Source organism: Lepisma saccharinum, chromosome 2 (genome assembly GCF_977018435.1).
Source record: "Lepisma saccharinum chromosome 2, izLepSacc3.1, whole genome shotgun sequence".
NCBI lineage: Eukaryota > Metazoa > Arthropoda > Insecta > Zygentoma > Lepismatidae > Lepisma > Lepisma saccharinum.
This window is the reverse complement of record NC_139230.1, coordinates 85,791,387-86,368,102: the sequence shown is the minus strand read 5'-3', so window position 1 is coordinate 86,368,102 and position 576,716 is coordinate 85,791,387. Positions and strand designations below refer to the sequence as shown.

Sequence of the window (576,716 nt, the reverse complement as noted above, 5' to 3'; positions counted from 1 at the left end):
TAGAAAGGGAAATTTTGATAATATCTCTCTTACCTCACGCTGTTTCAGGCAAGGCATAGAATTCAGCAAGCATTTAGTGCCTTGCCTTGAAAGAGGGAAGTGCGGGAAAGAAAGGGGAGGAGGATATAGCTGACAGCAAAACTGGAGTTGTGAAGAAAACGTTCCATTGCAACAATGAGCTACCATTGCAGTTTGCCTTTTACTATAAAGAAAGGTAGAAAGTATTTAGCGACACATGTTGGGTGGATCTGTGAGGGAGGAAGAATGTTGTGAATCAAGAGCAAAGGAGCACTACTCAAGAAACAGAAGTCGATATTGGAAATAGAGCAGAGAGAGAGATTATTTTTAGGGCTGAGTCGAAGCCGATGTATTGATATCTGTACAGCGCCTTGAACACCTAGTGTGGAAACCGACCCAAGAAACTGGTTCCCAAGACTGATGACAACATAGATGACAGTGCGATCAGTATCTGCTAACTTTCTTATGAAAGCAATGTGGCTTAGTTAGTTTTTGGAATATATTGTGTAGATTTGTTTATCTTGAAAGGCGGTATGTGAATTGATGGAAACCGTTAGGCTATATTTGGAAAGAAAAGTAAAATAGAATTAATAAATAACTAGCATGCATAACACAAGAAGAAACATCGCAATGTGATTCCTAACGTCAGGTGTTGGATTGTGTACTAGAGTTTATTTTTTCTATGTTATTAGAGCCTCCCCGGTGGTGCAGTGGTAGCGTCGTCACCTTGTAATCAAGGGGTCCCAGTTTCGATACCTGGTGGAGGCACATAGTGGTTCGGATTCCACTTTAAACTGTAGGTCCAGTCCCGAAGAGCCTTACTGTGCATAAAGTGGTCTTAAAACACTAAATCAACCAAGTCTATGTTATTAGAATATAAATAGTATCCTGAGAGATATTTCATACTGAGGCGACAAACCACAAGTGTCGCTTGGAAGCGAGCAGTCTGTAATCAATGCAGCCTTTCAAACCGTAGGGACACAAGCTCTGCTGACACAGTTTCCTCAAGCAGATTTTAGACCAAAGCGACACTCGACAAATGATACAGGGATTTCACACAAAAGCGACAAGGGTCCTTCTGTCCATGGCAACTTTATACTGAAGCAACATGCGACACATGTCGCTTGGAAATGAGCCAATAAAGAGCAACATTTCACATCGTAACGGCATGATGGGCAGCACAGGCCAGCGTTCGGTTGGTGTCCTCAAGCGATAAGTGTCGCGTTGGTGCGCAATCTCCCTAATGCAAGACACTCATTACATGGCACATGGGCGAACAACAAACCACGGCAACAGGTTGCAAGCTATTGAGGAAATGGTCCAGTTTGAGCAGTTTACTTCCATTATAAGCAGACGAATACCATGCAGCAAAACCGACACCAGCGCCTCTAACGATATCATATCTTAGTGGAACCCGTCAGAGCCCAGAACAGTGCCGTTTTCCACACTACGTATTCAAGGCACTGTAATATCGGTAAGCATGGGCTCAATTTTTTTCACAGATTCCATTGTCCTTGAGTCGCTAGAACAGGGTGGCTATTAACCGGGTATTATTTGTGAATTCTGCATTAATATTTCTCTGTAGACATGAAAAATTGCAACTTTTATTAATGCAATCCCATTGAATTTATACTTAACATTGTGAATAGAGTTTGTAGATTTGCTGTATTTCAAGTCTGAATATGTGAAATGACAAATGTAAACTCCGCACCTTAAATTAAGTATTTTAATATATATATACTGTTTATTTATTAATTGAATTAGAATTTTTGGTAAATTATAATCACACAGACTCTATGTAAGGTTGAAATAGAAAAAAAAAACATCTGCTTGTAACCTTGAATTTTTTGGAATATACGCCTTGAAAACCAGGAATTATACTTGAATTTTATCATGGTCCTATAGTAGCCACACTGTAGAACCACGGGCAAGAGCAACATTTGTACTTTTCAAAAGTTCGTTCACCCTTCCTTGTGACAGGTTGGATTGGAAGGTCAGCACAAGAAGTTCCACATGTAGTTTTCCGGACAAGTCCCCTGCCTCCTGGGAATCAGATGATTGACAAGATCAATGGCATGGGCAAAGTGAATGCTGCGACCCAACTTCTCGAAGGCATGTAATGGCTGTGTGGAGATAAAATAAATCATTCATTTCCAATTTCTCCTCGCGAACTCGAGGGGTAAGAAAGATGGGCAGTTTTAAAACTAGCATTACTATCATGCTGGGCTGTTTCTGGGCCAGATGATGGTGGAATACCAAAATGCACTTTCAAGGGAAAGACTATTGAATGTCACTGTGGAATTAGTTTTGTTATATCTACATTCAATTTGGGAGGGAAGGTTGTGGATTCAACATCTCTTCCCTTCTGTATCTTTCATGTGACTGTTGGTATCATGGCTGATACTGCAGTAACTTGATTTTATTGCAAATGTCAGAGAATGATGGAAAGCATGGCATAAACAGACTGCCAGATGCGATGGGTGGAAGGCATTGATACAGGTGCTGGAGAAATACATGTATCGAAGAGTTACTTAAGAAATATCAGTGGTTTTAATTAAACCGGTTGATAATGTTGTAGGAATTGTTGTCATTTAGATACTATGACTTGTATTTGGAAGTTCAAGGAAAATTTTAAATAATCAGTTTAATCTTGTATTTTGGCCATAGAACAAACAGTCAATCTTATTCATTATTCAGTGAATATGAACTTATACTATGTCACTGATTTGACAATTTTTTTAAAGTTTCTGGCAAGAACTAGTTGCATTTGATTAGAGTTTCAAGGATCCTCATGACAATGACTGAATTGAATAAGTACATTAAAAATGGTAATTAACTGAAGTGAAGGCTGAAATGTTCGTGGTATTAAACGTGGGTTTCTGATGAGACATTTTTATGTTGAAGGAAGATAATACTCATTACTAAAACATGGTAATTACACAAAATACTGGTGATATTATTATCCCTTACAAACCATTGCAATTTATCGGTATAGCATTGTGAGTGATTTTGTCAGTCCACCGAATGCTGAATTGTTTACAGGTCACAAAAGAGACCAAGTATCTTCTCTCATGATCGATTGAAGAAATCAATAGGGTATTCCAAATTTGTAATTAACCTCATTTTTATAAATTTTTGTGAAATATAACTGCTACCATCTCATTATCAGTGAAAGGTGTAATAATTAAGATTGCCAATACAATTAGCAGAAACAGGTGGGAATAATTGGGGAGGGGGCAACATTTCTTCTGGATGCGAGACTGAGGTACACACCCATAGACCCAGACCACCAGCTGCCACTGCTTCGGACTCAAAATTGTTTCAACTGTCACAAACCTCTGTACTCTGAATAATATCCATTATTATTATCTGACTTCTGTTCTTCTCAGGCCATAGGAAGGTGGACATAAAACATTAAACTGACCATACTGGTATTTGAGTTTGAGTTTGAGATAATTCTACAAATGCATTATCAACTCTTTAAGGTAAAACCTGTCACTTCACCTGTTGACAAGAAAAGCAGTTTTACCAGATTAACGAGATTTAGACATTCTCTGGTTTGTCAGTTGTTTGGGTTGGATATTTCATAAAGTCAGTTGGATCCTACTTTAAGCTGTAATTCCTGATTATCCTGTTGAGGTCTATACTGGTGTGTTTGATTCACACATAGAAGGTGGGAGGGGGGGGGTCCATTCAACTGGTGTATCCTTTATTGGGACTGAGCCCTTTGTGGGCCAGCATAGCATAGGTGAAAGCAGGCTAACATCATCCCATGATGATTGTTTTCTGGGTAGGAACCATGTGCCTCCCAGCCGCAGATGGTAGCAGTGAGACAAGTCCATGCTAGTGTGGGTATTTTCTGGTTCATCCAGAACTTGAGCATGAGCTTCCTTGCAGAGGCCATGGCGGACTGTATCTAACATTACATAGTTTGGTGCATAGTTTTCTGGGAGGAATTTATTTGTAGCTGGAACTTCCCTTTTATCTGGGAAAGATGAATGGGAAAATGAGGAGCAAGATCATTCCATTTTGAAGCATCTTTCTGTTAACGTCATCTGCTAACTCAAGGTGAATTAAAATTCATCTTCTACAGTTAGATGTGTAGGGGGGATATGGTACATGTACTGGTCTTGTAGATGGCAAATTTGGGTATTATTCTGTATATTTGCATTTACTACTTATACCTTTTATCTTTGCAATACAGAAATAACAGTCCGATGAATGAACTCGTGGTTCAAGTCACACCATTCCATTTTCATTGAAGTTGAAGATGTTCGCCCCCCCCCCCCTCCCTCTCTCAATGTGATTCAGCCCTCCCCGAAATAAAATCTTGCGTGAATCATTATGCATTCGTAAAGGTTAAATTGTTTATTCCCACCTTCTGTTCTAAATCATTTAAAATATTATTTAACATACATTACTTATCACAGAAAAAATACCTAAAACGAGGGTGGCTACAGACAAGCAGAAATGAAATTCAGTGACTTTTCCAGGTTTTCCAGGACAAATTTGTAAATATTTCCCTGATAATTATAACCACATCCACATTTTTGTAAATGTGCAACTAACATGAATAAGAGATAAGAAAATGCTGTTAGAAAAAAAATCAGTATGACAAGTATTGTTGGATCATGCGATTTAAAAGTAATACATTGTTAAAGCTCAGCTTACTAAATGTTGCTGCTTCTTGTGCAAATGGGACAGCATGGACAAGAATAATCACCACATCAAGAAAGAATGGCCAAAGTGTGACTCACATACACCTGGATGAAAAATGTTGTACATCCCTCACTAGTTAACTCATATGCGATTCTTCTTCCTTCACTTCATATCAAGTTAGGGCTTTTCAAAAAGTTTGTTAAGGCCATGGACATAAATGGTTCTGTATTTCATTAATTGAAGGAAAAATTTCCTCGTGTTAGTGACGCTAAAATCAAGGAAGACATTTTTGTGGGCTCCTAAATTAGAGCTTTGATAATGGATAAAAGATTCAAAGGTCTGTTAAGGGAATTTGAAAAATGAACGTGGAGTTCATTTAAAAGTATTGTGTATAAACATTTTAGGAAATCGTAAAGCTCCGAGCCACCATGAGATTGTGGGTGAACTCTTACAGTCATCCAAATATATGGGGTGTAATATGCCTCTCAAAATACTTTCTTGGAGAGACAGCTGGATTTCTTCCTGATAAATCTTGGTGCCATCAGTGACGAACATGGGAAGCATTTTCACCAAGACGTCTATGGCATGGAAAAGAGGTACCAGGCACAGTGGAGTGCAAGAGTGCTTGCCGATTACTGTTTGATATTGAAGAGGGATCTTCCAGGTGCAAAAATACTGAAGGAAATCAACAACTCTCACATTTTTGTTAAGTTGAATATGTATTTATGTAAAAATGTCATGCATGTAAAGATACACAACATATATTCACACTTAACCTGGGTGTCACAAAGAAACTGTGGGTTATGGAGATGAACTACTTAACATATTTGAATTCAATGTGCTAAGTTCTATTAGGATCAGGTATTTTTTCTCATGTGCCAAGGAAAAGGTTCAATTTTGTTTCCTGGTGTAATTAGTGCCCTGATTTGCACATTTTTTCAACATGTAGATAATTAATAGTACAGGAAGTTACCTAAAAATGCTGTCCAAAGTTAGTAAAATATTAACATACCTCAAACAGGGTATGAGTAGTAAATTGTTCTTCCAGTTGATTTAAGGCAGAAAAATTGATTATAAACGTATGGTAGTGCAAGAGTAATTTTGAGATTTTGTTTCAAATCTACTTTATGCACACATGGGCTAATCAGAACAGGGCCTACAGTTTAAAGTGTGATCCAAACCACTATGTGCCTCCACTGGATATCAAACATGGGACCCCCTTGATTATAAGGCCAATGACATTACCACTACCCCATCGAGGAGACCCTGCCAAAGTAAATAACTGCATAATATTTTTTTTTATTTCAAAAGCACATGAGGGCCACTTGTAAATATTTATATTTGGATCCCTTAATGTACATACTCACATGTTCTACTTCATCTCGTAACTGAGGTTGTGAAAATTCCTCTTGAGATGCTTTCAGTGTGAGGCAAAATTGCCTTGAAATTATTATTGTGTTGTTATTGGACTAGTGCAGTAAAAAGTCTGCAGGGAACTAGCTGTTTCCACTTGACTGACCAGTAACTGTGCTTTGCTCTAAAATTTATCGTTATCCTTTACAAATTTTATTCCCAAAACGTATGTATAATAATATTATTTTGTAGGAATCACAAGTCTGGTGTTAGTTTTTTTTGCATTTAATTTTTATATCTGCTTTCCAAAATTATACTAATACAGAACTGTAGTCATACAATTTAGGATGTGTGAATAAGGAAATTGATTGTTCATTACGGAACATTTAGCTGGTCGAAACATTGTTAATGATGCATTATCGTCATGTATAGTTGTAGAGAACAGTGAATTTAGAATTTTGGTATAGATCACTATACTGAATAGGACCTCCCTGATGGCATAGTGGTAACATCATCGCCTTGTAAAGAAGGGGTCTCTGGCATGATGATGCCTGGTAGAACCACATAGTGGTTCGGGTGCCAGTTTAAACTAGATCCAGCCCTGATTAGCCTAGCTGTGCATAAAAGTGGACTTAAAACAACAATTCAATCAATCAATCACTGTACTTAGTAAAAATGCCATTCATAAATAAGACCAATGTTTTTCAATAACGGTTAAACAGAACTAACATATTGAATTTTTGCATAAATTGGAAATTTGTAAGTGATGCTTAGTCAAACCTTAGGTGCAGGTGGATGGATATGTATAATTCAACATGGCAACAATGAAGTAATTGTGAGGAATGTTTATGCAAATTATCCTACCTGAGGGATGATATGTCCTGTGTTCCTCCCATTTCCAAGTACTGTCATAGTCCATAAAAAACTCTGTACAGAAAGTAATTAAGTTTTTCAGTCAATTATTATAATAGTGCTTCTTACCATTCAAAGTTAAGAGTAATATTATATACAGTGCATTCATATCTTATTTATTGTTTACCAGGTCAGTCATTTTAAACTCTGACCATTGCAAATGGCCTGGGCATGGGGGTTCTTTGTGAGTGTCCCTTCATCTATTTTATCATGTCATCACTTGTCCTCATCTTTGCGATTAGTGAAAAGTGGCAGAAATGGGAAGTAAAATCAATCAATGAAACACATAAGGTTGCATCCAGTGCAATGAAGCATAATATGTATAGCAAATATACCTGCATGTTGGTATTGCCTTGAAATGTTTCAGAAAATGGTTCCAAACGTAATATTTACTTTTGTATTGATTCCATAATATTTTAAACTCATATTTCTCTGTCATTGAAAGTGATTGTGAGGTGCACACACATATAGAAACATTAAAATAAAAAATGAAACTCATGAAAGGTGCTTGCAGAGTGAGGGATTCCCTTTCAAGCATAGAACATAGGCATCTGTATCTAGTGACAGCTGAGAATGAACTGAGGACAGTGACACAAAGTTCAAATAAGTTGTGTGCATAATTTTCTATATATTAATTACCAACATTATCCATTAACTGGTTTGCTTTTTTTATTATTACAGTATTTCTTTCACAAATAAATTCTAAATGTTGGTTTTAAAATTTATTTACAGTTGCTTCCAAATAAACATTGGCACTATATACATCATACAATTAACAAATATCATTTGAGGGTATATGCTAATTTCTGTTTCTCTACATTTTAATGTTTCTTTGATTGTGGCACTTAGTTGAGATAATTTTATTGGAATAATATGTATATGTGGAAGGTAATTACTAAACTAGCATATTTTTCTTGTACTTTTAGGTTACATGACGGACTTCTGCTACTGATCAAGCTTTGTGATTTTTCTGTTGACGTGCCAACACAATAAGCATAATGGGAGGCTGTATTTGTTGTTAATTATTCATTATGGATGACTGTATTAAGTCTGAATATTTAGCCAACTCTCCAAATGATCTTACAGCAGACCAAACAGGGTAAGTTATTTCTTGTTTGTACTTTCTTGTGTAAATTTTTCAGTTTCTATTTTATTTTATTTGTTTAATGAATTCTGTATGAGAATGCAATGAAAGGCCATGCTTTCTCAAAGTGAAAATGGGGGACAATAGAATGTATATGTAGAGGGGGAATGTATACTTAAAAGAAAGAAAAACTAAAATGGAGGATACATTTCATGAACTGTGCAAATACAGAATACTCATGATGATAATACATGTGATAACTTTCATTCATGAGCTGTAGTACAGCAATTATGGTTTATCTTCTTCATACATTCTTCATTTTGGCAGTATTTTTATTTGTACATTTTTCATAAAATAATTTAATGTGCCATGGTGGTCCAGTCAGTAGGGCAGGACTTGGGTGCAAGTCCTGGGGTGGATGATCTTGGGTGGATAATTTTTCCAACTTGTCCCTGCATATACAGTGGAACTCCAATTTTACATTCCCAGATTTTACATTTTCCCACATTATACATTCACTCGTGATGGTCCCAACATAGCAGAATGTTATACAATTTTCCTTGATTTTACATTTCCCGTATTATAAGTTTTTTTTTAGCTTGGCCCCCTGAAAAACGTAAACTCGAGGTTTCACTGTAGAGGCTCCTAGACTTGCCCTACATCTCATTAATGTATACCTGGCGGGTAAAGGCAGTTGGAGCATGATGTTATTGGGCCATTCCATGCCAAATCACACAGCCTCCGACCTCACCATTTCCGAATTGCATGAAAAAGTGAGAGTTAGTAGTATTTGAGGAAACAATAATATGTGCACAATAACAGCCAACAGCGATGCATACTTTTTGTGTAGCAGGCTTGCCAACTTAGGGAAAAAGTGAAAAATTTGACATATGGTGCCGAAGGAAAAAAATCATAACTGTTGTTGCAGGTAAGCTAGAATCTTCATGTTCGGCTCATTTTAAAGCTAGAGGATTGTTCTTTTAATAAAAACTAAAAGTCTTTACCTTCAATCAAATTTTTATAAAAAAAACTTGCATCATACATGAGCCTCAAAGTAAGATGGTGCTCCATCTTGTTGAAACATGGTAGTTTTCCATTTCGTCAATCTGAGGGAGCAAAAATTCTCCAGCATATCCAAGTGTTCCATGCTGTTCCATGCTGTTGATGGTTGGTTCAGTGAAGAAAAACACCTGCAAAACCTAGAGAACCTGGAAATTTCATGAAATTTGCAAATCTCTTGGAAATCTCGGGGGGGATCTTCTAATTGTTCAATGTATTCCAATGAAGTACATTGGAGGGAGTAGAATGTGCTCCTGCCTGCTGATAATAAGTACTAATTGCTACGACTGCAATAACTTGCTTTACACAATCTACTTTGAAGATATAGGTTTTAGGTATTTGTTTATATTTTGCATTACACATTAAAGTTTGAAAATATGTTCTCTACATGATTTTTCAAAATTTTATTTTGTGATTTGTAAAACAATTTGTAAAGGTATGTTTAACTCCCAGAGTACCTATAATCTTTCTCCTTAATGAACTGATATGAAAAATTTGCCAGGACCAATAACCAATGTAGAATGCCAGATGTCCACCTCCTTAATTATTGTATGCAACAAAGTCATTCCAAAGGTTTTTTTGCCTTTGAAAAGAAAAATGTATATTTAGACATTTAATTATTCAAAACTATGACACATGAATCCTCTTTTTATTCATGAAATAATAATAAAATGTCAGATTTTTGTGCTAAATTACAATAATAATAATAATAATCCGTTGCGCAACAGCCCATGAAGGGCCTAGGCATACCTACCGACTGCCGATCTCCCTCCCACGCTTTCCTTCGTCACCTCTAAGCGTGGAGATCTTCAACCAGTATTGGAATAGTCGGGGGGTCAGCCCGACGTATCCCCAGCCGTTATAGTAGGTCTTCTCGACCGGATTACGCTCACTCACTCGGAGCTCCCCAATATCCTCACGATGGTGGGTTGCCACCGGCCCTATACGCAGGCCGAATAAATTCCGACCAGAGCCGGATTCGAACCTACGCCGTCCCGCAGCGAACGATCTCAAGACGAGTGAACGCCTTAACCCGCTCGACTACGGAGGAGGACGTGCTAAATTACAGGCTATTGTAAATTACTGGTAATTTCACTGATAAACCGATACACTGATATGCCTATATCAGCCAATACTGATAAGAGTACCAATTGATGTGTCCCATTCATTATTATATAAAAAAGGTTGGAATGATATGGCTATGAGAAGAAGTGGTGAAGGTTATTGTGAAATACATTTAAAATAGTAGTGAACTGTGTATCCAGTACTTTGGTAAAAAAAATTGAGTATTCTGGAAAACTCGGGGGAAAATACATTTGGAGTTTATTTGGGAACCCTGAAAAAGGTCCCAAAAAACTTATCACACCACACATTGACTTTAGGAGAGTTCATGTGTGTTCCTGGATAATATGTGATTGTTCTGAGTGCCAAATGGGCAGTTGTGCTGATTTACACAATGGAATATCATATTATCTTTGAAGAGGATATGGGCTAAAAATCCTGACTCATTGTCCAATTTGCATAGGATGTTCACAGCAAATTCAACCTTGTCAGCTTGTCTTGTGGCTTGATTTCATAAAACAATTGAATTGCTTAGGCATGCAATCTTAACCTCTTTTGTGTGACTTCAGTCACACACAATTGATTGAAGATGGTCCAGTTGTTGACTGTGGCATGTAAACAGTTTTTAGAAACCCCAGATCTGTAGGATTCTCTCCACTCTTTCATCTGATGTATTCAGTCTGTCTACCTGATGATTTTCTTTTCGTCACACTATCCATTTCCCAGATGTATAGATTGTTCTTGCATGATACTATCATGTACATTGTCTTTCAACCAGAATCACAGATTTGTGTGCAATAGGTAGGGACATTGAATTTTCGTGATGCGCGAAATCGCGAAATGTGAAAAAAAGATTCAATTTTGAACATTCTGCACGTAACTACACCCCCAATGATGAAATATGCAGGAGTTTTATTCTCGAAGTAATGCGGAATGTGTGCTTTTCCACGAAATGAACGCTTTTTCGCCAAATAACCGTGAAATATCATCAAATTAAGTAGAAAACACGCAAAAACCGGCAATCGAGGTTTGTAACGAAATGTTTGCCTAAAGTTTCCTACCACTAGCAGCTGAAGAACGTTTTATCTTCAATCACATCAGGAAGATGCTGCAAATTGGTATTTCCCATGCACATAATCTCAGTTCGAAAATTTCGCTCCCTGTCAAGCTGCATTCCTTTCTTCCCCCAAATGTCTACTCAACTTCCAGTTTCATTGAACTTGCTAGCTGTAGCAGTGATAAGATTAGTCTGTTCTCGCACATCAAGGGAAACAATGGGGTCATTTGTGTTCGGTCATTAATGAATTTTGTTTATCATCATGTGATTTTTAACATGTGCTTGTGTATGTGCAGTAGTGATTATTTTATTTGTTGGACAGCAAGGATATCCTTTAAATACATACAATGAATAAATCACTTGAGATATGCAATTTAGAAATGAAGTGATTTTGTGTTGATGTTTTCTTTTTGGTTGGACAGCTAAGTACTTGTGCATGTGTACAGTATATAAAAATGAAGTAGTTTATCAATTTATAGCTCTTTTGTATGTTGTTTCCTCTCATAATGAAAAAGTGTGTGCAATTTTTTTTTTCACCGCTGGTATATACCGCTGATCTAACATTTTATTTACCGCTTTCCTCAGTTTTTATTTACCATAAATTTGTGTCCCTAGCAATAGGGCACAAGCAGCTTTCTCTTGTATGGTTTACAACACACTACAATCAGGGTGGCAACTGACCTGGAAAACCAGGTAAAGTCAGGGAATTTGAGAGGTCAAAAGAAGTGTGGAGAATGTCAGGTAATTTTGTCTTGATTGACCTTTTTTTATGCAATGGAATGAATGGGCCAGGCATTTGCTTTGAAATGTGTTGAAGCGCTGCATGGAAACAGGACATCTTGTTGCTAAGTCTTGGCCTCAACTTTAGGCCCCTTTTATGTGCAACGCAACCATGGTGCCAGAAAACCATGATGGCAGGTGGGGAGGGACAGAGAGAGAAATTTCCGGAGAGGCAGAATATTTTTACAAGCCTCTAAATATTATGTGGAAAAATGCATTGATTTATTGTATGGGAATAGTAAGGGGACAGAACTGTCAACAGATGGAGGGGATGGGCAGTGGGGCACCACCACTGTGCCACCATCCGATAGTTGTTGGATGTCATAATATGGCATTTTGTTAGACTTTCTGAAGGAACATGTAAATAAATAACGGTGCTATACAACCCTGTAATTTGTTGAATGTCATGGTACAGCATTTGTCAGATGAACATTTTAGGCTCCATTGATGCATACGATTTTTGTGGGATATCGCCGACTGACTAATGTTGAACTTCAACAAAATGTCTCACTACAACATGCAATTGCGACAAAAATTGCATGTGTGGCACTCTTATGGAATTGATTTTTGTTGGATATCTTCGGACTGAAACTTCGGACAAAAATTGCATGCATGAACAGAGCCTTGTACATCTGGTTTGTCTGGTGGTGTACCACAATGTATTCAACAGACATTTTGACTTCATCTATGCATGCGATTTTTGTCGAACATATCAGTTTGATATTTTGTCATTCTGCAACATCCAACAAAAATCACATGCATAAATGAAGCCTTAGTTTGCTGCACCACTGCAAATATGCTGCTGGAATATTATTACTCTTTTGGCTCATTTAACCTGATTTAATGTAGCAATTTGTACAAAGGTATTCTTTCATAACCCAGGCGTAATGGTTTTGCACAGGTTAATGTACGTTTACAATGACATTGAACATTTCTCCAATATCAAGAAGAATCCAACAAATCGGGATATATATTGAATAATATCACGAAAAGGCTAAACCGAAATCTGCATTGGTAAACATATAAAAACTTGACAAGTACATGCTCCCAACCTCAAGTTTTTTGCAATGCTCATATTGCAATTCATGCACCCTCTGTCCTGTCTGTTTAAACTCTTGAGAAGTGGTTATTAATCTGTCACTGAGTGAAGTTAATGTCCAATGTTATAAAATAAAATAATAATAAATATGTCAATATTTTAATATAATAATTACTTGAATCATTCAATCCTAAAAGTGTTATCACTTTTTTCAGTAATTGACATTTCTCTGCCAGCCCTGCTAAATTTTCATGAGAAAATAACACCAAATAGTAAAAAAGAAAAAGAAAGAATAACACCAATTTGGAAATAAAATAAATGAAAAATCAAGATCCCTACCTATTAGGCATAAATAAAAGAAGAATATCAGTAGTAATTTATTACATTAGTTACAGTGACTCCTAACCTAATTTTCGGCATAATCACCACCGTTGTTCTGACATTTGTTGTAGCATTGCATATGTGTCTGACGGAAAAGACTGGAACTATCTGTACTGCAGTGTAGCTGTCAAAACCTTGTCCTGCCAGAAACCTCTTCAGCTGAGCAAAAATATGAAAGTTGTTACACTCAACGCAAAGTAAATAGTAGGTGAATTGTCCATCACCATTTTCAGTCAGTCGGTTTTCCACAACGTGATTGTCATTAACGGAAATAAAAACGTCAATATATAGATGATAACATCTGGTTCACATCAACAGACTTTTATATTTTAAAACAACAGAGGAAGTAGAATAAAACAGAATGAAAATATTGATTTACAATTTGTCCACTATGTATTTGTATTTGCTGTTGGCTGTACATGCAAGGCTGGGACTGTACAGGGTGTGGCCTAAGATATCTCACTTGAAGTGATGCAAAAGAGCCCACATGTACTCAGCTGTATGGGGGCCATGCACATTGAATTGTCTGCACCCTCGTCTGACCGTACTATCGCTTATGGCATATGGTCTGTACACCTCACACAATTGCTGGTGGCTCTGTACCGGATTCTGAGCATGCAAATATCTGATTATCCCACAGTCGGAGGAAGACTGTATGAGAGCTGCCATATTCAACCTAGAACTGTCCTAACTGCACTGCAACCGCACCAAATACAGCCACATGCCACTTCTTCCTGCCTGTGTATGTGAGTTGTGCCCCTACCACTAGCGCCACGTACAGGCACCATTAGAACTTTTTTTTCTGGATGCCCCTCATATAAACTTTTGGAAGCTGTTAATCAACAGCGTGTTCCTGTTTTGATATTTGATTAGCTAAATCAGGCACTTATACAGTGTAGTAGATTCCCCTTCTATAAATTGCTTGCATTAAATTTTTAATATGTATATACTACCCTTTTCGCCAGCAATAATGGTATAACTGTATGTTGTCAGTTTCACAGTACTTCACTTGGATATACTGTGAATGTTTGTACTGAAGGAGAACTCCCATAGATAATGTAAGGAAATATGACACTTTGTTTTGTACTATTCAATTGTTTCACTAATGTGCAAAGGTTAAGTTGTTTGCTTTACAGAGAAAAGAGAAGTAGGTTTATGCATTAAAAAATGAGTCTGCATGCAGTGGAAATATCAACATATAATAACAAAAGGCTAAGGATATTGATAAATTACAAAATGTATTTTTTCATCAATCACTCTTCACTCTAATCTCGTTTAGTGGTAACTTTAAGAATAATCAGATATACATATCAAAAATCCCATAATCACTCCCATGCTTGTGAATTGTAATAATTTTCCAAATTCACTATTTTGCAGTTTGTGCAAATCATACACAAATGAAGTCAATTTCTTGGAAGCTAATATAGGTACTTAATACAATACATGCCTGGGTCTGTATTACTTTCTTATTTCCACTTGCAAAAACATGGATTTAGTTTATAATTGTCTGGGGAAAATGTAAATTGTGTCCTGGAAAAGTCAGGGAATTTCATTTCTGCTTGTTTGTAGCCACCCTGACAATGCACAGATTCACTCTGCAACTTCCTACCTATGTAGTAGTGCTCATTGCAGACTGCAGATTTTTCAGTTTGTTTCCTCAATTCTTGCATGTGGACTTCATGGCATTACACATGCAGAAATGTTTGATTTGCCAATCTTAGTAAAACCACTTTTAAGGTATACCATATCTTTGACAATAGCCTCACAAAACCCCCAACAGTCAGTCTTAAAACTCTTTTATTTTTTTCTCATGTTTTAAGAGGCTGGTTATATGAGGACAGAGTTGAATCTGTGAAAGCTGAATTTGCCTTCTCTCTTGCAAGAGCAGTTAGTCCAAAATTTTCTTCATAAGTTATGTGCCTTTATGTGATTTCTTGCTGACTGGTTCCATATTTATTATATATGTTGATATTAATGTTTCTGTGAAATTATTGACAATGGTGTTATGAAGTGTGCATAGGGTACGATTTATAGAGCCTGTAGTAAGTTGTAATGAAATTAGTGGTTGTCTTATTGGTTCAATTGTAGTGTTTTTGGCTTTAACCTAAATTGTTAATTTTATATTTATTATAATTTTAATAAATTGCACTGGTGATATGTGAGTACAGGAACATCATTCAAATTTAGATTTTATTCATGTGTACATTTTTCAACTTCTATAAATCTGGTTGCATTTAAATAGAACCATTTTTTTTACTGTATGCTTCTCCCACTTTTCTGTTTTCTTCATGATATATCCTTTCCTTTTTTTTATTACTTTTGTTCTTTTACTGTGGTTGTCGAGTGTCAGTATCCAGAAAGCCCCACAGCTGTGGCTACCTTGCTGCACTCCACCCTGTTCTGAATAATCTGAAATTCATTCAGTTCTTGTACGATGCATGGATCAGAACAGACACGCAAAGATGATATATACAGATTTAATAACTACCATGCACAAATACATGATGTACTGGGTATTAGAACTGCTAATGTTGGTGTTAGAGCACTTAGAACAGCGTGCCGAGTGTCACAGTTCCTCCCGCAAAGACTTTCTCTTGACGACTGCTCACTAATGCCCATGTGTTTATGCGAGCTCAGCTCTCTGGAGGTTTCCAAACTCCATATGTGGGTGTAAAAGTTCTCATTCTTAAAGTCTATGGGAGTTTCTGCAAGTTTCTATCCCATACAAATATATAAAATCACCTTGTACCGAATATACACAGGAAAAAAAAGATTGATTGATTGATTTGCTTTATTTTACTATGCTTTTTGTGCCACTTTTGGCTAATTTGCGAAGATGTGGATGAGTGATATGATGAAATTGATGAATGGACACTCACAAACAACCATGTCCAGGCCAGGATTCGAACCCGGCACCCCTGGTGTCACAGCGCGATATGCTAACTACTCTGGGACGGGGGCTGGCAGAGGATAGAAAGAAAGAAGAAAAAAGCAAAACCCACATTGTTCACTGAACACATTGAAATATTAATTAATTAATTTCAACCACAATCAACATCCACTTCACTGTAGTACAATTTCGTCTCCTTACAATATTGTATGAATATAAAGTTATTATTCATGGTATATTCCTTGTCCAACATGCATGTATATGCAGATATGTATGATCAGAGCATCAAGGGTAGGAGAAAGTCTGTCTCCTTTCTTGTCATATGGTGTCTGCTGAGATCAGCTGGATGCTACCGAACCCAAAAGTCCTGCTCCATAAGCTGGATTACACCTTTTTTTTAACAATATTTTTATTTTCACATCATTATAACAATTTCTTACAAAGTATTCCTCATGCAGTGGATAATAGAGGAGCGCATGAGAAACAAATAGTCAGGTCAGAAGGGCTATGTTATTCATATTCAGTTAAATCATAGATTACAATCATTACATTTTAATTAATAAAATTACCAGAAGCATCAAAGCATCAATGACAAGTATAGTACACCTGTTCAGTACAAAGTCCACATTACAGATAAACCACTGACTGGATACCCATACCAATATTCTTACTAATTTCCACTGATACCGAAACTGATGCTTGAAAATTGTGACAATTAGAAGTTGTTTAATTGATTAACATTAGTGTGTGAGCCTTCCACTCCAATTGTATTCATCAATTTACCAGGATTTTCATTTAAAATATTAAAAAAAAAACCCATCAGAATATAAAGATACTTGTCATGAAATCAGAAAATAATTTTTTTTACATAATAATGGTGCAATATCAATGGAAACTTCAAATTTTGCATAACTTCCAATATTATTCAATTTTGCAAAAGTGCTGCACAGCAGTTTTGTGGACCCTATAAATGACCAAAATGCTGGAAACATATCAGCCAGTATCATACGAAATCCAACTGATACTTTTTGATACCTATGCCACTGGTATCAGCCGATACCGACGCATCAATATCGGCTCAGCCTTCGACCACATACATATTTCTTACAGTTCATACAAAGGTTTCAGTACCTGTTTCTATTTTCACAGCCTCCGATCTGGCAAGTCTTGTGGGTGTCACTTCTCAGGGGTGCACTAATTGGCATAGAAGGGATCTGTCTTCTTTTCACCACAGAAGGTGCAGCCAATTGTTCTGCTAAATTGAAATAAGATCTGTGCCAAATTTTCTAGGTCGTTGCATCTTTGTATAAGATGAGGGAGTTGATGGCTATGATATCCAGAATGTTGAACACTTATATTGGCCATCTTATACATCAAAGGCATTATGAGGCAAGCCATTTGGTCTGAATTAACATTCTATTTGAAAATACGTCTGTTATATGAACAATAATGAACATAGGTTCACTTGCACATTTAATCTGCTGTTTCTTACAGATGTGGGCCTAAATAATTGTACCTGCCAAAATGATGGGTGCTCGTACTTATAGCAGTAATCCACTGTAGTATCCTTTGGATATGGAATAAAAGTTTGTTTTCTAGAAGTGTGGAGCACAAATATTTAGTAAAAGTTGCAGAATATGGAAGACTTGCAGTAAAATTAACATTTGTCTAAATTATTAATAAAAAAAGTCAACCATCAAAACGATGGGTTCCGTCCTCTTAGTGTTAAATTTAAAAAAAAATATCAAGAATGATTTAAAAAACAAATCAAGAATGATTTTTATCCACCCTGGTTTCACACATCCCCATGAATTTTTGTAATGGAACACCAAGACTGCTTTTGTACTTTCGCAAAATGTTTTGGATGTTCACAACACACTGTTCACTTCAGTTGCTTACACATACGCCAGCATTTACTCCATTGACGACTTTTCACACTCCATGCATTGATGTGCATGTTCAGTGTTATCTTCCCAACAGTGTTGCCACTTCTAAATTTACAACCCACATATTTGGTCAAACAAAATTTTGGTTTATCTTCCTTTTGTTACTTCTTGCTTTAATTGATGGTTGCTCATTACAGCTTTGCTCATTTCTAAATTTATTTTCCACTCTCTTTTAGGTTTGCTTCCCAGGATTTGGAGGTGTACGCCATACATCACACCCAAGGCCTGTGTGCTAGAGAACGATGTGGGCCATCACTAGTGATACGTGTATGATCATATACCATCATAACTACTTTCTGTATATATATTAGGTATGTTTTTCATTGTACACATCTGTTTAACTGTAATATTAATACAGTGGTACTCCAATTTTACCTTTTAGGATTTTATATTTTCCTGCATTATACATTATGGTCTCAAAATAGCAAAATGTTGTAAAATTTCCCTCGATTTTACAGTTTCCCGCATTTTAAGAATTTTTAGCTTGGTCCCCTGGAAAACATAAATTTGAGGTTCCACTGTATTTAACTAGCTTGCAAATGCCTGAATTTTACACATTTGTGTATTACATTTTTATTCATATTTTTGTTATTTTATGTAAATTCTACATCTGGGATAAATCACAATGATGGTGTTGAATAATCAACAGATAAAATGGATGGTGCAACAAAAGTGAAACTGTCCATTCACTGCCCAAGATTTTAACTGGGACCTTGGCCTTCACAGCTTGGTACAGTGATTTTCTCCACCATGTATATTATTGCAGTCTTATTGTTTGGTATTTGTAAGATTTCATTCTAAGTAATTCATACCTCTACACGTGTGCATTAAAAGTTTCACATCATGAAAATGGGTTGGATACCCAGTGGAGGCACATGGCAATGGGGTTCGGATCCCACTTTAAACTGTAGGTTCAGTCCCGATTAGCCTTTATGTGCATAAAGTGGACTTATAACAACAATTCAGTCAATTCAATGAAAATCAGGACTGATAATTAGAATGTCACAGAAAAAGTTTTTTTTATTATTGTGTATCGGACGATAACATGTGAGAGAATTTGCTAAATGAAAAATGTGCCTATGAATTATGCAAAAAAAAAAAATATGCATGAAAATTGCTGAACATCAGACATTTTCTGCAAGTCTGGTCCTTGTGCTTCTGATTCATTTTTACCCTGCTAATTCGTTGATCAAAGAACTCTTCTGTTTCCAGGAATATGTACCTGGCCCAATGAGAAATATACCATAGCTATATTCTAGGGATGACCAAAAAATCTGGATAGCAGATATCCATATTACAAATTATCCAATATTCATTTCAGATATCGAAATAATCCGAATGGATAATTCAGATATATGGATAATTTGGATATCCAGATAGTATGGATATCTGGATAATATGGTTATTCCTGATACACACACAAGTATTCAGATAATTTGTGCATTCAGATTGCCATCTGAATTTAATTACCAAATAAAAGATTGGGACACCAAACTGACAATATTATATTCTAAACTGTATTTCTTTTACATTTTTTGTTACGGCGGGAAACTTTCTGCATTTATACTGAACTTAGTAATGCACAGATCTGTTTTTAGGCAAGGAAAGCTAAACATTTAAAAAATTTGCGGAGAATCCATAAAACAGACATAACGGATGAAGGATCTTTAGAGAATCCATACAGTGGAAATACGAGTGTGACAAATAAAAGAAGATGCAGAGAGCCCTTAAATGTATCCCTACTGTATTCCACTCATGCTAAATTTCAATTTGAAATTATCCATTAAAAAGAATGACTCTAAAAAGCCCAGTAAATTTGGTAAAGGGGCCAGTTGATCGCAAAAGCTATCTGTGAGAAATAAATGTAGCTTTGCTTTTTGCTTTGTTAGGTGTTGTAGGATGTTGTTATGAAAGTTATTTAGGAATGGAGTTACAGCAGCAGTAGTAGTAGTTTCTATATTAACTCTTTAATATACTCAAATAGTATGACCGGGAACTTTTCTAACTATGGAAGCGGCCCCGGCGCCCACCCAGCGTCGAATAACATGGGTACCTGGGGTAAACCCTGGGGGGTAAAGGCGGTCAGGGGCGTGATGCTGATCACATCACCCCCACTCACGACCGGATCAAGAAAGTGTGGGGCGTTACCCCCACACCCCCTATACGCCTTCATTGTGTGGTGCTATGCACAGGGGAGCACTTTACCTTTTTTTTTAAATAAAAAAATATGGGTTAAGGAACCGTCAGAAGAAGATGCAGATAATTCCACCCTGCCTTCACCCACATACTTTCAAGGATATGCATTTAATGCCCTGGTACCATTAAATAATCCAGGACGTCGGTTCCTCTGAATTTATATGGCCTCCTCCCCACCTTTTTATCTCTTCTTTTCATTTATTAAGGGCATTGGAATCATAAGTTGTGAAAGTAGTTTTTTTTTTTTTCCTGGAACTGTTTAGGATCTCAAGCAGTTGTGATTTAAGAACATTCAGATGGACATTTATCAAAAATAGAAATTGTAGCTTTCCTGGCGAACAAGTGTTTTCTGGTTACCAGCCAGGCTAAATCTGTGTTGGCTTTGTCTGTGCTATAGCCAGTCCTACCTAGCACCTTGCCAAATACCTCACATCCCTGCTTCAACCTCTAGTCGGACAATGTGGATATCATGTCAAGAACTAAACTGAATTCATCCAAGAACTAAAGAAACTCAAGGTTTTCGAAAACTACACTCAGCTTTGATGTTATTTCCTTGTTCACAAGAGCGCAAGTGAAAAACTCATTGGAACGTCTGGGGAGCCACTTTCCACCAGCCATACTAGACCTCTTTCGCTACACACTCACCTCGACAGTATTTCCTTTACAACAGGAAATATTATGAACAAACTGACGGAGTGGCCATGGGTTCACCACTTTCACCGTCCATAGCAAATTTCTACATGCAGCATTTTAAAAACAAAGCCCTTTAGGATGCACTGCATCCACCATCCTGTTTACAGATATGTGGATGACCCATTCGTTGTTTGGCCACATGGATGACTGGCTTTACATAGTTTCCAGGAATTCCTTAACAACTCTACCTTAATGCCCATAGTTTCCACCACAAGGCTCAACATCTTGCAGTTCTCAACAACTAGCCCACAGAGCAGTAACCATTTCAGATGAAGAAAACCTACATCAGTGACATCAAGACAACAAGACAATCACCAAGGCAATGACATTGCAGCAGAGACCAACCCTGGACAACAGTGTGGCCCTTACAAGGGCCGATTTGTCACCACCCGGACCAGCCGAATATGAGGATGTGGTTCCTTCACCGCACACCCCCCTGCAAGCAGCAACGGAGGAGAATGTCCCAATTCAACATACTTTTATTGGGCACACCTCTTGGAAATTAAGTAGAATTATCGCAAGACATGGAGTAAAGACCATTCACAGACCACCACTCAAGACCAAGGCTCTTCTCTGCTCAGTCAAGGATAACCTGGAGCTCTGGATTCCAGGAGAAGATCTCATACCATGTGAGTGTGGGACACCATATATAGGCCAAAGACCATTGAACAGTGACGTACCGAACATCAGCACAACATCAGATTATTCCAACCAGAAAAGCCAGGACTTGCAGAGCACAGCATCACAGACGGACACAGGGTTTTATTTGCTGACATCAAAATAATAGCCAAATGTGCCGGTTACTGGGACTGACTAGTAAAAAAATCCATAGCCATATCACGGGAAAGCACCAATCTCAACAGGGACGTGGGACTCCAGCTCAGTCACGCCTGGAACCCACTCCTCCGTAAAAAAAAAGCTCCAGTCAATAAGAACACCAGGATCAAGAGCGAGCCAATAAGACAAGAATCCAAAACTCCGCCCCATAATATTCATATATGAGGGAGGATCAAATGAAAACCTTAAAAGTGCAATAAATGCTAGAATGTAACAATGAAAAGGAAATCGTACCACTTATTTTTCAATGTAGTCTCCTTGACGTTCAATGTAAGTATTCAACCTTTTCGGAAGTGCATGGATACCATGGTGAAAGAATTCTTTTGATCGAGATTGTAGCCACTCGTGCACCGCATTTTTCACCTCTTCATCACTATTGAAATATTTGCCGCCCATCACTTGTTTGAGTGGTCCAAACAAATGAAAGTCACTGGGGGCAAGGTCTGGTGAATAGGGTGGATGAATGAGACACTCAAATTTGATGTCATCGATAGTCTCAACGGTCAAACGGGCAGTATGTGGTCGGGCGTTGTCATGCTGTAGGAGTACTCCTGAGGACAAAGGCCTCGCCGTTTACGCCTGATTGCAGGGCGAAGTTAATTTTTCAGCATGTTTGAATACGAGGCACTGGTTACTGTCACTCCTTTGTCCATGTACTGTTCCAAAATTATTCCCTTAGAATCCCAGAAGAGAGTGAGCATGACCTTTCCTGCTGATGGTTGAGTGCGGAATTTTTTTGGTTTCGGCGAAGAGCTATGCCGCCATTCCTTGCTCGCTTTCTTGGTTTCTGGTTGATGATAGTGAACCCAGGTCTCATCGCCTGTAACAATCCTGTCCAGAAATGCATCACCTTCGGCGTTGAAATGACGCAAAAGTTCTTCACAGGCATCGATGCGACGATCTTTCAATTCAGCGGTCAACTGACGTGGGACCCATCTTGCCGATACCTTATTGAAATTCAGAACATTATGCACAATGTGTTGAGCTGAACCAAAGCTCATATTCAATATTGTTGCGATTTCTTTCAGGGTAATATGCCTGTTGTCCTTTACAAGCTGTTCCACTAGCGCAATGTTGTCGTCGGTCACTACGCAGTGAGCCTGTCCCGGTCGAGGAGCATCCTCCACAGATGTTATGCCACTTTTAAACTTCCTACACCACTCGTATACTTGCTGCAGGGACAAACACGAATCACCATACTTTGCTGCCATCCTTCGGTGATTTTCAATTGGTTTCACACCTTCACTACTCAAAAACCGGATCACCGAACGCTGTTCTAATGCTGTGCATGTGGACAGTGGGGCTGCCATCTTGAGACTGCTCCTGTGCTGGCACTTGTTTGACTAGACTCTTCTGCCACCTACTGAAGAAAAAGAATACTGTTAGAAACAATATTGCCAACTTTCATAGCAATACCACAACATTTGAAATTTATAATAAACTTTTAAGGTTTTCATTTGATCCTCCCTCGTATTTAACCCTACACTGGTCTCCATTTCTATATTCCCTGATGATGAGAGCAATGTATGTGCGCGAAACATTGGAAGCCAACATCGACAACCTGGCTGGTAACCCGAGAACACTTGTTCGAATTCCAACATTTATCAGTTTGTCAATATTGGTGATGTGATGCAGAAGTTTCAAAGTTTTTTTTATCCAGTGTCGCTATAATGTAGATTAATAATCCATGGACATAGATTTTCCCCAGTATCCCTATTTGCCTCTGTTATGCCATTACCTAGTTCGACCTTTTATCAAATTATTTTTGTCAAGGTTTTTTTCTCCTTTATTTGCAGACTTCTGGCTGATTGGAGCAGATGCTTAATGGAGTTGCAACAGCCATTGGACATGGAAACAAGTAATAACTTGGTTTCTGACAAGACTCGTTCATTGGACATGGAACCAAGTAATAACTTGGTTTCTGACAAGACCCGTTCACTGGGCCTAGCTGTGGAATTGTGTGTGGTTTGTGGAGACAGAGCATCAGGTATCCGCTGCTTACTTCAATTACAGATTTTAATTAACTGTTCATTATTTGTAAAATTTGTCACATGTCATTGAATATAGTTAGCTGATTATTAGCAATTCTTTAATGGAATATAACTTGCATGAGACTGATTTCTTGTGTTGTTTGTATGAAGGATAAAATTGTAGTTATGGGTGTGGTTGTATGAAGGTTAGAAGGTTAAAATTGTAGATATGGGTGTAGAAATTTTAACTTATCCACATACAAGGGTTGTTCAAGATTTAACAGAGATCCCAACAAGCACCAAACTATGTGAGTTTTTCAAAGTATTCCCTGTATGTGTCTAGGCACTGCTGCCATCATTGGGGAATCTTGCTGATTCCTTTGGTTGCTGCTGTAGCCTGCAGGACATCTTTCTTCATTGTCTTGAATTGCTTCCCTCCCAGATGCTTTTTAAGGGGCCCAAACAAATGGGAGGTAAGTCCAGACTGTAAGGGGCACAGGGCAAAATCTCCCAGTGCATTTTGTACAGAATTGTTGCTGTCAAATTGGCCATGTGAGGTTGGCCACAGTCATGGCGAATAACGACATTTCCGGACAATATCAAAGGTCTTTTCTTGCAAATTGCATTTGTAAGGCACTCTTCATCAATGTGCAATAATGCTTGCATTAATTGTGACCCTTTTCTTCATAAAGCCACATGAATAATACCTTGCATGTCCCGTAAGACAGTTCCCAAGGTTTTTTTCAGGAGACAGATCTCTACACTTTCTCGGATGATGGGCGGCCCTTCTGCCACAACTCAGTCCTGCTTGTGTTGGTCTCTGGGCTAAATTTGTGCATCGATGTTTCATCACATGTTATGATTGACTTCAAAAATTCATCAGTGTCAGCTCATAGCTGATTCAGGAACTCCTCATGGATATCATTATTCATGTTCCACTTTGATCAAAATGTCAGCTGTCTGGGAAACCCATCTTGCACAAACTTTGTGAAAGAGTAAATTATCGTGAATGATAGTTTCCACACTGGTAGCACTGATACATACCTCAGTCTCAATGTCCCATACTGTTATTCACAGATTTGTAAGCATCACTTGCTGAAACATGTACAATACTCACTTGAGTGATTGGAGTCTGACAAATGTAAATTTGTCACCAACTTTAGTCGTCCGTCAAACTGGTGACACCATTTGCACACTGATATGTGGAACTGTTTCACACACTGTGCTTTCAATTTTCTCAAAATCTCTGGTGGTTTAATGTTATCCTTTACAAGAACTGCTGTTCAACAGCTACAGACACACTGCTCATTGTCATATTAGCTGCAGTGTGCCTAATACATCATGCTGGGTGCTGGATATGGTGATGGATTATGTTACACCCTCCACATGTTTTTAACGTGCTGCAGTTATTCATTGATTTTTGGTGCACACAAGTTCTTTCAAACTTGAATGATCCTTGTAGAATAATTTAATTATGGCTGTATTGAAAGCTTTACTGAATCACACACTCATCATTGCCAGTCCAATATTATATATTTTGAAGTGCTATCACATGGGGAGGGAGTTTCACATTTCAACTAGCTTTAGTGAGCGTGGCATGATGTAACGGTAAAAAAATATTCATTCTCAGAAAAATTCAGGAATTTCGCATAGCATTTTCAAACCAATAAGAGGGTCATAATATTATATTGAATGTATACAATTTCCACAACTCCATATTCATTAATGATTAGATGTTTGTGAATCCTCATAATTTCCCTTGATGTCTGATTAAGGGTATTTTCAACATGCATCCATTTGAATTTCCTATCCTGTTTTGAGTTGTGAAATATAATTTTATTAATGAACATTGTGAATATTTTAATATATTTCGCATTGAGTTCCCCCCAAAATTTTATGTACACTTCCTGTTGATTTGATTTGATTTGTTTGATATGCTTTACTTTACTTTGCTTTTGTGCCACTTTTGGCTAATTGTGAAGATGGGGATGGCTGATAATGATGAAATTGATAAATGGACACTCGCAAACATCCATGCCCAGGCCAGGATTCGAACCTGGGACCTCTGACATCATAGCGCAATGTGCTAAGCACTCTGTCACAGGGGCCAGCCACTTTCTGTTGATTTGAAGTAGTACTGCACTATGAATTATGTGTAGGGCTGAGCTGATACTGATGTTAATGTATCGGTAACAGAAAGTATCAGTTGGAATTTATAACCAACTGTTACTTTTCTGGCATTTTGGTCTTTCACTGGATCTGCAAAAATACTGCACAATATGTTTGGGGAGTTTATTTATTGTGCACAAATATTGTGTGAAAAGCTGGATTTTGTGACTGCATAACATGTATTTAAATATTCTGATGTAATTCTTGAATATTTTAAAGTGAAACTCTTGATAAGCAGATACATATAATTGGAGTGGAATGTTTTACTCACTGTTAATCAATATTTGAATCAACTTTTGTTACAATTTGCAAGCATCAGTATTGGTATGAGTGAGAATCACTAATAATATCAGTATCGGTTCAAAGTAGTAAACAGCTCAGCCCTAGTTATGTGTATTACTAAAATTACTCTTGTCCTGACCAAAAGATGTGGAACAAAGACTTCCGTATGTTCCCTCAAAGATAAGAACTATTATATTCTATTATATAGAACTATTCTTTTCATAGTACCTATGTCCAATTTGTAGACATATGCATATGTCTTTTTTGATGAAAACACAAAATGTGAAATAATCTGCTATAATGAAGGGCATGCGTATTTCGTTTTTGACGAAAAAACGAAATTTGAAAAAACACATTGTAGTGTTAATTTTTCATGTTTTTGAAAGGTGTGAGGTGCATTTTGTGACCATATTTTGTCACAAAATAATGCGAAATGAACTGCAAAAAGCGAAATTAACTCTTAAACACGAAATTCAGGGTTTATTCACCGACGCGACACCTTCCGAGGTCTGAATTATCCTGAGAGTTATGCAATTCCCGGAAAATTGATTAGTTCTGCTGTTAATATTGGAGAAGCAAAAATGGACTCCTTTACACAGAAATAAACTTAATACACTGATAACTACATAAATGTGCTATTAGAAGTGAAATGTTAATTCTGTGGAATAAGTGTAGTTTTTAAATCAAATTTAGCATTATTTTCACAATTTTAAAACCAATATGTCTTTTTATATACCACTTTTCATCCATTTTTTCACCGCTATAACACCGATATTTTATTTTATTTACCGCTTTTGAACCCGAAATTGACCCAGTTTTTGTACCGAAATTTTGCCTTTTTATTTACCAAAAATATGTGCCTCTAGCTATAATATTAATTTTTTCATGGTTTTGAAAGGTGCAGGGCCTCCCCGATGGTGCAGTAGTATCATTGTTGCCTTGTAATCAAGGGGTCCCGGGTTCGATACCTGGTGGAGGCACATGGCACAGTGGTTCGGATCCCACTTTAAACTGTAGGTCCAGTCCCGATTAGCCTTACTGTGCATAAAGTGGACTTAAAACAACAATCAATCAATTAACTGAAAGGTGCAAGGTGCATTTTGCTATCATGTTTTGCTACGAAAATGATGTAAAGTGAACTGCAAAATACAAAATTAATGCAAGTTTGTTCCGATGGCATTTTCTGAAGTCTGAATTATTGTGGGAATTATGTAAATCATGAATAATTGATTAATTTGGCTGTAAATATTTGAGAAGCCAATACATGTAGTTATTAAATCAAATTTAGGTTTACATTCTCCATTTTAAAACTGAAATTTCATTTTATATACTGCTTGTGATACTGAAATGTGCCCAGTTTTTGTACCGAAATCTTGATCTTTTATTGACCTTAACCTTGAGCAGCTGGATGGTCAATATTCTGACCAAGCCTGTATTTCTGTTGAGGGTGGATGGTTGGTGCAGTAGTGCAAGGGAGCAATTAATGCATCATTTCTTGAGAACTGCACATGATATTTCAGTTATGTCTTTTATTTTTATTACGCATATGAAGGTATGACATACTTGAATTACTAAACAATATATCCATTGTTACTATTATTAACAAGCACCGTTTGACAAAGTCCTTTTGTTGCTATTGGATGAATATGTGGCAGCAAAGGCCCAAAGTTCAAAATTTTCCATAATTACACAAAATTTCACAGGGTCATGTATTATAATATTAGTTTTCTTTTGCCAATGCATTCCCATTACTGGAACTGAAAACATGATTCATTTCCAGTCCCATGTTGACAGGCTTTCCATGTTGTCTGCTGTCTCTCCCTGATGGCATAGTGGTAATGTTGTTGCCTTGTAACCAGGTGGTCCCGGGTTTGATATCCAGTGAAGGCACCTTGCACAATGTTTCGGATCCCATTTTAAACTGTTGTTCCAGTCTCAGTTAGCCTATATGTGCATAAAGTGGACTTCAAACCAAAACTTATTTAGCATATCTTCTTTTGGAACACCTTGTTATTCAAGTATTTTCTTTTTCTTTTTTGTTAACTTTTTACCTGTATTTTCCCACAGAGGATGTGCTCTTCTGTTCTTTCAGTTACCTCAAACACTGGTCTGAATAACTGCATATTTTGTTTCGACAAAGGTTTAAGTTCACTTTATCCACTGCACCTTTCTCTGTGTTAGTCTAGCCAGAGGCTTATACCTATTAGGAATAATGAAGTGATAATGTTCCTTTGTAATATACATTTTGCATAATAATACTGGTGAAAAGTGCTCATGCTTAAATAAAAACATATGACACAAGATGTCCTCTCATTGTAGGTCGTCATTATGGTGCCATTAGTTGTGAAGGCTGCAAGGGTTTTTTTAAACGATCCATTCGTAAACAATTAGGGTACCAGTGCCGTGGTAACATGAACTGTGAAGTAACTAAGCACCACAGAAATAGGTGCCAGTACTGCCGCCTCCAGAAGTGCCTGACCATGGGCATGCGAAGTGATTGTAAGGATCTCAAAAATTTATTGGGTGGTTTGTGTTTATATTTTGTTTTTGTCTCTGTCTGATGTAGTGTAGTGTAGCATTTTCTTGTTCTGTTGCTATTATTTGTGTCTCTCACATGGTGCCTCACATCATCAACATATTCAAGGACTTTGAAGGATGGTGAAGATACTCACCTGAGCATTTCAATCTCTAATTTTCAAACATATTTGCTACTCAGTGGCACATTTCATGCACATACGCTAGCTTGTATAATCAGATATGTTGCTTCAATCTGAGCAGTTGTTCCACATAGTGAAATGTTTGTGGAGCATTCATCAAGCCATCTAGGCTCCACAAATGTGTCTCAAATGATCCACAACCATGCAATTCAGTAGAGCTACATGCAGTGCGTAGCAACATATCCTGCTATAGAACCTAGCATATGTGCATGAAATGTGCAATCACTGACTTCATGTGAAGGAACCCTTAATTACTGTCAATTTCATCATTGCTATACTGTCTCATGAGGAAGAATACAAAGGTTTTGAAAATTTGAGCCTGAATGCTTTTATATGCTTGCACGTATGTTGATTTATTTAAAATTTTAAGAACCTCTATTTATTTCTCTTTGTTGATTCATACTTATGCATGCCACATTCATAGTTTTTGTGTTCATTTATGGTGTTTAAATTTAAATATTTTTCTATTTGAATATTACAGCTAACAGTGTTGTATGATGTGATAAAATGTTCAGTTATTGTTCATTTGAGGATAAATTGCCATGAGCACATTATGAGATTTGTTATACCTGTAAGGAAAAAATATATATCATGTTTTAACGCAATGCAAAAATGGCATAATGAAGAGATGCAGAAACTGGTCCCAAGCTTTCAGCTCCTTCCCAAAGTCGTCGTCATGGACCTGTTTAAAGGTTGAGGAGAAAGCTTGTGCAACACTGTCAGTAGATGGAGGGTGGCTACTCACCGGGAATTCCTTGAATTATGGGAATTCTGCATGAATTATTAGCTCTGGGAATTCTACGTGAATTTTTCTCCATAGATATGAAAAATTGCAACTTTATTAATCCGTTTTTCACAATTTAGCTTTTAATTTATCAAGGAAGGACAAGAAAGCTGTGTGGAGAATAAAACCAAATTCTCTCAATCCGTTTACTTTGTAAGAGTTCTTTACAGAACAATCTATCTGACAGACAGAAGATTATTGCAAATTAAGTTACCTTGAAATTGATTAGTTAAATTTGAGTTTGAAATTATTTTACAATTAACAGTTTTTCATAATCCCGTAACATTCGAGACTTGTGTTTATAGATGTATTTCGAGTCTAATTGGCAAGTGTAACCCTGCACCTTAAAATAAATAAATACCGAGAAAATTTTTCTGCAAAACTGTTTTATTTGTAGTTCTATTAATGAATTACATGAAATTAATAGAACTACAAATGAAACAGTTTCGCGGAAAAAGTGAGTACTATTTTCTTGGTATTTATCTACTACTGCGTTTCCCATATCCCAATTATGAATTTGTAGTCGAGGGGTGCCAGGTTGGAGGTACACAATGGTTCAGATCCCACTTTAAACTGTAGGTCCAATCCTGATTATCCTTACTGTGCACAAAGTGGACTTAAAAACACCAAATCAAACCCAATTTTGAATTAAAATAAATATATTAAATACACATCACCTTTAATTGAATTGAATTTTTGGATACATTGGAATCACACAGACCCTTTATATTGTTAATATATGTGTGTGTGTTGGGGAGGGGGAGTGAAAGATTATACGTAATGTTGCAATAGAGAAAACATCAGCTTGTACCCTTGAATTTATGGAATGTTCACCTTAAAAACCGGAAATGATACTTGAATTTTATCATGGTCCATAGTAGCCACCCTGAGATGTAGTTGATGGAAGACTTCAGAGTTGGGTGTTTCTTGTTGAAGGTCTGGAGATATGTCACTGCTGTTGGTTGGTGTTTGCAGCTACATCTACGAGGGGATATCAAAAAGTAATTAGTAAATTTTTACAGCCAAACTGAAATGTATTCACAAAAACTGAAATATACATTTTCATTTCTCTACTTTTCCACATAACATCCATTCACATTTATACATATGTCCCAATGTGACACTAATTTTTTGATGCCCATGCTGTAGAAATCGTTCGTCTGGACGCATAAATATTTACGCACGGCTGTCACAACTTCCGTGTCGCAGCTAAAGTGTTTGCCGGCAAGGTGTCCCTTCAGTGGGCTGAACAGGTGAAAGTCTGATGAGGCCAATTCTGGACTGTATGCTGGATGCTTGAGAATTTCCCAATGCCAGGAATTGACTTTTTGCATTACTGGGGATGAGCATTGTCATGGAGAATGATGACCTCCTCCAGAGATTTTGTTGGATGTTTACAGTGCAGAGCAGCTCGAAGATGATCCAGTGTGACACAATATGCAGCAGCATTTTGTGTTGCTCCTTTTACCCCAAAATCAGCAAGAATGACACCCTGGCTGTCCCAGAAAATGGTAAGCAAAACCTTTCCTGCAAACGGGGTTGTCCTGAATTTTTTGGGTGGGGGCTGTGTGTTTCCATATCATACTCTGTCGCTTTCATTCAGGGTTGTAATGAAAAACCCATGATTCACCACCGGTGCAGTCGAGGAATGCATTTCCTACCGTATGGTACCAGAGCAAATGCTCAAGACTGTATCCCATATGGTCCTCCATATGATGTGGTGTGAGCTGTCTGAGGACCCATCTTGCTGACACTTTGCGATACCCAAGTTCTTCATGGATGATGATGTATGCACTGCCATATGAAATGTCCACTGCTTCCGCTGTTGTTTGTATTGTTGACCGTTGTTCCTACTGAATCAGTACCTTCACAGCGTCAACATTGCTCTGTGTGTGGGATAATCGAGGCAGTCCAGAACAAGGTTCAACGATGACATTTACATGCCCTGCATTGAACTTTGCACACCAGTTACAGATATTTGTGAATGTCATGCACGTGTCACCATACACTGCACACAACTCACAATAGATTTCAGGTGGTTTCTGTCTCTTTGACCACAGAAACCGAATCGCACTCCGCAGCTCAACTGTGTCGAACGTCTCAAGTGTAGCTGCCATTTTGAAACAACTGCCTCTCGGTGTTGTGATAGTGTCGGCCCCCCTATCCCTCGTTTCTATCCGGCCCTCTGGATTACTTCCTACTTTCATCCCTCAACCTCTCCTTTCACCTCATCCTGGGTGCCAAGCGAGCAGGTTATATTTGCGCCGGAATTACAAAAGGGGGGGTTTCACATAACAATTTATATTTGTATGTCCCTGGTTCGTTTACACATATACAGCAAGTGAATATACAACTGGTTAAATGGACAGTACCGTAGTTCTTGAAATTATAACATTCTCGTAGGATATATTGGTTTATTTTACGTAGTTATATATATACATATTTTACAGAGCGTTTCCATGAGTGTCTTGCATAGACCAAAATTACCAAATCTCTAATAATATAGTTGCGCACCTGTGGCATAACCATCGGCACTTCCCTTACCACCGAGTTAGCAAAACTATCTCGGTGGGCCTATCCTCAGCTTAAATGATATTCCGTTACAAATGCGTTTTCTTATGCCTTCTCTCTTTCTTTTGGGCATCAATTAATCAAATCCGGAAATATCCACATAATCAAAGCTTTTTCTAAAAGGGGACTTGGGACAGCAACAGGGGCTGGCATAACCAGATGCTACAGTATTTTATCCAGTCTAGCCACCATAAGTGGACTAAACTTGAGGAGACGTTCCTCTTTCGTCGATCAATGGGGAAACACTGTTTTTTATGCTAAAGCCCACTGGCCTTTTTATAGTCGGGGTAAACGTCCGTGGACGTGGACCCCGTAGCGTTGGAAAATTCCACTGCCAACAGTCCTTTGTAAGACAGCTAGCTCCCCCAACCGGGAAGGTAAAAACAGGGGAATCTAACATCCAGCAAAGCACAATCCAATAATATACACTTACATGCAATAATAACATAAAAATACACTCATGGAAACATATTACTTAACCCTACACCTTGTAGCTGGCCAGCAATTAATTATTACAATATACCAAAACCAGTAATGGTCAATCTGACCGTTACATAGTTCCCCCCTTCAAGAGGAACGAGAAAAAACAATACACTCAAAACCAGATCACCATATTTACAAAATCATCCAACATACACTAAAAAATCAACTGTTCTCAGAGTATCTGAGAAATGAAATAGTCACTAGTTCATTAACTTTATCACATTGTCCACAATATTCACAGATTCACCAAGCTTCCTCTTCCTTGTGAAGTCCGCCACTGAAGTATCCTCTCTTGGATGAAGTCTTCCTGACAGCATCTTCCTTGAAGTTGGTTTTCTCTGGTTCCTTGTTTGACTCCCCAACGAGTCCCTGGTTCGACTCCCGACTGAGTCCCTGGTTCGACTCCCGACTGAGTCCCTGGTTCGACTCCCGACTGAGTCCTTGGTTTGACTCCCAACTGAGTCCCTGGCTTCGACTCCTGACCGAGTCTCTGGCTTCGACTCCTGACCGAGTCCCTGGCTTCGACTCCTGACCGAGTCCTTGGCTTCGACTTTTGACCGAGTCCTTGGCTTCGACTTTTGACCGAGTCCTTGGCTTCGACTTTTGACCGAGTCCTTGGCTTCGACTTTTGACCGAGTCCTTGGCTTCGACCCCTGACCGAGTCCTTGGCTTCGACCCCTGACCGAGTCCTTGGTTCGACTCCTGACCGAGTCCTTGGTTCGACTCCTGACCGAGTCCTTGGTTCGACTCCTGACCGAGTCCTTGGTTCGACTCTCCACCGAGTCCTGGTTCAACTCTCGAATCTAAATCCACAATGTGTCTTACTGTTTACAACTTGGAGGCACGCAAATAAACAAACAGTCTTGTGAAAATGAAGAAAATGGGGGTAAGTTATATACAAATGAAAACTAAATAAAAAATAACAAATAAAAGAAGATCCGCGGTCGGCTATTATGACAGCTGGGATTGCTGGCTAGGCGGCCCGACGGTGGTCTTCCTAACCCTCATTAGGAGCTTGTCGCGTGGCTCCCCTTGGCTGTTTTCTGTCCCTCCACCTCACAGCAAAAGCTGGTGGTTTATGGCTGGACAACTGGCCTGGTTCACCTGCCCTGAAAGTATCTTCTTTAATCCTTCCAGACATTAAACATGGACCTGAGTGTTCCGTTTCAAGTTCACCATTCACGCCACGCAATCTGCCAGATATAGTGTGCTCTTTCAGCCACACCTTGTCTCCAATGCGAAATTTACATGGCCTACGTTTGATCTCGTTCTCTTCATCCGGGAACACTTTATGTAAAGCTGGACTCATTTTCTTGTATTTCAGTCTCACTTCTTCTGTCTTCCTTTTGCTGGAAACAGTACAGGGAACGCAACTTCTGACATAGCGAGCGATATCTCATGTCATTCCAAGCCACGAATATTTCTCCTTGATTTTCGACAAAGTTTTCTGCTTCCCATTGTGTCCTGCAAATTCAGAATCGTGATGTGACGTCAATATTTGAGATTTCAAACTCAACGGGACCCATATCTTGGCTGTTCCCTTAGAATCTTCCTTGCAGTCTATCCTCCTGCACAAAACTCCCTCCTCATCCAAAAACGACTGATTGGCCAACTTAGCAACTTTTTCCTTATACTTCCTACTCCCAGAGAAATGCTTTCCCTTCAGTTGTTTCATTATTTGAGATAACAAACTGTCTCTCATTTGCTCTGAAACAAGCGATGAAGTTTTTTGTAGCCTCTCAGAAACCAGTAATTCATCATTTTCATTGTCCTCTAAAGCAAAAGGCAAAAATGATAATGCATGGTTCTTCTTGTCCGTAGAAATGGATTTTTTTCGAGGAAATTTGCATTCCCTTTTTATTCCCTTCCTCCGTTTTCTCTTTACCTCTTTCGAGATTTTCAGAGAGCATAATGCACCAGCGTTTGCAGTCTTCTGAACTTCGAGTCCTTGGGAATCCACTAATTGGCCCGTATCCTCATTCGTAGACTTCCCGCTATTCTCATGTGCATGTGTGTTGCATCCATCCAGGCTCGAGGGATCTGACGAGTTATTCCTTTCCTGTACCACGTTATTTCTCTGCATAACTGTAACAGCGAATTCTCGTTTACATGCACGCTTCGAGAACGTGTAAATCACGTCGCTATCTTTGAACGACCATCCATTCTCCTCAATGTGCAAAATTATCCCACTCTGCTTTAAAAAGTCCCTTCCAACGATTATGTCACGGAAACAATTCTCAAGGATGATAAATTTATGCTTAAATTTCATGTTATTAATACAAACAGTAGCATACATCTCGCCCTTCGACGTAACGCTGCCCACAGCTAATGAAATGTTCCATTTTCTCATCTTCATGAATTTATTTCCATCCCTCTCTAACAACTTGGCTGTTTCCAAACTTAGCGTAGAGGCTGAAGCTCCCGTATCTGCAAATAATACAAAGCCTTTCTTGTTAATCTTACATTGAATGAGAGGTTCGAGGTCTTGCTGAAGACAGCCTTCTCCATTCAAAAAACGGCCTTTGTTTCTGCGTTTTCTCCCGGCGGCGGGCGACAGAAGGTTTATTTGGGGGCGCTGCTGACCTCCCTTTCCAGGGGGTTGTCTCCTTTTATTGGTCTGTTGACATTCTTGAAGTTTATGGCCCTCACAACGGCAGCCCCAACAAATTAACTTTGCAGAATTTTTATTGGCCCCCGCTTGCCCAAAAGATGCATCAAAAGAGGGTCTCTTGTGCCCTACGGTCGCGTCACCGCCAATGACCCTTCTTAGAAACGCGGTTGTTTCACAGCCCTTGATCCTTTTTCCTAAACCTGGATTGAGAGAGCATAAGGGTAGCTGGTCACTCTCGGTTCCCCCTTCGCTTGTCCTCGCGGACAAAGCTAAATGTTTTACTCCTGTTCTTCGCGAGGTGTCCTCTTCAGTGTTGCAAACTTCAGAAAAAGATAATTCCGTCTCACCGGCGAGTGGTGAATAATAAAGCCTTTCTGAATACAACCTTCTCTGAACAATGGCTGCTTCAGATTCCAATTCCTTCAAAGTATGAAATTGCATTCCATACAAATGCCTTCGGAAACTAGGGTGTGCATCAGATAGAATATGTTCTATTACTTCACATTTGTCTGTCTCTTTTTGCCTCATAGAAAACAGTTTTCTCATTCGACGAATAAACAATACAAGAGATTCTTCGCTCATTTGGAAGCGATTCAGAATCAAACGGTCAATTTCATTCTTATAATCTACAGAATAATATTCTTCTAAGAAAGCATTTTCAAAGCTCTTGAAATCTTCAAACGGGCGTGAAAATCTAAACCAATCCCCTGCAGCCATCCTTAGCGAAAACGGAAGAATCTTGTCAAACAATGACCTCTCCGAAATGCCCATGACATCCTTATAATTCCGCAACTCTTGCAAATAATCATGCGGCGAAATCTTGTCATCGCTCCCCGTGAAGACTGGAATCGGTAAATTTAACTTATAGAGAATTTTCTGAACTTTTTTCTCCTCTTCCTTAGCACTCTGCTGTTCAGTGCGAGATAAAGCAAGATTATTTAATTCCCTAATAATTTCCTCCTGAGATTTATCGCTTATATCCTGATTACCCAATAGCTGTCCAAGCAAATCTCTATCAATTTGTACTGCCATTTTTTCTACTTTACTTTTTCCACTACGTAATAACATTCACTTCTGTACGATCTTCGTTGTAAAAATTAAAAAATCTATCCGTCCGTCAGTCCGTCTATCTTTCAAACCTATAGACCTGACGACAATTTATACAACAAGATATATCCTGGACAATAGAGCCCCCATATGTGATAGTGTCGGCCCCCCTATCCCTCGTTTCTATCCAGCCCTCTGGATTACTTCCTACTTTCATCCCTCAATCTCTCCTTTCACCTCACCCTGGGTGCCAAGCGAGCAGATTATATTTGCGCCGGAATTACAAAAGGGGGGGTTTCACATAACAATTTATATTTGTATGTCCCTGGTTCGTTTACACATATACAGCAAGTGAATATACAACTGGTTAAATGGACAGTACCCTAGTTCTTGAAATTATAACATTCTCGTAGGATATATTGGTTTATTTTACGTAGTTATATATATACATATTTTACAGAGCGTTTCCATGAGTGTCTTGCATAGACCAAAATTACCAAATCTCTAATAATATAGTTGCGCACCTGTGGCATAACCATCGGCACTTCCCTTACCACCGAGTTAGCAAAACTATCTCGGTGGGCCTATCCTCAGCTTAAATGATATTCCGTTACAAATGCGTTTTCTTATGCCTTCTCTCTTTCTTTTGGGCATCAATTAATCAAATCCGGAAATATCCACATAATCAAAGCTTTTTCTAAAAGGGGACTTGGGACAGCAACAGGGGCTGGCATAACCAGATGCTACAGTATTTTATCCAGTCTAGCCACCATAAGTGGACTAAACTTGAGGAGACGTTCCTCTTTCGTCGATCAATGGGGAAACACTGTTTTTTATGCTAAAGCCCACTGGCCTTTTTATAGTCGGGGTAAACGTCCGTGGACGTGGACCCCGTAGCGTTGGAAAATTCCACTGCCAACGGTCCTTTGTAAGACAGCTAGCTCCCCCAACCGGGAAGGTAAAAACAGGGGAATCTAACATGAAGCAAAGCACAATCCAATAATACACACTTACATGCAATAATAACATAAAAATACACTCATGGAAACATATTACTTAACCCTACACCTTGTAGCTGGCCAGCAATTAATTATTACAATATACGAAAACCAGTAATGGTCAATCTGACCGTTACAGTGTGCACAAGGTGCACACACCTGCCATCTCGTGGAAAGGTGGCGAAATACATGTACTTCCAAATGTATATTTTAGTTTTTGTGAATACTCATTTACTTTTGATATCCCCTTGCAGTAACTGTGCTGCACCTTATTCCTGCCCACCGTTAAACATTTCTCCGGTGCTGACTCCAACATGGGACCAGTTAGCATTTTTGTTATCCTGTTTTTGTGTTATGTGGTGTGTTGTAACAAGATGTTACCAACATGTGGTGCAAGAAGTTTATCATCACAATAAACTAAATGTTGATTGTTTACTATTGAAAAGAAGTCTGAAGGATTTGTTTTGCATTAAAATTAGGAATTCTTTTAGATGGAGCATAACCCATGCATGTGCCAAAGTTTCACATAAGTAATATTCATTTTTGACACATACTTGTATTTTCACCTCTAGCTTTCACCACATATTGTGACTTGATCAAGAGGATGAACTTGTTGAAAAGAAAAGAAACTATGTTGGAAAGTAAAAGATTAACATAGATAAAATTAGTTAAGTTAAAACGAGGAAGCTGTTACTCTGTCAAGATGTTCTTGACAACCAGACATTGTGGAGTGAACATCCTGACAGGACAGCAGGTTCCTGGTTTTAACTTACGTAATTTTATCTTTTACCTTCCAACATGTTTCAAAAACTAAAAAAAAAAACAACAAAAAAACATGTCCATCCTCCTGATCAGGTCACAAAATGTAGTGAAAGATAAGAGGTGAAAGAACAGGTATGTGCCAAAACTGAATATTACTCACATTAATGTATTTTTTGTTTCATGTTTTGGAACATGTAATTCAGTTGGTATTAATAAAATGAATCTGAAGTTGTCCAGACAATGAATACCTACTAACCATATTCTTACTTTGTGATATGAATTCTAAAAAAAAAAGGTCACATATTTTGTGAGATTCACAATGATGCACAACTTGTAGAGTTCATTTTCCTGAGAGATGGCTGAATTTTTAATGTTTTTTATGTGCTTATACTAATGAAAATTTGTGAAAGATTTCACACATTCCATGGGATACCCCCAATTTCTTATCCTTGTTTTTTCACTGTCATTGTTCTTGCCAATATTATCTCTCTTTCGTATATGACTTTCTTAGTATTAATTTTATTTGATATTGCTGTATCTTCATTATTGCAATGCACATATTGTTACTAGAAGTCTCTTGTAACCATAAGTTGTGAATTTTAGGTCAAATGTGCATGCGCCCGACCCTGTGGCCGAGTGGTTAGCACATCGAGCTGCGACGCCAAGGGTCCCGGGTTCGAATCCCGGTCGGGCTTGGTTGTTTGTGAATGTCCATTCATCAATTTCATCATTTCATCACTCATCCCCATCTTCGCAAATTAGCCAAGAGGCACAAAACGCGAAGTAAAATAAATTAAATCAATCAATCAATCAATCAATCAATCAAATGTGCATGCAGGATCTTTTCATGTTTGGTAACTTGACTATCTGCACTGAAAGGATCCATTACTACAGCATGTTTCAAAAGTTGCAGCACCTTAACATTGATCTCTTGTAGCATGGGAACTGTAACAAATATTACATCAGATCTTCTACATTATGAACCCTCATCAATTTAGATGCTTTAAAATATTTTTGAAGGCAAGGCTACTCCATACAGGAAATTCTAATAATTAATTATGGTGCAAGAAAGATAGAATATATTTTGAAAATTGTAATGTTTGGAGTGAGAGTTATTATTTGAAGTTTTGCAATTAATGCCATATTCATCTGTGGTTTTCAACCAATCAGGGAATAGTGACTTTATAAGTGAAGTGAAAATTGATCGATTTTGATATTGTGGACACTTCAGCACATATGTTTTATTTGCCCATCACAATATGGGGATATGACCCCTAACTAAAAAAAAAATGAAGACAGACCTTGAACAAGAAAATAAAATACCTCCATTGAAAACTTTATTATTTTTTTTTAAAACAAATTCATTCATTCATTGCTTAACACGAGCTAAAAGTATACTGTCTCTGGAAACTAAAATATCCTATTAAAAGCTAAAGCTGTAAAGGGGAACAAAGCACACAGAAGGACAAACACAGCACTACTGGCTGTAGGTCCAGATGCCAGAGCCTCGTTGGCCTGCAACATTGCAGTTACTGGGAAGTAAGGTTGACTTCTGGGTGGTCCAGAAGGTCGCCCCTTACACCCTGTGAAGTAAAAATGTGACATTTTAGTGAGAAATGTTATTGTTTGGCAACACTATCGGTCCAGAAGTTTGTCTGAATATCCAGTCAATATGTGTGCTACACCTGATTATTCAATCACATGAAATAGCATAAATCATAATTTTGCACTGAAACTGGACTTCTTTGTTAATACATATAATAATTATCAATTGTGTGTGTGGATAAAATTCTGGACTGATAGTCCAGACATATTCTACGAAGACTAAACTTTTTTTTATCACTTCACCCAAGTTACATTCCCAAATCTATCAAGTGCTGCAAGTGACTTATTCTGGTTCCAAATAACAGATTAACAGGTTTAGGCACAACATTTCAAATTATGAACTTGACATAATTTCACATCTACTTTCTCCTTAAACCACTAATTAATTCCTATAATTTTCTGTGTGGAGCAAGCAGGCAATATAATCAAGGCGTCCCAGGTTCAATACCTGGTGGAGGCATATAGTGGTTCAGATCCCACTTTAAACTGTAGGTCCAGTCCCAATTATCCTTACTGTGCATAAAGTGGACTTAAAATACCAAATCAATCAAACAGGCAATAATGAGTATTAAAAAATATCTCAATGTATTGATACTCCATAATGCAGAAATTGAATTTAAATATTGTTATAACCAATCAATAGAGGCATGCAAATTTTGTTTTTGACAAAAATATGAAATACCATGCTGTAATGTTCATTTTTCATGTTTCTGAAAGGTGTGAGGTGCATTCTTCTATCCTGTTTTGTCACAAAATAATGCGAAATGAACTGCAAAATGCGAAACATACTCTTAAACACGAAATTTACCGTTTATATACAGATGCGACACTTTTTGAAGTCTGAAGTATCCTGTGAGTTATGCAATTCACGGAAAATTTATTAATTCTGCTGTAAATATTTGAGAAGCAAAAATGGAACGCTTTACACAGGAATAAACTTAATACTCGGGTAACTACATAAATGTGCTATTAGAAGGGGTAAGTTTATTTTGTGTAATAAGTGCAGTTTTTAAAACAAATTTAGGATTATATTCACAATTTTAAAACCAAAATGTCATTTTATAGAGCACTTTTGATGTGATTATTCACCGCTATAACACCGAAATTTTATTTTATTTACAGCTTTTGAACCCGAAATCGACTCTGTTTTTGTACCGAAATTTTGCTTTTTTATTTACCAAAAATATGTGCCTCTACCAATCAAAATTAGCATTGCATGATGTTTGGAATGTTCCATATTTAAGGACTTGAAATATTTGTGCATAAAAATTAGGGCTGAGCCGATACCACCATTTGCCAATACCTATACACTGACCGATTCCTACTGATATAGATCCACCACACCATTTGAAACTCCTGGCATTTGAGCAGTGGTGCTAGTGTCGCTATGCTAAGTTACAGGGAAGCCTGTTGTTCGCATATATTCCAAAGTTTCAGAAAGCTTGGCACTACTATACCAATACCTGAATAATTCCAGTATAAATAATAAGGCCTTGTTACTGAGTCAAACTAATTCATCGCATAAACAGGCACATATCTAGAAATATATTTTGGGGGTTGGTCTGAACCAAATATATTGGAAATAATAATAATATGAATGTTTATAATTAATGCATTAATATATGTCTATTCATAATATATAAGTTAATTAATATTATTATTACCTAAAATAGTAAAATGAAGCTATAAAATTAGAAATATAACAGCAAATATTCATTATCTAGTTTACATGTAGTTAAGATCAGTAAAATTTCTAAGAAATTAATGTCAAAGAAGTAAAAGGAAAAATTATTGAATAACAAGAAAATGATGTTAGGTTCAGTTGATATAGAGTAAAGTTCCTGATTAAAATTTGATGCATATTATTATAAGTAGTAGTTTACTTAAATCTTCTTTGGTACTGTCATTCAGTCACATGACCCCAATATAATCTTGGCAGAAATCAATAACCCTCGATTGACTGCTACCAGCAGTCACACAAAAGACTTACATAGAAGGGAAGAGCACAAGAAGAAGTTGCTGAATCCACTTCTGCTTGAACATAGATAAAAAGAAGCTAATTTCACCTCAACCTTCATCCTTCTTTTCCAAGAACTCTGCAGTCACCTGACTCAGAGTTAATATGGCATGATAGTAATGCTGGTTTAAAAACATCAACCTCTCTCACCTCCACAAGTTTTTGAGCAAGAATTGGCAATGAATGATTGCTTTTATTTCCACATAGTGTTTACAGGCAGTTAGATGCCTTCAAGTTTGGTTTAAGCTTCCATTTACCCATGCCTTTGATCTTGTCATCTGCTTCCCAGGAGAGTTGGGGTTTATCCAGCATTTCTAGGGAAATCTATTGAACTTCTTGTGCTGGCCTTCCAACATGTCACAAGGAAGGGTGAATGAATCTTTGAAAAGGACAAATGTTGAGACTAGTTGTTGCTCTTGGCTGTTCTCAAAATCATTAGCATTGGTGGAAAAAATTCAACTGATAATTATTGAGACTGATACTGCTGATATCAGCCGATATTGGTTCAGCCCCAAGAACAATATGAAAAATTGCATAAAATTCACAAAACCCATGATTGATTGCACACTTTTGAAATTTTGATTAGAATTAAAAATAATAATGTGCTATAGTTTTTACCTGAGTATAAATAAGTATATATGAAAAAGTACAAATCTTTGTTTCCTTCCCCTCTGTTTTTACCACTCAATATTTGCTAGTGACATTGCTGTGCACCCCCTGTTCTGTAATTTCAGTGATTTATAAGCAAGTAAGACCTGGTTTAGCCTGCATTTTACACCTGAACTTCTACATATTGCACATCCTAGTGTGCCAAATTATAAGATAAAGTAAGTTTTAACAAGAGAACAAGGATTGGTAGCGAGCTAGTGATTGCATTAAAATCTTAGTTTTAAAAACAAACTCAAAGAAAATAGCAGTGGAACCCTAATTTTATGTTCCTGGATTTTATGTTTTCCTGCATTAACATGAATTTTGATGGTCCCAACAAAACAAAATGTTATAAAATTTTCCTTTATTTTACATTTTCCTGAATTTTGAGTTTCTCTAGATTGGTCCCATCAAATCATAAAATAAGGTTCAGCTGTATTCCATTTTCTGAAACATTAACTTATAAAACATTAAAACCTTGTAAGTTAATGAATGTAATCCTTTGATGTGTATTCCCCTTATTTTCACACACTGTACACAGAAAAGTTTAAAGTTTCGATATAGAATTAAAGTTTCGATATAGAATTAAAATGAAAAATGAAATGCATAAACACTGTTAAAGTATCACACTATAGTTATAAAATCACCTTCAATATACTCATATTTTCAAGCCAAGAGTAAACTTTCCTTCATTAAGGCTCCTATCATAACAATGAAAAAGCATCTTTTTTTGATTGCTTGCAAATGATGCACAAATGACTCCTGCATTGAGATCAAACTTTGTTTTTGGGTTGGATTCACAGTGGAATCATGAGGATCCCATGTTATGCCACAATTACAATAATTGCACATAAGAACTTGTTTATTTGTACTATACTAGCCTTTACTATTGAACTCACGTGTGCAATATTTGTCACTCGCCACTTAAAAACTTGAGAGTTATCTTCCACAAGCAATGACTTAAAATCAAGTTAAGTATAGGATATATGGACACCAATGCAGTAGCATTGGACATAGGTTAAAGATATTTTGATATTTAGTCAGGGTTGTCTTCCTGGAAAAAACACTTTCGCAAAGGGATTAGGATTGTATTATCAGATGAATGTGTTGCACATTTTTACTACCTACCTGGACATAGTCATTTCTTTGTATTTCCTCCCCTTCCCCATAAAATTATTTTCATAATTCATTTTTGTACACAAAAGGAAAATACAAAAAATATCAAATGAATTAATAGAAAAGTAATATTTGAAAGACAAAAATTTGCAGACAAATTTTTCATTTTATCATATATGGTTCAACATAAAAGTCAAATTAAATGCATTTTTAACTTTTTGCAAAATTCCTGCATGCAGATGTTTCAGGTCCCTATTTATATTTTGTATCATCCCTGGATATGCATTGTTACTGTTTTGTTTGTTAGACATGGCTATGTTTAATACACGAGTATAAGATGCTCACACAAGTTTTTTACATACAAAGCCTTATGTCTTATTAACTTTACTTTCTAGTATATTATTGTGCTTTATTCACACTAACTGGCAATTAATTTATGTAATCTTGACGCTAGGAAAATATTTATATTTATATTTAAAAATTACAGTAATAATTCATTAATTACCACATAGAACCTTGAAACTGGGTATGAAACAGACAAGAGAAACATTTAAAGCTCCCCTTGTTCTAGCCGTCCAACATGAGCGGAAGCCAATCACTGAGAAGAGAGATTATTCATCATTGACAACAAATAACAGTGGTTCAGCTCTTTCTCCCAATCCTAGCAACAAGATTTTCATCCGGAAGGATTTAGTAATGGAATCTTTGTCTGCGGGGTTACCAGCTACATTTAGTCTTTCAGATTTGGGGCTTTTAGGTCATCCTGCCTTAGGTAAGAACACAGGTTAGTATTTTGTTCGATCATAGATTTTATCGCTGGATTATGAATTCAAAGAAACACGATATGATGTTAGCTTAAGAGCCTATGAAAGTGGGGGGATATGAAATCTATAGTAATTCCAGCTATTATTGTGTGAATAAACCTATGACCATACACCATACTACAACTACTCACAATAAAAGTAAGGTGGTGAATAATATGTAATGAAAAATGAATGGATATAATTTATGCCAACAACATGTCAACTCATAATGTAGCATAACGGTGGATAGTGAAAACAACCAGGTGTTTTTATGTGTTGGCACTGTATTATCATTCTTTTAGACACTCAACTTGTCCCATTCTGAAAGCATTTTACAAAACTGTTTTCAGGATACATAATGAATATTTGGCCATTTTCTTTATCTTATTGTCTTCAAATTTGTAACTCTTTAGTGCCATCTTCACTTTGGAAGAGAGCTAGAAATCTCTCGGAGATTAGGGGACCTGCAGTTGTGTAATCCAATGCACAAAATATCTTGTATAAAATACAATGTTATGGTGGACCTGCTGTCACTCCCACAGTTCTGCTATCTTTAACATGTTGCAATTTGTCTGTGACTATGCACTTGGGAACAGTATATTTTTAATGTGACCATAACCTTGCTCTGAACCACTTTTATGCCATTGTAGTTGATTACACTTTCCAATATGTCTGGTAAACTTGAAGGTGAAAATCTTACTGTTTGTGTGACAGAACTAACACTTTCAGCTAGCCAGATAAAAATATGCTTTCTCAAGTTTCTAAAGAATGAGCTTGATCTCGAAAGCTTCACATGATAGAAAAAAGAAGGAATGGAAAAAAAAATATGTTAGAATTTTCTTCGTCAGACCACATGTGATAGTTGGCATGAATGCTGCATTGGTAATCTACCAGTGCAACAATGAAAGCAACTTCAATATTTTAAGCATCATGTATATAACAATATCACACTCCGTAAGCTGCACGCTTCTTTAAAATTTTGAATTATTTTCCTTACCACCGCAATAATGGTCAGGAAAGCACTAGGTAACTTATCTACACTGCTCCCACGAAAACATAAGAGATGCTCATGCCTCTCTTCTAGTGTTCTTTCAGTTGCTTACATGCTTGTGAAGTGACCGGTCCCCCTTTGGCGGCACTCGGTACTGCACGCAGGGAACGTTTCCTACCTTAAATCATAGGATGCCAGCCATGAGTTTGGCGGAAATATGAATAATAAAACAATGGTATGTTCTTTGGAATGCAAATTATTTGTATGCTGAGACCATTGCAGTACCCATACGAAATGTCGAGAGTTGTCGAAATAACGATACTGAAAAGTGCCAACATTCGGTTCCTTTTATTCGAGTCTGTATGTCTTTTCTTACATATATCTCGTAACAGTAAGAGAAACATATTGAGATTTGAACATTTTAGAAATATATTTTTTAAGTTTCTTCGAGTTGTTTTTTCTACATTTGATTGCTTTTCCTGCGAGTCAGTAAGATTTTGACTGAGAATTTTGGAAGAGCTAGTTCCTTTCTAAGCCCATATAAGTTGTATGATTTCAATTCCTTTTTAAAAATACGTTGAAAATTTTTAGAAAACACACTGAAAATTTTGTGAATGGTGGTCATTTTTTAGTTTCTTCATTATATGGCAAAGTTTCAATAATTTTTAGAATAATATTTTGGTGCATTTGCTTCAAGAGTCTAAGCTTGTAATTCTATGAGACACTCGTTTTTTTTGTTACTTTATTCCTTTTAATAGCTAATAAAAATGTCTGAAATGGATATGTTTACGTTCATGTATATTTCGCCTGATTTCCAGTATGTGCTATAGTAGAACCACAAGCAAAGAAACCGGGTAGACCCGCGACTTCTGTACACCATACTCCTGCATGGAGGAAAGTGGCTCAGTGGAGCATGCTTCCTTATGGCCCGAGCTGAACAGAAGAAGGGAAAGCTGCACGGAGACTTTTTGTCAAAGGTTCTTTTGTTTGTGGTCACTCTATAGTGTAATTCAACATCAATTTGCATCAATAATTCCTGTAAATAATGTTGGTCTTGATAGGGTGGCACTGAGTGCCGCAGGCTACTATGAGGATGTGGATAACTGAGAGTTAAGAGAAAACATATTTCCAAGTTCAGCATAGGATATATGGGACCCGTTCATTATTAAGGCACTATAAGTGTCATGGTAACCACCTCACGTTAAGATTCTCTATTTTCCCAGGTCTTACTGCAACTTGTATAGTTTTAAAGCCATAGAAAAAAGTTTAAGGAAAAGTAACGACAGCATGAAACAGTCGACAAGTCTGAGTACTGACTACTGTAGTCAGTCACTCTCATGTCAAGTTTGTTTTTATTTCTTCAGCACCACCTAGAAATTCAATGGCAATTAGTTCTTGAGCTACAAATTTTGTTGTACATTGCAGCAAGTGGTAACTGTGGTCTAGTTGGTAGGATATCAGAATTGCATGTGGAAGACCCACGTTTGATACCCATGGTGGGTGATCAAAGGTTGGAATTTTTACAGTCTTGTCCCCACATAAGGAGGCTTTGGGGCTCACCCACCCTCAAATCAATGGGTACCTGGAGACAACCTGGGGGGAGGGGGTAAAGACAGCTGGAGCATGGTGCTGATCTCACCACCTCCAAAGTGGCAGAGATCAAGAATGTGTGGGTCCATACATCCCCTAAATGTGCCTTCATGGCACTGTGCTATATGCATGGGGAACTTTACCTTACCTTTACATCACAGCAAATTTGTAAAGCATGCATTTGAAAAGTTCCTGTCTGGAGAGGCACAAGGTTTCATCTGCTGAAGGTTAATTTGGCTTTCACCAACTTTGGAATGTGCAGTATTTTTTAAAATATAAGTTTCACAGTTTTTAAACTTTCCTAAAGAACATAAGATTTTTAATGGAATACACAATGATGGTTGTTTGAATGACTTCACTTATTTAGAATATCATGGAACTTGATAAATGACTTTTAAGGAAGAAGAGACATTGCAGGTATAAAACCAACAGTTAACATGGAAATATCTAGTGCTGAGAACTCAAAATTTTCCACCTGTGCAGAGTATCATGTTGATCAACAAGTTTGAGGAAATATTTATTTTTCTAAAGTCAAAATAAGGTATTATTCTTGAACCATATATGTATAGTCAATGACAATGGAAGCTGCAATAGATATATACTGCACATATCTTACAAGTGAGCTTTTAGAGAGAGTGAATCTGTAAGATTGTTATTTGGTTAAAATGCTGTCATGGAATATCAAGTTACATATTCAGACCAGAGTCCCAACTAAAATTTTGTATTTTCTACTCTTTCATTTTCAGTTTCTTTGTATGCTAGAAGTTAGGGATGTGACGAAGCTGAAAATTTACCGGTGCCGATGTACTCGCCAATAATTTTTGGAACTGATACCGATATTTAATTGATTCCGATACATAAGATTATTAAACAGAAATGGGATGCTATTTTCAGCATGACAAAAATAAATTTGCTATGTACATTTCTATTGCATATCATATGTATATACATATATATTCTCAAGAGATGTGAATGTACATTTGCATCTATAAAATGTTATGTGAACCTTTAAGAAGAACATGGATTCTCAAGAGATTTAACATTAGTACACAAGCAGTTCTTTGAAATGCAAAATGAATTCCTGTTTTGCCAGATTCAACTTCAGAAACACGAGATTTGGAAGCACTTCAGGAAGTAACCTACTTCTTCTCTTATTGCAAATCTGTTCAGCAACACTGAACACTCAATCACTGAATACTGATGCAGCAGGTATGCCCAAGTATTTTCTCAGGACTTGCTTCAGGTTTGAATATTCATTTTTGAATTTCCAATACAACAGCAGATCCTGGTTCAGCAATGTACTGATTTATTTCCGATTTGTAGTTAGGTTGATCCTTTGAATGAGAGTTTGCAATAATTTTATTACAAAAACTCTACAATAATGACGAATCATAACCAAATTTTCAATAAATCTTACAAAACTAGAATATAAAACTTATTAGAAGGTAAAAGCTCTAGTATAATCTGTACCGGTTTAAATATCGGATTTATGCCAATACCGATGTGTCAATTTTGCCCGATTTTCATACATCTGTAACCGGCTTCGGCACATCCCTACTAGAAGTGATTTGTCGAATTGCTTCTGGGAGGTGAAGGTAAGGTAAAGTTCCCTATGCACTTTGCACCATTCCATGAGGCATATATAGGGGGATGTGGGGGTAGGGCCCCACACATTCTATTGATCTCTGCCATTTTGGAGGTGTGATGTGATCAGCACCATGATCTGGCCACCTTTACCCCCAGAGTTGCCCCTAAGTATCCATTTAAATTAGGCTGGGTGAGCCCCAGAGGCACTTTATGCTGGGACAAGGCCTCAAAAAATTCTGAACTTAGATCACTCACCCTGGGAATCAAATCCCAGGTGGCAGTCAGATGCCCTACTGAATAAACTACAGCGGCTCCTTCTGGAGGTGATATGTATTTTATTTCTTGTCTCACAAGCAATTATTAAGTTCCCTCCCATACACACAAAGTGTGTGTTATGTGGAATTATTAAAATTTTGAATACAGTAGTAATACTCTTAGTAAATTTTTGTTTGAAAATGATGGAATTACTCGACTCTAAATTTGGGAGTGACAGCAGGACTTTTGAAGCTTACAATGGTACAACCATTAGAAGAGAGTTACCGGTGTTCTGTTTTGTGTGAGAATGATCATATCATTGAAGTCCATAAGTTTCCATTTTAGTTCTATTTTTTCTTTCATACTCTGCAAGAAAATTTTTAACATTAGTGTAAAACAAACAAAAACTTTGTGAATAGATTTTTATCTGTTGTGTTATATGTGGGGATCATTTCACATGATAGTAAATCTAAGATATTCATGTTCTGGCTGTTAAACAAAATTTAGAGGGAGTGTAATTTTTAACCTAATATTAAATTCAATAATGCAGTTTTATATTACTAAAGGTAAGATACTGTACTGTAATTTCTGAATTCAAAATGTTACTTATTAAGGAGGTATCATTTATTCCACTTTTAAAAACTGTTCTGTCCATTATGGATTTTGCAACCCTTGCCACATTCACATTATTTATTTGTTTAGTGAGTAGATGTGAAGGGTTAATGCAGTTATGTATGTTACAATTTGTGCAATTATATTTTAATTTTAATGCAGTTAATAAGATATGTGCTCTTTCTTTTGAAAATAGTTGACATTTATATTATGAAGCTCCCAACTGTTTAGATTTTTAAAAATACTTTTGGTTGCCAATTCATTGCATCTAGAAATTTGTAGAAATTAATTTAGCTCCAGTGGGAGTGTTGTTTTATTTTTTTTATTTTTCCAGAATGCCAATTTTTGTTAGAGAAGATTATGAGAAATTATTGTAAGGTCATAATTTGCAATTTTTTTGATTGGCATCCTGCTTGTTTGTTGTTTTGGGACCAATACAGGTCATGTGCAGCACTTGATGGGTTTGAAAATAGCAGTTTTATGGTAGAAATGAAGTTTGGAAATAACAGTTTTATGGGAGAAATGAAAAAGTGACATATTAATTGTTAGTAACACTAGAAATCCAGAATTTTGTCTAGATGCAGGCAAGTACTGACCATGCAACCACATGAAAAATCGTTAATCATAATTTTGCCCTGAAATGGCACTTTCAAAACTTCATCTTTGCATCTAGTTATGCTGGTTAGACTTCCTTATGCTCCATTCCTGATAGACTGGTATGAGGGAGATGACTTGCTTAGTGGCATAATCTTAGTAGTATTGCCAGGTGCAACCAAATTTACCACCATAAGCTGAATTGCTGAGGAAAATTATGATTTATAACTTTTCATGTGGTTGTATGGTCAGTACTTGGGTACATGTTGTCTGCCATTGTTTACAAAATTCTGGACTACTAGTATTGCTAAGATTACCGATGTGGCACTGAAATATCATTTTTTCACTTCTCCATAAAATCAATATTTCCAAACCCACCAGTTGCTGCTACACATTACCTATACTGGTTGCAAACCACAGATTACCATGGCACCAATCAGAAACCGAACATTATTTGAGTTTTGAGTGTCCACTTCATGCACAGATAGGCTAATTGGAATGAACTACAGTTTAAAGTGAGATCTGAAACACTATGCACCTTCACTGCACCTGAAACCCTTGATTAAAAGGTGACAATGCTACCACGATGCCATTGGGGAGGTGGACTGCAAATTATGACCCTGCAAGTTTGCTATACTGTCCCATATATAGTAGGGATTGATCAATCTGAAATTTTTGCTTATACAGTCAACTCTCGATTCTACGACCCCGGGTATAACGACCCTCTCGAAGTAACGACCCTTTTCCCGGGAACCGTGAAAAAGATAGAAAAATTTGAAAAAAAAAAGTTGAAAAATTGAAGGAAATCGGCCGAAAAATGTGTTGTTTTTTTCCCCACTCATTTCCTTCATGAGCGCTCTACCGCTCACAATTGGGTCTGAACTAAAAATAGACACCACCACACCATGCTTGAGTGATATCCAATAGCACTTGGCCTCTGCCCTCCCCTCCCTCAAGTGCACCAATGTTACCCCGCACCCGACGGCCGCTACCCAACACGCCAGGCTTGTTTTGCAACGCTTTCTCTTGGATACGCGAGAAGAGAAGATTGAATGTGCTTGGATGTTATTCTAAATCGACCTTGACTTGTTTCCTTGTCCTAAGAGCTGCTGAAATCTCGCAGGTGAGGAGGGGGGAGCAACCCGAAATGACTGCTGTACTTGCAGCATTTGCCAATGTCTTTCATCGATAAATACACCACCTTGAGAGATAAGATCGCAGGAATGTTCGAAAATACAGATGCGTGGCACCTGGAAGTCTGGCCCATCTGTCCAGCTCTGACCTAGATTTCAGTAGGTTCCCGTGAGTGAGCTACTCTCGGCTATTGTAGCCGACAACTTCCAGTAACCGTTTCCATTCAAAACATGTTCTTTGTTCCCTGCAACACTTCATAAAAAGCGAAACTGTTAGACATAATCAAAACCACATAGGTGAACTAAAGATCGTCAACCCGCTTAATGCGTTGTCATCCAGGTTTCCACAAAAGTTTACTTCGATCTTACGTGCATCATAACACCCGTTTCCCACTTCATATGTTTTCCTAATTGTGTCGATGTCCTAATATCTGCTAAAAAAGTGTTCCGTTGGCTTACTGACTTCTCCCTCTTTTCCTGTCAGGAAACGAAGGGGGGGGGGGGGTGCGATGCAGATAGTTTCAGCCACGATTTTCTTGCTGATGCGGGCTGATTACAGGCGAGGGTGGAAAAGGACCCACCCCTCTTCCTTTCCTTTGACATGTAAAATGGGGCAACCAGTTCTGGATATATTCTTGAAAACAAACAAAAACCATAGAACAAGTAAAACAAAAAGGGACCACCCCCTTTCCCCAGCTCATTCTCCACCACTGGTGGCACGGCAATGTTGATAATTGCAGAATTCAGTTGTTTTTTTAAATTTATTTATTATATATTTTTTTTAATGCTGTTGTCTGCATAGGAAATATTGCCCGTATTATTGTCTGTTGCGTGGTAAAACGTAAAGCAAGGGTCATTTCTTTCTTTACACTGCTGTTAAAAGTTCCGTCTTCGACAGTTGCGTTATCTTTAAAATGCTGGGACTTTTCTCTTCCGCCACCTGTTGCTCGAACTTCCAGCCGGTCTCTTTGTTTTTACGATGCAGCTGGCGCCAGTGTTTTGTCTAGCGTCTGCCTAGCGTCTGCTAAGCTCTTGCTTGCAGATAACAGCGATGACTCATCCAGCTCGAAGAAAAAAGTTATTGTTTTGAATCTCGCAAAGTTGTTTTGATTTGAGGATAACTAAATTCGATCTCCAGAAAGCAAAACAAAGAGTTACAATAACTTCATGTTCTGCGCCTTCTGATAAGCACAACTGTAAATTTAATTTACCTTTCTTCAGAACCATTCATGTGGAGGAAAAAAAAAGTGTGTTCAATGTAGGAATGGTCGCTGAGACTGATTAAAAAGACATTATTCAAGGGGAAAACGTTTGGAGGGGTGGGTGTTTGACATCGAGAATACTCCTAAATCCAACATTAAATTGTCGATTAACGTGAGAGTAAATAACGATCTACCATTTTGATATGTGAAAATGCGCAGTTTCATAAAGCTTGTTTTCAGTTCAATTTATGCTGCTGGGCTAATCGGGACTAAATATACAGTTTAAAGTGAAATTCAATTCCAAACCCGAATGATTATTAACTGCCACGTTGTTTAATGACCTGTCCTACAATACGCTTTGGGTGAAAATAGATCGCAAGTTGCGCATTTCCTTTTTCACGCTGGATTACAATGCAAGTCAAGGAAGGAGTTTGGACTGCTCCCTTGAGTGGGGAAGGAGGGTGAATGAAGTTGGTTGAAGCAAAGAAAAGTGACTTTTTTTACGATGTATTTTACACAGCCGAAGTTGTGTTGTTTCTCCCGAGAGATCTAATCTTACCAGTTAATCTTGTAACAGACAATGCTCCAGTAAACCCGTATAAAATCCAACATTCATTCTGCCCGATTATCTCCCGACTTTTGCTGGCACCGGTCTCTCTGGTGTCAAGATTCTTCGAGTTCCGCTTGCAATAAACGAGAGATTGTTTTCCTTTCCATAGGTCTCAGTGGAAACGGGTTTCTCATTAACTAGAATTGTAAGAATTTCCTGGAAAAGCAACGACTGTGCACAATTGAAACAAAGTAACATTATTTTAAATTCTCTTTTGTGAAAACTTTTTCATGTTCTATTTTCCTTCTCACAACACGCATCCTGTGCATAACAGGTTGTATAACTACCAGGATAAATGGTGTTACCATCTCCTAGGCATCTTTGCGTCCGTTTGAGCTCCCTTTAAGCTGAAAATTGGTGCAAATTCCAATAACGACCCCTTCGAAATAACGACCCTTTTCCCGGGAACTGTGAAAGGTCGTTGAATCGAGAGTTGACTGTACTGGTAAAGTACCAACATAAGATTTAATTATATCAATATCTGGTATTTTATCGCTCTAATATAAAATTATAAATGTTCTATGAAGATCCTGAAGGGTTCTTTCACATCTTTAAGTAATATATGTGAACAGGTGGTTGCAATAAATTTATGCATACAAAAGAAACTGTTTATTTAGACATTTACCTTTATATTCATTAAAAAATAACAAAGTGGCAGAATTTTGTACAGAATTACTCTCTATTTTCAGAAATAACAGATCAGTGAAGTTATGGTCAATTTTATCAATAAACTTGATATATCAATCCCTATGCCAGCCAATACTGATTAATCTGTACTACCCCTACCACATTTTGAATGTTCAATATTCTCTCAAGGTAAATCAATGCATGTGATATTTTTTAGCCAGTTGAGTTGTTCAGTTGTTCTGAACCATATATTTTAATGTGTTTTGGCTGCTCCAAATTGTGTATTATTATTCAGAATACTCTTGGGTCTTCCTAGATTTTAATTATAATTATACCATTGAAATGTTTTACATTTAAAATGTATTGTTTTAATTGTAGGTGGAGATAACAATAATCCGTGGCATTCGTCACCAACCCATGGAAGTGGTGAAGAGGAGGGTTCTGCTGATAGCTTGCCTGCCAATGGTGACTCGGGTGATGGTCTGAGTCTGGCTCATGACAAAAGCCTCATCTCTCGTGCCTTTGACACTATGGCCAAGGTAGTAGGAGATGTCGTAAGTGATTTAAGTAGAATTCAAATTAGTACTTTTTGTTTTTAGAAAAGACTATAAATTCTTTATACAGAGGAAAAAACAGTCAGGTTACGTAGGTTTGTAGATAATAATTCATCCGATAAATGAAGCATTTTTTCCTCATTAAAATTTCTGCTCAGGGCAGCATTGTACAAAACTGTCTTTTGGTGCATGCACTTCGTTCGGTGATGCAAATTCCCCCACCTTTGATCCGTCTTCTGTTTTTGTAGATTTTGACTTTCTTCAAAGCAGACATTTCGGCTGTAATAACTAGGGTGCAGATTTATAGGCACTAAAAACCTCTCAAATAGGCACAAAAAATGATGAAAATAGGCACTTAAAAAGGCACTATAAAATAAGAAAGGCACCAAAATAGGTACTTGAAAGGCACCCTAAAATAAATAAAAGACATTAAAGTAGACATTGAACCTGAACTTATTTCAATTTTCTTCTTCCAATGCACATGTACAGTATACTGTATTAGCATTATAGTATATATGTAAAAAGTGCTAACCAAAACTATTAATACTATTTTGATCGAAATTCACATTTGCAGGAAATCATCAAAGCAATTCTCAGAAAAAGAACTTGTGCTAACAACTGTTACGTGCATAATTGTTCACAAGTGATGAAAAAACCATTTGCACTATTTTAACCAAAAAATATTTTAAAGGATGTTACCACAGATAAAGATATATAAGCAGATCTTCATCGAAGGCAGGAAACTTGCTGCATGCACCTCCCACTGAGAAATTGCCGCTTGCAAGAAGTTGGGAAATAATACGTTGAGAGGCACTGAGAGCACCACTCGCACTTTTTGCTTCCACTTCTTCTGCCTAGCAGTTGGTCACGCGTGTCGGCAGACGAATGAGCTGCTTGTACCCCACTGATTGCATCGCATTGAAAAATGCATTATCAGCTGCAGTAGATTTCATGACATCATGATTTGTATCTCTGACGAGAACCGAAGCGTGGCAAGCCAGAAAAGACTGGAAAATAGTTTCTTATTTTTCATTAAAAATGACTGGGGTCTTGGGATGTCTATACGTGCATCCGAAAATTAAGGGTTAGTCGTTTTGTTTGAGATTCAAAGACACCCACAATGCTCCAATGTGCACATCTGACACAGAATAAATTAGTTCCGATATTACGTTGCTTTTTTACGTAAAGAATAATGCCGTCCCTTCTTTGGGAGAGCCTATACATTTTGAACCCTTCAATTTCAACATGCCGATCTGGAATAGAATCATCTAGCCAAGTCTCGATGATTGCAACGCATGTGAAATTAGTTATGTTTGAAGCTGTGCACAGCATTTTTACCTCTGGACTGCGGTTTTTGGTTGTTTTTAAAAAAATCATAGAAAAAATATTTTTAATTTGTTTTTATTTACCACACATTTCTTGAATCTACAAAACTTCCTCTTTTCAATGAACAAAAATTTGTTAAATTTTCTTATCATTTTCAGACATTTTTGAATATTTCTTTCAGCAATGTTTTGTGAAAAAAAGTACAACATTGTAACAAATGTTAATATAGATATTTTAAGTTCGTAATCTGGAAATTTCATTAATTAACTACAAAAACTATCAATACGTCTTTTGAATCTTGCATAAGAATACTTTTTATGTGCACATAAAAATAATTACAAATTACAGGTAATTAGCTTTTGTATGAAAAAAGTGGCTGCAAGACGGGACCAGACGATGTATCAGTTGGTTCTGCATCATCTGTAAAAATTAAACAAATAAATAAATAAATTTTCATTTGACATACACTATACAAAACAATAAATGGAAAAACTAAAAATACACAGTGCATGTGGGAGAATCAAGCAAGAGGCAAAATGAATAGACCCAAAAAATTTACCTCTTCTCACTTCATTCATAAAATACTAGAGTTTGTAACACTGTTTATATTGTCAACAATAAACTATTACGAATATAACCTACCTTCCAAATCTTCAAATTCATCTGCATCATGAAAATCGTTGCTAACTTCAAACTCTGAGGCGGAATCCTCATGCGAAATTTCCGCTATACAGTCTGGATCTAACGACGCTATTTCCAATTCAACGTACATCAACCCGACAACAAAGAGTCGCAGGTGCGAAATAAAAATAGCACATGAGTCACGTAGCGGTCGGAATTTCAACAGAGGGGCTTGAATGAACACGCACATGAGATGAAGTACAAACATAGCCCATAGTTCAATTGGCAAAGCGATTGCATACCGCAGGATGGGCTATGCCCGTCGTGAGACCCCTATGTGTTAATATTGATGTGGCCCACCGTGATATTTTCCGTGTTATCTGCAGTAACATGCGGTGACATCGACACTTGGGGTAGCAATGAGTGGCATGCCCAACAGGAGTTAGTGTGGGTCATATCACCCCCCCCCCTTCCTTTAGGGCCCAGTATTCCTAAAAAAATAATTTCAAAGACTGGAAAAATTACAAAATTAGGAATGACTACTAAAAAATTGTACACGTAATTCCCACCCCCTTTCGAAAATCAAAAACGATTTGATTTGACTACGGAGCCAGAGATGCCGGGTTCGAATCTTTGCTTGGCCATGGGCGCTCTTTTTGTGTGTGTTCATCAATTTTATCATGTCGTCTTCTCGATTAGCCAAAAATGGTGGAAAGCAAAGTAAAGTAAACAAAATCAAACAATCAATCTATGAATGATTTGGTTTGATTTTTGTTACATAACATCACTTTTTTGACACATTTGGTTAATCAAATTATCACCAGCTAGACTACAAATGGCAGATTTAATTGCACTTCAGGTAGTTCTTTTTGAACAGAGGAAGTGTTATCCTCAGTTTATATTGCATATTTCGCAGCGTTTTTCACGTTAAAGTGCAAAATTTGGTGTTATTCTACAAAAATGACATAATTCACGTTATTTCCCAACACTGAAAACCTGCCACCTTAAGCTACCAAAATACATTTTAAACACTTTATTTTGCTTTCCTCAACATTTCGGTGGTATCGTTAAAATGAAAACTTCACGTCCCAATATAATAGTACACCAATACTGTAAAAGGATGATGGGACATTGACATTTTTAGTGTTTTTTGTATGTTCGTTTGACACCAATCCATTAAATTAGGCACACGCTGTGTGGATTGACATCTCTAAACTGGGAGGAACCAGGCAACGTCGACGTCTATAGTGTTTCAAAGGCAACAGATCCCGTTGCAGTAGCTTTTGCAGAGACGATTTCACACAGGTAAAACAGCGCCAGGGAAAATGCAGGTTAAGCGAGGCCGGCTCGGTAGCTCAGTGGTAGAGCAATGGCACGGATTGCCAGAGACCCGGGTTCGAGCCTTCATTTTTTCTCTGAAAATCTACGTAGTACATCTCCTGTGTGTGCCTAATTTAATGGATAAACATTTATATTGTTTAGTAAATTGCTGACATGTTTCTTGAAACATAAAAAGTAACAGATTTCCTTACATTATTTCTTCATTAGTTAAGCACCTTTACTCACCTTATTGTCACAGCAATCATTTTCTGGAGAGATGCATTGTCCCATAACTGTACCAGTGATCTATCAACACCTCCATAGTATTTCATCAACACCCCTCTCTACCACATGGGTCCATTTAGGATCATTTTGACCCTGAAACCTGCCTAAATAATGTTCTTGAAATCCCCACACCCTTTCTGCTGGAGAAATCTTGATATACATCTGACTTATCTTTACCTTGAATGCTGACCAAGTTACTGTACCTCATTCAAAAATAATTGAAATGTTTTATTTCATCGCCCATACGTGTAACTGCGATTACTAAATTCACTCAGTAACGTCTTTTATATCTATTAAGGTGGTATTTATATAGAAGATGAGAGAGACTCAAGATAAATAAAACCACATGTGAATGATTTTTCTGTGATAAATTGTTCAAGTGTTCCGTGAAAAAGTGCCCGATTTTATTACGTTATTTCTTCACAGGGTGGCTACTCACCGGGAATTATGCCTGAATTCTACTTGAATTTTTCTATGTAGACGTGAAAAATTAGAAATTTTTCTAATCCAAATTCTATTCACATTTTATGCAAATAAAAATTATTTTCGGAAAATTTTCTTGCTCACTTTGATCGCAATTCCTGCTTTTCTTAGTCTTATCAAGTTTATAACCATAGATATAGTTCGACCACAAGGGGAAAAAACCTTCCGTCGAAAGCGTTTGCGCATCTTCCCTTCCATTGTCAGTGCTCGGGGCAGTGTTGCGCCAGATCAGACTTGAAAAAATCAGGAGATTGTTCCTTGAGAAACCAGATCATCTGCTATGAAATCCAATGATCTAATAGTAGCGAATAAACGACATTTTTTTGGGGGGGGTCATAGGCGTGTGCACTTGGGGGCAAGGGAACGTCCACAGATTTTTCTGCGAGGGGGAAACAACGGTTTCTTTTTCTTTTTTTTTATCAGGTGGGTAAACTAGGCATATTAACCCGTAATAGCATTGCCCTCTCAGAAAACACCACTTGAGTTTGAAATTACCACGTTTCTATTATAATAATGGATGTAAATTACTGTGACTGAAATCGACTCATAGGTCTGAAATAATAGGTACTTTTATGTCAACATTCATTTTCCAGAAGGGAAGGGAACGATATAGGTTGTGAATAACCTAGAGTCGCCAAGCAAAGGGTTACAATAAAAGCCTCCTGCTGCAGTGGCACGCGTTGTTTAAGGTGTAAACGTCACAGATACTTATGTAACAATGGTGCTAAACCCAGCACCCTGTGTTTGGCGAAAAGAAACCGAACATCTCCATTTCAGGAGCAGATGTGTATGAAACAAAAGAAAGTAAACCGTCCGAGGGACCCGACCAAAGTCTTTCATCCCTTCCGCATCTTCCGGTGGTAAAATCTAAGAGGGTGCACGGAAAACACCCTCAAGTTTGCCCTTTCTCAGCACCGACACAAGGGGTCTGCCATGCCTCTATTTCCTGTCAGTAAATTATAGAAAGTTGTGTTCACAAATGAAGCTAACGTGCCACCCTTCATTGTCGGGAATTTTCCACAATCTTTCAAGTCGAATGCTAACAATAACAAATTAATTTGCCTTCTGCTGGTGTTCGGTGTACAGGTATCGTTAGGGGTTGGCATGCGTCCTGCACCATAATGTGAAAATCAATTAAGTATGTGAAATATATTGGTGAATTATACAGCATGTCTTCCTCAATAATTGAAGATAACAACGCTTATGCTAGGGTTCACCTATCCTCCCCATCCACTAGAAATAAACACACACATATGTGAGTGTGTATAAAATAATTTGCCCACGCTACGAAGTCAGAGGTTCTACCTAGCAAGGCATGGACGTTTCACTGTGTTTGTGTCACTTCATCCATGTCATCACTTCTTCATTCATCCTTGTTGTTGTACTTACCCATAGAAGCACAAAAGTGACGTAAAATAACTAAAATAGAAATAGAGTTTGGGGTGGGATAAAATACAGCCATCTAAAAATAGTAATGTAGTAAAAGTAATAAAATAATGTCCTAGCACAATTGAGTAGCGTTTGACATAATTTCACAGTTCAAACAAGCCTTTTCACGGCTGAGTGGAGTTCCACTCCACCTCTCCCTTCCATGTTCAAGTAAGAGGAGCAGGAAACGTGTTTTTAAGCTGGCTGTTTGAGGTTCCATAACAATAGTTTATCAAGGAATTCTCCCGAGAAATCAATAGGCCTGGCAACGCTGACGTTAGCCACGCTGAATGTTACTTCACCCTGCTCTTTCCTGCAGCCGCCGGCGCAATGTGCTTCTGCGCAGGTTTTTTTTGCTTGTGCTTCCACTATAGGTGGCGACGGGAGTCAGCCCTGGGCACCAAACTATCTAAATGAAAAATGTTGTAAAATTGATTGATTGATTTGTGGTTTTAAGTCCACTTTATGCACTTTCTGTGGCTAATCGGGACTGAACCTACAGTTTGAAGTGGGATCCGAACTACTGTGGGGAAAAAATAATTGAAATCATTTGATCGAACACAAATGCTTTAGCACCAACTTCTTCCCCCTTTTTGCATAATTTACGAGGATAATAACATCTTTGATACTACTACTACTACTAATAATAATAATAACAACAACAACATTGTTGGTACCGGCAGGTTTGAATCCTGGCTTGGGCATGGATGTTTGTGACTGTCCATTCACCAATTTCATCATACTCATCCCCATCTTCGCAAATTAGCCAAATGTGGCACAAGAAGCGAAGTAAAATAAAACATCAATAATAATAATAATGTTATAATAAATAATAATAAATACGGAGAAACTAGTACTCACTTTTATCCGCGAAGCTGTTTTTTCTTCTTTTTCGATTAATTTCAGTGGCCACTGCCACCATCCTCGTTGGAACTTGCTGCGCTGTTGCTTGCCAAGCAACAGCGCAGCAAGTTCCAACGAGGATGGTGGCAGTGGCCACTGAAATTAATCGAAAAAGAAGAAAAAACAGCTTCGCGGATAAAAGTGAGTACTAGTTTCTCCGTATTTATATACTACCGCGTCTCTCTTTTCCCAATCATGAATAAATAATAATGTTATAATATTATTATTATTATTATTAGTACGTTTATCCAGGCACTTTCTCCCTGCCCGCTCAGACAAAAAATCGTAGAGAATACACCTGCTTGAATTTCTGGAAAGTTCGCTTTGAAAACCGGGAATTATACTTGAATTTTATCATGGTCCTATAGTAGCCACCCTGCTTCAGTAACTGTGAGAAATGAGGATAATATTGAGGTATTCTCCAGAATCTAACCACTAGTAAATGTCAATGTATCATGCCAATTTTCAAGAGCGAAGCCACCAAAGCAGTGAGGCTTCGCAGAACCGCAGGGTGCCATTTTCTGGGAAACCCCATCCCTCCGGGGAGGTGAGAGTCTGGTGACGTCAGTTTTTGACTTCAACATCAGTGAAATTCAGCAGCGCCATCTCCTTCAACATCGGTGAAATTCAGCAGCGCCATCTCTTGTTCTGCTAGGCAGAAGAAGTGGAAGCAAAAAGTACAAGTGGTGCTCTCGGTGCCTCTCAACGTATTATTTCCCAACTTCTTGCAAGGGGCCATTTCTCAGTGGGAGGTCTGTGCAGCTGGTTTCCTGCCTTCGATAAAGATCTGCTTATATATATCTTTATCTGCGATGTTACATTTAAAATGTGTCTGAAGAAATGAACTAGTGTTTACCATTGTACTAATTTTGCATAAGAGCTTCACAATCAATTGACAATAGTTTGAATCAAATCAAATCCTTATTTTCAGGGAAGCTAGGATAATACAACATGGTTAATTTACAGCACTTGTATATGAGTTGTTTATCTGTGTATGTGCATGAAAGTTTAGAATAAATAATATTCTTCAAATTCAACACAAGGCCACTAAACTAAGCTTTTCACATAACTTAGCATTGTTATAGTCAGAATTGAGGTAATATAAGATGACAGCTTGTCTCTGTGTTGTGCATTGTTCACCATCTTTCCTTGTTGAGAATAACGTGAGAGATAGAGAAACATTTTCAGTGGAGCCGAGAGTTTGGAACAAGGACATTATATAAAACTCTAGTACGTATAGTATTTTACATGTGGAAAAGAAATGTTTATTTGTAAAGCAATTTAACAGTTAAACATATCTACTTCATACAAGCTTGACTAAAAATTACTTTCCATGTGGGGCTGACCTCCGTTGCACAGTGGTTAGTACAACAAGGCTACGAAGGCAGGGATCCCGAGTTCGAATCACAGCCTAAGCATGGGTGTTCTTTGTGAATGTCTCTTGATCAATTTCAGCCCGACCCTGTGGCCGAGTGGTTAGCACATCGCGCTGCGACGCCAAGGGTCCCGGGTTCGAATCCCGGTCGGGCTTGGTTGTTTGTGAATGTCCATTCATCAATTTCATCACTCATCCCCATCTTCGCAAATTAGCCAAGAGGCACAAAACGCGAAGTAAAATAAACTAAATCAAATCAAATCAAAATTGATCAATTTCATCATCACTTATCCTCATCATTGTGATTAGCGAAGCGTGGAGAAAAGTGATGCTAAATAACAAAAATCAAATTTCTCGTCAGTGGTAAAACTAGCTAATGCACCAATCCATTTTTTTATTTAATACTCTTCTGTCCGCCTTGTGTTTTGGCATTTTTAAACACATGAACACTACCTATTTCCTTTCTCTCTCTCTCAACAACTCACTCACTCACTCACTCACTCACTCACTCACTCACTCTCACTCTCACTCTCACTCTCACTCACTCTCACTCTCACTCTCACTCTCACTCTCACTCTCTCTCTCTCTCTCTCTCTCTCTCTCTCTCTCTCTCTCTCTCTCTCTCTCTCTCTCTCTCTCTCTCTCTCTGTCTCTGTCTCTGTCTCTCAAGTTGGCAAGTTTCCAGTTTGGTTATTCTGATTAAGGGAAATTTGGTATTTCCAAAGATCTGACATTTCTTGAGACCCCAAATCTGGCGAATAAAAATAGTCAATCCAACATAAACAATGGCTTACCTCTTCAATGTAGGGAAAGCCTAATGCACGTAAAAAAAGCTGAACTTAGCAAAAAAGGCAGAATAGGCAGTTTTAGGCACAAGCAAAATGGGCACTAACCCTCAAAATAGGCATTTATAGGCACTATAAAAATTCATTTTTGAACTACAAACACCATGAAACAAACTTTAAACATTAAAGCCTATGGTTTACTACAAAGGAATAAAAAAGGCAAATATGCAGAAATCTGCACCCTAGTAATAACTAACAAAGAGTAGGAGCATGTTATAATGTTCTTCTGAACACCGTAAATGTTAACCTAATTTCCACATACTTCACCTCCGCAACTGCAGTCTTGCAGGTCAACGAGGGTCAGGCATCTGGTCCTATGGCCAAAATAATCCTTTGTGGGGTTGTTTGATTTGAGTTTTTATTTTAAGTCCACTTCATGCAGAGATAGGCTATCGGGAGTGCGCCTACAGTTTAAAGTGGGATCTGAACAACTGTGTGCCTCCACAGGGTACCCTTGATTACAAGGTGAGGACATTACCACTAAGCCCTCAGGGAGATTACCTTTGTATGGTTGTGTGTTGTCCTGTGTTTTACCCATATATGTGCCGAGTGCTCAATACAGCCTTTTCCTATCATGTGTAGAGAGTTTTTGACACACACATGGTGATTTTTTATCTATTGTAAGGGCCTTAGCCTTTATAATGTGAAGGGTGCAAATAGCCTAAGGGCTGACATGACATATCCAAAATTTTAATTTTATTCAATCAACCAGGGTGGCGACAAACCGGGAAAAGTCAGGGAATTTGAGGTGTCGAAAAAAGTCTGATTTTTTTTCTTTCTTTGTCGAGCGAGAAATAATGGAGCTCAGTTGTTAGGGCATCTGACTACCATATGAGAGACTCGGGGTTGATCCCCTGAAGGGGAGAACCTATTCAAACTGCTCCGGCACCCACCCAGCATCATATCAAGAGGGTACCTGGAGGAAACTTTGAGGGATAAATGTAGCCAGGAGCATGGTGCTGATTACATCACCCCCACCTTCGGCAGTGATCAAGAAAGTGTGGGGCCCCAACTCCACACCCCTATACACCTTCATGGCAAAGTGTAGGGGAGCACTTTACTTTTACTTCCTCAAAAATCTGTTCCAACATATCAAACTGTCACAAAAATACGTAGACCATGTGACCTACAATTTAAAATAATAGTTTTTTTTTTGTTTTTTTTTAAAAAAGCACAATGGAGTATTAAGTTTCGGTATATTTTTTGTCAGAAAAATGTTCTAAAACAAAAACGCAAATTTTGTAAAACGTAACACTAACAAGTCAAAAAAAGATAATGCCAAATTATTATGACTCCATAGCTGTCTTTTTATATTTTTTTTTTACTTTTTAGCAAATTTTACCCCATACTGAATGTTCATGTAGAGAATAATTATCTTTTTTAATTTCTTTAAAAAGATATTCCACGTATCGTCTAAACACTATGACTAGGGGATCGTAGGTAGGCTATGTGAAAGCCTGAGATTTGAAGTTTATTGGTGCATTGTAAGAGAAAGGGGGTTACAGCTCAGAAGAGCAATGTCAACACTCAGCTAGGGGGCTAGCCACGTGAAATAAGAACACACATTCAATTTAACACTTCACTTGACTGAACAGGTGGGGGGAGGAAAGATATGTACAGGTCCTACCCTGTAATAAAATGCAACTAGGGAGCATAACTTGGTTTCTCCCAAACTGCCGTAACGTAATACCAATTTCTAAACGATTGCTTATTAAACATAATTCTCTCCTTTCCTTTTCATTTCTATTATTTAGGATCTCAGTTACTAAGACTTAAATCGATGTAAAATAGATAGCACTTCAGCGTGACTCTGGAGCTCAACAGCAATTACTGTATTCGATGAAAATCTAAAGGCAAAAAAGAAAAGAGATTTTCTCACGTGGGCTATTTATTCGGAATTTGAACTTTTGATCGCTAAATCCATTGCCTCGAGTGCATCCTTTGGCAATGGCGATTCTGAGGAAAAAAAGCTGATTTCCTGATTTTCATATTCTGCCAGCCTAATGCAATGTCAGCGGAGTCTTCCAACACTGATGAAGGTCGCTGCCGTGATTATAATCAATACTAAATTAGTATAAAATTGGACTTACTTACATGAGTGAGTATGAAGTTTTGAAAACAATGTTTCAGGGTACAACTGCCCCCTTCTTCAGGTTCTTATTTTCTCTAGGCACTAATCATTATGCCCCGTCACGAAGTGTTAAAAAGGATTAGGTTAGAGGTTGGGTTAAGGAGCACTGAGAACACTGAAAAACTGAGGATTAGGTTTAACCGAATATAAAATGGGGAAAGGAAACCTCCAGGAATCTAATGGCGTATATAGAATTAAATGTGAATGTAGCAAATAGTATATCGGACAAACAGGAAGAAGCATGGGTATAAGATGGGGGGAGAACACGAGGACGACATTAGAGAAGGAGTCCCCAAAACTTGGATTATCCGAACATATAATCATGAGCAGACATAAAATCAATAAGAAAGAGGTTATTAGAAAAAAAGACAAAAAAATTAATAGAAACATCTATGAGACCGCAAGCATTTGCACTGGGAGAAATATAAAACTAAACAGGGATGATGGTAATTTAGAGGAAGGATGGGTAAAACTTTTAAAAAAATGGGACAGAACAATGGAAAAGGATCAAAAATAGGATTCCATGCTACTCCGGAAGTGGTCCGAGTGGCTGGGGTGGAACGAGAGTTCAAGTTGGAATGGTGACGTAATGGAGGGGAAAGTGGAACAGTGAAGGAGTGAAAATAACCTTCACAACTTCTCGAACTGGAATTGATCGCCAGTGCTGGCTGAACAACAGAAGGTGTTTTACAGATTTTTAGAACCCTGATTTTAAGAGGTTTCACGGGAAATGGGGAACTTTTTTTAAAACTGGATTTTTAATTGGTGGTTTTTAGACAGGAATGTTGGCAGTGATTATTTTAAGTGTTCCTTAACCCAACCTCTAACCTAATCCTTTTTAACTCTTCATGATGCGGCATAATGATTAGTGCCTAGAGAAAATAAGAACATGAAGAAGGGGGCAGTTGTACCCCGAAACGTTGTTTTCAAAACTTCATACTCACTCACGTAAGTAAGTCCAATTTTATACTAATTTAGTATTGATGATATTATATAGTGAGTAACACACACTACACGTAAATATATTGCATGATTAGCTTTTAAGAAGGTCTTTTCCAATGCTTCAGGACGACCCATTTTTATAACATGATTAGCTTATTTATTTATGATGCCCGGGTCCTAGGTTAGACTCCCGCCTGCGGCGTGATATGATCTCTTCAAAATTTACATCATTCAGAGTCTCAGATGCATGACTTTTCAGACACCCTGTATATGAGACACAATTTTTTTGTAATTATTTTCCCTATCAAAACCAGGGTAGGGTGCACGTTATTCATGCATAAATATGGAAATATAATTTTCAGTGGATATAAACATGTATATATTAAAATAGTATTTTAACACACTTATCCAATGTGGTGTTAATGATACTTTCTTGAACTATACGTAGACTTAAAAATCTATGAAACCCCTTTACATTTGTATTTTGTAACATGTTTCACATTTGTTGGTTTTTTTTAAATTTTTGAACATACTGTGACTTGGGTAATGCTTGGATACATGTCAGCCATTTGTTGTTGACTATCCATTAGGTCTCAACATTCCATGCTTTTGTTTTTGATTGGCCTCTGAAGCTTCTTCACCATCTCACAATAAACTCTAACATAACTGAGATTGCCATGAATTCCATCAACAATATTCCTTTGTGCCCCCAGAACACTGAAGCAGTCATTTTTTCAGAGTTACTCTTCCTGTGTCCTTTTGAGTTTTGTGAATGTGGAAGAAGTTGTTTTGGTACCCATCATGCACACATCAGTAAACAACCCAATACCTCTGTGATACTGCCAAACAGACTGACTCATTTAAGGAAATTTACTGCAAAAATTTGAAATTGTGAAACTACATTTTTCACACTTGATTTAGCTTACTCTTTGAATTAATTCATCATTCAAAATTGAGTGCTGCCATTGTCCATCCTCATCGTGCACATCTATTCACACATCCTTAAATATTCTGCAGTAATAGTCCCTCACAGAACTGTGATTTATAATGTTTTTACCATACACTGAACAATCTGCAGTGAATTGAATTTTGTCAGTGCCATGTCCAGCTTGCAGAAAATCCAGTGACCTCACAAGTCACCCCATTGCTTGTGTTCATTCTGTTGCTACTCATGCACAGTTGAATAAAATAACGTGTAGGTTGGTGTTTAATGAGATGACACTTGACTTATTGCTGTAGGAAATGCACCATATTGCTAACCAAACAGTTGGAGTTCATTTGGAGAGAACTGCCATATTTTATTTTATAAAGTCAAATATGTTGATGTAATTGCAGTCAATGATAATGAACTCCCGGTGACACTTTGTTTATTAAGCTACCCAAAAGGTGTTTTAAAACTTTCATCTTCCAGTTTCATGTAAAAGATTTTAAAATCTAAAAATGTAATTTTTCATGTTACGTGAATGTGAAACTTGGTCACTTACTGTACTATAGTTAATGTGAAAATAGGCATAAGTTAACAGTTAGGTATCCAACAGAAAATGCCCAATTTTTACAATTTCCTGAAAATTACTACTTTTTAAAATGTTGCATAACTTTTTTTTCTTTCTTTCAAAATTGGGGAACAGACATTACCTGTCCTCAAAGAAAGGTCTTTCATCATACTGCACTTTCCTTGTGTAACTTCCATAATTTCCTAAACATTTTGATTGTTTTTTGGCATATCCCCAGGACATGTGAACTTTGAACTAGTATGTTTGGCATGTAATTAAATTTTAATCCATACTCTGATATCAATGCACTGACATCAAAATCAGCAGTTTGAAAATGAAGTTTTTAGAAGCATATTTACACCTAAAAACACGGAGAGGTGACTGGAGAAGACTACATCAACTCTCTTAATCTTCTGATGTTATTGGATTAAGTAAATGACGTAGAGTTCGAAGAGGTAGAAAATGGGAAGATATGCAGATATTTCTGAGTGTAAGAAGTGTTTGCGTGAGTGTGGAAAAAATTGCAGAGATATGAATGTGTTTTAAACTGGATTTTTCTTCATCTTAGGGTTATGTTGTGCCACTGATACTTTGTTTTAATTATCCAGAGACTCAGCCATATTATATTGCATGCAATTTATATATTCTATATTTTGTCACTGTATTCAGTGAATCATTTAGCATATTCCTCAATTAAATATTATTTTTTTTAACTGTGATATATTTTTATGTAGCATGTTAGCATACGTTGTACAAGATTATTTTTCATTATTTTGTGTTGCTATCCTGTGCCTGACAATGTTTTATGTTTTTTTTGCTTTCAGAGCTTAAATGGGAATGATGCTCTAGGCCTTGGAGTAGAGTATGAAAACGAGAATGTCTTTGAAATGGAAGGTCCATTATTATTGGAGCAGCATATCCCCTTTAATTTACAAACTCCCAGTCCTATGCCTGCCTACCTCAATGTTCATTATATTTGTGAGAGTGCATCAAGGTTGCTATTTTTGTCTGTTCATTGGGCACGTAGCATTCCAGCCTTCCAACTGCTCAGGTAAATATATTTTAACATTTTTTTTATTGACTTGCATCAAATTACATCATTTTTTATTCACCCGTCTCTAGCTATTTGAATTTGCTTACCACAAAATACCAGGGTCATTCCATGTCAGATCGACCAGGGCCTCCAGGTCATGTTTATTTGATGTGGATGAAATTTGGTACAAAGGTTCAATTATGTCTGGAAGGCTTGTATTCCAAATATTAGGTTATTCCGAGAAATAGTTCTGCAGTTAGTCTGTGGAAGAAGGTGGTGCGCAACAGAAAATGTGATCCAAATATGAGAAATGAGCCTCAGAGCTAACTTCAGGACTCAATAACTTTGGAACTATTCATCACAGCCTAGTGATATTTACACACCAAAGAAACCTCTCACCAAGAAACACATGTACTGCATCAAAATACCCTCAGCTTGTTTACGTTAACAAATAAAATACCCCAAAATATGCCTTAAAAAGCCTTACGTGTCAAAAAATGCATATTTTGTGTGTGTGCTGTTACAACTGTAGTCCAACCAGGAAGGTGGCATTAATTTTTCTAGTAACCCTGATGTGAGCTCAGTATGCACCCATTATGTCGTCTTCATATATATCACCCAATCCATATTATATGTGGTTGAATATGCAAGAAATTGAAAAATCACCGGAAAATGGTGGATTTTTGAAATGGTGTAGCACAAAAGGGACAAGAGATATCCAAGCCAAATTGCATACCCTACATAACTAGACCTTCCTCTAATGTGTATCAAAATTTCAACTTGTTATTGCAAGGCCCTAGTGCACAGTAAAGGTAGACCCTTAAACACCAAGCACGTTTTCAGTGAGAAGTTTCAAATTGCACAAGGTTTTAAAGGAAGATTTATATCTCCATAACTACAAAGCTATAATTACAAATTATAGCTTGTTTCTTTCAGTAAAGTCTCTGCTACACGCCTATTGTTGAAAAGATCCAATTTGTACTAATCAAATAGAAGAAGAAGAAGACGAAAGTTAATAATATTATTTTTTCTTTACAAAATTTCAATTTCGTCGGGCCAGCGCGTAGGTAACGCCAGGATGTGAGGGTTCAAAACAGTTCCTGCATATTGCCTAATATGTATTCCATTCTCATAGCAAGAATTGTGCACTTACTGATGACACTTTTGTAGAAAAATATTTTCTAATATAAAAGCCATGCTTTTTAATGGGAAATTCAAATTTCCAAAAATTGTTCTCGGAAACTGTGAATCCTAGTGTTAAAACTTATATCTCGTTTTCTTCAGTACACACTAGACAATATGCCCATTGTCGAATAGACTTAATTTTGATTTATCAAGTAGAAGAAGAAGATGAAAGTTAAATAAAACTATATTTTTACGAAATTTAAATTTCATCAGGACCCCACGTAGGCAACGCCGGAACTTGGTGGTCTGAAACGGAACCTGCATATTGCCGGATATGTGTGTCATTCTCGTGGCAAGAATTGCGGACTTGCTTGTGATACTTTCGGAGAAAAAATATAATTTTTAATGTAAAAGAAGTAAATTTTTTTCGGGGAAAATTGCACCCCCTCCCAAATATATTCAGAATCAAATTGAACTTACCAAATACTAATAGGATGCTTAACCTTCTGAGTCCCAAGGTTATTTTCACATGTAATCCCCTTGGTCCCGAGCAGATTTTGAGCAAAATGCAGAGTTTCAATTATATGAGTGTAGATCGGAGGCTAATTGCCCTAGACAGATGAGTGATATACTGTTGTACGCGGAATGAACCAAAGATTCAGACTATATGAAATTTATGCAAATTCGGCATATATTTGGCGGGGGGGAGGGGCTAACTCTCAAAATTCCAAAATTTCGGGAAAAAAATGGGGTCCCCCCTCTCCCCAAGAAAAAAGTACATGACAGTGTGTACATGCACATGGAAATGATCGCTGACATGTAAGGAACACAAAAATATTTGCATTATTATCATATGACCAATGTAACGTGAGTTGATTCAAGCTTCAAAATGCAGTGGTACCTTGAAATGACTTTAGCTCAGAGACTATTTGCCCTGGAGATATGAACGATATACTGTTGTATGCAGAATGAATCACAGATTAAGACAATATATAATTTATGCACATTCGGCGTACATATGGAGGGTGAAAGGGGGGAAATCCCCTGAAAATACTTTTTTTTAAAAAAAATGAGGTTTCTCCCCCCTGCCCCCCCGAAAAAAAGGATATGAAAAGTTCAAAATGCACATAGAAATTATTGCTGGCATGTAAGAAACAGAAAAATATTTGCATCATTGTCATATGACCAATGTAACGCAAGTTGTACACCTGAAACGAAAGACTTGTATGCCACTGTCTCAAGCTTCGGAATTGAGCGAAATGCAGTTTTTAATTGAAATGACTATAGCTCAGAAACTAAATGCCCTAGAGATATGAACAATATACCGTTGTACGCAGAATGAATCACAGATTCAGACGATATATAATTTTTGCACATTCGGCCTACATATGGAGGGGGAAAGGGGGGGAAATCCCCTGAAAAATACTTTTTTTTTAAAAGAATGGGGTTACCCCCCGAAAAAAAGGATATCAAAATGCAAAATTTATGCAAATTCGGCATATATATGGAGGGGGAAGGGAGGAAACCCCCCAAAAATAATTTTAAAAGAATATAGGTAGAAGAGTACAAATAAGAAGGTTTCTTTGTATTTACCTTTGCTGTTCCAGCTCCCAGGCTTGGTCTGGAGCCATGGTGCCTTACTTCTGGTGGTACTCCATAAAACATGGCTCCAGACACAGGGGCACCTTGCAGGTAATGCAGTGGCATCTACTTCACCGTGAAGTTCATGGCCCACACAGCACACATCTCCGTTGTTCCCGTGTCATGGTGGGGAAGTGACGGAAGCCACTAACCTCGTAGCGCATGTTGGTGGATGGAGACGAACTTGATGATGGACCAAGTTGTGCCGCACCTTGTGGAGCTGGGGTTCGAGTGCCTCGCCCGCCACTTGTCCCCAAAAGACTTATAGCCAACTTCTCACGGAACTCACAGTGCCTCACGTTCTGATGAAATGTCTTGAAGAGCAGGTAGGCATTGAGGATACATTGGTCGAGTAGGTGGAAGAAGAGCTTGACAGTCCACTTCATGGTCTTTCGTTGGACACCTTAGGAATTAGTCATGCGGTCAGCCTTGTCAACGTAACCCATGTGGCTGTTGTATTCGCATACAATAGCTGGCTTGAGTACGTTGCCATGGTCATCCAAGAAATTTCCCTCAGCTGGTGACTGATGGATGTTCGTCAACAGGTACACATCTCGCTTGTCTTTCCAACATATCACAGTCAAGTCATTCTTCACCCGAACACGTAGGTCACCTCTCTTCAGCTTCAAGTCAGTATTTGAAAAGTCGGGTGGGAGGCCTTTTTGTCATGGATTGACGGTCCAGAAATAATTTATGACCAACTCCCTTCACCTTCTCCGTCAACGCTACAACTAAACCATGCATTGCTGATGTCGTGGCAGTCGCTCTGTTCTTGCCCAGATATACGGTCATGTCATAGGTGTATCCCAAAGAATCACAGAGATTGTAGATCTTGATCCCAAACCTCTTGTGTTTCTTTGGAATATACTGTTTGAAGATGACTTTCCCTTTGTACAAGTCCATAGCTTCATCAACTGCTAAACGCTCAGCTCATTGATATTGTCAAAGACAAACCTCATCTTCCACAGCCTGTCATAATCGGGATCTTGGGGGGAGGGGTTCTTCGTGTTGTCCTCAAAGTGTAGGAATCTGAGCAAGTGATAAAAGCGGTTGTCCATAAAACTGTGTGTGAAGGTGGGATTTTCTGAACCAGTAGTCTCGCCAACGTAATCTGCGGTCATGTCCCATCAGTATTGTCAAACCCACGAAAGTCTTCATTTCATCAATGGTCACGTCAGGTTCGGGCTTTGTCGTTTGGTGCGTTGCGATATGTTGGTGGTAGTACCTGTTGGTCTCAGTCACCAGATGCTGGAAGATTTCTTCGGAGAAAGTCAAGGATAAAAAGTCCAAGGAAGAGGATGCATCGTCAATGTGTCGAACCTTCAGTCCAGTCTGTCCTAGGAAAAGTTGGGGGTTGGGAGCAGTTCTACCAGTTCGGGAAGGGGGTTGCCAGTCGGATGGAGCAGGAGGAGGGGAAGGGGAATGTCTTTGGGACATATCATCAGAATCAGATTCTGATGATATATCGTATCCATATCCGCCAGCTCATCTCGGATTTCATCAGAACGGAGATCACCGGGGGCAGCCATGGTCGACTATAAGCCTTTTGGGGACACAGCAGGCACAAACGACACCAGCACACTTTTCACACCACAAGAAAAACACATAGATGACAAAAAAGTCCTTGGAAGTCTGTCACTTCACTCAAAAAATATCCTCGCACTTGGGCACAAAACGACACACACCTACGCACAACTTTCATGGACGAAAAACTAGAATGCAGTGAAAAATGAGTGTAGATTCTTGCAGCTGCTTGAAATTCTATTTTTAGCCTTCAAATGCAGTTACCAGGCGGGAGTGAAAAGCATTGCTTTAGAACAACAAAGCCGGTCTTCCTTTGTTGGCAAAAATTTTTCCTTGAAAAGAGACCCAAAAGAGAAGTCCCTTTTCCTGCCTTTTCCCCTCCATTTTCATGAAGAAAAAAAAGTGCAAGAAACATTTCTGTTAAATACATGTGTTAGGAACAATATATAAAAAAATTGAAATTCTAGCCAAAAATAGAAAAGTTATAACGTAAAAACTACGACCTTGACACAGCGTCTCAATCGAGATGCTTGGGACCGCGAGGGTTACATTTGGGTATCTCGACCAAGACGCTTGGGACCCAAAAGGTTAAGGTTCTTTGTGTAGCACTCAAGACATGTACTCTTAACATTGCCTGAATCGCAGTATGCTCCAAAAGTTGAAAAAACCAAATGTGACATATTTCACGTCTCGGAGTTTATGATTTAAAAATATGTATTGGAACAGATGACCACTTTTTTTTTGTAACAACCATCAAATTGGCCTTGAACCTCACAAAAAATCGCTTGAATGGAAGTAGATGATTATTTACAGTTCTTTAGACATACATTAACAGGGTGAATTGACTATCATAGGACACACTTTCATTTCAGAAAAGGAATGGATAATTAAATATTCGAGTACCACAGGTAAAAGGTGTGACGGGACCTACCTTCCAAGATAGAACTACAACATAGTCGCCATATTGAAATATGCTATCTTATGTATCTTGGATTTGATTTTCTTTTTCAATTGGAAAGGGTTACATATCATATGCGACTCGCATATGATATATCAAATTGGCCCATTTTTCTTTCACCACAGAATTTCATGTCTGCAATTAGATTTATTTTGCCATATGTGGTGTGATACGAAAGTTATTAGCTCAAAAATTTGAAACTACTACATCCAAGTGACCACATGATGGGGTACTATTTTGTGTGTTCAGTATGTTGAAGGCACTTTGCCTAGTCATTATGCACCAAAACATCTGGAGAAATTAATTATGTTGTAGGCCTTCAGGATTCCTTGCTGCAGGTGGTCCTCAATGGCACCCTAAATGCACAGCATGAACTGGAAATGCTGCAGGAGACAGTCTTCTATTCAATTCTAAGTAAAGATGTCAGTTTTCCCTGTTATTTCCAACATAATAAAGTTCCATCATAGTATGGAGTACGGAGCAAATGTTCGTCAATGTGTCGATGTGAATTACCTGATCATTGGATACGAGCTGGCCCAACGAAATTGAAATTTTGTAAAGAAAAAATAAGATTATTAACTTTCATCTTCTTCTTCTATTTGGTTAGTGCAAAATGGATCTTTTCAACAATAGGCATGTAGCTGAGACTATACTGAAAGAAACAAGCTATAATTTGTAATTCTAGCATTTGTAGTTACGGAGATATACATCTTCCTTTAAAACCTTGTGCAATTTGAAACTTCCCACTGAAAACGTCCTGGGCGTTTAAGAGTGGCCTGGAGGTTGGCATGAAAGTAGTTTCCTGGCCCGATGCGATACAGAGACACCTAGCGACATATCAGAGGACTAGGAAGAGAACCTTCCTCCCTTCACCACCCCCTCCCCTCCGCGTGACTCCCGTAGTGAGGTTTCCAGGAAAAGGACACCCACCTGTTCCTTTTCATTCTGGTTTCGGAGGCTAAAATTTCTCCACTGGCAAAGCAATTCTCATTTCACTACTTACTGGCTGGCTCTTGCATGGAGCGACACGAGTGGCACGCTCCAGAGACAGAATCTTCATCACTGAAGTTTTGATTGACTAATGTTTAATTTTCTTGTTGAGGTTAGAATTATCAATTGAGAGTAAAGAAAGAGGTAGAGAATATCAGTTGAAAGAAAGTATTTTTTTGAAGGGGGTGTTTTTTTTATAAAAAACCGATATATAATAATAATGATAATAATAAGGCAAGAATTAGTAACAATTATTATTTCAACTATTAACGAATCGAGTCCCTATTAGAGATGGGCAGGAGCGAAACTACCTGGAATTTAAAAAGAGCAAACGTGGACATGGGTAATAACATATCGAAAAACTGAAAAGGAGAAAGACGGACAAAACAATGTAACAAAATGTACATAGTAACAAAGATGTCAGGAAACAATAGTATAATATTGAACTTACACTTTGATGAAGTAGTTTTCTTTGTTATGATCTGAATTAAGTCCCTTTGCACAGTTCTCATCGTTGGAGTTCACAGCAGCTTTAATCGGCCAAGGTTGATTGATTTTGTTTATTTTACTTCGCCTTTCTGCCACTCTTGGCTAATGATGATATGATGTAATCGATGAAGAGATGCTCACGAAGGACACGTATGCCCAGACCGGATTCGAACCCGGTACCACTGGCGTCGTAGCGAAATGAGATAAATACTCCGCCATGGGGCCGGCTAATCCAAAGTAAGTATATAAAATAGTTGGGCTAATCGGCCAAGGGTGGGGACAAACTCTCAGTGGTGATGGGAATCCCCTGTGGAAACATAGAACCAGTTCCTGCATCACATTAGTTGCTCTCTCCTATTGTGATTTTTCCCAATGTTAATTGATTGCTTCCCAAGTGAAATGTAAAAAGAGGAAGCGCTACCACTCTCCCCGCCTTTTCTACATTTTATTCAAATCGAACACGAGGCACGTATCTAGATATATATTTCGGAGGGGCGTCCTAACGTAATGTCTCAAAATAATAATATTAATAATGTTAAATTAAAATAAGTATACTTATATTAAATTAATTAAAATATTTTTATTGCATGACTTGGTAAGAAGGCGGTATAACAACACGTTTTCATTATCTAGCTTACGTGTAGTTAAGATCGGCAAAATTTGTAAAAAATAGAAACTTCCCTGGCAAGGAAATTAATGTCAAATAGATAAAGAATATAATATTTATTGAGTATAAAAAGTGATGTTAGATCCAGTTGACGAAAGTAAAATTCCTGGTAATATTTGCACGTTATTATAAGTAGTAATGATTCTTGCATAAATCTTCTTTGGTACTGTCATTCAAAGTCGTATTGCTTTCCAATATTTTTGCGGAAATAAACAATTTGCGATTAAACTACGTACAACCTTATTTTCATTACTTAATTGAAGTTATTTTATGATCTCATTATTTTCATTATTTAATTTTTGTACTTGGTAAGTCTTGCGGGGGGAGGTTGGGACACCTGGACCCCCTAAATACGTCCTTGGCGGTAGGGGTCGAGATAAAGTTACTGTGTCACTGGTTCCAATTCACGGTAAATATGCTCTGCTTCTCTACACTCAAACATACACAAAGTCATGGCCTTCCTGCTTTCTTGGTTTCTTGCCTGGGAAAGAGGCAATAAATCACGTTGTGACAGCTACGGGACCTTCTGATGAGGGGACGGAACCCAGCTGTGCAGAGGATTCAAACACCCGCGCGAACTAGGCCTCACCGTCAGCCTGAGGCAATTCGAACAGAGACATCTAATGGCCAAGTGGCGAACTATGATGAATGAAATTCGGCTGAAGCGGCCTTATCTTTCGCCGTCGATAATACATGACATTTTTAAACAATCATTTTGGGCTGTGCAAGTGACTTTTGAAAGAAAAGCCCTCCCTAGCTTAGTCGTAAAAGGATTGAGCATTACGTTAGTATGCATCATAATGGCCATTTTCGTTGGTGCTACCCAGAAATCTTATAACCATTCTGTGCTTATTTACGTATTTCCTTATGGGAAATTGAAAAAAATAATGGAATTTGTGCACATTTATCGAACTGAAATTGCATAAATGTGTCATGTACTGAAAGTTTCATAAAGTAAGTTCACATCTACTGTGTGTTTTCCGGCAAATTTTTGTCCTAAAACGTTATATTCAACAAAATGCAAAAAAGCCCATGTTAAATTTAAGCACTTTCCACGGTGACCTTCGCCAAACTCCACCTCCCTCTTAAGGGTCAAGTTGAAATTTTGATACACATTAGAGGAAGGTCTAGTTATGTAGGGTATGCAATTTGGCTTGGATATCTCTTGTCCCTTTTGTGCTACACCATTTCAAAAATCCACCATTTTCCGGTGATTTTTCAATTTCTTGCATATTCAACCACATATAATATGGATTGGGTGATATATATGAAGACGACATAATGTGTGCATACTGAGCTCACATCAGGGTTACTAGAAAAATTAATGCCACCTTCCTGGTTGGACTACAGTTGTAACAGCAGACACACAAAATATGCATTTTTTGACACGTTAGGCTTTTTAAGGCATATTTTGGGGTATTTTATTTGTTAACGTAAACAAGCTGAGGGTATTTTGATGCAATACATGTGTTTCTTGGTGAGAGGTTTGTTTGGTGTGTAAATATCACTAGGCTGTGATGAATAGTTCCAAAGTTATTGAGTCCTGAAGTTAGCTCTGAGGCTCATTTCTCATATTTGGATCACATTTTCTGTTGCGCACCACCTTCTTCCACAGACTATAACTCCAGAACTATTTCTTGGAATAACCTAATAATTGGAATACAAGCCTTCCAGACGTGATTGAACCTTCATGCAAAATTTCATCCAAATCAAAAAAACATGACCTGGAAACATTTCTGAAATTGTTAGATTTGACATGGAATGAATGACCCACCATTCTTTGAGAAATATTACTTTTTTTGGGGGAAAAAAATAAATAAATCGAAAAACATTTTTAAAATCTTTTATTTCTCTCCAAATGTATATTTTAATAAATTTTCTATCCCTCCTTGATCCCTGTTTAGTGCACGTTGAGGAAAACAGTTTGAAATGCATGGCACCTTAATGAAACAATACAGTGGAACCCAGATTTTCCATTCCTGCATTACACATTTTCCTGCTTAATATCTTCAATCATCCAGGTCACAGCAAAAGGTCAAGTTAATAGGATGTTCACCTCTGTCTCACATTTTCCTGCTTTATATGTTTTCCAAGCCATGCCGGTGTCATAAAATTTGCCAGAAGTCTGTTATGTTGGCCATGGGACTTCTCCCTCCTACTTACTTGCAAGGGTTTCATTTACTATGCAACCTTCAACTTCTGGTGGTTAGACTTTTCATGCAAGAGGAGGTAGTGAAGAAGCATGGCTTGGGGTGGAGGAGGTGCACAAGTCACATTTGTCACCTCCCTTGATGAACAGGAAGGGAAAAAAGGCACTTCATGCATTCCCTGTCAAAATGAAATCTGCTGATCCTTCTGCCTCATGATCTTACAACAAGCACACTGTTGCCAAACTGATAGTTGCTAAATGTTGCTTTTGCTAGGATTTGAACACAATCAAGGACCTTGAAGGTGGAACACAGGTATGCTTCTGCATGGGCAGAGAATGCTTTTTCTATGCAGTCATGTGTCTCGTGTGTTGTACAGTGACTGCACCAGGAAAAATGAGGGGTGCTGCAATATATCATCATCACTAGTCTTGCAATTATTAAAAAGTGTTGAGTTTTTCAGCCCTGATTTTCTTGCTTGTGTGTGCTCATTGCCAGATTGAGTGAGAGCATTGAGCCCCCTTATATAAGACATCTGAAGCAAGTAACGTAAGGGTGAAAAATTATTGCCCTCCTCCTTTCCTTTGGCATCAAAAATTAAGCAGTCACTAATGGGCATGGAGTTTAAAACTAACAATAAAACATTTAATGAACATGACATGTGACAAGTAAACAAAAGCCACCAACCTACCGCAGCATTACAGCATTGGAAATTGTAAAGCATTGATTCCGCCTTTTTTTTTGCAACTAGGTCCAGGAATGAGCACACTGCTGATAGAAAAGGGAGTACTGTAGTCCAAATTCCCTGTCTTCGACAACTACCTTGGCCTTAAAATGCTGAGGACCTTTCATTCAATCTGTTCCTCTGACTTCCCTCCCTCTCCATCCCTGCCGGTCTGATTGTTTTGAGACTGCTGCTGGTGCCAGTGTTGCTCCAAAACTGCAACTTGTCTATAGTTGATTCTAAGAGCAATGACTCATCCAATAGCTGTTTTGCTTTGACAATTACAAAATACAGACACAAAGCAAGAAGCAAAGACAAGATCATTTCTGTTCTCATGCTGCCTTGTGATTATCTCTATCTTAGAGCTAACATAACAGTAAACATCTTGAACACTCAGAGCAGTGCAGGAAGGAAATGCACACAATGCTAAGTATAACATAATTACAGCTTTTCTTCAGAACCATTCACGTGCAAAATATAAATTGCACCATGTTCAACATTCATGCTAAGATCGACAAAAAGGAAACATGCTTTTTACATGGAAACTATTGAAAACCTTTCCTGGGAATCTTACATACATTGTAACTTAGTTTCTTATAACTAGAGGCACATATTTTTAGTAAATAAAAAAATCAAAATTTCGGTACAAAAAGAGTTGAATTTCGGGTTCAAAAGCGGTAAATAAAATAAAATTTCGGTGTTATAGCGGTGAATAATCACATTAAAAGTGCTATATAAAATGACATTTTGGTTTAAAAATTGTGAATATAATCCTAAATTTGATTTAAAAACTGCAGTTATTACACAAAATAAACTTACCCCTTCTAATAACACATTTATGTAGTTACCAGAGTATTAAGTTTATACCTGGGTAAAGTGGTCCATTTTTGCTTCTCAAATATTTACAGCAGAATTAATCAATTTTCCGTGAATTGCATAACTCACAGGATACTTCAGACTTCAGAAAGTGTCGCGTCTCTATATAAATGGTAAATTTCATGTTTAAGAGCATATTTCGAGTTTTGCAGTTCATTTCGCATTATTTCGTGATAAAACTGGGTAGAAAAATGCACCTGACACCTTTCAGAAACATGAAAAATGAACATTGCAGCATGTAATTTTATATTTCGTGTTTTCGTCAAAAATAGGTAACAATATGTTTCAATCAATAATTGAAAAGTTGGTGGTAAAATGTGACTTCGCCAATGTTTGAACATACAAACCTGTCTTTTCCAACTTATTCACCAATACTCGCTGGATTCACAAGACGTTTTTGGCCTTTTTTTTTTTCTTTCTTTCTTCTCCCTGTCAACATATGATGATATATCGTACAACAGGATTGGGCTGGGTGGGCACAGCTGTGTTTCCCTACATGGAACCTACCTCAAAAACAGTCAGTATTTTTTTCCCAGAAAATTTTCTAAATTATTGCTTCAAATACTTGTGAGGTTCAACAAATGTCAACAGTTTGAGGGGAAAATATTTAATAAAGTATGTGAACTATGAAAAGTACTGGAAATTTGCATATTTGAGAATAGGGCTGAAGGAGTAAACTTGACTGATCAGTAAAATTGCCAAAATATTTACTAATATGTAGGGACATTGAATTTTCGTGATGTGCAAAAATGCGCAATGTGAAGAAACATTGCAATTTCTAACATTCTGCAAATAACTACATCGCCAATGATGAAAAGTATGTGCTAGTTTTATTCATGAAGTAACACGAAATGTGTGCTTTTCCACGAAATGAACACCTTTTCGCAAAATAGCTGCGAATCATCGAATTAAGTAGGAAACACACAAAAACCGGTAATCGAGGCCGTGTGTTTACACTGCTGATTTCTGACGAAACAGTTGTCTAAAATAACCTACTACTAGCAGTTGTAAATAAATTATCTTCAATCACATCGGATAAAGATGCAAATTGTTATTTCTCATGCACATAGTCTCTGCTTGATAACTTCACTAATTGCCATGCCTGTCAAGCTGCATTTCTTTTTTTCTCTTAATCTCTTCACCCCATTTTTAAAGAAAGTATTTTCAGGGGATTTCCCCCCTTTCCCCCTCCATGTATATGCCGAATGTGCATAAATTATATATCGTCTGAATCTGTGATTCATTCTGCGTACAACGATATATCTTTTATATCTCTAGGGCATTTAGTTTCTGAGCTATAGTCATTTCAAGGTACCGCTGCATTTTGAAGCATGAATCAGTGGCATGCCGACCATTCCTTTTGGGGGTACAACTCAAGTTACATTGGTCATATGATAATAATGCAAAAATTTTTCCTTACATGTCAGCGATCATTTCCATGTGCATGTCGACACTGTCATGTACTTTTTTCTTGGGGGGAGGGTGGGGGAACCAAATTTTTTTTCCGAAATTTTGGAATTTTGAGAGTTAGCCCCCTCCCCCCGCCACATATATGCCGAATTTGCAAAAATTTCATATAGTCTGAATCTCTGGTTCATTCCGCGTACAACGGTATATCACTCATCTCTCTAGGGCAATTAGCCTCCGATCTACACTCATTTAATTGAAACACTGCATTTTACTCAAAATCGGCTCAGGCAATAGAGGCTTACATGTGGAAAAGGCCTTGGGTGGCAAAAGGTTAAAGCACAAAATGTGTTGATATTCACAAAAGGTAAAATTTGCATTTTATGCCAAATAAATGTGTTATTTCGTGATTTCAAATGGATGAAAATGCATTCACAACATACCACTGCACATACATCAACACTTTTTTTTACTTTTTTTGCAGCAATTAACATTTTTGGTGTTGTCGCATTTGCAAGAATTCAAGGTTCCTATCCATAAGTATGCGCGAACAACAGACTTAGGCGGCAAGTGACACCAGACACATGCCACTTGAGATTGAGCCAATCAACAACAATGTTTCACACCATAATAGTATGATAGCCTGCACAGGCCTGAACTGATTGGTAATATCCTCATGCGACAAGGGTCCCTTCAGTCTAAACAAAACAGACCAAGGAGACACCATGCATCATATTGAGAAAATGATTCAGTCCAAGAAAAACGTGCAACTTGTCATGTCACTTTGGTTCGAAATGTTGCATTTATTTATGAAGGTTTGTTTCTAAGAGACATGTGTTACCTGTTGCTTGAGTCTGAAATGCAACTAAATGAGTGTTCACCATTTTCTGAATAGATTCATTGTTAGACTTGAGAATATATAACATATTTGCAATAGTATTGTCTTTAAGAATTTAATAAATCAAAACCAGATGCTGATCACAAAACTTAATTTACAGGTTTTCTTTTTGTATTCTCTCACCATTCAAAAGAGTGTACTGAAAATTGTTTTCACCGCTGGTATAGACCACCAATCTAACATTTTTTTACAGCTCTCCTCAGTTTTTATTTACCATAAATTTGTGTCCTATTTCTGTAAATATCCTAAATATCCTGAATGTTCTACTAATGCATGCAAAAGTTTCCTAATTTTGTCATTTTGTGATTGCATTCATTAAGTTGCTACATATAAAGAAGCTTAATATCTTTAAAATTCTCCACTAAATGTTTGCCATTTTGTGACAGAACAATTAATTTATCAGTTATAGGTAGAGATGGTTTTTATTTATTTATTTTTTTCTGAAAGTCTGAATTATTTCTTAACTTTCCAATGTTATATTTCTTGAGATTCATTTCATGTTGACTAGAATCATTGTTGTCATTATTATGGAGTTCTTTCACACATTGACATAGAAATGTAATATTTTATCATTCATATAAGTTAAATTAATTTATTTTTACAATATTAATGCAACATTAAAGTTCAAAAATAATTTGAACTTCCATTTTCTGCTTGAATTTTCATGTACACAAAATTGACAAGTACAATAAATACATGATAGATTTTTGTTTTTTTCAGTTCTGAAACCCAGATTTACCTTGTGAGAGGATGTTGGGCAGAATTGTTTGCATTAGGATTAGCACAATGCTCCCATGTTCTGTCATTATCCACTATACTTACAGCCATAATAAATCACCTACACGCATCTGTAGCTCAGGATAAAATTTCAGCCCAGAGGGTGAAACAGGTAAATTGATTGCATTATAATATATTTTCATTTTTCTTTGCTGTCACTTTTGGCTAACAGCAACAATGCGGATGAATGATGATGGGATTAAATTGATGAAGAGAAACTTGCAAAGTAACGTTCATTCACAGACCAGTCCACTAACCCAGAACCTTCAGTTGCAACATGAGTCTGCCACCAATGTGACTTGTTGTTATTATCATTATAATATTATATATTATGGAACTTTTGCCGACCTGGTCAGCATAATGTGTTATGAAGCTAAAGGTCCCAGGTGTAAATCTTCAGTAAGGCTTGGATGTAACATCATGTTCAAATCATCATCCATTTCGTGACTGTCATTCATCAGCATTGTCGGGTTTAACCCACGAGATATAAAAGGGACATAAAATATCCAAAACAGAAATAGAATAAGTTACGGAACATTTAGTATAATGAAAAGTAGAAATGAGTAAATATTATATGTGTATGTGTAAAATAGGACTTTCATCTGGTATCATCTACCAGACAAACTAAAAATCTTGTTATATCATGGTGTGTGTGCATGACTATATTACACTAGTGGAGAAAAGCAGCATGTTACAGTCGAATGTCATGCATGTAAACACCTGAAATTGACCTGTTTTTCACTGTAAAATACAATGTTAGAAATCACAAATAGGGCCTGTACATGGTCTGGAGAGAAAAGTGCACAGTGCATGTACATGTGAATGAATTCTGGATGAATATATGTAAAAACACACGTCAAAGATATTTTGACATGAAAAATATATGTTATACAGACATATTACAAGTGCTTTACAGTTCAAGTTGCTCGCTGACGGGAAATTGCTGTATCTTGAGCTCAGAGCTAGACAGATGGGTGAGACTTCCAGGCGCCACGCGTCTTGTATTTTGGAACATTCGTGTGATCTTATCTCGCATTTCTCATCTAGCACTGGTGAATATTTCCAAGGTGGCGCATTCAGTGGGGAAAGAGCTTGACCTCCCATGCACATTGACAAAGAATGTCAATGTCCAGCGGGCATTTCGGGCTGCTTCCCTCGAGTTGTCAGCAGCTATTAGGTCAAGGAAACATGTCAAGGTCAAGTTAAAATAACGTCCAAGCTCTCTCCACATTCGATCTTCTCTTGTCGACTTACGCAGGTGTCTAATTCGAATTAAGCGAAACCAGTTTTGCGGAAGGGTCTTGTAAACAACTTTGTTTTAAAAATTATCCGTATTTCGATTTATCCGTACTGAAATACATTATAAATCCTATCTTATCGGCTGGGGAATGGGAAGAACTTTGGATTAAAGGGTACTTCGTATTAACCAATATCATATTAACGAGGTTTTCCTGTATTGTTAGATACAATGACAAGTCTTAATTTTCAGGCTTTCAAAATTTGTCAAAAAACCATTCTTTTCAATTTTGTGAAACAACATTTTCTTAGTATTGGGTAGTCCTACAAATACAATATTGGTCTAGTTTTGAAGCTCTTTGTATCAGTTTTTAAAATGCATTATCATTAACTCTGATAAACTTACTTTTCATTTTTCCGCGTAAATTTCTTTCACAATCGATTTTGCCACAAATCTGGTGGCTTCGTCAGGCGTATCTTTAGATACAATGTGCATTATCATTGTCAATTCACATTCCGAAACTGATTTTATACAGATTTTTATTGAGCGGAGTAAAGCTGTACGTGGAACGTGGCAACACTGCACACAGCGATGTCCATTGAACCGTGAAAACTGCTAGCTGGTGCTGCAAGTCATTGCTTACAGTTGCTTTGCATATTTTTCTCTCTTGGGTGGCCTTTTTAGTATGCCAAATTTAAAATCAATCAAAAAATGTAATGTTGAGGAGATGGCTGATTTTACATGGAATGACCCATATATGTCTTATATTGTTCATTAAAACAGTCCTTGTTTGTACTTTTTGTGTTTTCTCCTATTATCTCTTCTGTTACTGTAATACTGTCCTTATATCCATCCATCTCTGCTTCATATTTCTTTGTTGTACTTTTTCTATTTCTATATTTGCTAATTTCTTTGTTTGTGTTCTATATTTTCTTTTTTCTGCACCATTTCTCAGTTTACATATGTTTCATTTCCTTCTCTTTTGTTTCTCTTTTTTACTCTTTTCCACACCATTTCCTAATCCTTTTTCCTTATTTTTATTTTTGCCATGTAGTGGTGGGAATCACAATTAGGAGTCCCTACAGATTCTTACATCCATTGTTGATGACAAACATATTTTATTCACAAGTACATGAACTAGTTGAGGGAACTTTCTTTGTTCATTTCATTCTTGTTGCACAATATCATAGTGTTATTCCATTGTTGTTGCTTTCTCTGTGTAATGTGTGTTTCTCTGGTATTCTGTGGTGGTAATCGTCTTATCTAATTTTAGCATTGGAATCTCTCTGAACAATTATCATATCATGCTTTGTTCACAACTGCTTCCCATTACATAAAAAAATCCTCTTTTTCAGTCTCTTCTTTTTCTTCAGTTGGTGCATGTACTAATAGTGCTGTTCCTGAATTCTCCTTTAACTTTTTTTTTTATAATTATAATCTCAACAATTTGTAAATGGAATAAATGATCCACTTGATTGGAGTTCATGTTTACTAAAGGAGTACTCATTTAACCTTTAGCAGACAGCTGGTTTGAAATGAAACCACCCAAATTGTGCACTTCCAAATGGCTGGTTTCAAATGAAACCACCACTACATGGCAGTAGTTAATGCGTCATTTCTTGAAAACTACACATGATAATTCAGTTCTGTCCTTTTTGTTCATTTACATACATAAGAAGGCATGACGTGCTGAATCACAAAACACAGTAACGAGCAATATATTTATTGTTACTATTTTAAACAGAAAAATTGTACAAATGTATTTTTCCCCCTCAAAAAAAATTGTATGTACGAGGGTGGATCATTAAGTATCGCACAACAATTTTTTCCGCAATGTTATTCTGGCTGGGATGTTGAAACTTTACAGATGTATAGTTTGAAGTTCGCGCTAGAGACTGCATTTGTTCGATCAGGTATAACTCTTGCGGCAGAAGCATGAACTACTTAACAAAGATGGCACGCATATTATTGTCGTCAATGTGTGAAAAACAAAGAATTGTAGTTCGTTTTTTGTGGGCAAAAGGACAAAACCCTAGTGAAATTCTCAGAGAAATGTTGGGCATGTATGGGGAAGACTGTTTGGACTGTAGCAACATCTCCAGGTGTGCACATTCTTTCAAGGAGGCCGTCTGAACCTTGTTGAGTCGTCACGTTTTGGGCGACCAGTAACAGCTGCAACGAAAAGGAATGTTACAGCCATTGAGCAGGCAATTCTCATCGACCGGCGGATCCATCTGAGAACCTTGTCAGGGCGGTTCAGCATTTCAGACTTCCATCTGTTTGACCCAATGAAGAAATTCCTAGGTGGCCAACGTTTCAATTCCGATGGAGAAGTGCAATCGGTTGGCTGTATTCCCAATTAACAGAGTTCTATGAACAGGGTATATTGAAACTAGTGCCACGATGGGAAAAATGTGTTGAAAGACTTGGCTCCTATGTCAAAAAGTAGCTAAAAGATGTGGTTTCAATGTGTATAATTTATGTTGTCTTACCTGTTAAACTTATTTTTTAAAAAAATGTTGTGCTATACTTAATGATCCACCCTCGTACTTTATGAATGGGAATTACTCTTCAATCACTGATTTTTGCCAATACATTTTATTTTTACACTTAATAAATGAAAACAAAAAAAAGTTTTTCACAATGTGTGGCAATTAGGGGTCCTGCAGGAGATATCCAATTTTCAAAATTACTAGAAAATTACGATTTTCTAAAATTGTGCATATTTTCCGTTTTTCTCCCCAAGAATGTGGGACTGGGTTGCATGAATCTTTTGTCATGCTTCCTCCAAATTTAATCCATATTTTTTCCCCCAAGAAGTCTCTGCGTATTTTCAACATGACTTTGCATGGTTGTAGAAATATACCACTGCTACGTACTACATTTTTCATGTTCACTTTGGTCTATTGTGGTCGCCACAGGAGCTTATCGAATATGAATTTTTGTGTAAAATTTTGATTTTCTTCTTCCTTTAACTGTTATTGTGAGGTAAGATATATAAATTTCACCTCTGCTAAGAGTTCTTTCATTCTGGGGGGGGGGGGGGTTAAAACAATTAATCTCTCTATGACAATTATTTCTCTTGCTTCAATTTATAATTTGTGGAAAGTTTGAAAAGTGTGCACATGAAAAGTTCCTGGTTGGAGAGAGAACGCAAGAGGCTCCTTCTGCTAAGGTTAAACAATTTTGACTTGCATCTATGTAATTGAAATGCAGGTAAAAGGTGAAAGTTTATTTCATCTAAATTTATTGAATTTTTATTTTTAAAGTTTTACATTGTACATTACACCATGTCATGAAGACACATGAGAGTGAAGGTAGGGCTTCACACATTCTTGATCTCAACTAAAGTGGAGGTGATGTGATCAGAACCATGCTCCACCTGTATTCCCCAAGTACCCATTGAGTGAGTCCCAGAACCACTCAATGCAACAACATTTTGAGTAAAATTCTCACCTCAGATGACCCTGCAAATCAAACCCAGGTCTCCAATCAGATGTCCTATGAACTGAACTACTGCAGCTCCTATTGGGGCCTCCCCAATGGCATAGTGGTAATGTCATTGCCTTTGTAATGAAGGAGTCTTGGGTTTGATACCTGATGGAGGCATGTAGTGGTTTGGATCCCACTTTAAACTGTAGGTGCAGTCCCGACTAGCCTTACTGTGCACAAAGCAGACTTAAGACACCAAATCAATCAATCAATCAATAAACTGTAGGTTCAGTCCCAATTAGCCTATCTGTGGACTTAAAACAAAACTCAAGCTATTTTCAAACTCTAGCAGCTCCTATTGAAATGCAGTAGTGGTTCTCTTTTTTAACTGAGGAATGTAAAATATGTTAATTTAAACCAAAGGTTGTGTATTTCATCTAAATTTATTGAACAAACAAATAAAACAAAACATCCATACCTATTCAGGATTCAAGCCAATAACTTCCCTTCATAGTTCAATCTTCTACCAGTCGATAATTCAGGCTAACGTGGTTTCCATAATGAATAAATTATCTCGGGGCTATCGACCAAGTCAATTCTGGAAAAGTTCCTGAGCTTTCAAGAGCTAACATCACTCTTATCTTCAGGGTAGAAGTGCAGTGCTGAGCGTCAACCCGGTTTGTGACTGTTTCCGGTGTCGATGGTGGACCAACCGGGAGCCATGTCTGCTGCATTTCCGCTGCTGGCTGACTAGCCAGGCTGGATCCAGTTTCTGCTTTTCCCCATGAATAGCGATTACTTACCTACTTACTCCTTGGCTGCTACAGCCCCTGAAGGCCCTGGGCCTCTCTCACAATGATAGCCCATTCTCTTCTATCTTCTTCTCTACTTCTCCACTGTCTTACTCCCATCCTCCAAAGGTCCTCCTCAACATCTTTTCCTTGGCCTTCCTCTTAATCTTCTCCCTCATGGTCTTCCTTTATAGACCTTCTTAACCACTCTGTCTTCAGGCATTCTTTCCACATGTCCTAACCACCTCAGTCTCATGCTGCTTATATTGGAAACTAACTGGTTTTTTTAGTAGAGTTCTAATTTCATCGTTTCCTCCTTATTCGCCACTGTCCATTCTCATTTATTGGCCCATATATTTTTCTTAGTATCCATCTTTCCCATCTTCACAAAAGTTCTTCATCTGCTTGCGCCAAAGTCCATGTCTCTACTTCATATGTCACCTCTGGCTTTACCACTACCTGATATACTTTGATTTTCAAATTTCTACTCAGGCTGTGAGATTTGAAAACTCTTAACAGTGAGAAATACCTTCAATTATCAGCTGCAATTCTTGCTTTTATTTCCTCCTTAATATTATTATCCATTTTAACTAATGTTCCAAAGTATTTAAAACTTTTGCATTTTTCATAAGTGCCTTCTCCATTAAGTTGTATAAGTTGGCCTTCCCTGAATTCCTTATTTCACATTGAGAACATGTATTTAGTCTTGGTTTGATTTATTTGGAGTCCCATCTCACTAGCTGTATTCTCCCATCTTTCCAGTCCTTCCTTCAGTTCTTGCAATCTTCATGTCATCATATCAATGTCATCATCATATGCTAGATTTTGGCTCAGTCTGTTGAAGAGAGTCCCTCCTGGGTTACTCCCTTGACCCACTCTTCTCATGATCTTTTCTAAAGCTATATTGAACAATATCGTAGATAGCACATCTCCTTGTCTCAAGCCTTGGTTCACTGCAAATTCCCTTGTGACCTCTCCTTCAATCTTCACCTTGCATTTGGTACCCCTTAGAGTCATTCTGGTTAATCTTATTAGCTTGCTTGGGATCCCTAGTTCCTTAATTGCCTCATACAATTTTCCTTGCATAATACTGTCATATGCCTGCTTAAAGCCTATAAATAACTGATGAATATTAATGATATATTCATAACATTTCTCCATTATCTGCCTAACCATGAAGATTTGATCCACAGTGGATCTGTTTGGTCTAAAAACCACACTGATAATCCCCTGTTATTCCTTCAGTGAGTGGTGACAATCTTGCCACTAGGGTCTTTGCAAGCACTTTGTATATTATGCTCAGTAGGGCTATACATCTATATTTCTCACAGCAGGTTTTATTGTTCTTTTTATGTATAGGACAGATTATTGCCATACTCCATTGATTGGGCATCTGTTCATGTTCCCATGTATCAGATAACAATTTTTACATATACTTTATTACATAGTTGGTTTCCCCCATTCTTAACCATTTCAGCATTGATATTATCAATCCCTGGGGCTTTATTATTCTTAAGAGACTTAATAGCTGTTCTCACATCTTCTAGTGTAGGAGATACTTCGGTTTCATCATCATAGTCCTCTTCTGGGTACTCCTCTGCATCACTCAATTCTAGATCTTGGGACCCATCTTCTATGTTAAGTAGTTTACTGAAGTATCCTGCCCATCTCTCTAAGATCTCATTTTTTCCCCCTATTAGATATCCTACTTGGTCTTTACAGAAAGCTGTCTTCAGTTGGAAGCCTTTCCTTATATCCTTCACCCTCATATACATTTTCCTGACTTGATGATTACTATTATATTATTATTCAAGTTCCTCAATCCACTCTTTCTCAAAGTACTGTTTCTTTTTCCTGCACACTCTGTCTGCTTCCTTTCTTTTTAGTCTACCAGGTGTATAAGCTTAAATCTGCTGTTTGCTCATAGATGGCGTTAGTGAACGTATGAAGCCCCCATGGGCACACCATACCTGGTGTTTGTATGAGTGGGACATCTGCCAACATGAATCAGTGCACATCGTCAGCATTTGCAGACAACAACAGACAGTGTTCCTGTGGTAAGCATGTCTAGTTTTGTGCCAGAAAAAGAGCATATGCGGGAAGCTCTGCTTTTCTGCTTCCATTTGAAGAAATCGGCTGCCGAATCGCATCGAATGCTTGTGGAGGCCTATGGTGACAGTGCTGTATCAGAAATAACATGCAGGGATTGGTTTCGTCGGTTCAAAGACTGCAATTTTGACCTGAGCGACAAGAAGCGTGAAAATAGGCCCAGGAAGGTTGAGGACCATCAATACCAGGCTCTTTTGGACGAGGACGATACCCAAACGCAAAAGATGCTTGCGAAGCAATTGGGTGTTACTCAAGCAGCCATTTCAATGTGTGTACGTGCCATGGGAAGGGTTCAAAAGATCGGAAAATGGGTGCCGCCTGAATTGACCGATCGGCAGCTGGAGAGACGCCAAAACACATGTGAAATCTTGCTTGCCAGACAAAAAAGAAAGTCTTTCCTGCATCGGATTGTGACTGGTGATGAAAAGTGGATATATTTCGAGAATCCTAAACGCAAGAAATCGTGGGTTGATCCTGGCCAACCATCAACATCTTCCTCGAGACCAAATCGCTTCGGCCAGAAGACGATTCTGTGTGTTTAGTGGGATCAACAGGGTATTGTCTACTTTGAGCTGTTGAAACCTGGTGAAACTGTCACTGCCCACCGCTACCACCAACAACTGATCAAATTGCACCATGCTCTGTGTGACAAAAGTCCAAATTATCAACAAAGACATGACAAGCTGATTTTCCTCCACGACAACGCCCTATCGCACACGTCAAGACTGGTCCAAAACTACTTAGAGACAGGCAACTGGGAGGTGCTACCCCATCCCGCCTATTCACCAGATGTGCCCCCTTCCGACTACCATCTGTTTTCGTCGATGGGCCAACGCCCTCGCTGAGCATCACTTCGATTCATATGCAGACGTCCGAAAATGGCTTGATGAGTGGTTTGCCTCGAAAGAGAAGGACTTTTTTTGGTGTGGTATCCACAAATTGCCAGAGAGCTGGGCAAAATGTGTAGCTCGCGAGGGCCAGTACTTTGAATAAATTTCTTGTTGCTTTCTATGAACAAACCATGTGTTTTTCTGACTACAAAACAGCAGATTTAAGCTTATACACCTGGTATATTGTCCTGTGTTATACCTGGTTTTCCTATTAAGCATTCTCTTTCGTGCCCCATTTCTTTCATTTATTGCTGTTCTACACTCATCATCAAACCATTCACCTCTTCAGATCTTCGCCTTCTCTCCAGCACTTCCTGTGCTGTTTCTTGTAGTATCTCCTTAATTATACTCCATTTCCCTTCAATACTTTCACTTTTCCACCTTTGACTTCTTTGCTCAAGTTGGTTACCTACCATTAAACTAAATTGGTTGGTAATTGCATTATCTCCTTTTAACTTCTCATCATCATACCTTGAGGTCACCTTCCCTCTTCTTCCTTCCCTATATGTGGCTATTCGCTGTCTGTATTCAATGCGGACTAAATAATAGTCCGAATCACTGTCTGCTCCTCAGCAGCTATCCACTTGTAGAATATCAGAGGCATGCCTTCTATCTATCAGCACATGGTCAATTTGGTTTTGTGTTACACCATCATGTCATTTTCCTCACATTCTTCCTTGGATTCCAGGTGCTTCTAATTTATCATAAGTTACTCATAGCCATCAGTCTGACCATTATCATTTGAAAATTCATGCGAACTTTCCATTCCAAGAGTGTCTTGGAAAGCTTCTTCACATCCAAACTTGGCATTAAAATCTCCCATTATTATTTTAATGTCATGTTTTGGTATTCGATCGATTGCCTGTTCCAACTGCTTGTAGAATCCATCCTTTTCATCTTCTTCTGCCTCTTCCATTGGGGCAGGTAATATTGAAGAACCTGGCTTTCATTCTCAATGTACATAGTCTCTCATTTATTGGCGTGAAGTTCTTTACTATAGTTTTATATTTATTGTTTAGTAGGAATCCTGTGCCATCTCTTGTACTTCCACTGCTTCCACTATAAATTAATGTATAGTCCCCAGTAGATAACATTCCATTTCCTTGCCACTTGATCTGCAATGCCGCTATTATTCTGTATTTCTCAATTTCCTCCTTTAGGTTTTGCAGTGCACCTGGTTTTCTTAATGTTCTAACATTCCATGTGGCCATGTAGATATCATTCTTCCGTTTACGTAGTCCTTTACCATGCCTGTGCCTTGCCAGAACTATGACCGGCTGCCGTAAAAGTGGAAAGACCTATAGTGATAAATTGTGTGACGTTAGTACAAGTACAGATGTAGGGTCAATTGTAGGATTGAGGTAAACACCCTATTATATAATATGAGGTTTTGCCATACCTTGAATTGTTGAACATATTAAAATGTAAAAATATTCCCTGTGCATTGCACTCTGCCACGAAGGCACATAGGGGATGTGATTGAAGGGCCCCACACATTCTCGATCTCAGTTGTACTGGAGGTTATGTACTCAGCACCATGCTCCAGCAGCCTTTACCCTCCCAGGGTTTTTCCAGGCACCCACTGACAAGAGCCTGAGTGGGCCCCAGAGCCATTCTCTGCACTGACATTTTTTGTAAAAATTCGCACCTGAGATCACCTACCTCCAAAATCAAACCTGGGCCTCACTTGTGGCAGTCAGCCAGCCACACTGCAGACTGGATCACAGCTTGTTGACCATATTATGTATGAAACACTGGTCATGGTTCTACTTTATTTCCATATAATGTATTGTGCTTGAGCTCCCTGCTTTTCTGGTTAATTTAACTTAAATGATATCAACGCAAATACTTTGCTCAAGTTACTCCATATTTTATACTATAAATTGGGAATGGACCGGTATGAAATTTTGGCCAATGTTGATAGATAAAGTACCAACATAAAAGTCCAAATGGTTCATTGACCTAATTGAACGAAATAGGTGTAACTAATCAATTAACATAAATGTATGTTACCAGATGAGCCAATCTTTTGCAATGCAAAACAAGCTGCATATTTAGACATTTACTTAAAATAAGAATTGAGATTGCATGTTTACAACCATAATTTTTTTACAAAATGCCACAGTATTGAGCTAAATTGTAAGATATTTATAGATATATTGGATTGGTAAAATTATCAGTAATTTTACTGATAAACCAATACTAATAGAGTACTGATTAATCTGTCCCATTCCTACTATAAATTATTATTTCCAGACATTTGCTGGAAAGTTAATATTTTGAAATTAGTTTAATATATTATATATATTTAGAAATTAATTTAATAACTTACGTTTTTCTTTTCTAGGTTACAGAACATATTTGCAAACTCCAAGAGTATGTGAACAACATGACGAGGCTTCAGGTTGATGAACATGAGTATGCATACCTTAAAGCAGTCGCATTATTTAGTCCAGGTAACTATTGTGGCACACAGTTCCTAATCAATTACATACTATTACATACTGACTATTATACATTATTAGAAAGTATGTTGTTTTATTGTACAATTAGTTAATTTACTGGTCGCTCTTTATGAACAAGCAGTTTGTTATTATGCTATAATGCCAGGGGTCCTAGGTTTGAATCCTGAAAAAGCCATCAATGTTGGTTCATTCCATCATCTTTTTCACCAGTTTTATCATTCATCCTTGTTGTCAGAATTAACCTTGAGAGGTAGAAGTGTCAGGTAAAAATAATCAAAATAGAAATGGAAATTTAATACTCTTTCTCTGTCATTGCCATCATGCATAAAAAGAATTGTTGTGGTCTTGACATTAAATTCTTAGTAAGGCTGACCCGATACCAGTGCCAATATTGTTACTGATTCCCACCAATTCAGATACTTGGAATTTGGAACAATTCAAAGTAGTTCAGAATATTTATAATTTTTTATATACAGTGGACGTTCTTTTTTTTAATTCAAATTCCAAAGTGACACAAAAAATAAAATTATCCATTCGAATTAACCGAAATATGAATCATTAAAGATGGTTTCAAGGGTAATAAATTTCTGTTTGAATTACCTAGTAATTCTAATTATCCAAAAAGAAAGTATTTTTCAAGAGAAAATTAAGTTATGATGGATATGATAATGGCTTTGATCATTTCATTTAATTCCTTGCGACAGCACTTACTGGAAATCAGGCAAAATATACATGAATGCAAACATTACCATTTTGGACATTTTATTAACTATTAAAAGAAAATTTTAAAAAAATGAAAGTCTGTCATAGAATTACAAACACAGATTTTACATTTTTTTAGGGGCCCATAAATAAAATAACGTAAAATACAAGAAAGCATAAGGGAGGGATGAAACTCAAGTGTCGGTAAGAAATGACTACACAATCTACTTTTTAGGGGGTATATTGTATCAAAAATTATTTAACAACAGGAAAGACGTATGATAATGAATTTCCAAGGACAAAAGCAAGACGTGCTGTGAAAGTCAATTACGGATTAACGGGACCCACTTTCGAGGGTAGGGAGGGTGGATGACTGCTACTAACTGCCACCTATTAGGTTCAGTTAATGCATCTGATTGTGTGAGATCTCAGTTTACTCTGTAAACTGGTAATAAGGTTTTTTTTTAGAAGTACCGGGTAATTGGAAGGGGGGGGGGGGGGTGATCATTTATAGCTGGATGCCAAGCATCTTTATAAATATACTGTAATCAAAGTGTCCTGAAGATGTGCAGAATGGTTCAGATTTCACTTCCAGTCCCGAGCAGCCCAAGAGCATGAAGTGAACAAAACAAGCTTTGTCAAACATGCATTTTTAGACGTCAGAATAAATTATCAGTGACGATAGGGAGAATGGGGTTACATATACTTTTTATAGTAGTCAACCTTCACTTTTCAATCTTTTCCTGCCTTTGACGTTCTTTTTTTTTTTTTTTTTTAGCAATACTGGCCAGAGGGAGGGGGCTTATGACCCCCATCACCCCCCTTTGCTCACGCCACTGATTGTTATTTACATACATGTTAATTGAGATTTATTATTGGATTTAGAAGTCTTGTGGAGGATAAACACCCCTTCCACCAATAGTTTCCCCTTAAATAACTTGTTTCCTTTTTTCTTTCTTTTGTTTTTTTGTCTTCCCATCAACGTTTAATATTGCGTGATTTATTTTCAGCATGTGAATGGTTCCGAAGCGGCGATTATATTAGATTATATTATTCTTAGCATCATGTGCATTTCCTTCCTGCACTGCTCTGTGTGTTCAAGGTGTTTATCAGAAGGCAAAAACTTTGCCATATAATGAAGGCACTAAAAAATGAACTCTCAATTCACAAAATTTTCAAAGTATTTTCCAAAGATGTTCAACGTATTCTTCAAAAAATTTCAAATTATTTTTTCAAAACTTTTCAACGAGTATTTCAAATCGAATTGAAATCGTACAACTTACGTTGGCATAGAAAGGAACTATTTGTTCCAAAACTCTCTGTCAAAATCTTACTGACTTGCAGAAAAAGCAATGAAATGTAGAAAACACACCTCGAAGAAACTTACAAAATATTTTTAAAATGTTCAAATCTCAATTTGTTTCTCATACTCTTACGAGGTATACATAAGAAAAGACATACTGACTCAAATATAAGGAACCTAATGTTGTCACTTTTCAGTATCATAATTTTGACAACTCCGACATTTCGTATGGGTACTGCAATGGTTTCTGCATACAAATAATTTGCATTCCGAACAACGTACCATGGTTTTATTCTTCTTATTTCCCCCAAATTCATGGCTGGCATGCTGTGAAATAAGATATGAATCATTCCCGCGTGCGGTACTGAGTGCCGCCAAAGGGGAGCCGGTCACTTCAGAGGCATGTAAGCAACTGAAAGAACTACAGAAAAAAGGCACCAGTGCCTCTTATGTTTTCGGGGGAATAGTGAAGATAAGTTACCTAGTGCTTTCCCGACCACTATTTTGCTGGTAAGGAAAATAATTCAAAATTTTAAAAAAGTCTGCACTCAGTGCCACCGCACGTGGTACGGAAGGTTAATGCTTCATGTCTATTGTGATTTCTTTTTAGGTGGGTTTTCTTTCATTGCATTGTTTTATGCTACTTGTGCCTCTAAGATGTTTTATTTTCATTTTGCAATAAAGCATATGACAGCAAATCTTAGTGTTACATGTAGACCTACAATATTGTTATTCACTGTATCAGACTTTTCAACATCAGGTGCAAACCTGGAAACTGTTCTCATCCGGTTTTACACCTTTCTGCGATAGGTTAGCTCTCATTCTTAAACTTTCATGAAGTAATTTTATTTTGGCAGGGGGTGGGGTAGGGTCTATTTCGAATATTTTCTCTGCATTCCATGCTCTTCTTTGTGATGGGAATCAAAATTACTTTGAAATATCTGTGAATAACATATAACAGTTTTACTAAAAAGAATAAATGTATTCATGAACAATTCAATTCTCAACCTTCTTTCTTCAATGTTCAACTTCAATTATTACATTGAATCATTGTGATTGACTAATCAAACCTGCTATTTTCGTTGCAAGAGATGATAAATCTTGTAAAAATATTTATAAAATCTTGTAAAAATATTTATAAACATGAAATTCATATGTGCATATTCTTGGGCATTTATTTGACACTCTTTTAACATCAATTCCCTTGGCCATCATCAACATTCAATTCAAACTGGTTGTTTTGAACTATTAGAGAGTCTCGATTTTCACAATTTAGCCACAAGCCACAGTATGGTTACTTAAACTTGTCCACTATTCATGTACACTTCATGGGGACAGCACATTATGACATGTCCTTTGCTCTTCTTACCTATTAAGGAGAGTGTTTTTTACATTAGAAAAACATTTTTTTCTGCAAAGGTAGCAGCAACAAGTGCACAATTTTTGCCACAAGAATGGAGCACATATCAGGCAATATTCATTGAACCCTCACATCAAGGTTTTGCTTAGATGGGAGCCTGACAATTTTTTTATTTTTACTTTCATCTTCTTGTACTTATAATGTTTTTTTTTTTAACTACGAATTATAGACTAGTCTGTACTGAAGAAAACTAGGTATAATTTCTAACTCTAGAATTCATAATTTTATTAAAAAAACTTTGTGGAATATTAAATTTACTGCCAAAAACAAGCATGGCTTTTACATTAGAAAATATTTTTTTCTCTGAAAATATCATCAGCAAGTGTGATTACTGCCACGAGAATGGAACACACATCAAGCAGTATACAGGCACTCTTTTGAACTCTCAAGTCCTGGCATTGCCTATGTGATGGCCTGACAAAATTCAAATGTCATTAATTTTTTTTTTAGTTTTGTAATTGGATTTTTCGACCATAGGCTCATAGCCTATCTGTGCTGAAGAAAAGGGGATGGAATTTGTAGCTCTAGCATTCTTCGTTTCCAAGATATAAAATTTTATTCAAAACCTTGCAGAAATTTTAAATTTCCTGCTGAAAAAAAGCAACGCTTTTACTCCCCTGAAAGTATCAGCAGCAAGTGTGCAATTCTTGGCCATGATAATGGAACACATATCATGCAATATGCAGGGAACCGTTTTGAACTCTCACATCCTGGCATTGCCTATGTGGGGTCTGATGAAGTTGAACATTTTTCTTCTGCTTGGCAATGAAAATTGTTCTTTTACAACCACTTAAAATTTTATTTAAAAAATTGTGTAATTTATCCCTTTTGGTGCGTATGCATAGAAATGGAAATAAATATCACAGCCAATGTACCATTTTGGACCCTTTCTGAAAATTAATTGTAAAAAAAACTACAGTTTACAATATAACTTTAAAAAACTTTCTGTAATTGTTTTCAAAGGTCATTTGCTTTTCCACCCCCCAAAAATATTAAAAAATCTTCAAAAAATGTTTCTTGTTTGTTCATTCACTTTATTACTTGGTTACTATGTACCATACAGATCTAAAGTTTTGCATAGAAATGCAAAGTACTACTGTCTAAAATATCACTTGAAGAAAATTACATGTCATTTTTTTTAAGCTTCAGCCTCAGTATCCAAAGATTTATATTTTTCTTTATTTTATCTTTATTACTCTGTTACTACATACTATACAGACCCAAAATTTTGTATACGAATACAAAATTCTAGTGTCTAAAATATAACTTACAAACTGTAAAACTGTACATAATTTTCTTCAAGTGTCAGTGTTGCCATCCCCAAATTCAAAAATTTCTTTTTTTTCTTTATTCTCTCTTTATTACTCGATTACTATGTACTGTAGAGACCTTAAATTTTGTGTATGAATACCAACTACTACACATTACTATAACTTAAAAACAAAAAAACTATATGTAATTTTCTTCAAGCATCAGTGTTTCCATCACAAAGTATACCCAGAATCATTCACAACCCCCTCCAGACAGTGCTAAATATAATCCTTGCAGATTTGTCAGCCATTGTGCTATTGTGCACATGGATTAGCATAGAAAGAATAAGGATTGATGAATGACATAGAAACTAGGGATGACCAAATCCAAATTTTTTAAAATCTGGATAGTAATAATGGAGAATCTGGATTTTGGAGGCAATCCAGATTTCAAATTCGACCCATACTGGCTCACACTTATTTTAAATTATAAGGTCAATAGCACGTAACCAAGTCTATTGAATATGTTTACAGCTGATTCCAAACTGAGAAAGAGAGGTAATTGGGTAACTGAAAAGCAATGAGATTTAATGTTGTTGCAGCAGCTACAGTTACAGCAGTTTTGGCTGAACATGCCCATATTGATTGATGGCTCCTTATTTGCCATAGCAGTTGCACAAGAGTGGTACTTTGATAGATTCAACAAGTTCACACTTAGGTCAATATGCAAGCACCTTCTGATGCCAAAACAATATAATCATTTGCATCTGTTTCTTGAGATTTCATGTTTCGGAGCTCAAACGGTGAAATCGTATACAACACAGTGTCATATTTCCTTCTGCTTTTAACCAAACCTTTCTTGCTCTCATGTCATACATGCAAAAATAAATAAATAAAAACACTTGATTGTTGTAGAACTGACCTCATGTACCAACTTTTTGTTAAGCTATACCAATTATTGTTGGCTAAAAAAGAAAACGTGTATGTATGTTACTAAATGTAAAAGATAAAAGATGCAAAATCTACTGTATTACTAAGTGCAGTATTAGGGGTGGCACCAGAAAATTTTGACCGGATGGACAGTATCCAAAAACTGATAAATTTGAGATGGCAGATATAAAATTTATGAGTTTCACAAGCACTTGGATTCACTTGCCCTCTTCCAAATGCCTTTGTATTTTTTTACTTTTATCTTTGCTGTTGTAAGTATTATTTATCCTTTCCACCATTTTCCTCTGCTTGTAATCCCCCCTCCTCTCTGTTTTAACACACAAATGTGTGTGCATGGGTAATCCATTCACCAAATCTTCTGATTAAAATTCTCTCTATCCACTCCAGTCTAGAAAAAGTAGTGAAAGGACTCAATGTTGTCACCTATTGTAAAACCTCTTGGCTACCATTCCCATCTTTCCTGTGTCAATCTTGATATAACTTCCCTATTTCTCTCATTTAAGGGTCCCTTCCCTAGTGTCCTTCAATTGCTCACTGTGTACTTCACTTTGTACAGGGGATATTTTATCTTATCCCTTTAAATTAAGGGGGAATTTATCATAGCCCATACTTTATTAGGTGAACGACAGATTAAATGAATTGATTTGATTGATTTGTTTTTTTAACTTCACTTTTCTTCCACTTTTGACTAATTGCAAAGATGAGGATGAATTGTGATAAGATGAAGTAGACAAAGGGACAATCACAAACACACATGGGCAGATTGCAAAACAAACTCCATATAGGATTGTACTGGCTGCGAGTCCAGATGCCAGAGTCTCGTTAGTCTGCTAAATGCAGTCCAGGGTGTACTATGTGGAATAAAGGCTGACATTTGGGTGGCAGATTAGATTATATTGTTTAATTCATGTGGCAATTATTGAAAATATGGATCAAATTCTTTACAAATGCAAGAAACACAGACTACAAGAAGTATTTATCTGTGTGAAACTACTGCCATCCCCAGGAGAGGGACCCTTCGCATTGCACTTCATGGAAGGAAGCAAACAAGCAGCTATGCCAAAATTCAACATTTACAGTTGCACAATTTTCAACTGTCCTCCTTTTATTTGCTACTGTTAACTTATTTTTCAAAATGAAATAACTTTTTTTCTCGTGATACGATGTTGTCCTGTACATCATATATTCAAGGATGATGACAGAAAGTATGGTAAACACCAACAATAGTGAAGAAATATTTTTGTTTCTTCCATAATTGAAACGAATAATCTTAAATGTACAGTTTTAACAATATTATGAGTTTTTAAATTTGCATCCGAAATCAGGATTCCCTCTGAAATCCAGATTCTGGATGTTATTTTGCCATCCCCAGTAGAAACATGTACACGTTTCCATAAGCACTCAAAAACAAAGAACTTGTATCTATGTTATCTGCATTTTATGCACCATAGAGGAAAATGTAAATATATGTTCTCTGTGCTGAAATGGTTAAATTTCCCACTGAAAACACTCCTGGCATTGTGGCCTACACCAAACTGTCACAGCCAGCATTTGAGGGTAAGGTTAACAGAGACTTTTATTTCTACAGAGGAAATGAAAAGTACAACAAGTACCAATCAGTTTTTCCAAGCACTGCTGCCATCTTTAGTGGAGGATCCCTAATTCCTCTGGCATAGAAGGAACTGGACTGCCGACATAGTCACTGCAGGACATCTTTCATGCACCGCTGCATCGGTCTTGAGGTTGTTTTTTTTTTTTTTTTTTTCAGATGTTTTTTAAGGACCCAAAACAAATTATAATCACTGGTAACTAATTCCAGACCGTAAGGGGCAAAACCTCCCAGCGCATTTCGGCCAGAGTTGTTGGATGTCAAATTGGCCATGTCATGGAGAAGAATGACATTTCCAGACTACATTCTAGCTCTTTGCTTGCAAATGGCATTTCATTTGGCACCCTTCATTCAGTGTGCAGAAATACTGGGCATTGGTTGGTTACTACTGCTTTCTCCAAAAAATCACCATGAGTAACTCCTTGCATGTCCTGTAAGACAGTTACCAAGATTTTTTCGGCAGATGGCTTCACTTTGCTTTCCTTGTATGGCAAGGAACCTTTATGTTGCCAGTCCATGCTGCACCTTTGGTTTCTGGGGTGAAATGATGCATCTATGTTTCATCACACACCATGATTGACTGCAAATATTAATTACTTTGGTTTGAAACAGATACAGAAGTTTTTCACAGAATCACATTTGATCAGAAAAAGATCTGCTTCTGATCAAATGTCCACTGTGGGGGAACCCATCTTGTACAGATTTTGTGGAAAAGTAAATAATCATGAATGATTGTTTCCACACTGCCAACGCTGATATTCACCTCTGCCACAATGTTCCTCCTCCTGCACAGTTACTTGCAGGTTCTCAATGATAACTTTCTCAGCACATGTGATATTCGCTGGTGTGACTGCAGTCAGATGGATGTGGTTCCTTCATCACCAACTCTCAACTCTCATCCTTCGCCAAACTACTGACACCATTCACACACTCTTGCCCATAACATCTCAAAATCTCAGCTGTTTTAAGTCAAATCTTTCACAAGAAATTTGATTATGCATCACTTTCCACAGCCACAGACACACTACTCACTGTCATGTTCACTGCAACTGCTGCGCATGCACCAAATACATAATGCCTAGTGCAGGATGCCCATGAAGGATTGTGCTATAGTTATTCATAGATTTTTATGAACAAAAGTTTCAATCAGCCTTGAACAATCCTTGTATATTGATTTTTTGCTATAATTGCTGAGAGTTTTATTGATTCAAAATTTTTAAATATAGTTTGTAAAACTTAAGGTCACAACTTTGCAATTTTCTTAATATTGTTATGTAGCTATCAAGGTTCAGTGGAACCTCGATTTTACGTTTTTCAGGAGAACAAGCTGAAAAAACTTAAAATGCGGGAAAATGTAAAATCTAGGAAAATTTCATAACATTTTGCTGTCTCGGGACCATCAAGATTGCGGGAAATTGTAAAATCCGGGAACGTAAAATTTGGGTTGCACTGTATTTATGTAACCTGTTTTTGTGAAATAAGTACCGAAATAAGCAGCTTCTTTTTCCAAGGTAAAACTTACCAGTTATGGGTATGCACACTCCTGTTACCAGATTAAGGGGCATAAGAATGACACTTTATCAGAAAAGTAGTGCACATGAATTATGGAAGTTCTTACACTAAATATTTGCTATTTTGTCAGATCCCCACAGTATTTATCATCAGTTTAATTTAACTTTATTTATATATATGTATGCTATTGGTTCCAGCAACCCCAATATTTGATTAAATGTTCCTGATGTTGCCTTAACAAGACCATATTCATGTGCAGTATCACTAATATGCATGTGTATTCATACATGTAGATCACCCTGGTTTGCCAGCACGTCGCCAAGTCGAGAAGTTCCAAGAGAAAGCATACCAAGAGCTAAGGGAGTACATAACTCAGAGCTTCCCAGAGGATAGTGATAGATTTCCTCGACTACTTCTACGTTTGCCACCTCTCCGTTCACTACAGCCACAAGTTATGGAAGAATTATTTTTTGCAGGGTTGATAGGAAATGTTCAAATTGATAGTGTAATTCCTTATATCCTTCGCATGGAACCTGGCGAATATAATGTACAGCTGGGTAAGTTAAATTATTGTGAATTATTGTACACTACTGTTAAATGACATAATCAAGAGCAGGATTTACAGTACATAACAGTTCCAGCAGAAGTAGCTATAAGTAATGATTTGGCTTTGATTTAGCATTTGTAAAAAGAATAATTAGATTGTGGATTATGGAATTTAGATTTTGAGATTAAGAGAGATTTGAGAATTAACTATGAACAAGAAAAATCAGCCTAATATTTCGGAACTTGTATTTAATAATTGAGGTCTTACATGTTCCTACATATCTTGCATGTTCCTATATATATTTTAATAGCATATTGTAGCAAATGTAGCATTTGGCACTAGCGAAAGAAACATTAGATTCATGAAAGGCTGAAGCCGGAAGTTATTTTAATTATGTTATTTTTCAGAAGATATCTTTATGAATGATTATGCAAAACTAAAACAAAATATAGGAAGTCATTGCTAGTTGATGTATGCATTTTTTAAATTTATCACTTATCTGCCACTTTTGACTAATCATGATGCATCGCTAGTTGAATATCATATAATTATAACTACATTTAATTCAAAATATTTTATACATTTCCCATAGGATTTGAAATGTTTTTCAATGTAGAAAAATTGGTCTCTTTTAAATCTTAAATTGCCATCGTAAAGTTCTTGAAGAACCCAATAATCATTGTCGGCATGGTTAGGCAATCTTTCAAATTTGGTGCATTGAATTACATTTTTCGTGTTGTTATTGTAAATAAAATATAAAATTTGATTTGAAATCTTGCTGTATGTGAAACAATTTCCATCCCAATAAGATTTCCATACTTGATGACTTCCAAAAAAAAAGAAAATCAAATTCCTTTTTTGTAACTGGAGCTTTGCTAATACAAATGGGTACATACACTTTCATTGACAACAATTTTAATTAATGTTATTAGATTCACTTCATGTAGTTAGTGTCATATAGTTTATTCTAAAGAGGCCACATTTTCATCACACATTTTTCCACAATTCATCAAAGTTGTGGAACATTGCATACTAATATAAATATAAAGAGTATCATTTCCTGTTGATTCATGCTAACTGTATCTAGTAAAAGCAGTCATTTGTTGTGTTACACTGCTCATTCTTTGTTTTAAGAAAAGCCTACTGTGTATTCATTATTTTCACTTCCTTTTCTCATAGGCAGTCAAACTGGATCAGATGCGAAGAAAAATTTTAAAAGAGAGAAAGAAGAAAGTGGCCAGTGATGCTAAGCTATTCCAGTGAAGTGAATGTTCTATAGATTTGTAAATATGTACTAAAAAGAAGATTGAATATTAGTAGTATAACTTCGATGTTATACTACAAAAGTGATAATACATCATGTGCCTAAGAAATATTACACTTCTGTTTGAAAATTAAAGAATGAAGTTAAAATAAGACAATGTTCTAGTTTACTCCACTGTGACGACGTTCCATGAGAGACATGGACTCATATGTTCCTCTGTACCACGAGAGTATGCTGAGTTTTTAGTTCTGTGCTAACATAAGAATGTGTGTTGAATCACATGCAAAGATTCCATAGTTCTATTTTTTGAAAAGGCATTCCCAGTATGTGCGACATAATCAGGAGTTTTTCTACTCCTATATTATTTCCTACGAATTGGCCTGAATAGAATCTTTTGTCTCACATTTTTATTCTCTGTCATCCTATATATAGATAGATATATATGTATACACACACACACACCTACACACAGGGTGTTTCCATAATCATGTTACAGACTTTCAGGGATGGTGGAGGAGAACAAAAGTACCAACATGATTTGAGGAACCCCTTTCTGTAAATGCCTCGTTCAGAAGTTATTAGCCAAAACCATCATGACGAGAAGTGTGTGCAACCTCACAAACATGTAGGGGAATCCCACAAAAAGATATGGGAAGCAACTTCCATGAATAATAAAAATTCACACCCTGGCAAGAGTCCTTGCTGTCTGTGATATCATGAGGATGACTCCAAAAATGTTAGAGTGAATGCAACAGAACAGATTGTGATGCTGTCATGCCTGCACTGAAGCTGGAGGATGCCAATTTGAACAACTGCTCCAAATGTATTCATCTTGAATTGCCAAGTATGATGCAGTAATTATAGGAGATAGAAATTAATAATAGCAGACAGCAATTTACACATTAAAGCTACAAAGATCTTACAGATTTTTGGTTTAGTTAAAATCATTTTATGCTTAGATGGGCTGATCAGGTCTAAACATACAGGTAATGTGAGACCAGAGCCACTGTGCTAATTTTGCATCCAAGAAGAAGGAATTACATGAAACCTTCTTACCTTCTAACAATGGTTTTGATTTATAACTCTTGATGAGCATTTTTGGACTGGGATTCCTAATCTCAAATATCATATCTGTCAGTTTCTCATCAATGTCACTGTGTCACATCCCTTATCATTTTGTGGAGTTTACCTTCATGTTTTGGTCTTGTCACAGTGGTTTTGGCTTATAACTTCTGAACAGAGGTTCCATATCTCACGTTGAGGCTTTTGTCCTCCCCATCATCACACCATAAAGTTTGTAACATTGTCATGGAAAAACCCTATATGTGTGTTATATATATATATATATTCTTAATGTAAAATTGAAATAATGAATTTTCAGATATTGTTTATACAAAAATAAATGCATTTTTTTTTTAATTTTTAAAAATGACGTTTGTAATAGAGGAAGCTTTTGTAAAATGAAATGATCGTTGCCAATGAGATAGGACTTTAAACAAATCAGGTGCTTTTTTATATACATTTTATAACTGATGACGTTCCCTTAACATACAGAAATATATTATATTTGAGAGTTGGCTTGTATTTCGCTAGACTGTAACAGTATTATTCCCTATAGAAGTTGTGCAATAACTGCTCAGCAAGTGATGATTAGGGTGTAGTTTGGTGCTGTACCCTGTGTGAGGAGGGATACACTCAGTATTCTAGTCTGTTTTGTTCCTCTTTCACTTAAATATTTTTTCCTTTGTTTGGAATGTGTAAGTTTTCTTCTGACAGTAAGATTTGTTTTAGGACCTTATTTTGTCTTGTGAAATGTTGACTATGCACTAGTAACATGCAAAAGTTAAGGGTGCACAATATGCGTGACGACAGGCTCAGAGAGAGAGAGCATAATGCAAATATGTCTTGTGGCGCGACTGGTCAGTCCGTCCAATCAGTTGTACAAGTGCAATCCAGGAAAATAACATTACGTAGCTTAATTGTAACTTAATTGGAATTGTTTGACAAAACTGTAAGTTGTGTGTTGTGTATATTTTGCAGTTAATTTAAGCATAATAATATGCATAATTGTTAAAGAATATTTACATTTATAAATTAAGTTATGGACAAAAATTGTATTAGTTTTGTTGCTATTGCAGCAGTGCCTGTAAAGTCACTTTATTTTTGTAGTAGACATGTTTATTAGAAAGGTACATTTCTAAAACCTGCAAGCAAGCTCAGTAATAAAAGTTAAAATAGTTGACAAAACAAGGAACAATAGTGTCTTGTAGAGTTTACGTAGCATAATTACTTTCATCGTGTGACATGCAGGTTGAGGTTCTGATTAGTGTTCCGAAAGAACTGTAAACTGACTCCTATCTCAGGGTATTTGGTGTACCTTGTAAAGTACCAAAATTTTAGAACCTAATATTATACAAAAAAGAAGCTGTAAATGTTTTGATATATTTGTGTGAAAGTGAAAATTTTATATCACTAATTTATATTATATTGTTGTTTTGAAAGTTTAAAGAAAACATTGTAACACATTTTTCATAGTAAGTTTGTTAGAGCATGATGTCACCAACAGTGCTTTCTATAACTGCAGGAATAGAGAAGCATTTTGGCTTGTTACAGGAGCAAGCCTTGAGGTAGTCATTGATGGGCTTAGACTGTAACATGTATTACTCCAAACTTTTGTCAGAAAATCTATATTTATAACATTAAATTATGAGAAACAATGTATATTTGGATAGAGTCAATCCTGATTACACTTATTTTGAGTGTTATCTCAAATTAAGTAGACAATATATTTTGGTGTTCCACCAATTATGCCTCTAGTTTCTCAGAACATTATGTAAATTTGCCAAATTATTCCTTTATTTTTCTGTACTGTTCAAGGTTTAATATATATATATACCTTTTTAGAAGACATCTTTGAAGTCATTTTTCATATGCACATTTTATTACGTATAGTAACTTAATACAAGCACTTTTCCAAATGTATAGCTATCCCATCTTAGGAAATGTATGTGACATTCTCTGTTTACTCCAGAAGAGTGATGACAGTGCATCATAGCATGAGGCATGGCATATTTCAAAACTGAATGCAAGGAAGCATAATTTTCGGTCTCAAGGTGTGTGGATGCATTGTTGTGAGAAGTGTCAGAGTTTTGCACACTAACATTGTTTGAAGGTTCAGAAATGTAAAGGAATTATATAAGACTGCATCTTACACAACTGTTCAGAGAAACTGCACTATGTCAAACATGTAGTGAAGTAATTGTTAATATTACTTGATCTGTTAAAGAATGAATTCGATGTACTGAATGAATTTGCATATTTTAATTGTTACACTTGTTACTTTTGATTGACGAGAAATCTATTATTTCAAAAATGGAGATATTGTTGGACAGTTCCCTCAGTTATTAGTGTTTCAGGTATTGGGTGGTTCCCATTAGTGATTTTTCATACATCAAGGTCTCATTGTATCAGAATTATGAAAATAAAATATAACTTTCAGTAAGATAATTTATTTGTATTTCAACTAAAGTCATGAGATAATAGCAAATACTTATACAGAGTAATGTTTTTCTTACGTTTGGTTAGAAAAGTACTCTTTATATATGTGTGTGTGTTTTTTAGATACAGGAGAAATGAATGCATTCAATTCTTAGACAATGAAGGAAAATAAATAAAAGCAGATTTGTAATTGTTATTAAACTTTGATTATTTAAATACGGAGAAACTAGTACTCACTTTATGTGAAACTGTTTTTTTATTCTTTATTAATTTCAGTGCCCAAATTAATAAAGAAGGAAAAAAACAGTTTCACAAATAAAATGAGTACTAGTTTCTCCGTATTTATCTACTACCATGTCTCTCTTCTCCCAATTATGAATTTGATTATTTAGTTAACTGATAAAGATTTATTGCACTGAACGAAGGTCCCAGCTATGCAGAAATAATTGTTTAAATCATTTCAGACTTTTAGTTTTAGCCTGTTTTCAAATTTCATAACCCCTTTTCCTATAATTTGTCATCACACTTTTCACCATTACTCAATGACCAAATCAACTTTGGAAACTAATATTTCCAACATAGGAACCTTAAAAATAGTTAAAGCAGCTTTTAAATTCAAGCCATATTATTTTCTTGTACATGGTATTCATGGTCAGATTAGGGGAGTGATTTTCCCTCCACTCTACTCTGTAACATCGAAATCTAATGATTGACATGCAGCAAACTATTATTGCTTGTTCGTGAATGTTAAAATTTGAAGAATGCATCATGGGACTTATAGGTAAGTGACCAGAAAATATTTGGTCAAGTTGTGTTGGGGAAAAAATGGGTCATCTCTGACCTCCATGTGATAATGTCTTCAATTCACCACAGTTTGCATTTGACTTTGGGCCTGCTACAGAAGTACAAACTATCATAATGAACATATAAGTCAACAGTTAATGTTGATCTCATTGTTTTAATTTATCTTTCAGGAAATGCAAAAAACATTCTGACAACATGGAGTTAATATGGTAACAAAGGCACGCACAAATACTGTATGTTCAAAACAACACATTGGTCACTGGTCTCTGTGTGTGATTATTGTCCATTGAATACAAAGTATAATATAAATGAGCTTGCAGGACCATCAGATAAAGCTTTCTTGAAAATTTTATACTGCAAGAAAATTGACAATTTCTCTACACGTTACACACGACTACAAATTGATTAACAAAATACTATTGACTTTTTGTTTGCCATGTTTACATCCTGAATTCAGAGCATGTAATTTAGCACACCTGCTAATTGAGTGATAATGTTCAAACTTAGGCAAATTTGTATATCTCAATGTGCTAAACTTTCATATGCAAATTCACATTTATTATGCCTTCTGAAAAGGAATAGTAAGATGTGTGTGTGTGTCCAAGAAGCATGCCAAAAAAATTCATTCACAATGACCTTCATTGAGAAATGCAAATATTGAAACTGATATACTGTATATATGTGTGTGTGTGTGTGTGTGTGTGAGAGAGAGAGAGAGACAGGAACTGGTTAAACTTGGTGTCTCTTTTACCCATGTTGCAACAAATCTTTCTCATAATGGGAGACGTGCTACTGTAAAAAATGTCAAGAATACAATATCTTAGAATTACCAGATGTTCCTGTAAAATATATGAACATACAGTTTGTCATTAAAATATCTCGTCCCAACAAGTCTTCAAGACAGATTTTTGTTCCATACTTCAGTGTTGGAAAGTGTAGAGTCAGAAATTGTTTGTTTGAAGCCTACTGAAACAAGTTCAGACAAATTCCAGAATATATTTAAAATGTATCTCGCTAAGTGTAGGAATTTTACTTTTCAGAAAATGGATGTACAATAGCAGAGGCATTTTATTGAATGACAATATGACTTATTCTGAATTCTATGCTTGGAAATTATAGACAGGATAGTAGTTATTTTTTAAATGTTCAATTTGTAAAAAATACACGTTATTTTTATCTTCACCAGGTTGAAAACATTCCTACAAAGATGCCTCGCCCTTTTCTTTTAATATCCAGTAGTGAATACCAACTGATGTATTGCTTCTCTTTCATCATGGAATGCAAGGGATGTGTTTAGTGCAAGAGAAAAAACTTAATTTTCCAATTCTTTATATTGTGTTGCAGAGTAGCAAGAACAACTTTGCAACATTCGTTTGCTTATGTATTCTACAAACATTGCAGAAACATTTTTTTTTTCAGTTATTACAGTTAAATTGTGCTTATTCCCTTATTTCTCAAACACTTAAATGTAATTAATAGTGCATCTTAAATGTATGAGTGAAGATGTTGATTGGACCATTATGTGAGCAAACTTTAGGTATACATACAGCTCTTGCGAGCAAACACATTATTCCTGCTTGCCCTTTGAATGACTCAAGTTCTCTTCTTCAAAGGGACACAAGTTGTGGAAACTTAATAATTAATACTTAATTAGCCTTGTGCTATATTAGGTAAAAATACAACATTTGTAGAATATTATTGTGCAACATGTAATTATTTCAAAATTTTCCATTACTTTAAAATTGCATTGAATGTCTTGATCAATTTTGTGTAATACATTTTTACTGACTGAATTCTGCATCCATAATTTGTATGGTATTTTCTTCAAAAATATCTTGATTTTATACATTAATTAATATTAATTAATCTATTGTTTCCACAGAACAAAAAATAAATTTATGATTTACATTGCTTCTAAAACCTCAGTGTGACTCGAACTACATGTACTGGAAATTCATATCTGCTTGGAATATAAAGGGAATGTTGACAGTCTTCAAATGCTATTTTTGTTATGTAAATATGAGATCCTAAAAAATTCCACAACATACTTTCAGTTGAGATAGCTATTAGCTTGAAGTATTGGATCATACATTCCTTGGCTCCTTTTTTATATATGCTATTGATTTTTGTATGGTTTAGTCTGGTGATACATATATTATCAATCAAGTACCAGTCATCTACCTTCACATCAGTTGACTGATTAAAAATGTTCATAAGTTCACTTCAAATTGTGCTGGTGACAGATATGTTAAATATGAGCCTAGAATCATTCATTAGATCATATTTTGTATTTATATTTTTCTTATTTAATGTTAATTTTCTACCTTCATTAGTCTATTATGGTGGTGGTGATTACAATGCAATGCATGGACTGGAACTCAAGTTTAGAACCTTTAGAAGTGATTGTGAATCTGTTGCTCATTATGTTCTGCCATTGGTGTAGCTACTATATTATCATGTTGATATACTGAAATTTTACACTTAATAAGATTATGGGAATAAAATTTATAACCTGGAAAAGAACTAGAAAATAGTGTTTGAATGAGACCAATAAATCAGTTGTTAGATGATAATAGATAGGGGCACATATTTTTGGTAAATAAAAACAAAATATTGGTACAAAAACTGAGTGAATGTCAAGTTAAAACGCAGTAAATTTCGGTCTTATAGTGGTGAAAAATTGGATCAAAAGCAGTATATAAAATGACGTTTTGGTTTAAAATTTAATCCAAAATTTGATTTAAAAACTGCACCTATTACAAATAAACATAACCCTTCTAATAGCACATTTATATAGTTACCAAAGTATTAAGTTGATTCCTGTATAAAGGGGTCCATTCTTGCTTTTGAAGTATTTACAGCAGAATTAATCAATTTTCTGTGAATTGCATAACTTGCAGGATAATTCAAACTTCAGAAAGTTGTTGCATCGGTAAATATACTCTAAATTTCAGTGCATTTTACAGTGCATTTCGTGACAAAACAGCGTAGGAAAATGCACCTCTCACCTTTCAGAAACATCAAAAATTAGCATTAGAATGTATTGTTTCACATTTCGCGTTTTCATCAAAAACTAAATATGCATGCCCCTAGTAATAGAATATCTGATGAAGAGGTTTTCTTGGGATATCAGACAGGTGATTTCTGGATAGGCTTCCAAGCTTTTGAGAGCTAATGTCACTCTCATCTTCGGAGATTGAAGTAATGGACCACTTTTGGCACAAACCTCTATGGTGGAAACACAAATGCAAGAACCTTTGGCAAGAAACCTTCATGCATCTTCCCCTCCATCCCTTCAGCTCTGCCCATGGTGAAGTCTGCTTCATTCTACCCCTCCCCTCCATGTGCAAGTATGATGCACAGGACATGCAGTTCTTTTGCTTGTGGTCCCACTAGCTTTCACCACATCTTGTGACTTCATCAGGAGAATGGACAGAATTTGAACTTAAAAAATCAAAAGTTAAAATTGATTTCTGCCAGTATTCTTGAACTCTTAGCTTTCAAATAGAATTTGCAAATGGAAGTTTTTTTTTTTAAAAAAAAAAAGCCATCTGCCTGAGCATTGATGGTGGAATAAAATTCAACACTTTGTGGAATTACATCCTTCATAATTTCACATTGTTGGAGTTTGTCCTTTGACAAGGATTTCCTGACTTCAAAATGCTTGACTATACATACTGTCCATTTCTTTTGCTTGGATAAATAATGTGATTATCATTGTGTTTTTGTCAAGTGCCCTCTACAAGTAACAAGGGGTTTATAACAGTCATGTTTTACCTAAACTGATTATTAATTAAACCTGTTAACTTAGGCTATTAAAGATCAATGAAAAATCAGTTTGAGTTCCCTATTTCCAAAGTGCAGAGTATGTACTGTTGAATGTACTTTTGAATTATGTAGAAACAATGGCAGATTGTAGGACAATTTACCTACAGCTGCTTTTATAAAATTAGATGCACCAGGTATTTCATTTTCTACTTTGAAGTTTTTGTGTCAAATCCACTTTATGCACAGATAGGCTGATCAGGACTAGACCTACAGTTGAATGGGAGATCCAAACCATTATGTGCCTCCACTGGGTATCAAACCCTGGGCCCCTAGATTACAATGCAATGGCTACGAGTAGGCTAATTGTATGTATAACTTCATATATTACAAGTGGTATTGTGCTATGATGAAGTTTGGCCCAAATTTGGAATTGAAGAAGGGATCAAGAACATTTTGAACATAATAAGTAATAGTATATTAATTCTTCACTATACCAGTAGAATTTTAACTTTTGTCTACTGGGGCAAAATGATCCCCCAGGGCAAAAGGATCATTCGTAATTTCTGCTCGGTTAGTGGTACTATCATGTGAGCAGTTCATCTGTACCTCTTTAGTTGAGGTGAAGATTGTTGGTGAGAGTTAATTTCACTCACAATCTTTTGTTTAAAATTTAAAATTTACTGCAAAAAATGTTATTGCAAGATCTCTTGATGTAAGGGAAGTGATTATTTTTTAGCACTGTATGTAGAGAATGATAACTCTGAAAATAGTCACAAATATTTAGGTGTTTAAAGCATATAATAGGGTTACTTGCATATGCTTTCTCCTGCCAATTCAAGAGGCCATTTTGTCATGGCATTGTATTTTCTGTGGCAACAGCTCCCTGTAAGGAGCTACAGGTCTGATGGTGATAATGATAATTCAGAGTGTATGTACTGCAGTGATACTTTCTGTTCATGATGAAGGTTGGATTACGCATCAGATGTGTAAACAATGTGCTGGAGTGGATAATGACATTGACTTCATTTGTGATCTCTGTACGTGATACGTGAAAATTCATTCCAAGTCCAAGGAAGTTAACTGTTAACTTAACCCATAGCTGTTTTTTTTTTAATTTCTAAAGTAACATTTTAGTTTTCTACTTTTTGACAAGTAGAAACATACCTAAGAAACAGGGGATCATATTGCCCCATACACCCAGGACAAAATGATCATTTGCATCATCTTATGTTTGCCTTTACTCTTTGTTACATTTCAACATAAAATTTCCAAATCAATTGTAAATAATATTTAAGTTATGCACTAAAACATATGTGTAATGGTCTTCATTGTTTTGTGATGTTCATTCATGGGAGACTATTAACATTATTATTTCAACCTTGCTAGATTACTTTCTTTTATTTTATAAATATACTGCAATTCACAGGATACACGGATACATGTAAATCTAATATGATTTTTCTTGTATCTTATATTGACAATCCTGTCATAGAGTTAAATTACTCTTATATTTCTTCTTTGTATACGTATCTGAGGATGGCTCTACACTTGTCAGTGTCTTACTAAAATGCTGAATCCAACACATAGTGAAAATTTTGTTTCTGCATTGCTCCCTGCCCTTCCCCATGCTCAATATTTCAAGCACTTAAACCTAATAGAAACTTGAAGAATATATTTAGATTGCTCGATCTAGTCAGGTGTAGAAAAAACTACATGTTTTCCTTTAAGAACATTGATTTCTAATTCAGATTTGTATTACAGATGTACAGTGTTTTTTTGTGTGTGTTCAATGTGTGTATTTTGTTGTGTTTTCATGTGTTTTGTTTGTTTTCAGTTTGGGCACTGTGATGAATGATCAAAACGAAGAAGGACAAGTAAATGACATTTTGTTGATGAAAACTTGAAAAAATTGAGAAATTTTGGATTTTGAGTATGTAAAATATGATTGAATGCTACTTGGTGAGAGTTTGGACCAATAGCAAGAATGAAAGATCAAAATTTAACTTAAAAAAATAATCATCTGATTGCATTTTCTCAACTTCTTTTGTGTACATCAGTGAATTTACTTGACCTGCATTTGATCTACAGTAACATGTGTGATTGAAATTCAATTCTGATATTGACAAGTGTACAGTCCACCAAAATTGTATTGCCATGTTTTTTTTTAAGTCCTGATAAAAATGGAAGCTTGGAAATTTTTATTCATTGTCCTTATTCCACTCAGTATAAAATTTTGTGTGCTTGCACATATACATTTGCACTGTGCCGTGGTCTATTTTAAATTCCAGATTTAGAACTGAAGATAATCTTACTGTTAAGGAAACTATTTGATTGTTGGATTCTAATGAACATGTTATTACCTATTTCTTTTTATTAAGGCAGTTAAATAACACCAACAGGACTTGATAAAAATGTGAAAATACCATCAGGCAAAAATGGAATGTTCATGGGTCTTCATATTTTTATATTTCTATTAAGCATCTGTAAGCTGTAGATCAATTTTAAGTGTATTTGATATATATATTTTTGTAATACTGCAAGGGAAGTTGAGATTTTCAGATGAAATGCATAATTGTGAACTTTGAATCTAATGAAATTGGCTTTACTAAAAACTTTGTGAGAGTTTCCTTGTAGGAACTGATGTACTTAATTTAATCAGCCTTAGATCCATGTAAATGTTCCAAAGTGAAGCATTTTGTTAGGAAGTAGTTAAAGAGGTTTGATTTTTCTAATTTTCTAACATTCCATACTGCTATGCATGTGCCAAAATATATAGAAATCATCTTTTTGAAACACCAAAAGCCATCTATCAAACCTAATTACCATATTAAATATATTTACTAGCTGAGAGAATATTATGATTATTACTAATTATATTTGGCAGATGGCTCTTAGTCCTTGAAAGAGAGAAAATTTTTACATTTACAATGCACTGTGAAGTGTCCGAAATATATAGTGAATGCTATAAATTGACCTTGTCAGTATTATGCCATAAATTTCATAAGGGGAGGGGATATATGTCTCTCCTTTGTAGCCAATAAGTGCTGTGTTTTCAGTCTTCTCATTATGTTAAACAATTGGGGAAATGTAACGTATACCACATCAAAAAAAAAAAAAACTCATGCACACTACTTTCAATTCTGGGGAAAAAATGTTTCTTAGTCCTCAACGTGGTTTCATCTTTCAGATGATTTTATTGTTCCAAATATGTTAAGTAGACAATAAAATTAGAATTATGCAGAATCAAGAAGCATTTTCCTCCAAGTGTCTTCGTGTTGTTACGTTGACTTCTTCAGAGACCAGTCCTATAATGAGACATTTAGAATGTCCAATAGCTTATGCAGATATAAACTTCTACATAATACAGTTCTGAATTAAGTTCCAAAGCCAAGGTGGAATTTTGAACCTGTCACAATTACAAGAATGCAAGATGAGAAAGTGAAAAGTACTACTTTTCCCATTTATCTTTCCTGTATGCCATAATGGAAGAAATCTATGACTAAATTCTTTCATTTGATAATTCACTAGAGAAATAGAAAAGGGAATTAAAAGTTTGGTTTTGTGATAAGTTATTTATCTGGAATATGCATTATATAAGAAACCCTAACTTACAGTTTTTTTCTCTAAAAATTCATGAAACTTGAGGGAATTGTCTCTTTATTCTATTTTGTAATATACAAGATATTCAGAATCAAACAGTCTGTCAATAGGATTGGGTTCATTTTGGTTTCTTACTGTGAGACTTTGAAAAGGTATTTGTTTTGTTGAAAAAGTATAGCATTGAGCTTTTAACAATATGATAAATGTTAGTTAGATATTGTTCTTTGAACATGGTAGTGGAAGGCATATGTTGGTAACATGGTGCTCATTCTGTATGGACAAGTAATGTCAATCATTTGAAAATCAGTATGTCAAATATTTTAAAATATGCTAATTATTGTTTATATTTACAGTAGTGATGTGCATAAGGAGAGTATGTGCTGCAATGAAACTATTCGGCTGACAAATTTAGTCACCATAAATACAATGTACATGGGAATAAGGATAAGAGAACTATAAAGTGCCCAGCCAAAATTTCCATGTAATGTGGGTTTCATCCCTTTTTTTACATCATCCTAGATAAATTTTATTTATTTATAAATGTATTTTGCTATTTCGGTCATCTCATACCTTCTTCTTCTTTGTACACACACATACACGCATGTGTGTAAGAATGGCTTTATTGAAAATAAATTTTAAATACTGATCAATTTTAAAAAAACAACTTTAGATGTGGAATATGTGATTAGCCATTAATGTGAATGTAACATAATTGTAATGAATTTTACCAGGTGAAGCAAGATTTTTGTGCACTTTTGTCCAGCAGCTGCTAGTGGCTCTGAATTAGGTGAAGAGCTAATAGGAAAATATGAGGTAATATAGAAAATCAGATCAATAGATACACATAATTATTAGAAAATGTTTTGTTAGAAATCCCATTTTCTAATAAGTATGTGTAACTATTGATCTAATTTTCTCTATTACCCTACTTTTTTCCTACTAGCCCTTCACCTAATTCAGAGCCATCTGCCACCTCTGCTTTTGTCAAAAAGGTGTCCATTTTCTAAAATACATGCACTGACCCATTTAGGTAGGGGAGTGACTTATCAAGGTCAATGCAGGATTCATATTGCATCAGTCCTTTGAAGTTGGTAACCGTGTGAAAATTAATGCATTAACAAATTATGTGAAGAATTGTTTTAATTAATGGGCAAGATTTTTTGTATTGGCCTTGGAAATTACTCACTAATGCCCATTTGTACCAGTGTTGCACTAACTTGCAAGTAAAATGATCCATGGGTCAGGGTGATCCTTGAATAATGGTCATCTATTGCACCAACATTAAACATAGCAAGTCACAAAACTCTCGGTTAACCCTAGGAGAGTAGCTAGTCTCAAAGCGAGTGTATAAATGTTATACAGATGGAAGTGTGTGATTGATTACCTCTTTCGAGAAGGCATGGTTCTATATGTGGTGTGGTAGGGAACAAGGAAAGAATGGAAGTAATGGCTCCTTGACATTGGTATCCTAAACAGTGACCAGCAACAGGCATGAGAAAATTTCAAACAGAGAATAAAGATGGGGAAAAACAAATTTACATGAACAAATTTTGATTTATTAGTGCACCTTGCAATCGTATAGTGGAACCACAAGGCAGACAGCTTGCACAGAGCTGCATCACACTCGTGGGTGTGGGAGAGGGTAGGAGGGAGGAGGCTTCAGTGTGGTCCAAGCCAGTGTTGCCAGGCCTATTGATTTCTCAGGAGATTTCCTTAATAAACTGTTGCTATGGAACCACCAAAAGACTGCTCAAAAATGTGTTTCCTGCTCATCTTACCTGGGCATGGAGGGGAGAGGTAGGGTGGAGCATGTGGAACTCCACTCAGCTATGAAAAGTGCTGTTTGAACTGAAATTATGCCAAACGCTACTCAATTGTGCTGGACATTATTATTATTAATATATTTTATTCCTATTATTACATTACTATTTTTAGATGGTTGTATTTTATCCCACCCCACAATCTATTTCTATTTTGGTTATTGTACGTCACTTTTGTGCCTCTATGGGTAAGTATGACTATAAGGATGAATGAGGATATGATTAAATGGCATATAAGATGGCACAAACACAATGACACGTCCATGCCTTACTAGGTAGAACATCTGACTTCATAGCGTGGCAACATATTTTATTTTTTCTATCAGTTGGGGAGGGAAGGTGACACCCCAGCATAAGGGTTGTTACCGTCAATTATTGAGGAAGGCTGTAAAATTCAACAATATGTTTCATATACATAATTCATTTTTTCATTATGGTGCAGGATGCATTAACCCATGCCCACCCCTAATGATACATGTACATTGAACACCAGGAGAAGGCAAATTGGTTTGAAAGATTGTCAAAAATTCACAGACAATGAAAGGTGGCACATTAGCTTCATTTGTGAATGCAACTTTCTACAATTTCCTGTCATAAATATTCTTCATGAAAATACAGGCATTGCAAATGACTGACCCCTTGTGTTGGTGCTGAGAAAGGGCAAACTTGAGGGTGTTTCACCTCCACCCTCTTCGATTTTATGACCGGAAGATGCGGAAGAGATGAAAGACATTGGACGGGTCCCTCGGATTGTTTACTTTTTTTTTGTCTGAAACATATCCACTCCTGAAATGGAGATGTTCAGTTTCCTTTTGCCAAACATAACTGAAGAATAAAACATGTTGGAGTGTTAATAACAAGAAATTTGCTGAGATTGAAGCAGGACAGTTCAATTACAAAGGAAGTAATACATCCCCTTTTTCCGTGGTTGCTTGGATCTTTCATTGGCTTGAAAATACATCAGGGTATGGAAGTTTGGAAGGGAGTGCAAGGATGGCCACAACACCCCACCCCCCTGGAAAATGAATGTTAACCTAAAAGTATATATTATTTCAGAGATAAGTTGATTTTATTCACAGTAATTTACATCAATTATTATAATGGGGATGCAGGAACATGATAATTTCAAACTTAAGTGGTGATTTTTAAGAAAGGAACACTATTATGCCTCATTTATCATCCTGGAAAAAATACCTTGCTTGCCCCTCCCTGGAAAAAAATCTGCGGACAGCCAAGATGTGGGGCCAATTGCCCCCCCCCCCCCTTGCTCCCAGTGTGCACACTTGTGTCTCCCCCTGAGAATATTGTTCATCTGCTACTATTAGATCATTAGGTTTTTAGCAGATCTTCTGGTTTCCCAAGAAACCTCTCCCAATTTTTTCAAGTTTGACCTGGCAACACTGCCCCAAGCACTGTAAACAGTGGGGAGGATGTGCAAACGCTTTTTGCCGAAGGTTCTTTTCCTTGTGGTCCATCTATAGTAAGTAGTGTTACAGTGATATTTGTAGTAGATTTCGATATACGAGGCATATTTTTAAAGTAAGTTCCATTTTGATATTACATAAACACAAGGACACATGTAATAATTTTATTTTTACATGAAAGCCTGGGGCTACATCTACTATTCAATGTAATTGACACCTACATTAAGGCACTTATCGTATCGTATGACCAGCTTCTGAATGCCATCTTAATAGAAATCGCCCACCTGATGTGATAACCACTGCTGCACGGCCGTTTTCAACTCGTCATCTGCATTAGAGCACTGACCGTCAAGGTGCTTCTTTAAGTGCAGGAACAAGTGATAGTCACTGGGCACTGGGTCAGGGCTATAGGGAGGATGATCAATTTGTTCCCAACCAAATGACACGATGTGATCTTGGGTTCGATGTGCTGCGTGTGAAAGAGCATTGTCGTGAAGCATGTCTCATCACCAGTGACAATTTGGCTCCGGTAATTTAAGCGTACTGTCACAATTTCATACAGAACACTGCGTGACACTTCTGGAAACACTGTAGATAAAGATGAAATCATAAAGCGTCTGTTTTCACACACAGTTTTTCATCAACTTGCTGCGCCAGGTCATCATTAATGATGGACAGTCACCCACTTCGTCCCTTGTCGTGCACGTTTGTACCATCTTTAAATGCTCTCACCCACCTTCTTACCATGCTATCACTCATAGCATTGTCTCCATACACTTCTGCAATCTGCCGATGGATTTCGACAACTTTCACGTCTGTTGCACTTAATAAATGAATGACTGTGTAGTTCACATTCTGCGGGACTTTCAATCGTCTGAGGCATTGTAACCACACCTGAACAACTGTCTACTCAGGCAAACAGTTGCATACTGCCGTCTGTGGCAAGCCCATAGATGCAGGTCCTCAGCGTGCATGTACAAAATGGCAAGTGCAGCGCTACAGCAGCCTAATTGCAAAATGCAACTTACTTTAAAAATATTTATCTGGCTCCACGTAGCATTCACGATTGTTTTATAGCTAATGTTTACATCTCTAATTATTTTGAATATTTTCATATTTATTTTTCTGTTTGTTCTACTGAAGAATCAATTCTATATACTATTCTACATCTTTTTTTTTTTTTCAATTTTATGTAAAGATGTAGCAACTGCTATTGTAACAAGTTGGAAAAAACTAAAAAACAGCATTTTTTCAAATTTACCTCAGCATAATGTATATTGCTGTAGTTCTTGTTGAAGAAGAGCACATTTTTTAATGTTATTTATTAAGCTCAGGGTGAAGAAGGGTAAAAATAAACATATTATCCAACACATCTTTCAATAGCCCGACCCTGTGGCCGAGCGGTTAGCACATCGTGCTGCGACGCCAAGGGTCCCGGGTTCGAATCCCGGTCGGGCTTGGTTGTTTGTGAATGTCCATTCATCAATTTCATCCTCATCTTCGCAAATTAGCCAAGAGGCACAAAATGCGAAGTAAAATAAACTAAATCAATCAATCAACATCTTTCAATAAAAAAATGTTGCACTTGTTTATAATACTGTAGTGTTCCATGTTGTGTTTCTGGGTGTATGTTTATGTTTGTATTGCACATGGAATTTTACAAGCTCTGTACTGCAGAGTGTGCACAGCAAGCATCTCCGAAGTAGATATGTAGTAACATACTATATATTTCTCGCTTTTTAGATGCATAGTTTGAGTCTATTACTTCCTGTTTAACATATATTTAGTTTTGAAATTCTGAAGTAATACATTACTGGTTGCAAATTGCAGCCATTACTGCACTGCAAATGGGTAAACTCTGCTTTTACTCACTGATCTCTGAGAGTAAAGTTGACCTTCCTTTTTCTTCCAACTTACCTGTCATTTCTGTTTGTGCAACAGATTCCTGGGTTAACTGTGAGTTTACTCTTACTCCCGAGCAAATCGATATTGGTGCTAACCAAACAGGCATTTATTGAATGAGATTTTTTTTTTAAGGGTACACAATATTCATGTCTTCAATTTTCATAGCTATTCTTTAAGGAGTCTACTAGTATGTTTGTATTTTTTGTTAATTTTTGCAAAACAATTTGGGCTTGTTACTTTTGGGGTCTGACCATGTCCTCTTGAAAGTGGTAATATTTTAGTTTACTCTTGTAGAAATTTGTAGAAAACTGATTTTGTAAATTATTTGAATGAAATAGGTATTCAGTCTGTTTAGTCTTGGTCACAAGCATGAGTGTACATGCTTTCAGAAGAATTCAGTTGTGTGGTTTATCTACAGGTGGTGGACAAAAAGATATGACGACCAAGATACAACATTTGATGCACCAAGCAGTGTCATCTTGGAACACAAATAGTTTGGCAGGGAACACAGTCTGGATCATTTGATTAGGTGTTCGCCCAGATAGCTGCAATATCCTCTGCTGTTATCCTCCCATGGAGGACTATAAGTAATCAAATACAACACCAAGATATCGCACCCCACACCATCACAAAACTCCCTCCATGCTTAACCAGTAGAAGGGAGACAGTCAACATGAAAGGCTTCTGCAGGCATTCTTCACACCCAAATGCACCATGTGGTCTGAAATAATGTGACTGCATATTTGTGAGACCAGATGACCTGTCTCCACTGTTGTTGTGTCCAGCCTCTTGCTTTGGGCAACATTTTCGATGATACATAATTTTATGTGGTGCCGTCAATAGTTTTGGATGCGACAGGGTCCTGCAGATGGGAGTTCATCTCGGAAGTTATCTGGGACACCACTGTCTTGTGCTTTTGGGCCACTATCCACTTCAATGCCCGTCTAACTCTGTCGGTGAACTTCAACTTCTGCCCACTGTTCCGTATTGAAGATAATGCCTTGCCTTCCTTACTGTAGGCTGCCATTACAGTTGACCGCATACTTCTTGCAACCCCCATGAGTGTGTGTGTTTTCGCCACTGAGGATCCAGCTAGGCATGCTCCAATGATCATGTGGAAGTGTGGAAGTCTGAAAGGTTGGACATAATGGTGTTTGACTGGTAGCAGAATGTTCACATACAGCACATAGGACTGCTACTGATAAACAGATACCTCTACCTTCACGGCCGCTATGTTGCAGACTTCTGCACTAGGTGGCATGGCAAGGATAAATTATAACCTGTTTTCATATGGGTGTTAATTTTAATTTGTCCACCACCTGTGAATTGTATTGCCACTGATATTTACTAACCTGAAAGAAAATGAATTTGTAAATTTTGTTTACCTGAAGAGGCATTTGATATTTATACTTACTATAGTTTTAATGCAGTCTTTCATTCTCATTTTTAGATTTGATTTGCTTTATTTTACTTCATTTTTTGTGCCACTTTTGGTTAATTTGCAAAGATGGGGATGACTGATAATGTGATGAAATTGATGAATGGACACTCACAAACATCCATGCCCAAGCCAGGATTTGAACTCAGGATCCCTGGCATTGTAGCATGATGTGCTAACCACTCCACATCAGGGGCTGGCTCATTTTTAGAAACCTTTGTGAAGTATGGGAACTTATATGTGCTTGTATTTAATGCTCATTTAGTGGTGTCATTAGTTGGTTAGATATGAATCAGTTAGCAAGATAACAGAATTTACTCCAAATGCTACCACAGTGCATTTTGTTTCTCTGTATATTTTATGATCTGTTCATTTACATATTAGGGACTGAACATAAATTCTTGATAATGTGATTTCAAAAATATATGATGAAAATAGTTTTTCAAGACAAGATAGTGTTTGTTTTGTGGTGGTAGATACATTTTTATGTGCAAATTATTTACAAGCACAAACATCACAAAAAACAATCCACAATCAAACTTCGACTTTCTATCATCAAACTTACTACCATGTTAAGAAAGAGCCATTAAGTCAAACTACAGCATACATTGAATCATATCCAAGATGGTAGATAGTTTATTTATGCTGTGTGTGCTTATAAGTAGTAATATAAAAAAGAGGTAACTTTAAAATTGACACTGCAAAGTATGGCTGGTGTGTGTGAGTTGTTTCAGAACAGAGTAAAGGGTTCTTAGTAGCATTTATAAACAGCTTATGTTTAGTGTTTATTGCTTTGACTTAGTGCTTGATATGTACTTGAATTTTAGTTCAATGACTTGAGTGATTTGTGTAGCTGAACATTTTTTTCTGAGTAACACACATAGGGCCATTTGGATAAGGTTACCTTTTCATCACCATCAAAGATATTTGCTCAAATATTTTTTCTAATTTTGTAACCATTTGTAGTTTGAAACGCTGATGATTTTACTTTTCCCTGTCCCAATTATAAATGTTGTTTCTTTGCAAATGTTATACTGCATTTTCTATGATTTCTGTTACTAGTCACGTTGAACCAAGAAAACGTCTTGCATCATATGTATACAATTAAGAAAGAACAAAAGTTTAAAAGGGAAAAGAGATACTGAGAAGCACAAATACCATTCTCTAATTGGAGAAAAATAGATAAAACATAACTTCAAATCAAAAATGTAATATAAGATGAAGTCAAAGTTGTAAAAAGTTATAGTGATACTATGACATTTGTATAGTAATTATATCCATGCATGAAAAAATTTGTATAATTTTTCCCTAGTTCAATATGTGGATATTTCTTTTAAATTCACGAAATATTTACATAATATTTTAAATGAGGCTATCACTAAGCAGTTTTAGTGACTTCTGAAAGCTATAACAGGACTCTGTGGCTGAGTGGTTAGCACATCACGCTGCAACTCCAAGGGTCCCAGGTTCGAATCCCGCTCAGGCTTGGTTGTTTGTGAATGTCCATTCATCATTTCATCACTCATCCCCATCTTCGCAAATTAGCCAAGAGGCTAATGTTTGATTCAATTATTATGCAGATCATATTCAATGTGATCTGAAGGTAAGTTGCTTTCTTTCCTTGCCCTTTTCCCTCTTCTTTTCCATGAAATATGCTGTGTGTGACAAATTTGAAAGAAAATAGTAAAAAATATCGTAAATTGAGAGTTTTGAAGGAATGTTAAGATTAAGGTTTCACTGTATATATTTGCAATGTTTCACTGTATATATTTGCAATGTTATTATCCTGTACTTTGTCATACGAAAACCAGAGGAACGTAACTCCAAAATTGCAGCGATCCATTTTTTTACTTATCTACTCACTTTGAAGAGCTCCATTTGGAGTCAGATCGACATATTTCCACCTCTTCTCCTTGGTGGTAAAGTGTTTCTTCAATTTACAATTTCTTTTAGATGTGTCAATCTGACTCCAAATAGAGTTCTTAAAAGTGAGTAGATATGTTAAAAAAACAAACATTGCATTGTTTTAGTTACATTTTTTGGTTCTCACACAACGAGTGAGCTTTTAACTAATTAAAACCATTATGTATTTGGAATATATTGCACTGAGCTTATTAAGGTCTATTATAAAGACTATTCTCTTAAAACATTGATTGTTGTTGTAAAAGATGGGCTCTTTCCTCTCTGTTTTTAACCATCTGTTCATGTTTGTTTCTATCCATTCTTGTTGTATTTAACATCATCAGTGGTGAAGTTATATATAATTTTAAACTATTGGACACTTTAATCAGGACTTGGACCTCCAGAGTGCGTAATCACAAAGAATTTAAATAACACTTTAGTGTACCAGAATACCAGCTATGTGACCGAACTTTAAATTACTGAATCTTCCTGCATTGTAAATATACTTCTACATAACAATTTGTTTGCTTGATGTTCAGATTCTGCTATTAAATTTTATGTGGCATCTAAATTCAAATTCTGTAGTTGTTGTACCTTGTTCTCTTCATTGTTTTGGATAATTTGGAATGTATTTAAAATTGATGTTTCAAAATCATTTGTAGCAATACAAGTAATTCAAACTCTTTCCTTACTCTATCTGATGGCTTTTTTCCCCTAGAGTCTTGTTAAGGGAAATGACTCTTGTTCATGTCTAGAGGTTTTTGTGCTAACTGTAGCACAGAATGAAGATCATTATCTTAGTTCATGTGTAGATTTTTTTTGTATATTCTTAGGTTTGCTTTAATTTTAATGTTAGATTGACTTCATGTTATGCAGCAAAATTAATTCAAAAGTAATATTGTCTTACAGATATACTAGTTTCATGAAGCATATAGGATAAGATTTCTATAATTTCTTTCCTGATTGGCCTAGCTATGCATAAAGTGGACTTAAAAAAATACTATGATTTTTTCTCTCTCTATCTTACTTTGTTGTGATGTTTTGTGAACTAGTACAGGCTTAAATTGCTCAAGCTACTACACATTTGACCAATTTAAATCAACTGGATACTACAATAAGAATTGCTGAATTTTGTGTGTTTTCTATAAAATTGAGAAATGAGTGAATTGTTTTAGTGTTTATATTGATAATTTTTTATCTAATAATATGTATTTGAAAGTTCCCACATTGTACATTTCCTAAACAAATTTAGCTACTTATGTATTATTGCAGATAAGTAAAGATTTGTCAAGTATAAATTATATTGCTACTGAAATAGTTGTGTATGATTCTCTTCGTATTGTTATTTTTTGTGCTTGAATGTAATCATGTTGTATTGATAGTATTGATTGTAAACCTGTATGGCATTGTTAAATTGCTAAGTTCAGCTTATAAAGGAATGAAATTCAGTTCCATTAGGCTAGAATATATTTCCTATTCAATATAGGCTGTGCTTTCATGTACCAGGTACTTTACTGTAATATTTGAAATGTTACAATCATACAAAGTAGTGGGGTGACCAGCAAAATATCACTTATTCCATTGTAATGTTAGGTGCAAGTGGCTTCCAGAAACCACTGTTTGTATTTGATAGTTCAATAGTCTGGCCCCTTCTTGTCTATGATAGATGTATGAATTAGGAATTCCTTAAGGTATTACTTATTCACTTACTGCTGTAGGAAACAATTCAACATTCAATTTTTCTCTATATTGCAAGGATATTCTGAAGTGCCCATCATTGAATCAATTTTGAAATATAAAGTAATACAAATCAGTGAATAGTGTGAGAAAGCGATCTCATGAGATAATGGAATTTCTAGTTTTTGGGTTTGGGTGAATATATTGTAATACTGTGTAAACAAGCAATTCTCAACTTAATTGTACTTTACCCTAACATTTTTTTTATGTATGTAGACTCTTAGGAGCTAATCCTTCAATACAGTAATTTTCAAGTCCACTATATATTGGGACTGGACCTACAATTTAAAGTTGGATCAGAAGCACACCAAAAGTGTGTCCAATGGGAATCTAACTCAGAACTAGATTCATTGCAGAAAGTTGTTTTTAAATAATAAATTGCACCAAGGATATATAAAACAACTTGTAGCTGTGGAAAGAGATGGGAAATAGCTTCCAATATTTCAACATAACCTTCAATTCCTCTCTTTTCTTATATCCACAACTGAACATTAAAATTTCACCTTACCTCCTGAGGATGAAAATAGGTACAGTCACAGACACTCATTGAAACTAAATGGGTTTGTTACAGCCCAGAAGTGTCCATGACTATATTCAAAAATATTCATGTGTATAGTGCACAATATGCTAAATGCCATACATCGATGATATCTCCCTAATAGTGAAACAATCATTATCACCATGTAATCAAAGCTGCTCAGTGAACGTACATGTCAATGGTTCAAATTCTGTTCTGAACTGTAGGCCCAGTTTTGATTAGCTTATCTGCTCACAAAGGACTTAACCAAACACAAGTGTAAATAAGTTTGGACAATGTGTTGAATGATGCATGTTAGGATTATCATTCTTCAAATGACAAACAACTGAAAGCTCTGTGCTCCAATAATGCCTAGGTACTTCACCTGGTACAAAAATAATATATCCAATATTTTACCACATTACTGTCACTTGCAATATATGAATCTTTAGAGTGTATTGAGATCACGTTTTAAAATCTGTACTCTGTTAATCTATTTCATGTTTTTTCCTATGTAAAAATAGAAGCAACACGTATGTTTCATACTCACATGCAAAAAATATTTCACTTCAAATATTTATATTACGTGTAGAGTTACATATTTTACCAATGTTATTGCTCTTTGCACATTTTATATTAGCAGGCAAGAACACTACAATAGCTACTTCATTAAATTATCACTGCTTACAACCATATGTTTCATTTTAATGAATGCCATTATTAAATAAGTTTTATTACACAAAAAGTATGTGTTGCATGGAATTGTAATGATTGTGGGGCCAGACTTTAGTAGCAGTGCCTGTTTGTTGTTACTTAATTGAAGAAATACATTTTTAAAAATACATGTTGATGAAGCAGAAATATGTTGCAGACTTTAATAGAGTGGAAGATATAATTTTTTGAGGACTTAAACAGTAACATGTACTTCCTGCGTTTGTAACAGATTATATTCTTGTATAGCAATTTGCAGCAATCATATTTTGATTGTTGATGATGGTCCAAATACATTTAACTGTAGTTAGGCACAAATGCAGGGTATTTTGTATCTTATTGTTTAATTGTGTCAGTAAAATGTGCAATTGTGCTCTGTTTATTTGATCAAGTGATAGTGACAATAAATAAATATACAAATACAGATATGTGAAAAAATTGACACTTTCGTTACTATTTATCCCTTCATTATATTAAATTAGGTGATTATGGAAAATTAAAACATGTTTACTTCTTGAAACTTTCAAGGAGAATGTAAAACAAAAGCCTTATGAATGTGTAATCAACTTCAGAATTAGTTGTTCTTAAACAATTATGACATAATTATAATTGCTTAGAAATATATTGTTCCACTTGGAACTTGGATGTTTCTCAACAACAATTTTACATAAAACCTATGACAACATTGAACCCACTTTAATTTTTAGAAGCTTTGTTTTGCCTGCACATTTTTCCCAACATGGAAACTTGTGAACTCTTTGTTGCATGTAAGGCTTCTGGATGATCCCATGGTTATGGAAATATTACCGAAATAAGACATGTGACATTTAGGCAATAGGTGTTTCTGGATGAACAGTAGTACTAGTAGTAACTAAAAATGCCACCTTTCAAGGTCTTCTTGCTTATCTATTCATTCCAGCATCTGTGTCAAGTGATGCACACCACTATAACTCTGGAATCAAAGGTATGCTTTTCTTTGACTGCTCACTCCCTCAGCAGTATGTGATGTTTGTGAGAACACCCGTTTTTATTGTCTCTGTGGTTGACTACTTCTTCCTTGACTAAATAGATACCTGGGTTTGATCAAAGAAAGGTGTGAATCCCAATCCTTATCTTTCTACAAGGATATTGCACTGAACATTAGGGCATAGCAATACAAACAAAGGATACAATTTTGAAAAAAATGGGGTCTTAATTTTTTCCTTTCCATTAGGATAGATCACCCCCCAAAAAAAATCCCCCATACAATATCTCCTGTTGACACAAACCGGAAATAATAATAACTATAATAAAAAAAGACAATTGGAGGGTTTTGTGTCACATAGACATGGCCTTGTGGGCCATAGGTTCACCATATCAAGCATTTTGTGTCCACCAGTAAATAAAGAAAGCCATCTGGTACCGTTCATCAAGAAATGAAGCAGCAAGGCCAAAAGCTGCTGAAAAAAAATGGCATTTCAAGTGTTGCAGGCTGCTTATATTCCATGATTACACTGTTTCTCTTCCTGACGCCTCTTGCACACAGTGAAAGGGTCAGTGCCATACACAGAGGGTGTTGATGTTCCAAACCATCCTTTGGTCTTGGTTTGGTGATTGCATCAGTGACCAACAGTGTTACAAGCTAAAGTAATTTGACACTTCATCATTCTTGTCAAATAATTGAATACTTTAGAGAAAATCAATAAGCAATTATTCCATTTTTTTAGAGATAATAAATATTGTCACCACTTTTTGTAAGGTGTTTTTAAGAACTAAGTAATAGTGTGGCCTACTGTTACACTTTAGAAAGTGTACATTATAGGACTATCAAGTCACCTGCAAAGACTTGGATTTAAGCTGTAAATATAAAATTTGATTTGTCATCGTACATCATCAGGACACCCTTGGCATTCAAAACAGCCTGAATTCTCCTAAGAACTGACACACAACTCATAGATGGTCATGAGAGGGACATTACACCATTTTTCAAGCAAAATCTGCTCCAGTTCTTGGAGAAATGCTTCAGGGGTAACATATGGTAATCTTATTCTCTTTTTCAATAAGATCACAGTGGCTTGATAATTTTCAAGTCTGGTGATTATGGAGTGCAGGAAAGGCTAATAATTATTATTGTAAAATCATGATTAGACAGTCCTAGCTGTGCGAATGGATGCATTATCATGTTGGAAGATGCCATTGTCTGTGCAGGAAGGGATGCCTGCACCATTGAATGAACACAATCATGGAAAATTGTCTCATAATCATTCTTCCATGCAGAGTGATAATGAGACCATGATATGACCACTCCACATGACAGAACCACCACCATGCAGGGTGCAAAATCATTGAAAACTGGTGGGGGAGATCGTTCTTCATCTATAAACCCCCTCCTCCATAAACATATGTGTAAATTATACGATACATATTTGTAATGTTGTTAAAAGTAAAAATAAATTACTCAATTAAAAATATATTATTATTATTATTATTATTATTATTATTACTACTATTATTAATTACATAAAGGCAACTAATTTGTTACTTTTATACATATTAGATATTGCAAAGCAGCTAATTAATTTCTTTACTAACTGGTTAAAGATGTTAATAAATTATGAAATATTTGAAGTGGTTTTATTATGTGTAAGTTTTTATTTAGTTTGCTATGAAAATGGAATACATATCAGGCAATAAGCAAGTACTGTACTTGTACTCGCATCCTGAAGTTGAGACGAAATCAATTTTTTTTTAAAAAATATTGTTTTTTAACTTTCATCTTCTTCTTCCGCTATTTGGTAAATGAAATTGTAATAGGCATGTAGTTTTGACTGTACAGAAGGAAACAAGCCATAATTTGTAATTATGGCATTTGTGGTTACCGAGATATAATATTTGTTTATAATCTTGTGCAATTTTAAACTTCGGCTGAAAAGCACTGAGCAGTAGCGCCTTGCAATAAGAAGATGGAATTTTAGCACACATGTAGTGTATGCAACTTGTCTTGGATATCACTTGTCCCTTTTGTGTTTCACCATTTCAAAAATTCACCGTTTTCCTGTGATATTTCAATTTCTTTCCTCTTCAGCCATATATAATATGGAAAGGGTGATAGATATCGAGGCAACATTGTGTGTACATACTGAGCACACATCAGGGTTACTAGAAAAATTAATGCCACCTTTCTGGGTTGATTACAGTTGTAACAGCAGGCATAGGCGTGCGCAGACCCTCTGATTAGGGGGAGCAAAAGCTTTGATGAAATCTCAGTAGGGGAAGAAAAACCTCATTTTATCACTTTTAGTTTCATTGCATGTATGTATATATATATAAAATGCAGCATAACTAATATATAAATTGTTTCTGAAATGTGCAGCGCTACTTTTCCTCCAAACAATTGTGTTTATACATTTAAGGCTGTACTAAAGGCAATTTTGTGGTAATTATTCAATAACAAATGGCAGCACCATTTGCCATGGCAAACGAGGGCCATGTTGTCAGATATCTGTGTAATCAAGGTAGATAGATATATACAGGTTGGTCAATTAGGGTACTCCTTGATGGGGTATGACGTCACGTTGGTTAGCAGATTTTTTTGGAAAATCTAAGTAGATGTGGAGCAACATAATTGTTCATCATGAGATTTTAGTTGTATGTTCTTATTGAAAAAAATACAACAATTTATCAGCAATGCAAGATAGTAATAGTCGTAATAGTAATATAAAATCCCTTGTATTGTATTATGTATTTCTTTTAATATTTCGAAAGCAGAAGAGAACATACAAAGATAGCTGTAGTTAATTCAAACACGAAATGCATAAAGTAAGGAGAGTAATTGAAATAATTGGAAACATTTTGCAATTACGTTTGAAGCAAATGCTGCATTGACTGTAGAATTCACTTTATATGACAGTACTTGAACATATTTATATCTTTTATCAGTGACGTTAGCAGATTTTCTTCATAAATTTGCAGAATTTCAGTGAACATCTTGTAAATATTTATAAATATTAGCGCTCTCTAACGATCCTCAATCTTTTATCCTTCAAGTGAATAAACATGTAATTCTGCACCCTTATTTTTACTGAGTTTTAATATCGCGATTTTGAAAGAAAAATGTCAGAAGAATGCTGGATACGCAATAGAAGACATATTTGTTATTTTTATAATAGTTCAATATTAAATACAGTTTTGTAGCGCACCTAATTTATGCATGTCATGTCACCACACAATGTCCTGTTTCATAGTTCTTTACGGATTTGGTCTATTCTGGTTTTCAGTTCTGCAGCTGATGTAGAATCTTTGGAAGTATCAGTAACATTTTCAAGTAACAGTAACTGTAAACTACTTACGTTATGAAATTAGTAATAGTAACTCAGTTATTTTTCCACCTAACTAGTAAGTTGCACAATCACTTTACTGCATGGAAAGAAATATTAACTTGAACCAAATTTCATGATTGGGAAAAGAGAGACGCGGTAGTATATAAATACGGAGAAACTAGTACTCACTTTTATCCGCGAAGCTGTTTTTTCTTCTTTTTCGATTAATTTCAGTGGCCACTGCCACCATCCTCGTTGGAACTTGCTGCGCTGTTGCTTGGCGTGCGTCTTTTGTTCGTAGTTCTCTGGCTGCCGTTAGGTGCGCTGTTCGTCTTGGTACGTCGTCTGCTATTTCCGGGCGATAACTGCTGCAGTAGTGGAATCCAAGTATGGTGCGCTTGCCCGCTATCGATGTTTAGAGTGCCATACTTAGTGAACAAGACCACAAATTCCTCCTCAATCCCCACCCTTCACCTGCCATTGCCTATGGCATTCCTAAAACTCATAAACCTGGAATCCCCATGCGACTAATAATAGCTGGCTTCAATTACCCCACAGTTCACCTAACAAACTGGCTAAAAAACAAAATATCTCTTTTCAACCACAAACTTACATACGTGTTTCGCAACAGTGCCGATGCTAAAAATCTGGTAACTTCAATAGTGCAAGCTGACAGTGCAAAACTAGCCAGCATTGATATAGTAGACATGTACAGTTCAATCCCCATAGACCTAGCACTGCGTTCGGTGGAAAGATGGCTGACAACTAACAGAATCCCGGCCCTAGAGGTACAAGAGATAACCAGACTATTGGAAGTTTGTCTAAAACACAATTACTTTCAATTTGAAGATAAATTCTACAACCAATCCGAGGGCCTTGCGATGGGCAACCCGCTATCAGCTCCTTTAGCCAACATCGTCATGCACCTGGCTGAAAAAGAGATACTCCACACTCCAGAACTACAACACATCCGATATGGAAGGTACGCGGACGACACAATAGTTGTATATAAAAAGGCAGAAGAACTCAACCTCCTAGTGAACAAACTAAATAGCATCCACCCCAGGCTCAACTTCACCGTAGAGCATGAAAAACTTGGTAAAATCAACTTCCTGGACATCACCATTAGCCGTGCACTTAACAAATTCACAACCACCGTCTACAGAAAACCGGATGCAGGCAACCAGTACATACATGCTCTCTCTAGCCATCCCCCTAAGCAAAAAGCCAATGTGTGGCTAAACTTTTATCGAAGAGCCTTCTCCTACTGTGGCAAGGAAGAGGATCTACGAGAGGAGATAGCCACCATCACAGAAATAGCTCTGAAGCATGGCTACACTGAATCACAACTCTCCACTTGGTGCAGTAAGGCGGAAATACAGGTCAGACACCCTAACCTACCACAATCAACCCATCCACAAGCAACCCAGCCACAACCAACCCCCAGCGACCAATATAAATGGTTTGCCTTCCCCTACCATCCCACCACTTCCAACCGCATAGCCAAAGCCCTTCTCCCATTTGGCATCAAAGTAGCGCACAAACCCAACTCCAAAATAACTGACAAACTGAACAAGCACAAACGGTACTTCCTCTCCCCCCTTGACAACCCAGGTGTATATGATGCGGAGTGTGAGTGCAAGGCTCATTACATCGGCAGGTCCATCAGATCTGTCAATGAAAGAATCCAACAGCACCTAGCAGATGCGAAAAAAGCCCAACCCACTACTGGTCTTGCTAGACATATCAAATACAATAGCCATAAAATTCAAAAGGTTCGAGTCAGACACACTGCCCACACGCTCATAGACACCAAAATCAAGGAAACGCACGCCATAATGCACTTCCCGCACGAACTAAACGTCTTGTTCACTAAGTATGGCACTCTAAACATCGATAGCGGGCAAGCGCACCATACTTGGATTCCACTACTGCAGCAGTTATCGCCCGGAAATAGCAGACGACGTACCAAGACGAACAGCGCACCTAACGGCAGCCAGAGAACTACGAACAAAAGACGCACGCCAAGCAACAGCGCAGCAAGTTCCAACGAGGATGGTGGCAGTGGCCACTGAAATTAATCGAAAAAGAAGAAAAAACAGCTTCGCGGATAAAAGTGAGTACTAGTTTCTCCGTATTTGAACCAAATGTTATCCTCAAAGAATGGGTAAATTGACGATTATTAAAGCCGGCCCCCGTGGCGGAGTGGTTAGCACATCGCACTATGACGCTAGGGGTCCCGGGTTCGAATCCTGGCCTAGGCATGGATGTTTGTGAGTGTCTATTCATCAATTTCATCATATCCACTCATCTCCATCATCGTAAACTAGCCAAAAATGGCACAAAAAGTGAAGTAAAATAAAGCAAATCAATCAGTCAATCAATTGATGATTATTAAAATCTTGAGACCATGAGGACAAGTTTGTATTTTTTCGTCAAGAGCCTGGATGTATCCCAAGTTTATTTGTATTAGAACACTTACCATATAAGATTACATACATAATCTTCAACAATTCTCATGGACACACAGTAATTTTATAGTTCAACAAAAATTCTAAAAAAATATTTGGTTTGCTCAACAAAATGAAATGAAATGTTAATCGTCATTGCTTTGTAACAGAAGTTTACTGTGAATTTTATTGCCTCAATGTTTGTACATGAAATGTAAGAAATAAGTTATAATTTCATTAAACTTAATGCTTAGTTAGCATTTAGTGGTCATCGGTGTTGAAAATGACATCGCACTTGCAACTCATGATCCGAACAACGTCTTACGAGATGAAACAAATCTAGAGTAAAGTAACTGTAATAATAACTATGTCCAGTACTTTCTAAAGAACAGTAATAACAGTAATTATATGCAAATTACTTTCTCAAGTGATTAACTCGGAGTTACTTTTAAAGAGTAACTATTCAAACAGTGCTGATATATCATCGAGTTCAGCAACATATTGTTATGAATTGCGAGAGAAGTTGAGCCTCCTCCTTGGCAAAGTGGTAATGTAATTGCCTTGTAATACAGGAGTCCCAGGTTCGATAGACGGTGAGTGTACAGTGATCGTCAAATAAAAATGAGACAACTAGATCCTGAAAGTCTCCCTTCTGCAATGCATCTTGTGTGTTGTCTAAATCTACGGTGATGAGTGAATTGTAATAGCAAATTTTCAATGGCAAGTTCTGTCACTGCCGTTCAGTTAGGCAACACACATAACGCATTGCAGGGATGCAGGTATTTCAGAATATAGGTGTCCCATTTTTATTGCCGGTGACTGTATATAGTGGTTTGGATCCCACTTTAAACTGTAGGTCCCTTCCCAATTAGCCTTTCTGTGTATAAAGTAGATTTAAAAAACATATTTCGAGGGAAGATACAATACAGTAATAAATACCATTAGAATAGAAGTTCAATAGCTTACAAAATAATTGTTTACAGGGACTACTAAAACTAGATTTTCGGGATATATAAAATCATATTTACGTTGTTGTTTCAATGAATATTTATTATTTTTCTTTATCGTACCCTGCAAAACATTATTGCGTTCTCTGAGAGCAGTGTTGGCGATTGGGTTCCAAAACTGTGAGAGGGCAAGGACACTTTAATTTCCATTGGTAGATGAGGTTTTGTATAGTATTGGGGTAAAAGTGGGGGCCATCTGCCCCTCCCCCTAATTGCCGCCACTGTCTGAGAGATATGCTTTTTGCAAATCATCATTGTATTCAGGAAGAAATTTATTTTCTTAGGATTTTTGAAAATACCTCTAAAAATTTAAACTTGCAAGAATATCAATGAATGCGTACCAATGCTTGACAGACAAGACAAGTAAGTCACACCCCTGGCACTGTTTTTTTTTCCTGCCTGTTTCCACTAATATACAATTTACAATTGATGACCACTTGCTATCAGATATTATTAAGGCTTGAAACATAATTTCTTGAGCATATTTAGGACTCTTGATTTCTAGTAAATCATCACCATTCAATCATGTGTCTACGCTAGCAAGCAAAAATGTATGTACTCTTCCATGTAAATTTCAAACAGTCCACTTTGTTGATTTACAGTATATACAGTATATACACCAACTTCCATGGTACGCAACTGCCATTGTCGGTCAAACCTATTGTCCTTTTGTACAAATTTCAATAGTGCTCTTTACTATTGGTAGAAGACACTCAAATGCTCATCTGCAATAGGAACAAATAAAAATAGTTTTAACATCGTATATGAGACTATGAACTTACAAAACATGTTTAAAAAATATTGATATTACATTGTTACAACCTTAGACAAGTTGAGTTAATAATGGAACTTACAGATGTTGAGTAACGCTATATGGAGTGAGGTTCCTCCAGGTAAGAATCCTGGTTTCATGTATGTATTTAATCATTATCTTTGTTCCAATCATCCATTTGATCAAATCATTATTCATCATCATTGTTCCAAGGAGCAGAAGTTGGAGGTAAAATAACAGAAATACATTATGAAATGGAAATTCAGTTCCTACTATATTTTTATTTGAATTATTATAGTAGACCAGCTAAGAAGCAAAAAAGCTTTAAAAAAACTTTTATCTGAATGGAATGTTAATAATAGTCATCCATGCAAAATCAATCAGTCATAGGTCTGAGAGAAAATCTAGTCAAGCTTCAAACTCACTGGTATTCGAAGTAAACTACAATATTTAGTACAAACGGCTACTGAAATCCAATCTGATATTGAACCAAATATACGTAGCATAAGCAGGACAAATTATGATTTCTATGAAGCTCTGTGTCATCCACAATTAAATTATTGCACTTGTACTTGCCCTTGGGAACATTTATCTATACCGGTAATTTGGAAATTCTCAGTAAACATACAGACTTGTGTTCGATAGACAGTAAGATTTTAGTCTCATAACTGTTAGGGTGTACTTTTACACTTTAAATATATACAGCATCAAGTTATTGGATGAAATGCACTCTCATTATGAGCCATCCTAAATTATAAAAGGACAAGAAAACAGAAGAGCTTCATACAGTTTACAGAACTGGGTTTCTGAAGTGTTTCTGTAAAGGAAGATAACAGAACTGTGTCCGAAACTTGCAAACATTCAGGGATCTCACATTACATCTATTCGAATCAAACCTAACTTAGCCTGACCTACTTAATACATATGAATATTTGCGAGCTGCTTCAAAAATAAAAAGAGAAAAACTCTTGTAGAAAATAGGTCAGAAAGTAATCGTTTCAACCATGTACAAGGGCAAAGTAAAAAACATTTAAACAAACTACTGATTTGTATTAAACATTCCGATGTTGTACATGTGAATAGCACAAGTTTCATAGGTTTGGAAATTAACTTACAGGAATGAAAATAGAGCATTTTATGCAATATTGATTTAACGATATCAGATATAATCTATATTAAGCTACGTATATTTTATTCTATAGTAATGATCTCAAAACCGTAGTTATTAGGATTATGCCTAAAGTAAAATATAACATTCTATTCTGATTTTACATTTACAAAGAATTATCAACTTCGTTTGGAAGTTAAAAAAGTCATGCAGTGTCAAGCGATATTCTCACCGATATTACATCAGAAGATATTTCTTCAACATGTAAATAAATGATACATTTTGCCTATATTTCAAACATTTTGCCTTTGATGGATAATATTCAGCAACAAGCAATTAAATATTAAGACTTACCTTCGAGCTTGTTCAGCTTTTTAACATCCTCCGTGGAATATGTGTTCCCTTGTTCTCGTATCTGTATGGAATTCGATATCCTCTGGTAGCTTGGTTTGATTTTCACTCTTTCAAGAACTTGCATTGATCATATCGTTAGAAAGCACGGAGTGATATCTCGGCAACAGTGTTGGCTAAAATCTGCACCACGGAGTATATTGCGACGAAACGCCACTTCAAAAGTTTTAATGATAAGCACTACTCTCTGAAGGTACGAAATGTTTTCATTTTTTCACATAGTATTTCATATGCTTGCGGGAAGAACATGTGATCTTTGTTTCACCACGAAATCTTCCATACTAGTCATAAAAGAAAGAAAATGCACCGGTATTAACAAAACTACCACTTCAGCACCATCTGTACGCAGTAGTTTGAACATGACGGAGACCTTATATTTTCTGTTATTTACTTAAATACCTTCAATCGTAACAAAATTATAAGGTTCACATGTTCTAGTGAATAAAACAATCTTTTATATCGGAAAATTTCTTCCTTGCCGAATCTATATTAGTTGTACGGTTACCCTTAGAAATTTGGGTCTATGCTTTAGCATGGCTTTAGAACCCCCTTAAGACAAAACGATTTAGCAAGAAGAATCTGAAGTGCTTAGTAGTTGTAACTTCTCTCTATGGTAATTTACAATGCATTACACAAAACAAAAAAATTGCGAGCAAAGCGAGCAAGGAAATTTTTGGATCCAAATGTTTGCTATCTGAAAACAACATTGATTTAATATGACAAAATATTTCATGGGGTGCATTCTCTTCTAGAATTTTTTTCATTTAGATCATTCGACGCCCAGGGCCATCTCCCGACGCCCCCTAGCTATGGATCTGAAGTTAATATGGCTATAAGAAAAGCAGGCTTTGTGAGCGAAGCAAGCAAGAAAATTTTACGGAATGTATTTTTATTTGTATAAAATTTGATATCAAGGGGGACAATTGACCCTCTGTGTCCCCCTGTAGGTGCTCTTGGCCGTCTGGAAGAAATAATGCGAGAAAGACGCGAAAACTAATTTCATCTTAAGAATCCTTTTGTCCTGCTACTCTTAGATTCTACTTGTCTTGCTTTCTTTTACCTCAATGTTTGCCCCCCTTGTCCCTTTAAAATTGATTTTCATCGAAGGTTGGGGAGGGGCAATGTCCTATCCCCATATGGGAGGGTGGGGACAATTGTAACAGCGGGTTAGTTGTAACAGTGCCTCCCCCCTACGTTTATGCTGTCAGCTGCAGGAAAAAGTTTCTCACAGCGTATGCACGCTGTTGCAGGCGTGTGTTTGTGCGACAGTTAAAACAGCCAGTGGATGCAGCTGGAAAGGTGTGGAAATTAAAAAAGATTTTTCTGCATGGTTCTTCGTTCTTTTATTCTTAGATCGAAATGCGTAAGGGGAACGAGAAACAAAAGATATGTAATAAAGTGTGGGTGTATCAGGTATAAAACAGATAAATGTGGCACTCAGGAAGTGCAGTGTTGTTCCTGAAACTTTGATATTAGTCAATATGGAGGGTGTGGGGCTAGTTGTAACATAATGGGTGGGGTTAAATATAACAGTGTTACAACTTGCCCCATTTATCGATACACATTGTTGCATGATAGAAAAATTAATTTTCCTGTCAAAATATTCAGACGTAAAATTAAATCACTGATACACTGTTAAATAAACAATATTGACATTTTACGGTGCATGCATTGTGTACTATCTCCTTATTTCGCAGATGGCATTTTTGAATTTCCACATTACTAGTTCATTATGATATTTGGAACTAAGCAGTGAGTTAAAGGTGAAACTAATTTGTTTGCGAACAGTTATAATCATTTTCATGTTATCATTGTTCCTGATCACTGAAGAAAGTGTAATTTTAGGTTTTCATTATGTTTACTGTTCTTATTTAGATGATAACTGTTTGCTAAACTGAAGTTAATATCATATAATGAAAACATAAAACACATTTATCTTATACTTGCCTTCATATCAAACTCTGTAGCATATTTACGTTTGTATATGTTTAACTTTTGTGTATCTTGTGATAAGTAAACAATGGATCATATTCTATGTCTTTGTTACATTTTACCCCATTGTCTGTTACAACATACCCCACCCATGGGGCAAAATGTAACGTTTGCATTGTTCTTTTCAAACACATATTTTAAATATTTATAGAGAAGCAGTGACCTCTTATCTTTGCCAAACGTTCAAAGATTATTGTCGTGCTGTGGTAAGATCCAGGGATGTAACACTCATCTCCTATGATCACTTTTGTGAAAAATGTTACAATTGTCCCCACCCTCCCCTAGTTGCTTTGAATTTTAATCGGCTTGAAAATACTTAATCGTCTACTAACGGCGATAAGATTCCTCTCCACTAAATTTCTAGGTGAAAGCACAATAATGTAGGAGGGACATGGACATCTGAAAGGGGAGGGGGCAAGGATGGCCACACCTCCCCTTTAGAAATCGAATGTCAACCTAAAAGTGTATATTTCACACATATAATTTGATTTATATTAATGCGATAATTTCAAATTCAAGTGGTGTTTTTTGATCGGCAACACTATTATTGGGGTAATATGCCTCATAATATCCCTGCATGGAAAAAATTGCAGACGTCCATGATTAGCTGGCAATTGCCCCTCTTGCCTCCCATATGCACGCCTATGACAGCAGGCACACAAAATATGCATTTTTTTGACATGTAAGGCTTTTTATGGCATATTTTATTTGAGAATGTAAACAAGTTGATTGTATTTTGATACAACAAGCGTATTTCTTCTTTGGAGGTTTGTTTTGTGTGTAAACATCACTAAGCTGTGATCAAAAGTTCCAAAGTTATTGAGTCCTGAAGTGAGCTCTGAGGCTCAGATTCGTGCCACATCTTCTGTTGTGCACCACCTTCTTCCACAGGCTATAACTCTAGAACTATTTCTCAGAGAAACCTATTATTTGGAATACAAGCCTTCTAGATATGATAGAACCTTCATGCAAAATTTCATCCATATCCAAAACTAAGACCTGGAGGCCCTGGTTGTTTTGACATGAAATGACCCACATGTTAAATGACAGTGAGATAATTTTTTTCAGTGTTATATACTGATCCAATTCTTTTAACCAATTTTATTCTGCCATATTGTATAATCACCTCTGTGCATCACATACACACACACACACACACACACACACACACACACACAAGAAGTTGGACTTCTTGAAGTCAATTTTATACTCTGATAGGATAATCGCAACTGACCTACAGTTCAAAGTAGATTTCAAACTGCTGTGCAGTGCCTCGATTACACCCAGTCATTGTTTCGAGACACAAATTTAATAATTATGCTACAATCCTGAAATATAGCAACACCATTCTTGGTCTCATTTGCAACTACACCTTGATGTCAACAATCATGTAAAAATAACTAAGTTTTATAAATGTGTTAACATGAGACCTCAAAAGCTGGATTTTCATTTTTTGGTTTGGTTTTAAATTGAGTTCCAAGTCCACTTTATGCACAGAAAGTCTAATCAGGACTCGACCTACAGTTTAAAGTGGAATCCAAATCACTCTGTACCTCCATTGGGTATCAAACTTGGGATTTTCATTTTTGAAAAGGTTTGTTCACATTCATATGTAACATGTAGATCATATGCTTGGCTTGTTTCTTCAGGAATGCAGAATGTTTTACTTCTGGCAAAAAACTTACAGAATTTTATCACATGCTGGTATGCAGCCTGGACAAAGTTTTATACCTTTGGCTACCATTGGAAATCAGACCTGGAACTTCTTGAATACAATTCACCTGAGTTAACACCTAGGCTATTGAAGAGGCACCCCCCCCCCTTCCCTGTTCATCACAGGATGCCATCTAGGCACAAAGGGGCTGTGGAGCTAGACTTCACATATTCTCGTTCTCAGTCATAATGGAAGTTATGTGATTGATGTGTTCAGTTGCCTTTAAGCTCCTCCCCAAAGTTAATGTCCAGGTACCCATTGATGAGAGATTGGATGAATCCTAGAGCTGCTTATGCAGGAATATCAACAGAAAATTTTCAGTTCTTCCATGATGCTCTAATGTCAAGATAACCACTGCTATTTACTCTGATATGTTTCTTAGGGTTTTATGTGTTATTACATGATTAAATATTCAAATAAGTTTCCCGTGTTAAATAGTATAAGCTGAGGTACTAGAATCAAGTACCTATAACTCTCTTAACCCATGAGATGCCATATAGCATATACAGCATACATGAAGTAAAGTCACAGTATGATGTTCCACCTTTCTAAGAACTACAAGTGGATCCTTAATATTGCATAACAAAAATTAATATGAGTAGCTGAACTATAACTTACAGGGGTTATTTACTATGTGCCAGTGCAGATATTGGCATATGTTAATGATGTAGATCAGGGCCATCCAAACTATGGCCCATAGGCATGGGCGTTCCCAGAAATTTTTATAGGGGGGTTCGCGCAAATAATTAAAGTTGAATAGTAGATTGATTGATTGATTGATTGATTTGGTGTTTTAAGTCCACTTTATGCACAGTAAGGCTAACCTAGAGTTTAAAGTGGAATTCGTACCACTATGTACTTCCACCGGGTATCGAACTTGAATAGTAGAAAAACAATAAGTATTATTACCACTGTTATAAATGTTATTGTACAATAATAAATATTATAAAACAAAAATAAATTTTATTTGAAATAATAATAATAATAATAATAATAATAATAATTATTATTATTATTATATAAATGGGGTGACTCAATACACCAATCGAGTCAATACCAAAACAACTTCAATTATTTCCTTTGTATTTTATGCAGTTAGTATCTGAAATATATTTTGATATTAACTTTTGCACATCTCATTCAAGAAAAGACTTTAAATGTTAGGGGGGGGATTTTCTTTCATAAAGTTCGTTGTGTGACTGACCTCTCAAGTACAACTGTAATTATTAGAATTTTAAAAACTGTGGAACCATTTGTTCTTTGGATGAAATGGTATATAGAATTTAAATTTGTTGTATTTTTCACTCAATGTTTCCGATCCAATACATTTTTACTTTGATTATTCTGTTCGAATACTAACTAAATGAACTTTTTTTTACAATAATTACAATTACAATAACTTTCGGCTTTCTTGTATCTTTAAATGAATGATGACAATTTCCATGGGGGAGGGGGTCAACCAACTCGTTCAACCCCCCTCCCGATGCTCATGCCCATAGGTCACATCTGGTCTGCCATGGCCTTTTATGTGGCCTGCCTTAAAACCTAAACCTAAAATTACTGCGTTAAATTGACTGCCTACTGGAGTGAACATGTGAATGGTATCAACCTGGCAACGGTTAAATTACTAATGACTTAACTTTATTAGCTAGTAGCTTGTGCTCCTTAAACATGACCTGATAACTTGAGTTGACCTGGTTGCAACCATTGCCTCCTCCCCATACTTTTAATAGTTACAATCCCCAAGGAACCCTATTCTAAGAAATGTGAGAATAAGGAACATGGAGAAGTGAATAGCAGTCAATTCTCACCTCTGATTCAGAGTGGGAGGGAGAACAAACAAAGACACACCTTTTGTATTCTTCGCTTCTGCTTCAATGCTAGTAAAGGCAGATTTTAGCACCTTCCTAGTTGTCATCATACATCACGAACCCCAGTAGCAGATCATTCATCCCTTTCATCCCTTACCACCACCATTTGTCCTTTCTCAGTGAATCAATTGTGTAGTACCTCCCTGATGGCGCAGTGGTAATGTCGTCACCTTGTAATCAAGGGCTCCTGGGTTTTATGCCCGGTGGAGCCACATAGTGGTTTGGATGCCACTTTAAACTGTAGGTCCAGTTACAATTAGCCTTACTGTGCATAAAGTGGACTTAAAACACCAAATCAATCAATGAATCAATTGGGTTATATATCAGTCAGAAAACAGTCTGTCGAGTGTTTATTCACAAGAGCAAAATGGTAATTTTGTGAGAGAGCATTGGAACAAAGTAATTTGCATTAATTGCAATACAGTTATAGCCATCATGAAATAATACACCATCAAAAGACACTACCAGGTGAAACACTCTCATGATTTGGATGATTTTAGTGGACATGATCATGTTATATAGGAAAAGGAACAATGTACAAAGGTAACTGCACAGAAGCAATTAATTTTTCAAGGTGGAAGTGTGAAAGTGAGTTATGATATGCTCAACTTGTTAATGTATTTGCTGACTGTGAATTTGTGAAGAAGTGCCTCATTGTTGTTGATGAAATGTTTTGTCATGATAAAGAAGGCCTGTTTAAATCAATCTCTTAGAAACAAAACATTATACGTAGACATGTGGAAAAAAAACAGCAGTCAGTGGTCAGCAGCAACTTATCAAAAAAGGAAAACAATTTGAAAAATTTTCCATTGCATGTGATGACAGGACAGATGTAATGGGTACTGCTCAGCTGCTGATATTTGTTAGCAGCATGGACTCTTACTTCACAGCAGTGGCGGTCCCTCCAAGGAACACAGAGAACAGGCTGTTCCCTCCTACTTATCATCCTTTGGAGCTATTTAAATTATCTATATTAACATAATAAGAACACTTCTTTCTCCTGAAATCAACATTTTCAAAAGTAACGCTGAAGAAAAACTTTCACCTTGACTGGATGTTTGTTTACTTCACCTACCCTTGTCGTTCGTTCCACCCTCTGCTGCCTGATGCTGAGTATTTCCGACTACATGCAAAGATCAATGATCCTCATGGTCCCACCCCCACAGAAGCTGAACTCCCTAGCTGTTCCCTGCGAGAGACATAGTAAATTTGTTTTCCTTCGAGTTTTTGCTAAGTGCTAAAGTTTAATTGCATGATAGTGATAGTTTTGAGTGTAGTAAGTCTATAATTTCATAATCTCGTTGCAAAATTGCATCTGACATTCATAACAAACTGGAAAAATCTTCTACAGTCTAAGCGTCTGCTAAATGCCTTGGCTAAATGCAGCAAAATAGCTTCCGAGGGAACAGCTCCCATCCACCTGTTCCATCAGTCCCAAGACCAAAGTTTCAATGCTTGCAGCAGTAGGACAAGAAAGCTAATGTTGCGAGCGTAAGGTTGCAAATATTGTATGATCAACCGTCTGAAAACGAAAGCTTTTAGTTCATTGAACTTTGCAGAAAAAACAGCAAACCAACACCTATCCAAAATAAATTAAAAACTAAAACAAAATCATACGCAAGACATTTTCAAATACTACAATTCTGTAAAATGATTAACAGGATACTCTTCCAGTGGCAAATTATATTGCGTTGTTTGTTCCTGGGAAAGGAGTTTGGAATAATTCGGGTTTTGTCACAATTTCTACAAATCTAGCAGACGTCATAAAAAAACTCAGCCATCTGTATGCCATTATTGTAGGGCTACCATACATCCTGGTTTTCCCGGACATGTCCTCTTTTCGGACCCTGAAATTTGACTCTGGGTGGGTTTTTACTTTCTGTTAAAATGTCCGGGTTTTTACTGTTATCCAATCATCATAGGTCAGAGATCACGAAATTCAACTTTTCGAATCATTAAACGTCTGATGTTGGCAGTACTGGAAGATGCGCTAAGTGTTAGTCGTTTGTTGTTACAGTTTCAAGTTCCGGTCGATGTGATTTCCGCGTTATTCGTTTGTTCGTGTTTCGAAGTGGAAGTTAGAGTTTGCGAACACGGTGTAAGCTACTAATATGCCTGAAAGAAAGTGCAAGTTTACTAATGAGTTACAAGAAAAGTATTCATGTTTTAGACGTAGTACAGACGATTTTGAAGGCGAGTGTATGGTTTGTAAACCCGGTACATATGTGTCTGTGGCAAACAAAGGAGGGCTAGACTTGCAAGCACACGTGGAGTGCAAAAAGCACAAAAGAGCCGTCAGAGGTGAAGCTTCATCTACAAAACTGACTCAGTTTTTCACGAAACCTGGCAGTGAACATGAAGATAAAGTAAGTGCTGCAGAAGGTTCTTTTGCGTTTCATACTGTTAAACATCACAACAGTTATAAAGTGATGGACTGCACATCAAGTTTGATAAAATCATTATTTCCTGATCCCAATGTAGCTAGAAAGTTATCAATTGCAAGAAAGTCAGGTTAGGTTAGTGGCAGTATAATATCATGGACAATAATAGTATATTTAATGGTGATAAATTGTGTGATTTACGTAATGTTTTCGTGTTTGTGATTTAATTGATGGTGTCTGTGGCTTTCGAACAAAATGTCGTCTTTTTAGCATTTCAAAATATGGAAGCCCTACATTATTGCATTGAGTATGTTTGAGTTACAAAAATACTCAACTCTATAAGAAAAAAGTCAACTTTATCTACAAATAAAAAGTTGAAACAGGTTTTTCCTCTGATCACTCATAAATTGCTTTTTTTAAATAAATAAATTTTTAATAAATTTTTATTTGTTGTGCATCAACAATTTTGTTTTTAATGTTTTCTTTACATTATATTATATTTACCTTAAAATTGTTATTGTCATATAATTTTAACGTGCTTCATGTATGTCACATCTGACAATTTGTAACATTATGTATTGTATATTTATTTGGTTCATTTCAATAAGGGTTGACTTTTACTTGGTCTACTGTATTATATTACGACATGTATAGTTGGAAAGGGGCGGGGGGGGGGGCAAGTGCAGGTGATCTGTTCCCCTGCCTGATTTAGCACCACATGCCACTGCTTCACAATAACATAACATCTTATTGGACTGGGAAGTGCGCATGCTATCATAAATAGTACAGACTTGCTCAATAAGTGATAAAAACTGTTCACAACATTGAACTTGAATGGGTAAACCTGCACAGTGTTACTGCAAATGATGCACTTGCATGCTACAAGTTAATACAGGAATGGCAGAATGAGTAATGGAAAAAGAATTGTTTTGTACACCAAGAGATACTCTGTGCAAAAGTGGCAAACCTCAAAGGAATTATGCAAACTGTGACAAAGCTAATTAATTTAATTCAAAGCAGGACTTTGACTAACCAGAGGTTTAAAATGTTCTTGGACAAAATAAGGAGTGATTATGATGTAATTTAGCACACAGAAGTAAGATGGCTGAGTCGTGATCACACACTGGCAATATTTTTTACTCTGCAAAAATAAATTTGCCAATTCCATTAAGAAAAGATCACATGTGAATTCTTAAGTGATCTCGATTAGTTACCCTGCCTAGCATTTTTTCTTGATACAACAAAACATTTGAATGACATGGACACTGTCATGTTAGAAGGCAAACATAAATTCATAAATAGAGCATACAGTCCAATGAAATCATTTTAGTTAATGTTGAAGTTATCCAAGATACAACTTCTGTGAAAAACTGGGGACATGTTCCCACGGTAAGTGACCTACAAAGCTAGTTCCCTGAAACATTTTTCACAAATGATTATTTTGCATTGAGAGTAGTTAAGATCAATTTGTCAAAAGATGTGCCGATTTTTTAAAATCGATTCAGAAATTTCTGTTTTCATCTCTGTCTACCTTTTATGTTGACAAAGCTGCAAATTATTGGATTTGGAATGTGATGATGCAATGAAAGGAGTTTTTGATCCTAATGATGTGAAGTTTCTGCCAGAAGTAAAAAAAAACTTCCTGCATCGATGTTTCCTGAAGAAACAAGCCATGTATATTATCTACATGTTACATAGCTATATATGTGTGAATAAACCATTTCAAAAATGAAAATCCCCAAGTTTGATACCCGGTGGAGGCACATGGTGGTTTGGATTCCACTTTAAACTGTAAGCCCAGTTCTGGTTAACCTTTCTGTGCATAAAGTAGACTTGAAACTCAATTCAAACCAAACCAAGAAATGAAAATCCAGATATCACAATTGAGATCAAGCTTTTGTGATGAACATCTCCTCAGCACCACCAGGCAAAAGCAATTTGTTACCTTAAAAAGGAAAAAGCAATTCCATGCTACTTATTAAGTAATTCTGCTAAAATTAGGAATTTAAATTTAAATTTAGCTGCATTTGCTAATAGATTTATAATTAATTTTGTGCTTTATTAAGGATGCAGGGGCATGCCGAAAATTTTTGTGATATGCAAGCAATGGGTCAGCTTTTCATTTCGGGTAATTACAACATTTTCAAATGTAATATAGGGAGGTGTAAGGGTGAATTTGGAGCCAAAATTACAAAAAATTGGGAGTTGGTGAAAAATTTTAGGAGGGTATTGAGGAACTTTTTGATTTATAAATAACATTGCTACTACATAACCACACAATACGTAAATTCATTGCCTTGTAATGAACGGACCCTAGTTTTGATAATCAGTCTCATTTTAAACTGTAGATAGAGTCCCAATTAGCCTTTCTGTGCATAAAGTGGACTTAAACAAATTCAAACATAATATTGTTTTTTTACTGAGACACTTTTAACTACTTAATGGAAAACTCTTCCGTTTTTCTTAATTGTTTTGGTTATGCATAGTTCAGGACATGGTCTCTCATGATTCACCACCTCCAACTTTTCGGTAGAAGTTTTTGAGCTGAATGGTTTTCAAAAAAGATCTCTAATCGAGTCCTTATCTTCACCACTCCAAATCAATGGCTCGTCTCGTTTTTCAACCATGGTGGATATTTTCAATGTAGACCATACTTTAACACAAGACAGCAAGAACACCATACGAAAGAACAGACAAACACAGGACGATACCACACTAAAGAAAACAAGTATCTGCAGTTCCCATGCTTCCAAATGCACTCTCTTCCTCACCCTATTTGCAGTGTTACATACCCTCTATATTTCGGAGTTACTAACCATGTGATGGATATGTCCAAGTATTGGCTGGAGATTTTATTTCTTATAAATACGATATGACCAGTACTCATTGACTAACTTCATAAGCTAATTTGTTTATTACTGTTTCACATGTGAATTATTGTACCGAGTTAGGTGGTGCCACGGATGCATATAAAATTCTGGAAGTTAACAACACTTGTGGCCAGCGTGGACAAGGTCTTTACAACACCCTTGCAAAAATGAGTGGGCCGGGGACCGCTTGCAGTAGACTTTTTTTTTCGTGAAGGAGGAAGGACAGTGACCAGCAAGAACTTCATAAGTCACTCAAAAAGCGGAGAGAAAGGCAAGCAGTCCTCTTCCTTCTAACGCGGATCAGCTGTGCCACATGACCAAGTGTCTTGAACGGTGCAGCCGCTTTATGTTTGCAGCCAATATGAGAGGAAATGAAAAGTCTGCATATGTAAATATGTTAAAGTAGATTAATTCCATCCCAAAGTGTAAAAAGGCATTGAAAAACACGAACTTAAGATGTTAAGAAAAAAAACTGCAAGTGGTGCTTGCTTCACCTTCCTTTACAGCATGCTTCTGCCAGGATGATATTTGTAGGAGAAATCCCCCCTGTGCTTGTACAATTTTTAGGCCCTTGGGTGTATTATATATAAAATCTCTATGCTGAAATTCCTAGACGTTTTTTTTTCAAATATTTAACTGGTTGTAAGCATAATGTAATGTGGCTCATGAACAATCACTTGAGTAGAGATTGGCCTCTGATGTAGATAGAGTGCAAAAATCAATGCATGCTGTGAAAGAAATATTTCTGGCAATAAAAGAAAAACAGGAAAGAAATGGGATTAATAGTTGATCAGAGAAAACTAAATATGAAGCAACAGAGAAAGCATTCAAAACAAACATACCATCACATATATCAATAGCCAACTATATTTTGAAAGTGTTGATTCCCTAACATATCTGAGTTCTATTGTAATATATGACAACAGTAAACATGATGAAATCCTGGGGTGAGCCTCAGCTACCAGGCAGGTCACAGATGGCGGATAGCCAACAGCCATCAGATATCGTGGCTAGCTGCGAATAAGGCAATGCCAAATAAGCAGTCCCAGACTGTGGTGGCAGCGCTTCCAGGGTCTCGGCAGATTGGTCTGTGGCAGAACCATCCTCATTAAAACCCAGAAAAGCCCACTGATAACACTGTGGCATGGACTGACCATTTCTCCCAGTAAAAACACCAACAGTTGAGAAACATTTTAGATGTACATAGTTTTAGTGGGGCCAAGATGGACACAGATCACTACCTGGTAGTTGCTAAGATTAAGAACGGAATATCTTGTTCAAAAGGGAGACAACGAAGTAAAATTACAAGATATGACATAAATAAATTGAAGGAAAAAGACGGAAGGAAGAGGTATGAGCAAAAGATTGCTGACATGCTGAGGAAAGTGGATGGTGGTATGATAGTAGTAGTAATGAGGGATGGAGCAATATAAGAGACATATATAATAATAAAGGTAGTGGATGAGGAAATAGGGGAAATCAAGAAACAAAACCGTAGCGTAGGCGCTGACTACATGGGGCTTGGGGGAGGGGGGGGGGACTCGAGTCATCCAATGTTAAGGATGTGGGGCAGAGCCCCACAAATAATTTTGCTTAAGAGGATCTAATGTATTATTTTGCTTCTCTTGTAAAGTCTACTCTGAATTGTGCCACATGAACTTAACTTTAAATACACATTTGAAATGTTGTAGATCATCATCTTTGGGGGGCTGAGACTGCTAAACCATCAACTTTGGAGGGGCTATGACCGAAGACAGCAAAACACATGACTTATTACTATATACTAAATATATAATTATTATTTACTATTATACATATACTAATCAGAGACATAATGAACTTAGCCAACAACTTGTTAAAGACTGTTAGGGAATACCCTAAAAGAATGCAAATATTTAGGAATATTAATGATGTGAATGAGAAGACAGGCCATACTGGACTGCGACCACTTTGCCCTTGTCGGTGGATGTTGAGAGCCTCCAGTATGCAACAAATCTTAAGGAACTATGAAAACCTTCTCAATTTTTTTGAGAAATTTTCTGAAAAGATTATACTGATGCAGCATCAAAATGTCCTGGATACCTGGAGACAATGCTTCACTTCAAGACATTTTTCTTTTCTTCCTCTACTGCAATGTGATGGGTCCAATAGAAGAGGTAAACTGTAAGATTCCTTCTCTACGTATTGGTGCTACAGAAGTGGAATCAAAACTAAAATACTTGACTGACATCTTTCAAGAAAAGCGAATGGGTTTTGAGCAGTTCTGGCAGAAATACACAGAGGGCAAACCCAGCCTCGTTGATGAGCCAGAATTGCCCAGGCAACGTCATGTCCCTAAGAGACTTGAAAATCCTGATGCTGCCAAACCTCACAAGTTCTACACTCCAAAATAGTATTATAAATCAATATACACTGAGGTGTGTGACAGAAAAATCATGTGTTAAACAAGGACATGAATCTACAGGACTACAAAAAGTAACAGCCATAGAGAAAGAATGCATCTAAGCTGTGAACAGTTGCACAACAAACTTTGAGCACATGCAAGAAATCTTTCGCCAAGATTTGGATGCCGATAGGCTCTCCTTACACATGTCCATGCTTGATGATATCGCCAAACAGAAGAAAGTGGTTCTAACTACCATGCGTGACATAAGGAAGTTTCTTTTGGAAGACAGCACAGTCCAGGAGCTTCTGTCTGAAGTTGCCAAATTCATGATGGTCCTCCGCACTGTGACAGTGACGACAGCCACAGCCAAAAGGTCATTCAGTGCTATTCGCCAACTAAAGACATATTTGAGATCTACAATGGGGCAGAAGAGACTAAGCAGCTTAGCTGTACTCCACATACATCAAACTGTGCTTGATAATTTGGACCTGAGACTGTTCGTTAATGAGTTCATAAAAAAATAACCCAGTGCGTAGAGCAACTTTTGCTTTATTTTTAAATCATGTTCATATGTTTTTGTTGTGTATGTCACTTTATATCTTTATATCTTAGTGTAAATTATGTAAATAATGAAATAAAACTGTTAAATATTGTAAATATTCGTTATTTTATGGGTAATTCAACACTAAGGTTATTTGAACCTGTCACATGTCTGTTGCGGACATTAAAACACACCCATGCCCTCACCTTGACTCGAACCTGAGACCTCTGGATCAAAGCGAGTTGAGTCGACCACCCAACATGCTCGGCTACCGAGGCCAGCATAAAAGTGTTTGGTTGGCCTCTTATTTTAAATACTACTTTTCAAGAAAATGTTAATTATCTAAAAAACAAATGAGCAGACACAAAAGACATAAAGAGATTTTGAAACATTTTCTAAACGTTTTTCATTTGCATGAGGAATATAATTGCTGCTTAAAAATTGCTATACGAAGACATAATTTTTATTTTTAAAAAAGGGAGGGAGTGAGTCATTCATTCGTTTATTTCAGTGATCAGAGCCCCCCCCCCCAATAATTTTGAGAAGTCGGCGCCCTTGAACTGTAGTGAATAGTTTGATGCAAGGAGATAACCAAGCAGAAAAATTAAGCTTACCAAAATATGATACAAAGCTACTTTACAAGAACAAAGTCAGAACTAGAGAATTGAGGAAGAAAAAAAAGAAAATACATAAAGGGAAGAAGAGGGAGTATGAGAAAAATAAAATGAGGTAACTGGAATTATTTAATGAAGAACGATAAAGTAGAAACTTCTATGGAAATGTCAATGAAATGAGAGTAGGATTCCAAACAGGAGCATGTATATGTAAAGATAAGGATGGACGACTGCTAAGCGATGACCAGGATATTTTAACTGGATGGCATGAACAATTTAATGAACTGTTGAATGACAAGAACCAGAATGGGAATGAAAGGGAGCAAGAACAGAACCAGGATAAGGAAGAAAATCAAAACACCATGAACCTCCAAATAAATGAATGGGAAAAAGATGGGCCTAGCCTTGAAGAAGTTAGGAGTGCCATTGAAAAGCTGAAGAATAACAGAGTGCCAGGATCTGACAAAATAACAGCTGAAATGATGAAACTTTATGGAAGGGACTTCGTGGGAAGCATGCAAAAGTTACTAAATAGAATATGGAAGGATGAACAAATCCCATCAGAATGGGAGGAAGATATCATATATCCCATACATAATAAAGGAGATCGTATACAAACAGGAAACTATTGAGGTATCAGCAACCTTAACACTGGATATAAAATTGTTTCTAACATACTGTTCTGAAGACTTTCCACACATGTAAATAAAATAATAGGTGATTACCAATGTGAATTTAGAGTGGGAAATCCACCTCAGACCACATACATACGTTAGACAAATATGTGCAAAGACAAAGGAATTTGGAATGAACACATATCGCCTTTAAATAGACCTGCATATTATACCATAAAAAGAAGAGAGCTAATCGAAGCCATGAGGGGATTTGACATCTCACAGAAGCTAACAAACTTAGTAGGAGAGACCATCCAAAAAGTACATTGTAGAGTACAAATAAGAAACCAGCTGACCAAAGAATTTGAAACCAAACTAGGATTACATCAAGGAGATGCCTTGTCATGTATGCTATTCAATGTCTCATTATAAAAGGCTATCAGGGAAGCAGGCATAGACTGGAGGAACCATAATAAACAAATCAGTGCAAATTATGGCATATGCAGATGATACAGTAATAATAGCCAGAACAAGAGCATTACATGAAGCTGTAGCTAACCTTCTTACTGCAGCACCTAAAATGGGACCCACAGTCAATGCAGCTAAAACAAAATATATATATGGAAATAACTAAAGTCCCTACTAATCATGGCCGTAGGCAGGAAACATTTTCGGGGGGGGTTCATTCATAATTGTTCCCATGGGCGTCGCCAGAAATTTGAATAATAGAAATAATAACAATAAATATACAATAATAATTAAAATGTAATAATAATAAAACTATTTTATCCCATAATAATGCTAATTATTATTATTATTATTATTATTATTATTATTATTAACATTGTTATATCCTTGAGGGGGTTTACTCAATCCAGCAGATGAGTGAATATCCAGCACAAGGTCTCTCTTTTGTTTTCTTCCTTTACGTTTCATATAGTGTGTACTGAAATGCACAATTATTATACTTTGTAATTAAAGTTTAGATACTTTCAAGAAAAAGCTGTAAAAGTTAGATGGAAATTTTAGTCATAAAGTTTTTGTTGTATGAACTTAAAACTCAATTTTTTGGAATTTTGAAGAGTGTGGAACCAGTTACATTTTTTTAAACTTTGCCTGGTGCATGGATTGTAACCTCAATCGCTAAGTAACGTGTTACGAAACTGGAGATTCTAGGTTTGAACTCCTATCAAAGAGGATTTACGACTTTTACGGATAGGGAATTTTGGAACAATCATAAGGGAATTTTCAGTCTATATTCATTGTGACGGTATAGTACCGCAGGAACAACACTGGAAAGAGGACAGCAGAAGTGAAAATGGAGAGGTTGCAGGTGGGCTGCGATTCCGAGAATAAATTCCGTTTCATTCAACTTTCAGAATTCCAATTGTATGATAATTCTAGCTCGATCGTTTCAACATTGTCTCCTTGTATTTTTGTGATGCTTCGGAAAAAAAAAATTGAAAATTAGTTACAGATTTTGGTTTCTGAACTTCCATTAATCCAACATGTCAAAAGTTTCGGGGGGGGTTTGAACCCTAGAAACCCCCCCTCTAAATACGGCCATGCTACTAATACTGCAACTTTTGAAGTTAATGGGCTCCCTTTTGAGAGAGTTCAGGAATTTAAATATCTTGGGGCATTTACAGGGTGTTTCTAAAATTCGTTTCCAATGCATAGGAGGTGATTCTACAAGTGAAAATAAGCACAGAAGTTCATGTGACGAAGTGCTGAAAACAGCACCCATTCGGATTTATTGAAGTGGGAAAAAGTGTGAAAATTATGTTTACAAGGAAATAGTGGCACAATGCCCAACCATATGACCGCTGCAAAGGGTGTTCCACAAAGAAATGTGGCATGCTCTATTCAAAAAAGCACATGGCAGATGTGTGAAGTTGATGTGCAAGGGATTCCCCAAAGGAAGAGAATGGGTCTGTTGAAGTCATGGGGGGTAGGGAAGGGTTTAGCGAGATGTGTTATCCACAGAAAGTGATATATAGAGACTGACAACCAAGAAGAAAGCGAATATCCATAGTGGACATCACCATTACGTAGAAAAACAAAGATGGTGGTGGTGCTGCGCTAGGTTGCATATGTGTTGACATGTTCACTGTGTGCAGAGTGGAGGTGCCGAGGGAACCACATCACAGACGATTTTCAAACTGTCTGCCATTAACTTCCACACAGAGATGACAACGCCAAATCAATGATTGTCTAGTGCGAGCAAACAACCCCGCGGTGTCTGCTATCGTCGCTCCGGTGACATTAATGCGTGGAACGAAATTCTTGGCTGACATGACAGGTGTTTCTTATATGAGGCGTTTCATCTCTCCCCATAGAAAGAAGTGCAGGAGAGTGATGTCCGGTGATCTTGCTGCCCACGGCACATGCCCACCCATACCAGTACACTGATTGTGGAACAAGCCATTGAGGAAGTGACACACATTTTGGTCAAAATGTGGTGGTGCACCATCGTGTTGGAACCATAGTCCTTGCCTCAGTGCCAAGGGCACATCCTCCAACAGTTCAGGCAAAACATCACAAAGAAATGTATGATATGTGACACCACACAGGCGAACAGTGAAAATGTATGGTCCAATCAAAGGGTCATGCACTATCCCACACCACACATTAACAGCAAACCTGTGCTGATGCTGTGCCACGAGAATTGCATGTGGATTTGCAAAATCTCAAATGTGACTGTTTTTACTATTGAACACACCCATTTTGGTGAATGTTGCTTCATCAGTCCACAACACCCTGTTCGAAAAATTCGTTGTAGTTTCCATTTGATGCAAGAACCATTGGCAAAACACCACACATGAGCCAAAGTCCTGAGATAAAAGGTCTTGTACCTTTTGGAGTTTGAAAGGGTACATCCTCTCTTCGGACAGGATGTGCCACACATTAACATGGAAGGTGTTGTAGGCACTGGCTATAGTATGCGTACTGGTGTCAGGGAAGATCCCTGACAGTATTTAACACCGCATCCACAAACTGATCTGTGCACACACTTCATGGTACTCCAATTTCTTGACGGGCTGGTAGCACTGATCCTGTGTACCGAAGTCGAGTATGCACTCTTTGAAAGAAGATGTGTAATGGCAGCATCCTATTTGGAAAACGTTCCCCATAAAACACCATGCTGCATGGCTATTACTTCCTGTCTTGCCATAAATGAGATGCACATTTGCCAGCTCCTCTGCGGTGTATGCAGCCAGCCCTATTACTGGATATCCGCCAACCCGTAGATGAAAAACACTAGTGCACTGTACATGATGGGCCGTGCCTATCGATAACACCTAGCAGTGCCTATTGAGAGGTTTGCCCAAGTCGCCAAGTTCACGTCCTTCCACTCTACGTATTCAACTGTAAACGTGTGATGTTAACCTGATGCATGGTGATGCTGATATCGCAGTACGTGAAGCACGAATGGCAGCAACTGGTGCTTTCCTGCCAGAAGAAAACTACTGTTAGCGCCCCTAGTGGGAAACGCCAAAGTAAAGGTCACGCTTCGGCCTTTCTGCATGTGGATACGTACAAATATTGACAACACAACATCGCGACCAAAAATATCGTCCACATTACATCCCCCGGTTGCCCATGCTAATCACTCCATAAAACCCTTCCCTACACCCATGACTTAAACAGACCCATTCGCTTCCTTTGGGGAATCCCTTGTGCATCAACATCACACATCTGCCATGTGCTTTTTTGAATAGAGCATGCCACATTTCTTTGTGGAATGCCCTTCGCTGCAGTCATATGGTTTGCCGTTGTGCCAGTATTTTCTTGTAAACATAATTTTCACACTTTTTCCCACTTCAATAAATCCGAATGGGTGCCATTTTCGGCATTTCGTCATATGAACTTCTGTGTTTATTTTCATTTGTAGAATCACCTCCTACACATTGGAAATGAACTTTAGAAACACCCTGTATAATGAAAAAGGGAGACTTTTTGACAGAGATTAAACACAGGAAAAGTATGGAAAATATAAGTTATTTTGGACTCAGAAAATATGAAGTCCCAGTAGATTAGAAGGAAAACAGAGGTTAAACTATACAAAAGGTTAATAATAAGACATATTTTAATGTATGGATGTGAATCATGGATATTAACCAAGATGGCTGAGTCAATGATCGGAAGCTTTGAAAGGAAGATTCTGAGAAGGATCTATGGACCGATATGTGAAAATGGATTATGGAGAAGAAGATGTAATATGGATCTATATCAGCTTTATCAGGATATAGAAATTTTGAAGGAAATCAAACTAACATGGCTAAGGTGGTTGGGGCATTTATACTGAATGCCAGATAACATGTAAAAAGATCACATTTACGAATATGAATTGGGAGAGAAAAGCAAAAAGTAGGAAGACCGCCTTTAAGATGGGATGATTCGGTAGAAAAGGACCTGAGTTCCCTGAATTAGGAGCTGGAGAAGGAAGGTGAGATGGATGGCAGAAGATTCTGAAGGAGGCCAGGGTCTGTGATGGACTGTAGTGTAAGGAAAGAAGAAGAAGAAACACGATGAAATAAAATTTCAACTTGTATCTCTGTATTGTCCTTAAGGACAATTTAAGAGTAAGGTGCTCTCAAGAAGATTGTAATTACCCCTGTAAGACCCTGATGAGAACAGTGTTAATATATGCTTCTGAAACATGTGCTACATAAAGAAAAGCGGAGGGAGTATATTGCATATGTCCTATGTGTGAAAATGATGCATCTTAGTATGCATCCTGAGTTGTATTGTATGTGTTCCGTTATTTGTACAGCAATGAATAAGCATGGCCAATAAGCATATATGTAGTGTCAATAGGGACCGGCAACTAGAATTTAAATTCCTGCATTTGACACACTTCAAGAGACAACTCTCGCATTGTGTGTCAGATACGTGGGGAGTTTTATGAACGGTTAATACCTTATAATAGTGGGAGATCATATTTAATTTATTGTTTATGATGTATCATTTAAATTTTGTTTGAGTTTGCTTTTAAGTCCACTTTATACACAGGTAGGCTTATCGGAACTGGACCTACAGTTTATAAAGTGGGATCCGAACAACTATGTGCCTCCACTGTATATCGAATCTGGGACCCCTTCATTACAAGGCATGATGCATCATTCATGTGGCCGATACTTTAATAAATAATAATAAAAAATCGTAAACATTAAAACACAATAATTATGTACTTAGATCTAAACTATTTTTCCAGGGGGGGAGGGCGTCTTGAGGCCAAAATATTATTTTCACCATAGTAATTAGGCATAATGTAAATTTCAAACTCGTTATTATGCACTGTGTTATTAGAATATACTGTTGTGTTCGAATCCTGGCGTGGGCATGGATGTTTGTGAATATCCTTTCATTCATTTCATCAAGTCATCACTCATTCCCATTTTCGCAAATTAGCCAAAAGTGGCACAAGAGGTGAAGTAAATCAATCAATCAATCAATCAATCTCCAGAGTGCTTATTTAAAATACAATTCAAGTAAATTGGTTTTTCTCTTAGTTTATTTTAGATTTTTATGAATGACATTAAAGCCCTATCACTATTGGTATTATTATCCACACATATGAGTAAAAAAACAAAATATGCCTTGTTACAAAACACGATTCTGACAAGATGAAAGAGACAGCTGCATTCACTGTAGTCAGAGAAAAGAAGATTGGACTAAAGAAAGTGGATAAACAATTGGCAGTTCCAAAAACAACATTGCTATTACTGGTGTAAGAAGTACAAACATCCTCATGGATTTACCATGATTACCATGAATGGCTTACCAATAAGGTAATGACAGGGTTGCATACGTGTGTGACTTTTTTTAGATAGATTTAAAAAATATAAATGCATTTCACTTTGGTTGATTGTTTTCTATTAAAAGAAGCAGCTATTGTATGCATTAAACGTTTATAATACTTAATTCTTTTTCATTAAATAGAAAGTACTCTTCTAAAATTATCATTACATTGTAATTTAACAAGTTTTTTATGTGTTCTATTTCACAAAATAGAGAGATCCATATTACCACCATCTTTTGCATATTTTGTAACTTTCTCATTAAATTTTACATAGCTTATCCTGCAAGTAGAATATTGCACATTCAAAGTAGGAATAAGTAGCCAATAGAATAAGAAACGTCAACTTACCAGAAACTTAAAAATTGAGCTTATTGTTCAAACAAAATAGCTCAAAAAACTAAATGAGGTTCCATATTACCACCCTTTCCTCTATAATTTGCTTTTAAAATATGTTAATTTAATATATGCATTTGTTACTAGTAAATTTTGTTTTGAATGACATTTTTTTCACATACTAAGGTTAATTTTGAATTTTCATATCTCTATATTTTCGTATTTAAAAAAATATTAAGGTTATTTCAATTTAATGAAAATTAATGTGAACTATAAATGGCCATTGCTAATACAGTCTGCCTACAGTTCTTACTCACAACATGTTCTATGATTTTTAGCTTTATCTAGAACAAAGTAACTGTAAAAGTAATGTACAGTTGCTTTTTAAAGTAACAGTAACTGTAACTGAGTTACATTTGAAAATGAGTAGCAGGGTTACTTTTGTTCTGAGTAATTGTAACTGTGACAGAGTTACTTTAACATGTTCGTTTCTTAACATTGACACACATAGCTCACACTTAAAACAAATGAAGATCACAAAACCACATTTAATTAAATCCGTCTGTGTATCACACACACACACAAATAAAATATGGAAACAATTGTATTCACATTCACACAAAGTATTCACCAGAGAGCAAAACATTCTCTAGCTCCTATGAATGGAGAAGGAGAGGACTTTCCTGAACACGGCCAAACATGGTCATAAAATCTGAATCAGCAGTGCCAACAATATCATAATTTGTTGCTTACTGTCATTGGCTAGTAGAGTCGAATGCTTGCCACGATAATGTTTGAATTAGTATAATTGTTGAGCTCTTACTGCACATTTAGAATGCAGTTTTGTTGAAGAAGGGGGATTTTAAGCAAGTTTGTGATCAACATAATTATGGAAAAACAATAATTTCCAAACAAAAGTACCCAACATGTAATGCCACTTGACAACTTAGTCCCTAGTTTATATTGTGTATGCACATCACATTTTCACACACCAGACAGAATATTTTGTTTTGATGCTGTTCTGAACGCAGCATTATCTGGCTCTAAAAATATATTGATATATAGTTAATTATGTTTCCTAAGGTGTGCAATACATTGTGCTTAAAATTTTCATGCACAATATTTTCATAAAAATGTTGATGGTTCTGCACCTCTGCAGTTCTAAATGTTTGGATTTATCTGAAACTTTGACTTAATGGAAAAATATCTTGTAATTTTAGTATCACAATTTATCATTAAAAATTTTGACACCTAATAAATTATACTTATATAAACTGGTCGCTTCTGGGTGGATATTTCTATTATTTTCCTTATCAGATGTAAGAATCACATGCATATACAGATGAACAGCAGAAACATGCAGTATGAGTTTCAGGACATTCCTGAGTAACAATAAAGCTCACATTTTTCTGCTGTCAGGCACCAAAGAAATAAAACAAAAAGTTGTCCACTAGCAATGACGAGACACAAATTATTTAATTAAAATTACTTCAATAGTGATATCTCTGCAAACTGCTTTCGACCTGCTAATTTCAAGTTGAAATTTCTACAAACAAAATTTGACCAAGTAACATGATACAGAAACAGAACGTTGGCGCCCGACAGTTAGTAATGCTTACATCGGCTCTGGGTTTTATGTCATTTTTTGCTAGATATTAGGTAACTCGACTTTTGTTCACATAAACAAAAGCTGAATAAGTGTGCATAGAACATAAAAAGACACTGATTCGTTGGTAAGAGGATATACTAAAAGAAAAGAAGACACAAGTTAGTCTTTTTTCCATCACAGTTTGATCCTCAGTTTCACTCTAGGAGTCATAAGCCCAACTCAACATGCCATGTTCCACCGGAAGGAACCAGGGACTCAGCGATTGCCTTGACAACTTTGAAAAGGAAGTATGGGACAAGTGAAATGCAAGGAAACACCACCGATGCACCACAGAACACAGATGCCATAAACAAGCTACAGACAGCCCTTGCCAAGATGGAGGCCAGAATCGATGAGAAGTTTAGACAACAAAGAGAAGAACTTGCCTTATTGAGAAATAGAATTGAACAAAATGAAGATACGATCAATGCCATGGAACAGCATTTATGCAGAGAATGTCTGCTGATCCATGGCATTCAAAGAAAATCAAGGCGAGTGTAGAAGAAAAGGTACTGGACCTTCTGCAGAAGATGCTACAGCTGGACGTTAAAAGTGAGGACATTGCCTGATGTCATTGCTTGGGGAAGCCAAATCGCTTTGTGGCCGATGCTCTGCTATGTGCGGTTCTACCCTTAGGTCACACGGTCATGTGCCCCTCCATCTGCAATTATAACAATTTATACTTATTTGTAACGCTTGCATTTTATTTGCTTTGCCGCAAGCAGTCTTCATCGGAGCAAAGATGGCTAGAGTGGGTTGGACGAAACTTGGCAACATAGCAATGGTCACATTCTGGTTACGGACTTCCTGCCTCACTACTTTAACATCATCCCTACATTCTGAGCTGCAGGGGAGGTCTGGGGGTTATGGGTGTTTTCATTGAGAATGGTCACAATATCACTGAGACCCAGAGAACCCAACACTTGGGGCATTTTTTTTCGGTTTCTCGCTAGATGGTGGCTGCGTTCATTTACAGTACTTTACTGAACTATTGGAATGGAAGGAACTTGGTTGATTTGGTGTTTTAAGTCCACTTTATGCACAGTAAGGCTAATCGGGACTGGACCTACAGTTTAAAGTAGGATCCGAACCACTATGTGCCTCCACCGGGTATCAAACCCAGGGAGGGAACTTGGGAAGAATGAGGTATATCAATGGGAAGTCTGTTGTCAAGGTTTGATGTGCTTTGAAAAGTTTTTTACAAGTTTAGTGTGATTTAGTGAGATATTTATTTACTGAAGTGTTACCATGCACATGAAAATATAGTGAAATGAATCAGGTGAGATACTTACAAAGTAAAATTTTAAATCACCAAGGCGGATTGCTGGCCAAAGAATTTGGCCCACCTAGACCAGATCTTTGCCTAATTCAAATGTTCAAAAATATAAACAGAAAATTTAATAAAAATATATACAAAAAGTGGGAAAGGATGTGCGGGTGTCCTGTAGCTAATTCCCCCTTGTTTTTTTTTGTTTTCTCTGCATTTTATTCAATGGACAAGACACATGGACTAAAAGTGAGGTAAGAAACTTTAAGCATTTGCCTAAAAAAAGCAAAAAAACAACAAAAAAAAACAGTTTGTCAAAAAATTCACTTAGACAATGAAATGAGTCTTGCTGTCTTGGGGAAAACTGATATCACAGTGCAACTTGAAGATGGTTATTGAGTTTCTGTTCGAAGACATAACAAGCTTGTGGACAAAAACAGATATATTTGTCACGTATTATTGATGCGATTAATTTTGTGGGGAATTTGAATTGGCCTTGCATGGTCATCACAAGACAGAGGACTCAACTAACCCAGGGGTTTTCAAATGACTTATTAATTACACCACGACCTGTGACAATGTTTTGAAAGACCATTTAGAAAGTGGTTCAAGTGTCTTCAAAGGTACATCAAAGATAATTCAAAATGAACTTTTAGATGTGATTTTGTCTATTTTCAAGAAGCATATTTTATCCGGAATTGGCGAGGTAGAATTTTTATCCCTTCAGGCTGATGAAGCAACAGACAATTCATGCAAAACTCTGCTATTGCTAATTTTGAGGTATCAGATTGAGGGAATGGTATTTGAGAGATTTTGGGGTTATTTTCAAGTGTCTGATAGGAGTGCTGGTGGTTTAGTAGAAACGATTCTAGAACAGCTGCATGAAATGGGAGTAGAAGAATCACCAGGGGAACTAATATGCCAAACATATGATGGGGCTTCAGTTATGAGCAGGCAGAAAGGTGGGGGTACAGTGCTTGGTCAAGGATAAATACCCCAATACAAACTACATTCACTGTTACGTGCATCAAGGAAATCTCGTTCTTCAAAGTGTGACATCATCTTCTTTGCAGAGCAGAATATTTTTTCAGGATTTACAAGGAATAGGGACATTTTCTTTAAGGTCTCTGAGAAGAATGGATTATTTGATTGAATATGCTCAAAAAAGATTGGTAGTGTCCCACCTATGAGGTAGTATTTTCAGCATCTCACAGTTAATACCATTTATGAACAAAAATGTTTTGAGCATATAAGAGACACTGAAAGAAGTGACAAAAAATCATCTGTAGAAGCTACTGGGTTTGTGTGAACATTGAAAGATCCTCAGTTCATTTACTGGCTTACGTTCTACCACAAAATCATGCCACACATTGCAATCTTTTTTGATTGTATTCAAAAGAAAGACATTGATTCTGTTAAAATGAGTGAGTTTGTCAAATGTTTGTTAGTGCAATAGGCAATGTTCGGAAACTGTACAAAAATGAAGAAACTTCTTCAAATGAGGCCTTGAGGAAACGACAGTGCTTTGAACTTGACAACAATAGATTGGCAACTCTGGAGTTTGTGATACAATTATGTGCAGTATCAATTATAGGTTTGAGTTTGTGAGTAATTTGTGTGCTTCAAAGCTAGTTTCCGTTGATAGGTTCCTCCCAATACTGCAATGAATTCCCAGAGAGCGATTTTCAGGAAACTCTTAAATCGTGTCCAAAAACGAATGGTCCAAAATTACGAACAGAGTTGGAAGTATTGGACAGTCATGTTGCATTGTGACTCTGGTGCAATGCCCCTTCTACAATTTTTCTATGACAATAACATGTTGCAAACATTCTCCGAGTGTGTGATGGTGTTGAAAATAATCGCGACCATTTCAATGATGACTGTGGAGACCGAAAGATCGTTCTCTACCCTGAACAGAATAATGACATTCTTATGAAACTCCATGGGGAACGAGAGGCTGAAGGCACTGTTGATGCTATCAATAGAGAAGAAGATGGTAAACGCCAATCCCAACTTCAACAAACACATGATTGAGTAATTTGCTACAGCCAAAAATAGGAGAATAGAACTGATATACAAGAAATAAAATAACAGGGTAAGCTTTTAAAGAGTATTGCATACTTTTAATTTGATATATATTAAATGCCGCTTGTATGACTTTCATTAGTTCTAAGGTATAACCTATATTTTGAATGCGCCCTGCCCCTTGCAAACCCCATGAACCGCGACTGTGCTCTGCAGGAAGGAAGGCGATGCATCATCCTCAAGTTTGCAACATACAACACCTGCCACCTGGTATGGTCCCCCAAAAGCAAACTCAAGGAAGCAGGGAGTTCCATCTGTATCACGGAATCCATTATGGCAGCTTGCTAAGAGATCCTACATGGAGCCAAGGACAAGTTCGGCAGACGAAACTGCTGCACTGAGGACGGAAGGCGAATGGCAAATGACAGAATGAACATGGTTACGAACATGAGGGAACTGGATGAACTGTGATCCTACACTACCTCCCCCCTACTTTTGCTACACGAAAATGCTCATTGTGTGTTGGTACTTAATAAGTGTGAGTGTGTATATGTGTATTAACTTCAGTGCATATTAAATTCTATCTACTGACCTGAAATCATTCCAATCCATGGCCACTAAAGAATGCAAGTACTTGGAACAACTATTTAATCTAACAATTGTCTGTGTGTGTGTCACCTTCTTTTTACCTCAATTCGATAGTCAAAGTGTGTCAAAATAGTCAAAATTTACATATATGATCATAGTGTTAAGTTTCAGTGATAAATATCACTGACAACATTTAAGTACCCAATTTTTCTTATGTCATTTTTCTCCCAACTTGCGTCTACATTCATATCTGGAATAATGCTAAAATACGCTAGGATATTATGGAAGGGAAAGCTCGATTTCCCCCTGTCTTTGCTTTCTTCCTGCTACCTATGTTGACTCCAAATAAACCACAAACAGTATATTTACAATCAATGTTCGCCCCCTTCGGCTTGGCCCAGATCATTAACTGACCAACCAGAATAATGCCAACCACTCAATCACTCCTCGATGTAGTAATAACAGATGACCTGGATCTTGTATACTCATTTAACGTAACCACACCCATCAGAACGAATGACCACTGTCTAGTAAAGGTGACACTTGCCATTGAAAAACCAAAATTAGTTAAACAGTTTATCACATATCAAAACTTCTCTACCTTCAATAAATAGATATTTCATAAGGATGCTGAAGCAATTGAATGGATACAAATTGATAGCTTCAACAACATTGACGATAATGTATATTTTTTATAACTCAAAATGTAATAAATCTCTTCAACAAGCATGCACCAGTTGAAAGTAAACTAATAAAACCAGAAAATACAAAACTACTTATGAAACTCCATGACAATTGCCCTAATAAAATGCACACAAAAACCCAGACAAAGTGGGACTATTACAAAGAACTGAGAAACTTTAGTACCTCAGGACAGCTGCAGGAAAAGAAAGCATATTTTAATCATTACCTTCACTGCAACAATAACAGCAAAGAGTTATGGAAAAAATTAAGAACTTGGGGTGTATATAGTAAAAATATCAACAATGAGATACTTCCCAACTTAACTGATTGATTGAATTGTTGTTTTAAGTCAATTTTGTGCACAGAAAGGCTAATTGGGACTGGACCTACAGTATAAAGTGGGATCTGAACCACTACGTGCCTTCACCGGGTATCAAACTTGGGACCCCTTGATTACAAGAAGACGACATGACCACTGCGCCATCTGGGAGAACTTGAGAAACATGGATTCATTAACCATTCATTTTTCTAGCATATGCAGCAAAAGGGATGTTTCAGAAGATGCTGTTAACAAAACTTGAGAGTTCTTTGATCGTAACACATTTAACGAAAGCACTCAAACTTTCTACCTGCATGAAATAAATTAAACTGAAACAATGAAAGCAATAAACTGGATCTCACTAAAGCACTTGCAATAATAACACTTGAATGCACGTTAATGACCTAGATCTGCTTCTCAACATGTTACCCTACCCCCAGCTAGACCCATACTGCCCATGGACCACGGAAACGAATAGAGGACATCAAAACAAACAACCTGTCTTAGTAACATTTTTCTTGTTGGTGCATCGTTTCAGTGCTACAGTCATTCAAAAAATGCCATTTTGCCACCTGAATGCTGGCTGGCCAACCACACACAACATTTGATTGCATTTGTGATGTCATATCCTGCCGTGAAGCAATGCATTCCAGGGTTGCCAGGAATACACATATTCTATGAAAAATGACATAGCTACAATCAGCCATATTATGTACCTTAAAACAAGATGAGAAAACATGTTCTGTAACCTAACAGGAAGTAAACAAACGATACGAAAAATAGCAGAAAGGAAATAGAATTCAAATGGAAATGGCCATATCGAATTTTGTCTCGGCTTAGATGTCAAATATTTGCAAATCTAGTTACTAACTTGGCATCTACAATTTAGTCTATCCAATTCGTCCTTCTGATACTAGTTGTCTGTGACACACTGAACAGATAAGAAAATAGAAATGAAAACACTCAAAATTCCAAAGGTAAGTAACACATAATATAATGTATATTCAGGGCATTATGAGGCAAGTGGCAAAAATAGTTGAAAATGCAGGGATATAAGTAGTAGTAATACAAGCTCTCCGACGATAGTGTTTATCTATGCACCGGATACACATGTAATAGTTTGCAACTCTGAACAGGGCAGTATATTCGCTATTGATTCATCATTACATTGTTAATATGGTTGTACATGTTTTAGCCATAATGTAACAACGTGAACCTCGAATACTTCCCTTATCAGCACAAAAGTACCACATGGCATCTGGACACAAACCTGTAGATATCAACCTTACAACGAGATTTGCAAATATTTGACATGTAGCTGGGCGTAAACAGCCACATGTAAGCTGTAAGTCCAATAAAATTTATTGTTGTTGATATTTGATATGTAGGCTGAGACAAAATCCAATATTGACATTTCATTTTGAATATTTTTTTTACCATTCTCATATCATTGGTTTACTTCTCCCTTCCCCGGAGATGACTGCTGATCTTCTGGCTGGTAGGTTACCATGTTCGGTCTTCTGGACGCGTTTCTCACTTCGTTTTACAGATAATAATGTGGTTGGCAGTTTGTCATTTTTCACAAAATTTGCATGTTACTTGCAACCCTGCCGTGTGCTGTTTCGCAGCAGGAAATGACGTCACAGATACGATCAAATGTTGTGTTTGGTTGCCAGCATCCAGGCAACAAAACAGTCTTTTTTGAACGGCTGTAGCTTAAGAGACCAATAAAGGTAATGCAAGCAATTCATAGGTTAGGAAAATTTACTGCATAGCAAGTTGTCTGTTTTGCCACTAAAGCATCAAATTCTAGTACAAGATGGAGTAGGTAGGTTTCCACTGGTTCTTGAGTACAGCTCAAATATTCAATTAATTATTGTAGAAAAAGAAAGCATGGGTAATAAAAAAATAAAACAGCACAAAGTGTTGCAAGATGCAATAATAATGAGCAGTGCTAGATTTAGGTCTAGGTACAATAGGCCTGGGCCTAGGAGCACATGAATTGTGTTTGAGCAAAATTGCTCTACAGTATGTGATCTGAACACTTCTTTTAACTTATTATATTTTTGCTTCAAGTTATTTTCATGAATGGCTGCAGTATGGGTCTAGGGTAACATGTTGACAAGGAAACCACTGGAGGGGATGCTTTGTGAAAACTTTGTTAGCTGGGTGATAACATCCTTTTGCATCCTTTTAACCTAATGGTAGAAGTTGAATTGCTAAGTCTACTACTGGACAAATTCTTTAGTACTACACTTCCATACAATCCTCAAAACATTCACATAAAATCTGAGAAGGGACACATCTTCACAGTGGCCTAGGGGTAGAAACATTTTAAATCTGGCCTGAAAATGGGTAAAAATTTAAATTTCTTTAGAACCACCTTTGAAACAGTGAATGGTTAGGAACATGATCTACATTGGCAAATGAAAGATTCATTACACAGTTTGTACTTACTATATTAATTTCACTATTCTTACTATTGTTATATTATTATTATTCCCCACAATCAAACATTTTCTTTCATCATTGCTCACAGTTTTGCTCAAATGCCTAAATTATGCTAATTTTGGAACTAGCGAAAATCCTAGATAATATTTCTCATTCACATTATGACCAATATAGTGAATTTATTGTTCATGGGGAATTATTCTGGAACAGCACCAAACTGTGCTGTCCTGAGAAAGCAATTGTGTCAATTTGCTAAATTTTTTTTTCGGTGTCATCCTACATCAAGACAGTAAAATTTATCATTAGGTTAATTATTTATTATTAAAACAAATCTTCTTGATTTGACTTAAATTTGATATCACCATGAAAAATTAAATATGATTTCAACAAACTTAGACCTAAAATTATTTTCCAAAGCTTCCAAAATTGCAAACTATATCTAAAAATTCTGTGTTAATCAGATCCAAATGGCTGTTATATGCTTCAATGGTAATTTACACAATTTTTTTTTATTATTTTTTTTATTTTTTAAGTGGTGCTCATTTTGTCTTCTTGAGGAGTTGTACTTAGTAGACATTCCAGATACAAAGGAAAGAGAGCAATTTCAAATGTAGGTGAGGAAAGTCAAATAGCACAAGAATGGCTAAGCCATTACCATTTTCACAGAAAGGAAATTTTAGTGTTCATTTTCCTCTAAAAACTAAATAATTAGTTAATATTCATGTGAAAATTGTGTGTAATGCCTATGAATTGAATAATTTAAATATTTAAACTTTCAAACTCTATTTAAGGATATATCATTACTAAAACTGTACAATCAGATATAAGAATAGACAAGAGAGTTTTTGAATTCCATAATAATTAGTTGTAAGACTAGGAATCATTTCAAATTATCAAGTAAAGAAATTGGAAAAAATTTAAACTGTAAATTGTGCTATGTGAAAGGTGGTGATTATGTGTTGCACAATGCAAAATTGTTCTTCAATTAAACTCACCACTCACTCAATCGCAGTTCTTGCAGAAATGCCTCTTTATATATATATTACATTGTTTCTCAGCTTCTTTGCCAATGGCTGCATTTAGGAACCAATGCTCGAGTGTTTGCTTTTAGTCCACTTTTTGCACAGATAGGTTAATTAAGACTGGATCTATAGTTTAAAGTGGGATCCAAACCACTATGTGCCTCCACAGGGTATTCGATCTGGGACCCGTTGATTAACCACTTGCCTTACGACTTTTTTTCCAAATTGATGTCAAAATTTTACACTTTTTTTAATTTTATATTTTACTACTACTTTACATGCAAAATTACATTAACAATGATTTTTGGTACAACAATCAAAAATAATCAAAATATTCTACTCCAAATAGGCATTCCTTTATTAACCCGAGTATACTCGGAGCTGTTAAATGTGATATAAATTGTGATATTTACTAACAATAATGCAACGAACAAAATGGTATGTTGTTTATGTTATAAATGATATAATATTGATTTCAAAAGGCAAAAGAAGTAATTATTCAGGATCAAGTTCTTGCCACACTCGTACAGACGTCAAACTAACATCAGAATGCGAACTTTTGACTGAAATATCATCACAGTCAGTTAGCGTTGTTTCACTGCCATTAGCACTTACACTACACTCTGATGCACTTATGTCTGTGCTTATATCACTCATTTTGCTGCCAAAAGGACGAGAAAGTTCCAACCGAATCAACGCTTCCGAACAATGCATTCTTGCAAGCAACCGAATGTCACGCAATGCAGAAAAGCTGTTGTCTTTCTTCACTTCTTGGTGCCTCAAGGCAGGCACAAAAATTAGTGCACGCTCGAGACATCTGTTGGTTGGACTTGCAACTAACTCCACCTACCCAATTCATCATGAAAGTTCCGCCCGACTTAGTACGGGCCGGTAAAAAAATTACATTCAAACTCCTCAGGTTTCCGAGATAACTCGGGATAATATTTTGCCGGAAGAGTACCACATCCGAGATAATTCGGGTTAGTAAGGCAAGTGGTTAAGGAACCAATGCAAATGCCATATGTGTGGGCACTAATAAACTTCTATGATAGCATTCTTCATTATCTGGTTTCTTGTTTGATCAGGATATAAAATCACACCACATTTTCCATGTCACAAACAATTCCCTACTTAGACCACAATTTTTAATAAGAGAGCAACATTTCACAAGGTTTACAAACTCCAGAGTATCAAGTATGAGGTTAGAAGAAATATTATAGTATTTACGTATTTTAATTTTAATTGCCATCCTATATTATACTGGAATTCACCTGACACTGCAAGTTGTGAGAGAAGGCGAATAAAATGTCTAAATAAAAGAAAAATGGAGCTGTGCATTGCTTTTTGAAGATGTTATCTGTTGTTAAGGAAGAATGAAATAGGAATGTCTCAATTACTCCTTACTCTTTTGTGCAAGTTGTTTGGTCTTCCTTTGCTTATGTAAATACAGGACTGAAAGCTCTAAAATGATTAAGTTTAAATATCCTTTTACATATATGATGCATTTCATATTGAAGTATATTTTCCAATATATAAAGAAAATTACCAGTTAACATTATAATCTGACATGAATTGATGGAGACAATGTGGAGAAAGGGAAGAATTCTATAATCCAAAACAAAAATCCCTCACTTTTTCTTGTCATTTTACTGGTCTTAAATTCCCTGACTTTCTCTGTTTTTCCAGGTCTGTAGCCACCCTGTGTTTTCTACTGTTATAATTTTATACTGAGGTTACTGATAATATTGCCTATCTGATTTTACAATACTGTGAGACTTATTTTCAGAATTTTGTTATTTTGATATTTCCTCTACAGATTTGGAGTAAAACTAATGTACACCATTTTTTTCAATACACATCTAAACATGTTTCATTTCTCTTTCCTTAGGGTAAAACACTTCAGACCCATGCTAAATGCATTTATTAAGGAAGTAACAATATTATTCAAGTTCTGACTTTATGGGAGGGTGGGGCAAGTGCATCCACCCTAGCTAAATTGTAGACCACAACAGTAAATGAGCCCACAAGAAGCTAGTTGGTGTCATGGAAGCCGTGTGTGAAGCAGTTGTACGCTAGCTTGAAAATTGAGGATTTTACAGGCATGTATTTATTGTTGGTGTTATCTTTATAAGGATTGTGGTATATAAAAAACCCTGCATTGCATATCACCAATACATTTTAACACTTGTAATGTATTTATTGCATAATATATCTCTTTAAGAACCTCATGCTGACATACAGTGAATGTAGCCTCGCATACAGGGGTCTAGTAAATAAAACATATGGGGTGGGGTAGAAGCTTAGATGGTCGAAATTATTCCATGTTGACTGATTCACTAGTAGGTTATTTTACGTGGCTTTGCTACCATTAGGTTAATCTTGACGACAATCCTCTCATGTGTATTGAGCAGTATGTACGTTTAACTTTTTGTTCTGGGGGATGCTCACCCATTTCTATCGCCAGGGTTAATTTTGTTGTGGAAAGAACTTCTTGGCATCCACCCTCCCATTAAATTCACATCCCGATTTATGGTTTCACATATTGTAATCAAAATCCAATGTTTTCATAGTTGTCATCATGCTAAAAACTTATATCCCTGTGCCTTCATTTCAGATATGTTTTGAGTCTATGTCTGAAAGACAGAGAAAGGAAAGGGGTGGATGGAAGATAACATTCAACAGGCATTGCAGAGTATCAAGGATGGAAGTCTGTCATTGAGAAAAGCAGCAGTGAGATACAGAATACCCCGGACAACTCTCATCTCAAGAATAAATCGAGGCACTGTTGGAAGGGTACAAAATATGGGAAGATTTAAACCCACATTCACAGCTGAATTGGAAAAGGAGTTAAATGTCGGCAGTAATAACTAGCTCTCCATATAAAAATGCTCTTGTGCAGCATGCGCAGGAGAAGAAAGGAAGTAAGTGCCAGGAGTCCATGACATCTTTGGTAAACAATCAAACGAAGAAGACAAAGAGAGGGATCATTGATGACTAGGACACTCCTGAATAAATCGTGGATGCTGATGAAGACAGTACAGTGTGCCTTTATTGTATTATACGTCAACACATTACTGGAGGAGTGGATTCAGAGTGTGCATTGCAAGCAATGGATGCACGAAGAATGCACTGATAGTGAACCTGGACAAATCAATTTTGTGTGCGATAGTTGCCATTAAAATCAGCTTACTACAAGGGTTATCTGACAGTTATAATTCCATTAATCTCGACACATGATTTAGAACGTTTGTCTGGTGAAAGTTAATTGCCAAATTTCAGTGTTCAATTTCTGTACCTGACTGGGGAGGGACAAGTATGTCCACACGCAGACTTAATTTATTTCAATTTTTTAACAGAGAAATTAATTATTTGTTTTGTGTTTGAACTAGATAAAAATGTTCATAACTGTTCTACGTGTAGCCTGGTTAAAGTTATCAAATAAATAATGTGCACACTATGACTTTTCTTTAGTGGTCTTACTTTCCCTACTCTCCCCTAATCTTTGCTATTTTAGATCAGATTGGTGTGCTATCATTTATCAATATCAGTAGTTTTTCAACAGTATTTTTTGTGCAGTGGTAACATCGTCACCATGTAATGAAAGGATCCCAGGTTCAATACCCAGTGGAAGCACATAGTGGTTCGAATCCCACTTTAAACTGTAGGTCCAGTCCCAATTAGCAGATCTGTGCATAAAAGTGGACTTAAAACAAAAATTCATATTCAAAATTCCAAATTAACAGTATTCTACTGGCATCAGTTGCCAAGTAAAAATATAAAATAGCTTTTTAAAAAATGGTGTACATGAGTGTACTTTCTATTCACTTCCAATGTCTTGGATTTATTAGCAGATCATTTATCAGGAGAATTTAAAGTATTCCCAAACATATGCTAACTAGAATAAAATGATGAAGATAAACATTTATTTTAAAACACTCCTGCTAGTCAAGCAGCTGCTGTGAACATACCTTGTCATTGGGTACGTATTTGACTTTGCTAGCTTTAACTTTTTCAATGTTTTAGTGTTTTAATTCCTGGAATTTCTCATGATGTTAGAACTGGTAATGGATCCAAAATGTTTGAATCAAAGACTAGAAACTGCAAGTAAGTGCACCATTATTTAACATTTCAATTGGAGAAAATTTGTTTTTCAAACAGTCATGAAAGTACTATTGGGATACTTGGATTGAGAAAAAAACAGTCACATAAATTTAAGTGTAATGCCTAATAGCTTTCAAGGAACAGTTAATCAAGATTTTTGCTAAGAAAATATGATATTTAAAAAGTTACAAAAGGAAGACATTTCTATGAATTTATTCGTTTGTTGTACCAAGGGCTTTAATCTCATTAATTGTATGACTTGCATCTATGCTTAATTAAGTTTATATATATGTAGCAACAGTGGCGGCGATTGGGTTCCAAAACTAGGGGAGCAAAGTGCCAAAACTGGGGGTGGGGGGGGGCAAAGATAGTTTACTTTTCCCTCATAGGTAAGGTTTAGCATAGTGCGGTGGCAAAAGTGGCAAAAAGTGGGGAGCAATTGCTCACCCTCGCCCCCCTAATCACTGCCACTGTGTAGTAACAATATTAACAACCATTTTTAATCTAGAAAATATTGCAAATAAGCATAAATATCAGCCAGTATACTCGACTTTTTTTTTAAAAAAAAAAGAGAAAGAAAAGATGAGCACATATTTAATTTAAATTACTCCAATATTTCAAATACAAGCAAAGGAGTATCTCAGTAAATTACAGTTAAAGCATGTTATTAGTATTTTCTTTTAAATGGACAAAACTGCCAGTCAGCTGCTATTTTGATAATGCAATACATTACACCATTATTCTTTTTTTCTGGTTTTCTAGATTATAATCTAATATTTCCCCCTCAAGTAACCATGCTCTTAGTTGCAATCAGTAATAGATACTAATAAGGTTTTTCTTAAATGCAACAATGCAATAGAGGTTCACACAACCACTGTTCTGATGTGCCTCTTACAATTTTAGATTTATTCACTCGTTCTTACTGCAGTAAACATGTTTTTCGCAATTGCAATGAAGCATGTATTTAGACAAAATAGCATTTTCACTATGGTTCAAGGAAGGAAATGCAAATACAAAAACTATTAATTGAGTTTTTGAACACATCCTTTATCAAAATTGCAAAGAAATCAAGTGTAATTTGTAGCTTGCCAATGTTTCTTATGCATTTACATAATACATTAAACTTAGTCCACTGTTCTGTTTTCTAAATTATCACAAAAGATACATCTTATTGCCCTTGAGAAATACCAAATTTCATATAGCATCTTTCCTCCATAATAATTACATTCCAAAAAAGTATTTCCTTTCTTACCAATGATGTTCATGTTCCTATTTTATTTTTTACATTTAGCCATCACTTGAGTTTTACCCATAATTATCTAAGATACTCCTTTCCATGTAATTTCAAAAAGATAAATTCTTGGTGTATATACACTTAACTACAATGCAAAGTTATATTTCTTTTTTAGAAATTATCTAATAATCACATTCTATATACATTTTTACACAGTAGGACAAGGTAAAAAAGGTATAAATAGAAAAAACAACAACTAATGCTATTCTTCAATGCTTTGGTTCTATTCACTGCCACAACGAAATATGTTTTACAAGTGTTCATGTGAGTTGTATACTGAAAAACAGAATCTTACAGTCTTCAAGAGGTGGTCATGCCTACACAGCAGGCTGGTCTCACAATGCTAGTTTTTAAACACAGAACTAGCTGCATGCTGAGTTTCTTTTTATATATAGACAAGACATCCTCCTTACCTACACAAGCAGAAATGGGTAGTTTGGTACTTTCTGATTGAAAGTGGTACTAATTGTACACACACTAAGTACAGTTTTACTCACCTATAGGGAGTTACATTGTCTTGTAAAACTACTGCATAATCAAACCAAATACTTCACAGGCTTACAGGTTTGCAATGATGAAGTGTCACCAATCCCCCATATCAGTTATCAGTTATTTGACCATAATGATCTACATCCATGGTTGTGGGCATGAAAGGTTCAGTGATTTGTAATTATTATTTTATTGTTTTGGGGGTTTACACTCCTACTGCAGTGTCTTTGAATTTCTTTCCTCTGATTTACACTGCTCTAAAAGGAATGCATCAGTTACTTAATCACTAAATACATTCTAAAATGCAATATGCACTTTAGAAGATGTGTTTATGGTCTACAAGATGCTATGAACTTCTCCTTGAATGTTTTTTGTTTTGGGTTGAATTTGTAATATTATTATTTTAAAAAATGCTTTCAATTAATTATTTCCATTTGTGGAAGAGAAGCTGCAGCATCTTAATTTGACACATACAAAAATTCACAATGATATGTTATCAAGATACAATTCACACCAAAATAAAGGCAGGAAGAAAGAAAAACAAGAGAATTATTGCACAGTACAGACTTAAATGCACATGGCAAGAACCCAAAGACAGCTCTTTACAATTTCTTTTAGATGTGGATACAGAGTATTTTCTCTTTATTACAAATTCCTCCCAAGTGAAGATTGAGTTTTAAAAACTCAGTTTTGTGACTAGAATAGATTCTTAGGAGGGGTTCATTATGCTTGTTGCTTGAAAAACTTTACATGCTTTTAGTTCTTGCCATCGTAGGAACCGTTTGTACATTTTGTGCAGTTACTTAACATATTTCTAAATTAGTCAACACACCATTCATAACTCTGTATCTTACAATAATAGCTAAAAACAGAGTAAACAGTGCCCAGGCCCACATACCTTGATCAGCTGAACAAACAAGCTACTCACAAGATTAGTGAGATATTGGGCTTACAGTAAGTACAGAGTGAAGAAATTCAACATTGTCAACAGAATACACCAATGAATCAAAAGCTCAATGTTGTTTTGTAATTATTGTTCATATTTTTACATTGAGCCCCATCATAATTAAGTAGAAAAGAAGATTACAGTTGCTTTGCTACAAATCAAGTATGCTATAAAAATGTAAAAATCTGTGCATATCTACTAGATAAATCACTATCATGACTCAGCAATCATATCTAGTCCTCAAATATTGCAAAGAGATTTTTAGTCCAGACCAAGTCATCAAAATTGAAAGTCAAAACAGTGGTCAGTACTGAGTCATTTACAGGTAGTACCATTTACCCTAAAAACAGTATTCAAACACTGTGTAATGAATTTGCAACTTAGAAAAATCACACTATACTAACACAGGAGACAATAATAACACTATATTTGTCAATTAGACAATCCAAAAAGCACACTTTTATTTTTGCATCTGATATAACCTCCGATCAATCACACATAGCAACACTTCTAATGTGTTGGCTACAATGTGGGTGTGGGCACAAGATGAATAGTTTAAAAACCTTCAAATATGTGCCCTCAATAAATCAATAAATACAAATAAATTACATTAACACTCCAGACAAATGTAAGTGAAATAAATAAAGTTACTACAAAAATAATAGCTTCAATTGCTGGAATGTATAACAAGGAGATCAAGATGTGATACGATATTAACAAGATGCCTGGGTGGCCAGGTGAGGAAGTTGACTAACACCTAGGACACACAGCAACACACATAAAGGCTATTGCTCTGTTATTAAAGTGAACCTTCACGACAAGTTCTCCAATGGTTTTCTTCACCTTTCTCATTAACCTCATTTATCATCCCACCCAACCAGTCGCATTTGACGTGAGCAAGAACATAATACATTTTCTAAAATATATATTATATGTATGTATGTGTATATGCATATATATAGATAAATATATATGTACATATATGCATTTTAAATTATGCTTCTTCTCACTGAAAGTCATGAATGAGATAATACTTATTACTAAAATATAACAAAATCATGTCATGCTTAATCTGTCATGGTGACTAGAGCAAACAATACTTCTTTAAGGAATGTTTATGTTGAATAAACCCGCATATGTTGATTCCTTCACAGATTTTGTCCTTAAAAACTAAGTATGACTAGAATAAACAACAATATAGAAACAAATAAACTACTAAAATAAGTTGTTGGTAATATTTTCAATAACACCAACACAGATAAATAAATTTTGACTAGATTCTATCAATAATTTAAGGTCCCTGCATTGACTAGACTAAATTTCCAGGGTTTTATAATCTGAGATCATGGAATGGTCATTTGTCCTCTGCACATATCACCCCTGGTACCTTTGATGCTTGACGATAGAAAGTACAATTGTCCATGGTTTATGTGACACCCTTCAAGCTAAATCAGCATCTTTAGAAGAACATTGCTTTTGTATATATGCATATGTATACCTGTATATAGAAATATACACTCACACATATACATGTATATGCAGTCCTGATTCTTGGAGGTTAGGAAACTGACTGTTTTAAATTTGTATGCAAACCCCTGAGATCAAAGTTATTTTCTCCTTGTACTAATTATATTCTTCTTGTCTTGATAGGAGAAAGGTCAGTTTTCATCTTAGCTATTCCAAGATTATTCTAGAAACTATAACTTTACCTCACTCAAAAGTTTTTCTTTGCCTCCAAGAAACAAAACTTTGCCATCAAAATTTATTATATTATCTTTTGTATTAACAGCTGGTCACGAAGTGTAAAATACACTTTCCTCCAGTCTAATTTTGTAGGGGGGTCACAGCTAAATTGATGACTCGATATCACACATATTATTACACTTGTCAATATGTATTTCAATGTCATTTTTCCCCCTTTGTAAAATCACCTCACGTAATGATCTTTAGAAGATAGTTCTCACTAGTCATCACAAACTTTTTTTCTAGAGGGAAAAATATCCTGTCACAGTTAATCAATGAATATCAAATCTGTTTTAAGTTCATGAGTTAGGTACCACAGTGTGGGAAATGCGTGTTTTTCCCCCCATGAAAAAACACTGATGTATTCATATAACACATGTTCGTCTCTTATAAAAATGTCTTTTCACAGGAACACCAAGTGGTGATGTTGCTGTTCACGCATCGGATAGCTTGCATGGTGTCACAAGGCATCAGTGGTATGCACCTGAACAGGCTGCTGAACTGAAGCCACCTGAGCAACCTGCCCTGGTGCTACTTGAACCACGGTGGTGGTAGCAGGGGTCTGAGGTGCAGAGGTCTTTGCTGGTTCTTCATCTTTCCATTTATCCATCGATCGTCTTCGAGCATTCATGAAGAAATTGCCAACTGTTGTAGGTTCCAGGCCAAGTTGTCGTGCAATGGTAACTTGCATTTCTTTCGAGGGTCTTTTCGTTTCCTAGAAGAAATAAAGTAAATAAGTACACAGACTTAAATTGCCTACATAGCATGATTATAGAAAGTAACCATACTTACCAAGTAAGTAGTAATGTCAAAGGAGCACATTGGCTTACATTAATTATGATAGAGAAAAAATTTGCCTTTCACACTTTACTTATGCATTAGATATGTTGAAGTGACAGTGTAAATGGTAAAGCATTATGTTAATATTTTTATTTTAACTGGAAAACTTAATGCTGAAGAATATTTTACTATCTGCTCTGTATAAAACTATGTTAACTTCTAAACTTATGAGATTTTCAGTTCAACATAACAAATTGTACCTCAAGATACCAAATAAAATCATCCACATATCCAAACAAATTTTTAAATGTACAGTTAAGAATAATGCATGAATTTACTACATTAGTTTACACATTATAACTCAACTTTCACAAATTTAAATTATAGACAGAATGATTCTAAAGGAATTTGATTGACTTAAAATCACACAACCACCTCAAAAATGGGAATTTGTTGCAGTTGATGTACATCAACATTTGATCATAATTTAATCGCTAAGTAATTAACAACGAACACACAGTGAATTCAATTCACCATACTACCTCATGCCTCATATTCCTTTAAGAACAATTTAATGTGATCCAACATTCATTATGCACACTTCCAAATTACAAATTATATGATATACATCACATCATACGGAATAATAATAGATATTGTATAAATGTATCGAATCATCCATTTTGGTGCTCTCATTACTATTCCAAGTACTATCTATCACAGTATTAGTTGCATTGTATCAAATTTTTATTGCTTTATAATTTCAACATTTCTGTTGCCTCTTCATTATAAGAGATTTTGAAAACACATAGTATTATTTTCTCAAAGATTAAGTAGAGGATTAAATTACATTAGAGGAGAGAAATAACTTTGAAACATAATAGGAATCTAATCTAGATTTCCTTCAAGAAAGTTAGATGCTCTATATTTCTTAATAAGAGCACTGGGCCCTTAGATTTTCAGCATACTTAATCAACTAAACATTTAAGATACTCAAATATGAATTCAGTTTACAACAGCATATAATTTAGGGAGAAAATTGCTTGAAATGAAAGAAGAATGGAAGAGGGATATGGGTTACGATAGTGTTGTCATCTCTGTTAGAATCACTAGAATTCCACTAGGATTGCAGCATGTGGGGGACAGTTGTCCCAAATGTGCCTAAAAATATCAATGCATAGAAGGACAAAGCACACAGAAGATTCAGATCTTATATGGAAGGGGGTTGGTGAGGAAGGGGAGGACACATAGGTATGTGTTAGTGACGAAAGTGAACATGAAAGTGACCATGTGACTAAAAGTGAACATGATACTGCTTTGTTGTGAAGTATTTAGGAGCATGGGGGACAACTGTACACCTAGCATGTGACTGACGTTAACTTTATAATATTACGTTACTTAGAAAGTACAGCAGAAAAATTACAGTTGATCTTAGAACAAAGACCAAGAAAGAATGTTCAGCAAGCATTCACAGTATAATTCATGGTGTATTTCATACCTTAACACTAAAGTGGAGGGAGGGGTCAAACTGACCACTACCTTCATTGTTTCTTTAATATCTATCCCACTTTTCTTGTTCTTTCCTCGGAATTTTGTGAATTTTCATTGTTCTTTGTCATTTTTAAGATGGTATATTGAAATCTACAAAATATAAATTCTTTGTGTTAAATTTCATGTTATACCCCTAGAACAGTGGGAGGGGTCAATTTGACCCCTGTAAAGTTTCAGTTATGTGTGCCACAATTTCAACGTTGGGTTGTGGTTTTCTGTGTCAACCTGTCTTTAGAATGTTCCCACTTGTCACAGTTTACATGTCATCATGTAGGTAGTGTTCTTGGACCGGGAAGGACGTCTCCAAACATGTCACATTAAGTAGCAGTTTCTTGTGGTGAAATATTGCGTATTCTGGAGTGTTCAGTTGTTGATGACTATAATTTTATTTGTAATCAAAATGTATCATAAACCACCTAAACACCTTGATTATAATACATAAAGCACAGAAAATAATATGAATTTATAATGTTCCCATTCTAAAATAATTAGAAATTTAAATGCATTTCTCATGAGGGTCAAAATGACCCTTTTCCGCTGTTCTAGGAGGTATCCGATCCTTCGCCGTTCTAGTGTTAAAAATAGTTAAAGGGTTGTGGGACAAGTGTACTACACATGCCTATGTATGTTGCAGAAAATCACATGCCTAACTCAGGGTTAAAGGTATGAAAGAGAAGTATATGAAAATACCTGTTATTTTCCTGATTCATTGTGTCTCTTTTTAGTGTCTACATCATGATAGCTGGTATTATTCTGAAGTAAAAGTCTTGTAAATAATCACATCAAACCTGAGACTCAATCATACACAATGCCTTTTAGAGGGTAATATGCTAATCAAGTGCAGAAAGAACCAGCTATACTGTTTAGCTTGGTATGCCCTGTAAACTGTGAACCTTAAGACTAGAGCTCTTAATCTAACTGGTCACATTAAGATTTTTACATGATGACTTCAAAACATGTTGTATAAGTAATTGGAAAATTCAATTAGCAGTTTCTGTATCTTGCAGACATGTTCATTATAATTTTTGGACATTAAATAATAACATGAATGGAAACCACACTAATGAAACATACACACATATTAGGGTTGAATTTACACTAGCATTGATGCAGATTTTCTAATCCATTTTCATAGACACTAGTAATGATACTACATACATTTAAAAATGTTACTACATAGATATTCTATTACAATTATACCATATCAATCTACCAGAGTTTTACATCAAAATATTCATAAGTTCATATACGAGATAATCAGAATATAAAATAAGAAAATCATATTTTCACACAATACTAGTCAAAAAAAAAAATTGAATTTTGTATAATTTCTATTATATTTAAACTCTGCAAAGTGTTGTGCAATGTTTTAAGGACCCCATGAAATACCCAGATTCCTGGAAAATTATTGGCTGGGATCAGTCATTAAATTTAAGGTGATAATTTCCAGTACTGATACCACTAGTATTGGCTGATACCAATACATTGGTACAATTGCTCTGCCACATAATGCGCTCCAAGTGTTTCCTTTCACTTATTTTATTTTTCCTTCAATTTTCTTTTATTATTACATTTACTTCAGGTAAGCACATGAGTGTTATGTTCCTTACATTATCTGTGATTGAAACTAAAGTGTAGTCACCTAAATTGAAACCACCACATACTTCTGAATGAAAATTATGTACTTCAAAATTGGAAAATTATAAAAAAGTAATAAAGAAAGAGATGCATTGTTTATTACTCAATATCCTGTCCCATGAGTCTTGCTGCCAGTATCATTATGAGAGAATTTAAATGGCCCAACTGCCTGGTTTTCTAGGTACTCTTGGACTTTTTTGTAGGGATACATCCAAGACCAAGTGTACCAAATTTGTGTGAATGATATTGATGATTTGAAGATGAGATTAACCAATGCCATTGCCATTGTTGACAGGAAAATGCTAAGTCGAGTTTGGACAGAGTTGGAATACTGATGAAATGTATGTGCCACCAAAGGTGAACATGTTGAAGTGGATAGAACAGAATAAAAATAAGAACAACTTTTTGAGTTAGTGTATCAGATGAACTATAGTATGTTCCTGTATGACAATTAAAAGTTCTCCTGTTAAATTGTAAAGATGCAAACAACCTTTATGTATACTGTCTATGAAGGGTCAAATTATTGTAGCACCAAGATATATGTGTGTTTATGCAAGCAAAATTATTCAAACTAGAGGCTTCCTCATGATTCAAACACTTGACACTGCCACCACTGCTTCCAGGCAGAGGTACAAATATTGCAGTGTATAAGTAGGAGGGAGGGCTTACAGGATTATTCATAGCAGTGGGTGTCTCTCTTAAGAGGTGTTACTGGCACCAGAGTACACCTTTTTTGTCTGCTAATGCCTGTGCTAGGGCACAACTCAGTCTCAGTGGATGCTTTTAGAAACAAGCTTGAAGTAAGCTTGTTTACTTGACATGACAAGCATTTTTCAATTTTAAAGCAAGCTTAATGTGCTATCTGGCCTGATGACAGTGGTTAAGGAAGTATAGAGAAGTGTATCCATCTCTTAGATGGGGGATTTGCATGGGGTCAGCAAACTGATGTTCTGGCTTGAGTCAAGCCCAGACTCTCAACTTTCTACTGATGGCTTTGTTCTAAACTGTAAGACCACACCCTTACATATGAATTAACTCCACCTTAACTTAATTTGTTTCAATAAATAATTTCTCAAAGAGTTACAATTAAAATGTCATTAGATTTCTGCTGTTCGAGTCATGGGAATCTTATTTGCTGGAAAAAAGGTAAAGTTAAAAGATAGTTAAAACTACAAAGTTTGGAACACATACATTGAAAGCAATGAGTGAAAGATTAGTTAAACATACTGTGAGTGTTAACATAAGTTAGGTTGAACCTAGGATTATCAACAGACTAACTACAGTCTAATTTCTATGCTCAAAACACATAAGCTCTTTCATACTCTGGAAGCAAACACCTGCTCTTCCCTGCCCCACACCATCAAAGAATTTCAACTTAAAGTGCTAATTACACTGTTGACAATAAACAACTGGAAACATATTAGCTTCAATGCCATCTACAGTAAGAGATTAAGAGTGAAATGTTCACTGGCTTCCAATTTTGCACAAGACATGAAATACATTAAGTGGAGGTCTTTGAAGAAAAAAGGGTAGACCATGAAGAAATTCTTCCTTTATAAAGTTTCTGAGCATCCTCAAGTCAGGCAACAAATTCAATTATATGTAACTTTTGCCATATAGAGGCATTGCTATCAATAACTGAATACTAGGATTAATAATCATTTGATATTTGTAGCAAGAAGTGAAGGACTGCAAATGATAAGGTTGGAAAATAAATAAATCATGTGAAAGATCTCACTTATTTTGATGGACAACACTCATCCAGTTCATTTAAGGAAAAAGTAAAGGTCCAACCTTCCAGCACCATGAGGTATATCAGGGGTGTAAAGATAGTTTCCCACACATTCTTGACCTTGGCCATAGTGGAGGGGGTGTGATCAGCACCATGCTCTGTCTGCCTTTACCTTTAAGGAGATATCGATTAGAGGCTGGATGAGCCCCAGAGCAGTTTCATGCATGGACATTGCTAGAGACATTCCCACCTTAGCTCAGGTCCATGCATTGGATTCTTCTAGGGGGTTGGGCAGATCCATAGGCAGATAGATCTAGATTTTTCACAGTTGACATAACTTTCCAGACTACTGTATAATGATTTAACTTGCTAATAAATAAGTGTTATACTTCAACTTCGCAAGTTAATCAAATGATTACTTTCAGCTTCTTCCAGGTTTTGAATGCTTTTAAAAAACAATTTGTGTTTTCAATTACATTCTCACTTCTAGCCTGGTTTTCCTGACTTTTTTCAGATATTCCAGGTCAGGGGCAACCATGTAAATTAATTATCTGAAGGATATGGGTGAGATAACTGTCTCTACTGGCGTAATATTGATCGCATGGTGTATTTTTGCTTTTAGAATCTTCTCCAACAGTAAAAATAAAATGCCAATGGTAACCAAGAAGCTGATGAATAGGGTTGCATACACATAGGATAGAAAATGCCATTTTCAATGGCTCATAGCATTGAGTAAAACATTACCAAGAAAATGTGTTAGCCTTGATGTCCCCTACACACTGTGAAAGTTGTCAGTGTTGTACAGTCACACTCCTGTGTATTTTTGTTCAACAGTGGCATAGCAACAGATCACGAGGCCCTGGGCAAGATTAGAATGCAAGGCCCCCATCCATTGTTTAAATTTGAGATCTCAATGTGAATCGATAGAAAATCAGGTTGGCTACTCACTGGGAATTCCTTGAATTTTGGGAATTATGCATGAATTATTGGCTCTGGGAATTATACTTGAATTCTGCATGAATTTTTCTCCGTAGATGTGAAAATTTTCAACTTTTATTAATCAAAATTCCCTTGAATTTATACATATTTATAAATGCCCTGAAGCGAGTTTTTTACAGTTTGGCTTTTATTTTACCCAAGAAGGAAAAGGAAGCTACTTGGAAAAGAAAACAGAATTCTCTCAATCCATTTACTTTGTTAGTGTCCTTTGCAGAACAATCTATCTTATAGACCAAAGATTTTTGCGAGATAAGATATCTTGAGTTTCGATTTTTTTTAAAAAAAATTAGAATGAAAAATCATCGATTAGTACATCTCGTAACATTTGTGACTTGTGTTTGTAGATTAATTTCTAGTCTGAGTATGTAAAATGGCAAATGTAAACTTCACACCCTAAATTAAATATTTTAAATACGAGGTTTGTCCAGAAAGAAACCGAACTTTCAAATTTGCCCAACAATGAAACAACCCGTATTGTTAAATTACTAGTGCCATGTTGAGGGATCCTTTAGAAGCATTATGTCATTGAGGTTACCAGAATGCATTGTTTAGTTTTCATACTGTGAGCCGTTAAGTGAAGTTGTGTTGCATAAATGTGGCAATTTTTTGGTACACAGAAAATGAAGATACTTGAAGCGCAATGCGTGTGCGTCAAATTTTGTTTCAAATTGGGCAAGACATTTACAGAAACACTTAAAATGTTACAAGAAGCATATGGGGAAGAGTGTATGAGCCAGACACAGTGTTATGAGTGGTATCAGCAGTTCAAAACAGGTAGAATATCCATTGAAGACAATGCAAAACCTGGACGGCCGTCAACACCGTGTGATGACAGGCATGTTGAGCAAGTGCGTGCTGTGGTGCTGGAACCATCATGACAACGCACCCATGCATTCAGCACTCCATATTCAAGAGTTTCTCGCCAAGCACAGTACTCCTGTTGTACCCCACCCTTCATATTCACCTGATTTTCGCCCCTGTGGACTTCTTCTTGTTTCCCAGGTTGAAATCCACACTGAAAGGATGCCGACTCCAGTCCATTGAGGAGATTAAGAAAAATTCGCTACGTGAGCTGCAGGTTATTCTCCAAAATGATTTCCAGAATGCATTCGAACAGTGGAAGAAGCGCTGGGAGCGCTGTATTAGCAGTGGAGGACAGTACATTGAAGATTATAAAACCGAATAGGCTGTGTGCAAAGTAAATAAATTTATTTTGAAAAAGTTCGGTTTCTCTTTGGACAAACCTCACATATATATAATTTAATTTAATTGAATTAGAATGTTTGAATATATTGGAATCACAGAGATCCTTTATATTGTTAGTATATTTGTGTGTGTGTGTGGTGGTGGTGGTGGTGGTGAGAGGTGGAAAATACATAAGGTTGAAAGAGGGAAAACATCTGCTTGTACCCTTGAAAACCGGGAATTATACTTGAATGTTATCACGGTTCTAGAGTGGCCACCCTCAAAATCTTCAGGGATACATCAGCAATTTATCATATTTAAATAATGATAATAAATTACTGATGAAAATGATATTTAATAATTTCACTCACCCTAAAAGTGTCGTTCTATGTTTTCCAGGAGCTGAAACCTGAAGCTGTAGGACAGGCCCATACCCAGCGGAGGAGCCATACATCCCCTCAAACTATGAAATATTATAATGTGAAGATATAAAAACCTTCCATAATAACTGACGATTTTTCAGATTCTGCATGAATTTTGATTTTGTTCTTGCATATATCAGTGGGTTGTTTTGGGCAGAAAGGCAGGCTTCAGAAGTCTACAGTCTAAAACATTGAGTAATTCTTGTTTTATAACTATTGATCCAAGTCTACAAGATTTAGTTGCGGCAGTCCATTCTTTTTAATCCCTGTCCCGACTTTTTTCAAACTGCAGTAGTGTTGTGAAAATGTTCCACTTTTTTTGTTAGCTCACATTTAGGCATGTTCTTCATTTTAGTAATCATTGCTAATATGTATAATTTATTATATAATTTTGTAACCATATAATTATCTTGGCTGTTCAATGGTGCTGGTACAAGAAAATTAAAAAGAAAATGAAAACAATGTTAACTTGCAAGACACAGTACAATTTGATTACTTCTGAGAATGGAATGTAAACAATAAGCACCAAGCTATACACCATGTAATAAACTTTGTCTGTAACTGACTGTGTTGCTGATCATTGGATTGGGGGGGGGAGGTTCTATCAGTGAGTTGATTTTTTCCGTTACTTTGGACCATGACGTTGCAACTCTACAATTGTACAGCCAATACCAAAGATAATAGTAGGCAAATTGTTCATAACTATTTTCATTCTGTTTTTACTCTACATCTTGTGTTGTTCTAAGGGATGAAATTCTGATGATACAAAGCTGATGTTGACATCTATTTAGTGTCTATTTTGTATTTCAACTCATTACCATCACACTGTGGAAAACAGACTGAATGAAAATAGTAAAGGACATATTACTTTTCCTGTTGGGTGTACACTTAGCACTAGCTGCAATACTATCAAAACATTGGTGGTCACATCTGATGCTACAACAGCATTTTGCTGACCACCATGATGGAGTGTTAGCACAGTGCATCTTATGCCATGGGCCCTGAGTTCGAATCCCAGGCTGGGCATGGGTGTTCTTAGTGAGTGTTCCCTTGTCAATTTCATCATATCATCACTCATCCTCATTGTCGCGATTAGCCAAAAAAGTCAGAAAGTAAACGCAAAATAACCTTACTAAACCAACAGCAGCATTTCTGATCTTCCTTTGCTCCACATTTTCGGATCTCCCCCCAAAGAAAATCTTGGGTAGGAGCATGCTGTAGGAAGGAAGGCAAGAAACAATGCAAGCATTTAAATGCCTCATGCTTGCTTCCTGGCAGTTGGAGGTTCTTTATTGTAAACTTATTAAAATTATTTAAAAATATAATGTCAAGAGAAGGAAGATAATACAACACTGCTTTTTATTCAAGAAAAGATGAAATGGGTGAAAATGTCCAAGCAAGTCATCATGAAATTTTTTGTATATGTTTCAGATGATAAATATGACTATAATTTTTACTTTTTTGGGCTTTCTTATGCTTATGTCCCACCTGCCTGTATGTTACGCTCCTGATTTAACATATTCATTCAAATTATAATGTTTAACTAGAATTTAAAACCAGATGAAAACAGAATGTTTTAATTATATTACCCACAAAAATTAGCCTTTTCCATTTTTTCTCACTTCTATTTTACTATCAACCCTATGGGACACAAGGCCCCGGGCAGTCACCTACTCCTTGCTACACCACTAATGTTCAAGGCAATTGCAAGTAGAAAAGAACAAAAGTCACAGTAAGATATATTCTGATTGACAGAATCTCTTAAATAATATTCTAATTCAGTTCCAAAGTGTTTGGGAAAAAATAACGGTATCTTCTAAATGTACTTCTGGCAAATTTTTGAAAAAAAAATCTAGTAAATCTTCTGTTGTGAAGTAGATTCTTCTATTTACATTATATTCATTAGCCCTAGTCCATTCTGTGACTGGTGAAATCTACATAAATTATTTTTTTATCCTTCTACCCAGTAGTGGTGAAAAGGGACCACTGACCTTGTGGTGTGGGTGGAGCTAAATGCCCCCCCTCCCTTTTATATGGTTACTTTTGAACTGCAGCCCTTGTTCCATAATGTAAAGTGTATACAAAATTCCCCTCTGAAAATTAATGTGAAGCATTAATGATTATCAAAGAAACCATTCATTAATTGAGAGGTTCCTATTTCTTTGTCAAAAGTCAAACAACTGTTTTTGACTCATAAAAAAATTCAGAACAATTTTAACAATGCACACGTAGTCTACAGAATGACTTACATAACCAATATAATGTCTATAGCAGTGCAAGAGTCTCCCTTTTAGCAAGTAGTGTCTGAGGTAGACACTGAGACGAAACCAGTAGGGACATGAATTAAAAGGAATGGAATGTCTCAATCAGATAGCCTTATATCAATGGTTGTAAAACTAAAATTACCAAATATTGCAGACTGCTGCCTCTATTCACAAATATCCCATTCGCATATGAAAGTACAAAATCGAAATTCTTGCAAATTTGAATAACTGTCAACATAAGTTTCACATTTTATTTTATAGCTCGAGGGAGGGGGGGGGGGCTGGCCCCATGCCCACCCCACCTTGAGTACGGGCCTGCCCTAGATTGCCTACCCTAGGAATCGATCTCCAAGCCATATCGACTGGATCAACATGCCTTCATTCAGCTAGGGAACAATAGCAAAAAATTACAAAAGTGGGAAGTGAAAATGTAACCACATACCATATGTGTACAGAATTCTCTGATAAATGTAAAACAAGTAAAATTCATACACTTGTCATGATATAAATGCAGGAAATTAGTATTATCATATAAAATATGTACCAATATTCAGTAAACATATCAAACTTGTTACATCAGGCACATTATATAATTGTTTACATTGTATGAAACAGTTCTTGCAATTCAGGAAACAAGGATGCAACTCACAATGATCTTTTCCATCATTGTTTGATCTACAGGAATTTTCATTTTTAAATGTTATACAATCAAATGGCACAATGTAATTTGATTTGCCTGTCTATAAGGTGAAAACAGAAGGTATAGTTTCTCTTTTGATGAACTACAAATTTTGACAACTCAGGTTGATTGGTTCACATATATTAGTAATTTATCAATGATCAACAGAGTTTGTTTTACAAAACATCATAAATCTCATTAAAGAAAAAAGAATGAAGAAAGCACAATACATGTTAAATGCTATATCAAGAACTAGAAATATAATTTTGTTCAGTACCACATTTTAAAGAATACCTATGCTCCTACAAGTAAACATTATTTACTCAGATTATTTTTAATCATAAGTACAATGTAATATATATAAAATGAATACTAACATTGTTTGGCATCAACAACTACCAATTCATGTCATGATTTGTATATAACATTAAATGTAAAATATTTATACCACTCGATATGATATACTTAGAGAATATACATATTGAAGCAAGCAGTTTTATCCATATTTTCATATTTACAATAGTTTCTTACTTCATATGTATTTAATTTGTATACCATTTATTTTTGTTTGATCTTCCCTTCCTCCCCCAATAGGATAACCCGATAATTTACGCATACAAAAATAGCACCATGCATTGTAAATCAAGTAGAAGTAGGGCCATGATCAATGGACATGCCTTTCAAGACTGTATTGTGAGTACATTGTGGTTCTGTTCGACAATAAGGTGTCACAGTTGAACAATATAGACTATTCTTTATTAATACACACAGTGCTTGATGTGGAAATTGTAAGCCAGGGAATGTTTGCTTGAGCCTTGAGGCTAGCTGGGGGATTCTCCCATGGTTTTTAACATGGTGAAAATGAGATACTTTACTCCATCCCCCAGCATCTCCCCACTTCTAGCACTGAACACCCTCTAAAGACACTATGGAGGACCAAGGTGGGCCAATGCAATTCCTTCAAAAATTCTGTAGATTCATATCTTCAACTATTTGGATTAAGAAGAAAAGTATTTAATTATATTTTGTACATAATAATACTTTATGACAGTATAGTATTTTATTTTCTTTCAGTGCAGGAAAGTAAAGTGCCAACCTCCATGATGAAATGGTTAGCACAGCATGCTGAGACTTCAGGGGCCCTGGGTTTGAATCCCAGCCTGGGCATGGATGTTCTTTGTGAGTGTCCCTTCATCAATTTCATCATATCATCACTCATCCTCATCTTTGCAATTAGCCAAAAGTGCCATAAAAGTGTAGTTAAATAAATTAAATCAATCAGGAAAGAAGAATATATACAGTATGAAGAGTCAGACTAGTGAAACAAGTTATAATATGTTTGGTTTCATGGCCACTGATTCCACCACTTCATTCTAGACTTACTTTGAAAAATTGTTATCTTGCTCAGTAGAAGGCAAACAAGAATAAGTTATATGTACAATATTCAGCATATTCATGTGGTGAAATTTCAATACAGTTGATACATATACCATTTTTGATGATACTTTCAGCAACAGTGGATTTACAATTTGTCAGTAAGTAATTTATGAGAAGTCTGTCAAGGTTCAGCTCGAGAATAATGTTCATGGTGTAACTTTCCTGGAGAAGTAATGATTAAATAGAGCAAGATCTACTGACACTGTTGTCAAACAAAAACAGAAAAAAAGAAGTTGTTTCTATATCAAAGTGAATCACTGAAATGCAGCAAAGTGAAAGAGAATTAAGAGGTAACATTTCTTTTGTAAACCTTTTTACAGGCTTTTCCAAAACTGAAACTTCAAAGACATAATTGACATTCTGCATTAGATACAAGATGTATGAGTTCAATGGAGGGAAACCATCAATTTGGTGTATTTTCATTGTTGGATTATTTACGCTGTCTTTATGGCTATGTCTTAATGTCATATCTTAATGGCTGTAATGATAGTCTGTGAGTTGTTACTTGAGTCAGTACAGAATTGCTTTTATATTTTTTTAAAATAGAATAAACTGATGTTACTTAAGTGAGAGAAGAGGTAAATAAGTAATCTAAAATTAACATTTCCTAGGTGAAAAAGTTTACAGAAAGCTACAAAGCATCATTTACAGAGCTGTAATACAATTTACCACATCCATTCCAGATGAACATCTTTTATCCAGTCTCCATTACATACAAGTGAATGTACGAGATTGTGTGTGTCTACCATGATAGTTGTATGCAATGATTGCCTAATAATCACTGCCATTAAGAGAGCATTTTGAATGTATTTTCCAAAATATATATGTATACACACATATGCAAACTGATAGGCATTTTGCAAGCAATCACTGCCATATGATATTTAAATTTACACAAGGCAGAAATAACTAACGATTATGGAAATATAATGTTACTGACAGCCAGTAACACTTGCCCTTATATAAAATATTCTGCTGTTAGAGAAAATATTCGATGTTAGGATAAAAGATGTATGTTCAAAAATTGGTAAGATTATCACAAATACTTACACAACACCAGACAGATTAACAATATATCTTCTAGAACAAGGCCATTACAAAATATAACACAAATAATGAATAAAATATGGAAACCCAATAGATTTATCAAAATAAAATTTCAGGTATCACCTATGCAATTATGGCAGGGGGTTGAGATTAATTTTCTGGCTGAATGTTTGAAAAAACATGTATGTGTGTGTGTGTATAAAGTAGTTGTTAACTGCAAGAGAACAATTTCAACTTCGAGGAATTATTATGGAAATCCATTGTTTTCATTTGATTTGATTTATTTTACTTCGCTTCTTGTGCCACTTTTGGCTAATTTGCGAAGATGGGGATGAGTTATGATATGATGAAATTGATGAATAGACATCACAAACGTCCATGCCCGAGTCAGGATCCGAAACCAGGACTCCTGGCATCGCAACGTGATGGAGAATCCATTGAAATGGTGCAAGTCCCTCCATTTCTTTACAGAAGCTAAACTGACACAGCAGTACCTTAAAATTATCTTGCTATTACAGAAGCTCCAGCATTAGTTGAGAATTGTGTACCCATAATTGTTTAGAGCCACGGTAGCTCAGTCGTTAGGGTATGTGACTACCATGTGAGAGACCCGGGCAGGGGAGAACCGGTATTTTTTTCCACCTGTTCAAGTTGCTCCGGCACCCACCCAGGGTAGTATAAAGTGGGTACCTGGAGGAAACTCTGGGGGGGGGGGGGGTAAAGGCAGCCAGGGGCATGGTGCTGATCACATCACCCCCACCTTTGACCATGATCAAGAAAGTGTGGGGCCCTAACTCCACACCCCCTATACGCCTTCATGGTGTGGTGCAAAGCACAGGGGAGTACTTTATTTTACTTTTTTTAATTAGAAGGATTATGAATTTTGAGCTTGTTATGGATTGATTTTTAGTGTTATCTGAAATAGGGGGCGGGGAGCAGCAAATATAATTTGCATTATCCCCTTCCCTCTTGTGTGTGTTGTTGGCTGAGAGGGTATTTTTAATAACCAGTAGCTAAATGTTATCCAAACATGATTCTTTCAAAGGAGAAAATTTCCACAAACTAGACTTTCTTTTTCACAACATACATGTCTAATAAGACAAACGATGCAAACTCAAAACTACTAGACTGATGCATGTTGTTTATACAGTTTCTTAGGTACTTGAAATCTCAATATGTTGTTTATGTAGATTATCTGATGAAATTGGATGAAAGAGAAAACACTATGGTTGAAACTCGAATGCTGAAACTTTGGAGACGAGATTATGACCTGACCACCCGAGACTCTCAACCTCTGGGAAAATTACTTAGTTTATTAATTTGATGCCTCCTGATTAACTATGTAATGTTAGCAATGATGTGCATGTTAAAAAGCTGAATATTAAATTATTGTTCAAATGTGTTTGTCATATTCTGTGAGTAGTTACTTGTACCTAGTTCAGAATTAGTTTTATATTATTTAAAAGTAGAATGAAGTGATGTTTGTCTTAAGTTACTGAATTGAGGGAAGAGGTAAATAAGTTATCAAAAAGTACATAAACCATTGTGCTTGTGTTAATGACAATTTTGCCAGATGTGTTGCTCTTAAATAACAAAAGATAAATTACACCTTGTATGTTTAGAATAAAATTGCAAGTAATTCAGTATCAAGGGAAGGCAAACTGTCTTACGAAATATGCATAATATCTGTGTTTCATAATCATTTCTTTAAAATTTAAGAAATTACATTTAGTAACTGTTTGTGATACATTGATACCCCTCCCTATATCATATCTAATAATTTAATATGTCTGCCAGAAATAAAACATTCTGTGAAAAGAGATATTGAAAATGTAAACAGAGCTGTTTTTGAGAGAAGGACTAAGCAGGGTCTAGGATGGGTCATATTACCTCCTCCCCTTATGTAATCTACAGAACTGTATGCAATCCTACTATTACCACCTAGGTGGCTGGCACACTGAGTGGGTGCCACACAATCTCAAGGTGCTGTGTTGTAGCCATAGCCTTGTGTTTGTTCTTTCATCTGAAAATAATGTAAAGAAGTAGAAAAGGGATTTTAAAACTAAATACAAACAAATATAAAAATACTACTATGAACAAAGTAGTTGATAGTGCTACTTATTAGCTTAGCATTGGTCTGGATGAGTCAACTTTTTGTTTTCTATTTCTTGGTGTTTTATATGTATTAGAACTTACTTAGTCTGAAAATGGCAAAAGTTTACCCTGCCATGTAAGATGAGGTTAGACAACTTGCATGCACTTGTAGAGCCCCATGAACATTCTGTGTGCTGTGAGTTTCCAACCTACACACTGCACACCAAGGCCTCCTGCCTTGCTTGCACTATTCCAGCATTGCCAGTGTTTGTGTAAGTACACAAAATGCATGTATTTTTGTATAATTGAATGATGTGTGGTTCTTGTGTGGATTTTTTATACTATAAATTATAAAATTTTATTGGAAATATTGTTTTGTTTTCGTTTTTACCCATTTAAAGGTTTTTCACATAATTGGAAATATTTCATTGAAACCTCCTGTTTTTAATTCTCCCTCTCCCAAAGTGGAGCTCTTTCTGTCACTTCTAAAATATTGCCTCAGCATACGCAAAGAAACAAATGACAGAAGGAGAACGAGCAACTTGAGCAGGACAGATGGTCAAAAACAGCACAAGATGAAACTTCCAATTTTGTAAATTTTTCAGAGCTAAACTGGATAATGTTTCGGCATGTTTTAGCCAAATGTAGCAGGAAAGCAACATAAAATTAGAAATATACAAATATAATAACACATGTTTTATCAAGTTGTGAAGAGCCTGGCAAAAACACATTTTCAAAACACAGGTCAACTTTGACTTACTGGGAATTAATGTCTGTGCTTTACTCCCCCCCCCCCCCAACTACCCCATTAAGACTCCCTCAAGAAACAAGAAATAATTACCAAAGTAAATAATGTAAGAATTATTTGCATAATTTGAATGATTAAAATGCTAAATTTGTTCCCAATATTTCAGATGAAAGAACAAACACAAGGCATTGTCCAAGCTCATATTTTATCACTTTCAGACTCAGTAAGTTCCAATACCTATAAAACAAAAAGAAAAAAAATATTAAAAAAGTCCCATCCAGACCATTGCTAAGCTAATAACTAAGTAGCACTATTAACTTACTTTGTTCATAGTAGTATTTTTATATTTGTTTGTATGAACAATAGTTGCTCCTAAAAGTTATGTCCTGCATCAACAGCCACCTGCTAATCATAGTGCTATTGAACAGGTGGAATATTGGTGCTTTGTCAACTGGAGTGTGCGTGTGTAAATTACTGCTATGAGTTCCACATGTGTGTTTGAATTGAATTGAATTGTTGTTTTAAGTCCACTTTATGCACAGTGAGGCTAATCAGGACTGGACCTACAGTTTAAAGTGGGTATTGAACCTGGGACCTCTTGATTACAAGGTGACGATGTTACCACATGCCATCTAGGAAGCCCTCACATGTGTGTTTGTGAGTGCTCTTTCACTAATAAGGCTAGTTGCCCAAGTCTAATATAATATTTTCTTAGAGTTCAGTACTTATGAAGTTGTGTAGTCTTAACTATTTTCTACAGAAGTTCGGATGTGTCTGCCTTTAAAAACAAATCTGATGACAACTGTGAAGACAGATAAAGTTACAAAATCATTTTCTCAATTATAACAATCTCATGTTACTGTTACTATAGTTACTTTCATTGGAGGCTGTTCATCAAAAACAAATTTCAAATGCATTTTTCACAATAGATGTGTATTTGTCTCTTCATACTGAAAATTATGTTCCACTAAAAGAAACATACAAAAATTTGAAAATGATTCTCAATAAAAGTAAATATTTGAAGTATGGATGATGTGGTGATCTGATGGTTTCGGGCATCATATTGGATGACAATCTGGATACACAAGAGTGCAATGTTTTTCTTTTCTTCTGTGAGTCAGACAGTAGAGCAAGAAATATACTTTGGATAAGAAGGCACTAGTCACTACAACAGCAGTGGAATACAGAATCAAAGAAATCACACATGAAAGTTTAATAAATCAAGATAATATTTTACTTTACCTTCTTCTTTTTAAATTGGTGTTAAAGAATCAGCTTGTAAAGGCATTTGACAAAGGGGGGACAATGTTTCAACTTTATGTGTAGTAAATTCTCATCACTAACATATGGGAAGGTAAAGGAAATTATCTTTGTAGCAGTGGCATGCCCAGGACTTTTGCAAGAGGGTATATGATCCTAATAGGAGGTTAAGTCTTTTTAAGACAGTCCTATTTCTTTTGACATTTTTTTTAGGAATATGGGTCAAATAGGGAGAAGAGGGGGGGGGGTGCATCACCTTCATCCTCTGGGATTCCAAACCTGAAGTTAATGAAGAATGAAACCTTCGAAGCAATATGACTCAAGCTGAACATGAGCGTGAAAATCATTTCAGAGTGCAGTAGAGAGATTTCTGGGAAGCAAAGGAAATTGTTGAAAATATGTTAGTAAAATTTCAAATCTTAACTTGCACTTTTTACATTGTATGCTTGATTACTTCCAGAAAGATCTAAGATAAGTGAGTGAGGAACAAGGAGTAAAGTTCTACTAAGATATGGGACTGATGGAATGAAGATACTGGAGATGCTGGAGCATAACTATAATTGCAAATTACTGTTAGATATTCTGCAGAGAGGCATTATATGTGGGTCACAGAAAAATTTACCCAAGTTTGGAGAATAAAGTATATAAAAAATAATTGGAAATATAAAGCAAGGTCTAATTCTTCCCTGTCGCTATGAAGTGTAATGTTTTCTTTTAATGTTAATTTTGCTTTATTACTAGATTTCTTATTATATGTTGCTTTTTAATTTTCCTTTGATTATCAAAATAAATATTACTATTGAATATAGTAAATTGTTTTCTTTCTGTTTCTGTTTAAAAACTTCAAATATGCACTCTTATAATATGAGTAACTCCACCGTTACCGGTCTCAAGCCTGGATGAGGAAGGAGGACGTTTGGAGTGAGAGGCATTACCTCACCCTGTAAAACACAAAGAGCAGAACAGCTATGGTCACTGCAAGCCCAGAGGCAGAGAGGAGGCAGCCCTCCACTGGGCTAGAATGCTGTAGGCCAATCCCCTGCACATTTGAAGCCACAATGATTAAAAGAAGAACAAGAGAGCCTGACCAATCACGATGACAACAAAGTGGTGAGGGGTTCAATGAATCTTGGAACGTGGAATGTGAGGGTCTAAATGGAAATGAACATGAACTAGTAAGAGAGATGAAAGAACAAAAGTGAAATACCTGACACTCACAGAAACAAAGAAGAATTGTAATGGAATTGAAGAAATTGATGAAAACTTCTATTATTCTACAGTGGAGTAACAAAACAAGATAGAGCAAGAACAGGAGTGGCATGTACGTATGATATACAAGGATGGAGACGAAAATATCAAGGGATGGAATTTTTTAAATGACAGAATAATGACAGTAGACATTTTAGAACAGAAAGAAGTATTAACTTTAGTGATAGTATATGCCCCTAACGAGGATGAAACTGGACAGAAAAGATACAGATGAAAGACTTGGGTTGCTGCAGCAATAAACCAAAGCAATAAATGCCAAAGAGTTTGTTAGTTTATTACTTAAGGCAGGGGTTCAAAAACTTTTTCGTTTCACGGCACCCTTAGTGTTTCAATATTTATCTGCGGTGCCGAAGTCCAAATGTAGGCCTATATAACACTTGCAACAGTCAGTTAATGTGGTTAGGTTGCTTGCCTTAAGTTAAAAAATTAACTCATATTTCAAATTCAGAAACATTTACATGTAAAGTAAAAAGTAATGAATAAGCACATATTTGGAACAATCATATCATTTCAGTGAAAATATTGGAACATATCGTGGTGCCCATGTAAGCCAGCCATTGAGCACCCCAAGGTGCTGCAGTGCACACTTTGGGAACAACTGACTTAAGGAAATATGGAAGACTTGACAAGGTCTATTTAAATGCAGTTAACAGTACACTGAGGAGGCATCCAAAAATGGGATTAGAAAGCCATGAGGCAATGAAATGAGAATTCTCAACAAACTATGCACCTTTAACAAAGATAACAATGACTACATTTCCATGACAAAAACAACCAGAATTTACACCATGTAAGGTTACATGCTAAGCGATCCTTCAACTCTAAAAATAATAAAACATTGGAGCTAGTGTATAAATACAGTTGCGTTTCATTACCTTACATTGAACAAAATGTTTTAGTAGCAGGAAAATATATATGACACATTTTCTAGAAGCATGGTTGGCAGCTAAAGTATAGCAAGTATATACTGTACTGATGAAATTATAGTTTTCATACAATATCCTCTCATAATAAAGAAGACATGAACATTATTTACTTGCTGAAATATAAGCTGATTAAGGAGATTAATACATCATTCATGTTCTCTCTTGTAGTTATCTATTGGACTGGTGTAAGAGTTCAGTTCTTGAAAGTCAGAAAGAAACAGCAATGGGTCTCAATGTACTGAACAAGTGTTACCCAGCAAAACCTGCTTGACAGGCCCTGGCCCTCAAATGGCTGTTGTGCAGTGGAGTTTGAGAGAGATATATGAAATGAATCAGAAATCAGACATAGATGTGAAAGATTTGGCAATGAATTACAGAGTTCTTGTATTTAGTGAAATATGTATACAGCTGTTAAGTTCATGTTCTCCAAACATTAACTGTTGCACCAATCAAACAAATTGACATATTACAGGGGTTACAATTGGAATAGAATGTATGGAGGGGAGGGAATAGATTACCACATTAAGCAGGATGTTAGCTAAAGCTAATCATCCAATAATCATATTCTTAATGCTATGTGAGGAGGGGACAGTTATGAATTGTAAAGTGTTTTGGAATGACTCTGAGCACATGAAGGTGATAATGAAAAGCTTCTACATGCAATGCAAGGAAGGGTAAAGCAGGAGAAGATGAGAATAGCATCTCACTCCTAATTGTTTTATGTGAAGGTGTACATTAAAACGTGTGTTTTAAATTCATTTTATACTTAGTTAGGACTGGATCAACAGTTTAAAGTTGGGTACAAACCACCGTGCAATGTGCCTTTGCTTACAAGGTGATAACATTAGACATTATACTATAGAGGAGACTCAAAAGTGTATATCAAATGAGTGTCAAATACAGGTACAGAAATAACTTAAAATACTCAATATTTGCCACAACCAAACCAATTCCCAACCAAACTAAATATTTCATGCAACCTAACATAATGTAATACAAATACACAGAGAAAAATAACATATATTGCACCGCATTAATGAGAAACTAATATTTTGCATATTACAATACAGTTTTACTCAAACAAATAATAATTTGGGAAAAACACAATTAATGCATGTGTACTGTTTACTGCTTAATTTCTTTTCACTGATCATGAACTAAGATATGTCTTGAACTCCACTGTTCAATTTTTTGTGTTTTTGAAAGATGTAGCAAAATTACATTTACCAGTTACTCTTGTATTTGCAACACAATACATCATGGGGTTAATTCTTATAATGATTCCAGGTATAAAAATATATCAGGAAGGCATCTTTGACCTTCTAGTTATTGTAGCATACTTTGAAGGCAATGTACAGAATATGTTTGTGGACCATCTTTCACTTCACAATAATGCATCACAAATTACAGTTCACACTAGCCTAAAGATAAAAATTCATAATATATTTACATAGCTAACTAATGCATGAAATCCTTTATGATTAGGACCAATTATTAAAGCTTTTCCATTCATTTTATTCTTCACAATAATGCATCACAAATTACAGTTCACACTAGCCTAAAGATAAAAATTCATAATATATTTACATAGCTAACTAATGCATGAAATCCTTTATGATTAGGACCAATTATTAAAGCTTTTCCATTCATTTTATTCTTTGGTACGGAATGCACAAGAATGCAAAAAGCATTCTAAATTAATGTTGTCATCTACAGAATAAATGAAACATTTTTTTCCCTAAATTATTTTTTTCCTGTACTTACTTATTTAATTTCATTTGAAAATGAAACTAAATTATGAGGAAAAAGTACTGAGTTTCATTCAAATATAAATTCGATTGAAACAGATGCAGTTTCAATTATATACCTGACAAATATTAATAACATGTAATTTCAGAATGGAAAGAAGTTTATGTTTACTAATTTTCATTTAATTAATTACCAGTAGTAAACTGCAGTGAGTATCTAACAGTACTATGTTACTTCTTCTTTGTGGTATATTTTATCTCTTTTACAGGTAGAGGAGGGTGGGAACAATTCAATTGTAACAGCGGGTTAGTTGTAACAGTGCCTCCCCCCACATTTATGCTGTCAGCTGCAGGAACAAGTTTCTCACAGTGCATGCACCGTTGCAGGCGTGTGTTTGCATGACAGTTAGAACAGCCAGTGGATGCAGCTGGAAAGGTGTGGAAATAAAAATAGATTTTTCTGCATGGTGAGTAATATTTTGAAATCTTCATTCTTTTATTCTTAGATCGAAATGCGTAAGGGGAATGAGAAACAAAAGATATGTAACAAAGCGTGGGTGTATCAGGTATAAAACAGATAAATGTGGCACTCAGGAAGTGCAGCGTTGTTCCTGAAACTTTGATATTAGTCAATATGGATGGTGTGGGGCTAGTTGTAACATAATGGGTGGGGTTAAATATAACAGTGTTAAAACTTGCCCTATTTATTGATACACGTTGTTGCATGATAGAAAATTAAACAAAGCAGTGAGTTAAAGGTGAAACTAACTTGATTTATTCTCCTTTTCATGTATATTATATATATATATCAGGCTATATTTTTCATTTTTGAATTTCCACATTACTATATACAGTTCATTATGATATTTAAAACTAAGCAGTGAGTTAAAGGTGAAACTAATTTGCTTGCGAACAGTTATAATCATTTTTATGTTATCATTGTTCCTGATCACTGAACAAAGTTTAATTTTATTTTTTCATTATGTTTACTGTTCTTATTTAGATGATAACTGTTTGCTAAACTGAGGTTTATATCATATAACGAAAACATAAAGACACATTTATCTTATACTTGCCTTCATATCAAACTCTGTAGCGTATTTACGTTTGTATATGTTTAACTTTTGTGTATCTTGTTATAAGTAAAAAATGGATCATATTCTATGTCTTTGTTACATTTTACCCCATTGTCTGTTACAACATACCCCACCCATGGGGCAAAATGTGATGTTTGCATTGTCCTTTTCAAACACATATTTTAAATATTTATAGAGAAGCAGTGACCTCGTATCTTTGCCAAACGTTAAAGGTAGGTGGTAAGATCCAGGGATGTAACACTCATCTCCTATGATCACTTTTGTGAAAAATGTTACAATTGTCCCCACCCTCCCCTACCTTAAGACCTTATCTTAAGGAAATGACAAATGTAATCTAACTTATTAAGCTTATTATAATTCTTTAATCCTTAGAGAAATTGGGGACATTGAACTGATGTTACCAGACATGAGAAGTCAGTTCTAGCATCAGATTGGGACTGAAATTCAACTTCTACTTTAGTGAAATGGTCTCAGAATATTTATGATCTAGGAATTACAGTACAGGATACAAGCACTAATTTCCAGACTATGGGTACTAAAATAAACAGGGGAGATTGAGGTGAGTTTACAAAGTTTATTGTTTTCCTATCAGAAAAAGTTGCAACATTATAGATTACCACACACATAAGTTATCTTAATGGCCCACACACAACTAAGAAGCTGATCATCTTATTCAGAGAGCATGTGTGACAAATAACATCATTTCATGATTGGTACATATATTTTCTCAACTGCATATTTTTCTTGTATATATTATAAGAAACCAGACGCATACTTTATGGTAACTCTATAGAAAATACTATGGTATGATGCATAGTTACCAGCTTTTGCTACTTTGTTAAAATTCATTTAGCAGCTTTATGCTCAGCAATTTAAATATGTAATTCATATTTGGGAAATGAGAGATGCGGTAGTAAATAAATGCAGAGAACCTTTAGCACTCAAGTTCCAACAAGGACATCGCAGTGGCCACCGATATTAATAGAACTATGAAAAACAGCTTTGTGGAAAAAGTGAGTACTAAGGTTCTCTATATGGTGACTGGGCTGAGTTGACAAGTGCTGAAATATAATCTTCTTTAATTGTATTAAGGTAAATGCCCCAGTGCTCGACCATGTACCAGTAATCGACCAGTCATTTTTAAAAGTCAAGAAATAAGGCAATGTTCAAGCCTAGCAACACGAGAAAATATTTGGCAACACCGTAAAAATTCCGACTTCTGTCGTGTGAACAATAGCTGGTTGAACAACGAGAGTGTCATCTGTTATCTAGATAACATTGCTGGTAGCGGAAATTTTGACTTGTTCTCTCAGTTTCCTTGTTAATTTTTTTAGAGGTAAGTGTGACTTATTTGACAGTTAATTCTTTATCTTTCTGTTTTTTTTTTTGTTTTCACCATTACTTCAATATAATGTGCTTGTATATGTGTTAATATTTGTGAGAGTTTAAAATTGAAGACTTTGACTAATGAGTTTCTTAACCCTATGTTGAACATTGGGACACACATATTGTGAGTGCTCCAAAGTTTGAAACCCATGTCGAATACAGGACATGCTAAATAAAACTAGTGCACATTAGTAATGACCAGTATATGGAGTGAAAATGAGTCTGGTCTAAAATTCAGCTTCCTATGACACTCGGATCTAGTGAACCACCTTCTGTAGTGCATTGCCTGTCGAAGATTGGTGAATGCATTTAGATGTTGTTTATTGACTACACATTAAAAACTGAGTTTACAGAAAATGAGAAAACGATCCTTTGCTAAATTTTAATGAAATTGGAATGTATTGTGGAAGCTAACTTTTATTTCGATATTTCGACCATGAGTGCACAGCAGCAATTAACGTGCCATTTTTTTTGAAAACTACCCATGATATCTCAGTTCAGTCTTTCTTTATCTTGTGTATAGCCTACATATGAAGGTATGGCATACTCGAATAACAAAACAATATATCCATTTTTACTATAATTAACAAGTGCCGTTTGAGAAAGCACTTTGTTTCTCTTTTGTTCTTGTGGGATAAAATGAAGATAAATGGCTTTAACTGCTCAACCATTGCATATTTTTGAAAAATTTAAATTCTAAATGTAAGAATGAGTAGACAGCAACATTTTAAGTAAGATTCGACAATTAAGGGTCCAGGGAGGAAGTGGAGGCAAATGGCCGAAATTTGAAATTTTCCATAATTATGCAAAATTTCTGAACGCCGAAATTTCCATTTTTTTCCTAAAGTTGGGGCACGAGCATTACATATCCTCATATGGACAATGTCATGCTTTCCTCCAAATTTGGTCCATCCAGCGTCCATAGGGCCAATGCTAGAACAGAAATTCTGGACATTGTCTCAAACACTGCTGCTTTATATAATGTTATTTTTTACTCAAGAAGTATTACGATTTCAACGAAACTATTCGCAGTTGTAGAAATGTACCATTGCTACATACTACATTTTTTTCACTCACTTCGGTCTATGTGGTCTATTTTTCTCTTCTTCTTCTTCTTCTTCTTAGTTTACCACTAATTATTGGGAGGAACAATGTATAAATTTTACATCTAACAAAGTTTTTTAATCAACATCTTGTTTGTAATAATTTGAAATTAGATAAGGACTACAGGATATTCTATGACATCTTTATTTGTGAGGTTTTTTGTTATTTTTTGGGTGATTTCAATACTTTTGTTTGTCTGTGAATAGTATTATGTTATTCGTACTGGAAGGATGAGTAAAGTGTTATAATTTTATCAAGTTATTGTAGATAGAATAATGATTCCGAACATATATTTATTTTAGTTGTGCAGATGTGGTGTTTGCAGATTTTTTAGGTTATTTTTATTGATGGTGTCATTCACTAAACTGACATACATCGATAATTGGGTTCCCTAAACTGACATAGTCAATAATTTGGTTCCCTAAAGCGACATACTGTTTAGTCATACCTGTAACATTGAATTAAGTGATCTAGCAAGAGCAAATTTTGAGAAAATTATTTCATCTCCACCACACTCGATCCACAAGCTGCAGCCCTTTGAAAAAGCTTAAAGTTTTATTAAGTTGAAGAAATCAGGTAATGGCTAAGGTCATATATATTAGCAGAACTGTTGGGCAACTAATTAACTAATTCTCCAGCCTTCTTAAATCTGAAGATTTATGTCTGCAGCAACACAAGTCTTCCATCTGTCCCTATCCTGGGAAAGATCAATTCAATCTTTTCCATCCCTACCAATTTCCTTTAGGTTCATCTCAAATTTATCCCTCTATCTTTGTCTTGGCTTTCCTACAGGTTTCCCAACAAGAATCCTGTAAACTCTTCTTTCCTCTCTCTTTTCTGCCACATGGCTTGCCCATCTAAATCTTCTTGATTTAATTATTCTAATAATATCTGGACATGAATACACATTAATGTTTATCTTTTAATGTAATGGACCAAGTTTCACATCCACGTAATACTACAGGCCAAATTACTGTTTTGTATATTTTATCATTGTGTTTCTTAGATATTATACGAGAAGATAAGCATTTATGAAGAGAAAAGTAACATGCATTTCCTGAATTAAGTCTGCTTTTTATTTCCTCTTTAATATCATTTTCATTTGTTAGTACTTACTCCTAAGTACTTGAATTTGGAAACTGATTCAAATGAGTTGGACAAAGCCTATTTGAAATGCCAAACAGGGGAAATTGCAGTACATGGATTTCATGAACTGGTATGTATCCATTAAACAGGAATATGTTTATTGATGCCAACTTCATTGCGGTTGGAACAAACAAAAAGTGTATCTGCAGCCCCAATAAGTTCTATCCAGCTTGAGCCAAGACCATCTACCTACTATGACACCAGTCCTTTTGAAATCACTCCCATTCCCATAACCAGAAATAAGAGCTCCACCAGAGGTCACAAACCAACAAAATCAGTTATCATAGCAGCATCACCTATACAGTTATAGCTGAATCAATGAAAAAAAAAAGAAAAAAGGGAAGAGTCAAATGCTTGCTGTGTTGCACAGTGGCATGGCCAAGGAGGGCGTGGTGGGGCCATAACCCCCTCCCCCTTTTGGCCTGCAGTATTCCTAAAAAAATTAAGGACAGGAAAAGTTGGCAAAGTGAGAACTGTCTACCAAAAAGAGTAAACATAACAACCTTCTTTCTAAAATCCTGGGCATAGCACTGGTGTTGCAGTTCATTGTTCTAAGGTTGATAAAGGTGCAATGAAGAGAAGACAACTGAACTTTATGAGTGCTAAGAGTAGTTCGTCTGAAGATTCTGATGACCTAATTTAAGTGACAAGCCTTTGACAAAGTCTGTTGTGGCAGATGAAGATGACCTAGATGCTGAAAGAATGTTTTTGTGAAGGACCTTGTTCTGAAGATGGCAGTGGTGAAGAATGGATAATGTGTATCACATGAAATCTTTGGGCTCATGCTCAATGTGTAGGTGTGAAACATGACCTGTGATTTCTGTAAATGGCTGTATTTGTGTTGTCATTGAGGACTAAATAGTCCAATGAAATTAAATTTTCTTTCAAGCTGATTAAAAGAATTGCTTTATTCTGTAATAGAAATAATCAGAATATTACAGTGCCTTTTTTGGTTGAGTCACCCACAGAATGGCCGCTAGCTTGCCAGGAAGTAAGATCACATCTGCAAGCATTTAGACCCACAGCTGTACACTGACTTGCCACTGGATGCATCAGTGCTTCATTTAGGCTTACAATATTTTTTGGGTCCAACCCAGGACATATTCAACTCGTTACTGCTGAATTTCAGTTAAAGCCTTAACATTTCATTGGAACATTAAACTATAAATTGTACAAGAAAAAATATTAACATTATTTTCTAAAGTCGATCAATTAATTTTCAAATGTTCAATTGAATAATACATTTTCTGATGTTTAGGAAGTCTCTCTGTTCTAGGTAGCATTATCTGTTAATTGACTCAGTTGTACTCGTACTTTTCACTAGACATGACTTTTTTCAGAAATGGCTTGTTTGTTTAAATAACATCATAAAATTCACAACATGAAAGTTCTGAATTAATTTGAACATTCAGCAGATGTTTAACAGTAGATACTAGAAGTCTAAGACTTTCTGCAGACCAAATATTCCCCATAATTGAAAATACTCTTCCAACTGGAGCAGATGTTCCAGGTATAAACATAGCAAACTCAACCATTTTAGAAATGTTGGTACATGAAATATCAGTCTTTTGAAACACCTTAAAAATTGCTTGCCACTTCTCTTCAATAGCATCTGGTACTTTTTCAGAACTTGAACCACAACCTACCTTTTGGTTTTGAATTACCTTGTTCAACAATGTACGTTAATCAAATAGGTCATCAATATTTACAGCATCTTTTACAATTGTATTAATGGGCCTCCCCCATGGCGCAGTGGTAGCGTCATTACCTTGTAATCGAGGGGTCCCGGGTTCGATACCCGGTGGAGGCAAAAGTGGTTCGGATCCCACTTTAAACTGTAGGTCCAGTCCCGATTAGCCTTACTGTGCATAAAGTGGACTTAAAACACTAACTCAAACCTAACAATTGTATTAATAACTTGTGCACTCTCTTGTAAATCAGAAAAGGTAAAATGGATCCTTATAATCGATTGATCCTTGCCGGTCATAAATTTTGGTTGTGAATATTCTATACCAGTAGCTATTTTCATGTTGAGATTCTCAAAACCCTGGACATTTTGAAATCCCGGACATCACCCTGGACAGCACTAAAAAACCAGGACTGTCCGGGCTAATCCTGAACATATGGTAAGCCTAGCTTCATTATCCAGAAAGCTGGTGTCCAGTTTGCACATGCTTGTGAAGTGCTAAGGTGTTAACAAGTGTTTTAGATTGTTCTGTTTTAGTTTATGTATAACTGGTGCTTTTCTGCAGTCTAATAATGCCACGATGTCCGTACAATTTGAAACAACACATTTTTGTGCAAGACTCTTAGGTCATTACGAATTCTTTAAGGGAAGTTAAAATACTTTTTGCAGCAGAATTCCCAGATGTTCCTGTTTCACACAGAGACACTGTTCAGATACTTGTGAACAAATTTAGATAATCAGGATCTGTTCTTGATAAGTGAAGTGAAGGGTGAAACAGCGTGTACTTACTGAGACAAAACTAGACAACATTGGAGCACAATCGGAACATATTCCTCAAAAACCCTTTTGCCTTGCACAAGAAACAGACATTTCATGATGAGCTATCAAGCTTTTAAACCTCAAGCCATACATTAGAAGAATTTAAAGAAACTATCAGGAGGGAAATTGAAGCAATTTTGGAAGAGGAACTGATACGTGTTAGTGAAAATTTCCTTTAAAAATGCCGTAAATGTGTGGATGCAGGAGGACATCATTTCCAACACCTCGTGTGACAAGGTACATGCTCATTTCAATTGTAACTGTCAATGTATGTGTACGAGCTTCTTTCATTACATAGCTAGTGGCTCCAGTTATGCAGATATTGCATCCTGTTTGCCAGCAGACATGATCTTAGTTTTTGCCATGCTAGCCGCCATTCTGAGGGCGACTCAACCAAAAAAGGCACTGTATTACATACACTTGTTTATGTTGCTTTGTAATTTAGTTCGTTATTTAAAAAGGTATGCCCATTTAAGAACCCATTTTCTAAGATGGCATAGTTGTACCTTTTGAAAAAAAATAATTGTGAAGCAAAATGTTCTTGTAATAGGCATTGTTACACAGCTTACACTTGGGCATGTAACTGATGCATATATTGTTGTATTCCACTTTGAAAAATTCCTCCTCTACTCTGAGTTAAGGTTAAAAGACAAAATGGTATGTTGGTTTTGGTGACTTTATATTGTTTTTCTTGAAATGATGGAAAAGCTTTAACAATTTGTCATTTCTCACCTTTAATTCACTTTCGTAGTTATTATTTTCTCTAGATCAGCTCTTATACGCGTAATATAATCTAATCACTCATTACTTCTGTAGGATTTAAGCCTATCTTCATGTATGTGCTTACCAGAGTAAAAGCTAACCAAATCTGCATACATAAATTATCAATTATTACCCTGAATTAGAAGAACAATGCAGCACTATAAATTTCATCCAAACAAAATAATTAAATATTCAGTGAAAATTAGGACATTTCTACATGCTTATCTCATATTGATATCCACTAGTCACTATTCAAACAATTTATACTATTTTATATTTCTTACTATTTAACCTATTCCTGTGTGTTGTTATGCATTCCAATAATATATACTTATATTGAACACATCAACTAATTTCTTCCAGGTTCCTTCTTGATCATTGGCCAGCTGATTTAACTTTGTAGTTACTTTCATTGCTATTTCCTGAACATACAATGTAGCACTTTCTTCTGACTTTAGCAACAAATCTGTAACTAAACAAATCTGTAGTACATTTATAATTTTAAGATGCATAACATACTATTTACGTTTCCTAATATTTAATTTAATATTTTTTATAACAAATCATGTTTGAAATATTTATAACATGATCTTATGGTAGAGTAAGCATAAGAAAATCAGTAAAGAACTTATAAATTACTATGTTGATTCCACAGCCTTGAGATACAATAACATTACATTAATTTAACTGTCAATTAATTTATAAAGTTGACCCAACATAAGGAAAACATTCAACTGAAATGTTTCCAACTTCGAATGGAAAATGAGGCAAGAACTAGTTTAAGTAAACTTTATGCAAATTAAATTAGAAACAAAATACAAGCCACAGAAATATATTAAAGTAAAAATCACATTAATTTACAATAAATTTAAATAGTATGCAGAAATCTTAGGTAGCTGGGAAGAAGACATTATATTACATTAGATTAATAAAATAAATATTATAAAGCATTGTGTGCATTATAAATTAACAGAAAACACATATAACACACAATTTACATCCTTATTGTTGGTTGGCTGCATGGACCTGAAAACATAGGAATAAAATATTCATCAAGATCTAAAAATGCATACCTTATATCATAAAATCTGTATGTAATGTTTATCCTGTGAAGAATAAATGAATATAATCTTCATTCATAGTATCCACTCATTATAAATGCTAATTATGGTTTGTCACTTGCAAGTACAATTATGTATCAGGAAATTAATTTTCCAATTAATCCATTAACAGTGTATTAACTTCAAATTATCTGTGTCAAAATCTAGATTATCACCTCCATTAATTAAAGGATATCAATGTAATGCCATCTGTAGAATATCCTGAAACTAATAAGCATTATTTTAATACACTTAGCCATAACTATACTATCCTAATTTCAGATTGGTGATTCTTCTTTAGTAACATTATAAAAGTTAAAAGGAATTGCAAATACAATAGCCTTAGATATAAACATAAAACTCTCACTTGAAAACAAAGCAGGTACAAATTGAAGAATTTGATCATCTCTGAAAATTATAATTAATGTCACTCAATTTGTTAATTGATTTACCTCTTAACAAAAGTTTTACAAACTTCTTTTGGCTAAGTTTTCCTGTTGAAAAATATCATATCCCTATTTGTAAGACATGTATTAAATTATTGGAATATCACGGTAATGTAAAATTACAGATGTGTAGTTCATAAAAAAATAAGAAGTATACATCTAACCACAAAAACACTGTAAATGTTTAAAAACTTTCTACAGGTTCCTGTGCTTTCTCCAAATATTGCCAAGCTGAAAATATGTGAATTTCAAGAAAGCTAGAGAGCTTCTAAAACGTTTTCTAAACTACAAAAGAAATATCAGTATGTCTAATTGGACATGTAGAGAACACAACAAAGAAACAGCAAAATTAAGCTATATCACAAATATAAATTGCACCTACTTGTTTCAAGTTTCATGCACATACAATTTTGACTTTCATCAAAATATGGCAATAGAGAAGAGAGAATTTTGAAATACAAACTTTATGTAAGAGAAACAAGTTTTAAAATGTGAGGTATGACACATTTTTGTATTGTAGATAACTATACTTTCTAACTAGAAACATTACTTACTTTTATATAAGAAGAGAATAAAATTAATAATGTTAAACTTTTAAGCTTGTGGCTACTACAGAAAAATATGGAACGTTTTCTATAAATATCTATTATAACTGTTGTTTCTCATAAGTGTCACATAATTACTTAACTTAACTATACAGGCAGATAGTATTTCTTCAGCATTCATATTTTTTTATTTTTTTTAATGGAACATACCCACATGTATGAAAATAAGTCATTCATTTAGCAAAGCTGGAGAATAAATTCTGAAAAACATCAATTGTTAGTAAACAAGTGTAAAATATGAAAGACTAAAAGAAAAAAAGTAAAACTAAATGCAACATCTTGAAATGTTAGTACTTGTTTCTGGATTAACTATGTCCTCAATTCACAGGAATGGAAGCAGCATGAAACTTGTGGTAAATATGTTGAATCTTATATATATTTGCAGAACTCTTCACCTGATTTCCAGTCACAATAGACGTTCAGTTTTTCCAAATCCTGGATATTTTATAACAATCCAAACTCAGTATTTTATACCATGTTTATGAGTACTTCTCAAAGATTTTGAAAGAAACAAAGTACACACACCCATATATAGCATTAGAGAAGAGAAAACAGACCTTCATTCTAATTTTGTGATTTTATTCTTGCTTGATGTGCAAAGCATATTCAGCATAATATGAGATAAATTATTCTACCTCAAAAATATCATAAGTTGGCAGAATTATTAGTATCTATCACAGAATAGCCATTAACAGATTTATTAATTTTGTTTTAAAGTTTTTAACTTTTAATACTTTAAGTATTTCAGAAGTAATTTGCTCAGTTTGTTTATTTTTATGGATTCTGCCTTTGAAAGTTATTGTTAGAACCATTGAAAGCCATCAAGCAAATATCAAGAGAAATGGCACCTGAGTGAAGTAATAACACTTAGTTTCCTTGAAAAACACTTTGTTTAAATGAAAAATGCTGTTGATCTTTAGCATGCTAGTAAGCTAGTTATTATTTTTGAAGTAACAAAATTATAAAAGAAATATATGAATTGTGTTTTGATGTATGATAACTGCATATTCCTTGATTTGCTCATATCAACACCATTTTAATTAAATAACTTGAACATGAAAGTGTGTTTTGTAGGTGACCGACTGAAATACCTAAAAATTTTAATTTTTCATAAACAAGAATTAAAAGAGACATTGCCAAAAATTGAAATATGAAATGTTTTAGTGTAATGTTATATGGTGAGTTAAGTGCTGACATCAAAAAGGGTTTCTAAATACTAATAGAATAACTAAGTTTATTGTGTGATTATGTAGCAACATATTTCCTGCAATTTTCTTTGGTGTAAAAAAATATGAAATTTCTTCTTATATTTACTAAAATAATGCAGATATGAAACACATATTACCGATCTAATCCTAAGGAGTAGAGAGATCAGGGACAAAGGTAATTTTATTAAAGACAATAACAACAGATTTAAAGACAAGTAATCAATTGCAAAACATCAATAATGACATACAATTGTTGCAGGCTACTCTTGAAGATTATGTCTGCCACTTTTGCAGTTGTTTGCACATATTTCAAGTATATCTTGTTTACTTTGAAGGCCATTTCTGTAATGTATTACTTTTGTATTTGCACCGAAGAAAATCTTACATAAGTATCTTAACTACTATGAAGTCAGTAACCGAGAATCATGGAATATAATTTCTTGGTCATTGCCTTTTGTATGAATATATGTATATTTTTTATTTTATTATCATAACGATGTAATGCTTGAAAATTTTGTCTCGCTCATTGTGAATTGGAATTCAGGTGTAGAGTTCGGTATCTCCAGCCAGAAAAAAATGAACGAAGGCTTCCATGATGCAGGGCAGGCAGTGTGGGGGGATGAACACAGCTACACACCATTGAAGAGTCCTCTGCAAGAGAGGGTAAAATGAATTTTTTTATGCAGAACTTAACTTGAAAAGGTAATCTGCCTTTTAGAAATTCATTAAATGATCATATAAAACATTCTTCAAGGAGTGTGGAAGACAAATAGAATCAAAAACTATGCATAAACAGCTGGTAGACCATGAATACTAAAATTACTCTGACTTGTTTCTTTTTAAAGTCTACGTTATGAGCATACAATTAAATCCCTTTCTGCACAAGACTCTTCAAATTTATATATTTGTTTTGAATGAATTTTTATTACATTAGTTACAAAACTATATCTTTTAAAATGTCAAATAACAGTTTCACAGCCTATGAAAAGTCTTTAAAAAGTAATATAAAGTGATAGTTCAGAAACAGTTCAGTCTAGTGAAAGAATGTCACTGGAACTTGAGCACTTGGAACAAAATGATCAGTCTGTAAGACACTGTATTTGGCTATGTTATTCCTGAGATCTGGTTCAAGTCCTACAGATTCTCCATTCTTCCAAAGATGGTGTTGTTATTTACTGTAGTTCAAAAAATTCAAATTCATAGTACAAATAACACCAGAAATTTTCATGTAAATGTCTCATATTCTTCATCATTATTTTAATTAATTTAAATTTCACTTTTAGTAGATTCATGCAATAATGCATTTCTGCATGCAATATATGTCCATATGCAATTTGTTTCTCATTCAAATCCTTCCTTACTCCTTTGTTGTTCATAAACATTCTCAAAATGCATTAATTGGTTTCTTGATATTACATGAAGATAAGTCACTGTCTTTCTTGCTTCATTTCTTCATATAGAATTTGTGATAACAATGTATTGCAACTTAAGTTTTCTGCAAACAATTATTTCCTTAGATGTTTCCATCCATGTAACTTGTCCAATATTCTTAACATTTTTCTTGAACTTCATAACTTTCGTCTATAATATCCAGTCACTTAAGTATCCATGATAAATTCTTAAATCACAAGTTATATTGTTTAAAAGATAAAATTGTCTTTCATGTGGTATGCTCTCTGAATAAGGCAATTTTAATTTTAATTGTGCTTGCTTGCTTGATTTGGTGTTTTAAGTCCACTATATGGCTAATCAGAAATGGACCTACAGTTTATAGTGGGATCCAAACCACAATGTGCCTCCACCGGGTATCCATAATTTTAAATTTATCCATCACTTTGTTATATATTTTATAAGATGTTATGGTCATTACTTTCTTCACATGAACATTAATCACTATCAAGAAAGTTTTAATTATCATATTGCTTAATTATTGAGTCAATCAAATATTATTTATAACCCCAACTCATTTACAAAATACTTCATTTGAATAACTATTGCATCTTCTTCCTTTTCGCTGAAATGTACAATTATTTTCTGTCTTTTAATATTGTATTATTCATCATTTGCTATGGTTAAATAAATTAATATTCAGTTGTGATGTAAGCTCTTTGGTGAGATTTCTTCCTCATTCTTTAAAACACCACATGTTGAAAGTCTAGTAAACTTCCTCAAAATCTGAAAAACTTCACATTTTAGTTACAATATAGTTTTCTGAATTTTCTCTTCCATTTTGCATATTCGTATAAACTTTTGTTATTTAATTTTATTGCTTTGAAGTAGCATATATAAAATGGATCTGCTCTTTGTTGATGTTGCATGGCTGCACATATTTTCAGTTTTCTTCCCTTACAATAAAGCCATATTCATAAATAATAAAACAAATATTTTTTTAATGCTCAAGTTATTGAAGATTTTTGGCATTCTCTTTCACTATTGCTAATTTCAAATATAAATTTCAGTGTCTCTTCATCTTGGTTTGCTTTGTGAATTATGTCTTTGGAATTCAAGATTGTAAAGGTCAAAATGCAAAGACCAATCCCAAACCAAATTATCCCCTTTTGTGAGGTTGTAAAATGGAGTAATTTTACACTAACATTAGGCCAGCATGGGCTTGTTTTCTGAAGAAATGGGTTTATCCAGGAACTAATTAATTTAAGTCCAGAATATTCATAAAATACAGAAGCAAATTGGTTATCCAATTGAGCATGTATATTAATGTGCACTTAATCAAATTACTTTGGCTGAAGTTCAAAATCCATTTCCATGATTGAGTTTTTGCTGCTTCTTTCTTAACAAAGGAGACAATTGTTCAAGTCTTTCTTGCTTCAATTAACTCTCTTTTCCCACTGCACTCACTCATATACAGTTGGAACAGAGATGGAATACCATGATTCACACTTCTCCAAGCTTTATAACAAAAGTCCTTTGCAGATAAAAATTCTGTCTCTCCTAACATGTCCATATCTACTATTTAATGTATGGAGGCAAGAGTTGTATGTTAAAGTATCACTGAAATATCACAATGTACCAGTGTAGACATCTTAAGATGCTGTTCATGATCATGATATATAGTGTAGCATTAATTCTATACTTATTATTTCAATTTTCTTCACATACTACATACATGTTGAAAGCTATAGGTCTTCACAAACAATGCCAAGTATTTGAATGATAATTCCCAATCATTTTTCCTGTAACATTTTCCAAGTAATATTTTCTTATCTAGGAAATTATGCAGAAATTGCTCTTTTCAAAAAATCTTACAAATGTAGTGTAGAATTTGGTGTTTATATTTAAAACTTCCATTGTATTAGTATTTAGGAATTTTTGCCCATTTTATTTTCCATCTACATTCATGATAATGTTGCTTATTATTCATATTTTTATAGTTTTATTCATATTACTAAAATTGCACAATAATTCGACAATGAAAAACATTCAATTTATGACATTGATCCAATGTTTTTCTCTTTTCAGTATGTGTGTGTGTGTGTGTCTGTAGAAAGGAATTTTGTGTTCAGAAGTTTTCCCTTTTGAATATTTAGCTCCTTGCTTCATATATTTTAAACTTTCTGTAAACTCCAATTCAAATATGTAATTTTTCTCATTGTAATATTAATATAATTCTTCCTATTATGAAAGCTTGCATCACTATTTCATTACAATCAAAGAAACAGTTCTTTGAACATGGCAAATATGTATATATATTTTCACTCGAAGATGGAGAGAGGTATATTGCAATTTACACTGTTGATGGCTTAGTTTCGTCTCTCCACTATTGCCACATGCTTTCATTTTTGTCACTACCTCATATCACATGAAAAGTTTGAATTTTTTGTAAGTTTTTTTCTCTGAACACAGGAAAATTATTCAGTCTTCATGAAAATATTTAGACTCAACACACCACACAGTAAAAGGGCACTTTTAAATTTATAGAGTACAGAAGAAAAAAATATGTGGTACATAATATTTTCTTTCTTATCTTCCATCAATACTTTTAATATTGTCAATGTTTTTTCTAAAATGTGTTTCAATTTAAGACCTAAATATTTTGTTTTAGCTTATGCCAATTTTGTTTCTTCTGAAACATAGAATCATCCACATAAAATTTCATAATTTGACAACTTGTATTATATCAATTCAAAGGGATCACCCATTATAATGTTTCTGGGATGTGCATTCATTTTGTACCATCTTGCAAGGTCCACATTTGAATCTAATGTAAACTTCATATGTTTTGGAATTAAAAATATGCCTTGTCTAGAATTGTCATTTTATAGAGGCTACTTTAAGTTACTTGGAAAGCTAGTTTTCTTCAGTATAGAATGAAATTTAACAACATAACTATTATACTTTTATAATGAAAATTTATATTCAAAAGAGTTCATACTGAATATTAATTGCTCACATTACTTTTGATTATTTGCCTGCAAGGATACTAAATGTAATGATTGTCAATATACAGAATTAAAATTTGTTTCAATTTTCATGCCAGAATAAATTATAGTCCTCAATTTTCTTATCACATTCTAATAATCTGCAACTAAATTTCACAGTTTTGTATATTCTTGAGAGGTTTTTATTTTTCTGTAAACTGAATGAGATAAAATCTTTGTAAACTGAGTGAAACCATAATGCAACATTAATACACATATATGCATAACTCTTTTGTAGTTTCTTATTAAATAGTACGTGGGCAGATATTATGTAAAACTGAAAATTCTCTAGGATGGCTGTGTGTATGCTGGCATCGTTTCCCTAGCCCACAGACTGCACGTTTTATTTATTTTTCAGGTCTTGTATTTGAAAAGCATCAATGATGTTCACATTTATCTTCCTGGTTCCGTGTGCTGTCTCCATTTTAATTCTTCAGCGACAAGCCAGAGATACCGAACTCTCTAACACCTGAATGCTTCCAATTGCAGTGCCGCTGAAGAATTATTTATTGTATTCTTCCCACAGTGACAGTATAGAAAACTGAAATGAGTCATATCTACTTATATTAAGCGACACGGTCCAGCTTGACAAAATCATTACATGCAAACAAATGCTTTACTTTCAAGAATGAATCATTTCATGAGCATAAAATTGATAAGTATATTGTCTTTTAAATAAATTATAATTCTTTCTGAATTTTCTCGGTTACTTTCATTCTTTTGCATCATTGACGATATCCTACAGATAATAACTGTAGGCAAGAATCTGTGAGTTGTACAGGATACTGAATCCACCTTAAAAATAGCCTGTAGTGTACGGCGCTGCAGGTCGGTGAAAACCAAGCGTGGCTTCTTGGGGGCAGGTGGGTGTTCGGGTTGGTTCTGTTGCTCTTCTTTCCTCTTGCATGCTGAAACAAGAAAAGGGTTTGAATTAATATAAAATATCAGAACAAAATCGATTATATTATGAAAAAATATGTCAAGCTAATCATGCTCATTCCATTGCTAAGTAAGTCCTAATAAATAAATTCAATATGAAATAGCTTTATACAATTTTTCTCCCTCTCCCCATCAGATTACAATTTTCACCAAACAAGTTACTATTTTTAAATTATTGTTTTAGAGTACACAATGAGAATTTATCAATATAATTGTTAAATTATCTACTCACATTTAAATATACATATACACACACAAAAAACAACATTAGTCTACAGTGGCATGCATGCTACATTGAACAGATGAAACACCTAACACTTTGAAAATGATGGAAGATATTGTAATTTGTTGCTTGCTGCTTTGGTGGCCAAGTAGGTTGAATGCTTGCCTCAGAATTTCGACACTGAATTTTCTGAGTTTGAGTCCTGACCTGGAAATGGATGTTTCTTCATGATTGTCCCTTCCCCAATTCAATCTAATTATCATTCATCTTCATTTGCTACAACTAGTCTAATGAGGTAGAAAAGTAATGCAAAATAGGAAAATTCATATATATACATGTAAGTATTTTCTTATTACCTTAATTTCTTTCTCTATGTTAACTGCTATCATGATGATTGAAGATGAACCAATGGTGATTTAAAGATTTGTAGTTTTATAGCATACTATCATCCTTTTGAATCATTGATGATATGCACAGGGCCTCCCCAGTTGCATTGTGATAACATCACTGCCTTGTAATTAAGGGATTCCAGGTTCAATATGCAGTGGAGGCATGTAGTGGTTGGGATCCCACTTTAAACTGTAGGTCAAGTCACAATTAGCCTTTTTGTGCATAAAGTGGACTTAAAACAAAAACTCAAACTCAAATTATCTTGCCACATGATATTATACTTAAAAATGCCATCTATATATGTTTAAAGTAATGGCACTTCTTAGTCACTAGGTGGCATGCAAAAGTTTTAGAAGGAAAATTTTGATAAAATGAGTGAGTAAAGTGGAAAGACAGAGTTCAGTATGGCAGTGTGGTAGAGAGCAAGTGTTTATGGATTAGCATCCCAGTATAAATTCTACTATATGAGCACAAGTAGCAACTGAACAAGTGAATTAATTGATTTTGGTTTTCAGGGGCAGTTCTGTGCTTAAATATCTGTAGTGTAGCACCCAGGAATATTAATAATTCTTAGCAGAATTGTTTGCAAATAGCAACGTTACACCTTACATTCTAAGAAGCATGTCTGTTCATGTTACATGCTGAATGGAAATACATAATTTGCTTGCAATATTCGAGCACCATATTTCCCACTACATTTTTTTCAGATTAAAGTGTAGTTGAAGAAGGTATGTTGCCTAAATCTGTGGCAAGCAATTAAAATCAAGGCCACTTTCTTGAATTCTCTTGCTTGCTTATGGAAGCTACGTACGCTGGAAAAGAAAATTGTATGAAGCTTGTCTATTAGTTGCATGTACATAATTTCATATTACTGATTTCCACATGAATATACACTAATCCTGCACACATAGCTTTCACTGCAACACAATAAATGCAAATATTGCCATTAACATCATAAAAGTTTACACACATAAACCTTCTACTCTAAAATTTATATAACCAACATAATTTTAAAAATTATTCTATAATTAAAAAACTATACTTCAAGTAAGGAAAATTCGAATCACATTTCTGTTCCATACTATCAACTTACCAACCTATTTGTCTAATTGTCAATCCTTCTTATATTTTTTATACTTTGTACCCTTAACCCTCTACGACAGTTATTAATTACAATATGCCTGTTCCATTAACACATTGTGCAATGTGTAGGAGAGGCCAGGGCAAAAGGATCATTCGTAATTTCTGCTTGGTTAGTAGTACTATCATGTGGGCAATTCATGTACTACTCTGCAGTTGAGGTGAAGATTGACGGTGAGAGTTAGTTTCACTCACAATCTTTTGTTTAAAATTTACGGGGAAAAAATGATATTGCAAGACCTCTTGATGTAAGGGAAGTGATTGTTTTTCAGCACTGTATGAAGGGAATGATAACTCTGAAAAAATTAAAAATATTTAGGTGTTCGAAGCATATAATAGGACTACTGGCATATGCTTTCTTCTGCCAATTCAAGAGGCCATTTGTGTTTTCTGTGGCAACAGCAACTGGGACATAATGATCCCTGTAAGGAGCTACAGTTCTGATAGTGATAATGATAATTCAGAGTGTATTTACTGCAGTAATAAGTTCAGTTCATGGCAATTGGCAAAGGTTTGATTATGTGTCAGATATGTAAACAATGTGTAGGAGTGGATGATGACATTGACTTCATATGTAATCTCTGTAAGTAATACATGAAAATTCATGCCAAGTTCAAGGAAATTATATATATAAAATGCTATAGGGTAATTCCATGTCATATCAACAAGGTCCTCAACCTTATATTTTTTTATTCAATTGAAATTTGGCATAATGGAAGGGCCGGGCCATCTGAGGTAGGAAAATATGCAAAGTTGTAGATCCATATTGTTTGCATTTCCGAAATTACAGTGGTGCAAACTGTGCGATTTTGACCATTTTTTCAAACATCTTGAAAATAATTTAAACTACTGAAGATCAAAATAACTGGAGGAGACTTGTGTGCACAGGAGTGTCAGGAAAATGAACTTGAGAATATGGGTAAGCATGATTTCGAAATGTGAAATAAAAATGGGCACCTTTTTGTACACTTCTGTGGTAGTATAGTTCTGCATAAGGCATGTCACAAGGTAACATGGGTGTCACCAAATCACAGAACAGAATACACTGTGCAACAGCCATTTTACATCAGAGAAGCGAACATGTGTTCTTCACTAATTTAGTTATGCTGACTTAAAGTATGCAATCAGATTTTCGCATACACGTACAAGTTCAGAGATACACGTATGACGTTATATCCAGTAGGGGGAAATTTTGTCATGTTGAGTTAGCAATACTGCAGGCATTTTCATACCTATTTCATTATTTCTTTGTTTACCTTGGATACATGATGTTGTGTCAGGCTGGGTACTTTGTTCTTGTGTAAGAAAATCAGTGAATTATGGTATTTTCACTGGTATATATGTGTGTGTAATGTTTTCTGTACCAATAATACAATCAACTTCAATCAACAACGAAATGTTTTGTAGTGTCTTTTTGTGGATTCATCCAAATTCAATCTGAAGGCTGTTCTTCTGCATAATGGGAATCAGTTGCCCTTCCCTCTCACTGTAGCATTGATTGATTGATCGATTTAGTTTATTTTACTTTGGCTAATTGGCGAAGATGGGGATGAGTGATGAAATTGATGAATGGACATTCACAAATCACCAAGCCCAAGCGGGATTTGAACCTGGGACCCTTGGCATCGCAATGCGATGTGCTAACCACTCGGCCACAGGGTCCAGCTCTCTCACTGTAGGAATCAAAGAAACCTATGACTCCATGGCAACACTACTGAAAGCGATCAGCTACAAAGTCCCTACTTGCGATATCTGGAATGACCTGAAAGTTGTGGTACTACTTACTGTATTGCAAGGAGGTTATATAAGTACCATTGCTTTTTGTTTTTTTGTACCTCTGAGACAGCTGTACACAGCCAACCACTACACAAATAAAAAATGGCCAAAACAATGATCATGAGAACAATTTTCTATAAACACCCTTAGTTGCTCCTGCTAAAATAATCTTATCTCCACTTCACATCAAATGGTTTGATGAGGGTTTTTGTGAAAGTTTTGGACAAGGGTTTCAACACTTTTCTGTGCCTAAGAAAATGTTTCTGAAACAGAATGAGCCTAAAGTAAAGGAGGGGGTTGCTATAACATATATAGAAATAATCAGTCTCCTCAATGAGAAGGAAATCGTTTGCTACTCTGTTTACTGGTTTCTTGGGAAATATGAAGTAACCAAATTAGGTTCAATTGGTCAATTATTTTGTTGAAACATTCCTTGTGTTAGGGTGCAGCATGCCACTTAAGATTTACCTACTACATTCACATCTGGAATGGCAGCGTAAGTGATGAGCAGGGAGGGCATTTTTATTAGGATATAGATGAAGTGGAAAGACGATACCAGGGTAGTTGGGACACTTCGATTTTGGCAGACTACTATTACTTCCTCTACAGGGAGGCACAGAACTCATCATACGAAAATCAGTCCTGAGAAGTTTACTCCCAAATGTAACATGTATAATAATTTTTTTTCATTCCGATACATAATTCTGTTTATACTTTGCTCCATGATTTCAAATATGTTTCTTCTTCATTCTTCTTCTTGTAATGTCTTGTGATTCATTCAGAATAATATGCAGTAAAAATATTATACTTTAAGCATGAAAGCTGATGTCAGGTTGGTGTGCATCTAGTATATGGTAGTAGTAATCTTTAGACCACCCTGTGTATCTCAAAACTGTGATGTGATATGCAATTTTCGAGGCCATTTCTGAAATCAGGCCACACAAGTTAGTAAAGAACACCACATTTTGTTTCTGATGCAGGAAAGATGTTAAAATTTGTTGCACAGTGAAATCAGATAGCTGATGTGGCTATTAGATGAAAGTGGAGTTGATCACTACAGGATGTAAAAAACAAGAGAGATGCAGACATTGGGAGTGATCATCATTTGGTGGTTGCTAAATTTGAAATGAAAATTCAAGTACAGAAGAAAAGAACAGAATAAGTAAGAAAGTGGTACATGTTAGTAAGTTAAAGGACATGAAGACTCTGCATAAAACCTTTTGGATAGAACTGAGAAATCGATTCCAAGCATTGATTGATGAAGGTGAGGAAAATGAAACCACTAAAAGAAAACTGATAAAAATTGAATGTACCTTCAACAGAAGTAAGTGAAAATGTTTTGTGATTTTAAGGATAGGAGAAAAAAAAGGAATGGATGACAGAACAGACTTTGGAAAAGAACAATGAGTGAAAGAAGATTAAGGAAGCAATGAACAAATGTGGGACAGGGACCAGAAAGGCACAATTACAAGTAAAATGTGCAGGGAAGGATCGAGAAATAAAGAATAGCGTTCATTCGGATCAAAGGACTGATTGATTGATTGATTTGCTTTATTTTACTTTTCATTTTGTGCCACTTTTTAGCTAATTTGTGAAGATGGGGATGAGTGATGATATGATGAAATTGATGAATGGACACTCACAAACATCCATGCCCAGGCTGGGATTCGAACCCAGGACCCCTGGCATCGTAGCACAATGTGCTAACCACTCTGCCACAGGGGCTGGCTCGGATCAAAGGAATTGGATAGATAACCTATTTTAACAGGGAGAGGGAGCAGCAAAGAAGGGAAATCTTAAAGAACTGTACAACATTACTACAGTTTTATCAAGGAAACAGATACAGAGGAATTGACCAGTGAGGTGTAAAGATGGCATCCTCCTTGTAAACAGTGAAGAACAACTGAAATATTGGCAAGAACATTTATCTGTGACCCTTAACCACTTTGAGCATGTTCAGACAGAGCAAGCAGGTAAGGAATGAGAAGATGATGAAGTTGAGTCTAATCTTAAAATGAGGACACATGTCTCAACAATTGGAGAAATCAAACAAGCATGGAAAGAGATGTAAAATGGAAAAGCAGCAGATGTTGACAACATTCCACCAGAAGTGATGAAAATTGACATGGTAACCACAGCAAATATGTTGCAGCCCTTATTTGAAAAAGTATGGAATGAAGATGAAGTGCCTAAAGATTGAAGATGTGGTATATTAGTGAAGCTATCAAAAAAGAGGGGTACATCAAACTTTTCTCCATTCCAAGTAAGGTCTTGACTAGTCTCATACAAAACACAATTAGAGATCGTGCCAAAATGAGATTTCGAAGAGAATACAGGGTTTCATTCAAATTGTTATTGTATTGATCAAATCAATACTTTACAAAATGATTTGGAGGAATATAGAGAACATTCATCTTGTCTCTGTACAGTTCTTGTTGATTTTTTAAAAGCATCTGACTCGGTCAATGAAGGAGCCATGTGAAAAGAAGGGAAAAGTTATCCTTGATCTTATTTGAGAGAATCATAATTACGTACATGCACAAAATAATACACAAAGGCCATGTATCTGAGTTAATAGCTGTGCAGTATGGAGTGCAGCAACCTACCATGTTCCCGATTTTGATTGATGCAATAATATGGAGTGGGATATAAGAAATGAGATGTGGTGTCCAGTGGCTGTGAATAACAGTTTAGAAGAACTTGATTATGCAGACAATTAAGGTTTTCAAACTGACGCACATGGTGATATGCAAAGAAAATTGGAAGATTTGATAGAGAAAGCAAACAGGACTCAATGTGCTGAGGATCAATACCATAAAAACTGATAACCTCTTCATCAATACAAAACTGGTCAAAGATGTGGAAAGCTTCATGTACCTAGGTAGTGTGGTTGCTACAGATGTAGGGACTGCACAGAATGTTTTGAGGCACATTCAAAAAGCACCTCGTACTTTTGTGAGGTTCTATATAGTATGGAAAAATCATAAAATATCTATGAAGACCAAACTTCACGTTTAGTAACAAACAATATCACCTCTAAACTACAGATCTGCATTACTTACTGCTTGGGAATAATTTAGAATATATATTGACCAGAAGTGATGGAAAAACCAAGAATTTTGAAGAAAGACAGGGGAGACTGAGGTGTCCATACAGATAAAACATTGAAATTGAAAATGGATATAACAGACATTAGTGAAAGGGAATGAGGTTATTGAGAGAGAGGCATTAGACATTCGAGAATGAAAAGAGGGAAATCTAGACAGATATGGCAAATATCTGTTCATGCAGAGGCCATGGAATTAGAAAAGATCTGGAATGAAGCAAAAATGATGGCCATCAATAGCACCAGGTGGCAGTGCTCGTTGATGCCCAATTTTTTTACAAGGAACAACAGAAATTAAGTAAGTAAGAATACGTATGTAGGCTAATGACAATCCACTTCAAAGGAAAGTCCTGCATCCCATCCCATCCCTAGTTTAATTTTCGTAGCTTCTTTTGTGTAGAAGAGACAAATATAAATGTTTTATTTCTCAACTCTGTTAACTACAAAAGTGCTATTTACAAAAATCTAAAATTGTCATAGATCTCTTGCAAGATATTATTAAATTAAACATAAAGTGTGTTCCTGTGAACAATTTCTAGTCATCAATTTTTTCTTGCACTACCCCACACATTTTTTTGGTGCTGCAAGGAGTGCAAGAGTGCTGCAATCATCAATGAACATTTTTAACATTATTGTATTTACATTTATTTACATTTTTTACATTATGTAATCAGGCTGCATTGCGAAGACAGGATCCATTTTATCAAACTAGGACAGTGAGGATGAGCTTGAGCTAATAATTGTTCAATATTTTAAAATTTTCCAATAATAGTCATAATTTCCAAAAAAAGATTTTGTTTACATGTCATTTTTCCTTCTCTTGTATATAGAGCATTACAAATAACAGCTGACTGTTAACCTGTAAGAAACAATGAACCATTAATGATGACATCAATTTTATTGTTTCTCTTTTCAAGTGACTTAGATTAGTATTGTGCTGACCCTGGAAAGAGTAAAGATTATTGTGTACAAGTTAGACTAAGAATGTAAGTAGATTACCAGCATTATGGGAAACTATCTATAGAATAAATATATTTTACCTACATATAAACTTAACAAAGAAAGAAAAACCTTTGACTTTTTAAAGTGTAATTTTGTTTCTATGATAAGATATACTATTACCCATGAAATATTGTTTATACTTTTCATTGTTATTTATATTGCAGCAAAAATTTATCTATTCATGGAAGATTTTTCTACATTCAAGTAAATACATCTGTCGCTTTTCATGTGTATTTATATTTTTGTCATTCATTTATTAGGACTTACTTTAACATTAGTATTACTAGATCAAGCCTCAGGGACAGAGATTTAATTGCTCAAGAATATTACAAATATAAAAAAAGAAAATAAGTGTTTAATTTTTATTATCAGTTTTGAACTTACAACACAAATCTTGCAAACATATATATATGTATACACAGTATATTTTCAGATTGGGGGGGGGGGAACTAAGTTAATGCTTGGATACTTATTAAATATTCCTGAAATACATATATATTTTCTTACTCATTTTTCTCTTGTTTCTTTTACTTCTATTTTCAAAATTTCGAAAAATTCACTAAGTCTTTGTTAAGAAAGTAAACATCTATCCCTGAAGTTCTAACATTTAAATAAGAACCAGCACAAGGCAATAAAAATTAAACAACCATTCCCTTGGCTACTGTAACAAATGTAAAGCACACGAAGTGAATGAAATATATTTGTACTGTGAACAAGAAGCAAATCAGCAAATAACAATGATGTCTAGAGTTACTGACTAATATGAACCTGGTACTTTACACTTAATACTATTCATGCACAAAACACATCCACCACATGGTAAAATTACATACTGATAAGATCGAACAACATACAAATCTGCCCATAAAAATAACTTAATAAATAACTTGATTTCCTTATCAAAACCTGATCTACTAAGTCCCCTCTACAACCCCTAGAAGTGTGTAATAGGAATTTTGAATCACCCTGTACACACGTTCTGTACACTCACATGTAGAGATGGGGTGTGCCAATGCTCATAATGACTTTTCAATATAAAATCGAGAAGAAGAAGAAAACCAAGTGACATAGGCAGAGTTTCACACGTCCAGTCGGGGGGCTAACATCATTCATGTCATTATCCATTACAAAAATCATCACTGGCATTCTCCTTGGCAAAGAGGTAACCCCTACATCATATCCACATTGTGTTGCCATCGAGTATCACTTTTGTTAAAAGAAATAAATACACTACTGCAGATGGTTGCAAATTTATTGAAGAACATATTTCTTCTTTAGAATAAAGAAGGTATATTTTAATATGTGATTAACGGCACAGACTTTGCAGGAATTTTTCCAGCATTTTCCTCAAAACAATTGTTCATGCATTTAAGATCAGACTGTTTAGCAGCAACAGTCTGATGTATATAGTTGGTCTAAATTCTCTCTCTGATAATTTACAATGCATTATAGAAAATAATCATATTGCGAGTGAAATGAGCAAGAAAATCTTTAGATCCTTTTTTTTTTTTGCAAACTGAAAAAATATTGATTTAATAGGGTGCAAATAATTTCACGGGGTGCCATGGCATTCTCTTTTCCAATTTTTCAATTAAGATCGTTCACTACTTAGGACCAGCTCCTGCTGCCCCCAAGCTAGGGCTTGATGAGACTGCTGTAAGAAAATGAGACATTGCGAGTGAAGTGAGCAAGAAAATTTTATGAAATTTATTTTTATTTGTTTAAAATTTGAGATTGAGGGGGACAATCTCTGTGCTCCCTTGTGGCGAACACAACACCAAAGAATGGTTTTCCTCTAATTTCCAATCTGCTAAAGATGATTAACATTTCTTATTGTTCACCTATAACCAGAATAAACATGTATTATTCCACGATAATCTTCATATGTATTACGTGAAACAATGAATAAGCTTCCTCTTACCTCGAGAAGCAATATATCTTGAGACTCTAAGATATACCTGAGATTACTGGAGCAGCAACCTACAAGTGACACACAAGATTCACCCATCACAAGACAACTTTCAAATGCATCTGCCTTGTACAATGGAAAATACAAATAAATCCCACGCGTCTACATACATATTCATGATGTGGTGCGACATGCACAAAAAGTTTGGAAAGGAGTGATTTCACTAATGAACTACAGTGATCACCATTTAATGTGATTGAATCATTTCTATATGATCGCGACACACACCCAGGCGCGGTTGGCCCTAAAGCACACAGGAGCAATGAACCCCCAGTAATATACGATAATCAATTTGAGAATGAACGATAAACAATGTCTTTACCTTTTCACATTATTTCGCTAACATTTTTAGACAATAAGTCATGTATTTGTGTCCATAACACAGCGATCTCTTTTGCTGAGAAGGAGAAACCATGAGTCGGCCACCCTGGTGCAGACCCTCAGTTGAACAGTCCGCGGAAAGAAGTGTGTGCTGGTCGACCAGCCCTAAATTTGAATAAAGCTGTCACGTATCAATGAAAGGGTCTCAGGTTCGATTTCTAATATGCACATACCATTAGTTGTCATTTCCCTTTAGGGGTGTGTGGGACAGAATTCTTTGGTCGGGACGGGAAAATTTTTTAATCCCGACATTTGGGACGGAAAATGTTCGAAATTTCCCGAAGCTTTCAAAATCTCGAATTCTACAAGTCATTTCCAACTTAAATGATTGTTTTTGCATTTCTGGAATAAAAACAATTTCCGATAAGTTCCAGACACTTGCAATGCAGAAAACAGAGAATTATCAACTTTTTAAAATGACCATTTGGTATTTCCTGACTGCTCGGGATCCCGAAAAGTTGGGAAGTCATTTCCCGAAGTTGGGATCGGGACAGGAAATGTTTTTCTCGATTCCGGCCCCTCCTTTTAATAAATGTAGGACCTGTTCTGATTAGTCGGCATGGATGTCCAGAAGGGGAAAAGGGGGGCACCCCCCTTGAAAATGAATGTCAACCAAAAATTATATATTACACGCATATAATTTAATTTCAGTCACAGTAATTTATAGTAATTATTATAAAGCATTGCAGTAACTTCAGACTGAAGGAGTGGTTTTTGCCCCTCCTGGAAAAAAAATATCTTTCTTTCCTCTACCTGAGGACATCCATAATTTTCCAATAAAACCCCACAGTTTTCATAAAGGGACAATTTATTGTAGTTTCAGCCCTAAATGTATTCACACACCCCTACTATGAAACCTTATGCTCTCAGACAAAAAAATCTGCACAAACCTTTTAAGCCCTCCCCCCACCATCCTTTTGTTTGGCGAAGGAAGTCTATTTGCGGAAACTGAATGTCACATGACTTCAGTGAACCCCCAGGTAAATAATGTATGAGCCGTGCCTGCATGCACGTAATTCAGCTCCACATAAACTAACTTCAGTTCTTTGAGCAGATGCATTTTTCCTATCAAAACTGCTGTTCCATTCAAGTCTCTCTGCAATGACTACTTCTCTTTTCACGATCAGAAAAACTCAATTGTTGTAGGAACTCATTGTTGAAAAGCTATATTTATGTAAGCACTGGATGCAATGCCACTATGGTTACAATGCAACCATGTTTACCATGCGCTCAAAGTTGGAAGGTCAAAAGAAATACCGGTGACGTATTTTCTTTGAAAACTTGTCCGGAACATATGGTCCCGTAAATGTACATGGACTTTAACTCTTATTGTATTGTATCAAAACATAATTTGACATCCCTTCCTTGTGTGACTGCCACACCATAAGAGTGAAACGTGAAAGTTTCATGAGATTTTTTATATTTTTTTTGGTGCAGTTTCTCTTTACTTAATTACTTTGTGCACATGTCGAATGGGGGAGGGGGGGTAAGGTCTGGTTCTGGGGAGCTTAGCTCCCTTAGCCCCTACCTAACTATGCCCATGCTAAGTGAGTACAAACACTTTATGTTCCCTTGTTTTAAAAGTTGTATCACAATCTTACATGACTAGGTCCTCTAATATTATATAAATGCTTAAAACATTATTGTCAATTTCTTAATAACAAACTGGATAAATACTTTCAGTTTCACAATAGCTAGAGGTGTTGTAAACAATATTTTCTCTCTCTCTCCCCCTCCGCCCCTCTCTCTGACACACACACACACACACACACACACACACACACACACACACACACACACACATACATAGCGAGAGAGAGAGAGAGAGAGAGAGAGTGAAGAATCGGGTTAGTGTAGCACTATCTACTGCAAATCCACCTCAAACTCATTGAACTAGTATAGTTCCTAAATATGGGATTGCTGAGAGAAGCATAACTTTTTGGAAATAAAGTATGAATGAGTTCAACACTGGTAATTGTGGGGATAAAATTCTATTAACGAAATTTTATCCTCAAGAAAAATGTTTTTATGAAAAAAGGCAAAATATGAGAATACATGTAGAAATGTATCCTTCTAAATCATAATGTTGTCATAAAAATGGTGACACAAAGACTGGTACCAATTGTTCCCATGATGGTGCACTAAAAATGATATTATATCCCCAAAATTTAACCGCCTTACTTAGTAAATATCAATGAATGGTTTGTGTTAACCTCAAAGAGAAGAAACAAAATGGAGAGGATGAGATTTGAATTGTAGGAATTTGGAAATTTGATTAATTTTCATTGCAATCAACTTAAAAGTTGTGAAGTATATGTGCATGCAGATATATATGACTGTTTGCATGACATTAAATTTTAAATCGTTTAATTTTTTTGGCTGGGGATTTGAACTCATGACCTTCAGATTATTAAGCTGGCCTCATACCCTTTGGATTTGAATTCTTAAATATAATTTTTTGTTTTGAAGTCCACTTTATGCACAGGTAGGCTAAATGGAACTAGATCTACAGTTTAAAGTGGGATCCTAACAACCGTGTGCTTTCACTAGGTATCAAACCTAGGACCTCTTGATTACAAGGCAACAATGTTACCACTGCACAATCGGGGAGGCCCTCATATCCTTTGGCTAACACATTCGCCCTTCAATTGTGCTCAAGAATAATTTCCAAGCATCTTCTAAACAACTCAAAGCACTATTTACCAATGACTGATTTCATATATACACTATACAAACAAAAGTCACAGAAACTCCTGTGCTCCAAGTGAACTTGCCCAGTATGAGATCCACACAAGTGACTGATTCTATGGAAGTGAAGGCTCAAAGGCAGTGGCGTGCATACAAGGTAAGCTACCGAAGCACTGCCAGGCATGCAATTCAAGTTTTGCATAATTCCCAGGATACTTAGACTCCCCGAAAGTGTCGAGATGCATTTTTGCGGAGCCCGTGAAAGACTAAAATGCTGCAAAGCAGTGGCGTGCGGTGTTTTTATCAAGGCAAGCCTGCCCCTTGATATTGTTTATTTAAAAATTATATATTCAGTGCTTTGGCTATCTAAATGATCACCGCTACTGCTCAAATGCAAGAACTCTTTAGATGCCTTAACTATCACAATGAGTAAACGGAGAGAGTTGTGTGTTTTTGAACAGAGCATGAAGGTCAGGCCTAATAAATTCGAGCTCCATTAGAGAGATTTCTCAGCAAAAAAATGAGTCCCAGTCCCATGTTAGCAATGTTACTGTCAAGTGGAAACATCATGGAAGCAATGAACCCAATCATCTCTCTGGTAGGCGGTAGGCCTAAGACCCTAACTGATCGGGACCAGTGAACTCTGAAGCACGTTGTGTGAACCAATCATCAGGCAGCCTTATCAATGATTGCAGAGGATTTCCATTGCAGCTCAGGCACAGAGGCCAGAAATATTTCTATACATGAGGAGGTGATAGAAGTTCGATTTTTATGGTTGTGCTGCTGCTAGGAAGCCACTGATCACAAGCATCAATGTCCGATGTTATTTGGAGTGGTGCAAACAACACTGTCATTGGACTATCAGACAATGGAAGAAGATATTATGGAGTGACAAGTCACAGTTCATGATCTGGCAGTCGATGGACATTAGTGGGATAGGCAGATGCCTGGCGAATGGTATTTTCCAGAGTGTGTTGTGTCAACAGTGAAATTTTGTGGCAGCAGGGTAATAGTCTGGAGCTGTTTTACCTGGTTTGGACTTGGGCCCTTAGTTCTAATCGATGGGTTGATGACTTCTTGTATAAACCAAACATTTCAGACAATAACATGCTTCCCACACTATGGCAACAGTTTGTAATGAGCCTTTTCTGCATCCACCCATTCTGCAGGAGCCCAAACAGCAAGGTTAATTGCATCACATTTTAAAGATAGTCAGGTGGAAGTGCTTGATTGGTGGACACAAAACCCTGACTTGAACCAAATCAAATATCTTTGGGATGAGCTGGAGCATCAGTTGCATGCCAGACTCACTGGACCAACAAACACATGTCAGCTATTCACCATGCTACAGAAAAAATGGAAACAAATTCCACCAGTTTACCAGAACTTAGTGGCAAGCCTATTGAAAAGGATAAATGCCCAAATGCTCAAAGGGCAAAAGGAGGTTTGACATCCTATTAATATTAATAATAGTGAAATTCTTAGTGTATAAGTTTTGTAACGTTTCTGAATATTACATATTTGCAATCCTTACACAAGGAAAAATCAAACTCTAATAATGTTTCAAGAAGTTCAATTTTCGGCCATCAGATGGCATCCCCACCTGATAGCTCTCTTTGTGCTGCCTCTAGTAGTGACCTTTCGTACTAGTCAGTTTTCAGTAAAACCGGCAAATATTTCTGCCACTCTTCATTGGCAGGAATTGGGCAGTACACCACACATTTGGAGCTTTCTCCAACTCTTCCTCATTCAGCGGAGTGACGTGCCTTGCCATGTCCCGGACGACATAACCAAAAAGAAGGCGGCCATTTGCCTTCCATGTGCAACGGGTCATTACTGAATGGAAAGGGACCATAAAGTCGAGCATAGTGTTTTTAGTTTTCAACTTAAAACTTTACACGCTGTGGCTCAGTCGGTAACACGTCTGACTACCATGCTCAAGGTCCCGGGTTCGATCCCCGGCCGGTTCAAATCCGGGAACTTTTCTAACGGTGGAAGTGGCCCCGGCGCCCACCCAGCGTCGAATAACATGGGTACCTGGGGGAAACCCTGGGGAGTAAAGGCAGTCAGGGGCGTGATGCTGATCACATCACCCCCACTCACGACCGGATCAAGAAAGTGTGGGGCGTTACCCCCACACCCCCTATACGCCTTCATGGCATGGTGCTATGCACAGGGGAACACTTCACTTTACATAATACACTGCTGTGGCATTAGGAATGCAAATAAATCCAGTGTCGGACAATTGCTACATTTATATTTTGTTCTCGCTGCTTTAACGTGGCTGTCCATTTTTGACTCTACTTTGCCTAATGAACAAATTGAATCAATAATAGTTTCTGCCTAAATCAACTCGTGTGAATAGAACAAAGTGAACTAAAATCTAAATCACGCTTATGATCCTTTAGGCAATACATATTCTCGTTAGAAGCTAGATGCACGTGGTTAAATGAATGCTAAGCACGAGGACGTGAAATTAACGGACATGCAGGTCTTGTTCAAGAATCAAATAGTGCCGCGATTGCGCGATAATTGAACCCTTACTTTGCAATACAGAAAATTCTGACAAATCGGGCAACTTGAAAATAACTGATAATGTTTGAGGAAATCTTTGACTAGAATTTTTGTAGAATCGTTGACCCCCGTTACCCCCTAACAGTAGCATTACCAATGCTAGAATCAGTATAAAGAATTATTGTACATTTGAATGTTTCTTGCCGAACAAAAAGGCAGACAGTATGTAGATGTGTCGTATAGTGGAGAGCATAGAAAGTTTTCATGGTTTACGTAGTAGCAACAGTTAATGTTGTTGTTAAATATATATATATGTATATTTTTCTAATCTGGGATTTTTTTACAATTTATTTATGAATGTTTGCGTATGAATACACACTGGACGTGTGGCTAATTAAAGGGCTTGTTTGACTTGTGGAGCGTTTGCCCCCATTCTGTATACATAGACTTAATTGTTAATCTTTGCATGCTTTACGATATATTCTGTTGATGAAATATGCAATAAATTGCACGTTGATTGTTAAAATTGACATTTTGAAGTAACATCTTTTTGCAATCCTTGCCTTGTCAACCATATGTAGATTGTAAGAAACATACACTGAATAGTGAATAGCTTGTGTTGTCGAACTAAAAGGGTGACGAACTAAACGTCACGTGGACGGCCACTTGGGTTAACCGTGTCGGCTCGACGGTGGATGGTGATCTAAAACAGCACAAAAACTAGTGTGATTAATCTTTAAGTTTGTTTTTTTAATTATATGCAGTGGGCAGCAAGTTTAAACCTAAAGTTGTCGTTGGATATTGCAGCGGTACTTCTAGAGAGGGAAAACGTTAATTTAACTACCTAAACAATGATCGCGATGGAGAAATCATAAAAGTGCCATTCATTGCCGGACCCTTTATATACATATGAAAGTGTGATTTTTTTACAGGGCCTTTGCCTCATGCTTCTGGCTGATTTTGCCCGTAAACTCCCGCACTATTAAGAGAGAAGTACGACACGAAATTAATCATTTGTAATCTCTAGAACGGGTTCCTTATTTACTTCTAGTTGCTGTTGCCAGTAACACGCTTCCAGTTTAAATATTGTTGGCAATGGCAACCGACCCTAGTATAGCGTTACAGTTTCATAGAAGCTACTGCAAATAATGTTGAATCCTATTATTATATTTTATGATGTAATTTTATTTTTGTATTTTAGGGGAAACTCTCTGAACTGAAGTACCGCATAACTTTGGGTGGAACTGTTTTCAAATGAGTGATTTGTGTTAATCTCAAAGAAAAGAAAGCTAACTGGAGATTTCATGAATTTGTAATGATACATTTTCGTTACCACCAACAGAGAATTAGCAAAATTTGCATGCAGATACACCATGGTTACTTATATACAACTGAAAAAAAAAATATTTTTTAAAAAAAATGTAAAGAAAAAACAACAAAAAAAACTTTACTGTACTTGGAATTCAAACTCAAAACCTTTACATTAACAGGCTAAGCTTATACCCCTAGGCCGAAATATTCACACTTCAAAGGTGCCCAAGAATCCTTTCTAAATGATGTTAACCATGCACTCTCAATGAGATACTTTATGCATAAAATCTGTTTTCAGTCAAATTCACCATGTCCAGGTCCATGTACACTATTGCACATTTCACAGAATTCTGCCATTATCAACATGGGTGTAAAATATTAATTTTGTGTTCAATTCTAGAGGAACCACAAAATTTTTGGGTGACTTTTGGCAATATTTCCAAACTCATGTATTTTTATCTTTGGTTCCTTACTCACCAACGTGATTCCCAGAAAGATTAATGGATTTTGCTGAGCAAAAGAAATGTAAGGTATTGTTCTTAAACAATCCTCACAAAACTTCCAAATAATGTTTCCATAACTATGCTAGCATCTTTTAAATGAACATCATGTCCAGAGTACATCTACATTTGGCAGTAAGTTGACAACTATGCTAGGATCCTCAAAAAAGTACATATATTTTAATACTGAAAACTATGGAAAATTATTGGTAATGTCATCACTAGAGCCCGGATTTATAAGTGAAATGCATATTCTTTTCCAGACTTCTAATGGTAAGAAGAAAGGTTATACTTTGTATTACATATCTTGATGAGCTTTTTAACTAAGGTTGAAAGTGCTTATAAATACTTATTTCTGCAGAAAACGGTTATGCTTGCTTATTTTATGATTTTTGTTTAAAATAGCATATTTTACACAAATCTGCCATATTTCAATCACACGATGGCATCGGGACGATAAGATCAATGCTTCTAAATAGCCACATGGGAGAAACGGCATCCATAATCATTTTTCCATTTTAGCTGATATTATAACACAGTTGAAAGTTCAAAATAATGCATTGCAACATACACTTTCTCTGATTGATGAAATTTCAGCAACATTGTCTTCAGAAACTCAGTGTTGCTCAAATTGTGTCCGACAAGATCAGTCAGGTATTACTGAAAAATCCCGGTTACAAAACACTGTGTCAAATTTATAAAAAGATTTCTGGTGGAGAAACAGGACATTGAAGTGGAATTCACCGAAGATGAACTGTGGTGTTTTTCACATGTGCCTGTGATGTCATGCTATGTGGAAAGAACATTTTCACTGTACAAATCATTCTTCACTGACAGACGCAGGAGCTTCACACAATAAAATCTCAGGATGACCTTCCTTACATACTGTAACAGCTTTGAATAAGGTAATAGATCTAATAAACAAATATTTTTTTCAGATTTTGCTGTATTTGTTTATGCTTATTTTGGTGCTTATTTTTTTCATTTTTTGTGCTTATTAACTTGCTTATTTTACTGTTTGATTGTGCTTATAAATCCGGGCTCTAGTCATCACCTTATCATCAAGGGGTCCCAGGTTCAATATGCAGTTGAGGCATGTACTAGTTGTTGTGATTCCACTTGAAATTCCAAGTCCAGTCCTGATTAGCCTATCTGTTCATAAAGTGGGTTTACCTGGTGGAGGCACATAGTGGTTTGTATCCCACTTTAAACTGTAGGTCCAGTCCCAATTAGCCTTACTGTGCATAAAGTGGACTTAAAACACCAACTCAACTCAACTCTTCAACATAAAGTAGGTTTAAAACTTCAATTCATTCAATTCAACATGACTGCAGTCAAAACTTTTGCAAACTTCAGTTCAACATCTACATGACGTGCAGTATCTTAGAAGTGACAAACACATTCAAAAGATCAAATCTGGTATGTTTAAAGTGGTAACGCGGTGGCTCAGTCGGTAACGCGTCTGACTACCATGCTCAAGGTCCCGGGTTCGATCCCCGGCCGGTTCAAATCCGGGAACTTTTCTAATGGTGGAAGCGGCCCCGGCGCCCACCCAGCGTCGAATAACATGGGTACCTGGGGGAAACCCTGGGGGGTAAAGGCGGTCAGGGGCGTGATGCTAATCACATCACCCCCACTCACGACCGGATCTAGAAAGTGTGGGGCGTTACCCCCACACCCCCTATACGCCTTCATGGCGTGGTGCTATGCACAGGGGAACACTTTACCTTTTTTTTTATGAAAAAACAATGGGATGCATCATATCCATGAAGTACTCCTCATAATTGCTACAGAAATAAAATTCGACCTAGTAAATATCTACAAATGCTGGCCTGCCTGCAAACCTGTTCAAGACAACAATGAATGCCTGTATCCTGATATGAATGTCCTGTACTATGAGCCTAGCCTGTTGATATTTTGCAATTTACTAAATATACTAATCTAAACTGAAACACTTACTAAACAAAAGTACATTACCTCATAAACTAGCAGGTTTGTTCTACTGAGTCTGTAATCAATATAATATGATTTACTATGACATCTGACTAGTTTACCGGCTAGTACCTATTGAGTACATCATTATTATACATTGGAGTTGCACCTCTATAATGGATTTTGAATGGAAAATGCTGGTTTAAATTTAACCACACAGAAGACACATAAATGGTTTGCATTTCATTTTGTGGGGGAAGTGATAGCTGCTGGGTGGGGGGCACAGGAGGGTGGGAAACAAGAATAATAGATAAATAAATGTTCTTTTAGTCTAAATATGTATTTTGTAGGTCATTTAAGGGTATATTAAATGTGAATACCACCCCACCCCCCAGAAAATATCCACCCTATGCCTCCTCACTCATTATTTCTAGCAGAGAAGAACAGTAACCCCATAACAGTTTTCAAGAAGCAAAACTGTGGGGTCTGATCACCATTAGATAATCATCCTTGGTATCAGTGATGCAAGAACTGATTAGTAGGAAGAGGAACAGGCAGTGACGTGCACTGAGGAGTAGCTAGTCTAGCAGAGATAGATCAATCAATCTCACATCTCGAATTATATTCAAATCACAATATTTATTGTCTTGTTAAAGCCACCACAGCTCATATGCAACACCTTTTTTTCCACGCTCTTCTCGTCCATCGGTGTTCTCCGCGGGCAAAGCTGACTGGATACCCTAGCTCACTCTTCTTCCGCCTGACCAGTTTCCAGGTAGAAACAGCCGCCCGAAAGAAAAGGAAGATTTCTGCCTCTACCTCCCTTGCCCCCTCTCCCCGCTGCAATGGTTGAAAGCCCATACTTTCAGGTCCCCCAGTCTATCTCCTATAGGACAGATAGGGGATGGTTTCTCATAGATTTTTTTGTAAATCCTCTAAAGAACTCAGGGCAAAATTTTCTGCAGTTCTCTGTATTTACACAAAATTTTACACGTTGTACAATATGTATGTATAATATGGGATGTAGTTTTATTATTTATGAAATGGGAAGGTGTTAGATGCAGACCATAATGTTATGCTTTCTTTCTTATTTCTTTTTCAAATATGGAATATATAATGATTAAATTACAAATATGTGCTCGGGCTCTCTCACACTCTCGTTTTAGTAGTGTTTTATTTAAATATACTAATCTCTTGGCCTCTAACAGTCATAAATATGGATGTATTTATTTGGGCAAGAGAACGCATGTTCATATTGTTGTTGGTTTGGTTTATTTTACTTCGCTTTTCTGCCACATTTGGTTATTGCGAAAATGAGGATGAGTGATGATATGATGAAATTCATGAAGGGACCTCATATGAACAATCCAGGCCAGGATTCAAACCCGTGATGAGTGCGCATTCTTGTCCTATGTGTTGTACTCTGCAGTGAATAATGAAATAATTTGGAATGAAAAATGTATTTCAGAACTCAAAAAGCCAAATGAATATTATTGAAGAAACTACAAAAAAGTGTGTTTTGTTTCCTGTTTTGTTTCTGTGCATAAAGTGGACTTAAAACACCAAATCAACCAACTATGCGGGAGTGGTTTTTACAGCATGCTACGACACCAGGAGTTCCGGGTTCGAACCCCGTCCTCGCCATGGGTGTTCTTTGTGTTTGTCCCTTCATTAATTTTATTGCATCATATTTGCAATTAAACAAATGTGACAAAAAAAGTGATGATAAGTAACAAAAATGAAATCAAATCATTGATTGATTGCTCGATTTGGTTTATTTTACTTCGTTTTTCCACCACTTTTGGCTAATCGCGAAGATGATATGATAAAATTGATGAAGGGACACACACAAAGAATACCCATGGCAAAGCTGAGATTCTAACCCAGGATCTCTGGCTTAGTAGTAAAATCAAATCGTCTTTTATTTTCGAATGTGGGTGGGGGTTACGTGTACTTTTTTTAGTACTCATTCATCATTTTGTAATCTTTTCCTGTTATTGACATTCTTTTTTTTAGGAATACTGGGCCCTAAAGGGGGGAGGGGTGTGACCCACACCAACCCCCCCCCCCCTTGAGCACGCCACTGACTGCTACCCCAAGTGTCGACGTCACCGCACGTCACTGGGAACAGGGTTACCACATGTTCTGTTTATAAGGTAGATTATTATATTATTTTTTAATGTAATACATGTGTATATATAATGTGTATATTATATAATAGTTGTGGTGCATTTGTGTATAAAATCTGTTTCTTTTTTTACATTCCTGTTCAGTGTGTCCTGCAGTGGAAAAGGAGAAATATGGTAATCAGTGGCGAAGCATGGTGTCATTGAAAGTATAGGCACAGACAAATAAATAGGAAGGGCTTGGTGTGGTTACAGAGCTGAGATTTTTTTTAGAAGCAAGTATTGTTTTATATGTAAAAATATGAAAAAAATCTCTAAAAGCTAGAACAGAAAATACATTGTCTCAACTTCTTACAAAAATTATCAGAAACATAACAAATATTTCAATTATATACATAAAGTTTTACTTATGTTGCAACCCATGTGAAACTCGACACATAAAATTAGTTAAGTAAAAAATGCACAAGATATTCTAAAAATGGTTGCATTTACTTTCTAATCCAGATGTGGAAACTATATTTTGGGGCATACTGGCAAATATATTTGGATGAAAGTCAATTTTGCACAACTTAGAGATCATTTGATAAAAATGGTCTATGTCTTGTTTATTTTCTTTGGAAAACACATAATCAAAAACTTTTTTGTATGCATCGGTTGATTTACATGCTGCTATTTATTTCTCATACAGACATGAAAAATGAAAAAGTTGTCTGATGAAAAATGGGGGTGGGGGTATCTCTTATGTCTTCATAATTTACTTGGTTGAGTTCAACAGCTGACAGAGGCATTGCCATTCTTGTCATGGGTGAAGATGACAAATACCTAACAGAAAACTCGCTCGCTTAAACTTTGTTGCCTACTGGTGCCCACAATTTTATATAATACAATTTTGTAATATATCGGCCACTTATGTTTCATGTATCAATTAATAGAATAATTCTTAACATCATCTGCCTTTGTTGCAGCACAGCTTGAAATAGTATTCATTGAATGCTAACAAAAACTTTAAATGTGGAAACACAATAAAGCTTTCTAAATGTCAGTATTGGTCAATATTTTATTCTCCATGTTTTAATTGTGATTTTCATACTCCTATCTAAACTAATAAAAATTGTATACATAATAACCTTTTATATTCTCACATTACAAGCAGAATTCAACAATTTTTCCTCATGCATGAGGCCTACCAACCTGGAAGGCTGTTCATTTAAAATTGTAAAGATACTGGGGACAACTGGAGGATCACGTCCTCTTCATCTAATTGCAAATGTCTGTTTATTGTGGGACAGGTTATTTTGTTATTCAGAGTTTTAGGGGATGGTAAAATCTGGAAAGCTAGCATTTAGTAGTGTTAGTTAATATCGTACTGTACACTTGCATGAAGTCCCAGAAAATGCAAGATATAGGGCACATATGAAGTTGATTTTATTAAGCCTGTGGCTAGGACAACAGAAATTTGAAGAGGATGACAGACAGACTACACTAGAAGTATGATGGAAACACAGTCACTAAAGATTTACAGTTCTGTCCAGACAGACTTACTGTCAGAAATAGTTCTTACTTTCTGGACAAAAAGACACTGTTAATCTCCTTAAGCCATTTTCATATCTATGGTCACCCAAATGATAAGCATCGCAAATTGAAATGGGATACATTTCTTTGAATATCTAGGAATATTAACCTTCCAATTCCCAATTCTAAACTATCACTTTTTCTTGTTTGTAACTTTTGTTTCTGATGTGTGTGTCTATTAGCAAAGTATAAATTTCATAAAATTTAACACAATTGTTCAATATATCCATTATCATGAGGGTATCACCTGTTGGTGATACTGGGCATTGCACATTACAAGTATCAAAATTTGAGTCAATTTGTATCTGTACTTTTGCCTTATTTAGCATGAAGATGTTGCAATGTATTTTCTTTAAAAATATCAACACAATTTTTAGACATGCCATTCGAATAGTACTTTTATACTAAATGTTTTTGAAACAAAAATAATGAAGTTTCTATGTTAAATTTATTTTGCTACAGGGCAACCACACTTCTCATGTAACCAACACAACACTTCTCTTATACAGTTCTAATGCAATTACATTTATTGTTTATATTTTCAATTAGAGAAGTCAGCACGAACATGTTCACCAAGTTGTTTACTAGAATGTATGTCAAAGATGTGCCATGATGACTAAATAGTCGACTTGAAGTTTCAGAAAGGTTAAATTCTCAGATGGAGATGGACTGGATATGGTCAATTCACTTGGAATCCACATCACTTACATTTAATATAAATAATCCTGTTAACTCTTGTAACTGGAATATTGTTTTCACAGTTGCAACAATTTCTACACCATACCACCGAACAACTAAGAAATCGCCACTAGTCTTGAATGACATGAAATGAAGTTTACTATTATCACAGGTTTCTCTCCTTCAATTTGGCAATTCTGGATTCAACTATGGTAAATAGTTACTACTCAGCTATCAGTAAGGACAGGGAGTTGTGGAAAGCCTGTAGGATATTTGCCAAATAATTTTATGTGTGATATTATATTACTGAGCTTATTCTAAATATATCTTCAATAACAAAGAATTAGCATCTTGAACACACATATTTTTTCATAAATACATACTTCTGGAGAAAAGGTTTTGATTCTCTGAGTGTGCGATCTCAGTCATCTGTAGCATACCCATCCACATCAATGAAAAAAGAGCTAAAAAAATTAGTGTAAAATGCAGGAACTAAGGCACAACTTGAATTTTTCACATTTTATCACTTCCTCCATGAGTTTTCAAAATGAAATAAATAAATAAATACATAGAATAAAAGAAGACATTTTAATGTGAAAGATCATATAATGATAAAACTTCATGATCAAAATTTCTCCCTAATTTCCAACGATTTCTCTTCAGTTCTGTTAAAATTAATAACAAAATAGATTAACTATTCATTTCAGTATACCTAGTCTTACCATAAATACTGTCCCAAAGTTTTAAGTAAATAGACACAAAATGGTGAGAGATATTGTAATATCAGAATAACATTAGTTGCATGGATGCATTATAAACCAAAATCACAAATAATTATTCGAAATGGCCACCTTTAGCACTGACACACTTCTGAAGTCTCCGTGGCCACTCATCAATGGAATTACGCAACATATCAAGTGGAAACTCCGCAGCTGCCTTCTGAAGAGACCGCTTTAAACTGTCAATATTGGGATGTCTCTTCTTGCAAGCCATCTCCTGAAGCTTGGACCACAATTTGTAGTCCAAAGGGTTTAAGTCTGGACTGGCACAAGGCCAATCTCACGTGGAAATGAAGTCAGGAACATTTGCCTCCAACCACTGCTGGGTGGTGCGTGCTTAGTGTGCTGGGGCTGAGTCCTGCTGCAAGCTCCAGTTCTCTCCATGGAAGATGGTGTCGGTAAGATTCTTGCATAGTTTCTCAAGCACTGTCTGCTGGTACACTTTGGTTGATGTTTTTACCCCTTTTTCACAGAAATGGAGCGTGCACTCATAGCAAATGTTCCAGGCTTCATTTCCAATTCAGATTGGCCTTCTGCAAGTCCGGACCTATACCCTTTGGACTACAAATTGTGGTCCAAGCTTCAGGAGATGGCTTGCAAGAAGAGACATCCCAATATTGAAAGTTTAAAGCGGTCGGTCTCTTCTGAAGGCAGTTGCTCATTTTCCAGTCGATGTGTTGCGTAATTCAATTGATGCGTGGCCACGAAGACTTCAGAAGTGTGTCAGTGCTAAAGGTGGCCATTTCGAATAATTATTTGTGATTTTGGTTCATAATGCATCCATGCACCTCATGTGATTCTGATATTACAATATCTCTCACCATTTTGTGTCTATTTACTTACAACGTTGGGACAGTATTTATGGTAAGACTAGGTATTAAAATGTATAAAATGTGAAAAATATAGAAAATACGATGTGTTTTCAGGCATACATGAGCAAAAGTATGATCACATTTAAATAATATTTATAATATTGATTGTAAACTTACTGATTAAACTAATAGTTGCTCACAACTTCTGAATAGCCCAGAGTTGAGGTGATGTCATTCTCTACGAATCATATTGCCAGTTCATTCAAATAGTCAAATAAAGACAGAATGTTCTAGTTTCATTGCTCAGAAAAATTTGTCTTTTCCATTTATTTTTCTCACTTCTATTTATTATATTATTTCTTCTGTACAAGCCCCATAGAATGAGGTCCCTTCAGGTGTCAGGCCCCGGGAGGTCGCCCACTTCACCCACTTCGCCCATCCCTTTCTATGACTGTTCACACTATGCCCATGCCCATGGTCACATAGCCTGCATTATAATACATAGAGTAGACTATTTTTTTACACAAAGATGCACATCACTGGCTATAAGGTTGAAATTCGTGGGTATTACAATCTAATTTTGTAACTTTGAGTGAAAGAAATAATGATTAAGGTAGGGAAGAAATTAAGTAGGTCAACCACTTTTTTGTGAGATTTTGAATATTTTGATCAATTTTCATATCACAAGAACTAAGGAAGAGTGTGTTGCACTGTTACACTTGGATCTTTTTGATCAAGTCATCTACAAGGACTTGCATTTAAGCAATAAATGGAAAATTCCATCTGCCAAGCTATGTTGTCTTCACTCTACTTATCTTCTGATTTCATTTCGAACTTTAAGCACTTGGGATTCCAGGTTCATTTCCCAGTGGAAACACACGTCTCAACGGTTCACATCTCATTTCAACTATCTGAGCATAAAGCGGACTTAAAACAAACATGAAGAAAAACAATCAAGAAGTATTATGTGATTGTAGTGATTACTTATTTGGCAGTTCTATCCTCAGACAAACTTGATCATCTTGTGTCCTTGATGGTGGCAACTCAAATAGCTCCATTGACACTAATCGATTCTCTACCCAGTGATCCATGAAGCAGCTGAAGAATTGCATCAGCTTTTCGTATGCTGGAGCTTGCTCATGGCTATAAAGCCACAAAAAAGTTCAGCGTTTCACCTGGGGCCCTCACTCTTACACACACACATATTTCCAATTTGTTCTTTTACATGTTTGGAGATGATTTTTTCCTGTTTACAAACCTCTTTGTCTACTGTATTGGCTGTAGTCAGTCTAAAGTGATTTTTGTGGCAAAATGTTTATCATATTGCACTGCAATGTTGGAAATCGTCAGCACCTTTGCTATATATTGTGGGGGAGGGGGGGAGAGGTTTCTCAATTAGCCAATCCCATCTGATCCCTTGACATCCTTCCAAGAGAAAAGAAACAATTTTGTACCTTTTTAATACTGGAAATATTGAGGCTGGAAATATAGGCTCCCTCAGCCTATAAACTTACATTTTACTGATATTACTATGGTTCCTAGGTTCGAATCACTGTATGGCATAGATGTTTCTTTTTTCTTTTCTCTTTCATCAGTTCCACTCACAGGCATCGTAAAAGGGGAAGGGTTGAATTGGTCAGTCAACCCCTCACCCCCCCTGGAGATTGGTATCTTTCATTTCATTGCTAAAAGCAAGAAGCTTGCTTATAATGTTTATGTAAAGTTCAATGAATTAGTATTCCAACAGAACAATCAAGGTAAATAATGTGTTATACGTGTATTTAAAAAAAATAGTATAAAATGCAGGAGCCAGTCATAACTTTATACTTTAATATTCTACCACTAACTAAATCTGAGGAATAAAAGCTGTCATGTGTTTTCAAAAATCTTAAAATTTCCACCTAACTTTGAAAGATTTTTCTTGAACGGGGTGTGTCAAAGTTAACAACAAAACTGAATAACTATGTATTCCAGTATATAAACTATGTGAAATGTAACAGAAATAATAAAAAAAACATTGCATTATAATCATTCATTTCAGAAAATTCTCCCTACAGACTTAATAGTAGCTAATAAAAATAAACTGGTAATAAAATAAAGGTTTATAATACTAATTTTTATTTGATTCTATATTATTATTTCTACTATTCAATTTTATTCCAGCTGAAAATGTCTATTGGTTCCAATTAAAATTTCATTTGGTTTGAATTGGTTTCAAGAGGAATGAATTGGATTCAAGTGAATGCCCAATAAAGGTATTGGAAAGAATTGGGTTCAATCGGAATCTCAAATGAAACCAATAGGAAATGCAGAACAATTTCCAATTGTAAGTTTGTATATACTGGAACCAATTGTTTTCAAATGTGAAGTCAAATGGAACTTTCATTATTGTTTACAGTATGAATTTCTACTGTTTTCAACTATCTTCTACTGTGAACTGAAATGTACTGAAACCCAATTGTAGGCCATGTACACCTACTGTACTTCAACAGTGAGGCTACTGTAGTGGAACAACAATGTTTGATACAATATGTCCCAGCTAGAGATTTTTCCTATTGGTGAATTGTAAGGAATCATGTTCAATTGGAACTAATAAATGCTCTGGAATGAATCAGAATTATTACAAATTCATTTATTGACACCAAGAATAGATATAGGGCCTCCCCGATGTCGCAGTGGTGCATCATCGCCTTGTAATCAAGGCATCCCGGGTTCGATACCAGTTTCGGGTGGAGGCACATAGTGGTTCGGATCCCACTTTAAACTGTAGGTCCAGTCTCGATTAGCCTTACTGTGCATAAAGTGGACTTAAAACACCAAATCAACCAACCAAGCATAGAAAGTTTAATACCTGACACCACATTTCCAGTGATTTAGAGGTGCATCTGAAAAACAGCACATATGAACAGAATTTCTTCTGAACTCTAATGAATACTACTGAAGTCAAGTATATCTTCATGAATATGTGCATAGAACTCTTTCTTAAGAAGTAACTCAACCATAAAGCAGGTAGTAGTGGGAATAAATGTTCGTATTACTTTTTCTTTCTATATGGAATTGTTATTGTTATTCTTATGTCTGTGTAATGAAGTTGCAGAAATGAGCATACAAAAATTTCTGGCAGTGACCCGCTCATACTAAATATTCTCATTGGTGTGATAAACATAGCTACTTAAAAATTCTAATATATCTAAGAAGTGTTGGTCCTGTGGTCGCTTACTATGTGAGCTCTTTCAAACAGTGATGGCGCCAGCCTAAAATAAGTGGGGTAGGGGGGGCTACAGATTTTGGAGTCAAATTCTCGAGGGCTAACTAATATCGGCTAAAAGGTATTTACGTAATACTTTACTAGGGTATAATTTTATTAGTGACATGTTTTACAGTCAGATCCAAAGATAAATCACATGAGATGTTATGTTGCATTTTGTTCCATGGGTACGAATCTTTTATGTGAAAGAAAATGCAATAATTGTATTGTTTTATTTTCGTAAGCCAATATCGAGAGAATAATATCACAGACTTACTATTCATATGAACAGTAAACAAAATACACAATAAAAACTACACTTATTATCAACTCGCTGGATACACGCATAAATACTACACGTAACATACTTTCTATGTAAGAAGTATGAGCATTTTTTTGTTCAAATAAGAAAAGAACCACACCAAAACTCTACGATAATATGCATCTGTTTTCATGAGCCTTCAGATTTTTCAAGTTCTTTTTATTATATTGAGTTTTAAGTGCACTTTATGCACAGATAGGCTAATCGTTACTGGACCTACAGTTTAAAGTGGGATCTGAACCACTATGTGTCTCCACAGGGTATCGAACCCGGGACGCCTTGATTACAAGGCGGTGACGCAACTACTGCGCCATTGGGGAGGCTCTAGACAAGCAAGCTCTTTCACAAAGGACAGATTAGATAGAGCACTCAACCTCTCATTACCAATTCGAACGTAACACTTGATTTGACGCAAACAGTCGATGATGGGGCATGCACATTTCAATAACACGAAGCTTATAATGTTTGTATAAGGCACTTTTGAATGTTTCAACCATGCAAGCAGCTGCTGAAGGGTCTTTATTTTAGATCATTTCTGCCTCATAGTGTGCCATAACTCTAAACTGTCCAAATCACAACAGTAGGTAGCGGCGAAAGATTGTAGTTTTTCGTGCTTCAGAAAAGCGGCACTAGCTTAATAAAGTAGGAATCAACTAAACAACATCACCTTTGAATAGAAATCATGTTAATGATACCATATTTTCTTTAATGATGAAATATCTTACGTTTTCTTGTTCAACGACTGGAATTCAGAAGTTGGGGCTAAAAATGGGGAGGATGCGAGAAATGCCATCTACTAAAGAGGTGCCACTCTCAAGGAACACAAATATCTTCACTACAAATTCATCTCCACTAGGAGACAAATATATGGACAAGAAAGTAACGAATAGATATAGTTGCAACTCTTACACTGAGCATTTTGATTAGTGAAAATAACTGCTGAAGATTATAAGTTTATGTCAGAATGTATTATGCATAAGTACTGATCAGAATTGGATCAATAGTTTAAGATGTGCTTCAAAGATTGATTCTCCTGCAAGGAATCAAGTTTGGCCAGTATGGTGGTACTGCAGAAATTATTTTCTAACCTCACAAATTAAAATTAATGAACATGTAGGACTAGGACTGCGAGTAATAAAATTGCCCAAGCGTGCTGATCTTAGCACTGTATTGCAATGATTACTTGATTGGATTTGTATTAGCACATAGGCTAATCGGGACGAGAGCTACAGCTTCTAATGGAATTGAATTGATTTTTGAATTTCACTTTATGCACAGATAGATTGATCGGGACTGGACCTACAGTTTAAAGTGGGATCTGAACCACTGTGTAATGTGCCTTCACGTCGGGTGTCGAACTCGGGACACCTTGATTACAAGGCGAAGGCGTTGCCATTACGTCATCGGGGCATCCCTTCTAGAGGAATCCGAACAACTTAATGAAATTTTACCTCCACCGGGGATCGAACCCGGAATCTCTTGATATCAAAGCAGCAATTTTATCTCTAGACTATATGGCCTAGGAGGCCAATTCTATCTTTCCAATGCTTAGCATTTAGAAATTAGGTAGTTTGTGTATTTTTTGATTCTTTAACTTGCTATTTCTCCTCCTCAAATATTCGCAACGATAAGGATAGATATAACGATGAAACTAATGAGTAAGTTTGGCGACTCATGATTGGTCAATTCCTTAGTAAAAATGATCAGTATCCACTTGATTTTTAAGCACAACGTAATAAAGTAACCTTGCGATATAAGCGATCTAGAAAATCTACTTGAACATTCTACTTGCCCCAATGTAAGTTTTATAATGGAACATGTAAACTTTACTTTTTAAGTTTTCGGTCGAAATGCGTCTACCGTACTACAAAAATCTAGGGGGCTACGGGAAGGGGTTGGGGCTGAGGCCTAGTTTGGGGGCTTCGGCCCCCCAAGCCTCCCTGTAGCGCCGTCCCTGCCTTTAAATAGGCCTACATGTTGGTTTAAACTGTACCGAGTGCTTTACCTGCTAAATATGCTGAAAGTCATTGTGCTCATCTGCTACAATTGACATGACTTTGAAATATCTGAAACGTCATTCATTATTGTGACGTTGCTTTTCTGCCAGGTTTTGCTAATCGCGATGAGGAGATAAGTGATGAGTAGATGCTAAAGAGACACTTAGAATATCACCCAATTAAAGGCAGGGACTTGAGCTCAGGAACTTTGGTGCTGAGCTAGAAAGTTGACCACTTACTGCGTACATGCATAGAGAATGTAAACGTCATAAGCAGCTGACCATTTTCCATCATTTATATATTATTTAGCCTATGTACAGCCACCAGCAATAAAAATGCTACACCTACATCCTGAAATACTAGCTCCCCTGCAACGCGTTATGTGTGTTGCCTAACTGTAGGGCGGTAAGTGGATTTTAATAGCAAATTATTAATGACAAGTTCTGCCACCTAAGTAGAGTTAGGCAACACACATAACGCCTTGCTAGGAAGCGAGTATTTCAGTATTTAGGTGTCCCATTTTTATTACCGGTGACTGTACAGTACAGAACTGATTTTTTTTGTGTGTGTAAAGACACAAAATATTATAATTTGCATAATGATATAGCCATCACAAAATTTTACAAAAAAAATTAAAAAAGGAAAATAGCTCTTTGTTCATTGGCCCATTATTATTTTCATAACTTTTAGAGATAGTCAGTCGAGAAAATGTTTGTTGCCAATAAATCAATTTCAACTCGTGTATGTTTGTGTGTGAAGTAGCGCAGGAACGGGAGTTAAACATTTAGAAATTTTTAGGAAGGGCTACGAAATTTATCCCTCAAATATTTTGACTAACACAATGTGCTACCGTTCAAAGAATCTCGTTTTCAGTAGCATCCCTCCACGTTTCTCCCAATTTAAGCGCTGCTGCACCCCACTCCAGAAAAAAATCCTGCGGGTGACCTTGCATATAGTGGTTAGGATCCCACTTTAAACTGTAGGTCCAGTCCCGATTAGCCTACCTGATCATGAAGTAGACTTAAAAACCAAAACCCAACCCATATATAAACACACACGCACACACATACATACATATGTATGAATCTTGTTTTTTCACAAACGCGATAACTAAAGAAAATGTTTAGCCGACCTCCGCGGCGGAGTGGTTAACACAACGTGCTACGACGCCAGGGGTCCCAGGTTCGAATCACTTCCTGGACATGGGTGTTCTTCGTGAGTGTCCCTTCATCGGTACCATCATATCATCATCATTCATCCTCCTAGTAAAAGTATGGGAATGAAAAGTGATATTTATTTTTCATTGGTGGCTTCGCGATGAGCCAAAAGTGGAAGATATGTGAAGTGAAATAAACAAAGCCAATCGATGAATCAATCAACCAAAAATAATGTTAATTTCTGCAAAAAAGTGTTTATGGATGTGTAAGTCTGTTCTGAACGAATTTTCACTCATTTGAAATCGTGAAATAACGCGAATTTGGCACAGCATATTTTGTGGTTAAAACACGAAACGAACCCCCGAAAATCCAACACTCTTATGTTTTAGGCTTAAAAAATAAAACGTACCACAGTTACGCACGTATTACGCGCACGTTTACCAACATTTTATACATAAGAAAACCATGATGCGCGTTATACATTGAACAATTCCGGCAGCTACGTGAAACTACATGGAAATGGATGGGACCTTCAAAGAGGGATCCGAACCACTGTAGCTCCACCAGAGAACGAACCCAGGACCCTTTGATTATACGGCGATAACATTACCAAGTTTCGTGTAATAGAGGTCATTCTACGTTATTTGTACCTATTAGCACAGATTACAGAAAGAAACAGATAATGTTGAGTATTCTGTTTATGACGAACCTGTCACAAACATGGGGAATATTTGACCTGGAATTATCTCGCTTTGTGTCCATCAGTCAAAATTATTGCCTTCTAACCAAGAAGCCCTGTATTAGATTTCCGGAGTGGACTAATTTAATCTAGTCCCGATTAATCTATTTGTGCTAAACATTTTTATATTCTTTTATTCTCTGGTAAAAAGGATTGCTCGAACATTTTTTGTTCGTTGTAATACAGGGTGTTCCAAAATTAATATCGGGGTTTCAATGAAGTGTATCTTCTATTACATATACATTACAGAAATGAAACATACCTTAAAAGGATAGGTAACTCAAACAGTTTTTGTTTCTACTTCGCAGATGATGTTTAGTAACTCCGCCGCAGCACGGCGCTAGTAGTAAAGATGGAGATGACTCCTGAGCTTAAAGCCTTCTGTGTCTTGGAATTCGCAAGGTGTAACTCAGCAATTGGAGTGCAACGTGCTTTTCGGCGGGAATATGGATGTGATCCCCCATCGGATAACAACATCCGAAAATGGTACAACCAATTTAAGAATACCGGATGCCTGTGCAAAGGGAAGAGCTCCGGAAGACCACGTCTACCAGATGAGCTAGTGGAACAGGTCAGAGCAAGTTTCGGTCGGAGGCCCAGGAAATCTGTAAGGCGGGCGAGTAGAGAACTGTCAATGCCGTCCACGACTGTTTGGAGGGTGTTACGAAAGAGACTGCACATGAGGCCGTACAGTCTACATCTGTTACAGGACCTAAAGCCTGAAGATAATGTGATCAGTGCCAAATTCTGCGAAAATGTGCTGGACATGGAAGATTATTTTCTTACACGTGTGATCTTTAGTGAAGAAGCCTCATTTCATCTTAGTAGACGAGTGAATACGCATAATGTGCGTATTTGGGGGTCTGAAAATCCACATCAAACAGTGCAGCACATGAGTGATTCGCCAAAAGTAAATGTCTTTTGTGTTCTATCCAAAGAACAAGTGTATGGACTTTTCCCTGCACCAAAATAGGCGGAGTCGGCGACAAAATACGTACAAAAAGTCAAAAGATGTAATCACGTTAAAAAAAACTGAAGGGTGCAGAAAAGTCATTAACATGGTTGAAATCAAGGTGATTAGGAAAAACATGTGCCAAAAAAGTGTGCATAATATATTTATTACTAGCCCAAGACTGGAGTGGGGATGGGAATCTCATTCAATTTGAACGGTGACATTTGGAGAGGTATGAGGGGAAATTCCCTCTTATGTTTTCTGTATCCTCCCCTCCCCTTTCTGGTTGCTAATTTCTGGCACTGCATGGGGAGGAAATCTATTTCTGTAATTTATATAGTGTTCCGAAGTTTGATAAGTAGTTAATGGAGTTTCCCCTATTGGAAATATTTCAAATAGCACATTGTCTATTTGTACAGTCATTGTCCCCCAAAATGTTCACTGGTTACCCGCTAACCTAGGAGCCCTTGCCCCGAACGTATTGCCGAACAGAAAATCTCCTGCTTAGTTGTTAATAGAGCTCCCAACGCTAGGGAGGGCGAGCTCCAAGATCGCGTGTTTGAGCTCTAAGCCAAAATCTAGATCCCAGCAAATTACTTCTCAAAGATTAATATCCATATCCAATTTCCAATAACGAATCAAATTTTGGGCGCGACTTCACAAAGTAATCCCCTCGCCAACTTCCAGTACCTTGTAATGTAACGAGAGATTAGAGCATCCGAACTTGGCAGCCAATCTTAAACAATGCACGCGTCACGAGAAGAGGATCCAAACCGTCTTTGGAGGCTTTTCTTTCGGCTGCTTCCGTCAGCCTCCAGGTGCAGCAAGTGTCCTGCGTACAGCAATCTGGAAATCATTCTACAACGAGATATGCATCTTCACAATTGGGTCTACCAAGTGATAATGCTTATTGCCTTGTGTTGACAGTGGTGGTAATCCCTTTGCATAATATGTTCCTCTTATAAACCAAATGTTTCCATTTTCATGTTACTATCCGTAAACAGTTAACTTTATTTAATTCATTTATTTACAACTTTATAATCATGTTATTGAATGGACAGAAAATATAAAATACATTTATAATTATATACAAGCTAAGTAGAAGCAAATTTTGACCATAATACACTTCTAAATGAATGAGATTTTCTAAAATCAATCTAAATCAATCATCAATGAGACAATTGCAAAATCTTCTTCAAGTAATGTCCTCAAGAAAAGCAACGAGGAAGGTGAAATTGAACGAAATAACTCTACCTAAATGACTGTGTGGTGCTCACCACTGTTTTTACCTACATTTCGTCAACTATTAAGTAAATTTATGTTTTCTCCCTGCACTTCAAACCTATGCCGAGGAAATTTTCCTCCAATAACCATCACGAGTTTCAGTCAGAGTATGGGTGTTCCTTGGTGCTCGTCATCGTTGCGATTAAGTTAAATAACCAAACGTAACAGGCAAGAGTCACTGTATATCATTTCACAAACATGTTGATGAAAAATTATATTAAACCAAATTTTCTACTGTATTGCATTTGAAGTCGCTTTTCTACTTCACTAGAATGATTGTTGAACTGATGAAATGCGTTAGGAAGTAGACATAATTCGTGACTTGCCCGGGCTTGAAACCCAACATTTTTTAATTTGCAGCGCCTACACCGTGGAGGCCGGCTTAAGTCAAACCTAGCTTAATGTGCCATCAATTGTATCATGAGAAATAATTAAAGCAAACAGAAAACAATCTGCATCTTTCTACGAGATGGAGATAGATAACAGGTTTATATCAGAATGCAGCGGTTGATTTTGCAAGTGAATTGAAATGATGTTGTTAGGAAAATGCCGGATATGCATATTTACAGAGTTAGAAATGCATTCAGGAAAGAAACAAATACGGCGACAGTGAGGAAACTAACCCTACAGGGATGCCGGATCGTAAAAATAGGAAAAGACAAAGTCGTATGGCAATAGACTGTCAATGACAACAGGAGGGACAAAAGTAGGCTTAGATCATTGGAACAGCCCATGGACTGCGGCGTGGCTAGGAATTTCGTAAGGAAAGATATGTCCGTATCTGGAGCATATGGTTTCTTTCTTCTTTTTTTGATAGCCAGTAATACATTTTACATTTTTTATTTCATAGCTGTCATTCTTTTATATATACATATATTTTAAAGAAAAAATAAACCAGGAGGGAGCTTATAAACTTATTTCTGTCGCTACAATTCAAGACTGCCGAGGTCAGGCGAAAGTATAAATTTTATTCCGGTTGGTCCGTACATTACCTCCCCCACCTTATTTAAGAAATTATCTTACATGGATAGTATGGTAACATCGACGAAAGACGTGGAATTGTGATTTGACAATAACGTTACGAAATTATTTCCCCTCTACTCGTGTGGCAGAAATCTCCAAATCATTGAGAAGTGTAAATTTGATTTTCGTGGCAGACATTCTACATCATACTAGCCGGCTCCCGTGGCGGAGTGGTTAGCACATCGCGGTACGACGCCAGGGTCCCGGTTCTAATCCCGGCCTGGGCATGGATATTTGTAAGTGTCCATTCATGAATTTCATAATATCATCACTCATCCCCATCTTCGCTAATTAGCCAGAAGTGGCACAAAATCCGAAGTAAAATAAAGCAAGTCAATCAATCAATCACATACTAAACAGACCCACAAATTTCAACCCAGGTTCCCTTAAGACTGCTATGTGGAGAGGTGTCTTTTTACGCCGCTTTCGAAGTAAAACTATGACCCACGGTGCCCAGTGTATGCATTTCTGCCACGCATTATATGTGTTACAGTAACGTTTTTTACACACACATTACAAGAAACGGCCATTTTGTAAAAAAAAAAAAAAATGTAATTTGGAATCCGAAACTTTATATTACTATCTACTCATTTAAACTAGAAGCAAATATCAATATAGCCGTTGGCGGTGGTGTAGGAATGGTACAGATGTACATTGTTCCTTCTCAAATTTTTAAGAGGGGTACAGCCGAGCGACCAGGGCGACAGCCCGGTGCACCCCTTTATTAGCGTTAAAACCTTACGCGTATTTCTGATTACATAAGCGTGGCTTTTTGTTTGAGTTTATTTTTAAGTCCATTTTATGCACAGTAAGGCTAATCGGGACTGGACCTACAGTTTAAAGTGGGATCCGAACCACTATGTGCCTCCACTGGGTATCGAACCGGAGGCCTCTTGATAATAAGGCGACGACGTTACCACTATGCTATCGGGGAGGCAAGAATTTATTGATGTTACTGTTCAATAACATATTATGTATATTTAATCTATATATATAAATGGATGTATGTGTGTATATATGTATGAATGTTTGTTCCGGCATAACTTTCGAACGCCTGGAGCAATTTCAACCAAACCTGGTACACATATGACTTACAATCTGGCAAGAAATACTGTGGGGGTAAGACACCCCTGGCACTCCTAGGGGTGTGGGTGGGAAGGGGTGACATGTAAAAATAATCGAAAACGACCGATATTAGTGTGGAATCCATAGCTTTCGGGGTCGCTAAGATGAATAGTGACACTCCCAATGTCTTTCAATTTATTTATTCTTGCTCCTGGAGGTGAAACTAAAAATGTTGTTTATAATCAAGGTTTGAGTTAAATAAATATTATAGTGAATTTGTAAAAGGTTTTACTTATAATTTGTATACTGTACTTATACTTTTAAACACCTGTAAATAAAATTAGTTACATTTTACGCTATAGTTAGAATTCATTGTTTTCCTGTCTAATAGAAGATTGGGATAAATAAATACCCGGGCAACGCCGGGTAATCAGCTAGTATACTATATTGCAAAATTGTGTAGCAATTAAGCTAAAATATTACTGTTGTTTTGATGTTAGGTAGGTTCTAAATAAACACAAAGCTACAAGAAATATGTTCTTTAACAGCAACACTTATATTATTTTAAAAATAAGACTATTGATTTCCGTCATAAAACCCGTAAATTTATAACATGATCATGTTTTCTTATTGGAGGAAGGTGGAAAGTAGAAAGCGCCAAAAATTCACCTCGCTGGGTGAAAATTTTATCTTGAGCTGCCTCTGGGGTACAGTACCCTCCCTATACTCAACATTACAAATTGTACTCTCTGTACCCCCCTATTAATCTATCTGACAAGTAGAAAAAGATTCAGTGCGAACAATTGCATTTTAGAAATGCGAAATTGTAGAACTTTTAAAGTTAACAATGACTAGAGACAATTTGGAATTGGTTAAAAATAATGATAGCTATATATTGATTAATTGGGAAAATGTTCTAGGAGAGAAATTTAAGGTTGCAAAAGTAAGAACATATTCGGGGGAAATGGATATAGAGTAATCTCATCTAAACATTTCTGCGACTATATCGTTTTCCGACGTGCGAAAAAAGAACAAACATGGTTAAAAGATGTTTGAGGGTGTAATTACACGAAGCAACGTTTAGCAACCACGCAACATGCAACAGAGATACACGCTCGTTTTCTCTTCAAAAGTAAACAGACAATCGTTACGTAATAATAATATGTCTGATTACTTTGAGCTTTTGTGTGAAATGTGAAACTTGACCGTATTTTCACATTTCAAAATGCAGCAATCCCATATGAGAGCCTAGCTCAGAGGTAGGCGTTTTCTCAAGGCAATCCTAAATTTGGTCAATACTTAGGGAAATGTGCATGCAGATGCACAATGGTTACTTATACCAGAGTGTATAGAAGAGGCTATACGCTCTGCTTATACACAACATGAAGATATGTTTTTCTTTAAATAAAAAAAAAAACAACATTACTGTACTTGAGATACCTCTAGGCCCACATATTCACACTTCAAAAGTTTCTAATAATCTTTTCCTAGCAACTTCTAAAATACGTGAACCATGCACTCTCCACGAGATACTTTATGCATAAAATCTGTTTTCAGTCAAATTCACCATGTCAAGGTTCATGTACACTATTGCACATTTCACAGAATTCTGCCATTATCAACATGGGTGTAGAATATTAATTTTGTGTTCATAGTTTAGAGGAAACTCTCTGAGGATCCACACTTTTGGGTGACGTGTGACAATATTTCCAAACTCATGTATTTTTATCTTTGGTTACTCACCAACATGATTCCCAGAAAGATTATTGGTTTTTGCTGAGCAAAAGAAATGTAAGGTATTGTTCTTAACAATCCTCACAATATTTAAAAATAATGTTTCCATAACTATGCTAGCATCCTTTCAATGAACATCATGTCCAGAGTAAACCTAAAGTTGGTAGTAAGTTGACAACTATGCGAGGAACCTAAAAAAAGTACATATATTTTAACCCTGAAAACTAGGGAAAATTATTGGTAACGTCGTCACCTTATAATCAAGGGGGTCCCAGGTTCAATATTCAGTGGAGGCATGTAGTGGTTGGGATTCCACTTTAAACTAGTCCCGATTAGCCTATCTGTGCATGAAGTGGATATAAAACTTCAATTCAATTCAACATGACTGCAGTCAAAACTTTTGCAAACATCAGTTCAACATCTAATCTATATAACTCACAGTATCTTAGAAGTGACAAACACATTCCAAAGATCAAATCTGGTATGTTTAAAGTTGTATGAAAAAACAATGAAGTACTCATAAATGGTACGGAAATAACATTCGACCTAGCAAATATCTACAAATGCTGGCGTGCCTGTAAGCCTGTTCAAGACAATGAATGTCTACATCCTGATATTAATATCCTGTTCTATGAGCAATATCCTGTTCTTAAGGCAATCCTAATTTGGTCAATGCTTAGTAAACTCTCATTCCATTATTCCTATCCTTATTTTATCAATTTCACTGACTTTAAGAGTCAACAATCTGTCAACTTAATTTATAATAACGCACTCCTTAATAGGTAAAAAATGGCATTCTGCAAGAGATAAGTGTACCAGCATTTCTGTACCACCTTTAGCCCTCTCATTCATTCTTCTAGGGAGGATAGTAATTTTTGGAAAAGGAAATGAGCCTCCCTGATGGCGTAGTGGTAACGCTGCCACCCTGAAATCAATATGTCGTGCATTTGATCCCGGTGGAGGCACATAGTAGTTCGAAACGAACGTTGTACCAGAGCGTATAGAAGGAATAGTGTGTGCACTCCCTGAGTTGCCGTGGTCCACCGCCTAGATGGCAGTGGTGACGTTTGAGACGGCGCGGAAGATGCTCGTGTTGCTTACGTAACTAACTACATAAGAAACAAAAATGCATGTTACTTACGTTTGGAGAAAAGCTCAGCAGCTGGATAGTTTGGAGAATTTCCGAGATGATTTTGCTGTCTTCGAGGCACTTAATTTCTTTCTTATCTGCTTGGTGTGGAAGAAAATCGACATTTCAGATAGTGAAATACGAGTTTAGGTAGCGTACGCAGCACATGATCTTCACAGCATCCTAATTGCGAAGTTTTTACAGCAATTATATTTAAATTGTCCAAACACTCAAAAAAATATGGCACCCCATAAACTATTAGCACATGATAATTTTTCTGCAACAAATTTTTCCACTCGTAACAGCACATCATAAACACTTTGCGATGCATAGCTAAGGTATTTATTTATAGCCGTCGCCCGAACCATAGTCTTGGACTTTTCACTTTTGAAATATACCGCACTATGTATCCTGCCAAATGATACACCAAGTATTCTTTACCAACACTTTGTTCATTTAAGTTCGGTATGTTGTTTTCCCAGTCATGTATTTGAATTTCATCTTCAACAATGGAAATTTTTTTCCCCTTACTTTATTTTCAGCTTGCTTCTTCACCGAAATATTTTTATTTTCGGTTGCTCTTTCCAGAGTTCACATTTGATTAACAAAAGACGTCAGAGGAGATTCAGTCCTGTATTCACAGTTTCCGCCCGAAAATAAAGCAAGTTTTGCTGGTACGTAAATTGATTGCAGCATATGTAAGTGCAGAAAATCCACAGTGGAGGGATGATCATCACAAGTGAACGACCGCAATATACCAAAATGGCGTTCAAGGGGATCTTGATTAAATTTTCCTGTCAAAACGCTTGTAATTGTTCTTCCACAAATATTCGGACACTTCTAAAGTACTTTCTAAAGTCACTCTTAAGGACTCTAGCGTTTTTTTCTGAAGCGAAGGAATTTCGATTATCTCTAAGGAACAGCATTCCATTTTAATAAAGTTGTATATGCTTCTGATCCTTTATATAGTGCCTGTGCAGGAGTGAATGAATTTAATGCGCCAACCAGGCAGTTTAGGTCCCTTGTGAAATTTTCCGTGTTTCACTGCCTTCTAACCCATCTGCATTAATACTCCGATAAAATTTTATTCCATTAGCCACAGATCTGCTGAACAGCTGCAGTGCGAGTCTTACATTCATTCGTTGGAATGAATTAGGATCCAAATGTGGTGCGTCTGAAAATGCCCAAAGCTTTCTACTAGAGTCAGCTGGATTGGGTATAGAGCACTTAAGATTGTTTCTGTTTCCGGAAATTCCTAAGCATTTTCATAACTTTTTGTTAGATTGGCTACCGTCAGATGTAAAACCAATAATTCTGATCCCTGCTTTTTCCAAATGTATGATAACCTGGATAAGCATTTTTGTGAGAATGTCACCAGGGGTTCCTGCTAGCATATACTGCTATGGGTTGAATCCAATTATACAGAAAAGGAACAAACATAAAAACTAGAGCATGATTTGCTAATCGATTCTTGCTTTCGTCTGGAGTAAGATTTCCCAAATCAAAAAAGCCATCTATTTGTAAGGAATTCGAGTTAAACTGGATTGCTTCCCTAAGTTTAACTTAATCAAAAATCAGCATTCCGCTACGCTCATTCTCATTCCTTTCACTAAAAAAATGTGTTATAACGTCGATGGCATGGGAATTTACGCCATAAGGCTATTTAAGACACTTCACCAATTATCTCAAGTGAGCTTCAGAAGGCAAAGGTAGCAAATCGTGATGCAAACAGTGTCTATACCCCTTGGGGAACTTAATTTTCAAAAGAAGAGAATCCAGTATAAAGTCAGAACTGTACCTCATTATTGTCTTACTTTTCAGTTGGCATTTCTTTAAGATTGTATCTATTACATTTTGTTTTTATTTTTGCTAAGAAACGCGAACTGTTTTGACTGTGTGACCGTTGTCTTTAATTTAGCATCTTTAACGCCTTTTTCAAGCAAATTTATTTTAGCCTGTGCGACCTTTAGTTTATTCTGCATTCTAATTAAATTGCGTTTCTGATTCTTTTCTCTTTTGTAATGCTAATGTATTGCTAGCATCCGCAGTGTGAAGCAAATCATCCTCTACTGATAAGCTTAATGATATATTGCGACGAGTACTTACTTCATTATCATCTGTCCGCAAGGATTGCCTTTTCATGGGAGATTTTCTCTTCGTAACTGTCTTAGAGAGGTATTTGGGCAGATTAGGAAATATATGAGGAACTGCTTCTGGTTTTAATTTCCACCTTTGTCGTGGAATTTCTACTGTTTCGCCATCCACTATGAACGAACCCACTTTCACTAAAAGGTCAGTGGAAAAATGAATATCACACACATAGCAATTATGACATAGTTTTTATCTTTTCTAGGGATGGCACTCTCCCATTTTGAGAAACCATTACTGTCTTTAGGTGGCCTAAAAAAAATGTCTACTACCGGATCAAGAAAGTGTGGGGCGTTACCCCCACACCCCCTATACGCCTTCATGGCGTTGTGCTAAGCACAGGGGAGCACTTTTTACTTTTTACCTGAAGAACAGCGATCATATCCAGATCTACAGCCGGGTACGAAACACGTAGGCATCTTGTAGTTTTCGCTCGCTGCTGTCTCAAACACAATAATAATGCGTTGAACACAATACAAACTAGTCACAACGGATCAATCACAAATCTAACGACACTAAGCTCAATAACATAACAACGTTGTCATTAATAAAAGTACACAATGTTATTCTAGCACAACAAAACACAACGCTCTACTTAAAGCGCGGTCGCACTGCAAGTAGAAGACGCTCGTCGCAAGCGAAGGTGCTGCCAGTGTTTCGGTGGGGCACCGCTCTGTTCACTTCGCTTACGGGAAGAAACCGAAGTGCGCACACTTTCTCTTCTATACGCTCTGGTTGTACTGTAGGTTCTTAAAGTGGACTTGAAACAAACAATGACTTTGACTTTGAAAGTGAGAAACCATTATTGATGTTTTTAATAAGTTATGTTTGGTGGATAAATATGGAATTTGTGTTATGTTCACGGACGTCTAAGGTAATCGCTATAGGGTGTAAAAATATATTTCATACAAAAGTATGTATTTTCATAATACATATTCTTCTAAACGTACATTAATCTTTATTAAATCAAATACGATTTTCATCATGTAGAGTCTTAAAAGTATAACATTAACATGATTAGCTGCCTCGGTAACCCATAATTTTGAAAGGTCGATTCACGATCTCGCCACCTGTGTCTATTCATCAATTCCATGTAATCATTATTTATAACAATCGTCCCTATTAATCAAAAGTGACAGAAAAGCGACAAATAATAAAGAAAAATACAAATTAAAAAACATGTATAATAACTTTAACTTGAATGTCTCTTCTTCGTACAGAGTAGGGTATGTTCATGTGTGGTTGTGTGTGGTCACACAACCCAGCCACATAATGGCAGATTGCATCCGATCATGTACGTACAGTTCTTCAAATGTATTTATTTACTTGAAAAAATCCTGAACACAGAGAATCCATTTTACATCAGGAAATCAACAGAGAAAAAAAATGATATTAACAAATGAGAACGTTCTTGGGGAAAGATTAGTTGTGAAAAGAAAATTATATTTACAATTTGGTAATTTTGGTTCACAATATTTGTTTGAGCATGAATTAGATGTTTGTTTGAAAAATACGCTAAAAGTAGAAAAAAAAAGATCTGCTTGCCCGATTGAAAGATATAATTGCTGCGAATTAAAGCTCTGACTTCTTTGTAAATAGGTGATAAAAATAACGTATGTACTTAGGAAAATGAGTAGCTAACATTTTTTGTGGCAAATAAATGCTGCAGCATAAATTATCAAAACTGGCATAATTAAAGCAATGCTCATAATAGCGTTTTGGGACGATGAGGATGAGTGACTAACAGAAGAAAGAAAAAATAGAATAAGTCACATCCAAGACTTACTGAGGATTCGAACGTAAGACACCTGCCTCTAGCGCTATACGCTAACCATCCCGCCGCAGAGACCGGCAGCTTACTTGTTTTGCTGAGTTAACCGCTAGACCACGTAGGTCGGGTCCATCTTCATCTTGACTAACTCAATATTACTTGAAGTGAATGTGGAAAGCCAGAGCATGGGGAATCACGTACTCTCCGCTGTTTCACACACACACACGCACATACGTACATCGCTTCAGTTTAGCGACAAGAAAAATCGAACGTTCTTTGAGGTAGTCCTTTGTCCATTTTTTTAAAGTTAAATATCGCGGGGTTTGGAAATTGACGGCCGTATATATTCTTCGAGGATGCTACCAGTGAAATATGCCTCCCTGATCTTGGAAACTTTGTCGTCTCATTATGAGTGGATAATGTGTAAAGTTTCACACCCATCCATATCGAGGGGCCATGTCTTGACGGACGGTCCCGGGGACGACAAAGGACCCGGTGGGGGAATTCACGCTGGGCTGCCTTAAAACGTCTCCGTCACGCGAATTGCCGGCTCCAGGTGGTTCGGTTCCCACGCAGGGCCAAACACGCGGGGGAAAATACGAGAACCGAAAAAAGACAAAGGACGAGGAACTACTGAAGCATTTAGATGTGCAAAGAAATCACGGTCATTTCATTTTCCTCAAAGACGAACATACTGTAGCATTTTTCTTCGTTTCCAGAGACAGTAAGGTACGTAGTGAGTGCCGGAGACTTTAAGGCGAACTCGCACAGTCTCTGTATTTACTTTGTATTTGACGGAAGTGGAAGGTTCATGAGTGATCTGCACGTTTCATGCATCCTTCCGACACATTTCGGAAATGATCCGAGAGTAGGAGAGAGCAAATTGAATTAGCACATTTTTACGTGGTACAAGTAAAGTCATAAAGGCAATGAAATGCATAAAGATAAAATATTGATTTTTCACGTCTCCCATTTTTATGGAGCCTTGCCTGCATTTCTGGAGATGTCGGGAATTTTATATAACGTCACATATTCAGTAATGTATCGCCATTAGCGATACGACACGGTATATTTTCCATATCTTCATACCAACGATATCGAGAAAATTCGTGGAAAGGAATATAAATGGTCACGCAAACGATATTCATGAAAACATCATGGAATGTCGCCAACACAATAGACCAAGGAATATTGCAGATTCCATGAACATATACTGCGAGCTGAGATTACAAAGAAATTCAAATCGATAACAATAATTAAAGTAGTAGTAAGTCTGAGGTATGTTGGGGTGCAAGGATTTCCAAACTTTGAGAGCCAAACTACAACACGGACAGAAAGAGACATTTTTTTGTAATTTATTTAGCTAGGAATTGAAAATGACAATCTTGAAACATCATTTGGGTAGAATATCGTGAGAATATATCTCAGATGGAGTATTACAACCTTTTGCCTACAGAATATACATTGCCCAACTTATTTTATACGTATATTCAAAGAGGTAAACGTTTTCGCTTGTGTATTACAAATGGTGTGATTCATGCTAACTAGGAATTTCAAATGTTTCTTCAAATACACTATCCTATGTTTTGGCAAGCACCTCCCAATTGTCGCTTGCTTGAACGTGTGTACAATAATTGTTAATATATGAAACTATAAAAATAATTTCAATCAGGTTGCAATATTGAAGATAGAGGAAATATAGAATTGGTTAATTGTGAATGTCTTGAGTGTTACTTAGTCTGCCAAAAGGACTTTAGATATCACTATGAAGATGCTTGTCGCTGGATGGATTATCTCAAGTCAGAATCAGTGGTAGAGTCGTTAAGGTAGGGTGCTACGAAGCCGGGAGTCTTAGGTTCGGGTCCTGGGTGAGAAATGGACGGTTCATTGCGTTTGATCCTTCATCTGTTCCATCGATTCAATATAAATCTTCACCGTCACGAGAAACCAGCAGAGGTTTTGTTTTTACTTTTATTATTTTAACCTTTGTTATTTTACTTCGTATTTCTTCCGTTTTGTCTAATCGCGACGATGAGGATGAGTGATGATTATATGAAATTGATGAACAGAAATCCAACTTCGGTGCCGAGATCGAAAGCCGATTACCCAATGCGCTTTGCCACAAGGCAGGCACAAACTCAAATATAAAAGTGCAAATACATGATGATTAACAAATTTTTTCTTGCCAATTTACGGTCTCCTCTGCTGATTATGATTATGTAGCTTGCTGGTGCTACAAAATTTATGAAATTTTCACATCATCTACCCATACCTTATACTTTGCCTTCATTCATTCTCCTTTGATAAAATACATTCTCTCAACATATTTCTGGGACTGTGGTCGTCTGTTTTGGTCACTACAGAAGTTGTTGATGCCGATATGTATTTGAATATTGTAAACAAAAATTATTATCAACAAATTCACTCATCTTGTTTTAATGTACAGTATAACTGCAAAAAAAATATATATATATTCTGGAACCAGGACCTTCCATGTTTGTCTTTGTTAACTGTAATTAGATAAGTAAACGCAATTAACTTGTATATGTAGCCACTCATTTTGCTCGATAAACACAATGAAGATTTGAGGATCTATTCGCAAAACATTCAAATTTTATTTCATACAGGATATATATATTTTTGAGTTCTTCTGGCCAGGCAGAACCATGACCTTAGGGACATCATAAAAATGTGTGATAAGTTGCTTGTATTCCTTATCTCGTTCTTCAGCAGTTCGAAACGCTACATACCTTTACCACATCTCCAATATAAGTACTATCATTCAGTTCGTTTTGCCTGATATTTGTACATTTCTATTAACTTTCGGTTTTAAATATTCTATTCTATTTCTCTGGGTAAAATCAATTACAAGACCTAAAAGGGAGATCTGTAACTTCTGAATCAGTTCAATATTTTTCTTCGTATGAACATTCCCATTACTGCACTCGTTAATCTGTTCTATCATGTAGCCTAATCAAAAATCTAGACAGAATTGAAAATTATGCAACGCCACTCTTTTCTTGCAATAGATATACCAGAAAACCACAGACTTTTAATAGCACCTTCGTGGCTTGCACGAAACTCACTTATGTCAAACATAACTTTAATCAACAGAGTTCTTCATTTGCCCCCGTGGCTACCTATTACATCGCCCGCGGCATGTTTACACCATTAAGGACTCATAAGCATCAATATGAGTAATGAGATACAACCACAATATAGTTACATTTAAAGTGGAGTGTTTTACTCAAACTAGAATTTGGGAACATCCCTTAAAATCTTCATGTCGAAAATAACAAAAAATCATGTTTATTTTCTGGTTTGTCAATACCCTCACTTCTTCCTATACTTCATTTCCACAAGCCGTATTCTTATGAAGAATCGCACAAAAAACAATCCCTCCATATAGCCATCGTCACTTGATCAGTGCATATGCAGTAAGTTCATATGCGAGAACATGGATTGCAAATGACAGACCAGGCCATGTGTTGCCCCTCGTCTTCGAAACACCCTCGTGCATCACTTATGATAGGGACACTGGCAAGTACTAAGCTCACATATAAACTTAGTTTCTGCTCACACAAATTGAAGGCAACACCGCAATATCACCAGTTGAATTTATAATCCACCCACATGCTCAACAATGCTACCCATCTCTCTTATTTCCATAATAGCTTTCTGAGCGATTTCCAAGGAGGAGGACAGTGGTGGATATTGACCATAAGGAAACACAATTTTAAGTGACTTCAAACGTTACCCAAATCGCTTTATCGATATCAATATGTTTTCCAAAGAGCATCAGTTGTGGAGATCCACGCTGTCTCCGGTGCGGTAGAATTTTCATTGCTTCAACAACGACCAAGGCCGCCGAGTTCATCTGGTGACATGTACAATTTGTTACGAGATGTCACAGAACTTTCTTCCCAGGAACTTTGTGGGGAAACAACATCTCGTATGTATACGAAACGCTTCGCATTTGTTAAAGTCTCTCGCACCAACCTCTGTATTCAGTAGTAGCTGTCTGGTCTAAACTGCAGCGATGATGGATAGGGAACAAGTGTCACCCAGATGCAAGGAAGTTCCCTGCTTTAGGATAAAATGTCGTGTGCCATCCTGGCATTAATAGTTCTGATTTTCCTTAATCTGGTGCGTTCTTTTCCCTCTCATATGATGTAATAATGTAACTCCCTCGGGGAATCTGCCGTCACCTTAAACCTGCAAGAGTAATATTGACACGGTATGACTTCTGGCGGAAATCTTCCTCTTTTCACATTCATGTCTGTCTTGTTCTCTGCCTCGTCTCGAGGCGTACATCTCAGGCTAGCCTCGGTTCTGCGGAAGAAGAATTTAAGCAAGAACAGTAGTAATAGGGAAAGGTAATTTTAAGGAATAACGAAGAATAATTAGACAATAACTAAAATCAGAACATAGCGACAGGCTCCGTTAAGGAAAACAACGCGACGATATGAGTAGAAGGGTCCAATTCATATGCACTCCAGCCTTTCAGTACTGGAGAGTCACTTTCTTGATGTCTTTCTCAAAGATCCTTGAAAGCTTTCAGATTAAGGAGATTCCAGGGTAATTTTTTTAGGGTGTTTCATTGATTGATTGACTTGCTTTTTTTTACTTCGCTTTTTGGGCCACTTTTGACTAATTTGCGAAGATGGGGATGAGTGATGATATGATGAAATTGATGAATGTACACTGAAAAATATAAATGTCCAGGGACCCGGGACCCCTGGCGTCGTAGCGCGATGTGCTTACCAGTCCGCCACGGGGCCGGCATTATGGTGTTTCACATAATAATAATAATACATTTGGGTTGAGCCAATACCATCATTTTCCGATACAGATACCGATAACTTGACCGATTCCTGCCGATACCGATACTTGGATAATTCCAGTTTAAAATAACAAAGGCTAGTTACAGAGTTCACCATCACATACCGTTAATGCCATTTAATAACTCTCAAATTATTCTCATTGAATAGCATTACAACACTTTAAAATGTCATGTGACATTTGGTATGGTAAAACTGTTTTATGTGAACGTCTTTCTAGACTCAGAGGATGCAAAAAAGGGGGGTTGAAATGTTGCAATGCTTTTTAAAGTAATGCCGTTACATCAAAAAATTGGTGGATTGTAAATGTCCTTCTTCAATTTCATGGAAACACTATTCATTCTTGTCTATTCGGTTAACCTGGAGAGGAAGAAAAGTGACGTAAAATATACTCATACAGTTATTAAAATAACCCTTATTTGGTCACCTGCTGTCCTTTATTCTCTGTAATTTGAATAAAAACAAGTCACTGCGGTATCGGTATTGGCCAAGTCCAGCAAGGGAACAGCACAAGAAGAAACTGCTGAATCCACAACCCTCCTAAGAACTCTGCAATCTCCTGGCCGGTGTCAGACCGGCGTGATAGTAATGCGTGAGTCAGAAATTGATCGAAATCAAGCAAACGTCTGGTTTAGAAACGTCTACCCTTCTTACCCATGAGTGCCAACAAGATTTGACAATAAATTGTTACTTTATTTCCACACAGCGTTTACCAGGCAGTTACATACCTCCGAGGTCAAGCCTGGGCGTAGCTTGCACTCACTTTACTCATGCTTTTGATCTTGCCAACTGCCTTCTTAGGAGGTTTATCCAGCGTTTCTCGGAAGCTCTACACGGAACTTCTTGTGTTGGCCTTCCATCCTGTCACAAGGAAGGGTGAACGAACATTTGAAAACTACAAATGCTGGCAGATGAGTTGTTACTCTTGGCTGAGCTTCTAGCCATTCAACTTCAATGGTATCGGTGAAAAAATCAACCTATATTTACAGATACCGATACCGCTTACCTACAGATACATCCGCATTTTTATATTTTTTTATTTATATTTTTATATTCTAAGTCAAATGCTAGATAAAACAATTCTTTTCTTCTTAAGGCAAATGTAAATTGAAATATGAATCTTTCAAACATGCAAGAATCAAATTTTCCGTCTCCTCATCAAACATACATAAAGACATACTTATTTCCCATTTAAAGGTTTAGATCCACAACTTCTTCGACACTCGAATGTTCTATCCTCAGGAACAGTAAAAGTCTCAAATACACGACTTATTGTAATTTTGTTAGGCATGACTTCAATAATAACTCTTTCAACGCTTACTTAATCTTGTCATTTGTTTTTCACATTGATATCAAAAGGGGAAAAAAGATGGACAACTTCTCGAAGGTAGTTTTCTGTAGTTTCAAGTATACGTAAGGAGGAAAGCATACTACTTGATTTTACTCGTTAAGAAACTAACAAAAATTCAACGTTCCGAAAAAGCCGTTAATATCCAATAAAAATAGAATAAGTGACATAAAAAATATTTACATACACCGTAATGAACACTTTAGGAATTGCAAGGTAGTAACCTAAAAATAGCCTGCTGGCATGTGGCCGCGGTGGCGCAGTCGGTAACGCGTCTGACTACCATGCTAAAGGTCCGGGGTTCGATCCCCGGCCGGTTCATATCCGGGAACTTTTCCCGGCGCCCACCCAGCGTCGAATAACACGGGTACCTGGGGGGTAAAGGCGGTCAGGGGCGTGATGCTGATCATATCACCCCCACTCACGACCGCATCAAGAAAGTGTGGGGGTGATATACGCCTTCATGGCGAGGTGCTAAGCACAGGGGGACACTTTTTTTTTACTTTTTGTATTTTCGGCATTGTTAATGTAAAAACCTCTTTGCATGTCGACAATTTTGCAAATTTTCTGAAAAAAAAAGAAGGTCGATACTAGACAAACAAGTAGAAACTCCTTGATTAATTAAATATATCCTGAATTGCAATGTTAATTATGTTTCATATATTCTTTGCCAGTAAAGAAGTAAGTTTCATGCAGGGAATTCCTGCATGCTGACTATGAGAGTGTCGCTCTTTACTTCATGGAAACTTTCGTCACACTTTTTAATTCCTAACTATTTGAAAAATTCAAGGTTTCTAATTAAATAGACAAAATTATCAATGATCAGAAAAAGTTTCGTTTATGATCATCTCTTCTTTTGTTAACTGTTTCAATTTTTAACAAAGCCGCTTCGGTGACAGTGTGTTGAGTGGTTGATTCAAGATCTGACCACCGAAGGTTCGGAGTTCGAATCTCTACATTTTTATGAATAAACTAAACTTTAAAATCTACCAAAATTTCGTGATTTTTCTTCAAGTTATCAGGTACGGAAGAAGCAAGACTAGTGAGATAAAACGACAAAGTTTTCATTTCTGCGAACGATAATTTAAAAATGTCTATGGAGATATTGTCATCATAATAACCGAATGTTTATTTTAAAACGAAACAAACGGCAAGTAATCGAAGGTTTTTCACATTGCAAAAGGAAGTTTTCTACGGACTTTAACGAAAGAAAGTAAACAATGTCCTCAGTCAGGACTCTTTAAGCAACTTTTTTCTAAACACGCTACAAAACTGGTTTGTCCCTTGATCAATTGCCCTAAGAGGAAGACAAGTGTGGTAAAATAAGAACATTTTAAATACCAACATTCCAATTAAACTCGCGACCTTAAAGTAAAAAGGTTCTATCTGCACTTTTGTGCGAAAATGAGTTTGTGACCTTAAGCCAGGGTGGCTACAAACAAGCAGAAATGAAATTCCCTGACTTTTCCAGGTTTTCCAGGACAAAATTTACATTCTTCCCTGACAATTACAAACTAAACTAAATCGATGTTTTTGCAAATAGAAATAATAAACTCACACAGATCCATGTATGATTTTGTTAAGTACCAATATTATCTTCTATGAAATTGACTTAATTTCTCTATTATCTATGATTTTAATTCAAAGTGCAAAATAGTGAATTTGGAAAATTATTACAATTCACAAGCTAGGGAAGGATTACGGAATTTTGTCATACGCAGTAAGTTTAAAATAAAAAACTTGATTATTTTTAAAGTTACGACTAAATGAGATTAGAGTGAAGAGTGATTGATTAAGAAATACAATGTGTAATTTATCAGTCTCCTTATACATTCTCGGTATTATATGTTGATATTTCCACTGAGGTTTGGAACCCTCTGCATGCAAGAACCATGAGTGCGGACTGCGGACTCATTTTTCAATGCATAAAGCTACTTCTCTCTTCTCTGTGAAGCAAACAACTTAACTCTTGCATATAAGTGAAACAATTGAATCGAACAAAATATTTCCTTACATTATCAATGGGATTTCTGCTTCAGTACAGTGTATCCAAGTGAAGTACTGTGAAATTGACAACATGCAGTTATACCATTATTGCTGACGAAAAGGGTATGTAGGTATTAGAAATTTAACGCAAGGGATTTATAGAATTGCATTGTATAGGTACCTGATTTAGATAACCACACATTAAAACAGGACACTCTGAAGCTTCTGAAAGTTCATATACGAGGGGCATCCTGAAAAAAGCTCCAATGGTGCCTATACGCAGCACTAGAGTGCGCGTCAAATCTCCTGCATATGACCTTGAAAGGCTGAACAGCACCAGCGAATCACAGACGTGCGGCGTTGCCAGCGCTGCCTAGTTCCGTGCTCTCCGTGACAAGGCGTTTCGATCAAACACGCTGTCGCTTTTCCATGTAAGACATGGCACCGTTGCACTGTGCTGCTATTGGCTATCGCCATATGCAGGAGATTTGACGCGCACTCTAGTGGTCTGAGAGCGACACACACACATGCAGGCAGGAAGAAGTGGCATGTAACTGTAATCTGGTACAGTTGCAATGCAGCCGTTTTAGGACAGTTCTAGGTTAAAGATTGCAGGTCTCAAACAGTCTCCCACCGACTGCGATGTAGCCTACATTGCACGCTCAGAATTTGGCACAGAGCCACCAGCAATCATGTGAGGTGTGCAGACCGGACGTCGTGAGTGATAGTATGGTCAGACCATGGTGCAGACAATTCACGGAAGGCCAATCGAATGTACACAACCCCATACAGCTGAGTACACACGGGTCTTTTCCATCACTTCAGGTGAGAGATCTTGGACCACTCCCTGTACAGCCCTGGCCTTGAATGTACCGACTTTCATCTCTTTGTTTAACTGAAGAGGTTTCTGGCAGGGCAAGGATTTGACAGCTACACTGCGGTAGAGATAGTTCCAGTCTTTGCTGTCGGACACATATACCATGGACATACACAAAATTTAGTGCCATGCTACGACAAATGCCAGAACAACGGTGGTGATTATGCCGAAAATTAGGTTAGGACTCACTGTTACTAATGCAATAAATTACAACTGATATTCTTGTTTTATTTATGCCTAATCGGTAGAGACCTTGATATTTTGTTATTTTTTAAAAAAATTGGTTTATTTTCTTATTTTTTACTATACGGTGTTATTTTCCCCAAAATTCACATTTTCATTTTAGCCATTTTCTGGCAAATATCTGCAAGTTTTTAAACTACTGTTTCAAATTGTAAGTCACATGGCTTACGCCTCTTCGTGAGAGTTTGGTATCTTGAAAGATATTTTGGGAAAGTTATTTTCCATACCCCTTTTTTAATTTTAAGGTAAGGATTTTAGATAATGGAATTTTCCCCGTATATACTGAAGGGTGCATAATGACCATAAGGGGCGACGCACCCAAAAAATTTAAATCAATCAATCTTACGTGACAGATACCGATATATTATGGCACCAAAAATTGGCATTATCTTTCTTTGACTTGTTAGTATTACGTTTCCCAAAATTCGCGTTTTTGATTTAGAACATTTATCTGCCAAATATACCGAAACGTAATACTCCTTTGTGCTTTTAAACTATTATTTTAAATTGTAGGTCGCATGGTCTACGTATTTTCGTGACAGTTTGATATGTTGGAACAGATTTTTGAGGCAGTAAAAGTAAAGTGCTCCCCTGCACTTATCCATGAAGGTGTATAGTAGGGGTGTGGAGTTAGGGCCCCACACTTTCTTGATCATGGCTGAAGGTAGGGGTGATGTGATCAGCACCACGCTCCTGGCTACCTTTATCCCCCAAAGTTTCCTCAAGGTACCAGCTCCATATGATGCTGGGTGAGCGCCGGAGCAGTTTGAATAGGTGGAAAATATCCCGGTTCTCCCCCGAAGGGGATCGAAAAAATCATGGGAAATACATGATTTCATGTGGCTGTCGGAATTATTCCATGTACGTATAACTCTATAGTTTACTCTTGAGTAAAATGTTGGAAAACGTGCATGTTCTATGTACACAAACATGGCCTAGAAAAGACAAGAATGTTGGATTTCATGGAATTTTTCGTTGTTTTAGGACATTTCTTTAAAAAAAATTGCTAAAAAAGCCAACAATTCGCATTTTATGCCAAATTCGCATTATTTCGTTATTCGAACGGGCGAAAAATGTGTCCAGACATCACTGCACCAGACATCCTAAACATAACTTCGCAGCAATTGCCATTTTTCACGGTTTTGGCGTTTGCGAAAAATCAATGTCCCTACTACTTGGAAATTACTTTCTGGCCACCCCTCGTATAAATCAGTAGATGGAAAGTGAAAATTTAGCAGGGCTGGCAGAGAAAAGTCAATTTTTGAAGAAAGTGATTTGCTTTTATGGTCGAATGATTTGAGTAAATATGATATTAAAATATTTACGTATTTATTATTAGTATTTTATTTCATAATATTGGACATTAACCTTGCTCAGTGAGAGATTAATGACCATCTCTCATGAGTTTAAACAGACAGGACAGAGAGTGGCGTTAATTTCATTGCAATACTAGTGTTGCAGTAAATTTGAGGTTGGGAGTATGCACTTGCCAATTTTTATAACTTTCACCAATGCAGATTTATGTTTCACTTTTTCGTGATGGTAATCAATATATATCCCGTTTTGTTGGATTCTTCTTGATATCTAAGAATAGTGCAATGTCATGTAAACGTATGTTAACTTGTACGAAACCAGTAATACGTCAGGATGATGAAAGAAAACCTTTGTAAGCACTGCTACATTAAATAAGGCGAAGTGGGCCAGAAGAGTAACAAAATTCGAGCAGCATATTTGCAGTCTAAAGCTCTTCTTGTTTATGCATGCGATTTTTGTTGGATGTTGCAGTCCATGCAATTTCTGTCGCATGTTGTAGTGAGGTACTTTGTCGGGTGGCGATATTCGACGAAAATCGTATATATCAATGGAACCTATTTGTTTCCATGTTCCTTTAGTTTGCCCAACAAAATGCCTTACCAGGACATCCGACAACTATCGGACGGCGCCACCCGCTCCCATCCCCTCCATCTGTTGACAAGTCTCCTTACTACTCCCATACGGACAAGAAAAAAAATGATAATTCAATGCATTTTCCACGTAATATTTAGAGGCTTAACCTTTACTCTCCCGATGATACCATATGGTATCATCAGAGTAAGGTCGTACTCGCCCGATGATATCATATGGTATCATGGTGCTGATTACGAAATGAATGTGCTTTTTGGACCTTCATACTCTTATGTTTGGGTGGAAACTCTGACACAGGTCTGGAGCAAGCCTGGGAAATTCATATTGATGACCAACCTCCCCTCCTCTCCCCCCTCTCCGCAACATATCCATGCCACATTTCCGAACAGAGTTTCACATTTTGGCTCACTATTCAACTTGTATCGCACCCAGGAACATGAAACATGTTTCAATCTCTTTGGAAACGTATATTCTTTGAAGAGAATACTAAGGTTTGTGCCTTCTCCCCAAAATAGCGGGAGAAGAGGGGGCAAACTCCAGATTTTGTTATTTTTTCATTGAAATTCGGTGGTCGCGCCCTCAAACCACCCTTCCTCAGGTCGGCGTTCTGAATTGTACACGGTTGCATGCTATGATGTTTTTTGCTGAAAAACAAAACTTATCCGAAGTAGATTGCTCCCATAGTGCCCGAGTTATAACAATTTTCTTCCAAAAATGCAAATTACCTATTTTTCGTAAAAAAAAAAATCACATTTTGGCTTATTATTCAACTTGTATGGCACCCAGGAACATGAAACATGTTTCATTCTCTTGAGAAATATCCATTCTTTGAAAAGAATACTAAAGTTTGAGGCTTCTCTAAAAAATAGTGGGAGAAGAAGGGGCAAACTCCAGATTATTATGTTTATTTCCATTGAAATTCGGGTGTCGCGCCCCTCAAACCCCCTTCCTCGGTTCGGCGTTCTAAATTGTACACGGTTGCATGCGCTGATGTTTTAGCTGAAAAACAAAAGTTATCCGAATTAGATTGCTCCCATAGTGCCCGAGTTATAACAATTTTCCTCCAAAGAGAGTTCGAATTTAAAATTCCCGCCGAGAAGCCAGCGCGAGAGAAATTTATCTCTCTCTCTCTCTCTCCTCCTGCCATGACTGGTTTTTGGCGCCATGGTTGTGTTGCGCATAAAAGGGGCCTAAAAGTTGAGGTCGAAACTTCCTGTCGAGATTTCCTGTTCCCGTGCAGAGTTCCATAACGATATCTTTAAATAAATAAGAAAAAAATAAATAAAAAAGTCAATGAAGACGAAATTCCCTGACATTTCCCTGACTTTTTTTTGACACCTCAAATTCCCTGACTTTTCCAGGTTTTCCAGGTTTTCCAGGTATATCGCCACCCTGTTAAGCAGGCCATTGGTTTACATTCTTTGTACTCCGTAAAGATGATGCTTCCAAGTACACCTTAGTTTCGAAGAAATCAACGGGGTAAAAAAGTACTATCTGCAAATGAGGTTTTAAGTTGGGGTAAAAAAGTTCTATCTGCTTTGTTTCCGGTCTTTGTGATCAGTGCATAGCGTATTGTTGTATTGCAGCAGTTGGGCACACTGATCCGTCTGAAGCCTTTCGCGTCGTAGCCAGTCCAGCGTAGTTGACCTGACGGTGAACGCGTTACAAGCAAACACGAGTGATAACTGAGTGTGTAGTATGGCGCAAAATGATATGGATGACTTATCTTGTGAGGATTCTGGATCCGAAAACGTTCCTACAAGTTCGGGAAGCAGCTCTGAATGTGAGATACCGAACCAACGCCATAACGTACGCAATGACATTGCTAGGGTGCTTTCATTGATGCAAATGAGGACAGTGTATCAAGTCATGTTGTCGACAGCACGATGCGTCTCGTTCCATACTCCTAGTCTTCTGAATCAGGGACAGAAAAATCACCTATCAAAGGGTGAGGGGCGCGCACAAGATAAAGGAAAGGCAACCAACCTCCAACGTAGAGAGGAAGCAATTAAGTAAATAAAAAGTGTCAAATCTCACTTATATGATGAAGTGGATGCCGGCTGTGGACCAACGTTACTCTGCTACGGTGCTGAAAAGAAACATGTAAGATACTTTTTTTTGTCATTTGTTTACGGTCTTGTTGTCAATAAGCGATATCTACTCTCAATGAGTACAAATACTTTTCATTTTCTTATCAGAAGGATATGCAGTAGCATGTTATGTTAAAATGAACGTTTTGTGTTTCCACTGGGATTATATACTGCAACACTATTTACAACATGGTTATTTTTTTCAACTGACTCACATGTCAATACTTTCTATTAAACATTATTTCAAAATCCAATCTTCACACACTTACGTAATTGATTTATAATATTGGATGAAACAATTTGTATTATTTTGTACTCTGGAGCACTTTTTACATCTTATTTACTTTAACATGTACATAGTTCATGCAGGGTATAGAATAACTAGAATACTGTATAACTAATTTCTCACCTTTCTTTTTTTGCAAAAAGTTTGAATATTTGAAGGATAACCTTTTTACTTTCATCTGAAATGTTACTTTTGGAGTAGAAAGGTTCTAACTGCAAATTCGTCGTTGCAATACCTGAACATTAGTAATATTTTTCATTAATTTTCCTGTATATATTAGAGAGGGAGGAATCACTATACAAATGCCAGAAGCACAACTTTTTGAAATAATTAGTTTTCCCTGTGCACATAGTCAAATTTTTAACTAGCTCTCCTGAGAATATTACGACTTGGTAGATAGAACCTTTTTACTTTAAGGTCGCGAACTGGTGAGTGCTGTTATTAGTAACACTGCGTTAATGCTATCTATCAGAAAGTGAATGATTCAAGCAGGTCTTTGAAAGTCAGTTTCTCTATAATCCTGTATCCTGTGGGGGCACAGTGGTTCGGATCCAACTTAAAACTTTAGGTCCAGCAGTTATTAAACTATCAGAGCGTAAAGTGGACTTAAAACAACTTTTTTTCCTAGTAATATCCCTTCTGTAGAGCTTGGAAAAATTTTGTGCTTTTTTCTTTTAGTCTTCGCTTTATAAATTCAGATTCGAAACCATTATTCTTGGTATTCGCAGCATGTTACTCTAATGAATACAACTTCATGCCACATTTAGCTCAAAATTTACCCACATTTACCCACTCCCCTTCTTCTAGGTCGAAGCCACAGTTTGTGTTCCTACAGTTTTAGATGTACCATTAATTTATTGTTAAGTCTAGCAAATTCTTATTAAAAAGCGTACCAAAGTCGCACCCCAATATTCATAAACATTTCTTGTAGAAGTTTTATCGCCATATTAATGATATTACGTAGAGGACAGAACATCATATAAGCGGAACCCATTCCCAATAATTCGCATTAGAGTATTTTTTTTTAATGAAAAATGCCCACTCAAAATATAATTCCGGCAGGAATAAGAAGAAAAAATAAAGATTTTAAGTAGTGAAAAATTCGATGCCAAATAATAGATACCTTCCGCTCAATTTTAACTATTATTTTTTAAATATAAAAACTAAACTTTAAAATCTACCAAAATTTCGTGATTTTTCTTCAAGTTATCGGGCACGGAAGAAGCAGAATTAGCGAGATAAAGCGACGATGTTTTTATTTCTGTGAACGATAATTTGAAAATGTCTACGGAGAAAATATTTTTTGTCATAATAATTGAATGTTTATTTTGAAACGGGACCAGCAGCAAGTAATTGAAGGTTTTTCGCATTGCAAAAGGAAGTTTTCTACGGACTTTAACGTAAGAAAGTAAACAATGTCCTCAATCAGCACTCTTTAAGCAACTTTTTCTAAACACGTCACAAAACTATTTTGAATGGCAATTCTTTACTGGCGGATTGAATAAAGTATGTCATTTTCCACAGTACTTTGAATTTCGATAATGTGATAGCAACGGGCAAGCTACAAGGAGTGGCTGGACTACAGAAGGTCGTTCGGGATCTCTGAGGACAATGTTGGAAGGGTGATAAGTTCATGAAAACCCATGTCGCCACCAACGATCATGCTCAATTGGAAAACCAGCATTCCGCGCTATAGCCCGACAACGTAATTTTCATTGCAACAGACTTTTTCGAAGAGTTATCATGTCCAACTTTTCCCACTCCTCCTGACAGGCTTTCCAGAGGCCATTGAGAGTGCGTGGACGTCTCTTTCCTAAGGCCCGTTTTAGGAGTCCAAATGCACAGAAGTCCATGGATGACCCATCTGGCGCCTTGACCGGAATGTCACTGTAAGGAATTGCACGGATGCCACTTTCCACCTCCACTCGCTGTAAGAATAGACGAGTCGAAAGGGAGGTATGGCTGGATGCTTTATCTTGGTGCACCCAGACCTGGTTTTCGTCCCCCGCATACAGTGCCGGGATATCTATGTTATAAATGGGTCTTAAAACCTCATCCTGATAGTACGTGGAGTTCACCTTCACATTATTAGCTACACGGCGAATTGCTAGCTTGCCATTATAGCAGTATCCAGCGATGATCATGAAACCCCGTGGAAAACTTTCCTGGCATTCTCGATACAATGTTTGATAATTGTTTTTGTCGCGAGGGCGGTAGTAAATCGCGCGGGGTTTGTGACAGTCACTAAGGTAGACATATGCTTCGTCTAATGTCACCACATTTTTCCAGCTCTCACTTGCAAGATAGGTCTCATAGAGCTTTCTAGCGTTCATGCGACGTTCCGCAATGTGACGAGGCAACAGCTTGTGAACTCGCCGCTTATGCCGCATTTCTAGTTGCAGGTCCTTCTTGATTATGGTGTTCACTGTTGACACAGACATTCCCAACTTACGTGCGATGCTCCTTTGGGCGGGCAGGGTTACCACCTGACACAAGGGCCTTCACTTTTCTCACTATGTCCGGTGTACGACTCGTAGCTGCTCGTAGATTTGCCTGTTTCTTCCCCTGTGGAATTAGGCCTAGTCGGCCTTTGCCTTTTTTGTTCAATACCGCACCGATCCCGTTCTTCGATATCACAAAACCACGCTTCTTGCACATTTCTTTGATTGCCGAATAGCTATATTTAGCATCGGAAAGGGCTGTTATGTAGCCCTCCCAGTATGGTTCAATTTTCTTCGGCTTCGTTGTAGGTAAATGGCACAACACTCTGCACACGCGTTCTCGGTACTGACGTGACTCAGCATGCACCGTTTGGACGGACTGACGTTGATAACAGGGCCGCCAGCGGCTTTCAAAATCGTCACCAGAGATCCCGAACAACCTTCTGTAGGACTGAGAAGCGTCGGAGGTGCAACAGGAGAGTCCGAGTCCGAGGAGCAGTGGTTCCAGGACTGGCAGAAGGTTCAGCTGGTGGTATTTCTACAAGAGGATTCCGCCTTCTTGTCGGACTTCGCAGACTTTCCTTTTGGCAGCTACTCACCAGCCAACTCAACACCGACTTCTCTCTGCCCCTTTGATTAGAGGGTGATTACTATGGCTTTTTTACGTGTTAGCAAGCTCCTAGAACTTCTGTAATTCTAAAGTTTCATTTCCAAAAATCAGAACAAGAAGGGGTGGAAGGGATGATCGTGCTACTGCTGTTCAAAAATAAAATCTCTAAGTTGAATGGGAGGTAAATACAGTGCTTTTCACGGTAGAGTCGTCCGTTAAGCGGCGGCTAGCGCGCCGGGCAGTGAGAGCGCATCTGCCGGTATTTAGACCCACAGCTGTAAGCTGAACTTGGCATGCTTCAGTATGCGGATAGCTGGTTTCCAGTTTGCACCTGCTTGTGAAGTGTTAAGGTGTTAGCAAGTGTTTTAGATTGTTTTGTTTTACTTTACGTATTACTGGTGCTTTCCTGCAGTCCTAATTATGCCACGCTATCCGTGCAATTTATAACAACCAATTTTTATGTACGACTCTTATGTCATTAAGAATTATTGTAGGGAAGTTAGAAAGCGTTTTGCAGCAGAATTTCCAGATGTTCCTGTTCCACACAGAGAGAGTGTTCGAAAACTTGTGAACAAATGTAGGGAAACAAGGTCTATTCTTGATAGGAAGCGAAAGGTGAAATGACGTGTGCTTATTGAGCAGAAATTGGACCACGTTGGAGCACGATTGGATTGGAATATACTCCTCAAAAATCCCTCCTGCGCATTGCACAAGAAACAGACATTTCCATGACGTCTGCGTGGCCAGCAACCAAGCTTTTAAACCATAAACCATACATTAGAAGAATTGAAAGAAAATATCATAAGAGAAATTGAAGCAAATTCGGAAGAGAAATTAGTGAAAATTTCCTAAAAGGATGCCGTAAGTGGATACAGGAGGACAATATTTCCAACACCTCTTGTAACAAGGTACGTGCTCATTTTAATTGTAACTGTCAATGTAATTGTACGAGCTTGTTTCATTACGTAGCTACCGGTTCCAGTTACGCGGATGTTGCATCCAGTTTGCAGGCATACGCGCTCTCACAGATGATTAGTTGGTTGGTTGATTTGGTGTTTTAAGTCCACTTTATGCATAGTAAGGCTAATCGGGACTAGACCTACAGTTTAAAGTGGGACAGTGGCTGATGATGATCCCTAACTCAAACACGGCGAACAATGTAGAAGAAGTTCTGTCATCCTTCCGTCGTCGAGTGTTACGTTACGTGAATAATGCTGAGCGCTGACCTAAACTCGAAACTAGAAAAAAAAACTAAAAAAAACTTATGAAATATTTCAAACTGCGAAGATAGCCACATTGTGCGTAGTAATGTGTGCCGGGGATTTCCCTCACAAAAAAAATCCGCGCAAATGAAAATTATTTTATCCCTGTCAGGGATGTTTTTATCCACCTCAAATAAAATGGACTTGACATATACGTATATTATAGCATAGTATAGTATAGTATAGCAATATAACATATAATGTAGTTAACTATGTAGCAAATGAAATTGGAAAATCATTCGTGTTCCAGTCATTAATTTTTTTCCTGCCGAAATGTATGCAGCCTTGTGGATTATGGATGGACTCCATTCTGCAACTGGCCAACCTCCCCGAGCCGAGACAACAGGAAGCAGTTTTCCACTTAAGTTTTTATTGCACAATGCTGATATTTTAACTGTATTAAAGTGTTCACAAGAAACTTGTAGCTAGGTTAGATTGACGTTAAGTATGAGCTTGCCAATAGAAATTTGGTCAAGTTTTCGGTGTTATTTGTTCCAAAGCTCTTTTTGTGTATGAGTTTGGTTTTCTTAGAATGTAAATATACTACGTGTTTCTAAGTTACGTGTATTATGCTATCACAAGATCTAATGACCTAGGTTATTAGCAATGTTCTAAGGTACTTAGAATCGCGAGGCAATGGTTTAATTTATTGACTGGTATCATATTCAAATTTGCATACCCCAAAAAAAATCCTCCCAAAATGAAATTACAAATACGCTACTGAGTAGGCATTCCCCCAAAGCAAAAAGCTTAATTCGCACAATCAATAGCCATAATATAAAACAAATGCACTGCAAGTTATTGTGTTATCTAAGTGACATGTAGATGTACATACAGCTCCAGTCACGTAGTACGTGGGCGGCAAAGAAAGGTAATCGACATCGCTTTCAAAGGGGGAAAGCTTAATGTACGAGTTCTTTCCCCGACTAAAATGGTAGCAAGCAGGTTACCCCACAGAGCACACGCACAAGGTGTGAATCACAAACGAGCTCTGAATTCAAGTCGGTCCATTAAGGAGGAGTGTTTTGTCAGAAATCCGGTGGCACGTAGAAACCGGAAAATTTCCTCCGTAAGCGAAATTCTCGATGATTCAGCTAGGTACAGCTAGCGGTAAATGTAATAAAAGGCAAACTACCCATTGCTTTTCCATTCTTACACCCTTCAAATCTCTCTGGCAAGTGCAAAGTACTACACATAGGAGGCATTTTATTTTAGAAATTTCGTCCACATTCTCCCCAAAAGCGAACACCTTAATCCAAAGCAAACTTAATATACACGTATCACATGGTAATTACGAGTCTATGAACTGGTATATGTTGTGAGTGCAAATATAAAAAAGGAGACTCCAAAATTAAAACAACAACAAAAATTAATTAGATTTGTTTTTCAAAACACAACAGCGCTTCCCCGATTGCGTATTGGTAGTGGTAAATATGTCGTCTTGTAATCAAGGGGTCCCGAGTTCGATTCTCAGAGAAAGCATATTGCACACATTTTGGGATCCCACGTGCAGGTCCAGTCCTGATTAGCTTACCCGAGCATAAAGTGGACTTCAAACAAACTTTCGCAAAACACAACAAAATTTATGTGAAGCTCTATCGGTAATGGTTCCTGCCTTCATTTTTGCTACACTTAATATAATGCGGTAGCATGTATATCTTACACTCTATAATCGCAATATATTTCAAAGTGTTACAACAAAATAGAATGAATGTGAATCGTATGCATCAATCTTAAGGCCGTATTATCGTAAGTCAAAACAACAAATTGCACACAAGCAGAATAAATAAATACCAATAAATGTGATGCCACTTTTGATTAATACAAAGGCCATCACAAAAAAGGGATGAGATGTAGTTCAATTGCTGAGGCGAAAATTCACAAAAGAAACATTTTATTATAATGGGAAAGCATGAAAATCTAGGAAAAGGACATGTATATGAAATATTTCAATAATCAATATAGATTGATTGATTGATTGATTTAGTTTATTTTACTTCGCGTTTTGTGCCTCTTGGCTAATTTGCGAAGATGGGGATGAGTGATGAAATGATGAAATTGATGAATGGACATTCACAAACAACCAAGCCCGACCGGGATTCGAACCCGGGACCCTTGGCGTCGCAGCGCGATGTGCTAACCACTCGGCCGCAGGGTCGGGCAATAATCAATAAAGAGAACTGTATAAAAAGCAATCTACTGTACGGATGTTCCGCAATATTCTACATGGTGAAACAGTGTTCCGCTATTGAAACAGCTGTTTTAGAATGATTGATTATTGAAAATTACCAAAAACGGACGAATATGAACGAATTCTCATAACCTCACATTTTTTTAAATATTTATTCGAGGATAAGGAAACAAGAGTTATTAAATGCTACGTTTATCTAAGGTTTGTATAAAAATGATAAACAAAAGTAAACAAAGAAATAATTAATGTCAAAGAAGTGCCATTAAATATTCTTGCAATTGTAATATTTGACCAACCCGAAATTCCGCAAGGAATCTACAGAAACTTATTACATCTTGCATACCAGGTTGAGAAATATATCTTTAATTATGCACGAACTTCAAAAATACATTGGGAATTTAAGAGTTCAATTTCATTATTTCTTTTCCTGTGTTCCTACTTGGTCACGATAAGGCACCATTTGACAAGTTGCTTTATGCAAGCCTAAAAACACATTAATATATTATTGACATTAATGCATAATAATTCATGGTTCATCGTCAACATCTTAACGGTTGGAGTCGCGTTTAGGGTACGTAATCGAGATATGCCCCTTCGAGTTCAGAGTATTCAGAAAACAATTAATCTCTTTTCAACAATCAAGAACACTTATTTTTAGAGCTCGAATTATTATTGGTATATTGATAGACCACGTGGTATTGTTAGCTATCACAATCCAGTCAACCAGACTGATCAATCAAAACATCATAATGTTTGGTTGGTTCTTCAGTTCACCAACATTGGAGTATGTCCGATCTACTGGTAACGCTGTTACCTTTTAATCAAAGGGTCCCATGTTCGATATCCAGGGGAAGAACTTTGACAGTAACCTGGGTATTACACATAACTCTAGGTCCAGTCCCAATTAGCCTACTCGAGCATCAACTGGACTTTTGACAAACATTTTGAACCAACAACATTTTGCTTTGTAACACCATTTTAATATGTTCGCCGAGTTGGTAATAGATATCGTTTGTTAATTATTAAGATAGCTAATAGACAAACTACAGCACACATACAGTATTCTATGTTTTATAACTTCATTAGTTCCCGACATAGTGATAAATTATCGCGATATATATTGTTAACTTTGGATACTTTGACTCACAAGGGCAAAACTACGGGCATATAGAGATTTTTATGTACTATTAAGTTGATATTTAGTGTGTATTTCAGTCCATTAAAATATTATTATGCTACTGAACAACGCCTGAAAAAAGTTTTACAAATGTACACACACACACATAATATCATAGTATTAATGGCTGCATCCAATTTTTCGTGTATTTACGAGTGATTCGCTTTCATTCTTGCCTTTTGTTTATTTCTAGGTAACAGTGTGACTCTCTCTCCCTCTATCTATCTAAACACATGCAAACAAACAAACGCACACACATGTTTCCAATTGTAATCAAAGATTCCGAACAAGATTTCCGGTGGGTGCAAATTTTACAGCGATTCGGATGTCAGTTTTTACTGGATAACTGGTTCTGATTAGACTATCTGAGCATAATGTGGGGCCTACAAATAACATAGGTTAGCAAAGTATATTTTATCCATTTGTGCTCAGATCCGCTAATCAGGATCCTACCCCTTGATTACAAAACTACACCTTTAGCCACTAAGCTAACAGAAGGCCCTTTTAAAAACTGTACAGGGCGAGTCACCTAAAATTACCACCGGAATTATTTCGTGAACAACGATAAATATTGAAAAACTGCTTTATGAGAAGGGCTCATGAAATTAGAGGACACAATACGTTCAACTACTTAAGGAAGTACGATTTTCAACACAAACTTATTTTTTTATGGAAACGCCATTTTATTTATAGTTCATTTGAAAGTACGGAAAAATTCATAAAGAATGGCGTTTCTTACATTAAAATACGTCAAGTAGTTCTCAAGTAATTTTAACGTGAAGTTGGTGCTTGAAACAAACATTCTCACAAGTTGATTTGTGTGTCGTAACATACACCTCCCCCTTTTAACGCCATTCGTGTATCGTAACAAACATGTTGGTCTTCTGCATACTATGCATTGTGCTTAGAAAAGTTGTTACGCTCCAACAACTGGGGGTTACAATAAAATGTGTAGTTTGTAGTACATATGTAAGCTTTGATAAATTATGTTAAAGGTTCTGATACATCTTTCTGAGTTACCAAACATTTGTACGTTAAAAAGTATAAAAGTTAAACATTCCTCCATCAGTTGCATACATAGAGGTTAGTATATTTACATCTTTCTAATTTTTAATTGGCGTTCATTCATTTACGTCATAATTTTTAGTACATCGGAACTATCAACTTTTCTCGTTTGGTCATGACAAATCTTTAAGTTTTCAACTATTAAACTTTGCATCTTATACATTTTTCTTTCTTTCTTTCAAATTGATTTATAAATTTTATCAAATAAATCAAGAGCGTAACAAAGTACACTGATTAGCCAGACGTTTGTGATAGTGTACGCACGTCAGAACTGTTGCTAAGAAAATAGTATTTTCAAACTCTGAAAAGGCCGAGATGATACTTATCTATGGCGAGTGTGGGAAAAATGCAGAACAAGCGTGCAGGCTGTATGCACGACGGCATTTGCGCTCGGCTCTGCCCAGTGGCGTGCCCGCGATTTTCGAAAGAAAGAGGTTACGTATGCTTTTTCTTGGTAGTCAGCCCTCATTTTGTCATATTTTCCTACCTTTGACGTTCTTTTTTTTTAGGAATCCTGGCCTAAAGGTGGGGGGTTATAACCCCCACCAACCCTCCCCCCTTGGGCACGCCATTGCAGTGGTTATGCTCCTTCACGCTCAATTTCACGTTACAATTACTTCAGAACTACTTGACGTATTTCAATGTAACAAATGCCATTCTTAATGAATTTTTCCGTACTTTCAAATGAGCTAAAAATAAAATGAGGTTTCAATTTTAAAAAAGCTAAGTTTGTGTTGAAAATCGTACTTCCTTAAGGGCCTCCCCGATGGCGTAGTTAGAACGTCGTTGGATTTTCCTTGCCAAGCTGTTCATATGATGAAACGTTCGCTCTGATTGGTTGTTACTACATCATCGAGCAGAGAAGTAAAGAAGTAAGTTGAAATTAGAACACCGCATAATCTCCGAAACTAACCTTGCAGTCAACTTGGCAAATATCATTTGTATCCTGATAGCAAGTCTAGCGCCAACAAAGGCATTCCAGTAGGAAATACAGTTCTGTGTGATTGGGCCTTTAGTGTTCTTTCAATTGGAACAAGAGTTCACTAAGTCACTGACACGAACCTGCACGTCGAGATTTTGCTCAACATAAGGCTACATCAGATAATATAAAGGGCTATCTGATGAAGATCGCTCTTAAAGACCACTCCTTCATACGAGCAAATTGTTGTAGAGAAAACAGAAAACATCTTCAGAACTTTACAAAAAATTGTATATATTGCAGTTGGGTTAGTATCAGAATCACTCAACCACCTAAGCCATTCCCCGAGAAATCGATTTTCACTTGCAAAGCTGTTTAGAAGAAAAGCCAGATCACCAGCCGCTGCTAAGATGGACTTATTCTATATTAGAACAATTCCTACTTCCGTGACACCAATGTTCTCTGCTCCCCCTTTATTTCCCCTCTCTGTGTTCCAGAGTCTAATATATGTACACACACATCCTCATTTTCGCAATTAGGCAAAAGTGGCAGGAAAGTGAAGTAAAATAACAAAATCAATCAATCAGTGCATACAATATAATTCTCACTGATTTTGTATTAGACTAAAATTCATCCGTCACAAATCTTATCTGTAACTTGCACTTAGATAATGCATGGAATTATTTTATCCAAACTATGATTTTAAATATCAAATCCCGTTTCTTGCTTTTACATTTTGCTCGTGCATATATCTAACAGAATTTACGAAAAACGTGCTGGAAGTGCATATTCTTGTATCGTTTATAAAAGTTTAAAAATTATATTTAGCACTCGAAACAAAAAAAAAATGTGTCATGCTAAGTTATTTATTTGTTCGGACAATTCTTTCGACGTCCGAGCAGACTCGGAGGGGCTTTTACCCAATTTAACGAAGAAGCCTCGTCGCTCCCCACAAGGAAACTAGCTGGCTTTTTAGTTCCAGATTAGGAAAACTTGTGTTCTGGTAATTTGGCACACTGTCTGCTAGCACTGCGATAAGAACCAAAAGCCACAGGAGAATTGTAACCTCCATCAATATCTTTTCTCTCATAGAAAATAAATTCTTCTTCGTGACACGTAAAATCGAATAGAGCTTAATGAGTTCTGCGAGATAAAGTTCATCGCATGGAAGTAAAAACGGTATAGATACATGTAAGAAATTTTGACTGAAATTGACAGTTTGGCTTGTGTTTCTGGCACTGATAATCCGCAGTAGTTGCCAGAAAGCAATGAAAGTGGATTACAACGCATTATACTTCTATCTATATCTTTTTGCGATAATTCCTCAAACGAAACCGTCTATGAATAAGTAGTTTTACTTATACAGACATTTTAAAGATAATTCTGCAAATTGCTAAATCTATGCATCAGAAGGATATGATTCCTCAAACGTTCCGCATTCAATGTTGCACTAGTGCGTATTAGTCAATAATGAAAGTTGTTGGCACGGAAATGAAATCATATGAAATGAATGTCGTGAGGGGAAAAATAAACTTCAGAAACCCCGAAAGAGTTATCCAGTAAAACCCGTCTCAATATATTTTAAGAAATTCTCCAAGTCATCACGTGTCCTATAAATATGTGGATTATCGCCTACTGAATCAGAAAAACTACACAAATAGATGTTCTTTTATCCCAAATATGAATATTTTGCATGGCATTTGGAAGTATAATAAATGTGTTTACCCTCTTCCCCGCAAGAAAATATCGTAGCATTTGAGTTAGAATTAGCGTAGCGAATGTGGTTACAAATGTGTAACTTAACCATTCCATTGATACTTAACTAAATTTCTTTTATTTATTTTGGTTTTTAAAGGTTGACTCTAGATGGGAATATCAACTTATGTGCTTCTAACTATGCACAATCAGTTACGCTGGTAAACAACCTTGAAGAATTTCAAAGATTGGTGAATTTGAAAATAAATTTATTACTACTATACTGTTAAATTTACTACTAATGTATTAAACTATCAAATTACACAGGTAACAAGTTGACATTAGAATAAATCTTATTCACTATAAATAGAGGCACAGAAAAGGACTTCTGGCTTTCCATTACGTAATTAATTGCAAATTAATATTTCTGAGTAGTGACAAACAGAAAAAAAAATCCGAAAGCAAAAACATAGTTCTGACTGAAGTTCTGAAGATTATTATAAACATGTATAAAGGAACATCATAGAAACTACATTCCTCCAACAATTGTAAATGAAATTTTAATTATATGTTGAACTGAAGTAAAGAAATAAAAAAATTGTAGTTGACAGGTAAGGAAGACGCTTATATGCTGCGGTCTTCCCGAAAATATAACAGTTTTAAAGCCTTTCTGTGATTAGAAGAAAATGAATGCGTTACACATGTGAGTTTGGCTGATGCAGATCTATGTGGTACAAACACGCCAGCGTAATTTAGAAGAAAAAACGGATTATACAGGGAGGTTATTTCAGTCGTTCACCGCCAGAGTGACGGCCGTTCCGCGGACTCTTCATGCAACAGGTCCCGGCAAATTGCGTTCAGGAAGTCCGTAACAGAAACCGCTTGTTTTGTAATGTTTCCACTTTTCACAATTACAGTTACAATTACAATTGAAATAAGCACGTACCTTGTCGCACGGATGCAGGAAAAGGTGTCCTCCCAAATACAAATATTTCCGGCACCTTATTTCTGACATCTAATCTTAGATTAGTCATCGCTACTTTATTCTCAGTTGTCGCGACAGCGCCTGCAGCTTATCGGGGGTTGGGTGAGTTGTCAGCCGCGAGAGGGCGCTTCATACTGCACGTGTCGGCAGTGATGCCAACCGTAGGGACATGTCCCTACGCATAGGGACTTTTCACTAAATTTCGCCCGCGTAGGAACGTAGGGACAGATTTTGCCAAATGAGGGAAAACGTAGGTACTTTTTTCAATCTTGGTAAATTACATTTTATGAATTAGTTTATCTGGATACTTTAGCGAGGAGGAGAAAAAAGAACTAACTAACAGATCTCCATCAGAATTTTGGAACATGTTATCGGTTACCAAAAACTTTCAAGGCAAGTTCCTTTTTGAAAACATTTCCACTCTCGCGAAAATAGTGCTAACATTGCCGAATTCTAACGAGGAAACGGAAAGAATATTTTCAATGTTAAGTGATACAAAAACAAAAAAGGGAAATAAAATGGGACCAAAATTGTTAAAGAATGCAGGAAATACAGCATCACCAACCAACATCTATCTCTTCACAGCAGCAGCATGTATGACTTCAAATAACATAATCAACAGTAAACGACTCAATGTTATTCATTAGGGGTGTGCTGGATTCTTTACTTTAAAAAGTCGTTAATTCTCGACGTTTTCTGCCTTGTAAGTTTCTGGAACTTATCGAAAGTTGTAAGTTTTTATTCTAGAAATGCAAAAACAATCACTTAAAGTGAAAATGACTTGTAAAATTCGAGATTTCCAGTGCTTCGGGAAATTTCGAACATTTCCCGTCCAGAAAATTTTCCGACTTGGTCGGGTAATTGCAAATTTTTCAGTCCCGAATGTCGGGATTTAAAAAAATTACCGTCCCGATCCCGTCCCGACCCAAAAAATTCTGTCCAGCACACCCCTATTATTCATTAAGGCAAGAATTTACAATACCGGACCCTTCTGTAATTTCTATGCTACGTCTTATACTCACGAAATAATTATTCGTGATTATTTATCTCAAGTTAACATGTTGGGGTGAGGGGGAAAAATGTTCATTAACGTGTAGAAGTTGCAAAATTAGCTTTTCAATTCTCGCAATGATTCTCCGTATACAAGTATGGTAGCCATATTTGTTGATATGAACAAATTAAAATTAGTTACGCTGTCTACAGCGTTGCCACACTGTTGATTTCATACTTGGAGAGCATGGATCGTGTAAGAATGGCGGAAGAGAACAGTAAAAAAGTTGTTAATGTTGTACAGATTGTTAGGTGGAGTGTGCAGGAGGATGGCTGTGGGCTAATTAATAAACTTATGGATTTCAGTATATTGCCCAAAGAACGTGCTTACATGTGACAGCGACAATCACGATGTAGAAGAACTGATTTGATTACAGGTAAATTTGGCAACAGTACATCAATCATAAAATTGCAGGATACGAAAATGGCGTCTTCGATGATGAACGTTTGCCGTTAAAGTGCTACGAAAATAATATTTTTTATCGGTTCGTAATCACAATTACCGCAAAACCATTCAGGAATAGCCCCACTGACCATTCTCGGTAAGTTTAGGTTAAGTTAGGTTAGGCAAACATAGTTAAAATTTGGGCTCGAAAAAAACATGCACGGGTAGCCCAACAAACCATTGACGGATAGCCCCACGAACCATTCAGGTACGGTTAGGTTAGGTTAGGATAGGCAAACATAGTTAAAATTTGGGGTCGTAGTAATATCAGGAATGTATATTTCGTTTTTTAAGTATTGGAAACACAAAATCTTCCGGTAAATAATAAGCAATCGTGCCGATCGCGGACCACTCAATGTCACTTATTTTGCAATTTCTACACTTGACCCCCCAAATTTTAACTTCAAATTCGTGATTAGGAGGCCTCAATTAGTGAGTATGCGAAATATTACAAAAAATCGGGGAGAGGTCCTGTATTGTAAATTCGCTCCTTCATTAATTGTGGAAGCACCGAGCAGAAAGATTTGGTAAGTAAATGTGTATATTTTATCTTCTGTTTGCATGCTCACGAGGTGTTTTTTTTTTAGTCACTTTACTTGGCGTAGGGACATTTGGTCAGTTGTAGGGACATTTTGACTACGTCTGTAGGGACATTGCCGAAAAATGGTTAGCAACACTGTCGGCTACCAGACGTCAGTGTACGTTCATGTTCACTTCTGTTCATTTATCAGTACGCGTGTTGCTTATACTGTGTTATTGTAATGTGCTTACTCGTGGCCAGTGCTTTATTGTGTGTTAATTGTTATTCATTCATTACTTATGTCGTTAAACAAATATAGTCTTGAACATAGAGTTTTTATGTACGATAATTACGTGAAAACGAATTCTTGCAGAAAAGTGGTCAGGGATTACGATAGACAGGATCTCTTGAACCTAAGAAACGTGTTGTATTGCTGTTGAAGGAAGTCATTTTCAACATCTCTTATAACACAGGAGGTTAGTGATCATCATTATTATTACTTTTAAATATCATTTTACGCTTTCGGTTTGCATTATGCGCCGGGATGCTGTCTTCCCTTTCTGTCAACTGAGGATAAAGTAGCGATGTCTAATCTAAGATTAGATGTCAGAAATAAGGTGCCGGAAATATTTGTATTTGGGAGGACACCTTTTCCTGCATCCGTGCGACAAGGTACGTGCTTATTTCAATTGTAATTGTAACTGTAATTGTGAAAAGTGGAAACATTACAAAACAAGCGGTTTCTGTTACGGACTTCCTGAACGCAATTTGCCGGGACCTGTTGCATGAAGAGTCCGCGGAACGGCCGTCACGCTGGCGGTGAACGACTGAAATAACCTCCCTGTATAATTTGTTCATGAGCTCTTTAGTAATATTGAAACCCGTTTCCCTATCTATTATTTTTGAAACAAGTGGGATTCATTGGTAGGAAAAGGCATTCGTTATTTGAGATGTTTGATATTCAGGTAGCCAAACCATTCTCACCAGCTGTAGTTATAGGAATTTTCAATTCGAGTATGGCGAGTAAAACAAATCTGTTAATTCACACCCGCAATTCGTTTTTCATATGTTTATTGGATTATTATTATTATTATTATTATTATTATTACCGTCAACTTTACCTCGATGATTGAATGATGATGAAATGGTTTAATAAATCAAAGAACAGACACTAACGTTCAAGCTTTACGTGGAATTTGAACCCGTTTACTAGTCTTCTTATAGACTACAATCGATGTGTGATTCTACATCACAGTAAAATAGAGGGAGGAAATGGCATTCTTGCTTACAAAATGAAAATAGCAAGGAGTCTTGTGTGTCATCCTTTCTCTGTATACACTAAGTGAAAATCGATAAGCAATTCATCGAAACAGACTTTTAATCTGTTTATATACGTATATATATATGTATGTATGTATGTATGTATACGTATTGCAATTATGGGAAACCTAGGCATTTAGTACGATATTATGAATAGAACAGTCGAGATTAAGATTAACTAAAAGTGATAGAAGGGTAATGTGTGATTCACACATTACACCAAATTACAAATTAAGAACAGAAAATATACTTTTTATGTGTATACACAAAGCTAATATATTTTAATTTCATGACAAATGTCACTATCACAATCTATCATTAACCACATAATACGAAACTTAATTTGATCCGTTAAAGTATTAATATTTCTTCAAAACACTATATTATCCATTGATTACTATTATTGTTGTTTTTGACTCATTCCGCGTCAAATCACCCAAGCCATGCAACCCACCGATTCAGATTTTAATGAATTACTATTTGTTAATACTAACAAGGTACGAACATATGCAAAATTTTCTTATCTAGGCCTCATAGTTACTGAGAAACAGGAGGCTAAAGTTTCATAATTTTGTACACATCGGTCATTGCCGAGGCCATGGTGATGACCAGGGCTGTTTCAGTCTAATGGGAGATTGGTTGACCGGAATTAGTAGTCTGCTTTTCGACGGTGCCTCGCGAACCGGCTGAAGTCAAATTCGTGTCGATATTCATGAATCTTCTCTTTTAATAAAATGTATTTCGAGAATTCGAGTAGAATACATGTATTTAATAATAGTAACAGTAATTTAAGTATACTATAACTTTTTCAATCACACATTGTTTAGTTTCTAATTTGGATAAATAGCTTCATCCTGCCGATCTGTTTCCGTGAATTTTGAAATTGTGTCGTCTGATACTTGTCACAATAAAGAACGTTTTTGCAGAAACGGTAAGTTTTGCCTAATGTAGTTAATGTGAACTACATTATCGTAAACATTGTATGAAATCACTGCGTAAAATCATAGCATTTTTCAAAAGAAAAAATATCGCCGACCAAATTCCGTTCATTTCGTATATCAGTACAGACTTGTTTTCAATATCGAAAACAAACTTTGTACTTAATTGTGAACCATTTGTTGTTTAAAGATAATAATATTATGAACTGTTCAATGTCGTTGTTTTGTAAGGCCCAAGTTTCATGTGTATAAGTTAATCTGCGATGTTATGTTTTATACAAGCAATCAATTTTCATTCCCTCTCGTATTTGCTTGCTTCAGTAGAATAGGTGGGTCAGGTTTGGTTCTCTTACTTTTATAATTATACATACATGCGGAAATAATAAGCATGGGGGCACTACTTTCAATGGTTTTTTTTTTTTTTTTATGAATGCTTAAGGATCACTTGAGGTAAATGCAACTTTGTATTGAAAACAGCATATTTTCAGTAAGACTTGAAGCTTTCCTGGCGACACATGAATAGATTCTCTCGGACTATCGACCAGGTGAGTTGGTATGGTAACGGTTCCGAATGTTTTATGATTTTTTTAAAATTCTCCTAGCAGGAAGACTAATTATCATAGAATTTTGGCAATCATTGTCATACGAAATTTGAACCTTCCTTAAAGTAATGAATACTGTTTGGATTTCGAGAAAAAAGTTATTTATGTTGAAAAAAAAACAACAACTTAAAAATTACCTTACGCAAGCATGCGCGCTTCCCATGGACAACGTATTTTCCCTTCACAAGCGACCGTAAGTATCGTAGGCTAGTGGGAATTAATGTAGAAGTAAATCGGAACCTTAGTAGAATGCATTTAGGGACTTTATTTTAAAGCTCAGAGAACCAAACCTGGCCTGCCTAACCATAGAATAGTATTCTATGGCCTAACCTAACTATGAAAACATATATTGAACAAAATCTTACGTCATTGAGAAAACTCCGCAGTATGTGTTAACAGAAGTAAATCGAAATCGAACCATGTTAAAATTGCATTCGTAGGATGATAAAATCGCAATAAAACAAAAGGAATTTGTGTTAAGCTCTATGGTTAGTTGAGTGATTTAACTTGCAAAAATTGTCATTGTGTGAAATATAATGGCATTTTACTTAATAAAAAAAAATGGTGAAAATAACTTGTTCTGCTAGTCTCAACACCTCATGACTGTAGTTGCACATGTTTTTAATTTCTTTTTATTTTGCGAATAATTACTGAAAATCATGGTTCCCATTGTGTGATATATTTTTTAGAAGTTATACAAGAGGATGATAAGGTGCTTTCAGTACTGCAAACAACTGTGAGAATAAATTTGCAGTTCGGAGAAACCTTTCTATGGAAAAAAAAACACTTCAGAGCGTGATCATTTCCACAATTTATCTATGTATTTCAAGATGAACATTTTTGTGTTCAGTAACATGCATGTATCATGATACATACAGTACAGTAGTTACTGATATAACAGATTAAACAAGTCTAGTGAGATGTATGAAAGTAAGTAGTCTATGCTGCACACTGTTTATGCTGTACTTCATTAAATACTAGTTGCGCATGTTATAAAACTATGTGTAATAACTACAAAAAGGAGGTATGGAGTAGCAAGGTCCAATATGACTTTTTCGTTTTTATAATGGTGTTCGTATGTCCTTAGAATAAAGCAGCCAAAGTTGATAATGAAGACATGCATGTCTTAAGGTGAGTACATTAAGTACATCATTTATGTGGTGAACACTCGAGCATGTTGGCTACTGAAATGTTAGTGTCACCACGGAAACTATGTTACCCATTGGGCAATTCCCAGTACATATTTTTTTAATAGTATTTGAACATGAAAATGTAACAAAATTAGTCCCACTGTACATATTTGGAATGAAAGTACTAGTATTTTTTTATATATATATATAATAGAGCATTTATTTAATTTCGAGGAATTATCCAGCTGTGTGTGTGTTTTATGCACACATCAAGAGAGAAGAGATACAAATGCAAAGTCTGGTATGGAACTTTGACGTGGGAAGTGTAATAAATATGGCACTTCTCTGTTTAAGTCTCGTATCAGCTGGCACAAAGATCATCGTGGCGAGGGAAAGAAATCAATATTTCTTCGTTCATGTTAAGCTATTTAGTAAGTGATGAGTATTTGGTTTTTAAATAAGCTGTTTTATGTATGAGATATTGTAGATATTATTTTTATATATATATATATATATATATATGTAGATATTATTTTATATATATAAATGTATATATTATTTTTGTTAAAATTTTCTTTGTATTTTTAAAGTAGAAATATTAATTTTCAATATTAGGGTTTTTCATCCCTTCAATTGCTTTAAATGCTGAAAGAAGTCTTAAAGGAACAACAATTAATTTTCCAAAATATGTTTTCATACTTTTCTTTCAGAGTGTAAAAATCATATATGTATAGTAGGTGCTGCTGCACTTGCCATAATAAAGTATGAAATTTCACTTCAACTTAATGGTCAGTGTCATGACAGTAAATTTGTGTTAAAGGCTGAACCTTTTCGTATCATTCAACCTAGTACTTTTTATTTATTTGATTTTTGAGGAAACTTCCGAGCACACTATTGGTAATTATTATAATTTTTCTGTGCAGACTAACCTATTTCTAATCAGTGCCATAAGGTATGTGAACTGATCCCTGACAGTATTGACATTTTTATTATGGAATGGAGCGTAGTTGCTGTACGCGGTCATTTTTTTCCGTTTTAATATGTGGCAAACAAAATATTTATTATTGATCGGTGTAAAATCTTGCAATACGATCCAGTATAGCCGAAGGATCAATCAGGAATATTTGTTTCGCAAATATGGATTAGTATGATATAAATCGTTCTGAATTCTTGTATGGACCGTGTTAAAAATGTAAACATAAACATTGGTGAGGTCTTTCCCGGTCCCCCCGGAACTTCCGGTTTAGGGCAGTTCACGTTGTTTCCAGTACAGATTCACCGGCATACGAAGTAAGAAATGAGTGCTTGTTTTCATCACTTGTGCGACGATAGTCAAGAAAGGTATTTGTTTAAGTTCTACTATGAAGGAGTGGACGTCAAGAATCCGTCGGATGATCAACTGCAGAGCAGATTATTAAAACATGACATGTCTTTGTGGCCGCCAGTTGTATAGCATACTACCACTCAGTGGCGTACGCAAGGGGGGGGGTTACGGGGTTTAAACCCCCCCTTGAGCTTTTGAAATATTATGAAAAATGCTGTGGAAAAAATAAAAATGACCAATTTATCACTGTCAAGGACCTGCGACAGTACTACTACTACTACTACTAATAATAATAATAATATAATTTGAATTATTATTCGCATGCAGCACGGAGAAAAGGACAGCATTCCAAACACGCGTCTTTAAGAGTGAATGCCTTGAAAATAAACACGAATTCTTGAAAATAATGTATAAGGGCAACTATGATTTTAAAGAGAAAAAAGTTGTTTTGTATCTCTGCTGCAACAATGTTCAATGATCATTTATTTTTTTGTGTGACCAATGAGCATTAACTAAAGAAAGTTCTTGGTTCGTTGAAAGAGGCTAATGTATAGACAAAGGCTAGGCCGACAAGAATAACTCAGTCACCAGTCCACCTTCCCGCGGTGGAATTAATTATTGTAAAATGTTTTGTTGGTAATAACAGTGAGACAATCCAGATGTGAATTATCGGGGATATCTATGCGGCGACAAAGCCGGAAAAATTACAACCAATTCCGGGAATCGAATCCGGATCTCCTGCATGGTTGTCAGATGCCCTACTGACCAGACCCCCGCAGCTTCTTGGATGAGTTCCGTAATTTCATTATTTCAATTTTTTTAAATACATTTTCTTGTTTTTATGGATTTTCTTCACACTTAAAATGTCTCATCTCGTTAAGTAGACAATTATTTCGTAAGAAAGAAAAAATGCTTTAGAATTTGTTAAAAATCGAATTACTAGAAATTAATTCAGTTTTATTGCTTTCATAAATACTATATTTATGTAGATCTCTACTACTTAATAGTAGTAGTGGTATTAGTAGTATTATTAGTAGTAATTCAACTAATTAATTAATTATAAGTATTATTAATTAATTATGAGTATTATTATTTAATTAAAGTATAATAAAACAATGGTAATGTGAATTTGGAGAAAGTTTTAGATATAACCCCCCCCCCCTTGATGAAATCCTGCGTACGCTACTGCTACCACTACGTATCTCATGTACACGCACGACGAACTCAAAACGTACGAAAGTTTATATATATTAAATTAGTTTGTAAATGGAAAAGTGAGGGAAAGAGAATTCTATAAAACTAGTGATATTATTATATTATAAAGTATGCTTAAGTGAATCTTTGCCAACAAATCTGCAGAAGTAATGACACATGCAAATGCTAGTAAATATGTGTGCTTTCAACTTGGCATTTCCGCCTGAGGGATTTAGGGAGAACCTATGATATGGCATGCCACTTTCACTTGCACGAATTTACGTCAAACAACAAGGGAGTTTTCAGGCTGAAGCGACAAGCAGCGATATCGAGATTTCGCACAGAAGCATTGGATCTAAAGCAATCCATTCACCACGCTTGCGCATATAACAGGCCGGAGCAACACAATGCACAGTATTGATAAAACGGTCCAGTCCGAGCGACACCTGCAATTTGTCGTGTCGCTTTAATTCGGAAGGTGTTGTTTATTTTTTAATGTTGGTTTCCAAGAGACACGTATCGCTTCAGTCTGAAAGCTTTCTTTTGAACCAATTCACCATGAGAAAATGCACGTGTCGCTTAGACTGGTCTGTTTTCTCAGTACTATGCATCGTGTCGCCTCGGTCTGTTGTACTCGTATGCAAGATGGATTGTTTCCTTTAGAATAAGGGGTCGTTGCTTGTCGCTTCGGTGTGTAATCTCCGTGCCACTTGAAAGTGAATCCTCAGTGATCAACGAAATGTATCGAACCGAAGGGACGCGACAAGCTGCACGTGTCGTTCAGATTCCCAATGGCGTGTATTATGCCGCCTGAGACTCGATTTCCCATGTGCGGTAAATGCTTATTTATAGACTAAATGGGCCTGTGTTGCTTGTTACTTCGGTGTGAACCACTGCTGTCGCGTGTCGCTTCGGTTTGAAACCTAACTAAGAGCCGTTCTTTTCACCACAACACAATACGCAGATAAGCGATCAAAATGCTTGTAACAAAATGAAAGTCGTACAAATCTGCACGGATCCCAATCCTTTTTTCGTTCTGCTTGTATCCACAGGTTTCGTATCTCTACTTCCTTCGGAAATCTACGAAGTGATACTTGACTCAATAAATTTGTTCCCGATCGAACTGCGCAACCATACTAAGCAGCTGACACGCTATTTGCTTGTAAAAGAATCTCCACTTTGCCGTTTCATATTCTCGTCCATAGCACCGTAAGCGTAACCGGGTGTTCCCGGGGAGTCAGACGAGTGCGCATGCTCAGCAGTAGCTCCGACTTTAACACCGTCTATACTTATTTCATTCCATTTCTCCACCCAACAAAAAAAAAGTTACCTATTTTAAGAAGGTCGTTTTCGTATGAGGAAGAATGTTTTTAGAAATGAATTTAGAGGAAATTATATATTTCTGCTCAAAGTAATAGTGCAATTTCAGGAAGTTTTGGTAATAGAACGTTTTCCATATAATTTTCGTATACTTTTATTTTTGTGATAGAAATCAATTTTAATGCGAAAGGTTTGTAATTAAACGAAAGCAATACATATAATTAATTTCCGCCACTTCTAACTACGTTTAGTCAATTTTTGCGTATAATTTATTATACGCGCAAATTGCCTGAACGCAGTTAGAAAGTATCGAAAAGCGAATGATACGGAATATGATAGTGTTTTATGAATGCGAGCAATCTGCGAGTTCTTGCGCATAGCGTTTCTTCTTCTGTTTTTTCCCGACGGTGCTGCCATCGGTGGTCGCGAGGAAACGACCTTCCAGTGCCGCCATACTGTCAACCATTCTTAACCCGCAGCTGTAACATCTTGTAGTAGTATGTCTATGGTGATGACCCGCAGTGCTTAAGAAAAAGCTTATTTCTCTGGGTTAAATCGACATATTACTTTATTTTTTTTTCTAAAGTTCCTAGATGTACGGTGAGTCACATAATTATTCGGACAGATAAGATTTCGAACAGAAATGTCAGTATCTGGTAGGCATCCCTTTCATTTTTAACACCTCGGATAATCGATTTGGCATACTTTCTACCAATTTTCTGGTGTACACTAGCGATATGTTGGCCCATTCATGTTGAAGTCTCTTCTTGAGGTCTGCCTTCGAGGTTATAGGTGTTTTCCTCACTTCTTTTTCCAACTTACACCAGAGGTGCTCAATGACGTTCAAGTCTGGAGACTGCGGTGGAGGATGGAGCACTTTTGATTTGATTTGGTGTTTTAAGTCCACTTTATGCACAGTAAGGCTAATCGGGACTGGACCTACAGTTTAAAGTGGGATCCGAACCACTATGTGCCTCCACCGGTATCGAACCCGGGACCCCTTGATTACAAGGCAACGACGCTACCACTGCGCCATCGGGAAGGCCCTGGAGCACTTTTGGGCAGTTGTACAATAACCATTCTTGTACTATGCGGGAAGTGTGCTTCGGGTCATTATCTTGATAAAACATAAAGTTACAAAGAATACCCATCATCTCAGCACTAGTCTTTAGATTGGACTTCAGAATATCAAGGTAACTGTACCTGTCCATTGTCTGTTCGATGAAAGCCAATTTACCAACGCCTTGGGCCGACATGCAGCCCCAAACCATTACGTGACAACCCCCGTGCTTCACTGTTGCTTGCAAATTTTTTCCTCTTAGCTCCTCATTTGGTTTACGCCACACTGTTACCCTCCCATCTGACTCACAAATATTGAATTTACTCTCGTCAGTGAAAATTACCCGATTCCACCATGTCTGATCCTTTCCTTTTGCGAACACCAGTCTTTTTGTCCTGTTTGGCTTACTTACAAATGGCTTTCTCCTGGCTACACGGCCATGATAGTTTGCCCTTCTGAGCACTCTTCGTATAGTTTCAGGATGACTATGCTTTCCACACTCCTCAGATACCTCATCACACCATTGGAGCACTCATCTTCGTTTTTTTTTTAAATTTTCCTCACGATTACTGTCTCTTCTCTGGGGGAAAAAATTCTTGGTCTCCCTGTATGACCGTGGGACTCGATCCTGTCTTCATCTTTAAATCGCTTAATAATATCTGCAACTGTACTTTTTTCATTTTCAACATTGAGGCAATTGCACGGTGAGTTTTACCCTTAGCGTGGTGCCATATCACTAACTGACGTTGTTCAAATTAACTTTCCTTTCCTCTTCGCCCCATTTCTACATAGCAAATATTCTTATATCACAACTTTGTTAAACAAAACGCGATCGAAATTGCTATAGAAACCTACAGGAAACCAGAGTTAATATTTATGAACAGAGTATACATACATCAATCAATCCGTAAATCGAAATTGTCACCTTATCGCAAACTTACGTTAACATTTACTATATGTCCGAATAATTTTGTGGCACTATTTTTGCAACGGTAGGGATTCATCCTTCGTTATATTGTTGCTGATGTTCGTTTTTTAACTTTTTATCGTCCAATTTTGTGCTAAACATGACATTTTTTAAACGAAAATCAACTTCAACGCTGTACACAGATTTCACTCCCTTCCCGCTCTTAAAAGTTAGAAATTTACTGTGTGTCCGAATAATAATAATTATGTGACTCACTGTATAAGTATTCCATTTAAAAAGGTGTCGCTAAGATTCTTTTGCACTGAGAGTCAGAAACAAATTGTAAATAATGTTGATATTTTGCGTCAACGTCTGACGTCACTAAAATTGCATTATCACTAAAAGGCACTGCAGTTATAATGCCATTTTTTTAATTGAAGCTTAAAGTATGTTCTAAAAGTTTATAAAATAAAATTAATGGCTTTCTCACTGCTTCTGTTAATAAATCTTCATTAAAACAAATTTTATGTACATTCATATAGGTTATTCCATGCCAAATAATCACAAGAAAATGAACTTTTCAACCAGACCATTTCAGATTTTCATGAAATTTGGTAGGATGGTAGAAGACATAAAGTAACTTACATATGTTAAATTTTAGCCCTCAGTGATACACGGTATTCATACAGCAGGGTTGCCAACCTTATAACAAATGTAAGGTTAAATAAAACAATTCATAACTTTGCTTCCAATTATGGGATAACTTTCATCTTGGGCTTGTTTTGAAGCTAAGAGAGCATAGTTTTCATAAAAAATATATTTATATGAAAATATTGAAACTTTTACTTCAAGGTCACATGTGTCCTTTGACCTTGCATATATAAACATATGTATGTTCAATTTTGTAGAAGAAAAATGTATGTTACACAGTTAAATGCAATCCCTGTTTGATGTAATTTTCATTTTTGGATGACTTTGTAAACAGGAATAAAAAAAAAAATATTTGACAGTAGCATGCCGCATTCAATGAAACACCTTCTATTCCAATCAATGAAGGGAGAAAAACATAGAATGATCGGAATACTTCCGTAACAGATGAATTTTGGTCAAATTATTGCAAAACCACTGACATTAGAAGAAACCAAACGGGACCTTTTTTATAGTTCATCGAATGAGAATCATGACAAAAAAATATATTCTGTTTATGATCATTAGTTACAGGGTAATACGTGGAAACCTCAGTTCGTAGGTCACTCGGGAGATGGACGGGGACTTCTAGGATATTGCATGCACTTCTCAAAGTGTTCTAAAAACAGACCAAAATTCAGCTTTCAGGGAATTAATCCTGACATTCAATATTCTTCTTCCTTCTGTGACTGGTATATAAGGTGTTTCATTGAATGAGGCATACTACTGTCAAATTATTTTTTTTATTCCTGTTTGTAAAGTCATCCAGAAATGAAACTAACACCAAAAAGAGATTGCACTTAATTGTGTAACATACATTTTCCCCTAGAAAATTGAACATACATATGCATGATGTGACCTTGAACTGAAAATGTCAATATTTTCATATAAATATAGTTTTTATGAAAACTATGCTCTCTTAGCTTCAAAACAAGCCCAAGACGAAAGTTATACCATAATTGGAAACATAGTTATCAATTGTTTTATTTAACCTTGTAAGCACTTAAATGTTACATTTGTTATAAGGTTGTAAACAACCCTGCTGTATGAATACCGTGTATCACTGAGGGCTAAAATTTTACATATGTAAGTTACTTCATGTCTTCTACCATCCAACCAAACCTCATGAAATCTGAAATGAAAAGTTCTGGTTGAAAAGTTCATTTTTTGTGATGATGTGGCATGGAAAAACCCAGATAAATGTACATAAATTTGTTAATGAAGATTTATTAATAGAAGCAGTGAGAAAGCCACTAATTTTATTTTATAACATTTTAGAACATGCTTTAAGCTTCAATTTGAAAAAAAAAAATGGCTTTATAACTTGGCCTTTTAGTGATAATGCAATTTTAGTGAAGTCAGACGTTGACGCAAAATATCAACATTATTTACAATACAATATTTGTTTCTGACTCTCAGTGCAAAGGAATCTTAGTACAAATTTTTAAATGGAATGCACATATATCTATGAACTTTAGAAGAAAAATTCAAAGTGATATGTCGATTTGTCTCTGAGAAATAAGTTTTTTTTGTTAAGCACTGCGGGCCATCACCATGGCCTCGGCAATGACCGATGTGTGCAATATTCTGAAACTTTAGCCTCCTGTTTCTCAGTAACTATGAGGTCTAGAGGAAAAATTTTGCATGTGTCCATAACTTGTTAGTATTTACAAATATACCAAGTCCCATGAAAATCTGAATCTGTGGGTTGCATTTTAAAAATTTTTATGGGTGATTTGATGTGGAATCAGTCTTTTATAACCATATTCCTTAAATTTCACGATTTTTTAAAAATAAAGTAACTTACAGAAATCTTGCTTTTAGACACAAAATTTCTATGGATTTATTCGTCCTGTTTGAGTTCTACTTTTTATTATTTTCGGCCACTTTATGTACGGATAAGCTAATCGGGCCTGGACCTATAGTTTAAAGTGGAATGCGAGACACTATGTGCCTCCACCGGATATAGAACCTCCCCGTTACCACTACGCCATCGGGGAGGCCACTGTTTGGGAATTAGTTTCATGAGTCCTAGAATATTTAATTTATCCTATTACCTATACTATGGGCTCACCACACATACTTTACTTGAATCCTGTTACCTTGTGAAAGTTCTTATAAAAATACAGAGAACAGTTCTCTAATAGTTTTGCTTAGAAACAAATCCCTAAATTTTCGATAATCAATACACATATAACCCAGAAATGCATTAATACTCAAGAACAAACCAAATCGATGCAAAATAGTTCCACTGTCTTATTTTTTTACGGGTTTGAAACCTTTGCAGCAGAAAATAGTATGAACATTTCATTCCATTAGTAAATTTTTAATATCTTATTTAATTCTTCATTTAATTTTTCAGTATTTTGTTTAAGTGTATACACTCTTTTCGAAACTATTAACCTGTTTATGGTCTTAGATTTGTAATTACATTAGGCATAAATTCCACCTGTAAGTTGTAACGTCTTCATGAAAATAAATTCCATGTTTTTTTACTTTCAAATATGCAAGTACAAAAAGGATAGTTCCTCAAACATAACATTAGAAGAGAAAAAAAGGAGTTACATAAAAACATATATTTAAATAGTAAAATTTTCAACATCATATTTAAAGATTCGAATGTATTAAATCAACTAAACAGTACACTAATACTTCAAACCTGTAAGTCGAAAAATCCAAACTCAGTCAGTATAGAAGAGTGCATTTCCATGTACACCGTCCTTACATCACTGAAACTAAACCTGAGTGTTTGCGATTATTTCTTGGTCATAAAGAGAACTTACCTTACTTAAGATTTGCCCTGCAATAAAGTGTGTGCAATGTATTTTAAATATTTTAAATCTAGTTTCATGTCGAGTTAGAAATGTATTGTTTATTTCTGCATTTAAAGGAAAGACATTCATTCATTTTCAGTTGCATTGTCGCAGAAAAATATATTTCTGAAAAGAAACCTTACATTTTATAAATATATAATCTTAATCGTACATTACTAGAACTAATTTTAAAATTAGCTTTAAAACTAAAACTCACACATAATGTTTCCTTAGTATGCACAATATAAATTATACTTAATTAACTAGAAACAAATTACTAAATTATTCAAGACCTTGCAAAGATCAAGTCTCACTATATATTTTATTGAATTAAACAGTACGATTAGACTAATTTTATGTTATTTTTGCACTTTGACGACATTACTGTACATATTTTTCATCTAAGAACTATCAATTTAGGATATTCTTGTTTTAATATAATATAAGAAAGTTTTAAAACTGAACTGTGATTAATACTGTTACTCTGAAATAATTAGGGAAAATATTTTCACTCCAGTTGGTCAGTGAAAACATTTTCCAGAAAATGATGTAACTAAACTTATGTAAATTCCAAGTTCACTGTAGTCAATAATACGTATATGTGACTGATCAAAACCGATTTTACAGTCACAAACGTATACAAAACAAAATCTCTAAAATTATGCCAAGGGAAAGGTTTTTTTTAAAAAAAGAATACACAAAAGACAACACCTTGCCAAGTACTAACACTTTAACGTTTATACATTGAAACTGAGTCTATTAATATACTGACAGTTAAGTCTACCATGAAGTGTGACGCCATGCTCTAATTCTACAACAACTAAAGACATTTGCCCACATTATGCATGCAAACGGCGCCACACAGCAACATCAATCTAAACTGTCTACTGAAATACAAAGTAAGGCTAGGGTAAAGTACACATCACGGGAAAAATGCAACTCGAGCCCAACAGCTTTACTATCAACATATAGTTTGTTAAACTGCGATTCCTTTCGAGAGTAGTAAGGAAAATCAACGGCTTATTTATGAACAAAACATTAGGTATAACAAGGTAGGAGGGAGGAATTTTGTCAATGCAACATTTCTTTATAGGAGGTCAAACAAATACCCAATTCTTAAGGAAGCACCTTGTAACGATTTCATTATCACACTCCAATTCAAGCTCTGTCTGTATATAAAAACTTTACTCATACATATATTATTTTCTTCGCAGTGAATACAACAAGCAGCGAATCATTTCTGCAGATCCCGCTTTCTATATAAGTTTATAGCATATATTCCAACAGATAACTGCATTAAATTAATGCTGCAAATAGCCCCCTTTTCAGCTTATCTTGTCAAGTCAGTACTAGTAATGTCTAAACTCAAGTCTTAAAATAAAAGGCTAATTTAAATCCATATTTCACCTTTATTACAGAATACCTTAAAAACACTACGTTGCATTTCGGCTAGATATTGTATTTTTTAATTTGGTTTTCAAAAACCTCAAGCAATTCTGGCCAGTTTATAGAAATCCCCTTTCCCTCTAATGTTCATCTTCTCAGTCAGAGTGACTGTCTGTGGCCAAGTTAAAATTTCACTTCAAACAGCTCGCAATACCTTACATTGTTTTAAAAGAATATACTTTACTAGGCCTTTCACATTCAACATGATTAAAATAATTTTTTAACTGAATATATTAGTTTATATTTGAATCGATTTGAACTGTTCCAAAAAATGAAAGCGAAGGAATATTCTTTTATACATGAAGGTAATTGCTTGTGTTGATTTCCCCTGACGTGCCTTATACCATTATATTACATAAGTATTCCGGCCTAACTACTAATTTTACAAACTAATCAAGTGGAAAAGGAGAAATTATCCTAAGCCTTACTAGCACTGTACCAGCAAGCACTAACTAGAACGGCTTCTGACCAGTCCGTCTCGATGGAGGCGGGGTCAGAGTGTGCCCCGAGTAGAGTTCGGTACTTACTGCCTCGCTGCGGAATCTGCGCAGCTGAAAAAAAAACAAGAAACCAGCCACTGACCTCTCGTGTGCCAAATAATAAAATCAACTTAATTCTATACAGTATACAATTTGTTCATTATTAAACACAATAGTACAAATGCAATACATAACAACAGATGTTTCTTCAAAAGACTGCTTTTAGTGCATCAATACCATGAATCCACGCCACTCATTGCAGTGTTGAGTGCGAAGATTTGTGGTGTTTAATTCAGTGTTGATATCAATCTAAATGTGATTTAGTTTACTTTTCGATTAGTAAGTGCCAGATCCTTGTATAATGAGCGCAGAATATTTTATTTATGGCAAAGAAGGTATAGAAAGATAGAAGAGAAAGATTCAAGTCAGTGGCCCGAAAGTAAAATCCGTGGAACGAAATATCCTTATTAAAAAAAAAAATCCTTTTCTCGCTGCGTTTGCATAGCTACTCGCTCCTTTTCTGATATGTGACAACAAGATAATTGAACTTGTAATATAAATACCGGAGCCGCACATATCAGGCCTAGTTAAGAGACAAGCAAACTGTTTGATGTGATGTGAACGCCGTAATTTACATCTTTGTTGCGTTGACATGGCAAGAAGGAATAACGAGGAAGAGAGGGGAAGACAAAGATGAGAGAGTTTCTTGAGCTATACATCAAGCCACACTTTTTTATATAAACAACGAACAAAATCGATAGGGAACGTCTTCAGACGCTTCTGACTACGAACCTAATGGTAGCCAACTTCCTGAGGCTTATGGATACTGAAAGAGGTAATTTTCGAAATGATTTTCATGACTAATTTACCTGTCAATAGTTATCTGCCCCAGGTACCCGGTATTGAGGGTCGTACAGACCTCAAAGTAACCGACTAGGCTGGGAGGTAATGCACATCAGCTGTCGGTGATGTTTAATTTGGTTCGCAAAGAACAAGGAAGATTCACCGGAGGGAGAGTTGGCTTAGCTTAACTTTGAAGATAGTGTGGTGATAACATTCTTTGAAAGAAAAATTTAATTGAGTATCCATGTGAATTTTCCGTGCAAGACTTTACGTGTCTGCGTGTAGTATCCTTACACCTCACGCACAGGAATATAGTTTCAACAGAATGTTCGTCTGCACGGTGAAAACAAACGTTTTCCGTTTCATAGCCGGAAACTGTCCTGTGAGAACATCGGTTTACAGTGACGGTATTCGTGTCCAACATGTAATACCGATTATTAGAACAAAACAACACACGGCAGTGCAGAAAATGCCGATTTTTTTTTTCAGTTTACACCGCCAATTCTCCAAGACATCACAAACAATATCTTCAGACCTGGACCTAAAACAACACTAAACAACCAAGAGGGTGGGAGGGGATTGGGGAAAGTGACCGCGGGGAGGGTCGTCTGCCGTTTAATACTGTTCCGATACCTCACCTTAAACGTTCATTAGGGTTAAAACACGGGAGCAAACCTACCATTATGCAGGGAAACACATTTCTCATGCAAAGCCACTTCACATAAAGGCAAACTGGAGATGCTAGGAGATCTAAGCGAGACTAGTTGGCTAAGAGGAAACTGAGACTCACAAGCACGAAGAGGAGGGTGTTTTCCTTCGTTTAGAGTTGACTGCTCTCACGTTAACATTGCGCATCTGGCAGTCTGCAATGAAAACAGAGAGTAGTCAAAATTTAGACAAAATAGGGAAAAATATACGCTGAGTTAAATGGCTGCAACAATGTTTCATTCTCATCATTGGAAGAATCGACAAAGGTTGTGAAGAGCTGGGTACTTAGATTTCCAATGATGCCATCCAGTTGTTTTTGTTTTTTCCCTTCACTAAAGATCAACATTTGTCATTTTTGTTTAAAGGCATGCAAACAGGTAGCATATACACTGAGGTAACTGCACCGCTAAGTTGGACTTCCCGAGGCTCAAACAAATGCTCTGTAGGTAAGGGAAATCTGAAAAAGAAATTATTGCTGTGAAATAAACTTTTCACGCAATTACTGTGAAGAGGGTAAAATGTATGACTAGAAAAGGATGATATTGGAAGATAGAGAAAGATTTAAAAACATGATGTAGCGAACCAAATATTTGCCGTAATATCACAATTCCAAGTTCCAAGAGCTCATTTATATTTATATGATTCTGTCAAAACTAGTGGACGGTACCTCCCTTTCCCCTAGTGCTTTGGTTAGCGGCAACCTAGATATTACTTTGCCTTTCACTCTTTCAAAATATAATAATGGCATTGCTGATAGATTTCTCCATTAAATCTACGTCTTCTCACAATCTCCGCGAACCATGGGCTCCCAGCGAGCCTTTCCCAGCTGAAATTTGACTAGAAGGGGATAAATTATAAATGCCAGACACAGGCCAAAGCAATGTGTCAAGTCGGAGGCATCTGATGCAGATTCTATCAGGATACTCCAATATATTATCCCTCTCGTGCCTTGATTACAATTGGATTAGCGCATTGAAGTGGCTAAAACGTTCGCTAATGTACCACTTTATGCAAAAATGTAAGACATATATCAGCAGTGTCATGCTCGGAACTGGGAGAAATGCTTCCTTTGTGATAGTGAATGGTTTCCAACCGCAAGAATGGCAACCAAGATTTCAGATGCAAGGACTCTATCTTGTATGCTTCCAAAAACCTCGTCCATATTTCTCTCCCCCTATCATTCTGTCCATATCAGGGGGAGGCTTTTACATTGGTAGTTGTGAGATTTGTCATGTCCCGCTGACAGACAGATACATGGTGTAGGGGGAGGGAATGCATGTCATGTCCATCCACTCACCCAATTCTTGGTCTAGTTCGTGAGGTTGGGAGAGGGGATGACCACACGACGAACAGAGAGGCGAAGGTGGAAAATGAGAAGAACCTTTCGGAATCTACAGTTTGACGTTGCTCTTTACGGAAAGCCCTTCGAAAACATTTTGTTTTTATAGCCTGCCTGCATGGCAAAGCAAAGGGCTGACAGATGAGGAAACGGTGTGGGAACTCGCTTAGCGAGGGAGAGATAAGTTATTTTTCTCTACTATTTTCACGCCATCTAAGTGTATTGGATGGACGTCCGGAACATATTTATTTGATCAACCGTCTCTTTGAAAACACCACCGTGTCGTGGCAAAGTCTCTCATTGCAAAGTTCCCACGACTAAGTAAAATATATGTTAGCGCTGTTTCAGTTTAGAAGACGTGCCATTCATTAACTAGCGGGTGTACCACTACCGTCTTCTTCGAAAATTCTAATAAATGAATCAAGTATCTAAAAGTAATAAGGGTGCAGAATATTTTTATATTGTGGAATTTTGTTCTTGTATTTCATTGTTATTTCATAAAAGTATTTCATGTATTTTACGTAGCATGAGACATGTAGTTTCAGAACTTATTTTGTAAAGATGAAAAACGGCTAATGTGTTGTGAATATATGTGTTGAATTATATGCAGTATTCGCACACTTGCACTCAAGATTTATGTCATAACATTTCAACTGTATGTATCAGAAATGCAATTAACGAGAAGTATTTTGAAAGGCGATTGATACGTGAAAATACACTGGTACTCATGTTGCGTTGCACATATCTTGTCAAAGAGAGTTAATTACATAATAACAAAATTATACGAACATATTAAGGTTTGAGTAGTTAGCTTTAACGCTAAATACGTGCTATTATTTTCTTTGCATAATTGTGACATTGACTGTACAGGGCAAAATTTTATTTCTTTCTCGTGAGAAGGTTGAATGTGATAAACTTCAGAAAATTTATGAATTTGTATACTTTCATGAATAATTAGATTATTTCTGTATGAGCAAGATATGCGAGAGGATGGTGTGAAAACAGTCATAGAAAAATTCTAGTTTAATGTTGCTTGTCGAATGTAGAATGAAAGATCATTAGAAAGTTATGTCTAAGTATGTCAAAAAATAGAAATAATCTAGTGAATTTTAGCACTATTTCAAGCAAGTTGCAATATTCCAAGTATGATCGACTGGAATGCTCTTTAAAATTACCCATAATCAGAAATGGCACACAAACAGAGTGAATGAGTGGAAACGTGAACCATATTTCTTTACTAGCAATATGGAAAATAAGAAGTGAGAATATGAATGAATGATCAAATTATAAGAGGACTTTGTGAAATAGATTCAAGAGGGAATCACTGATGACCTACACACCACTGGTGTTTTTCGATATAGACAATTGTGGCAAGCGCTCACATGAAACACGGAAAGTGTAGTTGGTCATATACAATCCTGAATGGAAAGAAAGAGGAACAAAATTGTTGAGTATTGTTGATGAAGTGGATCAATTAGAATTCTCGTAGTCAGAATGTAGAGAACAGCTGTTCAAAATATCACTATAAGAATACAGTGATTGATAGATTTGTAAGCAACGCAATGCAAGCAAAAATGTGAGCGACAATTGAGCTAAGCTCCATCATAAATCCAAACAGAGATTGTGTAAGATAGGAAATAAGTATTTCTTTTTAATACAAGATCCAAAAGCAATATAGTTCCATCGCAATATGTAACCCATAAGATAGTGTCATCACAGAAAGAACGCGGTATCCTCATAACAAGGTTTTATGATACAACTAATCGATTGAAATGTTAGTTTTTAGGTGTGTAAAATCTGCAGATATAAACTGAAGATTGTGTAACCATAGTAATTGTAGGGTAACGAAATAGAAAATATATTAGTGACTGAATCACTACTAATATCAATAACTCAATACAAAATTTACTAGTAACAAGATATGTATACTATATAACCTGACTATAAATTGATTGTCTTCAGCTTTCTGGAACACTCGAAGCTTTATAATTAAGAAAATAGAATATGTGCAGCTAGGTTTAGGTGTATGTAAATGCATATCAGCGGGAATGGCATAAAATTGTGGAACATTTAAGAGTAAACTCTCGAAGTTTCATAATATTATATTGGGATCAAAATTACATAGCAAAACTGGTAAAATTTACGATAGTAGAATAAAGAATAGAAAATAATTGTTTGGTGTCGTAAACAGTATTAGTCCAGTGAGAAATGGTGAAAACGAGAAAAAGAAATTTGATGCTTACTCTTACTACTAATACTTTCTATAAATTGTTATGGTTGGTTAAAAGTTTATATATTCTGTAACTAATGTGAGACTATTAAAATGGAGAAATTTCTGCAGATGTAGTACGTATTAATAAATGTACTAATTGTGGGAGAGATTTTGTTTAGTAAGAAGTAAGAATTTCAAAATACGTATATTGTCTACTTATATTGGCATGTCAAGTATCAACAGCTCAGCCTCTGGTGAGATATATTCATAAATATTCATCATATTTTTTTCTGAAAATACTGGTTAGAAGAAGGTATTTCATTTTGTATTGTATTTTGGGAATATAATAGCACATTATTGCCTTACTTGTCCCAAAGAAATAGATCCGTATGAGAATAAATAATAATGTGCTTGGGAAAAACAGTCTTGGCACTTGTGTAAGAAATAAGCTGTTATCCACATTCCGTATGATTTTGATAATGTAACAGAAAACAGTAAAATGTGTGATGAAAATGAACTTTCGTGTGGACGTGTTAACACCGTGTAAATATAAGAAGCTATTATTTCAATTATTTAAATTTTATCGAACACACCTAAACGATAATTATGTACCCCTGCCTAGTTGATTGATTGATTGATTGATTTGGTGTTTTAAGTTCACTTTATGCACAGTAAGGCAAATCTGGACTGGACCTATAGTTTAAAGTGAGATCCGAACCACTATGTGCCTCCACCGGGTATCGAAGCCGGGACCCCTTGATTACAAGGCAACGACGCTACCACTGCGACATAGGGGAGGCCCCTCTGCCTAGTTACTCGTGGTCTGAGATATTAGTGAATTTGTGAGAAAATGTAGTACAATTACAATATTATTTAATGTTTTCCTCCTCAAGAGACACAATGAGTATTAGTCACATTACTTTCATAAAAAAACATATTATAAAAAAAATAAGCAAAATATTGCCTGGATTCATGAACTTTCAGTTCGTATTGTAAATTATACCTGTGCCGTTATATCCAATAAAACATTCAAAATGAAACATGTAGTCAGTCGCTTTATTGCAAGCAACATAGCAAAGATTCGAGTAGATAGGTACAGAAATAGTTGCTTAATTGAATGAGAGAAATCGTTGGTTAAAGAACACGGGTACTTGTAATTCTTCATTTAATTCCAAGTTTGGACATCTGGTTACCATCGATGTTTCTTCTCCCCAAATCAATATTTACTTCACCCTATAAGCTATATGCACGCCACTATTTCTTCTCTTGCTTTCTATTTGAGCTTTATATAATGTTTGTGGAGTTCTCTCTCTTTTTGCTCATTCTTTCCACACGATCAAACCACTTCAGGGTAAACCCTTAGCTCGTCTTTAGATACATTTTCCCCACAGATTTCACCTGATATTTTGAGAGGTTGTTCCAAAGTACTGACAGATTCAGACTTACTCAAATAGTTGATACATTTCCCATCCATATATGCTACATTATTCGTTGATGGTTTCTTCCCTACCATTTTTTTGTAAATGTTTCCCAGACGTTGGAGTTTCTCTCTTTTGAACATAATTCCTCCATTGTAAAATCTCATTCGTACAATAAATTGGCAGATAAAAAGTGACGTTGAACTTTTTTATTCTTGCTAAGGTTTATAAAATATTTTTTGCCCTATACAGATTATTTACTATTAATTGTAAATGCCTCATGTTTCACAAGAGTTCTCAGCTCTTATTTCGTACATTGCAGGCAATAGTCAGATTAGGTCTGCCTGTTTTGTCGCATTATGTACAGTAATTGGCTATTGCATCATTTATGTTATCACAGAAAGAAGTGATACATTATATAACCCTGGTATGAAAGCCTGTTCTCGCAAGAAAATATTAATGCATTTCCATGTGTATTGTATTCCCCACAGCCCTACAAACACGATTTACTCCAAATATTGGAAACATAATGATCTTATATATCATTAGTGCACAAACTTATACGTACACTGATCTTAGTTTTAAAAGAATTTTGTTACTTGCTCCAAAATTAAATTTGATCTTAAAATATTTTCTGTGATTGAAATTTATTACCGCATAGTACTGAATACATCATAAATTATTACCACGATTACTGTCTTCAGTTGTCATTCTAGGCCTATTTGCACTATATTTAAATATATTTTCGTCTAAAGTATTTCTATAGTTCTTATCGATTCTGAATATACTTGTCGAGTTTTCCAAGCTTCATACCTTTAAGTTTCTTCGCGGAGGTATTATTAATTACACATAGATATGTATGTATATCGAACTGAGCAAAATTGATGTATTTAAGATAATTTTCTTTCAGTTTTACATTTTCTAACAATTATTTACTGCAACTGATCTTACTTTCACATGTTATCAACGATAGTTCCATTGCCTTTGTACATCACACGTTCCCTAATTTTAACCTTGTATTTGTTCCCGGGTTTCCTACATTAAACTCTGTAATAAAGTTTATCAACTAAGTTCAACCCATTTACATACACAGAAACGGTTTGATTCATTGACTGAAATAGTTGCTTTTGCGGACACAGACATTTAACTGAATATATCGAAAACATTTTTACAACTTCCTCAGGCATGATTTTCTAAAATAAATACCTTTACTTAATTCTAATAATTTACTTTCTGCTTTCTTATCTTTCTCACCAACTTTATAGATTTGAGTTCCACATAATTTACCCGAAATTCTTGCATAGGAAGTAGAGATGGATCACTACAAGAATATTAACCCAACTTTGTTGTTACTTAGATATATTGGTGTTCTGTATTTCAAAAATTATTATTATTGACAATATAAATACTATTCTCTCTTTACTGATTATATTTGATTGATGTTCCGTACGTTTTCCTTGGCACTCGAAATGTGATTTATTAACTTAGTTCCAGAATAGTATTATAATGACGTTTGGCTAAAGTTGCTGCCACTAAATTACTCTCAATAGGGTCACTTAAATCTTTTGTAGTTGCTCGGTGAATAAATAGGTATACTTCCACTACTCAAATTATCGGATCTTGCAATCCGATTCACACTTTACCTCGGTTCTTTACATCAAGGCTCACATTCCGTATATTCATGAGGTTTTTATCGTCACTAACCATCGTAATTATAGATTTATTACATGATACTAACAACAACTTGAGCCTTAGATTCTTGGATGTTCTGGGTTCGACGCTAGTCTCAGTACTTTTAATGCTACTTACATATTGCCACCAGATGCAGACGTTTCCACAAAACCTATTCGGAACCGATCAGGTCGATACCCCGAGAATATCTATTCAACGTTTATTGAAATTTTCTTACAACGAAACTTCTATTTACATTTATGATACCTCAGTATTTCAAATAACGGTGACAATTTTGATTAAAGATGCATTATTTTTATCTAGACGTGTAAGACAAAAATGTCCTAGAATTACATTCGATTTTTTGCCACAGCGGGCTATAATAAGATGAAAGTAAATAGCTTTTTCTAAATATAATTTTGCGATAAAAAATAGAAATTTCAAGAATATTGCTGATTTCTGCTAAGAAGTTTGTTTTTAGAAGAAATTTGAAATGCATTATGAGAGCCAATAGAGAGAGACGAAGGATGTAGTTTTGTACTAGTCATATTCCGACAGCAGAAATCAGAATTCACATTGTAAGTGGCATCCTCTACGTGTTTTTAAGACGTGTGTGGAGACTCATTTCAGAGGATGTCTGAGGAGACCAACTAAACAAGAAGGAAATGAGAAAAGAGGAGATGAATAAGCAACTTTATACTCAGGCCATCTTATCGAAGGCGAGAGAGAGCTTCCGTGAAATAAGATAAAGTTCATTCCAGTGTAAATCGTTTTTCCAAGAGAGAGAAGAAGGAAATATAAGGAAATGTTGATTTTTTTAATTGACGAACAGCATGAGAAGGAAAGTATGTGATGTTTGTTGGTTTCAGAGCTGAGAGAAGGGTAAGAGTAAGGGATTTGAAATTGTGTGTGTGTGTGTGCCACATAAATAAGTCAACAGATTGCCTCACACCGTTAACACACTTGAAATTATGTCCTTCAGTTGAATTTTTGGGTCTCTTTTTTACAAGTGACAAGGCAATGGACTAACAAAATTAAAGAGAGAACCCCGTTGAACCTATGTCATATGATTGACCGTTCCATGTTACGAGTGTATTTAGTTCGATTTCCCATTGTATCTCGTGTATGTTGTGATGTATATTTCAAAATTCAATGCGTTACAGAAGTAGACTGTATTTGACATACAGAGTATAAAATATTACACTCTTGGAGTTCTCTTCTTTCGTTGCCCAATTTTATAATGTTGAATACATGAATCCAAGTCTTTATTTAATTCACTCCAATATGAGATTTCGTCCATTCTTTATGATCTTCTTGTATGTAATTCTTGTATCCATGCAATACTGACAAGAAGACCATCAAGAGTTGACCACGTTTTACACTTTTTAGAGTAGTCATATTTGATACCGTCCAGTTAGGAATAGTTGATTGGTTGTCTATTGTGATTACTTACCTGTACAGTGATAATTCGGTTTGCTTTGCATTGAAGAATGAAGTAAGTAAGAGCCGACTTTTTCCAGCAATGAATTTTGTTTTGTGATTAACTTGAACATTCTTGTCACTTCGCAGTGATGTTTCGTTGATCCAATTGAATGATCAATTTACTCAGTAATAATGCAGTGATGACTTTTATGCTTTCAAAAATATTGTTTTGTAATTAAGATCTTGCATTTGTTTAAATTGTTACTGAATCTATATTATCAAATATTTTGGATGACATTTGAATTTTCTGATAGCTTGACATCACCGAATATATACCACAATGAATGAATGAATAAGAAAGGTTTGGGAATGTTTTTTGCCTTTCATATACATATTGATAATAAAAATATATTAGATTGTATGGTCTGATCAGATCATACTAACTTCAATTGTTCTTGTTGCCTCGAATGAATTTATAAACTTCAGTGATATATTTTATGTGACGCACTGTTACTCTTATTTGTCTGATATTTATGTTATTGAAAATCTCTAAAATCAAATGCTATTTTTTCTTCACGGGCATGATATGCATATCTAATATGTTGCTGTATGGCATAATTTTTCAGTTTATTCAAATCGTTTGACTTTATTTGATTTGTTATATTTGTCCATATTCGTACTACTATTTGCTTTAAAAAATCTAATATTCCCACCGTTTTTTAAAGTCTCAGTACAGTCTCAGATGCTGATTGTAGTTCATAGTTTTGCATTTCAATATTTTTATTTCCAATTGATACTCTTGTGACACACTTCTTACAATTAGTCACTTTATTCTATATGTAATTTAAATTCGTAAAAAAATTTAGAAGGCTAAATTATTTCAGTTTTTTAAAATTATTACTACATTTCTCAAAACCTAATTTCAGACAGTGGTTGAATGTACTATTCATAATCTCCCCAATTTTCATTATAATATTTTTCCGATTCTGATATGCTTAAAAATAAAATAAGTTCTTCGATATCCACAGAAACTGATTGTTAATAATACTTATCGTATATTCTATTTCGTTGACCTGGTGACTGAGATTATTTCGAATGTGGCACCTGAATGAAGAAAGGATGGTTAGAAACCGATGCCATTAACCGAAAGAAATGTAATGTGAACTCTTACGGAAAACATGGTACACATTATGTTATTCCCAACTCATTTAAAAGAGCTGCAACTCACCGCTAAGTAGAGTAATATAGTGTATCGAAATGTAGCTTTGCTATTTTCCCATCTGCGAAATAAAATTAAATGATTTTATTATTATTATTCCATATTATTATTATGGAATATGGACACTTTAAAATTTAAAAATCGATAGCTGCAGTTACTGAAATCCCAATCAACAACTAAAACAATGCTAGCAACAGTACCGGAGTTTCACAGCGAATGAATACTGTCTTACATAAAGAGCAAAGATAGGAAATAACTTTCAGATAAGCATGCTAATTACATAATGCCAGAAGGTAGAATGACTTCCATAAATTGCCGAGAAGGAACAACACGTTGGCCCATTAGAACAAGCATTTAGCAAGGTACTACGCTCATCAAACCTAATGCCACACAGGGGTTAATGTTGGCTGGTACGTGTGCTGATCACATCACTTGCACCATGGTCAAGATTAATAATATGTGGAGCCGTGCCACCGTAACTCGCATGTGCCTTCAAAGGCACAGCTTAATGCACAGGAGAAGTTTATTATTACTATTAATATTTACGAATTTGAGAATACGGTGTTCGGTTGAAATCAATATGCGTGTTCTTGCCGACTTGCGAAACCTCGACAACAAAGACGAAATTCTATTCCACTAGAATATTATACCATAGAGACGAATCGCTAACTTGCTTTGGTTCCCGACGTCAGTTTTACTTAAACTGTTACCCATTTCACGTATCTCTGTGACCCATAGTGAGCTTCCAATCAAAAAAATACTATAGAGTTTAAGAGGATCACACCATTATGGCTATAATTAATAATTAAAATTCTTAATTATCTTTTCATCTCCCATTCCTAATAACATCTTCTCATTTTAGTTTCTCACTGTCGTAAACATTTAATACAAATTGTTAAAATACTGCGAGAAATAACAAAAGTTAAGTCTAGGTTTTTCTTTTACATCCCTATTGGTAGAAACGTGGCTTCAAGTATTTTGTTATCTATCTTAGCGGAAGATAATTTGTGCTTCATCCTCACTCAAGTAAGCCAAGCAAATATCTTGTTACCGCTTTTCGTCACACAAGGGTTAGGATATAACTTTTAAAGATCTTGTTAGCAAACTTCGAGCATCAATGACAACTCTGAATACGACCCTGACTTTAGAAGCATGAGAAAACTTTAAGCCAAAGTAACTTGATCAAATTGTCCACCAATATACTTCCCTTATTCCTAAGTTTGATAAGAAAATATAATATATTATAATGAAGCATATGTGCGCTTTGTTGCCAGATTGATCTTAGTTTTTGTTCCCTTCCAAGAATAACCAAGAACAACCCAAAAGCAGTGTGAACAATATTTGCGTGTTATTTTGTAAGTTCAGATAATGTATATATTCACGAGGTAGACCTATGATCTCCATACAATGGTCCGAGTGGTTCGGACGTTTTAAAGACCGAATAAAAACCCTTCAGGAAGACCCTTGAGTAGTGAACAAACCAGACTTGGGTGTTGCACCACGATAATGCACCAGTTAACTCATCAGTTCTTAACCGCGAATATCTGAGTCAACGGTCATGTCCCGCCCACCTTTATCTCCGCTCTAAGTCCTGACAGACTTATTTCTATAGTTGAAACGAACCTTTAATGGACTTAGTTCTCAAATCAGATAGAAAAATAAGCAAATCCCAATATAAGCCTATTTTGTACCCTCTGCAATTTTCAATTTAAATGCCTTTATTTCCATTTTCAATGACATTTTAAAATGATTTTTTTAAAAAAATTGTATTTAACTTATTTTTCTTTCAAAAACGTTATTAGCACATTAAGATGTTGCCAGAGACAATTACAGGGCAGGAAAAAGGGGCGAAACTCTTATAGCATCCATCAAAATCTTCGAGGAATCGGTGCAGCAGCTGATTCAAGTGCCAAGAGCAAAGAGGTAGCTGTTGCAGAAATGTGCAAACGTCTAAATGTGGAATTGGAAAAATTGAAAACAATTTGTGATATTCTTAAAGGTGAAATTATTTTCCTGGCGATATGAATCCGGCTACAATAGCCTGTTTCATGTGTGGTCCAAGTACTTCTGTCAAAGTAGAAAGATAATTTTCTGTTATGAAAAGCATTCTTTCTGACAGACGGCTATCTATGAATGTCGACATTTTTTTCTTTGAAAATTAAATATATAGTGGTTATGTGGAATCCAGGCAACAAAGGAAAGTAAAAATGTTTTTTCATGTAAATGTTAACTTTCTGAATAACATTACAGATATAAGTGAGTTGGAATTTGCCAGTCTTTCTCGGTTTATTGTGTTTATTTTATGCTTTTGTTACCTATTTTCCACATTATAAATGCCTTTTTGTCTGCCTGTTTTAACCAAAGTAAATGCCTGAACTTCCGGGCTCCACTAATAACTTTCCAACAGTCTCTCTCTGGTGGCGATTTACCTACAAGTCCCTCAAATTGCAGCAACATAGCGTGAAATCTAAAGTCCAATGAAAATATCACCACCTATCTAAACACATATATAGACACGGGGTCTAGCCCTACAACAGCAATAATTTCTGACAGTGTGTAGATTGTTTGATTATCAACATCTAAGGGTTAGAATGAATTTATGTTTATTTCTTTTCTTGGGGTTACATATGAAAGAAATTCCTCTTTTATGAAGTCTGAATATTCATAACTTCAAGACGACATCGAGCCGAACAAGTTTTCTTCACAACGTTTTGCTTTGTTGAAGCCTTGTCCGACGCTCCGAGCCCTCTAAAAAACGCAGTTTTATTTCTATCTATCTAACCATCGGCACAAGGTTTTGAAATGGTTTACATCATGTTAGATAGTTCTACAGCATGTTTCTAAGGAAAATGTAGTTTGTAAAGCTTCAGAATTTTTTTCAGATGACCTGTGCAGGTAAGAGGCGTCAGGAAAGAAGACTAGTTTGTTACGGAAATAACAATGATGCTCACTCACTTTCCAGAAGTAATGAGTATCTTTAAATGAGCCTCTCAACTTCTTTCTGAAAACACTGTTTTGCAATGTAAATATTGGCGTGCTTGTTTTATACATTGATAATTTGTTGAAGTACCTAAAATGAGGCATTTTTTTCGAATGAGTAATCCGATTATACCTAAGCAATTTTATGTTCTAGGAACTTTTTGTTACATAATTGCTTTGTTCAATTGTTTCAACAATACACGAGCAATGCAAAGTAACTAAGCTTATTTCCAAAGAGCAGCAAACAGAAGAACAATAAAGTCGTTATTAACTTAAATTAATTGGATGCGCAATTAGGAAGCAGCAGGAGTTAAAATTTGGAATAACCTTCATACCACGACAAATGGAATTGTTTCAAATATAGAGCAGTCTATGCCATGAATTGAAGAAATGAAAATATTCTTTATCCTTCCCCACGAAAAAAGTCATAAATTATATGAGTGCGGAGATAAACCCTTGCAATCTTCATTATCATAGAAATTGCCCTGTAGTCGTTTTAAAACGTTTAATAAAACACAGCTGTGACCCCTGAGATGACTGCGGGAAAAATGCGAGTCGTTTTGGCTCCGAGTAAACGGTTTGTTGAAATTGCGGCTTCTCAATAACATCACGCATACATGGGGAGAAAAGCACATTTGCAGGTTTGTCTTTTAAAAGAACAAGAAAAAAAAATCAAATAAAAATGTATAATTCATCTCTCATGACATACAGTATGCAGTTTTAAATATCTAGCACCAGTGTACTTACAGACAACTCGAAAAATTGTCGTACAAACGTAATGAAAAAGTATTATTTATATAGCGTCAAAATCTTTCATGACTTGTCGCGAATGAACACGAATATTTTCCGAGTATTTAGTTTAGATCTTTTCTGATGTGTCGTCAATATATTATTTTCTTTTTTGCAAGAACAATCCAAAGGGAAGAATAACAATCTTATTTTCAAAACTTGCTTATATTAGAACCGACTCTCGGTTCTTCGGTCATTCAGCATCACTCGAAGCTAAATATAGATTCTTCTTGGATTCAAAATAAAGAAAGCTTCCCTGGTTCTTTTCATCATGTCATTCTTGCTTTATTTCAAAATTCTAATCCCATGTTCTACTAGCATATCTAAAATACGCATGTCTTTATGGTGAAAATCTGATGTCAGTTTCCTGCCAATACTATGAATGTATATTCTTGTCTAGAATATTCCTTAAAACGAAAGACTAGTTATCTTAATAAAGAACTTGTATCCAATTAATTTCCGTTTTATTCTATTTAATTTTTCATTAAAAATTTTTACAACTGCATTTCACAGAACAAAATGCAAAGATTTTCATAATTAATCAGGAAATGAACAATATAAGTTAATTTTAATATTTTCCTATGACAATTTGTCTTATTCCAATGAGGATGATCTTTACTTATTGTTAAGTTGAAGAACTTTAATTTTATTTAACTATAAATAAAGTTCATAATGTATAAGAAATTATAAATTCGTCAAAAGATATGATGTTCATTTACTTATGTATATTCGATTTTGTAACATAAGGACACCACAAAAAACATCTTCAAATGATGAATAAGTTTAATAAATTAAATCTAAGAATTAAGTAAATACGTTTCCTACTCTCTTAGATAATTCCTTGCGTATTAGCATCTTATAACACATTTTTCAAACACTTAAATAATAAAAATAATAGAAGTTATTAGTGTTCCAGATGAAACGGATTATTCAAATTCTTCTTGATCATGTCAGAAACACACACTTAAACGTAAAATAATTCTAACTATAAATACAATATATCTATTAATTTAATCCTGGATTTGTATACATCCCCGTTAAGCCGTATACATCCCCATTACATGAGTAGGTGGATTGAAGGGGGTGAAAGCGGAAGGTGGGATCATCTCAAGAAATCTAAAAGCAACAATAAATTGTCAATTAACCTAGGATTAAATGACAATCGCCTCCTTTTGATTTTTAGAATTTATCGCTTATCCCCGTCAGGAACGTCTAAAACTAACAGAAAAGTTTCGTAGAACCTGACTGGAATAAACGATAATCCTTCTTCCACGAGAGAATGCCGCTAATCCGCCACTGTGCAGGGTGCAATTAATTGTAATCAATTGGACGAAGACATGCAGACTCACACACTCACACGACCGCTTTTGCGCTTTTTAGAGTTAACCGAATGTAGTCACTAATTAGAGGCTGGGTGAGGAACACAGCCCCTCTATACAGGGGAATTGTCGAAGAAGTTCCCCCCCCCCCCCGGCCCGACCCTGTGGCCGAGTGGTTAGCACATCGCGCTGCGACGCCAAGGGTCCCGGGTTCGAATCCCGGTCGGGCTTGGTTGTTTGTGAATGTCCATTCATCAATTTCATCATTTCATCACTCATCCCCATCTTCGCAAATTAGCCAAGAGGCACAAAACGCGAAGTAAAATAAACTAAATCAATCAATCGAAGAAGTTCCTACTTGAGATGATCCGCCTCAGAAATCGAACCCGGGGGTCCCGCGTGGCAGTCAGATGCCCTACCGACTGGATCACCATGTGTGCCAAGGAGGTTAAAATTTTGGCGGGATGCTGATCACATCAACTCCAACTATGGCTTTGATCCAGAATGTGTGGAGCCACAATTTCACATCCTCTCTTCGTGTGTGTGTAATAAAAACATTATTTTCTACTCGGAAGAATGGAGTGGCGAAATGGTTAGCGCAGCGCGCTACAACGCAGGGGTTCCAGGTTCGAATCTTGGCCTGGGCATGGGTGTTCTCTGTGAGTGTCCCTTCATCAATTTCATCACTCATCCTCATCTTCGCGATTAACCAAAAGTGGCAGAAAAGCGAAGTAAAATATACCAAATTAATCAACCAATCAAAAAAATGCACACATTATTACTGCGTGATTGAGCGATGACAACCACCGTATTGCAATGTTGCATGACAACTTTCCATTCCATAATAAATGCAACGTGATCGACAAATCATGCTCACAAGTGTTTCCTAATACGGTTTCACTTCTGACATTACTGTCTCCGCTAAGTAGGTGTTCGGTTGACCTCTCGGCGAATAAACATTTGAGTCTCACAATTTCATTAGCAACATAGTCGTTATAACAATACAAATGGTGAAATGGGGTCGACCCAAGGTCAAAATATGTCAATGCTCATACTACAATATGGACGGAATAAAACTGAGAATTGAGAAAACTAGTGAAAACAAGCTTCCAGTCGACTCGACGCAATCTGTTAATTTGAAAAATGTCGAAGGCGAAAGGAGACAAAGGACACTTCATTCATTTGGAGAACAAAACAATTTCCTCTTTCTTCATTTGCCAGGAGACTCCTCAACTACCGAGGACAGCAAATGTGGTCCCAACATCCTTCACTGCGGCGGTTTCGTCTCCCCACGAACCGCAGCGAAACGTTTGATCTAAACGGAGAGGGAACGTAGGAACAGTGGTAAATGAACAATAATCGACGGCGTTTGCATCAGAGATTAAAACACGTGACACACGCTCTGCTGGATTGGGTCTCCGCGTCGTTGGGGTGGAAGTTGCCGGGGAGTGCGAGAGGCACATGACTCATAGCTCCGGAGACCGATTGTGCCAAGCACCACTGCAACCCTCGGAGTGTGTGGCAGCCTCGGCTATTCATCTTCGACAATAAAAAACAATGCAAACGCTGGCTCATCTATCTTGAACAATGTGCCTACACACAGGAAAGTATATGCGAATCTAATATATTTCACTCACTTTAATTGAATTAGATATTCTATACTTTAAATACATAACATGGGCGTCAGTTCCTGACCAAAATCCATGCGGAAAAAGAAGAAAATTAAATGTGAATCTAGTAAAACAGAATATTGTTCATGATAGTTCAATCACAAAATTAATTCATTTTCTTGCCTGTCTTTCATTTTTGCGTTTGGCTATATTGCTAGATAGAATATTCGTCAGCTGACATAATTAACATCTTGTCCTTTTATTGCTGAAGTCATGAGAAAGACTTGTAATTTTCAACAAAATATCCATACAACTGACATCTACGAAATCAAGCAAGAAAACACTTGAACGGAGGAGTAAAGATCTAATTTGCTGAATTAAACTAAATCCAACGCTTAGCAAGATCTATTATTGGTGCGACACAGGCAAACTAAAGCTAATAAGAAATTTGTTCAAATTCGAAAGCTGATATAGAATGATATGGAGTCCAAATGAGCACCCCAACCCATTAGTTTCAACTTTGAAACAATTGATCAAATTTATGGAATAAGAAAAGGATACGGGTATGAATATTATGAAAATAAATTACGATAAGAATTATAATATGGAAAGTTCCATTTTAAGAGTCCACAAAATATCAGAATACTGAAAACAAAGGCAAAATTGAAATATATGGAGCTGTTTTAATATATAAACCCACACTTTCTCGTCTAATGAAAATCATCTGCAGTACTTCGAAGCTTGAAGGTAATGAGATATCGACGGTTGCAAGCAGGAGACAAGCTTTGGCGATGTTACAAAACTACGTCAAAATTTTACCGATGGAAGAAATAGTTGCAGAAAACTTTAAGAGAATAGAAATGTCTATTAGTAATAACAATTTTTAAAGGTTACAAAAATGTTGGAAAGTGTCTGTCATGGAAATATAATTCCTCTGTCATACATTGAAGTATCTCTTGAGATTTCAGCATTGTTTTGCAATTCCAATGTATTGTATTTTGCATTATGCCCCTCCAATGAGAAAACATATTTTGTGATTTTCAATCTCAAACCAACTTTTAAGTACTTCAAGCTCTACGTGTGATGAATTTCGAACTTAGGCAGGTCGTTTTACCGTCCGCGCGGATTCGTTCCGAGAAATGAATATTTAATGGGAGAGATTCGTCGAATGCACGAAATGCTGCTGTTTTGCTTCCTTGCAACCGATGTCCCCTCGACAACCACAATGAACTGTTCTACGCACCACCGAGTCACGAAGTCATGCCATTTTTATTTGAAGACCCTTCTCTCAGAACGCTTGAGTTAAACTTTCCCCCGAACAGTTACGTAATGCCGGTGAACTCTGTTCTTTTCTACACCGCGTAATACTTTTTCATCTAATGTTTACAATCTGAATTCTGTCCAATCACAAACTCACTTGTTATGCTACAAATACACTTCCGTGACTGACAACGCCTCCGTATTCAAAAATTAATACGGGCGTCCAGATCTTGTCGAAGTGAAAGATGAATTGGATTAAAATGTGGACGTATGAAATCATGTGGGGCGAAGAGCATGACAGACACAATGGCGTAGCCAAGCATTGGTTCACCGCGTTCGGACCATTCCCGAAATATTTCGAAGTTACATATCTCTAAAATGAAATATTCACATAAACTAGAGTAGCAGTTCTTTACAGAAGTTTGGGCACTGAATTCGAAAAATGATATCAAGCTTTCTCGATTGGCTCTTGTTTCCATGTTATGGAAGGGAATGTACCTGAAACCATCCGCAAATTTTTGTATTGTATTCCCTAAGCAGGAAATCATTTTCCGTAATCGCAATAACTGTGAAAAACGTAAATTTTTTTCTCAAAATTGCTTTGAAGTGGATTAAATAACATGTTAAATATATTTTGCATACATACTAAGTCGCGAAATAATTTAAATTTAGTATTTAAAGTAATTTTCTCGCAAATTCAAACTCATTTTGCACATATTCTTTGAAAAGCACCACAAAATTCATACATTTTCTGCTTAGAGATTTTAATGTGTTGGATAGTATTCCGACAAAATTAGTATATTATGAATAGAGTAGTATATATTGAACGACAGTGATGTGCGTCATAATAGTCTACATTATACATGTAGAGAATGCAGACTATGCAATACACGTAGGCAATATTATGTATGCAGAAAACATGGCGGCAAACGGTGGCTTAGCAAAGAGATAGTAGAAGTGGGGTAGGATTATCCTTCGTTGCATATGTTGAAGGAAGGTTAGAAGTACCTTACATTTCTTTACGATTACGAACAATTTTAACTAACAAACACAATGTACAAAAATATCCTCGTGCTTGGTGGGAAAATATGCTCCTTTTGGTTTATGATTGCCACTTTTTTTGTCTGCATTTAACCTTTTCTAAGCAGTTCATTGTTGAACGAAAGTGTAAGAATTTTTTGTTGTAAATGTCATAATTTTCAGCCAGATACGAACTAACTTGATTGAAAAATGGCAAAACAGAGGTGTCAAATAATTTTTAGTGTAGTCTACTTTGTCTGAGTAAGCTATGTAAACTACAAGTCAGTGTAACCTACGCGCCGATTACATGTAGACAACGGATGTAGACGTAGACTTACAGTCAATGGCACATCACTGCTGACAGGTACATTGCAAGTTGTTTCAGTACTACTATATTCTCCTACCCTTAGATGTCATCCGTAAAATATCCTAGGCACGCCCCTTGATAGAACAGAATATGCAATTTAATGAAATTCACGTGGGAATTACTTCTATCCCTGTCCCTTAAACACAGATTACATTATACTTTGCACCATGTACGTGACATCATGTTACACGTATGTGTTTATGTGCAAGGCTTTATTCCCATTACTGTGCAATTGCAAGAAATACGTTAACAACTACGATTAGTAAATTTTCTACAAGTCTGCGTAACGCGGATTTCATTTAGAATTTCATAGGAACTTTCACCAACATAATAAGGAACTTCGAAGATGTTTAACTTCAAGTTGGAGTCAGTGTTTTAAATCACCAAATTATTTGTTACCAATTCCAACACCGATATGAATCGCAACTACCTCTGCATTGCATCTTTTCTGAATGAGTTTGAATTTCGTTTTAAGTCCACTTTTATGCACAGATAGGCTAATTGAGACTGGACCTACAGTTTAAAGTGGGATTCGAAGCTCTATGTGCCTCCATCGGGTATCGAACTCGGAACCACTTGCTTACTGTTTGCTGAATAATATGATTATTACGAAAAATAAGTAATCCAACAAGATAGTGAGAGTGTTTTCTTAACGAAACAAATAAAATGCTTTGAAGGGGATCTGCTTTAAGAAGAAATTGAAATTGGCGATCAATAGTGAATATTCTTGTCGTATATTGCCTTTAAAAAATGTTAATAATGAAAATAGACACGATTCATTGCGTATGACATGTCGAAATGTGTAATGTATCCTGTAAGTGATGAGCTTAGTTCTATGCTTATCGAAAACTAATATATGTTTTCCTATCACAAATTATTTTTGTGTGAAATATAGCGTAGAAATCAGAATTATGTGATGTAATTTAATTGGCACATTTATTTACTTTCTGTACGTAACATATACATTACTTGCACAAATTATAATCATATATATTTTACTGAATGCTATAATGATTAACAAAACAATACGATTATATATAGTATACCTGAAGACAATTTATTATTCAACGAAAATGAGAAAAAACTTCTTAATTCGATTCCTCTTCTAACATATTTTTAGTATTGTAGATAGTAATCCTCAAAAACTAATCTCAAATTACCCGACTCTGAACCTGTAAGTTAACAATAGTTCACAAAAATTCAAATGTTTGATTCGCAAGGCGCAAATTTCATGTAACATTCAATACTTTTTTAAAAAGAAAAATGTTATTTCCGTATTTACAGATTTGAATTGTTTATTAGCGATGAAGATATTGCTCCCCTTCGCACTGATGTTTCTTCTCTCATTTTCATGTGGTATAGAAAGTTATGAAACCAATCCTAATAAAACGCAATTTCATAAGGTATTATGGAATTTAATTAACTACTTATAAAGCTTGCGTCTGTGTAGCAATCAAAATCTTATTGCTAATAAATTACAATCTTATGTAAAATATATTTTTAAAGAAAATGATATGCAGTGCACTTGAGTATCAATGATATAATATCCTAATGTGTGCATAAACATATCCCATAAAAGAAATGAATCTCTTGCATTAATACGAACAACTGTGGCCTTACGCACAGCCGAAGACCTCAGGGGATTCCTTAGTCTCCCCAATCTGTTACTGTAATTCTCTCCCCTCTTCCAATATCTTTCCCTGTTTTCAATTTGTATCTTATCCAGCTCTTGCAAATTAAACGGCTAAATAGGAATATAAATAAACTACCAAAATCAAGGAACTTTCTTTAGTACATCTCTCCTCCCTATCTCTATGTACATGCGAAATCGTACAATCATTTCAGCAGTTGAGCCCACAACATGGTTGCTAGAAGCTTACTTCTTACACTTTTTGAGGATATAGAACAGGCTACAATCTAATATAAAATGTGCAATGTAAATTATACATATGATAGCATCGCGTAGCCGGCCTATGTGGCTGAGTTATCATCGTGACGAGCTGCGAAGCCAGAGGTCCCAGGTACGCTATCGTTGTTTTTGTCCCATTATCAATTTCGTCAGTTCATTACTCATTCTCAATATCAAGATTAACAAAAGAAGTAGAAAAGCGATATAAAATATCCGAAATAGAAATAAATATAACACCACGAAAACGAGACCATTTCACTACGCTTTCTGATTATGAGCATTTTAATAAATGAGAATATATTTATTTTGGTTATTTGTATCGCTTTTCTACCTCTTGTGTTAATCGTGACGATGAGAACAAACAGATGAAATGGATGAATGTGACAAACATATTGATACATCCATGCCTTAGGGTTCGAATTTGGGACCTCTGGATTCGCAGCGCGTGGCGCTGATCACTCCGCCAACGGAAAGCGGCTAATAACAATCTATTGTTTTAAACGTGAAATAAAAGCATCGGAAAACAACACTAAATTTGATAGGGTGAATATAACATTTCTCCCGTAGCCAACATCACTTCCATTGCAGAATTATTATTTCTAGATAATTTTATATTTCTGCTCAGTTCGTGAAATAGTTGCACATTGTCAATATGCATCTTCAATTATACGGTATCTATATTTCGATATCCTAACTATTTAGACGATAACGGAAAGTTAATATTTACTTATAGCTGAAAATTTCTCATGAATTAATTCTTACTCGAAGCCTTGCTTTATTTGTTATTTACATCTATAAAAAGAAACTTCCTAGGATACTGATTCGAATTAAATTACTTTAAAACAAAGTACAGATTAACATCAACAATATCATAGGTATGTCAAATTTGTTGCAAATGAATTCTTATCCCTGAGGATGAAACGATTTCAGCTATCGAAAGCCCAGAAACGTTTCGAGAATTCTCTTGTTTGATAATCCGAGAAAATCACATTGTCTTTAACTAGAATTGAAGTACGGAAACAACATTTCAATATTCTGCTGGCAATATTCTGTTCTAAAACAAAAAAAAACATACTGTATGCAAATATATCTGCTTAACTTTTAATATGAGCAGATAATAAAGAAACAGTAAATGATGTATAGTGTTTCATTTTAAGTGAGGTGACTGAACGGAGGACACACATAACCATAAAGAGGAGAAAACGACGTTAAAAATAACAATAAAAACATAAACAAACGTGATGAATATAATAGGAGAAATTTACGTTTCAGCTAATTACAGACGTTTTATCCAAATTTTCCCTATTTCAACATTTTATCTGTGACGAGACAGATATGTATGTTTGTTTTATTTGTTGTTTGGTAACTTAACGTCATGTATTTATGCTAATATCTATTTTATACACGTAAGTAAGATTCGACAGTGAATGAATAGCAGAATACCAATGGTTTCTTCTGGATTCGAACAGATGTAAATCTGATGAATATAATAAGGAGAAATTTACGTTTCAGCTAATTACAGACGTTTTATCCAAATTTTCCCTATTTCAACATTTTATCTGTGACGAGACAGATATGTATGTTTGTTTTATTTGTTGTTTGGTAACTTAACGTCATGTATTTATGCTAATATCTATTTTATACACGTAAGTAAGATTCGACAGTGAATGAATAGCAGAATACCAATGGTTTCTTCTGGATTCGAACAGACGTAAATCTGATTCGACACAAACATCCTCTTAAATAATTTTAAAGCATTTGAGTCAAAGACTCCAAATTTATGTACAATAGTAAATCATCATAAAATAATTTTATTTGCAAAAAAATAGCACTGCGTTTAGCGTCGTTTTATAGCAGTATGACGACTAACGTAGTGTGTTGTGAAATCTAAAGACCAAGGTTTGAATCCTAAGTTTGGCATGAAAGATTCGTAAGTATTTTCTTTCAATTTGCCATTATCGATACTTCCTCAATGATTAAAGTTCGATTGTTTTAAGTTAACTTTATCCTCAGATAGGCTTATCGGAACTGGTTTACCAGTTTAAAGTGAGGTCCGAACGAAGTGCCTCCACCAGGAATCGACTCCCTTCAATAAAAGGCGATAGTATTGGCCACTACGCTATCAAGAAGGCCTTTCCCTAATGTTGAAGTTAGTGATATACAACATAGGAAGTTAGGAACATACAACATAAAATATCCGTGTAAGTAAACACACAGATGTGTAAAATTATAATTTAATAAACTAATACCAAAATCTACTGTGAAGTAGTGGTAATTTTGGTCATTTATGCAGTTGTTATAAACTGATGCTTTTTAACTTGTAAGATTTGGTAGATATGTGAGCAGGTTGGTGCCTTGTAGCTTGATAGATATCCTATGAGTTTAAAATGATAACATGATAAAATTTACACCATACAGGTTACATACTTAAAGAACAATTCGGTATTGTTTAAAATTGTGACACTAAAAATGATTAAACTTTCTTAACAAATGTTGTTGAACCTCACTTGGTTTCAAGTGTATATAAAGTCCAAAAAATCAAAGATTAAAATGATGGAAAACGACGCATATTCTCTAAAGTTTTTTTTTTTTAGATTATCTGCAGAAAATGCCACTCACTTCTGTCGTACGACGTTAACAGCTCTTTACTTGGAAGATGAGAATTAGAGCTCAAGTAAAATGAAAATTTTCTCTTGGTGGAAGGGTGATTTAAATAAGCATCCGTCTTTCCCTGCGCACGAAAAATACCACGAAAAACTAGTTATAAGAGAAAGTCGGTGGACCGAGAAACACGACTCCTTTCCACAAAAGTTAAAGGTCTGGGGGCTTTCAGGGGGGAAGTGTCCCCTAATGGGCTGAGGCCGACACACACCTCTGTCTTCTGTTCTTTTTATCTAGTCTCTACTTCGAGGTTTCCCTGTCAACTAAGCATTTGTAAAAAAATTGAAACTAACTATGCGGGGGGAGAGCTTATTTGTGTCAAGCGGATTTGGCTCGACTCTTGACAAGCTTAAGGTAGGGCGCACACAATTAGGCCAATCCCAGGGTCCGCTCTGACATGACGATCGTCCCCTCCTCTACAATTACGCCAGATTTGCTGGCTAAGATTTTGGTGAGTCAAGCATATTACACTTAACACGGAGCACTGTACGTCTCGAAAAATAAGGCGTTCGTCGCTAATAAAATAAAAAAAGAGAGAGGGAGAGAAGTCTACCCTATTTTGTGAGGATTCCAAGGAAGAGAGAGTTTTATAGGTAGGCTGGAATTGTGTCAAATGCGAGAGGAAAGGGATGGCAAGTAATATATAAAAAGGACGAAGACAGATATTGAGGACAGGACAGGACGATACGTGGAAAATGCATCTATCCGATAGAGAAGTGAACAGGTTGGTGCAAGGGAAATTTCAAAGGGCGGAGAGGGAAGTAGTGATGGCAAGTGGGAAACAGGATTGTGGATGGAGGGTTGGGAATCTTTCTGGGAAACGTAAGGGGGTGACCCTTGAAGAAACGTCGAACTTTGCTGTAAGTGTTTCAGCCTCTCCTTGTCTTCTAACACAGAACTTTGCATTCAGTGACATTGCGAGGGAGGGAAAGAAAAGACGCAAATGATATAAAGTTAAGTAGGAAACTGCTTGTCCATTTTTTTCAAAGGAAGTAACTTCGGGCATATATGCAAATTATGGTAATTAAAAGATTTTATTTGAAATAGTTTCAAACTATTTGAATGTGGCATTTAAATTACTCTCGATTAACAATTAAATACATTTTTAAGTGACTACTGTAGAGAATTAGCAACAAAATGTATATTTCTAACTGAATAATATATATATTTATAACAAACGCTCATGTTGATGCTCGAGAAAACTAATATTAAGGTATCCTCATGTAATTTGATGTGAACGTTCATAATAAATAATTGAGAATCTACAAAGATAATTTAAGTTTTCTTTTCTTTTGATTCAAGACTGACATAGTACATTTAATATCTTAAATTAGTTGCAAGATCGCGTTAGATTATCACTCACTCTCTGCTATAGGTCTTTTCTGCTGTTACGGCTGCCGACCCTCATGCTGTAAGGGAAGTAGGGAGCGGGAAGCGACCAATCCAGCGCGATAAGAAACGCAGCAGCCTGTACAACGAGGTTCACGTAATACTTCCTCCCGCCGCGTCGTAACTCTCGAAGCCACCGCTTTTGTCTGGTTGGTCTGCTGCGTATTTCCCGCTCCCCGCTTCCCTTGCCGGCATGAGGACCGGCCGTCTAGAAACCACAAATTAAAATTAAAATTCGAGAAGAAAACTTCAAACAGAAAGGGTGTAATGAAATCAAATTATATATTTCCCTTGTATCTCTTGAAGCAAATTATGTTCTAGGTGTTTCCTCCGAAACTTTTCAATTGGAAACATGAGCACATAAGGATGGATTATTAGAACAATTAATATAGTTTTGAAACAGTTTGATGATTGATTTTGATAGCTTACAATTTGTAGATTTCAGATTCGATCCATACCACCCTGTTATCCTTTAGCATTTTAAATTCGTGACTTTGAATTAGTTTCTAAATTTTTCGACAGCAGCTGAAAATTTTTGAAGTGGCCAATCTGAACGAATGACATCTGGTAATGCTAATAGTGGTGCATATTTCATAAATAGTAATTTATTATTTTCATATATTGTCTTGGAAAACGAAGTTAATGAAAGGAAGGGGACTTGCAGATGTTCTTTAGGAGTTTCTGTTGCAAGAACACCATGCAGCGGGTACAGCAGATGGACTGTGATGATGCGTCTTTGCTCTGAGTGTGTGAAACTGTGCGACGATGTGTGTGTGTGTGTGTGTGAGAGAGAGAGAGGTGTGTGTGTGTGTGCGTGTTCAGAAAGGTATACACACGCAGGAAAAAAAAATGAGCCAAGTTGCCATCCAGAAAGTTCAATATTAACTTACCGGGGCACGGTAAATTTTGTACACTTCAGCCCTTCAAGTAGCAGAATTCCTAAAGGAGAATGCCGCCAAGAAGGCAACCCCTAATGGGTGACGCGCGAAAGAGCCGCGGGGGATGAGGGCTGGTGGAGGAGCCTCGGGGAAGAAGCAAAGTGGGCCGGGTCTGGTCCTGACAACGGCGAGGCAAGGATGCTTGCTATCAGCAACGTCTCAGCGTCCTTTACTTAAGGCGTCAATCCCAGGGGAAACTTGAAGAGATTCCGGTGATGTAGCTAATACACCAAGACGACAATTCGCACGACCTCCAGTTGGCAAATCTTGTTGGATTCTACGCTCCGACATGCCTGGAGGTGATTGCGCTCCATTAGAGGTGGCCCATTCTGCCGCAGGCTGTGTCTTCCCCCGACGAACACTGAAGATGCCGGAGTTCCGACGAGACTTAAGGTTTGGCAAATATTTTGTTCTCGAGGACCGCGTCAATTCAATTTGTTCAGAGATGAAAAGTTCTTTCTTGTATGAAACCGTGGAATTTAATAGCAAGCCAGACCCAGGTAACCTCCTCGACACTCAGCCCCTTACCTTTAATTACTGCATTCCAAGGCCCGCCCGAGCGAATGCCCCAAAAATAGTTTCTCGGCAACGGAAGCTGCACCTCCTTTATATGAAGTATCAGAATCGCGCTGGGTACGTTTTGGCGCATCTAGAAAAACTAAGACGAAAAGTACAGAAAAGACGAAAAAACAACGGTAGATCGCGAAAGCTCAAATATTGAGTACATATTATCTTATTAATCTCTCTCGTCCCGTCTGTCTGCTTGCCTCATCCGATAGCTTCTTCACGCTCCAATCCTGCGAGACTGCGATAGAGGAAAGCCTACCCCCAGGGAGCATCCTCCATGTATCTGGTATTGTGCAGATATGATGTGCAAACAAAGGGGGTTGTAATTCTCGGACTTGGTCTGCAAGGAAATCTTATTATCTAGGTTTCCAGGGCGCCGAAACAAGACCCGACATGTGTTTCGCCCCCAGATTCACGAAACAAAAGAACACTGGGCTCTGCCTTTGTTCGCACCCTCTGTCTCCGTCTGCCCTGTAGATAAACTAAAAATCTGTCTTTTTCTTAAGACTATCGCAGAAAAAGAGGAACGAAAACTGGAACTGCAGTTCTTTTTTCTAATTGCCACTCCTGTTTTGGTCACTAACATGTTTAGTAAAACGGAATAATAACATAAACAAAACGAAAACATGCATGATAATATTTGAATCATATCAACCACGTCTAACATTATTACATGAAAACTACAGATTCGACATTTTTGCGGGGGGTGTTTTAACATATTTTTCATATTAGATCCTTATTGGAACACCTTAAGTATTATCAGTTCTACATTAGAAATAATGAACAAATGCAATTTTTCACTAAACTTACTGGAGGAAAACTATGAAGATATTAAGGAATTGAAAAAATCTCTTTGCTAATAAATATGGTTATAGAAGAAAAATATACGTTAAAATTGTTCTCATTCGTTTATAACTGTACAATAAGTGCGTGAAAAGATGCGCTTTTACATATTCATTCTGGGTAATATTTAATATGAGAGTTAAGGTCCGTGAAAAGATTAAATTACATTTAGACTCGTTTTACTGTACGTGGGTTAAAGTACGTAAAAAATCACAATAAAATCTTTGAAATATGACGCGTCATTTAGGGCGAGGGCAAAGAATTCGATAACTGCAGCAAATTTAATCATATAGATAAAATCTACTTCTGTGGCTAGATACTCTGAATATCAGGAATGCTATTGCTTTGACGGAAGTTGGCTTTTGGTAGCTTCAAATTCTGCCTATAGTAGGCCAAAATTTCACAGATTAGGAAATAAAAATTTCAGCAATGTTGGTGCATCAGTCGTGATATATGTATTGGGGGTCAAAAATAGTTTTTCCTTTTGTTGTTGACCCTCCAAATCCATCTGATATTTTCAAATCTCTGTCTCACGACATTTTCGGAGTTTAAGAAACGGAATTCAGAAATTTTGAGGTTTAATATGTTTAAACGTAGTGAGTAGTTTAAGTGGGGTGTGGGAGCAAAAATACGGATATAGTGACTACAATGTCCTGAGCTGAAACTTTTATAGATGTTAGATGCTTTGTTGTATTGGTCAGGTGTTGATGTGAGTGATATCTGTCAATACATTTTAAGATCACGGACTAAAAATCGAATTAACTTAGTATTTTCCGAGCTCTTCAAATGTTGCTGATATTTTAAAATTTCTCCGTTTACAAAATTTTAAGATCTTTATAATTTTTTGGTAAAACTTGGTTCGACCGACTTAGTTTATTAGTAATTTTAAAAATACCAAGAAAGCGTAACCAGTGCCTTGAGACAAAAGAGTTATTGCTTCTGTTAACGTGGCCGTGCGATCTAAGGCGTCAGGCTTTGAGCTCGGGCTACGGGACGCACGCTGGTTCGAGTCTCCTGGGAGAGGCGTTACAACTTTTCTCCTGAGATTTCGTCCAGTGTGTGGGACTGGCGGCCACCAGCCATCGTGAGGAAATTGGGGGCTACGAATCAGTAACCTACAACAATGACTAAGGGTTCGTCGTGCTGACCACACACCTCTGCTGAGGCATGTGGGAGTGAAGCCGACAGTCGGTGATAGTCTTTGGCCCTCACGCGTTTTTGCGCCACGGGTTATTATTACCGGTGATGATGTAAGTGATTCATAATTGCAGTAAAAACCAGAGATGATTATCTCTTCTATCACATTGGAGCCATATGTAATTACAGGAAACTTGCTTATCTTGTGGTATTTAAATATATTAACTGAAACTTATTTAAGGTCAGGGGTTCTAAACCCAGTGGAGGCTCACATTGGTTCGGATGGCACTATAAATTGTAGGTCCAGTTCAGATTAGCCTGTCTGTGCATAAACTGGACTTTTAAAAAAGTAAAACTTCTTTAAAGCAAGTTATACGGTATTCAATTACTATTAAGGAGGTTGATATAAGGTTAGACTGAGGAAAATTCTCACCAACAGAACATGCATAGTAAATCTGTATTGTGCAGTAATCGAGAAGTGGCAAGACTTACGTTTATCCAAAAATCTTCCTAACAAGATCTATTTCTAGAATTTGAATAGTCATCAAAATACAAAATACATGAGTGTCCATAATTATCCGGTTTACTACTTGGGAAACTTTAAAAATTCATCAGAAACACAAATGTTAATTTGTAGTAATTCTCAGGATTAACTTAGAATATTAAGAAAACCAATTGTGACCTCCACCGACATCGAATCTCATGAGTTTTTAATTTAGTTTGCAAAGGATCTCCAGGATCATTTTTTACCCTCTGTTGCATTTACTGTGCCATTTTATTCCTAAATATACCACGGATTTAATATTCTAATTAATCCTGACAGAAAATTAATTACTTGGTATTTAGACCTCATGGAAGGAATGTAATTAACACAATTTGTATTCTGCTATGCGAACGCCGCAAACACACATTCACTTCATGTAGCTATAATTATTGTTTTCATGCAGAAAAAATACATACTTAAAAATGATGAAAAATGTTTCTGCCTCCATTGCTTACCAGTTTTACCAAATTACAATGATGCGCGTTTTAAAAAAGAAAAACGTTTGTGAAGTACTTGAAAATGAAAAGCACACCTGAGGAATGCTAGAAATGATTTTCTGAGGCCCACGTTTGGCAGATATTAATGGAGACAACATAAACTGGAAGGGAAATTGTACACCTAATTACTTTTCTCGCCATCTGTCAGGTTGTCGCGTGAGCATCCATCGATCAACGAGCCGGTGTGTTCGGGCTCGGACACCTGACTGGACTCTCATCCAGTCTGCGATGCCATGACATATTACCACTCATTTTTCTTGCGGGCGGGCGACAGGAAGCACAACCTCCTTCCCTCCGAAAGCTTTCCTCCTGTACACGGGTAGCTACACGAGGATTCCAAGTCAGATCAGGTCACATACCATCGATAAAATTGATACATTTTTTTCTCCATGAAACGATATTGTTTCCAGGAGCGACCTTAACGCCTCTTCCGCATAAGAATGGCAGAGCGTGCATTTCATTACCGAAGGGCCCCGACTCCCTGCGCCCTGCCTGTCTTCCCGTACCATTCCACGCCAAGCCGTCAGGAAGGCGAGGAAGCCCGTTGATAAATGTTGTTCTACTCGATTGGTGATCAATACGTTTGGCAGGTCATCAGGCAAATTAGCACCTTTTAAGCAGAAGTTTGAAGGGAAAAAGAGACGGGGGAAGGGAGGAAAATATTTTGAAAATAGGACCTAATGTAACTGTATTGAGGATGCAGAGAGAGAAATCCTCATCTACGCAGACTGTTGTCGGTTTCCCACAATTGCAGGCTATTAGCGTTCGGCACCTCAAGGAGAAGGACCTGAGGAAAATGCAAGTTTCCAGAGCGGAAAAGGGCAAGAGAAAGCCACCGACGTGAGTGTTTAACGGGGAAGGAATTTCATGACTAGGCTGGGGGTAATTTGGAACTTGACAGTTGCAGCAACCATGCTACTCTTTCCTTAAGCAAAAATGACGCTCGCATGAGCAGTGGGGGAGGGGTTCCAATTTCGCACGGAGAGGCCGCAGTGCAACAAGAACATGACGTGCCTGAGAAAATCCCCGTCTTGCGGCTTGCGGCTTCACATTCCTAGGAACCGCACTCACAGAAGACTCTGCTAATGGGCTTTCCTCTTATTTGCTCAGTGATTATATATATTAGAGCTAATAACGTAGTTGGAAATGAAACTAGAATATTGTCGCCGTAGTCAAAAAAGTTTAAATCGAAAGCAATATACAGAGGTTAAAATTTTCTTCAACCCTTCTTTACTAAATAACCAAATTCGATAACTTTGTTCTCCAATAGTATTGAACAAATGTAATATGCTGGGAGCATTTCAACACACGTCCACGACACTAATAACTTTTCCAATTACATACAAGTTTTTAAAAAACATAAATAACTATTTCATGATTGCTCCGTCATTAAATTATTTACTAATATACTATATCCGCTACAATATTAAGTTCTCAATGCATGGACACAATTCAATTTTAAGCATCAGAGTAGCTAGGTGCAGCTGATCTAATACTGCAAAGTGGCAGGTTCGATTCTTGCTATGGAATGGAATGTTCGAGTTGTCTCTAAACGGAAGACAATGTATGGTATATGTATATATATATATTTCATTACTCTGACGAAAAGTAACATGATAAAAGGTAGTGTGTGTTGTACTAAAAATGAAAATAAATTAAAATGATATTAAAAACTTGAAAAGAAGCATATTTATTCATAAAATTGGAGCAAGTGCACTGAAATGATACATAATGCACTAAAGTACTTTCACAATCTAAATAAACCTTCTCGTTTGTTACAATCATGTGAAGCTCAGTGATATTCTCTCCTCCTCCTCCTCTCCCTCTCTCTCTTTCGCACACGCGCGCGCACTCACACACACACAATACCGCTACTACTTTCAGCACGCCTTGACCTCTTCAACAGTCAGCTTCAGTTTCCAGCCCTACTATTTTAAATTGCTTTTCTCCCGCCTGTAATCTTCATCGTCCTCAACACATTCCCTCCATCTCAGTCTTGGTATTCCTTCATTTATACAGGTTTTCTCTTAATATTCTATTCGGAATCTAGTTTTTTTCTGTCCAGAGCCGGATTCGAAACGTTGTCGCTCCTCCCAGACTATTTTCTGTGAATGCTTCGCGGGTTATGTGGATGTGGATTACAAATAAATAGTTAAGCTAGTTAGTTGGAACCTATGGATAACGGCGACTGGGAGATGGGACGACTAAGGTACAAATAGGCAAGGTACAAGAAGGGTAAAGAAATGTCCCTCGTAATAGAAACTGTCTGGAGGGACTGAAGGAATCCAGGAAAAATCACCAGCAAGGTGGAATTGGCAGATTAATGAGATTTTTAGACTTAAGGTGCATTGCAACCCCAACCCAGAATTTTCATATCTTTTTAAAAGCGCGACCGTTGAATTACTTCTAAAACGCATCTTTAGAATCTGTAAAATACAAAGGGAAGAAATCAAACGACTGTCATTCTAATTCTGATTAGTTACAATAGAACAATTTGTATCTAAAAATTATTAACGGAAGAATCTAAATCGAAAAAAGGACTCTGGAGACAAGAAAAAAATGGTTTTATGGAATGTCACCGTTTCAAAAACAAGTAATATCATAAAAGTCACAGCCATTACAACTATTTACGAATATAGCGAGAAACTAAAATGAAATAAGTGAAAGGAAATGCAGGATCACATTATGATGTAGGATAATTTCATCTCTACAATGCTGCAGCCCTAGGTCCGGGTTTCTGGGCTGAAGCCTAAATCTGTCCCTGGGTACTATCAACTACCTGCTCGAACTATCGCAAAAGTTCTGCTTTTTGGCATTTAACTACTTATATATGTTTACATTCATGATATGAATTTTTCTCCAATATGATTATTCTCCAATTATCGTATCATTCTTAATATTTTATATTCAAATGACTTGTCGCTCTTGTTTCAAGGACTATGTTTCTGACCCCTTCCAAACATCTTGTTGGGACAAGATGACATATCACGTGATTCATCCGGTTGGGACAGTGCTGGGAAGTTATTGTATTGTTATTGTTAAAATTGTAAACATTTTATTCCAATTTTAGGGCAAAAATGCAAATCAACTCCGGCCCTCATGTTTTATCACATAAGTGCGATGAGCCTGACAAATGTCCTACTACACTCTTAGAAGTTACCGTAAAATTATATTTTACCGTTAAAATTGAACAGTCTACCTGTTAATTTACAAAAGTGGAACGCAGCCGTTTTTCATTTAAATTTTAATATGTCATCATGCATAAAGACAGATACTGAATTCAAATTAGAGTTGCGTGTACAATAAACATATTTTTTAAAACTGAATGATTAAATTGGCATTAATTAGGGAAAGTTTGTAATGGCTGTTGATACTTTAAAAACGGCCTTTATCATTTTTAACGGTAGTTAGATGACACACACTTTTTACACTGTGTTCAGAGCAGGATATATTGATGTACACACGGCATATCGAGAGGAGAAAAGAAATGATTTAGTTTGAACATATTAAAGATCCTATTACATACGCTCTATTTATTTACGTGGTATTTTTAACTTTGTTTTAAGTCCACTTTATGCACAGAGAGGCTAACGGGGTTCTATTTATGCCGGCCCCGGGGGCGGAGTGGTTAGCACATCGCGCTTCGACGCCAGGGGGTCCTGGCCTGGGCATGGCCTGGCATCAATTTCATCATACCATCACTCATCCCCATCTTCGCAAATTACCCAAAAGTGGCACAAAAGGCGAAGTAAAGTAAAGTAAAGCAAATCAAAGCAAATCAAATCAAATCAAATCAAACCTTTGATTTCTATTCCTATGTTTTTCATCATAAAAAAACAGCGATAGGAGCACACTAAAATCCGAACAAAGACCTTCATCACAAGATGTCTATAACAGATAACAGTTTATAAATAAAAGCTAAATTTTTAGGAAAATTTCAGCCTCTAGAGCAGCCACTGTCAAGAATTGTGTCAGATCACATATGAAAGAAAATGTAAGTTTTCTGACGTTGTTTCTGTTATATTTCGACAGACTGATGGAATTCAGGAAAATTTTACTTCTGAGGCTACACTGGCTATGCGCATCGATTCGTGCATTTCATTGTCACCACCCCTTCTTGTCCCATCGCTACAGTAAAAAAATCGGTAGTAGCAACAAGAGGAAAAAATGGAAATCGATAGCTAACTACCTACATAGGAGTTCGAGGGCCTTGCTTGCTACGCAATTTAACATTGGAACGAAGAGTGTGATGTTCCGGTCAAATTTTTAATTACAAATAAGAGGAGCATTTTAGTAAATTTGGAAATAAATTCCGAACAAGTCTTTTAACTTTCTTGCGAGTAATCTAATCCTGCATCACCCTTTTCCAAGAGACAATTTAAGCTCGAGGTAAAATATGAAGTATACGGTGAAAAGTATGGAACGACAACACACAAAACACTGCAGCTTGATGCGTGCACATTCTGGTGCCGGAGTTGCGAAACAAACAGTTGCCATGGAGAACTATGCCATTACAAACCCAGGCAAGCAATAACAACGTAGGCGTGTGGGAGACGAAATGACATATCTAAGGAGGTTTACATGAGGCCGTAAATGACAAGCCTTTCATGTTGGTGGGACGTGCACGCAGTATCTAATCTACGAACCATATCCGACACTCCTTAGCTCGGCAGGGAAATCCTATATATATATATATATATATATATATATATATATATATATATATATATATATATATACACACACACACACACAAGCAAGAAATATAATGTTCTTTCTATATTCTTATAAAATAAATATTATCTGCACGCATTGGGATGCTTTGTCATGATCAGTTTTTGTTACAAGTGAAACTACTAGGTATGCATTTTTTTTATTAGTATGTAAGAAACTGTTGGAATAAATTACCTTTCAAAACCTAGGTTCCTTACAAAAATAGAATACGATAATTTACTTGATTAAAACAATCTTTAGACTCTCTTTATACTGGCATTTTCAATATCAAAATTACTTCTTCATTAAACCCTATTATACGGTGATTGCATGAGCTGAAGTAAAACAGAGCGGGGGAACAACTGGAGTTACCCGCCAATGTTTGAGAATTAGAAGACGGTGGAGTTGAAAACAGAAATAGGTAAAAAGGGACAAAAGTTATGAAAGAAAAAGTTATGCAATGCATGTAGGCAATATTTATGCATTTTATTTCATTAACTTTGTAGTAGAATAAATCATTACTTAACGTCCCTCATTTTTCTGATTTGTTTGCTGTCCATTTACACATTAGTTTAACTTTAAAAGTTTGTCTTTTAGGTCCACTTTTAATATAAGTAAAAATCAAACCTGGTAACCCTTGATAATAGTCTTCACGTTTATATTTATATATTTATTCTTTCTTGTTTTGTGTGGCTCTTCTACTTCTCTCTTTTAATGTATCGACTAAGATGAAATTATATGAAATTGATACTTTTTAATGATATATGAAAAGGAACACTCGCAAAGGAACGAATACCCACTCTTGGTCATCGAGGCTGGAGAGATTGAATGCGCACACACGGACGTGTATGTTGGGGGAGGGCGGATGTATGGTAAATTAGAAAGAGAACGATTTTTAATCAACAGATGGACATAATTTAGCTTAATTTCTAAAGGAAATTTGCCAAAAAGTCTGATTATATAGAAGAAATTTTTTTCGTAAAATGTATGATTGGTGTTCGTATTTGTTTATGTTGGGAATTGTGTGTGTATAATATATATTTGTAGCTAGAATTAAGAGAATAGGTAGAGCAATGCAACAAAAGCATTGAGCATGAAACTGGATATACACGATCACAATTCACAGGATCAGACATCGATTCTCTTTATGGGAGAAGAACAAATATATCTTGGAAAGTCTGAATTAAAAGTATATTTTACTCTTTATTTTTTTAAAAGTTGAAACCTACTTTTGGTAGCATGATAACTTACGTCGTGTTCTTAAGAGTTCTGTAAAGTTTCAATTATAGTATGCTTAATATCCGACTTGAATCTCCAGAAATGAATTACATTTCCAGATCAGTTCCATCATTTGTGTGCGTATGAGTGTGCGCATACGTATATATGTATATGTAAACACACGCATCTCTCTCTCTCTCTCTCTCTCTCCCTCCCCCCCCCCTTTGAATCAACGGTTTATGCTTCAGTAAGCATCATGAATGCTATACACGATAACATTCCTAAATGTTGCGGTAAATGATTGCTTTTTTCCACTCGTTTTCTTCTTCTTTCTTCCTTTAATGCTCTCAATCATTGCAAAGAAAGAAAAGTCTTTCGGATAGGATCCCTTTACATCTCCACTTCAAAGCTTCCTTTTTTCTGGCTGGCTTAAGCACGGATATGGCCCAAAGGAAAAAATAAGAGAAACATCTTGCACAAACGTAGGGGATGCGAAATGTTGGATTTCAGGAAAACGCACAACAGGTAGAGGGATAAAGTCATTTTGGAATCCAATTAAAACATGTGGCAGTTAAATTAAACTGCCTTCCTCAAGACAAATTAACTATGGGAAGACCTACAATAGCATTTAAATGAAAGAGCTCCAGAAAATGCAAATTAATAAATTTCTTTCTCCCTTCCTTCCCCCTTGCTCTTAACTACGCAACCGAAATGGGCAGAGAGTTATAAGGAAGAAAATATTAAAAGGACACATTGGCGGCTGAATAAACATGAGCGCCACAAATTGGTGCTGACTGTAACATGCGTAGATTCGACATTGCGAGTGTCGCAAAAATGGATGGCGTAAACATCCAAACACTTCTTTATTTTCTGCAATATTTTAGTTCTACCAACAAGATTGTAAAGATGTATTCATAAAAACTACATCCCTATTTTTAAACTATATGCAGTCGTGCAATTAAACTACATGAAAATTCAGACACAAAAACATTCCTTCAAATTTTACAACTGATTGAAATGAAGTCAATCAATCACATAACCTATAGATACTGAAACTCACACTTACTGTGTGTGTGTGTGTGTGTGTGTGTGTGTGTTTGTGTGCGTTACTTCTGTGGCGTTTAAGTAATATTTGATAAGTAACAAGCGCTAAGCAGGTTGAGTATGGTACAAATCATGATATACAGAAAAGTGCTACTAAATAAAGGTAAACTTTCCTCAGATAACAGTGATTATTACGTAATGAGACTACATCTACGTTCGCCTGATGAAGATAATTTGGATAATGACCTAAATTACTAAGTATGGTTTAATTAATTCACACCTCATTTAGGCTCACAATTTATTGTAGACACTTTTTTAAAGAACAGAGCTTGTTATTATAACTTATTAAGATTTACATAAATCTATAGATACAACAAAACAGACACAATAAAATTTGCACATTTTAACTTTTACATTTGTAGATGAAACGGAAGTGTAGTAGTTCTGAATGGAAAACACAGTTCTCATTAATAGAGTTCAATATGCTTATTTCCTGAGATTTGGTGTCGGCCGGTAAATATGTTATAAATGTATTATTGTGATTTGTTTCCCTTTCCGGCATTAGCAAGCTATTAGTAATTATTTATCAGCCGAAATTGTGTTTCCGTAGCTGACAAAAAATATTCAAGAATAGAAGTAAATTAAAGAACACGGATACCTGGGAGCAACCCTGGGGGTAAAGGCGGTGCCACATCCCCAATATGTCTTCACTGTTTGTAATGGTTTTGAGTTATTCCTAATTTAAACACACAAAATGAAGAATACATTTGCTTTAATATAAAGTGCATAAAGATAGTTATTGCGTCTTCTCTCGCTGAGTAGGTTGTGAAGGTGCTGTGTTTACAGTCCTCCTCTCCAATTATTACTTGGAATCCTGCCTGGATTACCTAAGGTTTTCTATCAAATTTATGGCTTGCAGATCACAAAACCTATCTCTGAAGTACCTCAGAGACCTTATACTTGGAAGGAACAGAATGTTTTCAACCAATATTCTTCGCTACGTTTGTGTTCCTTTAGTTAAATAATTTCTTACGATTGTCACTGTTCTTGCTTTGGCATTCTTGACGCAGCCCTTTCGCTAATTTCCGAACAAGGAGGGATGCGAATCAAGAGGGTTGGCGGTAGATGGCGGATGCATCTGTTAGAGCACCGCGTGTCTGAAGGTTCGCTTCGTGGAAGGAGCTGGGGCTCCGTGGAGAAGGGATCATCCAAGGATAGACTACGCGCATTCAATCAGATTAAACCACCCTGTTGGTCGACCACCTCAGGTGAGATATTGAAGAAGGTAGGAAACTCTTTTCAACGGTCGCTTTCGTTCCGCTAACTTCATGTCCACCGACCAATTAATTTGGTTAGGGTGGAGAACAGGAAACTGTGAAGTGATTGATTCACGTCACTTCCGCCCGGGAGACAATAAATCTCGGTCGAGAAATGAGTGTCTTGTCTCCGTGTGACACCCGAGAACGAGTTTTTTCGACCCCCTCCTGCAAACCGTACCGCTCCTTTACTGACCCACTAAATTACTTGATCTATTCACAACTCATTCCCGGCTTGCACATCAAGTATTTCAAGTTCCCTCTCCTTCCCCAAATTTCACTTAATCTTCCGTTTATCTACAGATGCCAATAAAATATATTGCTCCGTTGGAAGGTGGGAGCCTTTCGATAAATCAGGGAGAACACTGAGTAATGAACCGTGCGCGGGTGCCAGACTAGGAATCCCCCGGAACAAAACGGGGGCACTGACTAGTGTGACAGCCGTCTTCTAGGCCAGGTGGTTCGTCCCGCGAGCGAAAAATCCCCCTCGTTCTCCTGCGGAACCTTCGCTCTGTTTCTTCCCTCCCGTTCTGCTCATCAGAATCCTGACAATGCTGGTACCATCGTCTTTCTCGACGATAAGCAATTCTCGCCAAAACTCGCAGCAATTTATTCACCCGTTTACTTTATTTACGCAATTATCATTTTCTCAGGGAAGCGCCAAGGAACGGTCGATGTGCTTGTTCTTTTCCAGTTATCACGGGAAACAACAAAAGAGGAAGAAACGCTCGGCTAACGAAACAATCTGGAGTCTCTATGCATGAGAAAACGAACTGCTCAAGTCTGCAACTTTCCCTTTCTTGCATTATTAATCAGTGGGCGCACAATGTGCAGTCTCGGGAGAGAAACTTCTTGTAAATAACAGATTTCTTAGCGACGTGTACCGAAAATTTTAAAACTAACTTTCGTCTTTCTTGTCTCAACAATGGTATGGGAAGTTTAAGAAGCAATGCGAACAACAGTGACAGAAGTAAACTGCATTAATCCGTGCAAGGCGAACTATGCATCTTAAGGTCTACATCACACGGCTTCATTTCTGATTTAAATAGCTGCTCGATTCCTGACTGCTTTGTGCGGTAAGGATGGCCGGGTACACATTAAGAGAGCTAGAAACTTCACAAAAGCTTGACAGAACGAACGACTTGCGATGTAGTGAAATGTTATATATAATGGATTTAGTACTGGGAATCAAAGTATAAAAAGATGGATGTTTATTATTTCTGCATGCAGATAAAGGCAAAGTTACCTCCTGATCATCGCCGTGAAATCATATGGGCAGTGTGGGGAACGGTACGCCCCTCACAGTCACAATCTCAGCCATTTGTGGACTGCAACAAACTCTGACAGCTTTTATTCTGCCCATGGTTGCTCCTAGGTAGTTATTTATTAGAGGCTTGGTGAAACCTAGAGCCGCTGCAAAATTACTCACCCGGAATCACACACTTCAGAAATCGAACCCGGGTCTCCCGCATAGCAGGCAGTCAGATATCCTATCTACTCGAAAACTGGGCTTTATTATCTCTTCATATACATCTCTTCTCACCAGAACTTCTTGGAGTTTGTTTTTAGTCCACTTTATGCACAGAAAAGCTCATCGGGACTGGACCTACAATTTAAAGTGGGATCCAAAACTACTATGTGTCTTCCTTCAACCAGGTATCGAATTCACCAGAACCAATGTATTGATTTTTATCATTTCTCTTTCCATTTTTCTCACATAAATTTTTGCTTAAAAATAGTTGTAACATAACTCTTGTTCGACCAGAAAGATATAGCTAATCAAAAATGTATATTTAATATGTAAAAATAACATGGAATGAAACAAGTACGCAGAATTGGAGTTATAAAGCCTAGTTTCTTCTTTGGTTCTCAGGAATTTGGGGACAAAACTAGCTGTAAGGGAATAGGTTTTGTGGCAGATGTTCTAACGCATAACTCTAGCAAGAAATGAGTAGAACCAGGGTATCTGGTGTAATATGCAATTGCTTTATTTTTGAATTTTTTTGAACAGATAAAGAGAGTAAACAGGAACGTAGCTAACTCTACAATGCAATTAATAACCATTTTTTAGCCACTCTCATTAATATTAAATTTAAATCAAATAAACCACGAAGTCGGCTACGAATCAACAGTCTCTGCTTCGATTGATTAATTGATTTGGTGTTGTAAGTCCACTTTTCTGCACAAGACCGGACCTACAGTTTAAAGTGGGAGCCGAACCACTATGTGCCTCCACCGGGTATCGAACCCGGGACCCCTTGATTACAAGGCGACGACGCTACCACTGCGCCATCAGGGAGGCACCAGTCTCTGCTTCGACTTCAACAAGGGAGATATAATTCTTATTAATGTAAATGGCCTTGTAAAGCTTAAAAACCCCAAAACAATGCTAACAGGGTCGAATGACATATTAAATTCTCACTTGTCCAAACAGGTGATTCAGTTTCATGGCTAGAACTAATACGAGACAAGCGTAAAACAAATTGCAGAGAAGAATATTTTCTCCCGTACGATGTAAACAAGTGTCGCAGCTAACTCGGTGTACAACAACCATTAATCTGCGGTTTGATCTGAAACTCTGTTACAACTACCAACAACCACGTCTGTGCGCAGATTTCAATGAGTCTCCAAGTACACCAGAATCAATAATGTTTCGCATGAAATGTAACTCCTCGAGATGAATTCAGTAAGCGCTCGACCTCATCTCGGCAAGCATCGGTTGCTTGCGACTAGCGATACCGAAAATCCTCCATGAAACGTAAAGCTGCAGCGTTATTGCCTTTTGTGTCCTCTCATTTTAATTTGAAGAAAACACAAGGGGATATGGTTAACACAATAAGAATTCGTTTGATTCAATTCGAAATTACTCTTGATTTGAACTTCATACAGGTTCGCATGGAGTGTAAGAGGCGAACTTCTCTTCTTAAATGGAAAAATCTATATGTGTATATTTGAATGTGATAAAATATTCTTTTAATTGTCGCGTGAAAATTTCAAGTTGTAAAGCAAAATCCATAATAGTCTCCAAATAAGATATTCTTGCATTTTATGCATCCATATAAATTAATATAAATTCCCATGATCAGAAAACTGTCATACTTCGTACCAATCTTACACAAACGTCAGAGTAATACTTTTGTCTGGTGATCCACATTGACGTTGGAAATCTAAGTGAAATTGTTGTTCGATATGAAAGCCTCTTCTAGAACTTAGAATTGATGCATTTTTTTAAAAACGAAACAATGTTTTTATTTCAGTGTCTGTAACATCACGAGTGGAACAGTGTTACTTTCCCAAATTTTAAAAACATAACGCCACACACAAATGTGAATCAAATTTCGTAAATATGTAAATAATAAAGCAATTTGGATTGGACCGTCTCTGAATTCCCACTGATATGCTGAAAAATGTTCTTTTTCTGGAATATTATAAAGCAACATTACAAATAAGAAAGAGTTTAATTATCTGTCCGAATTTTTAAATTTCTTAAATAAATAGTATTGTTGTTCCCGATATTCACATTAAAAGTAGTAGAAAATGATATCCTCCAGCAAAGCCACAGGCTTCATAACGCATGTGCCCATTAATTGCTTGTTACATCTGTCAGCCTTGTAATCAACTCGAGTTAAGTACCTAAAATATACAAGAACAAAAAAGCCATATAACTCACAGCCTGAATAAAACATATCTTGGGGAGAAATGTTTCTACAACCATTCGTTAATGCCACGATAGTCCCTAAAATAAAATGTAATTTAAAAATATTAAGGAATTGGATTATATCTTGCATTAACGGATATATCTAAAGGTGTGTTTAATATGAAAATAATTTATTCTGTCCAATCAAGACAATATAGAGGTATTTTACGTATTACGAGACTCTACAGGGTGGCTCAATAAGTCACTTAACACCCTCAGTACAAGGCCACTGCGGCATGGAATTTGAAATTGGCGATGACCAATCTTTATCAGGCCAAGGGGGAACTACATTGACGCCACCCACACGGTCGGCGGCCATCTTGATGTCCGCCATCTTGAATTCAACTTCAGAATTTTAAATGGGAAGGTGGTCGTGCGACATTCAAAATGGGCTAGAATTTTACGAGAAATGCAATGGTGAAGGTTGTTTCGACGTATCTTTAACCAGTAAAAAGTTATGACTGAATTCTTGTACCAATTTGCTCCTTTTCGAGGTGTTAGAAAAATGCCTTAACATTTGTTTAGCGCATCGGTAATGCATCGAGATCAAAGTGACGTCTAGGGAGAGAAGTTCGCATGCCATTGCACATTATTTTAATCGGATACATCCATGAAGAGCTGCTCATTATGAATGGTTGTCGCGAACAATTTACAGTGTGACGCTTCCATTGAATTAAAAGTCCTTCACAGTGACAAGGCTAATGTTTATGTTCAGAAGGAAGTTCATAAACAGAATATGTGACCCTTGTCATCTGATAACAAACTTTGGACAGAAACTGCTTCACGACGTTCCCATAGCGTTCTGGTGTTCCTCCCTATTGAAAAAAACTCTGTAAAAAGTACAGTCTTCCATAAGCAAAGATAAAAAAACCTGTTTATTTAACAAATCCAAGCAGCCCTAAGCATTTAAGGTTCCGTTGATGGAAAATTGACTAACCAATCGTGTTCCACACAACACGTCACACCATTAACTTACCAACACTAACCATTCAGCTTTGATCTGTCAAAAATGGGTTATCAGATAAAAAGCATCGAATATTCTGTTTATAAACTTCCTTCTGAACATAAACATTAGCCTTGTCACTGTGAAGGACTTTTTATTCAATGGAAGCGTCACACTGTAAATTGTTCGCGACAACCATTCATAATGAGCAGCTCTTCATGGATGTATCCGATTAAAATAATGTGCAATGGCATGCGAACTTCTCTCCCTAGACGTCACTTTGATCTCGATGCATTACCGATGCGCTAAACAAATGTTAAGGCATTTTTCTAACACCTCGAAAAGGAGCAAATTGGTACAAGAATTCAGTCATAACTTTTTACTGGTTAAAGATACGTCGAAACAACCTTCACCATTGCATTTCTCGTGAAATTCTAGCCCATTTTGATATGTCGCACGACCCCCTTCCCATTTAAAATTCTGAAGTTGAATTCAAGATGGCGGACATCAAGATGGCCGCCGACCGTGTGGGTGGCGTCAATGTGGTTCCCCCTTGGCCTGATAAAGATTGGTCACCACCATTTCCATGTTGCGCGCTGCAGTGGCCTTGTACCGGGGGTGTTAAGTGACTTATTGATCCACCCTGTACAACAAACTAAGACTTGAAAATTAAATTTTAGATACTAATTAGTTTACGCTATGATAATGAAAATAATTGAACAGAGACACAATAATATTGTTAGTAGTTTACCACATCTCTACTCACGACCAATTCATGAATATTTATGTAATAACTGTTCAAAAAACAGGAAGTAAATCTCCCCGCGAACTGAAAATATTATAATAATAGATGGAATTAGCGGGAGTGTGAATTAATTAATGCTCTCTCATACTTCACAATTACGCATAGTTCGAAGATTGGAAATCAAATTACTTATAGAATAAAGTAGGAAATGATAGATGCAACAAGAACGTGGCAACTAAAGCATATTTATTTCTCCTATTACATTCATGTGTGTGTGTGTGTGTGTGTGTGCTTTCATGAAACTCTCTCCTCTTAACAAACAGGAATGAATGAGATATGCTGCAAGCTAACTTACTGGATTATATCACAAATATTTACAAACAAAGATAACTTTTTTGACTTATTCAATTTCTATACATTTTTCTTTCATATATATGTTTTTAACATTTCAATGCTTATTTCAAGCCAAAACGCCCACTACTCATATTATGTTAACAAAAAGTACGCACACAACAATTTCAGGTAAACAACACCGTACAGAGGATCAAAGTTATCTCCCGCGCAACCCATCATGTCTCACAAGCAGCTGATGAATAATTTACTACCACTTAGAGACTTATCAATTTGGAGTTGTGGAAGAACGCGACGAAATTGCCTTCCCCGTTCAACTAATACATCATGTCCATTCAAGTGTGAAACCCTACTTGATAGCAACTTCTCGCTCATTTTTACTTCTCGCTACTTAAATTAATGATTTCAGCAGAACAGTCTCTCGGAACCTGCTACGTAATATCAGGTTGAAAAAGAACCGTACAATATATCACCGTGCTACTGCTAGTGGTACTGTAGCATCATTTTTTGTACTTTACTACAGAGTTAGACAGAACCTAGATTACATCTTTCACATGTTCAGCGTGCCGAAGTATAGTAAAGGGAGTAAAGAGACACGATCGATAACTGACACAAGCTTCTAGAGCCATCAATACTTTATTTGCATTCTTTCAATCCATATTTAATTCTACTTGAGAGGCAAATACATCATTTATTATTATTATTTTGTCTTTATTTTTCCCTTCAAATTTCTGGACAACGAAACTGGTCTTTATATAGAGTAATGATAACACCTTAACTTAATTGTGTAAATAACTATTCGGTCAGTAAAAAAAGTTTAAAAATACAAATGTGCACGCACGAAGGCGCATGTAGCGGTTGTGGAGCTAGGAGCCACACATTCTCGATTTCTCCCATAATGGAAGTGATGTGATTAGCATCACGCTCCGGCCAATGTTACACCCCTAAAGTTGTTGAGAGAAGCATGGTGAACTTCAGAGTATTTATGCAGTCATATTGTAGGGAAAAATTTCCACCCAGACCACTCACTCCGGATATCGATTGACGGATTTCCACTTATCACTTATACGTGCTACCGACTGGACCACCGCAATTCAGTGAATATACGAATATATTCGTATATTTATTTATTTATAATGAAACAAATTCAACAATTTATATGGCTTGGTTATTTCTCGGGCATGGAGTTGTTCCTAAATATACTTGGCGTGATTCCTCTTGATGCAAAAGTAATGGTTTGCTTCGCAATGATTTTAAACTATCTATTTTGAAGCCTTTATATTGGTAAAAAGTACTAATATTTATTATGGATTAAAATATATCAAACACTATTAAAGTTTTTCAATAAACGTGAGCTTACTTCAAAGACAATTTCATCGCTTGACGACATTACTGGGAAAGGGAAAATCCTAATTCAATGCAGTTGCATAAACTTTACGGTTGACAGATTCATGAGCAACTTGAATACATAATCAACCTGTGTTAATTATAACTTTCTTTGTTTACTTAAACGCGCATTACACGAAAAATTTGTCGATCAGTTGAACAACCTGTCCGTAACAAAGGAATAAGCCACAGTTTCAGATGCTCAGGAACAATGGGCCGTTACACAATATTACATAATAATGATTTCTTTTGTAATCGTACGCCTCGACGAAGGGAACAATCGGTTAACAAATACGCTAAGCAATAAATACGACATAATAAAATTACATTGACCCTGTTCATCTTTAACCGAGCTAAGACAAGTTGCGCCGTTATAGTCAGCAACCCATATTGCAGTTAAGTTCCGCAGGTTGCATAAGACACAGGACATTTAGCCAATTGAAGATAACCTGGGCAATTTTCGACTAGCGACACAATTTCTACTACTTCAAGCCAATTGTACTGCACACAAGAACACTATTCATATAAGATTTAAAATGCAACTTATAATTCAATATGTCAAATTCAGTAAAGAATCTCGGAAGGAGAAATAATTCTTAGCGTACAACACAAAAATTGCCGCATATTCCTGGTGACATTTGAAAAACGTACTCACGGTAATGACTTTCCACTTTTACATTACAATGGATTCCGTTATATTTCATTACATTCTTTAAGACATGGTTCTCATTGCAGTATACTTTAAGGAGAACTTTCATGACTCAGAAATGAAGATTAGATGCTTTTGTAAAGCGCCAGAAGTATTCGCCAGTACCTACTTTTGAATAAAGATGACTCAGTTTTATCGAGTGAATCATGAAAATGTAGTAAATTATTGAAGAAAGGCAATATGCAAAGCATCGGGGCTCGTAGTCTTTATGAATAGAGATTCTGATAGAATGGATTAGGACACAGAGAGATGGTATAATTTCAGTTTTAAAATATCTTGTACCTTATTATATAGTATTATTATTTTACGTTTAGTTTAATCGACATTAACTGGGGCGAGAGCAGACGAAGGAAAATGACAAACAATTGGCTTGTCCATCCGTTGCCTCTGATTACGAGGCGAAAACTATTCCAAGTCCTCTACCGTTATTTTGAAAATTGCTCGTAAACCATAAAACTTACGCAGTTTTGTATCTGAAAACCAAGGGATTAATAAACAAGCAACAAGAAAATAAAAAAAAACCTTAGCCTTCAACAACAATAACAACAAAACCTCTTGCATTTACGGTGTAGAGAGATTGATTTTTCAACACTATTCACATGAGACTTAACAAGAAGGTTTACACTTTTTGAAACCAAAGAAAAACTCTTCTTTTTACGGCGACATTATTCACGTTAACACCGACAAAATAAAATAATAAAGTGAATTTACGTAAATATAAGGTACAAGCTTATCCATAAAACTGTACATTAAAATCCACATCTTCAATGTTGTGGAGTCACGGTTATCAGCTATCTTTGTTCCGGTATTGAGCCCTAACTTTTCAGATAAGATCACAATCTACTTTCCTTCCTAACGGCGCTGATCACGCTAATGGATTCTCGGGGAAGCCACACGACGTTGCCACGTATTTCTAGGGGTGGATGGAGTCTTTTTCTCCTTTTTTCTCCATCATTTTTAGGTTTGCATATGTGTCAGAGGCTTTTCACTCTGAAAAAGAGGAGAAGAGGGTAAGTTTAAGACAACAAAAGAACAGGGTTTTCCATCACTATGGGAAAGGCAAGAACAATTGTGGGTGGGGAAGGAAATAGGCAATAGAGAGCAGTCAATGCATCCGACCCTCAAGAAGACATTTGACAACATGCTGCATGCCTTTTCCCGTTTATGTAAGGCACAAAGAAACAAATGTCTGCATATTAGAAAGACACACTTGTTATCATTAATATAACCTTTCATAAACACCTAACTTGAACAAATAACGAATGTGCAAAAGTAAAACTGCATGAAAGTTTATACTAAATCAATAAAGTACACTAATTGTAATAATCAGTTTGATTAGAATTTTAGCTCTGTCATCGTTATTACGTAAAATGTTATTGTCTCATACATGCTGCATTTTTGTAAATCGGCTGGAAGGACTATTGATAGCTGAAACGTCTTTGCAGGTTTTTTTAATCCCGTAAGAAAAAGAATTACAACTAATAGCAGAATTTCGTATCGTTTTAGATTAAAAGTTTAAAGGATCTCTACCGAAACACGGAATAAATAATCCAAGTTTCGGAATAACATTTATGTAAATGCGGTGTAATGAAATGGACCGGGCAACACTAATAATTCAAGATTACTATATTTAATTATGGACATCTTGGCAAAATGGCATTTGCGCTATATATTCTATGAGAAGAAAAACACTTCGTACTCTGTTCCCAATTTTATGCTGAGTACGAAAGTATGTTTTTGTACTGGGAAGGTGGTAACCCTCGCATGCACTCCTGCGTCAATATTCGGAAGTGCAAGAATTCAGTCTTGGTATTTCCACATAGTAAGTTCAACTGGGTAAAGGAGATTGTGTCTAAGTTTATAGAGTGTAGAGATAAAATCGGGTTCTTTCGTCATTTAGTGAATGGAATTGTGTAACACGCCTTTAAGGCTTAAAGTGTGTCTGAAAGGAAGTGATAACACTGAGGGATCAATAGACATGAGAAAGCCAACCTAAACTGATTAGGTCATTTGCTGTCAGCACCTGACTAGGATTTTCTTTGATTAAATGGACGAAAGCTTCTCGATATCTGGTTTCATTCTCCACTATTCCTCTGCGGAAGATACTTCATGGGAAAATTTTCTATGGCTCTCGTTCCAGAGTAAATCGAAGATGCCAAAAAATATATTATGGAATTAATTAAACTGTTGTTGAAGTGTCACTTCGTCCAGTCATTTCGGACAATACACTAAACAAAGCTTGCAAAAATAATATATAATTATTATATGTTGTTAATATATAATTTTAAACTTGTCGAGAGTGGTAGAAGAAGCAGCGATGGGAATCAATGCGCTGATGATCATTCATGCAAAGGGGAGATCTTCTCCTTCAAAAACTATTGTGTTCCGAAATTTTGTATGTTCTACAATTTTGGAAACAGGCAGGGTGCTCGATATCTGGTATTTTGTAGTCTCTAGTAGTTATTTGCATTTTAAGATATCAACGTGTAATGTCTCAAGGTGAGGTTTAGCAAAAAAAATATTGCTCTCTATCGTAGTTAATAGTAATTACTAATTCTTTGCTATATATACTATGTTGAGTGTTTACTTCTAATAATACGTTGTTTGGTGAACTTTCCATTTTCGTATAGAAAAAAAGGAAAGAAAATACATATTCTACAAAACACGAGCAAACCACATGACCACATGCGCACTGCATTTTCTACTGACTTTCTTGCCTAACTGGTTTTCATAAATATATACCGAGAAAAGCAGAGTGTAATGTCAAGTATATATGTGCTGTATCAATCACTTTCCCTATCACAGCTTAGGAACATTGGGTGTGAAGAACAACGGGGTTTGCCAGATTAAATTAGGCGAGGAGGGCAACCGTAAAACAGGAAGCTTGATAAGGATAATTCATGCGATAGGGCGAGCAATGCAATCGCTGCCGCAAAGTCAATTTGTGCCTGTAAGGTCATTGAGAGATGAAGCCAACTTGCGCACTGTTTTCGTATGTAGAAGAAAATCGCGAATAGAAATGCAGGGTTTCAAAGCCATGTATATTGAGTAGAGGCGGTCTCCCCACGAGCCCGCAAGGAGGGAAGTTTGGCCGGACAACCTATCAATCTTGCGAAGGTAGACAGTTAATTAATTGCACGTATTAGTCTCCACCGTTTCCAGCTGGGGCTTCGAGTTGAAAAGTAAGTTTCTACATGAATCAAATTTTCCTTCAGCGAATAAGTTTCCTGCGTAACGATGCGTCTTAAACGTACTGGAGAAGAAAACAATGTAATAAAATTAAATTGGAAAAAAACGAATTTCCGTGAGGAATGATTTTTGTTAATGTGTGGGTGAGTGTGGTGCGCAGCTCTTACTGTGTACTAAACAACAATCGATTTCCCAAATTATCAAAAGATGAAAGAGTTATAGAGTCCTAGCAATATGTATAGTGAAATTTAATATTTAATTAATAAAAACGAAAGAAGAATGTAAATAGAAACATTCTTAATCTTGCGCCTCATAAGTTGAGAAAATGCATCTTTGGAAATATTCCAGTTCTTACTAGAAAAGATATAACTTCTTCAGGTTTAGCAAAGATGATTATGTATAATGTAGCCTTGAAGTGGATGAATACTACTGAGAAACGTCAATGCTTTATACGGAATTCTTAACCAAAATCACTGGTTTCACGGTGCTTTACGCTACAGAGGCTGCAGTAAACTTAAGCAAGAACCCCATAACCTATTACAAAATACTGAGATGAGTCTTAATAAAAAATATTTTAAAACCTATATATCATGAAAAGTAAGGCACTTAAAATTTTCAGTCTTCATAAACGATTCACACCACGAAAGTATCATATCTATAAAAGTAAGATACCACAGTGTTCATCCCAGATCTAAAATATGAAATTCCAGAACCAAAACAACACGCAAATATTTGGGGGAAAAGCTACGGAACGATAAGTTTAAACTTTTTCGTACTAGATATTTTCAAGTCTTGTGAAAAGCAATTTTCCACACCAAAATTTCAACATCTTAACCACGAGTAAGTTTACATTGACGCATCAAGCCGAGTATGAACGCTTAAGAAGTTTATGACAAACTTCTTGTCCCGTTCTAAAGTGCGAATGCCATTTTAATTTCTGCCGACAAGGGAGACGAGAAAATGTGGGGTTCTGTCGTCTGTCCAGCGTCCCTAGGAAAGGACAACAAAATCCCCGGCGAGTGCAGACCAAGAATGTGCGAGCGCTGTCGCCCAGATTAGCCGTCGAATGGAGCAGGATCCGCGGGGAAAAGGGGACGACAGGCACTGAAAGCATCGTGGGAACAGCCCAACCTGTGTGGTCCATGTGGCCCCTCCCCAAGCCCTGGGGCACGCTCTCCCCCTTGGTGTAGAGGACATAAAGTTGATCTGGCCTCCATCCCGCTTTCCTAATTCTTTGCCTACCCTTGGCAGACGTAGTTGTCACAGAGCAAATGAACTTCATTTTTTTGGGAAATTCATATCTATTCAATGCATAACAGGGTCAAAAATATTCACAGTCATGTTTTCAAAGAGCCAGTTTCTGTGAATCTTTCATATTTGAAATATATATATATGCACATTCATTCATGTGCCATTGCGATATTGAAATAGTGATCGTTGAAAACAGTGTTGTAAACGCACAAAGTTCTTCATACCCTCAGTAGTTACTCAATAATAAAGCAGAAGTAAGATTATAGTGCTACATGTGTCAATACCTTTTTATCTAATCCGAAAAGGTGTACTCAATATCTTAATCTGTAACTAATTACTGAAAAACAATATATTCAATTTATATGAGGCTAATTTTTATATATTCTTGGAGTCACGTTCATACATACGAAGATGAATCATTTTGAAAGGTGAAATTGTTAAATAAATACTGCTTTAGAGTCACTGGGTGGTGAAAACAATGGACTGAGACGCTATCGATAGTATAGTGACTAACAGTGATCATATGTTTCTTGGTTTTAACTTAAAAATTTAGGTCCAGTCCAATTAGCTTATCTGAACATAAAATATAACTTAGGACAAGTTTTACTGCAAAGAGTGGCTGTAGGCTGTACAGAAACAAAAGTGGTCATTTCTCGTTTAGTTGTAATTAGTATACGAGCACTTACGCTTTTGGTACGTACGTACTGTACAAGAGTTTCAGCGTTCAATTTTCAGTACTAACCAGATATTCGATGTTGATCCAGCTTCGTGAGGGTAACTATATAACTATTAGAATAAAGAATCATACACACCTGTCTAAGAAGTCACGTAAAAGCTGTGAAAGTAGTAAAAAACCTGACCATACGACCATCGAAGAGAAAATATTTCCATCAGCGTCAGTTGTGTGTCTCAAATATCAATTAGAAAATCTTCCTGTCCGTGCCCAATACAGATTCTAAATACTAATGTCCAATAAGTCAGCAGTAGCGATTCAATTTTTTATCACATATTAATCTAACTTACATAGGTTTTTAGTGAAACTCTTTTCCCCTTCCTCCCCACTGCCTGATGCCATTTCAACTTCATCTTTTTTCTTCTGTTCTAATGTACGTACATTAACAGTTAAATGAAACACGAATATTTCAGCAATGAAATGCATATTTTTGCAGAATCCGTTTCCTAGCTCTTAAACCGAAATCCAAATTTGACAAATGCATGAAATACAAAATTTGCTAGAACAAATATCCGATATGCTGCAACAACATGTGCAGATACCAGGCTTTACTTGCACTTAGAAATAACATTAAATGCCAATAACAGAAAGTAGCACGCGGATTTTAATTTTCGGTAAAGAAGGTTGTGTCACAACTTGCAGTATTGCAACGAAAATTCCAACACCACATTGAGATAATACTATTCGAATGTTATGATTGCGAAACCACACAGAAACGTACATTTTGTGATCAAATATTACTGAGGCCATAAATGTTACGAAAATGGAAATTACATGTTGATCAGAATGCTTCTCTGAAGTGATCGGGGAAAATAAACTTTCCCTCACTTGAAATAGATTTGGATTCTTCGTTCTGAATTATATTATATTACTAATATCACCTTATGAGGTCCATCATGAAATATATAGTAGAGGGAATAGTAATGAGTGTCCAAAGACCATGATAAATTGCATAATTTCATCAGCAAACTGTAACCTGGCCATGTTATTAGTTTTCTACTCCTTGGTTTTGTTTCCTGCACCTTCACATTTAACGATTTTTTAAATTTCAGATCTAATCTCTTTATGTATATTAACGCTCCAGAAGTCCTTTACTGAATCCAAGAAGGTAACTACCAAGTAATTTTCATCTTCCTATCCATTTCCCCAGTTGACTGAAAGAACGTTCCTCATTTGACTGCTAATTCAGAAATCTGCTTTTCAAATTTTTTACCTTATTGAACATTTTGACGGAAGACGTAAATCAACTGATCTACCAGTCGAAGAAAAAACGTGAAAAATTCTTTCTTATGAATCATATATTAAATTTTTACTTCTCTGTTTCATAATTCAGGAAGTGTAAAAATTTCAGTTGAAGACGATGTCAATGTGGATCGTCGTTTAGGTTAATGCCAAACACATATGAGTAAATACGTAGTTCGACAAGAAATATCAAGTTAATCACACACACATTGATACAAAATGCACTCTTACCTTGCGCATAAGGTATATTTTTACCTTATGGTTCACTTTGGAAAGATCTTTTGTAAATGTGTGTTATATTGCTATTCGAAAGGCATTTTTTCACTTCTAAGAAAATTTCAATCAAAATGATATGATCATCTTACTTCTCAATATCAACTACAAATGATTCTTCTTTTAAAAAATTACATGCGTTAATAGAAGCGATGTGAAGCAAGAATAATTTTTTAAAGCAAAAAGTACGACAATATTCCAATATAAGAGAGAAAAGGGAAAGAAATACAGCATTTAGCTGAGGAACAAACCTGTGTTCATTTCTTCTTTGCCAACTATTCAGTAGTATAATTATATGAATCTCTTCATGTCCCTAAATTTATTTTTCTTGCAATATGTTGACTTTTTTTAATGAAGTACATCAAAATTAGGGACATGGTTCCTTACAAGAAATGTTGATTTTCTTTTAGAAAATATTGTAACGAAAATATTATCGAAATTGGCACTATTTGTATTTGAACGAAACAATATTTATTTGATTTCATCTGTCATTGATCCTATTAATGCTGTGGGGAAAGGGAGGTTATTCTTTCCTCTGTAGTAACTTTTGAGTCTTGGAAAGTCTGTACAATATTACTAATCAGTGATATTAAATATACGCTGTTAAGAAGCAGTCTTTCGGCTGTTCGAAATTGAATACAGCCGTATTGTAACAGACATGATTGTTATGGTATTGCAATTGTAATAGTATGACATTTTTAGTTATTAAAATTTACGTTACATTGTCTATAAAGTTTTTGACTTCATTAACAAGTTTTAATATCTGGTTCTTTTTACTTAAGTTTTGGCAATAAAAAAAATATTACTGAAGTTGCTATTAATGTATCTTACTGATTAGCATCTTGAAGAATGAATGAATTACTGAGATCTTACCAGAAACTGAGATGCCTCATCTTCTGAATTTCCATAAAAAGGAAACATTTCACCTACCTGGAAAAGAAAATCTATGATTAGTATATTTAAAACTTGTCGAAAAACAATTCAGATAAAGAAACATTAACTTACCTACACCAGTTATGAGTATTTTCATTTTAATATACTATTTGATAAAGTGAGCATAACTCTTACATATTGAGCATAACTTTTGCAATCCCCTACAATATATATCTGAATAACATGAATATACAATACAAATGGCATCCAGAAAATGTGTAGATTTGATTGCCAATGAGACCAATATTGAATGGTACAGCAAATTAGTGTACGAAAATTATTTGATGTGCGTAAGTAGACAAGTTTTTAAATTCACGAATACTACTTTGTTCTAAACTAAATTGTTCCATCAAACAATCCTACTTTGCTATTGAGCATATACATTTCTCTGGAGATGTTATGTCACACTTTCAAGTTTAGTTATTGTGTATTGTACTTTTATCACACACAGTTTAACAGGAATTTACGATTGGCTAGAAGCTGTAACTTGATAAGTCAACTCGTAGAGGACAGCAAATAAAAGTAAAAGGGAAAAAGATATTTTTCACGACGTAAATGGTTTGTAGGTATCATCTGCGGCAAATGCCGGCGCGCCAATTTCAGTTCGATGGCCAGCTAAAAGATAGTGGTCACGTAACCAGGAAAGAAACTGTTGACAGACACGCGAGGTAACTAGGTCACGTTCACGCACACACAGTAGCGGTATTCCCTAGCACCCTCTCTTCTCCCATCGATATGGAATCAGCTGCTCCACAATGAATGACAAATGCAAGGTGGTAGAGTATTGAGCGGTGCTTCCTACTTTGAATGTTTCAATACAGATTCGAACAAATGGTATTGAAGCAACATTCCGTGTTGCTGTTTTTAACATGAGAAGAGGAGAAAATTGCGGATCTTAAGAACCCAGTATATAAACTCACCAAATTCGTGGCCTAGCGGTTAGTGAAACGTTAGGTTCGATATGCAAAATGTATTTCTTTATTTTTCATTTTATTGTCTAACTTCGTACTCAAGATCTATCAAGGAGAAAGTGTACATACACGAAATAAACAAACTAAAGAAAAACGGAATAAATTCACTATCAGTAACAATAGCTACAGTCTAAGCGATACAATTTTTGAAGGACTGCTTAAACCTTGAAAACAGCTGCGACAAGACTAGATGCGCTGACCACTCGTCACCTAACGAAAAGCGGTTTGGCAGGCGGTCTTGGCCCGCAAAGACTCTTGCGGCAACTTAAAGATAATTAACGTTCCATATTTCTACAATATTTTTATTAAATGCAGCACACAGGAAGAGAAAATTGAAGGAATAATGAAAGTTGTTGACAAACATGTTGTTGCCATAAGTACAAAAAATGCAAACAATTAAGAATTATGGAAAAGGAAGGAAACTTTCGTGGCCAAAGCTCACATCACTGCATTTATTCCTAATGGCAGAGCAGACACTTGTGTGGGCATTCAGTCAACATGGTCGGCCCGAAATGTCAACACTCGCTTCATTGTAAGTAGTATTTACTTGTGACGATATCCCGATTGTTAATAAGTAATACATACGTAAATACCGAAGAAACAATGGACAGAGATTTGGGGACGCATATGAATTTTGATAAAGAAGTATGCAAAAAATCTCAAAGCAGTGACTGGGTGTAAAATACATCCGTAATTGCCCTCTACATATATGTAATTATTTAGCAATTTTGCACTGAACGGTAAATTAGAATTACAGAAATAAGAGGACATCTAAATTGTTTTAGAGAGAGATATTTTCATATCAATATATCAGCTACAAAATCTTTCTGGCCAAACATTTCTCAGAACACAATGCTTCAGATGGATGAATTATATTTAATACCGTCATTTTCAGAGTTATAACCCAAAACTCACAAAACAATAACATTTAGTCTAGTTTACATCTAATGCTTGAGAGAGAGATGGAGGGGTAAATTCTTGACCTTTTATACAGTAAAATCTTCCCACAGCTTACGACGTTTGTGCCCCGTCAAGTGCGGATCGTTATGAACAGGAGCAGCTTTTTGTTACGGAAGTTTGTCGGTGGCCACTTATGCAAATTCAGCTTGGTAATAGCTCTGATGTCCAATTCATTGAGAATTTGTCCAATAATAGTAGCCGCGGGACGAAAATCGAAATTTCATGCTAAATGGTTGCGTAAACAACTCTGGCTGCACAAGACCAACACGGTTTTGCTAAATAAAGTCCCACCAAACTGGAAATTCTACATAATAGTTGCACAGTCAGTTTTGAGGAAAGTGACAATATATTCTGATGAAAAGACCAAGTTACGTCAAAGTAGGGGACACTTAAACATGATTGAACACCCTCAATGTTTACCATTTCCAAGCAAAGCAAAGGATTGGCTTGTTATTACGGAGAAGGGGAAATTAGTACATAGTCCACGTCATAAGATACTTCGTTGTTTGTAACACGTCCAAGACAGAAGAATGGGGAAAGCTCTAGATTTTGCAACGTACCACCTTCTATAATTATAATAATAGTTTTCATGACACTCAACACTAATACAAAGTCTCAGTAAGATATTATCGCAATTTTGAGGGGAAATAAATGACTTCTCTTTTCTTTGATCATATAAACGATCATGTAAACCAATGACGAAGGTTCTTACGACAATCATGGATAGCGTGGAGAGATCATTTTCCCTAATGCCTTTGTACGGATAACACCATGCTTAATGAATCAAAAATTATGCGTGTAAAAGTAATGCTATTGTCTTTTACGGTATAATAATAATAATAACACAATAATTACAGTTTATTGTTTTTACCTTCTGCTGAGCAGAATAATGGCCAAATACAGAACCAATTGAAATATTTTTCAATTAGTTCACTACAGATCAATATTTAAATCAATTATTAAATATTTTATTAGACCACCACCGTTGTTACAATTTACTGAAAGCAGGAAATTCTGTCTAGTCCTATATTATAACCTTGTAAGCACGAGCTCTCATGAAATAGTCACTATTAATATTCGATTAGATTAACTTTTGTACGAATGCACATATTTTTTTCTCCTCCTTGAATACACAGTTTGTAAATTCACACATTTCAACTACTCCTCATATTTACATGTTACGTAACAACTTTGAGTTATCATACGCAGCAATCTAACAGACAGTTTTTGAATTGATTCTATTTTTGCCATGTGGTTGAGCTGCTACAAAGTTGAAAGTAAAGGAACGAGAACTTCTTGATTGCATTGAAGATAAAGTTAGCTATTTTATTTGTACCAACAACAGAGCTACAATTTAATTTGCAAATAGTCTTAGACACGCCTTCCTCTAAAATGATTAATATATCAATGTAATGAAGAAATGCTTCAATCTTAACATTAATGACATCTACCGTATCTTTGATTCTTTTAAAGTGCTATATGAAAATAAAATAAATTAAATGCAATGGCTGTATCACATTCTTTGTGAAGTAATTCATCTGTCATGTTAAAGTTTATTTTTATTTTATTGTTAAATTGTAACCATAAAAAAATTATGTCTTTCAATACTCGTACTTTCCTTTACATTCATTTTTGACGTCTCGTCTTAGATTGGAATAAGTTACATAATATTCAAATTGACTAGTTCGTTCGTACATATATGTTGCCATAAATAGTAAATATGTGTGATTTATTCCATGAATCAAGTTTTGCTTTCAAATCAAGTTTATATAAAAAACCTAGCTCTATATATTCACATTCTTTGATACTGCACATATTAATACATTACAACTGTCAGTTGTAAGGCAACTTCCTGAAGATATTACAAACAAAGGACAAGAACATTATTCAAAGCAATCATTAACAGTTGATGGCTAAGCACTTCAAAAATGTGTAATGAATTAATTATGATATCAAATTTATTTTGTGCTCTTAGTAATCACTCAAATAACACTACACAAAATACTAAAATCTAATTTAAGCATATTTAATATTCTATTTTATCTTGTAGAACACAAAATGACGAAGGAAAATATAGCTTGTCGCATGTATTACCACTGACGTCAGTACTGTTATAAGAGTAGGAATTGTTCACATGATATGACTAAAGGTACACTCTAATTACAAAAAAAGAAGCTAAAGCTGATTAAGTGGCATATATATGCAAGTCTCACATATCAATCTCGTAGCAAACGTACGAGATTTAGGAGAAATTTTGGAAACAACGTTCCTGTGAAGTAAAAACAAAAGTGTTATGCCAATAAAAAACATTATACGTCGATGAACATATCCGTAGAAGATGTGGAATAATTAGATAATATTCTATCTAACAATTTACATTTTCTATCGGCTTCTCATTCGAGTGAACTTAAAGAAATGACAAATGAGAAAACAGCATTTCCTTTGAAAAAACGTTTTTATGTTTTATGGCGGAAAGAACAACTTGGTGACAGTAATCTCGACTCTGCTTTATAAAGATACAACAATGATGTCTCTGGTATCCTAGTAAATGAGAGAAGGAGGAAATATTATTAAAAACGTAACCTACCAGAACTTGTAAATAATGCATGACAGAAGTCAATAAAGCAATAAATGTAACAACCAACTTTCTAATTCAGCATTTAAATTAGCAAATAGGAAACCATTGATTATTGGAGGTTGTATTAGAATTTGTAATGTATACTGCACAAGATGAAACAAGGCCGAGCAAAAAGGATTTACGAAGACACTCTCCTTCACCCAGCATCATGGTGCCATCTTGCAGAAGATCCAAGAGGGGAAAACGAGGAGATGGAGAGGAATGTCTGCTCCCCTGGGGGAGGAGAGGGAAGAAAGAGAAAAGCAGAAAAAGGTTTTCAAATTGTTTAACCTCTAACAAAGAATCTGAGTGTCAGCTTGCACCATCTAACTAAGAGAGAGAAGGGGAGGGGTGAAGTAGGAAGGGGGCCCAGCCCCAACGTGACCGCTAAATTAAAACATTTACTCCAGACAGGAAAAAAGAAGGAAAAAAAGGAATACATCATCGTAAGTCTAACAAAGTTCGCTTCCATCAACCAGTATGGAAATCGTACTCTTCGCAAAACAAATGTCTTCACGGTTCAGGTACGTAGAGTTTACACAACAGAAATCAATTAACGACTTCCCTCCTTTAAACTAGATGTAATTTTTATCCTAAGATGCAATATGCGGTTTGTGTTTAAATAGTCGCGCCTTTTGTAAGATCCCGCTGCAGCTCCAGACAAGGTGACAGGCAATAATCCCAAGGATAAGGGAGAGAGAAAAAAGGGGTAAAATTCCAAGCGTTAACTTGCCACTTGGGTAGAATTAGTGGATGGCTCATTAGTTTCCCCCCAGAAGAGGTTATTCAATTACGGGCGACTTCGGAGAAGGAAAGGTGGCCAACTCTCCAGAGGTAGACGGTGGTTACGGAAGCAGGCTGTTAATCACTTTGTGTTGGTTAACAAGCGAGTCCTGCCGACAATCCGATTTGGAGCTAACACCAAGAATGTCCCCCATGAATATGGATACTCAACCTCTGCCTTCGAACAGCTACACTTTTAGTTATGTTAAAACAGACAACCTTGGTTGAGAAACTGCAAGTGGAAGGAGGGGATAGGGGGTTCAATTTAAGTTCATCATAGACGGTACCTTGTTCGCTTATGCCGATCCTGGTTCGGATATATTGTGCTTCAGAGCCTAATAGTCAAGTTTTCTACGTTTAAGCTTACGTTTTATGGCGAATTAAAGTAAACAATAAAACCGAATGATATTATGAAGTTCATATTACACAACTCTCTAATTAAAGAAGGCATTATATTCCCTGAGAAGCTCTAGGTCATCCTGAATATTTGCTTTACAAATTTTCACACACCCGTAAAAAAATCTAGTTTTCCACTATAGCGCCGATTTAAAGACTTCGATGTAATTATATTTGAATATAAAATATGTATGAAATTACTCACATTCCTTATAATTCAAACCACACTACACTACAACACCCAATCTGGCGTTACAATAAGATCGTAAATATCATGGAAACTACGAAAAGTATATTCTGAGTATAAAGTTACATGCAACATCCTACATTGACTAAAATGAGGGGAATCCACTGAATGTGTTCAGTTTCGTTATTAGAAGTTTGAACGTATGTGTTGGAAAGCCTTGCTTAATATATTCTGTAAGGGCTCGAGCTTCAAATTAGTTTAGCCAACTACATTTGTAAAATTGTCGTCTACGTTCAATGCCATGATTTTCAATTCTTCTTAACCCAATTGTGACGCATTTTCAACTTTCAGTTCGAAAAATGAATGCTGGAGATGTAGGGTTTTCGTCCGAAGAACGAACGAAAAGCTACTTGAAAGTCAGAGAAAGACGAAATCTGTCTGCCAGTATGATAATAGAACACTATAAATCGCTGCAAAAATATTATACCCCTAATTCAAAATACCATTAAAATAACACACGCGAGCACGCACACCTACATACATCACTGCGCACCCCCAAGTACTATTCTTAACAAGTATATACAACATAATGTACAAAGCTCAATTATGGTACTATTTTGCTTCGAAAACTACAGGTGTTCGATCACAATCGCGAAGCAGAACCTATCCCTGTTTCATTACCTACAAAGTTATATTGCATTTCGTCCTTCGTGTGAGCAGTTATAATATCAATTTATTTGTTTATTTCTACATTATAGCACACACACACACACACACACAAATATAAATACGAAATATTACGGCGTATTTTTCCTCAGAACTAGAAAATTCCCTTTCATAAAGTTTATAATTGTTGAATTGACGATTCCGTCCATATTATTGTATAAATATTACTCAGTAACCTTCACTAATGTCCACAATAAATCACGCTTATTTAATGATGAATCAATTATATATATATATATATGTGTGTGTGTGTGTGTGTGTACTTACACACATACACATATTTATACATACAGACAGGCTATGTGTGTGTGTGTAAAATTATACACACACACAGACACCGTAACAAAATACATTGGCTCCTTCATGAATATTATGTTTATCCTTTCTTACTTTTGGTAGAAATTTACTCCAAGTGACAGCTGCAGAATCCTACAGAACTGACCTCACTTCTATTTCTGAGCAAAATTTCTGGTCGGGAAGCAGAGGTTTAACGATCGTTTTGACAAATGCTTCTCCCATGCGAAAACATCATAATTCTTGGCGCCTGAGAAAGCGGCCGGCAGTGAAAATCATTGGAGACACACCTTGCATAGATTTTCTGCTATCCGCCAGTCCTCGTTGCACGTTAAAAATCATTGAAGTACCCTGCAGTCTAAAAACTTATCCGATATCGAATTGGTCTCATCGCAACCAAGCCTTGAAATTGATCAAAAAGCTACGCAGACGCTGGCATCGGAAATTTTGTCAATACGACGTAAAGCAGCAACGAGTTTTGTTTGTCTGCAATCTTCCACAGCTAAGGTAAGTACTCACTTCTTTCTCTCTGCATTTCCTCACATTTCTCAGTTTTGCTTTTAGCGTTCATGCATGTTGCGCACACAAAAAATCATTCTTTGACCGAAACGCGTCTACTTTTCGAGTCGCGGTACCACCCTCTAGAGAACACAAACACAACGATCCTCATTTGTAATTGTATTCTAACAGTGTCACTATCTTGGAGAATTTTGGTTAATGTAATTACTACACGTTAATCCGCCGAATCACTCACTCACGCACACAGCAAAAAATAGCCGAAGATGTGCCCCTACTCTAATATTAGAAGAGAAGAATATTATTAACAATGCGTTTTTGGAAATGCTTTCCGTTAGTAGGGTAGATTATGGAACTTATGCGTAATATAAGCAAGTCGACACATATATGTATGCCTCAAAAAATCAGAAATAAATAAAAAAGTACACACGAACTGCTGTTAATTTCGCAAGGTGGCGCTCACGTAGCCACAACTCGCAGCCCGTTTCGCTGGCGTCCGGGAGAAACATTTCTATTCAATTCCCTAGAAGAGTTAGTGTACATATTTTATTATTATTATCATTAATAAAATGAAAAGCTAGCGAATAACCGCTCCTTGAAAGTTAGTCCATTTTGATCTGAGGATGCGCACAAAAATAGGTCATTCGTAATACGCAAGAAAGAATTGAGACAATAGTTCCTTCCCGTCAAGTTTTGTAGTAACGTGCCTTAATTTCTGTGTTACATACATGCAATTTTCTTTCTTGAGTACAATTGTAAATTCAAGTGCAATAATAAGAAATGGAAACTGCTTCCAATTTTTTTTAAGCTCAGTGAGGAAATTTGTTTCTTTGGTTGTAGATTCACAATGTAAATGAAGGATAGAACACCACACGAATAAATAAAATTTATTATTATTATTATTATTACTGCATTCATATTCACTACGAAGTGACACTATCTGCACTGTAAAAACATGCCTTAACCGTTTCCTTCTCCAACAACGTTTTCAAATTGGTACTGCGTGTCATTAGCGCATTTGGTGTAAAGAAAGGATTATCAAAGGGGATTACGCGCGATTTTTCGAAAAGACACGAATCGACGGCACCACCGGTTTCTAGCGATTTCACTCTAATATATATATATATATAAAGTGTTTATAAAATTAAATTAATGTTTTCCTGTAAAGATGGAAAGTTTTTAAAAAGCATATATCCGCTTTGTTGATAACTTATACTAATAACACGCTGCATGAACATTTTTCGTAATACGTTGTTTGGCTTGCCAAGATAACCTGAGCACGAGAAGTTTTGTAATAAGTTTAAAATTCAAAATTGATATGGAGCAAGCAGAAATATGTTTAAACGCCTGACACTACAAACACAACTAACTTCCTACAGCATCCGACGAAGAAAATTGATTTATTATAAATTTAAGCTAGAATATGGTGAATAATTCCAGCTATATTCACAAGGTGCATGACAAATACAAATTAATATTTGTGAGACTATAACAAAAATGCAAAATTATGCAGAATTCAAATCAAACTCTACTCTTTTCGCGGGGCGATATGATTAAGCTTTCCAAATGCCGGCTTCCGGAGGAGCGGTCAGCGTAGCGCGCTACAAATCCTGGCTAAGGTATTAACGTCTGTTTGTCTCATCATCTGTTTCATCAATTTATCAATCATATCATCGCCGCGAATAACCTAGAGAGGTAAGAAAGCGACGTATAATATTAGTAATAATAATAATAACAGTAATAACTATCTAATCCTTGCCGTCCAAAATTGGTTACTTCGGTTATCGAGACACAAAAACTATTATAAGCTAGAAATATAATATAAAAGTAATTATCTTTTGTTTTTGTTCTATGTTCACTACCTAATCTCCATCGTTGTAGAAGAAACAAAATTAATGAAAATGACCATGTATTCATCTTCAAACTTTTCCCCCCCTCGGGATTCAATATACACGTTTAACCCTTTCACAATCCATCCTTCCGAATTGACACATTTATTTACAAGCTTGATTGCCCCCAGCAGTCGAATTCTATAATAACAATAGTGTTAAATAGGTACAGATCCTTTCATCTCTTGTCCTCACATCTCGTTGCCTTCAGTGGTAAAATATATTTTTTTCTATTTCTGTTCATTGAAATCGTGAAACGGATGTTTGTATGCACCTTTGACAAAATAGCCAATTGATTACTATCGTATATATCGGAAATAAATATGTTACTAATAATTACATCAGAAGGCACTCGCGTAAATCAATTGTTAGTTTCTTCTTTGATCTATTTTTTATGTACATACAATAGATCCATATCTTATGCTAATTGGTTTCCAGGTCAATCTTTCCTCGCACACACACTCACCTCGAGTGGTCGACTAACGATCTGACCATTGAAAATTCCGGGTTCGAGTTCTAGGTTGAGCCTCACTTTGTGAATGTCCGTTCATCAATTTCACCATCGTCTTTCATCCTCGTTCTAAGATTGGTTTAGAGATGCAGAAAAACGAAGTAAAATAAATAAAATAAAAATAAAAATTTAGATTTTAACAATTATTGGTAGTGAATTATATTTAATGGTTTTATGCAGTTAAAACAATTTCCAATAGCCTATAGTGAGTTAAATCTCCAGTGAACGTGCAAATTAAAAGAGATACATAAAAAAAAGCAGTGACACTTTTTCTTGAGCTTTCTCATCGCTCGATTCATATCACTCTTTCTCGAAAAATAGTTCATGAAATCGGCCGTTCTAAACGGAAATCAGGTTTTATGTGCCCCAAACAAAACCTACCAAAACAATGACTAAAACCAACATTGGCTGAGGGAAATAAACTCGTTTAGTACTCGACACACGAACTCCTCAATGTTCAGCTTTCTTTCATGTATTCAATGCATCTTATATTCTTTCTCATGATCACGATTACCATACGGATGCTAAAAGTGAAGTTACATAAACAAACACTATACGAAATACAAATGCTATACTTACAGTATAATAAATGTATAATAGTAACATATGTACTACTTACTACGTTAATATTGTTGTCGTTAGTATAATTACTCGTGGTACGCTATATGAAAGAAAGCTGCCACTGTAGCCGAGTATGCTGAGTGCAAGACTAACGTACTCGCCACCGACAATTTCAGGTTCGAGTCCTGACGTGCGGGTTTGAAAGTGTTTAAATGTACTTGTGTGGTAATTGATAGAAACGAAAATGAATCTAATTTTAAATCGGGAAAAACTTGCAACAAATATTATTTTGCACTTAAATTTTCCTTAAAATAAATATTTTGAAACTTCGCCGTTTATCGATTGATCGCTTACAGTTTCCAGGACTTAGTTTCCAGAAAGATCGTTACCAAGTAATGTTGAAGATCACCTGAAACCTCAATTATTATGTTCATTCAAGTTGATAATAATAACCACAACATTTCTTGAGGGTTTCCGTGTTAAAAAGTGATAGCGTAGGACACTGCATACTCAATAAATCTCGATAAATTAGGGATTGCCCGTTTATTCATGTCAATGTTCCAACAATTTACGTTTATCGTTGCGGTTAACATAGACGAAACGAAACTACTTCGTTGCTAAAATATACGTGTGTAAGTTCAATAACCTAACTGATAAAGTTAGGATAATCATTTTAAAGAAAATAAAGTGCATTGTGTCAACAAACTTTAAAAAATCAACCGATAAAATATGGTACAACTGAAAATACCAGCTCAAATACGAACTTTTGTCTTGTCTTTAAAAAAACAAAGGATTCTTGAATAAAACTGATTTTTTTAATACGAAAGGAAATTCAAATTTCTATCTATTGTAGCACTTTACATGTGTACAATTGAAATGGAAAGAATCTATGAAAAAATACCTCTTCCTTCTCTTCATAGGTAATCGTTCTAACAGTGCGGAAATGAATGGTGACGTATTGTGCTAAATGGTCTTCAAAATGGAGACGAGAAATCCGAAAAGAAAGCAAGATAATTTTGTTCCGTGAAAAGTGTGACAAAATCTAGACCTGCTTTGACAGTTGTAATTTATCTCGGGCTTCATTTCTTCGCCACTGAGTAATGATAATTATTAATGTTTATTACCAGTAAAACTTCAAGTAATAAAATAATACAAACATGTGAGAACATAAACGTTCATTTTAACACAAATACTTTACTTTCGAGTTTACTAACGTAAGCAAATCTCACCTACAGTAGTTTACAATTCAAGAGTTAATTCTAGAAAAGAGAGGCAAATTAGTGATTTTCCTCCGTAATTCAACGAAGTTCAAGATGTTACATTTGAAAATTACGACAAATCTGGAGTTCAGGTAGGGGAATTGTTTGTTACTGAATCTGCAGTTTATGATGGGATCCGAACCAGTTCATCGGGAACCGTGCCTGGGACTCGTTCATTTCAATACCTTTAACCAGTAGTATTATATGGTGAGGCCCTTAAAAGTTATGCATTAATTTTAAAACGAGCCTGGTTCAAGCGGAGTGAATTGATAAAATAGGTTGTTTAAATTTATTAGTATTTGTATCTAAACTGTTATTCTTAATGTAGGTGCGACGAATAAAGCTGTTGTTCAGTATGTCATGTATAATTAATTCTAAGGATAATAATAATTCGAATTATCACAATGATCAGTTTTGAATTTAGCAGCTTTATTTCTAGATCCATTTATACAGCATTTAATTGACAAACTATTTAACATACACAATTAATTACAGCAATTTTAAAATTACCAAAGGATACGGACGGTTTTATTCTCAGCCTGCGCATAGGTGTTTGTTTGTGAGTGTCCCTTCATTTATTTCATCTAATACTCATCGTCCCAAAGGCAGAAAAGCTATGAAAAGTAATTCCATTTTAACTAATCCAGTTTGATGGGAGATTTTTTTGGTTTGGTTTATTTACTTCAGTTTTCTGCCACTTTTGACTAATCGCGAATGTGAGGATGAGTGGTGATATGATGAAATTGATGAAGAGACATTCACAAAGAACACCCATGATCAGGCCGGGATTCGTTGTGCGCTGTGATAATCACGTAGGCCAGCCGGGGGATTCTTTTTAAATGAGGCAAAGTTCTGGTTAGTAAGAGGACAATATTTACTTTGTTTTGTAATGACAGCATTGTAATTGTAAAGATCTTGTAAGGATTATAATGTAAAGATATTAACATGTTACTTTTTATATCAATATAATTGTTAAAATTTTGTCTGACATGTATATGAAAGCCATTATATTTATAACCATCGGTTTCCTCTACCAAATATTTCCATTTGCTTAGAACCTATGCATGTTACTATGCCCCTTATGTAAAAATAATGATGTCTAAGGCAGATGTGTCATGCGCAAAAAATGTGACATATCATTCGTATATATGGCGGCCAGGACATCAATCACTGTATGCCGATCTGCGTGGCGGAGTGGTTAGCACAGCGCGCTACGACGCCAGGGGTCCCGGGTTCGAATTCCGGCCAGACCATTGGTATTCCTTGTGAGTGTCCCTCCATCAATTTCGACATATCATTACTATTCTCATGTTTGCGATTAGTCAAAACTGGAAGAAAAGCGAAGTAAAATTAACCAATTCAATCACTATCTTGTGCTGATAAGCATTTAGGCGAAGTACTAATACACAACTGATCAAATGTTGGTAATACTAATTTCTTGTCCATTACAGATCAAACCTATATCATTACATACATCAATATAGTATAATTACGACGAATACTGCATGTCTACCTTTGACGAAACAGAACTTTACTTTAAAGTTATATTGTTATCAGGGACAAGATTTGTAGAATGTCTTGGTTATTAATGCGTTTCTTATTCCACATCAAACAAGATAAGAACAAACAGAAACATGTAGATTATGTAAGCTGACAGCAGAACTTGGCCTTCTATTCGATTTGTTTATGTGCGAGCTGTTTACTTTCAATGAGATAAAGTATAATCTCCAGTGGAAAGCCTTGTTATGCAATAGAAAAATCAACAATTATGGCTAATTTCGCTTGAATAATTCACGACGGTTCGTTGGGTTGTCGAATACTCAATCACACATTGCAAAATAGGAACTTACATGGTGTATTGCGTACCACCCTCTACTACGAGAGAATACTGTTTAGCAAGTTTTAAATTAGATTCTCCTCCCCATTAATCCTTAGAATGTCTCAAAGGCTGTTTTGTTCGTATGAAACACGAATCCCCACTCATTAAATTTGAATTATATACGGCTTCTTCTACGAAACAATAGCAAAATCAATATTATTCATATCTGAGGGCGCTGTATATCCTAGTGCTCTAAGTAAGTTTATGTAAAAATAATAATAATAATAATAATAATAATAATACCCCTTATTAAAGTAAGAACGCCCTCGATTTTGGATTATTAGCAAAAACATTGCTATTCATAGTTGATTATCACTATATTCAGTTCTTTTGGTGAGAAATTTTCCTGAGAAATATGGATCTTAACGCTTCCAAAGTTCATCCGTGACCTTTGCTTTAAGTTTTTATTGAACGTGAATGAGATCACGTGCGGGATTTCTTTTAAAAGTAATTTTAACATGTAGAGAACAGTAGCATACATAATACTTAGTTATTCTTGACCTCTTACATAAGCTAGGTAGCAAGATAATATATTAAGAGATGACTAGAAATTTGATTTAAACTTTGATAATTATGTCTTGGCTTAATTATTATTTGCATTTAAAAGTAAAGTGTTATTGTTCTTTAATTTACCTGGTAAACATAAATTTAAAAATCGGAATTTCGAGAATAATCTTTTATTTATTTCTTTTAAGTAAGTGAACTCAAAGGGAAATTCGAAATAGCTGTCCCGCTTTGTATAAATGGAAACAAATCCGAACCCTTTCTTTACTTCAACATAATGAGTAAAAAACTCAATATGCTAACCAAGGCAGAAAATTTATTTTATTTTAAAACATAAACTAAACGTAACGTTACGAGTAAGTTTAAACAAAGAAAGTATTTTTTTTTATTTTCTTTGCGAGTTCTGGGTGTATTAGACATTTAATTGTCAGAGAGATAACAAAAATACGAAAAAGATACTGCTAAATGAAAATACAACGTTGCACTTACAAAAAAATAATATATCTTTGGTAGTTTCATCACACAACACCTTATCTATGTTGATGTATTTAATAATTTAAGATATTGTTATTTTTCCTTCAGATAAATATAGAAACTCATAATTATCCTCTAAAAAATCTGAACACTTTGCATTGGGCAACTCCTAATGTAATAATACAAGGAGTGCTCTATCAGGGAATGCTACAAATGTCTCATTAGATGCCACAGCACAATCATAGAAAAGAGTCTAAATGTCTCAAGACCTATGATAAATACATGGAATAAAACTAACTGAATCTTCTACATAAAAGATAAAAGTAAGTAGTGTAACGAATTTGTATCTGACTTTTTTCATGCTTTACATCGTTCTTCTGTTTCTCGAGGCTACGATGAGGATGAATTATGAGTTGGATGAAACTAATGTACGGACACTCATAATAGAACACACATGTCAAAGCCAAGACTCGAACACGGAACTTTCGGTAGTGTGATCGTGAACTGAGCAGACGTCGAGGCGGTAGATGCATCATTAATAAATGTCACGGACAGTTTTTCTCTTATATTTAACCACTATCGTGATTACACGATTAATGATGGTATAAGCGCCGAAGTTTATAATGTAAAAGTAGGTGGCCTAATCCATTTAATTTATGTACCTAGTTTAGGGCTCAATTGTGTATTTACGTAATACTCAATATTGTGAATATGTCATATCGATTTTTTGCTTGCATATGATCTGTATCATAAACAATGATCACAAATTTATTTTCTGAATTTTCCACCAATATAATCACCAAATGTTTGTTACTGAAGATACCTGCGAAAACTTCCACACACAAATATTACAAGCGTGTGTGGACAGCTTTTCCTTATCCACATGGGATTGTTTTGTTTTTAATTTACAGTTAGATTAAAAGCATAACTTTGGGGCATTGATTGCATGTAGTAAAATTCACAGTATATATTTTTTTTAAATTTATTGTAATATACTGTATTGTAGTTATTATACATGACTGCTCTACATCTTAAGGATATGATCAAACTTAGGGATGAATGATGAATTGATCTCATGAACTAATAACTAACCACAAATGCAACTATGGTGCCACTACACGTTTTAGTACTTAATACATATAACGGAGGTATTCTGATCAGCAATACATCTGAACGTCTGCAAAACAGCAATTCCTAACGTCAATTAGGAATAGTTGAAATAAAATTCTTAGGAAAATAAAAGATTCTTCGACAGCACACGTTTTTTTTTGCATACATTTATTTCGTACACTGTATCAGTACATAAGCTACGTAAATCTGTCATGCAATTAATATACAGTCACATGCAATTAAAATGGGACACCTAGATCCTGAAACACTCGCTTCCTGCAAGACGTTATGTGTGTTGCCTAGCTCTACGGCGATAAGTGGATTTTAATAGCAAATTTTCAATGGCAACTTCTACCAGCGCCGTAGAGTTATGCAACACACGTAACGCCTTGCAGCGAAGCGAGTATTTCAGGATCTGGGTGTCCCATTTTTATTGCATGTGACTGTATATTAATTGCATGACTGACATACGTAGCTTTTGCTTATGATGAATTTTTTGTGCCTCAATGCTTTCCTTTCAATTCTTGTAGCTTTATTTGCGTTAAACTAATGAAAATGATGATCGACAATTTGCTTGGTATTAATTTTTGAACGTGACTAAAACTGACAAGTTATTCCATGCTCAGTTCCGCAGAAAGACGATACATATGTATCTAAACCGAATACCTGATAATCACCGTTTCCAACTATGTATGGAGCATCAGAGGAAAAGAACAGGTAAGTAAACGCTCGTCAAACTCCAGAAATATGTAATTTTAATTATAAAACGTTAATGGACATGTTCATTAAAAAGGTACAAAAACATATGCTTTCATAAGTGTCAAATATAAGAAACGGAAGAAAGCATGTTGTAAAATCATGGCAGAAAATGACCCCACTACTTTGTTTACAACAGAAAATTGACTAAATGGTTTTATCCCCCTGATCCTTCATATGATATCATTTCGTAGCGAAAGCACCGTGAATGAATCGAGACCTCTTCCACGTTGAGTGATCGACTCTTGATCTCGCTAACTAAGGTTTCGATTTCGAGTCCTGGCGCTGGTGTCTATGTTTCTTTGGACGTGTCCTTTCACGAATTTCTCATGATCATAATTTATCCTCGTCGTTGCGATTAAAACAAAGGGGCAGAAAATGAAAGCGAGAAAAATGAAGAAAGGGAAAACAATAGACCCCAGGTTTAGAGATGCAATTAGTTGCATGAATATAACGGTAATTTTTTTTAGAAATTGATTGTACCAGTGTATATATATCTCCAAGGACAACATATTTCGTCGCAGATAGCCAAAAGTCGTAGAAAAGCAACAAATTCACATACAGAGGATACAATTTGATTTCTGAAACACACACAATCGTATGTGGTACGCACGAATATGTTAGGATAGTTGGAAATACATAGATGTTAAAATTGTACACTGCGTGTATCTATGTGTTAGTTCTACCTGCATACGAAGTACGCGATAGAACAGAGGCAAACGTATTTATGTGTTACGCGGGCGCGTGTGTGCATATGAGCATACACGTGTACTGGTATATGGGTACATGGAGTATATATTTAATATCATTAGCACCTGCGTAATGTATTTATCATCAGTAACATTAAAGAAGTTACAACACAAGGATGAAGATGTAGATAACAGGTACTGAAAAAGACGCGCGGAACTGTTGTTGTTGTTGATGACGATGTTGTTATGGGAACTGAGTTCTGGGGATACCTGCTGCACCCACGTAGCTGAGTCAGGTGACTGCTGCCTGCGTGACCTCCTACAATTTCCCACTGACTCGTTCCAGACACAACCGGACAGACTCCCGAGGGAGGAACCCGTCTTAACTCCTCCCACTTCCGGCACGCACCGATCGGAGACCCCAGTTTTGCTCCGCCTCCCCCCCTTTTGCTTCAGTTCCACGGACGGCCCCATTTGCGCATGTTTAAACTTCGGCAAGATAGGAATAGTATAGAGTTTTCGGGAAGTGTTGGCGCCAGAATGTCCATGAACGAATGTCCCTCGGCGCACGTTTGCTCACGTTGGCCGAGACACCTACCCGCTCCTTGAGGAACTCTGTCTAACCACGCTCTGGCTTCCACATTTCGCCAATTGGTCCGAGCGCTACGAATGTAGCAATTTTTCTTATGCTTTGAACGAAACATTTTAATGAGATGTACATGTTGTTAGTTCTTGAAAAAGGTAGAAAGAACATATGATACCATTCATATTAAACCACTAAATTATTCACGAAATTGCTCTGATTTTTAAGAATTGGAAGCAACTTTCTCTTTTGTTCCTTTTTCTAGTCACAAAGAAAAGTGAAGTTTGACCCAAAAATCGTTTCATTGATTGTTTAAGGTCAATGACGTATCTTCCACGACAGATATCAGCGATAATATCCAGCGATCTTCGAAATTTTATGCACTCTCTTTCTTCTATTTTTTATGTGGTTTTGCATTTACTTATTGCATGGAAGATTCCCTATATTGATAATATTTACCAGAATGGGAGTGTTCAATAATTTTCTAACTCCAATCCTCCTTATGTAATTTATATACTCTGCTCGTCACACACATATTCTCCTCTGACGACAATTTGAAATGACTTACCAATTAGCAATATGAGTACCATCTTGTAGTGCCAATTTTCCAAATTTCAGTTTGTTCTTTATCTGCCTGATATAGATTATTACAATGTTTACGAACCTGCCTTCTGAATACCGACCAAATTGGAGCGAAGAGATAAGATTGCGTGAGTGTAATTTGGGTTGCATACATACAAGGGTTAATGGAAACTTTGCTAGCTAATTGGCGCAACATTCGCGTATCACTTTTTCTCCTGCTAACAATATTATCAAGACTGGTGAGTATTGTCAAGATTGGTTAATTTAAAATGCATTTTATTCGAAAATGTTAATCTTATATGTAACGCTTGCAACCAGTCAGATTGAAAACATACCTTTATGATTCTCATTGCCGAGAAACAGATGGCTCGTTTGCTTAAAATATACCGATCCTGTCTAAAAGTTCAGTTAACATTTGCATTTTCTCTTTAGCAACAAAATTAAGTCGACCTCTGTGATAAAGTGGTTAGCACAGTGCGCCACGACGCCAGACGCCCCGGGTTCGAATACCGGCCTGGGTGTAGGTGTTCTTGTGCGTGTCCTTTCATCAATTGAATCACATCATCACTCATCCTCATCGTCGTGATTAGCCAAAAGTGGCAGAAAAGCGAAGCTAACTGTTGCTTACAGTTGAAGAATTTTCGTAGAAATTTTAAACTTACAGTCATGCATTCCACAGAAATTGGAATTATTGCGTTTTGGTTGAACTGTTATATGATACCAAGGAGAGAAGGCGAAAAAGTAATAGGTTATTCCTCACTAAGGACTAAGCACACTAGAACCTCGAGATTGAGTGTGCCATCTACATTAATGAAAGAAAAATGTATCGAGATAAAGTGAGTGTGTAGTCGATCTCCACCTGAGTCTTGCAATAAATAATTCTCAGGTATCGCAAATACAATTGAAAGCTAAACGCGTGATTCGCAATTTGTTTATTAGCAAATAACAAGTTTTTCGAAACTAAGCTGAAAGAAGTTTCGCGGATGGAGTTTTGAGGTGTTTTTCTTTACTTTGAATATCTAATATTTCTGGTTGAAACAACAAATAATTTAATTCAATGAAATCGTTACACAGTATAGCCTGGTTACTAATGTACGAGTATTTCAATTGATATGATGTAACTTTAATTCAAGAAAGTCATTATTACAATTACAAGTACAATTTTATGTATACTCATATACTATGTTAAATAATTTCTAGCCGACTCCGTGACCGAGAGCGTTAAGTGGTCGACTCTCCATCTCACCACCGAAGTTTCCGGTTTCGATTCCCGGCTTGGACACGAGTGTTCTTTCATCCATTTCATCTAATCATCACTCATCCTTAATGCCGCGAATAGCCAAAAGTGGTGGAAAAGTGACGTTAAATAACGAAACAAAGAAACATGTGATTTATATAATGTTTCTGTCACCTTTCTGCATCGGTCCTATATACTACTATAAGTTTGAGTAAGGTCACTTAAACTGATACTAATGTGCCATAATTTACGTTTCCATATATAATTCTATATTCACCAATATTTCTTGCAAATGCACGATTTTCGTATTTATTTTATCTACTCAGAACTTGCAATTATGTTTACTACTTTACAGTCAAACAATATTTTGATATCAAAATTCCTTGTTATGCGAAATGTTTGTGTCACAAAGAACTGGAGGCAAAAACTACCTTTTTTAAAGTTATGCATTAAATTCCCCAACTGATTGGGAATTTCATCAAGTGCATATTATAATATTATCTATATTCTCCTAATAATATTAATATCACTGCTCGTACTACTTTAAGTCTATGGAAACTTCCAAGACAAGTATTCATTATAATTCTACTTCAAATATTTAAGAAGGAAGATGGATTTTAAAAAGCACTTGCTAACAGGGAAGGCAGCAGAGAGGAACTGAGGGGCGAGACTGCTCTGTTAACTCTCCGACTTTTTGTCCTCAAGATTTCAGACCTTGCTTTCATGAAGGTGTGAATAAGCTGATTAGCCTAAGTTCAGAAATTAATGGAAATTTGATGTCGTGTCAGGGCGACAATCCATCACCGGCCCTTGCACCCATTAAAGGCGAAACCAACCCGCTGGACCATATCCGCGACTGAACGCCCATGCAGCCACCTGACCCAAGTTCCGCTCCTTTTCTCTGGCAAAACCTCGTCGCGGCTGAATGTATGTTTGCATGAAAACCACACATTCCTTCGAAGACGGATGACGGGGCCAGATGGAACGAGTAAACAGTTTATATGATGATAATAGAGAGTATAGTGCGATGTAAGAACAAGGAAGATGCAGAGAAGTAAATATAAATACAAGCAAGTTTTATGTACTGTCAAATTGTGCAAACGGCTAGAGGGATAATGAATTTGAATACTTAAATATTTATACAACCATATATCATAGTTATTTTAGTTTGCACCAGCAGAAATACCTAGCATTTTGTTTGAGAAGGACAGGCTGAACCTCGAGCCTAATATGTCTTGTACAAAAGATGGGTAAAATACCCCAGTACAAATGAATATATATAAAGACATTGAGTCCTGCGATATATATATATGTACATTTCACGCATAGGAAGCTGTGAGAGTTGCGGAACGTTACCATAAGTTGCAGAATAATATTATATGATACATATTTTTTAAATTTTCTATTTCAATTTTCCTTTCATGCTTACTTTCAAATTATATATGGGTTAAAAATTATTTGCTGTGTCCAAACACACGTCTCAGGCAACGAAATCCACACATCTGCGAATTTTACACCTTTATGACAAATTTTAACAAATTCAGATGTAAGTTCTACTGTTCAGAGCTGAAATTGAGTGCGTAAGACTTCAGAGACTTCCTTAATTACGCAATTTCAATGAAACTCTTTGTTCCTTTAAAGGCACATAAACTGGAAGCCATCCTATCTCACCACAAGGCTTTTTTTTCCCCTGACGTATTTGTTATTGGTATAATTGACACGTAAATTCCCTATGATGTATTAGATGTCTTGGAAATCCTTTTAGAATATTCGGCAGCAAGATCTGAATCTTGTGCTCCCGAATACGATTTTACTCCAGGGCACTTGAACGCTCGAACAAGTTCCTTTTAGAAACTTAAACTGGAATTAATTCCATTAATAGAGAATCTTTAAGCTATGGATATTCACGCACTGACTTTCTCTGAATTTCATCTATTTTTTTATCTCCGTAATTTCCATTCTCTTTTCCTCAAAATTTATATCACACAATACAAGAAAGATGAAATGGACAGAGGATATGATTCCATAAGGTGATAAAAAATATGCTTATTCGTGCAGATGTTATATCTTTGTGTGTCTTTGTATGTGCGTTTACATATGTAAGCAATGTAGGTAACATCTAAACATACGTTAATGTCTACGTTGAAATGACAGCACATCCATGAACAATGTGTCAGTACTAGAAAGATCCAAGCATCCTTTCTAAGATATTTCTGGAGGTTATAAATATGTCCCAACTACTTTGATATTAACTACGGAAAGGCAGCTGTAATTAAATATCACCTTTATTAAGGAGTTAACGAGTTTGAATTAAAACATTTCTTGTCTTTTGGGGAGGGAGTGTAAGATGGTGACCGCACTTTGAGCGCCTTCTGTACTATACACATAATGTCCAGAATAAGTAGTAATGAGTCCTGTGCTTAACACTCGTAGATATACCGTGACAGTGTAGGATTGAAAAGAAGCACAGAAGAAAGCTACATATTCATTTATGCAGTGAAATTAGTTAAAAAAAATAGTTTTAGATAGCACTGGAGTTATACATTTTTACTCTAGATTTGTTGTTATTAATTCCGTTCTGTTAGATTCCTATAAATTACACAAAACTTCCCCATTTCTCCTCAAAATTGTGTTATTCACATTTGGTGGAAGGGAAATACACGGTTTGTGCACAAATAACATGAGAAATATACGAAAAACTGTCTATATTTTCCCCAGTAGCTTTCTTAATTAAATAACTTCATGAATCGATGTTATTTCAACATATCAGTCCGTTATCATTTCCTCGATTCACAATCAATTTGTATAGTTACAAACTCCATTAAAGTTATACAGATTAATAGAAAATACACTGAGTTAACGTAAACTGCATAATTTGCACTACAATCATTGAAATAGATCATCCACGTAAACAGAAGATAAACATTTATTTCCAGTTCTACCCGTCCACGGATAAAACATCTAAAGAATCCTTTTTTCTCTCTTTTTCCTCTCTAAAGCACTATTTCGCACAATCTCCGTTGTCTAAACGCATTTATTGCTATTTTAACTTCTTCTTCCTTACAACGCTTTATAATGGATGTTTAACTACGCACGTACATCACGTTATTTGTTCCTTTAGTGTGAAATGAACTTATATGCAAAGATCTAAATTATTATTTTCTTAGTACTTAGGCCTACTTCCTAAGGCTGCTCCACTTCTATTTGTATTTATCATATTTTGAGTGGCTTTTCTGCCACTTGCTGTCTTTACAATTTCTGATGATATTGATGATTATGAAAATAATGTGTATTCTTGTTGTTTTACGTCGCTTTTCTTCCACTTTTGACAAATAGCGGTGATGAGGATGAGTGATGATTAGATGACATTGGTGAAGGGGCACTTACAAATAACATCCACCCCAAGGTCGGGACTCGAACACGAGAACTTCCGTGGCGAGAAATTATGTTTTGATTTTGATTTATTTGTTGTTAAAAGTCCACTTTATGCACAGTAAGGCTAATCGGGACTGGACCTACAGTTTGAAGTGGGATCCGAACCACTTGTGCCTCCACCGGGTATCGAACCCGGGACACCTTGATTACAAGGCGAAGACGCTACCACTGCGCCATCGGGGAGGCTACGCGAGAAATTATGATAATAATAAATAATGCATTGAACTGCAAAAGTAATGACTTCTATTTTTTGTATTAAATTTAGTAATTAAATTTTCTACGTACAGGATTACTGGGAAACATATTAGTGTTAGGCATTATCGCCCAATGATGAACGAGTATTCAGATTAATGTCTTCGTATTTCATTTAAAGCTTTTGGTATTTATAACAGCCCTAACGTGATATCCCCTATATAATAATTATTTAATATATCGTTATCTACTATAATTCAATTTTGTGAATAATCTACATGCAGCATTACCACATCGAAGTTTCATTACCAAATAATATTTCGCCACCTATTGAACAAACGGTTTAATATCTATTAAGATACATTGACTTCTCGTGGTTTGTGCCTCTATTAAATTAACAATGAACAAAATATGCACAATAAGGCAAAAAAAAGTTCTCTGCATACGCGGTTCTGCATTAGTGCCATTTCAATTTGACGATATGCCACAAGAATATTTTAACACACTTTGGGAATATTTTAATCACTTTAAAGACTTTGTGGCTCATTTCCGTAAAATAAAAATGATTACCTCTCAAAATAAATCTTACTTGAAAAACTGGATGGCAAAAGAGAAGTCTCTCTTTCCCTTCCTCTTTGACCTCCATTTTAAAACATGAAGCATTAGCGTCCCTGCTCACCCTCCAAATAACTCTAGAGAGGTTTTGCCGAAAGGCTCGTCTCCTCCTTGCCTCCAGCCAATCCCAACAAGAAGAAAACAAACTACTAACAAACGAAAATGAAAGAGAATTGTAGAAAACTTTCCAGACTTACTTGTTTTGGAACATGTGTTTACAGTATGGAAACAGAAGAAAAAAGTAAATCCCCATCGAAGCCCCCTTTCACATAGAATCCCTTGTGTTATTACTCTTTTTGCTTCTATATAATTAGGAAAACTACATGCATGAGAGATTCTGAGCAGTTTTTCTTACATTAAATATTATTATCGTCGACGAGAGTTGAAGTTAAAATACATCGTATTCTGTAGCCAGATATACGCGAGACCATTCAAAGTTAAGCTCATAAAATCAGTGAGCCGTTACACTTATGGACAAGGTCGCAAGCCTTAACTTCTCAAGATCATCTTTACAAAATCTGACTAAAGAATGAAAAGGGCCTTCACCCGTTATAAGTGAGAAACTATTTCAAATCCCTTTATGCGTTCTAATTTGTTTTATCAATATTCATTAACATGTTAATTTTGTAAAACACAATTTCTGTTTTATTGACAAATAAATAAAAAATAAAACTAGTTATATTCCAGTAAAATTAACACACACATACACAAAATGAAATAATTAAAGTTTTTGTATCGGATTTACCAAAATATATACTATTAATTTTAAAATTATATAGGATAAGATAACTGGAGTTCTCATGAAAAATTCATATTCAGTTTTCGAAAAGGTGCACACTCATTCGACAAATTAGGTAATTTCACCTATGTATGATCTCTGATAATATATTTTATGTGAAAGTAAACGATGTTCCTGGTGGATCGTCACAGCACGCTGGGAAGTTAATGATTCTGTATTCGAAGGTTATGGACATTTCTTTTAATTCTGCCTCCAGTTAATTCATCATTCATGCTTGTGATCGCGATTATCATGTTGAGAAATACATTAAATGTTAATGCGATAAAAGGCAATGGTGTGAATAGGAGACTGTTGCAATAATACCACTCTGCTCTACATGAAAATATCCAGGATTTAAAATACCGATTTAAAATACATTTTCAAAAGAGTCTCTATTGTTAAGCATCACTTTTGAACAGATAAATTTAAAAATTTTGGTGTAACTGTTTAAATCTATCATATCTGTAGTATAGAAATAACAACACTACTCGGCCATATTTTTAAGTGAAAACAGGAAAACAAAGAATTGTTCAACTTGTCTTTTTGTTGTTATTATTGTGGTTATTATTATTATTATTATTATTATTATTTCTACCTTTTGAAATTTTGCGAACGGTATAGAAGGTAAAGCAACATTTCTCCCCAATGCAAAATATATACAAAATGAATACGATATTCATAAACGTTTCCTTCGATTGATTAAATTATGTCATACACGATACATCACGCCATCAGAAAACTAGTAGATTTTGAGCAGCTCTCGTTAAATTTGCTATTCTTACTAAAACAAACGGATTAAGAACGTAAATATATTGCAATCCTTGGTTTCCGATGTTATGTCGAGTTTAAATCAACTTACAATTGAAAAGCAATAAACATCCTTAAAATTCGTTACGTTGGAGTGTGTGTGTGTGTTAACTCTTACACCATTTTCTATCAAATGTCGTAGCAGCACAAACATATTTAAAGATGAAATCTTTAACACTGTAGTTCAATGAGAATTGTGTGGATTTTTTTTTATTTAAGAAAAGAGAAAAATAATTCAGGCATTGAAACCAAAAATTAACTTTGAAACTAATTAGCAACTTAATTAACAGCAGATATCCATGGAAGCACATTCGGAGGTTTCGGAATCACGCCACTTGCTCATTAGAGGCAAAGTCTTATCTTGTTTCTCTTCATGCCGGAATGTTGATTGTAATATAATTATTCACTTGAATCTTCATACTTAGAAGAACAGTTTCAACATTAAAGTAAGAATATTGCTGTATTTTTCTCACTTCACAAAACTCGATTCTTTTGTTCAAATCCACGAATAGGAAACTTGCGTGCTCCATACCTATGCTTCTATTTACATTTCTAATGTAGCTTATATTTTTAAAAGATATCTATTGGAACATATTTTGATGCAATCTTTAAAAAATATATATAATTAGTTAAACGCAGGGTGGATAAAAATCATGATTTTTATTATAAAAAATCATTTTTGATGATTTTTTATATAAATCTGATTTTTTAAATTTAAATCGATTTTTTTTAAAGAACACGCTTAAAATTGCTGGTATGGTTTTTGGTACCACACATACAGATATACGTCTATTTATAGAAAGGCTCTTTCTAGTAAACGGCTATGTAAAATATTTGAACAGTTTGATTAAAGCATTATATGTAAATATGCATTTTTCTGTTCTGATACTATATTTATGAACCTACTATGGAAATGTTTGTTGAGTGTGTTAATGAAACTATAATGCATAATTTAACTGACTCTTTTCCAGTGAAAGTAAATCACACTGGATGTACTCTATAATTGTAACTTAAAATACTTTTTAAAGTCTTTGTAGATAAATTTTGGCAAATTTTTAAATGATAGTTTGAAAAATATCAGCTGCCATGTTTATTTACAGTTTAATGATTATAACACTATTTACCGTTTGACATGATATTGTATATTTTTCTACACAAAATGTTCGCTAGTTTTGCCTACAGAAATTATTGAATTTCAAATCAAGAGAATTTAAGCGAGTTTACATATTACATTTCCTTTCGTATGACTCATCAGTAAATACATTTTGTTTCTTTTCCTTTCCTAGAGCTTAATAAACACTATTAAATTATTACGAGATTAATGTACTTTCACCAAAAGTGATTCTGATATCTACAAAATCCTCATGTACATAATTATCTATTTTTTTATTTAAAGTGATTTAAATCAATCCACCTTGGTTAAAGGGTTAGAAAATTTTCTTTTCAGGATATTTGACACCTCATAAATACCGAGGTTGATTCAATTATGCCAAAATCTTAATATCAGTATGTTATTATTGTGACGATATTTTTGCGAGCATTATACATTCATTTGTTCTGTAGTCATACGTCGCTTTTCTAAGTTAATCAGAAGCGTTATGATAAATGGTTAAATGTATGAGAGAATAAAGTCAAAGAAAATATATTTGTTATGCACGTGATACTTTTACTCTGGGTAAAAGTCGGATAATTTGTGGTTTTAAAAAAAAACTGACATTTTTTGGCGTAATATTTCTTATACTAAGTACGTGTGAATGATTCTATAAAAGATATGATTTTGTCAAAACCAGACAAGGCCAAATATGATTCAACTACATTTTCACTTGTGCTGATAAGATTGCATTTTCATTGTTTTTAACATATGTCGTCTTTATGTCTCTTAACGTAACCGCGGCGATAAGGACGAGAGATGAAGATACACTCACAAAGGAAACCCATGTCCAACCCAGGACTCTAACTCGGAACCTTCGGTGCGAGATCGTACGAAGTCCACTCCACACGATCGATCACGGAGACACCCAGTATTAATGTAGAAACATTGCTATACATTTTACGTGCAAGTGTGCTCACGCTTGCGTGTATACAAATAAGCTCACTCTGGGAACTGCAGGAAATCGAGGCTCTGACGTCTGGATTCAAAGTCAGTATTATCCTATGTAAGGTTTGTGTTTTGTGCCTGGTCTATATGTGTTCATGAATTTCATCTATCACCGTTAATCCTTATCGCGGCAAATGGCCAAACGTGGATTGGAAATGCAACGTAAAATTAAACAAATGAAATAAACAAATGAGTGCAGATACACCGAAGTTGCCACTATTGATAGTTCAAATCCCCAAACCTATGAGTAATTATGTCTAGAAGACATAAAAAGCAGTATATTACAATACCTTCATTCCGATCCCGTATAACAAAGGAATATTCTTATGTAATTACCCCAGGGAGCAAGGTGGAGCAGCTCTAGTGGACACTGCCGAGCAATAACATCAGAAACTCGCTTAATACAAGTACAAGCACGTTATCAAGAGTGATGTTCCTATATAAAATGTATTATAAAATGATAAATTAATAGGAAAGGTGTAACGAGTAAAGTGTCAGGACATTTAAACTGATATGATTTCGCAAGTTAAAACTTCAATATTGATCCCATTACTCTACACCTGTATCATTTAAAGATTGTAACCACACGCATTCTTCCAACCAACGAGTTTACAGTGAATTCTTAATTGAAGGTTATAGGATAGCAGAAATATAACTTATGTTTTTTTCATGCCTTTTAACAATACGTGCAGTTGTTGTATATACAAAATACAGGTAAAGAATTATTAGAATTAGAAATTCTTTATTCGTGGGCGAAGTTCAGCCTGTGGGGTGTTCTACTATTTAACCACTTAATTAGAACACATATCGAATGAGTACAATATTTGTGGCCACGAAGAAGAAATTTACTTTTGGAATTCTTATGTCAAAAACGGTATGTTCTAAACGCAGATGCAGATTATTTTATTTAAAATAATGTTGATATGATATTTGCGAACCCATTTTTAACCGGTGAGACAAAACATCATATTTTTATTAACTTTTACGCTTCGGTACGTCACATATAGTCAGGCAAATGAGTTCCACAGGGAATCGAAACTGGAAAATCATGAAAAATCATGAATAACGTGTCCCTCCAATTTATCTCGATTTAATGACATTAATAATCGGTTATGTTCTCCAAAATGCATAACTTGAATTAAATTATCAATTTTAGGTATCAATTAAGTGAAAACATGCTTTGGATGTTTGGCTAATTACAACAGAATGTCTCTACATATTTAACCTATATGAAAATAATATTGATAAAAAATACAAAATTGGTCATGCATGAAGTGAGATTTCTTTACCCAAGATACCTGAATCCAGCAATTTATATAAAAATAGAATGAAAAAATATTTCATTCATATGTTTCACATGTTTAATATTTACGTACGTCATTGGGATTTATTTATACACATGAATTGTATAAATTAACATTAACCTAAATATAACTCTTCTTACAGATTCAAACCTCTACCAAATTCTGAATATAGAATCTACAGCTCCCGCGTGACGTATTCCAAAGCCATTTCGATATATTTCAATTAAGTTCAATAGTCTGGGTTTATTATAATTGTTTCTACCCAATGGAAAGTTCTTCACTGAACCTGTCTTCTGTCGTATTTTTCATAACAGTAGGGCCCACTAAAGTTAATTCACCTATCATCCGATATCTTCTACTTCCCCGGACCTTTCCCCCTGTTAACCATTTCTTCTAGTGCGTCTTCAAGTAAGTATTTTCTTAAATTTTCTTCTTGATCATACGCAACTCTTTTTTGCACAACTTCCATTCTTACTTTATCCATTTCACGCGCTTCATTCTTCGTCATAGCCACATTTCCAAAGCTTTTAGTCGCTTTTCCCCATTTCTTCGCAACGTCCAGGTTTCTATGCCACACACTACTTAAGACACTGCACTTGGTTCTTTGTTCAAAGATACGCAGAAAGCATGTCCTCTTCTACTATAAGTTTCATCACCAATCCTGTTCTCACTTTGATTTCCTAACTGCAGCTCATGATGCTGATTATCGTACATACCATACCAGGCACCTGAAGCTATCCTATTGTTCGTTTATTCCATGTTGAATTCTCACGTTTTTCTTCTCTGGTTTTTCTTCCGATAAGCCTTGTACTCGCCATGTTAACATCCAGCATAATCTCGTACTACTAACAACTTCTTTCAATGTACTGTTTACCACCTTTTCATTTCCTCTAACAAAGCCATGTTGTCTGCAAATCTCATAATATGTTTTTTTTCTTCCTCTGTGGGTACATTTAAGTTATTTTGTAATTCTTCTGTGTAGGTACTGAATAACGTAGGCGACGGACAGCATCATTTTAATCTAAACCACAGTGAAATTTTGAAAACCCATCATTCGAAGACACAGACAGGAATAGGCAAATGCCGTGGTGAATAACCCTGGAAACTTCTTTTTTTAAAGAAAAAAATATGCAAAAGGAGAAAGTTTTGGATAAAACTTCTCTATCGCGTTCCCTCAGTTTTTTGCATTAGCCTTCAACTTTTTTTTCCGACTCTCTTCCTCAGGGACCAACATTTCCACCCTCTGAACCCTCAAAGCCGTTATTTCCGATTTAACACGAAGAAGGTACAGAGCACGGTGATAAAGAACTGAAAAGGGTGACACAGAAACGCTTTTATACTTTTCCTTATCTTTTCCATAGTTGTGAAGGGATCATGGACAAGTCCCGACTACATTTCTAACAAGCAAATGACGATGTTCTTGAAGTTGTAATTACAGAGGAAGATTTTTGAAAGGATATGTTTTTTGCTCGGTGTTGTTGTTTTCTTGATGTTTAGTTCGATTTTTCGTAATAAATTTAAGTAAAGATGCTACCTAAATAGGAATGATCCGTTCATATTAAAACAGACTAATCCCGTTTTATTCACGCAGTAAGAATAACTTTTATTCTTGGCTTCTTCTAGAGTTAAACACAATGAAGTAGGTTTTGTAACATGTTAAGGTATTCGATTTTCTAAGAGCAAATTGTTTTATTTGTTCAATCAAACTAATAGTTTTAGGACACTATTATTATCGTTGTTGCTAAAGAGTAATATTTTACAAATCAAGTGTTCAAGTATCTCTACGGTTTTATTTATTAGTAAATAAAGGGTAAATATTAAATGATTCAGCATTTCTATTTTCTGTTAAGTAAATATGTGTGGGGTAAATTAATTTTTCGAGTTTTCAAATTCATTGATTTCTGGCATTTTACAATTTATTTTCTTTTAAGGGGAAAATAATATACATTAAATAATCACTTTCGATGCTTTTCGTTAAGCTGGGATGTGACGGGATCCGGTGTCTAAATATCGACCGAAATATGTATATTGGAAATCGAATCTGATCGGAAGACATTACACATATAAACGCAACAATTTCAGGATTGCGTTCATATGTTACAATTTTCCACACTCTTTGTTTCTTCTTTCATTTCCAAGGAGTACAACCAGGTGACGACAATAAAGAGCGTCTCCGATTAACGCTATTGACTTGTAATTATAGGGAATCGGATTCCATTCTAAAAGGAATAAACGCATTTCAGTGATTCGGAGCTCGCTTTAACCTGTTAGTACAGTTCTGATTAGTTCAATATGTGCATAACGTAGAGCTTAAAGCAACATTAGCAACGACTGAATTCATATATCAAACTGTAGTTTTATGTTAAAATTAAATACCATTTATATATCCTATAAATGTCATATACTGACAAGTGCGAATACGTGCATTTCAAGGATTACAAATACAGGGTGAAGCTACGCAACTGAGACTTTGAACATACTTAACTTTTGTGGCAAAAGCGATACAGACATGAACCTTTCACTGGATACTAACTTTGTTTATGTGGATATTTTTTAAACATTAACAAGAAAGTGATTCTCCGCATGAACGTTCGGTATTGGAAAAAGTTACTAAGGTGTAAAAAAAGTTATTGTACGAAGTAAAAATAAACATTAATAAAAAACTGCTATTTATTTATTTATTAAACACTACAGGCAAATGCCGAGTTACAGTGCTTCGAGGTTAAATTCTGAGTTAAGTTCACATACATGGTGACAAAACAAAAGTAATTAAGAATTGGAAATAGAAAACAAAAACAATGAGAGAAGAAACTATAAGAAAACACGCACATCCTCCTCATGGGATCCGTTTCGGCCATCCTGGTTCTACCGAGTAAAATTTGGAAGAGGTAATTTCTGGATCTTAATTTTGAGTTTGGAACATTGAAGTTTATTTTTGAAAGAAGTGCGGAGGATTCTGTTTTTCCATTGACAATTTTGGAAAGGAAGGTTAACTGGTGTATCTGTCTTCTTTTTTCAAGGGACGGGATACTCAGCATGTTGCGTAAGATGTCACCCGAAGTGAATTTTGGATAAATGCCATCTAATTTATATACTAAATACTTTAAGAATTTATTTTGTAGTTTCTTTATTTTCTCTATTTCCTTTTTAAATAACGGGTTCCAAACGACTGAGGCACATTCTAGTTTTGTTCTGACAAACGTATAGTAAAGTAGCAAAAAGGTTTATTTTTTCTTAAACTGGCTACCCATTCTCATCACAGATCCTAGGTTAGTGTGTGCTTCACTGAGGATGCGCGCAGTGTGTGTCTGGACATTTAAAGCTTTGTCAAATGTGACTCCAAGGTCAGTTACAGTATTCTCTCTTAGGATTTCTACGTCGGAAATGTTATACGAGTATTGGATGGGATGTTTGTTACGTGTGAATGATACTACTTTGCATTTCTTGAGATTGAGATTAACCTTGTTGTTCTTGCACCAATCAAGTACTTCGTTAAGTTCGTCTTGTAATTTCGTGCAGTCGTGATCGCTTTTAATGTATTTGAACATTTTGACATAGTCACCAAAGATTAACTTTTCGGAGTTTTTTAGTGCTTCGGGTAAATCATTAATGAAAATCAAGTACAGCAGGAGGCCTAGGTTCGAACCTTGGGGGACACCCGAGCTGGCTATGTAATAGGAGGACCTTAGTGTGATCGCTTTCAATAATTTTCGATGTGTATCGATGATCTCTGTTGGTATTTATTGACTTGATAAAAGAACGATAAATTGTTACGCATTTTATGCATTACAGACGATTTATGGCGTTAATCATGACTTATTAAATTTATGGCAGGTGTAGGTGTAGGTAAGTTAGTGTCTTGCTCGATATATTTCAACTCTTATCTTTCATCTGTGCATTAATTGAATAACATAGCCAGATATCGGGCGCAACTGGTACTGTCCTCTGACACGACCAATGTAGCCAGTAGACCTCGTAATTTTGAGAAAACAACAACACTTTTTTATGAATATGTCATAATAAACCCCATAAATTATCTGTAATGCATAAAATGCGTAATAATTTATTGTTCTTCCATTACTTTGATAACTACCTACAGAGACCATCGATACACATCTTTTTAATTTGTACAAAAACTTTTTTACTCCTTAGTAACTTTTTCCCCATACTGAACGTTTATGTAGAGAATCATTTCCTTGTTTAATGTTTTAAAAAAATCCAGATAGACAAAATTAATACCCAGTTATGTCTTTATCGCTTTTTGCACAAACGTTACGTTCGTTAAACTTCTCGGTTGCGTTACTTTTCTGACACCCTGTATCAGAACTGATGAGTTTTTCTTCGTCGTACTTCAGCGCATATTACTATTAGTGGGGTGTCGAAGTAAAGTTGCTGGAGTTATTCTCCTCCTGTTTCTTTGGCACAGCTTCCTTCCTATTCGCCCAGAGACAGGTCGTCGAATGCATGGAAAGACTGGAAAATACAGAACTGACTCCCAGAAGAGAATTCAAATAATCCCTTGTCTTAGGGACATACCCCTTTTCATAAATACTGATTGAGAAAATCTTGTGATATCTGTTCTGCGTTTTAGTAACATCTGTCATAAGACTGGACGAATTCTTTGAACTGAAGTACGTAAACTACTGAAAAATAACCTGAACCTGAAATCTAAATAATCAATGCTTAAATGATGAAAGTAATACAGAATATTCTATGAGAAGTTATATATACCTATAAGACTATAATTGATAAGAAGTTTTCGTATCAATGTTTTATTAACTTTTTACCATATTTATAATGTTTATATTTCCCATTTGAACACCCTTAATATAAATTTGAAGTTGTCAGTCGAAAAATGCATTTCTTTCATTTTGCAAAAATATAAAGTATTTTTTTTTTGTAATTTTCTCACAAACAGTGATTCAGTCATCACCACACTTCATAACCAAGGAAACTGGGTTCGATTTTAAGGATTCTAACTCTTGCACAAGCATTGGCTTCACCGTTATGATCAACATCATCACTATCCATTGAAATCGCTAGTGCGACTAACTTAATGGTAGGAATTAATCATGTGATATAACTTAATAAATAAATAATCTTACACTACTTTTACAACTAATTATTCTAATTATAAATACAACAAGAATAATGTCAACAAGTTTCACTACTGCAATTTATGTAATCCGAACATCTCAAATTTCAGATTGCTGCTCATCGACGAAGTGATATGGATATGTTTTTCGTTAAAATGTCACATATATAGTTTTTCGATGTGGTAATAGTACATTTGTCATAGATTTGCGGTTTACCTGCAAAAACATTTTGTATCCTCTGCTCGTCTCAATTGGGTTGGTCTCAGTTGAAAGATTCCAACCGAACGGCGTTTCGAGAGGCTGGCAATTACCTTCCCCTCCGCCACCACCCCATTAGGTTCGGCACATTAGGGCTAACTGCTCCACCAACCCCGTCCACCGAACAAAGTGTAGCGAAATTATGACTCCTTATGAACGACTGCAAAATTACTGAAATTATCCAGTTTTAGGAAAATTATACCTTAATTTCGCTTCTTTCTTAACCCCTCTTAACACGAGTGAAGCTGACTGGAAATTTCCATCCTTTTGGGGAGTTGCAGCGAGGATTCTCCACCCTTAATCCATCCATCCAACTCGCCAACTTGCCCTGCGTCTGTCCATCGCAAAGTGCAGACATTTCCAAGCTTATTTCGCAGTTATTTCCCTAATACTATTGTGCTGGAGAAAGCGCATTACTTCCGCGCGAGTTGTGGAGTTCAAGTGATGTGTACTACCTTTTCTTATGTAAGTCAAAACCGAAACGATTTCAATTATGTATTATCATCCCTCCGGCTGCAGGGGAAACGGCGAGAGGAGGATGGAAAGTTCTTTGAGAAGGAAGTACTTGCCACGGTCTCTACTTCCACTCGACCTGAAAAAAGAGAAGAAAAAAAGAGGAAAAAAGTTTCCTCTGACTTTTCCTACTCAGCTCTTTCCCCTCCAACATACTGTCTTGTTCTTTGCTTGGAAACTTCCTTGGGTTTGCATAGCTCTATTTGAAAGAAAGTTAACTTTTTTCCTTTAAAATGGTTGTGTGACAAAACCTTGATAGTTGCATGATTAGTCGCGTTAAAGTAAATGGATTCCATTGTTCACGTTCTGATACCTGAAATTCTTTTAAATCATTCAGAAATTATTGAGCAATTTTTGTTTAAAATATGATTTAAGTGATACTCCTTCAATGTTTCTGAAATAATTTCAAAAGAATGTTAAATATTGCGAATCAATGGTTTGATTGGTTGATTGAAATAAAATTCTTGGGTGCGTCAACACTTGGGTTATTTTGCACCTGTCACATTATACGGGGTCCGGCCCCTTACCTACCGGAACTAAAATCAATCTCTAAAAACTAAAAACTCCCTAGTTAAACCTGAGGCTGTAAAAGGGTACTCAAGGACAAAAAAACATGACAACACAATACTACAGAGGAATATACTCTCCGTAAGTCCAGGCGCCAGAGTCTCGTTGGCCTGCAACGTTGGTGTACTACGTGAAAGTGAGGTTGATTTTTGGGTGCCCTCTCAGGACACCCCTTACAAGCCCGCGAATCAATGGGGTTAACTCATTTGAACTTCTTACTTACATAAGCTATTTCTAGAAACATGAATAATAATGTTACGAAATGCAACACCGTAGAGCATTGTTTGTTTTCACTTAATAAAAATTAAATGTACCTTTAGTGGCCGCCAGTAGATATACCCAAAACTTTCTTTGACAGTTACAAATTTGTAACTTGGGTGAACGTCTACGTGGCAGTTGCCAGAAGCAATATTTTTATTGAGTTGAAAATTTCTGTCTGTGGTACTAGCCTGAAAATCATGAAGCAAATGAAAACTAAATTTAAGCATCAACAGAACTAGTAACAAACGACTAGTCTGTGTGAGAGAGGCATTAGAAGTTATGTGCCAAAAATGAAAAGTGCCAATTCAGCAACTTTGGCTCCAAACGCTGCAAGTCAAGTAAAAAGAATGTCTGCTTATTCCTATGAATTAATGTATGTTCGCAGTAAAAATATTAAGACGTAAGAAAATACATACAATTTCATTCCAATTAAATTTTTGGCCTAGACTGACCAGAAGGTAAAGATAACATTCTCTATTACCAGTCTACAGTGGACTGCACGTTCTGATAACTATAAAATTACGAGGAGTTTGCTTCTACGATACCAAGACCCGTACACCAACATACAAACATTAAGAAATGAATGACGGAACGAAATCGATAAGTGATGCTTGACATACATACACGCAACAATACACCTGAGATTCAAGGTTGCTACGGACATTTATTTTTGCTGGCGGAAAACGTACTCAAATTACAGCACTACGGAAACAGTATCAAGCCACAGAAAAGCTGTCAGGCTAAAGATCGGGGCATACGTTTTCACTCAAATCATACACGTATAACGAAACCATGCGTCTTCTGCTCACACTGTTGGACGTTTTTGATGAAATATAGAGTTCGCGTATGTTGTCTAGAGGTATTGACGCTCCAGTGGTGGCTCTTAAATTGAATTTTTGCATAGCTTATCAACAGTGTGCTGAAATTTTAGTACATTGTCCGACATAAATGTCGGTAGCAACGGTAAATCGGTTGTGCACGATTACATACAAACAGGATAAATATTATCTGTTATTAGTGTCAAAACGATGCCTTAGAAAAAACTGTTTTGCCTTTATTTCCTGCACCCACTGTGAAAGTTTGTCAGTGTTGTTTTGCGACACCCCGGGCGTGTGTATAAGTAATGCTATTTTATGCCACTTGTCACATGGTTGCTGTACGCAGAAAGACAAAATCTATGTAAATAAGCAGACGTAACAAGACACCCCATTAATAATACATCAGGTGGGGTTTCTTTTCGCAGGACCTGCGGTTCCAAATTCGAGAAATGCCAACGAGCAAGATCTACCGTTGCGGAGTGAATCACAAGTTGCACGCCGTCCTATCAGACTGGAGAGCGGAAAGAGAAAGACTCTTGTTTTTAGGCTGTCGTTGGGACCGGAGTCTTGTTGTGAAGAAGTACTCTCCCACTCTCACGACCCTCCCCGAAGCCGATTTGTAGGGTCGAGCTGAACAACTCAGCACATTTGCCAGGGGCGCCTCTCTCTTTCTCTCTCTCTCTCTCTCTCAGCCTACAACAATTCTTGCGGGCCGTGGCTCGTTAGAACCATTATTAAAATGCCCTGTGTGAGTGGAGCTCCCGAGAAAGTGGCCTCGCTCCGTCCCTCTTGGTTTAATGGGACCGATAAATTAAGCCAATCTCACTCGCCGCAGTGGACCATTACTCGGGCCCACAGCCACCTTTGAACTTGACCAGATCGGTTTGCAATTAACACAGTGAAAATCAATGGATACGGTCAATTCTCCCTCTCGAATACCTCCCATCGCCTCCTACTTTAGGGAAACTCCGCCCAGTGAGTGAGAAGTGAAAACCCGCCTACATCTTGAGGGAATGCCTGTCCTCTAGTGCGAACTTTTAAACAAGGTTCCTCAAGTTCCTTTTCTTCGCAGATTCGAAACAACGTCCGAAATTTATCGAGGTGGCATGTCAAACAAGAATCATAGAGACTCGAAGGAATTTTGGGCGACCACTCAACTAGGTTATCCGAGGGGATGAAAGCATGTTGTTTTCAAGTATAATAAAAAATATGATCTTGTAAGTGCTCCTTGTTAAATTACATACTCAAAAGATACGCGAGCAGTGTCTTTAATGCTTGTTCAATGATGATATTTTATATGCACTTTGTACAAATGTATGTAAGAGATGTACGATTATACAAGAAAACTAAGTGGGCACTATGTCAGAGACAGGTATTTTCTACTATGGTTTATTCCGAAAATAACTGAAGAAAAAAAACTAACGTATTACTGTTAGAGAACCTTTCAGGTGCTCTGATGCTAAAATTATGGCATTCTGAATGTTATTGAACCTTTTTCACTAGATTATTAGGTTTATTATGGAATATTAGTTCTCATGTACACATACATTTTATCTTTTTAATTTATCTTTTAATTTATTTCGACATTATAATATTATCCTTACCATTGGCAGCGATTAGGGGCAGTCCCCCCCCCTAAACTTTTTGCCACTTACTTTTACTCCAGCACTATTCTAAATTTTATCTACCAAGGGAAAATTAACAGTCCTTGCCCCCCCCCACCCACAGTTTTAGCACCTGTCCCCCCCCCAGTTTTGGAACCCAATCGCCGCCACTGATCCTTACCATATTCATGTTAGAATAACCATCAAATAGCCCAATCAAATAGTTTGCCAATATTTATTTACTTTATACTTTGCGGTATTAATATTTTACTCGCCATTATCCGAACTGCACCATGTTATATAGGGTAAATATACGTAATTGCTACTTCTCACATTACTCATATAATCTGATGCAGATTCTAAACTTCGCACCCGATGTTGCTTTGCTTATTTGAAATAAGAAAATTGTTTGAATATTTTCCAGAATATTGGTATTTTAGGACGAAAGATTATAATTTTCTTCAACTGGGAATTTTCATAACTTATAAACTATGGATTATATTATATGTTGTTTAATACACTCCACGGTTTAAATACTTTTTCTTCGACCAACATCTTTTAACTGTTGTAAGTCTCCGTAGTTAACATGTTGCAATTCAAATTTGAAATTATTGAGTTAATGTTTATGTGGAAAAGCATTTTTCTAGACTTTCGAATATATATCACTTTCACATCAGTAAGGTAATTCATTTGCTACACATACGTGCATGTGGTCAGTTTTATTACAAGTCATGTTCAACTTAGAAACAATAATAATTTTCCACACTGTCAAATGAGAATGTGATACATAAATTTGCATAAAATACTTCAAGACTGAAAAGATTATCTTGATTTTATAACTGTCTAATACGAATTGCACATGATATGATCGCCTCTGAAGTTTGGGGGTTCATGTCTCGCAAATACATCGTCATTCCATAGTTCGTTCATTCCTTCATCATTTATCCTCAGAGTTCCGATTAACCTAATGAGGTACAAAATTGACATTAAATAACCAAACATACATTCACAAAAAACACGACTTAGATTCCAAGTTGTAAGAATAATGGGTTTTATTTCATGAAATCTTAAGGATTAAGTTGAGATAGGCACTCTTTGCCTTTGAGTTAGACAGATACACTCACCGGCAATAAAAATGGGACACCTAGATCCTAAAATACTCGCTTCCCTGCAATGCGTTAAGTGTGTTGCCTAACTGAACGGCGATAAGTGTATTTAAATAGCAGATTTTCAATGGCAACTTCTGCCACCGTCATTTAGTTAGGCAACACACATAACGCATTGCAGTGAAGTGAGTATTTCAGGACCTAGGTGTCCGTCCCATTTTTATTGCCGGTGACTGTACGTACATGCAATGATCAAAAAATGAACCACTTTCTTTTCAGCGTCGCCTCAAAACTCAACTTAACATCAAAATGCTGTTAAATACGTGGTGAGTAGATTTTTTTTAAATGAAAAATAAAGTTCCCGTCTCACTTTCAGCAATATATTAACAACCCAAATCACTGCAAGTTTTTCTCATAGAATCTTTCTTCAGAAATAAACCGTTCTACTGTGAAGTTAAATAAGGCCGGCGTTGTATAAGTAGGAAGCGTAGGATAGCCAAACCCAACCTGCTTCTCATTTATTTTCGTCTCAAATTTATTTAGGCCAGAAATTGCTAAGTAAGGCCAAAGTCAATTCACCAAATTGAACAATATTTTCAACTACAACTTGATTGATTTTCTATTAAAAGGCCATTAATCGTCCCTGGCTTCAATTCCCCTTCGTTGAGAAATCCGGCTTCCCATTTAATAAGAAAGCGTTGGGGATTTATTCCACGCCTCACCCAACAACCTCCAACAACTGACAGGCAAACATACGTAAAATTAGGTAACCGAGGGTGGAGGATGTGCTAGACAACGGTTGAGGCAGTCAACCCTTCACACGTCCATCTGTTTTCTGATTGGTAAACTAAGGCACAAATTAATGATCGTGAGTACATAAATCATTAGCGGAACCTCACGAGTCAGAGTCGCTTTCCATTAAATTAATTGAATGAATTATTAAACTTAAGCATCAGAACTAATGGTGTTCTGTAGCTGTTGTACGGTACACAGTGTAAACAACAGAGATGGAAAGAATGGAATATTAAATTGCCGTACAATAAATGCTTATCGTCATATCTGAGAAAAGATCTTGCTCTTATTAATAGACGAAATGAAATACACATTTGAACCGCAGGAACAGATAACTCTTTGAAATGCTAATACAAAAATTACAAACAACGGTAAATTCGGAAAATGAAAGCCTCTAAGTAGTTTTGCTAGGAGCAATAATATCAGTTAAGTATATTATCTTCCATCAATTTTCATACCTAAGAGCTGCATTTTGCAACATGCCACGAAGGCATATAGGGTACTGTAGAGGGGATAGGACCCACACATTCACAATCTTCGGTGTTTGTTAAGATTATACGATCAGCACCACTCTCCAGCCGCCTTTACACCCCCTCCCCAACGGTTACCCCCAGGTACTCATTTTATTAGAAGCTGGGTGAACCTCAGAACCGACTTTATGTAGGGTCATTTCCCGAAAAAATCCCCCCTGAAATCACCCACCAAGGGAACTGAACCCAATTCTCCTGCGTGGCAGTCAAACACCCTACCGACTAGACCATCGAGGCTCTAATTTCTATACTTACAGAAATAACACAGGTAAATCTATTCCTATGCAATATTGACATTTTATTATTTAAGGCGGAATTGTAGGGAGTTTGTAGAAGTCACATAAACTAAAGTATACATACCCCCATAACGTCCAGATTTGATAAATTATTCCTGTTCATATTAGAACTCAAATTATTCAATACCAGTAGCGGTCATATCTGCACGTCTTTGAAATTTATCATCTTACGATCAGATGCACGCTCCAGTAAGTCAGTTGCTGGCCCCCGTGGCGGAGTGGTTAGCACATCGCGCTACGACGATAGGGGTCCCAGGTTCGGGCGTGAATGTTTGTGAGTGTCCATTCATCAATTTCATCATGTCATCACTCATCTCAATCTTTGCAAATTAGCCAAAAGTGTCACAAAAAGCAAAGTAAAAGTAAAGCAAATCAAACTCAAATCAGTAGGTCAGTTGAAATTGAACAAATGCCGTTTACTACAGCTTTATCCAAGGAAATGCTCGTAACCCCCACCCCCGTGTATAAATTCATATTGCACTCTCTGCACTCGTTTTAATCCTTATAAACTGCATTCATTTGAGCTCTTAATTCGCGGGAAACATAATCAAGTTTTCTGCCACCTGGAAAGTTGCACGTTAAATAGGCAGAGGTGGGGGGACCCATGATGATCATTGAAAAATGTAATTTCATAGGCATTGGGCTGAGGAACGTCGCCCCCCTTTTCTATTATACTTTTTATTCTGTGAAACACTTTCTGACACTTTTGTACAGTCTGTATGTGCATGTTTCAACAAGAGTCGTGAATGTTAATTTCAAAAAGAAAGAAATTGAGGAAAACTTAAAGAATAGATCCCTTAAACCTCTTTCCATAGACGTTCATCTTCGTCTTCACAAGTAATGTAAAAAGATAAAAAAGGGAAGTAAAATAAGTAAAATGTATATATTATAAACTGATGAAACTGTTCTATCATCTTACATAATAAACTTCCAGAGAAATTTTAATTTACTACGTTTCACAACACAGTTATGCTGCTTCAAATTAAATTACATGTTAATGGAGAAAATATCTCGCACAATAATTATATCTTATTAGAGATGATCTATTCGTGTCGATTCGTAGTCATTGTTATAATTATGCCTAGAACATTACTGCATTTCATATATGCACTCAATATGCCAATAAGAGTTTGAGTAATATAAGATACAGCTACGTGTGAGCTCCGTATCCAAACTAAAATGTAATTTATGAATAATAATGGTCGTATATAGGCTAGACGTCCTTCAAAAAGTTATCATTCCTTTCTATATTCATTTAATTTCCAACGCTGTAATCGATTTGAACAGCATAAGACGTGTAATCAATAAATTTTCTTTCCAGATTCATTGAAAGTACTGAGTAGAATTCTGTTCCTCTATTCAATGTCAAGATATTCATAAACGAGGAGATTAACAAAAAAATATTCACGTCATTTCACTTATGAATTCTGAATGCCCCATGATGATATTACCAGGACCTAATTGCTTAAGGTTCAGCCATTGTGCGTAAGATATTTCCACATCTATTCTCATTTGTGTGCTTAAATTTAATCATCCTTCATAGGTGATGAGGTAATCTCCGAGGGGGAAATCCGGCTCCATCATAAGCTGCACGATAGAACCCGAGATGAGTTGAGAGGACCAAGGATAACGTTCTGAATCAGATGCCCTCCGCCTTCTCAATACTTCTTTTGTGTCATTGGTACAAGAAAGCTCAAGCCTGCTTGGGTTGGGAATGGTGTTCCTCCTACTGTTATTACAATGTATTTTTCTGTCCCACGTCTGGTTTGATCAGTTTAAATTACTCTCCCCCGAGTCCGTTCACTCCTTGGGACTTCATTAGCTTCCAAAACTCCGAACATGAAAAGAAGAGCTTCCAAACCTAGCTTCCTTCTCAAATTAGCTTCCCGGCACGATAATAGGTTAATTTATTCCGAAGTTGAGCACACGTCCCTAAACCCAAACTTGCATTGTTGCAAACTCTTCCCATCCCAACAGATTCTGAGCATAGTTGGCTTTCGGTTGTGACGCAGTAAATGTCAGTCATAATAGAATAGAAGGGGGAGGATCGACAATGGTTGCAGAAAAAAATGCCTGCCTGTAACTCCCTTCTTAATTTTTCCTGTGCCCCTGTATAAGTCCGCTCGAATGAGGCCTATATAAGAATGCATAGGTCCGATCGGCAGACGATAGGGGGATATTAAACGAGGGTTTCAAAGAAAAGTTTATAAAGCGGAGTTTACCTAAGAACGGGCGACGTAGCAATGTAATCTCTCTTGGATATCTGGGATGGAATAAACTAACCGTCCCTTCCCAATCCCCTGTCCAGTCAGACAAAAACAGGGATTTCGATGTTTTATTATTTCTTTTCTGAGGCATTCCAGCCCAGCTGAAGAAGATGAGTCCACAGAGACCGTTAGTGCTGGAACAGAGTGTACGAATATTGTCTCATTTATATTCAAACATGTCCCGTTTTTTAAGGAAGTCATAATGAAACCGCTTCACCAACTTTCCTGGATTACATTTTAAATACACAGTTCATGAATATTACTTCCCTTTCTTCACTTGTTCGGCTTTCCTATTAGGGCAAAAAAATTACCAATAAAGCAAGTAGACCCGTACTTGTGCATACACTCAGAACAAAACCTGTTATTAGTTTTTCGAACTGAAAGTGATAAATTTAATACGATGTTTTTCTTCTAAGAAACGATGTATCCAAGAAATGGGTACTTGATCCGATGTAAAATTCGTTTTGCGATTAGGATTCCACTTTAAAGGAAAGTAGGATTCTTATTAAAGTACTGGCATTCGGAATATTACATGATATTATCCAGAAAACGTCCAGGTCGTCTATAATTCCTACTACTATTATTAATATTATATATATTTTTATTGTCATCTTCATTGCCGTGTAATTTAAACCGGGCATTGCAGGGATGGAATGATCCTTTTAACAAATTCTTAAACGTTTCGTTTCAGTTCTTATATGCAATTTTTAACCTTCCATATTCTCTGCATACTTAATCAGGTTACATAAACACGATTTAATATGTGTAAAGAAGTGGAAAATCAAAAGAACAAGAACGAAAATTACACTTTAAAAAAATAATGTCATGTTGTTAGTGATTATACAGTCTGTTTATAGAGCGATTATGAGAATTATGAATGTTGTCAATTATGTATAGCTATCACACCAAAATTCCTCAATCTCCCTTTCATGAAAGTATTTCTAGATTTCCTCTTCTAGCATAATTTTATGTAACATTATTAAATGACCACACATTTTTTAAAAAATGTTATTAATTCAAAACTGTATGAAGAAAATATTGCTGGTTCCATTTGCATTCTTTCCTTATTTATTATTTTCAGAGTTTAAGAATGAACTTTCATAGGACTCCTTTCTTACTAAAAAGATCGTTAGTTGAGATTTAACACAAGTTTTAAAACGTTACCTGTAACAGTTATAGGTAAAGTCATGAAAAATCTGTGGGGCGAATTTTGCGAAAAGTTAGAATTATATGTGCAAAACCATGTTGTAATGTAATATATGCCCCGGAAGTTTTGTGAATCTTTCTTTGTAAATGAATTTTCATGTGATACCAATTTTCTGTGGTATATTTCATTCCGTTTTCTAAGTGAAAGTGTTCTTCTCTGTCCAGGAAAACTCACCCGGCCAATTTCAAATTATTCAAACCAATCAATTATTCTAAATTTCAGAAAAAGGTGTTCTGTGTTTCTGTTGTTGCTATGGCTAATAAATAACCCCATGCATGCGTACTTTTTATTTACCAGTCGTTGTTGATCGTGTGCGAGAGAAACCCCCAAGTGTGAAAGCAGGAGTGCTATAGGTCACGCACAATTTCCTTTACCATTTTTTTCACAGTAAAGTTTGACGATATCTGCTTTACGTGCATTCATCACTAAAGTGTATTACTTACAGCAGATATCAATTTTTTTGAGTCCCAAAAAAATGTAGTTTTAACGTTGTTCCGTTGTAATTCATATAAATTCTGATAAACACAAAAAATTACGACAAAACAGACTTTCTTCGAAAAAGCTCGATTGCAACATGTTAACATCAGGAACGATGCTTTTTTCACAGAATGGGCCTGAAGTCTTCTTATGCCGCTTTCAAGAAAATTTAAGTTGCGCAATTACGCCATTGAATCAATAAGCACATTGTGTATGTGTGTGCGCGCGCACAACATGGAAATGTACAAAATAGACTTCAAATTGAATGAAATACATTATTTTCATTATTCTCTTCACATTTTGTTTCTGTGCACGGTTATAGTCTTCGACGAGAAGAAGAAACAAGTCCCAACAACAAAAACAAAAAGGAAGTAAATTTTTTAAAACACACAATTTTCAAATTTTAAAAATTAATTTGAAAAGGCAGGCTTCTTTAAGCCGAACTACATCTGTAATTGTTTCGACATTGTAACGGTAAAAGTGTCAACATGTGGCTTCTTGACCAGGCATTCGTCAACGTTTGTAGAACGAGAAAAAGGAACACGAATATGTATCATACACATCAATGTTCAGGCTGCAAACAATAAAATGTTTAAAAAGGGATGATAAGAAATGTCAAATAATGAGCAAGTATGTGTACATAAAACTCTGAGAGTACGAGGTCCATCACAGAATGAGATTGGGTCGTAGATGAATTGTTGAATTGCCTAAGTTTATTGTCTAGATGATAATTATTACTAATGTGTACATTTTTGTTTAGTGCACGATATTAGGTGTTACTTTTTAGATTTGTGAACGAATTTTTGTTCACTTTTTTGCAGTTTCTAAGTGTGATTTTCGATGTTTCATGCATTATTATTGACTTTTAAATACTCTAGTTTAGCTAAACGGTAGAAAAAGATGTCACTTGCAACCACGCTACGAAGCCTGCAGTCTTTAGTTCGAATCTATATTATTCACATATTATTTATTTTCATTTTCGATCCAGCGACATAAATTTCATTCAGATTGATACAGTAAATTCGCTTAAATTTATCAATATTACAAAAGTACTACTTTATGTTGGTTTAATTACGTTTCCAGCCATTCTAGAGTCAAAGATCGGTTATCATACCGTCTAACAGATAACGCAGAATCAAACAAAACACACATTTACTTTGTTACATCACAAGAATATGAAATGTAATGTTAATCACTCATTCCAAAAATGGAAAAGTAAATAAAATCCTAAATAGTAAATAACACTGATAAAAAGAGCTTTTTACAGTATTAATTTTTATCTAGCAAAACCATGGAAAACGAGGTCCATGTTTTTGCTGAAAAAAAAATGTTATATATAAAGAGCTTCAACATTTGTTTTCATCTTAAAAAAACATAACATATGCTTACCTTAAGAAAAGCAACATTCATTCAAAGAATGCTTTTATGCAATTGAACGAAAAGCATATAAATATAGGTAGTATCGCTCCGACGCAATGTTTTATTATTATTATTGTTATTATTATTTACTATTTTACATCCTCTTAGGGGGAGGAGCAGAGGGTTTAATCAAAATTGAAGGTATCAGAAATATCTTAGAAGACCTGCTACATAAACGCAATCTTAGTTACAATTTGTTAGTTACATTTTGTTGAAAGTAATAATTGTATTTTCTTGGGCCAGTATTATTTCAAATTACGTTTTCTGTTTCCTACTTCCAGGATTTCTCTAGAAAAAAAATACGAAGATAAGGCAATGAAAAAGTAGAAGCCGGAGACCGTGTTCAAGTACATGTTTCTGAGGAGAACGTTAGCGAAGAAAAATCTACAACGACACGTCGAAAACAGAGGGGAGGCTGCCCTTAGATATTCACCCCCTGGGTAAGAGAATTCCGTAGTGGTCTGAGAGCGCCGAAGATGCCCACTACTCGGGAGGGTTACGAAAACCGTTGGCGAGGGGTGAATTAAATGCAGAAAAATTGCTAGAAAAATGTAAATTTGAGTTTAAGCCATTTCGCTATCAACTGGCGTCACACTTACACTAAACAAATAAATGTTGAATGTAATTTTGCCGCAAAATCATGTTGAGTATGTTAAAGCAACTCTTCTTATTACAAATACCCTTCTAACAGGAGTTACACGAGAATAATATCTACTTGGACTTCAACATCGATATCGTAGCATGTCTTTAATAGCAGTTTCTCTCAATTCAAATTCCACCTAAGTAGAGACTATCCATAGAGGAACTCAAAAATACTCGACACTTTAGATTGACAATTTGTAGTTTTTACAGGGCAAGCTGAAGAAATTATAATGCATTAAAATTCCAAAAAATTATAACGCACTAAATATCACATTGTTCAATTTCTTCATCTACCTTTCCCCCAATTCCTTTTTGCATATATTCCTGTTTCCAAGAATACCAGGGTACTAAGGAAATAATTTTTGAACTTGTTAGAATCGCTTGTTTTCCAAGTTTTAAAATTATTTTCTCGTTAAACGAAAGAATAAAAAGGAATTTCTCTATGTGCACTCTACTTACGCCTCAAGGGCAATTGTTTCATATAACATGATATAATATAATAAAAGGGTATTGCTACTTTGGCACAATAAAGTAAAGCAAAAATGCATATTATAGAACGTGACTGAAATTACTCCAATAAACCAAGAGTAATACCCGACCTATTTACATTGTAAGTGACTGGTTTAGTTAATTTCCCTACTTAGTTTTTGGACTTCTAGAATATATTCTTTCTATTTCAACTTTTCATCTCAGTCATTTAATTACTTTTTGCATTTACTTCATCTTTAATCTTTGCATAGGAAAGTAATTTTTAGATCGCTTGTCTCTCGCCGGCTCGGTGGTCGACTTTCGATCTCCCCACCGAAGTTCCCGGGTTCGAATCTTTGTATGGGTGTTCTTTGTGAGAGCCCCTTCATCAATTTCGCCTAATTATCATTCATCTTCATTGTCCCGATTAGCCAGAAGTGACAGAATAGATGCGCAAATAGCATAAATTCAAATTCATATCTCTCGGAACTATATTTTTTCCGTTTCTCCCCTAATTTTAATTTTCGCTCCCAAAACGAGTCATACTTCTTGTAATTTGTTTTAACGAATGGTTACAGCTGTCGCCCTTCGTGCGACCGGTCCCGGGTTTGATTCACGACGGAGCTCCAAATTTTCTGTCTCGGCCTAGCATCGTGAGGAGAATCAAAGCAACAGTAGAGGACATCCTTCTCGAATGTCAGAAGACAGCGACGATGACACTGTATGAGCTGACCACGTGACACCCAATGAAAATGAAAAGCACTCTGCATTATCGGCAAGCCATTAACCAACAGTCATATAATGTAAACTGCAGCATATGACTGATGCAGCGAGAGTTCTGATCAGGATTATTCTTACTTGGAGTATTTACATATATACGTAAGCGCTTCAGGCCACGACGGATATTTTCTCAGCAACTGAAAAATGACACGTGGTGCTAAACAAGAACGCGAGGCGAGCAAAATATTACCTAAATAGGCATCACGAACAAATAGGAAGTTGTTTGGATGTCAGTTACAATCGTTCTTGAATAGCATGCGATCTTAACTAGATGTTATCCATTATCTATTCCCAACTATTCTAACAATACGTTACGAAAGATAACGCCATTTGTGGTTTTCAGGTGACTTTTTTTTAGCCAGGTGGCGGAGATCGAACATGCAATGGACCTGTGACTCATTGCTGCCTCAGTTCGCTATCAACTACTTGATGAACTACTTCATCCAACCCAGAACTATCTGTTACCTTTTATTAAGTTCAATTTTCTATTTTTGTTTCTTGAGATGAGATAAACATATTAGTTTAACCTCGATACAACGAGGGCTTATCGAGTCAGTCGTATGTTAACCCGATTCTACAGTCAGATGAAAAGGAAAATTGAAATCACTCAATTATAATTTTCAAATTCATATGAAGGGGGGTGTAAAGGGTACCCTTTGCTGGGACGCCAAAATATCAACGTCTCTTCCACGTAGTACGCCCTAGACTGCATTGTTGCATATTAACATATTAGCAACATATTAGCGAGACCCTGGCATCTGGGCTCACAGCCAGTAAAAACGCCTGTGGGGTTTGTTGTGCCATGTGCATGTGTGTTTGTGATTGTCCTTTCATCCATTTCATCTGAGCACCATTCATCCTCGTTTTCGCGATTAGACTAAAGTGGCAGAAAAGTGAAATAAAATAAATAAATAAATGAAATGCATATTTAATATTAATTTATTGCCTTTGCTTGGGTAGAATGTTTCTTGTAAATGCTGCACGAGATGTGTGGCCTATTTGTTATAAATTTCATCAGAATAATTTTACTCAGGGCTTTCTAAGCGGTAGGGCAGGCCTCCCGGTGGAAGCGCAAGGGAAGAGAAGGGAAGGTGTAAGAAGTCTCTGTGGGAAAATTTCTTCTTGATTGGCTCAATTATGTCCTGAAAGGCTCATTGATTAATTCCCATGCAAAAAATGAACTTACTTTCAGGGGAGATAAAAAACGATAAGAATCCCGAATCTTCAATTATAAAGGCTGTAGTTATCCTTCCTTTGTCAGGAAACATTTTCAGGCATAGAAACCACGTATTGTTTTTTTTTAATTTTGAAAGTAATGTACAAAGTAATTTTAATTTTACATTACGTTTTAACTTTTGTTAAAAGTGTCTTCTTATGAATAAAGTGGGCACTTTAATACATTTTTTGTATAATTCACAATAGTAGGAGGCTTTTGAACAACTCTCAAGGAGCCGTGTGGTTAGCCCTGTCACCTTCGGTGCGAGTCTTTTGGAGCTCGCTCGCCGACAGAAACTCTAATCGTGAGGACAGTTTGGACGCTCCGGTCCAGGTATCCAGGAAAATAAAACGTCGCCCAATGAAAAGCTTATTGGCTCTGTTCTCAAGGAGCTGTTGGGCCACGGAGTATTTTAACGAGATTTTATAGAGCCTTTAGATTTCATATGATTGATAGATGCACACATACTTTTTCTTTCAGCAGAGCATACCTTCTACATTACCAACAAACCCAAACTCTTTCCGCACAAATTTACCAAATTATGACCAAATTCAAAAATAATGTTGGTCCCCTACTAGAACGAAAGCAAGCAGAAACGAAAGAAGCGTCGGAGACTTATTTGGGAAAATTACCTCGCCTATACTGAGGTCGAGGTGAAGAAACAGCGGCGAATATTTAGGATGGAGAAGACTGTAGACTTTTGTAGGTGAAAAGTTCTCTTCGTTCTGTTTCCCTTCCACTCCATTTTACTTGGGGTTGCGGAATTTTTAACCTCGTCACTTTCCGCGGTCTCGTCAGTTACAATAATCGGCGCTAAAGAAAAGGAATTATAAATCATATTGTAATTGAGTAAGTACATACGTAATAAATTTGTTATTGAAATGTGATCTAATTATTTATTACATTAAATTACAACTTACATAAATAACATTGATTTACTCGAGTAATGTGTTGTGTTAATATTATTGTATTATTTTTAAATGGAATGTTTCTTTCTTTATTTACTTTCTTCGAAGAAATTTTAAAACGCCAGCTACGTAGTTTACTTCAAATTTTATCACACATTTTGTGGAAGTTCGTTTTAACGGAAGCTTTTGTGAAACAAATAAATTTTAGTAGTAAATTTTTCATCCATTCAACATCTTTTTGGGTTGCAAACTGTGGAAATGTTGATTAATTGTATTTACAAGAAATTACAATTTTCTATTAGTATATTATTAAATGAATAAATATTAAATTAAGCACACAAAACTGAATAATATGTGACTTATTTTTGTCCTTGCCCTAAACATGTGCCTTTTCTTCTAGCGTAACGTAATTTCTTCTAGCGTAACACCAATTGCACCCTGGTTCCTTCGCTATGCCCCGCTTCGGCCTCAGTCAGCGAGCTTTCACTTCATTACATGTACAGTATTTTTCTCAAACAAGTTTCTGCTGCGTCCTTCAGTTCGACTCGTTTCCACCCAGTTCAGCATTAAACTCAGCGAGGCATGACAGAGGCAAATTATGATCATATGTCGACATTAAATAGACGTTCTAATCTATCACTTTTCGTTTTACTGTATAGTTGATTGATTCAGGTAGATTTTTTTAATTATACTTCAGAACCGCACATCTTTGAAGAAGCTCACTTTGTGAAAAATGGCTAACATCATTAGAAATGTGTTTATCAATAACAAGCTAACAAACCTGTGCAGTGGACAGTTCTCTAAGTATTATTGTAATCTCGTAATGGACCCGGATGAACGAATGAAACAATCGTGCAATTTTATGTAGCCACCTCATCGGTATCTTTCGAGAAAATATAAATTAATAAGTTTGATTCGTTCCAAAGATATACGCATTTGAAAATATCGTGCTCCCTAAATAAGACATCATCAAAATCCCTAAAAATCTAGCATTTTTTTTTTCCAGAACCCTTGTAGTTCATAAAATAGGATACACATCTGCTCCCCAAAATGGTCAAAATTCGAGAGGTCAAGGGTCAGACCTGTTTGATTTGGGTGGAGTGGAGGAAAATGAAATAGTTTTTAAGCCAAAGATTGAGAATCTCATGTCGGTACGTGGAGTGTCGTCGTTTGTTACGCGAAGCAGCCAACATGCGGTAAAAAGGAAGTTAAAATCTTATTGGCAACAAGAGTTGCAGAAAAAATATCTGGGAGATGTAGTTTCCCAACAGATGATGTCGACGAGTCTTAATCAGGATTTACAATTAAGGCATGTTTGTTTTAATTCTAGGGACATGTTCTAATACTTAGTTGTCAAGAAATTGCTTGTCCTGGTATGACAAGACCAAGCAAATAGTCCCGGTGCTGAAACGCCCAGAATATTCATATAATTTAATTGAATCAATTTAAAAGATAACATCAATGAATTTAACATCATCAACTTAAGAAAATTACATTGTCTCTAACGTTCTAGGTAGAACAGGCTTTGGCGAGGAGAAGAAATACGACAACAAAAATTCCTTGAACACGCAACTGCAGCGCCTTGAGAAGATGTATGCTTCGTTTTCCGGTACGAAGCCTTACCTATATTGAAATGTTCCTTTCTAACGCAACGGTTCCAGGCAATTCACACGTTTGAGGCTTGTCTTGTTTCCTTTTTGGTGGAAAGCGACGTGAAGAAATCTCCCGGACAGGCCCCACCCCTCAACCAACCCCCTTATTCGTATTTCTAACTCAACTAGAGCGCTTCTCGAGGCAAAGATACATTATTCCATCGTTAGGCTTATGTTTTGGCTTCACAGCTCCGAAGCTGATCGTTTTCGCTTAGTCAAATGATGTATAAATTTTGATAACGTCGCATTGCTTTTTAAAAGCGCCGAGATAAAGTAGGAGTACAGGCCCTCCCAGTACTTTGGCATTTATGTTCACGGCTGTGGGACCCTTATTAGTACATGCAAATGAAGTGTTGATACCCAAAGAAGGGTCTCCTCTTGAAAGTGAAGGAAAACAAAAACGGCGATAAAGGGGTGCGACGCGTTGATAAAGCAGCAGACGAAGGAACGAGCGGCGCAACAATGCGAGTTCCCGAACCTCGAGGTCCCCGCCAAGTTTTGTGCCATTCTCTTCGAAATGCAGCGATAAAGGAAAACAAAGACAACATTATCGGGTTTATGCTAGATTAATTATTAAAAGGCGCTGCAGGGACTAATGGTTGCTGTCGCCTTATCAGGGGCATGGAACAAGTTGGCTACAACCTAATGCACCACCCTCGAAAGTACCTAACCAGGAACCCCCTTCCCCTCCCTTCCGAGCGTCACATGTCACTGCACTCTCCTGCCCCTCCCATAGTGAAGAAGTCGTCAGAGTAGTCAAGATGCTACTTAGTGTTGACACAGCTTCTGTTGACACCGTGAATGCTTTCGCGAGGAAAACACGATACGTCGACGTTCGCGACCTGCGGGTCTTTCACAATGTATCTGCTGCATCGTCTTCTATTTTCCCAAGTACGACCTTGTCAGGTCAAGATTTTAACATTTTCCTTTCTACTCCGTCCGTATTTCTGCAGATACGACATTTGTATTCCCTTTCCAAATTTAGATGTAGATCATTGTGAACTTCAGCAGCCAATGATCAATAATTATGCTACATGTTTGAGACACCACAAATTTTTATGCATGATTTAAGTCTTAACGACATTTCCAGTTTTCAACTTAAATTCGCACAGCCAAATTTTTGGTGTGCCATTATACTAATTTGTAAGCGTGTTTCCAAATACCACAAGTGTAGTATTACTCTACTGCCTGAGTAAATTTAACTTCATTCAAATTATGAAGAAATGTAAATAAAATAATGCATGTGGGAAACAACTTCAATCTTATGTTGGCCATTTATAAATCTCCGTCTCTTTCTGATATGTACAAGAATTCATTAGTTTATAATACAGTCCATCATTTGTTTCAAAAATAAATAGATGTCGAAATGTAATATTTTTGTATCCTTGCAACAATATTATTACATCCCTCAATTATCTTCTATGAAAACGTCTTTATTTTAAAGTGACTTCTGGCTGCATCTAAAATGAAGTTACTTCATTATTACATGGAACAAACACTAACTTTCAAAAATGATTATAAAGCCCAACTTTTCTTCAAATGTGTGCAATGGCGTGTTCTTTGGCAACGTATCTGTCAAAGAAGAAAATCACAGGGCAAACTTTGGGAGAGGATGCCGTGCGTGATTCGTACGGTTGGCGATCTGTTTACCGCAACATAGTGTTCAAGGATTGAAAATAAAATACGAATGAGCACAGTGCAACCTTGACTCCGTCACAACACCTCCATTACATAAAAACGTATAGAACAAAATGAAGATGAAAGGGCAAAACAGCGATAGAGAATTTGCCTACTGTTATCTTTGAGGCTGATGTACATAGAAAATACCTTCATAACGCCCACATACCAATGATTGATTGGATTAGTTCTATAAATTATCATTAAAGAAGTGTTGGTTAGAGGAACGAAGTCGCCCGGCGGCCACGTTTGTACTTAGTTATTGCTTTCGGCATCTTGTCCAAACACTCGGTGTGAGATGTCGTGTTAGAGATGGGTTATGATCCCAAGATTTCACTTTAGACTAAGATGCCTGTTCCCTTTCTACGAGTCTGGAATATTTTTTGTGGACGAATTACATGGATGTTATTGCACGATAATTTCTCATTCATGGATAGAAAGGAGTGGACAGCAGACGACTTGAAAACTGATTTGAATGCTGTGCAATATATGGAAAGCCATCAGTAAACATTTTAGCATTCCAGAGAGGAAATTTAGGAAGGGGTGTCGATAAACCATGACAAAAAGCATAGCTTGCGGGTATAATGTGTGGCTGGATGCGCATACAGCAAAACAACTCGTATTTTTTTTTCGTTTCTGTGTTAATTATTCTAAGGAAAACCTTATCCCATTCCATACGTTGAACTTACATTTGACTAAAGCTTTCCACATGTTTTGAGTTTTATTTTCACGTGTTTTGTGTTATAAAACATTTTTACATAAAATGCATAATTGTATTATTGTTGATGATAATGCTTGACAATCTTACCCCCAACTTAATTCGCCTTCTTATTTCTAGTTTGAGAAATAATATTTATTTTTAACACATTAAAAACTTAATTGACTTCTTAGGCTTAAAATAATGTGTGAATGTTGGGCGTTTTCAAGAATATATTGTCCTGAAGTGTTTGATACTAGCTATTAAATAAAGTATGTCGGTTTTACCCCCTAAGGGAAAATTGGAAAATATTAAAATATTATTTCAGAAGTTGCTCAAGAGAGATGTCTACATAAGGCGTTTCATGTTAAACACCTTATATAATATTTGCGGAATTTACGTGTAGTATTCAAGTACTGCAAGAGATATGCCATGTTTTTATCAAGAGAACACTTTATTGTGCGTAGTGCTGCAAAGAAGTAAAAGTTTATAAAGAGGAAAGTTTCTGAAACGAATGTAGTTCTCCGTCTTTTTCTCTTAAAGTGTGGATTACATCACGAAACGCTGGGGGACAGTACGAGAGTAACATAAAGAAAAGTTTATTATGCATGTGCATAATGGTAGCCATCTGGATAGGGGCATCAGCCGTGGAATTAGAGGCTTCAAAAGAGGGGGAGGAGAAGTAAATACGAGTGAGGGAAGGTCCCAGTCACTAAACCATCCACCCACTCGGGTCCATCTCCCTATTGACCGTCGGGTGGGTTGTGCTATGATAAATACCGGCTGTCACAGGCATCTGGTCCAGCGTCGTCTTACCGCGCTCTTCCTTCTCCAGCCACCCAGCTAAATAGCATCATCCTGTACAGATGAGGGCTTTACAAATATTGTCGCCCATCAGGAACAACTTTGCTTCTTGGGAAAGGAACCTATTCTCGCTCCGTCACTCGTGTAATTCTCCATGTTTTCTCCGTCTTTCTACTCTACTCGAGCCCAATACTTAAATTAAGTTTGAAATGTGCCCGTGAGGGACTGCCGGATGGATCTAATGTACGATAAAATCGAAGTCAAAGCTTTCTGCTGCATGGATGGAAAAGCCGAGATACGGACGAACGTAATTCAAATCTTAAAAAGATCTTGGAGGGCGATACCAGGAACAAAGCTACCTCCAAAAAGATAGCAACTGGCATTCGAAGCGGGCTCAATTTTCTATAATCTTTCTTTTCTGGAGTAGGTCTCGGTAAAGAAGTTCAAAATTCAACCAGCTTGTCTTCTTCCAAGAAAACGCTGTGAACAGAGAAACTGCCACTACAACATCCACAAGAAAAATGGCAGCAAAGGAAGGAAAGTGAAAGTTGTCTGCAAATCCCTCTTCTCTCTCTTCAATCCCCCAAGTTGGTATACAATGTTAACGCAAACAAGTAACATGAAATAGTAAGAAATATCTCCAGCACTACATACAGTTTCAAATTTGTCGATACTGACAATTCTGGAACAAAAGTCCATCAATAATACGGCATTAAAGAAAGAGAAAAAAGGAGACCGGATCTCTTTGAGAATTTTGTCTATCAGTGTCAAGGGAGGGATTTACCAGATATAAATTGAAAACTGATAAACAGTAAGAAAATGCAAGTAAGCAATATAGAATAATGCAATATCTAGAGAACGAAGTGAGAAATGAAAAGGAGAAGTAAACAACAAAAAAAGGTTTTGGGGAGAGAGAATTTCCTTCCACTTTACACAGTAATTTGTAAACGTAAGAAAGGATCTATGTATGGTTGTGTGCGTATATACACACACTCTCGCTGTTTGTTGCAGTAGTTAGTATGGCTGCAAACTTAAAGAAGTATTTCTTCCTTGAATTTTCGTTTGAATATGCAAAACAGTCAACTATGTGCATTTGACAATTGGTTTAAAAACCATTCTAATTTGCTAACATCCGTCTCCACTATTGCCATACCATAACATTCCCCGCCCGGTAAACGAATAAAGATCCTGTCAGGACTTTCTCAGAATATTTTAAAATAAGGAGTTCTACACAGGAAACGGCGAGGACGCTTACTTTTAGCAAGATAGGCGAAGGTCAAGGAAATAGAACAAAACCAGGTGAGGGAAGTAGGACGGGGTCTTTTGTTGGTAATCGTCTGAAGGAGCAACATCTGAAGCTACAGATTTTATTAGTTTACCGAGCAGGGTAAGTTACATCTTCACCCCTCATCTGCCATTCTCATTGCTCAGTCAGAAGTGTTTAAATCTAAAACATGAGTTTACATTAATTGCTAATTGGTAAGCTACGTATTCACACCTGGCCCTTATAGAGCCGTCTCTACCATCAAGTGCTACAATTGGTGGGGGTAAGCAACACCCCTTGGTCTGATCCCCGCGTTCCAGGGCTGGAACTCTACGATACGACGGCTGGTATCCTCTCTATTCTATTCACTTTCTTATTTTAACAATTCATATCCATCAAGGGGTTATCGTAAGTACAAGAACACATGGCAAAATGTATCCCAATGTTAGTGTGGCGCAATAACCCTCTGAGGGCCAGGGTCTGCCAAGCAGTTTTTCATTGGTGACTCGTGCTCAGCGCATCGAGTCCCATCGCAGCTGTTTTCTGGCTTTCAACACCGGAGTCTGCTACTTCTTCTTTTCAAGTAGCTTCCCAATTGTCCTCACTGCTAGGACAACACCGTAATTTTTGGGGACTCGCGTCGCTAATCAAACCTGGGACCGCTCGTTCCATAGGCGAGTGTGCTGACCTATAGGATAGGACTTCCTTAGTAAAGAAGTCCTATGCTATAATTTATTTCAAAATATTTTCGTGGCTTTGATATTTACGCATGAACAGTGATTATTTAATAGAAGTGCAAGAACGCAAAAATAAATAAGTAAGAGAGGTAGAAAAGCGATGTAAAATAAAAATACTCGAGATAAGTAGACACGGTAGCTGTCTTCCAAGCATGCTTTCATGTTTGTGTGTAATGGAAGGGGGTGGTTAAGTATATATATAAGGGAAAGTTATGTGTGTCTAGTTTATATAATTCTTGACTTAATTGATACATCGACGCTTGTCAAAATCCTCTCAAATAATCCTTACATTTTATAATTTGGACATGATTCGAACCCATACGAGCTAGTGTAATCACACATGAAACATCGGCGCCAGACCAAGCCGATCGATCCTCAACAAATCAATTATGTGGTGAGGCTATCGACAAAACGTTCACCTGCCTCTTAATGAAATTAGATTATTACCAGGTAGGCAAAATATATTTTCAGTCAGTAAGTTTGCTCTGATATGCCAGATTGCAAGTTAAGAGATCAAGACGAGGTAAATGTAACCGTACGTCTGATTGAGTGAGATGGATTTAACAAGAACTGGCAACATGATACCATGCAGTACATTGCCCATTCCGACAACAGGTGGCAGCACATTGCTACAGATAGAACGGACTACATATAATCGGTTCGATTGATCGACTGCGTGTTCCAGAAAGTCTTTGTGGTCAAAGTGTACGACATACACCTACTAACCCAAATAATTCTGAATGTGTCACATTTTTGTCGATTCGAATATTTGTGATTATGTTTATGCGGATATGTGATAACAAAATTACTATAGTCAATGTTCGAAAGAAATATATTCAAAAATAATATAAATTTATGGGGTTTGTTTATATACTACATTTTGGTTGATTGTTAACAGCTAAATTAAACATCTAAGAGGTTATATAGCTGAGATTCGAAACAATCGTTAGTCTACTGGCGAATAGGGTTGAACCTGTATCTCTATAGTTGCAATGCCCTCCATTAGCTTATCTGAGAATAGAAGTGGACTTAAACAAACTACAATAAAAGCTCTCTACATCAAGTGACAAATGTAAAGGCTGTTTTTGCTCTTGATCGAGTTCAAAATCTTAATTAACGAGATTTTCCATGCAACATAGTGAACCAGATATTTGCTACACGTAAAACCAACAAACTACATGAAAATAATATCAAGTAATTAGGGCTGAGCCGATACTGATGCCGATGTATCGGTATCGGAAAGTATCGGCTGGAATTCATCTACCGATACCAGCCGATACTTTCCCGGCATATTGGTCTTTCACGGGGTCCACAAAAATGCCGCGCGACACTTTCGCCGACTCTAATTACCCTGAAAAGTATGCAAAATTCAAACTTTCTTTCCATTTTGCACCAATTTTGCACGAAAAACTGGATTTTGTGATTACGTAATAATTTTTTCAATATTCTGATGAAATTCTTCAAAATTCTGAAGCAAATTTCTTGGTAAATTGATGCATATAATTGGAGGATATTTACACACCATTATTGATCAATATTTTGAACAAATCTTAATTATTGCAATTTTCAAGTATCGGTATCGGTGGGTATCGGCGAGAGTATCGGCATCGGTATCGGTATCGGTTCAAAGTGGTATCGGTACAAAAAATATTTAAAGAGCGGCGGTGTAACCAGATTCCGTTTGCCGGCCCCCATGGTGGAGTGGTTAGCGCATCGCACTACGATTTCATCGTATCATCACTCATCCCCGTCTTCGCAAATTGGACAAAAGTGGCACAAAAGCGAAGTAAAGTAAAGCAAATCAATCAATGATATATATATATACCCACACCCACAAACACACCCTTGAAATCTATTATTTTCTCTAGGGGAAGAAGCAATTTAAAATGATTAACCTAGATCTTAATTCCAGAATTACACAAAACAAACCGTAATATTAGTAAATTCGGTCTTTCTTATTAGCTCGGTTTTCGATATTATTTTCCATATTCTGCACGAATATTCAATAAGCTTAATAGACTTTTCATTTTTCTAATTTGTATTGAACCATTCAACATTAAAGGACAAAATTCTTGAATTTTCATATTTTAACTTAAACTCAAAATATCTCGATAATTTTAATTGTTCGTCTATATCGAAATTATGGGACTGATTACAGGAAATAAATAAGAGAGTATATTATTACTTGTCTATGATATTATTACACATGATGATGTGGTATAAACTTTTTGGTTAGGTATGTGTAATTTTCCTCGCAAGAACGCCTTAACGCAAGTTCTTATTGTTTCAGGTGCCATTCAATAAATGATTTTATTCACCTCTTCAAGATAGTGAGGGGTCGGTATAATCTCTTAAAGCTACACACCAACAGAACTTTTTAACTGTCATATTTGTAACTAAAATGATCAGTCTTACTTATATAATTATCTTACTTGTATCCTTTTCAGATGATCATATAGGCCGTTAGAACTAATATCATGAGCCTTCCAAAAAAATGTAAAACAAATTGAAAGATGGGTATGTGTTATTGTTATTTTGACATCGATGGTATATCTTGACATCGATTAGCATTCATATTTCAGTCAGTTTTACTACACGTAAGTATTGTAAATGTGTATATTTTTTTAGTAGCTTTTCTGTATTGTAAAGTTAATTGTAACGAAGAGAATTTATGATGTATAAATTAAATTGATGAAGACACACTCACAAAGGAGCACCCATGACCACACCGAGACTGAACCCGGAATTTACAGTGACAAGATCTTGAGTCGACAAATCAACGCGTGAGTTGTGTGATACTAGAAATATGTGTAAGACAACAAATTGATAGTGTCCTCACTAATTACATGTAACTTAAAAAACGTGCACTATGTGATGATGAATTCAAGCGTGCCTAGAACCTTTTCCATGTAAGTACACCTTTCAAAGTTTGCAAAGTTTGAGGCAGGATTTACTATAGATTCATATGGGCCTCGATAATCAAGTCTGTAGAGTGTCTAGCTGCTACGCGAGATATTCATGTTCGAGTCTCAGACATGAATTTTTATATTAATATCGCCCTATAAACGTCAGTGTGTTCCCAAGGGCCAACCTCTGGAGAGAAGTACAGTCGGCAGTAGCGTGATGCAGGCACGTATCTAGAAATATGTTCCGGGGGGGGGGGTCCGAACCAAGTGTCTCAGGAATAATAATGATGATGATGATGATGATAATAATAATAATAATAATAATAATAATAATAATAATAATAATAATATAAAATTATTATATTAAATTAATTCTAATTACAATACATAAATTAATCTTATATTATTATTACACGATTAGGCAAAAGGACTGTAGCTATAAAAATAGAGATATAACAGCGAATATTCATTACGTAGCTTACCTTTAGTTAAGATCGGAATAATTTACATAAAACAAGTGCTCTGGCAATGAAATTAATGTCAGATAGATGAATAATTGAATATTTATCGAATAACAAAAATGATGTCACATGTAGTTTGAGAAATGTAAGTTTCTGATTTTAAAAAGTTCAGAAGAAATTAATAACCATCTACTATGCAACAAATGCTAATATTTTCATTACTTAATTTTAGTACTTGGTAAGTCTTTCGGAGGGTCCGGACCCCTGGACCCCTCCTAAATACGTCCTTCCTGTCCCTCAAAGCTGTATGATCCAAATATAATCCTTGTCTTCCAATAAGTTCAGAGGAAATTATACAACAACGCCTAAACGAGTATATTTCCATTATTTAATTTTCGTACTTAATAAGTCTTTCGAGTGTGTGTGTGGATTGGGGGGGGGGGGGTCCGGACCCCCTAAATACTTCCTTCGTGTCCCTCAAAGCCCTATGATCCCAATATAATCCTTGTCTTCCAATAAGTTCAGAGGAAATTATACAACAACGCCTAAACGAATATATTTTTCATTATTTAATTTTAGTACTCGATAAATCTTTCGGGGAGGTACGGACCCCCTGCCCCCTAAATACGTCTTTGGCGTGATGTTAATCACATCACCTCCACCGTGGATGATATCGAGAACGTATGGGGCCTTCCTTACCTTCGCACCCTCCAAATGACCTTATGGAACGGTGATTAACACGGAAACTTTCATTTAGGTTTCACTGTTAAACATGTTTGAATTCTACGTTAAATTAGAGATCAAAACTGTGTAACTTTTTATCTGAGTGGCTAACAGCATTTTTCTAATTTTCTGTTACACTTTTAATAAGCAATTCCGTATCATGAGCTAAAGCAGAGTAGCTCTCTACGCGTAAAAATATGGAAGAGAAATGTGTGGAAACGATTCTAATAACGGATCTCCTCCGAGCTATTTTCTCCCTCTGCGGAAAGAAGCTGGTGGGACTCAGTAGCAGACAGCCATTCAGCACTCTGTGATGTGTGTATGGATGGAGATGTGCATGCATGTGTGCGCGCGCGCTGAGAGCGAAGTGTGTGGGGGGAGGAAGGGAGGGATCTGCGGTCACCCCACAGCTTTCTGCTCCCTAGGGCTCAGTCCGTAATTTCGCCGCATGAGAACCCGCACACTTGACGCTCCGGACAATATAATTGAGGCTATTGCTGCAGGATGAGGCTGGACACTGCCTCCGTCCCCTTGCAGTCGATGAATAATGCGTGCCGAGGAAGATGAAGGGTTAATATAAGTATTTGTAGGATGGAAGAAGAGGAAATTGGAACCATGGATGAGAACTGGAACACTCGGTCTCCACCCACGAGGTCACTTCATCTCAGACCTGAGACAATGGGGAACACGATGGATTTCCAGGCACCTTCCGTTCGCGTAGTTCATGCTCTGCCTTTGGAATTCCGCTATCTTTGAATATTGAAATATTCAGGCAAGGTCGTGTATATGTTATGCAAAATGTCCTCCTTTCACAGCATCATACGTTTATAGTTTTTGTGGCCTATCGGTTAGCATGATGTATTGAAAGTACATGGGTGCTGGGTTTGAATCCCAGTAAGGCAGCAGATAACACAAGTACAGTCACCTCCAATAAAAATGGATCCTGAAATACTGACTTCCTTTCAATGCGTTATGTGTGTTGCCTAACTCTACGGCTATGAGCCCATTTCAATAGCAACTTTTCAATAGGAAGTTCTGCTATCATCGTTATGTGTGTTGCCTAACTCTACGGCTCAATAGCAACTTTTCAATAGGAAGTTCGGCTATCACCGTTATGTGTGTTGCCTAACTCTACGGCTGTGAGCCCACTTCAATTGCAACTTTTCAATAGGAAGTTCTGCTGTCACCGTTATGTGTGTTGCCTAACTCTACGGCTATGAGCCCACTTCAATAGCAACTTTTCAATAGGAAGTTCTGCTATCACCGGAGAGTTAGGAAACACATATAACGCATTGCATGGATGCCAGCATTTCAGGATGTAGGTGTTACATTTTTATAGCCGCTGACTGTACAACACATTATGTAAATTTTTTAGTCACATAAAGTATATTGCAGTAAATTCAATAACAAGAAGTTAGGAAAACGTTTATAAAACTGAAAAAGCAACTGAATGTGTATGAAACACGTAATAGGGCAATTGTTATTTTCGTTGCATTTGGAAAATGTCTTTTGATAAATTGTTCTATGAGTGAAGACTCGACCACCCCTTGAAGTATGTTGGAAGCCAATTTCTTATAAAATGGTGGGGGGAAGGAGGAGAAAAGAAAAGGAAGGGGAGACGAAATCATGAGATCCCTCGCGGTGAAAGAAGATTGATCGATGGAGGAAGAGATAAGAAAAATGAACGACTGGATGTGCAAAACAATTGTGCACGGTATACAAACCCAAGAATGTAACATAGTAATCAAATATTTGAAATACTGTGAAAATACTATGGAAATAAAGGGATGAATGCATATATTGTACATTAATTTCATTAATAAACTAGAAAATTTATATCCAAGCAAACCAAGTGACTCTTTGATACTGCTGGAAATACCGTTCTAGTAACATTCGCTAAATTAAGTAATGATGTTGAGAACTGCCTGGATTAAATCATAAATATTAGCATTTCCTTTATATTGGATAAAGTCCTTTGAGTTTTCCAAACTTGCTTAAATTCACATAATTTTTTTAAAAAATATGATCGTTACTCAACATCAAATGATCAGAAAGTTAAAAAATACAAGAATCTTGCATTAAAACACTTTCTGGTTTAAACTGCTACCACTATTAATTCATACCATTTCCAAATCTGGCGATAATTATAATAGACGAGTAGGAGTATGTATGTAAAAATTATTTTTGGATTAATACTTAATATTTAGAATGAAATCGACAATAAAAAAGTAAAGTAAATAGAAATTCCGCATTTCTCGTTATAAATTAGAATAGTAAGAAATCAATAAAACAACACTAGTTCCATAAATTCACAGAGCAGCTGGCTATATCAAGTAATTAATATACGGTGGATTATAGAACCACGTTAGTGCACAAACTGTACACAAAACTGTGTCCATTTCACTACAGAACATCAATAAGAAGGTGAGCGCATAATAATGTCATTTTTTTCTTAATGAAAAACCTTGTTAACATATCCACTTCCCCAATGTAAAGTTTATAATTGTTATTCACATTTTACAAGCAAGATATTCCGAATTGGGTGAAAATATATTGAAAATAAGTTTTAAAGTCCTCATGCGACTTTGCATTACACATTTTACCATTTTGAATTTTGGAGATGTACTAGGGGACTTAAGCAGACAATTCACCCAACATCCTCAAAAGTGGTACGAAAAATTTTCAAAGAAACTTAATTAATGGCTAATTAAATGTCACATTTACATTTGCATCGCCCTTCCTCCCCCCTCGGATTGAAAATTCTGGATGGAACTTTATACGCAGGAGACATTCATGTGGAGAAGTAAGGTGAAGAGATTGTAAGATGTGAACAATGTAATGCAGTTACCATCAACGAGCTGTGGGTCACCGTAACTTGCAATAAAAACGGGTGTTCTCGATTATTATTTCGAGTGAGCAATGGTCGTTCTAATTATTAGCTATCATCGATTAGCATAGATTGATTTAGAGATAGAAAAAATGACCTAGGGTATCCAAAATCCAGTACATGAATAAAGACTCATTGAAGCATATTGTAGAAATGCACTAAACGGTACATTTAATGAAAAAAATAACGGACGGCTAAGTAATAATTAATGACAATAATCAAGAAATTTGATTATCTAAAAGTGGCAGAAATGCGAAGTAAAATAAACTAAATCAATCAATCAAGAAATTTGGGACAATGCGAAAAGTTTGTTGTGCCATATAGAAAAAAGACACGTACATATTACGAGGGTACTTGAATTTAAAAAAGGAACTACAGAATATGTCGCAAGTTCTTGAAGTGTGAATCGATCCGAACGCCTTGCTTTCCAAACTGTACTCTGGAGTTCGTAGTACCTCCGTAGTGAACGCACATGCATAAAAGCAAAACGACATTCGCCGGACGAGGGAGAGGGGCGCCGCGACACGGTTCGATTCTCCAGCGCACGGCCCGCGTGAAAAATGGGAAGCCCTGTAAGACCAAAGCACAAGGCGAGGCGACTCCCCGCCCGCCGAAAGATGCGAGGTGGTCTCGGCGAACGGCGGGGGTCGCTTCGAGAGTCAAAGCTATTCAGCCGCGAGAGGAAATGTGACTGTAATTGCACCCCCCAGCCTATGAGACAAATGCATGCGTTTCACGTGACCTGTTCGTCGATCCGTTTCCTTAGCTTCCGTTGAATAGAGGCAGTCACTTTCTTTCACCGTGAACCGTCACTTGATTGATATACACTTAATGGGCCATGGCCACCGTACCAAATGGATAGGCTTCGCTGGGAGTTTCCAATTATTGCTCCTTAATTACTCCGTTTGAAATCTTCAGCGTGAAGCAGTGGCTCATAGCACCGGTCGATGAAGCGTTTTTTCCACTCTTAAACTAACGCATTCTTTATTTTTAAAGAAATAATAAAAACAATCTATAAATCGATCATTCGTCATTGCAAAATTCAATATTTATATTTGAAACCTAATATCCCACCTATCACCCTATGCTGAGACCTGATAAAAGTGTTCGGACTTAACTTTCGAACTTCATCTTTAATTTTTCATAATTTCTATATCGGTTATTTTACGTCGTCTATTAACTTCCTGGGTTAATTGCGACTATGATGATGAATGACGAACTGAATGGGTGATCATACAAACACCATGATACACCTGGAATCTCTAACTTCGCAGCAAGTTACGTTGAGCACTTGTAAAGGATCAAGTTCCGTATTGTTCTAAAACGATTTCCATACTTACTTATTAATACCACGTCGAAATGCCATGTGCATGTAACACGAGAGATTCTTCCTGTTAGTAGATCTGCTCATAGCCAAAGTACAACAATCTCAATTAAATTAATAACTATTATGGGATGGCTGATCTTTAAAAAAAATGTAACAGTTCTGAATAGGGCTGAAATGTTCTTGAGGTCATTTAAAATAATGTTTAACCAAAAGTGTGCGAAATATCATTATCGTAAGATTGTGAGAAAATATCTGCTCTATAGCAGCTCTCAAGGCATTGAAAAGCTAAATTTTGAACGATCGTTCTCGCACTTTTCTTAGTAGAAGAAAAGAAAAAAGTGCAATATTAGAGCGTGATTGGGACTTGTGACATAATAAGGAACAAATAATCACAGAGGACTTTGGAATAATTTTAAAAGACCGACATTGCTATATTTCTTTCTATTACATTATTTGCAGTGTCTCTGGGATCCTCCACAGTAAACATGTATTCTGCATACAACAATCTGAAAATACAAGTTGGTGGGAAATCATTGCTTCAATGATATGGGCGGACGTTTCAATCAGTATAATCTGTTGTACAGAAAAGGGAGTTTTATTACATTTTTGCCAACATGCAAGTCAGCACGTGTCTTGATATTAAGAAATCAAGATTAAATTCATTTTAATGCAGAACTTACAGTATAATCTCTCTCCTTGTATTAATTCTATTCGCAAAGAAATTACTACTTTTTTCATTAAAATATAATATTTTTCGTAAAAAATATATTTTATATCTTTGAGAACACTAATTACGAATTTGATTGCACGTGGTCTTGATTCGAGTTTGTGATGTGAGGGCAGTTTTTCCATGTTGCCTAATTTGGATGGATCGCGAACTCGTTCAACTTTATAACAAATGAATATCAGAATATGTATGTGTGTGTGTTTGTGGGAAACAAGGCAGTGGATGGTGGAACTGGTTACACTATATGCTGACGTCATTACACAATTTCGGACAGGCAATACGGGCCAATGTTGAAATAAGATATTCAGGAAAGTCAATGTACGCTCCCCTTCTGTTCTGCGTTCCCTTATTTTCCCTCTTGCGTTTAGTCTAACGGTAAAAACACGCGATAGGTTGATTAATAATTTTGATGACCAGCTCTCCATTTAAGAAAATGAAGATGAGTCTGAGATGGCGGACTTCAAGATGGCCACAATCTTATCTTCTTAGGGTAGATAACATACATACCCCAATAACTTTTCTTGCCTTTATATATTATTCAGAGACTTTTGACTTGTATTGCCCTATTTGTAATTTTTTGACGGATGTTCCTACACTTATGAACCATCCTGTATAACTATTACTATACTGTTTGCTATTTCTTAAAACCAGCCTGAGGATAAATTAATTTTCCTAAGTATAGCATTTGCATTACGAGAAAAGTCTATTAAAGAAGTGAAATTCAATAGCTATTACGTTCTCCTATTCTAAGAACATAATGAGATGCCTTCTTAAAGAAATTAAGTTCAAAAGGGAAGCGATCTAAGAAAAATCAGCTTTCTTCGCCTAATGTGGCAGGCAACTAAACTCAGTAGCAATTTCTTCTCTAGTTCTCTGTGAAGACTTCATGAACCCACGCGATTTCTCGTCAGGTTTAGGAACAAAAGTGGAATCTTGGCGCATTCCAAGAATTGAGTCCTCATAATTGGTGACAAAGATGAAGTTAGTAAGTGGATTGATTGATCGCTGATCGAACAAATTGTCGATTCCCCTTTAAAGTAATCAACATCTCCAGTAGCACGTAATGTCGCAGCGATTATCTCCTTCCATGATGTATAATACTACATGATGTATAATACTACAACTACTACTACTGTATAATACTAAGACGAGACGAGACGATAACAGCGAAAACTCAAGGATTATATTTCAGAAAGCTTTTAGAAAGCTTTTGCACTTATTTATTCAATGGTGACAAAAATGTGGCTGTTGGAAATTTGATTCGTGATTTTTAGCTTTGCACAAATATATGTTTAATTTCTCGAAACTAATTGATTAGAATACTATCAATCAATTTTGTATTGGGTTCATAAATTGTCCTTTAAAAAAAATCAATTTTAACCTGGACAGTGTCACATTTTTCTTGGCCTTGAGACAAAAGACTTATAAAATGAGACTCCAGTAACCTGAATAGTACGAGATATTGCCAATTGTGACCTTACACGTTGAAATGTGACGAATGTTCCCTACAATAAACATGAGATACAGTCAAACAATTAGAATTTAACGAATGTTTCTGTACTACTTTTCATACTTTGAAAATTTGATAGCAAACTTGCACTTTCACGAAGAAGAAAGAAAAGACAAACAGCTCGAAGTAAATAGATGTTAACTCACGCGATAAATTAATTAACTGGCAGTTGAATAACTTTCTTTCGGAGAATACTACACGGATGTGAGAACCGTATTTATACTATTCACGTTTCTAGGTAAACGTTAACAGTTACGTTTGAGGCTTAGTTAGATATGAACCTTGGTCACTGACCACTCACTGTTTAAAGAAAGTAAAATCAGGAGGTAGCGATCACGAGAGCTCCTCTTCTTCAGGAGTCTCGGTGGTAAAAGTGTGCTTCCATCTTGAGAAACACAAGAAGTTGGTGATACACCTGAGAGAGCTCGCGAATGTTAAGTTAACCATCTTAACTAGAACACGATGAATTTGGTTCCTGACTGAAATGAAACTCTCATCTTTCGGAAGGGTGAAGAAAGGAAAAAAATGAAACCGACATCTCGACCTCGTAGTGCGGAGTCCACTTCTCCGCCTTTTATCCCTATAACATTTGCTGTCTGTTTGTCGAGTCCGCTCTTCTTCCCGAGATCTATCTAAAATTCATGTGGGCGAAGTAGCCTTTGTTTATTCAGCGGCCGGAACTTAACAAGAGACTGTCAACGTGCGCACCAGATAACACGAGTGGCCAACGCCATTGTTTACTTTGTGCGGGGGAAAGGAGTGGCCGGCTGCGCGTGATGGACAACCACTCTTCAAGCCCCGCAAGAAGGAAAAGAGTATCTCAACTTCCCTGCATCCTGGCCGCGAGAAGATAAAATAATATGCATGCGAGAGGCGATGTCTTCTCGGTACGCAACTTAGTTCAATCCTGTCAACATCAACCGGTTTACTTGAAGTATGCGCACGGCGAACCGTTCCGACGCGGAAATGAATCATTAGATGCCAGGGAACGAGCGGACGCGGGGCAGCGACAATCGAAAAAGCTAATCTATCACTCTCACCTTCTCGCTCTCCGCTGTCCCTTTACCTCCGTTCTTTTTTTCGTCTTGTTTTCAATCCCCCGAGATAGCCAACTCTTCGTTGCTATGCATAAGGGAGAGCAAAGTGGGAGAAACTTTTCAAATAAGCGAACACAATAAGGACCTATCTGATTCCGGTGACTGACAGCTTTCATAATCTTGCCTGGGAAGCCAAGACAGGTGGAGATACAGAGGCAGGTGGTCGAACCACACTCTGCTGGCTCCGGTAAGGAAATGTTTACCCACGCTGCTATTAAAGATTAGCATTGAATCCACTCATCCAGCTCTATTCAGTCTGCCTCAGGACTCTGTAATCTCAATTATCGGGAGAATGGTCCTTTCCTGTGCTAACAAAAATCATCGGCTCCAGTTTGAATATCTCACACGGTCACAACTAGATTAAGAAAAGTGACAAGTCTAGATTATCCCCCACCTTTCTTTTTGTAAAGCTAAACCATTCCACCCAATGGGAGTTCTAACACAAGCAAAAGGCTTTGAGGACAAAAGTGAGTGCCACTTTTAGTATTTCTTTGTGGCATTACATTCTGTCTATTGAAGTAGAAGCAATAATTAACACACAAAAGATGAAATTAGCCTCAAATTGCTAGTCGAAAAAGGATTATTTCTTATTATTTTTATCCGCGTTAACGTGTATGAAATGTGGGAAAGTGTCCGCCCGCTACCATGTAATTCCTTCAAAAGAAATTACTGAAAAATCATCTCCACTCTTAGAGATGCATCACTGACCTACCAGCACTTTGTTTGTCTGGATCTAAAAGTCAGTCGATTTCACTCTGCTAATATTGATTCTTACCAAGCACGCTGTCTGTTTTTACCTCCAATTTTTATTAAACCAATTTAATTTAACCATCTCTGTTCTCAATTTCAATTTTAACGAGGGATACAGCCCCAGTAATTTTCAGATTACCTGCGAAGATGACGACGCAAGTGGGGAACCAAAGCAGGGAAAAAATCTCGAATGAACCGCTAATAAAAGAGGCGAAAAATACTGGCGTCCGTTATTTGATTGATATTCGTTTTTCGGGTCTTCTTGACACACGCCTTTCAGACAAAGAAGCACTCATTCACAACTATGATTTAGATTAAAGTGAATGAAGACTAGCTGCAGAGAAGTAGTAGCAGATACATATCCATTCGTGATTCGTCGACTAGGTATAGTTCATAAGAAAAAGTGCAATAAAAAGTTCACTTGTATGAGTCACGCTCTTTTAGACTTAAAATCCTATTGATAATTTATTTACGGAGCCAGCGAAGTGTAACAACACTGTAGAAAAATAACTGTTCCAGGTTTGTCATGCTATCGACAGTATACCATACAGAGTTATAGTCTCATCTTAGACGCCTTTTAGCACCTGCACAATATTTAAAACATGGACTAACATCAGACAGTTTCGGTCCAATTCGTGATTTTACTTACGCTGGTTGCACCTTATCAGGAAAAGAATTTAAAAAATGAAGAGATTTTGATTGTTACTTTGTTTATTTACATATAATTAAAAACATATTATTTGTGGTTATTACATATTTGAACAACTAGTTGTGTCGTACGACTTTTGAAAATATGCCGATGCTTTACAGAGAGCTACGAGATAAAAAGTACGAAACGATAAAAAGGGAACTCTGTAGCAATCGAATATTTTAGTGTAATGCATCCATCCATCATATCAAAAATTCCATAGCTATTAGTTAAACTGAAAATATACCATTTTCCTTTCCTGGGTGAAATAAGTAAACCGTGATCAGAAATCGTCTTACTGTTCTGTTACCTCAACTATTTATTTTCCGGAAAGCATAAACTTTGGTTATTAACAACGTGAGGCCGGGGTAACAAGCTGAATGTCGTCCCAGCTTGATTCTTGACGAAATCGAACCTGTTGCTTCTCCTGTCAATGATTACTACAGGGTTCAACCGGATCAATGAACAATCTTGTGACAACGAGCGCCTACACGCCCAAAGTCAATTACAAGAAAGAAACAACTTCATTGTTCCTAACGAAACACGTTTGGTCACGACCACGTGAAAGTTTCGATTCGATTATGACACGTCTGCTAAATTAAACCTCTGCACTTCTTCTACAGCAAACTTGAGTCAATTACGTACTTAAATTGTGTTCCATTAATTGCCTATCATGTATAAGTGGCAACAATCTCGCCTTTTTGAAGTTCCGAAACACAAATTACTGTTTGCAGTTGGCAAAATGCACTAGCTACTTCCAGCTGCCAATGGCTTCAGAACTACATTTCATATGGAAGGTCTGGGTTAATTTATTACCACCACAAACTTCATACCGACGTTAAAGCATCCGGGGGTGAGTGGGGACTCTGTCTTGTTAAGTTCTTCTAGCCGTGGAGTATCTTAAGTTACTGATAATTAGGAAATTATTAATTATTCTCTAGTGATTACATTGTAGCAATCCTTCGTATTTGTCTCGAGCAACAAACTGAACACACTGAGACTCGGCTGTTCTTTGTAGACTAAGGAACCCCCCCTTTCTAAATAATCATATTTACACCTGCAATGGCCGTGAAAAGGAACTTCGTAGCATTGGCTGAATGACCTTCTCGATTTCCAAACGTCTCCATCGATTCAGCTTGTGCAGGGGCCATCTGCAGGCAAGGAAGGATCAACTATATGAAATGAATATCGAGACATCGAAGCGGGAAGTCTATTTCTTTATTGTTATTATTATTATTTGGAAATCAGGAAGTTGCTGAAATAGTATTATTGGTGTCTACTAGACAGGGGGTTTAAACGGGATATTATGAACACATGAACACATTTACAGAGCATTTTGATATTAAATTTAAGAACTCTGACAAGGAAAATAAAAGTTTTGCAGAATACGTAAGAACATGTACTTTCCAGCTTTATTTTTATTATTTGTATTTCATAACCGTGACGGGTAAGTAGTTTAACTGCTATTGTGCTGCAATCAAAGCATCTTATTTCGATTTTAAGTCATAGTGTTTCACGAATTAGGCCTTACTTAAATGTTATGAGTAACATTAAAATATGAAATGTAAAACTTGAGAATAAAAAAAACTGACGAATAAATACACGGAAGTTTCAGCGTTAAATAAGCTGTATTCATATAATCACATTGTAGTCCGGGAGGGAGACAGTAATGTACACAGATTTAAAAATTAACGATGAATACTTTCTCACTCAGCAACTACTACTTTCTACCAGTCAATCTTCGCGATGGAAGTAAGTATATGTTATTCCTCCGCAACCTAACGTAATATTCTCCCCAGAAAATGACGAACGGTTTATAAGGTACATACTTCACGCGAAGGCAGGGACGAAGTGAGTTAAGTGCCCGTACGGTCAGGCGAGTTCTCTTGCCGTCGCACATTTTCAAGCATCTCAATTTAATTAGTCTATCCTGGACATCGGCAAGAAAAACAATACTGCCCCACGCGGTCCTCGCTAGCACATTTCCTCCACTTTTTTTTCTAAATCCAAACATTCTGTCGCTCCAAACACCCTTTTACAGAAGAAGATCCTCCCCGTCAACTGACAAGGGACTCCAGCTACGAGCTAAGGGTACTTAAATTTTGCTAACTGGGAGCAGGTTGACATCACTCCATGTTTGTCGACAGGTTCCACCTAAACCCCGGGTAATGCAAAGCAAACACAGCCTGTAATAACAGTCACTGCTCCAGATATTTTATGATGAAGGCAAATATTTTGATGAATTTTCCCTTGTCAGGCTAGATAGCCCGTCTTCAGACAATGACGCTAAGATGTTGGGCGGTTGAAGAAACTCGGCGCTTTGTCGAAAGCGCGTGATGGGTCAGGATAGGAGAAGGAAAGAAGTATAAATACTGGCGGTTCTTGGCTTATGTTGTCACTGTCTCCACCTAGATTTAATGACCCTCTCCACGGTATCTTCGGCTAACTATACAAATTGTCAGACGGATCTAAGAATTTTGGCAAACAAAGGGTGAGCCGAGAGACAGGCATCTTCTGAATTTCTTTCCACAGGTACTGAGTTGCACTACGCCTGGCAACTGAGATCTCTACAAGATATGGGAAGAAAATTGTAGATTTACATACACGTGTCACTAAAGAAAAACATGAACGACAAATTATGTATCTACAGTCAATTTAAATAAGTAAATTTAATTTTACTTACTATCTGATGAAACGAAGCAAGTCTCAGAATACTTTGTCTATCTTGAAACCTACTGCACTGTTGTAAACGTGTTATACTTACAACATAAATGGTACACGAGTGTCCTTACACAATGTAATATTTATGCTATGGTGCATTTATTTTGTTCTTTCTATGTCGTACGTTAAAATACATAAGTTGCCGCTGTGACGAGATTAAATCTTGGTGACGAAAGAACAAAACAAATACTTCAGAATGAAACAAAACTAAAAACATCCATACTTTCCTGGTTTCGAACTAGGAGCCATCTAGTTTCACACAACAGTATGCTAAACACAGACAGATGTCAGTTTAAACTGGTGGTGTTCCTGAATATGACATAGGCTATGTGTATATTTCTCACAAGTTACGTTACAGGTCTCATATGAGGCAATGTAACCGAATTTCGTCCCCTTTCCTAATTCCATTTTCCAGTTTTCAGCAGTTGCAACGATTGGTAGGAATGAAATTTATGGAGTTGCATTGTGTTAATGTTGTGTGCCAATATCTAAAAATAACAAGGCACGTTTTATATCTGATCTACATAATTTTGTTTTCCCTGGGTGTTGAATTCTTGCAAATTTAGTTGCCTTTGTTAGTTTTATTCTAAGCATAATTTGAAAGCAAATTTTTCTCAAGCTGTAGCAGACAAAATGTTTGTAACATTTGTTTCCGCTTTAATTTTCTTGTTTTTCTATGAAACTGTTGTTCCAGGCGAAGTCAAGAGTGTCTGAAGCTATAACTCATGGCACTGCCTAGAAAGTAAGATATTTACTTATGAAATTGTAGATTTATTTTTCAATTGCAACAGGAAGTAAAACGGTCTACTATGCTGAAGCGTTGTCGAATTACGTATCCAGGTGGATCATCCGCTATAAATCATTGCTGTAAGGAAAAATTGAAGTCAGCAAAATGGTGTGGAAATATCCTGACTGAAATTGATGCAGCAAATGGTATACCCAAACCTATAAAAATGTTCACGAGTCCCGGAAAATCACTACAGACATATTTGAAAAATGTACTCGTTGTGAATTCTTTAAATGTATGAAAATCGTTATTTTTAACTACAGCTTCTGTAATAAATAATATCATTACATGTTTATGTCATTTAAAGCTATTGTTTGCATTTAAATTGTTTCCGGGAAAATCCTTAGGGGGGGGGGGTGAAATAAAGAAATAAGGAAAACAAATGTTTCTTCTTTTTAACATTTCCACGGTTATGTTTTCTAGCTTAACATTGTATCATATGCATATGTCAGTGATTATTAACAAGGTTATAAAATAATCGACTGGCATGTTTGTCGATTTTCAGAGAGATATCACAGTTAAGGTGATTTTTAGACTGCGAGATTAAATTTTGACACTCAATCGTGGCAAGAATGTATGAAAGGATGTGCGTTGTTAAGGGGCGGGGAGTAGATTCAGATGTATCTAAAACGGATTTTAAATTGACCAGAGTGCAGTGTAAAAAAGAATAATTGATATTCAAAATAAAAATAAAAAGAAATGACGTTGAACAATCTAAGTGGAAAAGTGCAGGGAATTTTCCCTCGCAACTACTGAACCTCATGAGAAAAGAAGAGTTTAAAGAACGAAAAACGGACCTTTTTTTATTCTTTTCGTAACACCACACACATCGTGGTACTTATTAACATCGCCATTGCTCCCCTCCAACGCACGCACCAACACCGACGAACAACTAGTTTTCGCACCTTTCTAACCTAGGACTCCCCGCCGCTCCCTTCATCCGTCTGCTTCTACGAAGTTAATTGCGTCGCCCCCTTAACCTTCGTATTTGTCCGGTGGAATTAATACGCTCGTTAGAGCGTCAGATGGTCTACTCTCCCACACACAAATTCTCTTTTCCCAGCCCCCCTGAATCTTTCCTTCTTCTACCATATTCCTATTTGACCTTCTCCTTCCTTATCCTGATGGAGAACACGACAAAAACGCCTCCTTCGGTGCTTCCCTTCATTTTGAGGCTACGATACCCAATTAAATATAACGTTATTAAAACCTGATAATGTCATTTAATTATCAAATTACGTTTCCTTTGCTACTGTAATTGTGACAGCTTATACGTACTGAAACCCAAAAGAAGCTGTCCCGCAAGTTATATTCGTTGTGTGTAACGGTGGTACCGAGTAGGGACGACCAAATCCGGATAAAATTTTATCCGGATATCGGGTAATTTCCTATCCGGATACCAAATATCCAAATTATCCAGATATCCGAATTGTCTGTATTATAGCCACATGCAGATTATCCAGATATTCGGATATCCAGAATATCCGTTACATCCGAAACGGATATCGGATAATTTGAAATCCTGAAATCCCGATATTGTGGCCATCCCTAGTACCGAGTCCGAGACTGCCTTGCAAAATTCGAGACGAGAACGAGAACGAGACCAGACAAGTTGATTGAAAATTTGTCTTATTTTACTTCGCCTTTCTGCCACTTTTGGCTAATCGCGAAGATGGGATGAAATTTATGAAGCAACACTCGCAAAGAACACCCATGGCCAGGCCGGGATTCGAACCCGGCGTTTCTGGCGTCGTATTGCGCTGTGCAAACCACTCCGCCACGAAGGTCGGCAGGCATGTTGTTTACGCTGTATATTTCGAGACTCGAGGGGGGTGCGGGGCAGACTGAGACTCATCCTTCGAAATCGGGACAGGAACGAGACGAATGGGTTCGAGACGAGACCGATAACAAGGCAGGCATTTATTTCAATGCTAGACAAGTATCATCCTGCCTCGTCTCGATACTACCACTAATTGTGTGGTAAAACATAGGATGTCGGAACCATAGATATAAAATAGTGAAACGGAGTACCGTAAGCCTGATTTATCGCATACTCTTTACAAATATACCGTTTTTTCAAGAAAAAAAATTTTCTTTCTTTTTGTAACCTTTTCGGTCAATTTGTATGTAATATCCCTTGATGGCTCATTCAACCTCTGTAGTCACAGCGCATTATGAGGTTGAAAAATGTAAGGAAAAATTGTCAATAAATCAAAAGGTTCTCAACGCGATCAGTACAAAATTCCCCTGTAAGAGCATGCGGTGTGAAAAAGTGAAACTGAAGTAATGGACATTTTGGGTGCATGCATTTCTGACCTTGATTGTACACAGCGTTTTTCACGTAGTAAGAAATAAAAAGCTCTAGTGGGTTTAAGTCTTGGGATCTAATTTTCGGGCCATTAACGACTACGATGGGAAACTTGCTGAGTGGTAATTTCTCAATTTGACATCTTTCATTGGGACATCCTGTATTAAATCTGTTCGAGTTTTTTTTTACTTTAAGCCCGCTTTTATTCAGAGATAGGCTAATCGTGACCGAACCTACAGTTTAAAGTGGGATCCGAACTACTTGCTACTTGCTTCCACCTGGTATCGAGCCCGGGACCTCTTGATTGCAAGGTGACGACGTTACCACTGCGCCAACGAGGAAGCCCTGATCTGTGAAACTGAACAACAACTATAAAATGAGGTAGGTGATAACGTCAAATAGAATTATGAAGTCGAAAAAGGACAACATAAAATATAAAGACACAAAGAACAATAATTCAGATATCTCATACAACATATAAATAACTTAGCGGCAACTTTCTAATATGTAGAACTGATATCGACTTCGATCTCCTTTGATACAGGCCTTGCTTGCACAAATTCAGCTCCAATTCGTTAACCTTAATAAGCAAAGTAGGCCTAGTATAAGATTTAAATGTAACACATTCTTAATTATACCCCAAACTGTGTTTAGAAATATCTGGGTAAATATTTCTAACATATTGACGTATGCACAAAATGCTGAAAGGAGATATGGATACTGAGGCGAGACCGAAACGCAGACCACAGTTTAAAAATCGAGCCAAGAACAAGATAAAGCCCTTCGAGGTTTTTTTGAGACGAGACCAAGAAAGAGACGGACATCTGTAAAACGAAGACGAAATACCGTCTCTTTGGAGGCTTTTGGCCTAACTCGTAATTTCTTTACCTTGTTCAGACTCACCGCCCTAATGTTCGCTTCGTATCAGAATACAGCCATGTGAAGGAATATTCAATTACGTATATTTTAGCATTGCAATGTGTTGGTTATGTGTAGCTTTAAAGTAATAAAAAGGAAATTGTATTCAGCTGTAATACTATTAGAATTGTCTCTTCACGAAAGTGTACAAGGGTTTTAGTCTTGTTAAAGATATTAATGTGTGCTTACGTCTCAAAACTCCAACAAGTAAAGAAAATACCGTGTGTTTCATCTCTTAATGAATTTATAATTGTCTATTCATGAATAATTCACCAGTCATGCGTCTGTTGAAGGCTGCAATGAAAACTTCTTCCTTTATTAAACGAATATCGAAACTGGTATTTAATATGCAAATTATTTGCTTGTGCTGAGGAAAAACAAGTACAGTTTATGTTCAAAAGACATTCATGCTGCTATACAGTAAATGCAGTGTTTCAAATATGCACATCCTCTTTTTAATATATATATATATATATATATATATATATATAGTTTTAGGGAAGGGAATTTCTACCCGTTGCGTTTCGCATTTTATGGAATTGCCTCCTGGTGCGCTGTGCGTGGTTTTCGCGGTTCTACTCGGAATTGCGTGAGGCGATGACATGTTTTTCTGATCAGTTGGCTGCTTAAGATCGTGTTCCAGCGGTGCTAGTAACTTTATCTCCTTTCCATACAAGAAGAGCGTTGTTCGGTGCGAGTTTGTTTCGTGTTCACCTTATCGATCCACGCATTGGTACATAAAGTGCTATTACAATGCTGAAAGGACACGCGACTTCGTAGTTGACCAGAAATTGAACGGAAACATTGTAACAAATGACACTTCACAAACAACCGGAATTGTGCCTGCAATGGCGAATAATTCACTGTTTTGTATGTTGATGCGATGAGATTTAGCCACTTTTCATACATAAAAGAAGACAATTGAGCAAATATATTAGCAAAATTCAGTTTCCCTTTGTGGTCCTTGTCTCATCGTTTCATACTGTAACTGAAGGATGGCACAAAAGGGTTATTAAGCAACACTTCTGTAAAAATTAAAAATAGATTGTCTTCGATAAGTGCATGTCAGAAATCGAGGCATAGAGCACTCGATGTCCATGTCATTTGGAATAACTGGAAATTATTTTCGTTTGAAAAAAATACGAATTCAGTATGATTTGTACCGGTAAATTTAATGCTTTTGCATTTTACTTTTTATAACCACGACCATAGCCAAGGAGCCTTGAACTTGAACTGCAGACGCAATCGTTAATTCAAGAACCAACAAAATTGGAAATATTTATTTAACATTGCAATGTTGCATTGTGTATGTCTGTTTGTATATGTGTAGAAGTTCAAAAATCTTTATTTTGGTAACTCGATAAAATTAACTTTTCTTAAATTGCTATATTTAATATTTTTGTCATTAAATATTTAAATCCTTGGTGCAGGTAAATATCTCTACGAGCTCCCAATTGTATTGCTAAATAATATTAAATTACATAAAACAAGCGTTGAGATGCAACCGGTTTATTGCGACTGTGAATTGTTATTTAAAGATCAACACAACAATATACTAGCGATTTTCTTATGAATTTCAGTATATTACTGTAGAAAAAAAAACATGCAAGCGAGTAAAGTATTGTAAAAACTCGCATGTAAATGAGGTAATCGAGAAATCGACCAATTTGTTTTAATTTTCTTGATAAGTGACAAACTCATGTAATATCAACTTAGATTTCAACTTTTAGTTTCGGGGGGAAAAGGTAACTTACACACACCTTTGATATTACCCCTGAAATTGTATTTTCCGCATTGAATCACTCTTTGCTGTATAGATGAATGTATATGGGATAAAGTAATGATAAGTAAATGACTGAATGATAAGTAAAGTAATGGATGGAATCTTCGTAGGCAACAGGAATAACAATTTTGAGCATGGAGGTGGGAAAATATCGAGATTGATTTTCACAATGACTTTGGTAGTGGGAATATTGCTCAGATACGGCTAACGACAGAAAACTGCATAGAACATTCGGGAGTATAGTGGGCGTTTTTTAAGGTCCACTTTATGATCATGTAGATTAATCGGGATGGGAATGTGCCTCCACCGTGGTTCGAATGCGAGACCCTTTGAATATAAGACCGCCGTGGTACCACTACGCCATCGGAGATGTTGTCTCAAGAGTATATTATTTTATGTGCGGAAGGAATTTACGCAAAGGAAGTCACTTGTTACTTATGAACGCACATGAAGGACAGGAAGATCGACAACATTACAACTTGCATATCTCAGTCAAGACTTGGAACTATCACTTTACAAATAAATGGTTTAACGACCTAAGACCTACAGGAAAACAAATACACGCTGGGATGAAGAAGCTAAATCCTGAAATCTCAATCGCGATGAGCCACACGTGTTTTCACGCAAGCAATCGTACAAACAACCTACCTCGTAGCTGTTACCTTATGAGTGGTCTCATAACTTAAACGATAAACGGTCAGGATAGGTACTAAAAGGGATTACTTAGCATTATTTATTATCTGGGGTTAGTTATCTTGGTTTCCTGACCTCCTAAACCCCAGCCTCATTCTTCACTTGGGCAAAGGGTCACCACATGTAGCGCTTCAACTCTCCAGTTTTCTTTTTAATTTAGCAGACCAACTCGCTACTTCGTGATCCGGGAAGAAGAACAGGAAATGAAATGAATATCGGATTGCGAGACAAAAATTATTGTTTTCCACTGTTGCTTTGGCCGAATGTGATTTATTAGCATCTCGTATAAGCTCTTCCCTTTTCTGTTGCGTCTCCCTTACGGCCGGAGAAAGAAGGGAACAACAACGCGAACGACCGAATGCAAAATAGAGGAAAACGGTTCAACCTTGGATTTCGATGAAACCTCCGTGTATTTTCTGAGTCACGCTAGAGGAAAAGTGAGTGTCAGAAAAGCTTTCTACGGAGTTAGCATGATTTATATCGCGGACCTGCTTCTGGCGTACTCGCACGCACCGGCGATGTGTAATAAACAGACTCGTCCAGTCCTTCACCGGCAGTACGTTACGTACTTGCACAAACTTTTCCACGAATTTCAATACATTAATGATCGCTTCGTCCATCTCAAAGAAATATAATTACAAATTAATCTCTTTAATTTTTACATCACACAAGCAATCTGCAAATTTGCTGTAGTTTACGTTACGTTTTGTACCAATCACGATAAGTGAAGTATGATATTTCCTTCTAAAATAAACACTAACATCTTTGATGAAGTCGTCACACAGTGTGTTTATCTATCTTCAAATTCGTCCTTACTCAAATTTCACTGTATACTGATGAATATGAGGTAATACTATAGTTATGATAAGTATAAGCACTTTGCATATGTTCTCTTTTTATCACGTAAAATAAGGTAAAGTTATGAGAGTCTACCACGTTATACTTTGATAACTTCAGTTCATTCCAAACGATGTGAAACATATCTACTGCTAGAAGAAGTACAAGGTGAAGAAAATTACACTGGGAAGAATATCTATACGCGTTTACTACAGAAATGCAAAATTGGGACATTTTCGCGTTAAGTCACTGAGACTGACAGTGTAACATAGACAAAAGTGTGTGTGGGTATGTATTTTGTGTGCTATAACTCTCTCATGCTTGATACATTCTAATGAGTGCATAACTACAATGTTTCTTTTTTGTGTATAAAATATGGAAAAAGAATGCTAACGAGAGTTTCTGTTCTTTATAGCGTACGTGTTTACATGTGAAAAATAGGTAAAAGGGAAGAGGAAAAAATAGATATCCTTTAATACTGACAAATAAAACCAAGACTACTTTCTCATCCGTAAATAGAACGTGCAGGGTAGTGATCAACAGTAGAGCCGTCGTAGTTCATCAGGAACTGGTATATATACATATATACATATATATATATATATATATATATATATATATATATATATATATACCAGTATATGTGTGTGTGTGATGTTATGTATGTATGCCAGTATGGATGGCGAACAGATTAAATTTCTGAAATAGATAATGAACAAAAGCAATGAAATATCCATGCCTAACCCTAGATTCGAACCTACAACCTTATGGTTTCGGAGCCCTCTACGCTAAACCGCTACGCCACGGAAGGTGACATATTGAGTATATATGCATGCATTGTATGCAAGTCCCCTTCTTGCGTTCCTTCACAAGGATTAAGTTCTTAGTTACCCTATTTTTTCTGTCTCGCGCTCGTATAGTTAACGACATTATGGGCAGGCAGGCATCTCCATGCGGTTTACAGTTTTGAGTGGAATCCCCCTCTCTCCCTCCCCACCCAAACCTTCACGTTAATTAAGACGGGATCAGCATTGAAAATTAGCGTCCCAGTAGTCTTGTAAATGAGAAGGTAAATCTTTCCCGTTCCTTCAGATTAGAGGACAGAGCGGCACGTAACGAGTACAGCTCGCACCATCTAGTGAGTGAAATCCGTACTTCGCAGTGAGCTGAAGAGCGGAACCGACGTTTCAGGGAGCCATCTCAGGCTTTTATTCGGAAACTGCCCGGGTCGCCAGCCAGCATTGTCGTACTGTGAACTTATTTTGTTCCTCGCATAACCACTTGCATGAATTATACAAATTCTGAAGAATTGTGAACAAAGGAAAAAAATAGTTGCAAATTAGCAAATAATTTCACTGAAAAAGCACTGAATTGTCGAGCCAAAAACGTATATAAAATGAACATGATTTCACTTTCCTGAATTGGAAGATAATTCTTGAATTTGTGTTCTACTCTAGTACTAGATAAACTTCATGTTCCATTTAAATAAACAAGGACGCAATGAACTGTAACCGACGCATAAAAAATTAGTTTACTCAAGCTTCTCGTATTGGAGAGAGAGAGAGAGAGTAGGGGGAGGGGGAAGTTTCGATATTCCTAAGTCTTTCTGAGGATAAATGCAAAAGTTATGTGTAAAGTGCAGTGACGTGCCCAGGAATTTTATGAAGCCTGGTACAGTACCACATTCATATGATCAGACATGAGTGTGGTAAAGTTTATTATAAACTGATTGGACATTTTTCTAGAATTGGTATCTACGCCAATGAAAGTGTGCCCTCGGCAAGCCAGGGAATATTTATTAAAATGCAAAATTGTGCAATTGCAGATAGCGGATCTAGCGTCTTGAGACAAGCCCAGGTCTTATGTATTATTTTATCTGCTAAAATTAGAATCCACATTCGACGAGGTAAAGAAAGGATACAAAGGAATAATAGGTAACCAATGGATATAAGGGGCCAATGGTGGCGATTGGGGGGGGTGGGCAAGGAAAGTTTACTTTCCCTTGGTAGATAAGGTTTAGCATAGTCCGGGGGCAAAAGTGGGGGGGGGGGCAACTGCCTCCCCCATGCCCTTACCTAATCGCCGCCACTGCAAGGGCCTAGGTTGGAATCTCTGCATGGCTTAGATATTTGCGACTGTACTTTCATTTAATTAATTGTTATTATTTATCTACATCATTATTCATCTATATCGTTACGGCTAACCTACAGACGGAAAGTTTACCCTTGACTTTAATTCAAATGAAGTTCTTAAACTCTAGTGTAAAGAAACATTAAGGAAATTATTTTTCGCACAAATACATACAAAATAGGTCTTTTTGGAAAGCAGATTGTTGATATAGTCGTAGTGATAGTTTTTATTTGTGCAAGTAGAAGTCAGAGCACAGAGTTTTATAAACAAGATAGCATCTTTATGTGTGCATGTATGATCTATTTCTACAGCAGACTGCATACGTTAGCAGAATAAATGCTACTTTCAGTGAAAAGGGGAAAGTTGAGATATTTAATAAAAATGAGGAAGACATATCGAAATCTGAAAATACTCTACTTGCAGTCTTCCTCTGGTATCATCGTAACCTCATGAAGCTCGCTGGGGAAGGGAATTTACGTCATCAACTTGACGTTCCCCTCCTCGCTCCCTCCTTCAGTCACGACCAACTCGAAGCTCGGCCGCTGTCAAAGCAGCAGTTTGTCGCCCCGGACACAAGTGACGCCTTACCTGAAAAACAAAAGAAAAACATAGAGTTACAACTGCTGCGCCATAATTCCGGAGGCAAAATAAGTCGTCCATATCTAGCAACGTTGCCTGGGTAGTAGACAAAAAGGGGCGCTCGAGGAGCGGGGGTGGGGGAAGGGGAAAGGACTCGGAAATAAATGGTCGTCCAGGAGTGAATCACACGGTTGCTATGGCAACATATAAACACACGCTAATGGAGTCCATCAAGATGGGTGGCAACGCGCAGGGGCCAAATAGCATTAACACTGGACAGAATGACTAAACAAGACTACGGGAAGAGGAATGGCGAGAAATTGTGTGCGATTCTTGTTAACTGTCACAGATTATAATTGCTTCTCGAATGGAAGGCACTTCTGTAGCAAGCAAATATGAATATCAAGCATGAAACTATGGAACGCTACATACAAAACAGGAAATTGACGCATTGAAAAATTGACTATTGTTCTTAATTTACATCTTGCAACCAACCCTTGCTTTAGACAGCAGCAAAAGCAAATAAAAGAAAATTACAACGAACAATAAATTATCTTACAATAAATACGTACATATGAACACGGGTCAGGAAACTCATGCTGAACAGGGACAGTGTGGCGAGAGAAACGTGGATAGTGGGCACGAGTCTTCCGTTGGAGATAGAAGCTGTACTTTGTGCACATACATCGCATTACACATTGCCACTGCGGTGGTAACTTCAACGAAACTTCTTCTTCAGAAAATCAACTCAATATAGGAGTTTCCCAATTTCTATGATGGTTATTTTACGTTTTTTCTACTTCTCTAGGTTGAATAAATAAACGATAAACTGATGAAATGCACGACAGGACAAATATACTGACACACGTTTCTCTTACGCAGGATTCTAAACTAAGGTCCCTGGTTTCATAACCCTTTACGGAAATCACTTCACCGTGGAGTGGCGGCATGCGATGTTAATAAGACGAATACTACAAATGGCAATTGTATGAGTCTCCAGAGCATCTATAATCACTGACCCTTACGTGCAAACATAACTGTAAATAAATGCATCTACAGGACTGGAAAAACATTATAATTGTGAATCATAATGTTGCGGTACTGCAACAACAAATGGGCCTAATTATTTACTGTTATACAAATTTTGGGCCCTCCCGCAAAATATTACTAAAGGCCCCTTCTACATAAAATACATGTACTTGTGAAAGGACATGTCAAAGCTTTTGCTGTTATTCAGTTTCTTCAATGTATGTGTCTATACACACACACACACACACACACACACACACACACACACCACAGTCATTTCACTATCAAGCTCTGTTAAAACCTTAAGTGACGTACTATAAAGCAACTTAACTTTGGTGGCTAAAGTATATACATTTCAGTTTCCTTAAATTATTTTCATTGTAATTCCCTATTAATCATCATTCTCGGTTAAAGTCGCAGAAAAATCAACACAAAATAACAAAACAAATAACACAAGAATTGAATTTTGTAATCCACAGTCATACAGGTCAGTCAGAATATTTTTTGAGATAATAATAATTTAATATGCATTTAATTTAAACCGACGTTCAACCATATTTTTGTAAATTTACGGAGGAAGTTGCATTTGTTTCTGTTTCTTTCTGAAAGCTATTTTGTAGTTATTAATATGGATAGTATGCGCGGACGAGTGAATTGAACTTAACACCTCTGGTTACTGCAAATTAAAAATATCAATATTTAATAAAATTGGTGTTTCATTTATTTTTCATATTTCACGTCGCTTTTGTGCCTCTTTAGGCTAATCGCCTCTATGATGATGAATGGTGTTCGGAAGGAGAACTCACAAAAGAGCACCCATGCCCACGCCAGAACCTAGAACCTGGAATTAAAGAAGGTCCAGATTTCAACACGGCAGTATTAGTGTTTTCGTTGCATAACGTAAATTTGTACGTTATTCGTGTAGTTTATAATGAGTAATTTATATCCTTTAAAAAAAGGAAAATTTATACGGCACTTGACGAAATTCGTTTTAGGTCAGCTTTTATGATTTGATGGGTTAATCGGGGCAGTCTCTGCGGCTTAAAGTAGAATTTGAGTTACTGTGCGATTTGCCTTCACTGGGAACCGAATCCAGCACTCGTTGAATACAAGGATATAGCGTTCGTTAGTCACTGTGCTGTGGGGGAAGCCAAGCACAATACTCGAAAAAGTTACTTGACTTTCATAAGAGCCTCCCCGAATCGCTTCCCTATCTTCCCGATTAGCCAAAAGGGGTAAAAAAGCGAAGTAAAAGAAAAAGAATCAATCAATCAAAACCGAATCTATTTCCGGTGAAGGTACACTCCACAGTGGTTTGGATTCCACTATAAACTGTAAATAATCCTAATTAGCCTATCTGAGCATTAAATAATTTTTCAGCTTTACTTCTATTCATAACATATGGCGGTTGAGTGAAATATTTCTTGTTTATGAAACATAAAAAGAAACTAAATAAAACCAAACCGTGTTGGACGTATGAGCTGCAGTTACTACAATAATTTACAAAAAAAAGTTTCGAATAACAAGGGCGTTTGCTCAATCGAAAGTAAAAGATATTCAGATCGTGAGTCATTCGATTAACTGTGACTTCATAAATCTGAAAAGATCATTATTTGCAACACGAGCAAATTGTCGACGTGAAATTTGTAAGAAAGAATTCCACGACTGCATCAAAAGCCAAATTTACAGGTTTCTTCTCTTTATATTCACAGTTCAAAGATAAAAGACACAGATCCCTTAACACCAGAGATTTGATTGATTGATTTGTTGTTTTAAGTCCACTTTATGCACAGTAAGGCTAATTGGGACTGGACCTACAGTTTAAAGTGGGATCCGAACCACTTGTGCCTCCACCGGGAATCGAACCCGGGACCCCTTGATTACAAGGCGACGACGCTACCACTGCGCCATCGGGTAGGCGTAACTCCGGAGATGATTATTAATTTGATTTAATGTTATATTTTATGCTGCATTACTACAACTGTAAGCGAGAGTGATTAAAATTGCTCATGTTCATTATCCCTTACATTTATCACTCGAAAAAATAATATTTTGTTCAAACTTTATGGCAGAATATCACAAGATTTTAAAAACTATCAGTGATATTGAACCACATGGCCGTAGTATATTATCTTCAGCACATAGAGAGAAGATAAAAGAATTCAGTACCTGCACACGGGGAGACATTCTTCCACTATATCTAAACCCGCGAGAAATATAAACGATGAGAAGGATAAGAGAGAAATCAATAAAAATTACAAGATATGTCAGTTTCCTTGAGGGGAACTGTCCATTTTACAAATCCGCCCTTTCAGATACGACACTTTCGCGGATCGATTCTTGTTTGTGTGTGCAGGAGAAACATCATCAGACATTATTAAATCAATACGGGTTAACACTCTTCTCTTCCCTTCAACGCGGTGTTTATACTTCAGCACAATTTTGATAGAGGATGGTGCCTTTAGATAAAGTCGCTAATGCAGATATTGCGGTCTTGTCTTATTAAGTTAAAGGGCATACGCGGGGATAACATGGAAGACAACGTCTCCCCTTAGGTTGTATTTTATTGGTGCTGAAAAGATGTATATAATTTCAGCAGTAAACAATATTCCATCTCCATTTCAGAATCATATTTGAAATTGTTTTCTTTATTATTTTATTGAAAATAAGTTACAAAATAAACAACGTGATATTAATTCGCGGTAGCACCTCGTATAATTATTAAATTGGAATGAAAGATGGTAGAGCTATCTCCTGGTTATTGCACCGTGCTTTGAAAACATATGGAGGGTGTGAAGGTAGGGCGCCAAATCTTCTCGATCTCGGCCTCACTGAAGTTATTATTTTCGGCACAACGCTCTACCCGCCTTTACTCCCAGGTGTCCATTGATTAGAGGCTCGATGAGCCCCAGAACCGCTTCAGGTAGGGACATTATCGAATAAGATTTCCATCTATTGGAATAAATATGAAGTATTGAATACCAGCGATCAGAAAGTTATTGAAATATGTTTCAAGTGAATTTTCACGCACGTATTCAATACCATACAAGAAAGTCCTATTGTTTAAGAAATTTATGGAGAATGTTATGATCAATAACTTGGAAAGAAGGTTTGTTCGTCGGAATTTACAGAGATACCCTCTGCTTGGTTTGTATTACTTACACATCTACATCAATTATTATTATTATTATTATATCATAATCGTTATGTAGATAATTACGCATTTGAACTAAATTTTACATGTCAGAAAATGTATATCTGCTGGATATCAGCAGTTCTAGAGTTTAACCGTACTGCCTTTGCCCTGCACCAAAGAGTTTCGTATATACGTTCTGTAACGTTCTTGAAAACAACGCGCGGTTTATCGAATAGCAAACTACCTATAGGTTATACATATATCCTACACATAGATATATAATTTTGGATCCAAAACACATACAATACAAATCCATAAGGTCCTCTTCAGAAACAAAACATTCCTGAAGTACCTTGGTATACGTATTTCAGTTGCCATGGATCCAACCGACATCACAATGGTCTACTCCATGCAAAAAGTCTATAACAAATTTGAAAACAACGCTAATTTTGCTTCATTCAGAGATAGAAAATTAAGAGATCGGTGTAAAAAGTGCACTACAAAACAATTTGAATATCATACCATTTCAATCAGAATAATGTCTAATGAGCGAGTTTCTCGTCGTCTGTCTTCATTTCAGAGTAGAAATATGCAACATGTCTTGACTTTTAAACCAATCAATATAATATCTTTACTGGCGCAAAATGAATTGCAAAGACCAAACTGTGCCACCTGCTACCTTCCCTCCCCTCCTCCGCCCCAGTCTCTAATCTTTAGATTGCAGCTAATACATAGATTGTGCAGTCAAAAAGTTTTACGGGAAAATAGCAAAACAACTTTCCACTGAGAGTTTCCTATATTTACAGAAGTTGTACCACGAATATCACCGCAGGTGTAGCAGGTCTGCCCAACCGCTCAAAAACAAGAATGCTGCAGTTTAGGCGTTCCAGCTAAAAGGACCACGCATCTCTTTAAACTTCACTCGAATCCGAAGCGCTTCTTTCCTCGTCTTTCCGAATATCTCTCTCTCTCTCTCTCTCTCTCTCTCTCTCTCTCTCTCTCTCTCTCTCTCTCTCTCTCTCTCTCTCTGTTTCCCTCTGAAGTACACAGGCACACCCAAAGGTATATGCAACCAGAACTATGAACGGAAGTACGGACTCTTTCTCCCGTATTTCATTCTGCATGACACAAAATTGAAATTCAGAGTATTCAATATTTATACATCTAGCCTATGCGAATTTTTCATCTCAAAACTTTTCCATTGCTTAGATCCTCCAAAAAACGCACCCTCGCCCCTTAATCAATTCCTACGTTCAGGGGTAATCCATGCCACTTCGACGAGGTGAACTGTATCCTGCCATAAAGCTTTGTTTTGGAAAATTAGCATAAATGAAAGATGAGCCTCGGCATAGATAGTAAATGAACAACTCACGGGTTTCGTAATTTAATTAGAAAGGATTTCGTCAAAATAAGGAAAAGGCTATTAAGGAAATCTTTCCCGACTCCTACTTGTAATTGGACGTCGTAAACCAAATACACCCTCAAGTCGGAATATAATCGTGGATGCTTAATTATGCCTCATGCTTGCAGAACAATTTTCCTCAGCTGAAGAAATTAAGTTGGGTGTGATGTATTATAATTAATTGTTCCGGGCGCTTCCCCAAGTTGTGAAGAATTTTATTACGTTAGGCCGCCAAAACTCTGATGAAAAATTGCCCAAATTTTCAGCTTCACAACACCGTAAGTGGGAAGATTAGAGTCGGCCACTGTTGCAAATGCATTCGCATGAGAGGTAGCAGGTACTTAAGGGACCAAGGAGGGGAAAAGTGTAGTGACGATGAGCTGAAATAACCTTTGTAGGAATGTGTTTCAAAGGGACGTGGGTAAAAATACAATAAAGAAAAGTAACCACGTGGTGTTACTAATGAAAATGACAGCTTCGTTCGGGTTAGTTACTACACAAGCAACTTGAAATAAACAAGTCGTGTGGTGTCTGGTTAAAGCACAATGAAATGTCTGACCGTACCTGAGGAAGGAAATACTGTTTGTAATTTATTTCCTCATCCATTTCATGATTATTATCGATACCATCTCCACAGATAAGCTAGTAATATGAATATTGTAACGAAAATTGTTAAAACTAAATATAATCAAAACAATAAGCTGACAATTGACAGTTATACAGACTTGAAAAAATACGGCAGGTGAACAGATTTTCCAAAAGTGGTGGCAGGGATAAACCTAGAGGTTTACATTTTTCTTGAAAAGACAAAGAGCTTCACAATGAAATCTAAGTTCATTGTTATTGAAAACCGAACCTTTATCCCAGAATCTCAAGTTCGAATCCTAGGAAAGAAATGGTTCTTCGATCGTCGATTTCATCAGTTCAACATTCAACCACATGGATACTGAACTAATGAGATAGATAAACGATGTTAAATGACTAAAATACAATACGAACTTGCATTAAACCTATATTATAGACAGACAACTTATCTAAGATGCGTTATAAGTAGTGTTATAATTATGCACAAATCTATGTAGGTTCTCATCTGTGCAAATAACCATTTTCCCCATTGTTTTAAACGTAGAATTACATTTTATATTTTAGATTATTTTATATAATATCCACTATGTTTCATTTAACTGTTCTTTAAAAGAAGTTGAAGGCTCAATATGTTCAGGGAACACAATGCTGCTTCATACATTATCTTTTCAAGCATCAGACGTTTCGTTCTTTCTTTTTACAAGCTAACGTAAGTGTGGAAATAACCCGATCAAGTACCTGGAAATGCTACTGACCTGATGTGAATCACAAGTAGTTAGTTCATTAGCATTACAATAATCTTCAGTAACCTATGCGCAAACAATTACTTAGGAGTTCATCTTTTTTTACCTGAGCGACAGCAACATGTAGAAATGTAGAAAAGCAACATTTTAATCCTATTTTCAAAAGTTTTACAGAACTTTCTCGGAATGAATCAATCTACACCCTGAACTTGGCTTTGACAATTCCTCATGTTGTGTTGTGTTCAGCATTTTTGGAAAGTATTTACAAAAAGTATCTTTTCCAAGACATCTTCTGGAATTATTGCCCAAAAAATTACCCTCATATACGTATATGCACGTATATAATCTTTCCAAGGGTATTAGTGGTTCTTCTTAATTGGTCCTCAAGAGAATCATCATTTTTTTGTTGCAAAACTAATGATTAATGTTCTATTTCATTAGAGGAAGGATAATGAGAAATCTATGGCCTCGCTGTTAAACAACTTGATAAACAGAAAAAAATTGGATCATCATTTATTAAATGATATAGTTCAAAGAAACATGTAGACCTCACTTAGTCAGATATAGTAACTAGTGACTTAAGATGATTTGTAATGAAAAATGGCTTTTTATTGTGTTCACTTATTAAGAAGTTGACGGGTGCGTCAGCACTGAAGGCTATAAGCATCCCTCACACAATTCGAGCAGATATCCCTTTACGGCTAACAATTTGGTTGATGCAGAAAGAAATGGTATCGAGTGCCATCACCTTCTATTGTTTATTTTGTTCTCTGATCAAGTAGTTCTTCCTTGTAGTAATGGTATTAGTTCAGAGCCTATAACCTTGAAGCAATAAGAAAGGCCCAGCGTAGATCGCATGTTTCCATCAATATCCAACAGTTACCTAATTTTCTTCAGAATATAAATGACTTAGATAATAATATGTACACAAACAAATATATTTTAGATAATTCTGACCTAGTGATCATCCAACTATGAACAATTACGTTTATGGTGACCCACTTGCACCATTAAGTTATCCTACATTTCACCGGATTCTTCAACACTCCATAACAAGTTATTTTAGTAACTGTAACTACTAGGTACTTTATTTTTCAATAAAGTAATAAAATAAATAAAATGACCAACCATCTCAAGCAAGCATTTTGTCATTCCAAACATATCTTGCTTCGGTGCAATAGGTATCTAATTTGAGTACGAATTGAGCGTGTGTGGAAAGTTAAAAAAAATAGAGCGTTCGCCTGGTTTCCCAGTTCTCTTGTTTACATGCACATTCTCGCTTTAGCAACACGTATTACCGTTAACACGCCTTTGACGTCCAAATATTAGGTATTGCCCCAACCTCCTTAGTGAAAAAAAGAAATTCTGCAGCATGAAATGCACACCGTCAGAGGTGCTCCCCCCTTCCTTTCCTCTCTCCCCAACACCGCCCCTGTATTTCTGTCAACTGTTTCTTTCCTCCAGCGAAGAGGAATCCAAGCTAGGAATCCTCGATAGAAGTACACCTAGTACTTTGCTCTACAGGAATTTCTGGATCGAGTGTCGCTCACCACAACAATGCCGGTGCACAGAACATATACTACAAAGCGTTCCTCCGTTGCAACTCGACGACATTGTCCAGAGAGACCAGAGAAGACCAAAGTTTGGGCAGAGTAGAGGGATTACAGGGAAGGAACACGGCCTGCTGAAAGCAACAATCTGTACTAATTTCACACTTCCCATGCAGCCGATACGGAATTCCACCTCTTTGTTCTGGTTCCTTGGGATCTTAAGAGTTCTCTCATCTTCAAGTCTGTTAAATACAACCACAGGAGTCTGCCAGTGGGAACTTCACAACCCCAGTTCTTAGTATTTGGAACTTCGGTTCAAAAAGATCAAGCGGCCAGATAATTATTCTCACTACTTTGTTGCATAAAACCGCCGTAGATCAAATAAATAACAAAAAAACTCCTTTTCGTGTTATTATACTCAGTACTTTATATATATTTACTCAGGATTTAACAAGTAATTTATTAGATGCTAATTACTAGTAAATTACGCTTACCGTTTTTTACGTTTGCTTAATTATAATTTTCCTAAAATTAATCCGAAAATATTTTCCTCAAGACATTTGGATGAACTCACAATACATAATTCAATGGAATTCTGAAGCTGCATAAATACAAAAATTCTGTTGTCTGCTAAGTGCAATTGCTCATTGAATTACTTTCTGCTTTAAGAATCAGAGTTATACATATTGTTATTTTCTTTTAAATGGAAAATCAAGTGTCATTTTCGATTTTCCTGGGTCTACGCTTAATTTAACCAAAGATTGATTGCCTCATGCCCTATGTGCCAGGCATGCTTCCCTTAGTTCTATATTAAGTTTTGTGCGTCGGGGCAATCTGATTTGAGCCCTTACCCTTTGACTCCCAAAAACTTAATATACGTCCCTTCAGGGGGGGGGGGAGGGATTTCAAGTCTTTAGATTATCAAGGGGTTAGAACTACGCTCAATTTATTATTTTTTCCTCACAAATGCTGGGTTAAGAAACATCAAAGCCACTTAACAAAACATCCCCTAAAATATTCAAATTGTGTACGTAAAACTAGCATATATGCACTCTGTAATACTTTGTTAAAGTAATCCAAATACACTTTAAAAAAATTAAAGGTGAAGGTGAAGGAACATACATTTATGCTGTATGTACACAAATCCTTCCCCCTATTTATCACTTGCTGACTGCAAGTTTCTTTATAAAATTCGAAATTACTATATGCTAATGCGCTGATTTTTTATCAGCTTTCCCAAAGTATAAATACACGCCTACATCACAACTGTTGACTTGCACAAATAAACACAAATATATTTTTTAAAATGAAACTTATGTTGAATTTAAGAGTAAGTTTGCAAAGCAAATTATGTCAGAGAAATGTTCTAATCTAAAGAACTAAAAACAGAAAGGAGTGGTGGCAAAATTCTGAGGTGAATTTCGAGCACATATGAATTCCCTATGTTTTTATGACAGGTAGTTCAATAATACCTAAGTATAATAATAGATAATGAAGAATGTGCAATTCTTGTGTGTTAGGGATGAGGTAAGATGAGACGTGTCTCGGTCTCCTCTCGAGTTGAAAATGCCTGTCTCGTTCTCGCTCTCGTCTCGATTTTTAAACATCTGAATCATTCTCAAGTCTCGAAATTATATTACAAACAAGACGTAGACTACAACGTGCCACCGCACAAACGTTTACAAAGCATAAAGTTAATGAAGACAAACACATTTTCTTAATAATATTTTTCTGTTTGATGCCTCATTTCGACGCTTTGAACAATGAAAAAAAAATGGATTTTATCGTGAATATGCAACCACACAGTAATAAATGTACGAATGAATTGACTTTCCAATATATCAACTCTTATACCAACTCGTAACCAACTATTATACAATTCTCAGTATGTTTATGAACGTGTGTACCTTAATTCCTAATGGTGATATTTTCCCTTATAATACCGGAGGTTTATGGTCAGCAGACACCACTTTCACATCCATATAAAATAATTGTTTCTTCTCACAGTTTTCATCCGGCTATTATTCCAAATAATATAGTTTGTATACCGTATTTCATCTGTTATATATTAATATTCCCGGAAGAGAGATTTTAAAAATTATCCATCTTAATCTGCAATAACGTGATTTTAAAATATGGACCGGTCACCATATCATTAACAATTATATTTATTTACATATTCTTTACTGCGCCAACCCTAAAAAATTGTCTTAGAGGTGACGAACGAATGCGACAATTATTTTAAATTTGAGTTGTTTTTTGTGTAAAAAGTGATGTAATTATAACGCATGAAGCTCTAGAATGAGAGTTTAATATTGCAGGATAAGTCAAAATAAGAAACAAATATTATAAGTTGTCTAGATGTTTATATATTTAATACATACGTTGTATATGTATACAAATTGTATGTTATGCTGTTTTAGCAATATATGTAAAATAAATGTGAAAACTCTCATGAAGTCGAAAGGCAACCCACTTAAAATTGTAGAATCTCACCTTTAGATAAAGAATAAACGATAATGGCATGAAGAGAAAAAAAAAGGTAAAGTGCTGCCCTGTGCATAGCACCACGCCATGAAGGCGTATAGGGTGTGTGGGGGTAACGCCCCACACTTTCTTGATCCCGGTCGTTAGTGGGGGTGATGTGATCAGCATCACGCCCCTGACCGCCTTTACCCCCCAGGGTTTCCCCCAGGTACCCATGTTATTCGACGCTGGGTGGGCGCCGGGGCCGCTTCCATCGTTAGAAAAGCTCCCGGATTTGAACCGGCCGGGGATCGAACCCGGGACCTTGAGCATGGTAGTCAGACGCGTTACCGACTGAGCCACCGCGGCCAATATGAAGAGAGGATTCATAAATTCTGGAGAGGCTGATGCAAAACAGACACTTAAACCCCCACGTAATACGATCGGAAATAGAATCTGCGCACTTATAATACGATGGGAAAATCTGAATTGCTTGTCCACGTGCTCACGTGTAACTTGCGTCTACCATTAAGTGTTGACAATGAAGTAGAGGGATAAACGCCGGAATAGCATGCAATGCGCTAGATGCAGCCTGAAAGCAAACTGCGCGAAACTCTTTTAATATCTGAAGTAACAACAGATTGAACATTTTATACTGGACTCTAGTAGCCATTCGTTGCCAGAGTGTAAATACTTTCATGACACATCCGTAGTTATTCTGAACTCAAACACAGATCCTCTGTACATAGTGCTAATCGTTAGACGACTGAGATTTTGAAATCATAATAGTTTATTCTAAATAGTGGCCTACATAACTTTGCATGAAAATAATTTATTGAGCTTCATCCTGTCTTTCCAAATATATATATATATATATATATATATATATATATAAACACACACAACAGAAAATGTATATTTCACGTAAAAGTAAACTTGATAAAACAAGTGCAGTCATGTGCAAGACTACGTTAACAGTGCCAACATACAAATAAAATATTTTGGCTTTGTTGCTAAGTTACCTTGTCTGTACGTACTATCGAACAATGCGAAATACACCATCCGATTCCAGGTTCCTTTACATACGCAGTATATACGCATAAACACATACACAAAATAAAACTTCTGCGATGTCTCTTACTCTTACTTTGTCCTCTACATTCTCGTACATAACAAATGACGGTCAAGAAGAGCGTTAAAAGATTCATAGCTGCTGGCAGTAATCGATGGTCTTAGATTCTAACGAAATCCGGAACATGGAAAGAGACTAGTTTGAAAGGTTCAAAGAAGTTTAGCTCTATTTTCTTTCTTGCACCTTCACCGCCCAAAAGGGAATAAATAACTAACATAACACTTTTCCCGGTTCTTTCGTAACAAAATGTTAACTCTAATTTAGGTCACATTAAAGCACCGAAATATTAGACATATAAAAGAGAGCTTCCAAGAGTTAAAATTTTGCGCACACCTTCCTTCTTTAGTACATATACAGCTCCTTATTTATTAATTTATTTATTGATTTGGTTTATTTTACTTCGCTTTTCTGCCACTTTTGGCTAATCGCGAGGATGGGAATGAGTGATGATATGATGAAATTGATGAATGGACATTCACAAACACCCATGCCCGGCAGGGATTCGAACCCGAGACCCCTGGCGTCGTAGCGTGATGTGCTACCTACTCCGCCACGGGGGCCGGCTACAGTTCTTTATGTTGGTCACATACATGTAGTAGGAGCAGATACTTTTATTTTCTCCTTAGTATGCATTGTCAGCTAATGAGGCTCTAGAAACTTGTCTAACATTTAATCTTGGGACAGGTCCACTTTTCAAGGCCTTTGTCTTATTTTGCTCTGGGGTTGATCGCCGTACAGTGTGACAGCTGAAATAGTGCAAATGCTAATTCTACGACTTGAATTTCATCGGGACAAATTACAAACAAAACTGAAGAGTTACGTGGAAGCCTCGCAGCGGGCAATTTGGGGTTCTCTGGAGGAGCCCTTGAACTTAAGAATTTGCACAGAAAACGGAATTTAGACTCCATATCACTTTCGAACATGTGCAAATTTTGGCTTATACAAACTTTACGTAAACACAATACAATTATTCTGAATCATTTTATTTACCTCCTAACAACATTACTATTTGTTACTGCAGTTAACCATCTTATGTCGATGTTCTGTTTCATGAAGTGACCGAAGTCATTCGCTCTAGGTGATTAATTACTTCAGATTATCATCAACACTGATAACTCAAATGGTACTGTTAGATGAAGAATATCACAGACCGGACTGCATTTGTGAGATAGTTATTTAATTATAATGTCAGTATTCATAAATCGATCGTTGAAGTTAGTGAATCAGAACATGCAACATGTTGCTGAACTTGCGATCAATCCTTCTTTGACTTCACAGAAATATTGCTTCGAGGCAATAGTCGTGACACACACACACGAATACAATATTAGGTTTACAGATTCAGAGTATAAGAAATGTGTATAAGGAGTAAGAAAATATTGTTAATGCTAGGAGGAAGTTTATAGCATACGTTTGCATGTAAGGAACAATTAGCCCCTTGAATTCACACGTACTAGTTAAAAGTTAAAGAGACGAGTTGTATTTCTTGGTTTCTGTTGGGTAATGGAAGACAATGCAAACACTGAGATCATGACCAGAGATCATGGAATTTTACGTGTGACGAAGCTTGAAACTGAGATGCATATTATACTCGAGTAAACATAATCAACATATAAGACACAGCACAAGTTGTTGGATTTTATAAAGAAACCATTTCACTGCAATATTGTTAGTGATGCGTAAGATTTACATTACTATTTTTTATGTTTTCTCATATTACGTCGCGTAATCTCCATGGCGGAATGGTTTGCACAGCGCGTTACGACATCAGGGGTCCCGGTTCGAATCCCCGCCTTGGCATGGGGATTCTTTGTGAGTGTCCCTTTATCAATTTCATCATATCACCGCTCATCCTCATCGTTGTGATTAGCCAAAAGTGGCAGAAAAGCAATGCAAAATAATCTAATTCAATCAATCAATAACTTTGCATCGCTTTTTAAAAATTTTAGTTTAATAGCGTCGACGTGCAAGAATGGTGGGATGAAATTGATGAAGAAATACACATCAAGAGGCATCGAACTCGAGCTTGGAACCCGAACTCGGACTTTCGATATCGAAATCGAGAATCTAACACTCAACATGGTGAATCAATGAGGCACAACGTACAGGTTACGAAAAATAGAGTGTAATGAAATGTGGCTTCCTAGTAAGTTTATGCAATAGTGAACGTGCAGATTTGCTAGTCTCCTGTTCTATTTTATCCGTTTCTGACACCGTTACTAAGTACTCTCGTAACTGCTAAGACGTGGGAAATAAGTGGGCGTACATCAACACTTCATCCACCAAACCAAATTTCTCAACTCTTACGTCAGAGCACATTCGCTGTGGTATGAAAGGAAGTAAAAGAACTTCTGAGGCTCAGTAAAATCAGTTAGATATGTAATTACTTTCAATTTGAAACGTTTATCTGTATATGATATGGACATTGGGAATGACTTTGGTTCATAAGCGTTTCTTTCTTTAGTTAGAAATCCGTACGAATGACAGAATTTAAAATTCTGCATGGGTAAAAATTACAACGTTCGTTTTAGAACAAGAACATGTTGCTTCTATGGAAGGCCACTTTAAACACAAAGCCCAATTGAGGCAATAAGAGGCATATAAATGCTACAATTCAGGTTTGCTATCTGAAACTATCTGAAGATAAGGGGTTAAGTGGAAACTAGCATTATTCACTAAAACCTAGCATACAATATGTGAGTTTGGTTAAGCCAAAGATTGCAATTGTGTGTGGGTGGTTGAAATTTTACGTGCTCCACTCTCCTTTTCTTATCAAATGAAAGCGGGGCTTTTAATACTTTACAACGGCCGCCGCTCATTATTTTGAATAGCAAACTGTAATTGCGTCTATTGTCGCCATTAAAAGCACAACATAGCAAGTGACGTTAATAAACATAACATGATGATAGATATGAAGTCGGTCTTCGCAGTAAAGTAATCAACGTAACGTGCTGCGTAGCAAGTGTATTCCCTCGTGTTTATTCATTTCATTCGTGAATTACGATTCATCCTCCATGTCGCGAATTAACCTAGATTCTCAGAAAGCATAGTAAAATAATTTAAATGGAACAAGCCTATCGGAAAATTATTGTATTTGAGAAATTATAAGTTGATGGTTTTAATCCAAATTGTTTAGGGAGAATAGTTGAGCCATTCGCCTTGGTCGAACTGGTTTTCTTTGTGTTAGATTTCCACCGTGGAAGATTGGTACTGTGTGACGTCCTGTATCTGTATTTGTATATTTTCCTTTATTTAGATCGCTTTGTCTACGTTCAGGGGTTAATCGCAAAGATGAAATGGATGACGAACTCGGGAAATTGAGGCGAAAACAAACACAAAGAAGCACGCATCCTTTCATTGCAATTCGAACGCAGAACTTCTGATTTCGTACCGCACTATCTTAACAAAATGCCAGAACATGGGAATTTGGTATTAATAGGGAGCAAACAATTTTGTAAAGTTTTGTCTTGCGATTATTAGTAGAATTTGTCTTCCTACAGACAAACGTTGGTAATTTTGGAATATTGTCCTGAAGAAAATTGCTTTTTTAATGTACGTTACTTACAAGTAGTACATGAATATTAAAAAAAAAAAAAATGTTTATGCGCTCAGGTTTTGAGGGAAGTACATGAAACCAATGACATAGAAGCTGTTCATACTCAAGAAAACATCCTCCTCTTTTGCCCCAAGTATACATGATGGACGGTATGCTTGTAATCTATTAAGTAAAAGATAACAAAAATGTAGCTGTAGCTTTGTGGGGCTAAATCTTTCTACATAGATTGGTATGTTGTTGTACCGGAGTTGACCCAGTCTGCGAGATCATCTCTTTCTGAGTAACCATTCGAAAGGTTTATTTGAGCAAATAAATTCCAAATCAAACTTTTACAATATATAGAATAATTTCCGATTTCCACTGTCTCCGCAGAGCATGACTCACACTGTGGGTCAGGGGAGGCTATTCTGGTTCCGAAAATAAGCACAAACAGTTAAGAAAAGGAGCGATTGTATCTGGCTACGACAGATACACACTGCACATCTAGATTATCACTGTTTGAGGGTTATGTAATGAAGGAGCCATCAACTTCTCAAAACTGGGGGAGGGGAGGGGAGGGGAGACTGAAAACCCTTCTAAGGTAAAGAAAAGGATAGGAAGAAGGAAAGAGAGAGAGAGAGAAAAACAGCGTGATTTCCGGCGAAGAGATGACGCTTCAGAGGCCCACCTTTCCTCTCCCGGACAAAGAATCGGGATTAATCCTCCAGCCTTTGTGTCGCCCCATCCCAACTTTGCCGATTTGCAAGTCGCTCCCTTAATGAGAGTCGCTTTGCTATTGTCGTCCCTCACACCTCGGAAATGAGGTGCACCGAAACAGCACACCCCGTCCTCCCTTGCCCCCAGAAACCCGTCCCTTAGGCGACAGCAAACACAGTAACTCCCTCGGATGGAGCTTTGGCAACGCTGGAAAGGCACTTCTTCTTAATTAATGCATGTTTTTGCACGTGGGGGTTAATATTTGTCTGCGCTATAATAACAGAAAGAGTTGAAAGCTCTTATATACCCCTTTTATACCAAATCTGTCAAAGATTCATAAAAGTGCATAACCGGGGGCTACGCTCTCCTTCTTCGCTCCTTTGCTTTCTATGTTGCTGTCTCGCTTCGAAACGCTCTCATTCCAGATGAAATTCCGTAGTTCTCTGAGAAAGTTTCCGCTTCTCTCCTATTTTCTCCCTCTCCTTCGATATTTCAAAATGTCACCAAAGAAATGACAGTTGAAACTTGTTGGAAAAGCGAGCTTCCCCCGCAACGCGGCGTTTTCCGCTTTCCCCCGCCTCACCTATTGTTTTGATAGGAGCTACCCATTGAGCCTGGTTCAGACGAAAGACTCAAGTAGCGGGCACACGACATAGAAAATCAATTAGGAATCCCCTACATCTCGCCAGCTTTGCTTCTTTGCGATGTCTTCTTGTCCTTACTCGACTGACCACATCAATTCGTAGCACTTCCCTGCAAAACGCTATTCATTTTCCAATGGAGATATACCATTGTTTCTAAAAGCAATTGTAAAAGAATATTACTATGTACTGTAAACATGGATTGTTTTACGAAATATAATACTTTGCCAATGCATTCTTCAGGATTGTGGTCCTCGCGGTACATTCGAGAAAACTTTCTCACTGTTGAAATCAAAATCTTATTCCCCCAAAACAAAGGATAGGTAACAAGTAGATTATTTACAAAAACTTTATAGAAAGAAAGAGGTAGATATTTAGAAAAATACCCCAAATACGTAATCATTATTTTTTCGAAATATCACGTTTATATCTGTTTATTCAGGTGTCTGACAATATATACAGATTTTTAAAAATAATAGAAATTCCATTGTTAAACTTCATATATAGTATGTACAGCAACTCAATTTAATTCGTATATTGCACTTAACACAAATTACTCGCAACACTTGTATAGTTCCGTCAAAATTAATTGTAAAATCGTGAAAGTCTGTTAAAGTTTCCGAGTAGTTTGAAATCCTGCAGAAGATAGACAAAATTATTATCGTCATCATATGAAAAGGGACGGATATCATATACAAATACGTATACATATGCAATTATGGGTGTGTTAGTCAAAGAGTTAACATTCAAGAATTGATATAACTTCGAAGGAAATCAATGAAATCACTAGTTATATATATATATATATATATATATATATATATATATATATATATATATATATATATACAACACCAACATGATCTGATATAAATTCATGTCCGTAGATCAGTACATCTAATTTTTTGAGTAAACACTCAATACCTATCAAATTTGATGCGCTGGTGGTCGATTACATATTAATTAAATGTGACATAAATTAAATCTGTTGGTCGTTCTACTAGTCCGCATCACGTGAAACTAAAGCTACAAAGAAAGAATCTGATGATCTCAAAGTCCTATAAAATACTAGTTTATGGGACAGGAATTATTATATTTATAAGTAGCTATATATGTATTACATTAATTGGCCTGAACGTTGTTCTATGCGACTATATCCTAGTTATAATGAGAACACATTACTTCAATAATTACTAAATTTATAAAGAAAAATGTGGACTGATATACATTGTAAGTACTGGTTTGGTGCAAAACAGGTAATGTCAATTTGTATATCTGACTGAAAGAGTCAGTTTTTGTACCGTAAATATTTCAGGTTTCGTTAATGCCACGGATACCGTACAGGTATAAAATTTTAATTATTTAGTGTTTACTATTCAACACGGGTAATGTAGAAAAGCGTAAAGAAATAACCTATGTTATACAGACAAGAATTTCCCCGCATAAGTATAAGATGTAGCATCTGTAAAAATATTAAAATAACATGTGTGTAATGCTAAATACTACTTGTTTCTTTTAAGTCCATTTTATGCTCAAATAGGCTAATCTGGACTGGAACTAGTTTAAAGTGGAATCCAAACCACTACGTGCATCCAGCGTAGATCGATCGGACCCGGGTTCCTTTGATTATAAGGCGAGTGAGTTACCGCTACACCATCGGAGAGGCCCTATGAGTATGATGCAAGTGTTTATGTGAAGATTACACAATGCTGTGTAAGCATATTCTTATTCTCTCGCAGCTTTACTACTAGACAAATTTATTATTTTTTCTTCTCTTCAATATTTTGCTTAAGCTTACTGCTCTATTTTGAACAACGGAAAGGGCATCCCCGATGGCGCAGCGCTAGCGTCGTCGCCTTGTAATCAAGGGGTCGATACCCGGGGGAGGCACATGGCACAGTGTTTCGGATCCCACTTTAAACCGTAGGTCCAGTCCCGATTAGCCTTACTGTGCATAAAGTGGACCTAAAACCAGGAACGTTGAACAACGGAAGATATTGTTCAATACATTGGGAACTACTGTATCTAGTTCATGCTACTACCCAAATAAACAAAAACTTTATCCTGAGTCATTGTCAACCACGTTCAGCAACACTGTTCTCTGGGTTGCATAATGTCCAGGCGTGGCTTTCGCCAAATGGAGATGTAAATAGCAATATACTTTAGGCTTGCGTAAGTCCTCTTAATGCACAGAAAGGACTGGACCTTGATATTAAAGTGAGATCCGAACCACTATGTGCCTCCACCGCGTATCGAACCCGGGATCCCTTGATTACAAAGCGACGACGCTACCACTACGCCATGGGAGAGGCCAGATTTACTTTATGTTTTTCTATATATATTTTTATTGTATCGTAACTATGAGGAATGAATAATGTAGACATGAATTTTTCTACATTTTCTTATTTTTCTTTCCTTTTCTACCTCATCTAGTTATCGCTCGCTACTGATGAATAGATGTAACTAGTGTGAAGGGACGAACCTTGGGCCTTCAGGAGTGAAATCATGACCTGTCAGTTACGGCAAAGAGGCTTGGAATTGGAGAAAATCTTTAAAAAGATAACCATCCTTAATGCAATAAAGATAAATGCATTTGCCATAAATTACAATTTCATTTTTACGAATGCGAAGTGATTCAATTGCTATCAAAGTTGGAGTCAGAATTATTTACTTTTGTTATCTCTCCACGAAAAATCATTTGAGAAATGTGAAGTAAAACAGCCAGTGAAACTTTAAAGAATCTAAATCCTACGCTCTATATTGAGCACACTATTTTAAGGAATTACTAGTTTACTACTACCATACTGTAGTAAATTACACAACGTCTCGTTAGAGGACTTTCAATTGTCAGTGGAGGTATAAATTTAATTTGTTCGTACAATTGCACATTCAGTCAACTGGACTCTGTACATAATAGGAACTGGAAGATTACAATTTATCTAATATTTTAGATACGCATTATTTCATTATGTGATATCTACTACAATATATTATTGGTTTCTTGGGATAAGATTACATGCAAAAGCTGTATTTTTTATGAATATGGTATTTGATATTTCCTAATGATTTAGCTTCTGTTAGCTTTATATAATTTAGCAAACAATGGTACATTGTGATAAGAAAGTATGTATAAATTCAATTTAGTCCAAATTAATTAATATGGAGTCGTAAGCTAAACACTTGCAAGTGGTTGGTAAATCTGAGGGGAAATGCGTGAATCTTGACATAAATATTACCAAGTTCAGTCTGTAAATCATACGATTCCGTGTTCAACATGAACATAGAAATGAAAGAGACTTGGTGGAAGGTCTTTTGAACTAAAACTTAGAAGTCCTTGCATCTGGCTTCTCGAATGTCATTTTCACCAGGAAAAGGAGAAATGTTTGGGAAATGGGAATTCCCGGCAAGGAGATGTGTGCTATTGATATCCACATAGACTTTTTTAATAATAACACTTGGTGCAACGGCCCATTGAGGGGCCCGGGCATACCTGTCGACTGCCGGCCTCACTCCCACCTGACCCTACTCACTCACTCACCCGAGGTGGGAGATCATCCGACCAGTTACGGGGTGACGTGTGTAGTCAGCACCACGAACCTCCCCAGTCGTTGTAGGTTTCCATGACCGGGTTACGCTACTCATTCGTAGCTCCCCAATTTCCTCACGATGATGGATGGCCACCGGTCGCATACACAGGCCGAAATCTTAGAGAAAAGTTGTTGCGCTTCCCCCAGGAGATTCGAATCTGCGCGCGTCCCGTAGTCAAAGCATAAATTATATGTAAAGCACCTCAGTGTTCGAGCACGTTAAGTACCCAAGTCACGATCTCGCTGTTGAAACTTCTGAGCTCGAATCCCGACCACTTCATTGATCTGTATTTGTGTTTGTTCTTTCAACAATTCCATCTGAACTTCTATCGACGTGAGTAGGCGACTCAAACTTTCCTTATTTCATTGCTACTATGTAACACTCTACATGCTCATGTAAATTCATCTCATTTTCCTTAGATGTAGCATTTGTGTGTGTGTATGTATATATATATACTATATATATATATATATATATATATATATATATATGTATATATATATATACTATATATATATAAATATTACAACATAGGGCATCAAGTCATTATTTGTATTAATATTGTTCTAAATGAAATGTTGTATGGCTTAATTGTAACCCTATTGAGATAATAAATAATAATAATAATAACCTAAAGAGTTAAAAATCAACCTAAAATTACCAAATTCAAAGATTTGAGATCTGAGATTTGATCGGTGAAGACAAGTAAGTAAATCGCATTCGTTCCAACTTCTTGTGCTTCCCACTCGACAGTTCCTGCTCCAATTCGTAACGAGGAAAATCTCGTCCGCTAGACTGCGAGGAACGAATATAAACCAGAGACGCCGCCTTTACGCACATGCTGTTGCCACCTTGTAGTTCAGTCCTCACTTTCGTATGTCTTATATGTCTTATTGAGGAATCTCCTTGTGGTGCTGTACTAACATTTGTGCATTTTCCTGTAGTTTTTCGTAACATGGCTTCCCCGCATGATTTTTGCTAGACGGGTCTAAGTTGGGCAAGCGCGTAAAGAACAACATTAGACCGATCGCGGTTTAATAACCTCCTACTTATCTTGAATTAATTTGAAATGAACGCTAAATGTCTTAATATGGGTTTCATTTATTCTATTAGATAAGGTTGTTCAGTAGTATTGTTATATGTACGTTAACATTAATTTATCAACGTTTTAGGCTTTAGTAAAATGATGACCTACACGATCATATTTTTTTGAATTTGTGTTAAAAAAAATTATTCTCTAAGAAAAGAAAAGATCACAATGAAAGGAAATCAGAGACACTAAAATAAAAATCGCAATTACTAAAGAGTTGCACTAAATTTTTTATGTCAATGCCTCGGAAAACAACGAAGTTTTATATAGTTTTATTGATTCATTTCATTTTCATTGATTTTATCTAATTAATAAAAGAAAACTAAATATGTTAACTGGAATATTTATTAATTATATTTACAATTCCCGCAAACACATGAAGATTTATAAATGAAAAATAAAGAAAAAGTTCATGAGAACTGTATAATTACTTCATGGAAATTTACATACTAAGAACCTCCACAAGCAGAAGAATTAAGTCAAATCAACATGACCTGAAAACGTTCAGATTGATGTTATAAATAGTTTTAAAAAAAAAATTTCAATATTTTTTTTCAAATACAATTAAATTTGTATTTAAGCTCCTGATCAAGTTATTGAGAATTTTTTTATATATAAAATCTACTTTTAAGTTCACAGGTTAATAGAAATTGGACCCGTGGTATGAGATGAGGAAACACGCTAAATCGAACCAGGAATCATTTACTTCAAGTCAACGACGGAAAACCTCATGTTTTGCATATAAGATGGGAATTTCTACCTGAATCAATAGTGATACACAAACAGAATTCTTGCATGCAATGGTTCATTATGTTATTTAAGAATTACATAAAGTTTAGAAAATGAACGTCATCTCTTCATATTGTTACCACTACACTAACATGGAAAAATTGTGTTTTTAAAAATGAAAGTAAGCTGTTCGCTGTAGCAGCTTGTGCATCTTGTGTATGATGTTTTATAATTGGTTTAATCATTTCCTCCTATTTTTATACAGTGTTTCATAATTTATTTTTACCATTTCTTTATATCTACATTGTGCATAGCAATGCAGCAAGTTCCAGTGTCAAATCTTTGCATAATCTATTTGCATAAATCTTTGCATAATCTATTTTCGTCGTGATAAACCCAAGAGGTAGAAGGTCCTTTCCGGTGGCGTAGTGGTGCCGTCGTCGCCTTGTAATCAAGGGGTCCCGGGATCGATACCCTTTGGGAGCACATTGCACAGTAGTTCGGATCCCACTTTAAACTGTACGTTCAGTCCCGATTAGGCTATCTGTGATTAAGTGGACTTAAAACAACAATTCAACTAATTCAATTAAGTTCGTCACTGTTGAATTCGGCGACCCCAAACAGACACGCTAACCCTTACAGCACCTGTAGAGTGCATTCAATTCACAGATCTTCCGTATACAATATGGGAATGCCATTCATTGGCAACTTGAATTCAGTCACAATTTGATTCTGAAACCGTGAAAGAGATATATTTTTAGAATATCGGTTGCACGCACAGACATTATTGATCGACATCAGAACCGTTTGATATCTGACAACTACATTGGAAAAGAAAAGTGTTTATATCCACAGCACATTCTGTCGAAGCCTAAGAAGTTATAGTTCTGAGGAACATCTATACAAATTTATAATTTTAACTTAGGCTAAATTCGAAAAAAAAAAAAAAATCTTTGATATCGTCATAAACACTCACTATAACCTTGGAATAAATAACACGCAGGAAAGTTCATAAACTATCCCTCGGTTAAACTACACATAATTAAGGTATACATAAATGGATTGTATCTAATTATTATATAGCAACCACATGTACTGCTTGTACAGGGTCAACGAAAGTTAGTAAGGTGTGTTTTATACAGCGTATATTGATACACGTGTAGGTTGAATTGTATCTTTTGCAAATATGCTGTATAAAGAAACATAGAGTCATTCGGGGTGAAGTCGGTAGTGGGGCGAAGTCGGTAACGCGAAGCGTATGAAGAACTGGCAACATCACAGTGTATTGAGGGACTGAACGAACTCTTGTTTTGGCACCAGTTAGTCATACTCTGTCAGCCAGGGAGGAAACGAGGAACGAAGAACGCACAGCAAGCAAACCACGAGGCTTTCTTGTTTTGAAGGTGTCTCATTCGCGCTCTTTGTCATCTCGCTTATAAATTTCCAACTCGATAACCTAAGGCGTAGAATGTGTTTCGTTAACTATTCTGGTTTGCGTATTATTACAAATGGTAAGGTAAGGTTTGTGTGTATAGTGTAGAAAATAAGTACCGTGTTGCTTGCTAAACTGATAGTAAATTGGTACAAAACGAAGAACTACACTATATGGGGTGAAGCCGGCACTATTGTGTGGGGTGAAGTCGGTACTTCCTTGCACATGGAAAATATAGAGCTTGCAGCTACTGGTTTATTTCCACTGAACAGGCTGGCCATAAGCGATGACAAAATTATTGACGTCTCTTTAACTGAGGCGCGTAATGAAGAAACAAGGAGAACGGACTCTGAACAGCCAAGACAGAATTCGGATGTCACGACTGGAGTGAGGGAGATTCTACCTTCACCCGCAAAGAGAGCGTCCCAGCAGAAAGTAACAAGAACCAGACAGGGAACTAAAATACTGACCTCTCCCGATCACATTTCCAAGCTGTTAGGGCGAAGAGGCAGGTCTAAGCCCACACCTACGTCTCTTCAGTGTGCATCGGCAAGTACTGACGACAGGTCGACAAACACTGTAGATTCAGCTGATACAAGAAATATTTGCGGTTTTTGTGGACGGTCATACAGCTACGAGACGTGCAGCAAATTCTTGGAGTGGATACAATGTCAACGTTGTGCAAAATGGTATCATGAATACTGTGTCGGTGCTTTTCATAAATTGCAGTTTGTGTGCGGAAAATGTTGAACAGAAAATGTGTTGTGAAAATATTGAGCAGTTATGACGTAGCCGATGCATATGATGATGTGATGATAGAGATGCATAATGATAATGTAGGCCTAGTGATAGGGTCAATAGTAGTTTTTAAATATGTGGTGATAGGATCTATACAGGGATAGTGGTGATGATCGTCTGATGATGTGGTGGTGATGATATATTAGATGCCTGATGATGTTGTGATGGTGTTGCCTGAAGAATTTGTGATGGTACACATAGCTATGATTATTGATAAACATGTACTAGGTTCAACCCACGTACCTACCGACTTCACCCCGTCTACCTACCGGCTTCACCCCGTTTGCTGGTGTGAAGCCGGTAATGCATCTACTTTTTAATATTTTTTTCCTGCAATTTTATTATTTTACACATACACATAAATTTATATTGCGTTTGCTGCAGAAGGTTCAAAGTTTGTACCATGCACTTTCATTTTCAAATAATTATCTATATAAGCAAATACTACTGCATTTTGTCCTTAATATGCCGACTTCACCCCGAATGACTCTACTGCCGGAGTACTAATTCAGGTGTGTGTACAGTCAAGAGCTATGAAAATTATTAGATAATTTATAAAGTGTAATATTCACAAGGTTAGTTCCACTCTGTGCGTAAATCTAGCATGCGAATCAATGAGATTCTACTGGCAACTGAAGCTAAATCCTCTTTATTGCTTGGCTACATTCTTATTCCTTAAGGTATTAGATGTCCAAAGGATCTACCGAAAGCGAAATGTAAAAGACATTGGGCGCATAAGTAGAAAATTCTATTAATCTTTAACTGAGAACGAATTTACTCTAACCTATTTTTTGCTAAATGTGACACATACATGGTGGCAATAGAAATTCCGGAAACAGGAACATAGTTTGAAATGCCCAAGATTCCTACATTCAAACCAATTTTCTTATTTTTTGCTTTCTCATGTTAGATTGTTCAACTACATACGGTACTTAGGAATAATTATCCATATTTATTGCATTCTCGTAGACATTTCATAAAGTGCAATTACAATATTACAGATTATTTATATAATATTTTAAATGTGTTAAAACAATTAACAGGTAGTATATCGAAATCGATACATTTATTTTTTTACCTATTACTAATGCTTCTTCACAAGACAGTAGTCCGTACTAAAAAAAATGTAAACTTTCATCTAAATAATTATAAATATTTTGGTCTTGATAGCATCCGTCTTGTGAAAAAACCCGTACCTCAACAAATCACACATGTTTTCACAACATCAAAAAGTATGATACAAATCTATAATTTCATTTAAAGACAGAAATGTTACATGTTGATGGCATAAAAAGTAAATAGAATCATGCCATCCTGTAACAACGTTGCTTCTTCTTGCAAGAGAAAAATGCGCACAGATTTTTAATATCAAACGTTTCTCTTTTCGTTTTTGCTTCTACATTTTCAAAGAATAGTAGGTAATTATGTGAACGGGAGATTTTGAAAGAGAAACCCCAGACCACTATTTTTTCTTCATTTTGCTGCGCCATCAGATAACAAAAGAATCCATTCGCATCGATACAACCCCCCTCCGTACGAAAGAACAGAAAGGCAAATCCTTTCAGTTTCGATGGAAGTGAAGAAATCCGTATACTGACTCAACGCATGGTTGAATTTCAGTTCTCATTTTACGTGCCTTCTGGCATGTTTTAATTATCGCGGAGTGTTAATTAAAATGTAATGGGGAACGCAAATATAACTCTTTCGTAGTCTTCAGAGCTATGACTAAGTCATATGTTGAAGGCTTCGCTGCTAGCAGAATTGTAAATCCAAGTTGCACATCTCCAGAAAAAAAATGCAGAAGCAATGTCCGTTAGACATCTTCGTTCTTAATGCTTCGTTACAACGATACGTATGGATATCAAGGTCTGACTTTCAGATTACGTCAGTGGTGTAACTTTCTTCCTACTTAGTTTTCTCTTTGTAAAGAAAAACGTTAGCTAATCGAACTTCCCCTTTTGGTTTGCATACAAACAAACAAGAAAAATACCTCAAGCTTAACCCGGGTACATTTACATGAGCTAGTGTGTTGAAACTGTCAAATAATTTCTGAAATTGAGCGTCACGTGTAACATGTGTATTTGTATGTTTCTTACAGAAAGTACAAACAGCTTAATATCACTGTCTTCAATAAAGTTACGTTGATAATTTTAAAAAATAGATTCATATTCTTGAATCATTTTATTTTAATTTAAATAATTGTTACAAAAAAAACAATACTACGATTATTTACAGGTGTCGGAAATCGCAAGCGACCCGCTTAATTTATTGTAAAAAAAATTTACTCGCAAACAATAAAATACATTTTTTTCTTTTACTAAACCCCACCCTTTTACGATTTTTAAAAATATGACATACTTCTTTGATTTCTACAGACAATTTTAAAATAAATTAAATTTTCACTGGAAACTGTTTGCTGAAAGCGTAGAGCAGAGTTTACTATAAAATTTTAAAACAAAGTGAACTCTGCCAAGTCATTTTTTTTAAAAAAAAAATAATGTAAAGAGAACAGTAGGAGACTCGATATGTTAAAAAATCTACAACTCGTATGCAAGACAACGAAGTCTCTACAAGACGAAAAACATTTTTCTCAAAAAATGAAATCTAAGATAACATTATTTTCCACTCTAAACCCTGATTTTGAGTCTCAAAGTAATTTGACTCCAATTAAAATTTCTTTATTGTTTTGATAAACAATAACGCAATAAGTGAAATACTATTAGAACAGAAAGAATCTGGGAGCTTCTTTCCACTGGCATGTTCGAATGTAGTTTCTTGTTTTTTTATACTGTTTTCTTCTCTCTAACTTTTGGCTAATCGTGACGATGAGGTAAAGAATGATGACTAGATGACACTGATGAGGCTCAAAGGAACACCATATCCTCCACTGATATCACGTCGAAAATAAGATAATAACTTTCTAATTAATGTTACATAATTTAATTATGTACACAATTCAAAGAATATGTAGAAAATTTAATTTTGCAAACTATAAGTTCGAAACAATTCTAATCGAGCACCTCTCACAACTGAAATAATCGTTTTACGCAAGTAATCTGTTTCTAATTGAATTTACACGTTGGCCAATGTAAGTTTGGCAACGAATGTACGCATCATTGCAAATGAAATGGAGAACTATAAACAAATTCTTGCAAGACTTGTTTTAGATCATTACAAGTTATACTTACTTGCAATACCTACACGATGAGGTGTAAAGCTTGGAGCACGATGTGCGAATTTTCAAGGTAAGCAATTGTTCCAGTGTTTCATTTTAAGCCTATGTTAAATATTGAACGTGAATTATATGGAGGAATGTACCTTTTGAACTTAAATATAGGAGAAAAATTATAACCTATGATTTGGTTGCGTCGCTATTAGAATAACGTACATGCACTCGAAATTACCAAAGAACTTCAGTGCCCCTTTGTTGGTTGAGGGCGCTTGAAGTTGATTCTGGCAAAGCAGAACGGTTATGATCCATAACTTTCCAGTGTTTAATGAACTGACAAGAATATCGTTCTACGAACCGAGAAAGTCTCGCAATGAAAGATAACGAGCTCGGGAATTGCCAGACCTCTCCCTAAAGATCAATCAGAGAACGCTTTAGCTCGTGACCGTCTATTGAGACGTATTACGCGCTACACGCGAAAGTTAGTGCCATCCATTCGGACACGAAGAGTAAACAAGACAAAATTGGCCACTAAATAATCCAAGTTTCTTCCCACAAACAAGTTGTAATCACCACAAGTAAAAAATGATGATGAATCTTTTTCCTGCGCCCAATTTGTGTTGTTTTCCGTTTCCTCCCCCAGGTCTTGTAACAAACTGGTAGGGTTGAGAATCAATGAAAATTAAATCCTGCAATCGTTTTCTTTCCTTTCACTTTAATTTTTTCCTCTCGGTCTTTCTTTTCTCTTTGTAGAGAGAATTGTTTGTTTTTCGGATAAAGGATTGCAAAATTTCCAACACTTTTAACTCATGCGTTCCTTCAAAAAACGATTCACGACCGGGACTCGCTGTATGTCAATGCGAAGTTACCCAGTCGTCCCACCCCATTTCCTCACCCTAGCCATAACACTTTTTAACGTATTAAATCTTCCAAGCGCTTTTCAATTTATTAAATCAAACTCCCGTTACCCTCAGGATGCAAAACAAGTTTTTACTGCGGGCACGCGGATTAATACATTAGGTGAAGTCGTGGTGGGAATGACGTCCATTATTGATGGAGTCAGAGGTAATGTGCTGCAAAATAATAGCGTATTAATTACGTGGCGGGGAGAATTTCTAAATCCTTTCTGTGTCCGCTCTTCTCAGCGAACGCAGCTTAAGAGGAGAACACGTTAAGCGATCAGACAAAATTGTTGTTGAATTTCTGGATCTAATTTGAAAATTACACAGGGTGGCTACTCGAAGACCATGATACAAGGCAAGTATAATTCTCGGTTTTCAAGGAGAACTTTCTAAAAATTCAAGTCTAAAAAAATTGAAGGGTATAAGCAAATGTTGCCTCTATTTAAACCTTACTTATTACCGTGTGTAATCATAAGAATACAAAACATATATTTAAGAAAATAAAAACACTTCCGCCTGCAAGAACATGCACATGAACTACAATAACTGACAACGAACTGACGCTATACTAAACGCAACTCCAACTGGCGGTTGACCTTGATGGCTATTTCTGGCCCTCTCTGTCCCCCAATCATTTTCGGGGGGGTGTGGTCAGATGGGTGTCAACAAACTCAGTTGCGAAGTAAAGGCTAAAGGGATCACATCGCACTCCCTATGCAACGTTGCCAAGCGTACTTCTGTTTTTGCCAGTTTCTTTATATGACTGTGTGGCCGCCTGCATTCCGACCTGTGGGTGGTCCTTCCGGAAACTTCATCATTCAGGACCACGTGTGCGGTTGCACCATTGACCCCCGCTAATTTCTGGTGCTGACAATATCGTTGCCCGAGAAGACTCTCTCGCGCTTTACAGTACGCTTGGCAACATGTGGTGTACCCAACACTCATTTGTTTCGTCCCGCGAACAACTTTCGGTGCCTTGTGACTCGAAAATAGCCGATGTCAATCGAAGAAAATTCAACTGATCGCTGATTCGCTGTTTCCCAGCCGCCAGTTGGAGTTGCGTTCAGTATAACGCAGTCGAATTTTGGTCATAAAGGAACTCGTAGCTTACAAGCTCCAAAAAGGTTACTCTTGGGCTTTGCATCATCGCATGTCTTGCTATGTCTGTCAGGCAGATTGTTCTGCAAAAATTAATAAAGTACAGTGATTGAGAGATTTCTGTTTTGTTCTTAACTGCAGCTTTCTTTTCCTTCCTCGATAAAAATAAATGCTAAACTGTGAAAACATGCCACAGTGCATTTATAAATACGTACAGATTTAATGGGATTTGGGTTAATGAAAGCTGCAATTTTTCACGTCTACGGAGAAAAATTTACGCAGAACTCACAGAATTCAAGGAAATTCCGGTGAGTAGTCACCCTGTTACGCAATTCTTCAAATTTTATTTTGATGTGCTTCTACGGAACCAGAATTTCCAATATCTGCATTTCAGTTATTTCTAGATTAAGAGCGAGGATAAGGATATTACAAAAAGAACACTTAATGCATGAAATCAAGATTGCTGCACTTTTGGTGCATCAATTGTAACAGTTAAACGTGTAATTTTGGTCTCCTTGCGATGATCATGTCCGACTTGTTCAATTGATGCATTAAAGTGCATCACACCGAACATCAAATGAAAAAGTGGCCTTTGATGCATTTCCTTATAATTTCTCATCATGCAAATTTATTTTGTTGCATCAAAGCATTAGTAGTTTATGCATTTAATGTGCAACTGGAGTCAAAATAATTATGCACATTCGTTTCAATCGACACATTTGGGTTCTGTGTGTACACTGATGCAGTAATTTATCCGCACACGCACAACACTCCCCCTTAAAATTTTCCCAACACTTCCTAAAATATTTAACATAGGATTGATTTATGGTCATTTACGTGTTACAAACGCCATTACACTCCTTTAAAAGGGCCTCCCCGATGGCGTAGTGGTAATGTCGTCACATTGTAATCAAGGAATCCCGGGCTCGATACCTGGTGGAAGCACATAGTTGTTCGAATCCCACTTTAAACGTATGTCCAGTCCCGGTTAGCTTATCTGTGCATAAAGTGGATTTTAAAAAAACTCAAACACCAGCTACAATAGTCCTCAAAGTCTTCCAGGTTGAAAATTCTGGATAAACCTTTGCATTAATGGAACAGATATGTACGCATATGCAATCTTATTAGAATCCAGATATCATAGGTTAAATTTTAAATGTCTGTAAATCATCATGCCAACTCAAATGAGCGTGGGTGTTTTTATCATCTCGATCGTAAATTAATTAGACCATTGCATGACTCCTCGTGGCTGTCACTCCATGTTCATTTTACATTATCTGCAAAGTTTCTGAACTACCGCATTTTCTTTGCATGGAAAATTGTGGAGACAATTACTAAATGGAACGTCAAGTCTTGTGGAATTGACGAGTGTGGTGCACTTTGGAACCTAAGTGAGCAACGTCTGTGCAATGTTTTTCACTGCATAACAGAACACATCTGGACACTGAGCGTAGCAAAAAGTGATTGGAGAGGCAGAGTGAGGAAGTTTAGAATATCACTTAATTTCTCCCTAAATTTCACAATGGACCATAATTGTGTGACGTCATAGCGGGCTTATAGAACAACGTCCGGTCGCCTTTTTTGTATCAAGGGAAGTGTATTTTAATACTTAACACAGCAGACAAGATAAAATTTGGTTATGTGTGTAGAACATCACAGATCCTGGAGAATACATCGATACTGTTAACAACGCTAGAAAATAAAATCACCCTTCCTATATTTGAAAGAATGTATCACTAAATGCTAAAAATTTAACCTTATCCCCGCGTAATATTTATACATTAATGTGAAAGTCTGAATATCAGAAAATGTTTAAAGTTCAAATTTGGTAGCAAATAACAGTTTTTGAATGCTCTTATTTTCTGATTATTTTACGTTCACTTGCTTGGTGGGTTGCAAGGTACAGTGCATTTGTTTCGTATACTTTCTCAAAAGATTTAGGCCCGGCCCTGTGGCCGAGTGGTTAGCACATCGCGCTGCGACGCCAAGGGTCCCGGGTTCAAATCCCGGTCGGGCTTGGTTGTTTGTGAATGTCCATTCATCAATTTCATCATTTCATCACTCATCCCCATCTTCGCAAATTAGCCAAGAGGCACAAAACGCGAAGTAAAATAAACTAAAATCAAACAAATCAAACAAACAAATCAAAAGATTTAGCTATTTGAAGTTTTAATAGAACAGAAAGAACGATTATAGATAATTACATAATAATGATACTTTGAAGAAGAAAAAGGAAAAAATGTGTAACACGTGTCCGTGATTTAATAGATTGCGTAGCTGCTTGATAACCCAGAAATCAGTTTCATGAATATCTCATATTTTCTCAGCCTGGGCATGGGTTATGCTTGTTCTATCATCGGTTTCATCTAATCTAATCGCCGACTCGACTTTCGAACTCACCACTGAAGTTCCCAGGTTCGAGTCTTGTGAGTGTTCTTTCATCAATTTAATTTAATCATCACTCATCCCTATTGTCGCGATTAGATGAGAGTGGCAGAAAATCGACGCTAAATAACAAAAGTGCAGTTGAAGCGATGTTGACACGTATCTAGAAAAATATTTTGGAAGAGGTCCTGGCATACACGGACACGCACTATATATGGACGGGTTAAAGTTACAGTGGTGTAAGTCACTTTTTTTTTTTTTAAAAAAAAAAGCACTTTGCTGATCAACACAGCAGCTGTTTCCTTTATCACTAGACATTACACTGTCATCTGTTGACAGTTGAATGAATCTCAGATTGACTCACGTTTTCGGTTAGCAGATTGAGGGTGATGTGATCAGCATATATATATATATATACATACATACATACATACATACATACATACATACATACATACATAGAATCAATTGGCACAGTACGTATTTTATAGTACTTAAATAAAAACTTACCCAATCACGCTTCAAACTGTTTAATTTGTGAGATAATTACCTGAAAATATAAGAAACTAATATAAGTATTGTGTTTGAATTAAAATATAAGCATCTATTTAATAACATAACGATATCTGGCAACTGTTTTTATAACATAAATTGAATTCATTGGTGCAACACAAAATCTTTCACACCTACACTTGTATATGAAATGTTTATATGTAAATTTAACAATGTTAATCTAAAGTAGAAAATGGAAAATGCATGTTAATAAAACATTCAAATGCTGACCAAGACAAAATTTATTGTATAAAAAAATAAAATAAATATGCACTAAAAACGTAACTTTTCCACCCTCTAACAGGGTCTTCTTCATGCATGGTTTATTTTTTTAAAAAAATATTGTGGGTATATTTATTTACTTGAAAAATTCTGAATACCGAGAAAATCTATTTTATACCGTGATACAAGTAGGGTATATGGATACATTTTACAAACAGGAGTTAAGCATGATTATTCACTATGTAGTTTTAGTATTGTAACAATAAATTCAAAGAAAGATGGAAATGGAAATGAAGCATTAATTTTGGTTTGGCTGATTTACTTAATGTTGTTAATTTACGCAATTGGGTTATTCTCAAAAAGGAAAGTAAGAAGACGAGGATGGAAAGAAAGGGACTATGTACTATCCACGGCCTTCACTAAGCACATCATTCCAGCATTCACCTAGAGTTACAGAGTAAACCCACGGAAGAACTCAAGCCAATATATAGTCGGATTAAAGGCAATTAAACCCTACAAAATCGTACGATTTAATTCTACTATCTCAGAATTTATCATTTATGTACGCAATGATGGAACAACGCGCTAACATTAAATGTTATTTTAAATTGAAAAAAAAGTGCGACTGAAATAATTCGCACTCTGTATGGTAGTGAAGCTACGAGTCGCAAGAACGTTTTCAAGTGGTATGTAAGATTTCGTGATGGCAGTGAGAGAACAATGAAAACTATCCACGGGAACAACTGGAAACGGGAACCATCAGGAACAACTGGAAACGGAAACAGCGTGAGGAAAGCTGCTGAAATTCTCCGAACCGATCGCTGTGCCTCTGTCAGACTCATTGAGGAATTCACTGACATCTCCAAAACCACTGTCCATCACATTTAACGGAAGATTTTAAAAAACTCGTAGATAACGCGAGCTTTGTCCTTCACTTGTTGTCATACGTTCAAAAACACGCCATAGAGCGAATTTCGGGAATTTTTGGCCCAAAAAGATGTAGTGCTTGATCATCCATCCTATTGACCTGCAGACTTTTGGTTGTTTCAAAAATGTAAGTTATCTTTGCAGATTGGACGTGCATCAAGTTACTCGTCCAGGATCTATTATTACATTTACACAAGACAATCTATTACAATGCTCATATTTTTATTGTAATACTAATTATAACATTAATACTAAACAGAGTAAATGATGAACTAAAGTTTCTTCAAAGAGAAGGCAGACTTTTGGTTGTTTCAAAAATGTAAGTTATCTTTGCAGATTGGACGTGCATCAAGTTACTCGTCCAGGATCTATTATTACATTTACACAAGACAATCTATTAGAATGCTCATATTTTTATTGTAATACTAATTATAACATTAATACTAAACAGAGTAAATGATGAACTAAAGTTTCTTCAAAGAGAAGGCCTTTCACTAACAAGTCTATTTATATCCGATTTAGTGGCTGAATCTTAGTTCTGACTCTATAAAAAAGTTTTCTATACTTCCTTTTAAGATAAAGAAGAGAAGAACACGATTTTTCACACAAGAATTCATTTCAAAAGGCATCAACACCTTTACAGCCCTTCTCGATAGTGAAAATGTTCTTGTACGCTAATCCAGAAATTCAGAAAAAACTTATCCCTTGCGATTCTTGACGATCTGAAAATGTGGCTTTCTCAGTTAGAATTTTTGTATTGTAAGAAGTATCTAATAAAAAAGACTACAACACTTTGCCATGTTTTCATCTCTAGTAAGCCGTGGAACATGTTATTTATTTTAATCGAGATATTTAATAATTGACAGTCTATTTTCCTCGAACAAGTACAAAATCTCGTAACATTTCTTGGAACCTTCTAGAACGCCCTGGGAGGTTCTGGTAGTTCTCTGAGGTCCACGAACCGCATGTTAACACACACTGATCTCGTACATTCTTATTCGAATCGATAAAACAAATTTAATCAGAATTTAGAGTCGTTTAATTGATCTATTTTACTTCGCTTTTCTGCCACTTTTGGCTAATCGCAAAGCTGAGGATGAGTGATGATATGATGAAATTGATGAAGGGACACTCACAAGGAACACCCAGGCCGGGATTACTTAGCAGAATATGGGACTATTGCTGATTGTCAAACTGAAGGTTTATTTAAGGTTGCGTACATTCCATCGAATACTATTCCTCTTTTTTTTGGAAAGAAGAAACCTTATGTACAAATCGGATCACACTGACGACATTTTTGTTAATAAGCAATATTAGTTGTCATCCTCCGTGGCCGTGCGATCTAAGGCGCTGTGCTGTGGACTCCAACTGCGGGACGCCCTGGGTTCGAGTCCGCCTTGGTTCAGTCTCTGGGTGTTTGGCCTGTGTATAGGACCGGTGGCAACCCACCATCGTGAGGCAATTGGGGAGCTACGAATGAGTAGCGTAACCTGGTAACGGATATCTACTACAACGGCTGGGGGTTCGACGTGCTAACCCCACGTCACCCCATTACTGATTGAAGATTTCCACACCTCTAGGTAGGATTGTGAGAGGGAGACTGGCAGTCGGGAGCCTTCAAGGGCTGTCGAGCCACGGGTTAAGCAATATTAGTTACAGTTGACATACAAATTTTGAATAAAAATCCACTTTTAATGAAATTTAAAAATACAATTGCTAATTTGACACCTACGAGAAATCTGAGGGCAACGAAGTTGTATGTTCGACTTCTTGTTGTTTTTGTTGTTCTAGTTAGACGTTAGTTTAGTAAGTTATAAGAGAAAGCTGCAAAAAAACAAGCTTTAAAACAATTGCAGAAGAATGATTAGTTGATATCCGCGAGGGGGACAAGAAAATTAAAGTTCTCAAAGTTAGGTTCAGAGATTCTCCTTCCAAATGAATATATTGGAGTAGAAATAACACAGACAGCAGCTGCAGATTGGGGAAAAAATATTGGAAACTGCATGCAAGTTATGTTGTTCGGATTGCAGTTTACCGTGGATGCTAATAATCTTTATATATTCTACATACATATAGGATTATTAGCAAGATTTAAGAAAGAAAAGTCATATTTCATGCGATACTTTGTTACTGCAGTATCATTATGGAATGAAGCTTTCTGTTTAGGAACATTTTCCCTCCATTATTTTAAGGAAACTGGCAATCTGAATGTACTGTCAAGAACGGGTGGCCTGCCGTATGGCACGGACCTCTCTCCCACTTCAATCGCTGCTTAATCACACCTGCTTCACGGCTTTGTGGGAAGGGAGCGCTGTTCTCACCATTAGCAAGGGGGAACTAAATTATTGCCCAACCCATTTGCAACGTGCGAGGAAACCTTTCGTTTGATTCTTGCACCAAATTAATTGTTCGTCGATAGCAATCATGCAGGCCTGCTTGTTACAAAGAACACTTCGATAAAAAGCAATCTGAACGATAGAGGATATATATTGTCAAGCGAGAAAACATCCAACTTACTTTTAATTCATGATAAAATGAATTAAATATGTTTTCCTTCTTCTTTGCTGTTAAGTGCAGACATTTACCCAAATAATGTCATCCTGATAATCGATTATACGAAAGCAATGCGCATTTCAGGTATAAATATTAAAATTTATGTATTTTCACCCATTGTTGGATTCGATTCACACCAACATCTAGAACGATTCTTGACAGAAAGAAATGGCGTCATTAAGGAACGGGGCCCTTTATAAAGTATAAATTGCTTAGGGTTCGCAATTGACTTGGATCCAATACCCTATTTTATCTTTGGGTGCAGTTTTAGTTCGCAGTTATTGAGATAATAGACGGTAGAGTAGTGGTTAAGGGCAGATCATTCTTGTGACGCAGTACAAACAAGCTTCAGCAACTAGTAGAAGATACACTCTACACGGTGAACTGGTAATTTTGTAAATAAGTAATTGAACTGTTAGAACTGTGAGAGCAAAGGTGACGTTCATGGGGCAGAATTCAAATGTGCTTTGTGTCCTTTGGTCCTTTGTGTACTTGTATTCGTTAAATTTTGTATTGTGCACAATTGTGAATTGTGTGAGGTGCGACCACAGCTATATACCTGGTTCGAGTTCCGACAAAACATGGACATTTGGTCTCTGCATATTTCATCTTATCATCATTTGTCCTCAGCGTCATGATTAACTAAATATGTAAAGTGAAACTATTTTGAGCCTGCAAGGAAATTATCAATACGTTTTGGCCCCGATTCCCTTAGCAAATAATATTTCAAGGACTTAAATTTACGAAGTTGATATCCAAAGACACGAAATTGAAAACTTTTTACCATTCATATTTTTCTAAATGGTAACCTTAGGTCATAAACAAAAATCCTATAACGCACATTGTGTAACTATCTGGTGTAGAAACAAGTTTAAAAGAGGTAGAACAATATTAGAAAAATATTACAAAATAAATGTAACACATGAATTTTATTCGGATGTTGAAAATTCTCTTTGCTATTTATTGTTTACATTTTGAAGTTTTTAAGATCTCTAGTGAGTGACAATTGTGATATTGTGATTTCTTTTTTGCAGACATTCTCATGAATTTAAAAATACTCTTTGATTTGCAATGAGATTTCTTCCATAAGTTTTCATCCTTCATGTCACTTCAACTGATTTCAAAGCACATATTATATTGATTGATTGATTGATTTAGTTTATTTAACGTATATTATCGTAGTTTTTCAGAGATGGATATTGATCATATTCTCTAATTTTAAATTTAAAGAATCAATCTCATACTAATAGTTACGAACAAATTCATTCGTAGAATATCATAACAAGTCAGAAACAAAAACTCAACCGCTTAATTCTTTTCTTTTAATTTTAATAAAGCTCTTATCATTTCTTAGAAACTGTTCTTATGTATCAAACATAATTCATACATCTTGGAAAAAGGATCGGTCGATATTTTGCGTTGCAGTAAACACGCCATTTACATGAAAAACGATTCTTATGGTTGTTCTCTTCAATCGGACAAAATGGAATTACTAGAACCCAATTTCTACGAAAAAGGGTCACACATCATGTGTTTAATGTTCGTCTCGAATTCGCGACCAATGGTGCACTTGCGAAAGCATCAAAATTGAAAACACATCCCAAATTCACGTCTGAAATTACGAAATATAAATATTTCAAGTATTTCAATTGCAAATGGTTACAAATCAACTTCTATTGAATCCTTCTAGCATTGGATACTGAAAAAAGATAATGTAATCACATTAGTGTGAGAAACGTTCCTCATAGTGAAATCAAACTGCGTAACAGCAACAGATATATCAAAATTTTATGTTGAAACTCAAGCGAATAAAAGGTACAAATCACGCTTTGTTCTCGTGAAAACTCGATCCTTACTTGGCGGGAAAGATAATAATGCTAATCCATGAAAATAATGCTAATCCATGAAAAAGGGGACAAAACAATAAAATCGTAAACACTTTCTCTTCTCCTTCTCCATTCAGTCTCAATTGCAATCCAAATATGTACAAAAATCAATTTATGCTGTCTGATTCCAGTAAAACATATATTTTAAAACAAGATCGAGAAAAAAATACAAAGTATATCAAGTCAGTTTCATTTAAGTGGTGTAAAGTTCCTTCAAATTAAACGTTCAAATTTCGATAGGCATTTATAACATCGATAGCAATTATAAATATTCCGTTACTGAGTAATGTAAGAGGTAGAGCATGTCAATCCGAAACTGTATGTTTGAGGTTTTTCTTTGATGTTATTAACATACTAAATAATTTGTATTATTACTTCACGAAGAGTTGGTCACGTGTTAGCGTATTTAGAAAAATCAAATCTGCACACACCTTCAAATTTACTGCCAATCAAAACGCAAAAGTTTTCTTATACTGTAATTAATTCTGCGCATAAACTTAATTTAAAATTAAAAAAATTAACGTGAACAATTTTGTATGACTAGAAAAGAGCCCTTGTGGTTTGCTTGATACGGGAAATAAATATGCCATTCATAAAGACGACGTTTCAATTTGTAACAACGCCTTCCTTCACACTCTTCTCTTGTATACATGATTAGAAGCTGCAAGAAACGAACAGAACAACCGTTGAAACCTCTGTTTCCGGTTAACAGTGTCACTTGGTCCACATCCGGTGCATGGAACATAACAAATGGCAAGCTGTTTGGCCAGGTGTAAGCTTTTGAAAATAGGGGGCAGGTGATAACAATGCCCTCTCTTGCACGCTATCAGCGCGATCGGCATCCTTCAATCCTCATGATGCAGCAAACATTATTCATTCATGTAGGGCGCAACTTGGATGCCCAAGTTTTCCTGTAAAGTACATTGTACGGTACGCATCATACGTATATCAAAATGATACACATATTGCAGAAGGATTTTTCTTGAGTCTCTGAACGGGTAAGTGCAAATATGGTAGGTGTTCATTTTTGCACTTTCCATCTACTAACTGATCGATAACTTAGAAAGCCTAAGTTTTAGTTGTATTAAGATAAATGTGATTTTTAAAAAATAATAATTTCATAGAATACGGTTTCAATGAGAGCAATCAGTTTTACGGAAGCAAAGTTCTGTTTTGTGTATCGGCTAAAGGCTAACCATAATGTTGTTCATTACTGAAAAAAAGTAAAAAGTAACTATTAATTTCCTTACTCATGACTTGAAAACATAAGTGATTTATAATTACAGTTATTCATTCCAAGAAGTAACCAGCTAGAATTACCGTTACACAAACACTGGTTTAAAAATGCCATTTGCAACACACACACGAACATTTCCTAGCGTATTTCTCAACTTTGAAAATTACTTCAGTTATAACTCTAGCAGAAAAGCTGTTATATTCGGCAGGAATTCCATAGAGTTGCCACCATTAGAATCTTGACTCGATAAAAATTGTAATAATGGAAACACTGAAGATACCACAAATCGAAATAAATATGAAAAGATGTAAAAATTACGTAAGAGTCGCATAGGAAAACAATATGTGTTCCTTTTGTAGCTTTTACGGATATATGCAAATTACATCATTCCGAAATATAAACTCAGCTTACTCCAATCTCATCCAAATGATCACGGTCGCTATGGACCACAGAGCGACTCGTACCCGCTTTAGTATCCCGGCCAGATATCCATCCATAAGTTGGTGGACGCGAGATTGCGAAATCATTAAAATCAGAAAACGACAACAACACCGAAAATATGAAGGACACCACAACCGAAAACTTGATTGAACTAAAACGCCTCCAAGCGAAAAAAAAAATTATCTTCATGTGAAGAGAGCAGTATGGCAAAAATTTTGAAATACATTAGATCGAAGTGATAGCATAAGCTCCATCTGGCACAAATGTAATTCCATTCGCAAACCCACCCAAAGTAAGGTGAAAACTCTAGACCGAACTTGGGAAAACGACTTCATATCTTCGGTAACACCCACTACGGTTAGCTCGGGCTACAAAGAAGACGAAAAATTAAACACCATATTCACAGATGATTTTCCTGCGGTAACAGCATCAGAAATCAGACATACCCTGGACTCCTTCAAAAATACCGCACCCGGATATGACGCCATTACATATGACATACTTCGCCCCTTGCCGGACGAAAGTATCCACCTCATTGTAAAAATTTACAACGAAATATACCGCACCGGTATTATCCCCACAACCTGGAACAATCATATCGTAATTCCTATCCTCAAACCATCTAAGCCTCGCAACAATGCACAATCGAATCGCCCCATCGTATTAATTCCGGTACTCACCAAACTTTTATAAAAAAAACATTACAACATCGAATAAACTGGGCCCTGGAAAAGCAACAATTCCCCCCCCCCCCTAATACAAATGGGATTCAGGGTCAATCACGGCATTCAAGATGCCGTATCCACGGTCACAGTAGCAATACAAAAATAGTCAGTTAACTAAAGATTATCGTTTTAGCCTCTTTACAGACATTGAGAAAGCCTGTGAATGAACGAAATCTTGTCTTTTGTTTCGATGATCGAGTGAACGGGGCCCGAAAAATAAGAACAGGCATACCACAGGGGTCCCCCCTCAGCCTCCTATTATTCAATATATATACCCAACACATCCATCAATTAGATCTTGCTGAATTTAACATATTACAATACGCCGATGATTTATGCTGTTATAAAAAACTTCAGATGCCACTCAAGGCATACTTGCTTTAAAGAGAGCTATAACGGTACTTCGGAACAACCTCCGGAGTATATGACTAACCTTCTCACCCTCCAAATCAAAAATCATAATTTTCAATTACCGACAGTCCTTAACTTATCCAAACAACATTCCGAGCATCCAAAATATACCTCTAGTAGACTCCCATAAATATCTCGGAGTCTATTTTGACAGAAAACTAACGTGGAGACCCCACATTGAATACATCAAAGCAAAGGGTGGGTGGGGGGGGGGGATTATTAATATATTGAATAGAAATCAGGTTGCTAACTCATACGAAATCAGGTTGCCAACTCATAGGAAATCAGGTTTCCAACTCATAGGAAATCAGGTTACCAACTCACAAGAAATTAGGTTGCCAACTCCAGAATCACCATCATAATTTCACTGATATGAATAATTTTATTTACAATTTCTGATCGATTTTCCTCCTGTATTTTATTCTCTAGACTTCAGGTTTCGCAGATAGCCTAGCACTATCCTAGAATATACGCTCCTGTACAAAGCATATCCACCACTAAGTGGGGGAGTCATCCATACGTAATGTTATAATTTTAAAAAAAATGCTTTAGATCGCTATACGATTACGCAGCCCCAGTATACGGTGGGGCAAACACAACACTTCTGAACTCGTTAGATGGTGTTCCAGAAGTCTTTCCCTGATTACAAAATTTATTCATATCCGCTATATGCAAGGTAGAGATGTGCAAAGTGATGCTAAAATGTTGGAAAACTAACCAAGTTTTTTTGTTGCAGGTTTGAGTAACGTGGCTGTAGTGTAGCAGTGTCAGTGCCCAGAAAACCGGAAATGTTCACAAATCAGGAAGAAGCTCAATTTGTCCTCTGGTATCACGAGGCCCGGTCACCAATAACAGTGCAGAGGAACTTTCAAATGTACAGAATTCTTTCGTCTAGAATATCTGCCATCAATAAGTTGGTATTTAAAAAATGGAATTTATCTTCATTCCCAAATTCTGTCAAGTCCAAGAAACATTGTATGGAAAGATGCCACCCGATGTCAAGAGCATTAATTCCGGATTCCTTGGCACTGACACTGCTACACTACAGCCACATTACTGAAACCTGCAACAAATAAACTTGGTTAGTTTTCCAACATTTTGCCACCACTTTCACATCTCTACATTGCATATAGCGGATATAAATAAAGTTTGTAATCAGGGAAAGACTTCTGGGACACCCGGCATTACAACGACAGGCTTTACGTACTTGCCTCGGACTAATGACTTCCAGTCCAAACGTGAGTGTATATCTCGAGAGCAATGAACAATCACTCACTCAAAGACGTAAAAAAATCACAGTACAATTCCTACTAAAAACATGGGCTATACACCCCCACCCTTTCAATAGAGAATTCGCCATACAAAGACAATGGGAGATAGTAAAGTTCATTGATCTCTCAACCCCCCGATATTATTTCTTATACTGTTATTTCGTAGACACAGAGGCCTACCAGATGTAATTTTATATCCCGTCCCAGAAATTAATTAGACAATATAAATTATCTAACGACGCGTCAATCTTCTCGGCGGAATGTTACGCAATATATATAGAGCTTTACTTCATATTCTAGCGTCGAACATGCCACATTCTCTCATACTGATCGACGCCTTGAGCGTGCTCCAAACGTTGTCACGAGCAGGCACAACAGCCTACAAACTTACGATTTTTCCTTATCTTATTCAAAGTGCAGCGTTACGACTCCGAAAACGAGGGCAGGAAGTGACCTTCACCTACATCAAGGCACATACCAATCAAAACAAATCCCAAGACTTAGTAGACATCTACGCAAAACAAGCTCGAACACACGAACACATAACCCCATTACGATTACCTTACACAGACTTGCTCCCTCGAGTAAAAATGAAAATCCAACATGAATGGGATGAATGGTGTGCACATGAAATCCAAAACACAACTACCTACAAGTGGAACGCGCAAACCGGCAAAAAGCAACCTTGGTATCAATCTTTGAAAATACCTCGTGCACTGATTGTGTTCACCTTGAGAATGCGCACGGGTCACGTTCTCATGAATCAACATTTGGCAAGAATACACGCGGTACCTACAACTTCCTGTCAATGCGGAGAACCCATCTAAACAATAACGCATCTGTTTTTTCAATGCCCCTTACGACAAGTCCATCGGGAAACGTTATATAAAACCCTACTTCGCCTAGATGTTCCATTTCCGGTGTCAATCCCAACCCTAATAATTCAGCCTCGAGCACCCATCATGTGGGCGCTGTATAGCTTCGCACGAAAACAGAACATTTCCATGTAAACAAAAACAACAAGGAAGAACAAAGTGTAACATACCCACCAGGATACCCTCCCATAGTGAAAATCACGAGTCAAGGTGAAAATGTATAGTGCAAGTGCCATAAGGAACAATGAGGAAGACAACAAGCAGAAGTAGGATCAGTACCGATGGCTAGAAACCGCAAAGGATAGGCGGTGTGAGCCAATATAAAGCAACAACAACAACCTTTTGTAGCTATAAAAGAGATACATTGTTGCTTGTTGCTCCATCTACAGTCATTATTGTGATTATGGCGAGTCAGAAACAATTTCAGGTAGGTGTTAGTCAGACGCAACTGTAGACCTACAGTACAAACAAATAGCCATTTGATGAATATGTAGATAGATAGGTCCACAATCTCTTTGGTGTGTAATTTATCAATATCACAAGCGGTTCATCACAGAGAATGTTGGTTTTTGCTGTTTCTACTCGAGAGAAACCAATCCTTGACTGCATGAGCCATGCCTCATGTCAGTCTGTCAAATTGGACAACATGAATGTGCCCACAGTCACCTAAAAAACTACACACATTGACCAGAAAGATTAAACTTGATAAATGGGTAGATTTACATAAGCAAAAGTCTAACCGACAACTTTTTAAAACAATCCAACAGTATTTGAAATGAGCGGTGGCAATATTCAACTAGAATTTTTTATTTTGTGCCTTTGCAGATTATTCAAGAAGCCGCTTTTGGCGATTTGACAACAGCTGCGTTCGACGGAGTGCAGAATGGAGTGAGTCGCTTTGACCATTTCAATCAAATGAAAACTGATTGCAGAGATAGCTTGACTATCAGTTCAGTAGAGTAGATGATATGGTTATAGCAAAATGAGTTACAAGATTTTAACCCCGAAGAAGTTATCAATTTCTGCGACTAGGCCTGATGCATTAGGAGCTAAATGGTGCCTAAGTGTTAAAGTTCTGTTTCGACCACTGCTATAGCCTGTTCGTCTGTCAGCACCACGATATACAAAATATTCCAACTGCCAAGATGGAACTTGGTGAAAAGAGTTGTCCGCAAGATTCAGTATATGCTATACCAAAATATTGCACCATGTAATGGAAAATTATGTAATATTGTAACAATTTAGGGACGAAACTTTGCTCTCTTTCTTATGAGCATAAGTAACAACAGCGAGAATGAGGGACAAAGATGTACGATAGTTCACACAGCCTGGCAAAGGATTATACATGCCGTCGATTCGTTCCACATTAGCTTTTGCAGTTCCCCCTTTTTTAAGTACACAAAACAAAGATCCATTAGTAATTCAGAAAATATAAATTAAAGGTTTAAACAATTTGCAGTTTTGGAATATATTGCGAAAGCCTGGGCAAATGCAGACAAGACAAATTCGATGCCATACTATGCTTATCCTTGTTGAGTTCCAGACACTTGTGTTCCAGAGACTTGAGCGAAAAGCTTCATTCCAAGGAACATTTGGGCTTTATTGGATTTATATTTAACACCCTTCCAAGATTAAAGTTCACCCCTTCCTCCTTGACCCACTATTTACTTATAGTCAGTAAGTTCTATTGGCATTGCATATTTAATGTAAGATAAACTCTAGAACACTCCTTTAATACAGCTGAGATAATTTATTCAGTATAGGCTACTACTGGAGACCATTGGAACAGCAGAGATACCAATATCGAATGGAGTACATCAACAAAGCTACAACACGTGAGAGAATCTTCATGTGGACTTCATTCACTGTTGCCTAAGATTTAAGTATTGTGTCGTGGCACATATTACACTTATGTAGACAGCAGCGAATGAGATCCACAAGAAGATTTTCATTATTTTTCTATGAGAAATTCTAAAAAGAGATAACAGGTCCCTTTTGTCAGAATTCAGAATATCATTGTAGTATTTCGGAACGAAGGACAGCTTCAAACAGGTCGTTGCTGATACTGAACCAAGCAATGTCCAACAGGAACATTAAAACGCACTGAAATGAAAATTCAAGAACTTCAAGAAATTGAACAAGCCCTAGCACTTGCAGTGCATCAAATACCTTGAACAAAGATTTATAGTGCAGATATCTACATCATTAGACATTGTGTGCTTTGCACACCTAAGACTTACATCCTCCTCGAGAGACATGTGTGATGAACTTTTATATTTTACCTACAAGCCTGCAGATAACACAAAGTTACTCATATGCTCAAAATTAAGTAAACAATTCCGAGAGAAAAATAACTCCTTTCAGCTATACCACTATTGCTTGCTAACGGGTAGGAAAAAAATATGTATGCTATGCTGCTATCGCTTTTACTTCTCTCTTGGTGAGCGCAGTGGAGGGCTTCCACCGTTCCCCCTACAGGAAAAAGTTGTGACATTTCTGAGAAACATATTTTTGCAGTGTGGAGTTGTTCCTTTGGGGGGAGTGGGAGGGAGTTTTATCCTTTCCTGGCTGGTCGCAACATAACTGAAACTACAAAATCCGACCGCATTCGCCCGAGAGAAACAGAAATTTGCATTTCTCGGTTTTAGCTTGAAATGCACTGTTACAACACTGTAATCGTATCTGGCTTGAGAGATATATATAGACTAAATTTCTCAACTCCGGTTTGCAATGTTATGAAAGTTGCACATCATTTCCCCACCTCTCGAAATTCTCCCACTCTTTCCCCCTTTCTCCTTCCCTTCCTTTTTCTACGCTGTACAAACACCACCTTCAATTTCTGACTTCATAAAGCTTTGCTTGAAAAATGAAGAATTAATAGTGCAAAGGCACGCAAATCCAGGCATAATCACATAATTTTATCACAAATCCCTGTTTGATATTAAAATATTTTAGGCCGGTGCGGCTTTGTAAAAGGAAACTAATTAATTTCTGGCTGCCAATCATTACTCAAGAGAATTTTGGCTATACTCCCTCAAACCTACAGGTAAACGGGATCTATTTTTTAATATAACTTTTCAACTCGCAATTCCCGCTAAAATATGTTTGGCATTCGCTTTTACGGTGAAAGAAGAATGTACATTATCCGATTCCGCGCTCACCAAACCGGTGCCATCCTGTCTGCCCCTCGGGCTCTGTGGAGACTACCAAATCAATCCGCTGCTTGTGGTTTCGCAAAGCATGAATGACAAAGGTGGGTCGGCCCCTGTGGGCGCTTACCCTTTCCCCCTCCCTCCTATCCGCTTGGCTCTGGCCTCGGGCACCGAGCACATGGGACAGGAAGGATCGAAGTTACGAACATCTCCTCTGGAGTGGGGGAGAACAGGTGCTTCCAGGTAGAGGAGAAATTATCTCATCCCTTTAGAACTGCAGAATGCTCCGGGTATCTTTTTCTTTTTTTTAAGTACTTTGTTCTAACCCCCAAAATATCATGCTCTCTCTCCCCCCAAACCTCCCCCTTTCTTTCGCACACACACGAGCGCATCGTGCAGGCACGGTGAGATGGGGAAGTTAGAAAACAACGCCGATGAATGTGAAGGTTTCTCATGCAGGAAGCAGTACGCATGCATTGCTTCATCAAGGTATTTCTCCGGTGCACAACAAAAATTATTATGAACATATCTTGAATTGCACGAGGTTCCGTGGATCATAGAAACTTTCCACACGGTAACCCATAGGCTCTCCCTTATTTGGCGCTTCTCTTTCATACAATGTCTTACCAACATAATACTGTACATGTCGAATCAAATACACATTTTTCAGATATTCTCATCTTTCCTGGAAAGTCTGAGGAGAATTATGCACAATTAATCTAATTATGTAATCTCTTATTGTAATCTGATAATGTTCACTGTATGTTGTTTTACGTTGGTAATATAGCTGTAACTTCTGCTATTCATCGCGTTTTTGCGTATTTTTTTACGTCGATTTTATTCCAATTTTGACTGATCGACACGATAAGAATGGATAATGGTTATATGATATTGATGAAGGAACACTCTCAAGCAAACACTCGTGCTCAATCAGCGGTTCGAAACCCGTAACCCTTGGTAGCGAGATTAGATTATGGAAGACGCGACAAAACGCACCATCGACAAAACGTACCATCGACAAAACGTACCATCGACAAAACGTACCATCGACAAAACGTACCAGCGACAAAACGTACCTACCACCTGGGCGGCTACCTGGGAAGGGTCTTCTAATGAGTCTTAAAATATTTACGATGCGACAAAACGTACCACTTGATGGGACGGCATCAAAAATCGTGTCGTTTGTTATTACAGTTCCACACTGTTATTCGAATTTCCGCGTTTTGTAACCAACTATTCACAAAGCAATCAAAGAAAAGAGTTAGCTTCGCTGATTCTGGGCCTTGAGGGTGTATTTCCAGCCATCCATCATAAACTTCCTCAGTTTTTAAGAAGGCCAGAATGGCACACATGCGTATATGCAAACGGATTTCCTTATTCTCTCGATACTCGACCGAAAGTCCTATATCTTCAACTTTACGCCAAAGGCATTTCTTAAAATGATAGAAGCAACCACTGATTTCTGTCGAAGGAAACACTTGGCGAATCGCATATATGGCTGCCAATTTGGGAGCATGAACCTATAACCTAATCTATCCTAACCTAAGTCAGGGTCAAGTTAGCTGGGTGCTGATTCGGGTGGCAGATAGCGCACCGTATTGGAATGTCTGACATGTCAAGGGCAAGGTCAAGCGTTTCCTTGAAATTGTACGTTTTGTCACGAAGTAAATATTTTGAAATTATTAGTGGATCTTTCACAGGTAGGTGTTTATCTGAGTGGTACGTTTCGTCGCGAAAATCCAAGTGGTACGTTTTGTTGCTGGTACGTTTTGTCGGGACACCAGATTATGAGCCGATCACTCACGTGCATGGATATGGCCATCCATCCAGTTTTAAATTACTACAGAAACAATAAACAGATAAATAAATATCTGATATAATGATAGTCCAGTATTAGTAATCTTTGCTTTGAAAGATATAAGTGTGGTTCGGTTCTAAGAACTTAGAATTACGGTAAGTGCGGATTATAACATGAATATTTTCTTTCCTGGAGGGCCAATTCCAGGGCACAATCTTTCTTTGTGTATTCTATGTATGTATTAGTTTTCGTTTTACATGATTTTTCTGAACCTCTAGGATAATCAGGACACATTTTCCTAGCCTCCACTGCTATTGTCTAGCAATTTCGTTATTTTTGTTTTCTTCAAAGTTACAACACAAATAGAAGTTTAAAATGGTTTAGTTTCTTTTGAACATTTTGGAGTAAGCATGTTGCATCCGATAGGAATTTTGTTGGTTTATTATATCTTGAACCTACAATTTCGCCAGGAAAATGAAATTTAAATACATTCTAGCCTTTTCCCTATTAATACAATGGAATTTCAATTCGATCGCATCACAGAGAGCCATGTATTTACCAAGAACCTTGCCAGAATTGTGTTTATTAATTTAAGAACACTCTCAAGAAGTGCTTTTTTGTTCATAATATTTTCTTTGTGTTCTGTATTTTATTATGTAACCCCGCATTTCACCTTCTTTAGGAAAGTCGTGACAATGAAAATGAATAACGACCCGATTAAGTATATAAAAGATGTTTGAAGTTTGTTTTAAGTCCACTTCATGCACATGTAAGCTCATCGGGACTGGATCAACAGTTTAACGTGTGATCGGAACCGCCATGGGCCTCCACCGGGTATCGAACCCGGGTCCTTTTGATTACTTTGACGACTTTACCACAAATACATTTTTTGAAAAGTAAGGTCCCTAAGCGGCAGCCTTCCATTCATATCAAATCATATATATATATAAATATAAAATATAAAATTATATAATATATCATATTTATATTAATATAAATTCTTTTTCATTCAGGACAGGCGAACATGTCTGAACCTGGATTCGAACCCTAGACCCTTGACGTTGTAGCGCGTTGTGCTAACCACTCCGCCACGGAGATCGACCACCATCGGTGAGGCTATAAAAAGTAAACGTTCGGAACGGGGCATTCAAAATCGAAATCTGAAAACAAATGTCAAAATTTATTTGTGTTTAGTTGTGTCGCTCTTCAACTTTCTCCACGATGAGAATAGATGTTGAACTCATAAACAGCCTTGCTCAAAGCTATTCTAACCCAAAATTATGCTGAAAAATCACCTGTGATTAGGTACACATCAGGTACAGATAGGCATCCTAAAATAAATGTTTATATCTGTCAGCAATTCAAGATTGTACTCTTAGCCACTCGTGTCGCAAACCGCATGAATCTGAGTGAAACTGAAAATGTTTCGTGGCTTTGGTTTCGCCGCAGGTCTGCTAAATCGCACATTTAACACATATCTGATTCTTTTTTCTTATTTTTTGTAGAATGACTGAGAAATATTGACACAAGGGAAAGATGGAAACTTTGAGTAGCGGAATCGACGTATAAGATACGCTGTAGACATATTTACACTTTGCATGCAACAAAAGACATGGACAGAGTTCAATGTTCTGGAGATATTTTCCGCACCAACAGAGATTCATACTGAAATTGATTGAATTTTTAAAAATGGCTAAATTTATAAAGAGTATACATCCAAACTTTTTTTAACAGGCATATCGTTCTTATTTTGGATACATACTTACTACGGGCAATTCTTGATTTTACAAAGGTCCTCCTTACAGTGCCAATTAGAAGGTCTGCTTAATGCGTACTGTGAAAAGAATTTTGACTTCTTCATTAAAATAAGTGGATATCAGTGTGGTAATGTGAGTCGAATAAGTCCATAAATTGCATCATCTTGAATGGAAATATTTTGTAGATTTTAATTTGAACACCTTTAGTAACTCACCAACATGAATTGTGAACTCACAGTAATTTCCATATTTTTTTTGTCTGTACTAAGCTGAAACGTGTTACGGTACCGTATTAGTTTCGATTATTTGTTGTGGCCGGTCATGAGCTCACCGAGCCCTCGCCCCTCACAAAATTTTGCAAATTATCTAGTAATATTGACGAATGCATTGAGGATGTTTGCAAAAGACTTAGCTTCACTATAGTGCTGATCCTGAAACTAATGCTTTCACTTTTCAAGCTGAAATTTCAGTTCAAAAGCAACAACAAAAAAGGAATTGGGGGGGGGGGAAGAAGTCACTTCGCGAGCAACTAACTATTATGATGCAAGAACTTGTTCAGTGCAACAAACAATTTTTGACAGACATGCACGGACTGCTGCAACTTGTCCCATCACTGTTCAGAGAGATCCTTGTCTCTTTTGTGAGATTTGTGCTCATGGCCCTACAAATCACACCAGAAGAAATATTAGTTGTGTCTGTAAGAAAATGGAATATAGATAACAATGTAAGGGACATAATTTTTAACGGACAAAAAATTGAAATTGAAAATATAAGCAATCAGGGTTCCCACTCATTTTGGCAAGACAAATTTCCTGACTTTTCCACGTTTTCTAGGCAAATTTAAAATTCATTTTCAGATTTCTGTGGTGTTGCGTAGCATTGTTACGCAAGAGAATATAGTATATTCAATATTGTTCAGAATAAATGAAGAGAATCAAACTAGACTAAGTATTTTAATGCAGACTATTCCCCTATCAAGCGAATGGTTCAGAAGAGAAGTGGAATTACATTCATTTCCAATTCCTGGCAAGTACCGATAAAAGTTGATTTTCCCTGAGTTTTCCAGTTTCTATATCCATTTTCAAAATTTCCGGACTTTTCTATGACCTTTTTTCACTCAAGAGCCTTTCCGGGTCAATAGGAAGCCTGTCAGTCATGTTACGGCTAGTTCATGCGAAAAACATTGCTCCAGGTTCAGAACCGTGTGGATAATAAATGCCAAAATCAGAACAGATCTCCTAATCAATGACTTTACACTTAGGGTACCCCAAAACCAAACGCGCAACCTGCAACTCTTCCACAACCCAACCACTAGGCTATCCCTTCTACAACGCTTCTTGTTTTACAGGCTCCCAGAAATCTACAACAAACGTCCCCTGAATGTAGATATTTTCCTTCCAGAACGTAATTTTTGTATATTACTGACCAAGAACATGTAAATCTATCCCATCTTGTTATTGTTTTTATTTTTTGTTATTTTTTGTTTCTACTTTATGTTTTTTCAGTGTAAAATAGCCAAATATGACTGTATCTGAAACTCTGAGTAAATAAATAAATAAAAATAAATAAATGAATGTCTGGTCGCAAGCTACATAATTTCCCAGCTAAAGATAAAAAAATCTGTCTAGTAGTGTCCATTTTTGTACTACTTACGAATGAGATGCAATAAGTTGTATCATTCATTCGCAAAAAAATATTAGATGCAACATTTCTACATCTTATAATAAATAAATACAATTAACTTTTTTTTAAAAAAATATATATTCAATTCATATTTGTTACACAATATTATAGTAATACATGATATGTATTTATAAATGTATCATTCCTTCTATCAGGTGCCTGAAAAGCAACTTGAAGAAAAAGGTTCTTTCCGCAAACAATGCAATTTCCGAAACTTTCTTCTTACACTTGGTAGGCTAAATCAAACAACAAACGTGCTAAAATTTAGAGTAGCCCGGTTTCAAACGAATGTCCTGCGTTGGAAAGTTGCTTTCACTACGAGAATCAGCAGTAAAAATCTGTCCGCAGGGTGGCACAACAAAGCTGGCTAAACTGTCTATCGCCCGATCTTAGTTTTGTTTGTTTGAATTTTTAAGTCCACTTTACGCACAGATTGGCTAATCGGATCTGGACCTACAGTTTATGAATGGAATTGTTGTTTTAAGTCCACTTTATGCACAGATAGGCTAATCGGGACTGGACCTACAGTTTAAAGTGCTATACGAACCACTTTGTTCCTCAACCGGGTATCCAACCCGGGATTCCTTCATTACAAGGCGACGACGTTACCACCACGCCATCGGGCAGGCTTAGGAGAAATGGGATGAAAAGCGGGATGAAAACATCGGGTTTGTTTAAAAGAAAAGTCTAAATGTGGACAGGAAATTGCTTTAACTTTAAGTATTAATTTATCTAGTATACATTTGGAAAATGCCGACCTCCGTAGCGGAATGGTTATCACAGCGTGCTACAACGCTAGGGATCCTGGGTTCCAATCCCGACATGGGCATGCGTGTTCTTTGTGGGCGTCCCTTCATCAATGTCATCATATCAGCACTCATCCTCATCGCTGCGATTAGCCAGGAGTGGCAGAAAAGAGACGCTAAATAACAAAACTCATTTTAAAATCAAACATTTGGAAAATTTTCTTTGTTTCAAATGTTACTTGCATGCTATGACGAGGTAGCACGTATAAACCAACCGTCGCTCTTAAATACATACATTATTGCAAACGTAATATAAAAAGGAAGTTTTTTAAAAAAAAATTATGAAGTGCAATGCTTCATTCCTGTGAAAAACAATCCAAGATATGATACCATGACATTAAGTAAGACATAATGGTGATTTGTGAATCTTGAGACATGTGAAGCAGTTTTGCAGGGGCCTAACTGACAGCGAAAATATAAACCAGAGCAAAGTTAGGTTTTCAATCAATACAAACATGTCGATCTTTGTTGTATTTTCAAGTGAGCATATTTCTATGGTTGGTCGAAAGGTCTCAGATTTTCAGAATGTCTCCCCGCATATCATGGGGAAGTTCTGTTATTGTATTTCTTTCAGCATCGATCTCCCTCCCTCTCGTTATACCAGCCAGAAAACGCAACTTTTCCGCGTCCACAAACACGTGATGCAAACAGAGTCTGGCTTCCGCACCACCAACATGTAACAAAAAGAGTTAATATTGGCGTCTGATCCCGAAATATGGACATGGTCTCTCTTGAATCAGAACCAAGCACATGGGGGACGGGTTCGCAACACACAATGGAGAGAAAACTAATCCCTCGAACCTCCAAAAATTCTATTCGTAATTCTCATAGTTCGATTCTTCCCAACAAGAAATTTGAGCAGTTGTATTTTCCATGTAAGCAAGGTATTTGTTTCAACACTGATCATCATATAAAGTGCAATAACATATAAGTATAAATTCAATAAAGTATGAACATGAATCAAGGTAACAATAATACAATTTCACATTTAATTGTATATATATTCAGATTTACACAAGATATAATTGATCTGTCCAAACTGATACTGTAAGATTTTTTTTTCTTAAATGCTCAATCCCATAACGCCTTATATTACTTGGAACGTACTCTTGTCCTTCACGTTATAGGAAAGCAACTTACAGCAGTTCTTTATATCTATCCCTTAGCATAAGCAAAGAATGGTTTACATAAAGGTAATAATAAGTAAATCTCTTGGAACACAATGAGAAAATATGAAACAAAGGTGTAAATCTACTGTTTGCTTCGGAATAAATAGCATAAAACCCTACATTCCTTGTACGGATTTTGAACACAGCTCCAATAACAATGGTACACTGGAACTCGCATGACTACCTTAACATCACAGTAGAATGACTGTACCAATAAAAAAATATTTCCATTTGGTGAGAAATGGTCGCAATTTAATTTTCATCCCGTCAATAGATATTAAGCTACTAAAGATGAATTTGTTTAATCCTGAATCAATGTTTATCAAACAAATTATGTTTCATTTTTTAACCATCGTGTTTCAGGTTTCAGAGAAATATTATACCACGATGTATAAATAAAAACGCAAATAGACGAAAACGTATACTCACACAGGGTGGCAACTCTAGGGCCAAGAAAAATCAAGTGTAAATCCCGGTTTTCAAGCGGATTTTTTTAAAAATTCAAGGGTACAAGCAGATGTTTTATATATTTCAATGTTACGCATTACCGTCTCTCACCACCCACACACAAATATATTAAAATTATAAGGGTCTGTGTGATTCTAATGTATCCAAAAATTATGATTCCATTTCAATTAAACGGTATATGTTTAAAATATTTGATTTTAGGTGTGGAGTTTACATTTGCTATTTCACATACTCAGACTCAAAATTCATCTACAAACACAAGTTACGGGATATAGTAATCTAAGAAAAAATGTTAATTGTACAAGAATTTCAAACTCAAATTTACCTAATCAACTTCAAGATATCTTATCTTCCAATAATCTTCTGTGTGTCAGATAGATTGTTATGCAAAGGGCACTAATAAAATGAACAGATTGAGAGAATTCTGGTTTACTTTCCATGCAGCTTTCTTTTTCTTCCTCGATAAAAATAAAAGTTAAACTGTGAAAAACTTGCTTCAAAGGGATTTGAATTAATAAAAGTGGAAATTTTTCACGTTTACGGAGAAACATTCACGCAGAATTCCCGGAGACAATAATCCACGCATAATTCCCGGAATTCAATGAATTCCCGGCGAGTAGCTACCCTGAATTAGGTACAGTATATGTATGATAATTTTATACATCATACCGACCTTTATCATTTAGAGGCTTCAATAGTATTTTACAATGGTAGATAAGAAAACTATCTCAGATTGCATATAATTTCGAATTACATGTATCCACTCGTTACCGAGATCATCAAACAAGCAATATATAAATTTAGTTTCTCACACAACTGCATCAATAAACAACACAACTAGCCTTATGTCTTTGATTCTGCTTGCGGAAATAGAACGGAAAAAAGTTCCAGTTTCGTGATGTTTATATGAGGCATCAAGAAGGGCGAACACTCGTCTTTCTTCTTTAACATTTAGAAATCATTAAATTTCAGTTTCATTCGTTCTTTTCCCATTTCCTACTATCCGTATTTTTTGTGGGAGAAAATTTATTGGTAGTGTTCCGACAAAAGTGGAAGAACACATGACGAACATGACGAATTCTGGAACAAACATAAAAGAGGTGGCAGGTCTCTGACAGAACTCCCTTCTCCCATCGGCTCGCTCTCTCTCTCTCTTTATGGCAAACCATTATATTCTGGGATTTTCCGTATGCTAATTGGTGGTGCAGCCGTCGTTTCAAAATTAAAAGACATTGTAAGAAAGCTGTTTTATAACCGTCTGCATCCCCTTCTGTTTCCTTAACCAACACGAGAGGAATCTGTTCCCTTTGAATGTATGGAACACTGCAACTACAGAACATAAAAAAGCAACTACTGACTCCAATATCAACATGTATTGCCTATGATTCAATCAACTCATTCCGTTAATCTTTTCTGCCAAATATTCTTTGGTAAACAGAATAGGCAAAGGATGTAAGGTTTCTACTATGTGCACTAAAGTACAAAACAGTAGAGCGTAAACACAATAACTGTAAGCAGAAAATGCATTATCTATTACTAACTTCGAGTACACGTTGACATTTTTTCGAGAAAGTACGAGTATTTCATGAAAGCAGACACAGTTACAGCTACGCGATTGAAAGAGTAACTTACTTTCAGTTACGGTAATTCATTTTTAAAAGTATTTAAGTTACTTCAAATTGAACCTTAAGTTATCTATGGGCTTACAGTTAGGTTAGGCTGGAGAATTTACTACCGCGTTAACATGTCATGGGCGACTAAGTGACATTGAAAAAATATTTTCCATTCATCCTCATACGTTTAGATAAACATATTGTAGGAACATTCAATAAACCCAAACACACTAAATTTTAAAAAGGAAGTCATGCCACAACGCCTCCAAGTAAATGATTATTCATGTGAATAGTTATTGAGAGAGAATGATAACTTTAAAAAATATATAAAAGAGAGAATCATTTTACTTATTGCAAACAGGAAATACTATTTGTAATCAACGGGACAATTACACGTGTTACAAATCTAGAATACGTGAATGTAGAATAAAAAGATTTTGTACATTACAAAACAAAGAAAACTATTATAACTTATACCCTCATAATCAAATGAATGTACCTTTCTTCCAGAAAGAAAGTAAATAGCTACTTTGGATCGCACATGTACTTCGTATCAGTGGTATCGATCAGGTTTTGTATGTATACAATGCAGTGTGTGGATGTTGAATTTACTGGTTCATAAAAGTACTCTATTCGCCAATCATCTGAATAACAAGTTGCCCAAGTGGCCGAGCGCGTCGAATCGTCATTCATCTTCTTCGTAGCGATTGATCTATAGAGGTAGAAAATCAACGCAAAATAAGCGAAATACATCTGAATAAAATAGTCTGTGTCGATTTCTTTTCACTTGTTAAAAGCTAATCTTTCACCCCCAAAGCCTAGCTTTTATGCCTTGTAATACAGACATTAACTACTTATATATAGCAGGCCCCTGTGGCGGAGTGGCCAATTCAGTATCTTCTTGCAAGAACAATACGAAAAAATTCCTCTCCAAGCAAGGAAGAAATGGTATGCAAATTTCTTATTAGTGCTTTATACTTAATTTAGGTCAAACAAAAATGTAAAGGTTAACCAGATAGAAATACAAATTGTAATAGCAGTAATACAATTATGTCAAAAACAATGTAATTCCATAACTTGTATATCAGAATGAGACAATAATAAAAAAAGAGTGGTTAGCACATCGCGCTACGACGCCAAGGGTCCCGGGTTCGAATCCTGGCGTGGGCATGGATGTTTCTGAGTGTCCATTGATGAATTTCATCATTCATCCCCAGTTTTGCAAATTAGCCACAAGTGGCACAAAAAGCGAAGTAAAATAAAGCAAAGCAAATACATAACTATATTATAGTGACCATTCGTCAATACCACTAATATTTTAGCAAACGTTCCAGTACTGATTGGATATTTTACGCAGGTTTACTTAAATTTGACTTGTGCTTACGTAACGGATACTAATATCGTCTCTTAATTTCAACTCCGACATTGATAATAAATTTATGAAAATATCAAGATCTAAAGATGCTCAATAGAATTTCTCTTGCAGGCGATTGTCTTCATGATTCACAAAAACAAACTGTTCAGTTAAAACTTAAGTCTATGGAAATAAAAGTCAATAATATACCAAAAGTTAAGCAAACACTTAAATTTTCGTCTAAATTATAATTCACAAGACAATTTTTTTGTTCATTTACAAAACGCATTAGATGCTATCATATGAAGTTGAAGCAAAGTTGCTGAAACGAAGCGGCCCAACCTCTCCTCTTTCCACTTTATTCCGAAATTCAACTACACCAATTTCCCTCGAGGAAATTTACTTTCGAAGTAAAAGTCATATATTTGATCGGGTAAATTCTATTGCCTAATATACCTTCCAAAATTCAGATAGCGCTAAGCAAAACGACTGACCTCTCACGACCCAATTAACTGATTAGCTAATAATTAGTGCTCCCTCTCTTTGGGCCTACGCTTGGCTAACTCCGTCGCTGTGGATACTATTAACCAACCCAACTGCAGAACGAAAATCCTTCCAGTACCAAGCACGGAGATACACTTGCTTTGCAAATGGTTCGGAAAAGCTTCAGCGTGCGCAGAGTTGATTTCTTCTTCCCCCGGCCTCGGGACTTGTTTTGAAAACCACCCCTAAATCTCAACCCCTCCTTTGTTTCAACCTGAAAAGGCTAACTCGTGATGTCATAAAATGGCGTCAGAGTCTTAGGAAGTACCTGAGATCCCCTTCTTCTCATTATTTTCATTTTACATCAGCTTTTGAATCACTGGTTGTCATTGTTCCTCCTCCTCCTACTTTTTCATACCCATCCGTCTGCCACCCTCCCTTGCTTGGTTCTGCATTGTCCTGAGAGCATTGAAACGCCTCGACAAGCCCGCATGTAATGATACGGAATTTCCTCTCTCTGCTATTAACAAATGCTTGTAAAATCGAGCGTCAGTCTGGAATCTTCTAAACTGAAAACAATAACAATGCCTAGAAATCCATTCTTTTTATTAGTACCCCGCGAATCACAACACCAACAACAAAATTATAATGTTAATAACAGAACAGGTAATGTACGCACGTAAACAAACAGAAGTGGGGAAACCGTCAAAATATTCTCATCAAGTGTACACAGAATGTCAAATTGATGGTAGTATCTATAGTATCTCTAAGAACTAGTATTGAAACAAAACTCCAAATAAAGCTACTAGACGCCGGTTCGGTCGAAGAGCATAAGTGTTCGATCTCCCCATCGAGTATCACGGTTAGAGTCTCGGCCTGGCCATGTGTGCTCCTTGCAAGTATCCTTACATAAATTCAACCAATCATCCTCAACGTCGCGATTAGCCAAAAGGGGCAGAAAAGTTACGTAAATAACAAGAAATACGACAACAAAGCTACTAAATGCCTAGTAGTCCACCTCCTCAAAATCCCTAAAGCTGCCAGAATGAAAACGACTAAATATGAATAATACATTATGTCATCTTAATATCGTAGATTCGTACTCACAGCGTAACCACGCGTGAAGAAATATAATATAAAAAATTCACTCCAAAACAAGTAACACAGAATCTTGAACTGTAAATTGTTTGTTTCTAAATTAAAGAGGCGATAGAATCTAGAAACGAACAACTTCCGTCGTCTTCTGACGGATAGCTGCAAAACCAGTGGCCCTAAGTTCAAATCCAAAGTCAAGAATAATTCATTGTTGTCGTTTCACCTTGATTGTTCATTTAACGTTATGTTTCAAAGCAAATTCAATGTGTAGAATCGAATAAAAACAGCAAAACGCAAGAAATAAATGTTGCTAAATTCGAAATTACCAACTATTAATATTTTTTTCGTGTGGAACGCCCCCACCCCCTCCCTATAGAGACCATTCACAATTGACTGACAAGTCGAACAATTCGGAGGCTTCTTTATGCACCAAGTGGAAAAGTAAAGGGAATATTTCTAAATTCTATCCTGTATTGGAAATTACATTGGAAAATTTCGGTAACGTACAGAAAAACAAAATATCATCATAATCAACATCTTTTGTAATCCTGAATAACAATGCGGAAATCAATAGGAAATTATTCACGTCAACTTCCAAGACAAATTCCAAGAATATGGAATTTTTTTATTACATTCACGTCTCAGATTGCAGATGAAATGTGTGGTACGTTTATGAAAATAAAACAAACAATTTAATACAAGTTTCCAGCAATAACAAATTATTTAGGCGGCATCCGTGGCGGACTGGCCTGGGCACGGGTGTTCAATGTGAGTGTTCCTCCATCAATTTCATCCCTCATCCTCATCTTCGCGATTAGCCAGAAGTGGTGGAAAAGGCAAGTAAAAAAACAAATCAATCAATCAATCTAGAATCTATTTAAAATTTCTCCTCAAAGTAAATATAATTTTATTTAAATACTAAGTTGTAGAAAAAGTAGTTTTCGTTTGTAAGTCTAGCACAAAATATCAATAATATACACAGCACCCATGAAAAATGAAAACCATTTTCCAAATTAATACAATACAGGTTCATTACAAGAATCTCTCTAGTTTTATCTAGTTAGTTACTCAGAATGTTTATAGTGAAGATTACAAAGATTCCCTAACCACAGCGACACTACACCAGACATATTTTATGGCCATATGAACACTGGTATTCAATTATTTCCTCCTTTTCAAAAAAGTCTGTCCTGTGATTTTTCAAAGCTGAAATTTTTACTTCACAGCAAAAAATTCTTATCATTATACATGTCATGCTTCACTTCGCGGGGAGCTTTTTACTTCTGACAGGCCTTTTCCCTAATGAGGATACTTTTTATCAGCTTTTGTTCTTTTTCTTCCCACGCTTGCTCATCTCTCAGTATCTGATGTAAAGCACTTTATTTACACGTGCCGTGACTATAAGCACAGAACATCCCGCGTATGAGCGTTATTTCGTTAATATCTCCATTTTCGCCATTTCTTGATGCTTCGTTAAGTTGTCGACATTGCAGTCAGCCCTTTCTGTTATCACAGCAACTTGGCTTATCTTGGCTACAAATTTCCAGGAAGGCATAGCGGGGACGTGGCTCTGGGCTTCATGCCAACTCTCCCATGGGCGGGGCGCACACTAACGATGACTGACACTAATTTCAATCCAGCTGCCACACCAATTTTTGAAGCGATAAATCTTTAATTTCCGAATCTTCTACGCAGGATAATGTTGCATCGCCAGGTGGGAGCACCTGTACCTGCCGAAGAACCATATAAACATGTATGCACACAACAACCAGGTTTTTCATCACTTGTTGATATCGTTTCCTTCCAGTGAACAAGGAAGTTACACGTAGGAAATTGAAAATGCTACTTTATTACGCATAAAATGGTAAAAGTGACTTATCGTAATAGTTACGAACCGTTCCTCTTAAGAACCAAACTCCTAGGATCGATTTACAAACTTTGGCGATGATTTTTCACGCTTTCTTCCCTTTTTTACCCTCTTTGAATGCTTAGTTTATAACTCTTTTCATCCTTGCACTAAGGGTAACGTAGGTAACAAGTTGAACCGTCTTTTCAGTTGAAAGCTTTAAAACAAATTTCATTTCAGAGATTGTGAATAAAACAAATGAATCAACGCAGGAACATTATGTATTATATGTATCTATATTATGTGTAGGTGTGTGTCAGAGTGTGTAATATCTGGGGGACAACAACTGAAATACGTGGGTGTTGAACTGCAGGAGAAGGGGAATATTTTGCTGCTATCCATCAAATATGTGATCCAGCTATGTATCACTTATCTGAGACTATTTCTTTACTTGTGTGTAACTTTACAAGGACCATTGCTGAAATACAGTGGCGTAAACTATTATTTACACTTTAGTCGCGTTATTTTCTGGTCTTCAATTAACGTAACAGCGGGGATTTGTTGATGGAATATGTTTGCCTAACTGGTTACTCGATGCACCCGCTCTTTCGCGTAGGAAACAAACCCATGCAACAACCAAACGCTTCACAAGTGTTTTGTATTTTTAAGTCCACATTATGGTGCTCAGATATGGTGATCGGGACTGGGTCTATAGTGTAAAGTGGGAGTCAACGTGAATTCACCGGTGATCGGACCAGGGACTCTCTCCTCACAAGGCAACAGCATTACTACTACTCCAACGAAGAGGCTCAAAACGCGTTATTTATTTCTTCCATAAGTTAATGTTCCAACAGCTCAAGTTCTTAGTGGATTATTTGATTTTAATGTTTTTTTGTTATTTAGCTTTGCTTTTCTGCCAATTTTGGCTAATCGTGACGATGAGGATGAGTGATGATGTCATGAAATTGATGAAAAGACAATCACGAAGAACAGCCACACCCATGCCAGGATTCGAACCCGGGACCCATGGCTTCGTAGCGTGCTAACCACTCCGCCACGGAGGTCGGCGGCTTCTTGGTGGAAAATCTAGGTCAAGCCTAACCGGAAACTCAAGGGGTTGACTTCCTGTTATCATCAAATCACGATATAACACTTTCTGCATTGTAAAAACATGAAAGTGTTATTATGCCAATCGTTCGTGGATATTTAGATATATTTGCCATTTCAAACATAAAAGTACAAAACTAAACAAATGTTAACGTTCGTCTGTGAACATGCAATGCTTTATTCGGTTATCTTTAAATATTGCCTTAAATCTAAAGCATTAACAAACGTCTCATTTTGGTTTGAAGGTCATTGTCATAATATTAATAGCAATGAATCCATTATATTTTAATTTTTCAAAAAAATATAAAGGCATATCAAATATCACCACAAATTTCACGTATTGTCCTTCACTTATTCTCTAAGTGGAATGCGTTTAATTTCTGAAAATGACCAAGGTCTAAAAACAAGTATAAAAGATGGCCGATTACGAAGACATTCCTTTGATATGTGAAATCTGTCTCAATTATAACGGATATAAATATCTGATCAATGCTACTAAAGGGTTATTACATAACACGATGGAATAATGATATGCCTTACACTTGAATATATTGAACATGACTTACATACACTATTCTCACATCAACATTGAAAATTTGATACAATATACGTAGATAGAGAGGATATACAGAGTGTCATTAAAACCCAGCTCCTAGGGAAAAGTGACCAAATGGAAACGAAACATAGATGGAATGTGTTTAGTGTAATGTAATATATTTATTGTAATATAATGTAGTGCAATATTGTTAATGGCAGTCTGTGTTGCAGGTCGGGATGTACTGTGGATGACAAGGATGGAACGTACACTGTGGAGGAGAAGACCGCATCTGCATCCATCAGAGCTCTTCCAGCAACACGCGTATCAATGGAACGGGCCTTTACATTACATTAAACACGTTCCATTCTTTCGCTTTTCCTTACAAGACCAGACACACGGTGCACATCAAGAAGATACTTCATGACCAATTCAATTGCCGATGGGATTTTAATTTACTAAGTCGAGTACATCTTGAATTGTGTTGATTCATTTCGTTGAAATGTTCTTTGTATGTAATGGCATAGGTGTCTGGGTCGTATCAATGTAATTGTCAGGATATGCAATTTCAGCCTCAGGTGTGGCAGCAAAGATCTATCCATAATCTAGCGCTGATGAGAACGCGCTTCTTGCTCGTATAAACTGAAGGGAGAAGCTTCGTGGTAAGTAATAAAAGAGACGAACAAGACAACGAATTAACTGTCAACGATATTGCAACAGCTGTTCGGTGACGCAGCTGCAGTCTTCAGCAATTTTAGACTCTGTCATTTGCTAAGACAACCATTGTTAAGTTCAAATAGTCTACATTTGAACGTAGAAGTTGAATGAGACAGGTAAAACCATGAATACAAACGAGAGGGGAAAATAATCGACAAATCAGTAATAACACTAATAATGAATTAATGTATTCAAAATTGTCGAAGAAGGTTATTTAACTAAAAACGTTCAGAACGTGGTGTCTGACACAAGGTTGAAGTAATAAAGCGCATATGGTAGAAACTTATGGAAAGGTCATAATCTGAAGCGGATTGTAATATTAAAAAAAGGAGGGATGAAGGAAGAATACCCCGAACCAGAGAGATTACCTTATTACTAGGTCTTCTGAAGCAGAAAAAACAGAAATAATACATTTATTAGTGTAAATAGGAGACTAACTTAACACAAGACTGCAATAAAAGAGAGGAAGGCTGTAAAGGCGATGAAAGTGCATTTCAGTCCAAAGAAGGAGAGGGAAAACATAAATAATTATAATGATGGCCATCGTTGCCAGGGCGGAAATATCAATTCAACCAATTAACACATTTGCCTCACGACATATCGACTTTGGAGCCGTGTCGTGTTGCTTTGTACGTGCCTTACCTTGCTGTCCTAAATTCAGTTATATCACACGCTATATGCGATCTTCATTATCAACAATAAGCGTTGCTGTGGCTTTGTGCTGGAACACTGATTCGGTTTACACCTAACTTCCCCAAGGCCTTAGCGGCCCCACGTGTATTGTGCTAGTCAGCTTTCAAATAAAGCTGCCCACTGAATCCAATTCCGAACGAAATGTCAGGTACATGAACTAGAGTAACGTAAATGAAGCCTGCTTTCCACGATCTCTATATATAAAGTATGAGGACCAGTTTTACAATATCCCAGGTGCACGGCTACCTCCAGCAGATACGTGTAACGTCAGTCATTATCGAAACACTAACATCATTTTCCCCCCATATTACGCCGAAATCGACGGGTATGCATCAATAAGATATAAACTTTGTCTCTGACGAACTTCAAGCACCAATAAAAGAAACTAATTCACGTTACTAATTTGAAAATCGCCCATGGATAGGGAGCGAAAGTATTCACGAAGTATGATTGTCGCTGGTGAGTTTATATTCTTTCGTGACCCATCAATAAGATGAGCTCGAGAATTAGCAATTAATATAAATACTTTGTGAAGGATTAGCAATTAATAGCAATACTTTGTGAAGGATTAGCAATTAATAGCAATACTTTGTGAAGGATTAGCAATTAATAGCAATACTTTGTGAAGGATTAGCAATTAATAACAACCGAACTTTCTTTCACAGACTATGCCGTTTAGATAGCGTTGGGCAAAATAAGGAGGTGAAGATAAAAGAAACAAAAGAGATAAGTTGCTGAGACAGATTCAAGGTCCAATGAAACCTTAAGCCTAATTTATATGTTTGTATTATTCTGATATGTTTGTACAATAAACAATGCTCACAATTAAGAAGAAACGTCTTCAAAATGTTTTCCCCAAATTTTTAAGAATCGATACTATAATACAAACACCTACACTGGACATGGGAACACGAGTTGCGGCGCGTGTCAAATTAATCATTTATACACACTGGAGTATGTTTAAAAGTTATTATATACATTCTAAAATTAAATTGTTTCGAACAAGAATAATGAAATATTTACTAAACACTTGAAATGTGAGAGACGCAGATCTTAACAAGGCACATTTTTCAAGGGGCCCAGGTGTTGAACTAGAAATTAAGATTGGATGTTTTAAATCTAGGGCAATTGCATCCGCAGAAAATTGCGAACACTTTAAATGTTGTAGGACAGACAATTGAGATCAGGTCGACCGACCTTGAGCGGAAACAAAACTGGAATCCTCACCCCTCAAACCCTCTATTGAAGAAGCATTTCAATCTAGCCTGCAATTCCTGCTCCCACCCAATCTGCACCAGCTATTCCCTTAAAAATGAGGAGCTACAAAACTAACAGAGCTGTTTGTTACTTGCTCGAGATCGCATATAACTGTCCGTCTCTGTATATATTGACATTGTTTAGCCTACTTACATTTAAATGAGTACTAATTTTCACTACATTGATTATGCACATGGAAACATTTGTTGAAAGTATGATAATGAAATAAATGCAATTATAATAGCACTGAACAGAAAATTTGATACTCTTTTGTTTTGTTTTTATTTTTTTATTATTTACAAGGAAAAAATACAAAATATGAAATATCACAAATATGTTTTTAACCTTTTCTTTGTTTCTTTGTTTTGTTTACTTTGTTAAGTTAATGTAAGCCATAATCCAATCCCCACAATATATTTTTTTTAAATAAATTTCCGAAGTTTGTCTTCTGCTTTTTTATCTTGGGGTGTTACAATTAACAAGAAATTGACCTAGTTTTTCTGATTTGAGTTATAGCTTTTTTCACTATTTTCAAAATGACGGACTTATTCTTTTAGTATGATAATTTTGTCAACTATTAAAGGTACTGTACCTAGCATCGACTTATAGGTTCTTGCAATAACGGAAAAACAAATAATGTTTCTCTTCTTGGCAAAAGAGATCGAATCCATTTTCCTGTGGTATTATTTGCCTTCGAAACAACCATTTTGATATTTGGGAAGTTACTAATGCACTATTTTTGTCATAGAATATTGTAATTTTTTGTAATGAGAATATATATGTGTGTAGAGAAATGTATATCAGCAAAATCGTTGCAATAGGTAACATTTTATTCTTGAGACTGGGGAGACCTCTGATGACATTTCATATATCCTGAGTTTCTCTTTGAGAGTTGGGAATGAAAAATCACTCCAATGCATATTTTTCACATACTACGTTCTCTTACAGTACACTGTGGTTTAACGAAATAAACTTTATTTTGATTCTTTCAAATTTCATGTTTGCATTTAGATGTAATTGAATAAGAATAAGTAAATGAACGAGGAATAAAGAATCTCGCAAGAGTAAGGAAAGTGACTACATTTGGGAAGACATATGACTATTTTATCCTGATGGCTGCTGAAACATTTTCAAGATCGGATTGATGATAGTGTAGAACAGATTGACAAAAATCTTGTTAACTTATAATTAATTACCAAAAAACAGAGAGACACTTAAGAAAACAAAGAAATAGTGCCGATTTCGAAAGAGTGAAATCGATATTCTAATCTGGAAAGTTCGGGGAGAAGTTCAGTCCCTCAGACAACTAGACTGATTGCAATTCTCTGCAAGCGCAATTGTCCGGATACCGGATGTTTTTGTGGGTTTATTCTACCATAAAATGAAAAATCTCTAAAGAACGTACGAAGTAGAAATTATTTCCCATGCTTGTCACAAGTCAGTGACTTGTTTTTTGTATAAAAGCAGTTTACTTCATTGTTGTAACTACACAAGACATATTTTAATAAACTAGCACAGATAAGTTGTCAAAATTTGTGCAGGATATGTATGTTGTATGTTTCAATCCAGCACTCCACCTTTATAGCTTTATTTGCAGTCCGTGGACGTGAAGAGATGTCCCAGATTGCAGGCCTTTCATGAACTTGTTGAATAAACTCTCCGTGTCAAACACTGTTACAGACTTCTCCATTACGAATAAATACAATGCGCAAATCAGTCAACACTAGCAAAGGGAAAACGGCACGTAGGCATGCAACTCGGTCTCCCGTCTGAATGCACTCATTTGAAACAATACACTCCGAGTCGACGACGGGAGGCCGAGTTGCACAAGACCTAGTCCCCCGTTTAACCTTATTTCGTCAAATGCTACTGCACAAGAAAACGCCAGTAGTTAAATGTTTATGTTACTTATTTTTATTGTGTTTACTGTAGCCCAGGAGGTAAAAAAGACGTCTCAGAAAATACCCCTTTTCGAATGTTTGATACACGTGACCACATCCACGGTCTGAAATACACAACGTTAAACTACCGGCTGTTCTGCTGAAATATCGCATCACTTCTGAGCCTAGGGGAAGGGAAAATGGTGGATCTAAATGTAATGGTTCGTTTACTTGATAACTCCTCCTTTTTTCTAAAAAAATGAAGCAACCTATTATAGCAACAAGGAAGCTGATACTCATCATTTCTAGGAGCCTCACCAGTAAATTGGCACTATCAATGACCCATTACTCACTCGGTAACCTAGAGGATATTCTCCATGTCAACAACAAAGTCAGAAATTTAAGATACACAGTATATACAATTATTAGTATGATGATTATGCAACATAATGCTAGTAACGTTTTCGAATAGATCGCCGTTTCAACAGACTTTTCAAGATCCAAAATACGAGCTACCAGGAAGATATGTGTAGATCATAATTTTTCTGTAATTGTTGGAACTTGTTTACATTCATGTACTGCACACGAGAACGATCTTATGCATGCAATATGATCTAGTAGATACCAAACTAAGAACGATTACAGAAAGATATAAACGGTTGTAAAAAATTCGTAGTAAACGTTACACAAAATTAAACATTCATCAGGAAGCAACTCGTATACAAAATCAAATTCCTGCAAAACTGCAACAGCAAATATACGTAAAGTTCACAAAGAGGATTCACCCGTTTCTGTGACAATGTGCTTCTTAAAAAGGTTATTATAATTTCATTGTTGAGAAAGACCGTTCACATGTTGCCATTGTTGCTGGCACAAGAAACAGTAATAACAAGACTTTCTACAGACACGGGAGTCCATTTTGTTATCTGAGGAAGACTTACATCTCCTGGATGAAAGAATCCCATTCAGTTACATATACAGTAATTTCGGACTCAGTTTTCTTATCATTTTCCCATTCAGCAACTGGGGATGGTAACTTAATTTCTTATTTTTTTTTATTTTTTTTTGGAGAATCGTTCTTTCATTTGCTACGGAGGCATTCTATGCCAAAGTGCCCCTGAATCTCTATTTCTAAAATTAAATGCAATGCTGTAATTTTATTCAATTTTATTCTATCTTGTGAGTCAACAATTGTCATTGCCATTTGGATAGAAATTCAGATATTGTTCATAATTAAGTTAATAGTAGAAGGTATTTTACATATTGTTTATTTACTATTTACTATTGTTTTGTATTGTGCTCCACCCGTGACACCAGTAAACAAATAATTCCTCCTTTACCGATAAAATTTACCCTCAACTCCACTAGAATATTCAAAGATCATACTTCCTCTCTTTTTCTGAAGTAATCTTTTTTTCATAATTTGAAAATTCACTTAAACTAAAATAATGTTATTAAGTAAAGAGGTAGTGTTTTACCTGTCCCACCCGTAACAAAAAAATTGTTCTCCTGTAGCTATAAATGTGGGAAAGTTCTAAGGGCAATTATGTTCAATCAACAGTGTTAAGTTTCATAATTCATTGCACAGAAACCGTAAGGAAAATGTTGCTAAACTGTTAGTGGAATAGTTCCATGTGAAATTAAAAAATTCAGTCTGCGTATCCGTGACAATGGAATGGCCCTACTTTATTGTATATAATATTTAATTTCCCTAACCATTCCTTTGGTCGTCTCAACTGTTGTCTCCACTGATGGATTAGGCGCTTGCTCGAATCTTTCCGTTTTCCAGGCACTGGATAATCCCATCTTGAATGCCCTATTTCGTCATACTTCTCTTAGATTGTGTTAGCTGTGCTTCTTTCTTTCGTGCTTGCTTTGGTTTCCGTCCATGGTTGAAGGGGTCAAGGCCCCCCTGCATCCTTGTGCTTGAGCCACCGATCTTATCGCCATTCATCCTCGTCTTTGCGATTAGCTAAAAGTGACAGAATAGCGACGTAAAATAAACAAAATCAATCAATCGTGTAGTTCCAGCATCTTTTGTAGAGGTAAACAACGGAAAAATACTAAATTTCCTAACACACAGGACACACACAATGTTCAAGCTGGCGCGGCGCGTTAAATTGCCTCTTCGAAAGACACATGGAACGTTCCACGCGACGGTTCGGACTTCAGAGTAACATGGCATAACAGGCGACAAACTTTCTAGTATGGACAGAAAGAAATTAATGTTCTGTGGACGAATTATTTGATGTAAATAGCAACTTTTGACAGAACATCAAGATGTATAAAGTTAAAAAAGAGGGACTGTAAGAATATATGTCGGATATTTAATGATAAATCAGTCAACAAATCCTCAGAAAATTAACATTTTATATCCTACTAAGTCAGTAGGATTTCATTACAGTGAAACAAAATATTTTTTGCTGGTTCAATCCAGGCTCTAGATTTATTGAGATACCAGCGTACGCAATTTTGTGAAAAAATAAGTGCAATGAAATATGGGATAATTGTATTTGCTTGTTTTTATGTTATTTATCATAGCTTTTTCCCACTTTTGGTTAATCGCGACGATGAGGTTGGATGATGATTAGATGAAACGGATGAAGGGACAATCACAAATAATTGTCATACCCAGACTGGGACTCGAACCCGGGAACTTCGGTGGCGAGATCAAAAGTCGATCAATTAATGCGCTTACCCATGGAGTCGGCTACAGGCGAATTGGACGAAAAATATTTACATTGTGCAGTTGTAATGCCCAGATTTCCCTATCTTTCCATAAGCTTCATGCGAGACTAACTAAAATCGACTATCTTAATCCTAAAAAAAAATATTTAAAAGTGATACAACGTACATTTATGTTTTTCGTTAATTATAATTGTAACAATTATATTATTATAATTACTCTTATTCGAATTTGAAACCATCTTTTACAAAAGTAGAAACATAAAGTAACATTGAAAATCAACTGTAATGTTAACTGAGATGAGTGAATGTATGTCGAATAACTTGTCGACAATGGCCGGCCTCCGTGGATTAGCGGTTAGCACAGCGTGCTACGACGCCAGGGGTCCCGGGTTCGAATGTCGGCCTGGGCATGGGTGTTCTTTGTGAATGTCCGTTCATCAATTTCATCATATCATCACTCATCCTCATCTTCGCGTTTAGCCAAAAGTGGCAGAAAAGCAAAGTAAAAAAAAAAACAAATCAATCCATGTTAAACGGCAATGTTGCGGTTCCGTGGCAGAGCCTGTTACGTGATCGACTTTCGAACCCGTCACAGAAGTTCCCCGGTTCCAATCCCACCACGGGCATGGGTATTCTTTGTGTGTGTTTCTTTATCACTTTCATCTAATCATCACTCATCCGCAACGTCGCGATTAACCAAAAGTGTCAGAAAGGAGACGTAAAATATTTTTTTAAAAAAATACAAATACAAAATTAAACGACAGTGTATCGGACGACGCTGATGCCTGTCGTTAGTCTTCAAATACACATGCAGTCAAAGTTGCATCGCATCTGAGGACCATCTGAACAACCACGTACCATTCTTTCTCCATGAATGCACGCTGAAAGAACACCACTCACTCTGCCATTAGCTCACGCTTCCGATAACACGAAACAGGCAAGCATTATCGATCTTTTATATGCAAGTTAGTATTTGCACCGCGACGGTTCGGTGGAATCTGATACATTCCAGAAATGAATTAATTTCTACCGAAGCAGCAGTAAGTCGTTTTCCATTTCGGTTGTCTCAAACGTGAAGAATCGATGTGCGTGTACAACGAGGGGGAAGAATTAATCCTACAGGGACCTAGTAACACTTCTATGAAATTATGCACAATTTCTAATGGAAAACTTATCTTTGGAATATGATATTAAAGATTGACTGCTGGCGAGCTGCACACAAACGCACCACAGATCGCAAGCATTCCCATGCAGCAGTTTTACATCTAGGTTTTAGTAATTAGAGATATATCGAAATATACCTATTATGTTACTACTCCTAAATTCCAATGAATCTTTAAAAGATTCTTTGTGTGTGGGTGTGTGTGTTATATATATATATATATATATACAGGGTGGTGCAAAATTCCGTTTACAACGCGGAGGAGGTGAATCGCCAAGTGAAATGAAGACGAAAATGTAAATGGAATTTTGTCGAATGACGCACCGTGTCAGAGCTAGAGGATGCCGAAATCGTGTAAAGATGTACTTCACACCTTCATATGCCGACAAATAGTACTCATAAAGAAGATGCGGCACGATATCCCCAAAGAAAACACACCTGGGCTAGCGAATGATGCACAAATCGCGTGTCGAAAATGAATGCGGCAGGGATTCCCCACAAGAAGTGACGGATTCCCGGGAATATGTCCGACATGGAACGCAGGTATCGAATGGGGGTACAAAGGGAAATGACGGAGGTCACAGCACATGAAGAACATTTCGCCAGGAAGTGTCCGAAAAGCAGGCTGCAGAAGGGGATTCCCCAGAGAAGAGGGGATACAGACAACATGTGCAGGAGGTGTACTATGATGACACACACGTACACAAGTAAAAATCTTTATTGGCTGTGGAAATGTCATACGATACATATCGCAGACGTTGTTGAAAATGTCCGCCAGCCACATCTACACACAGACGGCATCGGCGTAACAGGGACACTCTGGTATACTGAAATACGTTGGGCATGTCACTGATCATCCCAGCAGCGACGGTAACTCGAGCAACGAGGTCCTCCACACTTTCCACCGGGGTTTCGTAGACTAGCCTCTTCATTTCGCCCCACAAGAATAAATCTAGCATTGTGAGGTCGGGTGACCGAGGTAGCCACAGAACATGTCCACGCCTACCAATCCATCTATCACCGTATGTATTGTTGAGTACAGCTCTGGCTCGGCGGTCAAAATGTGCAGGGGCACCGTCATGTTCATACCACACATCTTTCCGTAATTGCAAGGGGTACATTTTCCAACAGTTCAGGTAGAACGTCCCGTAGGAACACAATAGTTCCCACCGGACAAAGTATTGGGCAACACGTACGGACCTATCAGGTTGTCCCCAACAATGGCACACCACACATTCACTGCGAACCGTCGCTGAAAATGACGCTCAATGATTGCATGCGGGTTTTGCACATCCCACACGTGACTATTATGGGTATTGAAGACGCCTTCTCTGGTGAATAGTGCCTCGTCGGTCCACAACACTGCATTTGGAAAATTGGGGGTTTGCAAGGGTTTGTTGCAAATACCACTGACAAAAATCAAGGCGTAGGGGAAAGTCCGTCGGCTGCAGGTGTTGCACCCTCTGCACTTTGTATGGGTGCGTACCCTCGTCGTGCAGCATGCGTAACACATTGGTATGGTGCGTGTGTCGCACATGGGCAATGGCACGGGTGCTGGTGCCTGGCGTCTCCCGTATCCTTTCCAACACTTCCTCCTCAAATTGGACACTGCGCACACTGCGCGGTCTGGCACGATCCCACACCCTAGGTCGTACAGATCCAGTTTCACGTAAACGAGCATCCACCTGTTGAAACAGGACATGTGATGGTAGGCGCCGATTTGGAAATCGTTCGCGATACACACGCCTTGCCTGATGGCTGTTTTGGTGTGTCTCACCGTAAACGAGATGCATATCGGCAAGCTCGTTGGTGATGTATGTCGCCATTGTCAGGCTCACAAAGGAGCACACGAATACGTACGAAACTAACTTGTGATGTACCGTTCACGACTACAGCACTGAACACTCCACACAGGTGTCCACCCCGTACAGACAACATAGATGGTACGCACTACGTACTTCCTAACGGTCACTTTAGCAATGTGCTCAATTTCACCACACGCCTCAGGATGAACACCTTGCGACAACACGTGTAACTGACAGGCAGATCACTAGTCGCGTACACTGACACGTTGTTTGTACGTACGTCTACCAGCGATAGCGGGCCGTGACAGGTAGCATCCCGCTGAGTGCCTCTTGTGGAGCTTTATGTACTACTACGTCTTCCGTCGTAGTATTTGGAGCCGATATCAGTACGTGCTGGTCGTTCTCTCACGTGTACGTACGTATTTCACATCTACGCACAGCCTTGGATACTACTTGTGTACGTGTGTGTCATCATAGTACACCTCCTGCACATGTTGTCTGTGTCCCCTCTTCTCTGGGGAATCCCCTTCTGCAGCCTGCTTTTCGGACACTTCCTGGCGAAATGTTCTTCATGTGCTGTGACCTCCGTCATTTCCCTTTGTACCCCCATTCGATATCTGCGTTCCATGTCGGACATATTCCCGGGAATCCGTCACTTCTTGTGGGGAATCCCTGCCGCATTCATTTTCGACACGCGATTTGTGAATCATTCGCTAGCCCAGGTGTGTTTTCTTTGGGGATATCGTGCCGCATCTTCTTTATGAGTACTATTTGTCGGCATATGGAGGTGTGAAGTCCATTTTCACACGAATTCGGCATCCTCTAGCTCTGACACGGTGCGTCATTCGACAAAATTCCATTTACATTTTCGTCTTCATTTCACTTGGCGATTCACCTCCTCCGCGTTGTAAACGGAATTTTGCACCACCCTGTATATATATATATGAATGGTGAAATAGTGAGTGATGAGTTCAAGATGTTTTATTCTGGAGGTGATCAACAAGGAAATCGTGGAGTGGGAATAGTGCTAGGACCACATGTGAAACATAAAGTTATAGCAGTGCGTTATGTGGATGACAGGATTATAATGGTGAAACTTCAAGGAAAGAAGAAAGACTTAGTGTTAATTCAAGTGTATATGCCACATAGTGGGTTGTCAGAAGAAGAAGTGGAGGAAAACTATGAGAAGATAGAGGAATTGATTGAAAAAGAGAGAAAGGGATCGTGCATTATCGTAATGGGTGATTGGAATGCTGTAGTAGGAGAAAGGCAGGATGGAAGTACAGTAGGAAGATATGGATTAGGCGAGAGAAATGAGAGAGGGGAAAGCCTGGTAAATTTCTGTAAAAGAAACTCCCTAATTGTTGGAAACACACTGTTCCAGCAACATAAGAGAAGGAGGTACACCTGGATATGTCCAAGAGATTGTAAAAGATACCAGATAGATTACATACTGGTACAAGAAAGATTTCGAAATTGTTTGAAAAATGCGAAGACATTGCCAGGAGCTGACATTAATTCAGACCACATCTTGCTAATAGGAGAAATCAATCTTACATTGAAGAAGATAACCCAAAACCAGGTGAGCAAGAAACCCCACTTAGAGAAGCTAAGGGAAGAAGACGAAAGACAAAAATTTGCAGAACATTTCCAAGGAAACTACAATAAGTTTAAAGCTAGTTGTAACAATAAGGATGAGATGTGGGATGGAATAAAAAGCTGCTTACAGAAGGCAGTGGATGAAACAATAGGCTACAGGGAAAGGAAAAGTGCAAAGAAACCATGGATTACTGAAAGTATGCTGGAAAAAATGGAGGAACGGAGAAAATGGAAGAATGTAAATACAGAAGAGGGAAGACATAATTACAAGATACTGAATAACCAGCTAAGAAGAGAAACTGACAGGGCAAAAGAACAATGGATGAAACAAAAATGTGAAGAAATTGAAGAACTGGAAAAAAGAGGAAGGTATGACTTGATGTATCGTGAAGTAAACTGCTTGGGCTTCCAAAAGAAGAAATGGAAAACAATGTGGATGATAGAAGACGAGGAAGGATGTGAAATCACAGACAAAAAAGGAATATCGAATGTGTGGGGAAAGTACGTTGAAGAGCTCTACCAGAAAGAGAATCGCCCAGACAGTCTGAATGTAGAAAATGAAGACGACGTGCCTGATGATGAGAAAGGATACTGTATCCTGAATGAAGAATTTGAGCAAGCACTCAAAGAAATGAGGAATGGGAAAGCAACGGGCACTGATGAAATTCCTGTTGAACTTATCAAATGCCTGGGAGATGGAAAAAGAGAAATACTGCACTTATGCAATGAAATCTATGAGAAAGGGGATTGGCCACAAGATTTCACGGAGACTGTTTTGGTACCTCTGCAGAAGAAAAGCAATGCCAGAAAATGTTCTGAGTACAGGACAATCAGCTTGATATCTCACTCGGCAAAAATTCTTCTAAGAATTCTGAACAGACGCCTATACTCGAAGGTCAGTGGCGAGTTAGAGGAAGAACAGTTTGGTTTCAGAAAAGGAAGAGGTACAAGGGATGCAATTGGTTTACTGAGGACCATTGGGGAAAGATATTTAGAGAAAGGAAAGGAGGTGTTTGTAGTATTTGTAGACCTGGAGAAAGCCTTTGATAGAGTGAATTGGGTTAAACTTTTAGAAATTCTGAAGAAAATTGGCGTAGATTGGAAAGAGAGAAGACTTCTAAGCAACTTATACATGAATCAACGAGTTAAAGTGAGAACAGGAGACGAAATGACAGAAGGCTGTGAAATTGGAAGAGGAGTACGACAAGGATGCTGCCTATCGCCTACTTTGTTTAATATCTATTTAGAAGATATAGTGAAAATTTGTTTCCAGGGCACAGGAGGTGTCAAATTGGGAGGAAGAAGAATAAACTGCATAAGATTTGCTGATGACATGGCATTATTCGCTGAGGATGAAAAAAACCATAAATAGTATGTTAGAAGAGTTAAACAGCAGATGTGAGCAGTATGGAATGAAGATTAATGTAAAGAAGACAAAGGCAATGGTTATAGGACGGAAACCAAGGAATATTAATGTGAGAGCAAACAGTGAAATAATCCAGCAAGTGGATAGCTTCAAGTACCTCGGATGCACCATAAGCAGTGACATGAGCTGCAAACAAGAAGTGAAAATGAGAATCGCAATAGCAAAAGAAGCTTTCAATAGAAGAAAAAATGTTTTTTGTGGACCCATGGACATAGGTCTAAGGAAGAGATTAGTGAAATGTTTTGTGTAGAGTGTAGCACTATATGGTGCAGAAACCTGGACGTTGAGAAGAAATGAAGAGAAACGACTCGAAGCTTTTGAAATGTGGACATGGCGAAAAATGGAGCGTGTAAAATGGACAGACAAGGTAAGAAACGAAGCCGTACTGAAAAGAGTTGGTGAAAAAAGATCTATACTGGAGACCATCAAGAAGAGGAAAAGAAACTGGTTAGGACACTGTCTAAGAAGGAACTGCCTGCTAAGGGATGCCTTGGAGGGAATGGTTGAAGGAGGAAAAGTCCGTGGAAGAAAGAGATATCAGCTTATAGATGATATTAAATTAACTGGGTCGTATGCTATTACGAAGCGTAAGTAGTGTTGCTTACGGGACGGGACATGTCCCGTCTCGTCTCGTGTCTCGTCTCGTTTTCGAGACGAGACACGAGACGGGACAAGCCTTTTGAAATTCGAGACGGGACGAGACGGAATGCCTTTCTCGTCTCGTTTTCGAGACGAGACACGAGACGGGACGGGACGGCTTTTGAAATGTCTCGTCTCGTCTCGAATGTCTCGAAAAAATAAAAGCAAAATATTTAATCAGTTGCAAATACTTGTTTGCTTGGAATAAAGTATTTCAATTAGAATCGTTGATAAGCGCGTATTAAGTCAAAAGAAGACTATTATAGAGAGAGTAATGAATGAATACCTAAACTTATTTTCAATACTATTGCGACACACAGAGTTACTCTCCATTTTTGTTTTTCAATTTATTCCAGGTTATTAATTTTATGTTACGATAGTACTCCAGATACTAATACAATTCTGAATAACATCAAGTAAAAGGGCAGGTAGAGAAGGTGGAAGGAGGGGCCAAAAGATCGTGGAATGTCTGCGTCCGAGGTTTATCTTGTAAAAATAGTCTCAGCTCTATACGTTGGAAAGATAAACGGACCGACGGATATAGTTTATTTTTATTATTTAATTTTTACATCAAAGGGTGTACAGAAGTGATTGTTATTAGGAAGTAGGCATTGTAGGAAACATGGCAGTACAAATTGATAAGGAGTTGTTGGGAAAGTTATTAAGGAGTCCAAGATATTAGCAAGACTAAGAGAAGGAGATAATTATGGATAAGTAATCCTGCATTATCCCACTCCGAGCAGCTGAGAGCTAAAGAGGAGGAGAAAATACGGGAAATATGGAAAGAAGTAATTTGGTGATTTTAGTGTTTACAGGGAACCACGACAAGATTTTACCACATGATTATTTACACGGGTTGCGAAATTATTAGAATGTTATGGGAATTTCGGAAATGTCTTTGTTGAGTTGCTTGAGTTGCTGTTTTAAGTCCACTTTATGCACAGTGAGGCTAATCGGGACTGGACCTACAGTTTAAAGTGGAATCCGAACCACTTGGTATCCTCCACCGGGTATCGAACCCGGGACCCCTTGATTACAAGGCAATGACGCTACCACTGCGCCATGGGGGAGGCCCTGTCTTTGTTGAGAAAATTCTTGTTGTTTACCTCAGGCATTCTACAGGTGGTTGGATTAGATCTTTTACGTCCGTTTGAAGATTATTTAGGCTACAATGCTTTTTTATTTATTTATTTCTTATTTAAGAAGAATACTATTTATTCCTTGGATTGTAATAACGAAATACTGAGGCTGATATAGAATAGATTTGAAATGAAGCAAGGGCACTAAGTTCTGTATAATCGTCGTAGAAGGAAACTTTGTTCTATGAGGGGACTCCCCGATGGTACAGTGGTAGCGTCGTCGCCTTGTAATCAAGGGGTCCCGGGTTCGATACCCGATACCCGATATCAGATAGAGATTTGAATCCCACTTTAAACTATGGGTCGAGTCCCGATTAGCCTTTCTGTAAATCAGATGAAGGAATGTTGTAGCTGTTCTTTTTATTTTGCAAATTTAGCCTTCAAGTTTATGAGCAAAATAGATGTAGTATCTACTGTATATATTTTCACTCGTTACTAAACACATTTCACAAAGTAGTTTTATCGAACTTCAGAGGGAAGCTGACAGCGATGTCAGTGTGGCGGGAGCCTGTTTACGGCCAGGGTGTATTCCGAGACTATTTTTCGCCGTTTTCCACTGACAGAGGTTTCGCTTTGAACAATGGACACCGTTGCTTCAGGGGGCAAACACCAAACATAAGGCGAGGTTGACCTGCAGTAGCGGGTAAGTGCCATAAATCCAGGCCTAAAGAAGGAATGAAGGTTGATGCAAGGGAGGGGCAATAAAAAGAGTCACATTTCCCTTGCGCCTTCACTGGTTGGAAGTAAATTTATTAGGGCGAGGAAAGTAACATTAGCTGTTGACAGTGTTACACCAAAGGACGTGATATGTGCTACTGTTTGTATAAATGATAGGAAATTTAAGCAAAAATTTATAATTGTTGAGACTTGAGAGTTGTTTCCTTCATTTGATCGTAGGAAGAGGTTTTCTGAGACAGAGTGGGATTATTTTACACATACACGAGAAAGGGTGGTTGTTTAAAGATAGACTTATTTTGCACATTTTTTAAAAGTTCAGATAAAACGAGAATTTAGCCTTACTGTTATGAAAAGAAATAACGCTGTACAGGGAAAGAATAACTTCACATTTCTCGCACCTGGTGGGATGCAACACACATGCACAAGAGTATTGCAGGAAGTCTATGAACGAGGATGAAGAGGGATATGTGAAATTTGACTTACCTGTGGGTGAATTAGTGGATTCTAATATTCTTAAGGTTGATATTGTTTTTCTTTTTTTATAGTCCACTTGATTCACAAATAGGCTAAATCGCGAACCGACCTACAGTTTAAAGTGCGATCCGATCCACTTTGTGCCTCCATTGAGTATCGACGCGAGGACCCTTCATTACAAGACCTCGACGTTATTACTACGCCATCGGGGAGGCACCCAATTTACACAAATATGTTGACTCCAATAACACGTTATATGCATAATCTGATAATGACGCACTTTTGGTGCATCTGAATATATTTTTTTCAACTATAGCATGTCTAAAAGAATCATTGAAGTTGGGATTTTTATAACTTCAGGAGGCACGGCTCTGTAAACGTGCGATATAAAATAAATGCAGGTTTGCCTTTCATACGTGGTGGTTTTGTCACGTTTCTTCGCTTCGTAAAACATACACTTTTGCAGGAAAGGCTGCTTGCATCCTCCTGGGGCCTTGCTCTAGCTAAACCAAAAATATATTTGTTTAGCATAATCGAGGGTTACTTATTCCTGCCGAACTTACTAGAAAACAGGGATTCTATTGGGATCATACGGCTTTGAATGACAGTATCAATGAAGATTTATGTACACTACTACTTATAATAATGAGCATAAAATATTAATCAGGAACTTTATTTTTCGTCAACTGGATGTAACATCCTTTTTTGTTATTCAGCAAATATTTAATTCATCGCCTATTTTTACATTAACTTTCTTACCAGGACAGCTGTTTTTATGCAAATTTTGGGGATCTTATTAACTATACGTAAGCTAGATATTAGCTAATATTCGTGCTGTTATATTACTATTCTTCTACGATCTTTGTAACATTTCATGTAATAATAATAATAGAATTGATTAATTTACATATTCAAGTGAATAGACCTATGAATTATATTAATGTTTTAATTTAAACATTTGCTTAATTGTTGTCGTTAATTCTATTATTATCATTTTTTCTGGAACACTTGGCTCAGACACCCTCCCCCGACATATATTTCTAGATGCGTGCCTGCCGAAGGATAAATTAGATCAAGCGGTGGTGGTACCGGACTTAGAGGCTAAGGGGAAAACAAAGAAGTACGTGCGTCATAAGCTGAGCATAAGAAACAGCACAATATCACAAAGAAACACTTTTTGAAACTTATGTCATAGAAGATGTTTAACAATATTAAGAACAATAAATGCTTTCTATTTGTAATATACTAAATACTGAAATTTTAAATAGTCTTTTGTGTTCGTACTACACATTTAAAAACTTTTTTGTAGCTCCCCAGCGCCAAACTTAGAATTTAAACAAAAAATGTACATTTTCATAGTGCACGGAAGTTCGACATTCAGAAAGAAAGAAGGTCTAGTGGAAAACATTTCAAGACTTCCAAAAAGGTATAGCAGTAATGAAAAAGAGCACTCTTGTAGGGAAGCCAGAAAAACCACAAGGTAGATTTCATAAGATACCTAGCAATCAGTAACCAACAAACTGCATTTTTAATATTAATGTCCTCATGATTAACGAACCTTATTTATTCTCACCACGCAATGGGTAAAATATTTGGAGCTTTATCCCACTTTCCGGAAAAATATTTCGTGTTTCTGCTACTTTTGACTTTTGTTGGCATGATATCCCTGATCACTTTTACGAGACGAGACGGGACAAAACGAGACGGGACGAGACGAGACGAGACAGAACCCTTCGAGACGGGACACGAGACGGGATAAACGAATATTTTCGAGACGAGACACGAGACGAGACAGCATTTTCACGAGACGGGACGGGACAGACCAAAGTCTCGTCTCGTCTCGTCTCGTGGGCAACACTAAGCGTAAGGCAGAGAACAGGGAAAGCTGGAGATTGCAGTGAAAAACCTGCCAATTAGGCAGAAAACAATGAATGAATGAATATATATATATCGTATCTGTATTTACGTATCTTTTGCTTGTAATAAAAATAATAAATATCCGTATTAAATATTAAAAAATGTCTCAACTTTTGTTACTTTCTACAGAACGCCATATTATCCTCAGCCGAAACTCGTCAACAACAGGGACTTATTTTCTATTATTTATTTATTTATTTCCTTACTTATGAATAACGCTGCTGACAGAATAATATTTAATATTTTAATAAAACGCCTAAAAAGTAAAAATGTAAATAAATATGGAAGAAAGATACACAACAGTTTTAAGGGAAAATCTTGTGAGATATCAACAAACAAAAGCTCGTATTTTATCTTTCACACATTGCGCTTGCATTTGGTTACTTTAACGTCTTTTTCTCCTCTTTAACCTAATTCGTCGAGTTTATTTAAAATTACTTGACATCCCTCGTTCGGCACGTTATACTCATTGTGGATAGCAATCACCACAATAATGAATCTTTCAAATTCATAAACTCATGTCCTGCACTAATGAGCTGGTAATATCGGAATCTATTTCATTAATTGGATACTAACCGATAAAGTCATATTGCTTTGTCTTTCAGTCGATATCAACTTGGGTACTTGGTCAAATACTACCAGACGTTTAGACAATAAAGTGGTTGTGGTGCGTTCAACAAGAAAAAAAATGGTAACAACGACAAACTGGAGGAGAAAGAAAAGGAACAACTTGAAATAGAAATTAAATGGTTCGAAGGTACACAAACGTCGTTTCTATCTGTTTCCATTTTCAGTTTCGACAAAATTTCAGTTTTCTTGTATTGTAAGAACAGTACTGGGTGACCGTACTGACATTACGCTTTTAGTGGGATGTAAATCAAGAATTAATTTTAAAAATTTAATTATGTCATTTTAACATACGACTAATTCTTGTATGTTAAATTAATTTGTCTATCCTAATACACTCCTCATTTCGGTTAAAACGTAGGAATATGAGACGTTATATAAAAATACTAGCGTTATTTTTTTTTCCCTTTCTTCTCCATTTTCAATCATCAATTGAATGGTGTCCCTTTGGCTTTTGCGATCATAGAATAATTAACAAATATATGCCATATAACAATAAAGAACAATGGTGTTCGGTATTGACACATTTGAATTGTAAACAAAACCCATCAATAACACGCCTAAAAGCAAGTAAGCATTTGTGCAGTGACGGCGCCAGCCTGAAATAAGTTGGGGGGGCTACAGATTTCTGAGTCAAATTCTCGGGGGGCTAAGTAATACCGACTAAAAGGTATTTATTTAATACTTTATCACGGTATAATTTTACCAGTGACATAGCCGTAAAGATAAATCACTGAGGTGTTGCATTTGGTTCCATCATATATAAAAGTATTCTTATGCACGAATCTTTGTCAAATAAAATGCAATAATTATATTGTATTCTCTTCCTAAGCCATTATTGAGTGGAATAATATCGCAGACTTACTATTAATATGAACAGTACAAAATACTATTTCTATGTAAAGAGAGCGAGTACTTTTTTGCTAAAATGAGAAAATGAACGGCAGCAAGAAACTAGGATAAGAAGATATATATGTTTTTATGAGCAGCTACAATCTTGTTTAGATCCAAAGATTTTGCAAGCTTCTTCTCAAAGGACAGAATAGGTAGAGCCATCAACCTCTCGTTACCAATTCGATTACTAAGGTAACACTTGATTTGCTGGAAGCAGCTGTTGACGGAGGTATGCACATTTCAATAACACAAAGCTTATAAAATTTGTTAAAGGCAGTTTGGAATGTTTCAACCATTTCAAGCAGCTTCTGGAGGACTTTATTTTGTGTTTTCTTTCTGACTCGTTGTGCCATAGCTCTAAGCTGTCCAAATCATAACAGTATAAAATGCAGCGAAAGATTGCAGATTTTTGTGCTTCAGAAAAGCGGCACTCACTCAATAAAGTAGGCATCAAATAAACAATACCACCCTTGAATAGAAAATGTGTTAATGATACCATTTCAGTTTCTCTGCCATGATGAAATATCTTATGTTTTCTTGTTCAACGATTGGGATTCAGAACTTAGAGCCAAAAATGGGGAAATGCGGAAATACCGTCCACTTAGGAGGTCCATTCAAGGAACAAACCTATTTTCATTACAAATTCAGCTGCACTAGGAGACAAATACATTGACACAAAAGCAATGAATATAGTTGTAACTCTTGCACTGGGCATTTCGATTAGCGAAAAGAACTGCTGAAGATTAAATGTTATTCCAGAATATATTATGCATAAATACTGATCAGAGTTGGATAAATAGTTTTAGATGCGTTTCAAAGGTTGATTCTGCTGCACTGAATCAAATTTGGCCACTATGTGTACACTCACTCTCAACTCTCTGGATATAAGTATATTTTTTGCAGAAAAGAGAAAATGAATCACAGCAAGTAACTACAAGATATGCCTATTTTTATGAGAAGCTGTAACATCAGTTTAAAGGCTGATCAGAATGGATAAGTCGTTTTAGGTGTGTTTCAAAGGATGAGTCTCCTCCACGGAATCGAAATTGGCCACTGTGATGGTACAGCAGAATTATTTTCTAACATCACATATGATAATTAATTAACATGTAGAACTATCACTGCGAGCAATAAAATTGTCCAGGCGTGCTGATTTTTGCACCGTATTGCAATGATTGGATTTGTATTAAGATCCACTATTTGCACAGAGGCTAATCGGGAGGAGAGCTACAGCTTCTAGTGGAATCCGAAGCACTTAATGAAATATTACCTTCACTGGAGATCAAACCCGTGACCCCTTGATATCAATGCAGCAGTTTTATCGCTAGACTATCGGGGCTGAGAGCCCAATTTTAATCTTTCCAATTCTTAACATTTAAGAATTAGATAGTTTGTAGTGTCTTTGATTTCTTAACATAAAATTTCTCCCTTTCGAATATTTGCAGCGATGAGGATAGATATAACGATGAGAAAGGCAATGAGAACATCGCTAACACTCATACAATTGTCGGTACTCGAATGAGGAACTAACAAACAATGCTTCGTTAGATTCTGAACGTCGTTCTAAATGATTGATTTGCTTTATTTTACTTCGCATTTTGTGCCACTTTAGGCTAATTTGCGAAGATGGGGATGAGTGATGATATGATGAAATTGATGAATGGACACTCACAAACATCCATGCCCAGGCCGGGATTCGAACTCGGGACCCGTGGCGTTGTAGAGCGATGTGATAACCACTACGCCAAGGGGGGCCTACTTATAAAAAATCATTTGTCACGCATGTTAGTTCTATTCCGAAATATGGTAATACGAGTCATAGATAACACATTCAGTTGAATATACAAACAATGAAAGAACAATCTTATAGGAACTGAATACGCACCAACCAGCCAGGCAGTAGATTTCGTAGCAAGTTTGGCGACTTATCATTGGCCAATCGCTTAATATCAAATGATCAGTATTAATATCCAGGCATATCTGCAGCTGCTCCCCCCGCCTTTATTTTAGAGCACAACGTAATAAAGTAACCTTCCTTGCAATATAACCGAACTACAAAATATGCTTTAAAATTATACTTGTCCCAATGGAATTTTATAATGGGAAATGTTAACTTCTACTTTTTATGTTTTCGGTCAAAATACGTCTAACGTACTGAAAAAATCAAGGGGGCTACAGGGGGAGCTGAGACTAGTTTTGGGGGGCTCCAGCCTCCCCTAGTCCCCCTGTAGCGCCATCTCTGCATTTGTGTACTTTGCTAGAAATTTGTAGATTAATTGCTCGGATTGGATTGGATTGATTTGGTTTATTTTACTTCACATTTCTGCCACTTTTGGCTAATCGCGAAAGAGTGATGATGTGATGAAATTGATGAAGGGACACACAAAGTACACCAATGCCTAGGTCGGGTTTCGAACCCGGGTACTCCTGGCGTCGTTGCACGGCGTACTAACCACTCCGCCACGGAGGCCGGCATGAATTGTTCGGAAAACAAGTAAAATGCTAAGGATGAATTTTAGAACCACTCGTCTGTTTAGTAACACGACGCAAGATATGAAATTTTAACATGAAATCCCGAAGATTGAAGACTTTTGGAACTCGGAAGGCTTTGAGATCTTTCAAGCAGAATCGCGGATGATGATCAGTGTTATAAGTTGGCCGTTCATTGCGATTATACGTTTCTTTGTTCGTTATCTATTTCCTCTGCCCTTTATCCAGTCTTATTGTTTCGATCACCGTGACATTCTGTGGCCAGGAAAACAAGAAAAACTCGGTTAGTTAACTTTATTTAACTAGCATTCCTATTTCAGTAGTCTGTAAAACATTTACCTTCTTGCTATCAAGTTGAATGTAGAATTCTGTTGTCCAACTACAATTTTCATGCCTGATGGGGGTGAACATTCAGGTGCAAGTTTTGTTGGGACTTAATGTTGATATCAAGGTCTGAAAGGAGAGGTCCCTTGTCGCTTGGAACAAGCAGCTGCGTCCCATGCTGTCAGCCTGTGACTAGCTTCCCAGTACACAATAGACTCCCCTAACCTTCTGACTCATGCCTGCTCCCTGCACCACCACGCTTTGCGCCAAGTCACGCCATGGCTGACGTCAGGAAATAAATTCTTTGCGATGAGTAATGCATCAAGACGTGATGTGTTTCCGCTTTTACATTATTTTAAATAATGTAATAAGAGTGTTCGTCGCCTTAAACTGTAAGTACTACACGTATAAGTCCCTACTTGTTCTCCTTTCCATACGAGATCACTGCTTTTTCCATTTGTTATTAAATTTCTCATCAAGATCAACTAAGCAACAATTTCTCATGTGAAATGAGAGTTGACAGTTAAAGCTCTAGTTTTGTGAGAGACCCAATGCAATTGCATCCTCACCAGGAATTAAGCCTTTGATTACGATGCGATAACCTTTAAGTCCCTGGTATAATTCCCATAATGTAATTGTAACTTCAATAACTAATGTCTGAGTAATATACAAACAAGAGTTGGGTAGCTTATTCAAAAAAGTAAAATGCGTTACAGCCACCATTAGTTTGTTTCCAAAAGTAACACGTCTCCATCACCACATTGAGTTTTGGGTCCACTTTATGCACGGATAGGCTAATCGCGACTGGAATACAGTTTAAAGTGCTACTCGAACCACTACGTTCTTCCACCATGTATCGAACCAGGGACACCTTAATTACAAGGCGAAGACGTTACCACTACACCATCGGGGAAGCCCACGGTTATTGTAATACAATAGAGACCTTTGACTGTTTACACAATCATCACACCTGTTCTCTGCGGTGCATGTTTTCCCTGTGTAACTTTACAGGCACAAGTTTAAAACAACACACAAAGCATGTTTCGTCCTGGCAAATAAAGTCTCCATTTCTGAATTTATCAAGGCAAGGAAAGTAAAGTAAAACAAAGTAACGAAATAGCGTTAGAATTACTGAAGTAACTTTGGTAACGCTTTACTAAAGCAAGCATCTAAAAAGAGACTCGTTACTTGCGTTACGTTACTCCCCAACTCTGATACAAATGGCTTTATGTAACTGTTTTCTTGCATAAAAATTATATGAAATTAAATTATCAACACGTTTTTAGTTAAATATATGCAGTATTCGAATGTAAAGAAAAGGAAAAATTCGAGCGGAAAATGTATGGCTAAGACTTCAGTATTTAAGCAATGTATATCCACAGTTCCCGTGTCTGTAGTATCTGCGACACTTGTACATGTTCAGTGTCAACTCACACGAAATCAACAGATAAATTTCAAATTATAATTTTAATAGGGTTATTTTTTATAAAGGTTAAGGTGATTGTTGAACTAATTTGATGATATTATGCTCCCCTGTGCTTTGCACCACGCCATGAAGGCGTATAGGGAGCGTGGAGTTAGGGCCCCACACTTTCTTGATCACGGCCGAAGATGGGGGCGATGTGACCAGCACCACGCCCCTGGCCGCCTTTACCCCCGAGAGTTTCCTCCAGGTACCCACTTCATACGACGCTGGGTAGGCGCCGGAGCCGCTTGAACAGGTGGAAAAAATCCCGGTTCTTCCCCGCCGGTGATCGAACCCGGGGCTCTCGCATGGTAGTCAGACGCCCTAACGACTGAGAATTAACTTACGGAGAATTCTTCTCCTCGATATGATATATTTCGCAGCTTTAATTTTAGAACTTTCAATCGATTGAGGAAAAAAATAAGTAGCTTCTGCTCTTCCACCTGTTCGCTGCTATCCACCCATTCTTGTGAGCTTGGGTTGTCCGTAACAACTAATAGCTACTGCAACCCACACACTACGATAGAAATGACTGTAACAGCATTTGACTTGTTGAAGATGATAAATATAGTAAGAATATGGCTGAATGAATTTGCATGGAAGTCACTCGTGCTTCCTTTTGCTTTATGACAGAAATGCTATAGATCGATAGTCGAGACAGTAAAGCGTGTGGCCACCACACAGAAAACTCGGATTCGATCTCCCGGAAATGGTGGAGATGCCCTTCTTGTAAAGTTCGATTTATACGGTGAACAACTAAGCTTCAGGTCAGATGAGTAAGTAATCACGAGAAACAAAAAGTGACTTGTCCTCCAATCCAAGGGTAGGAAGGTCATATAAGAAATGCAATCAAGTGTTTTACTACAGGGCGCAAGCCTAAAATTCCTCACTGTCCTTTCTTACTTTGCCACATATCCAACGTTTGTTTTTAAAGACATCTGAGGCACAATGGATAGCATAAAAGCCAACCCCATGAGTTAATTTTATTTAACTGTAGACTGTATCAACAGTGTAGCATGATTGGCTTTGCTATTACGAGGGTAAGAACTATGTAGCCGTGCTATCTGACTAATGCCATTAGCTAAAATGATAATAATCCCAGCTATTTTAAACATCATATGTGAACATTTCTACCACATATATAGTTTAATATAAGTCAATTGATAAACAAAAGCAATTATAGCGGCTCCTGTGACCTCGTTGTGTAGCACTCTGCGCAACCAGAGGCACTGAGATAGAATTTCGGGTATGGAATTGCGTGTGTTCTAACATTTAATTCATGATCATCAATTATTTCTCCCCTTATCTCGAATAAGCTAATAGAAAACATGTGCAACGTAGACTAACAGATAAAGGAGCGAAATGAAATCGGAGTAGCCGACCTAGTGGTTATCGCAGCTCGCTGCGACGCCAGGGATCCCAGGTTCGAATCCTGGCCTCGGCATGGGAATTCTCTGTGAGTGTGCCTTCATCAGTTTCATCATATCAGCACTCATTCTCACCTTTGCGAGTAGCCAAAAGTGGCACAAAAGCGAAGTAAAATAAACCCAATCAATCAATGAAATCAGAGTAACAGAAAGTTAGGAATTCTACCGTGAATCATTGATTGATTGATTTAGTTTATTTTACTTCGCGTTTTGTGCCTCGTGGCTAATTTGCGAAGATGGGGATGAGTGATGAAATGATGAAATTGATGAATGGACATTCACAAACAACCAAGCCCGACCGGGATTCGAACCCGGGACCCTTGGCGTCACAGCGCGATGTGCTAACCACTCGGCCACAGGGTCGGGCTACTACCGTGAATCAGTATTGAGGAGTTGCACAAACACAACCAAACCACAAGTCACAGTGATAAACTAAGAAGAATGAAATAGAAAAAAGCATTTAAATGTGATGAAATGGTGGTAAATATGAAGATAGTAAGAACCATGGTGCCGTTGGTCGTTTACTTACGAAGTTGACTTTGCAACCACTAATGGTGACTGCTTCCACATTATATGTACAACCGAAATATAGGATTAATGTATGAATTCGGCATCGGATAATTGAGTGGTTAACGACTGGGCTCTGGTTTCGATTAGCCTGTAGGGTAAAGCGAGAGCAAATCCCGAGTCAACAACAAAATCAATGAAGTCGGCTCAAGTCTATGCCATTCACAAGCGTTTTTACTACTACAACTTGGGAACTCGTGTGAGAAAATTGAGTTCAGTCGGTGTTCTCCGTAACTCGCTTCCATTCTCACAAGAGCTGTGTTACAATTCTGGACACGTCACGACGCGGGTGGCGCGAGATATTCATCTATCATATGTATTATTTTGTTCCCAGCACAAGTAATTTTTGTACTTCGATTTTCTTTACATCACGTTGCAACCTTAGAGGGTTAAACGTGGACGATAGAAAAATAAACGAATTGATGGAAAATGGATGAGAACGCAAACGTAAAAGAATGCGCTTTATGCATCCGAGAGTCGAATCCAAGACCCCTAGCTCGGAACGTGTTTTTCTGGCACTACGCGACGTAATAAAGGTAAGTGTCAAATCAACGACACGTTGTTTTTTCACATTTTGTTATAATCAACAATGAACGATCAAGCCATTCTTTATATTCAAATTGCTTAAAAAGAAATATTGAAAGTTAGGCTTGACTGTTTGCCTCTGTTGATTTAATGGTTGCTGTGCACATCGAAGCTGCGAAACCAGGACTCTCGAGAGAATCTGTTACATCAGTTCATAGTCCATTCTGCCTCGGTGGCCTAGCGTGTTGAGTGGGAAACTCACGATCTCGTTACCGAGGGTCCCAGGTTTGACTCTCGGCCTGGGCATTGGTGTTCGTTTGTGAGTGACCCTTCGTAGACTTCTGGTAATCACCAGCTCGTCTTTATCACAGCGATTAGTGAAAAGTTGCAGAAAAGCGACTTAAAATAATAAAGGCTAGTAAAATGACTTAATTAGACAATAAATATACCAGAATTGGTTAAAATTGAATGCTCGGAAAGAAACATCTTGTTAAACGAAATGCACAGATAATTAAGTGAAAAATACATAATGCATTGGCCTTGATTAAGGTGTCTTTTTCAAAATCTAAATGATTAATAATCACTTATTTACGTGGTGTGCTTTGTTGAAATTCGTAAATATTCATATTTTTATCTAATTATAGAGGTAACGAATATGCCTTGTAATTATTATATGATGCAGGAAGAAATATTATTAGGCAAACTTGCTGTCAAATAAAACAAGAATGCTCTGTGCCTACGTGATACTGGAAAACAAAAACTGAGCCAGTTTCATGCATTTATGCGCAAAGGTTAATTAAAATACCACACAGAAAATTAAATATCTTGCCGGAAGTATTGATTCACGTAAACTAACAGGATTAGAAATTCCCTTTCACTAAAATGCTTGTTCAACAAAACTATACTTTTCAATGTACTACAGCACATAATATCAATACAACATCCGTATTCGCATTGTAAACTGAATGCATATCTCCAAATACTAATATTTAAACAAAATTAACACCAAACATCATACATTGAGTCATCTAGTTCAATTACGTTCAAAATAGATGGTCCTTGGGGCAATTGTTGCTATTCTCCTAGTAGACTATACATTCATTTTCTATGTTCGCCTGCAAACAGCCCGTTAGGATTGCGTAGCAAAAGTTATACAAATTTTGTTTTAAGTGCGAACACGGAGCAAAACTATTCTTTGACAAACTGTTCAAAATGCGAATTTGATTTTCGCGTTACACACTATGTAGTATATTGGGTATGCAATGCGAGCGAAGCAAGGAAGAAAATTTTTAGTTCTATTTCTTAAAAAAATTGACAATAATATGAATTTAACATGGCGCCAAAACTTTCACGGTGCATCGCAACGTTTACGTTCCTCCGATTCTTTTCCCTCCTTGCTCAATCAGCGCTCCCTTTACTTTGTCCGCCCTGCGGGCCCCCCCGGAACAAATACAATGGAACTTTCATACCCTGGCCGAGTATAGATGATGAATTGATATAAAAGATAGAACGAGAAAAAAAAAACTTCTGGCGAGGATTCGAACCAAAAGCGAGATCTTTCACTTTGCAAATATTTTGTTGCTTGGTCACGTGCTTGCTCGCCAATATTTAAGCAGCCTTACACCAACGCCTATAGCATAACAGGCGGCCACACTCTAAGCAGATATCTGGACGAGTGCAATTATCTGAGGTCTGAAGTATTGTATCGATCAACGCTATAACATTTCGTGGGAATAGTCTGGGTCCTTTGAAGGACTCAGGTTTTTGTGTTGAATCGGAAAGGCAATCGGGGAGCAGCTTGAATATGATGTAGTTTAGTAATGGTTAAGCCATACAATATTTGTGATCGTATCGACGCCTTAAGGATGGGAAAGACACCCAGTAGCCTCAGGTCTCTTAAATACCTCTATCTCCGTTACAACTGAATGTATGCAATATGAGCGTGTGTGATACAGCTTGTATGCGTGAGCACATGCACGCAGTGTGTGTGGGTAATCATATTTTCATCGCAAAGCAAGCTTCGACGACTTGGTAGCGAATAACGAAACTTCTACTCAACAAAGGTACAACATTGTTCTTTTTTTCTTGCTGCTCACATTATTATGCATAATAATGTTATGCGTATGTAAAATAAATTTACCACACGAACAACGTAAAGATACTTTTTATCCAGCAAATATACTAATAAAATCATAAATCTTAATTCCTGGGAAACCTGTTACAATTTCGAAAACTATGTAAACTGTCTCTCTACCAGAAAATTTTCGTCAAATGTAATATTTACCGCTATAATTCGTGTCAGCCAAGCAAGACAATTACTCGTCACTTTTCTTGTAAATTATGCTGAGTTTACTAGTATATATATTGGCGTAAACGATATTTATTTGCATAGTTTAGAAGTATTTTATGTAACTAAATGGTTAGCACTCTCGCCCTTGGTGCGAGTAGTCCGGGATTCGATTCCCGGTGGAAGTCAAAGCAGATTTTGGTGCTGACCCAGCGTCGTGAGGACAATATGGAGTAACTTGAAAAGAAGTAGCGGGCTCCGGTCTCGAAAGCCAGAAATAGCGGCGATGGGACTTGATGCGCTGACCACGCGTGACTCAATGAAAAAGCCACTCTGTCATCAGGCCTTGGCCCTTACAATGCTGTTGAGCCATGAAAATAAAAAAAATGTTCATAATATTTATAATCCAGTTTAATCCAATTATGTTCTGGTACATTCAACTAAATTTGTTATCTTTGTTATAAAATTGTGTTATAGAATACAAAACGATAGAGGAATGCAAGAGACGTAATTTATATTGAAAAGTTAGTTCGTCGGGAAGCAAGTCTCCAGTTCAAAAAAACATAAAAATGAAACCTACTGTAACATTACATATCATTATCTAAAATTATTCTGCCTGAATACCTTGAAATGTCTGTTCTTGTTCACTTTTAGAAATATTACTTTCTTTCCAAATAAACAAAGGCAAAGAAACAACAGAAATAATTGAAAATAATGTCAAATCACCTTACGCGTACAATTGAACACTCAATATTCAGTTTTAAAGATATTTACTGCTTTTTCCTTGTTAAATATTAAGAGGGAAAACATTCCGAGCCGATGATAAAATCGGACAAGGAAGGAATTTACACATAATATCTTAAAATGAACACAGAAAATGTAAATGAAGTAAAGATTTTCCATTGTGTTAGATGAAAGTTAAACCTGAAAGGGAATATGCCAGATGGGAATGTGAAATGCATGTTCATCTCATTCTTTCTGTTATATTCTATATTAACTATTTCTCCCCTTGGGGACAGATAAGGTTCGTCGTGACAGATCCACCCACTCGCCTCTACGAGTTGCATAACAACTAATAGCCTAGTTTCGTGACAGACGCAGAGTATTTGCGAAGTATTCTGTTATCGATTATTCTGATTCATGTCATGCATTCGTACAAACTTCATATTGAGAGCTTACGTAATGACCTTGCTTGTGTGTTCTGATAAATAAATTTCCAGCTTACAAAATATATGCAAACGAAAGAAGAGTCAGTGTATGAATGTGTTGTTTTAAACTTCATTCCGACCCTACTCCATCATTTATTTGAATTTACGTAGATTCCCCGGCTGTTTTCATTTTAGTATGCTGGCTTACAAAAAGAAGGTGGCACTTGCTAAAATATAGATGTTTTTAAATCTATTTCACTAAAATCATCAAAGCGTCGTTTTCGATGACACATTCGGGACCGGAACCGCAAATGGTGCACTCCAATAACGCAATCAGTTGATAGGAAAGTAGAACAAATTAATTTTATATATATGACTTCATCGGAAAACTGTGCATAGCAAAGCCACCTTGCTGGTGGAGGGGGTTGAGTGTCCGACTTACGACTCTCCACCGAAGTCTCTGATTTGAAGTCTTGGACTTTTTATTGGGTTCTTCGTTTTATCCATTTCATGTAATCATATTTGTGCCTCTTCGATGGCGTAGTGATGATGCCGTCGCCTTGTAATGAAGGGGTCCCGGGCTCGATACCTGGATGAGGCACATGGTGGTTCGAATCCCTTTTAAACTTTAGGTCTAGTCCCGATTAGTTTATGTGTGCATAAAGATGACTTAAAGCTCAAGCTCATTTTATCACAATTGATACCAATTGTCCTAGAAATATAAAATCAACATAAAATATGCAAAAATACACGCACAGGAAAAAAATATTGTATATCTACTAGCTGGTGATAAAAATAACCATTTCTCTGGTTTCCAACGAAAGGTTTCCAAAGCGAGTTGAGAACTGATCACCCTCGGCCACCGAGGCGAAACTGAAGGTTCTGTAAGCTCGAATACTGGCATGGGCGTCTTTAGATATGTCTGTCTCTTCTTCTACGTATTTAATCAAATTTTCATTAACCTCATCGTCGCAATTAACCCAAGGAAGTACGTACTGTACAACAGGAACCCAACATTGGCATAATAGAATACAGCATAAAATAAACGTAAAATGAATTATATTTTGTCAAAATAATTTGAAAATTTCAAAATAGTTTGAGTTGGTAAGACAGACTTCGCCGTTAACGTAGAAGCTAACGTTCTTGCCTTGTAACCAAGGAGTCCCAGGTTTAATTTCAAGTCGATGCACAGCTGCTTGATCCCGCTTTAAACTGTAGTGCCAGTCCCGATTAAGCTATCTGAGCATAAAGTAGACTTAAAATAAACTTCGATCTGGTAAGCGTGCTCAGCTAACGTTTGAAACACGACGCTGATTCCTCCATGCATTACAAATGAATCGATGCGCTGCCTGATGAGTCGATGTACTGGTAACGCTGTCGGATTGCAATCAAAAGGCCCCGGATTCGATTCCAAGCAGAGATACGTTGCACAGTGATTCGGATTCCACTTTAAACTGTAGGTCCAGTTCCGATCAGGCTATCTGAATATAAAGTGGACTTAAAACAAACACCGATAAACTGAATCCTCACGCGATCTGTCATTATGAATGGATAATTCCCTAATTCTTAGTTGTCAAATATATCTAGCCAAGAAATCGTGGTTCGATTCCAATGACGATAATAATTTCCGCGGTTCAGATTGCACTTTAAATTCCAGATCATGCAGTTTACAAAAGGTAAACAAAGTTGGTGGAACCTTGTTCTAATTTGAGTTTGTTTTTAAGTCTCCTTTATGCATAGAAAGGCTAATCGGGACTGGATCTACTGTTTAAAGTGGGATCCGAACCACTGTGCCTCCACTGGGTATCGAAACCGGTACCCTTTGAGTACAGGGCGATGAGATTACTAAAATATGCCATCGGGGAGACCCGTCCTAATTTGAGATATACTGAACAGCACAACAGCACAACAGCACAACAACAGAAGGTCGTCTTATTAACAAACCTAAATGCGTCGGCGATTTCAAAATTTCGCTTTCGGAAGCCCACACTGAGGATCAGAATGTGGCACAACTGCAGCAGCACTGCAGTGCGTGCAGCTCGTATTGTTATAGAACTGTCCCTTCCCCCTTCGCAGTCTTCAACCTCCAGGCGACAGCTGCGCTTTACCTACACCTCCTGTTGCCACATTTCCCAACAAACATAGAGGAAGTCCCGCGAGCAGCGAGTTCGAGATGGCTCACGACCTTCGTTCGATGTTTTGTTTCTTACCTCCAACCCGGAATCTGCTGTGCAATTGCATAAAAAGCACTCACTCAAAACTTTATCTAACTTGCACCTTCTCTCTAATGAATGAACCGACTCATTTGGCAACACTGTTCACCTCGACACACAACGAACCCTCAGCTGGTCATCAGGTGAGCTGGTTATAACACTGGATTACATGAAAGGGTTTCGAGAACGCACGTGTCTGCACCTCGTTTTTACTTTTTCACAAAAAAGGCCCTTATTGTTCACGTTAGAACAACGCTGGTTGAGGGAAAACCGTTGGCTCTTGTCTTTGAGTACAGGGCTACGCTTATCTTCAAATCTACGAAAATTGCATGTGTTATTTTTTTTTATGAGTAGTGAAATGGACAACAAAACAACTTGCGTCGCCTTGGTCGCCGAGCGTGTTGAGTGATCGACTCTCAATCTCACCACCCAAGACTCAGGCTTTGAGTCCCGTCCTCTGGGCACGGCTGGCCCTTTGCTTACCTTCATTAGTTTCAGGGTATGAGCTACTTACCACCGGTCAATTTGTCACCAATAATCGAGCAAACAGACAATTTATCACCAAAACATATATAAAACTCTGCTTCAAACAAACAAATTATTGCACAAGATGGATGTAAAATCACTGTTGATAGATTGAATTTATTTTACATTGCTTTTCTGCCACTTTTGGCTAATCGCAAAGATGAGGATGAGTGATGATATGATGAAATTGATGAAGGACGCTCACAAAGAACACCCATGCCTAGGCCGGGATTCGAGCCCAGAACCCGGGCGTCTTAACTCGGTGTTAAAACCACACTTTAAAGAAGGGGAAAGAAAAAGCAAAACCCCTTAGTGGTGGTTTCCCCCATCATTCCTTTTCTGTTTTCACATGTTTCACTTTTCCCCTTCAATTTTCAGGTTTTCTTCTTAAGGACAAACACAAACATCCATGTCTTACCCGGAATTCGAACCCGGTACCCCTGGTGTCGTAGCACGCTGTGCTAACCACTTCGCCACAGAGGTCGACTGTTTCTCCATAGGGTGTTTATTTTACTTCGCTTTCCTGTCACATTTGGATAATCGCAAAATTGAGGATGTGACAAAGAACAACAATGCCCAGCCCGTTATTCGAATCCTGGACCCCTGGCGTTGTAGCGAGCTGTGATAACCACTCCTCCACAGAGGGCGGCTTGTGAAATCACGAAAGTCAGTCATATTTTAATTGCAATGTGTCACACTTCATATTAAATTACGATTAATATTAAGTAATAAACAATTAAATTTAATGCAGTAGCCAACTGCTCGCGAACAATCTCTAAGACGGCGTGTATCTTCTTGAAGTTCAAGCAAAAATAAAACAATCCCTTTTGAAGGGCTGTTGCGCAATTCGCTTGCTTTGTGGCATCCGTCCCCGCGAATACCGAGAAACTTGATAGCTTCGGCAAATATGCTATTAATGTCCATGTTGAAGGATAAAAATGTCCAACTAATTGCTTGAAGTTGAAATTCCAAACTTGCGTCAAATTACTCGCTTTGACTTCTCAAAACGTGGATATGTAAGCAAATCACACATTCGGAGGAAATAAACGTAGGAAATGGCTGCACCTGAATATGAAGGTACAGAGTGTTTCAAAAGTCGCGCAACCCAAATTTTGAAAATTTATATCTTAAAAACCGTGAGAGATATTTACACCGAGTTTTTTGCATTATAAAGCCTCATCCACTGAAATATTTTTCAATGCTTAACATTATCAATTTATTCCATACAGAAAATTAAATAAATTAATAACTGGCGGAAGGCAACGTTAAAATTTTTCCAGAAATGCACTTTTGAGTGAGAAAACTATGTAAGAAATTATCGGAGAGTCATAATTAGACGTGTAATGAGTGATGCCATGCCAATCTGTCATTTGAAACAAAAAATGATCATGTACAGCGTTTGATGGATTAATGACTGGCGATTTTATGAGTTGAGTGAAAAAGTGCCATTTTCGGCACATATTTCCGTAGCTGACAACACTTGCAAAGTCGAAATTTTGTCACCAGACGCACAAAACATGTGCCTAAGTATTGGTTGATTGATTTGATTTCTTAAGTCCACTTTATGCACAGTAAGGCTAATCGGGACTGGACCTACAGTTTAAATTGGGATCCCAATCACTTGTGCCTCCACCGGGTATCGAACCCGGGACTCCTTGATTACAAGGCGACGGCGGTGCCTAAGTATTATCTCTTATAATGAACAATAGTAGCCGACACATAAGACTGATCAAAATAATAATAAAAATACGCCAGGAATCTTGTGTGGCATATGTAGCTTCAAACCATCCTTCGTCGTCCACGGATTAACAGCAATGTTGCGAAAATCAATCCTCGATTCGACTCCCACGAAAATATAGATTCGTTCCTCGAACACTGCATGGTCATCATTCATTCGCTGCGCCTAATCTAGTAGTAAAAATTAACTACGTAGAATAACACAACGAGTGAGCAGTTTTGGATATTTAAAAAGGTAAGAGATTTACCAATTGTCCTGGTCAGGGTTTAAAAGTATGTGTATGCGTGAAAATTACACTACATCCCCGTATATTCAGTGGAATTATTCGCAGAAAATAACTAAGCCGATTTTGAGACTTTATATATACGAAATGGTGTCACTGGTATGGCCCTGAAATCGGAACAGTAAAAACATTCCCCCTTCCTCCCCCACACAATAGGCGCAGCAGTAATCTTGAAAGGTTATGCTTTCCATTTTTGGGGATCAAAGGGTTATTATTTTGTCTAATTATTTGCAGAAGAGTGTGACAATCAACGTACTGTGCTGTTTGAGTTTGACATTGAGCCACTTTTATACACAGAAAGGCTAATCGAGATGAATGTGAAGTGGAATCCGAACCACTATGTACATCCACCGGGTATCGAACCTGAGACCTCTAGACTACACTACACCATCGGGGAAGGACACACAGTACTGTCACAGATAAAGGTATTGTTGAGTACTATTAAGATACACCATCAAAGAAAATGCTTTGAATGTTCTCCAAAGGGGCATTGTTACTTCACCCGCTCACACCGATATTGCGACCGATAATGTTTTACAAAACTGAAATATCATACTTTTCCACGCCTGCCATATCCACCTGATCTTGTACCTTCTGCCTTCTTTCACTTCCGGGAACTACAACAAGGAAGGAATGTGTAGCATGTGTTCCCATAATGACGAATGCAGGAAATTTTGCTTCAAATTTAGGATGATACCTTTTACAAAGGTGGGATCCACAAGTGCAAGCATAAGTGGAAGAAGTGAACAGGAAAAGAGGGACTGACATGTGTCTATGTCGTCTTCGTCCTAGTCAAGGAAATAATTTTTAAACGTCCTCTATCTATGTGTACTCAGGTCGTTATAAATTCATGTTTTTAAGTTCTCCAGTCGTTTCAGCACTTAATATACAACTCATATTTATTTCACTTGTGTTATGATCGTCGTTTATTCACAAGTGGCGTCCCTCTAAGTAAAAAATAAATGGATGAGATGAAATAATAAACAGGAATAACGATGGGATTACGAACTACATACGTAAAAGAGAAAGAAATACAAACTTACTAGGTTGGAAGTTTCCTACCAGCCACTGCCAAAATATTGAAATTCTACGACGAACTATGTATAATTATATAACCCATTCATTCTGTATGTTTTTAATAGTTTCGAGAACAACGTATGAATTAAAATTTCTGCTTTTGGAGCATTCTCACGAATGGATAAAAATGCATTACCATTCTTATTTTCCACATTCATCACCGTCTTACACTCTGCCTGTTTCACAGATGTACTGAGTAAATTTGTCATGTATTATTTTGTATTTTAACTAGGGCTGGCGCGATATCGATGCCGATGTATCGGTATCGGCCAAAATCAGTAGTATCGGTATCGGAAAGTATAGGTTAGATTTTATTTACCGATACAAGCCGATATTTTTCTGGTGTTTTAGTCTGTCGCGGGGTCCGCAAAAATGCTGCATATCACTTTCATAGAATCTAATTATCCTGGATATTATGCAAAATTCAAAATTATCATTTACTTTGCAGCAATATTGAACGGAAAATTGTATTTCGTGATTACATTGGAGGTATTAGGTATTTTAATATTCTGATGTAATTCTTGCATATTTTGAAGCAAAACTGCAATGGAACGTAATTCACACTTTTATTCATTACCATTTACAAGCATCGGTATCTGTATCTGTGAAAATCGGTAAGAGAATCGGCATCAGTGTGGGTGTGGGCAAAGTGGTATCGTCTCAGCCCTAATTTTAACACTTCCTACAGCGTCTTGTCTTGCACAAAAGCAAGGACTTTTAACGAAAACTCGTACTTACTATTAAATCGGATGAACATATGAATGAAAGGTGCTGTATTTTTTTTTTAAAGTTACAAACTTCATTGTTTTGTTCTTAATTAATCTTGTTTACCCAGGAATGCTTTGTCCTGGAGAATTCTCCGACTTTCCCCTCCTTTCCGTGTGTTTGTTTGAATTGTTTGAATTGTTGTTTTAAGTCCACTTTATGCACAGCTAGGCTGGACCTGCAGTTTAAAGTGGGATCCGAACCCCTGTTCAATGTGCCTCCACTGAGTATTACAAGGAGACGGCGTTAAAACTCATAAAAAAAAATTTAGAGTTTCTACAGTGAATTAGCTATGCACAAGGACTTTGTACGCTTTTAATTCTGAACAGTGTGATCACATTAATTGCTGTTTACAATATCTGCCAACTTGCACTTCATGAACAGTTTATAGCCAACTGGACCCTGCCTTGCTTTCACATTGTTTCCTCCTAATTATCTTAATACGTAAATTACAACACAAATAACATGGTTAGGAAGCAGTAATTCGTTGCCACATCTGGAGAAACACACAAACAAACGCGCATTCCACTTGGCAAAGCATGCCCTGGTTTCACCTGCTCTCAACGGGAATAATGTCAATAGCTGATAGTGAAAAATGGTTCGTTGATGAGAAATAACATATTTGAGGTATGTGAGTTTATTTGAGCTGGTTAGTTGTAGGGGCAGGTTGACACACTGCGCAGAAAATTGAATTTATCAGTTGGGTACTCCTGTTGTATCTTGTCATACGATTCGCTGATGTACTTTCATTGTGATCAGTGATAACTGATAAGCACATGCGGCAAAAATCAAGAAGGGAAAGGATAATTTGGAGGTTACGCATGTGTTACGGGGAGGGGCCAAATCACTCTGGCAGGAATGAAATTAGCCCTCCTTTGCCAGACATACTTTTTCTCGTGGATAATGGAGTTCCCTAGTATCCCTCGTTAATTCACGCCTTTTTCCGAAGGCCTTGTTTACAGTGTTGATATACGCCACAGATTAAATTAAACTTCAATATCGTTATAATCTTCCATGTCCCTATCCGAATTTATTCGCACGTTTTTAACACGGATCTTCTGCCACTATAAATCCTTAACGCCTCTATGCACTTAAAATCAGTTGGCATTTGAGCCTACTTTGTGTAGGGAGGCAAATTTTACCTGTAGATTAAAATGCTGTGGCGATTAACTGAAACTTAAGCTTCCACCGTTCCCCGTAAAGACACATTTAATACAGTAGGGTCTCATTCAAAACAGACCGCAATCTGATAAATTTATCTGTGCATAAAATATACTTAAAGTAACCTTTGGACAACTGGGAGTTTAAAACTGGGCACTACCACGGAATATTATATTTTCTCTATCGTCTAATCTCTGAAATTTTGACTTCGCTTGCTATCTGCTCGTTCATCGAGCCGCGTACATGTGTGTAGTTTACAGACAGTAAACCGGTGTTAAATTTCCGAACAATTTCTTTGGTATTGTCTATTCCTTACGACTCTTGGAAATCATTTATCTCCCTAGAACATCAATACGCTGGTTGTAAGTGAAAAATACAACCGAGAGATTTATTGGCATTAAAAAAGCACAAATAGGCAAGTAAAATGGTAGTAAAAAGCACAACGAAGCACTATAATAGGTAATAAATCTTTCAATGTTGTGAATAATAAAAATCAAACCATATTTTTTTTTAAAAATCTCATCGAAATTTTTCCTCCTAAGTATCAGCGTGTGTTAATTCGAAGATTGTAAGAGAAACAATAAATATTATATTATTATATTCATTGGTTTATAAAAGAAAGAAACATCTTTAAAACTCTCTACTTGTCTTCTGAAATAATGGTCGAATTATTTTTTTTTTTAATTGGTATATTTTACTTCGCATTTCTGCCACTGTTGGCTAATCGCGAAGATGAGGATGAATGATGATATGATGAAGGGGTAGCTACACAAAGAATACCCATGCCCAGGCCGGGATTCGAACCCGTACCTCTGGCGTCGTAGCATGGTGTGCTTACCAGTCCGCTATGGATGGCCGGCTGTAGAGTTATAGTGTGCAATGTTGACTGGAAGTTACCCTTCAGTCATGATATCTTTTATGTTCTGTTTTCTTTTCAGGGGCAGAACATGCTGTACAGTTCCCTTGCCCTTAAAATCCTAATATATTCTCACTCTTACTGTTCACATTGTTTTGTTTGTTTAGAGTAATTTTAACATCCATGTACACAGTCTAATCCTAATCGGTACACATCTCTTCCCTCAGTAATTCATATATAGAAATATTTGACAGAACTATATGCAGCCACATCCTCTCCAAGAACTTATTGCTGATTCATAATTGCAAAACAGAAGCTTTCACAATTAACTATGGTCGGATTAAGGAGATCGACCGCCACCTTCGTATAGTCTAAATCGAAATCCACGGGCGGATTAACGGCGGGATTGAAGATGATTCCACTTGACAGCTAAAACTCGCAATAAATCGTCAAATAACCTCACACTAAATAGTGATCACCTGTCCCCTTCCTTAATATCTAAAATTAAGCGATCACCTCCTAGAGGCGTCTAAAACTTGCAACAAACCTTCACTAAACGTAGTAAGTGATGGAGATGGAAAATAGACGAGACGAGACTTGGGAGAGCCTTCGTCTTGTCCCGAGTTGCAAATGCCTTTCTTGTTCTCGATCTCGCCTCGAGTTGTAAACGACAACGTCCCCCAAGAGACGCACGATAGTCCACAACTGCAATTAACAAATTAGCCTTACCTTCAACTACCTCCAAAGCCCTAAGTGAACCAAATGCAGAGTGAATGAACATGGATGACTAGGAACTTTCTCTGGAGACGTTCTTTCGAGTTGCCACTATCTATATAATAATATAGATATAATCATCGAATATAACTTCAGAGGAAGGTGTCTCTCTTTCCTCGACACAAAGCACGTTAAAAATATCAATGGTAATCGCATCATTGCAACGCCAAGCAGAAGAGTACGAAAAACACAGTTTACACACTTGATATATTAATCTCCGTTTCCCTTTTTAAATATTATGGGCACTAGTGATCGAAATAGGTGTTAATATTTTAAATAGGCAATTTATTTTGTGCACCATAAGTTAATAATTTGTGCTAAGAAACGTACTTATGCACTGAAAGCCTAAGAATCTGTTAACGAGAACAAAACAGACATTCTGGACAAAATCCAGCCTCCATTTATCCGCCTCTTCTCTAAAGTCATAGGCCCTTGGAGACTTGTCGAAACTGGAAACGATACAGTCATCCGAAATATCAAGACGAGGCCGAGACTAACTCTCCAAGAGTCTCGTCTCGTTCGAGCTTTATGATGCAAGAAGGTGCATGAAAAGTTCACCGAAATCAAAATTACATTACTCAACGAATTATTTAGACATTGGTGCATTTTCGGATTATTTATAGATTGGTTATGTGTGTTGTTCACAATAATTTAAACGTAAAACAGACGAGATTGAGGTATTTCAAATAGGTATGAGTGGAGCTGAATCTTTAAAGATTCGGATAACGGACCCAAGATTTGGAATCCAGATATCATTCTTCCTGGTAGCACAATGATTTAATGATTGTGTAATTGTAAAACAATCACTTGATAAAATAACAAAATTATAAGAAGTCCGAAAAACCAGAAGATCGTTAGAAATGTGCTCGCACCATTGAGAACTTTTGCCAATTTAGGAACTGTTGAAATTGTATATCCGATATCCAAATTCCCATATTTAAGAGCAAGGATTGTAACACAATTTGAAAGTTAATATATATTTCGGCACTAAATATATATACAACAACTTTAATTTGATATTTACGTTGTTCTATTTTAAGTTACCTTATTCTACCAACACTGAATTGAATTAGATATTGTCATTCTTCATTTGATAGTTAAATAATGCATGTGAATGCGTTTGTACGTTTAGAATATAAGAATCTATTAGAATGCCTAACTAGATAATTTTAACTACATATTCTGTATTCTGCACGTCACAAAAATGTCAGCGTGACAGGGGATGACTGTAAATTCGAATTATTACAGAATAATTTATATTATTTGAAAACATGGGTTTTCAACTAGTTTATCATTTTGATGGAGAAGTAAAATATACATCTTTTATTGAACTGTATATGTGTACTCATTATTTGGAACGGGTTAGTTCATTCACGTTACAAATTACTTGTTGTTTTTCTAACATTTGGCAAGGGGAAAAGTTATTTAATGTTACTACACCATTACCTAAACACATACTAATTTAACTCATGAATATTCAAGGATGGCAGAAACTAATGACCACTCACATGTAATTTCCTGTCGATGCGAATACAAATAAAAAGTTGCATGCATAGGCGTAGGTGATTGTCCTTTAATCTTCGAGTTAACAATAATCGACTGTTGCATCGCGACTTCAACTTGCCAATAAAATCAACAGATCGTTTCTTGAGGGGGGGGGAAATACTTAATTGCTTACTTCTTCGCATTCTTGTGTGGAACATACTGAATAATGAGTTTCCTTATTGGATCTCTATTTCTTCTACAATTGATAACAGCGTTTCCAAACAATATCGAAAAACAGCTCCACAGGAAGCATGATATGCAATGTTAATTGTTTTGCAATAAAAATCATGAGTGCGTCAGTTGAAAGACGAAACTAGGCTCTCTCACCCAGGGAATGGCAACCCCCACCCTCGCTCCCACCCAAAACAGCTACAATTATTCCACACTCGTGCTTTTTGGCTTTGGAGTCTAAGGATAGAGGCCTCTGCCTACGAACGAATTCATCTTCATCAAAATCACGTTGATCTGTCAACGCGATGTCAACCCACTGCGCTATTATTATTATTCGTAAAAAATCTTGACTCAAAGTATATATGCATATTTGTACCATTAAAATGATTATTTTCAGAAAGATAATCTTTAGGAGGGGGTAACCACAGATCATATTTAGGGGCAAGCATTCATAAAGCAATAAATTATGTAATGACAAAAATGCATGACTCCACATGCGAACACCCGAATGGTGTAAGTCCTTCTACATCTCCTGTCCTTACTGCTTTTTTATCAGTACGCCGTTCTTAGTCAATTACGAGAACATATTTCTTCAGGACTCATTTTTTAATCAAATCTACTGTTTATGGCGCTCCAAAAAGATAATCGGGGGAAAAAAAGCGCCTGCCGATCGTAAGTTTCGCCTCTACTTCAACTACAAGAGTGCGATTGCTTGACTATATTCAACAAAGCATAATCAGAGTATCCAGTTTCGAAGGTTTAAATGACATCTCTGTATCACAAATATTTCAGGCCTATGAAAAAATATATCCATGCAGAATTAACGATTTATTTCCGGAGAGTTGATATAACTAGGAATTCAAGGAATTTCTAGTTCGCTGACATCGTGAGTATAAAAACTTTTTTCTAGCTCATTTTATTGCTCGTAGTTCTCATCCATAACTTAAATAGGAAAACAAAATTACTTTAAAACGAAGGCAAACTAACAACGGATAAAACTGTCTGGCCATTCTGTTGTAGTTTTAGGTTCGTAAAACGTCGAAATTCTTGTAAGATAGTTTTCGCCAAGTCCTGGATTCAAATTTGAAACATATTATACTTCTTGGTACATGTTCAACCAATGTAAGGTAGACGCAAATCAAACGAGAAAGTGCATTCCGCCATGAATGATATCGAAGAACAAAGTTTGCAGGAATTAATATGCATATAAATGTATGTGTAAGTGTTAGTGTTACTGCAAATGTTCAAATTTTCAATACCAACTCTCAGTTTCACTCCTTAGTTATAAAAGGTTAACATTTATTCCTGAATACGTGAAATTTTATATGTCTAAATAGACATTTCCAATGTATCAATATTACACACACGCGCAAACTCTCTCTTTCTCGCTCTCTCTGTCACCTACACTAGTAGTGTTAAAGAGTTTCTTGATCGGTTCAAATCTATCTAAAACGACCAAAGGCTGTTTTTATTAAAAAGCAGAAATACTGTGGCTTTCTGTAATACCATATAACCGGGCAAATGAATAATCTGTTGGACGAAATAACACTTTTCACGTCGACTCGCTTCGCCAACTCCCCCCCCCCCCCACCTTTTTTTTGCTGGATGGATTAACTCTACATTATATCACATTTTGTAGTTATTCCATTTCGCCCTATCCAGTTCTGTTAAATCCCATATGACGGAGAGAAATTATTCAATTACAGGATTTTTTTGTTGCTAAGTGTAAACACGCCTATTAGCAAACGAACCATAATCCATCAATCAAAGGATCTAAAAACGCTGTTTTTTTCTTATTTTTAATCAAATGTGTTTACACGTTCAAGAGCCGTGTGCAGATGGACCGCACAAAATATTATGACCCAGACAGCCCATTAAAATGCGTAAACGTGATATGACTCAAACGACACATTTAGGGAAAAGACCCAGACAAATGAGGGCGACCTTATCCAAGGACCCGAATCCTCGGTTTCGTCGTAATCATTCATTTGTTCTCACTGTCACGTTTAACCTAACGAAAGAACGCTCAAGGTGTGAGAAATAAACAAACACACAAATGAGTCAATTTAAACACAGGATTGTATGACTATGGTCTTATTTCAGGGGGAATTTAAAGCTATATTAATATAGGTCTGCATGCGACGTTTTCTCCATTTAATTTTCGTTAAAAACACGAGAGAGCATCAACTAGAAACTTCGTTAAATTATTTTTCACATTTATAACATTTTACGATATTTGTAGGTAAGTATTGTCAGATCAAATGGAGAAAACTAGAAAACTTTTTAATTGACTATAGGTTATCACAAGTAAGTTAATTGAGTACTGCGTCAACATTAATTGACGACGTGTATTAACACGTTCATTAGTTTTAAAAAACATATAACTCTTCACTGGTTTGGATATCTACAAGGTAAGAAATGCATGACTTCAATGTTACACGGAATAGTGTTAATTTATGCTATGTGCGGCCGGCTCTGTGGCCCAGGGCGTTAAGTGGTAGATTTCAATCTCGTCACAGAAGTTTCCATGTTCGACTCCCGTCCTGGGAATCTCTTCAACAATTTAATCTAATCATCACTCGCTATCATTGTCGCAATGAGCGAAATGTGTCAAAAAGCGACGTAAAATATCAAAACACAAATTCTTATTTCTTGCGCATTTACAAATATTGAGTCGTATTCTGTGAGTAGTATGTTAGAATTGTAATTCAGATATAACACGTAGTGCCTGCCTATGAACTGCTACATGAACTGCTTCAGTTTTCGTCAATTCTTAATCTTATGCTGCTATGCTGTAAATTTACAAATACGTAACATAGACGTTTAACGCATTGAATTGTTAGTATAATTTCTTATTTCTATGCCTATAATTTTTATAATTTAGTAAATCTCTTAAATGGAAATGAGTGAGGTGAATCAAAACATATGAAGTTCAAGTTAATATAAACAAGGGGGTTCAAAACATTTTGTTAATTTCCAGATAACATATTAAAATACAAGAAATATGTATAAGGACCGGAATAGAGAACATGAACATTCCAAAGATTACAACTACTACTCAAGTGATTGATTTATTGATTTGGTTTATTTTACTTTGCATTTCTGCCACTTATGGCTAATTTCCAAGATGAGGCTGGGTGATGATATGATGAAATTGATGAAGGGACACACAAAGAACACCCATGCCCAGGCCGGGATTCGAATTTGGAACCTCTGGCGTCGTAGTACGGTGTGATAAACACTCCGCATGTGCTACCTTCGAGATCACATGATGCATGAAATCATGAGTTAATCATCACGAAATGAATGGTAGGTCGCGAAGATTGATTGGTTTTATGGATATTATTACATTCTTGACCTAAGTAAACTAATTAATTAAACATAACTTTAGTCTGTCTTCGTGATATGATATTGCATTATTTCTGTCATATTTATTTCTTTACTGAATCTTTGAAAAATAATTGTCTGTGTATGCATACATTTAATGTTTACGAATGAAATTTAACTTTTAACTGGAATTGAAGCATGTGAATCGAACGGATTCCAGAATACGCCCGCTTAAACATATTAGTCTGTAACTTCTAAACACATTAGTTTCGTAGCACGAAAATAAATGAATAAATATGTAGACATATGAAACAAACGAAATAGCATTTCTGGATCCATTTTACATATGGATTTTGCTAAATTTTAGGGAGCGATAATTACGGAAATGAACTATTATTTTCCATGAAACAGAGAACACAAAGTTAAAAAGAAAAACTGGAAGTACTTAAACTTCATCAAATGTTACGTTTGAAATTGTCGCACAAAAATAAAACCAGACTTTACACGTAATTCACATGATTGTTCCAAACTGTGCATGCTATGAATGCATACGCGCGCACACGCACACACGCACATGTACGGTACATTCATAATATTTATAATAGCAATTGATCAATTTCAAGTTGAAGTCAATTAATTTGATAAGTTGGTCATGACTAGACTTTAAATAAAAAGTTATATTGTTTTTAATGCGTGTTTGGGCATTTGAAATTTTCAAACAACGTACTGAAATAGAAAATAAGCTCGCAAGCTTTTGCCTGTGCGCGATCTTTTCTTTTCCATTTCAGATATGACTTCTTCCCAAATATGTACTTGGATTCAGTTTCTAGGAAGACGCAACAAGCTGAAACAATTGCTTTATTAATATTAAGAAGCATTATTTGTGTTTATGTTTATGTATCAATCAGTGATTTTTGGTTCGACTCTGCATTAAGCATGGACGTTTCACTGTGTTAGTTCCTTCTATTTCAATTCACCTTCATCATCCTGATGTCGCTACTTTAACTCGGAAAGTAAATTCTATTAGTGTGCTGTTTCAAAAATTATACAGCCTACCAGTGGGGCTAATACATATGTCATAGTCTGTAGTTTCACATATTCTCTATTTTAACGACAAAAAGGTTTACCTTTTAATTTTAGAATAAGTAATCAACAGGAGTTTTTAAGTTTCGTGAGAAACAACATGAATGTGATTCCACCCAGCATAAAAATGAAAAAAAAAATCTCGTTCAGTACAGATGAGTTGCGATTCTTCTTTTTTTCATTACGCGAGTAGTGGAATAAATATCAGGAGTGAGAGAGATGCTTCTGTTGTTCGTATTACATATAATAATCCTTAAAATTTAGCAACATTGTAATTGCTTCAACTAAACAAGACTTGCATATTAGTTCACATATGCTTTCGACTACGATTTAAACAGCGATTTGGAATGGCCAAGTTTGACATTTTATACGCGATATTCATATTTTTATACGCGCATTTATCACATCAGTAGTCACTACGAAAGATGATGATAAACCAGATCAATATTGATAAAAACTATCATAATTCTAATTGTTCGACTGTTGTACTCGTGTAGTTTAGATTTTCTCTAAAAATAAATTTCCATACTAAACGAGGTTTATTGAATGAATCAGAAAGCGCTCATTGATATGTATTGGAACGAGTATTTGAATTGTAAGCAGCAGCTTATACCCGAACAATTAGTTTAGCGTATGATGATTAACGCAGAAACAGAGCAATCTAGAGTAGTCAATTAGTGTATAAGAGAATGAGAAAATTTTTCAGAAGTAATAAAACTTAGTCCTGGTAGAATAAACAAATCAAACGTAACTCGTAACAAAGTGACAAACTTTTTGGGCCTGTCAAGGTGAAGTACCTTCTTTTAGCAATATAGACTTAACATATTTGTATTTTTCTGTATTATGATTGATTGATTTCTTTATTTTACTTCGCTTTTCTTCCACTTTCGGCTAATCGAGAAGATGAGGATGAGAGATGATATGATGAAATTATGAAGGGACACTCACAAGTAACACCCATGCACAGGCCGGGATTATGTTTATGTGACAACACAACACAGTGTATTTGGCGACACAATCATATATTATTTGGGTTTATATATTTTACGGTTTTGTCATTGTGAAGTTTCATATTTATACATCTCGGTTAACCTAGACAAGTTGCAACATTATGAAAATACAATCTCAAATTTCCATAGATTACCGAGGATCCAATATTTTGTTGTTCTTTATTTTCAGTGCTTGCCTGGGTACTTATATGTACTCACACCTTCTCATAACTCTCTCATTTCTCACTTCTTTCTAGCTGTGGCTGTAATCGACATGTATACGTATGCAGCACAAAGTTAAAATTATTAGTGAAGACAGGAAGATGCTGACCATATTAAGCTTTATATCTGATAATACTTAGGCCCAATAACTGTATCCATTAACTACTTATGAATGTTTGCTCTTATTCTGCTGTTATTGTGAAAAGTATAAACACTCCACGCTATATCAGAACTCCAGTCCTTGGAAGTAGTGCAGTTAGAAGTAACAGTTATTTGCTCGAATAACGGTAACTGTAGCTTGTAATTTTTTAAATTAGGAACTGTAACTGCAACGCAGTTATTTTTTCCACGTAACTAGTGACGAAATTAAAATATGTTTTTGCAGTTATTTTCCTTTACGTAAGTAAATTTTTTTCACGCAGAATTTTGCATTATCGTAAACCAAACGTTCATCTGAAAGACTCCGCAAGTTGGTGATTATTAAAATTGTGGAAGAGGTATTATACTTTTATCTCACAAATCGCAACTGCTCATGTAGCCAAATTGTATTTGTTTTAGAACACCAAGGACGTAAGATAATAAAATCTGCGGTAATTATTCTAGACACACCGCAGCAATGTGGTATGTACGACGACAGTAATTAACAAAATTTGTAATTTCGAGAATAAAAATTAAATAAATAAAAAGAATCTTCAATGTCAAATATTCAGGGTTACTTTTAATTGTATTACTCTATATTTTAATATTTAAAACATATTAAGTTAATTATAATTTAACGATAATTAAGGTTTATATTTCATGCCGTCAGAAAAAATGCATATCTTGCAAATATAAAGTTCAACATTATTGTACGATAGTTCTTGTATAACAGGTTCCCACTGTGAACTGTGAAAATGGAACTGGTTGTGGTAATGGCAGATTAGGTGAAACGAAATTCATAACCAACTGTTCATTACTTTGGTTTTGAACCCAACATTTCTTCTAGGTCGCTAGATAACCGTTGGATGAACGATACAGGCAAACTTCTTCTACTGTATTAACTATCTTTTTACCCTTTGGTAAGTTTCTAACTACATCCAGGACTCTTTGTACTGGTAACGGCAGGATAAAATAGTCGACTCCCTATATAAATACAAGACGAGTCATTGTGCAACTTAGAGTAAAAGATGTTATAACCCACTTTGGTGGCCGAGTGCGCTGAGTGGGTAAGTTCCGGGCTCAGTTTTAGCCTGGATGAGGATGCTTCTATGTAAGTGACTATCAATTCCATCTAATCATCCACATCGTCGCAACCTGAAGAGGCAGAAAAGCGACATAAAATAAATACAAGAGTAACTAATTGACACAGTACTAGGAGCATTTCGGTATTTGGTGCGTTTAAATTCCCGTCATACATTCCCTCAATGCTCGATCAAATGCTATCGATATATTCAAATTATCATGAACATGCCAGTTACCTCTAGTCACGCGATATCAACACCAATGTACAAATAATATCATAATCTCAGCGGACTTCAGCGAATGCTATACGAGTCTCCTCGCCTGAATAATGTGCAGCCGTTATCGATAGAGAATTGTATTTAGGTGTTATTTTAAATTGTAAAGACAGTTTAGGAATTAAGAACCACGTGATTTATCTTAAGGGAGCTCACACACATCGAATCACGCAAAACATGCCATTCATTTCTACAAGCAGAAACAAGTGACACGCGTCTTCAGTGTGAATGCCTTCATTTGTTCTATTTCATTACATAATATATAGCTGTGAATTCGTTTGTCTTATCCCATTGCTGGACAGTATATCATACATTTTGATTTGCTCGATGACGTTTTCTCATTAACACTCTCCGAAATGCCTGGTAAATACTAGTAGCAGCACACAAACAAGAAACGTCCATGTGTACATAAAGATTTCCCTCTGTGAAACACTTTGTAGAAATATAAGTTCAAGTTTACAAGCAGTTACTCCCATCACAGTTGAGCCCGTAAATGATTTTGGTATGCAAATACATGTAAGCAAGAAATGGAAAGAAAAATGTTTTCCAATTACTTTTCTCAATTTTTATTATCCTGTGTTAGGCATACGTTGCTTACGTGTAAATATTATATGTAGTAACTAAATACTAAAAAACCTAAAACTGCTGAAATAATTGCAGCTGTAACATTTCCATCGCTTTACATCTCTGTATCCTGCACTATTTCTGAACAATAATATAAAATGCAAAATGATGTATTATAAAAGATTGATGTACCTAAAATATACAAGTACTTGGTAATGCGATGTTTGTTGGAGGGTTAGGATTCAAGTCTGATGACATTACGTATAAACCCTACCTTAACTCTGTCTGGTTATACCTTCATTTAAGTTGTCATCAACGTGGTACAGCTTTTGACTAATTAAGTGGACGGTGAATGGTGTTGACTGCACCTTAGCTGGTTTTCTTACTACTATCCTGGCGCAAGTATTACGGGAATTGCTTGAAAAAGAAAAACAATATCGAATTTAATTATTAAGCCCCATGAATATTCAACCAGAATGACATTTCTTATTTGCACACGCAATTGATTGATTGATTTGCTTTATTTTACTTCGCTTTTTGTGCCACTTTAGGCTAATTTGAGAAGATGGGGATTAGTTATGATATGATGATATGATGAAATTGATGAATGGACACTCACAAACATCCATGCTCAGCCGAGGATTCGAACCCGGAACCCCTGGCGTCGTAGCGCGATGTGGCATACCCAATCGTCCGATCTATTACAGCTTAATAGAAATAAACACGAACTACGATTCCAAGTTATCATAATTAGTAAGGGTGGAGCTCAACACAATACCGTTACTACCCATTTCAAATGACGCAAGAATCCGACTGCAGGCGGAAGGGAAAACATTTTATTCGCCAAGCGGTTGTCGTGACAGAATGAAACGCAAGACTTACGTTGTTATGGAAACATCAGAAAAATATTTTCAAAGCAACGAGGTAAAATGCTTAAAACGTAGTGGTTTAGAAAGCGGAATGTAAACTTCAGTATACATGTTAGTGCTGTTTTAGGTTTGCATCCTGTAAAATAAGTGAAAATTCAATTTTGGTGTCACATTCTTTCACTAGCTTCCGAAACGACAGGCATTGTACAGATGCAATAGGCCGTGGTGCGAGTTCAAATAAATATAAATCAAAGGAAAATAAATTATTAAGAAAATACTTATGTAGTATGCACACTACAGTTTGTAATTTGTGATTCAATGAGCAAGAAATAGTACATATAAATAAATGAACGTAAATAGCTTATGTCTCTTGCAAAGTGCGAGAAACAATCTTGATTCGAGCCTCAATCAAGGCACAGGTATTCATTTGGTTTTTCTCTTTCATTGTTTTCATCTAATCATCGGAATAAACCTAAGACCTAGAAAAGAAAAGCTAAATAACCACATATATGCAAATACAGACTTGCAGCCAGAAGCTACGTTTAAAAAAATACACGCTCAACCGGGAGCAAGAGAGATCAACATTTAGAAGCCACGCCTTTTGATATTATAACGTTTAGTTTACACTAATTCATGCTTACTGAGAGTTTTTCGTCTGTTTATAAACATGAGCGATGCAGATCAATAATATTGTATTTCGTTTACATCGTGTCGCTGTTTCACGCCAAATGCCGCAAACTAATTTGTTTCGCGTTTCTCGCACTCGTCAACTCGGAAGTTAGCAAGTTGGCGCCGCGTTCGGAACATTTCCCGCCAGTTATAAGCGCATTCACTTTTGCCACTCGCCAAGCTTCTCTCTGTGCCGAGGAGTGAATTTGCTGGAATGAAAGATTAACGTTAGTACGGCTAATCAATGAAAACAGCACGACACTGTGAAGAAATGTTTCAAAGGGCAAAAATTGTTTATTACGTTATCACTATTTATGGAAACTTCAAATGAAGAACAATCTTATACGAGTGTACAGATAAGATCCACAAGCTACCTATAACATCAAGTGACATGCGATTGCTTTAATATACATGTATATGCTAACTGAATTATGGAAAGGAAGCCTTAGCAACATTACCTGCTTTCTTTCCGATGTATGGGGAATTATTGAGAACGAATTTGACCGTATCTCGCTAATTCAAATAAGCAATATCATAACTTATTTTTGGTGGCATAAGAGTGAGAATTTCACTATTTAATATTGATTAGAACTTGAAACATACCCTTCTATTATTGGATTAACATACATTATGAGAATTTAAAATGTCGATTATGATAGAAGCACTGGATAATAATTTATAATTTTGGCTATCATTTTTCAAACTTCTAGCGACATAGAGAGAAAATTATTAAACGTAAGTTAAATTAATCAATACTTGACTCTTCTAGCTTACTGAGATAATTATCAACTTATTGTGTTTTATATTTTTACTCTGAATGGTTACAAATTCAGCAACAGTTGTAATTAAGATTTTTTCATCCTTGTACAAAGTAAAATTTTAAACACAATTCATTTATGTCAACATGTGTTTTTCAGCTTTGTTTTTTATGTGGCACTTCTGAATATAACGGCCAATCTGAAAATATCTGAACAGCATAATAGATAATCATTTATATTCTGGAATTATGCACAAATTTAACAAAATGCTTTATATGGACAATATATGCAATTCTCGAGATATATTTAAACGGCCAGAATTACAACGCTCTAACTAACAAACACAAAATATCAAAGAGAAAACAACAATTATTGAGCATTGTTGTCTCTTGCAAGTTGTTCTTGAAAACGGAAGTTCCATGGTACGCATAAAGTACAGCTAAAAACATTTCCATATCCTTGAAGTTAAGAATGATATTTTCCGTCTTTACTTCACTGTCGTCACAAACATCGGTTGCAGATTTATTTGTGTGAACACTTCGATTAATAGCACTTTTGCTAGAAAACAATGAAGGGTTACGCTGATTTAATTCAACCTTACGTAACTTAAGAAATACACAAAACTTAGAAAGGAAATCTACAGGTAATGCTACACAAACTTTGCTATTATTTTTACACTAAACAGTGCGGCAGGCCTAAAATCAAGGTCTCGTTGTATTGAATTTGCAAGAAACTCACGAAAACCTGCCACCGAAACTTTTCCATGTCTTGTTGAGTCGGTGACGTCATTCTTCAGGATAAAATAATATTTCATAGGGTAAGTCTACGATTATAGGAAATTTGATCCTTCATTTTACAAGCACGCTGGGTACATTTGGACTATTTTAGTCATAACTACATTAATGGTCAAGATTTTGGTGGCATGCATAGTATTGCAATTGCTGGAAACGCATTAATTGCGGATAGTATAATGCTCCCAAGCGGAACACGGTCGGCACCGCTGCCTCGCCCACCGCTCGGAAGGCTATTCAAAGAATGCAGCAGCTGCGGATCGCTTCCGCACTTCATGTCGCGTGCGGATTGGACCATTTCCGGTTCGGCGAAGGGCGCCGATTTCCATGCGGTTTTATCGAGTGCGTATTTGCATAATTTACATTTGGTTCGAGCCCGATTTTTATAATTTTCAGGGATTGATTCCAGGCATTTATTTGCCTCAGACACTTCCTTCATTGACTTAGTAAGTTTATAAAGCTTGTCCTATACACATACCACCGTAGAAAGAAGTTATTAATAGAAATAGATAGTTAGTGTGATCATATAGTCATAAATTTAACTGCTGTAATATATTTCCCATTGATATCAATTTAAAAACGATATTTTTATCGAATATATATATGTGTGTACATAGTAAAATTACAGAGTCGGGAACGGAAAGATAGAATTATATTAAAAATACTAGATAATGTAGTATGTAATGTAATTATTTTATACCGAGAATTTATATTGCTTAGTTCCACCCAACGGAAATCCATTACATAATTATATAAAATGACTTGATAATGTAACTACGAAATTCCCACTAATTAAGAGAATAATACTACTTCACTTTTAATTTTGAATGTGCGATTTTATGTATAGTCACGGATAATTTTGGGTTGTAATGATTTCTTTGACTTTCAACGAAGTCGTTACAACCCGTAAGTGTCTGTGACTGTATAAATAAATATAAGGATCGGCGATAAAACATTTATGACTCTCAATAAATATTTTCAATAAAAATAATAAAAATACCAAGGTGTTCCTTTGAAACGACCTGCGGCACGACATCGATGCTTTCAAAATATTATTTTACGAACAAAAGAGCGGGGACGAAAGTTCCGAAGAACCTGCTTTGCAGCATGAAAACATGTAACCCGACACGTTCCGGATATTTAGGGACTTCGCACCGTAATCCTTCACCTGAAATATTCAGAGCGAATAGAGGCGCGGTGGTTTGCTGACGATAGCTCGTGCGAAAGGTCTGGCGCCCGCTTTCCCAGTCTCATCACGTCAGATTTATCGAGCAGCGTGGTCGAACGACAACGCTCCGCTTCGTATTCGGGGGGTTTCTGTATCATGTCGCGACCGAGAAACCCGCTACTCCCTTTCAGCGGAAACACGTGGTGCTGGGGGAAAGAGTGTGTATACGTTACGCGCGGCGGCACGAAACAAAAGCGGAAGAAGCATTTATAAACAAACGCACTCAGCACGGACTCTGTACTGAGTGTGCATGTAGTTGTGCGTATGTATGTATATATACACACATACGTACGTGTATTTTATTTATGTGTATGCAATAATATGTATATAGGTAGATATATATGAATATATACATCCATATATATAGGTATATATATATATGTATATATATATACATACATATATACACATTGTATGTATTGTATTGTATGTATGTGCGTACATATATTACATATATTACCTATATATACACATATACACATACGACGAACACATGTTTGCGATAAAAAAATCCCAAATATTCCAAAAACACATTACTTTTAAGAATAGCATTCCAAATTGTCCTTATATTGTTCTGTAAATACGGTGCAGTTAATAACACGAGACTAATCGGGAGTATAAAACATGATATTGTTGTTATGGTTCCAAAACTCGTGTACCAACGCAATGATAAAAATGAGATGATAGTCGAATCAACAATCTGTGGCTTTCCTTCAAAGATAAAGCCCAGTGTTCTCGGACGAAGGTCAGAATCAAGAGAATGGTGTAGAATCCATCACTTTCCAAGTGTCAACTTCTAAGTCACTCACTTTACCCATTCCGCACGTACTATTCGAGTTACGATGCCGGCCTTCCGGTCAATGGCCGTAACAGGAGTCGATTGGAAGCCGATACCCGCGGTCTTCCTCTTATCCAACATTCACGCTATTCTTCAAATTCTATACTGCTTTGGCAGACAATGCCTTTTCAGTCATCGGCGGAAAAAAAAAACAAGACCCATGTGGTAATTAACCTCTTCAAACTCCGGCCAAACATGCTCTTCCGGGAACACGTCGCCAAGAGATCGGCGCACGGCAGAGGAAGTTCGGCTTCTTTTAAAGGTTATCGGAGGATTCCCTTGCATCTACTCAATTGGCGATACAGGGAATGAAAGTATATTCGGAATCTCAGAGAAACTGGAGAAAAAGTTTCTCCGGCAGTTTCCCGAGCTTCGTTCCATTCATCCGAGGGAGCGGGGATTGTTCGGTCGCGCGACGCAACAATGTCCTCCAATGCAGGCGCGGAGTCGACGGATCGAATCCCGCCGCTGCCAGAAACAAATTAAGCACCCGCGGCCTTAGTTAACGCGGCAAGAATAAAACGAAAGAACGTATAAAATTCAGTAAAAGCAATGAAAGAAGTATGAACGGATGAAAACTGAGACACGTGACCGCTTAACGTAAGACTGCGGCCGACGGCTTAGAGGCATCTGGAGATCGGGGAAAGAACAAAGTTCCTATTAAGGAATTTTGGGGTGAAAATGTATTCGTAGTTTTACTTTTAACAGGAATTATAGATTTATGTAGGACAACTTGCCTGGCTTGAATTTAAATGTTGTTAGAGGCAACAATATCTTGTTAAAATCTGGTTGTGTTAGCCTCAACCCTCGGAAGACGAACGGCCTTTCGGAACAGGTTAAGCGAGCGAGTTTACAGTTTAATCCGCTTTGTGTTGCAACAAAAGCATAATGACATCATTGCGAGAGGCTAAATTCTACTCCTCTCACCCCCTTCACTAAATTTTGGCCCCGGTCTAGGAATTAAGTGATCGTTGTGGGTTACCTCTGCAGTTGGCAAATGACTAAATAAAAATCATCTCTTCACAAAACTCAAGTGCAAATTATGAGCGCGTGCAAATATCGCAAGGAACAACTTCCATTTTCCCCCGTGGATATGTGTCTGTCATGTGACAAGCCAAGTCAAAATCAATGTCTACGCCGCAAAACTAAAAAGAGTTGAAGAAGTTCTTGCGTTTATTTATTGCTGTTTTCTGCGAAGTAATGTTATAATTGTAAACAAGCGTCAATGTTATTTTTCCAAAACAAATGGCTCTTTCTACGCACTGTAAAATTTTCTGCCTGGAATGAAAAATCGAGAAAGCGCATACTTTCCCAAAGATTCCTCACAGGGTCTCCATTACCATTTCATGATTGAGAGACACTTTCGTGGTCAAATAGAGCACACCTTGGCCAGATGTCCTGCATTCAGATTCATATTCAAGCATAGATGTCTGTATCTATCTATCGGCTCGTTTGGAATAATTCTGATGAAGAGGCATGCAACGGAAATAAATGAACAAACAAAAATATCGTAAGCTGACGCCGGCTTCAACAAAAGGAAAAAATAAAATGCATGCATGTTTGTTGAAGAATGGAGCACGTCTTTTTTCATGACAGGGCGACATAATTAACGGAAGACGGCTAAATAATTAACACGGCTTAAATCCAATGTTCCTTGTCAGTATTCAGTGACTCCCAGTTCTTAACGGACGGCTTGGATATTTTTCAGCCGTTGTTTTTTGTTGTTGTTGTTGTTGTTGTTGCTGTTCGTTTCTACGTTTCAGAAGTTTATTCTATCTCTTTCTTCAGCGATTTTTGTTATTGTGAATATTATCTCATCTTTATATTTCTCGGCTTTTGTTACAAATAAAAAACTACGCCAATCTAAAAAGCCAAATCGAACAGAAACAAAAAAAAATGGGAATTTGGAAACATCTTGGAAAGTTAAGAGAGAAGCCAAGACTCCACTCCACTGTACGTTGTCGGCATCTTAGGAACAGTCGAAGTAAAAATATTGTCAAAATTTCTGGTTGACAATAAGCAAACTATTGCACAATGCAATTACGAATCTTTATGGCCCATTGCGACTATAGGAAAAATGCGTCTATTGTGTGAAATTATCAAACACAAAGGAAAATAACAGCGGTACTCGTTACGCAAATTTCTGCAAATTATCTCCTCCTCGATAAAAGATGAAAAATTTAAATATATTTTTATGGTCTCTTTCTTATAATTTGTCTTAAAATGTAGTATGTCATACATTGTTCGAATAACATAATATTTCACTCTCTTTCCGTGGGTCTTGCATTTAATTAAGTGATTGATTCAATGAGTGCAAAGTTGTTGTTTTTTATTCGGGTACTATTAGCAAAAATTCTAATTGACTTCAAAAACTTGAAAATCTTGCTCCTACATGTGGAAATTTGTGACAGCTAGGCACTAAGTGAATCCAGGTAGAAGTGATTAATCCTGACCTTGATGGCTCTGGAATTACAACAAATTTAGTATGTACTGACAACGATATAATTAACATTTGGCGTGCATTGTTCTCTCGAATAAAGTTCTTTGAAACTCGTAACATTTTCCCTTATTCTATTGAACTACAAAAATGAACTGGTGTAATTGGAATGTAGTTTGAAGTATTTATAATTTTTACTGAATGGGATTAAAATAATGAAAACGCCAGACGGAGGCAGAAGGGCCAGCCAGTCTACTCTTCCATTATTGCAAACAAACAAGTAAGTTTTAATCATACGTATTTTCATGTGATATTTAGGGGGTAAAATTAATGTTATTGCACCACTCCCAAACTTAAAAAATAATCTCACTAACCCTCTGCTAGCCCACTAATTGTTTTTGCTAGAGGCGTTACTGGCTTAGCAGCTCACTTGCTGCTGAGGTAAGTGGTAATACTTGTGTAACTTTATGATATTTTCCTCCAATTTTAATCCGGATTGCACTTAGCCATAAAGGCATAAACATGTGCAATCTGATATATTTATCCTATTTTATCTTTTTTTACAAATCATACAACTGTATGTTATAACACCATAGAAATATATTAGCAGATGGTATCACTTTTTATGCAGTGTTTCTCCCTTAAACAACAGAATCAATTTACAGTTTGCGTGTGCCTTACACTTTATGTTACTCGACATTTTTGCATGTAAGTATTTGAAAACAGATACTTCTACTGTAAAATTAATGAAAATTACCACTGCATCATATTATTCCAGCATACAATAAAGCAACATTGCTGGATTACGATCCTCATTTTCTACCTAAAAGAACAAGAGAAATCATCCAGAAATAAGCTTGCTACTGTCCAGAACACGAATCTGGGTAGAACTCCTATTTAACGATGACCACGCTGCTTTGCTTGTTGCCTGCAATAATACAGAAGCTGAAAATGTTTGATACAGACAAAGGACAAATTTGTCACTTGTAAAGGAACTTCAAAATAGCATCATTAAATTGTGTAATGAATGCATAAATATTCTCCAAGCAATTAAAAATGTACCTGGATATTAACAACAGCATAACAACAGAGACCCACCAAATACAATTATGGGTTTTAGGCTGCACATTCTATAAAGAAACTCCTCCAGAATGTACTGGACTGATAATTTACATTCTGAAGGGGCGTTACTTTCATTAGTGCTTACATTTTATTGACAATTCAACCTTACTCAGCTCTAATACACAATATGTCCTCCTTCATTCTAATCATTTAGTACGTTAATTTTTTTTATCGGAATACAATATCTGCTATTTTTAAAGATTTTAATATCTGTCTGTCACTTAATATGTTTTTAAATTATGTTCTTGTGATGTCCATTGTAATCACATACAAAATTCTCGTCCATTTTACTGCTGCATGGGTGTCAGTAGTTTGGCCTGTTTTCCATGAATTTTGACAGGAATTCGTCAACAATTTTCTGGGGATATTCTGCCCACGTTTGAGACATATTTTATCAACAAATTTAAGTTTTAGCCCAACTTAACATTACCGTCCAGAAAATCAAAATGCTTTTTAACGTCATGCAGAACACATTTAATATAAATGCTATCTCTTTTTTACGTTTTAGCTTTAAACTTACGCTGATATTTATGTCATGAAACCTACTCTTAACGTAACAAGGAATGCCATCGTCGTTACTCATCGTGCATACTCTTGCCACCTTTTGGGCATTACAGTCAACTCTCCTGAACGGATGCACGAAGTTGCCTGCCCTCTCTCGGCACAATTGCGAATCTGCAGGACGCCTGCCTCCCTAAGGAGTTGCGGAGACGGGGAGGGGGAAGAAAACGCGGAGGGCGGGATAACGGGGAGGCGGGACCGCGTGTATCTCTCCTGTTGCTAGTAATCAATAAATGGAGAACTTCGTGGGAAACCGTATGATGGGCAGCCCACACACTATCAGGGAGTTTTAATTCGCCTTTTCGTCCTTTATCTTTTAAATCGCGCAGTAATTATTTTAATTTGGAGGAATATATTAAATTTCATGTTGTACTTGTCATTATAAGGCAGTAAAAAATACCCGTTTGGAACTACGACAAACATCACATTCTGTTTTCACAAAATATTTAAGTACCTATTTATTTATAATAAATGTATTAATCTAAACGAATATACCAATGCCCCGACCAAGAACGTCAATATTTTTGCACATGCTCCCAAGACACCGCGATACACGACGCAACTCACAACTTCCGCAAAACCGCAGTCATTTGTTTGATATTTTACGTGTTTTATAATCATAATTTATTACGCTCACGGGAATAAAATGCCTGTCAAGTATTTATTAACTGTCCGTTTGATATTCATAACTATTTATTTTAATTTTCAGCTATCATGTTTGCTGCGAGTAAGCGTGACACGTCACTCTTTCAAAACACGTGGCGGACCGCCTGTTTATCGACTGGTGCACGTGGGGGAGTCCCGTAGACCGCGTGGCTCGCGAGAACACAACTTTCTTGCGTCTTTTCCAAATTTTCATCTGACAAAAGTAAACTTTAAGGGCTATCGATTGTTTTTCGCCTTTCCCGATATTTACAACACTTAGTTAATGCACCTTTAGTACTGTCAACACTAATTCTTCTTTAATTCTAAAGTGCAAAATAAAATATTTCTTTTCGGGGAAACAAACGTTAAAAAACTAATGCAGAGAGACTTTTGTTTTAACGCGCGTCTTTGACACTCCTATCAGCACACTAATAATTAATTGACAAGACAATAACACACCAGATAAGAGAAAAATAGCGGAAACTTACCTGCTAGTCTAAGAGCTGACATCCTCTGAAATTCTGGCTCTTGCAGCCACTTCCACATTCGTCGGAACGTCTCTCGACCCGATTTCAGCTTTGACCAGGGCTTGGGATTGCGGAGGAGATCGGAGAGCGTGCCTTGTGATCGACAAAGAACGCGCTGGGCGAAGATGGCCTGTGGGATGCTGTACCTCTTGAGTTCGGCGCTGATCCTCTGGGCAAGTTCCTTCGTGTTGATCTCTTCTACTTCTCCTCCGCCGCCGCCGCCTCCACCGCTTGATGCTGGAGCTGTCTTCACGGCTACGGGTGTCGGATGCTGCGGTTGCAGACTTGCGGGCATCGTCGTGGGGATCGTAACGGCGCTGGTAGGGGGTGAAGGAGACGTGACAACTTCTCTCTGGATAGGTGCGACCAACGATGGGGAATGATGAGGAGACACACTGTGTGGTGTGATTGTTGTCAGACCGTTGATCGTAGGCAGACTCGTGGCGAGAGATGTCGTGCCACCGAAACTTGTAACTATGGTATTCGGGGGTGAGTGAAGCGAGGCTGACGGGGGCGACAAGGTAGGACTCTGTGGAGCACCAAGCGTAGCACGGGCGATGTCACGTTGGGTATATGGTGAATCGTAGCTATTAGGCGACATGGATTTTTGAGGCGAATGAAGACCATTTTGACTGTACGAACTTTGTGGTGAAAGTGGGGAATGTTGTTGCGGAATGCCGATGCCAAGGCCATTGTTGGGAGAGGAATAATGCGGGGGAGACATGCTCATTGAAGGGAGCTTGTCGTAACTGTATGGAGAATTGACACCCATGCCGAGGCCGATGTTTCCTAAGCCATTGTTCTGCATGACTGTGAAAGATCCGGACACGTTGCCCGTGTGTCCGTAAGCGAATTTGTCTGACATCGTCGAAATAGGAGGAAGGGGTTGCAAAGGTGTGAGTGTGGCGTAAGAGGAACTGGGGCTAAAACCGGGAGGTGACATTCTTCCGTTGACCGAGGTGAGAGTCTGATAAGTTGGTTCTGGTTGAAGGGCACGAAAATCTGAGGCGTCGATCATGCTTGCAACACTCACCGAGATACCTGAAGTAGGCGAGAGTTTCCCTGGACTTAGAAGTTCTGAGTCATGTGAGTCCAATTGCGAGTCGTCTTGCGGTGGCACGATCACAGATAGCGTCTCTTGTTTGGTGGCGAGAGACTCGCTCGCAAGGCTCACCCCCTCGGCAGATAAGTCTTCGGCACTGGGCAATTCTTGCTTGATGTGGATACGTACTGTCTCCACCGATACCGACTCTGTGAGAGACTCGTGGGAAGTGGGCACTGACCCCGGCACGGCAGAGCGTGAAATAGTAGGGCTCAGCTCACCCGGCGACATCAGGTCGGCATGCGTAGATGCAGCTGGTGAATCGACCGAGTCGGGTAATGGCGTTTGCTCACTGAGAGACTGTGAGTCAGGCAGCGACTGCTCGCCCATCTCCCCCATGCTATCCATGTTTTCTCACTCACCGCACACGCTAACGGCACCAACCGAGTCTCCAATGTTCACTCCACACACTAATTATAATAAATACGAAAACACAAGTCCCTGGTCAAAGACTTTAACGGCGGAAAAGTCCCATACACAAAATTTTCACCAGCCAGCAGACGTCCATGTTTGTATGAAAAGCCTCTGCGCATCCAATTGAGCACGCGCAACTGTCGTGAGAAATGAAACCACCGTGCGACTTCCTTTCGCCTCCTCGAGTTTGTTTTAAAAACACGAGTACTATCTGGTAGTAATTAGATGCACATTTCGTTTACAAACGCGTTATCTTCCTTCTGGCTCGCTTTCGCGGCTTCAGACTTCCTGCCAGACACCCGCTCCCAGACCCTCTCTCCCCTCGAGCGCTTCACCCGGCCACGCCAGTTGCCAGCTGCGAGTGAAATGGCTTCCGTTTACTCTGAAAGTACTGGACTTCTATTGTCTGGTATTTGGCGCGTTAGGGACACGTAATGCCTGTGTCCATCGTCGTCGCTAAGCTTACTCGTGACTTTTGATGTTTTTATACAAATTTCAGTAACTGTCATGTCCGTTTCACTCATTTTTATTCACATTTTCGTTCTATGACAAGGAAGCACATGGCAAAGGCATGGCTATTGATTGAAGGCAGACGAAATTCCAATAATTTTGATGCTTCCGAATCAATAATAATTACCATGTGGCCCCAGAACAACGTGGTCGTGCGAAGTAAGAACTCTAGCCGCTCACTTTCTCCGCCTTTCTCCACAAGTTCGGAAGAAACACTCGCGCGAACATTGCAGAAAGAAAGCGCAGTGCAAAGAGGAAAGCAGAACGAGAGGCTGACGCCAGAATATTTATTTACATACGTCTTTTAGACGTGCAAATAATTATTTCCACACAACAAATGACCTTTATTTTATTATTTATTCGTTGATTTAACGCTACGTTTATTCAACGCTCCGAGACTTCAAACGATGGTCTACAGTTCGGAAGCATGCATGCCACGAACCAAACTGCACATGTAATTAGGCCAGTAATAATGACACTTCCATTTTCCACCTGGGGGAGGGAAGACGGTATCGTGGACAATACGCGGCCCTAGCGAAGCGTACACCTGGGTTGCCATGGCAACGCTGAACTACCGACACTTACCTGGCCATGAATTTTCACCCTTTCATAAAGTAACAAATGACAGGTTGTGAATAGGTGGGCAAAATGCCAAGTAATGTTTACTTGCTCCACATTGGCAGGCTAAGAAGGCGGGGGGTGGGGGAGAGAATAAACGGAAACGGTCGCATGAAGCGAGAATGATTATACAACTGCAGGAAAGAAAAGAGGAAGGAAAGTATGAAAGCAAGGCGAAAAGGAAGACATTCAAAACCACAGAATTCACGCAAGTTCGTTTTGTTGACATAAACAAACTTACTGAGGCGAGTTGCGCCTGATGTGAGGCAAACTTCCAAGGCAATTAAGTTGGACGGGTTGACGCTACGCTAGGCGCACCGCTGCAAGCGAACAATTGCTCCCTCGCTCGAGTGAGACAACACATGTGCCTGCGCGATCGCGTAAAGAATGCGTTTTGTTTGCCTGCTTGCTTGTTTTTTATCTGGTTATTTAACGTCGCTTTTCCACCTCTTTAAGTTAGTCGCAACGATGAAGGTGAATAACGTTTAGATAAAGCTGATGAAAGAACGAGCACAATCGCTAGTTCTCAAACTGGAACTCGAGCACAGAAAAAGTTCACTTTATCATCAGATGGGCTAATCTGGACTGCGCCAACTGTTTATAGAGGAATACGAACCATTGTGGTTCACTTGGAGTTGAACCCGGGACCCTTTGATCATCATGCGTCAGCGTTAAGCAACACACTATCTACCATTGATAATAAAGTGTCTGTCTCCCTGATGGTTCTTTGAAAATACAGGAAACAGTGGCATAGGACTAGATGCGCTGACAACGTGTCACCCAGTGGAAATCCGCGTGGTAGGCCTTGATCCATTTGGATGTTGGGAGTTAAACGAAGTTTGGTTTAATTTATAAAATTAGAATCTGTCTTTTAAAGTAATTATATATATATAACCAGAATAATGAAGAAAAGAGTGCATAAAGAATTCCCTGATAGTTTAACGGCTATATCAATGCTGCCTTGTAATTTAAACGTCCCATGTTCGATTCGCGGTGGGGCGACAGTGCAGTAGTTCATATCTCACCTTAGGCCTCCCCGATGGTGCAGTGGTAGCGTCGTTGCCTTGTAATAAAGGGGTCCTGGGTTCGATACCCGGTAGAGGCACATAGTGGTTCGGATCCCACTTTAAACTGTAGGCCCAGTCCCGATTAGCCTTACTGTGCATAAAGTGGACTTAAAACACCAAATCAACCAACCATATTTCACCTTAAACCTCATGTTCAATAGTTTTAGTCTATCTGAGCATAAAAGTGAATATAAAAAGGAAGAAAACGCCATGGAATTAACGGGTGAAATTCCCGGGGTATGTTGGTTTGGTAAAGTCCCAAAAACACACTTTTCACGTTCGAAACATTGTTTTGTCACTTATAGGCAGTAAGGTCCGAAATAGGCTGAACACTTGAAATAGGCAATTTTAGACAAATAGAATTTACATATTATAATTGTAGCTGGAAAAAAAGCTAATTGTAAGTGAAACTTTACAAATCTGCTCACCGAAACAAAATATTATTTTAGGGCAAAATGTGGGTTCTAGTTTTAATTCTCTTCGGCCAAACTTCACTTTGAAAAATCGTGATCGACGGAAAGATGGTAAAATATATCGCTGACTATTTGAAAAAGGAATTCATAAAAATGTTCTCATAACCTCCACACGAAATTCCTGGGCACGTCACTGACTTAAGGTGTTGGTCGAATGCAATTTAATTGAAAGTCGATAAAGGGTATTATTTACCCATAAAAATTAACATTCCGATGCAATTTTTGTCAGTGATAAAACCATTCGTTATGGTTTACGATCATCCCACATATTCGAGCCTAAACTGGTAGACGAACTAACTCCACGTAATGCGTTATTGTAAGATAAAGTAGAATACGACCCTTGGACAAAATGTATCAAACGACAGACATTAATTACTGCTTAAACTGCAATGCTTCAAATGTCTATTTTCCTCAAGTTAGGTTCGTTGGATTCGCCTTCATGTATTGCTTCTAGGCAATGGGCAACGAATTTCATTTCTGTGATATACCCAAGTCAAAGTAATGAAGTGAGTTACGTGTAATCAAACTCGAACAAGTCCAATTTACTGCTTTAAAAAATGGACTGGCACGTCTATTGATAGCCATCGAATGGTGAAATTTCATTGACATGGGGAATGGATCTCCGACATATACGACATTTATGCCTTTGGTTGAAAGTCTAATTCATGTTGAAACGGCACGTATGCTCTGTTATGTCTCCAATGATTTATCCTCCATCTTTCTGAAGGCTATTAATGTAATTAAAACATAATTAAGCCATTTTACAGCGAAAAGGAAAAGAGGAAGTTAAAATAAATAACGTTCGAAATTTAGGGTACCGTAGTCAGTGAATATAACACACATTCTACTTTCCATTCCAGTTAGATGTCTTTCGCATGTGCTGAGGTTATATCTCTCCTTAATTTTGCTATCTTTCTTGGTATTATTAGTTTCTTTAAGACATAGACTAATATCATGTGTAAACAATATTATAAATTTTGTCTTTTAATGTTTAGAAGATCTTTAGAAGTTGAAATAATATCGATCCTGAGACTCACACTACAGAAAATGTAATTGATGACAATGATCTTTTCTTGAAAAGTGCATAATTATTAAATAAAACTTGCAGGTCATATCCTGTTTGTCACGTTGCTGATAATTAATTAGTTCAATTGTAGGATAATATCCTCAAAAAGTGCCCGGTCTGTAAAATAAATATAAAGCTAAAATGTTGGTGGAAAATATAGAAACCTATCAAATACTAATTGGTTGACGTCTAAAATTGATCACCAGGATTCCATATACTTGTGAGTTAATACAATGTAATCTATCCAATAATAACTCGGGAACTTGAAAAGACGAAGGCATGAATGTTGGTGCATGAGGATGTTCTCAGAATTTAGTTTAATGCTAAAGATTGATTGATTGATTGATTTGTTGTTTTAAGTCCACGTTATGCACGCGGGACTGAACCTACAGTTTAAAGAGGGATCCGAATCACTAAGTGCCTCCACCGGGTATCGAACCCGAGACCCCTTGATTACAAAGCGACGACGCTACCACTGCGCCATCTGGGAGGCCCTTTAAAGCTAGAGACAAAATGGTCACATTCATTCGTCTGTTAAGTCACCAATCAATTGTACATGACAAGCTGGTGTAGTTCTTTGATACAGCTTAATATGCTTACATCTAAGGTATTCTCAACATGTTATGCATCTAGTCCTCTCAGCAAAGCTCCAGACTCTTATACCAAGAGGCAAAGCTTCATTTTGCTTTCCATACGTTTTCCATGAAGTATTATTTCAATTTTTCTAGTGATAAACATTATTCGATAAGGCAATTCATAACCATAGAATATATACTTCAACTTGATGTGTTAACTTATACTGCTTCAATAGTCGTGTGTTCAGTGGAGGTCGGGTCAGAACCATCTTTTTGGACCAAATTTCGGTTTAAAAAAAGATAGATGAACGTTTAATATTACCAAAGATGTTAAAATATAGGACTGGGTGATAATGTATATATATATATATATATATATATATATATATATATATATATATATATATATATACATATATATATATATATATATATATATACATTACAAAGGGTTTTATGAATTGTTAGAGTACTCAGAGAGTAAGGTGTGGCTGATCAAAGATGAAAGAAAAGCCTGTAGGGGCTGGTGTTAACCTCGAGTAAATTTGTTAAGAAAAAACTGGAGACTTTCAATAAGGAAAGTCAAAACTACTAATCAATGAGAATCTGACCCTAAATAGGAAGAACTAAAAAGTTTTTTTAAGAGGTAAGGCGGTTTGCTCTTATTCCCCAAATTGGAATCAAATCGTCGACTGTAAAATACTACCAGAAACTACCAAAAGCGCTAGACGCGTCCTGTAATTAATTCTTTCATGGATTATTATTATTTTTGTTTGTTGTTTCCTTCTTGCTCGAATTCCGCTTTCTGTTTCCTATCATTAGCAGAATGAAACATTAATATTACATATTCTTTCTTATATTTTGATTTAACACTAACCTGGAACGTGTTTACACACACACACTGATGTGTTTTATTTTAAGTTTAGATGCTTACGCCATGAGGACTTAAACATTATGTAGGTTATACATGCAATAATCATTTCATTAATGATTAACTTTTGTAAGAAAATTATTAAATGCAATCATTTAAAGCAAAGTGGTAGCACCATTTTGAGGAGCTGCTGGGTGCTACTCATTGAGATGATCTCTTTAATATACCTAGGTACGTACAACACCAATAATCTATTGCCAGTTGAATGAAGCGAAATTTGCTGGCTGACTCTGAGGGTTTCGGCCCTATCGATGAGACTAGTGACTTACATATCAAGGGCGGACTTGGAGTCTCCTTCCTGGTCCATAACGGACTTGTCTTGTACATCTGTTGGCTGGATACTTTGGTTCGTGGTACGATCTCTGCCAGCCCTCGGACTGAGGGCAGTGTTTCTCCAGTCCATAGAATCATATCATATCATAGAATTATTATTACCAAATCTTGGCAAAGTTTTACACCCAAGTAGGGCCTCCCCGATGGCGCAGTGGTAGCGTCGCCGCCTTGTAATCAAGGGGTCCCGGGTTCGATACCCGGTGGAGGCACAAGTTGTTCGGATCCCACTTTAAACTGTAGGTCCAGTCCCGATTAGCCTTACTGTGCATAAAGTGGACTTAAAACACCAACTCAACCCAACGAGTTTTACACCCAAGTCTCAGGAAAAAATTATATGAAGATCACCAGTAATTCGAAACTATAGGACCTCTAGTTGAATAGCTGCATCGCTGAGTTACTCTTTCATATTATTCAGCGTGACAATTAATGAAGATTAGTTGAAATTGATGAATGAACATCAACGTTCGGTAGCGAGATCGTGAATCGACCACTCAAAGCCCTTGTCTAACCTCAGAAATCCTTTCGTAAACAAATGATGCAAAATAAAGCTCTGAGTAGTCTACTGCGCAGGCGCGGATCCCCACTTGAGACAAATGTCTCGAAAACTCCCGAACGTTTGGAACGCCAAAACACCTTGCATAACCGGTTACTTCCGGAGCAAATCTTGAAACCTGACCACACCCGCAATCCCCTTCCACCTATCAACTTTCAGTTTCAGAGCAAAGTGCCTTGTAAGTAACCATGATTTTTTTTTTCTGATTTCAGATATTGAGCTCAGAAACTCCTTGCAAGCAGACAGGATCACCCACATAAAGTTTAAAAGTAATGACTCGAGAAGCTCAAATTTAATTTTAGCAGTTTATGTTACAGAGGGCTTTTATGAGATAGAGAACTTCCAATATCAGTAATCCAGAAATGTGGCACATTTCGAAGCCAGAGGTTACACATTCGTATTCCTGTAGAAGTGTGGATGTTTTGTCTTTGATCATGTCGCCACATTTTTTACCATTTTACATGCTCTCCTCGGCGATGAAAATTTCAAAACGATGCACGCATAAGATGCAATCTAGTAGTCTTTCTTTCTCTCTCTCTCGCCTTTCTACCTATTGGGTTAATCACGAAGATGAGAATGAACGTATGGGACGAACGCAATGAAACAGAACGAGTTCAGGGGTCGATTCTGCAACCTCTGTCTTCGTAATCCCTTTACGCTGGCAGCTCCACCCCGGAGGCAGGCTCTACTAAATAGTAGTAAAATGTCATTTCCTCTTGTAACTCATCACTTAAAGTGAATTGTAGGAAGTTAAGAATCGTGTGATTTTCACCTCAAGTGAGTAATTAATACGTATCCTTATTTTCTCATTAATTACTATAATTCTCGCTGATTTGGTGAGAATTTTTTTTCCCACTCACTCAATTTACTGTGGCTTTCCTTGTGTGCTGGTTACCCTACGCCACGGTGTCCCTAGTAGTGTAGTAGATCGGTTAGCGATTGGCGCTGGGCAATCGGCGATAAGCGACTGAGAGACGAGCGAAAAGCCATGTTCCAGTCAGATTTAATGTGCAATAAGCATGCGTCCCAACAAGTTACTGCCATTTCACTCTCAATAATGCAGTGGGCCACGTTAGGCGCATTTACTCCTCGACAGCAGAAGCGATTGGAACAGATGGAGATTGCAATCCATCCTATGAGAATGGTGGAGGAGTTTTAGGATATTTTGACAGGTGATTTGCGAGATTATTTCTGTGATTTAGTGGTACATCTTGCTATATTAAGTAATCACGATTATTTGGTTAATGTACAACAGCAAATATATATATTTTTACGTCATCTAGGATCCATTCAGCTATATTTGAAATGAGAGCTTGAGAAATAAGTTGAACTTGGGACTGCTGGTGATCATTTTTTTATTGACAAAATCGAAAAAATGCCTCCATAACTCAGTGTAGATTACTAACTTCATCCTTTATCACAAATGAGACTTATAACTGAAAATCTTCTAGAGAAAGAGTCATTTCACCAGGTGAACAGAATGAACGAGATTCTATTTCCCTTCAGACATATTCCACCAATATAACTAGCATAGTTCTCAGCAGCCTCTGTAAATAAAGTAGACTTGAAATTGAATCCTACTCAAGTATGAAATGCATGCATATGTGCCGGCCTCCGTGGCGGAGTGGTTAGCACAGTGAGTGTCCCTTCATCAATTTCTTCATATAATTTCTCATCCTCATTTTCGCGATTAATCGAAGTAAAAACAACCAAATTGATCAATCAAGCATGCATATGTGTCCCGTCCATTCATTAATTTCATCTAACCATCAATCATCCGAATCTCGTGATCAACCAAAAGAAACTGTGTTTTATAAATTTATTTTACGCACAGACAGGCTAATCGGGATGGGGCGTGTAGGTTAAAGTGAGATCCGAATCACTATGTATTTTCACCGGAAATCAAATTTATCGAAATGGTCTCTCGGATGGCGTAGTGGCCACATCGTCGCCTTGAAATTAAGAGATTCCGAGTTCGATACCTTGTGGAGGCACATAGTGGTTGTTCGGATCTCACTTTAAACTGTAGGTCCAGTCCCGATTAATCTTTCTGTGCATAAAGCGGACTTAGAAGAGCAACTCAGCAACAAACTTGTCGAAAAATGTGGGCAACCTATGTCACAGACACTGCAATGTGCTACATGAATGTCAGGAATGTACACAATTAGCTCAGTGGAAGATAGAGGTGGTATTGAAATGGATTTCAACATGAAAAAAAAATCCATTAATTTCCTAGTGTGCTATGTATTCTACTCGTATTTTCATTTTGGGCATCTGCATAATTCACTTTCAACTTGTGTTAACTATCATCGTCCCAAAACATCCCATGGTTTATATACCTTGTATGGTCCTCATACTAGCAACATACTGATCAAACTTTTGTGTCATTTACAATGTACGTTAATAGTGTCTTGATGTTACGTGATGCAAGAAGTGAGGATTTCGTTGGGGTAGAACTCCATTCAATTGCAGTTCAGTTACTTCACATAAACCTTACATACTTTTCTTACACAAACTTTAATATGTGTATATGTAGTTGTTTTCATTAGCCCATCCAATTAATTTGAAGCTCCCATTGACATTTACTTACGTTAGTTCCACTGAGAGGAGAATATTGCACCCATTTAACCTCCCCCATATGCGTCCCACGTTTCCAGATTAATTGATTGATTGATTTGGTGTTTTAAGTCCACTTTATGCACAGTAAGGCTAGTCGGGACTGGCCCTACAGATCCGAATCACTGTACCTCTCACCGGGTATCGAATCCGGGACCCCTTGCCACGTTTCCAGAGTACTTTTTCTTACTTGTATTCTGGGGCCTCCCCGATGGCGCAGTGGTAGCGTCGCCGCCTTGTAATCAAGGTGTCCCGGGTTCGATACCCGGTGGAGGCACAAGTGGTTCGGATCCCACTTTAAACTGTAGGTCCAGTCCCGATTAGCCTTACTGTGCATAAAGTGGACTTAAAACACCAACTCAACAACAACAACATTACTTGTATTCTGATTCATACATACATTTTTTTTACAATAGCTATCACAGGCAGAACTATTTGTTTCTACGTATTTCAGTCTAAAACTTCTTCGATATTTTGTAAAAACGGAATATTATAAATAACAACGACAATATATGTGTCAACACAATGCTGTGACTAAAGGACTGATATAAGGACTCGACTCGATTGATAAGCATCGGTCTCGGTCTCGAAGGACAAGTCTCGAAATATAAAGCATGCACAACATATACAGCGTGCCAACCCACAAACTTTCAAAGTGAAAAGAGCAGGCAGGCTATATTCTCTATGTGATAATCAATACAAAAGAAATGATCCCTCGTGCGGCTCGGCTAGAAATCCATTAAATTGCCTAAAATATTTTGAGATGTTTTGGTACGTACTAGTTTGCAACTTTTGCACCCTATGTTTTCTTCAATTTCAAAAAAAAAAAAAAGTGGTGCCTTTTTTTGCTAGAGGCTAGTATATAAATAATTAAGGCAAACAACTTATCTTACTAACATTAATTTGTTATCCGCGTCTTTTCGGAGCTACGATCCCTCGGAAAACGAGATTTCACACTGAACACAGGCTCGCAGTTTCCACTAATGAATTGGCTTTGCAATTACAATAAAGATTATATATATATATGATCATTTATAGATGTCATATATTTCGTTTATACTAACTGAAAAAAGTCAATCCATTACCTGTGCTGCGTTTTTGCATATATTTTTAGGATAAAAACCCGTTTTCGAGGGCGCGTACTGTCGAATCGAGGCGTCACACATAAAAGTTAGTAATAAATGTTGTTCACTTTAATGACCTCTATACTCTGAGGAATTTCCATGTAATTGAGTGGACGCCTTTGGTGCGAGCGATCCCAGGTTCGATCCCCGTAGGGAGATCAACGATTTCTGTGTTGACCGAGCATTGTGATGACTTGAAAACAACAGTAGCAGACCCTGGAGACAGAAAACAGCGACAACATGACTCGACGTTCTGACCACGTGTCACCCAAAGGAAAGACTGCGTCACAGAGTTCAGTTTAGTTCAGCAAGTTTGTGCGGTGACACATTGTTATATGTTGTGTACAATATATGTTTCGAGACTTCAGAAAGTATTGAGACTTACTTGCGAAACCGAGACGAGAACAGGACGGATAAATCGAGACGTCATTTTCAATTCTAGACGAGATAGAGAACGAAACAGATCCTTGCATCAACTTGAGATGAGACCGAGTCTCATCTCCTTTCGTCTCGATACTACCCCTCCGTAATGAGTGCAACTGGCTCAGTAAAGTATTTTTTCCCTTGCGCACTTTTAGTGTGTATTCCTTTGGAAAGTACACAATTGTGAGACCCAAATCATAGAATCTGAATTCTGAACCGTGTTAAAACAATTAATTTGCCAAGAGTCCTAAGCAAATAGTGACCAAACCTTGCCCCCCCCCAAATAAATGTGCAACTGAAATTGGAAGAGAGTTACTTCAGACCTTAAAACGAAGTAGGTGTGGCCAATAAGTTATCGACATTTGTATTAATGCGCGAGTTCTCCGCTTTCTATTCGCCAGCATTTGCCCCTCCCTCTCAGCGCACGTGTTTGTTTCCACGTAAGTATTGTCGACAACATGTCAAAACTAGAATGTGTGTTTGAAGAAGAAATATGGATATAATATGAGTTTTCAAACGTAAATATTCGTTTTTAATATTAAAAAAAACTGTTGTAAATACGAGAAAAGAAGAAAATAAAATAGTGTCAGTTTTCTTCAGTGGGTAATATACTGTCTAAGAAGTCATCCTTGTCGGCATCATATGCAGAATCAGATTTGGAATCCTCGTTGAAGTTTGTAACAAATCGTTCGACAGCTGCTTCCTCCGGTCCGTCCATTTTCCAGCAAGCTTTTTCTTTACTTTCCGTATGATGAATACAATCCTGCCATATTTTTGGGGTAGAACATTCTCAAGTCCTTACATCAACAAGAGTTTTATATCTTGTAGTTTGAAGTTTGTATTGTGTGCTGCAATGTGTACTTTGAGCTGGCTCCAAATTAGAGTGGTAAGGGGTTAAATGCAAAAGAGTATGTCCAAGTTCCCTGGCAATTTTGTCGATTTCAAATGTATCTCTCTCTCTCTCCCTCTCTCATTTTTATTTTATTTACTTTTTAAAGAAGTTACTTTTGCAAGCAATCCGGCCTTTAGTTGATTGATTTCATGCGGTACATATAATAAATATAATAATAAATCGACACTTTACATAAAATTAAATGACGACTTTGATGCCTAAAAAGGCGATCATTTCATTTCTAAAAACAAAGATATTTAAAACTATCATAATAAGAAATATATAGAGGGAGACTGCAAAAATGCACCAGTCCCCACGAGAGACGGTCGTTAATTCGCCCCTGTCTAGATTAAGCAGCTCTGCCATGCGAATAAAGCAGCAAATTTTATGTGACCTTGCGTGAAGCTTGGTGGCTGGTGATCTTACCTGGCCGCAAGTCTTGGGTAGAGAAACCGGAAACATTTCTATACAACCCAAGGACAATGCATCAGCGGGGAGTTCCAAGTGGTTTGACAAGGTCGTGGAGAAATAGGAACCGGATTCTCAAGGGTAACCTGGGTCTGGTCGTATCTGGATGTTCATCATATAGAAAGTCAGAAGGTTGGTTGGCCCACGATAAAGACATTACTTCAGTTCTTATTTCCCTGTGTTAAAATTCCACTTGAAGATTGATTTTACACACTTGCAACGTCACTACAACAAAAACACTTTTATACACTACGGAGGCGTAATGTCACCTTCTAATCAAAGGGTCTCGGGTTCGATACCGGCGGAGGCACTTAGTGGTTCGGTTCCCACTGTAAATTGTAGGTCCAGTCTCGATTAGTCTTTCTCTGCATAAAGTGGACTTGAAAACAAACAAACAAACAAACGTACTTACTACACAGCGCTATCCTTCTTAGAAAAATTGGTAACATTTGCAAGTCAAGTGCGTACGTGTGAAATTATAAGCTTCAAAAGAGCGATTTCGTTCTTAGGTCTAGTGCATAAAATGCCTTGAAAAACTAAATCCCACAACAATAGCGGTCATGTTACAACATGAGAGAGAGGTCTTAAGCGCTTTATGCAGAGATAACGCATTGAGTTTAAAAAAGAACTGAAGAGTGCGATGTTTCTGATTCCCTATTGCAGCAGGCAGTGGAACTGGCATGAGTTGTTGTGATAGTGATAACCGACAGATGTTGCCAACAGCATTTATCCTATCTTGCACAGTGCCTGGAGCATTCGAACAGACCATGCAAGGTTTGGGTTGTTGAGCATAAGCAATTGCTCTTCCCCTGATAGCACGTATGAATGTCAGAAAAACGAGCGAGAGAGAACGAGGGGGAGTTGCAGGTTTAGTTATGTCTTCCCTCCCAACTTGACCCTTCGTTGTTTGATGTAAAATTCCGCAGAACATTTAGGCTAAAGTCATATTAAAACATGCTTTATCACGAAATATATTACAACATAATTATGTTACAAAGAAATGGTGCAAGATACAAAAATGCCAACTTCATACCCCGGAATTAATATTAAAAAACATGGAAATCAGGTAAAAATAATGTTTAAAGACAAAATATTATTTTCGACCGGTGTTATCATTGTCGAAATTGTCCTAACAAAATAAAAATTACGTAATCAAAGGGGTTCAGGTTCGATTCCTTGCACGGTGGTTCGGATTCCAGTCCCCATTTGCCTATTTTGGGATAAAGAGGTCTTAAGAAAGAAACCTGTGCGACCTAAATTGCTCTCTATTTCTATTTCTGTTATTTCTGCGTCGCTTTCGAACCTGGGACTTCTGACTTCGTAGCGCAGTGCACTGACCACTCGGTTTCATTGATTTGGTTTATTTTTCTTCGCTGTCTGCCACTTTTGACTAATCGCGAAGATGAGGATGAGTGATGAAATTGATGAAGGGACACTCACAAAGAACAAAGCTAATCAGGGGTCCCGGGTTCGATACCCGAAGAAGGCACATTAAACTCTAGTTCCAGTCCCGATTAGCCTATATGTGCATAAGGTGGACTTACAACAACAATTCAATTGAAACTCACAACATCCATGCCAAGCCGAGATTCGAACCCGCTGACCACTCGGCCACGGAAACCGGCGACCTAATACTGTATAATAATCAAAATACAATACGGGATTCAATGCTTCCAGAAATCAGAGCTTCAGTTTACATCCCCGAGTCTACCTTCTCCAGTTGTCAAACTTGAAATAAGTGTTCTTACGATGACATTTAATGCTACTTTACATTTCATTTTCGGTTTCCACGACGCATTCGCTCCGAAAAGTATTGCGGAACTCATATCACAGATGCAGCACTGGAATTATGCTCTCCATGTAGCATGCACGACAGGAAATAATGAACGGAACTTGGAACAAAAGAAAGCAACTGGCACTGCGTACCGCAAACCACCACATGTAACCCCTGCAGACTAAAAATGTCGAAAAAAACAGCTGTTCCGTAATCTCGCTTACTGGAATATTGGGGCGGCTTCCATGCTTGAGTGGAAGGGGAGGGTAATAACAGAACGGGGAGCCTTCCAGATTGAATTTCGAATTTTATGGCTTCTGCATTCTGGTTGAAGCACAACTCTCTTTCAATTCATTCTTCCACAACAAACAGAGTAGAAGTGTCGTTGCGGTCAGGTAGCTGGGTTGTGGTTTAAAAGGTTCAAGGTTCGATTCATGTGAGTGTTTGGGTGACGAACATTGCTTGCGCCTCCCCTTTTTTATTTTAAATATCCCTGCATAAGCTACACAGAAATTCTTCCAGCCTCTAACGAATGGAGGGGTGCCTGTTGGCAAAGCCTGCAGGGACACGGTGCTTACCATATCACCTCCACTAGGCCACCCTACTCCCTTAATGTGCGCTTGTGGACAACTTTAGAGTTTGTAATCTTCATTCAAATATAAAATAAATATAATGTCTAAAATTATATTTAATTCATATCAAATGCACCAAGTCCCTACGATAATGGAAAAATGAACTGATTCAGAAAGGACAGAAAAGAAGAAACCAATAAAATAATCCCAGTCAACTAACTCACAAACTTATAACGTTCTAACAATTTTACTTTCTGAGATACAAGAGCAAGCATAGCGAACAGGGATACGTATAAACTGTCTCCATAATGAACTTCGCTTAGGTAAGAGATCAGTTTGTTAAGATTTAAAAAAATCTTAAAACACTGCAATAGCAACAATCCTATTAACAACAGAAGAAACAGAAAAAAAAACTTTGCCTCTGAAAATCTTCCACAACTATGAAGTAAGATGATACTACGGAAATCCCTTGTGCCATTATTGAAGATAGATTCAATTTAAAGTACCCAAGGTAAATACAAAGAAGAAACTATTTGCATGATTGTAGTTCATTTAGAAAGAACCTGTATAAATGCAGAATGTCGCCTTCTTTTCATTTTAAAGAACAAAGAGATTATTGAGGTATATACTATGGTTGAAAGAAATGTAACTGGTAACAGTTAATCTTACAATTCAATAAATCCTAAATAACATATCAGGTAATGCTATATATTGTCCCGCACCGCGGCCGTGCGGTCGAAGACGTCATGCTTTGGGCTCCGGCTACGGGACGCAGGTTCGAGTCTCCTGGAGGAAGCTAACAACTTTTCACCTGAGATTTCCGCCCGTATATGGGAACTCATTCT

General features: G+C 36.6%; 2 protein-coding genes across 9 annotated transcripts in view; one reads left to right on the top strand and one right to left on the bottom strand.

Moving 5' to 3' along the window:
- Nucleotides 1-107,807, top strand: part of Hr78 (Hormone-receptor-like in 78) — a 136,166-nt gene extending 28,359 nt beyond the window's left edge. The window contains exons 2-12 of one of the 6 annotated variants that reach the window (XM_083117481.1): nucleotides 7,869-8,041; nucleotides 18,417-18,551; nucleotides 23,763-23,953; nucleotides 28,707-28,913; nucleotides 44,303-44,530; nucleotides 54,129-54,289; nucleotides 68,281-68,507; nucleotides 82,656-82,824; nucleotides 93,519-93,627; nucleotides 102,677-102,940; nucleotides 104,110-107,807. In XM_083117481.1, the coding sequence (XP_082973607.1) occupies nucleotides 23,791-23,953; nucleotides 28,707-28,913; nucleotides 44,303-44,530; nucleotides 54,129-54,289; nucleotides 68,281-68,507; nucleotides 82,656-82,824; nucleotides 93,519-93,627; nucleotides 102,677-102,940; nucleotides 104,110-104,174 (1,593 nt within the window). In that variant the 5' untranslated portion in view covers nucleotides 7,869-8,041; nucleotides 18,417-18,551; nucleotides 23,763-23,790 and the 3' untranslated portion in view covers nucleotides 104,175-107,807. Of the gene's footprint in view, nucleotides 1-7,868; nucleotides 8,042-18,416; nucleotides 18,552-23,762; nucleotides 23,954-28,706; nucleotides 28,914-44,302; nucleotides 44,531-54,128; nucleotides 54,305-68,280; nucleotides 68,508-82,655; nucleotides 82,825-93,518; nucleotides 93,628-102,676; nucleotides 102,941-104,109 lie in introns of all 6 variants that reach the window. The other 5 variants (XM_083117480.1, XM_083117479.1, XM_083117478.1 and 2 more) reach the window with 5 other exon arrangements.
- Nucleotides 107,808-174,097: 66,290 nt separating this feature from the next.
- Nucleotides 174,098-561,969, bottom strand: onecut (homeobox protein onecut). Of its 3 annotated transcripts, none has more exons than XM_083117475.1 (4): nucleotides 560,322-561,969; nucleotides 302,150-302,272; nucleotides 215,434-215,546; nucleotides 174,098-177,778 (listed from the first exon to the last, which is right to left on the bottom strand). In XM_083117475.1, exons 1-4 carry the CDS (start codon nucleotides 561,808-561,810, stop codon nucleotides 177,524-177,526), a joined length of 1,980 nt encoding a protein of 659 aa, XP_082973601.1. In that variant the 5' UTR covers nucleotides 561,811-561,969; the 3' UTR covers nucleotides 174,098-177,523. The 3 variants fall into 3 exon arrangements, with proteins under 3 accessions (XP_082973601.1, XP_082973602.1, XP_082973603.1); XM_083117476.1 differs by having other exon boundaries at nucleotides 302,249-302,272; XM_083117477.1 differs by having other exon boundaries at nucleotides 177,663-177,778; nucleotides 302,161-302,272.
- Nucleotides 561,970-576,716: the final 14,747 nt, after the last annotated feature.

Bases quoted from the DNA above. Each gene is read 5' to 3' on its own strand.
- onecut (XM_083117475.1), bottom strand. From the start codon at position 561,810: ATGGATAGCATGGGGGAGATGGGCGAGCAGTCGCTGCCTGACTCACAG. The intron at 302,273-560,321 runs GTAAGTTTCCGC...TTTTTTTTTCAG, and splicing joins GTCAGCTCTTAGACTAGCAG to CTGCGCAGATTCCGCAGCGA. The intron at 177,779-215,433 runs GTGGATTCAGTA...TATTTCTTCTAG, and splicing joins CACTACAGGCTATTTTTAAG to GAAACGAAAAGACCCTCGAA.